This window comes from Haemorhous mexicanus, chromosome 7, assembly GCF_027477595.1.
Source record: "Haemorhous mexicanus isolate bHaeMex1 chromosome 7, bHaeMex1.pri, whole genome shotgun sequence".
NCBI classification, from domain to species: domain Eukaryota; kingdom Metazoa; phylum Chordata; class Aves; order Passeriformes; family Fringillidae; genus Haemorhous; species Haemorhous mexicanus.
The window spans coordinates 29,638,908-30,053,678 of record NC_082347.1 but is presented as its reverse complement, the minus strand read 5'-3'; the positions used below and the strand labels follow the sequence as shown (position 1 = coordinate 30,053,678).

Below are 414,771 nucleotides of genomic sequence, written 5' to 3'. Positions count from 1 at the left end.
GATCATCCACTGGGCTATGGGACTCTCAAAGCGGGGGCTTTACTCCAGGACCTGGGCTCCTTTCTCCCCCAAACTAGGCTGCAGCACACTCAAGCTGCTCTCCTTTGGGGTTGGAGAGGCCACATGGTGGACCCAAGATAGCATCATGAAACTCTGCCTGGCCATGAAGATAAACAGCACCCATGGGTGTAGGAAGGGTCTCCCAGTGTTATCCTCCCAGGCCCCAGAAGAGGATGTCTGTCACTGTGAGCACAGCACAATCACCTTTGTCTCTTGCCATGGGATTTTACAGCCCCAAGAACCTCTTGGGGAAGGCTGCCATTGAATGCCCAAGGGTTTCAGAGCTCATGCCATGCCTTACACTCTTCCTTTTCCTGGCCCCTTTGCTCACCCTCACCCTGATGCTTGGTCAGTCACAAAGCCCACACTTTTCCCTTCCAAGGCAAGCATGAGACACACATACCAGCCCAGCTCAGAGAACCAGAAACAGAGATCAGCCAGAAGCACAACTCACAGCTGGTTTTTAAAAATCACATTTATTTTTCAACCTTCCTCTGCTGTTTGCAGTGCAGCAGCACTGAGTGAATTCAGAGCCTGAGTGAATGCCTTGACAGCTCTGTGAGAAGAAAGAGAGAAGCTACTGTAGAGTGTTCAGTGGAGGGCCACAAAGATGATGAGGGATTTGGACCATCTCTTATGAGGAGAGAAGAGGTCTGTTCAGTCTGGAAAAAAAGACTGAGAGGGATCTCATCTGTGCATATAAATATCTCAAAGGCAGGTGTCAAGGGCATGGTGCCAGGCTCTTTTCAGTGGTGCCCAGCAACAGGACAAGGAACAATGGCCATAAACTAAACCACAAGAAGTTCCACCTCAACATGAGGAAGAAATTCTTTACAGTGAGGATAGCAAAGCACTGGAACAGGCTGCCCAGGCAGGTTGTGGAGTGTCCCTCTCTGGAAATACTCAAAACTCACCAGGATACATTCCTGTGTGACCAGCTCTAGTGACCCCGCCTCAGCAGGGGAGCTGGAATAGATGACCTCCAGAGGTCCTTCCAACCCTAACAATTCCATCATTTCCGTGTCTTCTTCCCCATGTCAAAGGGGCACAGTGACAATTGTTCCCTAAAGCTGCAGTTTCATGGTTTCACTGTGGGGACCAGAGATGTAGGACAAGGGTGACAGTGCTCAGAGGAATGAAAAAAATTAGAGCTACAAAAAATTAGCTATTCCTTTCATGGCTTGTGGCAAACACAGAGTGAATAGAACCTGAGAGCAAGGAATGCATAGTCCAAGCATTGGTCTCTGGACTTTGGGATGGTCACTCTCATGGTGCAGAGAGAACAGGTCCCTTCACACCTGCCAAGGCATGATCCATCTCTTGGGAAGAGGCTACTGTGGTAGTTTAAGGCAGGAATGTGGTTTGGTTGCTGGTACAATGGCAGGATATCTGCTTTTAGAGGTAGAACTGTGCTCTGAGCCAAGGGAGAGAGCCTCATGCCTCATGGGGCCAAACCCACTGAGGCCCAGACAGGCTGGGCCAAAGGAAGGCACAGGAAGTGCAGGCATCCCTCAGGGCAAGAGGGACATGGGAAGGCTGAGACATCATGGACCCATGTCCATGCCATGCAGCAGATGGGCATGGGTCAGGACAAGCTGGACACAGTCAGATCCTGATTCTACAGTGGAAGAAGGCTGCATAGAAGGTGCCGGGTGGGGGCGCAGATCTGGGCTGGACTGTGCCTCTGACCCTGCTCAGGGGATGTGGAAATGGTGGTGGCAGGAGGCCAGAGGGGTGTGATGGCTCCTGAGGTAGTCTCCATTCACAGTCCTTTGTTAAAATAGACGTATGGCACTTTGTCCCCGTGCCTGGCCATGATACTGTCACGCAGCTCCACCTCAAGGTCAGCCAGTGCAAGGGAGCTGTGGAGAGGGAGATACACACTGAGAGCCACGATCCTCCTCCCCAACCACCAGTCAAACCACCCTCCCTTCCCATTGCCATTTAAGGCCTCTGCAGTCCCTGGGATCTTGCAGGCTCATAGCAAGACCCACCACCCCTCCCTCGCAGTGCTGGAAGGCAGAGAGCTGCCCGTTAAGCTGGGTGTCCTGTTGCTCCCAGCACAGAGCTCACAGAGCAGGGGAGGTATGTGCTCTCCTGCTGCCCTAGGCACCAGTGTGTGCAGGCAGGTACTGCCTTGAGTTGAAGGGTGGATGCCCATCCTGCTTCTCCTGGCATGGGCAGAGAGGAACTAGGGAAGGAGGAAGGCTCCCAAGAACCTATGCAGGAGGGGGGAAGCAGTGGAAGAAGTACCATCGCTGGGGGAAGAGGGCACAGGCTGCTGGCACCATGAACAGGAGGCTGTGGGACAGAGGAGAGCAGAGCATTAGTCTTGGGGATCCCAGCCTGTTTGCCCTCCAGCCATAGGGATTTCAACCCAAGAAGTGCTGCTTACACCCCTTGACTCCCAATAACTGGGGAAAGTCCAAGCTGAAAGGTAAGTAGCTTTGCAATTTCTTCTGGGAAAGAAGTATTTTTTTAAGCATCTCTTTGGAGCCATACTCAAAGGTGATTGAGCAGTGAGATACTTACAAGCCCCCGCAGAGCAGCACCTGCAGAGGCGCATGGAGAACCCGGATCCGCTGCAAGAGAAGAGCCAGGACTGAGTCCCTGGCCTCACCACAAGACCCACTCACAGGGTGGGCAGACTTCTCCCCTCAGTAGGACTGAGTGCCCAACACCTCTGATGTGCACCAAACCCTGCCACCCTCCCACAGCCTCCCCATGTCACTTGAGAGGCCATTGGTGTATCAATGACTGAAGTAGGGAGCAAAGCAAGCCAGGCTCTGCAAATCCCCATTTGATCCCCAGCATATCAGCAGCAGATATGGGCTGGAGCACCACAGAACCCTGGCAGGAGAAACATGCACTCACCTGCATGAAGGTGAATTTCTCCAGTCGCTCCATGATGACAGGCAAAATAACTAGGCACAGAGAGCAAAGGTCAGCCCAGATGCCAGACCAGCTATCCTGCTAGCCAGCCTGCAGGACTGTCCCAGCAGGACCATCCACCTGGAGGCCATGGAAGCAGCTAGTTATGCTGAGGGCTACTGGGTGTTTGCTCACAACAAGGACCTGACGCGAGACCCCCACACACCCATCACTCGGGCAGCATGGTCTGTGCTCCTCATGCTCCTGTCCCTCCTTCTGGGCTTGCAGAATGTCAAGGGTCTCAGGAGCAGAGGGGGTGCCAGGCTGCAGGGTGAGGGGCTAGGATCAGAGAGCATGAGAGTATCCTTATGGGGCCAAAATGCCCCCTGTCATCCAGGCTGCGGTTTGGCATGGAGGGGGCTGGGGAAATGGCTGGATGAGGAGAGCAAATGCCATCTGGGATGCAGGGCCACCCTCCCTCTTTTTCATGAGGGAAACTGAAGCAGGGGAGGGCACGGTGGTGGGTCCTGGAAAGTCCTCAGTTCAGCTGCACACCCCCGTGCCCCGCACTCACTCATGCCCGGTGCTGCCATGGTGATCCTGGAGAGCACAACCTGTGCGATGCCCTTCACTGCTGCCCTCTGCAAGCAGAACCAGCAGGTGAGCGCCGGCAGCGCCGTGCCCCAACCCGCATCCCCATCCCCAGACTCACCCTGGAGCGGCCGAGCTCGTTGTTGTTCTCATCTGTCACTGTGATCCCGTTGATGATCTCCCTGAAGGGGACAGGCAGTCGTGAGTGGAGGATGGGATGGCCGGGAAAGCATAAGGACACAGCAACGGGGTGAGGGGGTGCCAGGGGAGTCCTCTATACACAGCAGCCCCAGATGCCCCCAGTGCACGGGGCTCCAGCACCCCGGGGCACCACGGTCCCCAGCCCAGCCGATACTGCCATCTTCAGGGCATAGCTGCGAGCAGGACCTGGCCGTGCTAGGGACAGACACTGCCTGGATACACAGCTGAGCCGGGGCACAGTCCCTCTCATAGTACCCGAGCTCCTTGTGCTGTGACTTGTGGGGAACCCTGAGCAGCAGGGTGACACAGGCCACCACAAGGACCCCAACTGGGGTGTCTCAGCATCAGGATAATCATGGACTAGGGTTCTCCCATAGCCATGCAGGAGATCTTTGGGTTTGAGAGATGTTCCAGCACAGATTCCAGAGCAGCTATCCTCAGCCAAAAATCCCCCTCCTGCTCTAGGTGGAGGCTGAGCCATCCCACCCAGCACCCTCCACCACAGACACAGCACTGCTAATGCACAGACTCCAGTTCACCTCTCTCCAGCTCCCAGGAGGGGAACCCAAGGCAGGGAGGCCAGGCAGCCCAGGAGCCTGGCTGCCACCAGCTTGCCTTTGGAGGGAGCTGGGTCCCTCAAGCGCCCCAGCCACATGTGACACTTACTGTTGCCGCATCATGGGGATATTGACACAGTTGGCAGCGGCCACAGCTGCAAAGGGGACCCAGCGGGCCAGCAAAGGGGGGGCTCGCTGTGAGAAACAGGTTGGCATCAGCATGGGAGAACAGGATGTGCCCAGCTGCCCCACCTGGCCCTAGCCTGGCATACCTTGGTGTAGAGGTTGAGTCCCACTGCGGTGGCCAGGGCTGCACTGGTGGCCGTGACGTAAGCCACCCCGATTTGCCTGGACAGCAATTTCAAAGAAGGGAGACAACAGAATCACCAACTCTGACTCAGCCCTGTTCCTTTGTGCCCAAGACATGGCATAGAGGGTCTTTACAGGGCATCCAGGGATGCATCAAATGGGCACACTCCATCCTGTGGGGCCTGCTCACCTCAGAGAGATGGGGGAGGCAGCATTGCGGTTGGTGTAGTTGACAAAGGCATTGAAGGACTGGTTCACCCACTGCCAGAAAACCACTGCAGGCACTGTCCTGTGGAGGGAAGGGATGGGAGAGCACCCAAGGGCTGTCAGGGACACCTGGCCTGTGCCTGTGGCCAGGCTTGGCAGGGAGACAGCCAAGATGCCTGCAATCCGCTCATCATGGTGTCTCCAAAGGGAAACTGAGGAACTGTGGCAAAGTGACAAGCCAGTGGCAGAGCTGGGAAATGATCCCAGGAGTTCTGGTTGCCCTGGGGAGCATAGGAAGGGAGGGCCCAGTCCTGCAAGGCACTCGGGCAGGGGTGGGAGACACAGCTCTCAGCAGGGTGGCAGTCATCCTCTGCTGGGCTGAGATAAGCCTTTGTCAAAGCAAGCAGCAAGGAGGGGACACATGGGGACAGAAGTGGCTCTGGGGAATGAGGGTGCCTGGGTTTCTACTGGTGTCTCAGGGACACTGATGTGGGGCAGGAAGGGACACAGGGAGCATGCTTTGGAATGCAGGGGGGTGGAGAAGGGAAATGCAGGGAGCTATCAGCAGGGGCTGGGGATGCTGAAGCAGCCTGGCCTAGGGGCACATATGGTACTCGGTTCCAAAGACTGCTATGAGCTACAGACCAAGAGCAGCAGCCAAGCAGGATGTGGTTGCATTAATCTTTACAGGGGCTATGGGAAGAGTTCAGCTGAGCTCACGGTGAGCTGAGACCATTCTCAGCCATGCCACGGGGATCTGTGATGCTTCTACCAGGTTGGGTGCTGGGGACAGAGCCCAGAGACATTAGGCTTGATCACAGGACACAGGCAAGCACAGCAGCCAAGGGCATGCCCCGGGCAGCACCCAGCCCCAGAGAAGGCAGGCTGGCCATGCTCTGGCCTTCAGGGACCTCGAGAGGGGCTGGGGGCTGTCAGGGCTGTGTCCCCAACCTGGTGTACCAGGAGCTCACCGATAGAACTGGAGCATGCAGCCAGTGATGGCCATGCCCCCCGGCACCTGGAAGGACATCCTGCCAATGAAGTTCATCTTCTCACCGCTGTCAGGGTGGAAGGCTGAGTCGTATAGCTTCTTGGCATAGAGCAGCTGCTCCTGGCTGCTTCCTGGCGGCACCAGCCCGGCCCTGCAAACCCAAAGCCCATCAGGGGAAGCTGCACAGACCCGCCAGCATCCAGCACTGCCGAGGCACAGAGCTCCGGGCACCACATGAAAGGCAGAGGAAACATCTCCTGAGAAGGATGCATGTCACAGCTTGAGGCTCCTGGGAGAAGCCTGGGAAACCCCCTCAAAACTACCTCCTACAGATGTTACATCACAGCATACCTGCTTGAAAATGACTGCCTCCATCCCCTTCAACACTGCACAGTGGTTGGGATGGCCATGAACACAGGGACAGCACCTGTCCTATTCATACCCGTGCCCCTCACCTGCAGCTCTCCACCAGGGCCTTGGCCTGGTCCAGCTCCTCCTCAGGCACCAGCACTGTCCGAGGGTCGGTGATGTTGAGGAAGTGCTTCAGACGCCCCACAAAGGTGCTCTGGTCCCAGCGTGGGGAGTCGATGTTGAAGCTAAGGGAAACTGTGGCCATCTTGGCGTAGGTCTGGTCAGGGGAAAAGGCCACTCAGTAGGATCCTGCCTTGCTTGCTCATTGAGTGCACGCCTGCCACAGCCACAGGAGCAGTCAGCTGGGTGAGAGCCATGGCAGGTTTATATTTAACAGGACAATTGGACTTTCAGCAGCCCTGAGCCCAGGAGGCCCCTGCACTCCTGCTGTCAGCAGAACACTGCAGTCAGGCCACTCCTTCACACGTCACCCTGCTTGCCTGGGGTCGCCCCACTTGTGCTGCACCCCACACCCCCTGCTCAGAGTGGCATGGTGCTGCACAGCACTGTAGGGCCCAGCTCAACCCTCCACAAGGCTGCCCTGCAGGCGCTCCTACAGGGGCACTACTCTGCAGCCCCCGAGTGTGCAGAGCACAGCACCGCCACACTGTGCTGTGCCCCCCATGGCACCATCCTGCACAGACCTCTAATTCTGCTCTGCACTGCCATGGCATGGCCCTGCATGCTCTCTGGGGTGTTGCACCACATACTCACGGTTCACAGCAGAGAATCACAGAATGAATTATGCAGGAAAAATACTTCTGAGATCAACCTATGACCAAACACCACCACTCAAATACAGCATGGCTAACCTAGTGCCTAACCCTAGCCAAGTGCCATGTTCAGTCTTTCCTTAAACACCTGCGACGGACTGTGACTCCACCATGTCCCTCGGCAGTCCTTTCCCGTATCTAACCACCCTTCTGTAAAGAAACACTTACTAATGTCCAACCTGAACCTCCCCTGGCACAGCTTCGACTATATCCTCTCGTCCTGTTACTGACCGCCTGGGAGAAGGAACCCACTCCCACCTAGCTACAACCTCATTTCAAAGGTAGTTGTAGACAGCGATAAGGCTCTCCCTGAGCCTTTTCTCCAGGTTAATCGCTCCCAGCTCCCTCAGCCACTCCTCATAAGACTTGAGCTCCAGTTTCCTTGCCCTTCTCTGTATGGCACGGCACAGCACAGCACAGCACAGCACAGCTCGGCACACCCCAGACTCGGCCCGGCATGGCACAGCCCCGGCACACCTCCAGCGCTGCTCGGTCATGGCTTATGTCGGCTCGGCACGGCTCGGCGCAGCCCGGCACGCCCCAGCCCCAGCCCCAGCCCCAGCCCCGTCGCGTCCCCACGTGTCCCCACCTGCGCTCCCGGGCCCCGCTCCCGCCCACGAGTCGCTCACCCGCCCCCGCGCTCCGACGCGTGGCCGTCTACAGCCAATCACAGAGCTCCGAGCGGCCGCGCCCACCTCCCCCGGCAGGGCCGCCCTACTACGCATGCGCCATTCGTGGGCGGGCCCATCGCTGGCCCCTCCCCCGGCGCGGGCACGTCGGCGCGCGGGGTGGGTGTGACGCAGTTGCCCATGGTAACCCCGGGCCGCGCCGAGGATGGTGAGCGGGGCGGGGGGAGCGGGGCCGGGGCCGGGGCCGGCGGGGCGGGCTGGGCTGGGCTGAGGGACGGGGCCAGCGCGGCCGGGGGCGCCTGAGGCCGCCGATGATTCACCCCGCGGAGCTTGGGGTGATGGGGGCCGGAGGGTCTGTCGGGCCCGGCCGGGTTCGTGGCAGGCACGGGCAGGCCTTGGGCCATGAGAAGGGGTGCCAAGGCAATGGAACCAGGGGGACCGAGCCAGTCTCTGCTTGGTGCTCTCGGGCAGTAGGATAAAAGGCAACGGGCAGAAACTGATGTACAGGAAATTTCACCTGAATACGAGAAAGAACTTTGCCGTGCGGGTGACCACACACTGGAACAGACTGCTCAGAGAGTTTGTGGAGTCTCCCTCAGTGGAGATATTCCAGAACCATCTGGACACGATCCTGTGCCATGTGCTCAAGGATGACCCTGCCTGGGCTGGATGTTGGAGCAGATGACCGACTGTGGTCCCTTGCAGCCTGACCCATCCTGTGACTGTGTGACACCCACCCAGGGAGTCTGGCTGGCCTGGGGTCTAAGTGCCCACGGGGAGTGTCCAGTCAGGCATGGGGGCCTGGGGCTGGGCAGGTTCAGGCACCCATACAAAGGAATGAGAACACAGATGTTATGGGGGACACAAAAAATGCGGCTGAGTCCTAAAAAAGGCAACAGAACTGGTGAAGGGCCTGGCGCACAAGTGCTGTGAGGAATGCCTGAAGGAGCTGGGATTGCATAGTCTGAAGAGGAGGAAACTCAGGGGTGACCTTATCACTCTCTAGCTACCTGAAAGGAGGTTGTAGACAGGTGAGGATCAGCCTCTTCTCCTTGCTAGAAGTGACCCAAGTGACAGGACAGGAGGCAATAGCCTCGAGCTGTGCTAGGGGAGGCTCAGACTGGACATTAGGAAGAATTTCTTCACATAAAGAGTGATTGGACATTGCAAAGGACTGGCCAGGGAGTTGGTGTAGTCACCATCCCTGGAGGTGTTTAGGGAAAGATTGGAGAGATTGTACATGGCACTTGGTGCCACGCTCTAGTTGACACGTAAGTGTTCGGTCATAGGTTGGACTTGGTGATCTCAGAGGTCTTTTCCAATCTAATTGATTTTGTGATTCTGTGAATCAGGTCTAGACAGGGGCTGGGAGGCTCAAGGATGCTATGGGGGGGGTCTTTGTTGGGATGGAATCAGCATGCCTGGAGTTGATTCAGTCAAGGTGTGAAAGGTGTGATGGAGGGGTGGGTGCTTGGGAGGGCTGGGGACCAGGATGGCAGTGGCCTGAGGAGGGAAGGAGCAATGGAAGAGCCGGGCAAGGAAGGCAGTGCTCAAAGATTGCCTGTGAAGACTCTGGGAGCAGCTGTGACTCTAAAAGTGCACTGGACAACCCAGCCAAGGTCGGAAGAGGCCACCCTGGGACTTGGATCCTGTCTATAGAAATTGAGAGAGCTAGAAGAGAACTTGCTGAGGTGGAAGGGCTAATTTTTGATACACAGCCTGAGAAGGGGCTGTGTACCAATCATGGCAGAGAGAGACTAGATGAAGGGGTTAGGTGTCCAGAGATGTCCAGGACAGAGTGCTCAGGGGCTGAAAGAAAACTGCGAGTTGGGTGGGATGAACAGTCTGGTGAGTCAGTGGGAAAACCCAGTCAGTGTTTGGCTGGCAAGAACAGTTTGCTGGGATGTTGTGTGTTCTGGGGTTTTCTGCCATGGGCTGGCAAGATGAGGGACAGTCTGGGTTCAGAAGAAGAAATAACTGTGGGAAAGACTGGAAGTGGAATTTTGATGTTGATGAGAGAAAGAAAGATCCCAGGGAGAAAAGAAGTGTTGGAAGAGAGAAGTAAATTGTTTGAGAGGTAGTAGCAGGGATTGAAAGGAAAAACTGGATGTTTTGGGTGGAGGGCAATGCTGGGAGACTGGTGAGATGGTGAGGGTGTAGTGCAGTCTAAATTGAGGTTGGAGGAAGGTTGGATGATGAACCAGGGTCATCCAGGTGTTGAAAACAATTTGGGTTTAGATGCCAAAGTAGTTGGGGTGGGACAAGTGGGATGCTGGCAAAGTGCAGTGAGGACCAGAAGGAGGGGTTGGAACTATGGGTGAGGGGTGGTGACAGAGAGCTGCCATGGATGTAGAACCACTCATGAGGATACTGCATGCAGAGAGAGCACAAGCAGAAGGCAATAGCAATGGGGAAGGAGCTTTCCCAAGGGAAAAGCCTTATTTTGTCCAGGAGCCCTCTGGACATAAGTTGGATTCATGCAAGTAGAGGGATTCATGCATGGGAGGAGGTGTAAGCAAGAGCACCAAAGGCAGCTTCTCATCTTCACTGGGTTAATTCTGGCTGCAGCCCTACCTGCTGGGTCACAGAGAAGAAGACTGAGATAAAGCCTGTGGGATCTGCTCTATTTCAGATGAGTTGGTGATGGGGAATGTCACACCAGGCACCAAAGCCATCACAGGATGGACATCTGCTGTAAAGATGAGGGCAGCTGCCTCCCGCAGTGCAGTGCTTTGTGGGACACATTTGGCTTGCAGCTGCCAGATCTGCTCTTCTGCCTTATGATGTCCTGATAAGCTGGTGTAGTCTGGGATCTGGCTGTTCTAATCCAGGCGCTTTGTGTGCAGAGAGGGTGACTGGGTGTTCGCCAGTGTTCATGTTATTTGATACAACGTTTTACTGCCTCTTTGTCTATTTTCCACTTCTTGGAGTTGTTAGTTTTTGAATTATAGCCTCTCAGGCAGGGTGGGTGGCACTTTGGGGTGCCTGATGGGCTGGGTAGACTGGACAGAGGACTGGAGAGCAATGCACTATCTCTCTAGATTCTCAACTTTCATTAAAACAGAATAATCATTTGTGGTAGAAACTCTGAAACAGCAGCAAATACATCCAAAGCAGCTATGGCAGCCTGGGGGTATGGGTCAGCAGTCAGAAATCATCCAGACAGCTTGATGTAACAATTTACTGCTTGTCATCTAAGCCATGGTAGCTGCCTGTGAGCATGTTTCTGCCATGCCCTAATGACACTGGGATGTGCTAAAACTCCCCTCAACAACTGCTTGCTCCAACTCCAGTGATAAGAGGGTTAATGCTGAGTTTTAAATTATTTCAGTGTTCATCCAAGTGAATAAGTACAGAGGGGCAGTGTCTTCTTCTGCAGAGCATACTAGGATTTCTCACAGCTGTGGGGCAGGGGTGATGGAAGGTCATAGTTGGAGCACAGAGGGAAGGATGAGCCATAAAACTGCAAAGCATGAGAGATGTGTAGAGCTGAAAGTCTTTTGCACCGTTAAGCAGCATCTGCAGTGGGCACATGGCAAGGGCGAAGGGAAGCTGCTACATGAAAGGATATGCTGCTTTCCAAAGTTTGGGAAATGCTGTGTAAAGCAGAGCTTGTGGCTTCCTCGTCACAGTAATGCTTCCTATTGTCACTGTAATAACAATCTTTACCAAGAGATGTGGTATGTTATTGATAGATGCTGGGGCCAGAGGATGGCCAGTGTTTTTCTAAAACCATTGATTGAAGATGACATCATTGTGTCAAAACCAGATTTGTCACAGTGTGGTCCTGTTTTATAGCTGTGGAAACTGAGTCACAGAGTGCATAGCTGACATAAGGCACATCTGGTGAAGAGGATAAAATAACAGCATAGCTAAATGCATAGTCAGGCATCTTTCTCCTGATCTTGAGCTCATGTTTCTTGGAAAACCAGCATCTATGTCTTGCCTGGTCTAGGTGTACTTCATACTTAGAAATTCTTTATTTTGTCTTTTGTTCCTCGGCAGTAAGGCTCTCTTTAAAATGGCCCTAGTGAAAATGCTTTCAAGTATTATAAGTGTCTCACTACTTTAGTTTTCAGTACAGTTCAATGTCATGTTTTTTGGTTTATTTTACTGATTGCTTAGAGGCTGATATGAGAAATCACCTGCAGATAGGAGAGTATACCAGTCCCTGGCCAAGACTTTGAAGTTCTGAAACCAGACGGAGACTGCTGACATTGTCCAGTGCTGGGCATTGGCTCTTCTCTGGCTCTTCTCTTCTCTTTTCTTTCAAACCTGCTGAAACCAGAGGAGTTTGATTTTAATTATGAAAAGAGGATTCATGCTGGTATTGGTTTATGTATTAAACTGGAAAGTGCTGTGTGACCTCTCTGACAGAAAACTACATTAGTAGGTTTGAGCTGGAAAAACTCTGTAGGTGACTTGACTCCATTAAATTTTGGATTTCAATGCAGGAAAGAAAGTCTGCATTGAATGACACCATATGGTGGAGACATGCAGTAAGCAAATGATTTTTTGGGAGTTTTGCCAGAGTAAGAAGTATTGAATAAACTGTGCTCAATAGATTAATTTACTTCGGTTGTATTTTGAAAAAGACTGGATGATTTTATGACCATTAGTGACATTTGCAGTTCTGCAGCCGAAGATAAAGGTAATCAGACGTCATTCTTCAGGGCACCAGCTAATCAGTGCAGTTGTCAGGAAGGACTCCCCTCCTCCAGCTCTGTGTGCAGGATTGCACCCTGGATGACAAATGTAGCCTCATATATCCACTGTGCAAGGCAAGATATTTGGCTCTGCTAAGCCCCTCGTCCTTCCCTGTGTCAGCTTCTCCTGTGTGACTTTCTGAAATCATCACGTGTACCCTCTGTCTTTAACTTACACTTTAAAAATGGTGAACTGCTACCATATTGCTTAATAGAAAGTAAATAAATAAACTGGTGCCCAAAGCTGTGCTAGGTGCAGTGCTGGCAGAGCACCAAGGTGCTCCCATGCCATGGAAATACAGTCTGTCTGGGGTGAGAGATAACCAACTGGTACAAATAAGTAGAATCCAAGACAGGTTTAAACTTGACATATTTGCTGCCTAAGCCTCATCAAGGATTGTAGGTGTGGCAGAGAAGGAATTAGCAGAAGAATCATGGGCTGGTTTTATGGATATTTCGTGAAGTTTCTCCCACGGTTGTAGGAAAATCACAGAAGTTTGAGAATAGACCTCAGTGGTGCTGGGGAGCTGTGGGGAGTCAGGAGTTGTCTTCTTGATGGCAAATGTGCTTGGCTGAGATGAGTCTTGAGGATAAAGTGACTTGTGGTTGCAGTAGTGGGGAAGAGGGCATCTCTGCAGGGGTGTAGAGATGGGGAAGATGTGGTCATAATGGCAGGCTGACCTGCTGAGCTTTGTGGCTCTATTGCATCTTGGTGAAGTGAATTGATTCTACCTAAATGTCCACCTCTAGTGGATAAGCAATTGGTGGTGACTGAGGGTGGCTTTATTTTAAATTCATTATCTGAGCCTTGTGGCTAATAAAGTTAAACAGAATACATTTACTTCTCTTTCCTAATGAGAATCAACTGTGCTTTGCAGCAGCTTGTGGGCCACACTTTTTATCCATGCCCCGTGTATCCAGCCCTCAGTACAAGGGAGAAGTGTTCTTTCCATTATGGCTTTTTATTGCCAATCTGATACAATATTTAAACAGATTATCTCAATGCTCTGTTTGTCCCAAACCAATTTTTGCTTTGGCCTGTAAAGTGAATCTTCTTTTCAGTGGCTTCTGTGGTACAGGATGTAGTTACATGCATCAACTAGTTCAAGAGACCCATATACAGCATGAATAAACCCACAAAACCCTTAGCTAGGACTATAAATGTCACTGTATTTTTATATATGTAGGATTTTTTTTTGAGAGAGAGAATAGGATTACTGCATGCAGCTATAATTGAAAGTCCTTTGATAATTTGGTGAGTATTTTAAACCTAGCAATGATATACTTTCATAAAACCACACATCCCTGTTTTCTGAAGGATGTTAATAAGATGGTTAGCTTTGCTTTCATGCTCAATGTGTTTATGAGTGCTCTTACCCATTTAGTTGCATCTTCGAATTTAATGCCCCACTCTGATTTCATAGCAATTGTCAGGAGTCTCTTTTTCTTTATTGTATGTCCCCGCTCACTGTCTGGAAAATACAGTCTCCTCATTGCTGACCCCATCAGTCTGTCTCCTCACGGTGCTTGTAAAGAAAACCCTCTCCACCAAGGACAAAGATGTTTTTAAACAAGCCAATCTGATATCAGACATAGTTTGCTTAACCCAGAGGTGACCAAGAAGCAGATGCTGGCTGGCTGTGCCCAGCCTTGAGTTGCTCTGTCTGGCTGCCCTTCTCCAAAGGCTGCACACGCTGCCATGCTGTGCTGTTCATTATCTGAGCAGCATCTGCAGTTCCCTTCTCTGTTACAGATGCCGCAGTCTGCTTAGTTTTGTGCAGCTGACACGCTGCCCTTACACTCCTGTGAGGCCTCTCTATGGCTCCTCAGCCATCTCACATCTACCCTGGCCTGCTCAAGACTTGTCCTGCTTCTCACCCTGGACACTCCAGTGAGCAAGTGCCACTGGCCTGGCTGCTATGCAGGGATCCTGGGAATCTTCCCTTCTCACTACTGGCTAAGTCCCAGCATGAGACATTTCTTACCTGCCCTGCTTCAAAAATCTGCTCCTCCTCTGTTGTTTCTGTGCATCTTCTTTGCACCAGATCTTTCCATTTCATGGCTTTCTACCTCACAGCTGCCATCAATAACAAGGCATTGCTTTCTGACTCTCCTCAGCCCATTAGTTTCAGCATTGTGTTTGCCAGCAGAGGAGTGCTTGTCCAGCAGTGTGTGTGCAACAGGGGCTGCTTGTCCCACATCGTGGTGGCATGCAACAGGGTACTCTGCTGAGTTATTTTTTCCAGTCTACTAAGCTGTCAGGAAATGCCTTCTGTCTTTCTAGCCAGTGTGCTCACAAGATCAATTAAAGAAAATTAAAAAGAAAAAAAGAGAAATGCATCTGGACATGACTTCTTTCTTTAGTTTTAAATCTTTGCTAACTACAGGGAGAACGCTGGATTTGCATTTTAAATACTATTTACAAAACAGTAACAGTCACGGGAACCAATACTATTATTTGGCTCTTGATTTAAGTTGTATATACAGACCATGCTGGCAGCTACTGAAATAAAGTCCACTTCTCTATGTTGGCTTGCTTGTCTTCCAGCCTTTTAAATCAGCTTACTTTATACCTTGGAGAATACTTTTATTTCTATATATATCTTCTCTTCTATTGGCTCCCCCTGATAATCCTGTGATCAGCCATGCAGCAGTGTCACTTGAGTAGAATATGGAACGATGCTGATCGTTTTCTCATAGGCTGTCATACTAGCCCAGAAATAGCATCCATCTACAATGGGAGAAGCTCTATTAACATTTACAACTGTTCCTCTTCCCGACCCTTGAGAATTGCTCTGTGGTAGATAAGCAATACTTTGTAATACATTTCCTTGCGCTCAGTATTTTGGAGTTGAATTCTGAAATATAAAGGCACCTAATCCTGATCTGCTCTGGGATACACTGCTCTGCTCTTAGCAAGTGGAGCTGTGAATAGGATTAGCATTTCAACAGCTTCTTTTTTTAACTGTGAGCAATAAACTAAAATAATAGGGCCTGATTCAGAGCTCTCCAAAGTCAGCAGTAGTGCTTTGGCTGATGTACATTGGCTTTGGGTCAGGCCCATAAGAATGGGAAATTCAGTGTTTCCCTAGTAAGGAAGGAGAATGTGTGAATTTTAGTGTTCCTGCTGTGGAGTCTGTCCACACTGAGCTGAAATCCACAGATTTACAAGCCAACAAACACAACTGTAAATTTGACGGCAGGTGAAAAGAAAATGTGTTGCTAGTCATGCAGTTAAAACTTGTGCTTTTTAATGATGTCAAGGGCACTTAGGACATGCATATAAACAAGTTACCACTAGAGGTATTTTTGCTGCTGTTCCTTTTCTCTTTCCTCAGACGTGTGGAAGTGCAGGCATCATCAGGGCAGAACATGGGTTGGGCACTGTGGCCAGGGAGATGAGCTGTTGGGCTGGCAGGGCTTGCAGTGAGTGGCTGCACTGAACACAGCCCTTCAAATTCATTAGCCATGGGCTTGTGGGTGAGAGCCAGCTGTGAGCATCTGGCCCTCAGGGCCCTGCACGTGGTGTTACAGGCCTGTACACTTCAACTACAAGCTGTTTTGGGGATTTACTGTGCCTGTGCCGGTGCCTGTACTGAGCAGGCATAGCACTCTCTACCAAGCAGAGCCCATTTCTAATTCTCAGCTCTTGAGCAAGGCCTGGATTCCCAGTTTTTTACCTGCCTATCACCTACAAAATAGGTGATACCTTGAGCCTGCTTATTGGGCAGTAAGATTGCAGTTTTGGTATTGCTTGCACAAGCTCTGAATTTCTGAACCTCAGCTTTCCAGAGTGCTTTTTAAAAGCGCAGCAACAGTGGCAATCCTGCAGCTTTCTACACATACCTTTCAAACCCAGTTTTACCAAGTTCCTTCTCTCCTCCCTTAGAGATGTGTTTCTTACACATCACACACGTTTTTTGAGCTGTAGCTGGTAATTTAACAGAAACCCATTAAATTACTCTGAAATAGAAAATGCTTGCAGGGGTGGATCAGATGTCACATGCATTTGAATCTCTGAGCGTTACTAAAAGCTTTAGCATCACGACCTGTAGTGCCAAGTCCTTCCCAAAGCACTCCCACCTGGGAGCAGGGAGGTGAGCAGTCAGAAGCAGCATTTGCAGAATGGCTGAGGTTGGGAGTGGGCAGAAGGACACTGCTGGAGACAGGGGATGCGTTGCAGTGGTGACAGTTGTACTGCGATGTGCAGCTCTTTATCCCGAGGACAAGTTTCTGATTGCCACAGTCTGGAGGGGATCGGGAGCAACCTTCAAGGCTCAAATAGTCCTTGGCTCTCAGCAGGAATATTTAGAGGGTTTCGTTCCTCATAGCAACAAAGCACTTCAAGACATTTAACTGATTACACCCTTGCAGTTCAACAAGAAGCATTATCTCCACTTTGCTATTGGGAGAACAAAAAGGCCTGAGATGTGGGCCCCATGGGCTCAGGTTTCTGCTGATATTTGAACTTTCTTCCTGGCTCTTGGTTTTAGTGGGCTTTAACAAGGGAATTGTCTGGGAGAGATGAAATAGGAATGCTGAGGGCTTCAGAAGGGGCTGTAGGTGTTGCCTGGATTTTCTCAGGCAAATTAGTAGCAAGAGCACCTGTGTCCACAGGCAGGGTCTCACTGTGGTGTGTGCTTCTTGGGCTCTGAGGAGGAGTCCCTGACATGCAGGGGCTGCAGGGTGGCGTGGCAGCGTGCCAAAGACACCGCGGCATTCCTGGTGTTACAGCCTGCTCCTGTGCCCTTAGCTGCAACTGTCCCCTTGCTGTGGGGTGGGCTGGGCAGTGAGAGGCAGGTGGAAGTGGGGTGATTTGCATCTCTTGGTTACATGCCAGGATCCAGAATATTTTTCCAGCCATTTTAGAGAGGTGCTGGTCTCTGACTGGTGGCACTGACAAAAGCTTGGGTGTGCTGCTATAAAGGTGCATGTTTGTAAATGAGCTGACCCGCATATTCTGTTTCCTAATCCTGAGTGATACTGTCAGCTCAGAGAGCTGAGCCTGGGTAATGACTGGAATCCACTGTGCTTTTCTTAGTGAGGATGTGTGGTAATCTGAAGTAGTTGTTAAGTGCTACATCCTGAGAATCAGAACTGCACATGCCCCATGGGTTCAGCATGTTTTAGACAGATAAACAGGGTTTGAGATGACCAGGTTAGTTCCTATAAGAACCAATGTCAGGTACATTGTAACCTGCAGTTACCTAGGAGGCAGATGAAATTAATAGGGTTTTCCCTCTGATAAAGGTAATGAAGAGCTTTCAAGGACATGGTCTGCAATCTTCTGCACAGGGTATGCATTGGCACTGTCTCCCTGGCACAGGGAATGCCAAACAACTGTGTGACAAGAGCAGTGCAGCCAGCAGGGCACCCTACTGCATGACATTTGTGCTGAGACCTTGTTGGTACTCTGAGATGGAAGAAAATAGGGGCAAAGGGAGGAGTAGGAAATGAAATGGGAATAGGAAGTGCAGAAGGGTATTCAGGGTGTCTTGGGACCCACCACCAGACAGAATCTATTTCAAGGGAGGACGGTATAATATTGTGGGGGACGAGAGCTGGGGTGGGGAAATAACAGCTATGGTCTCTCTTGTGCATTTAGGGTTTACTGTCAATCTTGCGCAAACTAAAAAGCACCCCAGACCAGGAGGTGAGAATCCTCCTCTTGGGACTGGATAATGCAGGCAAGACCACACTCCTGAAACAGCTGGCATCAGAGGACATCAGCCACATCACCCCAACACAGGTGAGGAAGGCCTTTCCGTCTTGAGGGAGTTACTGTGGTTCCACCTGCCACATTATACAAAGTGCTCATGATTCTGAAAGGGGGAGCAACTGGAGCCTGGTGCACCGTTAAGTTTGTGTCTTTTCTGCATAAGAGGAGGCTTCCTGAAGGAGCCAGAGAGCTTCAGGCCACATTGGTCAGGTAGTGCAAAAGTGGATGAGTGCTGTGGAGTTCTGCAAAAGGCTTTTGAGTCATGCTACGATTGCATGGATGAGACTTTGTTCCTGTTGTCCTTGCCAACAGGAGACATGTAGAGTGGATGCTGCAGCACTGGAAGAACCCTTGTCTGTTTACATCTCTCACCCAACTAGCTCCAAGGGTTCTGCATATACCAGTGCTCCTCTCTAATGTCTCTTATGCCCTTTTGTTGAGCTTTGGGGTTGGAGGAGAGGGATGGTTCCCATCAGAAGCAGTGCAGCATTGCTCCAGAGGAGGTTGCTAGAGAGCTATGGGAGATGCTTCCCCCCATCCTGTAGCTGCCTCCCAAAGCTCCCAGCCCTGGCACCCTAATTCCAAGCCTTGGTCCCCTGGGTGGTGTGGCAGCGCGTTGCCAGCCCACACCACATCCTGTTTTTCTACTTGAATGCACTTTCAGTTGGTGCTCTAATTGATGAAATGGACCCTTCAGACGTGCAGCTGTTGCTCTTTTAAGCCCAGCATTAGCTGTGTCGTGTCGAATTGAGCTGAGACCTCTGGCTTCATATTAGTTGTGACTGTCTACTCAGCTTTCACAAGCTCAATCTTGCTTCTCACAGTGCCCTTGTTTTCTCCTTATCTGCAGCTCTCCCACCTCTTCCTGCACCCACCCTGCTGAGCTCTCTCAGGGCACTAACTGCATCATATGTCTCCATAGGCATGGCAGCATCAACCCTTGACCCAAGAACACTGACAAACTGATGGTTTAGCGGCTGCTTTTGCTGGTGCCTGTCCCACAGCTGATCCATCTTTGTGGCTGCCCAGCCCATCTCAATGCACATTGCAGGCATGGGATATATAAGGTGTTAATATCTGACTACGAATATGCTCCAGCCATTCAGGTTTATGCTCTATGTGGCTTTGTTTCTGCTCTTTCCAGGGCTTCAACATCAAAAGTGTACAGTCACAAGGCTTCAAACTGAACGTATGGGACATAGGCGGACAGAGGAAGATCAGACCATACTGGAGGAACTATTTTGAAAACACTGATATCCTTGTGAGTATTGGCTGCAGCTGAATGCTGTGTTCATGCAATGGCTTTCCAAGGACTCAGCCAGAAATTCAGAAACAAGTAATGTAATGTCCCAGCCCTCAGCAACACCATTGCCATTGTAACAGGAGTTATTCTGAGCTAAATGGCAAGATTGGTTGAGTGCAGTAAGAAAAATACAGTTATGTTTGTAGAAATCATTCAGTTGCATGTTTTTACTTTCACAGGATGGTGCTGTTTATAGCCAGTTCCTTTCCTCTCATCTCAGCCTCTTTCAAATGAAAGAACATTAATAACGTGTACTTTGCCCATCTATAGCTCCTTTCACTGGAGACTCTGAAGGCCTGTCATGGGCATTAGTGACCTAGGCATCATGTGTAGAGGTTGGTCGGTATGGTGCCCTTGTTTTATAGGTGGGGAAACTGATGCCTAAGAATTAAATGCTCTGTCTGGCATCAGATAGGAGAGCTTCTGAGTGAGGGACACAGAGAGACCCCTTGTCTTTTCTTTTCTCCTTTAATCGTAAGACTGTCTTTTAATGGTTTCAACAACTTAGCTGTAATTACCTTACAATTAGCTACAGATGACCACAATTACATTTACAGTGCAGGACCTTTGTTTTTCCATGCCAGAGCACATTGCCCTGGGACTCTCCAGGTGCTGTCTTGGCTAGTTTCAAAGATCACCTCTAGCATGCAGCCACATATGCCAGGATGAAGGCAGACTGGGGGCTGCAGGCCTCTCTCTGCCCCAAGCACTATTGCCTGTGGGAACAGAGAAAAACCGAGGTCTGTGGGCTCCCATGGGAAAGTAGGAAGTGCTCTCAGAAAGACACCATTCCTCCCTCCTGTCACACACATACTTAGTAATGTGTCAGGAGTTCAGTGCACTTGCAAGGAAGGATCAGTGCAACTAGGAATAGGACTCTGTTCACCAAGGCTTGTGTCCAGTTGCTGAAAGGTCTGGCTGTGCCTGCAGGCTTAGAAAACATTGTGTAAATGAAGCTGTTATTTAAATGTGACTAATAAACCCTTGATACTCTCTTTTGCCAATCTTCGTTTTTGAGCCTTAATTTGGAATCTAAAGTTCAAGGACAGCCACCACTGCATAAACCCAGTTGATTGCTTTTGCAAAGAGGAACTGTGGGATTTTTCATGGGGTATGATCTGGGTTTGAGAAATGAGCAGGACACACACTGTGCTCCTCTGTGGCTGTTGACAAAGATGGTGTGGCTGTGAGGTGACTGTGCCCACTGAGCCCAGGCTCTAACACTGTGGGTGGTGGGGAGGCAGTAAGTGTGCAGATCAAGGTCAGCCCTGCAAAGCAGCAGCGTTGGGATCTCTGCCTGCTGTGGCAGGTGCTCAGAATGCAGAGGCTGTGCAACCACAAAACAATATCTGGAAGACTACTGGCAAAGACAATAAACTACACTGGCCTGTGGGCTTCCACCCTTCCTAGCGTGTGCTGCATGGGAGGTGCAGAAATAAAGGTGAATTTGCAGACTGAAGGAGGTGAAAGCAGTTGTTTTCCCTGCCCCTCTCTCAGCCCAGTTAAAGGAATGTACAGAAAAAAAAACCCTTCTTTTCATATGACTAACAAAATGGGTGGATAGAAGCAGAATCAGTCTGGGGGAAGCAGCAGTGTGAATTCAGAGAAATAGCTGATGCACCAATGGACTTCAGTTCCCCTAGCTGCACTTCATGCTGACACCCAGTCCCAAACTGGGAGATGTTGGCATGTTGGGGCAGTGCTTTGCTATTTCCATACACACCAAAACTGGGATCACGTGTATGCTGATGGCTCGCTCTGTCTTCTGCCAGTCCTTACCCCTGTTTTAGCCAGTATTTTTACCCTCTGACAAACCTGGTGCAGATTGTGCATTTATAAATTGAGCCAATTTATCCCTCATGCTATTTCTTCATCTAGTCCCACCACTTGCAATTTCTGCCCAACCCATTTATTCCAGGTTGTGTTTTGGCTTGTTTCTCAAAGGAGGTACCCAGCTTTACAGGAATTTCTTTCTCAAATCTCCATTCTCCAACATGGTGTTCCAATTGGTAAACTATGTTACCAAGCGCCACAGGCAAAAACAGGCTCTTGTGTGGCCTTGGCCATAAAAAGAGGTTGGACATGAGATACACTACAGTTCCCAGGACCCCCTGCTTCTCTCTTCCCCTAAACTATATTGCATAAAACAGAAAAGACCCTCTAAAGAGTATTAAAAAGCAGGAAGTAATTACAAATTCAAATCCATGCAGGTGCCTTTGAATGAGAGCTTGGTCTTGCATCACACACCTGTGATATTTGGAAGCTTAACGCAGGCAAATAAGGTGTGGATATCTGGCTGATTGCATATTCAGACAGGCACCTGCAGCTATTTGGCACAGTGCTTGCTGGTTTGGAAGTAGGCACTCGGCACATACTTTGCTTTCTCTGTGCTGTGCTTTTGTGGCTTTTGCCCCAAGCACTGTTGTATCTAGTTCTCATCTTGCAAAACAGCTCCCTAGTGAGGAATGAGCGGTGCCAGAGAAAGCCTGGCTGGATGGGACCCAGAGCCATTTCTTCCCAGTTAGAGAAGCGCCGTAATATGGAAGGTGCCGCCTTTCAGTTCACAAGCAGCACTCGACCACTGCATTCATGTGTTGTGGACTTCCCCAGAGATGTCCCGAGGGAGGACAGATGACAGTCCAGTCTCACCCCAGAACACAACTGCCAGCCCTGCAGCTTCTTCCTTTCTTTTGCTCTGTGTTTCCTACCCTAAATGAGATGCACAGGGGTGGATGCTTGGTAGGGGCGGGGAGGATGTGTGTAGCTGATCCAGTATTGGTGCACGTGCTTGGGATCACATTGCAGGGAGAGGCCCGTGTGTCATGCCCACGGGCTGGTCCCCATCACGTGGCAGGGGGTGCGTGCTCTGCTGACGCATCCCCACTCAGCTGCGTCCAGCCCTGCCGCGTGTCCCCCAGCCTCTGTCAGTGCACATCAGCCCCCAAGTGATCTGCAGAGCGGCTGGGAGGTTGCTGGGTTACCTCCTCAAGCCTCGCATACAGATTTTCCTGCTGCGTGTTTGGTCCCATTTCAAACAACTCAAATGCTGCTCATTAAGAGAGTGCCTAAGTTTAATAGATATTGCTGCTAGAGATCTTCCCTCCTCCTACTATTTGATCGAAATTATCCTAGAAGCATGGAGTCTTATGCTGAGACTGCCTGCAAGGATGCCATTTATCTTGATGGCAGGGTGCTGTGCTCATCTATTCCCTGAAAACCAGGCTGACACTTGCTCCCTGTAAGCCACCAAAGAGCATGCAGATGACATGCTAGCAGCTTCAATCACTACTGATGGGGAATGGCAGCAACTGGAAGCAAAATGTTCAGTGTTTGTCACCAGTCCCATCCCTGTCTGCTATCCCAGCACCCTTCTTCAAAAACCTTCACATATCAAGCAATGAAAAATGGATACCAGTCTATTCTTGCCTGCATGTTGTACTGAGGTTCCCCACTTTTTTAGATGGGAACTGAAGATGGAGTCTTGCAGGCTGAATCCAGCCCTCATACCCAACCACCCTTTCCAAGAGGCTACAGTAGGATTGCCTGACAGAGACAAACTCAATGTCCCCAGCACATTCATGTGTCCCCAGAGTGCCATTGTGTGCCTTGGTGGCTTATTGAGGAGGTGATGCTAGAGAGCAGCACGGCACAGTCACACCAGGCCAGCGTTTGTACACTTTGCTGGGGTTAAAGGCCATGTCTGTCTCCCCAGGTTTTGCCCTCCTATGCTCAGCTTCAGCTTGTAACAATAAGTTTGAAACAATGCCAGCAGTCTCCTGATCTCTTCAGGTAATATATGCTATGGTGATGATGACAGAATTGCCAGTATTGCTGCCAGCTCCTTTCTGATTCTACCCACATGGTTGTCCACTCCCCCGGCATTAAAAGAGGTTCCGTTCCTCTCCTTTCAGAACATCATGAAGTTTTGTCAACATTTGCTGCAAATAATAGCAAGGATCTTTGTGCCCAAAAGTGTAATTAGTAGGTTCTGCTCACTTAAGCACGTGCTACTGTGGAAGAGTGTCTTCTGGGAAGAGTAACTTTTCCTCTCATTTCTTTTTACAGATCTATGTCATTGACAGTGCAGATAGGAAGAGGTTTGAAGAAACAGGTCAGGTAAGTTGCTTAAGCCCAGCTTCCTTTGAAGTAACTCAGTGCTTCTGAGTGCCCCTTGCTCACAAAAGTTAGGAAGAAGATTTTGTTGTTTATGAAGGAAATTTGCATTTCAAGAGACTTGCCTTTCAACATCAATACAGATTATTTTGGTAGATGTGAAACAAGGAAAATAGGTAGCCTAATTCTGTTTAAATAGAACAGTATTCATTAAAGTTATACAATGATAGCAAATGGAGCCTAATACTGAAAGCACAAACTTCTCTAAGTCCTTTAAACCTTGCCAAACCAAGACCCTGAGGAATCCTATTTTCTTTACGAAGCCGAAATGGAAATCATATTGACTTGATTGTCTTTTGGATGTAATTGTAAAAAAGCTAAGAACTATCTAACTAATACTGGCCAGAAAATAAGATTTCCATTTTACAAAGTTCTGATGTTTTGTAACATTTTTTATTTTAGGTTGGAACAAACATAGGACTTTTAAACTTCATTGTGTAAAATTCTGAAAGTGACAGTGTCCCAAAATAGCTAGCAATCTCCCCCACAGAAATGGGAGATGTAGATTAAAGCCTTCTGTTCTGTCTGATTTGAAGGAGATACTTGATTTTTTGCCTCTCAAGTCTCATGGGCACACCCCAACAGCAGAACTGTTGGTTGTTCTAGGGGTGGGGGAATCTTTCCCCTGCTGGAGCTATTTCATTTTATATCAGTAATTAAATATTCATTGGGCAAAAGAGATGGAAAGGAAGCAGCAGCTTAGATTGCTTGCCTGAGTCAGGCGGAGCCAACCTAAACCCCTCCTCATATTTCCGCAAACACTTTTGGTTTCAATAAATCAGCCGTGTCAGATGAAAGACCTAAATTGTTGAAAATTTCCCAGCCAGTTCTGTTTATAACTCCATCCTCTCATCCTGGCTTCCAAACCAAACATTGCTCTTGGGGGGGGAATGGAGCTGTATTTCCACTGCAGTTTACAGCATCTCCTCGACTGCACTTGTTTAATCCAGAAATTTCTATTCAGTGGATAAAAGATGTTAGAATGTTATCTGAGAGCATGAGACCTTTCCAGCTAAATAAAGAGGCCACAAAAATCTCCTATACTCATCTGTCTGCAGTGCCAGCAGTCCCTACAGGTTCATGTTCTGCTGAGTTTGTCATATGTTCCCATAGGGAAGTGACTTGAGACTGAGTGCCGGTTTCACATGAGACCATTGCACAACCTAGACATGAAGTATTTCTGCCACCATTGATCCACTGCAGATTCAGATTTGAGCTATTAAAAAGATATTTTTGAGTCAACCAGTTTTGAATGAACAAACCCTTTTTTTCAGGTGCCGTCCAATGTGTGCTGTACATATGGAGCCAAAATTCAGCTATTAAGGCTCATCTAGCTAACCAATGCCTTCAAAAGTATCAGCACTTTCCTGTGGGAGGCAGATTTCCATTTGTGGGGGGGGGGTAGTGATGGGGAAGTCCTCTCCTATTTAAATTGCAGTGATTAAGACTTCCAACAACCCCTTGAAACTCATGATTAGCAAAGATATGAGGGCCAGTGTCAATGGTTGCTCAGGTACAAATCAGGTCAGTCAGGCAATAACTTAGGACAGATTCCTCATACTGCCAATTTACATGTTGTTTTTTGCTGTTTCATCAGTTTTGGTCTCCTGGGATCAGAGACTGGTAAAACACAGAGTTGTAGCCTTTAAGGCAACTGCTAATTTCAGACCAAAATTAAGATTTTTCTAACCTGTAATTGGAAAAAATAGCTTTTGAACCTTGGGCAGAGATGATTGCATACATTTTTGCTCTCTTATAATAAGATCTAGGTTTCACTGGAACGCACTCTTCTAGCATTTGCCCTAAATATATTTCTAATTAGAGGCAAGCTTTGGTGGTTGAAGGTTTTCTTCCCTTCCCTCTCACCATCTTTCCCCCACCCCACTCCCTTGTAAATGATACAGGAGCTGGCTGAGCTTTTGGATGAAGAAAAGCTTAGCGGAGTCCCCGTGCTCATATTCGCTAACAAGCAGGATTTGCTGACGGCTGCCCCTGCTTCGGAGATTGCCGAGGGACTGAACCTGCACACAATCCGGGACAGAGTCTGGCAGATCCAGTCTTGTTCAGCTCTTTCGGGAGAGGGAGTACAGGTGAGGCTCTGCAGAAGGCTTGCTGTGCCAGCAGGCCATCTGCAAGAGATTGTTGATCTGCAGGGTGGGGCTGGACCAGCCTCACCGATGAAGGTCAGCACAGCCAAAGCCTTGCAGTGCAGAATGCGGGGAACGCGTGTCTTGGGTCCTGTGCAAAGGGAAGGGAGAGCTGGGGGCCCTTGGGCTCTCTTCATCCCTGGTAAAGGGGAGAGCAGTTGCCTCCCCACCCAGGAGCCCTTAGCTGGCCCAGATGAAGACATTGATTTCTTTTAAAGAGACTGCTGTCAGGTTAATCATTCTCACAAAACAAATTGTCTTTTACTATTAACCCTTTGACTGGTACGAGTGTGCACTCCAGAAATCTGATTTACCTTTGCTACTGATGTCATTTGACATTTTACTAAACCCAGGCACCAGGGAGAAAAACTGATCAATTTTTCTGATCCAGAGAAATGCAAGAGTTGCACATGGAGCAGCAACCACTTCTAATGTCAGCATGTGGGCAGCAGAAACACACCCAGGGGCCTGCACTGTGTCCTTGTGCTGAACTGTAATAGTTGTGTCTTGGGCTCCTGTGCTGTAGTCAGTTCCTGCAGTATAGTAGCTCTTTGTAATGTAAATGGGACCTAGGTTTGTTTATTTCACTCTTAGGTTTTCCTGAATTAATGAGGTATTTGCAGAGCTTGAAATCTGAGTACTCCCTTCACTGATATTTAAAGAAACAAAATGGTGAAGACATTTATCTTCACTGCAGCTTCAGTAAAACCTTATTTGCAGATGCTACAGAGCAGTCCAGGATAGTCAAATCTCAAGCTGAGTATGAAGAGACACAGAAGCAGCTCTCCATGCTGAGTGGGCAGTAAAATGGCAGATGAAATTCAGTGTTGACAAGTGCAAAATAATGGACATGAGACACAACAATCCCAATTATATGACGATGGACTCAAAATTAGCTGCCATTACTCAGAAGCAGATCCTTGGGAACAGAGCTCATCAAAGGCCAGAGAGGAAAATCCAAACACTGGACAATTACAAGAAAGCAAAGAAGAAACATCTTTTCTAGCAGGTTAAAGTCATTGTGAGCCCATACCCTGAACATGACCTCAATTTCTGTCTCTGCCACATTTAAAAATATTTTAGTAGTAATACTAGAATCGTAAAGTCCAACAAAAAATTAGGTAGAAGGGTCTTCAGAAGATCTTCAGACCAACTTCATGTTTAAAGCAGGGATAGCTGTGACTTTAGAGGAGGTTGCTGAGAGTCTTGTCCAGTCAAGTTAGAAGTATCTCTAAGCATATAAATTCCATATCCTCTCTAGGTAACCTCTTCTAGGCTCTTAACTGGCCTAATCAGAAAAAAATACAGTCCACATATCTGCTTAGAATTAGGAGAGAATTGAGGATCCTGTCCGAAATGATAAGCAGCACAAAGTAGCATCTGTATACAGGGATAATAAATAAATTAGGACTAGCAGTTTGTAAGAGAGAGGACAGAGAGTGGGAACATCTTCAGGATTTATAAAATAAGGTATAAAAATGTCAGACTGTATGCTATTTTTACATTGCTAGAGGAAGAGCGTTCCTAATGAAATAATCAGAAAATGGTTTAAAAGAAATGAAAATAAGTGCTTCTTTGCAAGTGGCATAATTAAATTCTAGATCTCATTGGCACAGGATGTTGGGGAGACCAAAGGTATCAGAAAAATACTTAAATGAATTTCTGAAGAAGGGATGTGCAGGCAATCACTGACCAGTAAGATCTGGAGGCAGCTTTTGACTGAGGAACAGCTTGGGCCATGAAGTGGGAGCGAAGAACAGAGTAAGGCAGATCCTGTTCCTACATGGTCTTTCCCCTGGCATCCAGAAAGAGGATGCTGGCCTGGAGGAACCATTGTTCTGACCCAGTACAGCAGTTCTGATTTTAAATTCTTAACCTGATTTTTAGACCTGAGTGTAGTGGATGGTGTTCTCTACAGGGCCTGTAGTTAGCTAAGCTACAAATTCAGCTATGTTGTAGCCAGTGTTGTAAAGGGCTTCGACTCTAATCTCTGCTCTGCTATTTCCAGTCCAAAGAAATCTGACCAGGAAAACAAGGCTGCAGTTGACAGGGTTTCAGGCAAACATAGGTCACCTTCCTGCCCCCTTCAGGCCCTTCTCTAGGTTATAGAAGTCCAAGGGAGCTCTCCAGCTGCAAAGGGGCAGTAAAGAGACTGATGAAATTCAGAGATGTGTGTTGGATGTGGAAGAAGCAAATGATACAAAGTGTCACTTTCTGTTCTTGAGCTTTGAAATGTGCTTCCTTCTCAGGCAGATTTGTGGGCTCTCTGGAGTGGGCTGCACTCTTCTCCACTGACAGCACCTTCTTACTGTGCCTCCTCCCTGAAGCACAGCACCTCCCTAATCATCCAGTAGGGCAAAATACTCAACCCAATAACCTCTGCCAGGGAAATGAAATCTGCTTCTGCATTCACTTCCAGAAAATAGAAGACCAGAACTAAATTAAAGTATTTGCAGGCCTATGTATTTTGTTCATCGTGCTTATCTAGACAAATTAGTTTAGATGCAGGCGAGATAACATCCCACTTTGTTGTAATCAGTTTCATTGCCCTAAATACTGCAACTTATTCCATAAATGATTATTGTAGAAAAGTCAGGAAAGTCGCAAACTCTCTATAGCTTATAGAAGAAGAGCCCCTACATTTCTCTTCAGCCATAACTTCAGCTCTGTCAAATCAGACAGCAGGAATGTCAAGCACTCCTTTTCCTTGCAAATGGAACAAAATGTTTGGGGAGATGGCTTTTAAACTAAACCCAGATCAGCCTAGGAAAAAATGGTGTCTTCAGTCTTGGGATGTTAAGGAGAGGTCAGACTTTAGGAGAATCAAAGAACTTGTTTAAAGAGTGAGATTAGAAGAGATGTTTTTGAGGACTGTGGTACACCAGGGCCACAGGTACCAGGGATCAGAACAGGAGCTCTCCATGTATGGTTAAATCTCAGGTCATCACTTTAAGGACTTCGTTGAGAAATGACAATGAGTGGCAGCAAAATAAATGGAGTTGGGGAAGCATCAGGTGTTCAGAATGAAAGCCAAGGAACGAGCACACCAACCATTGCAGGTGATGGAATGGATTAGCTGGAGTAGAATTGGAGACATTACTGACAGATCTTGCAAGGAAGAGTGGTGGCATATCTTTATGCTGAGCACATGCAGGAACAGAGTTCATATGGGAAGATGTTTGTGATAGCTTGAAAGAAGAGCAATGGGCAAAGATAAAGAATGCTGCTACATGAAGGAGAAGTAGTTTGAAGGTCATTTAATTAGTTTAGCAGCTAGCACCATCGTGTATAGAACTGGGTAGTTAAGACTGGGGATTTCAAGGTTAATGAGATTAGATTATGGTTAATAGAATGATATAAATTTAGAGATTTTAACTATTATTTGAAATGGGGTATTTAATAAAACTGTTAATTAAGGGGGGAATCCATATAGTCATCTTCTCTTTTAAAATTAACCATTAGGGACTCTGGAAAAGGGGCCTAGCAGTGTCCTGAGAAGGCTCAGAAGAGAGGTGACTGGGTTAACTGGAAACTGTAGTGTCTCTGGATGCCAGCTGGCAGCCCCTGTTATGCCAGCTGAAGACTTCATTACCTCCCGACTGTAACTGTGGGCAGCACTTGTCTTGTTAATCAGACTTCATGGTGCCATCGAGGCTTTTTCAAGCAAAATGTCTGCTTGGGTCTGATCTTATCCTCAGCCCCAGTTAAAAAGCAGGAAAGCCTTTTCTCCTTGCCACAGCCATCTGGGCTCTGCTTCTGGAACAGGGTACTGACCCGCCTACATTGAGACCTCAGCAAGTGAGGGAGGTGATTACTGATGACAGCAGAGGAACATAAGGGAACTGTTGCCTTACAGTGACTCTCTGGTGCCATGTAGGCTCTCTTGGGGTGTTTGTGACCAGATCTCAAATTGTAGCCCTTGGTGTGCAAAAGCTGTGTACATTCCACCCTGGCCAGCCAGGGTTGGTGTGAAAGCAAACAGGTCCCCTCTGTTTTGCTGCCTCCTCTCTTGCTGAGGTGTTATTTAGGGGCCAGAGTGTGATATTAAATATGACTCAAGGCTTGGGACCGATGTGTGCTCTGCAGCTTGTTTCTTGTCTGAAGCAAGATTCTCCAATCAAGGCAGCAGGAGTTCAGCCTGCCCCGAGGAACTGTCCTCCAGAATGATGATGCAGCATATTGTGTCCAGAGTCTCCCAAACATAATGACCCTCTGGAGACCATTAAAGGCCAGTGAAACTGAGAGTAGCCACTAAACTTTTCCAATTTATGCCAGAGTCCATCTGGCCCAAAGGATTGTGGGAAAGGCTGAGCCTCTGTCTCTTCCCTGGCTGTTTCAACCTAGTTGAGAATGAAGCCCAAGACCTAAGTTATGTCTGTGCTGCAATTCAACACTTTCATAAGAGCAAGATTCAGAGCAGGACCATCCCTGGTGGATACCACATACCAGTGTGGTATCTGCAGAGCTTAGGTTTAGTCTTAGCCAGGAAAGGCTGGATGGGGATCTCCCACATCTTAACAAGGTTCTGGAGCTATTTGTAAATATGATTCAAAACCAGTCTTGATGACTGCAGCTCTCTTGGGGCAGACAGAGCCTGTGCATGTTGACGAAAAGCAGCCATGTTTTCAGATTACAGGGCAGTGTCTTCTGATTTTTAAGTAGGGTAAGGAGGGAGTCTACAGGGATACAAGGTCTCAGAGGACAAGAAAATAGGCTTTCACCCAGGCAAAACCCAATGGATAATGTACTGGCAGGAGCCTGTAAGAGCCAGCCTGTATGATCACTAGAGGTGCAAGGAAATGACAGATAATGAAGGCACAGTCCTGGCTGTGCAGAGGGAAAAGAAAGTGGCAGTTAAAATAACGCATACCAAAAATGCTAGAGATTGAGAATTTTGCACTTGCCTGACCCAATTTGTTATGGCAGACAGAGGATTACATGAAAGGATTAAGCTTTTCTGTCCTTAAGGTCACATTAGGGGTCACAAGTTTGTGGCCTTGCCTGATCCCGGGCTTGCAGGGGAGCAGAAATCGCGAGGCTTTTTATGGGGTGGAAAGGACTCGTTCGCTGTGTTTGAAGTCAGATTACTTCACTCCCATAGCCGCAAAGCTGATAATGCAGAGAATAAGCAAGCAGTGGGCTAATCTTAAGCAGGACTTTTTATTTCTCCCAGGAAAGGCTCTACCAGTACTTTCCCAAAGGGCATTGGAGTACAACTCCCTTGGCACAATAGCAGATGGGACTGCAGCAAGGCGGGGTTGTGTGAGCAGCATTTCTCTGCAAGAAGCGTTATCCTCTTCCCTGGGGTTCTCTCTCTTTGCTTTGGTAAAGTTTACTAGCTGCTTGTTAAAGAGCTAAGAGAGGCAAAGCTGAAAGATCTGAAATCATTCCCTGACTAAGTTTTCCCAGGGTTGACTTGAGGCTGGAATACTAATATTGTATCCGCCTCAGTCCTCAGAGTACCTGCCAATGTTTCTGTGTCTCAACAAAGGAGCACAAGGACATCTACGAAGATCTAAATGTTACTGTAGGGATTATGCTTTCTTCACAGAACCATCTTTTAAACATGCAGATATAGGGACAGAATATGCAAAAGATGACAACAGTTGACTCCTTGAGGACTTGACTCTTTCAAGCACTGTTTCCTCCTTCCCATGTGCCTTTCCCGTAGCAGCTCTTTGTGTTTGTAGCAGCTTCCCTGGATTTCTTTATCTCACCAATGCTCTGTCCTGCTTCACACCATAGGTAGAAAAACTGCAAATGTACCTTTTAGGTTTTTTTGCTTTCCATTGCATTTGGTATTCTCCAAAGCATCTGGGGACACTGCAGAACAACAACCCCCCTCAAAAAAAAAGTTGCACCAGAAGCTGCAGATGTAGCTGAGGAAGGCATCTCACATTCACCTTTCTGATACAGCTGAACATGTTAATTTTCCCTTTATCACTGTCAGGCAGGGGGATATTTACAATTAAATGTGATTTTTTTCCTGTCAATTAACTCATGCCAGAAGAGAGTCTTTAAAATCTATTCCTGCTTTAAAAGTTTGGTGACCTACTTACGTATTTCGAATGTGTTTGGAGTTCACCTTTCCTCTTGCATTTTGCTATGTCATTCTCTTGCCCTCGTTAAATGCTTCATGCAGCCAGGCTCCCAGCCATGGTAAATCCCATCATAAACTCTGCTTTATGACCCTCGCTGCGCTGGTGCTGCAATGGTCTGCCTTTCTCCTTGCCCAGCTCCCCAATGGCAGCAGGCAGTGTTTTAATCACTGTGAATTCAGGTTGTGGTCAGATTAGGTAGAAGATAGGATGTGTGTTTGTTGTTTTGCAGTGATGTATTGTTTCTGGGATTACCGTGCTGAATAGCAGAGGGTGTCAGCTGATATTTATTACCTTAAGCTGTCTCAGCTGTTCTGGTTCAGCAAATAAACCTACATTCAAAATGAATGAGGAGCTCTGCTTGCCTTGTATGCCATGATGTGTGCAAATGTGATTATTGCTTCCAAGGCAGGGGAAGCTGAAATCATTGTGGGAGCATTTTTAGTTATTTATTTATTTTTAGTCTTTACAGGCAATCATGCAGATTTCTAAAGCACACAATAAAGTCAAAGGCTTGACACCTCTCCTTCCAGCCCCATTGTTAAGCCCTGGCATTCCTCATGCTGGGAATCACTCGCTCCCTCTCTCTCTAAAGTGATAAGCTTTAAACCATGCTATTGATTGCTTAAGGCATTACATGTTTTACACCTAGGTTATCAGTGTTATTGAAAGGGGAAGACACAAAGCTACCGGGCCTTAAAATGAATCTACCTCTCATCTTTTCCCATTTGCTCAGAGGATTTCAGACAATTTGTTTTACACTGATCTCTGCTGGGGAGATAAATAAATGAAACTGGAGACACCAACCCTCCCCAAGGTTAGAGTTAGAAGTGTTATTAGTGTAGGGCTTCATGTGCACCCCAGCACAAACTGGGCTCACTTATTCTTTATTTAACACAGCAACAAGGGCTGATTTCAAAAGTTGCTGCTCCCCTTCAGATAAGAAGTGTCACATAGCGCAGTTATCAAGGTGAATTGGTATTTTCAAGTGAGAACCTCTCTGCTTCTGATTAAGCCCTGAGGACTCCCTCTCTTCTCTCTTAACTCTTTAGCTCCCCTCTGACATGGCCACCACCTTTGTGGCTGAGGAACAACATAAAGGCACAGCAGTGAGTGTCAGCTCACCTGAAGGGCCTGCTCTACTCTGCCTTCAGCTACCTGTTCTTGGAGAAGCTGAGGTCCTTGGCAGCCTTTTGGCAGTCTGGGAACAAGGGAATAGGAAATCAGCAACACTGCTACCGTGGGGCTACCAGTGACGTTTGCCAAAAAGCTCTGACCTTTCTTAGGGTCTAACTAAGGTTGTTATGGTAATGATACAAAAATGACCACTGAACATTATACAGTGAAATCCCTCCACTCTGAAATCTGAGATTATATTTGCCTGACTTCCAAACACAGAGATGTGCTGCTCCTCTCTCATCCCCAAAACCCTGTCTTTTGCCTTCAACTTCCCTATCCACAGAGATACCTCGTAGACAGGACAGAGGTAAGGGTTTTGATGGGACACAAATATGAGGAGACTGTGCATCTTGCAATCCATTGTGCACGTCTCCTAATGGATAAGTGACAGGAGCAGATGAAGCTTTGGCTTTCAATAGCATATCCCATTCTGGGATCTCAGCAATAAGCTCACAAATCGGGTATTCACAGCACAAGTGTTGCCATCCTGCTTGCACTGGCCAGAGAGGTCACCCACACATTTTTACAGGGATACTTTAAGGAGTATATCAGCCTCCTAAAACATGACCACATAGCTTCTCACTGAACCCCTGTGGGATCCCTGAGGGCCCATTTTCTGTGGGGGCCCTGAGGAACAGGGAACAGGGTCCAGGTCTCGTTATTGCAGTGACTTTCATGGATCTGGATTTCCAGGCTTGCAGATGAACAGAGAATTAGACCTGTTTTCTTAACAGGGGGGTGACTGTATAACAAACAGTATCCTAAAATCCAGTCTCAAAGATGAGATGACTTGCCCAAGATTACACAAATCATCTGTAGCCGAACCTGGAACTGGGCTGTCATCTGCCACTGGCATACCTTGACTGCAAAGTGATCCTTCCTCATAGGACCTACACATAGTGATGTGATGAGATGATTCTACTTTTTTATGGTCAGATGAAAGATTTAATAACCTCTGTGTGACAACATCTACCAAGTAAGGAAGCACTTATTTTTTTAACCCACAGTGGTTTTGGGGACAGAAGGGCAGGCAGGGGATCAATGAGGAGGCAGAACATGATGCTTGCAGAATGGTGGTGGGGTGGGCTTGGGGGATTCCTCCTCCTGTCGCTTGACTAACGTTACCTTTCTCTGTCTCAAGGACGGCATGAACTGGGTGTGCAAAAATGTCTGTACTAAGAAGAAGTAAAGCATTCTGAGCTGCATGGAAATGGAGGAGCGGTGGGAGCAGAATTCTAGCCTGAAAACACTAATTTGCTGCTTTCTGACCAAATGTTTTTCCATCTGTGCACAGCTACAGCTGTTAAAAGAAAAAAAAAAAAGAGAGAAAAAAGGGAGCAACATTGGTTTAAACCTACTGCTGGATTTGGAACTTGACCTGCTCTTTAGTATAATTTTTTTTATCCCAATAAAGGAATTACATATTTCCTCCCTATGCATAAGTAGTATTAAATGTCTGATTAGCAAGCAAGTTTGTAAGCAGAAGCAAGACTGATTCAGTGTGGAGCAGAGGGAGTGGTGAGTTACTGTAGTGGCTTCGATGCATAGGAGCTGCCCTAATAGGCGCGGTTGCTGAGGACACGCTTGGGCATCAGTCACAGCTTCCCCTCAGTGACAGATAAAATGCAGTTGTGTTACCAATTGTGGGTAGTTTCTTAAAATAAAGCTGCTAAGGAGTCATTTGTGTAACAAGGGTAGAAGACTTCCACATATTCCTAGAGCCATAAAAGAGGAGTTTGATGATAACGAGGCACTGTTGCATTGCGACACCGCTGTAGAAGGGAGAGAAGGGTTATATGTGTATAATTGAAGCTCTTTACAGTTGGAATAATGCAGGATGAGCGTGCCTAGGGCTTTTCTCACAGCTGAAGGAGAATTTAGCCCAGCATTTCACCTTGAGCCAGCAAAAATGTTGTTCCTCCGTTCAATAAGTTCCATATGTGAGATTAGTCTTGATGTTGAACAATCCCTGTTGATTTTCCCTTGATGTTAAGGCAACTCTGCAGGAAAATGCAATTAAGTCCATGATTACTTTCTAGAATGAGATATCAGGTCCCAGGTTTCCTTCTTTGAAATGTGCAAAATGTATTCTCCTACCTCACCACATCAGCATGCCTTGCCTGGCTCTTCCAGAGACTTGGGGGACTGCCCCACAGCAGGCTGGCTGTCCAGTGCCTGAGGTCCCCCCGCCTGGTGCTGGCTGTGATTGCCCGGGTGGAGGGTGAGGATCCTGGTGAACAGCAGATGGGAAGTGCTCTGTAAAATGAGCATTCATTCTTCCCTGGGCCAGCTTCCCTTTAAAAGGACACAGTTGCTGAAATAGGAAAGAGAATGTGATTTCCACCTCCTCCTCCCCAATTCAAATCTAGCCCCAGACTGACAAGGGAGCGGGAGCAATTAGCACGCCAAAGTAGCCATGTCCTGCATGAAGTGAGCTTGGTGACTCCTGGGCCAGTTTTTAATGCACAGATGGTAAAATAATCCCACTGCCCTGCTTGCCAGCTTTGTTTGCTGCATGCCTTAGAAAGGCCAGAGAATGACTGGGGACTGCATTACCCCTTCCACCTCCTGGAGACGGACGGTGGTGCAGGATGGGAAAGCTGCATGTACTAAAGCATGTGGCTTTACCACGCGTCAGCGAGTTGACTCATGGACCCAGGCAGGCGGCTGACACCCCTGGAGCTCCCAGCTCTTTTTTCCTCCCTTCCCCTGGACATCTCCAGCTCACGGCACAAACATCTGCACTGTACGTGAAGCAGCCCCTGGCTGTCTGTGTGTTACAGCTTGGCATAATGAAATCATCTGGGGCTCATTCCAGGTCCCCCCATACATCAGGATGTACAGTAGCAGTTCAGGGATGATCTGTGTGTAGTTCAGCTGTCTTTGCTGTGGCTGGGGGCACAGGGACAGCTGGGAGAGCAACTGCTTTAGCAATCCAACTTTAATCTGCCTGTGTCCGTGAGTCAGCACCGTCCTAGTGCATCTGTCTCCAGCAGGGAGGCAGGACACGCATGCCGGAGTAGCAGAGCCTTGCTTTAAAAACCAGACGACTGGGGAGCGGGGTGGGGGGGAAGAGCGGGCTCAAGTGAGCTGTTAAGCAATCGCTAATGACAAAGTGACACAGCTCCGGCTTTGCATGGATTGAGTAAGGAGTCATAAGATGAGATGTTCATTTAAATGCAGCTTGCTCGGTAACTCCCCAGCTGCGCAGGCTTATCAGGAACGCTGCAGATTTGAGTATGGCCTGTTCCTGGGTCAGTCCAAGGAGGAGAAATTCATCCCAGCATCACCTTTTCCTTGCAAATAATGTATTTGCCTGATGCAAGCAATGTAAAGAATTACAGCCCTTTCCTGTGGGCAGGCTTGTGCTGGCTGAGTGGCAGAGCTTTGTGAGATAGTCCCCAAGCTTTGGATTTGCCCATGTTCCTTACCAGATGCAGAGAGAAATGCTCAGGTATCGCTCCTCTGGTCCAGGCAGGGCAGGGCAGGGCAGAGCACCCTTTGGAGCTCAGGCATTGATCTTTCACACTTGCAGGGGACTTGAGTTGGTGCTTTCCTGCTCCCTACTCTTTTAGCAGTGGCAGACTTAGTCTGTGACACCCCACCAGTGCCACAGTCGGCTTCCTGGGGCTGAAAAGAATCCAGGAGGGTAATGTGGTTTTTTAAAGTCTCATGTTGGTTAAACTTGGAAATGTGTGTAAAATAAATATGTAGTAATTTTCCTATCACTTTAGTTGGGAAGGAAAAATTGCCTTATTGAACTCAGGATCCACAAAAATTTGCTGGCTCATTCATTATGTTTACTCGTAGCCACACGTATTGGTTGCTTGCATCTGTACCTGCCAGAGTGTCCCCTGTAACCCAGTAGTTAATTTGGTTTTCCCATGCCAGGTGGTAAGAGAGGAAGACTCTGATAGAGTGAGCTGTGCTGGGGGGATGGAGGTGGGGGGTTAAAATGACCATGTCTTAAATATATCATCCTACATGATTGATGGCTGTAAATGTTCATTGTATTGTAAACGTTTTTCTGTGCAACCTGGTGAAAATGTATAAGAATTTGAGGTTCTGTTCACTTGTTACTCCTTATCTGAATGTATTTACATCTGCTATGGCCTCTGCAGGGCTCTCTGCCCTGGGCAGCACCTGGCTGAAAACCACCTGGACAACTGTCCGGTGCCAGCCAGAAACGCCTGCCCCCGACCAGTGCAGCCGCTGCCCCTCTGCCAGCCCTTCAGCCCCTCCCTGGTTTATGGCACACGCAGGGCTCCGTCCTTCCAGCGCGGTCAGCTTCGCCCTCCTTTAAAGTGAGGCTGGGGGAACCAAGAGGCTCATTGGTATGGGTGGAGCTCTGCCACACGTCGCATCAATTCCTGGATTTTTTAGCCAGGAGGGACCGTTGTGTTCCTGTTTCCTGACCTCCCGCGTTACACAGCCCGTTAAACCCCACCCGCCGCGGTGACTCACGGCTGAGCCAGAGCCCCTGTGGAAGGAAGAAGCCCAGCCGTGATTTAAAGGCTCCGAGTGACAGGCAGACCTCGGGATGTTTGTCACAGGGGTTAATTCCTTTCCCGTGCTTCACTTTCACATCATTAAATCTGGTTCTACCTTTGCGATAGATGAAAGAAGCCTCTCCTGCTCCTGCCCCATTCGTTCTCTGGAGGGGAGAGGTGCGGGAGAAGTGAAATTCTCCAAGGCCATGTCAGAAAACCTGAGTCCAAGCCCCTGCTCTGACCGTGAGTGAGGTGTGGGGACTCATGTCCTCCCCCAGCTGTGGCCGTGTCCTCCACTGCAGCTTTGCTGGAGAATGTCTCTCCTGCCCTTGGAGAATGCTTGCCAAAGCCTCTTGCAACCTTCTCCCATTTTCCCACTACCTATGATGTTTCTTGCACATTAATGACTTCTCTCTCTGTCAAAACTATAACTGGTCATCAGACTCTTTTTATGAAGTGTACTGGATGAGACCAGCCCACTCCAACATGCTCACTCTTCTCCAAAAGCAAAAGATGGCGGCTGTTGCATTCCCTGGGCCAGCCAGGTCCACGCAAGCTCTTTCTTTTATGTTCCCTTTTTGTATTTCACCAGAAAGGGATATTTGCAATATCTGGTCATGTTGTTACTCAGTGTATAATTTAGATGTCTTTGTCAAAAAAAAAAAAAAAAAAGGAAATAAATTAAAATTTAGTAGAAAGACAACTGGTGTTTGGGGGTGATCCTTTTTTCTTCAGCAGGTTCGTCTTCTGCCAGGATTGTCTCTTCCTAAGGAGCTTCCAGTCAGGTCGCAAGGCTGCTCTTCCATTGCTCCTGTCACCCCACCAGAAATGGTTGCTGGTACTAGAAGTGATCAAAACTGTTGAAGAAGCCTTTTTACTTTGGATTTTCAGTATTCCAAAACTATCAGAGAAGTCAGCCAGAGAGAAAGGGAAACTCTGGGAGGATCTTCTTAGTTCAAAAATCATGTTGTAGGTTAAAAAAAACATTTCATGAAACACGTTCTCTACTGACCTGGCAGGAAAAAGGGAAGGGGAAAAAGAAAAGCAGCAAACTATTTAGGTTTGGTTCAGTGAAATGAGGTTGGAAATGGGTTAGGAGGGAGGGAAGCAAATCTGTTGCTTTCCCGCTAATCTGACTCATTACTGTTCCTGCAACACCCAGATGGGCCAAAAAGCAAGAAACTGTTAGAACTCTTTAAAGTATCAGGTCCCTCCCTGCACAGTCACAGTCAGGATGCCTGGAAGGCTGTCAGAGCCACTGGAAAAAAACCATTATAGATGGTCACACTTAACTTCTTTTCTCTTTTTTTTAAGGCACGCTTTATACTCAGTCCTGTTATTTTTTCAGCGAAGTAGGAAATACTTTTTCATCTTGTTTGCCTAATGGATTGGATGTGAAAAATATTTCTCTGGCAAGTGAACACCCTGAGAGTTGTTTGACTTGTCACAATGTTATGTATCGGCCCCTGCGGCCCCCGGCCCCCGAATGGGCTGCGCTTCCCCTCTCCTGCTGCTGTTTACGGTGGGATGTGGTAATTTATGGGGAGGCTGCGTGTGACCTTGCGTGCGTCTGCTGGAGCGAGCCGCGGGTCCCTTCCCCGCACAAGTCCCGCTTTACATCCACATGATGAATTTAGTGCTCCCGAAAGGACAAGGAACCGAGCGGATTGGGTGTGGGGAGGAGAAAAAAAAGAAAATAATAATCTGCAGCCTGCAGGAGAAAAAAACACAGAGATTTTTGTTCCTCTTTGGCCAGTATTTCCCTGTTTATGGCCTCGCACCCCCAGACGCCTGCCTTTATCGGAGCAGAGAAGTGGTCTGTGGCCGCAGAGCCGGATATTTCAGCCTCCGTGTTCTCGCCGTGTTGGCATTCCCCAGCCCGGCCGTGCTCTGCTGGGACACATTGGAGCAGGGCAGCTGGACTGATGGCCACGGCCATGCTCCAGCCCACCCACCTGGGCACCCACCCAGGCGCTGGCTGAAGCTTTTTTCATTTTATTTTGTTTTGTTTAAGTGGAAACAAGCTCTCACCGCAGCCTCGTGATTGGCTTCTGCCGAAATGGCAGCTTCGGGCTCAGTTGGCTGAATTTGGGCTTGTTGGATTTTTTATTGCAATCTGTTCACTTATTTCCCTTCCCAGCACTGATTGGAAGCAAAACTTCTAAAGCTGTGATCAGGCTGTGCCCGTGCTGGGGGATGCTGTCAAAGGCTTGCTAGAAACAGCACGGGGTGGGGGGTGCCTCCTCTGTGTTTCCTATGTAGCTGTCTGAGCAAGATGAGTATCTGTATCATTTTTAATGGGAAAAGGAAAAAAAAATCACATTCAGAAGAGGAAGGGTTGAAAGGATCCTCTCTGCTTGCAACGTTCCATGACCTCCTGTCTCTGAGCTGCAGCCCTCCGGGCGGCACAGTCAGCCAGCCAAACGCAGCCCCAAGTAAATAACCCCCCGAGGCAGGGGAACTGGCAGGTGGGTTAGGCCCCTAGTCTGAGCTGCATTAGGAGCTGGCAGGAATGCCCTGCAAGTAAATCACCTGGATGAGAGGTATTTTTAAATAGAATTTGTCCTTGCTTCTTGTCTTTGCTACATTTGTGCTACCAATGGGAGCCACAGCCTGCATGCTTTAATGCTTCTCTGTCTGGCAGGAGCTTGGGGTGCCAAGGGGGACACTGTTGGGGACAGCGGGTCCCCCCTGCCGAGAGCATCATTGTGGGCTGGGACACTGCACTGTCCCCAGCCTGAGACAGCTGGGTCCCAACTGACAAAGACAAAGCCCAGCGTCTTGGGGTGGCTGAGCCAGCTGTCCTGCCCTGGCTCCATCACCCTCCCTGATGTCAGACAGGAGGATTTATATGTATTTTGGGTTCATTTTTATAGATGGCACCTGTGAGGCCAAAGCCAGGAAGGGATAAGCGAAGAGGCCTTACTGTGAGGGGCTGTGGTGGTGGCAGGGGCGTGGAGAGCTGCTCTGGGGTATGGGGAGATGGGTGTGGCAGCCTCTCTGCACCTGGGGACAGCGCTTGGGTCTGGGACTGGGCCGAGAGCTGGGCCTGGCTGGCGGCTGCTTTTGGAGCTGGGGCAGGAGCTGCAGCTCTCACAGCCCGGGGGGGTTGGGAGGGGCCCTGAATTGGGTGCATTCAGCATGGCACAGCTGGTGTGGGCTCCGGGGCGGGGGGGCTGCAGTTGCTCCTGACACTTTTGCCTCTGAATGTGATGATAAACTCCCTTTCCTGATTAGCGCTGATCCCTCTGCCTCCAAAACAGTTGGCCCTAATGAACATACGGCCCAACAGCTGTAAGCGGTTATACATATGCATGGATATATATATTTATCCCCCCCCAGCCCATCCATATATACTGGAGATCACAGCTGTTGCTATTCTTCCTTGCAATGCAGATCAGACGCTCTCTCTCTTTGGAGTCTTACTTGACCTATTTTGCAGGCGCAAGATTTTTTGTGATGATGATTTCCCCAGTTGGTGCTTTTGATTCTGCCTGAAACATCTTGATTGAAGGCAAACAATGGCAGCTCCGGCAGCCGGCAGTGCCCCGCACCCACGCGCCGCCCCGGCCCCGCCAGCCGCCACGCGCCGGGGGGGCCCAGCACGGCCTCGGCCCGCAGCGCCTGCTGGCTGGTCCATCCCGATCCTGCTCCTCTGATGCCACATCCCTGTGCCCACAGGACATGGCTCTGCCACCTGGCCCACCATCTAGGCCATGCAACCTCGACCTTGAGGCTTGTGCTGGTGTCCCCATCCTTTGCCCAGCTGTCCCCTTCTCAGCCCTGAGCCTCTTCCTGCCAGCTGGAAACTTCTCCACCACCCCAAAATCTTGCAAATCACGGTGGTGATGCCCCTTGGGGTCCCAGGAGTGTCTTAGCTGTAAGACCAGAAGAGGAGATGTTGCCAGAGCTGGCAGGAATGTCAAAACCCCAGTGACTGCAGTGCAGCATCCCATGGGTGACGGGCATTTTTGAAATGCAGTCTCCAGTGACCCCCAGCCTCTGCTCACTGCTTAACACAAACTTTCGGGGCTGCGAGGGAGCCTCCCGTGTCCCTACAGCTCTCCCTGTCCACACAGGGTGCCCCAAAGAAGGGCCTCAAAGCCACAACATCCTGGCAAGGAAAAGCGGCCATCCGGGCGCACACAAAGCCATTTCTTGTTTGGCATTTTTGTTTGAAGTGTGTCCTTCATCTGGGTTTCTACAGCAACTGGGAAGTTCCTATCTTGGCCCAGCTGGAGGGAGTGAAGCAGCCAGGGGAACAGAGCAGGAGGGCAGGAGGCAAGGATTGAGGGCAAAAAGGGAAGAAGCAAAAAATCAAGCTTTTGAGAAGTGGGGCTGTTTTTCCACCTCCACCTTGAGCCCAGGGCTGCTGCAGCTGGGACAGGATTCCAACTCTATCCCTGTCCCTTTGTCTCCAGAGGCAGTGCAGCCAGCTGGGGCCAAATCAGGGGGTGTAAAACAAACAGCTTTTAGGACCCCTTCAGGTAAGAAGTAGTCTGCTGTGTCCCACCTTGGCTGGCCCTGGCATGGCTGCATCCTCTGAGCCCCTGTGCTAGCCTGGGTTAAAATGAAACACACTTTTCTTAGAAGAAAACAACAAAATCCAATGAAACACCAGTGGTTCATGTTAGGCAGTGAGTGTCTTCATTTATTCATTATGAGATAATACCCAAATCTGGCTAATTAATATTCCTGCATATTTTCCAAGGGGTGATGAGGTATCCTAAACATCTCGTGGAGATGGGCTTTCATATTTATAAAGTTGATGTGCAAACTTAAATTGACACTGTCTGAATATACCCTCATGTTTAAGCATGGGGCTTTCTCTCCCAAGGCAGCAAGGGCTTTCCTGGGGTGCACACCGTGGTTGGAAGTGGGACCTGGGGCCCAGTGGGTGGGAGAGTTGCCCAAAAAGGCTCCTGCGAGGCAGGGTGTGATGTTGTGTGGTCCATCTTTCCACAAAGATGTGGGATTTCTGTTTGCTTTGGTAACAGGAACAGCACAACAGGCACTGACCCAGTGGTGGTCGTGGGGTCAGCAGTGCTTTGGGGTGGAGGATCAGTGCGAGCACCCACACAGCCGGACGTGCTGACGGCTACCAGGGCAGGGCCTGCAGCTTCCTGCTGAAACCCTTCTCCAAGGTTAAAAATAGGACTGGGTTGAAAACTGAAAGCCTGGTTTGCATTCACCCTCATTATGTTGATTGCTTATTTACATGTATGCAAATGAAGGAAGAGGCAGTGGCTCCTCCACCTGGGGACCCCTTGGCACAGGAGAGCCTAAACCCCACTGGGTAAATCCCTGCTGAGGGCTAGGCCACGGGGCTGTGGCCCCTTCCCAGGATCACCCTGAACGTGAAGCATCAGCCCCTCTTGCCGTGCCGATCCAAGGGCTGAGCCGCAGCCTCGTGCCCTGAGTGCAGTGGCCGGTGGCACCAGCCATTGCCTCTCCCTCCACCCTGCTCCACCAGATGTGCGTGTCCAGCTCCAGCTGTTCCCCATCAGCCTCCCCCGTGCAGCACCGCCGGCTCCGGGATCCTTTTTCCACCAGGCCCCATGTCCTTCATCAGACACCAATTTGGTCTCGCCCAGCTGCTCATTTTTCTTTCCGCCGTGTGACATGTTTTCACCTGGCTCCTAATCCGTCTCTTTCCATTCACAACTCGAGCTGTTTATGGATGTGCCTCTGCTCCCCCTGCTCTCCCCACCCCCTGGACAGAGCCATCCATCAACAAAACCCCGCTGTGCCCCCGAGCCTCAGTGCTTCCCCTCCCAGGCCACCAATATCCCAACAGCCACGGGCACACATTCCTCCTCCTGCTCCATGGGGTGATCCCACAAGGCCACTGCTTTCCTCCTTGCCACCAGCAGCACATGGGGCTTGACGGCACTGATGGTCCTGGAAGCTGAGGCACCCAGGACACCAGGGGACTTTTCCTGGGTGGGGAAGAAATAGAGGGGCTGTGGCCCCTCTGCTCTGCATGGGCATCCACTCTTTTGGGGCTGATCCCTCCAGTGAAGGTGTGGGATGAGAGTGGCCCATGGTGGGGAGAGTCCTAACCTTTGGGGGTTACCCTGCAGGGTGGGGGCTGTGCCTGTGTCCCCCCATTAGTAGGTGACAGGTGCTTTAATGCCTGGGCTGGCAGCTGCTGCTGCTATCACAGGAGGAGGCAGCTGTGCCAAGGAGGAAGAGGATGATGATAAGGAGGACAGCTGGGCAGTCAAACCTAGAGGCACCAAGCATAGGGGCCATGGCTGGGGAGTACCCCTGGGGTGGGGGGTGGCCCTGGCTGTGCATCGGGGACCCTCCTCCACAGGGAGGGACATCACTCATCTCACTTGTATCCTCATCACCCCGGGGTCCTTCTTTACGCCCCAGCAGCCGGCCCTGTGAATATGAAGGGGAGACATCATGGGATCCCTGTGAAAGTTGAGAGCATCCTGCTCCCTCCTGCCATGCTGCAGTACTTTGCTTTTGACTGAGAAGCAAACCCCCAAATATCCCAATGGACTGGGGGTTTTCTGAAGAGCCTGAGCAGGGCAGGGTTGAGAAGAACCCAGCAGGACAGCAGGGCTGAGCTACCAGGCTCTGCAGCCTGTGTGTACAAGAACACACAGGGGCAGGAGGTACCCCAACCCAACACTGCCTGGGAACTTCTCCAGGGCTGTGCTGCTACCTCTGTTGGAATAGAATGGGAGGAGTTAGACAGAGGGTCCCCCTCCCTCGAACCCACTGTTCCCCTGTTTCAGCTCACTGAGACTTTCTCCCCTTCCCAGTTCCCACTAAAGTAGCACAAGGGGAATTCAAACTGGAACTAAACCGGGGGTGTTTTGCAACCAAGGAAAAAATAAAGCAAGCTGAACCTCAAGAGAGCAGTGGAAAACCCCTCCTACCTCTAGGACACTGCTCAGTTTTATGAAGTCAGCCTCATTTTCTCCAGATGAAGATCACCCCTGCACAGCCCCAGCCAGGCCAGCCCAGGGCCCCACTGCACGTCCTGGACAAAGGTTCCTCCTTGCCCTTCCCAGCCTTGGCTGAGCACAGAGGGTCCCCAAACCAGCCCGGGGTGCTTCCAGCACCCACAAAGCCCCAGGGGGCAGTGGGGCTTTAGGTGGGGATGAAGGCTTAAGGGCTGGGTGCCAGGGCAGCAGCATGGCTGGAATGGTGGATGCTGGCAGAGTCAGGAAAGCTGCTGTCCCCAGCCCGGTCCCCATCCCACAATGGGGATTGTTCTGGAGCCCATGGGCAGGATGCGGCCTGGCCGGCTCCGTGCCTGACTCACATCCTCGCTGCCTGGGAGGGAGCTGGTGGAGAGCCACATCTCCAGCACACCTTCCCACGGGGCTGGGACAGGACCCGGGCACTGGAGGGGACCCTGTCTGCATCTGGGACCCACTGCTGCCCCATGGCCGAGCTGCTCCCTCCCGAACAGCCCCTCTGGAAAACCCCTGCTATCGTCGGGACTGGGCAGCGTTTCCTGCCCAAAGCAGGTTGGAGCCTCCCGCCAGAGCTGGCGTTCCCGGGGGAAGAGCTGCAGCAGAGCGAGGCATTTGCACTAAGTGATCACATTTATTTGAATATTTTGCGTGTGTGTGTGTGTGTGTGTGTGTGTGTGTGTGTCTCTAAAATTGGTTACAGAATAAATACCTGTGCCTTATAGCAGGAAGTCCACTTTTTTTTATACAAAGTGCTTGTTACAGGAAGTTGCATCAGCGATATGCAGGAGGGGAGTGCGTTTTGGTCACGCTTCCCCTCCTGAAAACTAGAACAGATTTTTTTTTTATTTATTTATTTGTGGTTTTTTGTAAAGTTTCTTTTCCCTTTTTTTTTGTGCATTAAATTTCCTGCCATTGTGTATTTACAAATCTCTGAAAGAAGGAAAAAAATGCCAATATGCATGAGAAGTGGCCTTGTAACACAAAAAAAAAAAAATCAGCCTTTAAAAAAAAAAGTAACAAACCCAAAATCTACAAGTATCATTTCATACTGAATCAATGATAGATTTTTTCTTTTTTTTTTTCTTTTTAAAAAGGGAAAGAAAGGGGTGGGGAAAGGGGAAAAACTGAACCAAACCAGAAAAAATTAACTCGGAGAAATAGAAAGAGAGAAGGTGCCATTGTCCCTTCTGAAGTTTTCAAAGGCAGAGAGGAGTGAGGAAGAGCACAACGCACAGACCCAGATGTCCGACTGAAATCCCCATCAATTTCTTCTCGGTAATTTCTCCCTTGTGTTTACCCAGTGAGGGGCAGGAAGGACCTCCAAAATTAAATTAAAAAAAGGCATTAAAATGAAAAAAATTATTTCATTTTTAAAGGATTAAAAAAAAAAAAAAGGAGATATGATAGAACAACCCTCCCCAAAATCCTGGAGGGGTGTGAGGCAGGGAAAAAATCGGGTTTGATTTAAAAGGGGGGGGGGAGGGGAAAAGAAAAGCCAAACCAAACCAGACTTTTCTCTCTGAACACGTCATCGAGCGGGACTCTCCGGAGAGTGTGACGGTTAACTGGTGACGTAGTGTTTGGCCGATGGCTGGCCATAGACCCTATAGAAATCCTGCCGCCCATGCTGCTGGGATGCGTCAATCCATTCCCTCACGGCAAGTCCCGGGAGCGACTGGGGCACGGTGGGGGCAGGCGGCAGCGGGTGGGAGTACTCCTGCGACGAGACTGTCCAGGGGAAGTGCCCCGAGCGCGGGTAGGGCTGGTGCCCACTGTGGTTGGACACCGAGGAACAGTAACAGTTATCCACGGAGCAGACGAGGATTTTGCGCCCGCCGTACTGGGAGAGCACGGACTGCTGAGATGACGTGGTGTTGGGGTAGTGAGATGGGTTGAAGACGGAGCCCGAGTGCACCGGCTGCGGGCCGCTAGGAAGTCCAACTATGTGCTGCGTGGAGCTACAAGGCACCATGGCTTGTGCGGACTGCCCCTCGCCAGCCGAAGCGCCCTGGCTCATGTACTGGCTCGCCACAGTCCCGGACGATGGCTCGAGGAAGCTGCCCTCGGGAAAGGCGGTGGAGTGCTTGCGCTTCTCCGCGCCGGAGTTGCTGACGGTGCAGGGGTACATGGGGATGCTCTGCAGGAAGGGGACGGGGGTGCTCAGAGGACCTGCGGAAGGGAACGGGAGAGGGGGATTGTATTAAGCACAGCGTGGCACAGCTCCAGGGTGCTACAGCCCCAAGACCCACATTCCAGCCCCACGTGTGCAGAGGGTCCCCCAGCCTGCCCCACCAGTGGCGAACCATGCACACAGCCCTGTGAAGGTGGACTTGCAGATTCAGTTCTGGGCCCTTGGCAGCAGGCTCGGAGCAGCCCCAGGCACTGCTCTGCAAACAGCTCATGAACACAGTCCCTAACAGGAGCAGAGTGGGACAGCCTGGGGGATAAACACCAATCCCCCAAGGAGAGGACTGGGAAGCCTCCACAGGATGTGGTTTGCTTGCAGGCATTGGCTGGGGGCTGTGGGACCATGCCAGCCTCTGGCTATCCCTGCCCACATGCTAACCCCCATCTTTCCACTGACTTTTCCTGGCGATGGCCAAACCCCCAAAAGCTCTGTATTTCAGGGTTTTGTGTAACCCCAGAACACAGCCATTTCACAAGACAAGGAAAATGCCCTGGGGAGAGTCAGGAATTGGCTCTGTGACTCTCCCTGCTGACTGCAGAGGGGCTCCAAGGGGTCCCTGCCCCAAAGAGCTCTCCCCACCTTTTTGTACTGGGATCTGCAGGGCAGCCAGCTCTGGATACAGGAGGTAGTGAGGTCCCATGCCCCTGCACCCCTCAGGTTTCACCCACCTTCCAGCAACTTCCTCAGCTGCTTCTCCTTCTTGGCGATCTCGTTCAGAAAGAGCTTGGAGTTGAGGTGGCCGATTTTGGGTGGGGGCAGGCTGCCACCTGTACAGTTCTGAGTCCTGTTGGGGGTGGCAGGCAGAGAGGTGTGAGTTACAAGGTAGACTCAGGAGAAGGACAGCTCCTCCCCCCACGCCCTCCTGGAGCCAAACCCCCTCCCCTAGGGTAGAGGACAGAAGTGAGCTGGCTGTCTCTGGCAGGCAGGACCTTCCCTGTCCAGTTTTGCTTGAATGTCCCCTGCCAGGGCACACCTCCTGCAGTCCACGTCCCCACTGCATGGCCATCCCAGCTCATCTCTGCTCTGCTAGTGCTGCCTTTAACTCCCTGCCCTGCCTCTGCCCAGTGGAGCTGGATGGAGCCCTGCACCCCAACCCGACTGGTCCCATCCTCTGCTCTTCCACAAGCACAACACTGAGATTCCCCTACTCCACGGGGAGGACCTGATTCAATGGGTGCATATCCTCCCAGAGAGAGAGGGAAGCTGAGCATGGCACATGCCTCTCCCAAACCCTGTAGCATCCCAGGCCCTGGTCTTCTTCTGGATATTGTGCTGCTGCCACCCCTGTGGACATGAACACACCCTTTTCCCCAAACACGTCTGTCCCGCTGCGCTTACCTGTCCATTAAGATTTTCACAGACTTGGTGTTCTAGAAGTGGAAGGAGAAGCTCTGGTCAGTAAGGCCAATCCCTGCCATGGTGGCCATGCCCCCTTTCAGTGTCAGCTTCCATGGCCCCCCCAGGAGGGGACAGTCTGAACATGGGCACTGAGCCCCCTTTCCCCTGCATGGGCTGCTCCAGCCCCATCTCCAGCTGTGGTACCTCCTCTTTTGAGGCCAGCACTGAGCCTGCCTCACTTCTCCTTGACTTTTTCCACTGCTGAGCACTCTGGAGACATCAGCTAATGTCCCCATCCTGCTCCCCACCACACCCCACACATACCCAATTCTTCCCACACAACCAAGCCTCTCCACAGTCCCCATCCCACCCTGGCATGGGCAGCTTGTCTTACCTTCATGAAGTTGATGTCCTCAGTTTTGTCAAACATGACCTGGACAGAGCTGAGGAGCTTCTTGGCCTCCTGCATGCGCTCATTGAGGTGCAGAACCTGGGCTGCGTTCTCGTTACAGAACTTGGCCTGGGCTTTGTCCAGGATCTCCATGGTCTTCCGCAAGTCCTCATCCAAGATCTGGTGCATCTTCTCGTACTGCAGGCGCACCTCATCCTTCAGCTGGTTCACCTTCTCCTGGGGAGAGGAGCAGGGTCAGGCCCTCTGTGCCCTTTGACCTCTTCCTGGTTGTCCCAGGACACCTGGGTCCTTTCTCAGCAATGGAGAATGCAGCCTGAAAGCTGCAACCCAGCTTTGCTCTCCTGTAACACTCAGACAGCTCAAACCCTGCTGTCAGCTCCCACATGGGAAGACTTCTATGTGCCAGAGACCCAACAGAGACACTCTGAAGGTTTGACTAGTTCAGCAGATTCCTGTACTTCCTGGGGTCTGTGTGGGGATCAGCTCAAGAGACTCAATGCCAAGGAACAACACCACCAATGGAAGTGTGCTCCCCTGAAAAATCCCACCCATCCCTATCTGCATACCATTTCCCATCTTCATCCTCATCCTCAGCCCCACCCCAGGCTGGAGACTTCCAGAGCCTTTCCCTTCATGCTCTGGGAGGCTGAGGGGCTTTAAGGACCACAGGCATTCCCATTCCCTTCCTGAGAAAGGCTGTGCTGAGCTGAGGACAGGATGTGCCATCTGATATTTAAGGACAACCTTGTTCCTCACCTCCCAACTCAACCCAGGGCCCAAGAGGCTGCAGAGCAGCTCCAAACACTTTTTTTATTCTCCCAAAATGATGACTGATGACACTGAAATGGGGGCTGGAAGTCTGTCCAGCTACTCCTCCCCTGCATGCCTGCCTTCCTCCCTGCCCACCTAGCCCCTGTGTCCCATGAGCTTGTCCCCATTGTGCCACAGGGTGACAGTCCCTGGGACTGGCCATGGCAGGGTGAGGCACTGTTTACCTCGACCAGCCGCTTGTCTGATTCCAGCTTGTAGAGCTGCTCCTCGATGTCCTGCTCCCGCTCCTCCAGGCGGTCCTGCTGCTTCATCAGCATCTTCTGCACAGATGAGAGAAAGCAGCATCGTCAGAGCCCAGCGGCTGCATGTGCCAGTGAACATCAGTGAACATCAGTGCTGTCCACACTGGCTCTGCCCACATGGAGGGACGGTGCTTTTTCCCAGCAGGATGCCACTGCCAGGCTGAAAGCCCCCGTGTAGCTTGTGGAGCTGGAAACTTGGTTATTTCAATGGCAGAAGTGGCAGAGTGGTTGTGTGTGCCAGGCTGTGTTATCGGCTGGGCTGGGTCCCCTGGATGGGGGCAGCACCTCAGGTAACTTTCTGCAGCCCAGTCAGTGGGGGTGGGTCAGGGCCAAGCCCTGGGGACTGTGGGGGGGACCCAGAGAGGCTCATTCCCCACTAAGGCCATTTTGAGGCCCATCACCCATCGCCAGCAGGCTCCTGTGAGACATCACCACCTCCCTCGCGCTCCCGTACGCCACGCCAAATCCTTTCTCCCTTCCCCGCCTCCTTGACAAGCCCCAGAGCCAGCATCAGCATAATCTGGAGGGACAGAGTGAGGAGGAACAGAGCCTCTCCCTGCCACACTGCCAGCCCCCAGCCCCACTCCTTGGGGCTGGGCCTGGGCCATCCGCCGAATAACTGGGACAAAACCTTATCCCCAGTTATCAGCATGAGTGCCTCGCTCCTGCATGCTTCCCAGCCTGGAGAAACCCACTGCCCATGAGAGAAGGGCTCCATCCCTGTGAGCAGGAGCAGGGCTTCCCAAAACACCCCTCAAAATCCACTCCAAATATTTGCCCTTCAAGTTTACTGGGTGGAAAAGCCACAACACCAGCGGGGTGAGGAGACGGGCTTCAGCCGGCATGGAGATGTGGTGTTCGAGACTCAACGACGGGGGCGAGATGGAAAGAAACCAGCAGCAAGAATGAATTTCGAGGGGATTATTGCTATTATAAACCGCCACTCGGGAATTTATAATCAAGTAATTAATTCCTGGACGAGGCGGGAGGGGGAGGGTGGCAGAGGCACTGCCGGGATTAATTGCATTGCAGGGAAAGGCTGTCACCTCCGACTCAATTCAGGAGCAGGAATGCAAAGCCTCCTCCCTCCTGTTGTTTTTCTTAAGGTCTCAGGCACCTCCAGCCTTACTGTCACTGGGCTCTTATCACTAATAATAACAAGGAGCTAAAAAAACCCAGCTTCCCACTCACAGCACACTCCACATGCATGCCCAGGATGCATGCGTGTGCACCCACCCAGGCCCAGGCAGACAGACACACAGACAGCACATCCACCGAAACAGGGCTGAGGAGCAGTCACAGCAACGCAGACCCCCAGCCCACGGGGGGACATTTGCTGCGCATGCATACAGAAACACAGGGGCCTGCAGCATCCACACTGAGAAAGATTTGAGGTATATATTCAAAATCTCATTTTTTCATTGTAAAATGATTGTTTTTTGTGCTGCTGCAGCAGCAGGAGGCTGCAGTCCACTCCCAGTTTTAACACGGTGGGAACTGAGCTCTGGAGAGTGAGTGCAACACCACTTGCATGAACCCTGGAGAACCAAGGGTGCAGACAGGAACTGCGTCCTAGGTCCTGTGCCAGCAGCCAGGCCTGAGTGTGGAGCTGCTGGGGGTTTCTCTAGGGGCTCAGACAGGGTTTTGGGTCAAGCACCAAGCAGAACTGTGGAGCAGGTGGACAACTGCTGTATTGCACTAAACAGACAACAGCCCCATGTAGGCAGATCGAGAAGTGGCAGGCAACAAGCCTGCTCCTGGGCTCCAAGGAAAGAGATTCCTTCCAACATCCCTGTTTGCAGGAGGCCAGCTGAATGTGGGAGTTGGGCAGGTCGTGCAGCTCAGGCTGAGCTGCTCACGCCCCATGCTGGGCAGCCAAAGGACACAGCGAGCTTTGCACCGAGCCCTTCCCTACACCTCCCTCCCTGCCGCAGACTCGCCATCTCCACCACAGACAGCCAGACCCATACCACACCAGCCCACCAGGAGGATAGCCAAGTCTAGCCAGGCCCCCAGGAGCAGCCCCATCCTCAGCCTGACTTCCCTGTCTGCCAGCTGGGATGGGAGTGGGTAAAAAACATAGGACAGGATCCCTTGCTGGGCACAGAGGCCAAATCCCCATCCCACTCTGTCATACCCATAAGGATCTGACATATCCAAGGCAGCCACTACCCTTCCCCCTGATGCTGCCGGGATGCTCTAGCAGGGGAAAGTAGGGTTCCCTATCACTGGCAGATGCCAGGCAGGCAGAGGCCACCCTGCCAGCCCCAGTGGTCTGAGGGACCCCCGAGAGAGGCACCGAACAGCCCGGACATGCACGTACCATCGCCCTGCAGCTGCCGTGGCAGAGCTGCCAACCTTTGTGTTTTGTAACAAACCTCACACTGCCCCACTCCAGGAATCATGCAATTATGTGAAATCACAAATATACATATAAACATATGTAAAAAAACCTTTTTATATATGTAAGTTAATTTAATATCACCTCACAGCTGGAAAAAGTGACCAGAATCCAACCTAAACCCATAGAAATCAGACAGAATAAAGGACATGCAGTGTTTTCTTTAAACCTCATATTTGAGCCACTCTTTTTTTAGGGTGACTTAAAAACTGTACATGCCTGGGATTGCAGTGGAATGGGAGGGCTTTTCACCCACAGCAACAAAACCTTAACAAGACACAAGGGTATGAACTACCCCTTCTGGCACCAAGGGGCAAAATCTCATTGTCTATGCAGCACAGGCTGAATTCCTTAGGTATTTTGAAAAGGAAAATATATCCCTTCCCCTTCCATCCCCTCCCAAATCTGGCATTTCTGAAGTCATGAACTCCTCCTCCTCCAGGATCAGAATTTCTCGGGGTAATTTCTCATATTTCATGCATGACCTTGATGCTGGGAGAAGCGAGGCTCCCTCCGTCCAGGCACTCTTCCCAGGCTGTGCACAACTCTGATCCCAGTTTGTCTTTTCCGAGACACGTCGCCAGTTTGCGAAACGCATACTAAAAATGCTTTTTATTCCAACACCAGCTGAGAGTGAATTCATCTCTTTAATTAATTAATTAATTAATAGGTGGCTGGGGTAAGTGGCTGGTCCACCATGACCTGGTAGGCCCCAGTGAGACTGGACTAGTTCATGGACACCAGCTTATTCTGCAGGAGATGAACATAATCTCCCTCCTCCTGATGAAGAAAAATGAAGTGTGGGTACAAAAGGGCTGAGCCCATACAGGGAGCTTGCGAACACACCGTGGGCATCAACTCTGCAAGGGAGCTGGACCACCAAAGGTGGAAGGACAAAGGAGGGGACACTATCATTCACTTCCCTTCAGGAGTGAGGGTGCACTCCTTCTGTGCAGGCAGAGGAGAGTGATTCCTGAGCAGCAGTTGTGGCAAGTCAGATGGGTTTGGGGTACCCAGGTCATGCACCGGAATTGAAACACTGTTTGGAGGGACATCTCTGCAGGAAGCAAAGCAAGCACTGCAAGGTCTCATTGCAGGGAGGATGCACACAGCTGGTACCCATAGGGGAGGGGGAAGGTTTGCTGACCATCGCTATCCACGGCACTTGCTGGGAGGAAACCACCACCAGGGAAACCACACCCTACCTGCCTCGCCTTGCCTGCACCTTACAGCACCCCCTGGTCAGAGGGAGTGCAATAAGATGCAGACTACGCACTGACCCCAGCTCCCAGTGGCCGCCCCAGCATGGGACACATCCACCCTGCCAGGCAGGGCATAGGGATATGTCTGCTGGGGGACAGGGCAGTCCCAACAAAGAACTTCTGCAACATTAAATGCCTGCAACCACAAGACAGGAAGACAGTAATAAAGAGTTTAACAGCTCTGATGATATAGGGCACCTATGCTTCTCATCTGAGACCCACTGCATGGCTGCAGCACCACAAGCCTCAGATATGTTATACACATGGGTCCAGCTCAACCAGCTGGGAAAACCTCCACTATAAATGGGAGCACTGGGGTGTAGGAAGGCGCTCACACCCACCCAAGACCTCCCAGGCAGGGAGCAATCTGTGGGCATGGTATTTCCCCTGACTTGTCTTAGGCTGGTCTCAACACTGTCTTCTCCCAAAGGGCAGAACTAAGCCTGTGGTCACTGCTGAGCCTACGCTAACAGTGGATTATGGCCCTGCCCTGCCTGAGGCTCAGCACTCCCCTCATCCCCTCTTTGCAGCCCCCAGAAGCCCATTGCCCTGGGGCCAGCAGCAGGGCAGCAAAATCCCACAACATGCCCCAAGGTTTTGTGTTCTCTGAGGCTGGTCAGGGCCCTTGTGTGCCTCTCAGGGAGAGCTGGCAGGGGAGAGCCTCTGGCACCCCTTCCCTGGTGACTAGAGTGCTCACCAGCCCCTGCCCAATTCCCAGCAGGATCAGGAAGGAGCCTGGCAGCTTCACCAGAGGCAGAGCGGTGCCCCATGACCTGCTGAGCTGCTGTGGTTTCAAACAAGAGCTGGAGCAGTGAAAAGCCTTACTGTGTTCACAGGGCAAATGGAGCCCATGCAGCTTCTCTTGATGTCTAATAGGCACTGGGCATCCTTCAGGGCCATTCACCTTGCAAGAGCAACCGAGCGCCCACACCCTGACCTGTGGGATGTTTGCAGGATGCCAATTCCTGATAAACTCTGCTGAAACTGTCTGTGGGTTTGGAGGGTACTACAGCAGGGCAGGTGGACAAACCACAGGAGTGCACAGCCCTCATTCCAGTAGGAAACTGGGGGAGCAGAGAACCAGCCGGCCCCACAGAGCACCTTTAACCACAGCTGGAGAGCTGGCCCAGGACAGGCACACTCACTTCTCTGCCTCTCTCCTTCCTCCTCCTCTGCGCCCAGGCCTTCCCCTCGCCGCCAAATCCCAGCCACTGAGTGAATAAGGACATTGTTTGCAGTCACCGGAAAGCAAGAACGGAGGGAGCAGCTTGGAGCATGAGGGGCAGGAAGGGTGAGGAGGAGGAGGAGGAAGGTGGAACCGGAGCGAGGAAGCTGCAAAGGGCAGATGCCTGCAGCGGGAATGGCTCCAGACACCTGCAGCTCAGCCCAGGGACCGGGATCAAGAGCCTCTATTGAGACACATGTCCCAGCACGTTGCTGGAGACGGGCCTGAAGTCACAGTGACTGAATTTTAATGCACCAAAAGCCCTGGGCCAAGGAGGCGAGCGCAACCTTTCGCCTCCCCAGGCCTCCCACACACAGGCTTCCCTCTCGCCAGCCCCACTCCACTGTCAGCTGGACCATTTTCTGAGAAAAACCCACGTGATGAACTATTTTCATCCCTCCTGAAAGTGTCACCCCACCTGCTAACACATCAGAACCCTGACACTGTGCACATCTGGGGCACAGCACCCCACTGCCCCCAAAAACAGGATCTCAAATCATGAGATAATGCACCACGCACTGCCACAGCCCAAACCCCTGGAGCATTCCTCCCACCCTGCTGGTGGTCTCCTGCTGACCAGATCTAGGCAAAACCAGCTCTTTCAAACTCCTCACAGCCCTCACAACGCTCACAGGAGGCTGATCCACTTAAAGAGGCAGGAAGGAAATGCTTTCTGGTTGGGGTTTCATCTTGCACACATTTACAGTAAGCATCAGGCAGAAGGGAAGGTCTCCAGCCGGAGCACAAGGTCTTGCCTTCCCTGGCCAGCCCGGAGCACACACAGTGCTCCAGGCTTTGGCTTTTCTCACAGTGCTCCCTGTGCAGAGATCAGGCTGGTTTATCCTCAACAGGGGAAGGAAGAGGGGAGGGGAACAGTTTGAGATATTAATAGCTGCCCTTGCTAGGAAGGGATGGAAGTAGCAGCCTTGCAGTGAAGAGGTACCAAAGAGACCCCCTTTCCAGCACTGAGGGACACCTGAGCACCAGGAGAAGAGCTGAAGGCCAAATAATCAGCTCCAGCTTGGGGTAAGAGGATGTGCAGGTGCCTCTTGCAACAGCAGCTCTCTACCCTGTTCTCATGCTGGAGTGGACGAGGATGTCTCCTGCTTGTCCACATCACCCTGTGAGATGCTGCCTGGCCTCTGAGCCTTCCCTGGAGAAGAAACCATCAGGTTTAGACCCATGTCAATCTCCACTGGCTACCCCACAGGCACAGCCCCATGCCCACTTCCTGTGCCCACCCCAGCACAGGGCATCCCTGCAGCACAACTGGCACACAGCAGCTGGATGCTCTCATGGAGCCGTGACTCATGACTGCTTAGGAGAACCAGGTCAGGCCTGGCTCCTGGAGCATCCCAGGACAGTGGGTATGGCAAACCATATTTCTCTGCATGTCCCTGTACCAGAGCAGATCCTGAGCCACCAAAGGACTGTGCCAGTGCCTGCAGCTTGGGACAGCTCTTTCCCTTGTTTACACCTAGCAGAGAGGAAGAACTTGTTAATAAGGAGAAAATACAAGGCATTGTGTTGTGTGGGGCCAGCAGCAGGATTTCTGGAGGTCAGGAAATGGGAACCTATTGTCTGTCAGAAAGCGACCTTCAGGAGGATCTTGAGAATGCTATTCACCTTCCTGGGCCTTTGTGCATCCCCCTGCTCACTGCAGCCATGGGAGTTACTTCATGCTGTGCCTCTCACACAAATGGGGGAACGAGGCTGGGGCTCTACCTGTGGTGTTTGGACCCCAGCTTCAAGCCATGGCCCAGCTGCCACTGCTGTCAGTGTCCCTGGAGTAAGGATGAAGATTTGCTTCGAGAGGAAAAGAAGGATAAGGCAGATTAAGGAGCAGAGAGATGAGGCCAGTGGCTGGAGACACATCACATCTCTACCAGCAGCCCTGCCAGTCCTGGAGGAAGGAGCTTTCCTCATACTGGTATGAGGTGATTCCAGAATGGGTGTTTTACCCTTCAAAACAGAGGCTCCCTCCATGCAAAACACAACTAGAGGCAGTGAAAGCAGGGCAAACTGCCTATGCCAGATCTGGGGCTCAAGATTCACTAATAACGTGCAGAAGAGGAAAAAAGGGACTGGAAATGCACCAGGAAGACAAATACCAGGACAAGAAGCCATTTTGCATGTTGAGCATGCAGCCAGGCGAGTCATGACTGATGCTGCTGGCTCCACAGGACAAAGATGAGCCTTGGTGATAGAATCATAAAATCATTAAGATTGGAAAACACCTCCAAGATCTTTGAGATCAACCTTTGACTGAGCACCACCTTGTCAACTAAACTATTAGCACTAATGGCCAGGTCCAGTCATTTCTTGAACACTTCCAGGGATGGTGACTCTACAACCTCCCTGGGCAGCCCATTCTAATGCTTAACCTCCCTTTCAGTGAAGAAATTCTTCCTGATGCCCAACATAAACCCTCCCTAGCATGGCTTGAGGCTCGTCCTCGTCCTGTCACTTGTTGTCTGGGAGAAGAGGCCCACCCCTACCTCGCTACACCCTCCTTTCAGGCAGTTGTAGAGAGTGATAAGGTCTCCCCTGAGCCTCCTTTTCTCCAGGCTAAACACCCCCAGCTCCCTCAGCCACTCCTCACAGCACTTGTGCTCCAGACCCTCCACCATCTCTGTTGCCCTCCTCTGGACTCGCTCCAGCACCTCAATATTTTTCTTGTAGTAAGGGGTCCAAAATTGACCATGAAATTTGAGGTACTGTGCTGAGTACAGGGGAGTGATCACAGTCCTGGTCCTGCTGGCCACAGTACTGCTACACAAGCCAGGATGCCTTCTTGGCCAGCTGGGCAACTGCTGGCTCATGATCCCCAGGTCTATTTCTGCTGGGCAGCTTTCCAGCCACTCTGCCTCCCAGCCTGTAGCACTGCGTGGGGTTGTTATGATCCAAGTGCAGGATCCAGCACTTCACTTTGTTGAACCTCATACAACTGGCCTTGGCCCATCGATTCAGCCTGTCCAGATCTCTCTCTAGAGCCTTCCTAGTACTAAACAAGACTGGTCTCAAAACTGAGCCTTGGGGAGCCTCACTAGTGACCTGGCCAGCAGAGCCACTCCCTGCCCCGCACCTGCCAGGAGAGACAGCATCTCATCAGGGAAAATGCTCCCACACTGTGTCCCAATGCCACAGGGACAGCAGATGCATTTGGGTGGTGCAGGAGCAAGATGGAAAGGCCACCTCTGATGGCTGGGGCTGGTGCTGCAGGCACAACCAGGCCCTCAGGGCAGTGAGGAACTCAAGAAATTTCTTTTCTGTCTGCTGGGCAGGGAGGGAGAAGAGATTCCCACCCAGGCCTGGGAGTGAACCCAGCCCACCCCAGCCAGCTTTTGGTGGGAGGACAGCACAGACCACCTTCACCGGCGAGTGAGGGGAGCCAGGGAGAGTCACAGGGCTCAGCTCTGTGTTTATGAAGGACTGGGTTTGCACCTTCTTTGCCACCAGGGATGCAGGGGAGGAGCTCTTTTCCCCACCTCTTTCAGTTTTAGGGGGGAAATGTACATGTTTAGGGCTGCTTATAAATGAGTGCCAAAATTCACCCTGCTGCTGAGTCATCTCCAGCACAGGACTCTGGCTGCAGGCCCTGGCACAAACCTGCCCAGCCCAGCACCAAATGCCCTTTGAGTAACCAACTCAGGAGCACCAGCACTGGAGACTGCAGGGAAAGTGCAGGATTTGTGACTTCCAGAAAGTTTCAGATACCCAAACCCAAGTGCCCTGAGCAACTGTTTTCAGCCACTTGGGAGCTCAGACTGACACCAACACCTGGAGCACAACTGCTCCCCATGACCAGCGTTGCTTTGTGCTTCATCCCCACCATGCCAGAAAATAAAATCTGGGGCCTGTAACTGTATTGACTGGGATTCACCAGATTTCACAGTTTTTTCAGAGCCTGAAAGATCATGTAATAAGTCCTGCCCTTTCTGCCTTCAGCACACTCCGTGCTTGTGGTTTCTCAAATGCTTCAATCAATTTATACGGACATTAGGGGGGCCCTACAATCCTTTTCTCCCTCATGCCTGTTTTCATACATCTGCCACTTCCCAACTACAGATACAGATAAAAAAATTCATCCAGGAAAAAAAAGAGCAGTCTGTCTTTGGTGGGATCATCTCCCCCAGCTGGCTCTCAGAAGTGCTCTGCCAGCTCCAGTGGTGGCAGTCTGGGCAGCAAAGGGAGATTACTCAGTGCTGAAACTCAGCTGAATCACAAAGTCCTCACACCAATCCTATTGCTCTGACATATAATTTCTCAGTTGCTCCTCCCATAACCCCCATAAAAAATTCAACAGGCTTTGGCAGCACCCCCAATCCTGCCTCGATCTGCTGCTGTCCCAGTCTTGTCTAGCGCTGTTGAATTCCAAGATCTTCCCAACATGACAAAAACTCAGCCAGTTGTCCCCAAACTGTGGCTGGGGAAATGGTTTGCCTTACAAAGGAGCCATCCTGCAAAGACCCATCCTATTGCTTGGCAGCAAACCTACCCCCATCTGCAAGCCCTGCAAAATTGAGAAACCCTCACTCCCCTTTCCAAATAAACATCTTGGATTCAAGATCCAGCTGGCCTGTGTGATCTCAGAGCCTTCTCCCTGCAGGGGTGAAACACAGCCAGCCTCTTCCACCCTTGCTCCCACTGCAGGCTGAGCAGCCTTTCCCCTGCCCAAAGACCTCCACTCTGCACCCACCAGGCTGAGTCCTGCCATGGGAAGCCCTGAGCTCTGAACAACAGCCTCTTTAGCTTCCCACCCCCCCTGATTTCTAGTTTCTGCTCTGGAGGGAGCCTGGCATGAGGATCTGGAAGCATAAACAGGTTTTATGGGGAGCTCAGATACCTCTGAGGGGCAGAGCAGCAGCCACGTGTACCCACGTCCTGGCCATGAGACCACTGGCAATGACCTGCAGCCACGTGCCCCATCAGAGTCTCGTTTGGTGAGCCAAAGACAAGGGGTGAGCTGCACAAGGCACCTCTCCAGACTCAGGCAGCACTAGAAAGAAAACCCTCCTTTGATTTAAAGGCCATGATTTTATTTTTTTTCCTCCCAACTGATCTAGTTAAACTTCCAACCGCTCAAGGCTATTTTAATTTGTACTGGTAAGTTAAATCAACACAAACAAGGACAGAACAGGTTTATATGCACGTCTATTACTGGCCTGCACCAACTAAAGTGCAGCTCCATTTCTCCAGGCAGCTTTTTTTTTTTCTCTAATAAAGATAAGGGGGACATTTTTGTGCACCTCCAACTGACAAATGGAGCCTGAAAGTGAATTGGGAGTCAAAGCCTTGAGGAAAGTCAAGGTGACTTATGCACCAATAGGCTGGATTCAAAGAGCTTTGCAAAAATGCAGATCAACTAACAAGATTTATAAAACTCGTTAGGGGCTTAGAGGTCGCTTAATTCTCAAAGGTGCCAAGGAAAGTGCCTGACTTGCAGAAGGATGGATGGGGCTTACAGAGGTGGCTATCTCAACCTTTCAGTTGCTTCAAGAAAAGCGGGCTCAATTTCTCTTGGAAATGAGGTTTTGACATGCCAAAATGTTTACTGTGAGCCTTGGCTCCTCCATCATTTACTTTAAAGAAAAAGAAACCAAGTCCTGTTGCTGCAGACAACTGTTAGAAACATCTACAGAAAGCCACAGCAGAATCTGCTGCTTCAGCTCACCAGCGCCAGACACCACCCAGAGGAGTATGAGACCAGATTCAGCACACAAGCTGGAAAAAACAGAAGCGGGGAAAAGACTTTGCTCTTCTACAGCTCCCCAGTGCCTGGCATTTTGCAGGCTGGAAGCAGCCTGTCAGCACCTGTGGGCAGCCAAGGAAAGGTACAGCGAGTCCATCCACCCCAGTGACCACGACCACAGTCTGCTGAGCACCAAGGACCCTCCATTGCCTCCCTGCTGGATTTTTTGTCTTACCAATTTTTTTTTTTTTTTTGGTGAGGTGGTTGTTGAGAATCTGAAAGCCCGGATTATAATCTTTATGAATCCCATAGTTAGATCGCGCTGAACAGCAGCCCAGCAATACCAGATGTTCAAACAAAGCTGCCAACCGACAGCTGTCTGCAGCTTGCAGCGTGTTTTTACTTTAAAATGCAAAATGATACCAATCTATATTAAAAGAGAGACGTTCAGAGCCTTGCGATAGCAGCTGAAGCCGCGGATATTGCTCTTTCACGCAGGGTGTGGCAGCAGAAGGAAATATCTCAAAAACTACTGCTTAAGCCACCCTCCCAGCCCCCCCAAATCCTGGCCCCTTTCCTAATGGGAAAGAGACTCACGTTACTGCCTGAGTGCCGTGAATGTACCAGTGCGTGTCCAAACAAGCCAGCAAAAAGAAAAATGCAGCATGAACAAACAGTGTCTAATGAAGGATGCCAGAACGAATCTGGGTGCTGCCCACACCTGGCTCTCAGCGGCATGGGGAGGACAAAGTGACACATGGGGGGATGGAGGGAACCAGTCATGGGGTGGAGGGTGCAGTGCAGCCCATCCTGCACCAGTGACCAAAGTGGGACAGGAAATGTTCCTTCTGGCAGCACAGCATTGCCAGTGGAAAGGTGGGATGGAGGGGCATCTTCCACTGCCCCGGCCCTGTCTGCTGAGTTTCTCACCTCAGGTTGTCCCACATCCCTCTAAAACACACAGGGATGCTCTGGTCCCACTGGAGAAACTCTGCCTGAGTCTCCTTGATGTGAAGCAGGTTTTCAACTTGCACTGCTTTGTACCTTTATTTTTTAGGCTGGCTAGGACCAGCACAAAGCCCTACACCCTGCAACCTTTTCTGCACACCAGCAGCTGGAGAAGGCAAGAACTGGAGCTCAGCCTTGCTCTTCATTATTTCTCCCTCTGGAAATGCAAGCCACCCAAAATCACCACATTTTGGGGATGGCAAGTCCCGAATACAGTAGGCATGGCACAGTACTCCTGGCTTGCAGGAATTGTGCAAAAAGTGCTCTGACTTACTCGAACGTGACGTCCCAAATTCCCCACCAGCCGCGATCACAGGAAATCTTTGGGACCTGTCCCAGGGCTGCCTCATTGTGCTCCGAGCAGCAACAGCATGAATGAATCATGCTCCACAACGTGACACCCAGCTCCCAGCAACGTATTCGGGACCAAAATATTTACGTTGCAAATGAGTAAGAATAGGACCAGATCCCCTCCCCAGCCTGGTGATATAAAAAGGCTAACCTGGTCTTGCATTGAGTAAGTGGGTGGCAGAAGGATAGGAAAACAGGAGGCAGAGATCAGTCCCATGTCTTACAGCCTGGATGTGCCCAGCAATGCTGAATCAGAGCTCTTCCCAGTTACAGCAAAACTCCAAAGTGGCAAACACTGAGACCACAAACCCTGTAGTACCACGCTCCCTCCGGGTGACAAGTCAAGTAGCATGCTGGGACCTGTAGTTTCCAGCCAGCCAGCCAGCAGCAAAATGCCATCCCCCAGTAAACACATCTCAAAGTGATGCAAGGTCTCCAAACTCCTGGCAAGGTGCCAGCAGTGGCTTCCTGTTGGCAGGCACTTGGCCAATTCCCATGTGTTGCACTAGCCCCCTTTCAAGGAGAAGCCAAGAACCCACACCCTACAAATCCCCTCGCCGCTGACCTGCAACCTGCCCTTTCTGAAGCGACGTGTCTGCATGGACTGCAGGATGCTCCCAGAGCTCTGGTGCAGCCCTGGCCCGCAGGAGACGTCAGTCCTGCTCCTGCCTGGCTGTTGAGCCCCTCCACATTTGCTCGATGGCACTGCAATGCCAACCCCAGAGCAGGACCCTGCATCCAGTGCTGGTCACACTTCAGCTACATAAAGCCCAACAATGCATCCCTCGAGGGGTCCCATAAAGATGCCACTGAAGCAATCAGAGTCTTAGGCAGCAAAAAGCAACTCACTGGTGTGGTGTTTTCAGTTAGAACAGCACAAGCAGGCAAAGCTCCCCCAAATCATCATACTAGGGTGGCAGCCACCTTCCCACAGGATCCCAGATGGGCACACAGCCACCCCGGGAGTGCTGTCACCCTGTGCTCCAGCAAGAGCAGACCATACATCACATCCTGGGGAACGTGGCACCCCTCTCCTTGCCCGCTCACCCTCCCTGCTGCGGAGGAAATTGTGCGCCCGGCTGATGTCAGGAGGCATCACTTCACACAAAGGCCAGGCTTCCTGGCGGGGAAGGGGTGGGGGAGTGGGGAGGAAGGGGAAGAGGAGCCTGGGGCAAAGGCAAACAGCATCTACAGCTCCTTGTGTGTGCAAAAGGGGCAGCAGCAGGGGACAACATGGCCCCTTCTACTTCAATTGCCCTTGCACCCGGGAAAGAGAGGCAACATCGTATTTCCTAGTGCCCTTCACAGGAGCCACAGCACTGCCCTGCCCTGCACCCTGCGCAGTCCTTTAAGAATGCACTGAAAAGAAGGGACTCAAGTTTATTTTAATTTGCTTTTGCAAATAAATCGCTTCCATTTTCTACATGCTAGGCTGTGGCTGTTGCCAACCAAGGGACACAGCTCCCTGCTTAGCACCCAACCAGGAGAAAAACAGTTCTATGACAAGATCTAACATCAGCACCCTCAAAATCGGCACAAGCATGCACCCCACCTATGTCCTGCTTACGGGTGGCTAAATACTCATGGTACCCATTAACTGATAAATACAGATAAAAATAACATATTAAGGACCAAAGGCAAGAGTAATCAGCAGCCCTCATTTCCCAAACTCCTCTCCCCATTACGCTCCCCAAAGCTGAGCATCTTTCAAAACATGGCCTATCACGGTACCCACAGCATCAATATGACCTCCTGCTTCAGCATCTCCTCTCCTCCTCTACCTCCTGCAGTCTCAGCTCACCCCCAGGCACTGAAAGAGACTGGTGGCCAGCACCAGACTACAATGCTTTTGTCTCCAACTCAGCCACTCTCTCAAGGACAGGAGCACTCTGGATCAGCTGCACAGGGACCAGTGAAGAGGGCCCAGCCGTAGGGGACCTGCAGGATGTGGTCGATGTTGATTGAAAAGGGAAATCACTGATATTGCAGAGGGCAGCCAGGGAAGGTGGACTTTGGATGTAGGCACCGCCAGGGAATAACTGTAAAGAAGCAAACCCTGCTGCTCTCCTTCAACGTGCTGACTTGTGCTCCTAGGAGAAGGCCTGTCATTGGTTTTTAATCTCACCCGATTACGGACCAGGCTTTGACATTATTGATCTCAGGCCCCTGAAGTATAATTTATCTTCTGGGTTTGACTCGGCCATCAGAGCTCGACAGCTCAGACCCCAGTCAGCTCCATCCTCCCAGGGAGCCAGGACAACTGCTCTGCACAACTCCAGTCCTGCTGATTCACATGAGCCATATTTGATGCGCAGTTTCCGTTCTCAGGTAAGGTGTCCTTCACTCTCTGCCTACCTGGCATTTCATTTTCTGACTCAAAAATCCAGTTCCTCAGGTCTCTGGCAGACCAGTACTGCTTCCTCAAGCCTGGCAGTCCAAGGTGCCTCTAGTGTGCCCTGCTTCCCCCTTTCAGTTTCATTATCCTCTTTCAAAGAGGATGCGGCGGAGACACAAATCTTATGGGATGTACTGAGAACTGCACAGGGACTGGGGGAGCAGTGCCAGCAGTCAGTGTACAACCAGAGAAGCCATTTCTAGCTGTGACCCACTGCCATTTTCTAGAGCAGAAAGGACCAACAACGGCAAGCTCCTCATTCCCTGGTGAGACTGTACCCACAGAAAAACCAGGTAGCTATTGTGGCTTTGTGGCGGCTTCCTCTTACCTGCCAGCCAGCACAGCTGCCACAGGGCCAGCTCGTGACTTTTGCTTGACCTTCAAAACGTCAATGCCTGCTCCCTCCACCAGACCCAGAAGAAATGGGCTGACGGGCTCCCTTTCCCCTGGATACCTCCATCCCCCACCAAACTGACAGACGCTCCCAGCCTCCACTGTTTGGGAAGCACAAGGTTTTCCTCAAATGCCTTTGTCAACAGTTACTGGATGCAGCGCGTACATGAAGGCTGTCTTTTCAGATGCCTCCCGTCTCTCTCTCCTGCAAAGGCAGGCCTTGTGTTTTGGAAAGGAGGAATATTTCCTGAGGAAGGCTCCAGTGGGCAGTTTTAATGCAGAGAGAGAGGAAGGTGTAGTTTTTGTTCTTCACCTTGTTATCATTTATCATATTGCTGAAAAGCACTTTGGTAAATGGAGATTAATACCATGTGCATTCATAGATTGTAGCAGGAACCAGCCATGGGGAGGACCAGGGGAGGAAATGCCAGGATGGGGGCAGCTAGCAGGGTCCATATCCTGCAAGGTACCACCATTGGCAAAGAAAGCTCCAGTCTCCAGGATTGCTTCCCCACACTGCCAGGGACTTCCTGACTCCTAGCAGGTCTCCCCACCTCTGCTTACCTCTAAATTAGGGTAATACCCTGACTTCCCCATCCAGACTTTAGATTGTTGCAGAGATTAAAGTGATGTTTATCTCCCCTGTTCTAAGTAGAAACCTATAAATTCCTTAGCTGGAGGACAGGCCTTGATTTTACCTCCTGGGCTTACATGCTCAGGAATTGCATTTGGAAAGGGGTGGTCTTCATACCAGGCACTATTTCCAGTTCCCTGCCCAGATGCCCTGTTGTGCAGGATGCCAGCAGGCAGAGGCAGGAAAATAGCCCCCAGATGTGCTCTCATTCCCTTGATGGGGCATGCTCCATCTCCACCCCCTACAATCAAACAACCTCTGACCAAAACAGAGCTCATAGGCCTCAGCCACCCAGTCACAACAGTGCAGCTGTGGCAGGAGAGCTGCAGTAATTCCCTCCTGGATCTGGCCACCCCCATCACTAAGGGCTAGCACAATACCAGAGGGAAGGGGGAGCGCAGCACCCGCCCCCGCACTGTCCCCAAAGGGTCTGTGAGGGGGACAGAGACCTCGCAGCACATTTATTCCGCTCCATCCATTTGAGAGGCACGCTTCAAGGGGCTTTTTGCCGTCAGAGGCGGGTGCACCAGGACAGGAAAAGAACAAAGGGAGGCACCGGCACCCCCAGCCCTTTGTCTGAGCGCAGAGGAGTTCACCTGCAGGGAAAACCTGCTCCCACTGCAGAGGCAGCAGCTCCACATGGATTCAGAGGGGGAGTGGGATGCGGCCCCCCCTTGCAGCAAGAGGATAATGAGCAGAAGGACGCAATCACATTACCCTCTCTCTCCCCTTGCCACACGCACAAGCCCATTACAGCGCACGCCACCCCCCCGAGTTACCAACAACCCAACAAACGCAACCAGCAATAAAAACCATTGCCACAGAAATATCAACCCACCCCCCTGTGTGATCGATCTGTGTCTGCGTGTGGCCCAGCACCAAACCCTGCAGCTTGGCTCCACCGACCAGGATTGACTGGGAGGGAAGGGGGTGGGAGACTAGTGTCCAGGGGATGGGGTTTTAAAGCCACACAATAACTGGCTCAAATGAGGGTTTGGATTAAGCTGTCGTACGGCAAAGGAAAACACTGCCTCCATTAGGACATGCAGGATTTTCCTTCCCTTTCTCCAAAGCTACAGCTCCAGGATGAAGCTTCCAGGTCACCCAGGCAGGGAGAGGAGAACTGGGTGATGCCGAGCAAATGGGGGATCCTGAACAGGGAGAGATGGGTAGAGGGAAGAAAAGGCAGATCAGCCCTCCCGAAGCCCCAGATCATACAGTCGGCTGCTCTGACAATGTTTACTCATATTTCAGAGAGACACAGCCATCCGGAACATCACTCCCTGCCAACTGCCTCATCTGGAGCCATCCACAGCTCGGCTCTTCTCAGCCCGCTCCAGAGACAGCCCCCCCATCAAAGCATCCACACAGCAAGAAACTGAAAAAGGAAAGGTAGGGGGAAGAGAAGAAACAGAGAAATTAAATTAACTCATGTTTTGGGTTTTTTTTAACAGTTCTGGTACATCATCTCAGCAAACAGATGACTTGGAGTGTGCTTGGAGTGCAACAGCACCGCTGCAGAGTGCAGGGCACTGCGCTGAGCTGGGAACTTCTGCTCATGTTACCATCACAAGAGAATCACAAGACAGAAGAGGGACAACCATGATGCCCTGGTGAGAACAGGCTGAAGCTGTCCTTATCAGAAAGGATCCCGGACTGAGAACCTCTTCCCTGAGTTCATCTGGGGGACATATGTAAAAACTTTTGCGTGCATCCAGAGTCTCATGCCTGTGAATAACCACCCCTCCCTCCATATTAGGGACCAGACATCTCCTCCCGTTCCCAAGCTGGATGTAGCTCTCCCAGGAAAAGGAGGGGTAGCTGCCTCTGTCCTTCCATGGAGGAAAGGGAAGGGCAGGACATCCCTGGTCCTGCAAATTTTACATCTCCCACCAGTCCCTCAGCATCTTCCTTATCCTCTCTTCCAGCAAACAGAGGTTCATTGCAGAAAATTGGCTATCACTGCAAGCACACTCAACAGCACTGAGTCCTCTGTGCCATCCCCCTTACTTCAACCCAACCAGCATCTCCTCAGCCTACAGGCTGCTGATAAATGCAAGAAGTTGACAAAGTCACCAGAACCTAGCCCAGATCCATAGCATTTTTTTTTTTTTTTAGCAAAAAAGCCAGGCCAGACCAGATTCTGCCCTAAAGCCTTTGTGGCAAAGCAAAATCCTGCTCCAAGTGTTTATTTATAAATCTGTACATACATGTACATTTGAATTCTGACAGAATTAATTCTGGCATCCAGCTAATTCAAAGCATTCCTCCCCCATCACACTACTGTTGCAGGCCAGCCCTGCACAGAAGCTGATTATAAAATGCTGCACTAGCCAGGCATTTCTGCAAAGGCTTGTGCTATTGAGCATTCAGTCTTTCCTTGCTTGGCTATTTCATTGTTTCGGTGTCGATCCCTCCTCTCTTGCCCTGTGTTTCCTGGTTACTTTTGTCCCTGCTCTGGAAGCACTGCTGCTCTCAGCCCCATTTCAGCGTCAGATTGAAAAAAAACCCAAAACAATTACATGAAATTAAAGAGAAGAAAAGAAGAAATTATCATCATGTACCAAGATTTCCAGTAAACAGATAGGTAACGAGCAAAAAATAGGCCAATATGCTGCAAGGCAAGCTGCAGACAGATCTGGGGACAGAAAACCCGCTGCCCACCTCCCAAGCACAGCTAAGAAATCCCTGTGTGGTCACACGCTGTCCTCTGGAGCAGAGAGGAGAGAGGTCAGGGCAGCCAGCACTGTAAGAGCCTCTTTATTCTTGGGCAGTTGCACGAATCTGATCACTTGTGCCCTTTGTGAGACATGGAAATCTGCCTTCTCCTCCCACCCCCTTCGCCAGCCCCTCTTCTGCTCCTCCTGCTCAGATGGGGACAGAGACAACTCCTTGGCTCCAGAGGCAAAGACCAAAGCAGCAGAGAGGCTGTGGATGCCCCTCTGGCAGGACCAGGCCCAGACAAGCACACGGGAGACCTTGAGAATAGCGCTTTGTTGGAGCAAGGGCAGGGGAGAAGAAGGGAAGGACAGTCCTGGGGCTTGCACATTCCTTGAAGGGCTCACCCAGACTCCCTCGTGTGAGGCACGAGGCTGAGGGGTGGAGACAAGTCCAGGGTGTCCCACTGCAGTTCATGCCTCTCCTACTTCTCCCTCTCCATCATGCTCATGGGCTTCAGGAGAATGGCACGCTGATCACCTCCGTGCCAGCAGACACATGATGCTCACATAAGTATCACATGATACATTTAGATTAAACAAGGGTCTGCTCTAAGTTCATTATACCCTCATCACCACACAAAGCTGGGCTTAGACCTCCTAGTTCAGAGACCAGACCACGACACCTCTATCTCAGGGGCTCATTCAAAGTCACTGCTTAGGGAGGGCTTCAGGGTGGAAAGCTCTAGGTAGGCCAGGGAGGTCTGGTGAGCAGGGCTGTAAGCCTGGGCTACATGTTGTTGCTATTCCTTGCAAAGCAGCTCAAGCAGCTCAGGAACCTCAAGGAACCTTTTCTCATCTCTCCTCTTTCCACCTCACTCAGACAGCTCCCATCCACACTGCATTGTCCCCTATGGGAAGAGAGCATTCTCCACAGCAGCCCCTGTCCTACTCCTTTACCAAGGCTGTCCCCTCCACACAAGTCTCCTCCCTCTCACCCAAGCCACCAGGCTGCCTCCCAGCATTCTCCATCTCTGCTGTCACTTCTCGGATTGACTCTACACAAAAGACTTGCAGCTGCAGGTCTGGAGCAACCAGCCCCTGGCAACCTGACAGGTTAAGGGCACAGAAAATGTTCAAGCTTAGCAGGAAAGCAGCGGGGAAAAGCCCTTAATCCAAACCCTGTGGAGGCAGGAGACTGCTCCAGTTCAGCCAAAGATCTGGGACTGCCAGGATACCCATTGCTGCTTGGCCAGCAAACCCAGAGGGGTTTGCAGCAGAGTGGCTCAGCCCCCCAGACCTCTCTAGGGCAGCTCAGGCTGCTACGGCTTGAACTGAAATCTGCTGCCCCTGACAACACTGAGCAGCAAAGCCTGACAGATCCATGTGGTGAGTGGCACGGAGCTCGAAACCAGGCTAGGTGGGTGCTGGGATTTCTGCCACTGCCCAAGGCCCAAGAAGTCAGTGCTCATCATGGCAGCATGACCAACTGACAGCATCCCAGGGCACAATGATCAGCCACATTTAGGAGCACAGTACCATGTGCCTGGGCAGGAATTAGGGCATAAGCAAAGCCAGGGAAGGAAAGACCTGGGTTAGGCTGACCTAACCCTTGGGCTAGGCCGGCAGTTCAGCTCTGGGGTGCTGGTGGAAGTTCAGATCGCAGGCACAGGCAGAAGCTGCACAACTCCTGCTTTGTAAGGCCTGCTCCAAAAGTTGTCTGGGGACTGGATATGCTCAAAGAGTGCCACAGCAAACGCCTGCCAGGCACCAGCCACACCACCTCCAGCCACGAGAGCTAAATTAGCACTCAAGCACCCGGGCACTTGTACTCACAATGCCTGCAGTGAGCTGCGTGCCGTGCTCCTCATAAACAAGTCATCTGGAAAATAAGTAAGCCTGTAAAAATCCAGTCCATCACAAGTTACCAAACCTGTTTCAGAGTAAAACAACCTAGAGCAGCTCATGCCAGAAGCCTGGCAGTGAAGCTGATACCAAGCTTCCCCACCAGTGGGACTCCCTTGGTCCCAGCAAAACATCCCTGGCACTGGTGGCAGCATGGGGATGCCATGTGGGACTTCATGGTGGCCAAAGCTGGCAAAGTATCAGAGTTTCTTGTACAGACTTGAGATCCATCTCTTCTTGTGCTCCCACCAAGCACTCACCTTTTCTCGTTCTCATAATTTAGAAAGCACATGAGCTGGCCTTATGTGAGGTGCTGCCAAAGAAGAAAGCCCAAACCCACTGAACTGCACATGGAGCCAGCAACCCCGGTCCCTGTTCCCCTGGATTTGCTGAACATGCACTGCTCCATGGACAGTGCTGGATGCTGTTCCTACACACCTCCAGGAAGATTCCCAATGTTTTCCTCCAGGTCTCAGCACCACAATGCATTTTCTCCCACTGTATGTTCAAAGCCACCAGAGATCTTCAGAATGCGAAGAGATTTCTAGGAAGCTTGGACAGGGAGAAATCGATCTCCTTCTCCCAAAACAAAACAGAAGCAGAGCCTCCCTACCCAAGACCTTTTCCACTGGTGGCACCTCTAGCTGAGGACCGGCAGCTGGGAAACCTCTGAGCAAGCTCAGATGTACCTGGCCTCAATCAACCATGTCCCACACAAAGACAGGGCAGCCATGGTAATACTCCACAAGTGAGTCTCTTTCTCTGACTGCCGACTTCTAACCCATACTCGAATCCCAGCAATGTATTTTTCCCCTTTTTGGACGGAGAAAAAATAAAAAGCAACACATCAACCTCGCACTGGAGCAACTTGCTTTTTCAGCCTTAGAAGGAGGTTCCCCCATGCAGGCAGGAGGCACGTGGCTAGGGCAGCAAAGATGGAAGAAAAACAGTTTCATTTTGAGACCTTGAAACAAACAAAACAAGAAGAAACAAAAAAAAAGAAAAAAAGAAAATAAAAAGAAAAAAAAAGAAAAGAGGGTGCCTCGTTGGCTTTTCTTTCCCCCCCTTTCAAGCACTACAAAAACAGGAAACAAAGGAGAAAACATCTCACGGGGGGAAGGGGAGGTAAGCGCTTTATACGCCCACGAAAGAAAGATTAACCACATATTTTATTTACTGTTTGTATTACAGTTGCACCATGGAGTTCAACTAATTCCGAGCCAGGGCTCTGCGGGTTTGTGCAGCACCTAACGCTGAGCAGGGTCCTTCCCCCAAACCCACCAGGCACATGTTCCACTTCAGGCAAACCCTGCACTGACACCCCCTTTCTTCTGGCAGACACCCACCTCCAGCCTCCTTCACCCAGCCAGAGCACTCCTGCCCCACCTTCCAGCTCAGCTGACAAAGTGCTGGTGCTGTCCCCAAGGAGTTTTGAGTCCCTTTTCCCCTTCAAATTGGTCTGTAACCAGGGGTAAGGTGCCCTTTGAGGAAGGTTGGCAACACAGCCAGAGGAATAAATGCTAAAAAAGCAGAGTGTATGGGGAGCATGTTTGCAGGCTCCAGTCCCTCCTCCGGACGATGGGTCCCCTCCACAGCAAGTTGATGTTGCAACCCTCACACTTGCAAGTCCCCTGCACCAAGGTCAGGGCTCCGATCCTCCCAACTTTGACTCATTTCTCAATTAACGGCTTTCTGCACACAAGCCACACATGGAACAAACCTCTCACAATGGAGCCTCCCCCGGACCTCCCAAGCCCAGTGTTACTCATCTGCCCCCCTAGTCCCAGTCCATCTTTTCTTGGGATGCTCCAAGTGCGGCTCACCGCCGCTGCAGGGTGAGCAAGCAGCCAGGAATCCCGGGCCCGGCTCCCGCAGGCAGGAAGCCGTCACCAGCTGAGCTCATGCACCCTAATTCAGGAGCCGACGAGGCGAGGCCACCTTCCTTGCTGGCTGGCAACCGGCAGCTTTCAGCTGGAGACCTAGCCATGGCCATGGAGCAAGGGCTGGAAACCTGCTGGGTGCTTTTCCCAGGGGCTCATCCCTGCTCCAGCCACTTTGTGGAAGAACTGATTCAACTATAGGGAGGATACTTTGGGCTCACCGTCCCCCAGCTTGGTGCTGTCCTTCACTGACCCAGACTCCGTGCACCCAACTGAGCCACGCGCCCAGCGGGAAGAGACAAGCTTATCATCACAGAGAAAGGAAATTAAGATAACGTGGCGATGGAGGTACCGAGGGATTTGGCCAAGGTCACAAAATAATTCCATGGCTCTACGCTACAACCGTCTAACACTTTTGGTGTCTGGCCACATATCCTAAAATTTCAAGCCAGGGCCAAAATCCAGCCTAGGCAGTGGCAGATTTCTGCCAGGTCATTAGCAGTGTGCATCCGCAAGAAGCGGCAAACATCCAGCCATAACAACGGCAGCAACAACAAAAAAAACATGCAGCAAGAGCGGGAATAAATGAGATCAAAGTGTCCTGGAAAAGGACCTGGAAAAATAGTTTTGGTCCCTGGCTAAGGCTCCTGGGAGATGCACATGAGAACCCCATTCCAGCCCTGCACAGCCCTCCGGAGGTGGCTCCCCACCCTGGCAGAGGGAAACCAAAATGACTCCCTATAAATAGAAGCAGAAAAGCGCTTCTCCAAAAGACTGACTGGGTCTTTCCCCTTCCAGCGTGTGTGGCGGAGCTGCTGGCACCTCCGCGGAGGTCCCTGGTTTTCCCCCAGAAAACCTGGAGGGGAAAATAACCTTCCTGTGAGCTCAGGCTGGCTCCTCTCTACACAGAGCTGCAACCCCCACCCCACTCCCAGGCCTGGCCATCCAATTGGAAAGTAATTATACTGCAATTTTTATTTATGACTTCTTCGGTTTTTTTTATTGCTAAATGGTGACTCATTTTGGCAACATTAAAATACACAGGAAATCATCCCCATTTTACAGTAATCACCATTCAATTCATTGTTAAATATTTATTCGGCAGACAAACTCTGAGCCTCTTTCGAAGGGTCGGAGGGGAAGTGGAGGGGCAACTCTGAAAAGGGGGAAGGTGGTAGAAGGGTCATGGCAGGGCTGGCCGCAGGGCTGGTAAATGCCTGCCAGAACTGGAGGGTGGGGAGCCAGGGGTGAAAGCTCCTGCCAGATGGCCTGGCCAAGAGCAAAATACAGACCCACTTTCCCTCGAATCCAGCACAACAGCCCAAGCTGCTCTAGGGAGAGAGGCAGCCCTGTGCCCCCTAATAAAAAATCACATTATTTGGCCAAACCCCAAGACTGAATCCCCACCAGTGAGACGTCATGGGTCTCTGACACGTCATGGGTCTCTGACACGAAGCTCTTCCATTGCCGGGGGGAAGAGGATGGCGGCCACCGGCCCCAGTGGGAGGCAGTGGGAAGAGCAGGCAGTTTGACATTCATGGGCCTTACAATGGACAGGGTCTGCTCCTGCAGCTGCTTTGTCCTCCCAGGAAGCCCAATTTTGGGGTGACTCGACCTCAGCTGCAGGCAGCTCTTCTGCCTTCCCCCAAACAGCTGCATAGCCCAGCACAAACCTGGCAGACGGCCCCTCCAAATGCCCCTGGCCCAAGACTGCAAACCTTCCCTGCAGAGTGCACACCCAAGGGGCTGTAGGTCCCACAGCTCAACAGCTACAAAGGCCCCCCAGCACAGACACCTTCCCTGGGGAGCCCCCATGGCACCCACGGGCTCTGTCCCCGTTTGGCTAGGAGGCCACCCAGCATGTCTGCCACAGGGGGACCCCGGGCGGAAGGAGGAGCAGTGCCAGGATGGATTTTGTGTAGGTCCTACACAAACACAGGGGAACAGACATGGCAGGGAAAAAGGTGGCTGGGTGGTCCCCAGGCTGGGCAAACCCAAGCGTTGGTTGGACTCACCCGGATCTCATTGCGGCGGATCTCCACGTCGCAGACCGAGTGTCCCTGGTGGGCCCCGCTGTAGTAGCAGCAAAACTGGCACACGGCCACCTGCTCGGCCTCGCAGTGGTACAGGCGGTAGGCGTTGTGCTGGGGGCAGCTCCAGGCCCGCACGTCCTCTGCCTCCACCAGGAGATGCCCCCGGGCCGTGGAGGGCTGCTGCAGGTGGGTCTGGACGTGGGACTGGCAGCACGGAGCTTCGCACCTCAAACAGATCTTCTGGGCCGGCAGCGGCGGGCCGCGGCGGCAGAAGACGCAGTGCAGGACTGAGGGGGGCTTCTCCAGGTTGAGGGAGTTGAACTTCTCCACGATGTTGGTGAGCTTCAGGTTCTTCTCCAGGTTGGGCTTCTGGTTGTAGGCCTGGTTGCACTCCGGGCACCGCACCAAGCCCGACTCCTTGGCCCACGCCTCCCCGATGCAGCCCCGGCAGAAGTTGTGCTTGCAGGGCAGCTGGACCGGCTCCACAAAGACATGCAGGCAAATGGGGCAGATGAGCTCCTCTTCGAAGCAGTTCTTCCAATTCTCGGCCATCTCTGCCGGCAGCTCTGTCAACGCTTCCCCCCAGCCGCTTCAGTCGCTCAGTGCGGTCTAGGGGCGGACGCCGGGGTCTGTCCTCCCTGAAAGGGGAAGGCTGAGGGTGAACGGACAGGCTCCCCCCTCCCCGCAGCACACGCCATAAATAATAAACCGCAGCAGATTTTAAAATCGGGGATAAAATAAGCCACAGAGCAGCACTCTAGGAATATCCGGCAAGAAAACGCAACGTTCCCATCGCTTCGTTAAAAAACAACACAAATGGTCAAAAAAACCCCCAACATGATCCCGTTGGACTTACAGCCCAAAGTCCTAACCACCCCTAAAACCATTTGCCCCTTTTTACCCCAGAAGGTGAACTGAAACTTACCAAAGGTTGAAAAAAATCCATACAAAATCCAGCAGCAGAGTCCAAGTTCCATATAAAGCTCCTAAATTTAGCGCTCCGGATCAGATTTTTCTTTTCTTAGGTTTGCAACTGACATTCAATATTTTAAAGGGACTTTTGTCCCCCACCAAACCTGGCCAACAGCTGAGGGCAGCGACTCGCTCGGGCTTTTTTTTTTTTCCCTTCCCTGTATTTCTCCTCCCTCTCCCCCTGATGGGAGTTGGGAATCAGAGTCTTTTAAAGGAAACAGATCAAAGGGTTAAGATCCAAAACGGGAAAAGGAGGAAGATTAAAAAAATAATAATAATAGCGACGATGACGATGGCGGAAAAACGAATTCTCTCTGCGGCCCCCGAGATTTGCTTCTAAATCGGAGGAGCAGCAGGGAAAAAAAGGAAGAGAGGGGGAAAAAAGACAAGACAGGAAAAAAAAAAAAAAAAAAGAAGAAGAAAAAAAAGCTCTCTCGCCTGCTTCGAGATTGCGAGGTCTTGAATGGGAGAGCTCGGTCATTCAGAGCAAACGCCAGCCCAGCACAGCCCGCCCAGCTCCTCCAACGCTCCCGGAGAGGGATGGGAGAGGGGACGGGCTTTGCCACGGGGGGTTCTGAGCCCCGCGGACCCCAAATCAACCTGCTCTCACTTCCCACCAGGGCTGGGGGAAAAAAGGCGCCCGGAGGGTCCGTCCTAGCCCGCTCTCATGGCCGGCCCGGGGGTCGCAAGCTCCCGATGGTAACAATGCTTCGGGGCGCACGGACGGCGCCCGAGCCGGCGGCGGAGCGCTGCCTTCCCCGGCGCGGCCCCGCCGGGAAGGGGCGAGGCGGCGGCGGGCAGCCGGGAGGAGCCGGCCGGAGCGAGCGGTTCCGGGAGAGCCGAGTCAGCTCTCAGCCATCTTGAGCTGCCCGGCTGAGAACGGAGACCGGGAGCGCGTTAAAAATAAAATTAAAATATAAATAAATATAAAAAAAAGAAAAGAGAAGAAAAAAGGGTATTTAAAAAAAGAAATTATAAATAAAGTCACCAGAACAACCCCGCTCCCGGGAGCCACCTCCTTCGCCTGCCCAGCGAGGCTCTGCGGAGGGGCTGCGGGGCCAGGCGAGCCCGAGCCGAGCCGCCCCGTCCCGGCGGGGCCGCTCAGCACAGCCCCCCGCGCCCGCCCCCGCCGCCTCCTCCAGCCATCTTGGGGTCGCCCTGGGCGCCGGAGCCCCACGCCCCGGCTTCCTCCCGCCGCCCCCGGGGAGGCGGCCGCGGCCGGGGGAGGGGGGGGAAACGCGGAGCGAGGCGGGTGGGGGCGCGGAGCCCCGCAGCGGGAAGGGGAAGGGGGGGGCGGCGCCTCGAGCTCAGCCCCGGCGCGGGGGGCCGGGGCGGCGGCGGGGGGCGGGCGGGGCGGCCATGGGGGCGGCGGCTGCGGGGATCGATCAGCCGGGGAAAGGGGTGCGGACGGGCGCGCCCCGCCCCGCTCGGGAGCCGGCCGGGGTGGGGGGGGGGCGGAGCGGAGGCGCCGGTGCCGCTGGGTCTCGCCGGGCGCTGCCGCCGCCGCCGCCTCCGAGCTGCCGCTGTGCTGCGGCGGGAGCGGCCCCGCCCCGCCCACGGGACCGCCCCGCGCGTCACCGGGCACCGCCCCCGCACCGCCCCGCGGCCCCGCCGCCGTAAAGGGGACGCGGCACCGCGGTGGGGCCCGGTGCCGACCGCTGCCGATCTCCGCCGCTGGCCTCGAGGAGGCCGGCCTTGGGAAGTCCCGTCTGGCCACTGCATCGGCCGTAGGGCCACCCTGCCCGGCCGCCAACATCCCTACGGGGCCCGCGCTGCTCAGGGTGCCAGTCCATAAAAAGGCTGATTGCCCTGGAACCAGTGCACATCTGGGTCACAGCTGGTGCTGGGCACCGTCCTCATCGCTGTATCCAACTTCCTCGCGGGCGGAACAGGAGGGTTCCCCCCACACTGAACTCTTCTCTCTGGCAGCTAGGGACGGGACCCGAAGAAATTGCCTGAAGATGTGTCAGGCGAAGTTGAGGTTGGACATTAGAAAAAGGTTCTGGTTAGGCACTGGAACAGGCTCCCTAAAGAAGTGGTCATACCACCAAGCCTGCCTGAGTTCAAGAAGCATTTGGAAAACACACTCAGGCACACTGAGGATGTTTAATTCTTGAAGATGATCCTTGTGGGTCCCTTACAACTCAGAATATTCTGGTATAAGTGCCCTCAAGAGCCTCCTGTCCCCTATTGGCTGGCTTCTAGATGTGTGTTACTTTGCACAGGACTGTTTAGGTGCATTTCCTCCCTGTGCAGAGTCACAGCCGTTTGTCCCCTGGGGTCTTTCCCAAACCAGAAGCCCCAGCACCTTCTGCCAGAGCTCGAGGCACAGAAGTGTCTCTGTTAACAGCTCTCCGACCAAATGTTTCCGCAGCTGTTTTGCGGGACACTGTATATCTAACCCCTGCTATATGTGCCAAGCTGCTGGGAATAAAGCACGTTTCTGGTGGAAATCCTTTTTGCACTGGCAAGAGTGTCAATGGCTCAAAACAAAAGTATTTACATCAAAAAATGCTCAGGGTCCACAGTCAGGTTTGTGGTGGAGTGACAAGAGGGCAAAGGCTCAGTCAGCAGTTTTGGGATCTGGCCCAAAGCTGACCCTTGGGTGACGCTCTCTGATGGCAATTTGCCTCTGGGAGGGATTTAGCAGGAATTCCCCATCTGCGGCCTGAAATGTCTGAAGACACCACTCAGTAGTATCTACTATAGCACCCGATATCCCAGTGCCTTGGACCACCCAGTGCAGCGTGCTGGAGGAATGAGCATTCCACACCACTCCCAGTATGGGGATTATCCAGGTCTTTCCACACTGTGTTTTACAGGAACCCCCTGTGCATGGGCATGGGCAGGCCCTGCCTAGAGACACTCTGATAAGGAGGCAGTGATGGCTTCTGCTGCACGACTGGGGCTCACCCTGTGTCACCCCTCGGCTGCCCCCCTCCATTCCTGCCCTCCTGGGGCTCAAGCGCCGATTCCTGAAAAGGGAGCAGTTTGCCATGTAATTCCTGTGCCAGGCCTTGGAACCCATGGGCTGTACCTCTCCTCCAGAGTTTTACAAGCCAGCCGGCAGCCAGGGCTGGTGGGAGCTGGGCAGGGCAGCATGAGATGTGTCAGAACCGCAGTCGACTGGCGGAGGCCGTGTGGAGGCAAACCTCTCCTCGAAAAGTCAGCGCAAAACTATTCATGACTCTCACTTCTCTATAAACACACACAGTACCAGACAGCCTCCGGTGACAGCCACTGTACCCACCCCAGACAGCACAGGGCTCTTCTGCAGGGGCTTCTCAGGCCCCCTGTACTCCCACCGTGGCTGCGCTGGGGAAGCTGGTTGGTATTTACCAGTACTTAAAAGAGGAAGGTGGATGGGGTGGGCCTTAGCCAAGCAGAAAGATGCACCCTACTCCTGACTGGGAATGCCTCTGTCCTGGGACTGGCACTCTGTCATCATACCCACATCTGGATGATGCCATCTCCCTGCCCATGCCAGAGAAACTCCCTTGGCAAGGGAAGCCCCAAAGCCAGGCTGGGCATTGCAGCCCTTCCACAACTAGCCGGAGCTGCCTGGAGGAGCTGGCTGTAGACAGGGCCCCCTCTGCCTACACAGCTCCCAAACCCCTTCCTGACAGTGTTGGGTGGCTGATGAAAACCAGCAGGAGCAAGCTGCAGAATGCCTGCCCATGCTTCACTCTCCCCTCCACCAGGACCTTGGTATGGGTCTCAGACCACGCCAAGGGGCCACAGAGGTGGTTTGAAGCTGAGTCCTGGTGTTCATCCCTCAACCTCCCCCAAGCCTCAGTTTTCCCAGCCACTGCCAGGCCATCATTCCCCTTTGCCAGAGGTCTCCCTTCAGCAGCCCTTAGTCCCGCTCTGGAATGACCACTTCCTGCCCCCTGTCTCCCCAGTAAAGTATCAGCATCTCTGCTGAGCCCTCAGTGAGCACTAGCTGGACTGCATGTACCCCCTGCAGAGCCTCGATGCTCAGGCACTTGTCACCGGTGTCTGGCATTGAGGTGGCATTGCCTGGTATAGATGATGTCCCTGGGAGCAGGGATGAGCTTGGCTGCTCCACAGAGCCGAGGTACCAAACTCATTTTGGTGTTTAGGGCTTGGGACCCTGCTGAGCTGATGGTAGAGGGGGGATGTTTGCAGAGATTTACAGAACAGTTGGCTCTTAATGTGACACCATCCCTGTCTGCCATGACCCTCCCTTGGGAACAATCCTGAAGGCACTGGCACCCAGCCCTGCACCTTCCCCAGAAGCCTTGAGCCCTCTGGAAGTGATACAAAGTGCTGTGTTTCTTGGGTCATTTATAACTCAATTAACCCATCAGAGAAAAAACATCACTCCCCTTCTGTCCCCTTCCATGTCAGGCTGGTGAGGTGTGATGGAGAAAGCTCCCTCCATCCTCTTCCATGTGATTAACACGCTGAAGGTTTTCACTGATGATTAAGTTTTAAGCTGGGTTTAAGGATGAGGGAACTTGCAGGGTGGCAACAGTCTGGTTTCCAACACTAAATCTGTCTGCTTATGGCCATCCCCTGTTCCTCTTTGGGATGGAGGAGGAGCAAAACAGCCCTGTGGACGAGGCACAATGCACAGGTCCGCATGGTCCCCTGCTGACCCAGCCCAGGACAGAACACCACCATGCACCACTTGTGCCCAGCCATCCCATGGAGTCACACCTGTCCCTCACACACTGTCACCTGCCTGCTGTGGCATCCACCCAGCCCGAAACCTTTTGGGAGAAGATGCATGTGTGTATGCAGTGTGTCTGCAGGAGAAACCTCCTGTTTCTGACATTAATAAAAAGGGACCAGAAGCAGGGTGTGCAGCCTGGTCCCCACAGCACAGAAAGCAGGTTCCCAGCCCCCCAGGCACTGGGATCCAGCAACACCCACATGTGACACTGGAAGCTGGGAGCAGGTCTGGAATGGTGTGCTGGGTGCAGAGATGGTAAGGCCCCGTGGGAGAGCCTTACCCTTGTGCAATGGGTGTGCAACTGAGGCTCCTCTTGGGGCAAAAATGCTGGGCTTTCTCCTTTCCTCCCTGAGCCTAAAGCATGGGCCAGAGTGGGTATAGAGGGCTGGCCAAGGGGGACTGCATGTCAGGGTGTTGGAGGGGAGCTCTGCTTTGGTTCGAGCAAATCTGGAGTGTAACAGCCCAATCTGAGGCTGACTGGCCAAATCCAGGGGTGCACAGCCAGCCAGCTGTGGAGCAGGGATGATGCTCCAGGGCTCACCACCTTGGCTGAATTCGGGGTGCTGGTGGGTGCTGGTGAGCACGGCAGCAGGTCCGGCAGCTGCGGGGCTGGAGCAGGGGGAGCCCGGACGAGGGCCGATGTAGTTCCCTGCTTGGTGGGGTTTCTTTCTATGCAAATGCCTGGGAGCAGCTGCCCTGCCGGCGTGACTCATTTCCTGCTCTTGTGTCACATTCTGGTCAGGCCAGTTTGGCAAAGGCTTTCTTCTCTCCCTCCCTGGCTTCTCCTCCTTCTCTCCCCAACGCCGAGGGCTGGGATGTGCATTTGCTCAGTCCCTGGCAGGATGAGGCAGGATTTTCAGGAAACTGCGTCAAAGCCACAAAACCTCCATATATATTAAAAAAACCCCCAAAACAACCAAACAAAAAAAACCCAGCACAATTTTCTCTCATTCTTTTTTTCTGAGCACGATGGAGACTGGCGGCCAGACAGGCTCCTCTGCTCTTCCCCCTCCTGGGGAGGCTCCTTCCCCTGAGACCCAGGGGACAGGACCTGGCAGAAAAGCTGTAATAGTTTGCTGGGTGGACAAGGAGAAAAAATGCAGCTTGGTCTCATTTTACCTTCTGCTGCCAGTTGCAGAAGTGCTGCCAGAGCCGGGCTGCCAGTGGACAGCCTTTAACAGGGCACAGCTGGCTAGAGCATCCAGGGCAGCCGCCATCCCTGGAATTTGCCCGGCATTTCTTTTTCCTAAGCAGAACTCTGGGGCAGTCTCACCACTGCACTCTGAAAAATGTACTGGATGGGGTCAAAAGTAACTCATACATCTTAAAAGGCGTCTGGAAAGGATGGTAGCAATCGATAACAGACCCCAGTGTGGTGAGTCTCCCACCACAGGTTGGGAAAAGGGAAGGCAATTTTGGCGGTGAATCCCTCTGGCTGTTCCCACAGTCTGTCCAGGCTGGCACTCCCCAAAGCCCAGGCTGTGCCACAGGTAGGAAAGTTATTTTTTGAGGCATTTCCCACCTGATCTGTGTTTTAGTGGTGAGGTCAGGATTTACAGCCTCCCAAGTGGCCATGTAAACCCTCCTGCCCCGGGGCTCTTGCTTTGCTGTGTCACCATCCCCCGGATGCAGGGACACACACAGCCCCTCACTGCCCCCAAGGCTGGGGCAGAAAGCAGCAGCCCTTTGCCTTGAGCCCATGGCTACCAGTGGCCTGGTCCTCCCTCTGCACCAGCTCCTTCCCTGGTGCATGCTTCTCTGGCACAGCATCCCACACCGTAGTGAGGCATTTCCCTGAGGGAAAGATGGAGCTCCTCAGTGCTGCCAGCCCAGCAACAAGCTTGGGACATGAAGATGCCAGCCCCAAATATGATCATGGGAGACAGGATGGGAGCAGGATCCAGTGTCACCACCTCTATTCCCATCTGCAGTTCCATTCAGCCACTCTCCCACCAGAAGGCCCGTGTGGTCCCTGCCCAGAACAAGGTGTAATCTTTGCAATCTTCACATCAGTTTCTCAGCCTTCCTGTTCATTTTCTGCATGTTCCCTGCAATTCAAGTCAGCTCCAGCCAAAGGACCCAGTACCACACACCTGCTAAAAACCTGCCAGGGAGCTCTTGGGCTTTCCCGTGAAAGGCAGAGCATCCAAGGCTGCCATGCCCTGTGCTACCCCAAACCTAAAGCCCCAAAGCTGAGTGGTGCCACAGGGCTTCAGTTTGATGCAGCTGGGGGAAACTGAGGCAGGTGAGGACATAGGACTGCTCCAGAGCTGTGGCCCATGCCCTCACTGCTCCTGGGGTTTAAACTTCCTCTCAGAAAGCCTAAAAGTCTGTTTGCTCACAGTGAAGAGAAAAGCAGGAGAGCACTGGTATAAATTAGGTCAGGAAGCATGGCTAATAAACTGTCACTCCTGGTTGTGTAATGGGAGCAATTATTGGTTTAGGTTTTGTTAAGACACCAGGAAGGAAAACACGACCTGTCTGGGGGTAGGAGTGTGATGGCAAACAAAAAAGGAGGGTCCTGTTGACAGAAGGATGAAACTGCTTTTGTGTTGGAGGCATTTCTGTCTCATCCTGGTGTGTTGGCAGCCTGGGGCTTGAACAGACTCCTGCATGGGGAATGTAGGGAGGGGGTTCCCAGCTCTCTCTGTGCTCTCTCCTTCCCCTGGGCACCCCAGGGCTCCAGAGTCTCTAGGCAGGTGGTTTTAACCCCTCTGAAATCTCCCTGTCCACGATCCACTCTGCTCAGCTCAGCGCTTGGTGCTCGCTGTCCCCCCCACAGATCCTCCTTTGGGGCCCAGTGGGGACCTGTGGGCAGCAGGGCCCATGATGGGCTCTGCAGGAAAGCCTGGGAGAAGTGCCTGAGCTCTTCCTGCATCTGATGGCCCTCCTCTCCCTGTAGAGCTGCCAGGCTCCCCTTGCTGCCCCCTGCACTGCTGGCAGCAAACACCTCTCTCTCTATCCCTCCCTGCTGCGAGTCTCTGAGGGGAGAGACTGCTGGTGGGGGTCACCCAGAGCCTGGCCAGAACAAACTGAGAACCCTCCACAAACAAAACCCCAGGGCCCTGACAAACCTGTGGTGGGGACACCCACATCTCCTCCACGGGTGTCAGGAGAGTGGGAGGTTCCTGGAGTGAATCCAGCTAATGCACACCACTAAGGAGGGGCTGTGGCACCTGGCAGCCAGGGTTAGCCTTTAACCACCCAAAACATGTCAGAAAGGGAGAGGGAATTCTTGAGGCATCTATTAACATAAAAGGAGTCATACTTTACGTTCAGTCCCACTTATGGCTTATAAATGATTACTGCACCTTTTAATAAATGGTTAATCAAGTGTTAGAGTCCAAACAAGTTGATGGGTTGCTTATTACCACAGTTTATAACCTTTTATGAATGCCTTCTGTCGATGTGCTTATAAACATCCATACCAAGTACTTCTCATGTCTTGACACGTTGGTCACATCTGTTTGAAGTTTATTAACCCTTGAGCTGCTCGCTAAGGGCAGGCTGGGGGTATCCTGCAGTTGTTCTGTATCAATCTGTGCAGCTCGGAGGGCACCCCTGCACCAGCTGAAGGACGGTCTGGGGGGTCATCCCCCTTCATCCAAAAGAGGCTCCAGGCAAGCAGGATGCAGCTGCATCAGAAATAAGTTGGCAGTGGGGTGTTGCTGTCAGGGGTGCATTTTTTTTTTGCCACCAGGACAAACAGCCAAGGGAAGTCAGTGGGAGATTCTTCCTCTCTTGAAGTCACCGAGCCGAGACAGGACGTCGTCCTGGGCCGCCCGCTTGAATCAAAACCACAAGTTATTGGGCTCAGTGCAAGGGGAATTGGGGGAAATTCTCTGGTCTGCAAACACAGGAGGTAAGACACGATGATTTAATGGGCTTTTTTGGACTAGAAACTCACGGAAACATCCTTGGCCATCGCTGTTCCTGTGCAGCCAAAGCCCCCCTCCCACCATGTTGCAAATAATGAAATGAAACTTTCAACAAGCTGAATAATCAGAAAACAATTTTCCAATAAAATCATTCCCTGAAATCTCCTTTTAAGGCAAGGACTGGGATTCCCACTGCCGAGCGTGTTCCCAACGCCTCGCAGCATTGTTCAGCTGGCTGTGCTGGGGCTGGGCAGGCTGCCACACCGCCCTGTACCCCCAGGGATGCTCCCTGTCACACGGCCCAGCCGCCCCTCCACTCCTGAGCCCCTTTGCCTTTATGTTCCCCTTTTGCTGCAAGCTTCTGATAATATTCCTGTTCAAAAAGCAAGAGGGACATACAAGGTGCCATGGCCCCACGCTTGCTTCAGCATTTTCAACAGCCAGAGAAGGGATTTGTGCATTAAGCAGACAGGGATGATCCCAGCCTGGGCAGCAAGCTGGGTCTCCCAGGTCATCTTGGCCTAGGACACTCTTGGAGATTTTTTAATATCTAACCATGCTTTCTCCTTTGTTCCCTGCTGTCCAACCCTTCCAAAGAGGGTACCCCATCTCCTGCAGCAGGAGCATCTCCAGCACAGGACAGCCCTGCTCGCTGCCCTCCAGCAGGTTATGATTTGTGGCCAGAGTATAGAAAGTCTGAGGAAATGAGAATGCTGGGAAAGGGCATTAAAAATACTCCTCCCCTAGGATAAACAAAACCAAAACCTGAGGTACGCTTTCTTGGAAAGCCACTGTGGCAATGACTGCTGCCTGAAATGAAGCTGCAGGCAGTGCTTCCCTGTGGCAGGTGAGCAGTGGGGCATGGAGGGGACAGAGGGGACAAAGCCTGCACTGAGGCCACTGTGGCTGAGCTGCTATGGCCTGTCCAAACACTGCTTCAGTTCTTGTGAGCGATGAGGTGACAGGGCAAGGTGGTGTCATTTTTTTTCCCCAGTGCAAACCCTGCCTGACAGCAGAAACAGTTGCTCTGAAAGCTGTTTGGAGAAGCTGGGCTTTTAGGCAGGCCGTGGGTGCCCAGACAGGGAGCTGGGGCATGCAGGGGGTGTCCCTACAGTCTCCCCCCACTCCTGCCAGGTCCTGGTTTCCTACGCCAGACCTGGGGCTATGACAAGCAACAAGGATGCCTGCTGGCTCGCTGGTGTCCCCAAAGCTCGGCTGTGGGGCTGGGGGTGCTTGTCCTGTGCCAGAGGGAGGCAGCAGGATCTGGTCAAGCCTGGCTGCTCTGGGACCCTCTGCAGCCATGGCTTGGCCATCGGGCCTCCAGGAATACGGGGTGTTAACATGTTGGGTCCTATGCACTGGGTCGTGTTGGGAGCTTTTCCTCTGCACTGAGGTGCTGCTGTAGCCAGCTGTGCCACAAACATCAGCTGGGAGAGACAGAAAGCAGGAGAGAAATGAGGGAAAAAGAGGGGAAAAAGAAAAACCCAAAGGGACATGGTGTGCTGATCTGCTGTGAGCCCACATTTCTGGATGTTGTATGACACATCCTTGTGGAGCAGGGGGCTGAAGCATGCAGAACACTTCCTTGCCATGTCTGCACCATCCTGCCATGGATTAGGGGACGTGCCATGGGATAGGGATGTGCCATGGGAAGGGACATGCTATGGGGGTGATGCTTTGCAAGGGGGATGGGGGTCAGAACTGTTCCTGGGTGCCCAAGTCCAGTCATGTTGGCTCTGTCCTTGGTGGGCAGGGAGCACCACAGGAGTAGGAGCCCCTTGCTGTGGGGGATGCTGCCTTGTTCCCATAAGGACCCATAAGGGCCCATCTCCCACCCCACTCCATCTCCCTCTTCAGCTTCACAGGTGCACCCTCTTACCCACTGAGGTTCCCAGGCACTGCCATTCACTTCTCAGATGGGAAATGAGCCCCAGCCCTCTCTCTACACTCCAGAAAAAAAACACACCAAGAGAGGAGCGAAATAAACAAACAAATCCTTCCCTCTCCTGGCTTGGCATCTGCTCACAGCCCTTCCATTATTAATTAGAGAAGCTGCCGGCATTATTAGCAACAAACCGCTCCTAATGAAGTTCAGAGCCGCAGATCCAGGAGGGGCTCCCAGACACTGCTTTTCAGAAACCTTAATTAAATTCACTGCCCGAAGGTGCTTTTGGCTGGGGTGCAGGCAGAGCAGTGAGGCTGCCTGGGCTGGGCACAGCCGTGCATGGTGGTGGGCCTTGGGGGAAGGGTGCCAGCAGGAGAGGGGCACCCCACTGTGCCACAGCTCCACGGTCCCCTCTGGATTTGGGGGCAAATAGAGGAATCAGCTGGGACGCAGCGCTGCAAAGGGGGTACTGCCTGGCCACCACAGGAAAGGAACAAGTGGATAGTTAAATTCATTAATTAAATTTACTAAGTGGCTGACGGTGAGGGTTCCCAGCACTACGTGGGGTCCCTTGCTAGTCTGGCTCTGCCGTCCTTGCTGGGATGTCCTAGAGGGGCAGCCCTGTGCTGGTATATGCTTCAAAAACTAGGACGGCAAGAGGCGTGAGGGGTTCTTGGGCCATAGAACCAGTTGTGGGTGGCCTCTCCCCCCAAGCCCATCTGGGTAAATAACCTCACTGGGGAACCCCACTGACCATCAAGTGAGATGGTGAAACCTTACCAAGCTGAGGTGATGTTCTCTTTGTCACATCCAGCAGGGGCTGTTCTGCGCTGGCAGAGCTTGGAGATCTCACTGCTTTGCACTGCGGCTGGGACAATTTGTGTCTGGATGCAGCTGTGGGAGAGGTCTCAGGAAAAGGATGGCTTTCACTCCAAACTTCAAAGGAAAAGAAATCCTTGCAGAAACCCTTTCTGCTGATTGCTCCCCTTTTGATGCAGGGTGGGCTGAGATAACACCTGCAAAGAGCAAGTGCAAAACCTGCCTAAAGCTGGATTTTGGCTCTCCATGCATCCTTTCCTTTCCCTGTCATCCTTCCTCTGAGCACTGCAATCTCCCTTCCCCCCCGCCCAGATATTCCACCCTTTCTCTTTGGCCTTAAAGGCATTTATTACTGAGGAGTGTAAAAAGATTACTGCAAAATCGTTCTGTGTTACTGGGAAATCGTTGCAACATTAGCTCAGTAATATTTTTTCATAAGTGTTTGCTGTGTCTCTTCTCCAGCATATTCAGTCTCTACACACACATCCACACCCCCACAAATCCCACTGAAGCCAGGAGGCACTTGGCAGAGGACAGGAACACGGACCTGACCTGACACTCACCCCAGCTCCCTCCTTCCTGTGCTGGTGGACGAGGTTGCCATGTCTCAGCCAACTGGCTGCATCCTTGGACCCACGTGCAAGCACTCCCTATTCCAGCCTGTCCAAAGAGCACGGAAAACCCTGGCTGTCAGGGCACTCAGGCTGCCTTGACTCAAGGGGTTTTGCCAGCAGATGCTCATGAAAGATGCTGAATCTGGCAGGTCCTGGGACCAGTCATTTTGCTGGGTTTTAGGGGAAGAAAAGATCCCTTTCCCTCCCACACTTGTAGTCCAGAGGTCTGGGCAAGAGACCCCGCTTCCCTGGGAGCAGGGAAGAAGGTGTCAAGGAGGAGAAAGAGCTGCCAAAGGAGTCACAGATCTGAGCAGGAGACAGTCGGTTCCACCATGTTGCCCGCAGAGAAGGACACTGACAATTCTGCAAATACCTTTAATGCACTTAGAATACACGGGAGGAAAAAAAATGTTTAGTGATTCACAAAAATATTACAAAAAGTCACGTGCAGGCGAAACACACCCAGCACTGCAATAACAATGTAAGAATTTACATTAGAAACTAATATAAAATATTTAAAAACCTCTGCTAGTTTAGCTTTCTGTTTGTTTTTTGTCTTTTATAAAAAAAAAGGAGGAGGGGAGAGGGAAGAAAGGCCATCTACAAGGTACTGGTACACCGGCCACAGAAACACAGGCTCCTTCCAGCCCCGCTGGGAGTGTCCTGGGGCTTCTCCATCCACACGACCCCTGCGTCTGCAGACCACACACACACCCACACACACCCCCAAACACACACACATGTACATGGCTGAAGGACAGAAAAGCTCACCCCAGGGCTGCAAGGGCAACCCCAGGGGTCAGGGTTTGCTGTGGTCCCAGTCACCCATGTGTCCCCTGCCCTGGGAACCTTGCCTTTGCTCCCATTCAGCACATAGAACAAGTAGTGTCCCCAGCGAGAGGCAAAACCTCCATCCCTTTAAAAAAAGGGAAAAGTTAGTGTGTCCAGCCTGGGCTGGACAAGAGAAGGGTTTTGAAAGAGTAAACTTGGGTTTGGAGCATGACTGTGGCCAAACTCACAGTACCAGGACTACAGGGCTGGATGGGTGCAAGGAGCATCCCAGTGCAGGAGCCAGGGCACCACTACAAGCCCCTAGCAGGATGCTGCCTGCTTCCATGGCACTGCAGATTCCCACTTTGGGGAAAGCCAAAAAACGCCCAGAGCTCCCCAGCCTGTGATCAGTCCTACCAGGACAACATGGCCACTCACACCCACCTCCCATTCCTCAGCCCCTGTGTGTTTTGCAACCTGCTTGCTTCTGTAGAGAGACCGGCCCAGGAGCCTCGTCACCAGCACCAGGGAGCCCCATCCTGCTCGGGGCATTGTCATCAAGCTGTGCTCACGGAGGACCTACCGCACACAGTGACAGCTCGGGCCCTCCCACCCTGGCTCTCGTGCACAGGAGAGTTTCTGGAGCCACGCTTTCACTGCAGTTGGGCCCCAGGGAAAGGAACAAAGGAGCCATTTTCATCTCCAGCCTCGTCAGGAGTGGAGGGAGAGGGCAAGAGAAAGGAACAGTGTTTGCAAAACACGACAATGGGCAGGAAATTTTCTTCTGGCTTTTCGAGGTTCGGTTTTTTTCTCTCTCTCTTCCTCTTTTTAAAGAGGGCAGACACAGCATCAGGACAGTTTAAAAACAACCAGGCCCTGGCCAGCCACCTCTGCCATGGGCAGCCCTTCCTGGGCTGATGATCCTCTCCTGCTATCGGGGCTCCACAAGCAGGTGAATGATGCTGTGGTCTTCCAGCAAGGGAAAGGGACAGGGCAGCCCCTTCACAGCAGACTAGAAATGATGTTTGTGAACTGATGTGCCACTTATGATGATTTTATGGTCTGTCAGCAACTTTAGGGGAAACAGAATCATGGTAGAAATGAAGAGGTGGTGAAGCACGATACACGACAGGTTCACTGCCTGAGAGACAAGTCGATACGAGACCACATTTAAAACACATTTAAGCAACCTCAGGCCTATTCTCCATTTGAAAATTTGGACTCATGTCAAACACAAGGGTTGGGTTTTTTTGAAAGAAGAGAGAACAAGCAGACACTGCACAACAGAAAAAAAAGTGTTATAAAAATAGTGGGTTGAAATAGAGCTTGTAAGGTGGAGAGACTTAAACCAGCTTTAAAATCTTAAGAGATGAACCCCATAGGTAAATGTGGATTTTGAGATTGCTTTGGATACAGTCTGGCTGCTGTGCAGGCTGGCATTTATTAACAGGGACAGATGCACTGAAAGGAATTCTTGGTTGCTCGACAATTCATCTGCCCTTGCAGCTTCACTCACAGGAAAAATTAAGGCACAATGGGTTCTCTCACAGGAGGGCAGTCACCCAGTCCCTGGGAGGTGGAAGGGCTCTCCTGGTGCTGGAATCCTTCCTCACCTGGTCCAGATAGAGTAGGGCCTGAAGCCCAAGACTTGATACCGTGGAGCAAGAAGGCACGAGGCCATGCTCTGGGCTAGGGGAAAACTGGACACACTTCCTCTGGCCAGTTTTTCTCCCCACCTGATGTGATGCTGCCCTGCACTGGCCAGGTACAAGCTGGCAAAGCAGGACATGGACTCTGGATACAAACCTAGGAGGAGGGAAGAGCCAAGCATTGCTTTCAAGTGTTTTGGGTTTTTTTAAAAAAATATTTCTACTGGTCCCAGATGAAAAACAACACAACCCTCACTTCTCCCAAGACCATTTGATGACCTGATGGTGTCATTTCAAAAGCCATCCAAGAGCAACTGAATATTTAAAGTGAAGAGCTTGAGAATATAATTTCAAATCACTGTTGGCAATTCCATGTAGAGTAAAACCAATATACACCATCCTCAAAGAATTAGACACAGCAGGCACCATCTATCTAAGCCACTGAAAATATGGTTACAGCAGCTACAAGACTGACTGCTCTGCTCAGATCACACCCTACATACTTTAATACTGAAATTATACATTCCTTGTCCTGTTCTTAATCAGAAATTGAGAGAGAGAGAGTAGCCCTGGCTTTTAAGACTTCTCCTGTTTCAGAATTGCTGTCACATGCTGGATTTTCAAGGCTCTTCATCTTTCCAAATATCTGAATTGACCTGCATTGCCAGATTTCTTCAAGAGAGAGAAATCCTGTACTCACTGCTTCTAAACTGCTTTCATTTCCATCCAGGTCACTGCCTTTAGCCAACACCAGCCCCACAGGTTTTGGTTCTGTACAAACCTGCTTCAGGCCTTCTACACAATCCAGAAAAAATCAGCACCAGTGGTCCTACCATCTCATCAGGTTTGGGCTAGAAAAAGACCGTGGCATTTATTAGCACTGATGACTTCCCTCTTTCAAACTACTTGCTCACTAAAATACAAAGGTTTCTTTTCCATTTCACTCACACACAGACATGTCCTCTTGCCCCAAGATGAAAATATCCAAACTTCATATCTCATTTACTTGCCAGTAAGTAAGCCTTTGGCACGGCTGCAAACTTGATGTGAATGGTGAGGGGATGTCCTGTGGCTGCACAACTCTTCAAGATACTGAGTAACTGCAATTTTCTTACTCTTAGATAAGTTGCTGAGAGGCAGCGACAGGACCAGGAAGCTTAAGGGCTGACTTTCACCAGGTTCTCAGAGCTGCTCTAACAATAAGACACAGAATTCTATTTTAGCAATTACTTGTCTAATATTTCCCCCCTTACCTAAATAGGAAGATTTCACTTCCTTCCCTCCAAGCCTTCCCCCCCTCAATTGTTATCTGGCTACCAGCAAAGATCTGTGAGAAAGTGTCTCAGAAATAGAGATTTCTGGCATGCCACCTGTTCATAACTCAAATACACGGAACTATATATAAATACATGACATGGAACAAAAATACACACACACACACAAGGATACTGGCTGGATTATCACATGCATTCAGCGTGCTCCCTCTGAAGTCAATGGAAACCTGGCCCAGAGCATCTGCTGAGAGTAAATACAGTGAGGAAAACACTTGCATGAGAAAGGCAGAACTGGAGCACAAGCCAGCTTGGAGGAGGTGCTTTCCCTGCATACAGCACCAGATCCCTGCCGTGAAGGCTCAAGGAGTTCATAGGGCAGGAGGTCCCAAGCATTCCAGATGTGTGTCAGAGCCCAGAGAGGGTCTGATGGACTTCTCTCTGGCCCGTGCTGATCTCTGCAGGAATAGCAACAATTGACCTTCCAAATGTCCCTTCTCCACCAAGATGTGGATTTTAAGCTCCTTTTAATGAGAGCTAGCATCTGGAAACAAGGAAGAGCAGCCAGCATCGTGGCAACAGGCCAGCTCTGCTGCGGCACCCCCAGCAAGCTCGTACAAGAGCATCCACGGGCTACTGTTGGATGGCTTTGGGACAAAACTGTAGTTGCTGCCCTTGCCTTTTTCCCACTGCCACAATTATCTGTTTGCCCATTATCTTGTGGTGGGACTCTTAGGCATGTTGTTTTTGAAGCTGGACTGGTAGGTTTTCATGGCACTTTCTCACCCACTGTCCCTTGCACACACATCTACAGTGCAGAAGGGATGCTTAGTGCTAACCAGGACAATGAAAACTGGCCAAGAGATCCCATGGATGAATGCAGCCTGCCTCAGCACAGAAATCACTCTGGCTGGCACATGCAGATATCTGAAAGTTTGTTCTTTCACAGCAGGATTTTAAGATGATCCTCTGAGTTCAGACAAAATGACAAACTCATTTACATGTAAATTGCTTTCATAGCTTTGCAGAAAGGAAGGTTCTGCAGAGCAGTGTTGGACCCTGCATTTGGCCTGCCTTAAATTATAATATAAAAACAATTATAATAATACAAATACTACTTTGTACACAAAGCACGCCCTCCCCTGCAAACCCTGGCATGCTTCGGTAGGTCCTACAGCCCTCTAGTCAATAGTCACCCTCTCTGCACAGAGAGACATTGAGTGACTTGCCTGAGGCCACAGAGGAATTCTGTAGCAAGTCCAAGGAAGGCTTTGTGGCTCCTAGCTCTGCTTCTTGACCAACATTAACCAGCCTCAAATATATGCAGAAAACATCAAAGCTGACTGTGCTGGGAAGAAATTAAATCAGAAAACAAACAGAAAACCAACCCCAGGGTACTGTGAGGCCTCCTGGACTTTGCTGTTTGATCAGGGGAGTTAAGTGTTAAAAGCTTTTGTTACACTTGTATTAGGATCACACAGCAAGTGCGCATAAACCACCGGTTATCTTGCAGGCAGAAAGGGGTGGAAGGAAAGCTGCACCTCCCCTGACAAGGAGTGAAGAGTTGTCACCAAAAGACAATGGGCAGAGGAAGGCTGGGGAATATGCATCAGAAACACCCTGCAGCAGCAGCAGCAGGGGGTAAAGCCGTTGGTGGTTTGCTGCAGGCATCCACAGGGCCAGCAGCTGATGCAGAGACACAACCTGGCACTGCAGAGACCAGCTCCTCTGCACACTCCTTTTGCTCCAAGGAGGAAGCCACAGGGATCTAGAGAGTGTCTTTTCAAACTGGTTTTGATGCTTTACAGTTCAAACCCATCAGAAAGGAGGAAGGTCAGCAACAAGAGCCACCACAGTGAGGCTAGAGGGGAAAATGGAGCTGCACTAGGGCACAACCCTGCTGGAACAGGGAGAATAGTTGGCTTCATTGAGGCTGAGACTCCTTTCTGCTGTGCCAGGGCAGCAGAGATCTCCACTTCATATGCTTTCAAGCAGCCCCCTGATCCTGCAGAGCTGCTGAAGTTGTCCCTGTGAACAAATGATCCTTTCTAGCTTCTCAAATTCTGTACAATAGCAAGGAAAAAATACTTGACAGTATCTCTTTAAAGATAAACACACTGTAAACAGGAGATCTCCCCCGCCCCGGTAGCTTTCTTCCTCCTGCTTGTGCAAAACCAGAGGTTGCGACCTTCCCTGGGGTTCAGGCACAAGGACAGGATGCACGAGAATAAAGTTGCCTCTGTTTGCAGTGATACCACAGCTAATAGCACCAAGACCAACACTTAAAATACGCCTAATTTGAGGGCAGGGAGGATCTGGATTTGTTTTTCTTGACTGAACTAGAAAGTTCATCTTTAAATCTGTTCAGCTTCAAGCATGTGAGCTTTTGGCCTCCTTTAAACAGGGGAAATACCATTCAGTTTCTAAAAAGAAAAAAAAAATAGCACATGGAAGAACAGTTCTGCAGTCAGTAAAAGTTTGGCTAACAAAAGGACTCCAGAGTCACGTAAAGAACATTTAATCCATGGATTATAGGCTCGCACCTGGCAGAAATGTATGTGTAAATACAGGCGTGCAGAGCGTCTACACCCTGGGCTAAGGCAGAGGGGAGTTCTGCAGCTAGGAGAGAGAAAGGATTCTTACTATTAATTTTCATAGTTAAATATTTCTCACTCGCACTCACACATATGCAGGCTGCTCCCAGAGAGTTCAGCCTTGGGAAGGATAAAGGAAAGGGCTCAGTTCGGTCTGGGCTGGTGCTGAGTAGCTCCTCTTCTGTTTGCAGTGGTTGTGCAGCAAACTCTTTTTATTTGCAGGCAGAGTTTTTACTGCATTAATTATCCTGTGAGTCACTGGGTAATGGACAGTAACTTGGCTCTCCCAGTTGTTAGAATAGTGTAATTCAGCTCTAATGCAGTGGGTTGTCGAACACGGCATCTGGCAAGATGGAAACTTTCAGTTTCTTTTCGGGCCAGCTGTACTCCTTTGGAAGTTTAAACTGTAAGACAGTAAAGAGAACCAGTTAATGCATATCACTACAATCTGCACAGAAAAAACAAAATTGTTGCAAAGGCAGGCAGCCCCATGTTATTATTATTTTTTAAAACAAGAGGCCACTAAGAAAACATTTCCCCATCAGTATGTTTTGGACAGCAGTGGACATTAGATAATGTGGCCTGTCTCAGCTGCCAAAGTAAAGTTCTGAGCTTTCAGCCCAAGCACTGTTTATTTCGTCAGATAAATTTTGGAGGGTTTCTGCCCCCATCACTATTTCCCCTTCCCAACCTCTCAGAAGATTTTCAGCAGAAGTGTCTTCCCTCCTATCTATTCCGTCCTATCTAACCACGTCTCTTTTCTTTCACCCAGCCCAGCCCCCAGAGCCCACATTTGCCTTAAAGGGAGTCTGAGGGCAGCTTTCAAACCCCTGCTGTTCAGAGTGGAATGCAGGTGAGCCATCAGAGCTCTCTGGTGACAGGCAAACTGTGCTGCCCTGGCTGGGGAGAGCCAATGTGCCTGCACAGCATTCCTGCTGCAGTTCTTCCCACCTCTGGCACAAAGGCCTCACAGAGCCCTACAATGCCTTGTGCTCACACAGGCACTCAGCTGCTCAGGCTGTTTTGCAAACACTGGCTGAAGCACACAGAAGGGAGATTTTTTGCCCCAGTCTGGTTTACACAGCACTGTCTGTGGCCAATGTTTCCCAAACAAGGCAAGTCCACTGGTCCCAGTCTGATGTCCCAGCTTGGGCTAGGAAGTCACCCCAACAATCAACCCAAACAAAACCAATTCAGGAACAGAGTTGCAAGGAGCCTTACCACCAAACCTTCTCACAACCACATGACCAGTGCCCAAGCATTCACACAGGTCTCTCAAACACAGCTGTGGGGTGGGGGTGAAGGTGTGGGATGGAATCTCTTAGGCCACAAATCTGCCCCATCCACAGCTGAATGGCAACCAGTTCTACATAGGCATTTTATGCAATCCCAGGGGCCCGCCTGAGGACCCAAAACACATGGGGGGGATAGCACTAGAAGCCTGTCTGCAGGCTCATTTTGCTTTCAAAACTGTACTGCACCCAGTGTTGCACTGCCTTGCCCTGTGATACTCCCTGACACCCTGATGGGACTCCCAGGGAGGAATCTTGAGGGGACCCAACACTGCCAGTGACAATCTGCCCTGGAGGTGGCTAATTCAGAATGGTTATGGATACAGTGGTCCTTTCCTAGGAGAGTCCTCAGCTCCAGACCAGCAGCACCATAGGCTTCCCAGGGCTGTTTGAATAAGAGAGCTGGTACAAGGGGACAGCGCTGGAAATCATCAGTCTTTATCCAATTACTTGTCTTTCTTCCTGTAAGCACCCTGTTTCTGATGGACACCAACACAGGCTCAGTGCAAGGTTCCTGCTAAAGGAGATCCCCTCCAGCTGCCTGCTCCACAGCAAGGATGTCTCCAACATGAATTTGCTCCTGACCTTGCTCCATTTGCAGCTGCCCATGAGGGTAACCTGCAGTTAGTATCCATTGACCTTAATATGCTGATGGTTCGTGGTCTGATCCATGATCTGGGGGCACAGCAGGAGGATTCTTCAGGATAGAGGCTACCACAAACTCCTGTTTTCTTATCCTCTAGGAAACAAACAGCTCAAGTCCTATTTAAGTTTTTTTATAAACTCAAGCCCTGTCTGTAGCTTGCACCATGTAATCTACTGGCCCTGCAGAGCTCAGGGAGTTCTGAGTTGCTGTCTAGGACATGTGAAAATCATGTTAAGATACTCAGACAGATTATTTCACTTAATTTCACTTAACACAGGTGGTTCTTTATGTGGCAAAGGAAAGACTCCTCACAGTGCTTCATTCTACCACATGAACATCATCAGCAACAGTCAGGCCTGCTGAGGAATGCTTTCAGTTGGCCCGACCCGGATCCTGCAAGTTACAAATCCTTGGAGGAATCTGGATGCTGAAAGATCACATTTCATCTCAAGTATTTTCCTTTTTATAAACAGCAGTGTTTCCAAAGCAATCCTCTTGGAGAAGTCATCCTTTGCATTTGTTTGTTTTTCACTTTTTAATTCAGCAGTCACAGCGAGTGGGAACCAAACACCCTGTCGCTGTGCCAGGAGCTGCCATGCTCTTTGCCTCAATGGACAGTGAAGGAACATGAGCCATCCAAAGCCTTCACTAAAGAGCCTTCAAACCAAAGTGCTCCTGGGCTTCCATGTCACTAGCAAAAATGAGCTTTGGATTAGGTTTAACTGGATAAAAGCTGGCCTGAAAGTCACTGCACAGCCAGCAGCATGCTCCCCTCACTCACACAGTGAGGAACACCCTGGCATTAAGTCAACTCTGGATTAAACAATTAGAGCCCTGAGATTTTCCTGGGGGGAAGGGAGCAGAGCAAGGGATGGGAGGGCTGTTCTACAAGCCAAGGAAAGTTTCTTTAGAGTCTGCAGGGAGCTGTAAAAAATGGGATTAAAAATATTACATGTCATTTCTGCCACTGATCTTTGAAGTCAAGCAGAATATTTATATGGCATGCATGGGAGACGGGGTGTTAAATGTTCCCCAGGAAGAGATCACATGGCAGTGGGAAGTTTAGTACCAGCTTTATAAAGCCCCCCTGGCTGTTGCTGTAATGCTTCCAGACTGGTGATGGTCCTTCATACACTGTGCAGGGCCAGCAGGTGAAGGCCAAGCAGCAGATGTGAAACAGCCCTGCCTGCTTACCAAACACACTAAAGGAGGCCCATACAACAGATTGTTCAAAAGTATATGTGCTACCACCACTTTCAGCCTTTCTGAAAGCAGGGAAGGTGATGTGCTGGGAGCTGCTGGTGAGGACAATATCTATGCACGGCATGGAGGAAATCCTGCCATGGCCCAGCTGCACTGCTGTCATTTGGGGTGCTCAGATACTATGCTGGAAAAAATGCTGATGGAAATCAAAACACAGAGTGTCCCTTGATATCCCTGTCTTGTATTTCTTGCAATCCCTTCTCTCAGTGCCTCAGTAGTTCACAGCAGATGTGAAGGCTTAGCATGGCCTCAAGTCTGTGGATGGGGCAGGGCTGCAGCCTGCAGGCTGAGGGGAGGATCAAAGACAAGCTGCAGGATGGGCTGAGCTCTCTGGGACAGTACATGGAAGATACAGGAATGATGCAGCCTTACTTCCTCTGGAGAATTCAGATCTTCTAAATCTTCCAGCATTCTCTCTACGAACTCTTCGGTCAACAGGATCTGCAAAGGAAATACAGTATTTTATGCTTTACACTCTTAGTTTTAGCTAATTGCAAGGGACAGCATGACTTCTGCACGGAGCAGACTGTACCAACTCACTCCTTCCCCTATGTCCTTCTTTACCGCAATACAAAGGTTTGAGGGCAAGGAGCTCCTAACTTTGTCTTCCACCCCAACCACTGAAAAAAATGTTGAAATTACACAGCAATCTTTTTTGACCCTCAATTATCTCCCTCAGTCTGAAATTAGAGGCTCAGCTTTAGACAGAAAGAGTGGGGAAGGAGGAAAAAGGGTCAAGATAACAACTGTTGGAGAGACAGTGGGAGACAGCCACTTTCATCTGATCCATTGAAGTCAAGCTCACAGTTTAATCAGGAAACAGCAGCATAGGAAGAGACAGAGCTGGTGCCCTGGGCATGGGGAAGGGCCTGACCCCAGTACAGCACATTGTTCACATGAACCAGATGCTGGGTATGGGAAGTGCTCCCAGAGGTGCCCAAGGCACCCCCATATTGTGCTGCCACATGCCCATCCTGCGTCTTTGCTGGGAAAGCTTTTGGCTCATCTCAGAGCCAGGTTGGCAAGCATGAAGCAGTCCAAGAAAACAGCTGCTGTCAAGTCAAAAGTCCTGGATGAGGACCACAACCCCAGCTCCATCGAGTTCCCCAAGTCACAGAAACCAGAGACATCATGGGGGAAATCAGCCCTGGGAATTCAAGCAGAGGAACTCCCACCCTCTTTAAAAAAATATGTGATTGGCAAAAGCAAACACATCCTGCCCTCTTCACAAGAGCCGCAGAGGCCAGAGCTCCAGGCAGGACAGCTGGTTTGGCACAGGAGCAGAGACGGCTGTGCAGGACCAGGCAAACATCCCCACACAGTGAGGGGGCCTTGGAGCAGCATTCCTGGGAGTTAGGTTGCAGCAGCATCCAGTGGATTATTATTTCCATTTTAGCCTACAGGATTGTTTCTTTCTCTCTGCTCCTCCTTTCCTTCCTCTGGCCCACCCTTTCCTCCTCTCTGGCATTATTTTCTATCCAGAAGAGCCCACCATTCCCATGCTCCCTTTCTCACCCTTCCTCTCCATGTTCTTCGCAGCCATGAGCCCTGTGCTCCAGAGAAGGGACTGTTCTAGCACCAAACAGTGGTGGAGCTAAGTAGCCAGTTGCACTGTTCTCCACCTCTCCTATGGAAGAGGAGCAGCCAGGCTGTCCCACTGCCCTGCAGGAAGCCCACCTCCTGTGCCCACTGACTGTTAAGGGCCAGTAACACCAGTGGAGAGCGAGTGACTGCCAGCATGCCATGGGCAAGTGGAAGCCTCTGGGCTCCATTTTGGCAACACATAAGCAGGACTATTGGACATAAAGAGATATGGTCTGGTCTCTCTTTCTTCTTTTGTAGGGCAAGACAAGAGATCCAAAAACCACTAAATCCAAATCCAAGGTGTCTGCAGTCCTCTCCCCTCAACATTGCCACACTGCTGCCACTACACAAAGATTTCCTGGGGATGATGGAACCATAAACTCCCCTCTCCACTACATTCCCCTCCTCACTTAGCTTCAACCTGCAGCAGGATCCAGGCCAGGGTTTATGACCAAGCAGCTCAGCATGAATGCAGGTACCTTTACCAGGCCTTTCTGATCAGACCTTGAGCCTGAAAAGCTCTGCTTCAGCTTTGAGCCAGCAGCTTGCTGCTTTGGACAGGACTCTGCAACCTGGCACCAATCTGCAGACTGGCAAGCTGAGGAACATCGCACTGAAACACGCAGTGCCACCGCAAACTGCTGCAGTCTCCTTGCAGGGGCCTGCAACTCTTCTGCCTCTTGAACTGGAGACGCTCATTTGCTCACTGTTTGCAGGAGGAGGAGGGAGAAGTCTGTCCCTGTTGGACACAGGAGGGCAACCTGATCACTCAGCTCAGGAGGAAGGGCTGGGTGGGGAGCTGGGGCTCTGCACCGAGAGGATCGCTTTCTGCGGAGGTGCAGTCTGCAGTGGGGTGAGGGAATGAAAACAATTTGGCAGACATCAAAATCTACAGAACAGCCGGAAAAAGGAGGAGGAATTGGTATTCACAGCAATCAGGCCAGGAAGAAATGAATATTCAGCCATCCACGGATGAGCAAAAATGCCAGAGGTTAGGATGGGTGAGAGAGCAGGAATGAGGAACTGCAGCTTTGGCAGGGAGACTAGATGTCAAGCACAGCAGGAAGACCCCTGGGCACTCCCAAGGTGCCACAGGCAAGAGAAAAATGGGAACCACGTGTGCAAGGCAGCCAGCTGCTCTGAGGCTGTAGGAAGACAAGACAGGGTATGCAGGGGTAAACAGCAAAGGGTGGAGAGAATGGAGGAGGGGACAGGTCAGGTCTTGGCTAGGGACAAACCTACATGGAGCACTGTGCCTAGCACCGAAACTGGGGTATGATGCCTTAAGATGGCTGAGCCTGTCTACAGCTCACTGCCCTCTCTCATGAATTTTGGTAATCCAGCTGAAATAGAAGCACAAATTCCACTGAGGCACTGAGCTGAACTGGCTCCCTGAAAGGTCTGACAAGTGGAGCGAGACAGGAGACCACAGCTCAGCTCAGCTGCATTTGGGGGCTCAAAGCAATGGCAGCCTGCTCTGTGCAGCACGTGAAGAAAGATTGCAGCGCCTTCTGCAAGCCCTGCAGGGACAGTTAACTTTGGTGGTCAGCAGGTGTCACAGGTTGCAGTGACATTCACACACACAGTGTGAGTCTCAGAGCCTGTCCTTAACAGTCCCAGTCAGAAAAAATCCACCCCAAACGCTACTACCCCACACTGCTGGGGAGACCTGCCTTCCATCCAGGAGAAGAAGGGAGACTCCAAAGTGCAGGTGTAACCAAATGTACAAGGAGCCACGTCCCACAACACAGGAAACTGGCACTCTTGAGGTTCTCCTGAGCATGTAGGGGGAAGGCATGTGCCAGCAGGACACCAACTGCTTAAGAGGGCTTGGAAGCAAGAAGTATTGTCATCCCAGATTCACGTCTAGACAAGATTTCTCCTGTTAGAAGTAGCCCAATCAAAACGGCCCAAGAGCACTAATGCCTGTGCTCATATATAGATCAGGCTGCCATCCCCACCTGCAATTAGCTAAACCACCTTTGTGCTGGTGAGTGAGTCTTATGGACAAGGCTGAAAATAAACCCAATCCTATCTCAGCGCCCCTCACTCACAATATTTCACATTTCCAGTTCTTATAGCATGCCTGCTCCTGCACAGTATGATACCCCATTACATTAACACACACACACACACACACACACACACACACACACACACACACACACACACACACGTTGTATGTGCATGATATTAAAGGTGACATTCCCAGCAAATAAACATGACAGACTGCCATTGCTCTAGGCACCTAATTTAATTTCCTCTGGGATTTAAACCTTAGAAGCTCAAATTAAACAAATAGGCCTCACTCACTTTATACTTCAGAACTGAATCTGAGTTTTCCTCTGATGCTGTTGACTGATCTTATCAACAGGACACTACACAGAGATCACAATGATGAAGCAGTTATTCCCTTCCCAAAGGAAAACAGAGCCCCACTGTTGTGCTGCAGCCATGGGAAAAGCCGACACAATCTGGAGGGCAAACGAAGCCATCCCATGTGCCCTGAACAAGCCTCTTCTCCCATGAAATCTCTCAGCTGGTGCTGAGGAAGCAAAGGAGCAGTCCTGAGCAGGTGTCCTGGGTGTTGCAGCAGCCCAGTCTCACAGCACTGTTTTCAGAGCCCTGTGCAAACACCCAGCCTGCCAAAGCTGGTCACAGGGTGCAGCTCAGCCTGTGCAATGGCTGTTTGCAGTATGAACACTGAATGGCCCTGCCAGCCAGCTGTGGGTACCTGAAACAACTCCTTGGGTGCTGCACAGTCCTGCTCGCACCAGGATCTCCTGGACCTGACCTAGAGAGGCCTGGACATGTGCTAAACCATTGCCAGCAGATCTGGATTCCATTTGCTCTGTGTTTTGTGGCACTGAGTCATGCTACAGATGCTCGGAAGATGACAACAGCCAGAAGATAAGTCCCTGTTTTCTATCACAGGTACCTACCACACAACTGAAGTACAAAGTTTGGGTTCTCACCACTTCACTAACAGCTGCAAGTGTCCAGACATGTTCAGAACACCAGGCTAGGCTGTCTCATCCAGGTGGATGTGCTCAGGGAACACATGCTGTCTCCCTCTCGTGGCAAGTCTCACCTGAGCTTGCTGAAATCTACTTCTTATTCACAGGGCTCACCTACGGGTCACCTGAAGGAGTTTGTGTTGAAGCTTTCTGTGCTGAAGCTTTCATACTCACATCTGGCTGAGAAATCTGTATCATGACTTGTTACAGGTACTCAGCTGCAGGCATATGAAAATTGATGAAATCTAAAAGTGTCCACAAGATCATGGGGCTCCAGATGAGGTTTGGCTGACTTTGAAAGCACCTGGTGCTTAGTAAAACATTAAAGATTTTATAGTCAGCTTACAGGTACCACCCCACAGTTAACACCCCAGCTCTCACTACAGGGTTCAACACTGCCATGAGGGATTGACATTCTCAGCTCAGGAAAGGCTCTTGGGGACAGAGGTCACAACAATGCTGAATGCCTGGCACAGCTGGCAAGACTTTGATCAAGGAAGACTCTCAAAAGCTGGGCTAGGAATCAAGCTGCACCTCTGCCCAACTTAAGGAAAAATACTTTGCCCAGGGCAAGACACAAGCAAATAAATGGTCCAGCTACACTGAAGCAGAGGCTTTCACTGATAATACTCAATTTTCTTGCCTACCTAGGAAAAAACCAAACAATCACACACTTTGCCCTAGTGCTTTGTTTGCATTAAACACTCCAAGTTGCCTTTCTAGCAGGTTTGTCAAAGAAAGGAAACCAAGTTTTATTAGTTCTGGACTTAGTACAGAGCAGGCCTGTATGTCCAGCCAGAGAAGGTGAGGACACATTGCAATAAACCCCTTTGTAAACCACACCAACCCTTGTAAGAAACTGTTCATCCATTGGGTACTATGCCTGGAACAGGTGGAACAGTTGTATCCTAAGCCAAATAATCTGTTACATCTGCAAATATCCAGTGACTTTTATGTGTCCTTTGCCCTGAAAATGTTTCAGCTTAATTCTTGCTGTCAGCATAGCAAAAAGTTAAGTTAAACTGTGTCAGCCTTTCCCAGCAAAATTTCCACCAATAAAATCCCCTGATTGGGGGATTGTGTTGTACCACAGGTACCCCCAGCCCACCTCTCTGCTCTCTCCTTGACCTGGCTTCTTTGCACTGCTTTGCTCATGCTGCAAGTGGTTCAGGGCAGAGGTCTTGTCACCTTGTTCCATGTCAGGCCAGCCCTGACACTGTCTGAAAAGGCCACCTTGCTGCCTGAATCCATCCCAGCTCTCACTACAGCTTCGAAGGTACCAGTATTGCAACAAACACCTCTGATGGGAAATTCCACTGCTGCTCTTGCAGGAGATTCACAACTCCCCTTGTAAAAGAGAAACATCCACTCACAGATGCCTCAGGGACCCTGTTGCTTCACATCATGATGTTACAATCCCAGAAGAGGAAATATAGGATGACACTGAAAGATTTTGACCTTGTGGGATCTTTTCATGACATTCTCGGTCACAAGGTTGATCCCGAGGACCTGAGCTCCGTAGAGCCCAGACTGATGAGATCTATCATGCAGACAAGGCTTCTTTGATTCAATACATAAAATTTGGCTCAGCTGGGGAAAGGGCTGGCAAGGAAGCCAAGACAACAGGCAAATCCAATTCTTTCAGATCCTTTCAGAGAGAAAAAGCAAAGGAAGAACAGATATTTCAAGGAATGCACTACGTGGGTGGAAGACAACCTACACAAAGTAGCCAAAATCAAAGTCTCCTTTGAATGGCAAGGGAGGGGTATTAGGTGGCAGGATAGACAGTCAGTCAGATTAAGAAGGATGAAAGAACCTGACTCATCCAAAACTAGCCTGGACAAAGTACTAGAGAACGTGCTGCAGGAGAGTTGACATTGGGAGGATCATCATGTTCTAACGGTACATTTCTACTCTAGATGAAATGCCTTATTCAGCTGTGAGGGAGAAGAACAAAAAGGGATAATGCAGTAAGATTTTGGGGAGTGTTTAGAGCACACGATAAACTTACTGGAAAACTGCTAGCTTAGATTTCTAAAACCTGCTCAAGAATTTGGGGGAAGCCACTCAAAACATTCTGAAAAATAATTTCATGAGTAGACACATAAAACTGCTTTGGAGAAGAGCAGGCTGTAGCTGTACACAACTCAAACCAGTTTGTGGGTGTTCCTAAACTCACCACACTAGGAATAACACATCTATTCAAGTGTGAGGAGACCTAAAATCAAGCCTATGTCTTCAAGAGAGACATGACCCATAGCTACTACTTACAAGTGAGCATCTTCAGCATCAGAGTAGCTCTTTCAAATGTTGCTTTGAACCTCTGTTGCTGCCATTATGCCAATGTGCATAAATGATTTAACATGTGGTTGAGCAGAGAGAAGAACCAGATGTGCTCATTTCCAGGGGAATGTCCTGACTCTACCGGAACAAAGTCATTCTCTTGTGCACTCTGTCTCTGTGACTAATTCAGTGTTTTATATGAGGTGGAACAACTCCAATTGGAAGAGCTGAGGAAGAACCAAAATACCCTATAGCTGTGGTGCCCATAAAGCAAAGAAGTAGAAATAGGGGTTCAAATTAAATAAAAGAAATAAAGTATGAGTTTCTCATATCCTATGCAAGCATTATATCCCTTAAATATTGATTAGAGAAGGCAAACTTCTAACACCTCCAGCCCTATTCTGCAAAACCAGATTTTTTTCCTGTTTTTATTGAAGAAAACTTTCTTATTTCTTATTTCTGGTTTCATTCAACATAAAAGGATTTTATTTCAGCTTTTGGTCTCTTTAAGGCTTTTGTTTCAGCAAGAAAAACTGAAAATATTTAAAGATTGGGCTCAGTCTGATCTTCTTTCCCAGATTTTTCACTTAGGTTGCCAAACCAAAAGAATGGATTGTCCCCCATGACCCTGCTCACAGTAATCCCCTCTCTGCTGTGACTGCCAGCATAGATAGCACATGTTGATAGCTCCTGCATGCTGGATGCTTCCCACGGCTTCCATGTACCTATCCTGCCTACAGGCACATTTAACATTTTCTATGAAAGGTTTGACCTTGCTGTCCTAAGCCTAAACTTATTTTTCCATGCTGGATGCCTTGTTTTTGATTTTTTTTTTAAAGGTTTTTAGGGAAAAAGGAATCCAGAGAGGTATTTTGGGAAAAGTGTATTTTGACAGTACTAGCAAATTCATATGATAATTTTGTTGGCATGAGAACCACCCCTTTTGAAGAGGGTGATGAAGATTAGCAAATGAGTGCTCTGGAGGACAAGGGAAAGCCTTTCTCCTGATCATGAAAATGCTTTGCTAAGTCAGAAGTCTCTGAAAGTACTGTTTGCCCATAGCCTTTATGAGAAAGGAAGAGTCCTCCTTCATTGAGCACATCCCAGCCCAAGGCAGCTCCGGCCCAAAATAGGGCAGAGGTAGCTAAGGAGTGCTTTCTCCTCTAATCATTCCTCTGAGAAGTGAGGGATTGCTATGTCACCAGGCACATTAGGACTAACGGCAGGGAAACTCTCCAGCACTCTCAGTGTTTCTGCTGGAAATCAGACCATGTGGAGGAGGAGGAGAAGGAATTTTCCATCTTGAATGAAGGGGAGGAGAGGAAAGTAGAGACGGGCCAGGATGAGGGGAAGATGGAGACAGAGAAAAATAGGATGAAGGGCAGATCAGATGCCAAAGCTGGGGACAACAAAGGGCAAGGAGTCTGGAGAACCCCATTTCCACAGCCTTAACATGAACATGCTGTCAGATGGACACTGGGAACCTACTGTCATAGGAGGCGAGCAAAGAGGGCCCCCCAGCAGTGCCTGGTGCCAGAGGATAACACCCCACCACTGCTGTGAGCTCTTCAGCTCACACAGAGCTCACACTCACATTGTGCTGAGAATCAGGGGGTGCCAAGTGCCAATGATCCATAGCCTCCACCTGCCTGACAGGATTAGTCCCAAACCCAAGAAAATTACCTGGAAAAAATACCCTCTGCGCTCAGAGATGAGTGACATTGGGCATACAAAACTTTGGAAATTGCTGCACAGAAATGATGCCATGCTAATTTGGCACCAGCACATTTCTGCCTCATGAAACAAATCTGTAATCACAGTATCACCTGCAGTTTTTCTCCAGCAAGACCTCTGCCCTGCTCAGTCCTCAGGATGGTTCTGCTCACTGAATGCAGCATTAGTCATCATTTCTTTTCATTATCATTCAACTTGCTTCCCCATTCTCTCCTACTCTCTTCTCCTTTATTTAGTATGCTCCATCCAGCTACTGCCAGCATGGATAACACTGGAAGTACCCAATCTTACTGTCCACCACACTCAGCCTCTGACGTGCTTGGCCTCACATTTCTGCAAGGCAGGGAAGTGCTCCCTTCAATACAGCAGATGAGGGATGGAGGCTCAAGGAAGTAGAGACTTAAAAGTCACAGAGAAAGCCTGCAAGAGCAGGAAGCTGAACATGGGTCTTTGACCACAGCTCCCAGGATGAATTCCTGCCCCAAAGAAATCCTTTCTCTCTCCTGACCTGCAAGAATAAATTTTAATCTCTTCCTGAAATTGTTTCTGCCGTTCGTCTGTGGAGGATTCCAAACAAGCACTGAATTCATTGCATTCTTCACAGGATGACTGGAAGAATGTTCTTCTGAACAGACATAGGAAAATGAGTGAAGAAAAGGTTGAAACCGAATGTCTACTTCTTGTGAGTGCCCATCTCAAGACTTGCAGATCTCTGTTTTCCAGTCCACTTAGTCCTGTGTAACACAGAGGTATGCACAAGGGAATTCCTCCTGACCTCCTCTCATTGCTGGGAACACAGATCAGACTTCAGGCTTGAGCTGGGCATCCAGAAAATGAGGAACACAAAGTCACTTGCCAGGTGATAATATTTTAGCTTAAGACTCTGGAATAAGAGTAGTAGAGGCAGGAACGGGACCCAGTTCTCCAGGGCGACACTTAACAGGCCTCACTATAAGATTACTGTGATTTTTTGCAATTACCTGCCTCATTCATTACACTTACTTTCCAATTTTATTTTCCAATTACAATTGGAATTACTTTTCAATTTTAACAAATAAAGTGGAAATCCTATAGGAAAGAGTCTACTTTACTCCACGCTCCTGATTCATCCCCCAAACATACTGCATCTCTGCAGTGAATGAGGCAAGCACACTCTGTTAAAAATATGTATGATTCTTCAATTAGATATTGCATTGAAATGCACATGTGTAACAGGGGCAAGGCTAAAGTGCAGAGATATTTCTTACATTCTGTGTGCTAGGTTTTACAGTTAACGAGGACTCTTTAACTATAGGTTTGTTTTTACTGCACTGTGTTGGCTTGTATGTCAGAGTCTGCAGTAGTATCTGATGCGTAACATGCACGTTGCACATGATCAAAGGCTTGAATGTCATCTTCTTGCCTAGAACAATGACTGCCTAAAGCAGCAGGAGCAGAAATTATCTAAAGGTAGAGTTAAACAAACCTCCTTCTCCCCTCTGGGGAGAGTAAGCAGTCCAGGTGAGCAAGGCAGGAGGGGAGAACAGCCTGCTTTGTGCTAGACGGGCAAAGAGCTCCACATAAAAGCAGAGGAGCTTTGCAGAAGCATGTCCTGACTCCCATCACTGGAGACTTAATGATGGTAATTCCCAAAGGATGATGCATGCTGACAGGCTTTGACACAAACTACCCCAGGATAATATTAATATGTATTAAAGGCTCAGGCAACTTTATTGGGATGGGCTTGATCAGTAACACATTTCAACAGAGCGTCTCTATCATCTGTCGGAACAAAAGTAAGGGAGGGAGAGAGAACACACGCACAACCTCACCTTGCTTTGGGAATGTTTTAGAGACAAACAAGGTCAATCTGTGATGAATTGCACACTTGGCACAGCTCAGATGTTGGACCAAGGACGCTCCACCACAAATACGAATGTCACTGTGGGGCAGTTTATGTTGGAATCTGTCTGCATGATTAGCATCCTTAACCCTCCAGCATGGGCCAGACACCTCCTGCACAGCCTTTCCCTGTGCATCTGGAACATCTACCCCTTGGAAAGCAGAGGAGAGGTGCTTAGGAGGCAATGTGGGGGCTCTGCAGTCACAGCACTGGAGGAAGGGGGAGTGGAAGAAAGAACCGAGGAAGCCTTTGATCATGTGTAATGTTAATTCAAGTGTTACACATCAGAGACTTTGCCACAGTAACTAGCATATAAACAGGAGTCTAGTGTTAACAAGGAGGACTTCTTGAAAATGTTTGTACATTTCTGAGTTAAAGCAATTTCCCTATTCAACAATACATGACATAGTGGAAGGAGTTCAGAAATAAACCAGCCTAACATGCTTAGACCTTTAATAGAATTTAGCTTCTTAGAACTAATTAAATGTTACTTAAATGAAAAAAAAAATTCCAAGTACTTGGGAAAGGTGCCAATTTGACAGCTCTGGAGAATGAAATAATCTAATCATCCCCAGAGCATGGGCAGCAGCAGGACAGGCTTCCCCTACTAACATGCCTCAAACGTGACCTGGAAAGACTGTTGATAGAAATGGGGCGTACAATCTCTCTGGTCTAATGACTCCTTACTTTTTCTGCTGAGACTGCTAAAATGGTTCCCGCTGAGTACCAGCTGTGGTGGTGATATGGACACCTGTCTGGTTGGAATGGTGCTGGGACCTGCCAAACTCCTGTCATCTGCTAACCCTCCACCAGAGCCCAGTGACTCTCAGCTCATTGCTCAGCACGGGCAGCGGGGGCTGATAGACAGCAGCTCTCCGGCCTGTCCCTCCTTGGACATGCTCCACTCCAGCCCACAAGATGTAAACAGGAGGTACTGTGTTTAGTCTGCAGGTTTGGGCTCTCACTGCACCAAAGCTTAGACTCAAGAGAAGTCAGTCTCTGGCTGCTGCAGAGTTGAGGCCGGGATTTTTAAGGCTCTTATTTCTACCCTAAGATAGAGAAAAAGTCCACAGGAGGAAAAGTTTGCCATGTCTCCTCTTCTCCACAGTTCTTCCATTTACTTGTCATTGCAACATGCCCCTGCATTGCAGAAATGTGCTTTCAGACACCAATTCTCCTTGGAACTCCTTGCTGTGCCTGGAGTCCCAAGCAAGGGAGGAGGAAAATCCTCTCTGGGCCTTGCTGTGAAAGCTTAGCAGGGCTTGCCAGCTCAGCCAGCCCAGGCTGCAATGGACTAAACCAAACACAGCTCGCCTCTTTGGAAATTTTATGCACCACAACTTCTTTTACTTCTGAAGCAAAGCCACATAAACCTCCCCCTCCCCCGTTCCCAACACCACAAGGAACAGCTGAGCACGGATCAAGTCTTCCCTTGCATACTAAGCCAAGAGTCTCAGACACTCCCACATCTCAGAACCGGGTGCTACTCCTCTTGTCCCAGGCTGCTTTTAGCCTCCCTTCCTCCCCCCTTCAGCCTGTCCTCCCTTGTACTCAACACAGGACAGGGCAGGGGCCAGCAGCAGAGCTGGTTATGTCAGACAAGAAGATCCAATACATTGGCCTTGTGTAGGAGACAAGTGAGGGAACTTGCTTCTCCTCTCTACCATCTGAGCCAGCAATTCTTCACCTTTCCATCCCACCTACTCCAAAAATCTTACATGTTTTTCAGCACCAAAATAAGAGGCATGAAAAGAGCCAGGTTCATAAGGGTTAACATGTCTGTATGGTGACATAATTATTGCCATTCTTCACTGTTTAGAGGTTACCTGACTACTCTACATATCAATATATTTCGAGATGTGATGCAAATGCAAACAAACACTCATGTTTGGAGTCAACACAGTCACAAGATCCTGTGTATCATGTGCTGGCAAGCACAGGAACCAACAGCAAATGACCCACCCTTAAACCTGACTCTTTGCTGTTAATCATTATAGAAGCATTGCACTTTCCATTCAGAACAATCAAAGCAGGCTCTTTGAAAATCCCTACACGAGATGGGTCTGGCGGAGATCAGCTCCTTTACAATCATACAGATTCCAAGGTACGATGTCCTCCAGACATATGAATGCAGACTGCAGAATGCCTTGAAAACAAGTCATTGGAAGGCTAACTGCAACACTGCAATGCTGAAACAATCCTCTGTCTTCAAAACAGAAGGGGAGGCAGAAATGCCACAGTTATAGTGGCAGAGACGTACTGCACACATAGTCCCTCAGAAATGGGCTTTTCTGCATTAACACATCCCCTCAAGATTTTTTTTTCCACAATATGCTTATAACCATAAAGAAATTTAAGGGTAGAACAGAACTATACTGTCAGATCATTAGTGCATCACTGCTCTAGGGCTGACCCTCAACTTCAAGCAGACAGGGATTTTCCAGGGAAAATCTGTGACACCAAGAACATGTGGGTGCAAAAATGTGTGGGTGCTTCAAGCAACCACAAGCTTTTATCAAAGAATCAATAGAAAAGAGCTCAAACTGAAAGACATTGCTCTCTGTGCTACTCTCCTGTTAGGGATGATCAAACTGAGACCTTGGCTCTGCAGGATCACAGTCCCACAGCTTTCTAGCTCTTCTGCCCTGGCTCCATTCTTGTTTAGGTCATTCCACTCTGCCTCCCCAAATCCCTTTCTGGAAAAAATCAAGAATAAATACAGGCTGCAAAGTGTTCACCGACTTCAGGAAATGGATACTACTGTATTCACAGATGATGTCTGAATTTTCCAGTCAATTATCTTTTTGAGTTCCACTAATATAAATAGCAGCACTTTACCATTTTTTTTTGAGGCCATAATTACTGAAAATATTGTGCAAGAGCTATGAGAGATGTTGCAGCAGAAAATACAGGTTTGTTACACTTTTAAAGAACATAAGCCCTTAGCAAGATAATTTTTAAGTCACAGTAAAGGAGGAAAGGAGAAAATCAGGAGACAGGTTTTCTCACTTGTAACCAAGGTCCGTGGGCTGCATAGGGGTGCTCCTCTGTAGCAAAGGCTCCTTCTACTCCCGTTGATACAAATGTGATTGCTGTATCTCCTGTAATACTTTTATATGTAAAGTGCCGTCCATGTAAGAGCCTTCCCCTGGGGAATTAAACACATGTACGTGAATTGAGAGGGTGTGCACAACGTTCAACACAACAATGGAGATACATCACTATTGTTTCTGCCATCAGCATGGGAAACTATTTTGAAGGCAGCAAATATATATTTTTCAGGAATATAAGAATGATTTACTCCAAAAAGCAGGTGATGAGCCTCCTTCTGAGGCAGGGAGCTACCCCTCATCTTCCCCTTTAATCTCAGGACCTTGTTACAGAGCTAGAATACATCTAAATCCACTTCATGCCTATCCCCATGATGAGGTGCTGATGTATGTGAAGGCAGGGGACTGACAGTTTTCCAGCAAAATGGAAACTACAGAAGAGAATCCAGACTCCACATTGTGTGGGAATGTGAAGACGCATTTCTAAGAAGGCTCATTTCCGTGACAATACCTAGCAATCAATTGTCCTGATGTTTGACAAATGTCACCTGTATTACTTAAGCAAATGCCTAGAAAACACACATACAGTGTTTTGACCATCTACATGACCATCTACAGTATTACTTCCCTTTTTTCATTCAATGCAAGGGAAAATCCCGCTCTGTATTTCGGCTCAGAGCATCTGTGACACCCATGCATGGCTTCTAACATGCAAGAGGGAAAGCTTCAGGTAATATATTTAGTGCCTACCAGAGTCACAACTGTTTGGTGAGTTACTGCTGGTCAGATGAGCTAACTGATCAGGACAGACTGTTCACACATTTGTGATGTAAAATAAAATATGTTTGCATTAACTTTCCCATTGGTTTCTCAACAGGCCCAGGCAAGTGTGCACCTGCTGCTGATAACTCTGATACTACCATCATGTAACTCATTAAGCTAAAGTAACTCAATCACCTACAATCATTTGTCTTGACACGACAGTTCATTTTTATCTTAAGATACTAGAACATTTACACAGGGATTTTTAAAAATAATGCTGGCTGAAATTATGGAAAACGAGAAGCCAGTGATATGCACAGACTGAACCTTCAAAAGAAAATGTGTAGAGTATGCACACAATGTGTTGCTCCTTCAGTCATGTGACATAATTTGTCTAAAATCCACACTTGTATGCATAAACTGATTGCAAACAGGTTTTGCACAACCACTTATCTGAGTCCATAAGTCAGAATGAATAACTTAAGGGATTTCTTTGACAGAGTACGTTAAGACATCCCTTCTTTATCACAGGGTTGCTAGCATTAGACTAATAAAAAAGCCCCTATACTAACCCTGTCCTGCTTCAACACTCAAAAGACACTGGAGGATGTAAAAAGAATGAGAAACAATCTTAACACGATGAGCGCAGAATCATGCAAAGAATCATCTGTTTTTAATGTGTTTTGGCAAAATATCTAAGCTCTGGCCTTTACAGACCCATTGCATGCATGTCTGTATGGTGAAACAATGCCACAAGGCAAAAGCAGCATGCTAGCACAGGCTGTGGAGGAGAATGGCTTCGCTCACCTTAGGCAGAGGGGGATGAGCGCTCCGGACTCCTGGTTGAATTTCAGGTGCACGCTCTCCAGCTGTCTCGTGCGGATCAGCTCGTGAGGAATGATGGCTGCTGAGCTCTCGCTTTCCAAACTGTCCTTACGGCTTCTGAGAGAACAGACAAAATGCACATATTCAGGATTCCAGTACTCTGTGCTATTTTGATTGTAAACATGGAAGGATTCAGGAAAAAAAGGTCATGAAGACAAAGCCACATCTGAGTTTTCACCCCTCCTGCAGAGACACAGCCTCACTCAGACTACCAGTCCCAGCATGCAGCTCTTCACCTTGATTTGACAACCTAGGATATGAATTGATGTACATACATGGTGCATCCCTTCCCAGTATAAAAAAAAAAAAATTAATTTTCTGAAAAGAACTGCAGCAAAACTAAAGTCTCCAAAACTCCAAACACTATGGTTTGGAAGAAATACCAGGTGTGTCCTTCCTCCTGCTTTTGCTTTATCTTCAGGATTTTTCAGGCAGTGGCCTGCAGGAAAGACTAGTCCAGTCCTTTGTGCCTTTTTTTGTACAGTTCAACCAAAAGGCTTTGAGAATCTCCTGGTTCCACCAGCATCAAGTGCAACAGCCAAAAGACTGGTTTCCATGAGACAAGATGTGACAAGTAGGAGATTCACAGATTCTTCTCCCTTGTAAGCTGGGCTGCTTTAGGACAATGATAACTTTGCTTTCTTATTCCTCCATTTCTGCAAGACCAGCATATTCTGAAGCTACAACACAGTTATATTGTTACATGATTAGGAACTTTGCCAGACCAAATCCTCTAGATAATAAAACGTTCTATCTCAAAATATTTGACCATAAACACTTTATATGTTCAAAGAGCACCAGAATGATCCCTTACTTGACAGTCTGGAACAAAGAATAAAGGACAGGATGGGTTACGACTTTAATGGATGACATGGACTGATGAGAAGTGTCTGATAAGTGATTTATATTCTTGTCACCTGGTATTCCACAAGAATTTAATAGAGGTAAGAGTTTGTTAAGATAGTTTCTACAGTACAGAATCGCCAGAGGAGAGAGACGGGGAAAGCAGGAGGACACTGTGATTCCACACTGCAATGTACCTCCATTGTGCCACAAGGACCAAAAGCCAAACAAGGCTATCAAGCTGTGGCTCCATTTGAGAACACTGTTAAAACAAGCCTGGATCTTTCCTCCATCCAAGCTGAACTGTCTTTAGTGTACATCTGGAAATGATTGTAAAGAATCAGCTTCACCCTCATGAGCTGACCTAGATGACACCTTTACTTGATTTTACCTTTGAGAGCTGTCCCAAAATTACTCCCAGCAGCCACACACATAGCAGCACAGTTCAGTGTGAATTCCAGTGCAGATCAGCCTGTTGCTTCTGCTGGGTCACCCAGTCCCACGTGAACCCTTCACCCACGCTGCTGAGCTGCCCACTCTGAAACAGCTAAACTCTGATATCTCATGGTCCAACCTGTAAATACACTGCATGGCCAGGTCAGAGACATGCAGAAAAAAGATACCAGAGCAGCTCAGCTCTCTGCAGGATAAAAATTGGAAAACATGCCCTATTTTCTTCTTTAGCAACACACAAAAGCAGTAATGTAGCCAGCAGGGACATGGTACATCAGGATACGGCTTATGCACAGGGTGGGCTGATGGACTGACAATCAGCAGAGTGTCAGTTTAGTGGGTTAACCCTGAAGCAAAGACACAACATGCTTTGTAGTCTATGTGTGGCACTTAAAGCTGTGTTTAATCTACTTCAGCAAACATTTTATAGCTCTTTCTAGGTGGGGTCTTCAAAGAGTGGAGCAGGCCAGCATTTTTCAGGCTGATTACCTGAGAAGTGCAGTTACAGTTGATTAATGATCAGTTGACCTTAAGCTAAGCTTTGTCTCAACTTCCTTATCAGATCTTATATACACAGTGAGCTGTGGGAAAGTCAGCCTATGGTCTAGCTTCCAATCATTCATTTATCAGCCCCTACGAAAAGGGTCAGCCATTAGCAACGCATGATTTTCAGGCAAGCCATAAACTTGCACTCCTAAATGCAGTTCCAGAGTTCAGGCACTGTGGAGTGGATCAGGAGTTTTACAGAAATGTTACTGCTACAGACAAGAGACTGTGCCCTGCTCACCTGGCCTGCCTAAGTATGCCAGGCATGGGGACATCCCAGAACAGCCTCACAGGCAATCCATGGCGTGAGATTTGTGCTTCAGTAGGACAGAGAGCTGCAGGACAGTCCCCCACAACCCTGGGCTCCAAATCCCTCCGAGCTGAAGGTGGGATTTTAGGTTTCCACCATGCTAGCCAGTACAGCTGCAAGCACAATGGGGCTGCAGTCCGGAGGGGGAACAGCCTCCGGTTGTTAATGAAATAATAGGAATGACGACAATAATTATGGAGGCAAGGGGCAAAGCCTTCTGAGTCTTATTAAAACCAGCAAATGCTGTTTGTCATTACATGCTCAAGAGAAGATGTTGACTAATGTATAACTATCAAATGGAACTGTCATGACTTTACGGCTGTCAATAATTATGACTTCACATTAATAAGTAACCAGCCCTTTTGTCAAAAAGGTGAAGCAAAATGGTAGTTAATTCTGTGAATGACATGAAAGGATTCATCCTTTCCAAAATGCTCATACTCTGTGTCTCTTGTTTGCATTCAGAGGAGCTCACACAATTTCAGGTATTTAAAATTACGGGTGAAACTCCAATAACAGAAACCAAATAACCTTCTGTCTAAGGCAGACCTTTCTAAACAAGAATTGTATATAGTGGAATGCACATAACACATCAGGAGGTCACAGTGCCACCATTTTCAGATTCAGAAAAATGTCGCATGACACAGGGACCAAGAAAGACCCGTTAAAATTCTCTCTTTGGGACTGGAAATCCTTCTGCTGGCCCTTCCAAAGGGTGATCACCCAGATGAAGGGTCAGCAGGACCTCTAGGTTGTTATTAATAAAAAGCTCATATCCTAACACACATTGACATCCACAGCTTGAAGTTTTCAGACTCAGAAAAAAAAATGTAGAAAAAGTTTGCTCTCTAACACTAACATCCCCAGTTTTACGACTGTCAGTTACCCGTAAGTCTTTGCTTCCTCCACCCCATCACCAAATAAATCAGCAGCAAGAGTCAGTGGAGTTTTACTTGTTATGACTAAGATCTAGCTGACTATCACAAAAAATGTTGCAAACTTTGTCTATGCCAGATTTAATACTTTGTCCAACCCCCACAAAAAAATTCATGTTTCTCAGTGTCCAGAAAAAACAACTCTGCAAAAGCCAGGGCTGCTGCATTAGGAAAGGCAGCAGATTTAAATGGAAGCAGCATGCCGGAAATGCCCCAGTTTAAAGACTGCACATCTAGTGTTTTGTGAAACTGGAGGGGAGTTGGAGGAGATTAAAGCGCATTTCCCTCTGATTGGGAGCTTGTGGGAGGTGTAAACGTGGGCAGTTGTCAGATTAATTCTTTAGATGATTACATTCTTTTTGTTTCTTTAAAGCTGTTTGTAGTTGGGTTTGATGTCTCCTGTTCTGGGCAAGTGTATTGCTGCAGTTACCAAGGTGACTTTAGCTGACTTTCAACTATTTTTTCCAGCTTCAGTTTCTACCAGTAGTCGGCTTCTGGGTGGAGGAAAGAGGGAGGAAATTATGTTTGTTGTTTTTTTGTTAAGTCTCATGAATGCTGATTAACATGAACTTAACCAAAGCCATACTTGATTTTTTTTCTCTTTAAGAAAGAGAGTGTGATCAAGACATTGTAAAGGTGTCCAGTGTGGCCTGCAGCTTCCCCAGATCTGTCAACAAGGGCAAAGGGCCTGAGGAGACTCGATGTCCCAGTGTGCTGTGCTCCTTCTTGATGTGAGAAGGCCACACGCTGGAACCTGTAGCCTCCCGGGGGCCCTCTCTTTGTATTAAAGAGTGAGGGTGGCTGCAACCTGCTTAATTTGATGCCAATTAGCAGCAGCCCCTGGGGATCTTGGAAAATCGCCAATGCAATCACTAGGTTGCTCAAAGTTTTGATGTCCCCTCCTTATAAGTCATGTTTATAGCAACTCTTCAAGCAACCACTGGCAGTTATTTTATGGGATTCAAGAATAACCAGGTTGATTGGATTAAGAAAGGTTTATTTATTCTTGCATTTGCGCTTTGCTTTATGATCAGAGCGCTTGATCTCATGGATCTGTCAAGGAAGGAAGTCTCAGTTCCCCTCCAAGCTCTGTTGCTGATATGGAGCATAATTTTGCTGCATTTCCAAGCTACCTTGCCAGGTATCGAAACCACAAAGGACATGCTGTTGGAAGCTGGCCATGGCAAGGGCTCTTTCCAGGAGTGGGTGCCCACTGCCTCACTGAAGTTAGTTTCTTTCATTGCTCCTTGCTCCCTCCATATAAAATTCAGTACTGTGAGTTAGCAAATGCAAACCATCAGTGCAGGCTTGCACAGCTGAGAGAGAAAGGTCGGGCCACTTTTCCTTTCTTCCCCTCCCGCCCCCTCCTTCCACTCCCCCTTCTTCCCTTCCCAACTGTGGCTGTTTCAAACCTCCTCACTCCCTCATGAAGATATGGTCAAAGATCACTCAAGTGCCAACAATCTTTCAGTCTCTTTCCCACAGTTTCCCCTGAAGGGCAAACCAGCAGCTGTGGGAAAGAGCCCTAAGCACCTTGGCACACAGAATTACAGCACCCATCAGGCACGCACAGAGGCAAGTGCAGAACTGGGGAGGACATGGTTACACAGCTCCTGCTGTGGTCACACTGAAACAAGCCTACTCCAAGTGCTCAGACTTGGGTGCTCCTCAGCCTGGTTAAACAGGATGGTGACGATGTTCTGTGTGCATTTCCTGGCAGGGAAGGGCTGCTAGGACAATGCCAGTAGCAACAATCTTCTTGCCACTCACATATCCCTTTGGAAAGCTGCATAATAACCACTGTCAGAGCTTGCAGGGGCCCGACTGTTCCAAGACCTGCAGCTGAAGTGGAATTGAGAGATTTAGGCTGTGCCACTGGCACCCTGCAGACTCATGAGAGAAGTCAAACAACTCTTTTATGCTTCAGGTTCCCTGCCTGTAAAACCGAGACATTTTTCCACATAGGGACGTTGCAAGGATTAAGTCAATGTTTGCAAAGCACTTTTGGATTCTTAGATGGGGAAAAACTATGCAGGAGTGCAAATTATTAACATGGTGACTACTTTGCACTTCAACTGACACTGGTTTTCCAGACATTTACTTTTCTAGTTTGCAATCTTGTCACCCAGCACTCAGCCTCATGCTGAGAGACACTCCCTAAAGTATATTGCCTCCCTCCATTCAGCATTCCTGGCTCAACCAGGACACCACTGAATGGCGACTCGATGAGAGAGCATGCCTAAATAAGCAGGACTGGATTGGAAACTTACTGCTTAGTGGTTGCAGAATCAGAAAGCCTAGCCAGAACCAGACAGCTTCAGAGAATGCTGAAATGCTCCTCTTTATGTAAAGTTTGCCTCCAAGAACTGAAGACAGGAAACCAGCTACAAAGACAACAGCTTCCCTCTGCCCAAGTAAAGCAGAATGAAAACCCAGTGCAACTGGGAGAAGCAAAGTGCAGGTTTGCCTCCAAGCAAATCCTGCATTTTGGTATTACCGTCAAAGCTTCCTCAGAAACACTGCTCAGATGGAGCTTGTTAATGTGCATTAACCCAGTGCTGCTCCATCCATGTGCTCTGTTTACCAAGAACTCCAGAAGCAGTGGACTCCAGCCCTGGACGCAGTGCCACTATTACTCATGTGCTCCAAACCAGGTACACCATGTGATAGTCTGGGGTTATCCCAGGGGGAATTCTAGTGACACAACTCCTCCCCCTTCCACGAAGGGAGGGCAACCACCTGAGATGCTAAGAGTGCAGAGCTCCAGCAGGTCACTGCCAGGACAGTCCTGCCAGCCCCACCTGCCGGAGGGTTGTTCCCCACTCTGCCAGGAACCTGCCTTCATTTCCCTGCACAGCTGGAAACTGTTCAGGGCTGGATGGAATTAGCACATGGCTACAGGGCTACCATATGTTCAGGTTTCCCTAGACTCAAACTGTCTTTCTGCCTAGAAATTGAACGCAGATGGGACTTGAGGTCTCTGTGGGTCCCTGGACAAATGGGACAGCATATGTAAGGGACCAGCACAATTACCGGGGAAATCCCAGACAGAAATATGAGAGTCAGGTATGTGAACCACACCACTTGATCTTTCTTGAGAAGGGGGAGAATTATAAACAGCAGAGACATGATGGAAAAGCCTTATCAAAGTAATACAGACTTTGGAGACCCTGTTCTATCACTCAAACCTAATGTTCAGACACTGGGATGTGCGTGGGCACACCTGAATTCTGGCACAATGAAATGCAACAACCACAGATAATTTTAGCTTCAACACAGGCAGTAATGCAGTGTGCTAGCACAAGGTTTCCACTCCATGCCTGAACTCACAGTAGAACAGTCTGAGTCAGCCAACAGGCAGAAAAACATCAATTTCAGCAATGCTGCATGATCAAGGGGGCCCTCGAGGGGTGGAAAAGGTCAAGAATTCCCCTATCCCAATGCTGGCTCTCACTGCAACTGTGGCAAATTAACTCTGCTGTCCTAATCTGTAACATGGAGATACTACTCACCTACTGCACAGGAGAGCACAGAGCTAATTACCAGGGACAACCAAAGACTCGGCCCCAGAAATTACTGCATCAAGAAATTAAATAGTGATCGAAGCAAGACTCCACAAGTGTCACTGAACTTTGACATCTGGAGCTTCCAGCCCACTGAGGGCTTGACAGCAGCAGTGTTCAGCCTGACATTTAAACATCCCCTACGGGCAAGAGTTCTCTGTATCCAACAAGAGTCAATCTGCACGATTCAGAAACTGGGAGCCTTGCCTTTCTGTGTGTCTCAGCAGCACCTACTAAGCTGATGGGTCCTAAGAAACAAGTAATGCACCACTGAAACACACATTCATGCACGTCTTATTTCTCCAAGTGGTAATTGAGAGTATTCAGTTACCTGTGTTCAAAATGATTAGTCATGTTTCCAAAGATTAATTCACATGTTTCTTTGTTAATACGTACAAACTGATTTAATGGCTGCTTATGAACTGAGCCAAGAATTTTGAGAAACAGATGTCCAATGCAGTTTTAAGCTTTAAGTGTGCTTTTATTCATATCCTTAGGAGAAAAAGGGCTACACAGTCTACAGTAATAACACTAATGAATCAAAGTACTACAGCTGCCCAGCAGGGTTTTGACAGAAACCAGCTTTTTCTCAAAGGAACTTTGTTTTAGGACTCTGGGACAGTGAACAACTGGTAATATGCATGTTTAACATGTCACTATATGCTTTGCCGGAGCCAAAACACTGAATCAAGCCCAATCTCCAACCAAATAATATGAGGTTTTTGCATTAGCACTGAAAACTGTAACTATACAAAGACTGGGAAATCTACACGGAATCTGGATCTTTTACATTTTATACAAATAAATATTCAAAAGCTTGAGTGTTTCTGATTCTATTTGTGATGCTGAATGCAGAACAGGTTGTCTGCTTTAAACCTTGATAGATTATTGTGTGTGGGTGGTAGGGTTAGGATAAAAGAAAGGGAAGAAAGCTACTAGGAAAGCAGTTGGTGGTTGCAAATCCATGATAAATAAACAGCACATTCCTCTTCTACACAAAGCCCTTAGAGTCTGTGTCAGACTTTAACATCCTACTGTCAGTTGGGTGCAAATTCGACAGCCTATGGTTCTGCAGCGCTCCTTACGAAAAGCAGATTTGAAACAATTTGCCAGGCCCCAAGAGAGTGTTTCTGTCAAGTTCCTAAAGAACTTCTAATGCACTAGTTATTCACAGGACCCTTGCATAGAACCACAGGTTTGATTTTTTTATGATTTGGTGTGTACAGTGCAGGATATGATTACACACAAGCCTGCTTCCCATCAGCCAGCACCTCATAATCATGAACATATTTATCCTTGTGGTGCCTCAAGAAGATGACATTGTTATTAGTCCCATTTTATTGATTCAGAACTGAAGCTCAATAGCTAAACTACTTGCCTTTGATTACACAAGATTTACAGCGAAGGACAGACCTGAGTCCCAGCCCTACCAGGTCCAAGCAATGCAAGGAAGGATTGCATCAGAAGGACTAGAACTATGTACAGAAATGTCCACCATCTCAGGTGCTCAGAAGTCCTATCAAAGAGTTAAGTTATATCTGCACTGAGTTTGTGCCTTTACCCCTGCAGGTGCCTGGAGGGAACATGGATATATATACATTATTGCAAGCAAAAGCTGAGCTCCTAAGTTACATTCCTGTGCAGCAGCTGGAGATGAGAGTCTCCACAACACACTCTTGTACTTACTGCACATTGAGCAATTTTGCTCAAATGCATGAGACATGCTGAGACAGTGTGTTAAGGAAGGCGGAGACAAAACAAGCTCTTCCTCTTCTGCTTCATCTATACCACACTGTTCTGACTGGTCAGTTTTAGCCACAGTAAAAGTAATCATCAGGTCTGATTTAAGTACTAGTTAGTTAGAGGTTGTAAGTAAACACTGCTTTCCAGCACAAACCACCACTTTTGGTATGGTCAATGCATTGAACAAGTCCCATTGTATCTGCTACATGGAGAGGAGAAACAACTGCACAAGAAGACGACCTTTCCCAAACTCCTCTCAAAGCAGCTAGTAAGATGGAGGAAGAAAGTAGTAGGACACACAGCTGTTTTAAGCTGAGATTTCCCCTATGCCTCCAACAGTATCACCACAGTAACACAGCTGATAGCTGTCCTTCCTTAACTGAAGTGCTTATGGAGAAACAGGCGACCTATCAGTTTCCTCAGCGGTAACCATAGACCTCAGAGAAATGTACTGACCTCCTAGGAGGCAAACATTGGGAACCAGCCTTTCCTACCACTCAGGCTTCAGGCAGGGTGAGTGTGCAGCTGCTGCAGGTAAGAGAGATTTGCAACAAAGAGCACTGTTACATATGTGAGGCTCTGAATTTGACCTGCCTTCTCTGTCTCAGAACAGTTAAAAACCCAGGTAAATATTTGTGTGCTTCATCTTAGACCTCTGCTAACCTTTTACCACTCTGTCTCAAATGTATCTCTGTTTATCTCACCCTGAATAACGTAAAGCTCTCTTATCTAAGCAACAACTGCCTCCCAGCATCAAGGCTTACCCATCAGCTGCCTCCTTAACATGATGTGCACCCAAAATGTTTGTGGTCACCCTCAACCACTGAGGACTCAGCTTACACTGGGCAAGCAGCTGCATGCAGGAGCCCAGCATCTGTGAGAAATCCTGCCCAGTACTTTTGAGCTCTCTAAGGCTGGGTGTGATTTGTGCAAATCAAATGGTATAATTTTATATTTTCTTCAGTGGGGCCAGTGGGACCAACCAATGGTCCAACGTAACCAACCTGCAGGCAGAGAAATACTACTCAAAACTTGAGTCAGATCAGAATTTGACTCCATATAATTACTATATGGCAAAAGTAAGATTATTCCTAAAGCAATAATAAAGTCACTTGAGATTTTTTTAATATAAGTATCTATATCTCATATTACATATTAGCAAAAAGAATCAGCACTTGACACATAATACTTCCCCCAAAGGATTAGGCAACTCATAAACATTCATTTTTTCGGCAAATCGGAAGTCACCCACAAAATGGAGCAAGAAAGGACAACAACAAGAAATATTTTTCTCATGAAATGTTTGAATCAAGAATGAAACAGGAATTGAAACAGACCAGGGTGCTGTCCCTGCCTGGCACTAGAGGGAAGTTCTGATTTCATGCTGATCTTTACTCTTGAAAGCAGAAGGCAGAGATGTTCATCAGAGACTAAGAAACCAAAGGAAATACCAAGAAGAAAGAGTGCAGCAAAGATGTGTGTCTTTCTGTATAATTTAGATGAAAACATTAAAATTGATGGGAAGGCACTGAACTAGCACCTGAAATCTAAGAGGGGAAGGGAAGAAGCCTGGAAAGACAGAAGTGCAAATAAGAGATTCACTTAAGTCAGAAGTTACAAGAGAGATCTATGGGCCACCCTAGTCCCACTTAAATCATCTGTTAGACTACTGCTATTAGAGACCCAGGTGTTATTGGCATGTAATTACTGACAGAACCCACCTGGGGTGGGCAAGATCAAAGTCACTTAAAAAGAAAAAAAAAATCAACATTTTAACTGAAAGGTTTGTAACTATGAGCTTGAAAACAAAATACTCAGGAAAAAATATCAGCAGTCACCTGTGCCACCCATCTCTACTGATATCATAGCACTTTTCAGCAGAGTACTTTTTATAAGGATCACTCCAGTCTGAATTCAAACACTGAAGACCATGAACAGCAGGTTCTACAGAACAGTCAGAGCCACTCTGCATTAGCACGGTTTGTCCAAAACCCCTCTAAAAAGCTGCCCTCCTGAGTACTAGCCCACTTATCCAACCTGAATAACTCTTCTCCACCCATCTTTGCACTTCGCAAGTGTTCACTGCCAGCTTTCCTCTCCCCTTGCCAAGTCTTTTCCCACCCAACCTTAACTTTGTTTTCCATGCTGAGCTCTTTAGCCTCCCTCTGCCACCATGTGAATGTGCAGGGTGAAACTCACGGTGCTCGGTCGAGGTTCAACCCATTCTGTCTTTGTGCATTGATTGGAGGTAGGACAGGTTTGCTGTTAATCTCAAGCCCTCTCCGTAAAGTCTCCCTGATTTGCTCTGTATCTGCAAAGAGAATTTTTTAAACATGATTTAGAATCCCCAGAAACAACACAGACACAAGAAGATATCAGGTGTGTTTCATCTAAACTCTTCCCCTTCAGAAAGAAGTGTAGAAATGTTATGGGGTAACACTTCCTTGAGAGTTATTTCACTTTATAATGTCAGCTTGAATTCCCTTGTTTGGGCTTCATTGTTGTGTCAGGCAAGTAGAGCTGGAATCTTTGGTACTGAGTCCTCCTGATGAAGAAATTCTGAGTAGTTTTGTAAATTTTCATAAATGAGGTGTTTGTTGGTTCTCTAACTCTCATAGAACCTCCTGACGCTTCCAAACCTTTGTACTGGAAATCATTTTTCCTATTAGGCATAACAGGAACTTGTTCCTTTCCCAAATCAATGTATGAAGGTTTCCAAGTTTTTTGCAATTGGCTTTGGAAATCTGTTGATTAATTTACAACAAGATTCACAAAGGGAGGGATTTTTATGCAGGGCAACCTTTAGCCTCAAGCTCATATCTGAAAATAAGCTGCAAATTATGCAGTTCAGATGCAGTCTTTTTACTTCTGCCTTTTCCTGAAATGTCTACTGGCCTAATACTTTCAACAGGAAGGTTTCCTACCTTTCTTAGAAGTTTTCTCATCTATTTTTGAGAAATGTGAGAATTAGGTAGAGAAAAAAAACCCCAAATTATTTAAAAATCTTTTGAAGAATATACAAATTTCATCATGTATACCTCTCTTGGGCTTTTCATTTCAAGGCTGAGGCAAAACAGCCTTTTTAGATCCAGTGCAGTTCAAAATATTTGCACAGAAGCCAGAAGACAGGCTGTATGCATTTAACTAATTTTTACCATGGATTTAAGAACAGATGCCATTCCTGTGGAAACCATTGTTAATTCCAGGAAATCTCTCTCTTTATGTTGCTTCACCCATTTGAAAAGTAATATGCATAATTTCAAGCCTGTGTAATGGCTTTGACATCGCTACCCTGAGAAGGCATCTCACTGCAAAGGGAAACTCCACAGTTTTTTAATTCTTCTTTTTTGATTTCTGTATTTGCACGAATTCCTTGAGTTCAGCTGCAGCAATGTGCAGTGTCAGTCCAACTTGCTTCCCAAGAAGGGATAATGTTAATAAGGAAACATAGCCTGGGAAAATGAAATTGCTTCACCTTGCAGGTGTTTAGAGTCCTGGTTTCAGCAGGCGCTTAGTTTAACTTTACAGATTCAGATTACAATTTACCTAAAAACTGAAAGAAATGTTTAGACAAAATATTGCCAAGAACTCTTTTCCTCTCTCCTGCCTTCTTCAAAGATGCCAAAATCCATTTTGCTGCCCTGAGACACACCAAGCCTCCCCATGGCTGTGGAGTTTGCTATGAACTTGAGGATGCAGCATGGCTCAGTGCACTGCCCAGACCCAGCAGAACAGAAGCTGAAATGCTGTGACAGTGACCTGGCCCAGGACCTCTTACCTTTCCCAGAGAGCCGCCGAGGCTGGGTCCCAATGCAAATGCTCCTGCTGTCTTCATCATCCTCTGGTGGCCGGCTCAGGTCATCCCAGGCACATTTGGCACTCACTCCACTCAGGTTTGAGCCATCTGTCTCAATCCCTTTGTCGACTCTCTCCTGCTTGAAAAGATTCAAAACACCAAGACTTTTTTTGAGCGTGGCTTGAGCCTGAGTTGGAGCCCACCATGGTGCAGCCCAACCTTCACCAGCTCCTGCAGATCCCCTTTTGTGGGCAATTTCCTCTCTCTGGACCCTGGCTTTGCTGTGTCAGCAAACAACAACTGCACATTGAGCCAAATCAGGAAGCCACTCTCAATTAAACAAACCTTTTCCATAGCAAGTTGGTCTGAAATCCCACCCTGTCCCCACTGCTTCACTACGTGCCCCTGACAGGCACAAAGCAGGGAGAGAGAAAGGTGGAAACCAATGGCCTGGGGTGTGCAGGATTGCTTCTTTCACTGGTAGCACTGACTTACACTAACTTGAAATATTTAAGATGTGAAGCATAGCTTGGCAGTTGATCTCTTATATGTCAATGATAACAAACCCCTGAATAACTAAAGCTCTCTTTCCAACCTTACCAAAGTGTGCCACAATGAAAGCAGCTCATGGAGAGACTCATCATTCACATGGGTTCTTAATTTGCAAACTGCCCAGAGAATCCCTGCTTTCCAATGTGCTGGGGTGTCCCCAAAAAGGACAAACATGCAAATTTGGACGTGCAAGGAGACAAGGTCTGTTCCCAATGTCAAAGCTTTTGCATAGCTTTCTCTATTGGCAAATAAACAAAGTCCCTCCCTTGCAAGCTGGACTTTCCAAGCACGTAAGCAGTGTTTGGTCTCAGAAGGTGTCACATACCAGTCATAAGCAGCTGGATGCTCTCAGGCACCAGGCATTTTCTCAAGGACATGTGCATCTGTTGCCAGCAAGACTCCCCTAAGCTACAGCCAAAACTTCTACAGGAAGTTCCACCTTCTTGGACATGGGCATCAATCTGAATTTCCACCTGTGACCCACAAGGGGGTAATGTTGAGCCGAACAAACTCGGGGCCGTGCTACACCGAGGAAGGGCTGGCACCTCTTCCCTGGCACCAAAGCAGCCAGGCTTGCTTCCCCCTTTTCTGAAGGGGTGTTGCCTCTGGTACTGCTCAGTGGCACCAGCATGATCTGCATCTGCATACATCTGTGTCACCTCGAAACACAGGTAGTCCCAAGAAACTTCAAAGATTTGAGGAGAGAGCAGAGTGGTGTCATACACAGTGGGAGAGGATCTCTCCATCCATGTAAGTACCCTCTGGTCTGGCATGGCCACTGAAGATGAGAGATTGTGCAAACATTTTGCTCTTTGCAAAATCTGTCCCCAGGAAACAGTTTCCAGACTAAACCCATATACATCCCTCCCCTTGCCCAGCTGTGCATGCTGCACCCCGGGAAGAGCATTGCCTGTTCTTGTGACCATTCAAGAGAGGATTTGAGCAGCTCAAAGATAAACACAAGCATTCAGGGTGTGGTTGCACAGCGGTTTAAGTTGATGTAATTTGCAATGACTGCAGTCCCACCCTCCTCCATGTGCTCCTATCCCTTCCCTTGAGCCAACTCTTTTTTTTTTTTCATCTGGATCACCTCCCAAAACCCGCTCTTTGGCCCAAAATTGAGGTAGGAGCCTGTGGCTGACTGCAGGACCAGAGCAGTCTTGACTTAGACTTAAGCATTCAAGAGACTGCCTTTCTTCTGTTTTTCTCCCCTTGTTAGGATCTTCCTCCAGCATCAGGGGAAACTGGCTTCTTGAAAACGTAATAGGAAAATCTGAGAAATAATAAATCTGCTGTGATTTTCTTTTGTTTTATCCTAAACATAAAATTAGTTGTGTCACCCAGAAATAGAAGTTGTGGGGAAAGAAATAAAAATACATCCGTTCCTACATATGCAGACAATGCTCTAAGTGAGATTTAGCACGTGGCTCCTTTGGGAACCCTCCATGGTGCTCTGTGAGGACCCAAATGAGCTGGCATGGGGAGGTGTAACTTGTCAGCGAAGTTATTTTTTATCCCAGTCATTGGGGAAGCATGGGAGAGCCACCAAACCCGCTCTTGAGCAGGGAGAAGAAGAGGCCAGAGGGCTGTGAGGCTCTGGTGGGATCTGCTCCCCCATCCCTGCAGCCAGGGCCCCACTCCCAGCCAGACCCTGCGGACACAGTGCAGAGCCTCGAGGAGGGGGAAGGACTCTCATCTGCAGCTCAGCTGGCTTGCAGAGCACTTCCTCAGGGGAAGAAGTGCTGCTCTGTTGGCATCCCTTGGAGATCAAGGGGAGCTGATGGAAACGAGCTGGCTTAAGGCAGCCTAATTTGCATGCCTGTTTCATAATGTTTGCAAGTATTGATGTTAAAAGGGGAAAAGTCCAAAAAAACCCTGATCAATGTAGAGTCATAGCTCTGGCAATGCACAGTTCTACCCCACCTTTAGCCAGCAAAGATTTGCCTGGACTGAGGAGCTGTTCTTCCTTCCTTGAAAGGGCAGCATGAACAGGAGGCTGGAGGAGCCCAGGGCAAAGGAGGTTCAGCTCTTTTCCTTCCTCAAAGAAAGGATATTTCTGTCCCATTTTCCTCTCAGCATGTGGGAGGGATGCTCTGAGGCTCTAAGTCATTGATCCCTTTTTAAACGAGCCAGAGCACTGCAGTGTGACCTGCAGAGCAGCAACCGCAACTCAGGAAATTCAAATCAGCTTTATTCTCTTCTGAGATATCTGCTAAACAGAAGCAAAGCACTGAGAATCAGCACAGAGCTGGGGACCGACAGGAATTGTTTGACAGTGCTGCCAGAGAAATCTGAATGGCCTACAGGGAAGCCTGGCTGCACAGAAAACAGCCAGCGTTGCCACAGTGTTAATTGCCGACATCCTGGGATGACATCTTAGTTGGGATCCATTCTCAGCAACTCCGAACAGAAAGTACAGCTGCTGCTGCCAGGGCTGAGTTTAGGCCTCAACCAATTCCCACAAGACACAATGCAGCCTCCAAACAAGCTCTGCCTGCTTCCCAGGCAGACAACATGCTTGCTGGCTCCTAAGAAAGTTGTCCAGTTTCTCTGCCTGCTCCCTCCCTCCCCTCCACTTCTCTTCCACTGCTGCCTCTCTGGTCTCACACACCCTCTACCAACACCAAGAAAATGACACTTTATCCTTTCCCCACTAATGACAGGGCTGAAGGCAGCCTGCCACAGCCTTACTCCCTGCACTCAGCAGAGGCTCTTTGTGGAACTCAGGGGTGGATTTTGCTCTATGAATCCCTAGGGGCTGCAGCAGCAGAGCAGGAGGGAGGTGTGCACACACAAACCTGCCCATCTGCATTTCTGCAGGGGCAAGAGAGAAGAGAAACAGGAATGTGCTCCATGTGAGGAAGTCCGGAAGGACCACAGACATAGCAGCTTTCAGCAGCAGGACACACTGGTGAGGCAGAGGTACTCTTTTATTTGCCTTAACTTGCCTTGGCTGACTCAGATTCCAGTAAGCTGAGCTATTTTTCATTTACAGTAAATTGAAGAAAACCTTGTTATCATTAGGAATCACCAGTGTGCAGACGACAGAAACACCTCCAGGAGGGAAGAGGGCAAGTTTCTGGAAAGTCTAAAATCTTTATGGGACTTTCAGTTGTATTAGATCCCACATTGTGGAACATTTGTGGAACATTTTTTTGTGTTTCTCAGACTGGGGTTATTCTAGATGAACAAATCCTTAAAACCAGTAAAAGTTGAAAGCTTAAGAACAAAACCAAATTCTAAGTAAAAGATGCTGTGATGCAACTGAGAATAATCAGATACAGACATGCAGACCATAAGCAAATGCTTGTACAAAACATGCACATTTGCACGTGCCCTATCAAGCTGAGCCATAAGTTCTCTGTTAAAGGCAAATACTCAGTGATTCACTGAAACATGGCCAACACCACACTGGATTTGCTGGGGACACATGTACTCCAGGTACCATGTACTCCAGCTCTGCTGAAGGGACTGCAGAACTGTCTCCCAAATTCATGGCTCAGGGGAAGTCCCTAGTACAGTAACCTCTCCATAGAGGTCCCATTCTCATCTTTACATTTCAGAAATTATATTGAACTTTGAAGAAGAAGGTTTAATATCTCTTCCTGCATGGATTATTAATAACTGCATGTGGTGCTTTTGGGTTCCCATAATTTCTCAGTCCACACTAACTACTTGGCCTCAAGTGATATCCTACAGAAATGAGCCACACTATCACATTTGCTGTGAAAAAACAGTAGGTTTTGAGATTTCTACTTGTTATATCTCCTTACACTTGCACATAAAAGGAAGAAGGAATTTCCTGGTGTACCATTCCTAAATCTTGTCTTATTCTGTCTTTCATCTTCTTTCTTCACCCTTTCTAAAATATCCAGTCCAAATTTTACCAATTTGTTCATATAGGAGATTCCATTTTCGTGATCTCCCTTCTCTATCTTTCTTCCTAGAGCTGCCATTCACGTGGGTCTGGACATGGCCCTCCTGAACCACCTCTAAGAGGGCAAAGAGTTTCTAAGACTTTTCCAGGATTATTACAAACATTGAGAAGATCCAAGCACCTTTACAGAAAATATTAGAACTGTTGTATAACAGTTGGCTCCTGCAAGAGATGTGACATTTTATAAACTAAAGACATACTTGCAGATGTGGGTCAATCTCAAATATGGTCTCTCCTCTTCGCATGTCTGTTATCAGCCAGGGGCCTCCAGCTCTACAAAGAAAGACAGGTAATGAACCAAACAAGCCCTTTAATTAGAACTTTCCAGCAGGGTCCTCAGAGTGGACTTGCACTGCAAGCACAAGGTAAGGGTTTAAAATAAGCCTAGAAACCTCTCTATGTGGTGTATACATTCCACAGCATGCATTTGCCCTTTACATTTTCCAAATAAATAAGTAAGAAAGGCCCTCCATGACCTAGCAGTTAATCTGCTCAGTGTCTGGCACCACCCAGACGTGCACAGCAGTCAGGACTGACACAGGCTGTTATCCCCTGTGCAGGCCCCCTTGCTCACACAAGACTGAGAGGGGTTTTAATCTTACAGGAAACAAACTGGGACTGAGAAGTCCAGTGTAGCCTGAGTCAAAGAAAGATGGGCAAGGCATGGAGTCAAGATTTATTCCTCTATTACATATCTAAGAATAGAGCAGGGCCCCAGTGGGACTGCACTTTTTGCCAAGATTGGCAGTCACGTTCAGTACCACAAAGAGCTTATTGCTCTGATAAATACTATCACAACAGACATTTTGCTCAGTTGGTACTTCATGGCCAAGTACTCAGATGGTTCAGGGAAATCTTTGTTATCATTAGCAATAAAAGTTGGAAGGCTCAAGGTGTTTCCTAACAAAGGTGATAGAAAACAGATTACTGTGAAGATGAAATACTCAGGGACTTCCCTTTGGGTCATAGTGCAGCCAGACTGCAGAAGTCAGCCTTAGATAGTGCTTTTCATTTGAAGTAAAAACTGAAGTCTTTTGGAACTGCCACAAAAAAAAAATCATTTTTTCAATGAGATACTTTGTTATTACAGTCAAAAGCCCCCTCCTCTGGCCTAGTTTGTGTTAGTCTCCTAAAACACTTAGGAGTGGGAGCAAAAAGTTAATATTTTACAGGTTTTCAGATTCATGGACAGCCACTCGTTTTTTCACATCACTTTGGAAGTTGTGAATTATTAACTGCAGGGGTGTGACCTGCCACAGTTCCTCAATGGGGTGCAAGAGACTTTTACCCCAGTTCCACATCAATGGCTTAGTAGCTTGCAGCTTTGTCTTCAAATCATGCACATTTGGGTCTCATCTTTTTCCTTGGGAAGGTGCTTATACCACAGCACAAAAGCCAAAAACCAACATGAGAACAGACTGAGGAGAGAGGTGCTGTATCTGTATTGACTTAGAGGAGCTAAGGGAGTGCAGGCAGTGTTTATTGTCTCAGGACCCAGAAACAAAGCTTGCAGCTGGAGAAATTCACTCTACTCTAGGACGTTTGCATGAATTATCTGCACTTGTGCCTAAAAGGGAAAAGTTCAAGTAAAAAAAGTCCAGCTCTTCCAAATAATCAATTGATTCAAGGCTATTGTGACACTAGAGAGTGTACTATTGTGCCCAGAAACAAAAATTCAGAACTATTTTGCTTTAAAAAAGTAAGTCTTTTTGAGTTACAATCACATGGCAATAAATTCCACAGAATTTAAAAATGTTTAAGCAAAATACCTGCAAGCCAAAAAGATTTAGCTGCACCCTGGCAGCAAACAGAGCATCAACATATCATTTACCATTTAAAACCCATCTCTTCCTCAACCCAACATAATTTTTGTTATTTCTCCCATGGCAAAACAATGAACTTCACTTTCATGAATGCTCCTCCTGCTGCAAACTGGCCCACCAAGAGTGGGCCACATTTGAGAGTGACTTTCTCACTTTTAGACAATACTTCCAGACAGTTTTGTAAGCCAGACCTTCTCCTTCCTTTCTTTGAACTAAACAGCAAGGTCACCAGTAACAGTTATCCCGGGAAGAACCAATGAGAAAACCCTGCAGGCATAAGAGGAAGGAAATTAAGCTTTCAAGACCTCATTCTCTTTCACCCTGAACATGTGGACTTCACATGCATTAATTTGCCATCTAAGTGTCTCTGCGTGAGAACAGATTTGCAATGAATTCCCATCTCTTGCTACAGCACAGATTAAATAAGTTCCATCAGCAAGTTAAAGATTGTGAATAAAAATAAACAACTGAATTGTTCTCTATAGAAATGTTTCCCTGTATGGGTTATGTGACCACTTACACTGGGACAGTCCGAAGCAGTTCCAGAATCCCTTGACCATTCCACTGCTGAGCTGCATGCAGTTCCTCAGTGCAAACGCCAACAATCTGTAATAAATAACAACAGACATACTAAACTGGGTGGGAACCATGAAAGAACTGTGGAGAAAATGTGCCAGTGGTACTGGATCAAACAGTGCATGTACACAGAAGCACCATTTCTTTAATCTAACCAGATATGCCAGGACAAATGGAGCCTGAGAGAACAGTGGGATCCCACAAGACCTTGTTCTCTCTCTCTACACTTACCATGGGAAGCACCCTGGTCATGTAACATTTAATCTTGTAAAGTGTTTGTGAATTTAACAATGAAGAGGATCTGGTGACAAATCAGGGTTTTTTGCTTGACTTTTCAATCAAGTCCACACAGACAGGACAGAGCAAGACAGGTTAGGGTCTGAGCACATACAAACACTGCTCTGTCAACAGATTGCTAGGGGCAAATGCAATACTGCACAAGCAATCTCAACCAGGCAAGAGACTTGCTGCCACAAGGGATTGCTTTGGTGCTCATAAAATCCTTGACCAACTCAGTTTGCTGACTGGTAACATCTTACCCAGCACCATAAAGTAAAGCTGCTTACACACCACATAATCCACTTGTCACTGCAGGCAACTGCAGACTTCTGTGTCCCTGTATAATGCAGGATGTGTTTGCTTTTCAGGATAGGAGCTGCCACACTGAGCAATACCAGATGTCTCTCTAACAGCAGTTGAGATCAGCTGCTTCAAATGAAGGGGTGAAACACCCTTCAGCTGATAGCAGAAGGCAGTTTCTTCCTGCTGTATTAACCACTGGTTTGTGCCTTTGAGCACAATGATTCACCCTGAGATGAAAAATATTTTTTTGCCATGGCCTTCTATTTTCTTCCTCAATACTCTGAAGTCTTTTCCAACAACACTGAATTTTTTGTCAAAATCTGTTCAATTGATGTTTTATCAGAAAAGAGGAAAACTGGAAACTAAGCTCTGAAGAGCAGCAAGCAGAAGTGAAGGATGTGCCTTCTGCTGTAGGCACATAACTGCACTGATAGAGATCTGTGTGGAAAACTCTCACGTCAGCACGCACCCAGCTCTGCACACCCTACCTCTCCTGCCCCTTGCAGAGCTCACTTTGTCAGGACCCAGCCCTTGGAGGTTCACTTCATCCCCACCCATCTTCCAGGCTTCCTCCACCAACAGCCTGAATCACCCCTGCCTCAGGACACCCCTCCCTGCGCCTTCACTCACTAATTACATACAAACAGCAAGACTCTAAACAGGAAATTATTTTGTGTTCATTCTTTGCTTTTTGTAATCATTTATCCTCATGGGTCAAAATAAATTCATAACAACAAGCATCAAACAAAGGGGAAAACCAAGTCAACTGTATGTGTTGTGGAAGATTAGAGGCCAAGGGCCTCAGGATGCAGCAAGCTGACTATTCTTTGATTCAAGACAGCTGGGCACTAAAGAAGAGATGAGGACTAACACACTACTAGCTCGAGAGTCAGCCAGGGATTATCCTGCTTAGCTTGGCTCTCTGCCTCTCCTTCCAGGTCCCACAACTCACCTTGCACTAATTAATCTCTCACCCACCTTGTTTTTGTTGATAAAACACAGACATTTGGGCACCTCAGAAAAGCCTTGCAGAGCAGTTGTCTTGTGCAGGTTTGTGGTAACAGAACTTCCTTTTACATGTTGCAACTACAGCCAAAGACAAATCGGAGCAACTAGAAGCTTAAATTGTAAAATACAGACACTTGCATTTTCCCACAGGATGGAAGCTTTTCCACGGAGCATGAAGAAACCAGCAGCTGGCATAAACTATGCCACTCTTCCACTAAGGCTATTAACCCAATATGCAATTTAAAAATATCCAAAGCAGCCCCTATCTAAGAAGCATCGCTGAGAAGGACTTTGGGAAAGCAAGCAAACCTGTTTGGCCACAGAAGCTCCCCATGCTGAACAGTAGAGTTAAATTACATGGGATTTTTTTAGTGTTTCTTTTGCAAAGCAAACCCGACCCTTTCTTAAACAGTAGATCAATACAGGAAAACTCAGCCTCTAAAGAATCTTTGTGTCAGTACTGCAAGCTACATTTCTGCCATTAAGTACTGCTAAAACAGCTCCAAGTCCTGCTCCAAACTTTTCTCTTCCTGGCATTCAAACCAGTGGATCGCTTATCGATATTACCACGGAATTAATTTTCATTTATCTTTACATTAGCTTTTAAAACTGTTTCTCTCAGCACTTTTTTTTCAATGTTCATGTTTGAAACTGAAGGCAGGATAATAAATATCTGAGTAACACAGCTCAAAGCAATGTTAGCTGCACTCCACGCCCAGGAGGTGGCAGTGGGAGCCACCGTGCCTGGGCCATACCTGCAGGAAAGTGACAACCCCAAAAGGAGTCTGCACCGGCTGCATCTGGGGGTCTTCTGTCAGCAACATGTGCTGGATTCGAGACTCACTGTTGTCCAAAGGGCTGTGCCACGACACGTGGTCACCGCTGCAAAAGGTGTTTTCTGCAAGGACAGGAAACAAGAACTATTTAGTCTGTGAAGTCTGCTAGAACATTCCTTCTGTTGGCAGCTGCTCCTGACTGCTGCCAGGCAGGGACCTCCGGCCTGGGCTGGGACAGTCACTGGTGACTGTTCACAGTGACTGCCCCTGGCCAGCTCTGCTGAGCCTCTGAACCACCTGAAACAGGAATGGAGTCTCATTGAGTCATCTGAGTTCAACACTGATTTCAAAATTGCCCACTCTTGAGTCCTGTGGCAAAAAAACACTGTCCTACTTTGATATTAAGACCAACAGGAAATACTAGCAAATAAAATTAGCCTGTCTCTCATTTACTATTAGTCTCCTTTTTTGAGAAGGTACAGAAAGTCAGCAGGCCATAGTGGATGCCCAATGCCACAGCAATTCACACTCTTAATCTGCCACAGAGAAAATATTCTCAAATTTGAATTAAACACGAATACTACCCTGCTATATTTAATAAAATAATTTATATTTAATAAAAATTATGCTGCCCAACTTGTGATAGTTTAAGTCAAAGTCACTCTCTCTCCCAGTTGTCTGGGCGGCTCTGGTGCAGAATTAGAATTAATATGTTTCTTCTTTCCCAAACAATGAGAAAACCAATAGGCTATAAATTTCATTCTATGTCAGAACAGACTGCATCAAAACAAGGCAGGCATTCCTTTCTTTTCCTCCCCTCCTACTTAGAAAGACAAAACCTCAGATAATCCCATGTTCCACAGCTAGTGCATGCCAGAAGGCACACCAGAACCCATCTGTCTGATGCAGCCCCATCACAGGAAAGGCTAATGCTTGCTTTCTGAGCAAACTAGAAGTAAAACAACCAGCCATGACCACATTCACAGCAATTAAAGCACACTTCATTTGCATGCAGTTCCTGAGCATGTGTGGCAATGCTGCCTAGCTGAGTGCTTTTATCTTGGGTCTTGTGCTTGTCCAAGCAGAGCTTTATTGTACATACAAATAAACAACCTGGAATCCACATTCTGCCCTCTGAGATGAAGTGCTGTAATAGAGATGTCGTGATGCAGAGATGTAGTGCTCCAGGGATGAAGTGAGTACTGCCTGCCTGCTTCCAAAGTCAGTGGCAGGCCCAGTGCCCCTCTCCTTGACCAAGCTCATCCATGAAGGTAGTCTGGGCTGCTGTCCTTGCTGTGGTCTCTCCCAAGGCCACACTTAGAACTCAGCTGGAAAGGAGGCCTTGCCCACTGGAAGAGGACTAGAAATTCCAGTGCAGATCGGATCCAGTGCAGCAGTTATTTGGGTTGCTGTCTGTCAAGACTGGAGCATCTCCCATGCTACAGGAGCAGGATCCAATTCAGAGAGGTGCCCTCCCCATGGTCCTGGATCTTTACCTAACCTTCCCACATCACCTTCCAAACACATCACAACAGGACACCCCTTAAATATCTACAGGACTAATAGACGAACATGGCAGTGTCTGCAACAGCAAGAGAAAAGCTTGCCAGGAATTGCAACTCATTCCATGTCACATTAAATAGCACCACCAAGGAACTGGGTGCTTGCACACCCCATTGCAATAATTGTGCATCAGGATCAAATTTATTATTAATAATTCCTTTCATGACAATTTTCAGTTAAAAAACCCTTTCAGATTTTTTTTTTTCCTCCAATAGACATTTCTCATTGCCACGATGACAAGCACGGACTCGTGCAAGGGGAGCAAAGGAAGGATGCTTCAAGAGAGCCCTCAGCAGCAGGCAGGTAAACTCCTGAGAGCTCCCTCAGAACTGCAGTGGTTAAAAATATTTGCAGTCCTCTCCCTGATGAGGAGCTGCTGGCTTGCTCCTGGCTGTAATGTTGGGCAACTCAGTGTGTCTCCACTGGGTGTCCCCATTGGTGTGAGTTAGAACATTTGTTATATGTTTTTTCAGATGAATTTCCTGGACAGCTCATTTGATTAAGATTTAAAATAAACTCTAACTACCATAAGGAACTTAGCCTGAAAAATGAGGCATGTAACAGAAGTGCTGTGATAAGTAAGGGAATGTTTTCCTTAGTTAAAATTAGGAAAGAAAGAAAACATAGTGAATGCAAGCTGCTTCAAAGGGTTTATCGTTATGTACACTAAATTACACGCTTCCAGCTCTGCGACTGAAAGGACTGGTTCAAATATTACTTTACGTTTAAGGTTGAGGAAATATAAGCAGACAAAGGAAAATTATATTTTTTTCTTAGTATCAAAATCTGATTAAAGAAACAGCACTTAGAATGTTGTAAGGGATATCTTGTGATATTTTCCAAGTTAGACAAAATGGGGCTGATTAATTTTTTTTAAAATGATAAAAGCCTCTCAGTCACAGTTTTTAGGAATGAAACAAAGCCACAAAGAGCTTATTCTTGGGCCCTGTCTTTATACCACAACATTTTGCCCATCAAATGCTCACACAATTCTATGCTGATCGATCGCTGTGTTTCACTGTTGGTGCTGCTTCTCCTGGGAAAGCCCAGCCCGGTTAGAGCAGGTTTTCAAATGCAAATGTCTCTGCTGGAAACCCACCTGTTTATGTCCATGTGAACACTGAACACTTAGAAAATCTCCCTTTCCCTTGCATACACACGAACACCACAAAATTCACACTGACTACTCAATTAAATCACACCAAAAAAATTCTGCAAATAACATGAAGCCAAATTAAAACCTGTGGGAGTTCAAGAAATTTGGAATTACACCCAGAAACCCAGCTTTCCACTTGCTGCATTGTCACCCATGTGGGATGTAAGACCAGCTCTTGTAGAGACCATTGCAGCACTGAGAACAGCCTGAATTACATGACTTGTAGCCACAAAATCTAAGAAATTACAGAAACAAAGGGCTAGATAATAATTTCTATTGCCTCATGCTGGAAACTGGGATAGTATCTGATATCCTCCCTTCCTACCTTTCACACTCATGTTTTCAAAACAGGACAGGGATGAGAACACAACAACTGGATAAGCCCCCTCTCCTTAGGTGACCACAGCAAAATAAACAGTCATCAGAAAAAGTTCCAGGACATGACCAAGTAATTGTCAAATCCATATAACAGGTGGCGAAGCACAGAAATTATCTAGCCATCAACAGGAAAAATTAAAGGAAAGGAACTAAAAGAAAATATGTTAAAAAGTTAAATCCAAATTATTTTAGCCTATGGATAAATCAGCAAATCCTCAGGAGTAAACTAAGTCTCTGATTTACTGCACAAGCTGACTGCTGCTGAATACTTCTGCCTCATGGTAAACCTGAGGTGGCTTCACATTCCCTCCATGACAGGATGAGCTAAGGTACCCAAACTGCCCCAGGATAAATTCATATCCTTCAGCAGTTACCATGGGAGCAGGGGATGTGTTGTAAATACACAGGCTTGCTCATGGAACCCTCTGGGACTCTTGCACCCCTCCTGCTTGGAAGGGGCACTAACTAACAAGCCTTAAACCTAGCACAGCAAGGTGACTCATCCTCACAATATTGAAACTGGTTCCTTTCCTGCAAGTTTATGTTTTAACAAAAAACACTGACTTTTCTTTCTTTCTGGTGAGGATTGCTGATTCCATGAAATCCAACTGCTTCATAGGGAGGTATTGATTTCATAAGAACTCAACAAGGAAATTATTAAAACATGTCAATTGAAACTTACTATTTTAGTTCATAATTTATAATAGCAAATCTGAAGCCTCTCTCTAGTTCTACAAAAATGAAAAGTCTCTAAATCTGCCATAGACCAGCTCTTGTAGTATTCCGTTATGCAAAAGCAGCAGTTATACCAGACCACTCTGTTAAGCCACCCATATTTTGAAGTCTTTAAAATGTCATTATCAATTTTCTTTTACAGCTCACATAAAGCAGGTGAGGTTCCTTCATGCAGCAACAGTCATAATTCAGCAGCACAATTTTCCTAACTTTACTATCCAACTGCTCTGTAATGAGAACTGGGGAGATAACTCAGAGGGAACCATTCCACTGTAGACTAGTAAATATTATTTGTCTAACTTTGCTCATGTATTTTCTTGGAGTGAATTCCTCCTCCCTTCTTCAATTTGACTAAATATAGCTCATGCCTAAAGAAATAAAACCAAGTCATATTCTTGATCTCGGGATGTTTCATAAACATTATCATGCATGCAATCTATGCTCAAGTGGTGCTACCTAGCTCTAGAGAGAATTACAGATTACTTCCCACTGTATTTTCAATTCCTTTTCTAAACCTGTCAGCTTTCCATATATGGGATCCTGCTACAAGTCCTTACTCCCTTAATTTTCACAGGGAGTAAATTGAAAAGGACAGCAAACTTAGAGAAGTACCAGGAGCTGAGAGAACTCCATCCTAAAGGCAGCATCCTAAAGGCTGAAAGTAAGTCAGGGAACATCTCCAGTGAACTGGCTACCCTGCACCCAGAGCAGATGGCAAACAGTCTTTGGGCATCTGGGAGTCCAGTATCTTCTCTTTCATGTGCATTGGCAACTTAAGGAGGAAAACAAAGAGCTGAAGCTGTTCCACCAGTAAGAATACAGCAAGGCAACTTAAAGCCTTTCTCCAATCCATGCAGACTCCTGTCCCCAGTCTGTCTGGCTCCAAGGCAGTTCAAATTGCACCACCCTGGTTAATCCAGAAGCCAGAAACTTATCCCTTCTGACATGGTCCCGCCACATAATTTTTGAGATAAATTTTAAAATTAGAAGAACAGATTTGCAGCCTGATCATTCCTTTGTATCTCTTCTAAGACTCCTCCTTCTTCCAAATGCCAGCTAAAATCAGCAACAGAGGGGGCTGAGTAAGTAGCCAGATAAATCCACCTGGACAGTGTGTTACAGGTTGGAAGCTGATACAGCACAGAGTGGGAGAAGCCCTAAGTAACACTAACTACATTTGCCTGGTGTTGGCAAAACAACCACTCATATCCTTCAAGAGCATGTTTCTGTTCCTTCTGTTTCTGGGGAAAGCCAGGCCATCATTATATGCTCAGTTTATTTGGGGACATGTGCAAGATGATGCTGAAAGAAACAGTCCTGCTTGTCCCCTGCAAAAGCAGGGCTACCTGAATCATGCCCTTGGAGCAGTGAGGTTGCTTAACTATGCTCGTACAGTGCTTGGCAATTCTCTGCTACCTTGGTCTAAAAAGAAAAGAAAAATCCAACAAAAAAACCACCCCAGTAAATTTGCATCAGTGTGTGGCACAGGGGATGTTGGCACACAAACAGAATGACCACATCCCTCACAGAGCCAGACCTACATTATCCACAGTGCTCAACAGTGTGAAAACTGGCTGCTCTAAGGGTTACAAACCTGACTCAGAGATCTCAGCTAAACTGCAGGCAGCGAGTCACAGATGTCAGCCTGCATAACTCAGAGAAATTGTGTATTTGAGGGCAAAGAAGGATTTTAACTCCATGACTTATGGGTGCAGGAATGTTAAAAAGGCCCCCAGTGAGTTCCTGACCAGCATGACAGTGATGCAGCCAGACATTTAAATTGAATGCAGCTTATCCAATACTTACAGAAACAACGTAATTTATTGCATTGCCATTACCCCATGTATGGTCTGTATAATTTATTACATAAATGCATTTTCTCCAACACATTTTTAATATTCAGTCTGGCTTTGTTAAAAAAAAAAGTAATCTGGCAATCTGTCATAAGTAAGATTTGATGCTGTTTTTCAGTACCATTTTGCAGACCAAACAGCTAGAATTAATTGAGAGAAACTAAGGGCAAACACAGATCCAATGCTGAAATGTAATAGCTATATTTTTCACTAGACCAACTTAATCTATTTCTAACTAGCTCAATAATAAATATAAACATGCATGCAAAGATGTTAGCTATAATAAATTAATAAAAAAGCTAAAGATGAAATTTATGCCTAAGTATCTCAAAGTAATACTGTTGTTGCAATTCATTATACGGATGAAAATTTTTTAAGAACAGAGTATAAAGAAAAAGTTTTTATTTAGACTTATTTGCCAGCCACATTAAACTAGGATAGTTAATGCTAAATTCAGTCTCAAGCTTAGTTTCCTAAGCTACAAAGAACTGCACACATGGATTGGTAAAGGGAAAAAACAATTGGGATATAATCTGTGGGGCCCACAGCCAGTTAGTTTATAATTTTGTTTTCAAGTCAAGATGAACATGTTTTAAGAATATACAAGGAATTAGCAGAATCCAAGACGTGACATATTTGTACTATATTTAAAAAATGCTTTTTCTCCCTGTTTTAATTTTTCAGTTCAATTTTGCTGCCCCTTATCTCTTGCCTTGGGAACAGGAGCTGCCCCAGCCCTGGCACTCCAAAGAGGTGCAAATTCACACAGTGCTGCTGCCTCCTGCAGACATGCAGCATAGAGAAGATCCCTTAGGAAGAATTAAATCCCAGGAATACAATTAAACAATAGCTCCACTGCAGGGATTCAAATTGGGCTTTTAGAAACAAGGGGCCTAGATAAAAGGTTCTTAAAAAAAAAAAAAAGCAGGGAAAAAAACCAGATTACCAGTACTGTAAGGACTGCTTGACCTCTGATGTTTGAAGACAGTTTCAGAAAGCAAAGAAGCATGATGCAGTTTATTTTTTTAAAATTGCTCTGCAGGTTGAAAATACAAAAATGATTACTGCACAGCTCCAGGGTGTTAAATCTGGAAAATTAACAACCCTCACAAAAGAGCCCAATCAATTTATGCAAACACATACAAACTTGATCATTTAAGTCTTTGAACTGAAAGCCCAATGAAGAGTCTCCCACACCTTCCCAGGGTACATCACCAGCAGGGCAAGGTGATTCCTCACTTATCTGTGCTGTGCTTAGAGGCATCACTATTATTGGCAGTGGGATGATGGAAAATGTGTCTCATTGTACTACAGCTTACACTGATGGAGTTGTAATTACTGCTTTTCTTATCACAAAGTAGATCCCAGGCACCCAGATGCCTTCTGCCACACTGCAGAGTGCAGCATCATAGAAAAAAAAATTAAATGCTATTGTACAGTAACCAGCTTGGTTCTGAGCCTCTTCTGTTTTTCCAAGACATTTCTTTCCATCCCTTACAGATCTGCATATCTGGCTTGTTCCTTTTTCCTGCCCCATGCTACGTGTGTACACGATTTCCATGACTGCAGACTCTGGGAATTTCTCAGCAGGCTCCCAGCAAGTGACTCCAGTGCCCAGGGCACACTCCCACCCTCTGCAAGTGGTGGGCCCCCGTCCTCTCCCTGACTCTGCACAGCCTGCTCCACCAGCCACCTCCTCCCACACTTTCTCTCCTCCCAAAACTTCATTCAGCTCCTCCACTCTGTTCCCCTCAGGCTTCTGCAGCTCTTGCAAACAGCAAGAGCTGGCACATTCATCGTGTTTGGTGTCCCCTTTGTATAAGCACTGTCCAGGGCAGGGTGCATCTCTCACCTTGCTTTTGCAACAACACAGTTCTCACCCATCTGCAGATTTATCTACATGGCTCCCTCCTTCAGAGAGGGGAAGCTGGAAGAAGGCATGGCAGCATGAAAGGACTTAGCTGGCATTGTTGAGTATGGCAGAAAAAGAAAATGAACACAGATGTGAGTTGCTCTTTCTGAGTCCCACAGAAGCTGGCTCCTCCAAGCTCTTGTTCCTCTACACCCCATCACTCAGACTCATTGCCCTTGGGTATTGCAGGGCTGGGATGTTTTCACCTCCCCCAGTCTTCCTTTTACTTTTCTCCATCTTCCTGTTCCAGAAACCATAAGGGAGCAGGAGTGATGTGCTTGCTCCAGGTCAGGCAAGAGACCCTTCCACCCCTGCCCAGTCGCACTGCTACCAGTTTTCTGCATCCTTCACCTGAAGGAGATGCATTTTGCAGCACCCTTTTAAAGGATGGTAGTTACATCTTCAACAGTTTCAAAAAGTGAATAGCCTCAGGATGGGGTGGAGCCCCAGGAGCCAGAAAGGATGTTATACAGCAGGATCTCCTGTCAGGTAAGGACTCAGCTCAAAATGGGTATTTAATGACAGTTTATTTACACATCATATGGCCCCACATGACCAATCTGAAGAGATACTTACCCATCATTTAAAAACTTTATCCTGTGTGCTGGCAGAGGAAAGCCAGAATGTTTTACAGTTACCTGAATGTTTCCCAGCCAGGTGCAACTAGAACAAAGACTGGTGCCCACAGCATTTAGCAACCTTTAAATGTCCTCAGTGAGGGAACTGCAGCAGGTGAGAAAAACTTTTTTCCTTGTTGGACCTCCTACATACTTGCACATGTGCAGCCACTGAGAAGGGAGCATACTTAGATGGACCCATGAGCACCATAAGCTTGTACAGTCACTTGTAATCCTCCCCTAGCTATGCATCTATAAGACATTTCTGTTGAAGAGCTTTCAAGGAACTTGAAGGAGGAGCAAAGGCAGGATCTGCCTCTAAACAACCCAAAGAACATACAAGCAGCTTCTTTGAATAGCCTTCACAGCAGACATCTGACAGACAGACTCTTAGATACCTGCACCAGGGTATCTGTTTTAGCAGAATTAATTAAGAAATTGCAAGAAAGGGGAGATGGTCTGTGAGAAAACATCCACAAAGTTATGACATTATAACCCTTTCAGAAAAAGGTTCTAATTGCTCAGGCATTAGTTCTGGGACTTGTAATGGACAAGAGGGCAGAGGTCTTCAAGAGAACACTGTGTCATTTTTCTCAGTGGTTGATTATTTTTCCTTAAATTTTCAGGAATTTAAAGCTTGCACAGGCTAAACTTTTGTTTTACTTTGGCAAAGCAGGAGGCCAAAGGGCAGGAAACAGAAAAACTCTACATTCACACATGCTTGCATAAAATAGTTACCATTGATCTCTACCAACCCATTACAGCACTGCAAGAAAAACACACTTATTCCATTCCAAGAGTTGTATTTATGGTTCAAATGCAAAATGGACAGCCTGTTTATGGAGCATCATTTGAAACACCATCCCAAGTGTTCTGAGAAGACTCCTTTAAGCCCCTAATTTTAAATCAAAAAAGCACAAGAGTCCACTTCCCTCAGGTTCTGCGCTGCCCACAACCTCTGAATATACTCTCCCAGTTTCTCTTTCCCACCAAGAACAAAACACTTCCCCTGCTGTGCCCATTTGCTGCCTCCTGGCTGAGCGGGCTGCTGCAAAGGATCTTTGGCTCTGAGGCTGTCAGAAGACGGTCTGTAATGAGCTCTGCACACTGCCACTCTCACAGGCAGAGTGGGTTAGTCAGAAAGCACAGTTTGAGCACCACTTGCTGCACAGATCTTCAATAGAATGTGTAAGAAGGTGGATATGTAACAGTGAACCCAACTTCCAGCTCTGCAGTTCATCTGCAGTTACTCTACTCTGCAGTTTCATCTAACACGGGCTTGGCAGCTGTCAAGGGAAAACACAGTCCTTTTCAGAATGCTACTCAGTACGTGTAACCTTCAAACTCTCCTCTGTGCATCCCAAACAATTGCACACAGGCAGTGAGAGAGGATGCTCTTGCAACTGCAGAACAATCCCTCTGTGTTGTTGCTTTCAGCTCCTCCATAGGAGGAGGCAATACTGTTCTCTGCAGAAGCTTTTAACTGCTAAAGCACTTGCTTCCGTTTCCCAGGAAAGGCCGGGTGGGACAAAGACCTTATATATGAGAGGCCAAAGGACCTCACACCAGCAGGAGGGGGAGTTTTCTGCCTTCCCTGTGCTGTTTCCTTTGTCCAGCATTCCTCCTTCAGTACAGGGGACAGAGCTTTTATCCAAGGCAGGGCTCACCATGTGCAGCTTCTTCCCTGCTTCCTTTATTCCAGCGCTAAGAGAAATTCTTCCTCACAGAGCTTGCTGGTCTCTAACATGCAGGCTCCTCCTCACTCTCCTACAGTGGGGAGGCTCTGGGTAGGATGGAAGAAAAGGCTTCCTGCAGAGAGCTTGGCTCCCCCCCACTTTGGGCAGAAAACAGCCAGATCAGTCCTGATCTTGAACTGCAGCCACTGTGGATAAACACCTGCTCGGGGCCAGCATCCAGGCGTCCCTGGGCGTGGGGCCTGCTGGCTGTCCCTCTGCCACTTGGGCTGCTGCAGCAGCCCTGCACAGAGATGCGTCACTCAGCTTCCTCCAGGTCTCTGTGCCAGCTTCTTCCCTCCCTCTCTGTCCCAATAGCAGCCCACCTGCAATATGAAGGCTAAAATAACTTGCACATTTCTAAGTATAACCATGTATCAAAGTTACAAGCCTTGGTGCTCTGTCCATCCCTGACCCTTTGGGAGCAGCATCAGGGCACATGGACTGATGTAAAACACAGAGAGAAGACAAATTTCCACACCCTTTCTTTTTCTTTTTTCTTTTTTTTTAAATAAACCAACTGAATGAACTGTACTGAACAGCTGAAAAACAACAAGCCAAGTTCAGTTCCCAGGCAGGAAGGACAGGACATGAGTTGACAGAATTAAAAGGGACAGCATCAGTTGAAATCTCGCCAACTCAAACTGGGCCTAAACCTACTTTATCTAAATTGCAGTAGCAGCTACAAACAAGCCTTCTCTTTCAGGCAGCACTGAGATACCTCACTACTGCCTGGAAATACTATGTAATCAGTAAAGCAGTCTAGGGGAAGACAGCTTTCCTTCTATTTCAACAAAGTCTTTTATAAGCAACAAAGGCTTTCTGTGCCTTTGCTCCTGGCAAAGTCTCTCCGTGCCTTCGTGTGAACCTATCCTTTGGGGCTGAAGAAGGTCAAAGACCTGTTCCCAGCCAAGAACTAAAAGTTGGAAAGACAACAGTGGCTTCCACAGCAAGACACAGGAAATAACCATGAATCCAGACAAACTGAAGGAGAAGAAAAAGCCCAAACTGTGGGGGATTAGAGAGGTAGAGAGGAAAATACTTTAATTTATATTATATAACTAGCTTAATGACAACATAAGACATAGACTTCTCATCCTCCAAGTAAAATGAGAGTGCAGGTGTCCCCGAAAACTCCTGGGGTTCCAGTCATGCTTTCCTGCTCCTGCACTTCTGACTGGGAGGAGCCTCATGCCCAGCCCTGCTTCAGAGCACCCGTGCTAATGAAGCAAAAGGCAATGTCACTCAGCAGTGGTGCTGGTCCCTTCCTCTCATGTTCCTGGGAAACCATCCTGCACTTCTCAAACCTGGCCAAAGGGCTGAAGGGGCTTTTCTATACTGCAGCTGAATTAAATATATGGAAAAGAGATTCTCTAGTGTTGCCTAAGGTCCTAGCAAGTCACAAACAAAGGCCAGAAAGATGCTACTCACTAAAACCATAACAAATAAGCAAAAATAATGGCCAGCTTATCCCATCAGGGGCTGATGAAGTGACAGTGCTCTAAGGCAAAGGGCAGGGCTGAGTCTGGCACTTGGGTGCCTCCAGCATTGTAAAGGGGCAATACCCTTCCTGCTGGAAACAGGAAGAGAAGCAAAGTAATGTAATCCCACAAAATCTAAGGCCGTGCAACTCCATTTGTGCTGCCAGGAAGAACAGGCACACCACACACGTGGTGGCATTCGCAGCTGTGTCCCTGCTCTATGCCCTCTCCTAGTTTACCACCCACACCTGACACCACTCTGATGAAGAGAGGAAGGACAGGCCACCAGCTGCATGCTAGTTCACAGCCAGGGAAACCTCAGCCACAGCCAAGGCCACTGCAAAGCTGCTTTCCAAGGACTGGCAAGCTTGTGCCTCTGCAACCACCCACAAAACAGAGCTGGGTCTATCCCTGCCTCAGAAGTGAGGAGAAATGCATCAGGGTCTGGAGGTCCCAAAAATTACAGTCATACAAACTGACTTAATATTAAGCTTTGCAAGCCTGCAGAGGGGACCTACATGAATTTAACTAAGGGAACCCAGATCTACAAGGGGGAGTAAAAAGGGCCAGGTCTGTCTGCAGCCAGCACTTTGCTGCAACGCCTTTCACGACAATTTACAAGAGTTACATCTGCCAATGCTGTTGCCAACAACATCAGCAATGCCATCCAGCTCCAGAGGAAGCCAGCTACAGGTTAGGGACCAAAGCACGAGCTTGACAGCTGCCTGTCGTGCCCAGCTCATCAGCCAACCACTCTGCATGCCAGCAACCGGTTTGTTTTGTCAGCCAGCACATCATTTGGTACCACTCACAGCACGTACATCCCAGCTGGAAGCTAGGGGATGTGACAAGGCTGGCTTAGGAGATGGGGGAGGGATGGGAAGTACTGGGGAGGTGAGCTCAAAGGCAGCAGTTTGGGGAGAAGGGGATTTATTGCAGCAGTGCAGGACACTGCACAAAAATGCAAAGGCCCAGGCTCGATCTGAGCTGCTGCTCACAGAACGGCTTGTTTTATGGGAAACATCTAAGAGGAATTAGGCTAAAACCCAACCAATTTCTCATGGACCGCTGAATAACTATCAGATGATGAGAGCTTTTGGCCATGACAAACTTGGGTTAAATTGGAACCAGTGACTTAATGTTTCCATACCCCTTTGCAGAATAAAGGCACGCAGCCCCTGCACACTTGGTTGAGTGTCCTGTTCACCTACAGCAATTTACTGTGCTACAATTTCAGCATTCACACAGCACAGTTCACTGCATAACAGGTTCTGTTGAATTGAAATTGATGTTGATTTATACTTCTTTGTAGAGCTAAAAAACATAGTTAATCTCCATACAATTTTAATCTAAAATCCTGGAATACTAGAGAGGAGACAGGCCAGCTCTACACTGGAAACGGGTCAATATTATAAACAGATGATAGAAAAAAAATATATATTTTCCAGAGCCATAGCAACCAGAAGAGAATAATAAATCGGCCTGGGGTTGGGAAGAAAAAGATAAGGGTACAGTCAGGGAAAAATGTGTATGAATTACTGGCACATTTTATTTGGCTTTAGTCATCCTCCTGGGAAGAAATAAACAGCTTTACAAACAAGCCAGAGAAGCTTCATTTGTATTCAAGGAAGCAAGGAGTTTGTTTTAGTTTTAGAGTTTGGTGGCTTGTTTGGTTTTTTCCTTTTTACACACAGAAACTGGCCTGTGTCAAGAATGTTTGAAAACATGTTGGCAAGCAAAGAGTCACTGAGGCTACTACTCTAAAGCTTTCTGGACCACAGGAGATGTGAAGCTGAGGCCTGGTGGTTATGGCAGGACAGCAGGTGCCAAGGTACCAGCTGGCTAGTGGCTGCAGGTCTGTGACCCCCATCAGATCCCCTAATCTCACTGAGCCCCACTTTCAGTCTAAGAGTTACAGTGCCTGTCAAACACAAAGAATCTCCATGACTCAGACTAAATTAACTTGATTCACGTGAAAACTGCTGAAGAAGAAGAGTGCATCTACACCTGCAGCCTTTGCAACTTCCATAATCAAGCCCTTGTTTAACCAAAGGTGAAACTGCAGCGTAGCGAGATGGCATTATGGCCCCAAACTGATGGACTGGGACATCATGCATGTGGCAGGAACTGTGTGTGTGTCCTTCTTTAAACTAGAGACAAGCTGTCATAAAATAATTTCTACCTGATGAAAGACATGTCAGAAATTACTAAGGAAGGCCACATGTACCTCATTTTGGGCATGCTCTTCAGCCTGGCTGCCAAAGGCTTGTGCAGCTGTGCTGCCTTGGGCACTTCCATGTAGCAGACCCATCCTCCTTTCCAGGGCAGACTTTGGGAAATTTGCCCATGGACTTGAATCATGACTTAGTATCTGTGAGCTTCAGAGGACACAAGCTCACAGATACTAAGTTCTTCCAGGTTTCACAGAAATAACAAATATATTTACTATCTCTTTCCTGAAAAGGGGATCCTTCACCATGACAGTGCAGAGGTGTTTGTGGGGAAAAATCCCCTCAAACCAAACCAGCTATAGTTAGTTTGGCTGCTGTTTTGACATGTTGTTACCAACATGTATAACTTTTCATGTACCTACTGGAATTGGTTCTATATATTCCACCTTTCAGAAGTAGTAAGTTTTCTAAGGAATAACTCATATAAGTTGCTTCTGAAGTACTCAGCTGAAATTTACATTAAACTGCCACTGAAGAATTGCACCTTGCATCCTTACCTTCTTTGCCTGCACATTTTGTTATTAATATTTTGCAGTACCCAGGATGCAAAGAGCTTCCTAATACTGGCTAGTCAAAAGTCAAATATTAAAATTCAACTTTTCAATTAGTTGAGACATCAAACTCACATTTAAGTATCTTTCTGTGCACTAGTCATCAGGAGACTATGAGAAAAGATAAATTATGTATTTATGGAAGAAAAAAAAATTACATTTAGAAGACCTGAAAAGAATACTTAGTCATTCAATACATATTTATAATAATAAATGAGACTAAGAAGGCTCCTCCTCTGCCCTTGCCTAAAGGAAGAATAAACTCTGCCTGACAAATATTCATGAAGAACAGTTTGACTTGTTCTCAAAGACATGCAGCAATACGGAATCTGCTACTATCTGAATGTATCACTGCACTTGCCATTTGGAAGTTCTCCTAATGACAAACCCTAAGCCTATTTTACAGAAATTTTAGTAGTTAAATTACAGAATTTTTAGTCTTTCCTATCCCCAGCGGGCACATAAAAAATGTGTTTATTACTTTATTCCTTACAGCAACCTTTTGCATACTTGAAGACTATTCTCACATCTTCCATTTTCTCCTCCCTAGCCTAAACAAATGTAACTTTTGATCATTCCTTCACAGGCCATATTTTCTGGACCCCTGGAACATTCTTACTGCTCTCCTCCAGTCTCTCTCCAACTGGGACGCATCTGACTTGAAGCTTTTTGCCCAAAATGAAATTCAATGTTTTCCCTCTCCTTTGCAGTGTAGGGCCCAATCATATGCAATATACAGAACACTTCTATTTATACATCAGAACAATTTCACTTCTCTCAGCATGAAGTCTGTTGGTTTAGGTATAGCCCATTGGTAATAGTAACTCCAAATTGTTTTCTTCTCCTTTCAGAACTGCTGCTTTCCCCCAACTGATTGCACTGGATTATTCCTCTGTCAGGACAAGACCTTGCACCTGCTGTTCCTCCCTGCCCTTACTGCACACCAGTACTTCCCAGCTCTATCCATCTTTTGTGGTTGATGACTACACATGGACAATTACTCAGTCTCTAAATATCCAAAAAGTATTGCAGCCCTCTTCTTTAACTTTTACCGAAATCTCATTTCCTCAACTCATTCACACACTTGTTGGGACAATGTAAAAATCTCAGTAGCATCAAGGTAACCAACATTCACTGTTTCCTATGATACCTGTAAACTTACTTTCTTCTGATTTATTGTTGATAAAGCCATGCTGGAACATCCATTATTCTGTGGATGCCTTCTGGATGGTTTGTTTCTCTTAGCAGTTTCTTAAGACCTGAAATCTGATTGACCAATTAGAAACTTTTTTGGTGGGTTTTTTTTTTTTTTGTTGTTTTTATTTGTTTGTGTTTTTGTTTTGGGGGGTTTTGTTAGTTTTGTTTCTTTTTTTCCCCCCGAATTTGTTTTTGTTTTGATTTGGGTTTTTTATGGGATGTGAAGAACAGCATTTACCCATTTTCCAATCTCCTGTGGTGCTACCTGTCTCCCCTGAACCAGGAGGGGCTCAGCCTGCTCATGCTGATATGTTCTGGGGTAAATGTCATCAAGCTCAGCCAACCTGCAAGCTTCTAATTCATGGACCTGCTCTTCATACTTTGGGCTCATTCCCTGCTACAGCTTGTGCATTGTGGAGAATATAGCCATGACATATGTCACATCATTATCTTCAGGCTCTATGCATGATGAGTTTTCATGACAATTTCTCCAAACCTGTATCTGCCCGCTGCAGCTGTTTCCTTTCAAGCTAAAAACATGGAAGCAGCAAGAGCTCAATACACACATGTACTTGTTCCCATGCTACAACATCAATATATTGCCTTCATCACACATATCAGACAGATTCTTGAAAACAACATAAATTTATCCTAGAGAGAAAAGAAAATCCAGACTTTAATTTCAGGAAAACACAAACCACAGTCCCGCTGTAGTGATTAAGGGTCTCAATACTGTAGTACATAAAGAGTTAACAATTGTAGTAAGCTCTGGATAAGCTTTCTGTAGGAAGAGCATTTCTTTCTTTTCATTTGAATTGAAGTATAAATTTGTTCTACCATGAGATATTTGCAGTACACCCATGAACCATGACAAGCTAAGGTCACGGAATTGTGCAAAGTTTCATTTTCAAGGTTTGAAGGTTTGGGGATTTTTTAAAACTAGCAGAGTTGGAATTTGTGGTCATGGTCAAACAGTGATAAAATTAAGAACAGATAAAGCCACAAATAAAACTTTTTGAGACTTGAAAGCTTGATGTTGTTGAAGGAGGGTAAGTACTGCCCTTTAATCAAAATCACCAAGCGCTTGCTACAGTGAACAGAGAAGCCAAGGCTGAAAGAGGTCTGAAATTCAATGCAGAAGATTGCTTTTCTAAAGCACTGCCACAGTGCAGGAGAGAGAGAAACAAAGGAATGCGACATTCATTTGCCTAGAAGCGTTTGTTAGAAAAATACATCACTTGCAATGAGCCATGCTTTGCAATTGCAATACACAGGAATAATATTTAGGACAGCAGTAGCTGCTAGGTGAATATTCAACTCAGACGTCACCACCTGAAAATGCTCAGGCTCAGCAGGAGTATGACTGCACCTTACTCTCCCCCAGCTTCAGCTGGACTCAGCAGCACACCTCTATGATAACTAAAATGTTGGCTTTTATCAAGAGATAAGAATTTAGCTCTTAGGACAGCTTTCAGAGTAAACAATTTTCTGACATGCGAAAGTGCTTGGAGCCTATCCAAAAAGTTTCTGCCGATTTTATTCTTTTTCTTGCTTCTTGTTCAGAGCGGATTCATAAGTTTTACTTCAGTTGTTTCGGTTCATCAAATGTTTTTAAGGCAGAGTATTAAAGAGACACCATAGTTTTTTTTTTTTTTTTTTTTTAAACAACTGAAGAGGACAACATTAAAGTACATACACCAGAGTTAAACAACGCTTACCAGAGTTTCATTTGACAAATGCTCTAAGCACTACAGTCAGAAAGAACTTGAGCAAAAAGAAACCTTTCATCATGTAAAACAATGCTGTCATGCCACAGCCTGCTGCATGCCCAATGGGCTTCAGAAGAACCAACCCTTCAAATACTTCACAGTTTTAAAGTTTCAACATCTGAATAAAGAAGTCCTGTAAAAAAAACAAGAAAAAACAATGGCAGAAGCTCACTTGGCTCTGCAGAGTGAGAATGTCAAACTGGGGGAAACTCTACCAGGCAGAAAAGAAAGTAACACTGCTGAGACTGGGTGCTTGATTACCCAGGAGTGACATAAGGGAGAACTGCTCTGTACACTGCCATTCTGAGACAAAACAGCTCAAGGGAGTACAACAAAATAAAGGAGGACATGTCAGATGTAGCAGAAGTACTGGAAACTCTGCAGAACAATGGAGTGAGAGATCTTTGACTAAATTAGAAAATTACTGCATCTAGCTGTGGTCAACTGGCGTTGCCCTGAAAGATCAAGAAGAAACATTATAAAATAGGCCCCATTACAGGTCTTACTTTTAAATGCATCATCTTGTCAGGATTAATGTGATGTCTATTATTAACCAGACAATTTTAGCCTAAGAAAATTCTATTCTAAAAGAGACATGTGATGATCAAATTTCTACTAAAATAAAACTAGAGCTTTTTCACTTGTTGCAATAGCATACAGATTTGTTTTATACAAGGCAAGGAATGGTTGATAACAGTCAGTGACAACACACAGCTGCTTGCTGAAGAGCATAAAGCAGCATGGAAAAAAACATCCAAAATCCAACACTTCTGTAATATTTTAAGGGGCTTTGCAGATTTCTTGTCCAGCCTTCCTATTTGAAGTGGAGCCATCCCCAATGCTAGATCAGGACCAACTTAGCTTTGTTGAGCTAAGTCCTGAACCTTTCCAGGACTGGAGTTCCAGCACCTCTCTTATAAACCATTCCCTGTCCTTTGCCACTCTCCTTGTGAGCAAGTTTTCCTTGAAGCTCTTCCAGGGCCTCCCATACAGCAATTCAGAGCTGTAGCCCTTTGATGTACTATCAAGGGCTTGACCCCACAATCTTGCAACTACCCTCCCTACAGCTGTAGGCTCAAATTAGATCACCCTGCACATTCTCTTCCCAGGCTAAACTGGCCCGGCTCCCTCCAGCTCTCCTCATGGCTCACATGCCCTAGAACCCTGACCACCTTGAAGACTCTCCAGTTTTTCAGTATCTCTTAAAGGCCAAAACCAGGACACAATATTTTAAGCAAACCCTTCCCAGTGCCACGCCAAAGAAGTAATAACTTCCTTCTATCTGCTGCTCATGCTTTTCCTAAGGTAACTCAGCGTGTGGTTTACCCATTGTATGATAAGCATGGTATTGGCTCATATCCAATTACACCGTCAAAGAAAGAAGCCAATGTATGATTCATACACTGTTGTTTTTCATAAGGCAAATTGAAAATTAAACACCCAGAGGCTAGAATCCATCAGCATGGATGAGTTTCAGTGTGCCTTTAAAGAGTCATGGTGGATATAAAGTAAAAAGCAGCATGGATAAGCAGAAGATAACACTGGAGGGTGGTTCATGCCAGATTGATAAGCATGGGCATAACCACCCTTTTCATTCTAAGAACAGTTCTTTGGCTGTGAGGTGAAAAAGATGGGACTGCATTTTTGCAGGAACCAAACAAGGGAAGTCTCTGCCCTGACTGCCAACTTAGTCACCAAGAAGTCTGCCCTTAAGTACCCTTCCAAACCCCATTTCACTCCACAGACCTCCTCTCACCCATGAAAAGGCAGTGACCAACAAGCAACTGCTTCGAGAACTGGCCTGGACTAGAAAATTTAAATGTTTCAAGTGGGATGTAGGATATTTAGTATAAGTTCACACATAACACATACATTACTTTGTATCTAAGAGGGAGACTTTAGATTTAGATGTTTTCTTCAGATCCTACAATCATTGCATAGAAAATGAGAGTATGAATTCATCACTGCATGGTCAGTACCAAAAAGCTGCTGTGCAACACAATTTAGGCAGGATGGGAATCTCAAACAATGTAAAACATAATGACAGTCTCAGATTTAGATGCTTAACAGTTGTAAAAATCAAGACAGAAAAGTGAGACAAATTTTGGATGGTAACTGGGGAAGACAGCTACACAGCAAAGGGTACAAAAAGACAAGCAATAATCTGGTCTGGCACTGAACTATGCCCACCAATATTTAGAAAAATACCCAAAAGATTGGCACTTCCTCAGATTTGTTATAGAGGTTAGCAGAACAATCCTGTTCTTACCCAGACCTTTTCCGTTTGAGAGTCAGCCAGCTGACTGAAAACCATGAGCAGAATCAGAAGTTACTGAGCAATTTATGAACTAGTTCAGCAAGTACCAAATGCTACAAATTCAATAATCATCGATTTAGAAGGTATTTTACCTGTAAAGGACCTCAAATTAGGTTCAAAAATGTTCTTTAAATATTTTCATTCAGATCTTGTGATGCTGGAAAGTGCCTATCAAGTACATTAGCCATTCCACAGGTTTTCATGTGCTGGCACTAAAAGTAACATTAAATCTACTGATGTAAATGAAACTATGAAAGAACATTGCAAGAGGATGGTTTGTAGGTACCTTGGTTCCCAGTTTTCTGGCAATTCTCCACCAGCAGTAATGATTCACTACTGTGAATTCCTTGGCCCTCCCAGCCTTAGTATTCCTTACAACTTTTACATTTTCATATGTAAAACAATACCATGTCCATATGCATTGCTACTGCTTGGCTGCAGGACCACTGGAAGGGATCTGCCTGTGATGGAGCTCCAATGTTTTTGTAAGTTCTGCTGAAAAGTGAGACCTTATCAGATGGCTGTTCCTCAGCCATTCAGGATAAGCAAATGTGTTTTTCTTGCTTAGAGAAGATACTGGACATAGCACTCAGTGCCATGGGTTAGTTAATGAGGAGGTGTTAGGCCATAGGTTGGACTTGATCTCAAAGGTCTTTTCCAATCTAGTGTATTCTGTGATTCTGCGATTCTGTGAACCCAGCTATGCAGGAAAGAGTCACTGGACAGACTTCCTATAGTTACTGACTGTTGTGTAACTTGAGCTTTTCAATACTCAGGATTTGCAGTAACCTGAACAACAATTGGTTTTGTCCCCGCAGGACGGGCTGGAGGAAGGAACACACTCTTTTGGGTTCCCACACAAAGACAATTCCCAGGACCTGACTGGGTGCTGATGAGACATGTGTCACACCCTGTAACAGATGTGGCCTTTCAGAAGCAGAGCAGGAAAAAGCAAGGCCATGCATTGACCCTGTGGTACCTGACTGGAAGACGTATCTGGCCAAGCCTTGCATCAGCTCTGCTGGCCAGGTGGGTGGTGCCGACTCCCCCGTCTCTCTCTTCAGCCGGAATGTCAGCTCAAACCCGAAACCACTCGGTCCATCTGTTCCTGTAAACCTGGAGGGAGTTAAAAATAAAAAGTCATTACACACTTCTTGTAACCAGAGCAGGATTTAAGATTAGGACCATGGAAAAAGGAGGAGTGTTCTCCTCACAGAACCAGCCATCCAGGAAGTGGAATCTGGATGTGCAGTGGATCCTGTGTTTTGTAACCACACGTGCAGATCTATCTAACTGACTGATACAGGACAGTGGCAGCCTCACAAATGCAAAGTTGTATCTTGGACAAACAGCTTCCCTATAGTGTTTTATTAGTTTCATTAATCAGTTAGTTTTTATTTCTCTTGAAGGGAGAAATAAAAATGCTTCAAAGTGGATAATTTTCAAGAACTGATTCCAGGAAAAAGCATAAACCAGAAACAAACACATTATGAATGGGTCAGTTTTAAGAAAGATCAAAGTTAACAAAAAGCCTTCAAGCCGATGTTTCACAGCTAAATTTTTTTGGAAAGTAAGATGGCTCCCTATTGAATTTCCTCCTTTCAAGGCATGTTCTGAAACAACATAGCTTAACTTCTAATATGAAATGAGCTAGAGTTCAGTGGGCTATTTTTTTAACCTCTTGGATCTCTGCTTCCCAAAAATAACTGTTTAAAGAAGACCACACATGCTTTACATTGATCCATACAAAAATTACTGAATAACAGAAGTGTTTAGGTGAGTATCCATCAAATCTAAAGCAACACTTGTATTTAGGAGAACATTGCTGGTCACAACACACCAGTAGTCACAAAGCAGTAAAGCTGACAGGCAACATTACTTAAATGGATTTGTTCATATGGTAGTGTGACTCTTAAACAGAGAATTACTTAAAAAAAAAAAAAAAAGGTAAGGAAACAAGCACTAAGCTACTTCCATTATAAGATTTTTTAAAAATCCCCAAAGATTCAAGATATTTCTTCCAAAGAACACAGAAAATGCAGCAGCATGCAAAGCTTATAGTCTCAAATTAACAGTTAAATCTTAGAAGAATTTTATTTGCATCTAAGAGATTTGCATTTAAAGATTAGATTAAAGATTAAAATATTTTTGCATAGTTAATGGTCACAAGTTGGTGAAAATACAGGGAAAATTTAAAAACATGTAATTGACCTGCACTGTGCAGCTGTTCTGAGGTAACAGTCAATAAAGTGAAAGTCTTTGATCTGTTTAATTTTAGCTTGGTAATCTGGTTTTGAGGAAATTGTGACATATGTGGGTTTGAATATTCCTGATTACTTTGGAAATACTTTATGCTTAATTTAGACAGGTCTTTCATAGAAAGAAATATTAATATTCAGAATGTAATTAGCATCGTAATTTTATTAGTATTTTTGCCAAAGGTTTTGCTTTTATTATCCAATAGCCAAACTATGCAGCTTGGCTTCTTTTACAGATATCCTTTTTACTACAAGTGCTCACAGTGGCCCCAGCTTCAAAATTTGTGATAAGGATGCATCAGTCTGCTAGTGGAAAGGCAAATAGCATGGGAAATGATTTTTTCCAGTTAGAAACCCAAGATCTCCAGATACATGTGCCAATGGAAGGAAGAACAAATGGCTTATCTCTCACAAGGACAGAGATGCTTCTCATGTGGGAACACTTGGTCCCCATGGCAGCCTCCTTTTTTTAGAGTAGGTCTCAACTGCTTAAGCACTATCTTAGGAGGATGACAAGAAGCTGGACAAAATACCCACCACATCTTGCAGGCTTGCAGGTTTTCAAACTTGTGCTTCCTCCTGTAAGTTCCAAATTTCCCCCAAACTTCAGAAAATTTCTAGAAAATCAATCACTGTCATCCAGCCACAGCCAACGAACAAGCTAAAAACCCTAGGAATATTTCCAGAACAGAAAGACCAGACAAGCCTCATTTCCCCAAAAAAATCTGGGTGGAAGGCTAACAATACACAGATGGAAGAAATCTTGCTAAAGCACATGGAAGCCATGAACTCTTCCATGGACCTCCCCACATTCTCTGCTACCTGTACCTGCACTAACCGTCTCCCTTTCCAGTGGAAAGCATTCCCAGCAGGTCAGCCTGACACAATTCCTGTGCCAGCTGCAGAGGCAACACACTTTGACTACAGCCTTTGATCTACAGAAACTAGATTCTGGCACTATTTGGGGCTGGTTTCTCTGAGAGCTAGGGAAGTGAGGAATGAGATTATAGGTTTGGTGTAGGTTTTTCTGGTCATGGTTAGGTTGGTAGGGTGTTTTTGCTGTTTTGTTTTTTTTCTCTTCGGGTTTGTTTGGTTTTGGGTTGTAGTGTTTTGTTTTTGTTTTTGTTTTTTTGTGGGGAGAAGGGTGGTAGTGGCTTAAATCTGAAGGCAACCAATTCAAACTACAGCCAATTTAGAACAAGGTTTTTGGAGCTTAGTTCAGCACCTCAGCACTGAGGTGCTTTACAGGTCATTTCTTCAGTCAAATTCTTGCAGCACAGCAGTCCAAAAGCACCTCAGCTTTACAGTAAGATGATGATCTGAGATGGACTGTGTGCAGGGAGAAAGCCTCAGAATTAGTATTTTGTATCCCTGCATGGCCCCGGCTACACAAACTGAAAGCTGCAGTACAGCATTAAATTTCTGTACTAACAGATCTGAATATTTCACATAGTTTGTTTTATGCCTTGGTTCTGGTGAACCCTGGAGTTTTGAGTGAAAGTTTCTTCTAAACACTTCTAAAACACAAGGGTGGGGGGAGGGGGGAACCCCTATTTTGCCCCAAAACTAAAGATGCTAAGTAAAAAGAGTCTGCATGGACTATATTGTGCTTACCATCGGCTTGCTCCCTCCAACACCAGGGCATATCACCTTTTTAGCCAACCCAACTGCAAAGCAACTGGGTAAGTTTTCAGAAAAATAAACACTGATGGAAAAATTCTTGGCTTGCTGCATGTTCACTGGCACACATCAGATAGTTTTATATTATGACTACAGCAGTAATAGAGGCTCTGGTATCTGCCAAGTCAAATCCAACCCCACATTTAATATTAAAACCTTATTTTGTCCAAAGAACAAAAATAAACCTTTCAAATGCCAAGGTCATACATTACATGTCATTCTTAGGTTAAAACTCCCATTATCTGTTCAGCAAATCAGCTCAGAATAAACCACACTGCAGCACTGAGCATATGCTGGAGGAGCCTGCCTTGTTCCTTTAATGAGGTAAGAGTTTCACTGATCACGATATTTAGTTCCAGCAGAAGAATCCAAAGAAATAGAGGCCCCTTTATTTACAGAGCTGTGCAACCAGGCCCCCCTGAGCCCCCCACCACCCCACACTCTGCCAGGCCCTCTTCTGAAGCCACACACAGAGAACTGAAAAGCTGCTCCCCTCTGCAGCAGAGTACCCAGGACGTTTTTCACATCAAATAACCCAGCTTAAGAGGATCAAAAGGCAAAGTAGCCCTTTGCTTAAAAAGCAGCTCTGAAAACCAGAGGCTTTTCAGTTTAAATCAAAGCTATATGCCAAAGCATTTTCATTCTCACTTTTGCAAGGAAGAAGAGAAGGTTTGCTTCACTGCAGTGCAAATGGCAGTATTTCTGCAATTCTGCTTTTGAAAGCTACACAGCTCTGTACAAGGAGCAGAGTGTACTAGGTGTTTATTTTTTTGAGAGTTTAAGAGTATGTGCATATAAATATATTAGGTGAACCAATCCCTAGAAACGGGAGTTTACATAGGGAAATCACTATGATTATTTCAGCCTGAGAACAACAAGAAAGCCCTTTCAGGCTGTTTGGGGATAGTTAGGACTGCACTTCCAAAAGTCACAGCTGCATTCCCAACAGCTTCAGAGAGATAAACCGACTCTCTTCTGGGAAGCAAGGTCACAGCACTCTGGAATGACTAGTCTCAGACTCAGTTTTCAGCTGCTTCAACACTACTTTTGTGAAACCACTTAAGATGTCTTTTACTTAAACTTCTTAATTGCATCTTTCCACATCTTCTACAAAGACAGTTACCTGTTCTGCTGCTGGTGAGCTACTCTGATACTATTTTGAAGGCTGCAGAAATACAGTATCACTACAATTCTAAACCTGACATCAGAAAGAGCTGCCGTTATTTGTATCAGTACCAATTTTAATTGTACCCACAATTCCCATCACAAAAAATCCTCAACAGAATAATTGCCAATCCATAGCTTTCAGTACTCCAGATCAGCATCTCAGGATCTTTCCAAAGTCTGAGGAGATGGTCAAACCAAGGTGACAGGCAAGATCCACCACTCTGCCTGATGAGAACAAAGCACTTGGGAGTCCCGACCCTCAACAGTGTTTTAAGGCTGCAGAGCTAATACCTGTCCCAGAAGAGTTTTCTATTACATAGCAAAGAGCCTACTATTAGCAACACAGAGGACTGGTGTCACAAAAAGCACCAAGGTACCCAGTGACTCACTTCACAGGTCCTCCCTGAGAATTACTTGAATCACCTGAGACGTGAATCACTTCCTTTTTACTGCCCACTAAAAAGCAACACAAAGGGTGGTCTCCTGTCCAAAACCAAAGGAGAAGACTTCAGCAGCCACTGAGCTAAACACTTCAGTGTCTCTGTCTCCTGGGACGGGCATCAGGCAAGAGCTGATTGCGTTAAACAAGATTATGCACAGTCAGTCTTCTGAATTCAAGCTCCAGGTGCATTGTGCAATTTCTACCCCCCACAAGCAAATGACCCTCAGATTTCAGAGCTTAAGGGGAAAAGAAAAAAAAAAAAAGAAAGAAAGAAAAAAAAACCACCCTACCTAGTGCTTCCAGTATCTTGCCTAACAGGAAGCAGTTGTTTTTAGTGCAGCTGTCAAACAGTATAAAACTCTCATCTGAGAACCCTGACAGCATGCTGGGAGATTCCTGTGAATCAATTCCATAAGAAAATAGGCACAGCAGCCCCTTTACATAAAAGGCTTAAAAAGTACCCAGAAGAGTAATTTCAGCCAAGACCTACCTGCTTACTCACATATTCTCGTGGATTGTCTCCTGACATTTAAAAAATATTCATTCACATACAAACATTTGAGAGAAGCAAGGGGTGGTTATCTGGATGTCAGATGGTTATCTCTTCAGAGTGCTCAGCAGGAAATTCCATGAGCTCCTGCTACCCCAAACTTGCACACACAATCTTACTGGACTCCTTTGTAGCTTGCTTTAAGAAAAAACTACATGCAAAAGCAGGGCAAATATAAACATAAAACAAACACTCATAAACATAAAACAAATGCTCAAAGATTTCTGTTCATGTAAAATCGGTTGGAAAGTGAGTGACACAGTGTTCAGAGATATCAGTCTGTGGCAGCTGCTGCTTAGAGCTTGCTCTTGCAGTACATCATATCAAATGTGTAAGCCATCAACCAAATGGAAAACTCTTCTAGAAAGTTCAATTGTTTTTAGAGATTTATTCCAACATCTAAATCCAAACAGATGCAGAGCATTCACTCTGCAGTTATTTGGAGGAGTTTCTCAGCTTTCTGAAATACTCATGTAGGATCCACTTAGAAAGCTAACACTGAGATATAGCTGAGTAAAAACTTGTGAATTGATTTGTGCTGGCCAGTATGAAAACCAATTTGTGTTTCACTGAGCTACCATTCAATGAGGGAAGAGCTGTTACAGGGCAGAGGGGGAAGAAGAGACAAGGTACAGTTTCACTCACACATACACAATACTGATTTCACAGATTTTACTATTCAGCTTCTTTAAAATTCAGCCAGTTACAATCTTGTCCCTGAAACCTGGAGACTCACAGTTTAGATTTCGTTTTCACAAAATAGTCTCTGTAAATAACAAATGTTGATACAACAGATAAATTGTTTTTCCCTCTAAACCTACAGAGTCAAGTCAACCTTATTTGTAATTCTGCAGGCACAACTGTTTTATAGAGTGTCACTAGATAGTGATCAAACACTGGAATTGGATCTAAGGATGTGATCCAGGGAACTCAGCCATATGAGAAAGCATCAACTGGAAACTTTGGCGGTCACTTCCAACCCAAGTGATCCTACAAATCATCACGGCCAAGAACACAGGTACGAACTTCTGCTACTGGTACTCGGTACCCAGAACTGCACTTGCAGGACCCATAGCTGATAATTCACAAACACTTAAGTTAAACTCATTTTGACAGAAGTGGTTCCTATATTCGTCTCCTGCCCAACCACCTAGGAAACACCTCCTGAACTGTGCTATCTCCAGCCTAGTATGCTAAAACAAACCACCATCAGTTTTCTGGTCACCTAAATGTGCTGAGCTGCAAGTTAAGGCAATCTAGGAGTTGTTTCTTTGAGGCTCTGCTGCCCATGCCATGAAAGCAGTAACATCTAGAAGGAGGATGGGATCATGCTTAGCTGCTGGAGGTTAATCCCTCTGAGCTCTAGAGGCTTGGAAGCATTATTGTCTTGTTCTGGAGAGCGCCAACATACAGTCACACCTGTAGGGATAGTGCTTGCAGATTAAGGGCAAAAGGCTGCAAAGGCCCTATTGGTGTCAAAGGGATTGATCTGCCTCATTATTAACAGGAAACTTCAGAATACTCTGAAAGTGCTCAAACAGCACCCAGGTAACTTACGTTTGAACCTCCTGTCGGCTACAAACTTCTCATCCTCCTCAACAAGTTACTTAGGGATTTGATTCTCAGATGTAAATAATGATATTTCCCTGCTTCAAAGAGTAATGTGACACACTCATCATATAGGAAATGCTTATATGCTCCATCTATCAAGGTCACAAAAGCTGGGAAATTAACTCCACATTCTGCACAGCATGGACAAATGCAGAACACGGGAAATGACTACAACAACCAAATACGAAACAGGAGGTTGCATGGGATATGCACTCCTTACTCCAGCAAAAGATGTTCATATGAGGGCAGTTTACATTTTATTTTCTCTATTTTATAGCGCCTGGGTGTAGCTATACCTGTAGGTGATGGTTTACTCTCACATTACAGTTATAACTAAACTGACATGACCAAACCAGTTCCTCTTTATGATTTCCAAAGCAACTTATTAAAAATAGATACATTTTTGTGTAATCAAGTAACTAGACTACTGAATGTGTTTCAACTCAAGGGCTCACACATTTCTCCACAGAGCCACACTGGCTTTTTACTTCATGGCCAGGAGAATCAGTCCCAGCCCAGGTGGGATGTTGAGAGCAGGTTCTGAACTACCACAACCAGCACCACAAGTGAGGTTGTGCTTCTTGACAAAGAAAGTGCAAACAGTTTCACTGCAAAAGCCTGGGAAGTTGCAGCAGACTTGCATCATCTTAATGCCCACTGAAAGGATCTGGAAAGAAAAGCTAGGAGTACAATAAGGATTTGCTATTGCATTCACAGAACAAGAGTGAAGGCACTAATGAAAAAGAAAACTTATCAAGATCTGTAACATTTACTGAAGCTGCCTATTTATGCTGCACTACAGAACTACTCATCCTTCATTTCTACAAGGCCCAGAAGAACAGTGCTCTCATTTGGCCTGAGCTGGAGGTGATTCTGCCAACAAAGCACACAGTCACTGCACAACACAGTGCATTAGAGAAGACAAACTTCCATCTGCACATGGATCCCATTTCTATCGGATCTGAATCCTTAGCTCTGATAGACAGAGAATGGTAATACCTCTCCACAACTTCACCTAAAGGCTCAGCTGCAACCTCACCAGGCAAGAGAACATTAGCAAAAGGCTAGTTTGAGCCAGCATGCCTGGGAAGGGCAGTACTGTTGAGTTTGGTGAGCAGCTGGGAAAAGGGCACCAGCTTTCCTTGCAGTGTCTGCTGGCTCCTTCCTAGCTCCTACTGTGGAAAGTTCTGCAGCTGCCGGGAGGAACCTATTCGCATAACAAAAGTGCCTTTCAAAAGCAGTACGGGAGGGTGGAAAGCATATGAAAAAAACCTCAAAGCCACTGACAGCTACAGTTAGTATTTTTCAGCATTGCCTAAAGGTCTCAGGCAAGGATCAGGACTCCAATACCTTATGTAGAATATAAACACCGGTGTCTCCCATTACTTTCCCGCTGGCTAAAGAACATACCTTAAGAAAAATCACACAAGAAGCAACTTTAGCATATCCTTGAGCACTCTTTTAGGACTCTCATACAATTAAGTTCTCAGCTGTGCAATAAATTAACTCGGGGCATAAAAGGTATCCAGGAGCTTTTAGGAGCCTGAACTCCAAAAGCCTGCAAACAGGCTGTAGGCACCCACGCACCGCACCACTGGTTGGCAAAATGCTCAGTGGGAACCAGCAAGGTGTGCCTGCAGCCCAGGAAGTCAACTGTATCCTGGGCTGCAACCCCAGAGGTGTGGCCAGCAGGCTGAGGGAAGTGGTTCTGCTCTTCTACTCTGCTCTTGTGAGTTCCCACCTGGACGGCTGCATCCAGCTCTGGGACTCCCATCCTAAAAATAACATGGATCTGTTGCAGCAAGTCCTGAGGATGGCCATGAAGATGCTCAGAGGACTAGGGACAGGCTGAGAGAGTTGGGCCTGTTCAGCCTGGAAAAGACAAGGCTCTAGGAAGACCTTAGAGCAATTTCCAGTACCCTAAGGGCCAGAGAGCTAGAGAAAGACTTTTGATCATGGCACAAAGTGACAGGACAAGGGGGAATGCCTTTAAACTGACAGAAAGTAGGTTTAGATTAGATATTTGGAAGAAATTCTTTACTGTGAGGGTGATGAGGCACTGGCACAGGGTTGTCCAGCAGAGCTGTAGATGCCTCATTCTGGGAAGTGTTCCAGGCCAGGCTGGATGGGGCTTTGAGGAAGCTGGTCTAGTGGGGACTGGAGCTAGAAGACCTTTACGGTCCTTTCCAACCTAAACCCACCTATGTCTCTCTGATCTTGATGGATCTCAAATTCAATCCCTGATCTTTCACTTCATCAGCTATAGAAACCCAGACAATTCTGCCTTCCCTGGTGAGCTGTTACATAGTCTCATTTCATTGCAAAGGGTGCACTTAAAAATATACTGATGAGCACCATGAGAGATCTTAATCAATTAAGCAGGCAGCAAAAGGTCCTTGGAGCCTGAGCCATAATTCCAGGGAAAAGAAAGCACTGGACTGCTGGTGAAAAACTCCCAAAAGGGAAACATGAGACATCTGTAATGAAAAGTCTACTAGAGATATTTTTTAAATCTGCCTTTAAGTGATTAGCTTCTCCTGCAAGACTATCTTTCCTTTGAAGCACTTGAAACTTCTAGGGCTTGTGAATGTTACATGAACTCCATTTGTTGTAAGACAACGACCAACAGGACAAAATAAATCTTTGCCTCTTAAAAATCAAACAAAGGAGGAAAGAAAGTGTCATTCCCTCACCATCCTTTCAGTGGCTCCTGGCTTATTCCTAAAAATTTTAATAGTGGCAAAATAGTTTTGCTTCTCAGTCAAACCACTTCAGTTATGGGTGGCTGCAAAATGGCTCAGCTTGTCTTTCAAACAGGAGCAAAGGAGAGAGATATGACTTTACAGCATATTTCAGTACTGCTTACATTTGAGTGCAGCAAGCAGGAACACTCTCCTTGTGTTCCTGACCACTTTTGGAGGAATAACCTGCCCAGTAAAAAACACAGAGGTCAGCATACAGCTCATCACAACCATTCTGTTAGAGAAAATCCTCCACCTATCTCTGAACACGAAATACTTTGCTTTTCTGCTTAATGTTTCTCTTCTGGGTAAAAAAGGAATTCAAGGCCCAGAGACATATTATTTTTGCGTAATAAGGTTATACATATGGATTCAACTTAGCTAGGAAATGTCAACTTAAGGCTTGTCTTCATGAGGAAATTTACTGTAACTAGTCTACCAGTATAATTATATTGCTGTAGTTCCACTGGTAAAATTCCCCTGTTGAGCCTTATTCATAGCAACAGCTGCCTTTATGGTTTATTTTTGTCGACTATGCCAAAGAAGGCCCCTGCTCCAGAAAGGCCACAACAATTTACAGGGGAGGAGGGGAAGGAACGGTGCCAGTGTAACTGGAGCAGTAGAAAGAATAATAGTATAGAAATGGCAGTATTTCTTTATACTAATGAATTATTTGATACAAAAAAAAGAATGAAATACTGTAAGAAAACTATACTGTACATCAGACCTCATTGCAGGTAAGGTATGTGCCAGTTTCATGCTATGTTTCATAGCTTTGATAAAGGCCCCCAAGCCAGACACTGGTCTGCATCAGCCCCTCCATGTGCATCCTGATTTGTTCTTGCCTCCTCCCCAAATGCTGCAGTGCATTTTTCCCAGGAATATTCTTTCCCCCCCCATTCCTTTATAGAAGCAATGCCTTGCCACCCAGCAACTGCCCAGGGCCCCTTGGACTGACTCTCCAAAACAAATGGGCATTTAAGACCAGTCCCTCTGGTTTACAGTTTGCATCTCGGGGACCAGGGATAGCTGGAAAGCAAAGAGCACTTTTTGCAAAAAGGATTTTAAAACAATTGTCCTTCACTTCGGCAGTACAAGAATGCTGAGCTAGACAAAACAATGAGCCATCTGTGCACTCTTCCTCCTTCCCTTGTCTATATCCTCTGAGCTTAAATCAGAGCTCCCCAAGAATGGCCGAGTCCCCCTTCACCTCCGCCCACCCTGTTTACATCCTGAAAAAAACAGTTTTCTGGCCTATTTTTTTTTTCTTTTTGTTCTCAAGAGCCCTTGCAAAATCTTTCTTTAAACCTCAGCCCTTTGTCAGGTGGTATCCCATCTACCCAGCTTTGTCAAGTGATGAAAAAATGCCTCCCACCAGTGATCCGTTCCTTGTTTACCATCCCCAGAGGCAGAGTGGCACTCAGGAGCCCTACTCACCCCTTTGTCCAAGGAAGGCAATACCATCTGAATGGGAGACCACCAAGATTTGCAGCACTCTTTTGTTAGCCTGGTGTCACTGCCTATTGGGCCTTGATTCAAAATTGAGAAGACAGTAGAGAGGCAGCTGAGTTAGGTCATCACCACGGAGCATAGAAGAGAGAAACACCAATAGCTCAAATTTCACATAAAACTGGTAACTCTATTATCAGTGGTAATTTGTTGTTACCAATTGTAGCCAAGTACTCATCAAGAAATATGCACTATTCTAGTACTAGTCAAGAAGGCATGTTCCCAACACTAAAAACACTGAGGAAAAAACAAGGGGGATTAGGTATGAATAAGAGCATTTGGATCTATTTCTTCAAACCTTTATTTTGTTAGTTTCTCTATTCCAGGCAGCAAATGGATTAAAAAATGTCAATGATCTCACAGCTGGAATGGCTGCATTGCTCAAAAATACTTTTACCTTCATGTCTCACTGAAAAAAAAGATTTTTTTTTTTAATTCTTGATTTTGAAACATCATAAACAGATCTTTATCACATAAAGCAATCTTTCACTAGAAGACCCAGTTTTGATTCCCAGTCACTTCTCTTCCTGCCGGCTGAACTCACTGGGAGAACAGAGCCTGAAAACTCTCCCACATCATTCACCCCTAACCCAACTTGGAGATCAGAGTAAGGAAGCCATGTCTCAGATCAACTCTCCTCCAATGTGCCAAGATCATAAATGTGGAAGTTCTGTTGGCAAAAAAAACCCCCATAAAATCATCCAGTTTGAGCACTATGCCCCTTCCCTGCAAGGCAGCATAAGGCTTATCCTAACAGGATGCAGCACTGGAGAGCAGACCCACAACCAAACAGGAAGTGGTGTTTGCCTTCAATGCTCAGCCCTAAACCTTCCTCCAACCTTTTTCCCTTTTTTTTTTTTTTTTATTGAAAACAGTCCTTCTTGTAAATTCAACTACTGTGCTGTAAATGTTAAATGAATTTCCTTCAATGCTTCAAAAAACCGTTCCAAATGTAGCACAGTTCAAGAGTGGTCTCGTCCCACAGCCCCTGCATGTAAACACAGATAGACCGCAGCACAAAACAGGCTGCTCTCTGTAGGTGGCCCACATCTTCCATTTCATTAAGGGCACTAACTACCTCCAGCAAGTGACATTTGGAAGCCAAGTGCACTCTGCCTAGGAGGAGGGAAAACCAGATTTCCCTGCGGTGACCATAGCTTCAGGGGAGGTCTGCCTCCAGCAGTGAAACACAAGCCTTAGAGGGTTCTGGTGCATGGCAGTCACTGGAGGGACACCCTCAGTGGAACACATAAATAGGCATGATGGTTTAAGTGGGTTTTTTTTGATTTCTGGTTTTTTTTTTTTTTTTTGTCTGGGAAATAGAGAATTGAACCCGACATGATCACACTTGTGCATATGCTTCTTTAAAATGTCTGAACTCATTGGTCAAAATTAATCCAGTCCTTCAGAGCAAAAGTTGTCCCAAAAATGTCACATTTTTGCAAAGTATGCAAAAACAAATAGCCAGACAGAAGAGAAGGATCTACAGGTGCTCCCAGTAAGCAAGTTTCAGTAGAAGCACACCTGTATTTGCACAGAATCCACACAGGTGAGAGTTGTTAAAAGTACCTTAATTTTAAGAAAAGCTCATTCTAACTCATATCTTTATAGGTATGGAAAAAATCTAATCACAAACAAAATCCATTAAAAGACAGATTTTATTGTGCTGTGCAGCTAAACTGCTATTTCTTACTCTGACAGATTCTCAAATAAACTATCACTGAAAGAAAACACTTTTTTTTTTGCTACAGAAGTCCCTAATTCTATGGCCTCTCCCTTTGCACTCTGCCATGAATCTTCCTCTCTCCCCTCTGCCTCAGACTGAAGACAAAATGAAAAAAATAAGCATTATATTTGGGGTCAGTCTTTGATAGGCAAACAAGACCTGAGAAGAAAAAGGAAGTCCAGAGCATAGTGCTCACCTTGAACCCTCTCTCCTCCAAATCCTACCTCTTGTACTGCTTTCCTAAACTGATGCTCACTGATACCCTCTTCCATGTAATTCCCTATAGCTGGGGCAGATGCTCCACCTCCAGCAATCTCTCAAGGTAAACATGCTGAACTTTACAAATCTTTTCTGAAATATGGATCTACCACCTCTCTCTCTGTCTTCCAAAAGGCCCTCTGTTTTATCACAAAAACAAAAAGGGGCAGAGTCACTCTCCACCATTTTAAAAGCATTCAGTTACCTTGGAGTTTGGTATAATATTTCAGCAGTGCTTTAGGCATGTGGTTTATAAAGCACTTAGGGACCCATTAAATAGCAAAATTTAAGGCTAAAGGCTGGCAAGCTGAGGGCAGTGAGCTTTTAAATTTATGAAAGGCTACAGAACTAAGAGGCCACTAAAGTGATAGCTGTCAGCACCACTCCATCCTACATTCATGCAGGTTCAAAGGAGAAGCCAGCATGCACTCAAAAGAAAGAGAGCACTTGTTCCAACTTCCAGGCTATTTTCTAAATACTCTTTTCAAACTCCTTTTATACTCAGAAAAAGCCTTCCAGAAAACATCCACCCCTCTGCAAGCCTTGTATTGGTTACCTGATCCACTTTTGCGCTCCTTTTTCTTCCTCCCAACTCTAACAAGCATCCTTGCCCTTTTACAAGTTAAGGTCATTCAGAGGATCTATACAAGCAAGCAGAACACAGGCTGGACTGAAGATCTTGAAAGGCTCATGCTTACCCTCACCTTTAATAGGGAGGCACCACCCACAGAGACAACACGTTATCCCGGCATGCACCGCTCCCTCCTGATCCAAATGGAAAGCAGCACAAATCAAAAGGACCACAGCAAGTTGGAACCTGTTGTCTCAGCGGGTGGTACCCTGCATCTGTAATAGAGATGAAGGCAGCTATAATCTCTCCGGTTTTATGCAAATGGATGCTGCACTTCGGCTCCTGGCTAGCGGCCAGGGAAAAAAACAAAACCAAGAAACCCCAAACCCCACCACCCTTGTCAGTATGAAACTGATGTAGTAAACATCAAAACACAGTCGGCATGTCACTTTGTGGGATGTGGGAAGACCACAAATAAAAATCTTATCTCAATCTATCCATAATTTAATCCTTACTTTCTATTTCAGCTCTGAATTACAACCCTGCAATTTTAATACAAATAAGACTATTCAAGGTGTTCAGGAGTTCTATTGCATCATGGTTTTCACTTTCCATCCACTTTTTTAAAGTGTTAAGAAAAAGAATGAGCACTCAAACTACAGAACAGTTAAGTGGAGATTCAAACCTTGGCCTTAGAGCAAACTGAAGTCAGAAGCCAGTCTGGGAAAAACACATTTTCCTTCTTAGTCCCTGGACAGCCCTGCAAACCTGTGCCCGCACAATCTGGGGTTGGCAAACACTGTGGCACCACTGTCATCTGGTCCAACCTCCTTACTCATGCAAGGTAATCCCAGAGCACACAGCACAGGATTGTGTCCAGACAGTTCTTTAGTATCTCCACAGCCTCTCTGGACAATTTGTTCCAGTGCATGGTCACCCACACAATAATTAGGTTCTTCCTCATCTGCAGGTGGAACTTCCTATGCATCAGGTTCTGCCCATTGCCTCCTGGGTCAGAGACTCCTGAGGGAGTCAGCTGAAGCTGGCATTGCACACTGATGCAATGTCCGAGTCCAGCTACACCTACCTGATGCTGCCTTCCTCATGCACCTGTTCTCCCCCAAGGAAGAAGTCACCATAACATTTGTAAACCGCAGGAATGATCTGTCCCTTGATCTCACTGATGGCCTGGCATCAGAGCACGAACCTGCAAATGCCAGCTGAGGCACTGGCTTTGTGCAGACACACAGGGACATGTTCCGTGCTGCTGGCATTGCTGTGGGCAGCTGCTGCCAGCAAGGGGTGCAGAAGAGTGCAGGACTCAGCATCTCCTCTCCCACAACTGCACTGGCCACATGCTTTCTGCCAGCAGGCTGCACACACTCACCACTGCAGCGCAGAATCTCCTCAGAATGCAAGAACAGTCTGAAAAAAAAGGCCCTACTTTAACCCTGCTGAATAGATTCAAGAAGTAACACATTTGTTTTGATTAGAAAGAAGATAGGAAAAGCTAAAAATGGAGTATAACTTGCAAAAACATACTGGAAGGATTTCTGCTGCCACTCAAGTTGTGCAACATGCTCAACTGGAGAGACTTATTTCCATGCAAGCAGCTTGGCATGAAATCCCACTGAAAGGCCTGTGGTTCCCTAATGCTGTCATGACATCATGATTTAGGATTTTTAGAGCTATCAGCATAGCACAGCTGGTGTCATGGTTGCCATTATACCATGAAACACTGAGGGGTTTTAAACAAAAAAGGTTTCCTTGTTTGAAATTCTTAGATTTCTTCCATCTTATTCTACAGATTCTTAAAAACCAGACTGGGTTCTGTAAGCAGAGTATAGCTGATACGTAAGCAGAGCAGGAAACAGTGCTGCTTTAACTGAAAATAAATCTGTCAACAAGGAGGCACCGGGAGAGCTCTACTTCAGACTTTTCAGGTTCTTATTAAAAATATAAATTAAAGTCAACATTTTCACATTATTTGCCACATCTGTTTGCTATTCCATTATAAATAAAAATACGGGGCCTCCAATTCAGTGTTAGTTCACTCAAAAAAATCAAAAAGTCCTTTTCATTTAATACTGCATTATAACTGTTCTAGACTGTACTGCATTACCATGAGAGGTCCACAAGAAGTAAGCTACACGTTACCCAAACTGGGCAATTAACAAGACCTTTGGCAGTGTTCTGTCTTTTCCTTTCTAAAGTATGAAGGACAGCAAGGCTATGGAAGCACATCCCTGTTGTAGGAACCTTGCTGATTGTCACAAGCAGACCCAGCTCTGCACTCTTTGTAGACAGCTGGGGAAAAAAAAAAAAAAAAACAAAAAACCAAGCACAAAAAAAAATCAACCAACCAAACAAAAAAAATTATGCAAACTCTTTCCTGTCTCTGGAGGCCAGGGCAATTGAACAGAGCATCACATTGGTTTTAAAGGAAATATACCAAAGATTTAAACAACTGCCCTGCAACCCTATGCTCCTGCCACCCATTCTACAGCACACTTTACCTAGGACAGCAGAATCCCAAAGCCCTTCAAGCAAAAAAGAGACATTTTCTTAAACAAAGCTTTATAAAATTCCCTGTCAGAGAACAGGAACCTCCTGAGTGCATACAAAAATCCACCACATACCTACAGTGTGCACCCAGGGCTGGGCTGGTGATGTGCAAATCCCACAGCCATCAAATTTCCAGAGCAGTTTTAGCAAACAGCAATTGCTCTTGGGAGTGAGAACTGCTGGTGAGTGCTCAGCTCCTTTGAAAATCTTCTCTCAGCCAGTCTACAGTGCTCACATACCAGCTGGTAACTTCAGGTTCAGTGTTTAGGAGATGTCTAGGTCTTGACAGCTCTACCACATGCATAATTATATATTAAGGCTTTTGGACACAAGGTAGAACCAACCTACTCAAGAGGACAAATACTATTAAGCTTTGTAGCTCCAAGAACGAGGCCAATTTAAAGGTGACAGACTGCAGACAGCTGAACATCTCAGGGCAAGTGACACAAGGACAGTGCTATGGATCTGGGGACGTTGTTCTAGTCAGAAGGAAACACATACCTGATCTATGAACAAAAGCACCGTGTAAATACCTACATGTTCACACTAAGATCTCTTGGGAGGGAAGGAAGCCTTAAACTTACTTTCTTTCACTTGACTTAGTTTTCCTCTGTCCCTGCAACTATCTATTGGGGTTTGTTGTAATGGTTGCTTAAATGTCCCAAGCAGATCTCTGTGACATTAGGGTCCTGTATAAACTCCAAACTTGTTTTCTGAAAAACAGTTCTGTAATCACAAACACAAGGAGAAAAAAAACAGGAGAAACTGCCTTGAGGAATGGGTAAATTTAAAGAAACTGCCCAACTGCTGCTGTTGCAAGAGAAGCACTTTGATGGAAAAAAAACTGGTGGCTGAATCTTAACCAAGACAAACAAAAGGAGGAAAGCTTGTGTGAACAAACTGGAGCCTTTGCTGCACCATTCATCAAGGACATTTATCCTGCAACTATAACACAGCGCAAAGATAGTTTCAGTAAATGGGGACAGCAGAAACATCGTGCCATTTCTGGCTGGTGAAAAGACCATGTTCACAGCGCCAAAATCATGATGTTCACAGCCCCAGAATCATGATGGCCTGGCTACTACTACTCACTTTAACTGGAGTTAAGGAGTAAAGTAAGCTAATGAAAGAATAGGGTTAGCTCATGCTGCCTGCTTGGTCGAATCCAAAGTTCCTCCTAGAAACCAATCATACCAACAACCTAAGATAATAATTTAATTACTGGAGAAAAGAGAGTCAAACAATTAGAGTTTTAGGCTTCTGTTACACAAATTGGCACTTTATACAGCAGACACCGGCGTGGCAGTCTGCTGACAGTAACACTGCTGTGCCAGCAACAGCAAAAATGCCCTTACAGCAGTTTTCCAGAGGAAGGCATTTAACATGCAGAGGGAGAGGTCAGGATTTAAGTGTATGACCATAACAGATTACAGAGTGTGAAAAACACAAGACAGACAGTTAAAAGAAAATTTCCCAACAAGTTAAAACAGATTTAAACAAAAACCCACTCAACATTGCATTCAAAGCCTGCAGAGGCAAACACAGAATGTCTTCTACATACAAGAACAGGCATATGTCATCTTTTTTGAGACCAGGGCTAGGGTGTTCTCAACAGAAAACCAGCTGGTCAAATAATAGGAGCAGCAGGTCAGGGTTTTACCTACACACCCCCAAAATGCAACTCAAAACTCAACACACAGCTACAGAACCTAAATGACACTTACTCATGTACTCTGTTGTCTCCATACAAGTCACTTAACCCAAAGCTGACGTAGTGCCAGTGCTCAGGAACATTCAGTGCTGGGTTTCCCAGGTTTCTGTACATGCTAACATAGTCCAGAGGGTCAGGTCCTCCCAACCTGCATGAAAAACAGAAACATTCTTATGTAAGTTAGTTCACTCAAGGCAAAGGGTAAGTCTCCCCAGGTGCTAGAAGAGGTTGTACAAAGATCTGGTTTAAAACAAATTAGAACATTCAAATTACCTCTTAAAAAAAAAAAAAAAAATTGAGGAGAAAGGTTAGGTTAAGTCCAGAAAGCTCTGAGCACAGGAAGACAAAGTACACATGTGCAACATGCTAAAAATGTTTTTAATGTTAAAGCATAAAAGCCTCTGGAAAATCATATTAAAGCTTCCACAAAACACAAAGAAAATTGAAAAACTGTACCAGTAAAAGAGCAATGGCTGTATCTGCATTGCAAACTCTTAATTCAGTCCAGAGGCACATACCTCAAAAAAAGTGATGCTATTCCAAGCAGATTTTGAAATTACTAAGTTTTGAGGAGAGTAATCCATACTTCTGAACACAGACAAAATAGTTCAAACAGTGGAGGAGAAAAACATTGATTCAGTAAAACTAGCAGCAAAACTTTTAAAAATACACCATTCACATTAACCAAGAATGAGTAAAAAGCACCACTGTACCCTCTGCACCAGCATTAGAATGGCTTCCTTAAAAGAACATAACTCAAAAGTTAACGCAGCACAGGCAGATTATGCTACACAGCAACCACCAAAGCCTGCAGCCACCCTCCCTGCTATAAGGCACAGGGAATTGAGGCTGTGTGCCAGCAGAGAGCAGAGCACATCCTCCTGCCACTCGCGTCACCTCTGTCTGAGCAAAGAGAGGACAACTCCCTGCTGAAGGAAGGAACATGCTGGACTGTTTTGCTGTTTGCCCTGCCAATCACAAAACACCTACCACAAGCAGTTCTGGCACAGCTGAGCAGCTGTTTAACCATTTTGTGCCTACAACACACTGTGTCTTCAAGTAAAACTCTCAGCTGCTCCAAACAAGAAAATCCAAAATCACACGATCCCATTCACTGGAACAAATTATTCTACACATCAATTCCTCTCATGTCTATTGTCTGTTTAGACCCTGACACAATCATCTGCAGGTTGCAGGGCATGGCTGCACTTCCTTCACTTGTCCTGAAGGTTTGTGTATCATGATACACAGTCTCCGTGGCTGGACAGATGGATCCAGCCCTAGTGACAGTGAAACACTGCTTTATATTCTCTGCCCTCCTCCTGTTGCCCAGCCTTATCAAGTCTTTACAAAACAGCTTATCAGCTTGGTGTACTAAAAGGCCTCTCCACAGGTGTGCTGTGCTTCCTTGCTCCTACTGCAGCTGGCAAAAAACCAGAGCAGTTGTCTAACATGACTGACTTTACGTAGGACAGCTTTCCTCTCCTAAGTCATATAAGGCCATCGTAGTGACTGAGACCAGTTGCAGCTTCTCCAGCAGGTCACTCAAGGATGCAGCCCATGATACTGGGGCAGGACAGAGGGCATGAGCAGCTCACCCCCAGTAGTGGCACAGGTCTCCATTGTCAAAGGCTACATCAGAACAATGCAGCCTCCTCATACGACAAGTGGCATCTTCATGGCATAAAAGGCAAAGTGGTGAGCAAACACAGGGAGAGTGTATCAGACCCCAGGATGAAGCTGTGTCTGATCTTCAGCAGACATCTGAAAAAACCTGTTTTCAAAGTCTAGCGATAGTCTGAAACACTCAGGAAAAAACAAGTCCCCTCTGACACCCTTTTCTCACCTGTTCCCTTTCACTGGCATCACGTCACACTGGAGGCTGAGGTCTCTACCAAAAACACTCATCCAGGTGGCTCTGTTGAGAGCACAGCACCTATGTCCTGGCCAGTGCTCAGCCCTCTAGGGATCCATGATGGAAGCAGTCAGATGGAAGCAATTCCAGCCAGGATGGTCACTTACCCTTGAGGAGTGGCAGTGACCAGCAGCAGCCACACACAGTTATTACTGGACTGGGAGGATCTGGAGTGAGGGAGGTTCATGCACTGACCAGTCTGAGAGGTTAGTCAGTGGTCAGAGCATTTGTGTGGGCTTTGCAATGATGGGAACACTGCTAAGCAACCAGCATCTCCTACATAAAGAAAACCTGCTTCCAAACTGGGTTTAATAACACTTTAGAAGTCAAATAATTAATGCTAGAACACTGCTGACACAGGCACTCTGACACTGACAACACACAAGAGAAACCTCTATACTGCCCTTTTCAGGACAGGGACTATTCCATGAGCACATGCTTTTCCCTAGGGCTACTCAAACATAATTCTCAGGTCTGATGCAGATGGCAAGTCCTGCCTAGGACAGTCTCAGGGAAGCCAGACACCTCTCCCTCACTTCTGCCAGCAATCCTGTGTTTGTCTCCAAAGGCCAAACTTTTCTGGAGACCTGCAGCACCAGACCACTGAGAGGCGGCCACAGCAATGTGGCACCAGGTGGCCTGGAGGAGCTGAGCTCAGTCCTGCCCAGATTTCACTACCAACTGGTTCACATGTTGCTCAATGATCCAGTCACACCATCTTTACTCGCTGAGAAAGGTAGTAGGCTTGGAAGAGATGTAGACCAAAAGCCTGCAGCGGTGACTAATTAAATTTAGAAAAACACATATCCAAGACATACACCTATCCCAAAATCACTGCAACTGCACAAGCATCCAGCACGAGCTTTAGGCCAGCTACCTGCAGCACACAGTAACACAGGCATGGTAATAACGCTCACCAAAGGTTAGTCAGCACAGATATTTATCCAGTTTCGGTGGCAGGTTTCACTGCTCTCTGTCGGCACTGCTGTGGTACATCCTCCTCCCGCCCACGGCCGCCGCGGCAGGGTTCGACCTTGTATCACAATCTACATATCAGTACATGCACTCACACAAAGAGCTGGAAGCGTTGGAGGATTTTATTAGGAAGAGCCCAACTTCAAAGCCAGAGGTACAGTACAAATTTGTTACATTCTCTATTCATGGAGCTCATTCAGGAGCAGGAAGGGCCGCCTCAGGGGAAACCCTGTATTTGCATCTGCACCAGAGTCTTCTTTTGACTGATGTTAAGAGCGCTCTGAAGTTTGTGTGGAAGGAGAAACGCCAAAGAAAAGAGACCCACAATGGAAAGACATTGGAAAACTCCTAATTCATTCACCCTGAAAAGTCCTTAGTGTATTGTTTGTAGTCATAGTCACTTCCCAGCAGCTGACAATAGGATTGCTTTTCACAGCTACCTTCTGACAACCCTCTAGAAGAACCCTGTGATTCCCAACAGGCCGCAGACCACAGCTCACTGCACAGGTTTTTGAGAGCATGGCCCAAATTTAAGACAGGTGATAAAAACCCAGTAGTTGAGCCCAAATTACGCTTATTTCAAAACCTATCACAAAAAAAGAACAAATTTGATTTTTTCACCAGCAACTCCATGCAACAAGATATTTCAATTTGAGATACTCTACCATATTTTATAATAAAAGCGAATACTGGATATCAACAGGCAAACTCCATCTTGGTGTATGGCCTTCACAAAGACAGAAACTCTTCCAAGAAGTTCTGACTGGATCCCAAGCTATGCAAATAGCATTTTAAAAGACTAGTTTCACTGAATAATTCACATGGCTAAATCCCTTTATGCAAGAGGCATGGAGTTCTGCAGATTCTCCAACGTTACACAGTTAGGATCTGCTCTGATCTGCAAGCCAAAGACTACAACTTCAGCTCCCTGAACAAAAAAAAACAAATTGCTGTTAACCATAGAGAAACTGATACATATAATTAAAAGCTGATTAGTGTTACAATATTTCTCCTAAGGCAGAGAATTTCATTCAACCATTTCCTCTTCTAATCTAAACCAGCTAATAGCTGGCAGCCCAGGCAGAGTAGAACAGACTAGCAGAGAGTGCTGTGGCAGGAGTCGTTCTACCAGACTTAACAAAACCAAGCTCCAAGTTTCACCCAACAACAGGAGAAAAAACTTGTGGCATCCATGGAGGCTTTACCTCACACAAGCATTTCCTGCACAGGACAGCAGTAGGAAGCTCACCCCTTCGACAGAAGCTCTCAGCTCTCACTGCTGGCTGAGCTAGCAGCTGAAGGAACCACTAAGTGGAAAATGCCAGGATAAACAGGCCTTCACATTACTTCTTACTTGCAACCTGCCATCACTGCCAGCAGTACCCATTTTAGTGTTTGAGGTCCAACAAACCCTAATCAAGCAAAACCCTAATCAATCCCCTAAACAACAAGGTTTCTTCCCAAACAAGGGTCTTTGCCATTCTTCACTACAGACCTACATTTCCCTCAACCTCCACAAATCCTACAAAAATATAGGCAGTATGCTTTAAGCTGTTGATAGAAAAGAATGTGACTGGAAACGCTAATGTGCTAATGTGACTGGAAACGCTTCATGAGTATCTAAGATTAGACCTAGGTGTAAAAACAGACTGATCAGACCACCACCAAAGTACTGATGTGCACAGATGACTAAGAAATTATTTATATTTTGAGGTCTCAGATTTGCAAAATCTTATCTCAGCCCACTGTGTCATTTTAATACAATACCTCCCCTAGACAATAAAGGCTAACACACAAACTTCTTGCTAGAATCATTAAAAAAACTACACTTCTGTGGACAACAACAGCAATAGCTTTGTCTGTCAGAACACCACACAGTGAGGATGTTACTCTGCTGTTGCTCAGGACTCTAATTAGATAAAGACATAGAGGTTGAAATGAGCTGTAAATAAAGAAGATGAGCATTTATTATTTTTTTTTCAGGTGCTGGGGTAGGGACTGGCCAATGTCATGCAAAGCAAACTTTCAGGGGTGACTTGAGCATGTTCCTTAGCCCCAGAAGAGGGGGCTGAGCAGCCAGGCATTAGTAAAAAGCAAAAGGAACTCCTCTTCACACGGGATTAGACGCTAGACACTTATCTTGATAGCTAAACATCCAAGAACTTCCTTCATGCCACTCTCCCACATAAACAACTGCTGTTCCTGGTGTCAGACACTGTGTCAGCAGAGACACTGAACAGCAGATCCACAGTCTGTGATAACACATGGCTACGTAAGGCCAAGAGAAGCTGGCACTGCCCCGTGGGCTTTATGGGTACACACGGCATGTGTTCGGCCTGCAGGCTGCAACAGCGGCTTCACTCCGGTCAGTGCCACCACACTCGACCCCCAGACTCCTGGCCAGGAGACAGAGCTCATGCCTCCTGTCCAGGGGGAAACTCCAGACCCTCACTCTCAGTGGGAACACCTCCAATGAGTAACACGCACTCCCTCCTCCTAAGATCTGCCTCAGCTGTGGCCTTCACCAGCAACCCCTCACTCAGGGACCCTCCAAATCACCCCAGAAACCCCAATACACTCACCTCTCTTCAGCGCACACCTCTCTAGTCCCTTTTCCTACTGCCAGCACATTCTCCCCAGGAGCCCCCTCTAAACACACGCCCTAGGCAATCAACTGCACTCCCAATCCCTCCATCCCCCGACCTGCTGCATGTCCCCAAAACTCTTGCATCTCACCCCTAACAGAGGACGCAACCCCCAGACCCTCTCCCCTTGCTGCAACCCTCCCCAGCCCCTCCAGCTTACCCGTGCAAGGTCCCCAGCCCCATTACTTCTCCCAAACCTCTCCCACTCCCACCATTCCTCCCAAAACCCTCTCCTATCCCACACAAGGCGCCGGCCTCACGGCTCCCCCCAGCTCCACGCAAGACCCCGGCCCCATCCAGGCCGCCTCACCAGTACTTGAGGATGGCGGTGACCTGGAGCGGGTTGGGCTGGTCGGGATAGAGGCGGCGGCACTCGCCGTAGATACCGTGCAGCCCCGGCGGGAACAGCGACGGGAAGGACCCAGACCCGGACCCCGAGCCGGACCCCGGCCCGCCCGCGGGGGGCCCCCCGCCCGGCCGCACGCCCTCCATGTCCCGGAGGCGGCTGGTCCCGGCCCGTCCCAGTAGGTGCCGAACCCTCTCCGCTCCCGCCAGGCGCTCCCGGCCCGGCCCGGCCCGGCCCAAGCGGCTGCGTGGGGCCGCGGAGGGAGGGGCGGGGCCTACTGCCGGCCGTGTGAGTGACAGACAAGTTCCGCCAATGGCGACGCTGCGCGGGGCTCCGCGCGGAGGGGGTGGGGCCCCGCTGCAAGGGCGGCGTGAGTGACAGGACAGCCTGACCAATGGAAGCTGGCGGCCCGGAGGGCGGCCGCGCCTCTGCCCCCGCCCCTCGTACATTGCGGGGCGCCCCCTCGCGGCGGCGCGGGGCCCCGCGATGGGCGGGGCGATGTCCGCGCGACGCCGTGGCGGGAACGCGGAGCGGGTCCCGGGGGGAGCGGGAGCTCCTGCAGCCGGGCCGGGCTGGGGAGGCAGCGGGGTTGTTACTGCTGCCTTTGCACCTCCTCCAATGCTCACCGCACCTCTACTCTCCCCGCGCGATCTCTGTGTCTGTAGAGCCCTTGCAGGCAGCTGGAAGCTGCCAATGGGTGAAGTTTGGGGGCTCTCTGATCGCGGGTTGTGACTTGTGCACGAAGCACAAGTCTGACTGACGATCTGGCTCATTCCTGAGCCGCAAATACAACTGCGGCCATGGAAATCCAGGTAGGTACATGTGGATGATGTGTGCACGATAGTCCTACGCACCTTTGCTAGAGCAGGGTCCTGCTTGTTAATCAGCAAATAGAAAAATATCAGCTATAGAGTGCTCCGCGGAGTGGGTGGGCGCTCATGCTCGCATTTCTCATTTAAATAGGTGAGAGTTTATTCTAAAAACATTCAATACACCATTTCGGAGAACACACCTGGTCAAGAAGCTGACAAGCTGACACCAAGGGACAATCCCCTGGCAAAGGAGGTGAGCAGTTGGTGTCCTTACTTCCCACAGTGAAAAATATTTCACTCGTCCTGTTACTGTGATACTACTTTTTGTGACATCTGCCCGAGTAGTCAGCTACAGTGAGCTGAGAAGGTGAATGTTACAGAGTATGTATGAAAGGCTGTGTTGGCTCCAAACACCCAGAATGAGTATCTCCTGGCATTCCCTGAAGTGATACAACACTGGCCTTAATTTAAGCCCCTCAATCCTGTTGTACAAAAACTCCCTCTTGTAGACTAGGTGAATGGGGAAGGTTGCTAAAGGTAAACATCTGGGATGAAACTTATCTACTGGGGCTAAAGGCAGGAACTACAGGAGAAAAGCCATGTCTGCAGGAGAAATGTGGGACAATACAGGTGAATCAAGCCTTCAGGTGTGCTCACTGGCATGGAAGTCCATTTTAATTAATTTCACGACCCAGAGATTCAGACATCGATTATTCCAAGTGCTTTTAAAATAGTCAATGGAAAATGACAATGTGTTCATTGTTCACTACTGAAATGTTCATGATGTGCATTCTTTATACTGACACCTCTTGTGTGGCTCTCATGCCTCAAAAATTGAGAGAAACTGGTATTTCGTGGAGGGAACAGATGTGTAATGACCAGTAGTTCGTAAAGATGATCACATGCAATTATGGGACAATAAAACGCTTTCCTTAGTCATAGATCCCTGCTACAGAAATTTATGGGATCACTTTTTTCTCCTTTCCTATTAGAAAAAATTAGGCGGGGGGAAGTCTATTAAGCATAAGCCAGCCAGTTGCGATGCAGCGTTTTTGGTGGAAGCACCCAGCTATCTTCTGCACCGCAACATCCACCGGGGTCTCGGCCGTGGATGTGTCCGCAGGATTCCCCTTTTTCCGCACTCCGCCTCCCAGCACGCCCCGCTCCTACGCCGGCCTACAGTTCCCAGCATGGCTCACTCCCGGCGCCGGCCTACAGCTCCCGGCATGCCCAGCTCCCGTCGTACCTCCCCGCTTGACTCTGCGCAGCATCGGACTATAGCTCCCGGCAGGCGTCGCGGCAGCAGGAATACATCACCCAGCCGGCGCCGCGACGCCGCTCCGCGCATGCGCCGCCGAGGGCTGGGCTGTTGCTCCCTCACGGGCGGCTGCGGCGGGTCCTCGCCATGGAGTCCTACGATGTGATAGCGAACCAGCCCGTCGTGATTGACAACGTGAGTGCAGGCGGCCGCGCGTGCCGGGAGCGGGGAGGGCCCGCAATCCCTTTGTCATCGGGGCGGCCGCGCCCCGCCCGCCGCCGCCCCCCCACCTCGGCCGGCTCGGCCGCCGCCTCCGGTCCTCTCACGGCGCCATACGGCGTCCTCGGGGGGCGGGGCCGCTTCGCGTCGGCGAGTCGCGATTGGCTGGGGCGACTGGCAGTCACCCGCAGCGGGGCCGCTGCCCCGCGCTGGGGGGCGCAGCCCTCGCCGCCGCCGTGCTGCCTCTGGTTGGGAGGGGCGGCGCGCCCCCATTGGATGAGACAGCTGTCAGTCAGCGGGACAGCCCTCTGCTACCTGCCGGAGCAGGGCGGGACTGTCGCCAGAGCACCTGCGCTCATTGGCAGCTGGCGCTGTCAGTCAGGCGGGCCTTCCCCGGTCCCGCCCCACCCCTCTTTGTGCCGGGGGGACAATGGGGGTGCTGGGCCAGGACATGGCCACACTCCCAGCATGCTGTGAGGCAGGCCTTGGCCAGGGTTCCAGTGTGCTCCTGGCAGGCCGTGGATGCACCCCCGGCAAGCTCTGGGGGTGCTGGCGCTTCCCTGGGCCCATGCAGGACATGGAGCTCTCCAGCCAGGCACCCTTCACAGGCTCAGGGAGAGAGAAGTAGCCTTGACCTCTTGTACTGCCCCTCCTCCAGTGCATCCAGCACAGTGGTCACAATAAGCCAGTGCTGTTCCCAATGCATAGGTTCCCATGCCTTGGAATGCCACTGCTGACGGATCTGTGCACAGGGTTGCATCAGCTTAGTGTGGTGTTGCAGATGGCTGCTCCAATATGCTGATGCTGCTCATTAGCACAAAGAAGACCTTCAGTCTGTGTGTGTAATAGCACTGTGGGAGAGGAATGACAGTGATTCCGTGCCTCTTTGAGGTACTTCTGGGTCCAGTTCTGATTTGCCCCATCCATGCTGCCCTCCCAGGAGGAAGGACCATCCAGGAAGGAATGGGAGGGCATGTCTTGCACTCTTGGACGGTGCCTCTTTCAGTGTACTGAATCACAAACCCATGCTCCTCCCTTCTGACCTCTATCGCCAGTGATTGAGATTCTGTTGTTTTGAAGGGTCAGTTCTGTGCTCCATTCTTCTTCCACACGCTTAATTTCTCCTGAATTTTTTTGTCATATGAATTGGGTTTCCTGGCCTGGCACTTCTCAGCCTATTGCTTTAACTCTCCATAAGGTGAATAATTGTAGGTCTTCTCAGATAAAGGTGGTTATTCTTCTGACTTTTTCTTTATTATGGATACGAAATTCCTCTCTACAGCTTGAGCTCTCTGATACAGTTTTGGCTTTGTTTATTTCCCTGGAATCTTACAGCAGAGGGATTTGGGTTAGACATTGAAGGAAAGCATCTAATGAGAGTAAGCAGTAAAATCGACTATGTTGAGTAAAACATGTATCTTCTTTATTGAAGATGTAAAAAAATGCATTAGGTTGATTGTTTTTAAGAATGCCTGTATCAGCGCTGATCCTGCTGCATTGTTGAGTGATTAGCTAAACATTAAAGTTACCTCTAGGTGTTCTGGCACTGTGTGGGTCACTTTGTTCGGCTATTAATGTAGTAGCAGCCTATATTTAATTTCAGCATGTCCTTTTGTTATTTAGTGCAATGATTGCTTCCTCTGCCTCAGACCTGAAGAAGGGCTTGTGTGCCATCAGCTGATTCTGTGTCTTTTTTCATTTTATGAGCTGGTCTTATAAAAGCTAACTCTTCTTCTTGCCTCTCTGATAAACGAGCTTCCCCCCTTCCCCTCCCTGTAGAAGTAGAATGGAGCAGTTGTTGTAGCATCTGCCTGGAACACTGGCAGGCTGTGGGCCAAGGAGACTCGTGGTGACACTGCATTTTTGCTGCTCTTTGGAGTTCAGGCAGGATGGGAAGTGGAACTGCACAGAGCAGGTACCACTCTTCCACTGCTGTTCCATTACTGCTTTTCTGCAGAGAACTGCAGGCACCTTCTGAAGGCTGAATGTTATCCTGTCTCACATGCCTGTGTGTGGGAAGGGGGAAGTGAGATACTGAGCTGGTGAGAGCCAGACCCCTCCAGTCCCAGCCCTGCTCTAGAATCTCAGTGTGTTCCAAAAGGACAAGAAGTTCTGTAGCTAAAAAATTAACAGGGAGAGTTTTTTTCTCTTACAGCACATTGCTCTTAGCTGTATATTTTAAGCAGGGAGAGCTTTGTAATGTACAGTAGGAGGTTGGAGCTGTACCTCAGCAAAACTTTATACTCTCCCTTGTCTAATTTTTAAGAGTTGTATTCCAATCTGCAGTCCAACAAGCTCTCTCTGAACAGTCTGGGAGCCCTTCTGAATGTAATGCACGTGTCAGTAGACCCCCTGTGGCCTAAGTCAGTACAAATTTCTTGACCTCCATGGAACATGGAATTATCTCTTGTTTGCCTTGTAGTCTAAGTGGTGGCATTTTAAGCAGCTGAGCTGTCAGCAAGGGCTGTTGTGTCTTTGGTTTGTTCTTGATCTTGTACATTCTGTATCAAATAAAACAGTTTTACAACAATATGAAATGTGCACTCTCCATAGAAAGTGCTACGTGGAAGATTGATTGGTGATTTCCATTTAAATTTGAGTCCTAAATGCATCAGGATGAATGAATCCATAACCAACTGGCTACAGAGCTAGTAGATGAGGTATGTTCAGGGATGAGGTATGTTCAGTTCCTTCAAGACACTCACAGGAATTTTTAATGAATTTATCTTCCTTGACCTTTACATTTTACATGTAGTTTTTCTTCTTTTATTCTTTTGCTCTGATTAAAATTCAAAAAAATAACAAACCAAAACTGCTGCCAGATAAAATGAAATGAAAACCCAGCCAGGATAGTCACTGGTGGAAGTATATAAATTTTTAAATGTTTTTAAAGTTTTAATAAATCAGAGTTTGTAACAGAAGAGAAGATGCATGTGTTTTTGCTTATTTGAAACAAAGATGAAAAAACAGGTCTTTAAACCTTCTGAATCAGAGTTATTTCAAAATGTAAACATTTTCCTCTCATTGCATAGGAATCTCAAACTAATCCTATTATAGATTCTCATAGGAATCTATAGTAAACAGATTTACTCAGTGTGCACATATCTTCAAAGAAGTAAAATGTTTTCAAGAAAAATTGAATAGGTCAGAAAGTGCAGTCAGGTCTTTGTAGTGCGGAGCTATCAAACAGCTGTTCTTGGTTTATTCCCAGGCACTTGGAAGCACAATTGTGTTGAAGCCCCATCCCACCAGCATATTCAAAGCAGTCATTTGTCTTTGACTCCAAGCTGGAGTTCTGAACTCCCAACACATTTGGTTAACTTTGAACTTCAGTATGTAAATCTTAAAATACATAACTTGCTGGGAATCTCACCAGGACACACTGGGCAATTTTTGGCCTGACATAAGGAAGTTTTAATCTCTAAGTTAAATTAGGAGCATCATTGTTCTCCTGAAACCAGTTCCCTGCAGCAGAATGTGCTAGCAACAAGTTCACTCATAATCCTGAACGAAATATTCACTAAGTGCAATATTCTAATGTGGTTTCATTATGTTACTGCATTTCATTCAATTATTTTTCTGCAAGACTTGCCACAGGATGGTATTCTTTCCAAGGTAGAGAGTTGTTTAGAAGCTGTGATAAGAAAAATCAAAATAGTGGTTTTGGTTTGTTCCTTATTTCATTTTGAAAGGAATAAACAGAAGAGAGTCTGTCTCAAGGGAAGTCTTTTTAACACTTCACCCGCCACTTTGTCACACTGACATCAGTTAGTGCAGACCTTGGGATGCAACTGGAGCTGAGTCCCTCGTGTGGAAAGGAAGTAGTTAGTCCTGCCCAGTTGGCAGCTTGAGTGTGCTCCTGGAGCCAGTCTGGCTGCAGGTGTTTATCAGGAGACAAGGATTCAAGCAATCTGCCTTTCATATGCTTTATAAATAGCTGTGTCTGGTTTGCAGAGTATTCCTGACACTCTTCTCCTACACATGTGTCCTGGCAAATCTGACTCTGGTGGTTTAGAGGCAGGAGTATCCTAGCTCTGGTGGCAGAGTGCACACACACTGTGCAGAGGCTGACATCCCTGCTGAAGCTGCTGACGGAAGTAGCTTGGCAGTAACGTGCTGGACTGTGAACGGGAGAGGCTGGGGCCACCCCACATTCCTTTCTGCTGAGCCTGCTCTGGCTGGTAACCTCTGGCACTGGGAAGGCAGCATCAGAAACCACTGCAGCCAGGGCTTGCTTGTCAGAGCCCTGAGCAACTCATCTGGTCCCAGCCTCCAAGCAAAAGTGGTGATGCTGACCCATGCAGAGGTGGTGAGAACTGGAAAGATATGAGGAGCTGTGTTGCTACTCATTTTAAAATGCAGTAGGGTAGCCAAAAGATCTTTTTGGCCTCCAAACCAGAGCATTCCTGCTGCAGAGCCCTTGAGTGTGAACAGGCACTTCACAGGTCACAGCTTTCAGTGCAAGCTCACACACACTTTGCTCCCACCATGGGGCTAAGCAGAGCTACTCCTCTTTCTGCAGAAGAGCTTGCGCCCATGGTAGGCTGGGATTACCTGTGAAACGTCTTATCTGAGGAGATCCTATGAAAATCCGCTTCTTAGCAAAACTTGGGTGTTCCTGCAAGCTGCTCATTGTTTCAAGATGTCATTCCCTTGTGCAGGGAGAGGAAGTGGAGGAGGGGAAGGAGTCAGCACCGATCCAAGTTGATGATGGCGTTCCCAGGACGCTTCCAGACAGGGAATGAGAGCCGTGGGGCCAGATGCCTGGCAGTGACTCCCTGCCAGGGCCTTGCTGTGGCTGGTTTTACCCACCCTGTGTTTGCTGCTTTGAATGCTGCAGAAGGCTCTTGGATGTGCCTTCCTGACTGCCATCTCTCATCTCTTTGACTCTTCTGAACAAGCTCTATCCCGTCAGCTGTTCTTCTTGCCCCCAGCCTTTCCCCTTGCAGTGTAACCGGCATCTTTGTCCTTTCCCAACCACAGGCTAGGTTGATTTCCAGTGTCTTTTCAGACCACACTACTGCCTCCTTAGCGTTAGCTAGTTCATCCACCATCTGATTATCTTTTCCCTATTTCTTCAGTCTGTTTCTCACAATTCTTTGCTACTTCCTTCTCTGACTTTATCTGGCCTCCCTCCATCTTTTCCAAATCTCCTTCTGAGAGGCCTGTAGCCTTCATTCTTCCAGGGCCTCCTGGAACTGACAGAGTTCAGTTGTTCTTGCTGGGCTTTCTGGAGTGTTCTCCTCCCCCCAAAGGTTATCTAATATCAATAGACACCTGTGGAGTGTGGATTTAGCTTCCTGCACCCCTCATGGAACCCTGGCTAGAAAAATACTCATCTATACAGAGTGTTTGGGTGTGTGCAGAGCAGTACCAGGGTGCATGGGATGGTTGTGCCCTGTGAGATGTGTCACTGCCAGAGAGGGTGCCAGTTACTCCCTCCAACAGCCGAGCTGGCACTTCCCATCCTCAAGCAGCCTGGAGAGTCAGTCCCTTGGTGCTTTATTCTTAGTAGAAAGGAGAGGATCTGGCAGTCCTAATGTCCTTTGCTACTCCTCTAAAACTTGTGAAGATGATGGAATGAGTGATAAGCTCACTTTTTTTTTTCTGTTGCTTCCACAGGGCTCGGGTGTGATTAAAGCAGGTTTTGCGGGCGATCAAATACCAAAATACTGCTTTCCTAACTAGTAAGTATTCTGCTGGTCTTGGTAAATTCTTAGTACTGTGTACCAATTCTTTGATATATAGAGGGGAAGAATTGCCCAGTTTTGTGAATGGAAAAACGAGTTATTCTTTTCTGCCTGCTGCAAAGAAGCATCAGGGAGATGAGAGCTCTGCTGTTAAATATTTTGAGGTTTTTGGGGACACACACACATCATAAAAGATGACATCACTTTGTCAGGCTCAACACACAACCAAAGCTGTAGGATCCTTTTATCTGCACACATGAGGAAAAGGACCTGGAAAAAGTAAAATTTGGCATAAGAAGTGTGAAGACCTCTGTATTTTTTCTGTGTGTGGTATGATGTCTTGATTCCTGCCAGACTTTTTTGTAAGTTTTCTAAGAGTTTTGCCAGTATGAAGACTGCTGGAGCAGGAACTCTGAATACTCACTGGCTTTTATGTTCACTGTGGTAGGTTTTTAGTGAGTAGTTTTGTGTTCTGAGCAGTATGTTCTTATGGGCTGGTGGGGTGTAGGACACAAATGCCTAATCTGAGAAGTCTGCCTGAGGTTAGGCAGCACACATGGATCCAACACTTCAGACAATTGCTTAGTCTAGTCTTGTTCATCCCAGACACTGTTGAAACAGGTGAGTCCTGAATAATCATTGAAAATATGGCCAGGCTCAGCTGGTTTAATTCCAGCCAGTTCAGAACTGTCTACAATCTGTCCCCTTTACCTCTGATTTCTGAGACTAGCTCAGAGCAAACCTGGGTCTGTCTTCACCTGGTAGCACCCCCAGACTCACCCACTGAGAAAGTTCTGGTTAGGACAGAGAGAAACACAAAGTATGTAATTCTTGGGTTCATCTGAGCTCTTTGTAGAAGCATTTACTCTCTCGTCTCTGTTCTAGTGTGGGCAGACCAAAGCACGTTCGTGTTATGGCTGGTGCTTTAGAAGGGGACATTTTCATTGGTCCAAAGGCAGAGGTAAGAACACCTGTACACTGCACTTGTCCATATACCTCAGTGTGCTGCTGTAAGGGAGGGATGTGGCAGCTGGGCTGTGGTTCTCTGGTATTGTGTAGGTCCGAAGAGTAGAACAGATTGTCATTTGCATGTGTGTCCAAGGTGGAATGTGAAGCTTAATGAAATTCTTGTGCCAATCTGCTGACACAGACTTAGCTCCAAGATCTTCGATATCTCTCTTTTCTTTTTTGGCTACTTGTAGCTCCTTATGGCTACATACTTTTGACTGGGAACTTTAGAAATGGACCCTACTCAATTGCTGTATATCTCCCTGCTGTGGGCAGGAAGCTTCTCTCCACAGTCCTGCTTCTGTCAGCAGGTAGTCAGTTGTGTGGTCACATTTCTTGTGAGCCCTTCAAACTGCATTCCCCAGTAACATCCTATTATGTTTTATATCATGGCTGATCTGGTAGTACAGAGATACCATATGATAGGTGTCTGTTTGTTGACTTTAGAAGTGTTATGATGGAATATGCTCTGCAAATATCAGATGTAGACATTCCTACTTGGTATGAAAAGGCCTTGTCTAGTCTTGGCTTCTCTGGGAGAGATGCTTATGATGAATGTTCAGATTTTGCCCTGTATGCTATAGATAAGTTATCTTTTAGTGGAATCAAAACTGTAGGTGAGTGTGACAGTAAGTCACAGTCACAGTGCTCAGAAGTGTGATTGTTGGAAGCTCTGATGCTCTCTTGTTCTTCCTGTTTGCTCAGGAGCACAGAGGTCTTCTTGCGATCCGATACCCGATGGAGCATGGCATAGTGAAGGACTGGAATGACATGGAGCGCATCTGGCAGTACGTGTATTCTAAAGACCAGCTCCAGACTTTCTCAGAAGAGGTGAGAGACCATGTTATGTAAAGGCACAGGCGTCATCAAGTGCATGTGTAACACCAGGAGCATTGGAACTTGGAAAGATTTGGAACTTTTCCTTTGGCCTTCTTTCTGAATGTGTGTCTGTTGCTAAATTAGGTTCTTTCACCTCTCAAGAGATACTACACAAGAAGTGTCCAAGCAGAATTCTTCTCCAGATCTGATGGTCTGGCCTAACCGAAAATCTGCCTTTCACTCACACTCTCTCAAATGATTCTCCTCTAGGCCAAGTGTTTCTGACTTTTCCTGTTCTGCCTGCACATCAGGCATATCCACTCAGCAGTGACATGAGTTGAAGTGAGGAAGGAGAAAACCACAGTCCTGTGGTCTGGAAGGATCAGACCAAAAAATTATTAAATGTCTGAGACCAGTCTAAGTTGTGGAGTAGAAATATTTCTGTCTGCCTGTGCTAAAAGACCATATGCCTTCACCCTTTCTTAGGGTGTGTATTTTGGCTAATCTGGCTGATTTTTTCTTACTGAGAGTCACCCTACTTGTCCTTCATGGGTCAGAGTTACTCAGAGTACATTTCCTAACACTTCTTCATAACTAGACCAGAACCCTGCTGGTCTTCCAATCTAATAGAGATTATTCAATCTAATACATCTCAGCTAAAATTACTCCTTTGTACCTGCCCTCTTGCACCAGTGGTTCCTAAAATGAATAAATAAGCCGAAACATTTAGGAACGCACCCCTACTGCTTCCTGGTTACTGCAGCACAGCTCCTTCTTCTCTTTCCCAGCATCCTGTACTGCTGACAGAAGCACCCCTAAACCCGCGCAAGAACAGAGAGCGTGCTGCTGAGGTGTTTTTTGAGACCTTCAATGTGCCAGCACTATTCATCTCCATGCAAGCTGTGCTTAGCCTGTAAGTGTCTTTCGTCTTTGGTTTGTGTTTGTGGAATGTTGCCACGAAATCCATTCTACAGAAAAATTGTGGAGGACCTCACTGATGTCTCTGTCAACTGAAACTCAATTTGATGTCAACTGAAACTCAATTTGTGTAATAAAGAGTTTACAGGAAATTTGCTGAACTGCCAACAGAACTTGCATTCTGAGGGTTTTTTAGGCCCTGTTTTAGGTGAAATCTTTGCTTCCTGAGTTGAGTGTGGATGTGCTGCTTGCCTGAGCTCGCTTTGATTTGCTTGTTCTGACTTGAGCCTTTGTCCCTTTGGTAGCTACGCGACCGGCAGGACCACGGGAGTGGTGCTGGACTCTGGGGATGGTGTCACCCACGCGGTTCCCATCTATGAAGGCTTTGCCATGCCTCACTCCATCATGCGGATTGACATTGCTGGCCGGGATGTCTCCCGCTTCCTGCGTCTCTATCTCCGGAAGGAAGGCTATGACTTCCACACAACCTCTGAGTTTGAGATTGTCAAGACCATCAAGGAGGTGATGCCCTGCCTTGTTTCTGTGTTTGTCCAAGAGGGGATTTCTTCTCAAAGGAAGCTGTGGCTTGTGAAATCTGGTGGGAAGCTCCAGCCTACTTAGCTCTGCACCTAAATCCATTATCTACGTGAAGGAGTCCAGGGCCACTAAAGGACTCTTATATGTGGAAAGGCAGGGAGAGCTTGAACTGTTGAGCCACAAGAAATGTTTGGGGAGAGTCTCGTTGATATATATAAATGTCTGAAGGGAGGGTGCAGAGAAAACAGAGCCAGACTCATTTCAGTGACGTCCAGTGACAGGACAAGATGCACAACTGAAGCACAGGAGGTTCTGCCTGACCATAAACTTTCTTTAGCGTGAGGGTGACCAAGTGTTGGCACAGTTTGTCTAGAGGGTTGTGGAGTCTCTATCCTTGGTAATATCACCTGGACATGATCCTGGACAGCCTGCTTTAGGGGACCCTGCATGGACAAGATCATTTGCAACCTCAGCTGTCCCATATTCTGAGAGAATTATTGTCAAAATCACATTAATCCCTGTTGAGAGGCTGTTAACATGGAGGTGAAGATGGGCTGGTGGTTCAAAATCAGTTTTGCACTTACCTGTGCTGCAGTTTTTCAGGGTCTGATGATAGTTTTCAGTAGTGTTTGTTTCCCTTCATGGAGTAAAATCCAGGGCAGCTAGGGATCACAAGTGGGATATTGCAAGGTAGTTTACCTGCTGTGAGCCATAAAGGTCTTTTCTCCAGCACATAATACTGTTGAAATCAGCCTCCCCAAAAGGGGTACATGGATTTTAATTATTAGTGGGAAGAACATTTTATCAGAGGCATTTGGATTTACCCATCTCATTTCCCTCTCTTTGACTCTGTTTCCTCTCCAGCGTGCCTGCTACCTGTCAATAAACCCACAGAAGGATGAGACTCTGGAGACTGAGAAGGCTCAGTACTACCTGCCAGATGGAAGCACTATTGAGGTTTGTAAGAGCCACTCTTAGAGAATTCCTCATGTGAGACACAGGGTTTCCAGAAAAGCTCCCCAGTGATGGGAAATTTCATGCGGTGTTAGGTGGGAGGGGATAATTTTAAAAGACCATAATTCATCCTAGGCTGTTGACTGGGCACTAGAATTTTTAAGGAAAGAAAAACTCTACTAGAGACCTCACAACTTGTGCCAGAAGTTCTGGCTAAGGATGCAGTATAACAATGGGGACTCTGAGCTGTTTGAGAGCAGGCTCTGATCTAACAAACTTTATGCAGATGAGGTATGGAGTGTGAGTAGGTGTCATCTCACTAAATCCATCAGTGGTTTTATATACAGTGCCTTTTGTCCTGCCTAGAATTGTCTCCTGTGCATTAACAGTTGACTTGAAGAGTTAGGAATACTCTTTAGAAGACTGAGCCCACTATAGAATGATCGGAAGAGGGGAAATACTGGTTTCACCTCCAGTACCAGGGCTTGATCTGCTCCCTTTATGCCAGACCTGCCATATGGGGCTGAGCAAGTTTCTTCATCTCTTTCATCTGCAAATTGGAAATGGGGCCCTTTGTAGGAGTTGTAGTCCAGACTGGCATTCACTTGGGATCTAGTGATGCAGCATGAATGTTCAGGAAGTTTCATTACTCTGAAGCTTCACCTTATGTCATGGTTTGACCACAGCATCCCAAAAAGCTCACTTCCTCTCAAACCACAACACCTAAGAAAGGCAGGCCCATCTGTAAGTAGTGAAGAAAGCCACACTGTTCTCTTCCCTGTGTCCTAATTTCTGCTCTTGCAGATTGGCCCTGCCCGTTTCCGAGCCCCAGAGCTCCTGTTCCGGCCGGACCTGATAGGGGAGGAATGTGAAGGACTTCATGAAGTGCTCGTTTTTGCCATTCAAAAATCAGACATGGATCTGAGGCGAACACTGTTCTCCAACATTGTGCTCTCTGGAGGCTCCACGCTTTTCAAAGGTTCCTGCCTCTCCTCTTTCAGTGTGCTGTGACATACCTGATCTCTTGCTTCTTTCTCATGTGAAACTGGGAAGATAACCCAGATCACCCAGTTTGTCCTCTGGGGTGAGGGCTGTGTAAATTCTGCTCTATCAGGACATTTACTTCCTAATTTTCTGAGTCCTAGTCATATCCTGCTGGGTATGCAGGACACCTGCCCTTGTACATCACTTTCTGGGCTTGGAGGGCTTTTACTATTCTCCTCCAGTCAATGCCTGTGGAAGATCTGAATTGCTGTATTTAGTCCTGCTGCTGTAGCTCACGATATCTCAGACTAGATACCAAAAAGGACTTTTCCATCTTCTAAGGTTTCTTTAGGTCTCTGATATGTGAGAGTTCAATGGTTCTAGTCCTGCATGAGTGTCAGCTATGTGTGTGCAGAAAGGTTTCAACCCGTCCCCTCGGGGCTCAGTTGGTACTGGCTGACCTAAAGATAGCCTCTGCCAGTACCCATCAGTCTATTATCCACTCATGGACATCTCCAAATAGATCCAGTCTTCCCATTCAACCCCCTGTAAATGGGCTGGACACAGGAGGAATGCCTAGGGAAGGAGGAGGTCCTAGCTAAAAACCTTGTTTGCTGACTCAGGTTGCTGCTGAGGAATAGAGCCCATTGTGAGGAATAGAGCCAGTGTTTGAGCTCTCAGTGCGACAAAGTCCTGTTATGTCATTGTCTGTGTTCTGTGCCTCCCCAGATTGGACTCTGTGTAAGATGTGGAATGGGGTATTTGAATAGGGCTGCACAGGCCATGTTCACATTGTTAGTAGATGGAACTTGGGATTTTGCTGAGGTGCTCACACTACACATTTTCTGTCTTGTGTAGGCTTTGGTGACAGGCTGTTGAGCGAAGTGAAGAAACTAGCTCCGAAGGACGTCAAAATAAGGGTAAGAGCCATCTTTTTGTGTTTGTCACTTATCAAGTGTGTTGGTCTGTTACTTTGAAAGAACCTCGCTCAGACTGCAGCTGCCATTTACTTCAAATCAGAAATGCCTTTCCTGAGACACTCACATGCCCAACAACATTTGCTGTTGTGATGAAAATCACTTTGGTTTCACCACTGAGAAGGTGGCTCCTCTGACATGACCCCTGTCCTGGATTCTGGACCAGAGCGGCTGTTTTGGGGGGATTGCCAGGTGTCTTTTTGTTGGGAGAGATCACATCTGTGTCAGATGCTAGCTGGAGTGAAGTGTGGGCAGTGTGCTAGGAGAAGCAGACTGGAGCTTGGGAAGGTACAGACTGACTCTCTCTTTCTTCCAGATATCAGCTCCTCAGGAGAGATTGTATTCCACGTGGATTGGGTATGTATATGCTGCACAGCAACACATTTTGCTGTGGGATTGGGGTGGGGAGGCACAGCCCAGTACCTCTCATGTTGTTATCCCAGCTGGTGCTGTGTGTCAGGGGGGTTGTGTTGCTCAGCTGGGCAATGCTTGGTGTGTTCTTGAAGCAGCAGTCATCAGGTCATGTGGGAGGGGGCAGGTGGTGCCAGGCTCTGTAGCACTGGCACATTTGAGGATAGTGGGATAGTGGGAGAGGGAGTGACTGTCCAGAGAATGTGTCTGTCATGTGTAACGGAGCCTAGGCGCCTTACTGTCATGGGGAAGTGTCACAATAGAAACAGCCCATCTCTGCAGAGATACTATGAGAGTGCCCCCGGCATTTTCCTTTAACCTGTAACATGCCTGTCTCTCTGTAGTGGCTCTATCCTGGCCTCTCTGGACACCTTTAAGAAAATGTGGGTTTCGAAAAAGGAATATGAAGAAGATGGAGCTCGTGCCATCCACCGAAAAACCTTCTAGCCCTGGGACCTGTCCTCAGTCTCCTCCGAAGACTCACTTAAACTCGCTTTTCTGAGTCCGAGTGTCTGAGAGCTGCCTGTGTGTGTGTGTGTGCGCCAGCATGCCCCGATGTCACTGAGCAAAGATGACAGCAGCAGGAGGGTTGTATTAGTACTACTAACTTCTTTTTTGTTTTGTTTTGGTTTTTTTAATGGAAAGGAGAAAATACCAATCTTCATTTCTCCAGAATGGCCCATTCCTTTTTCATTTCAGTCCCTTATTTTCTGTATCACAGTCACATCTGTCATTGTAAAACAAATAAGCAAAAACAAAGGGAACAGTTATAGAAACTGCCTGGCAAGCCAGAAGGGAGCCAACCACTGCAGACTGCTCGTGCAGGCTTTAGTCAGCCTGACTGCAATGCCTGGATTGTCTGGAAACACATGGCTGAGACCCCATAGCTACTTCCTTCTTCAGCAGTGTCTTCACCATCAGTAAGTTTTTGAAGTTGTTTTTAATATATTTTTTATTAAGAGAAAGCACATTCTCCACAGTCAAGTCCATTTGCCCCCACTGTTTTGGTGTGTGAGTGTGTGTATGAGTGTGTAACTTCTTAGCCTGATGTGGGGTCTGCATCACAGCTGGAGAAGTTGGCGATAGGACTTAGTTTGTATTGCATGGAGTAGAACAGAGCAAATCTAATCAGCTATCATTGTACTAGACGGTTATTCTCTCGTACCTTGTTTTAAATACCTTTTCTCCTCTGGAAGCAAGTACCCCAGAATGGGCGTGAAGGCACTTGTGTGTTCCCCCTCAACCTGCCAAGATTTACAGTGCTGACTTCTCGTGTTCTTTGTAAGAGTCGAGGCTGTTTCCCTCCTTCCTGCCATGTCAGGGCAAAGGGAGCATGTATTCACAGCCAGGCATAACTCTTGTGTACTTATCCATTCTGGGGCAAAATAATAATTGGGAAGGTGCATTGTAATGTAAGAATTGTTTTATTTATTGAAATGTCTGAGGATCTCTCAAATACTGACCACAGCACCTGGGAATTATGCTTTGGGTCTTCTTTGAACACCTGTTGCCCAGCTGCCCGCTGCTCGATGTTCGCACTGCGCACAGCACCCACGCTTAGTGGAAAGGCCAGCCCTGCACCACCCCCCGTCCCTGCTCCACGGGGACTCCCTGGTTGCTGGGAATGCACTAGGGGAGAGGACAACAAAGTGCTGGGAGGCCGGTGTGAGTGGCACGTGTGTGAGCAGGACGTTGTCCTGCTGGCTGTGTTCCGCTGCACTGCAGTGCCTTTCTGCTCACCTGGTGGCTGCTTTGCTTGTACTGCTCTAACAGCCCTGGGCAGCCTGCAGACCTGCTTGTGTTGGGGCATGCCACTGTTCTGGTTTTACTTGTGCATTATTCAGTCCTCTCTTTTTTTCCCATTAGTTTTCTGCAGAACATGGCAGTAGCAATGGAGCTGGACTTGGTGGCAGTTCCTCCCTGTTTCTCTCTTTTCTGTTCTTTGCCACACATCACCTTTGGGTCACTCTCAGGTGCAGAGATGGGGTAAGAGCTGGAGGATTGCCGCAGAGGTGAGGGAAAGGCCAGTGCACTGCCCCAGCTGAGACAAATGTAAGCAGCAGCCAGTTGCCACTGCAGGAACCACGTTCTTGGGGCTCACTCCTGGGTTTGGAGAGGCTATAGGCAGGTGGGTGGGGTGGTCTCTCCCAGCTGAGGCTAGGCTGCTTATTCCCCTCACCCATCGGAGCAGACTGTTTTTTAAGCAAGAACCTGTCAGAAAAGAGCCTTCTGCTAGGAAAGTGGTTGTGTTCTTGCTGGTTTGATGCAGCACACAGAGGGGAATTCCAGCAAATTCCTCTCTGTTCCATTACTGTGTGCCCCAGGCAGTGCTCTCCATCCCCCCAGCCCCTCCGCTGGCCTTGCAGCAGCAGTGCTCCATTTTGTAACCTGCAGTGACTGGGCAGGATGGTGCTGTCTCCAATCTAGCGTTTGTTTGGTCTGCCTGACTGTTCCCTCGCACACTGTCCAAACCATGTTGCCTGGTGGTGCCCAGCATACTTAAATAAAGTCATTCATATACAACACTCAAGCCTCCTGGCCTCCTCTGCCCACATTTGCAATTTTAAGGAGGTAACTTGTGTTCTCTTGCCTGTGTGGAATTGTTACTGGCCAGACTACAAGGAGACATCATCCTTGGTCCAGGATTGCATTCCTGGTCTGGCTTTTGTGGGAGGAGATTCCTGGGCCGCAGCCATGATGTCCACATCTACTCTCCTTTACATGTGTTATCCCTGAATCTTCTGTCACTGCAGACAGGTGAAAGGCTGGAAAAGGGCGGCCTGGGCTGAGAAAGGGTGATGGCACTGCTGTTGTGAGAAGAGCTGGTGCCAGCCCAGGTGTTCGCAGAGAGAGAGCAGTGAGTAGAGTTGTTCTCACAGGGAAGGTGACACAGTGCCCAGTGCTATGACTGTCCCATTTTGTCCCCAGTACCCACTGGTGTAGGAACAGGAGAGACCTAACTCTGGGCCCTTCCAAAGCAGCAGGGGTAAGTGATGACTCGCTTCAACGGCAGGTGATCACCTCTGCCCCCTGCAGAAACAGCCAAGCCTCAGGGCAGTTTTGTGGAGGAGTTGTCCCCTTGTCTCCACCCAGCCACAGCTGTGTCCCCACAGCACCACATCCACCCAGCCAGGCTAGACCCACTGGCTAGAAGAAAATCATCAAGCAATTCAGAAAAAGATCATCTTTAATTTATGAAATGGAGAATCAGTCTCAAACTTGGTTAGAAGTTGCACAAATAACTTATGATTGAACCAGTAAGAACTACAGCAGCCTCATGGCAGGAATGTCTTGGTCCAAGACAGAAGGCAGCCATGTCCTGAGGCAAGCTGGCAGGCTGAGACCCCAGAGGGAACCTGGGACTAACCTAACAACATCCCTCAACGTGCAACAGCTTCAAACACTGCCTGCCAAGCCCCCACCTCCTGCAGCAGGCAGGCACAGGCTTTGGCACATCCCTTCTGCCTGCTACCAAACACATCACAGGGATTGAGGAGTCACTCCCTTGCCTCAGAGACCCCTTTGGTGATTACCTGTCCATCCGCTCTCAGCCAAAACCAAGGAGACGAAAGCACCTGCTCTCCTTGGGTCCCTGGCTCAGCAGCTCTCTGACCTGCTCTCAGCAGGTGAGATGATCTAACTCTGTCTAGCACAGAGGAGCTGAGGTGTCTGCCCCTCCCCACAGGGGTAAAATCCCAACCCTGTGACTGCCCAGTACTGTGTCAGACAGGCTCCAACGAGGAATCGAAGGCACAAAAGCAAGACCTGGTATCTCCTTCAGGCTGTGCTCTCCTGCAAGAGCGGAGGGCACCAGGCTGCCTCACCGGGTCACCTGGGATTGCCCTGGGCAGGGAGGCACTTCCAGCGGCTGGGTTAGAGGTTGGTTCCCTGACGTTGCCCAGAATGGGAGGGGGCTCACAGTACAGCTGTGTGACAGCACTGAGTAGTAGGGGCTGTGGAGGGGAAATGAGGGATAAACACATGCAATGGGATGCCCAGTGAAATGATACAGCTCAAGGCTCTGAGCTCAGTTCAAGCCCAGCACCTTTTCCAGGCCAGCAACAACTTCCTCTACAAGGCCAGAGAAGGGAACCTCAGCATAAAACAGCACACCCAGCAGATCCTGGCTGTGCAGCATATTGTCCTGTGAACAAATGCTTAAGAGTGGATTTGGTCCAAGAACCACAGCACTGCAAGTGGGAGGGTTCTACCAGTTACTGGGAAAGGCCTTCAAGGTCTTGTCATCCTTGCTCCTGTTTGATAATCATTCCTTTGGTCACTTGGTCCCTCAGGAGCCCCCCATTCCACAAGAGTGAAAGGCTCTAGTGAAGAAGGACTCCCTGTGCAGACTCCTCCTGCTCAGCTGCAGAGGCTGTGGCTCCCAAGAGCCATGTCTAGCACAGAGAAGTGCATTGGGGATGTGTCTGTTTCTAGCACTTGCAACCCAGCACCTCTTTGCTGGAATGAGCAGCTCTCTCTGCTCCCTGGGACAGGCTGGGATAAAATATTCTTGCTCCTGAGATCAAGCGATCTATCTCAGGCCCCTCACATGCTGAACCTCTCTGCCTTCCCCAGTAATGACCACCTGGAATGAACAAACATTGGCATCACAGCATTTCACAGCTGAACCATGAACATCAGGCTCTCTCAGCCCACCATCCCTGCCCTTCACCTGCCCTCCAGCACCAGCCTGGAACCAGCAGCATCCTGAGGGCTCAGGCACCCTTAGACTGTTTTGATCTCTGGTGCTTGGCCTTGTGTCAGGCTCTGCCGCTGAGCCTTCACTGCCTGCAGCCGCTTCCCATGCAGGCTGAACTGTGACCAGCTGAGGAGCTGCAGCAGGGCGCACGCGATGGGCACAAAGACGAGGAGGTAAAAGCAGCCCTGGCGAAGAGTTGGCTCCAAGGCCGCAGCAGACTCCAGCTTTGGCTGGGCACTCACCACGTTGTTCAGGGGGTTGCGCTGGAAGATGTCGTAGCCTGGTGTCAGAGAAGAGTTTGTGAGAATGGGGCTGTGGGGATGGATCTTTGTCCATTCTCTTTGAGTGACCAGCCATGGAGATGCAGAGACCAGGCACAGGTTAGCAACTGAAGAGCCCTCTGCACCCACCCAGAGCACAGCACAAGGTGCCACACACTGAACTCTGCCCTGTTCTACTCCACTACTTTCCCCAGGAGCATCCTTACCTGTGTATGCACAGAGCAGCCAGGTGCCAATCAGAGGGGCGAAGGTCTGGCCCGGTTTGGTGACCAGAGCCACCATCCCAAAGAGCAGGGCTGAAGCTGCCTGCTTCCTACGGTTCAGGACTAGATCCTCATCCACCAAATCAGTGACCACCAGGTTGAGTAACTTACAGGTCCCTTCTGTGAACACACGGTTGCTGCAGAACAACAGGCAAAGCACTGAATAGGGCTATCAAATGACAGGGAAAATGTGACAGACAGAAAAAATGGCAATGGTGGAAAAGGTTTCCCCACACTTGAAATAAGAATTTCAGGCGCCCTAGTTACAGAAGAGGAACACCACTATCACTAAGACTTTGTACCCCGCACCTCAGATCAGTCTTGACCTGCCACACAGACAGGCCTGGGGACAGGACACACTGGGCCTGTGGCTCACAGGCAGCTGCGGAAGAGAGAAGCTCTCAGCATTTGGCAAATGCAGGTGCAAGCTGCCACTAGTCCTGCTGGTCTGTGACCTCCTGAACATCACTGCCTCCCTCACTCTGCAGCAGGGCAGCCTGTGGATTCCGCAGTGACCTGTCCCATGTGTTGTCAGAACTGGAAACCACATGGCTTATGTATGATCCTTCCCCCTCTTCCCTGTCTTCCACTCCTCTTCTTAAAACAGAGACAACGCATTTGGCTTCACAGGAAGCAGAGGGCAGGGGAAGTGCTTGCCTACCTGGCAATGAAGATGCAGAGCAGATACACCTGATCAGGTCCTGCCAGGAACATGACAACACTCAGAGCCAGCTTCAGGAAGAAGAGTCCTCGCACCACAGCGTAAACCCCACAGCGGCGGCAGAGCGACAGGAAGTAGAGGTTGTTGAGATGGGGGGCAATGTAGGAAACACCTGAGCAGAGACAGATGCAGAAACAGCTCGATGGAGTTTCACTTTCCACCATGCCCCCAGACACAATACCAATAGAGACAGCAAGGTTGCCTATTGCCAGTTGGACAATACAGAGCAGCTCCTCCACATTTACAGAAGGCTGTAGCAGATTTATTCCATGGCTTTGTGGCACAGCACACACTTTCCTACAGAGGGAGACCTTCTTCCATCAACCTCATGGACAGAAAGGAAGAAAAGACTTGCCCAGTGTCATGCAGAGGCCGCAACTCAGCCCTGGAGCAGAAATGAGAGAGACAGGACTGCCTGACCAGACCTGGCTTGCACAGAACCCTCCCAGAGTAACTCTAGTACCAATGCCCGCATATCTGTGGCTGCTTGGAAATGGTCTGTATGCTGCAGAAGGAAACGGATAAAATTTAGCGCTGTGTTCTCTGCTGTATCCTGGGAACACTGCATTCTGCAGCCCCTAGTGCTCAGAGCAATACCTCTCTGGAGTCTGGTATCCAGCACATCAGGCTTGTCCTTAATAGAAAAGGCTCCAAGTTACTTCTGTGCCCAGAAAGGACAATTCAAAGGTCCCAGGAAACATGTGGGGTGCGTGCATGTGTGAATCTTACAGCCCAGAGTCCTGTATGTGAACACACCTCTCCCCAGATGGAGTGTGGGAAGGGCAAACCCACACTCGGGCCAGGTCCTGTGTAACTCAGCTGCTCCCTCCAGTCCCACCTGAAACTCACCAAGCAGGAAGGATCCAGTAGAGACAGAGATCTGGTCTGACAGCAGGTGTTCCAGGAACAGAGGGAAGAAGTTGCTATTAAAATGGCAGTGAAAAACCTGTGAAGGCAGCATGCAGACGAGCTGGTCAGCAGGAACAGCAGTGAGAAAGAACAGAAAAAGCTAACAGCCCTCTGGGCTCTGTTGTCCTAGGAGCCCCATGCCAAAGGATCATGCAGGATAGGCCTGGAGTACTTCAGCAGAGCAAGACCTTGGCTGTGACATTTCTGACACTGCTGGCTGAGATTGCAGAGCTGCAATGCCATCAGCTATGCCCACTTTGTGCCCAAAGTCAGCCCCACTCCCAGCTGTACAGCACAGTGCTGCTAGGGCAGACAGGGCCAGCAGGTGACAGCAGTGACCATGAGGCTGGGGGAGACAGTGGCATGGCAGGAGGGAGGAGGCAGCTGGCAGGAGGACATTGGTAAGGCAGTGAGCCTTGAACACAAAGATGCAGACCAGCAGCTGCCTGAGGGAAACTGAGAGATCCTCAGGGAGCCATGACTGCAGCACACAAAGCTGGGCAGGCTGCCGGCATTTGGTAGTCATCACTGAAGAGGATGAAGAACAGAAATGGTAAAAGCCAGCTGGGAGATGGATCCAGCTGGACAGCGAGAACAGTGGTGGGAGCCTCAGGAAAATGGAAAGGGAAAGGAGACTATGCTGACAGCCACACAGCAAACAGCACTCCTAAACTCATCCTCTCTCTAAAGCCAGACCCTGTGCTTCTGCACCCCATATGGGCCGCACAGAGCTCAGTCAGCCCCTATAATCCAGCCTATGCTGCAGAGAGAGGAAGGGGCACCCCACAGCTTGCTCAGGAAGTATCCTCCTCACAAGCAGGGAGAGTGGCTACCAGCTGCTGAATCAGCCAGCATGTGCAGGAGGCTCCAAGAGCAAGTGGGTGCTGGGAACATCTCTGCACTTCCTCAGGAACTTACACACTGCTGAATCATCCATCTCAAAGAGCCAGAGCCAGCACTCATCCTGTGAATCGCAGCGTGTCACTTCTGTGCCTACCTGGATGAGATTCATGCAGACAAACCAGAGGAAGTTGCGATGCCGGGAGAGCTGCTGGAGATACTCTGCCAGGGTGATCCTCTTCTCCTGGGGGACGGAGAGTTTCTCAATGTACAGCCTAAAGGAAAAGGAGGGATAAAAAGTAACCATAAATCCCTCACACCAAGACAGAGTCCCCAGCTCTCCCCCTGCAGATGCAGAGCTCTCTCTTCTCAGCTCCCATCCTGACCTTTCATATTCCTGGACCAATCAAAACAGTGGAGTCTATAGCAATGATTGCTTATTGCTAGTAAGAAGCACAGGTAACAGGTCTCCCAAAGAACATCTGTCATCTTAATAAAAAAAATTGACCTTTCTGTCCAGAAATGCATTCTCCTCTTATCAGCCATTCCACTATACATCCATTCCTCTTCCAGGTCCCTGCAGTTAGCTCACCTGGCAGATCTCATCAGGATCTGCTGCCTCTACAGCATAATGCTGGCAGCTCATAACAAGAGATGACAAGTGAGGCAACCTGAGGAAGGAGCTGAACAGGGAAAATCAGCTTGGTCTGGCCTACCAATAGCCCAGATACTATCAGGCAGCTGAAGTGAGTGACAGGGAGTGACATTCACTTGTCCAGTTCCGTAGGACATGGGCAGCAATGTGATCTCATGCTCAAGCATGAGTGCTATCATAAGCTCCTTCTTTTACCATTTTACCACTTACAGGCCTCACTGGGTGCTCTAGACATGAACTCATTTCGTGTTCTAAACACTGGATGGACATATAGCAGGTTAGGCCTCTGCCTCCAGTTTGGACGAGGGCTGACACAAGACAGTTTTGCTCTATTTTCAGAGGTGTGTGACAAGTGCGACAGCTGATCCTGAAAACTGTATCAATAGACAAGAACGAGAGATAATTACAAATTTTGCCTCATTCTGGATCTTCTCACATATTTATTTGCTGCAGATCTATGTCAGGCCTTTGTCCCTGCTGAGAATTCATGACTCTTACTCTTTCAGGGTTGATTTCTGGTCCCATTTCGCTTTCCCATCAGCCTGAAACCGCTGGCGGAGCAGCTGTGTGGACAGGGTGAAACCAACAATGGAGCAGAGGGCCAGCAGGACGCAAAATATGCGAAAGGAAAAGAAGTCCTCCTTGTTCCACACTGCATAGGACATGAAGACAGACAGGGAGCCTATGGCACTGAAGAAGGAGCAGTAGAAGTTGAGGCTTGTCCTGTCTTTTGCTGAAACAGCCAGGTCTGCAAGCAAGGCGTTGTGATGGAGGTCAACCATGGTGAGAAAGCTGTCGTACATGCAAAGGCAAAGGAGGAACTGCAAACCAGGATGAGCCCAGGAAACCCAGAAAGCCAGGAAAGAAATGGCAAAGAGGGGGCCATTGTGGCTTAGTGCTCTGAGCCTCTTCAGAACTACTTCAGGGGACGAAATCTCTGCTCCTGCCCTGCAACAGAAGAAAAAAAAATATTTTACGTACCTGGACAAAACCCTGCATGATCACATATTCTTCCTCTCCAAGGAAGTAATCTAAGTGGCACAGACACAAATACAGCTTTTCTTCAAGTAACAACCACCCACATCGGATATCTTCTCAGCTAATAGTGAATACACTGAAAATATAAGTTTAGGAAGGCCAAAAAGGGATTTTTTTTTCTCTAGAGCATTTCTCTCCCTGACAGTGCTGTACTGTCTGCACTTTGTGCAATGTAAATGATTTTCATGAGTTTTTACTAATTGCAGGAAGCCACACCACTACTTTCCTTAAAATGTTGACATAAATACATGAGAAATGCTAATGGCCAACAATACAGAGCTATCTTGCCTTCCATCCTATAGAGTTTGGGAACAACTGGTCTGAGGCATTCCATGTGGAAATAACTGTATTTTTCCCCCTTGTGCCTCCCAAACCATGTACAAACACACTCTAACACCCCATTAACAGGCTTGCTCATATAGCAGGGGCTTGAGATTTTATATGCCCATATTTTAGGTTCTGCACCACTCATGACTGTTAAAAATTAGGGCCACATCCACCCAATAAGTGTGTGTGACTTTCTCTAAAAAGACAAGTACTGGAACAACATTTATGAGCACCAAACTTCAAAGATGTCACAAAAAGGAGGTATTTAAGAGTTCCATGCCCAGTAAGCCATTCCCACACCATCATTTTAAAGCTGCCAATTCGACATCATCTTCTCCAGAGTCTAAACAACTTCCCAGACTCTTCTGAACTTCACTTACTGCTGTGTGCTAAGGAATACTCGGTCACTCAGCCAGCCAAACAGAGGGTCATTGAGGCTGTTCCAGATCAGAAACACTGTCTAAGAAAGAAAACAGAACAGGGAAACAATTCACAGGACAGCTCCTTTCTGTCACCAAAGCAAGCTCTGCTGAGCTGGCATGGTGAGCCATTAGCAGGAACAGTCCCAGCACACCTTCCCTGCCCCATCACCACTGTACGATGCTCCTGTCTGGGGCAACTGGCAGTAAGGGCAGTGGTTTTCACTGCTTGTGAAACACCCCAACATCCCCAGAGGAAAGGCATTTTCTGTCCCAGCTTGTTCTATTTTTACATAAGTGGGAAAAACTGAAAAGCTTAAGTTAGCACTTGGAAGGCTCCCTTGCTCCATCTCCAAAAGGGAACACTGCTGTTATAACTAACAGTTTTCACATTTCTAGCAAGGAGCAGTCTTGGTTTCAGAGTTTCCTACTTAAAGAGCACAGAAACTGATGGAAAAAAACTAACCTCTCCTATCCAAAAGGACAGTTTATCAATCTTGTAAACAGAGACGAAGGTGTCCACATAATACAGGAGGAACACGTTGTGCAAAATGGAAACAAAGAGTGACAGAGACCCGTAGATCACTGCAGTGGGCAAATGGAAAAGACAAGCCAGCAGTCGCAGTCCCATGTTGGTGCAGTCAGTGTTCAGCTCCTTCGATCACCTCCATTTCAGGTGAGATGTCTTCTCCCAACACCTACGACATTGTTGTTGTGGCCAATCCATTGTTGCTCCTGCAGGAGAGAAAAGAAATAAATAACATAAAATGAAAACAGATTCATTTTTTTAAATAAAGTAAAAGGTGAATCCAGTTAATTGGTAAATCTTTGTATGCAGCAATCAGAATTTGTATTGTTTAGAGGAGCTGCTACAAAATGGATTGGAGGGAATTTAAGAGACTAGAAGCTGTCTGCTGCACTAAAGCTGTTTCATTAAGCTGAAGCCAGGCTGTTGGGCTCCTGGGGGTGTGGCTGCCTCCTCCTGAGCAGCCTGCCCTGTCCTTTACCCTGTAATGTTCTTTGTTATCCAGCAAGCAGACAATTAATCCAGCTCTTTAAAGGCAAGGTCAGAGGAAGAATCAAGCTAGATAGCTGCAAACAACAAAGCAGCCTTCAGAAAACACACCTAGTCACTGGTATTTTTAGGTACTCACGTAAATTTTCATCCAAATAAAAATGACAAGAGCTGTGATGTAACCTCACATGTGCACAATGCTTTCCCCAGGCAGTCACAGCTTACTGCACCTGGGCTGGCCCAGACAGGAGTTATTTATGGTGAGCAGTGCTGCTGCTTTGTGGCATGAAGAGACATGACCAAAACACAACTGCAGCAGGCATGCTGCCATCAAGCAATAAAAGTAACCAGAAGTGCCTTAGCAGTCGTTCAGCTTGTCTTGGAGTGGCCTAAGTCTTAGGATCATAGTCTGAAATAAAGATGCTTTGGCTGGATGGCAATATATACAGAAATAAAACACGTGGACACAGCAGCCTTAGACAAGAACAAGTCACTGCATGTTCACAAGGGGCTGAGTGTGAGAGGAGGACTCCTCACACCTGCACTGACTAGAGCTTGTGAGCAGGAGCTGGGGCCAGAAATGTTCTCTTGTGCTTATCAGGCTGAGCTCTCTCTCACACACCAGTTGCTACAGACCCAAGGCAAAACACAAAGCACTTATGTGAGACATAAGGGTTTCTTAAATCAGTACAAGTCAGCTTCTCCAGCCCATGCCATCATGCCCTGTTCACAGCACTCACATGAAGGGTGACAAAAAGGTTGTTATCTTGGCACTGTCAAAAGCAAGATAAAGGGCTGTGTGCCACTCCTGTTTCAGCCCTCCAGGGTCTGCATTCACCCAACTCAGATACATCATGGGGGCTTTGCAATGTGGGATAAGACTGAACACATAAGAAATAGGAACATACGCACCACACCATCCTCTTGGGCTTGCAACACCAGCTGCAGCAAGTCCAAGCAGGAAATCAAGCAGAAGAATAAACGTCTGGGTATGAAACCTGATGAAAGGACAGTCCCATTAAGCATTTCCCTGAAGCCATGAGTCTGACCACTTCTAGGCAAGATCAGAAAAGCAAAAATAACCATCTGCTCTGCCTAGGCCAAGGAATTCCTCATAACTAGTTCAGAAGGAGCAGGAACAGCATTTGTTCCAATCAATTACATCACTAGATTGAAACTGCACCTCGGTTCTACTCCCAGCCAAAGCACTAGACCTCAACTGGATCCAACTGCAGAGCCCTTGTGGAGCTCAGACACCATTCTGCATCCCTGCCAGGCCAAAATCCATGGCCAGAAAAAAGGAAGACACCGCTTGGAAGAGAATTGAGCCAGACAATGAACCTTTACAGACGTAATTAAAGACAGACAAGACTCAAGGGGAAATTTCATTTTGTATGGTCAAGAATTGGAAAGGAGTCACAATGCATAAAGACAAAGGTTAAGAAGAAGGGAGAGTTAAGGCACGAGGCAAGTCCCCTGCCCCAGAGGTAAGTCCTCTGTCTCTCACCAAAAGTCTTCTGTGGAAGACTGACAGCAGAGCAGATGAAGACATCAGTGTGGTGAGCCCCTTCATGGAATTGTCAGGACACAAGAACTGGGAACACTCACTGTAACTAGCAGGAAGTCAGCTTAAAGCACACAAAAATATTTCTTTACCTGGCAGGTAGTAAACACCTGACATTCCCTAACAAAGGACATTAGAGAGCTGGGCAGCAGCTTCAAAGGATTAGACAAATTCACAGAAAACAGCCGTACACAAACAGCTATTAAAGGGAACAAGGCAGGGAAATTGCCTCTAACTGCCCCAAGCCAGCTGTGCAGGCTGGGGGTGGACAAGTGGAAAGGCCATAAATGGTGCCCAGACTCCTGAGCTCTCCCCCTAAACAGCACCTCCTGCTGCCACCGCGGGGCAGGATATGAGGAGAGACAGACTAACAGTGTGATCTACTAGAGTGATTCTTATCCTGGGCTTGCCTTTGCTATCCAAAATCTGTGTGAAAGCAGAGCCTGCTCAAGACTTGGTCTCAGTGCTGTAATTCATGCTGTCCCCATCCAAAAAGTGCTTCACTGAGCACATGTTGCACAAACCACAGCTGTTGAAATTTCCAGACACACCTCATTTTGTCATATAAATGCTACAGCACTGTTCAAAGAGGGTGAAGTTCCACTTCTTTTCTTTCTGCTCCCTCATCACTCCTTCACAGATGTGCAACCTCTCCAGCCAGCTGATATTTGCAAGTGATGTCACTTTTGCTAGGATAGTCATTAGGTCATTTGATAGATATTTTTTCCCTTCTCATCTGCAAATGTGCAGTTAAAAAGAAACAAATCACAGTTGACTTTAAAAAGCAGATTTCACTTCTACACCCAAAGGACTGTGTTACTGCCACACTGGTATTTTCATAACCTTTTCCTTGGGATGGAGAATTATTCATGGAGTATGTCAGAACTTTTCAACATGAGGCTGTAAGAAGGAATAGGAAAAGGAATTGCAGGAGGGAATAGCCATCATTCATTCACACTGAACCTCTAACACAGTCATAAAGCAACAAGCTCATAAATTAAAAAGCAATGAGTCTTTATTTGAGAAACTTCCTCCTCCGCATTTGACATCTGGCTCCTGCCAGTGACGTCCACAGATCTTATCTTCCTGAGGAGGATGTTGGAATACTGGCTACCAGGAAAGCACTGCTTTTGTTTGAGAGTGCTGGCATACAGCTGTGTCTGGAACACACCACAGCTTGGGGCTCACACATGTGCTCAAAGTTCCTAGCCAGCTCACAGCTGGATGCACGAGTCCTCGGGTCCCGTGGTGATTCGGCAATGCTTTGGCCTTACAACAAGGCTGAGCTCCAGCCTTCCACAGCTGAAGCCACTTGTACTGAGCCAGCAGCAGAGCCATACATGTGAATCTTGGCTCAAGAAAGCCTTTTAAGCAGGGCCAGATGATTTTTATGAGCTGAAGTTGCCACTCAGCAACCTGAAACAGCCATCTGCAGACCTGACTGCAGTATCAGGATGGCTCTCATGTTCATTCTCCCCTGTGTGGGTAATGCAGGCTGGAATCCCAAATAATACTTCAGGATATGTCTCTGCTTGCTAGAGCTGCCACTACACTGCCTCTGCTGCATATTCTGGGTTTTGAGGGGCTTACTAAGCCAGCTCTGTACGTCTGCAACTGCCACAATAAATCCACCCAGCAGCTGGAAAAACCACCTGAGAGAAAACCCTATTTATAGACATTTGTCACAGCCAGACAGGACCTGGCTGCTGGGGGTCTGGCCCCACTCACAGGGAAGCTGGGCTGGAGCTGCACCTGTGGAAGAGCGGATGTCCTGTGACCTATCCCAGCAAAACACCTGGTGCTGGGCACATCAACTTCTCCCAGAGCCTGCAAGTGACAGTCATGGATGTCTCTGTCTGGTCAGGGTTATCTGTCAGTAACGAGCCCATTTTGGGAGCACAGACCAGGTTCTGCACACTCCTTCCCTCCCACACATGGTACCCCAGGACACCTCCACAATACAAGACATCTCAGAGGGTCCTCACTCCATGAAGCTACCTGGATTCTGGCAGAACTCTGTCAGTAAAACAAGAAATCCCACCACACAGCTATGTGAATGAATGAAAGAAAAAGCCTCCACTTAAACAAAAAAATACCTCTCAAAATCCTATTTCTGTCCCAGGAAAGTGCCTTCCTGGATACACTTCACAAAATTTAGGCTCCTCTGACAAAACTTTGATACTGTGCACCCTTTTGATGCGCCCTTAGAGATGAATATAACTCCAAGGCTCTCAGTTTCTCCACTCCATACTTCTCCTGAAACCCTCCTAACACCCTCAGATAATCCCTTACTAACAAGGACTCCTGAGGGAACATTAAACACAATCCTGTGTGAAACGTGAACAAACATCCCAAAGCAGGCTCCCAGCAGCTTTGTATCTGATGTGTGAAGAAATGAAAACTTTGAAACCACCTGGATCAGGCATGGAAACATGACTGAAAGAGGTTATGAGGGTGTTTCCCAGTACTGTTTACCAATTCAACAATCATCGATGACTGTGCATCATGAGGTTAAGTAATACCCTTCTTATTACAAGCAATCATGTGCTTCCATCACCCCTGCTGAGTTCATACATGCAAACACAAATGCCACACAGACAATTAATACCTTGAACCAGCTGGTAGCTTCCATGGAGCTGTGCTCCAGCTGAGTAATCTTGTTCAATCAGATCTCATTCCCTAATAAGAGCACAAGGTTTGTCAATATAGAGATAACAGGGCAAATCTCATAGCCTTGGAACTTGGCAAGGCTTTTACCCTCACAGCACGCAACATCCCCTGTCTAAAGAACTCATTGTTTTACAGTGTAAAGGAAGTGTGTTAGATGTATTAAAAAACTTGTTCCTGATCATTTGCTGCCAATATAAGCTCTAATCCTGTAATGGACCTCACAGCACAAGGATGGGAACCAAAGCCAGGTAACTCTGGCCTCAAATTACAAAACTAGAAGTAAATTTGAAATCATCAATGAAAACAAACCCCAAGATTTGCTTCAAAGGAGCTATAAGAGGGGATTACTGCATATATTTTGCCTGTTCTTTGTTAAGACTTGACAGGAAACTCCAAGTGAGAAGCAACTTTCACCACTCTGCCAGGTGCAGCCACCAGGAGTTTCTGCTACACAGCTTCCCGGGAACAGGTATTCTCTTCACCTGCGCAACCTCCAAGGCCACCGTCCCTCCGCAGGGTCCCAGCTGCAGCCACAAGGCCACATGAAACTGACTGGGTCACCAACTGCAGCCGCTGGCCTCCTGTGCGGGACAGGAGCGCGGGGAACCAGGCGATGCCTGCCGAGTCAGGCTGGACACGGGGACACTGTGACTTGGGCAGCGCAGCCAAAGCAGCGCCGCCATCCCCGTGCCTCATCCGCAGGGGCTCTCCACGCTGAGGGGAGACCTGGCAACCCTGGTAGAGGAAGGGGTGGCCAGGCAGAGGCGCTGCCATCCTTCCCTGGTGGGCTCTCCCGCAGGCTCCATAGCAGTGGGCTGAAGCCTGCCAGGTAAAGGGAAGGCGTAACAGGGACACCAGAGACCCGCGGCACGCTCCGGGAGAGGAGGGCAATGCCAGAGTCCCCTCTCCTTGCCGGGAGGCAGACCCCACCGCCTCCAGCACTAAGCCCCAGGTGCGATGGCACCCCCCAGCCCAAAGTGGGATCATCCGCGATAACAGAGGTAAGTATCCACCAGGGCTCTACCACTGCAGGGAAGGGGGGGGTCCCCCCTACTCTACAGAGGCGCCCCCCCGAGGGGTAGTGTCTCTCCCACCCTACCCGTAGCACCTTACTGAGCGGACGAGGGATCTGCCACCCTACCACACTACAGGTAGAGAGACAGACCGGGGCCAGCGATGAGGCGAGAGAGACGCCCGCCCGCCGCCTCGGCGCCTCCTACCTGCGTCCGGTACCGGCGCTCCCCCGCCGCTCCTCCATCGCACGGCGCAGCCGCGCATGTGCATCCTCAGCCCCGCCCCGCGGCCATTTTGCGTCCTGGCAAGTGAAGCCGCCAGCATCTCCCGGCAGCCATCGCGTGTGAGGGCACGCTGCTCCCTTATTTGCATATCCCCGCCCCCAGCCGCACGAGCCTCTCTGGTGTGGCGCCACCTCTATGGTCAGTCCGCCTGTCGCCATGGAAACGCGGCCTGGCCAGGACGCCAGCGATTGGAGACAGGGAATCGTAGAATCATCGTAGAATCATCAATATTGTATGAGATCTTCAAGTTTAACCAGTCCAACCGCCAGCCCATCGCCACCACTGTTACCTGTGAGCCACTACACCATATCACCCAGTGCCATTTCCAGACTTGAAAACCTCCAGGTATGGCAACTCCACCACCTGTGCAACCAATTCCAATACCTGATCACTCAAACAAAAAAAATCTAGTATTGAATCTGAATCTCCACTGTCCCAGCTTGAGGTCATTTCCTCCGTCCCTCTCACTATAGGCATGGTAGAAGAGACCAGCCTCCCCCTCATCACAACCTCCTGTCAGGGTTTGTAAAGAGCAGTGAGGTCCCCCCTGAGCCTCCTCTTCTCCAAAGAGCATGTGCCAAGCTGCAGAATAATTTAGTGGGAACAAAAATATATACATGGCTGCTTGGGAAGGTGGGGCAGTAATCCAGCAAATATCCTGTCTGTGGTCTTAGGCATTGGCAAATTATATTTCTCTCCCACAATTAATTTCCATTCATCCTGTGTATTTCAGAAAATAGGGACTAATATCGTCCATTATCATTTAAGATCACTCTGTGGCCCTTTCTCTCAAAGAAGCAATTCTTAAGTTCAGCATATGCATCATCTTTGGTCTCTCACTGCAACAGTTGCTTCCATTAAGCTGCTCTCAAATTTCACCAGGGGAAATTTCACCACAAAAAATTGAGGCGAAAGCCAATTGCTGTGCACAGGAAGGTATTATTGCGCCCTATTACTTACCAATGGTTTTGCACATTAGACTTACTAGTAGCTTCTTAAGAAGGTAATTTTTATAAATTCCTAGAAGTCAGACAACTAATTGTAATCAACATAGTTTGTAATTAAAGAGTGATTTGTAGGTATTTAGCTTCAGCTACTGAGATCACCTGCAGCAGAGCAAGGTATAAGGCACTAATCAAAGAATCATTTAGTTTGGAAAAGACCTCTAAGATCACGGAATCAGTAAGCATCCCAAAGGAGCTGCACTACTGCTGCTGTTATGCTGGGTGATGATGAGCTGACCTTGCAGGAGTCACCCATTTAAAACTCCTGTGGAGATTTCTATCTGTAAAGGTCCACCACGGTGCAGGTGATTACAATAAGGTAGTGCTGATGGGAGCCACTGATATGGCTTCTTACTTAATTACGATCTGGATGAGCTGTGAGTACAAATACCTGCTTAGCTGTGGCTGTGTGTGAGTAAAAAGCTTGGGGGGGACGAACACTAAGAGAACAGTGGAGGGTTTAGTTTTTTTTTTTTTGTTTTGTTTGTTTGTTTTGTTTTGTGGTTTTTTTTTTTTTTTTTTTTTTTTGTAGTGTTTAATGGTGGGGGGGGGGGCGTTTTCTTCACTGTGTTAGTTAGTCTGTTGCTTTAAAGGTTACAGTTCTTTAAGTTTTGCTGACTTGAGAAAGAACCTGAAGTTTTGGTGAGTGCTTTTTCAGGTTTTTCCATGCTGGTTTTATGTGCTGATTTTAGCTGCTGCTTTGCCTGTGTCCTGTATCCTTGTTCCATGTCTGAGCACGAAATGTAATTGCTGAAGGAATGAGCCTCCTGTTGCCATCTTAAGGTATAAGGGCATGTTCAGGCAAGTTTGGCTGCCTTGGTTACCACAGGAGAAACTTCCATTAGATCTAATGCAGTATCTTAGGGCATCTCCTCCCTCCCTGTGTGTCCCTAAGATACTTCAATGAAAAAGAGCCTGTGGAAAGTAACCTGCTTTCTTAGGATCAGGTTGTGTGTCCTACTGTTCCTTGGTTAAGTGAACACATTCTCCTGGTTGTCTTTTCTCCACATGTGAGTACACATATGCCAAGCAAATCTCCCTCTGTGTTCTGCACTTATAGACTAGGCTGTTTTGCTATGTTTCTGCAGTTGTATGCTACCTTTAATGTTTGCAGTAGCAGAGCTGTGTATGACTGAGATATTCTGTATTTTGCCTGGCTTCTTAAAAACACAAACCCCTTTGCAGGTGGTGCCATTTTCACATCTGCTGTTTGATCGGTGCTAGTCCATGTGCAGTATCATAACTTGGCTGTAGTGTTGACTCCTGCCAGTGCTCTACTCTGTAATATTCTTAGCACCACCTGCTTGTGAACGATACTAACGTAAATCATTATTGTTGTGTGATGAGAGGCTTTAAACACGTTAATTTGGAAAAAAATGAACTAGAAAAGTCTTTGAGTTGATTGTATTCCTGGAAACACGAGATTTTCTTTTGATTCCTATTTTAAAAAATCAACAATGTTATTTGTGACCTATGTTCTGTATTCTCTAAAGACCATAACAGAAGGTAGTTGGTTGGTTTTTTTAAAGTTGTAACAAAGTTGTAGATCAGCAGATACTGCAGCTGTCTGCCTTGGGGATGCAATAAGAGCAGTATTCCCATGGGTAGTTCTAGCTCAGATGTTTGAACTTACACTAGAAATGCAGTGTGTGCTGCTGTTGTAACAGAAACCCCCCCTTATATGCCAGAGGGGTATGTTGTATGTAATACAACCCCAAAGAGTGGATAATCTTTCCTGCCCTGTCCTACTGTTTAGGGTGTTGACACTCTGGGAAGATGCAAATGCATAAGACTATGCCTTCTGTACTTCTGCATATCCATCCTCAGTGCAGGATAAGTGGGAACAGGATCTATTTAAAGAAGAAAGAGTTAAAATGAAAATAGTGTTCTGTGACACTGATGTTTATTAACAGAGGAAATCCACTGTGGGCACAACCTCCCTCTGGAGAACCAGGCTGTGTCGTCCATTAACTCCTTTGCAGGATATCAGGAGACTCTCCCAAGAGCACTTTAAGGACAAAGACTAGTAATCAAGCAGCTGTGAGAGTAGGATGCTGTAGAAGTACAAAACTTGTTGCTCTGTTATGCAAACTGTCTTTGTGTAAGATAAGAAAGTGCTGGTAGGTAACTGGAGCTGGGCGTGGGAATTAAGGCTGGAATGGAATGATTTGTCTTGGAGTGTGTAAAGTAAACAATATATAACCAGGAGGAACCAAATAATTATGGACTGTCTGAAGCAGCTCTTGCAGAGTAAAACTTTTCAAGGCCACCTGCACCACATTAGTAATACCATATAAGGCTGAGATTACCAAGGTGACGATATCAGAATTGTCAGGCTTAATTATGGATGTGGCAAAACTGAGGAAGAAATAATCTGGGTGGATTGGCTGTTTGGGAGGAGACTGAGGTAAAGGAAGCATGAATGTGGCAGAAAAAGTGGATCCTGAAATTAGAGAATAATGTATAAAATGAGACAAAGGTGAGATCAGCTGACTGAAGGATTGCAGGTGTCCAGATGATTGTGAAGCCTAAGGACCCAAGCTCACAGGACTGCTGAAGTGATGCTCTTTGAACAACCTGCTGGACTCTACATCAAGTCAATGCTGGAAAGAATTGTTGTGGGAGGGCAGAGCAAAGTGGGGTAGATGTGCATCCTAGTGCTAAGTGGTGTGGGAGGGAAGGGTGACTCAACAGCATCATGTGTGGTTTGTAAGACTTGATTAGTAGCTTCATAGCGGTGTGCAAAGTGATATAAATAGCCATGAGAAGCTACTGGCATATTAATGAAGTTATTGGCTGTTTAGTTGACTTATTGGTGTGCTTGATATAATTAGTGCCCTGAGTCTGTTCCCTCAACACTGTAATATGAAGGGGAATAGCTGTGCAGAAGTCACAGCTGGGGGCTCAACCAGGACCTCCTAATTTGGAAGCTTGAGCTAACTGGTAGTGAGATCTTTGAAGATGATGTGTGGATGGGGATGATGGGTGTCAGATGAACTCTTGAGTGAGAGGAGCAGCAGGTGTGTGCAGGCTGTGTTTTAACATGGAGGTGATCCTTAGAACTGAATGCTGCTATGAAATACACATTAAAATATGCTCAACTAAAGAAAAAGACTAGTGTCTACATACACAGCTGCATCTGGGAAAGGGTTTAAATGAGAAATAACATGATGGCTGGGGTACTGAGACATGGGACACAGATTTGAATCTCAGGTGAGGAAAACATCTGATGTAAAGGGTGCCTGCAGTAGTTACTGGGAAGATGAGAATGGTGGTGGTAGAAGCTTTAATAGCACAGAAGTTAGGCTAAGCTGAAAGGAGAATGGGTCAGAAAAAGAGAAACTGTGGAGTATATCCAAAATGTATACTATGGTGCAGCAGATGCATGCCCAGGGAGAGGCTGAATAGGCAACAGTGTCAGGATCACCTGGCAGCAGGCAGGGATGTTTTCTATAGCCTTGTCTGCTGATGCAGTCACCCTATGGTAACACTCATCACATTTTATTCTTGGTGGCACAGCTGTTCCAGAGCTGCTGTGTTACTCAGCAGCTGCAGTCTGAGTAGGAATGGCTGCTCCAAACCTCTCTGTCACCAGCGAGTTGCATTTGACTGCTATTTGAGCAGAGTTATGCAGGGAGGTGGTTTTTGGATAACGGCTGTCAAGTAAAGACTTGCTCTGCAATGACTTGGCTTTTTCCTGGTGTTTTGATTTCATATAGAGTCTGGGCTTTGCACAGACCTCAGAAACAAATGCCAGACCCACACTAGACTTCAGTGCTTTCTGGGAATGTTGCTTTGAATAGCTGAAATGGATCTATTCCCTCTTCAAAGGGCCTCTATAAGGGGTGACTGACTGTAAAACGCATTAGCTGCTATTTCCAGAGTTACCAATGCCAGCTGGAGCTCTTTTCTTCATGGTGCACTAGTAACAGCAGGGTGAGACTGGTGTCTTCTGGCTTCAGAAGTTAAATTCTCCCCCTTGGCTGAGCTGAAGGGATTGTTCATGGCGCTCTTATATCAGCTGTGCTTGTGATGTTCTTCCAGTTGGCTTGGACAGTGAAGTAATTCCTGATAGAAAGAGGGGTGAGGGGAAACAGGGTCAGAACCTCAGCACTCCTGGGGGAGTTCCTCAGACTGGGTTAGTGATGTGTGGAGGCTTGTTCTCTACAGCATTGATTTGTATTGCTGTTAATCACTGCTGTCTGCTGGTATCTTGAACTGGGTGTGATGCAGTAACCCCTTGTGTGAGTATTTAACACTTGGAGTATTTTGCTGGAGCAGTGTGGGTTGATTTTTCTCTTAGGGAGTGTAGCAAAATGTGGTGCTATTTTATGTTGAGGAGGTGAGTGGGTTTGTGTTCAAAATGCAAGTTATTCCATTATTTAGCAGTGCTACTATGGGAATCTGGTCCTCTAGATGAAAATGAAGGCCTGAAAAGGCCTAGCTTTTAATGAGCTATTGCATTTTCCTTGAATTCCTGTGTTGCTGCCAGGCATGTCTAGCTAAGAGAAAGCATCCCGTTTAGGAAGGCAGCCAAGTGCCTCTGTCCTGAGGATCAGTACTGGTGGTGGAGGATGAAAGTTATTGTGTTGTGTGGCTTTTTGTACTGCTTTCCCACCTCCCCAAGAAGTACTTGGGAATCTTCTCCTGGATGAGTTTTACTGAAAAGACTTCAAACCAAGCATGACTTTAAGTTGGCAATAAAGAGATAGAAGTGACAAGGAAAAATATGAAACTGCTTTGTCATGATATTCTCCCATGCACTATCTCCAGCTACTGGAATGCTGGATGTGTGTGGGACTGACATCAGAGAGTGATGGAAGACAAACCTTGGCTGCATAAAAACATTCAATTTTAACATCTTACTTTAAGCAGTCCTTGAAGTTTGGGGCTTTTTTTTTAAAAAAAGTCTTTACCAAAGCTTTGTAAGGTGGCAACAATTTTGCAGACTCTGCTTAAAATGGGGAAACTAACTGGAAATAAATAATTTCTTTTTCATCCTCTTGGCTGGGGGAAATTGGTGCTTTTGCAGTATTCATCCCTGTACCCTTGGGAGTTATTACAGAGCAATGGTGGGAGATCTGTGGGTTTTTTGTGGGATGGGGAGAGGAGGAGGAGGTCAGGAAAAAAGCTAGAAAAAATAGTCTGAAAGCTTGAGTGCTGGAACAGAGGAAAGGGTAACTTAATGGTATCTTTGTTTGTGAGCTGATCACAGGGCTATGGAATGAGGTGAAAATAGTCTGGGTAGAGAGTTCCAGTAAATTAGATGGTAATGTCCTCTCCCATGGGCCCAGTGTCTCTACAGTTGTGTTGGCTTGCAGCATATTCCCTGAGGCAGTATCTAAACCCATCCAAACTGCTAGCCTGACCTGGGAACCCTTGTCTGCTGGACAGAGGACTTGGTGAAACCAGTCTTTCCAGACACGTGAGATACTTGTATGAATTTCACATGTTGGGTATTGTGGCACACCTGTGTGTTGGTACTGCCCATGATACAGTCAAGCTCACTTCAGTCTCTCTCCTACAGAATGTGAAGTCTAGCATGGAATTTAAAATTTTCTTTCCTCTGTTTTCTGTAGCTCACAGTGGTCTCTTGTGTTCCACAAATACCTAAAAAGAAAGCTCACCAAATTCAAAGCTAGCCTAGGTGATAGTAAAGCTCTACTTCCCTGAGACATTCAGAAGAACCATGATCTTCCGTATTTTTAGTAGATAATTTCTGCTGCTTTAGATACTAGGAAAGCCCTACCAGACCTGGGCATTTCTGTTTTAACTAGTGGTGGTTTCATCACCTGCAGTAACTGAGAGGGCTGAAAAAAAAAGCTTCTCTTATCAAATGTCCTCTCTAGTTTTGTATTGCAAACATTGCTTGGTTGCTCCATAGCAACTCTATGTGGGGCAGCTGGTGTGAAGCATGCTTTGCTTGGCAGGCCTTTTTTTGGGAGCTGTGGTGTCGGTCCACTTGACCTCCACCAAGATGCTTGAGGAGGGAAAGGCCCTGCCAGATGACTGGGGCAGTGGGTAAGGGAATTGTTGGAGTCAGCTCTGGCAAGTCTGGGAATAGTCTGCAGTATCATGTTCTCACCAAGAAGAGATGGCAATCTTATGTTAGTTTTCTGTGATCACCTTTGGAGTTTTCTCTCCTTTTTATTGTGCCTGGTGTCTCATTCAGCACCAGCCAAGTGGGATCTGAACCCTTTTCCAGCAAGGTCAAAACTGCTGGAAGGGGTTAAAAGGAGAGGCTGCCTTGTCTCTTGCTGTGGCCTTTCTTGCTGTGTTGGCCCCTTGTTGTTCCCTGCTGCCAACCACTGCTCTAGGTGCTCTGGAGTGGGGAGGTTTGGCTCCGAGGCACAGCCTGCTGTCTGCCCATCCAGACTTTCCATCTATGCCACCAATACCTGGCATGTATTGATGGATGTCAGTGGCTCTCAGGAGCAGGCAAGCATTTAGCAGAGCTCAGCTCAAGCTTTAAGGTCTGCTTTGCCTGTTCCTGCTCAGAACATTCAAGTGCTGGGCAACAGATGTGGTGATTTTTAATTTTTTTTTTCTCAAGGGGTAACAGAGCTTGAAAGTGGAGCAAAGGAGGATGGTAGTCTGAAGAGACAGATCAGCTAGGATCCCCTCTCCTTTTCTGGTCCCATAGTTGGTCCTGAAGAGTTGGAGGCTGTCAAGTATTTACTTGCAAGACCAGGCCAGCCTCTGGCTGCTGGTACTGGAGAAACAAGAGAAGAGCAGGTGGAACATAGTATGGTTTGAGTTGGAAAGGACTTAAAGATCATTCAGTTCTAATTTCTCTGTCATGGGCAGGGGTACCTTCTACTAGACTAGAGCTCTCAGTGCCCTATCAAGTCTCACATGGAATGCTTCCAGGGATGGGGCATCTACAGCTTCTCTGGGCACCCTACTCTGGTGCCTCACCACTCTCACAGTAAAGAATTTTAATTTCTAATATTCAATTTTAATTCATTCTCCATCAGTTTAAAACTATTCTTCCTTGTCCTATCACTGCTTGCCCTTGTGAAAATTCCCTTGCCAGCCTTCTTGGAGACTCCGTTTAGGTACTGGAAGGTGCTATAAGGTCTCCTTGAGAAGCGGAAGGGGAGAAGAAACTTGGGATTGGACTCCTTCCTCATGTGGTACCACTTGGTGTTGGTGTTTGGAGTTGGTTTTCTTAAGCATCTGGCTTTTGATGCCTTCCAGCCATCAGATGGCCTGACAAATGATTGCCTTCTGGGCAAACTCTGTTTTGCCTGGAGCAGTGTCTGCTTTTACTTCCTGGTAAGTGAGGGATGGGGTCTGGCAAGCTGTTACTGGTGCTCTCAAAGCCCTTTTCTCCTGTACACATGGATTTGTCATGCCGTAGCCTGAAGGTCGGTATGAACAACAGGAAATTGTGTAATGGTGGGGTAAACTGATTGTCAGCCCCTGGGAGCACCAGGGTGCTGCTCCGCAGGGCAGGAGTGCCTCCTGCATACCAAAACCTTGTTGCAACACACCCGAGTGTTCAGGGCAGTGCTGGGCCCTGCAAGCCAGGAGCTGGGGCTCGGTGCCTCTGCAGGTAAGGCTGTGGCTGGGCAGTCTGAGAGCTCTGTGCTTGGGAGCAGGCAGGGACAGGGCAGCAGCAGGCAGCTGTGCAGGGGGGCCTGGCAGAGGCCACCCAGTCAAGGCTTGCCCTGACAGGTTTGCAAACTTCCTCCGGGGCTGTGAAGTCTTGTGTAGGCTGTCAGCACACTCCCCCTGGGTGATCTACTTCCAGGGAAATGTATTTGCTTCTGTGGTAGGGCATGTGATAATGCTGCCCTGAAGCGCTTTAGCCCTGCTTAATCCTCATGTTGTTCCCCCCTTCTTATCTGTTCAGTTTGCTTCCTCTTGTAGGTCATCCTGCCTGGCTAAGACTCCAGCTTGTTCCCCTTATCTTTCTTCAGTGTAAAATCAAAGCAATTAGTAGCTGTGCTCAGGCTGCCCTTGTGATAAACCCCCAGTGATTTAGATGGCCTGTCAGTCCTTCTTGCAGCTGCCAGGAAGACCTGGGAGCAATGATGCTGACAGCCAAAATTCAGGGTGCTACAGAAGCTTTTGAGCAAGAGCTGGTCATCAGCTAGATGTGAACAGGTTCTCCAGGATTGTCCTTAAGTGGCTTGGAACAGCACACTGACCCAGCAGAAGGGGTATGAGCTCGGCTTGCTTTGTTTCATATGATGGATGCAATAACTGCATGCTCTCTGTGCAGACCACTTGCTCTGAAATACAAGCACTTTACAGAAGTGTGGATCTCAATAGGAATGCATGGATGAGCTATTTAAAGAGGTGCTGAGAGTGGTTTTCAAGATGAGACCATTTATTCCACGTGCCTGCTTTATGCTGTTGTTGACATACAACATCTCTTTGGATTTTTGTGATCATTCTGAGCAAGTTAGGCAAGTAGGTTGTGAACTTTGTTTCATTTCCTCCTGTCTGAGGGGGTGATGGTTATGGGTGATGGCTTTGTCTCCAAGGCTGCAAGTCTTGTTTAAGAGTGCTGCCTGGTCTTAACTGATACTCCAGTGCTGTTCTGCTGTTCCATTGGTGGAGTGTAGGTGTCTAGCCCTGAACCCATGACAAAAAAAAGACTTGAGCTAGTTAATGTACATTGTGAACCTCTAGGAAAAGGAAGAACTTGTGCTAGCTAAAAAGAAAAAAAACTCCATTTTGCAGTACTCAGCATTGCTTGTGTCAGGCAACTCTTAGGGGACAGCTGAACTTTCATCTCTTTATTGGTTAACACCTGTGGGAGAGGCAACTCTAGTTAAGGCAAGAATAGCCCACAGGATCTGAACTTCATGGAGGAAAAAAAAATCCAGTTTGCTGCCTATAGTCCTATGCGTGATCTTTTCCTGTCTCTGATAGCAAATTCTTTAAAAATAAAACAACCCTATGCTATATACAGCTTCCTTTCTGGCCCTAGGGGAGAGGATAATGAGTCATGGGAGGACATTGCTTCATGCCCTGGAGGGTGCTTGGATATCTGGCAAGGGCAGGCTAGGAGCAAATTCAGCTGTAGGTCAGAGTTGTTCAAGGTAAATGTACACTTAAATGTGAATGGTAATTAGTGAGACCAGAAAGAAAACCTGTACATGAGAACTTGTCAGAGGAAGTGTAGATGTGCCTGGATTTTGCTCTAGAAATAAACAAAAGGTACAGCTCTTGTTTGCTTATCAGAGTAAAAGCAGGGCTTTGGGAGGATGGGGAGAGAGTCAAGGGCAGCTGAAGATCTTTTCATTTGTTTAAGATTTCCTTGTCTGGGCAGGATGGCAGTTGTCATAACTGCAGCAGGGTTGGGCTGTGTTGCCTCTTTCCTTTCTTTTGCCTGCTTGCTTTGTTTCTTTCCCTTGTGCCTGCCTTTCCCACTTTTATGCCTGCTCAACGGCCTTCAGCTCCTCGCAGTATCTTGCTGCCTCCCAGCACTGCAAACACAAGTCATGAGGATATGAGGGTGACTCTTCTGCCCTCACTGGTCTTTATATCAGCTTGTTCTCATCTTTGCAACTCAGATGTGTGGGTTAAATGATGTCTTGCAGTGGAGCTAACAAGCAGTCACTGGCAATGTGGCTCACTTGTTCTTGGTAGGTTACTGCTCCTGCAAGCTGTGGGGAGCTCCTTGTATTAATTATTAATTAGTTGGTATGCTTACAGTGCATCTCCTTATTCACCCCAAAATGTGTATAACCAATATAAATTGATTGTCTTCCCTTTCTGTCCTCACAGCTTTTGAGACTTAGCAACTTCTCAAAAGAAGTGCCCCCTGTGTAAAACCCCAGGCTCCTGTACAATGTACCAGTCCAGCTTTGTGCCACGGGAATATTACCCAGCCATGATCCCACCTTCTGCTTATACCTACCCACCACTGCGGCCTGGGAGAGCAGAAGACATGTCCAGATCTGTGATGTTCCCTCCCATTCACATGCACAACTTCTACAGTCGACCTATCACCTTTGTGGTGGACAGGAACAGCTACCCTGACTATGCAGGAGGTCAGGTGGAGTATCATCATCTGTATAGTGCCTCCAATCCCTATATCCATCCATACCACACCTGGCACTTCCCTCCCATGGTCCCTATCCCTCTCTACAGCCCCTATGCAAACTACCATCCCTATGCTGCCTGCCAGAGGTCAGATCAGTATCGAGATACGTGGCCAGAAGGCTTCACAATGAGAGGGGAGCTTCAATGGGGGAAGCTTGGAAAAGTGTTTGGGCCAAGGAAAGACCTCCCAGAATTTGTGAAGGATGATCTCCGGAGGGTTTATGGCACCTACCCCCGGACCAATGTTTCCATATCCTATCGGAAAGGAGAGTTCTTGGTCAAGGGAGAGCCCAAGATAGAAGACCAGGAATACGCAGTGGAGAAAAAGGTCATCCAGCAGGCTGTGACACCCAGTGCCAGTGAGGCAGATGACAGCAGCGAGGACCGGAACCGTAAGAAGAAAAAGAAACTGAGACATTGAGGGAGTCAGATACCCAATGGACTGATGCTCCAGTACCCTCATTGGGAGCCAGTTGGCAACTGGTTTTTGGTGTGGTTGGCAAGTAACACAAACAATGGATGCCACTATTGTTGATTTAATTGCCCCCCATCCGCCACAATCTTATGGCAGATTTACCCTTATTGACGCACAATGCCCATCCTGTGAAGAAGCCACATGACACTTGACTGTTGGGTCAGCTTGCTGGTCCTGGTTTTGAAATGAGTATTTGATTTCCACTGGTTTGGTTGACTGGTCACAGCCTGGTGGGGGATCTCCAAACTACAGCTCTTGATCAGAGAAGATGGGCCTCTTCTTACCTTGTCCAGGGGAAAAGCCTGTAAGCTGGTTCTCTTCCTGGAGAGATAAAAGCTGAATTTCCTTCAGGCTGAGGGCAGTGCAGGTCCCAGAGGACACAGGGTTTTTTGAACACTCTGAAGAACAATTGTCTGCATGTCTTGTCACTGCTGTTTATGACCATATCATTGTGCTTTATCACCACATGAGGCCTGTGCAGCACTTCCCTACACTCTGGTGTCCCCATCCTCTTACTCTTGATAGTGTGGTGTCCAGTACTCCTGGCCACATGTCCTTATTGAAACTGCTGTTGAGGCCCTGCTCTGGGTCACACTTGGCTCTGATTGGAGGTGCTGGCTCTCCCATGAGGTTACTGGAGTTGTGTGAATCACAGCACTTCCATAGCTTGGTGGTTGTGCTGGAAGACGTGAGGGCTGTGAGGGCCTGGGTCTGACTTACTTGCAAACTTCTAAAAACTTCTACCTTTTAAATGACTATAAACAATAAAAAAACCCAAATGCAAATGCTTATATTTCTGATTCTTAAATACATAACATCGGTCTCTTTTGTGAGCAACTTACTATCAGATCTGGCACTTTTTTGTGAAGTTAGGGATGGCTTCTGCTGTGGTTCATGCCCAGCCATGGTGCCTTGTCCCACTTGGCAGTACCCTGCCTTGCCCTAGCTTATTTTCTGCCAGTTTCTGTAGGGACCAGCAGGAATTTTATAAGCATATGGGACCTTCTCTGTCTCCCTGTAATCTCCTAGTCTCCCTCTGACCTCACACATGGAGGGGAATGGGATGTTATCCATCTGCATAGCAAAGGAGAGACTGTGAGGGTGAACTTGGAGACTCTTGGTTGCTCTGAATTGCTATAAAGTGAAAGTAAGTAGACTTTCTTTAATTTTTTTTTTCTTAGTTAGTGCAACAGGTTTTGTTTAACCAATTGCCAAAGTGTCTCCACAACTGTCTGCATTTCCCCTTCCCCATTTAGCTTCTTGGAAATGTGTTAACTCTGCTGTCAGACAAAGCTGCAAGAGGGCTGAACCAGAAAAAATGCTGTAGAAACCTTGGACCAAACTGGTGCTCTTTGGCTGTGCTGCAGACAGTGGCAGTGGGACTTGCTGAATGGGCTAGGAAAGGCCTCCATTAATGACAGCTGGCTAATCAGTTATGCTTTTGGTTACCTAGTATAGGAAAAAGGCAGCAGTTCCTGCTGGGTTGGTTGGTTGTTGAGGTTTTTTTTTATCTCTTCCTTGGCTGAGCAGGCTGTCCTGCCTAGTTAGGGACATGCACTTAAATGCCTGCCTTGGTAGTGCACTCCCTGTCCTTCCAGTAGCAGCAACTCCTTTGGGCAGTGAACCCAAAGTTCATGCACTGGATCCTTGCACAGTGGTTCAGCATCTCAGTGGGGTGTGGGAAGGAGCTTTTTCCCCATCCTCTGCAGCTGCTGTGGGACACAGCTGAGCTGTCAGTACTGGATGCTGCCTGCCATGGGTAGGGGCTGCTTTAGGTGAGATCCTGGAAGAGGTGCAAACTAGCTCTTCTAGGCAAGGTGAGAAAGAGCATGGGGTTTGCCATACAGTGATTTTGAAATGCTACATAAATTACAAGGACTTGCACAATAGCTTATCCTAAATGCTATTCCTCCAGCTGTTAGGTTCCTGGTGGCAGCATGACACCATATTAAAGTGGAAATGCCCCCAAAACACAAGGGGCACAGCCAGGGTCTCCCAGAGGTATGTGATGGATGGGTGAAAACAGAGAGCCTGTTGCCTATACAAATACCTTCTCTAAATATGTGTTGCTGCAGGGGTCATCTCCAAGGCCCATAGGGAGACAGAGGGCATAACCCTTAACTTTACTCATCCTGTCCTGTTTATCTTCTCCAAAGTTTTGTTTGGTTTTGCTGCCTGGACTCTGAACAGGAGATTGCTGGGCACACCCAGGCTGTTGTTCTGACAATGTGTATTTTTAGAAGAGGCTCACAATTGCTTGCAGTACATCAGGAGGTAGTAATGTATTTATTTTCTAAAATGCCATTTCACTTCCAGAAGGAAGAAAACATTCTATAGTTGTGTGGTTTTTTTCCCTTGGGGGAAGATGTGCCACAAACCTCTAGTAGCTCTTTGATAGCAGATATTTCTGTGATGGCCATAACTCCCCTCCACCCCTAATCTGGTCTCTGTGCAGGAGCAAAGATTTACATATTCCTTGTAGGAAGAGCTCACAGTTGCCTTTTCTTCCTGAAGGTTTGAGGCTCAGTTGCTGCCCAGCTGCAGAACTGAATCCATAGGGCATTTTGGAGGCTTTAACGCCTATGGAATTCAGTTCTCAGAGCCAAGCAGCCAGTGCGAGTCAGCTTCCCCAGCTCCAGCCAGCTGTGTCTCCATCTGCAAGGGGGAAAAAATAGCAAAGAGCTCATCATATCTTTGACACAGGGCAGGCACTGAGCTGACACAGATTTTTGCAACTGGGAGCTGCCACAAGGAGAAGACTCTGGCACCTCTCACCCCAGAAGTGGCACAGACAGACACAGCTTTCTTTGGAAACTTTGCTTAAGTTGGCTGGGTCTTTTTTTTTTTTTTTTCCACTGCTTCAACATATGCTGTTTGGAGTCATTGCAAAGTTTCAGGTCAGCCCTGAGCTCTGCAAACCTGCTAGAGCTGTAAGAGAAACACCATTTCTGCCACCTAGGACTGGTATTGGTGGGTGTGTTGAGAACCCCCTATGTATTTGCTCTGTGTGCAGGTGTCACACATCCCTTGGTCTAAACTGCTCTTCCTAAATGTTCTTTCCTCGGTGTGTGTGTCTGAAAAGGGGCAAGCTGTGCCAGGGGGATACTTAGTCCTATAGGAGCAGCCCAGCACTTCCAGGCACTGACCCTCTGCTCCATTCATACTGAAACCAGTGCCCACAGAAAACTCTTGAACTGGGAGGTGCCAGCTGAGGGCAATGGTTTGTGCAGCAGGTGCTACCATGGGTGGACCATGAGATGGAGGGGCTTTCTGCCCATTTGGAAGTGGGAAGGGACACAGGGTAATTCTGTGTAGAGTGAAAGGCCTTTTCCAGATAGCTCAGAGTGGATTCAGGGAGGGACTGGTCTCCATCTGAGTTATCCTGGGACTTGCTGGTGCATCCCACAACTACATACAAGCCCTTTGCTGCCCACTGCCCCCACCCTCTGGTTTGGGCTGCAAAGCTCACATGCAGGGAGGGGGAGACTTGAGGGACACACGGGGATCCCCCGAACACCCACAGAGCTGCTGATGCTGCTGGCAGCTTTGGGCAGCTTCACCCCTCAGTAAATGTTCACTTTCAAACCTGGGGACTGAGCTAATATTTGGCACAGTTGTGATGACAGTGGCTCAGGCAGGAGTAAGCACCAGAAGAGGATTCCAGCTCTTTGCCTGTATGTCAGCAGAAGAGACGGGAAATGACACACACCACTTTGGAGCACGGGCAAAGATTTCAATGGGGGAAGCACTGAGCGACTGTTGCACGAGCAGTGAACTCCATGATTGCTCAACTGCTGGCCCAGGGCTCTATTTTAATCCCTCCTCTGGGAAATACAGTTCAGTTGGGGCAGCATGAACTCACCATCCTGCTGCACGTAACAAGGCAGCCAAACCCTGTTGCAAAAGCTGAGGAATTCCAGGCTGAAAGTGCCAGCTCTGGTATATTCCAGGGACCATGTGCAGCAGTATCAAGGGGTTGCCTGGAGGGGCAGCAGTGGAGGGAGATGGGGTAAAGCAGAGCTTACACCAGGGTCCCCACCCTGCAGCAGGTGGTCAAGGTTAGAGAGTTTTCAATAGCTCTGAGCTCCTCAAACTCTGATCTCCCTTCTCCTCCTCCTCCCCTTGTTCTGCAGGCAGCCACCTGTGCAATCTAGTGGGCAGGAAGGCAGCCTGGCAGAGACATTGCAGCCATGTGGAAGCACCTGCCAGCCCAAAATGGTTGGTAGGGTTTGGATGCTTTGGGGCTGCTTGTTGTCCATCTCATGCCCATGGGGATGCTACCCTGCAGTCCATGGCTATTTGAGTGCATGGAAAACCTTTGTATTTCATTTTTTAAGATGTAAAACTCTCCTCTGAGGCATTTACTTCACATTATTGATGGATGTCTGCTGTTCAAAGTGCCATCCATCTGCCTTCATCCCTCTGCTGCTCTTAGCAAACATTACTTTCAGAAACTGAAAGGTGCAGGCCAAGGAAAAGCCTTCCTCCTCATCTTCCTCTGTGGACTGATTTGCAAAGAAAGAGGAAGGGTTTCAAGCAGACAGGCAGGTGAGCAGGATGGGGGTCAACACCAATAAGCCTTCCCTGTTAGTCCGACTTCCCTTGCGTCATGGCCCAGGGATGTGGGTGCTGGGGCTGAGTTGGACAGCCCAGCAGCCATCTGGCATGAATTCCCCCATGTCTCATCCTCCCCATTGTGGGGCAGGGACAGCTCCAGCACGATACTTTTGGCATCCTACCTGGGGCTGCTGGGACTGGGGCACCCCATTGCCAAAATGCACCAGAAACAATTTGATCCAAGTGCAATGGAAAGCTCATGGGGGATGAGCTGGGAAAGAAATGATTCAAATGCAAACTCAGACAAGCTCCAATTCTGATTTCATTCCTGGCTGCTCCTGTAAGCAACGTGCCCATGGCATGGCATCCACAAAACATCACATGCTCTGCTTTTGCTCCTTGGTTTTCCGGACCCAGCTTTGTCCTGTATTCATTCACCCAGGCAGGGCCAGGGCTGGATTTGGCCCTGTGTATTTGGGATTATCCCAAGAGCTAGGGGGTCTGCACTGAAGTGGGGTGCCAGGTAATACCTGGAAGAGCAGGGATGAATGGAGATGTGGGAGCCACCTCAGTGATGGGTATTTTGCTGGTGTGAAGGTGCCCTGCCCTGACCTGATCCTGTGTTTTCTGGAGGCTGTGTCAGGGTCAGGCTGCAGCACGGCACTGTGGGATGACCATTGCCCCAGCTCAACCCCGGGGGAATTGCATCAGGCCAGCTGCCACCTTTGCAGGTGGGGGTTTCATAGCTCCACTGCAACCTGCCTCCCTTGACCTTGGAGCTGGAGCCCTTGGCCAAACGTTGAGAGCTCCTCAAGGCTCCTGACCTCAGCCCAAAATGATGGTGAGTCAAGAGACACTGTGACAATCAGGTGCCCAGGAGGATACTGCTGCTGTGGGGCTTTCTCTGTGGAGCACAGCAGAAACGGCCACATAAGCAGATTTCCCCATGGCAAGCCCCGCTGGAGGCGATGGGAGGACAGAGAAGCAGAAGCTCACTCTCAGCTGGAGAGCTGCACCGCAGCAGTTCAGCCCTGAGCTGCAGAGGCACTGCGCTCTTTCTGCCTTTCGCTCTCCGCTTCCTCCCCCCTGTGGGTCCATGGGACAGGCTGGAGCGCTGCCTTCTCCCTCGCTCCTGGGGGAGACAAAACACAGGCCACTGTTCCAGAGCGGACGTGACTCCCAGGCAGCTCCAGCGCTCAGAGGTTAATGATTTATTGCTATATGGCTTAAAAAAAAAAAAAAGAAAAAGCAGAAGCGCCCTCCTTTTGGCATTTCCAGCTAATTATCCCGGGAGTTACTGATTAACTAAGACGTGTCTAGGCCCAAGCACCGGAGTCCTCTGGGTGCTGCACAGCCACCGGCACGGCGCTGACATGATGGCTGCAGCATTATTCCAGGTAGTTTCACTTTGTCTTCCCGGGAACATGCCCCCCGCCGTTTAAAGTATGAGACGCATGAGTCCGGTTTTGCAGGTTACCAAAAAAGCCGTGGATAGAAGTGAAGATGCTCATGCACACACACGGTGTCCGACACCTCCTGTCCCGCTTCCCGCAGCCGCGGGCGGGTGCGCTGCCATCAACCGAGAGACGTCACCACGTCCCCGCTGCTCGGCACGGGCAGAGCCGCCCTCTGCAGCGCCCGGGCTGCGGCTCCTTGGGGAGAGCAGCAGCCAAGAAATCCCCTCATTCTAGCCACAGCGGTCCCCCCGCTCCGGCACAGACCCTCCCTTGACCCCGGCACTCACCCGACAGCTTCGGCTCCCGTCGAGGCGGGTCTGCGGGCGGCGGGGCCGGAGGCACTGTTAAATATTGCAGCCGACTTACTCACTCACTTCTCTTCCTGGACGGCAGCGCAAGTTTCCACCCACTTCTTTCACCTTTGGTTTCCAGGCTTTCTGAGAAAAGGGGAAGCCGTGGGAGGGAGCAACCGGCATCCCCGTGCCAGGGCCACGGCCCCCAGCAGCCTCTCCTTCCCGGGAAGGGGCGGATGCCAGAGGGGGCCGCTTTCCCGGGAAATTGCAGCGTGGCTGGGAGTGCCTTGTACCCGTGGCCCAGCACTCAACGACCCTCTTGGGTTAGGCAGATTTTTCTCCCCAGCCAAGTGGAGGGGGCACCTGAGTGCTGCCTCCCTGGCACAAGCTCAAGGGTGGCTGCCTGACCAGCTCAGCCTCCTCCTTTGGGAGTGAAAATCCCCCCGGGACTCAGACATACCTTGGCCTCACCCCACCAAAGCCCATTCAGTTCCTCCTTTAATGCAGTGCCTCTGCAAGTGGGGACAGTGCCAAAGTTGGGGTCACATACACATCGCTGACCCTGTGATGAGCTGTGTCCGTCCCCAGCCCACAGAGCCCTGCCAGCAGCAGGTGCTGCCAAGGGCCTGGGAACATGCCAGCCAGCATTCTATTCTGCAGTCAGTGTTTCATCCAGTAGCATGCCCATTGGCATGGGGAAGCATGCCCACGTGGAGCTGGCTGTCCTCTCTGGGGACATAGATGATGTTCCCTGGGACATAAAGCCTCCACTGGCTACTGCCAGCTCTGGTGGGTTAGCACACGTATCTGGTGAGATTCCTTTTTCTTAAGGTCCCATTCTCCACCATTCTGTCAGTGCCATCAAATGCACAACTATTGTTTTTGCTCAGAAGTGACCTCAGGTCCCCTGGGGTTTCCCTCTGCCAGTAGTCTGGAAATGAAAATCTGGGGCCCCAGCACTGGCTGTGGCACTGAGCTGATGGTGGGGTGAGCACCACTGCTCCTTCTGTGCCACGGTGAACAAACCTGGAAATAAACTGGCAAATCGATGGGGGATGGCGAGATGCCTTACGTGCCTGGCTGCCTGCACCGCACTGCCCTGCCCAGGCTTGACAGCTGCCCCACAGGTTCAGATAAAATTTACAGGGTGTTTTTGCCTTTTGGAAGCTGCCATGGTGTTTCTGGAGTGGGAAGCACCTGGAAGGCTCTGTCGTGGAGGTGACCAAGCTGGAGCCACAGTTTTGTCAATTCAAGCCCCCAAAACAGGCAACATCAGCAATTCAGGAGCTCACAGTGTATTTTCAGGTGGTCAGGTGTGATTTGGCTGCACACCACAACTTTGCATGACTACCACTCTCTGCCCCTTAGCTCCATCAAGGGGCTGGACAGGAACTCTGGCATGTGGGTCTGTGACCTGAAGTATCTCTGATTTCTCAAGGCGGGGCTGCCCTTCTGCTCACCTGCTGCAGTCCCACCCAAACATGACACAGCTTACAGCACCCAGCACTCCCTCCCCACAGCTATCATTTTTAGCAGCTCTAAGTGCCACACTGGAGGTCTGGAGATCTCCCTGCTCCTTCCTTGCTGCCTGCTCAGTTCTTCCAAGGCAGCAGTGCAGCATCATGGCTGTGACACTGATGTCCCCACTGGGGATGAGGCCTGGCCAAATCCCTCTTTAGTGCGGGCTGCATTGCTTGTCCTTGCTGAGGTCAGACTTTGGACATCCCTCTGGCCACTGCTCCTGATACCTTCTTGCAGGACAAATCCTGCCCCCAGAAGGATTATCCTCCTCCTCAGTACCATGGCTGGCTTGGCCACTTCTTTGCACCCTTCTCCTTGGCACATGGATCCCCCACATGCTCCGTATGTGTCTGCCTGCTGGGAAGGGTCTGGTGAGCTCCTGAGTTGGAAAACCACTGGGGAACAAGGGAAGAAGCAAAGAAGCAGGCAAGAGAGAGACACAAGTAGAGCAAACAGGGAAGTCACTGCAGGCCTGGTGCCAAGGGGATGGGCATCAAGGCAGCTCAGACCCTGCACGGGTGGGAGGAAGGGAGTGCACAGCTTTGCTAGTGAACAACTTTGCCAGCTCCCATGATGCAGGCTGTGGAAGGTAGAGGAGGAAGAGTGTGCTTGGAGTTGGAGTGACAGTCTGAATCACAGTTTTGGTAGGTCTGGTTGGCAGAGGTGAGCGAGCAGAAGCAGTCTCTTGGGTCACACTGCAGCATGCGGGACCCATCCTTTCCCCACGACATTGGCACAGCTGAGACCCGGTGCTGTTCCTAGTCCCCATTTCTCCAGATTCCCCCAGTCTCCTTCAGCCAAAGGCAGCAGGTGTGAGTGAGGAGCAGCCTGACCCAGCCCCCTGTGGAAGGACAATGGCTTGGCATTTACTGGGGGGAAGTGGGAGCTTCCTGCAGCTCACAGTGCTGGGAGCATGGCTAGACACAAGGGGTTTGCCCTTGTTGGGGGGCTCCTGTGGGAGAGGAGGCTGGGGAACTGCCCCTGCAAGGCTGGGACTTCACCCTGGGGGGAGAAAATCCACCTTCAGCCTCTGGGGAAGTGGCAAAGGAAGAGAGCAGCTGGCCTTTCTTACCCATCCAGAGAAATTAGGTTGAAATTCTCCACCTTTGATCTTCTGTGACTGCAGAGAAAGCCATGCAGCAGGACCAGGGTGTGGTTTAGGGCTCAGAAATAAGCCAGCAATTAGAACATCTCAGTATTACTGCTGAAAGCAGAAAGTAGCCCTAGGGAAGGGCTGATGTGTGCTTTCTGAGTGCCTGAGCCCCACAGCCCTGTGGGGTTTAGGATGAAAGCTGATGCATCTGCTCCTTGCCCTGGGGCAGGACACCGGAAAGAGGATCAGTGAAATGTCTGCGGCCTCCAGGAGTGTCCCAGTGGCAGCCACTGCCTCTGGGGCTGGAGTGGAACAAGGGCTTTCATGGCTATCTGAGGTGGTCTCCTCCTGGGAGATTCAGTCTCCTGCCAGGAGGCTGCTCTAGCCTGCAGCCCCAGGCTGTGCACAGCAAGAGAGCTGTGGCTGGAGGTGCTGGAGGCAACAGCCGCTGTTTGGCCCTTTAGTAGAGAAGCCCACAGTAGTGCCAAGATCCAGGGTCATGCCCAGCCAGCACCTGCTGCCCCTCCCCAGGCAGTTTCTCTCAGGTATAGACTCACAGATGTCTAACACAGAGCTAATTCCACACTTCAGCCTTACAGTCCATCTCCAGACTTACAAACATCAGGCTTTGTGAGGTTTAGTGACCGTTGTATATGTCTCCTTTTCCTTCTCCCCTAAGCCAGCAAACTGCCTGCAAGCCCCTGTTCCTCCTCTGAGAAACGTCCTGCATGAGAGAAACTGCATCTTTCAGCCTTGGGAAGAAGGATGTGGTGTTAAGGGACAGCTTGGGCTCAGCAGGTGCTTTTTCTCCTGACAGCGTGAAGACAGAGATGCCCTTGCTGAAAGAGCTGAGCAGCCATGGTTTGTCCACACAGCCTGATCCTCAAAACCAGGTTTGAGAGGCCATACCAGTGGCCTCAGAGCTGGGGTGGCAGGACAGGCAGCTTGGCTGGTGCTCAACCCGTTCTCAGCCCCTTTGTTTGTGTTGCCAGCCCTGACTGCACACAGAGAGCCTGGAGGGGCCTAAAGGTTCCTCCATCACACCAAGTGTCCTGTGGGAAGGGGCTGCTCCTACAGCGCTTGCAGATGCACTCAGACCTCACAGCCTTGGGGATGCTGGTGTGGACTCCTGCCCTCCAGGCCCTGCACTGAGCATTTGCATGACTGCAGAGGAGCTCAGGCATGGTTATCATCAATGATGGCCAGCATCAAACCTCCCCCTGCAAAGGCCTGGCCAGCAGTGGGTATTTTCCTGCCAAGAGGACTTGCTCTGCCTCTCTCTCCAGCAGAGCTTTTTGTATGCAGCCAGGGTTCTGCTCATGCTGTGTGGCTCTGAGCTTGGGCTCCCCCTCCACCTGCCTGTCTGTTTTTAGCCTATGCCATATTTTTGCATCCTTTGAGACCTCCTGCTGTCTGGCCACCTGGATAGAAATCTGGTGAGATTTCATGAATGGGAAATGCACAGAAGTTCAGATGGTGTGACCACCAGAGATGGCATTTAGCTCTCTGGAGCAACTCCTTCTTCCTCCAAAAAGATGCTGAAAGCAGCACATACCCCATGCAGCTCCCTACAAAGTGTGATCTGCCAGCATAAAACAGTCCCCTCAGTGCTGGCAGACCCAGCAGAAGCATGGTCAGGGGGAAAGGAGTTTCTTGGGATGTTTTTCCCTCAAGGTTCCTGTTTACCCTCCAACCCTCATCCACGGATGCTGGCAGCCTTCCCCATTTCCATGTAGCTTTGCAGAGGGAGCAAAACAAGCAGCTGTGGCTGAAGAAGTCTGGGAGATGGAGGAAGGCTGAGGAGAGGAGGGTATGGGGAGGCAGAGGTGCCCCCTTGGCCCATTGCTGGCACAGCAGCCTTGCCTTCCAGCAGCCCTGAAGCAATGTGGAAACCAAATCTGCCGGCAAGGAAGGGAGGAAAACCACAGGGCTGAGTCACTCCTTGGAAAGCATTTGCATCTGGACAAATTCCAGCCAAACCCCCTTCCCACTACCTTTGCGTGGGGTGTCAGGGGTGGCTTACAGGAATGGCCACATCCTTTTCCCCAGGACAGAGCCTCCCTGGCCAGTCACACTCTGCCAAAGCTGGGCAGCATCCACTGCCAACTTTGGCAGGTTTCCATCAGGAGAAAGGAAGGCTTTCCCAGGGGGGAAAGCTCTGCTGGTGAGCAGAAGCAAGAGTGAAGGCAAGTGAGGCTGCAAGGAAGCTGAGCCTCTTCCCAGAAATGGCAAAGTGGGGTGTTGCCTTTCAGCATCTCCTGAAAGAGTCAGACTGGGGCTGGTCCCCCATCCAAGCTTTCCATTAGCAAATGGGCAGGATTTGGGATAAGAGTCTGCTCCAGGGGTTTAGACAAGGAGAGGAGCAGCATGCAAGAAGGATGGAGGATTGGGAGCATCCCAAAGGCTGACCCAGCACCTGCAGAAGCTCAAGTTTTTGGCAGGGGTGAAACAGGGGCTGGGAGAAAGGTTGCATGGCTGGAGTTACCTACTGGTGGTGGGAACTGGCAGGGGCAGAGGATTCACCCAGAAGGTCAAAGGCTGGAAAAAGCTTCTCTGGGAATGAAAGTGCCACGATCAGTGTCTAAGAACTTGGTGTTGATATTTGCTCATGTTTTAAATTTCCCTGATGTGCAAAGTCATGTTCCTGCTTGGAAAGACCTTTGCCAGAGTCAGGTGCTGTGTGTGACTAGAGCAGGATGGGTCCTGGGATGGGTTCCAGCTCAGGGAGGTACCTCAGGATGAGATCTCAGTGTCTGTGTCCGGATCTGAGATGCATTGCACAGTGCTGGAGCTCTGTGCACCATCTCGGTGATGTCCAGCCTCCCTTTCCTCCCTCTAGTGGTTAAAATCCCGGCATTTCCCGGGGCTCCCAGAGCCCCCGGCAGCACCCGGCGCTGGGGCACAGGGAGTAAGGGCACTGCCCCTGTGCTGGGACAATGCGTAGGTGGCCCTAGCCCCTACAGCCCTCCTGACAGGAATGCTCCTGCCTGCCCCCGGTCTCATCTGAGAGGAGATGGAGTTTTGCAGGGTTTTTTTTTTGGATTAGGGACGGCGTTACACGTAAAGGGAAGCTTTCAAGCATCATGCTGATTCCGACACTGCTCCATGCCCACAAATGCGCGATGGGGAATACCAAGGGAAATGTCGGCTCTTCCCTAAGTAATTTCTTTCAGCTAGCCTTGCAATTAGTCCTTTGGAAAAAAAAAAAGAAAGAAAGATTTTGAGCTTTGCCAGCACTTCTCTTTGCAAACGCTGGTCTCGCCCTGTAAGTAGGGCACAGTGGGAGGCGAGAGCAGTTCACTCTTGGCATCGAGCTTTCCTCAGCCAGCCCCAGGCGGCTGAGATGAGAGTGCCCGGGGGGCTGCGCTCCTGCTCGGGGAGGGGGGAAAGGAGCCTGCAGAGGCGAGGGGTGCCCGGCAGCGAGGGGTGCCCAGTGCCTGGCAGCTCGCCTGCAGCCCGTGACCCGGCTCAGGGCCCACTTTCCCCTTCTGCCCCCACGCTCCATAAGCGTTTTGCAGGTGTGCGTGAACCACAGGTTTGCTCCTGCACTTGTGGACAGAGAGGATGTGGAGAAGGAGATGCGGAGCTGCTGCTCCCTGAGCCCGGAATCGGTGCTGAGCTACTCCCGGAAATCCAGCCGGGATCCACCCACTGTTTACAGAGAAGAGTGCCGTGAATCATCTGTTCGGGGAAGGAAAACACAACAAACTTGGGCCTTTTGAAGCTTTCCCGGCAAGTGGGAGCTGCTGGGAGAGCACCTGACTGGGAGCACACTGGGTGTCCTGGGAGTAGCAGCTAGGGCTGGCTCTGGAGGGATCCATATCCTGGGACAGGCACCTGTTTCTCGCCCAGCCCATTAAATACGGGTGGCTGAACCCATCACAGCTGGCAGCAGCTGTGCTCTGCTCCCCGCAGGCCAGCCCAAGGGGGCTCCAGAGTGAATTTTCCAGGGAGATTTCCTGGCTGATGGGGAAAAGGTGGCCCTTGACAACAAATGCTTTTCTCTAGATGTGAAAGCAGGAAGGCATTGATCTGGAAATGGGTTTGCTATAGAAGACTACTACATCTGCCTGAGCTAAGGGACCAGAGCCCTTGGAGATGGCCTGGGGTGCTCCCCCTGGCTTGCAGAAGGACACAGGCCTGCTGGGGTCTTCTGTCAGCCCTCTGGGCTGTCTCAGGTGTCCTCTGCCGCTGGGCAGATGCTCAGGTAGCTAAACCAAGCCCTCAGCATCACACACACAAAAATGTTACTTCTATGTGAAATCCATGAGGTAAAGAAAGGTCTTTGTGTTTGCCAAGAGCTGTGTTACCTTCCAGCTGTGGCAGCCAGAGCAACCACTGTCCCAGATGTGGCCTTTAAGCCAAGCTGCCCAGGGCTGTGGCCTCAGGTCTGCAGCAGAAAGGGAAGGTGGATTCAATTAGCACCTGGAGAACGTTTGGGATGGGGTCTTGGCATCATTAGGACCCAGCACTGGGAGGTGGTAAGAGCAGACTGAGGGGAGCTGCCAGCAAATAAAGGTCAAGGAAGGCAAACCTGGCAGCTTGGTGTGATTCTGGGGAATAGCTGGGTGTCTCCCAGAGGTGCGCTCTGGGATCTTCAGACAGTTGCCAGGCACAGAAGGTAGAGGTAAGTAGGGATACAAGGGGAGAAGACCCCTAAAAGCCAGCAGGGACCCTAAGGAGAGGTGGAGATAGCTGCTGTGTGGGTGGAGAAGGGCTGGCCTGGCACAAGGGCTGCAGCCCTGATGCCACCTTGGCTGCCATCCCAGCTTTGGGCCCCTCTGGGTGAGGGAGGAGCCAGTGCCAGAGGGGACAGGGCAGCTGGGTCGTGTGCAAGGGGTTCAAGTGCAGTAGCTGTGACACTGTAGCAGACCCCAAGGAAGTGTGGGTTTGCATCCCAAGTCAGAGCTGGTGCCCCAGTCCAAGGGAAAATGTTCTGCACTCATGGCTAAATGAGGGGGATCAGAAAAAAATGTGGCCTGTGGGAATGTTATCCTTCAGTAGAAATGCAGATGTGCCAGCCCTGCATGCTGAGGGAAGGATTGTGGCTGGAAGGAGCTGGAACAGCAGAAGGTACAGGAGAAGAGAGCTTCTGGGCTGACCCCGTACTTGAAGGCAGCTGAAAGCTAAAATGTTGGGATTTTTTATTTTTCTTTTAATGTGCCCTGTGTCTCAGGGTGTAAATCCTGTGACCTGCTGCCTGTCAGGAGCAGATGCAGGAGTGAGAGGTCCTCACGGCAGAGGTGGAGAACTGTGCAGCTCTGCAGGAACACGGCCACTGTGGCAGTACCGTGGCTGGCAGTGGGCACTAGAGGGCTGCACACTCCCGTCCTTGCTGCCGGAGGTGTCTCTCTCTCACACTGCACAGCCTGGTCTGGAAATGCTGATTAACTTCTGACAGACTCAGTGACCCGGGAGAGATGAAAATAACTTTGAAGAATGGCAGTTTGCCACTACATGGCCAAGGCAGTGATTTTTCTTCATTTTAGTTGTGCTTTCCCCGAGCTCTGCTTGCAAGGTGAAAAGAAGTAAGTAGTGCATGGGCTTGATGCTGGGGGTGTGTGATGAGCTTGTCCAGTTTCCTTAGCCCCTGAAAGTTTCCCCAGCACAGCCCTTATTCCCAGGAAAGCTGTGTCCTTTGCAGAAGCAGTTGGGTCCTTGGGTTGTTTAGTGTAGGTAAGGAGTGGCCGGGGATGGTGCAGGTATGGCTGATCCCGCCTCAGATCTGGGTGATGTGCTGGGTTCCCTCCTAACATGGATTTCTAGGGAACCTGGCAGCACTGCAAAGGTGTAAAATGAAGGTACTCTTACTCTGAGTCATCTAAAGTAATTTTGGGGCAGGGATTTTGTGACCACTTATGTCCACTGCTTTATTTTTCTTACCTGTTTCTGGCTGTTTTGTTGGCCTGCAGGAAATCCCTGCGGCTTTGGGGCCAGCAGTGGCCCCCTCCACCCCTCATGGTGGTAGACAGAGATGGTTACCATGCTTCTCCCTGGGGGGAAGGTTTGGCCACGTATCCACAGGTGTACCAGATACCAAACTCCAGAGTTATCAGGAGCGTCAGCGTCAGCCTGGAAAAGAGAGAGGAAGTGATGGCAAGAGGCTCTTGCCTCTGGGGGCCATGGTGCTCATTCCTTCACTGCCTGTGCCACCTGCCCTGTGTGACACCACTGACCTCCCACTGGAGGACACACTGGTGGTAAGCGTGGTGGATAAAAATCCATCATGTCCTTGTTGTGGGAACCAGACAGGATGGATCCTGCGACTGACTGAACATCTCAAGAGTTAGCATGGGAAGAGAAAGTTTGTGTTTGTGTGCCAAATGTGGAAAGATAAAGGTGAAACATTGACAGTGTTGCCTGACATGTCCCATGGCACAAAGGGATTCAGAAAGGATTCCTGCTGAGGGATGGATTTGTGAGGGGTGCAGAAAAGGATTCAAAATTCAAATCAGCCTGGAACAACACAAAAAGCTGGCCCACCCATTGTCAGGAATATTGAGCAGATCACTGCCTCCCACCCCAAATAAAGATCTGCACAAAGGGCGTGTTGGCAATACTGGACCAAGGAGGAAAATTTGGATGAGCAGTATGAGGGGAGAAAAAACTTAAGTTGACTGGGGAGTATATTCCATCAAAAAACGTGAAACAGATAAGTGGCAAAAAAAGGTATTATATAGGAGCCCAGTGAAAAAGAAGAGGAGGGACCTGGAATGGGAAATGTTGCTGCCATTGAATTGCATGCAGAAGGGGAATTGAAATCCCACTGTGGAAGTGAATGGGAGAGTTGTTGCAGACTGGTTACCCCCTGTAAAGCTGCCTGTGCCTCACAGGACCTTTGAGAGAGTGAGCACATGCAGCTCCTACCAAGTTGCATAGCACTGTAACATCTCACTTCAATTTAATATTTTTATTGTAACACCTTATACTTACAACTTGAAATATATTATCAGTCGTGGGTTAGCTGGATATGTCCTGCCCACTGTTGTGTTAAATATCCCAGGTACATTGGCCATCACAAGCCAGTTTCCATTAGGGGCTGGTGGTGTGTAGGGATGCTAAGGGGCTCTTAAGCATGGCGTGACACCTGTAATGTGAATTTGAGGCATAAACCACTGGTTTTGACTATAGTGAACGGGCCATCTATACTTAATCTGGAACAGAAATATGTATAATTTATGTGTTTTGTAAATAGCACGAGGATAAATAGTCAGGCCCCTCATGAGAGGCAGGGGCTATCCTGAAATATACAGCAGGGCAGCATGAACTGATGCACTCTGTACACTGACAGAGGTGGATAAAGTAAAACCCCTGTCCTCAAAGGTGAAAATTGTGTGGAAGGAAGGCATTTGTCAGAGATGGTCTCCATATGAGCTCATCAGGCTGAGTCCTGCCTCATCCTACCTTGTAATAACCACCAAGGTTGGAGGGAAAGGAAAATATGACTGGTTTTGTCCTCAGAAGTCTCATATAAATGGAGTGTGAAGAAAGAACTGCAGGAACATGTGGGGATGAGGGAATGTCTGCAGGCATTGCTCAGGGCACTGATAACGTGTAAAGATAAGGAAGGAAAAAGCCAGCACTTGCTTGGGACATGAGGTAAAAATCAACCTGCTCCAGTTGCTCCTGCTGGGAGAGTCGAGAGAGAATGTAGCAGGGTCAGGTGGGAGATATTTAAGACTGGTATTTTTTTACTGCTTGGTAGATGAATTGTGATGTGGCTTTATAGAAGTATTTGACCTGTGTTTTCCTGTGACATGGTGACCATACTTATTTAGTAGTACTGGTGTTGGTGGGCAGGAGGTGAGCAGAGATTCTGCTAACACAAACCCCTTCCCAATGGCGAGCTTTCTGAGAGATGGGCTAGCAGATATGAAGGTAATGGGAGTGATATGAGACACAATTGTCCTTTAGTACAGAAAGCATCTGATTTCTCTAGGTAAAAACTCAGATTTGTTGCCTAAATTTGTATGCAATAATTGAAGTGGATGGAGTTCTAACAATTTTTGTGATGAGAGTATTTTGCTAAGACATCTTGAAAAATACTGTGATCCCAAAGAGACTGATAACAGTCAAGTGTAATGGAACCTTAACCAGAGCTGGAAAGATTGCTATGGGGGGCTGTAGAGGAATGTGGATGTTAGGCACACTGGGATTCAGAAAACAAAACATGGGTTTGTCACCAGGTTGTTTAGACCTTTCCCAAGTTGCCTGTGTGTGCTGTGCTACCTGTTGGTTACCTTGTCCCAGGAGCTGAGTGATCAGAGAAGAGCTGGAGGGGTGTGGGAGTTACTAGTCAGGATTTGCTTTGTAAGAGCACCTCGCTGATTCTAGTGGGAAACAAGAGGCATAGACTATTTTTCTGTTGCATGAAACATTCTTAGTGTGGTGATCTAAGTGGGGCCCCAAAAAGTGACAGGTGCTTGTGGGTTCCTTGTCTAATCTGACTGTCAAAGTACAGAAGAAACTGCACAAAACTTGTATTGTCCTAAAAGGGATAATGGGATAGTAAAGAGAGATAATGTGTGTAGGACACCCAGGATCTGTTTTGTCTAAGACACTTGCTTGAGTGGAGCAGAAGGGAAAAGGACCTGAATTTGTCTCATGCCCTGGAATGAGAAAACCAGAAGGGCTGGGAATTGCATGTGGCATGAGCTGGCATATGGCTCTGAACCTGCAGCAGTGTGGGTGCAGTGGTCAGCAGGGAGCTCCCATGTGGGACCAAACACCAGCTGCTTGCAGGAGCCCTGCGGGTGCAGGACCTGTGTGCTGCGGATGCAAAAGAAATCCTTTATTTCCTGTTCTGGAGTTCAGCTCTGCAGAACAGGCAGAGACCATTAGACCCCATTGAGTGACCTCCCATCTTTCACAGGCCTTGCAATTTCTTCCTGTTTCTCTTGACATCAGCCACTGATTTATGCTGAACTAAAGTACATATTTTTTCCAAAAAAGACAGATCTGAAGACATTGGGAAATGAGAAAACCAACATTTCCCCTGATAATTTGTTCTACTTGTTAACCACTGCCACTCTTTTCCTGTTTCTTATTTTTCATTTCAGTCTGTCTGGTTTCTGATGCTAAACATTAGTTTGTGTTATAGATATCAGGAATAAATCAAAATGCCCTCTAGAACAGTACCTGCTTTCTTTTTGGAATGGGGGATATGGTAATTAAATCTCTTCAATTTGTCTTGGCTTTGCAGAAGGCTGGGGTTTAGTGCTATTGCTGCTGGGGAAGAAGCAAATCCCATCCTTCTCTCTTAGCTGGCTTGTGCCTTCCGCCTCACACCCTGTAATGCAGCAGGGCAGGGAACTGGTTCTGTTGAAATATATAAACTTTTTGATGCCTTGGGGTTATTTGGAGTTTTCAGTCTCTCACCACGGGGCTATAAAGATGTCTGTGTGGTGCTAAGCCCAGCATGTTGAAGAGGCTGGAAGAGTTCCAGGTAGGATGCTTTTGCAGCAGAGCCCACTTTCAGGGACCAAACTGCCACCAAAGACTTTTGTTTAGGGATGCTTTTCCAGTCCCCAAGGTAAAAGCAAAAGGCCCCTGTGTCTGACCAGTGCCAAGCACAGCCAGCCTTGTGTGCAGGGCTGCTTAAGAAGCAAAACCAGAACAGTTACAGATGATAATGAAGCAATCCAGCTTTTTTGAGTGTATGAAAGTGAAAAATGCTTTCCTTGCTTCCTTCCCTTTGAAAACCCACAGCTGCTTACTCTGAGGGCAGAAATATAGGCAGAGCAAGCATGTACTGCAAATGTACACCCTGATCCTCTTGGAGGGTTTGGCTGACAGGGAGAGGGAACATGGACAGACCATTAGAGATTTATAAATGTTTCTTGCAGGATCAACCCAGCTAAGGCAAAGGTGAATTAACTTACAGAAACTCAGTTAATTGAAAGCCCATATGAGCTGGAGCTTTTGGTAGGAAAACGCAGGAAGATTTTGTTTCTACACACACATGCTCCTTTCAGTCAAAACAATCTGGATTAGCAAAAGGATCTATTGAATAAACCAGGAAAAATGACTTTGATGGGAACAGGGAAGGTGTGCTTACAGTACCAGGAAGGAGAGCTGAGGAAGTGGCAACCTTTAGCAGAGGCAGGGAGCAATGAGCTGTCTTGCTGTGACTGATAAGGAACATGGATGAAACTAATTGATTGGATTAATTATATTCTTCTTGTTAAAAGTTAAATTCTTCCCTAAGAAGGAATGAAAGGAAATCCCTTTGGCACAGTTGAGGGAAGTGTAGCGATACCTGCCAAGTTATAACCTTTACATTTTTGTGGCCCATTTAATGAAGCTGTAAGTGATTCCTGCTTTGTGTGACTCAACTCTACCATCTCAAAGTTTTAACAGAAGAAATGCTTTCTAAGTGAGTTTATGCTGCACCATGTCTTGTGTATTTTAAAAAAGCCTCAATTTCCTCTAGGCTATTACAAGAAAACAGATTTTAAAGAGTTTTGGGTTTTTTCTAATAAACAAGATAAATAAATGTTAATAATTACAAGTAAATTATAAACTGTGGCTGTTGCACAATATAAAATTAAAGGCATAGCTGAGCTCCAAACCATTTCTTTATCAGAGATTATATTCAGATAATCAGACTCAGCTAACCTTGTACCTACAAATGAAGTTTCTAAGGATTAAAGTGCCAATGCATGTTTTGGAAGGTCACTCATATTTCCCAACGCTTATTTTAAAACTGTGCTAGTTTGTCTTAGCTCAGGGTTTGACCTCTGGATCATCACAGGGTGTTTATGTAGATGCCAGAGTCAACAGTTCATCATTAAGTGAAAAGGATGACTGATAAAAAGGCCTAAGGGTGTCCCAGGGTTGTTCTGCAGTGTCATTCTGGAATGTTTGGTTGGAAGCAGGAAGCTGTAGTGTAGAGAGCCTGTTTTAGCAATGCTCAGAATGATGAAAACATGAAGTAGAGCATGGGGCAAACCATCTCTCCTTTTTAGCCAAGCTGCAGCTACTGAATGTATGTACATCTAGTGATAATATTCAACAGTGGGAGAATAACTGGCATAAAGAGTGTTGCCTCAATTTTCTCTCTGACAGGTGTCACTTGAGATTTAAGTGTGCTCATGTTCTTCTACTATTTAATTTACCAATTTAACTTAGTTGTCACTATGCCCTGCTAATCCAGCATTTGCAAAAAGCAGGTTTATTTCTTCAAATGCTGTCCTTCATTTTGCTGCCTGATTACTCTGGGACTTGGTCACTACAGTGTATTTACACATAATCACTATGAAGTGCAACTCCAACTGACATAAGTACACCTGAAACCACTTCGAAGCTACAAGCTCAGAATTCCCTAACAGTGTGGTCCTTTGGAGCAGAATTTGGCAAGGTATATTTGTCTATTTGTGCATGTGGCATGTACATTTAGGTGCCTGTCTGTCTTGACTTGTAGCCTGCAAAATTGACATGAGAGTCTTTTGCACCAGTTTGTGCACCTCAATTTCACCAGTTCTTGGCCATCTCTGCCTCCCCTGTGCTCACTCCTGCTTAAGGTGAGTTACTGAGGGCATGTTGCCAGAAGAGCAGGATTTATTGCCTAATTTTTTCCAGGAGCCTGTCCAGTGTTCAAGGGCATTCATATGTTTCATCCAGAGTCCACACAGTGGCCTGAAACTATGTGGAGTATGTTTGTTAAACTGTTGTGAATTTGAGAGGGATGGTGAGCCCTGGAAAACAGTCAGGGTTAAAAGTTATCTTGAGGAATGGTCTCAGGAATGCATTGGTGAATTCACAAAGAATTGCAGTGAGTTAACACAATGCACTGCGAGACTGTCAGATGGAGAGTGACTGTTCAGCAACAGCTCTGCCAGAAATGATCTGCAGGTCACATCAAATCTGTGATCAGAACTGTATGTGAGGGGGATCCCCTTATTCCTCCTGCGTGAACTGAAGTTTGTCCTGTGGGTGTGGGGACAGATATTTCTGCTATAGTGGGGCTCCTGTGGTGAAAGGGTTTGCACTTTGTTCTTCGAGAAAACTGTGAATTTCTCGAGGGAATTCAGAGGAGAGCAATTAGTGGTTTGCTGCAGCAATACTTGATCTTTTTTTAAGTGGAAATGGTTCTGGCCAGCATCCTATGCTGTCCAGTTTTGTGCATTTCTAGTAGTGATTTGGCTTGAGACATCCAAGGAAGAGGCTAGTACTCATCCCTGCCATCTGATATGGGCCAGGATGGGGGAGCTGGCTGGAGTGCTAGACTGGGAGAGTCTTCTGAAGCATACAGGGCTCTGGGAAGATGAGATGTGTGCTACACTTGCAGGCCTATGCCTGTAAAAAATTAATGTAACAAGATTCAGTGTGTTTCTTAAGGAAAAGGGAAGTTTAGTTTAAAGAGAACTTAATTTCCTCACTCACTCTCATATGTTTAACTCACATTTTCACACCCTCATGCTTGTGGATTTCAATACGTGTGTCAAAACCCATGAGGATTGCTTGCATAACACTAAGGACGTGTTGCTGGCTTTCAAATCCTTGTTCCATATTTTGGGTTCCTCTTGATGATGCTAGATCTAGTTTATGAGCTGGTTTGAACCAATTTTTAGCATGTAATTTACTTTAGAAGTCCAAGTTATTGCAGTGAATTCATCTCCCTAAGAATCTTGCTTCTTCCTCCATAGGTCTTAGACAAGGTGGCAACAACTTTTCCTGTTTACATCTAACTCTCTTCTCCTTTTACAAAGCCTGTTCCCCTCTCACCAAGCTGTGATGATGCCTTTTCCTCACTGAAGTAACGGCTGAGTGTCTCCCTGGCTTCTAGGTGAATTGGCTGGTCCTGCAGACTTATCTGGTTACTAAATAAAAAGCCCTTTAAAGAAGATTTGCTAGTGCGTGCCACTTTTGATATATAGCCTTCCATTTGTTCATTCACAGACATGGAACTTAGATTAAAAGTCAGTGTGAGGGGGTTTACTGAGTGATTGCATGTCTAGCTTTTGAAATATAACAGTGTTTCCTCATTTTGGCTAGACGTCACATGTCCTGTCTGCTTACCTCTGATGGAGGCTGTGACTCTTATTCCCCTGTCCCAGCAGGCATTTCCCTGTTAATTATTCTGAAAGCTGAGCAGTCCCTAGCTTCATCAGAACTCTGATTGTGAAAGAATTGTAATATTTAAGGCTGATTCAGGAATTCCCTCAATCTTTGCAAAAGTAATATCTTTGAAAGAGCTTGGTCACAGCATAACCTGTAAGTGAAAGAAGATAAGAGAGGTCTGGCAACTTAGTTAGCTAACTGAACCTACCAACTAAAATTTTTGTTGCTTGTTAAGCAGAGAGCAACATGTTCATATTGTGGAGGAAAGGCCAGAGAAACAGTTATAAGCTGCTGAAGGAAAGCCCTTTTCATTGCCTGCTAGCAATGGATTGTCCCTCATCTTTTCTTTTTGTGTTTGACCTTTGTGTCAAGAACGATTAATCTTTACAGAAACAATCAGCAATTAACAGAAGTTTACCCAGAGACAGCCTCCATTGAAAGGGAGCATCAAGGACAGGAATTAGCTTTGGTGAATGTTAACATCATGGATGTCTGCTGAAGAAGCCACAGGTGAAGGCTATTTCCATTTTTAATTTGCTTAAGCTATAAAACAGACTTTTCCTTGTAGTCATGACAAAGGAATTTTGTGTGTGTGGTTACATGGCTATTGCCAATGAAACTTTAAGTATTGAGAGACCTGGAACTCACAACTTTGAAATACTTGAATAAATAAAAGGTTGGGAGTAGAATAAATGGAATTTAACTGACCAAGACTGATTTGAAAATGGTTGTGGGAATAGGTATATGTGTCAGGAGAACCATTACTGTTATTTAAAGTGAGCAAACTATGTACTGATTAGTAAATGTATATTAATGTAGTAGAATTATTATGTACAGACAGGTATTTTCTACACGCTGTGTCCTCTTGACGTATCAGTGCAGTGCTGCCAGCTTTTTGTCCTGTCAAAAAAGGGAACTGGTGTGCTAGTTGAGTTCCACATTACAATTCCCTTGGTGAAGTAGGCTCTGAAAAACACATATACTTCACAACCTTGAGATACAAACCCTCTCCACTGATTAAACTGTTACTGCAATTGAAAGTGGTACCATAAATATTCTCTCCAGATGTTTACCTCAAGCCAAGTTTAGTCTTCTGCTCCATGAGCTGCATGTCAAGGTATCAGTGTCTGCTTGGTAAAGGAGGTGTAAATTGGTTCCTGCAATGCACAGCAGGGAGTATCTGATCGGATAACGTCTGGGAATTAGTGAGAAAGGGAGTATTTTCTCCAAAAAGATGGAAGGAAAGGAAACCAGGAATGCCAAGAAATAAATGTCTGTATCTGAACTCTGCTGTAATTTGTGGCTGTGCCGAAACCACACAGCAAATTGGTGATGAAGGGAACAAAGAGCAGCTGAGGCAACCCCAGGCAGGAAGCTGAGTGTGGAAGTGCCTGGAAGAGTACATCACCATGATGAGTTTACACAGGCTTGGCTCAGACATGTTCATGGGAGGTGCTGCCATGCTCCTGGCTTTGTGCTCAGGTGTATGATTCAGTCAGAGGAAACCAGCCTAAGTCTAAAGCAAACATTATTATTCTGGTTTCAAAATAAGTGTTTTTCTACTTGAAAACCCCCAGCCTGCATAGTGCTCAGCAGTCCCCTCTACATGTGCAGCACAAAGAATAATGGCTGCCTATATCAGAGCACTTCCACATGACACTGGGCTTTATCCCTTCCATCAGTTCCACAACTTTTTTCAGTATCTGTGTTCTCCCAGGAAAAACAATGAAAATCTTTAAACATTTTCTTTCTGAGCATTGACCCTGAAGCCAGTGGCACATCAGTGTGTATCTGAGAAAACCACTGTGATCAGCTTTTCGTTCCCTACTGGGTAACTATGAGTGATGGCATGTGTGTGACTCCTGAGAGAATAACTGAATTTACTGTCTGGATAATGATCTGCTATTAATAAGTAGACTACAACAATTTAATAAAAGGTATGCTAATAAATATTGGTTGATCTATTTCCACACAGACTGGGTCCTGTATGGGGAAAAAGCAATTTAAACCACTTAGTCTCGAGGGGGTGTTATAAATGAGAAGCTTGACTAGGCCAATATTCAAGCAGCAATCAATTTATTAATTAATATGGTAAAGTATGAGCAATACAGCGCTGGGTAGAGTGGGGGAAGTTTTCCCTCCAACTGCACACCGATAGTTGAGGCTTACAGGTATTTATAGGGGTACTCATAAGCTTTCTCAGCAGTTTCTATTCTCAATTTTTACTCATCAGCAGTTTCTATTCCCAATTTTTATATCACAATTCTATACACTATTGTGATTTAGTTTTTCTCAGGATGTATCCCAGAAAAGGAGTATCCCCAGATGGTGCAGGTCCAGCTTCTGAAAGAAGTAAGAAGTCTCCCATCTGGTGAGGTCCAGATTCCAGATGTGGGTTCACCTTTTAATTGCAAGGACTATTAATCTCATAACAGTGATGTCCAGCTTCCCTTGGTCAAAACTATTAATCATTGTGTTGATGTTCATCTTCCTTTCTCAAGCTGCTTTTCACTGTTATGCTAAGGCCTGAGATATGCGTATTTCCTTTTTATATATTCTAAAGCTATAGTTTCAAAGATCCTTACTACAAGCAATATTCTGAAATTATACTTCAAACGGTTATTATTGCAAAACTCTTTAAGGCTTGGCTACAAGCAGAAAGTTCCTGTCAAAAAGCAAAATCCTTAAAGCTTTAATTCAAATGCTCCTAAATCAACTTAAGACTTATAAAGGTTAATTGCAAACAAAGGATATGTTCAAAGGCCTTCTTCCATGCTTTACTTTCCTCAGTTTTTATTAGGATTCATCTTTATAACTGTCCCATGGTCTGTTTCCACACATACTACAATCACAAATACACACGTTGCCTGTATGTACCTGACACAAAACAGAGCTTTGTGTTTCACAGGGGTAACTTATGACAATACCAGTCTTTGCTCTTACCTGCCACTCCCTGTGCTTCCTTAGCAAAGTCTTCCTTTGCAGCCACACTGCTTGTGTTTGCTTTTATTCTAGGTTATAGGAGAGTTTCACAGTCCTCTGCCACTTCAGAAAGGCATCCATACTTCCCACGACAAACAGCTTCACCTTGCCATCACCAGCGCTGGAATTGGATGTTCTGTCAAAGCTGCTCTGTATCCAGCTCCTTGGTTGTCTTTAGAAACTCTTTAAGGTGACTTAACTGTAGGAATGCCTCTATGTCTATTGCCATTTTCCATGGTTAAAGTATTAAACTTGAATAACAAAGCAATGTTTATAGGACTTCAATTTCATCTGCTCTTTCAATGTGTTAAAATATTTCTGGAATTCCTGGATAACACTGGGCATGAAACTTTAACACTTTATTAATGGTATTTCATATATACACTACAGTCTTTTCAAACAAATCTATATGACAGCAAGTCAAGCTCTTCTTCATTTGTTGCTCAAGGAAGTTACATGCAGCATAGACATGGATTTATTGTAGTGTTGTGCATAGTGGGTCTAGAAGCGTGCTGTCAAACAGTGGGATCCACTCCAGAAAACATCATAGTCACAGGTGGTCCCTGGGCAGAGAGCTTGCAACTGAGGGCAGGGGTTGCAAGGAGGGGCTCAAGCAAGGAAGAAGCAAGGTGCATGTTGTGATGGCAGCCGGTGTTTTATGCTTTTGAGGCTGAGTTTAAGAGATCAGAAATTACATGGCTCAAAGCTTTTGAAAAACAGAGACTGAGGGATGGGCATGATGAAAGGTGGTGGGGTACATAGCACAGGGTGGACTCAGCTATTGAGGTGTTCAAAAAACATTTTCTGATTTAGTCCTGTACTTCCCTTTCTGTGTTACTGTTACTTCTGTTTTGCAGCCTTTCCCTAGGCCAGCCTAAGGTAGTGTGTGAGAAGAGACCTGGGGGGGGGCTCACTCCTTTTCATTTGAGTCAGCTGTCTCCTGGTGAGCTGTCTCCTGGTGTTTCTGAATCCAAGAAAAACACCAAGAAAACATTGGCTTTGGTCATCTCCACTCTTAGGCAAAGTGCTAAACAAAACCTCCAAAAAAACCCCAAAAAACCAACAATACATATGTATAATGAATATTTCTTATCTGTGAAGTGACTGCTTTGAACTGCTAAATCAACTTTTTGATACTGCTAGTTTTTACAGACGAAATATGTGAATTTACACAGAATATTACAGATAGCATTCATAGTACTGGCATTCTTTAAGCTGGCAGGTCTGCTTCTTCAGTTGCCTAGTCCAAGATTTTGTCCAAAATGTTTGCCAGGTGGTGGTGCAGAACACGGGATTCCATTCTGGATGCCTTTTCTGGGCGAAGTCCAGGCACAGAGGGAATCTTGCATAGCAGCCTGAGGACGGGCAGGCACAGGGTTTAGTGGTGATTTTGAAAAAGTTGCTCCCATTCCAACTTTTTAGCCTTCCCACCTTGTCTCGCAGCCTGGATCTCCTTCCAGACGCAGCGCAAGCCGCACGGCCTGCAGCTCGGTGGTGGTCCGTGGCGCTTTCCTCGCAAGACGCTTCTGCTCATGGCCGAAACCCGCGAAGTATCCCCGCCCGGGAGACCGGGAGAGAACCGGGAGGACACCGGGAGACAACCGGGAGCGGCGGGGGCGGGGCCTCGCGCGGGGCCGGGGCCCGCCCCGAGCGCACCAATCAGAGAACGGCAGCGCGGGCGGGGGACCGGCACGAGACCAAGGCGCCAAACAACCCTTCCTCCTTCGGAGCCGGAACGGCGCTCCCGCCCTGCGCTCCCCAGCAGCCAATCACAGCCAGGATCCGGCTGCCCGTCCCGCCCCCGGTGGAAAGAAACCAATGGGAGACGCAGCTGCTGCAGCCGCTCAGCCAATCAGCGTCTGAGCCTATTAAAAAAAAAAGAAAAAAAAAAAAAAAAAAAAAAAAAAAAAAAAAGAAAAAGGAAGAGCGGAGCCCGTTACGTCCCGCCCGTGACCTGCGGCCGCGCTGGGCGTTCCGGCCGTGTGGGGCGTTCGAGGCGCGCTCTTGGCGATGCTGCCGGCGGCGGCCGCTCCCCTCCTCCGCTCGGGCCCCGCCGTGCCGCCCGTGCCATGACCCGACAGCTCGGCGAGGGGCTGCCGTCTCCGGGCCCTCCCTTAGCCATGTCCCGCCGCCATGTTACGCCGGCGGCCGCGGGCAGAGAGGCGGCCCAGGACTGCAGGTACGGGCGGGGCACGGGAGGGGAGCGGTCGCTGTCGTCGCCGGGCACCGAGCCCGCCTAGCGGGGCGCCCCGGCTGCCGGCTTGCGCCGCGCTGCGCAGGGCGGGTGGCGGGGGTCGGCTCGGCGGGGGTTACCGGGGCCTCCCCGGGAGCATCACCGGGAGCCTGCCCCGGTGTTCCCGCCGCCGAGGAGCCCGGCCGGGGCCTCCTCATGGGAACCGGCTCGTGGTGCCACTGTTCGTTGGCCAGGGCGTCTGGCAGCTTCCAGGAGTCTGAAAGGAGTGTCCGGCTAAGTTCAGGCTGGCATTTCCAGCACATCCTTCAGGATGCCGGGTCCGTCCCCCGTGTGCCCTCCCAGCCCTGCCCTGGCGTTACCCAGCCCACCTGCGGGGCTGGGCGGCGTCAGCGGTTCGGTCTAACCGAGAACTTGTGGTGTCGGTTCAGCTCCCGAACCTGCTCCGGCCGGGACCTGCGCCTAACGGTGCTGGGGGACAGTGCCCAGGGAAAACGCGGGCTGCCAGTGACAGTGTTTATAGACTTGACAAACTTGTCTGCTAACTAGAAACTCAAATTCTGTCAGAGATTTGAGGATTTTCAGAGGCTGCTGTGTTGTTTCTTGCAGAATGAGACAAGTCATAATTTTCTTATGCTGTTAGTAGCACCTTACTTTGTTCAGATCCTCTGTTTTGATGGGACTGTCATTTAAAAGAAGGGGACAGGGTAAAAGTTCACTTTTTCAATCTTACTTTTTGCCCAAGAAAATGAATCGAAACTGCAATTTCGGTTTTGTTGCAGTTGTCTAAAAGACTGAGTTTTTCTATGTAAGTTTCTGTTTTGGCTGGTTTTGTTGTGTTTTTTTCTTTGTTTTTGTTTGTTTGGCTTTTTGTTCTTTTTACGCAGCTTTTCAAGATGCTCTGTGTTATCAATGATGTAGTAGCTTTTTGTAATTTAGTCCTATGTTATGAGAATATGCTATCTTGGAGGTATTGCTAGTGTTTCCAATACAGCTTTTTAAAAGGATAGTTTTTATCCAGCCAGAGATATACACGAATGTTACTGTAAACAGCAACAGCTTTTACGAAATGCTTAGGGGCTTGTTTTTAAAGTGAAAGTATTTCCTCCTTCCCTCTTCCATGCAGGCTGTGTCCTTAGTTTTGAAAGGCCTGGAAGGTCTGTTAGGTTCATCTCCTGGTTGTGCAGCTTTTTTCTGTTGATGGGTCAAATAATGTATATATGGGTTTTGAATTTTCTTTTGGATTTTTAGTGGTCTCCTTGGTGTCTCAGTCGAGCTGAGATTTCACAAAATATGGTGTGATAATTTTTTTTTGGGATAAAAGGTCTTGCTGAATTTATATATGTTGCTGACAAGTGTTAACCAGAGCTGTATAGTGGTTCAGACAGATACATTAAACGACTGTGATTTTCCTGTTAGCAAAAGAGCTAAATACAATAACCTTCTACTAAAGGGTGGAGATTCTCCTGTGAATGGTTTGTGAGCTGTTATGGCCCCATTCACATAGAAAATCACATTTCTCTCTGTACTTTCACATGTATGTGAAAGGCAAGTTGCACGGCCCAGTTCTTTTTCACGTTCTTCCTTGTACTGTGTTGAATTCTTTATTTTTTTATTTTCCCCACCCTTTGCTTTTGTCTGAAGTTTCTAGTACACTTCCTTGTTTAAGACACAATACAGAACCTGGCTGGACAGTTCCTTGCACTCCAAAAGGCAGAGTTACAAACGCAAAGGAGAAAATATTGGTGGATAAGCACTTCCAAACAAGCTACCTAAGACAAATAACTTGCTATATCTTCATTCAGATTAAATTTGAGGGAGAAGGGAAGTGCCTTAGTTCCCTGTTGTTTTGTATAATTATGGAATAAACAGAAACTCTGTTACAAAGCTCTTGGATTTATAATAAACAACAGCAAAAAGAACAATATGGGAAGGACATAAGCAGTCATTTGGAATCAGTGGCTGTGGAAACAAGGACAGGGATGGCAGAAGGCCTTGGTTTTTGGTTTTGGTTTTGTTACAAGCTGCCCCGTAGGCCAGAGTAACTGAGGTTCTTGTTAATCGGTCCCTTGGGGCAGATTAGAGAGAAAGAGCACTGAATACCTGGTGTTTATAAATATGCACACATAGGGTTTATTTTAGGATGATTTGGTTGCAATGGAAATGAGGTATGTAGCCCTTTTGGTTATTATCTCTAGTAATAGGACAATATAAAAACATAAAGATACCACTTAAGGAAATAAATAAGGAAAAGAAAGAAAAAGCAAGGATAGGAGTAGATTGCAGAGATATCACCTCCATGGATCCAGTGATGAGATTTGATTGTTGCAATTCCGATGTCTGCTGGTCAAAGTGGTACTTGCAGTCTTGATCAGTCAGGGATGTGGGAAGGCCCCAAAACGTAGAGCTCAGTGGGTTAATGGATGTTCAGGTGGGATTGCCCAGGTACCTCCTTTGGAGAGGGTGAATTTAACACTGTCTGTTACAAGGCTCCAGAAATGAGTCTGGGGGCACTTTGGGGGTCTTTGATGGTTTATGACCCCGTCTTAGACTGGTGTTTCTCGCATCATGTTTTCTCACATTATGCTTTATCAGAAGGGATAAACACCTTCAGCCTAAGTGTGAATATGCCAATACCTCTCCCTGGGTGGGGGGTGCTGGTTTACAACGGAGCCAGTTGGGTAAGGGAGGACATTGGTGTGATAAAAAGATTTTCCCACCTCTGCAGTGTCTTTGCCTTATCATCCTTGTCCCTTGTCTGGCTCAAGCCCTAGCCTGTTTTGTCGTGGTCATGCTCTGGATGTGGCGGTACACCCTCTCCCGTCTTAGGCACATCAGAGGTTTCAACTCCACACAGAAAAACCCTCTCCTCTCCCCTTCCATTGGGGGCTGCAAACCTGGGCCTCAGCAGTATTGCTTGTTTGAGTCAATGACCTTTAACATTTCTGTCCTTCACAGTTTGTCTTCAAGGTTTAGGAGCAGAGAGGAATCTGGGTGGTAACTGAAGATGAGATGTGGTCTGCCAGCAGTGCTTCATGTGCAGCTGGGGCTTTAATGGGGAAGAAAGAAGTACAGTCGCTCAGTTAGGGAAAGAGGAAGGGTTTGGAAGGATAGGCAGTGTGGAAAGCTCTGGGCACCGGATGATTTCGCAGCTTTAGAGCAGCCCAAGCAAGCAGCGGGTGTGTCCTGAGGAATGCAAGGTGGAGAGGGCTTTGCTGTGAGCAGGTGAGGCCAGTGAGGAGTGCAAGGAGGTCTAGGGCAGAAAAACAAATTGGTCAGCAGCAAGAACAGTAAATAAACCTGCATTTAAGTCATTGGTTCTTCTGCTGAACTGAAATACGGGGATCCTGTGTGCTGCAATTTTTCTCTTATTTTAAAGTAGCTGAGTGATAGAAGTAGCAAGAGTTGTTAGGCCGCAAGCTAACAACTTTACTTGAGCTACAAGGCTCTGCTTTGTAATCCAAGATGGATTATAGTAAAACCTGGGGCTAACAACCTGAACAATAACAGTTGTTAGACTAGACAATGTTAATGGTTTAAATATTACTTTAAAATTAATAGCCGGAGTGGACAGCCCATAAATAGTGGTACATGAACAGTAACAACCATATTTACAACACAGAACACAGAACCAACTGAAACTCCCCCTGAAACTAAGAGGGTGTGAATATGACTACAGAGCATGACTGGGTAGCAAAACAGGGAACCAGTGAAGACTGACAAGACCCCAGACCCTAAAATCACTATTGGTCTGGACTGGTGGGTAGTTTAGATTGCCCAGGGATTTCTGTTTGTGGTCCCTTTTTTGAGGCACCAGCTTAAGCTACCACCAGGCAGCTGATTTGTGTCAGTAAACCTGTCTAATGGAGCTGAGAGCCTGGTGTCCAAAATTTAACAGTGTTGCTGTAGCGTGTGGGAAGAACACACATATTTTGTCCTATGTCAAACTGAGCTGGAACAAGCTGGAGGCAGCCAGTCTTTGACAAGTAGTTTCTCTGCTTTCTTTGGTAAGCCAAACTCAGTTTTGTGCACCCACAGATTCTGATTACGGGTTACTTCTCACTGAGTTACAGTATCTTCAACTATCAGTGCTTGCCAGTTTCGTGATTTAAGAATTATCAGTGCTTTATAAACAGCTTTTTGTATTTCTGTAGGTGCTACCAATGCAAAAGCTGTATCAGAAAATGCAAAAGTGATGATTACAAGCTTAAAGAAAGATTCAAAATTAGATCCAAATTAATTTCTTTTTTTGAAGTTTATCACCTTCATATTCTGCGCACAGTCCTGATAAAAATAACCAGTGGGTTCTTCTGCGCTAAGCTTCGAATATGGTTACTGAATCTTTGGGGACACAGTCATGTGTGGATACTTGTATATGTTAGCTTAGTTTCTGGAGTAAGTAGATTTTGCCTTTATCACTGTTACTCAGGCAATAACAATGTAAATTTGCCTTGGAAGGTACAGAAAGACAACAAAACTTGGAACCAACCTCTGCCGTTCTTGCAACAACGTGAACAATTGTGCTCACATCGATGTTTTGTTCAAACTTTGAGACACTTCCAAAGCAGGCACTCAATATAGCCTTAAAGTCATTAGCAAGCTGTGGAGGAAGATGAAGATACCACGTTCACAGATTCTGATGTGTTTTGTTGTTCAGCCAATCTGCTCATTTTTAGAAGCAGTATTCTTTGGTGGAGAACGCCCTGGTGTTCTCATGTCCCACTTGCTCTTGCCAGAGATAAAACCTCCGATTTAAAGCTAGTAATTACCTTGTAGGTGGCTGTAGGCTGCTCTCTGTTGGAAGCTGGGTGAGATAGATGCTGACTTGGGTTAGCAGCTCAGAGTGATGGTGGACATGGGGAGGTTGTTAAATGACATAATGTCATCACATAATGTGCTGGTGAGGTCTCACCTAGGATCCTGGGAGCAGGTGAGGTCAGTCCCATTCAGGACAGTTTAGTTTAAGGTGGAAGGGTGGTTAAGATTTACCAGGATTATAAAGAAAACACTGAGTGAGGAAACTGATAGGTTTAACTTCATTACCCAAGAAGAGTGAAGTCTAGAAGGTAAAGACAATGATGATGCCTTTTCTGATTTATCAGAAATAAGAGCTGCTGGCATTAAAGAAAATCTGTAGAGGTAATTTACAGTTTGTTTTTTTTTTAATTATGCAACATTGACTGAATGGGCATTTATTTATTCTTTTATAAAGATAAAATTATGTTTTCTCTTCAGAAACCAGTTGATTACAGAGTTCTTCAAGCCAGTTTTAAGTCCAGGTAAATATGTTTTTTTCTAAGTGGAAGATATTTATATGAATTTTAATTATGGAAGCATGCAGAATGATAATCCAATCTCATTCTGTAGTGGAGCAGCAACGTAATGAGTATAGCTTACCAAATATGTCAAAATGAGCACATTTGAATTTTTTCTAATAATGCAACTGAAAATATTATTTTCCTGTTTAAATTAATTTCTTTAAATAGTGATGTAATTATTATTTCAAGTTCTGTCTCATGCTTAAGCCTGATTGTTTATAACAACTGTAGCTGCATCATAGGTCATGTGCTTCTTTGCATGGCAGTAGCAAAACTAGATGATTAAGTTAATTAATTTTGGACTACATGAGAGAGAGAGAAAAAATATCTGTGAGAGAGAAGTAATACACTATAATAAGGTTTGTTGTTTTGTAGTTGGGATTTTTTTTTCCCAATATAGTTTTTGTGAATAATTGGTCTTTTTTCTCCTACACCATGTCCATAAAGACAGAACTGTGCTGTCCTCACCAGACAAAGGAAATGTAAAAGATGAAGGAATGGGACTGTCAGTCTTATGCACTGAAGGTTTTGATAGGAATTCATCTTCTCCAAAGAAGGTCAGAAGAAAAAGATGCCAGACCAAACTCCAAATGAGTCCTGTGGTAGGTGTCTTTTGGAAAAGAATTGAGGAAAAGGACAGTGCAAACATGTCAGAGAATGGTAGAGTGTGCAGAGCCCTGGGTTTGTTGTAGCCAAAAGTTGTGATTCAGAAACTCCTCATTACTGTGTGGTCTCAGGTGTATTCCTTGACCAAAAAGGTGAAGACTGCCTAGCCAGAACAGGGAAGAAATGAGAAGTGTCTGGGTATAAGGAGAGCACCATTGTCTTATGGAAATAGTTGGGCAAAGAAGAATGACTGTATGGATCTCACAGAGTCCAGCTCAGACTCTGACAAATGGGTTTCACCTGCAGAAGCTGATATTTGAAAAGCCTGGGCTGGAAAAATGGCACTGTGAGCATTACATCTCTGTGCTCAAGCCAGATTTCCCCACTGCCCTGCTCTCCTGCCAATCCTGCATTTGGGTTGTCATTGGAAGCTCCCTGCAGAGAAAGGGAATGGGAGAAGCAGAAATTGAACCAATCTAAGCCATATCCTGTAAAACCATTCTAAGGAACAAATGTTTTGTATCAGGAGTTTTTAAAGGAGTTATTAAAGGTGGAAATCACTGACCCATTGTGCATATGAATTTTTAAATTTTTAGATTTTTAAAATTTTACAGATCAAGATAAGATTCTTGGTGCTGCCTTTTTCAAATGTAACACAAATTTATGGTTTTTTGCTATTCCTTTGTAAGTTTTAGGTCATGCTTGGGTAAACTGGTTCTTAATCATTTTACAATCAGTGAAAAATCCTGTTTTAAAAGCAGGGGAGATATTCTGGGCTAGATGCAAGCATGGAAATGTAATAGAAATTGTAACTGGAAATTGTATTTTGTAGAAAAAAGATGCCTTTATCTTAAATGCCTTATCTTGTGTTTTCTTGCAATGTAGCTTACGGAGCAGACTGGCAAATTTCTGCTATTTAGAAGTTGCAGTTAACAGCAGTTCAGATTTATGCATTTAAGCCACAGTATTTAGATAGAGGTGGGAGTGGTCCTATTACAAATTTAGTATTTAATTACAGGTCACTTTTAATCTGAAGGAAAAAATATATAATTTGGGTCCTGGAGAGATCTTGCAGCTGTATTTAAAATTTGTCTTAAAATTAGGTCCATTGACATATTTCTGGGGGTGTGTGGAACCATGTCTGTGCTAGGTTCAACACTGGTTTTTAAAAGTATACAATTAACTTTTTTTTTTTTTTCTCCCTCTGTCTTCATTTTTAGGGAAATGGATGTCCTGTAAGAAAAATAATGTCTTTTAGTTCAAGGGAGATTGCCTCTGGTATGAGCATTGCTATTAATATAGAATTAATTAATTGAATTCATCACTTCATGTCTATTTTTAATGGCTTTTTTCCCTTGAAATTATGATTTCTATTTGCTTCTACTAAAACAATAATTGCTACTGATTAGTCAGTATTATTTCTAATATATGGCAAGTTTGAAGAGTTTTGAAAGTAATTTAGGATTTTAGTGTAAAACATATTGATTGTAACTTAATTAGAATTTGTGATATCTCATTGTCTTAAAACCTTGATCCCAGATTTTTTAATGGTTTCTCTTGTGTTTTGGATAATCCACATTTTCTTTGGTGGTTAATAAATGGTGCCTTTTAGCTTAATCTAGAAAAAATATTCTTGTTGAACCAACCACTCAAGTTGAGCTGGGTTTTTTTTTTTTTCTTTTTGACCTTTTTAACCACATAATTTTGTTCTATGGGTGGTAGAATGGAATCTAAAAAGCTTGAGGTATGTTAGTAGGAAGATAAACTTTAAAAAGATAACAAAAGGGGGGTGGAAACTCTTTAGACTCTTTGTTGCTCTAGTCCTAGTTAACTTAAAACTAGAAGTTAATTTTTAAAATGGAAAGCTGTTACATGTTTGTTTTTTAAGACAATTATTGTTACTATTTTGATTTTTTTTAAACATGATAATGATGTTTCATCTTTTTCTCCAACACTTCATAGATGACCCATCTCAACCAAGGATAACACAGGTTTTAGAACATGAGGCATCTTCTCCACATGCATTTAGAACATCATCTGAGATGGCCTCTGGTGCACCAAAGAGCCCAGCTGTTCCTTCACACTTCTTTAAGGTGTCCTTTGGGCTATCCAAACCAAGAGACTCTCCTGGGAAAAGAAAACACACTGCCATGAGTGTGGATGTAGATGCTTCAGATCAATCTGAAGTGAATGACTCTGCTTTTAGTAGATCACCAAAATGCAAAAATTGGAGGCGTGGTTTTGTAAAAAATATCTTTTTAAAGTCTCCTCATGATGATGTTCTGCAACTCAAGGAGCCTTCTGCCCTCTCTGGACATGATTTGACTCTTTCAGAGGAATTCCTCAACTCGAGCAATGAAAAGGACAAAAATAATTACTCCACTGTAGGTTTGTCATCTTCATATTCTGCACACAGTCCTGCTAAAAATAACCACATTTCTGTTGTGGATACCAAAGAGAATCAATTGCAGTTGGCTAACTCATGCTTTTTCTTGGAAAAGTCACTTCCCTTTTCTCAGGAAAAAAGTACTGTGTTGCCTTCTCCCCACCACTTAACACAAACAAAAGGCATGAAATCCCCTCTCCAGGTTGCTGGCTTATCTCAGGTATTGGATGTTAGGAAAGAGCAAGATAAAAGACCAGAAAGACATGAATGGAATAAAGGATACAGTATTCAACCCAGCAACTGTTTTTCAAATACAGTCCCTGAGATTTCTGAAAATACTCCTGATTCCTGTAGCATGGAAATCTCTGGGGAACTTGGACTGTCCCCAGAGACTGGCAAAAGTGTTCCCCCTTCATTGCCTTTGGAAGAGTCTTTTGTGGACAGCAGCCATGAGTCTTCACAACCCTCAGGAGAACTGGAAGTTAAAAGGAACTTTACACACAAGTCCAAGCTGAGCAGAAAATGGCAAAGCAGCTCTGAGAGTGAAGATGATGTTTTGGAATCCATTCTAGTTGATGATGATGATGATGAAGAAGAAGAAGCATTAATGCCACTGCAAAAAATGCTCAGTTCAGATCTCCAACCACAGGCAAAAAGAACCCTGGAAGACTCCTTTGACAGTGTTTCTCAGGACACTGTAACTCCATTGCTGAAGTTTCATGTAAGTTGGCTAAAAACCAGAAAAACACATTATTTCAAGTATTCTTTTACAGATGTTATTTACAAGAAAAATAATATCGATTTTAGCACAGTGCAGGGCCCAGTGGGTGCCAAGTTATTACCCCATATTTCAAATTTTAGAATGAAATTTTATATAGTAGGTATACACCACCAAAACACAGATAGAGGCCCAGGTGAATGGAGACATCTCATACCCAAAAATAAAATTGGCTCCGACCTCACCTGTTCCATCTGGCACATACAGACAGCAGCTTGTTCAGGTGTGCCACAGAACTAATTTCTGCTATTTAGCTCAGTTTTATAAACAAATGACAAGCTGCTTGAACAGCTAAGATGTCCAGTAGTCTCCTAGTACCTATTCAGTCAGGATGTGTGTGACTGCTTGGTAATGGTTACTTTACATTAATTTTAGTCAAAAATGTACCAACACTCAGCCACCTCTTGCTGATTCTCATTATGCCAGTTAAAGCTATAGCAGAGTATAATGAGATAGCAGGTAATCAGCTTTATGTTGTGTTTTTATATGATTTTCTCCCTTATTCATAATGCATGATAATTCAGAATTATTTGCCTGCAAAGCTGCTTACTTGGCTTAAGGGTCCTGTGCTGCTGTGCAGCTACAGGGTAGTTGGAGCAGGGACATGCTTGTTACTGTGCTTGTCCTGGGAATGGCTGAAAGATGGTTTGTGCAGCCAGACTGATTTAGCTCTATCCCTTCTGGTTGTTTTTAGGAGTTGTGTTTTTGCTATTTACCCCCCAAAGTTAGGAGGCTATGTTTAGAAAATGTGTGCAGTCTAATGTTTTTGTTTTCCTGGTCAGGTAAGATTTTGATGATCTGAAGTTAACTGGAGGAAATTGATGCAGACATTTAGAGATGTGTGTGCTAGACTACAGTCATATATCCTTGCCATAGTCTGTGATTGTCAGAGATCTGAGAGTGTGAGTAAGTGTGGTGTTTTCTTTGAGGTTGTATTTCATGGAAATTGGAAGTATTTTAGGATTTCAAAAAGCTGAATGAATTCTCATCACAAGGGATAGATGACATCTTTGAATCCCTGTGTACAGGATACTATGGTGGTGGATTGGTTTTTTTAAAATTAGCTCATTTGTTCAATAAGAGCTTGTTGAACAGGTAGTGATTTTGAAGTTTTATTGTAAAATGATGTTTTATTAAGGAAGGTTCTGCAGTGGGTCTTAATGTGGCATTCCTGACAGTTGGTACAGGTTGGGAATGGCTGTATTTAAACAAAGAGATTTTGTACTGAGCCTAGCTGGGTTGGAATTAATGTTCTTTATAACAGCTGTGTGGTGCTGTGTGTTTCAGACAAAACTAGTGTTGATAATAGACCAATCTTCTACCTATTGTGGAGCACTACTTGCACAGCATCAATGCTTTGTCTTCTTCCCATGCTGCTCCCATAGAGCAGATAAAAAGCTGGGAGGGAACAGAGCCTGGAAAACAGACCCTGGATGACCGAAGGGATATATTCCATGCCACATAATGTCATGCTCAGCAATCAAAAAACCAAGTGAGGGAATCTGGTCTGGCATGTAGCCACTGCTCAGAGTGTAGCTGGGCATCCTTCTGCTTGTCAGAGGTGCTGAGTGACTGCTTGTATAGCTTTTTCTTTTCTTGCTTATGCCTTTTCTCTTAGTAAACTGTTGTTATCTTAACCCATGAGTTCTCTTGTCTTTGCTTTTCTTGCTTTTCTTTTCACTGCCCTGCACCACTGGCTGGGGAAATGGCCAAGCTGTGTGGTGCTTAGCTGCTGGCTGGGGTCAGCCCATCACTAGTTTCTAGAGTGGAAAACCAGCAGCAGAATGCCTGTATAAATTCTCTCTTCTGCCTTCCCCTCTCCTCATGCCTTTCAATCTCTGATAGCGTTTATTTGTTGACTGAGTTACTGTCTCCATGGGCAGATGTTGAGCAGCCGTAATTATTTAATCTGTTCTTATGATTCTGCAATCAAGAGTGTTATAGATCAGACTTGTGTGGTTTCATATGTATTTCACAATCTCAGCCAACATGACTACCTGAGTAATGGTTAAGCCTGATAAACACATGCAGCAAATGCTTGTGGGACAAGTGTGTGACCACAACATTTGGCTGGCCTGTTCCTGGTATAATTCATGGCCAAGTAAGACAAAATAGTTAAGAACAGTCCCAACATTTCCATGATTTTTGCATATATCCTCATTCTTCTCTTGTAAGAAAGGATGTATGTGTACATTGGAATAAAGTTTTGATTCCCTGTTTGTTCAACAGTTACTTGGTAGATATTGACCAAATAGAAAATAAGCTAAGAAGTCTTGCAGATTTCCTACACAAAGACATGCTGCTTGTTATATTTAGGAGATGACTGAACACCAGGGTGGTGTCAAAAGAGCTGTGTTTGTCCAAAGACTGGAATCATGGCTATAAAAGTTTTCAAATTTGTTGTCTGCTGCAAGCTGAATAAAAGACTGGCTACTGAAAAACAAGCCACTAGAAAAATTTGTTAAAACTTTTAGTGTGTTTTTCTGTTTATTAGTGCCTTATTTTGGTTTTATATTGGGGGTTTGATTGGAAGTTTTGTTTTGTTTGATTTATCTAGAGGTCATTTAGCAAACACTGGAATTTTGCCCTCTAGGGACTCTGAAAGTAAAAGTACTGAGTAATTTTTGGAGGTTCTTGTCTCATGCACAAGAATGGGGATTCCCAGGGTCTCAGTGGATGATAACAGTGGTAGAGTTGTGAGGTAAAAGGCTTCTGATGGTAATGCTCTTTGTGATTGCTAGCTGAAGGTCAGCCCCAGACATGCAGAGACTTGCTTCACTGTTCAGATCCACTGTGAAGCAGTTGTTTCTAAATTAGTCATTGAGAGAGATATGACCATTATGTAAACTTGTCAAGGGACTGAGAAACCTAAACTGATAATCATCCTGGTTTGCAGGGTCTCCTTTAGGTTTATATCTGCATGTAAAATATCATTAAAATTGGAAGAGGTTTCTATTTTGATTATTGTTTAATAATGAGTTCATGGCTTATAGCATTTTTAAATGTCTTGCTATTTCATTTACAGCTTTCTAAGACTCCTATTATAAGCAAGGTGTCCTATGTGAACAGCTTAGATCATCTCTTGAAGGAGAAAGAAGAATCTAGAAGGTTTGTTTCTTAAAGCTAGTTTGAAAAATGTGGGATGGTGTTGTAGAAGCTTGGATTTGCCTTGTCTCCCCAGAACTGATGGAGTTTGATTAGCAGCAAGCCAAGCTTTGCCTGCTGATGCCACCAACATACAACTGAACTGACAGGACCTACAAGTGTTGCTTAAATGGTGAAAGCTGAATGACAGGCTCCTTCCAAGCAACAAGGAATGATTTGTGATACATCTGTTTACCCCTGAAGAGCCAGGCTAAATTTACTGATGCCTTGGTTTTAGGTCACTGAGCCAGCTAGCAGCTGCTGGTCAGGCATGAAATAGAAATATTTATGTAGACTGACTGCACTAGTTTTTTCAAAGGCGTTTGCAGCTCAGTATTGGTTGCCAAATTTTGCAGGCTATGGGTGTCTGAGTAGTTACACAGGTCAGTGAACAGAGCTAATGAGTATTCTTACAAGAGATCTTTTGGGTAGGAAGTGAAATGTGGTTTATGTGTTAATGACAAGTGGTGGTGATGAGTATATGTGTTTAACTGCTTATGTGATTAACTGTATGATTAAAGAATTTGACCCTGGTAACTATGGGCTGACTGCCCATGGAGTAGCAGATACTCCTGTAACTAATAGTGTTTAACAAATAAAATACTTGTTTGGTGCTTAGAAAAAAGTAAACACTCAGCCACAAGATCAGAAGTTTTGCGTAATTACAAAAACTTTATCAGAGGCTGGTTGAGCATTTGTGTCTGACAAGCCAGTGATTGATTGTGCTGTTGGAAATTCATTAGGTTTTGGGAAAAAGTACTTTGTGTCTTGGAATAGCAAGATGCTGGGGTTTTACAGATGCAATGTCTCACATGGTTTTGCTGTGTGTAAATGGCTCCTGACTCTGGGGTTCACATTCAGAGCCTGGGTTTTGTTGATTGTGTTGTAAATATTAAATGGTGATGATATGCTCTGCTGCTGCTGTTATTTCAGGTTAGAGGAAATAGTGAAACAGTTACAGGAAGACATAGAAAGAGAAGACAAGGCTTCAGATGGAGAAAAAGAGGACAATGCCAGTGGAGATGATCTCTTGGAAGAACACAGGTCTTTGCAACTCCAAAACCAATGAAATCTTGATCTCTGCTTTTCTAGCCTTTTTGTCCCCTAACCTCTCTCTGTTTCCAACAATTGTTACTATGTTTAATGAGAACCATATTAAAATCTTTTGGGGTTGGGTGAATTTCCTTGGGTGCAACTGTATTCTAACAATTCAGCTTTCACATAAGACTGATGCATTCATGACCTGCAAATGACTTTCTCAAGCAGCAAATAGCTTCTCAGTGTTTGAATTGATAAAAGCAATTCTGAATTTTACAGGGCGTTTATAAAGAGATTTTCGGTAGCAAATTATGTCATACCTGACAAACACCCTGGAGAAGATTTATTTGATTTATCAGCTGCTGGGAAAATCTTCACTCAACATAACCTTGACTTGAGGAATTTTCAGTTTGTCCCTCAAAATCGTATAGAATATCTGCTTCTGAAGTAAGAATATGCTCTTCACTTTGCTGTGTTTACTCGTACAATTTTGTTGTTATTTTTAGCAGTTTTAAGGTACTGTTTAATCTTTGCATGCAAATGTGCTCTGTCTTACTAAATAGGCAAGACTGGTTCCCTTTCCTTGGAATTTTCCTTTCTGGGTTAGCTTTACAGAACAGTAAATTGTAATTTAAAGCTTCCTTCTTTCCTCCTCTGGAATTCTTAAAAAACCTCTTAAATGAGAAATGAGGAAAAACAGCTGTTCTGGCCTCTTCCATATTTCTACCACACACTGGGCTATCATTGATAATCTTAGCAGTTTGTGGGAGACAAAAGCAGAAGTGAAATGTTATAATGAACACAAGCTTAACCATGTGCAGACTGAAAGACCTTGGTGGTTACCTATTTGTGACCTTCTAGTGTTACATTATGTCTGCGGAAAGACTTTTGGTGCTTCCATCCTGGATGGGCCTGGCACTTGGGGCTCCATCTGATGAGGATTGCAGAGGGTCAGGATCTCTGACATCTGTTAGATTCAGTCACTGAGCCACCGGTGTTTCTGTGTGTACATAAACAACTGCTCTGTAACCCACAGGCATTTCTACTCTATATTTATGGGGCTGCCACATTACAAATACTTGCCTAATGCCACAAGTGTAAATCCTGAAAATTACTGGTTATTTTGTTTGGTATTTTATTCCAAACATGCTTGCATTGGAGGAGCTGAGAGAGTTCAGTTATTCTTAAAGGATTTTTTGTACGTGTGTACGTGTGGTTGTGGGTGTGAAGAGGTGGAGAGTGATTTCTCATCTCTTGAGGAAGTGCTGTTTGTGATACACTCCTTTGGCTTCAGGCCTTTCTATTAATGTTTTGAAGATCACAAGGCTATGAGCTTCAAAAGCATCTTGTAAATCAGTGACTAGAGGAATGAGGATTAAACTGATCATCCCTTGCAGAAGGCAATTATGATTTAATTGCTTATGCATTCAGCCCAGTTGGCACAGCTGGCATGGACTGGCTGCCCAGCTGGCACATGGAGGTCTTACCAGTCAGGCAGGGAGAGGGTATATGTAGGAGTTAGGACACAGATCTCTTGACAGAGTTACTTGATTTAGTATACAGAGAGAAGAGAGGAGACTAAAGAAGGGTGTGGGGGAAACTGGATATTTTTAATTCAGCTGCTTTTGACATCTCTAATTTCTAGAGAAGAATAATAGAATATTCTGAGTTGGAAGGGACCCACAAGGAGTGGTCCATATGGGATTTGAACCCATGAAGTTGGTGTTACCAGCAGCTGCTCTGACCAACTGAACTCTGTGACTAAAGCACCAATAATTCAGTAATAGCAATGGCACACTTTCTGTTATCCCAACAGCTACTGTTTGCAGTCCACAAACTTGCACAGTGAGATTAAGCTGTGGGATTTTAATTGCATTAGTTTGCCCTCCAGACCCTTTATTTAAAAGGGAATTTTAAAAATTTTGAGAACAATATTTTTTCTCTCTTGTTCTGAAATTGTTGGTAAAGGTCAATATTTGTGTAAATATTTAGTGTAAATCAATATTTGTTTGAAACTATTATTCCCTAATAATGCAGATTTTTCTGTATAGTATGGCTTTATAGAGAGAAAGATAGATAGTTGTTCTAAAGGACATTTGTAAAGTTGATGGCTATTAAAAATCAAGGCTTGATTACTATGACATTTTATACAAGTAATAACATAAGAATAACATCTGTTTTGCTTATTGAGATCTTTCTTTCCTGTTGATGATGATCTGAGGGGTGAGAAAGTTCTTATGTTTTTGTGAAAGTGATGATGCAACCACTAATCAATTTTTATCCTCTTTCCTTGCCCCCATTTTTCTCTTACAGTTCTAGTATAACACAGCAGCTTTTTTTAGTTGTTAATGGCATTCTAAGTTCTGCTTACCATGACACATCTTGTCCCATACCAATTCTGAAGTGGCTGTTCCAGGTGAGTCTGTGCTATTCATGCAGTTATCATAACTCTGTGCATGTGTAATATTTTTCCTGGAAGCCAGATGAAGAAGCTTGTGAATATGTTCCATTAACACCTTTAAAATCAGATATTATTTTTTATCACGGGTTCTGATTTGTTCTCCCATCTGAAATACTTTGATTGTCACTTGGGGTAAAACAATTGAGAGCCTTTTCTCCACACTCTGAGTGAATGCAAAGCTGCATGTCCATGTTCATCCATGCTACTGCATTGAAAAAGGACACAGTGAGTGAGGAGAGGAGAGAGCTGTGGGCCAAATCATGAACAAATGCTAATCTTATTTCCTGTCACTCTTAGAAAAACAATAAATATTGCAATATGTAAAAGTGCAAAAGTACCATTTTCTACATATATAATCTTCTAAATCATCAGTGATACCAGCATTATCAGATAATTTTCATTTGGAAAAGGTACCTTACGGCTCAGGAAGAAGCCTGGAGTCATTCTCAAAGGAAGTGTGGTGACTCTCCTTTCAAGATATCTGTGTCAGTCTCTGAATCATCAGGAATTTACACAGTGTTGTTACTCAAAAAAATGCCTCCCTCCAGTCTCCATTCTGTTATTAATTGCCACATTCTAACTGCACCTGAAACAAAAAAGAAATCTGACCACCTGGGAAATTGCAGCTTCAGTCTGTTGACTGGCTTTCTACATTTGCCAAAAGCAAAACATTTTGCTCTTCCATGTCCTTCCCTTCAGCCAGTTAAAAAATCGCTTTCCTCCTTTCTGTGAGCTCTGGTGTTCCACTAATAAGGAAGAAGTGTGAGCCAATTGAGGTCGCTTACAGAGCAGGAAACTGTCTAGCACCTGGGGGAGAAAAAGAAATTTTTGTTGGGCCAGTGAAGTGCTCCAGGAAATCCGAACTGTACTACATAGTCATGTTTTTGTAGTTAAGAGTTATGTGAAAAACTAAGAATTCATTGTTTGGGTTTAGTACTGCATATGTCCAACTTGTCTGTGGGTGCAAAAGAGTGTAGTTAACTCTGTTGCCTTCACTCCTGCTCAGGGAGCTCAATTTGATCACAGATACAAATGGGCTCCAAAGGGGTGTGTGATGCTTTCTATTCTCTTAACCCTCAGGACTTGTTTATAAACAAACGTGGGGTTACAGCATTCTGATACTGTAAATAATTAATTTTACAGTATTCATATCATCTTTGCACTGCTTGAAGTAATCAATGTTCACAGTATTCTGTTCTCATTGGTGTATCTTGCTTTAGAGGCTTTGGGGTCAAGTTTTTTGTTCGTTTGTTTTTTAATCTGTTACTCATTTTTCTCTGCTGGGAAGTTTGGTGTTGTTGTTCTGGTTTGATGTGGGTTTTTTTTCTAATTAAAAGAAAACTGATGCCATCATGCAGCTTGGTTTTTGATGCATAGCTTCTTCTCTGTTCACAGATGATGTCTGTTCATCCTGACCGCTGTGTTTCCACCAAGATCTTAGACAGATTGATGGAGTTATCACTAAAAAACTGTAAGCATTTGAAGGATGGAAAACTGACCACCTGAGTGAAAGCACTTCTCTCTTCAGCTTAGAAAAGTGTTAGTGAGGAAGTAAAAGGCACTAGTTCTGCTGGATGATTTTGGCTTGAATTTAGGCTCTATTTTTACTAATGTAACGCAGAAATGCTGGGGGCTGACCTTCACTGAGTGTGTGCAACCTGTATCACAGTATATGGTCCTGGCACATACCTCCAAAATAATGCATCCAGTACAGAGCCTTTTAAATTCACTCCTGGTATTTCACAAATAGAATTGACCTGAAGAGAAGCTCAGTCTCCTCAAAAGTTTGCCCTCCTTTCCATCTTTTACTTTGGATGATGTGGACATTTGTAGCTTAAGGATTACAAGATGTTTTTCACATTGTCATTCCCAGTATATAGCACTTCATGATTTATTTTCCAGATAAGTGACAAAAATGAAGTGAATCATACACCTGCACAGAAACACTGAAGGATCTGCTTCAGCCCACAGTGCTTCTAATGTCTTCTGTGTTTTGTCTTCTTCCTTTGTCTGTACTCAAATATTTCTCCACTACAAGTTCCTTTGTATGTTCCTCCTGTCTTCATTCAGATCCATCAAAAATGCCATTCATTTAAGACTACCAGTTAACATTGTTAAAGTAATGTGGTTCTCTTGAAGTATTTGCTCAGGACTGTCCAAATTGTATCCTATATTTTAATTCTTGTTTGAAATCGGAGCTGATATCAGAGGGAATGTAGCCTCTTTTATTTTATGCCTTGCTGGCATTAGGCTTGGTTCTGAATGAACGTTCAAGATAATAAATGAGCATTCAAGCAATTATTGCTGGGAGTTCCTTGTTTACCACTTCTGTTCTAGAAACCTTGCTTGTTTTCAAATCTTACTTAGCTTCTCTTCTAGTCCCACTGTGATAACACCCTCTTACCTTTGCCTACATAGGCAGTAATTTATGTGTTCTCTTAGTCAAAAATATTGTCTTGTTGCTTGTTCTGCTGTTTGTGATGAGAGAGAACTATGACAGAAAATGGGTGGAACTTGAAAGTAATTGACCTGTTATGTAGGCAAGATGTAAAATACTGTATTAGACTTTTTTTCTCCCTCCTTGCTCTGAAAATAAGCTTACTGTTTAATGTACTGATTCCTCTGAGATGAGAGCTGGTAGAATTGATGCAAACTGCTAAGCTTATTTGTTTACCTTAAAAGGAACTAAATTTCAACTAATCCATTCCATGTTTTTATTTGTAGCTTCCATCAGTGATGAGCAGCTTAAACCATGGATTCCTTCAATAGCTGATATATCAACTGTTTTTGTCAATATGGGTGTTGGGTTCAGATCTCTCTTTCCATTGCAACATCTTCAACCCCCCTTCAATGAGCATGATATTTTGTAAGTGCTTTCCTTTGATTTTTTTTTTCCCTAGATCCTGTGAAAGCAAATTTTTTGCTTGGAATGTAGAATCAGAAGTTTCTTCTTTATTTCCTTTCCCATACTCTGTAAGTTTTTGGCTCAGGTCTCAGTAAGAATAAATAACCCTGGAATTCAAACAATGCCTTCTAGGTAAGGATTCAGTAAACCAGAGCTTTGTCCTTTGTCCTGCATCTTCCTAATGAAGGTTTGCAGGAATACTGGCTAAATAGCTGGGCAAAGTAATTGGCTACAAGTTGAGTTAGATGTGTGTGTCAGATGCTCTGGAACTGAGGATTATTTTGATTTGAAGGCATTTTGATACATGCAGGATTTTTTTTCCCTTCAGTTTGATGTCAGTAAGCCTTTGGGGCTTTTGAATTGTTCATTTTTTGCTCAGATTGTGTTTCTTCTATTAGAAATCAGGTGCAAGAATCAGTGAGTCAACAACGAACAAGAGGAGATGTAGCTACTGCCAGTCCAGTGTTCCACAGTCTACTTGAAAACAATTTAATTAATGTGATTAAGGTGAGAAAACTCCAAGGTTTTTGTGGATTGGGTTTCTTTTTTTTGTCTGTGTTTCTTTTGGGAGGGAGGATAGGGTTTGCAATCTAGTCCTGAGCATGTGTTTGAGTAGATGCTGTCCTGAGACTTCAGCTTCATATTCAGCAGAGTTTATTGCAGGCATTTTGGAAACTTCAGTTTCTTGTCTTCCATTGGCTTCATTCACAGCTGCAGAGTTCTTCTGTCTCCCTTTCACAGCTGTGGCACTTTATAGAATATCTTGGCTCCCTCACATAGAGGAAACTCTCCACTAATTTCAGTTTTCTTGTTACTGGAGTATTTAGAAAATCTTTTGGCCTTTCCTTCAATTAAAGGAGGATTATTCTATGTAGTAAAGAAAGATCTTTCCTGCTCAAAAAAATGAGTCTCCAGCAGGTATTAAAATAAAAGGGTGGTGTTACTGGGAGATGGGGACATGTTGATAGACAAGTGTTGCCAAAACAGTACATCATTTGAGGTACATTTTACTGTGAGTGTGGAAAACTTAAGTTCTCATCATGCTTCAAAAAAAGCTGAAATAATTCCATGTTTTAACGCTTTGTATTTCTTTTAAAGTTTCTAGTTTTCTGTACATCAGTAATTCACGATGGATATACTGACCAAGAAATATGGCTGCTGCTTATATTGCTATTTAAAATAAGCTTGGAGAAACAGTTAAAACCTTTTCTGATAGATTTTCAGTGCCTTTTTTTCAAGCTTCTGGTGAATATAAAAGACTGGGATACAAAGGTAATTTCTTACATTTATTGTACTAGATTTGTGGATTTGTGAAACTGCAACTTCTGTTTAGAAGTTTTCTTTATTTTTTCTTTTTTGACATATCAGAAAAGTACTGGCTGAAAATGTAACGCAGAATTTTCAATAGTAGTACATATAACAATATGAAAAATTCAAAGCTTTGTGTTTGTGTGAGATTTAGGAAGTGGGTGGGTATGCTGAGAGGGTTTTGGTTGCATGACATTGAGTTGCCTGTCCTCTTCTACCAGTTTGTTTATCTTAAGATTATGTGTGCTAAAATAGCTGTATGTTTAAAATGGCAGTCTTAAAGAAGGAAGAAATTATTGCACTATGCTGGTAAGCTGTCATTAAAAATATTCTGATCTCAGCTACCCTGCTTTAAATTGTATTTAGCAGACTCACCTCCTGGTGCAGCACAGACATTTTTTATGTACGTCATCTCTTGTTAGATCAGTTCCTTTTATCAATTACGCTGCCTGTGTTTCTAGGGAGTAGGTGTGTGCTCCTTTGCAAATAAAGCAAACAGCCCTTCTTCAGTTTCAGGATGTTTTGTTGTTCTTTTGAAGATGCCTGAGCTGTGCCTGTCAGTGAGTGAGCTCTCCAGCAATCCCCACAACCTCCTGTGGCTGGTTCAGCTGGTGCCCAGCTACATCGCGCGCGGACGGTAATGATGCTGTCGTGTCAGAAAGACACAGATCATTCACGGCTGCTTCGTTTGTGCAAGCTCAAAGCCTGCAAAATGACGCTTAAAAAAAAAAAAGGGATTTGTTTTCTCATATGTTATGGATGTATGTGCAACTCTTGGTGTGCATGTATAGCTTCCTGATCATCCCTGCCGTGAAAAAGGGATGTTAAATCTTTTATGTAGTTTCTGGGCTGTGAGTTCTTGGTACACTGTAGCAAAGGAAGGCTTAGCTCCAGGTTCTGACATCCATCACTCTAATTCTTGTCTGAGTTACCAAAATTTAAATTTTCTTTGGGTGATTCATGTCTGCTTCTAAGCATTATTCTGAGTTCTGTATCTTTGAAATTAGTAAACTGTAATATAACTGAGTGAGCAGAGCTATTTAGGTCATTACCTTCAGGCTTGGAGACAAGTATCTAGCACTGTTTACTTGTGCAGAAGCTGAACTGCAATGAGATTGAGGCTACTTCTGTTTTACTAGCTTACTTGCTGGTTTATATAGCACTTATTTCAGAAAATCCAGTTTAATAGTTGCAAGCAAGTTTATGTCTAAGGAAGACATGCATAGCCTCACATACTTTGTAGAAACTGTGGGTTTAAAAAATTCTAAGGGAAATAATTTTTTAATTGTTTTTCAGGGAAGTAAAAAGGCGCCTTAGCCTAGTGATAATTGCAAAATTCCTTCATAAGAAGCATGTAGAAATACCTGATGACAGTGATAAGCAGGTACTGCTTTACATGTATTGTCTTTGTAGAATTTGAAAGTTCAGAAACCATTAATATTGTATGCTTGTGTTTTATGTTTTAATATTGTAAGCCTGTTTTCAAGAATGTTACCAAATGACCAATTAATAATGTTTTGTTCAGATTAGTGTTAAAAGTGTATTTGCACATGTGTGTAATCTGCATGTTCTGCAGCTTGTGCTTGTTTATATACCTAAACATTAGTTTTAGACATTGGAAAGAGGTCTACATTTCTTTGAGTCTTCCTTTTGAAATCATGTGGAGAGACGCTGTTTTCATAGGTTTGATCTCTTATTGAGAAAGTGTACAAACACTGAAGTCTGTGAATAGTCAAAAATTACTCAAAGCATGAAAACTTCCTTTTTAATGAAAAGCCCCTTTTCTGTTCTTGTTTCAGTGAAAAAGTAATATGTAGGGGCACTCAGTTTCCAATTTTCTGTTGTTAGTAAATCAGTCCAATTTGTTAATGCTTGTATCTGTAGATGTTTCTTCTGCATCAGTTTCTGGTGTGTATGAAACCTTCTTATCTACTGAAGAAGAGGAGGGAGATGAGACAAGGGCAGAAGGAGCATAAAGATGATGAAGTTCATGCAGAACTAGAACATGAGGTATATAGCCAAGTGCTTTTTTGCTTTTACTTTTTATGCATCTCTTTTATATTTTTTATGTAATATTATATGTTGCGATACAATTTGAGGAATGTTTCTTTTACTTTTTAACAGTTCTGTATATGGAACTGGAAATACGCTGTTTTGTTACTGTTCATCTTTAAAATATTACTAATTTTGGTTATAGTCGTGGGGGAAGGAAAGGAGTATGTGGTGGAGGAACCTGTATTGGGTTGTTTTACAAACAGGGAAATGGTCAGATTTTCTGAAGTCACAGGGAAGTCTTGAGTCTCTACTTCTGTAATCAGAGGACAATCTTCCCTCCCTTCTGATGTAATCAGTGAAAACTGTTCAGTGCTGAGCCAAAACTTTACCTTCAGGTTTCAGAAAAAGATTTGTGAATCTTTTATTAATATCTTCTCTCAAAAAAATGTTAAAAAGATTTAGTATTTGCATCCATCCAAAAATTGATTGTTGGTTTGGTTATTTAAGTGGTTATCATGGAATCTCTCAGCAAGTGTTTTGATCTGGGGGTAGATGAAGAGAAAATAAAGCCAACTGCTGAATTTAATTTTCAGTTGGTAAAAGCACATTTTTTTGGATTACTTAGGTTATTTAAACGAGTATAATACTGGTTTAAATAACCTAAGTATAATAAGGTTTCTAATATGTGAATATACTGTTTCAAATTAGTTATTTAGGCAGATATGTTGATATACTTGTCCATTGGCCTGGCTGTTGGAGGATTCGCTCCAGAAAGCAGAGATGGTTCCATGTCTAGATGTGAAGAGTTAAAATAATGGTGCTTTCACTGCTAAAGCTCTTTTGATTTCTCTCCAGGTATACTACCTAATCTATGTCCTCCTTCATCTAGTCAGTGAAGCCAGTTTCCTTGATGTTGTAAATTCTAGTCAAAGGGTAAGTAACTTTAGTGGCTAGACCTTTAGATTTTAAAATGTTGTTTATCATGCACATTTAGTCTGTTTTGGTAAGAGCTATCATGTGATGGAAGATCACCAGTGCTTAAGAGCACTGGAGGAAGCGTTTGTTCTGGGCAAGGTAAATGCAAGAACTTCTGTGTGTTTACTGCAGAGAAAACTCTCTTCTGTGTTTCTGTGAATGGAGCTACCTCCAGACATAAGGCTGTGAAAGAGCAGGCATTTGTTGTGTTAATCTTTCTCAGAAAATATCTGGATATAAACTTAACACAGAATTTCTAAGTCAAATGATTCTATCAATTTTGGAAGTCGGTTTGAAATTTTTCAGTCTAGGAGAAAACCACTTCAAAAATATCCAGTAAAACATTTGCAAGCATGTTTGTTTCCTGTGCTGGAGTGCAGCAAGTGAAAGTAGGACTGTAGCTCTTCTCTGTAGTGGTAGTTCCTTTTTGCCATGTGATGTGAACATCTAAGTAATTCTGTCTGCTTAGCCTTTCAGTATTTCTGTTCAGGTTTCTGTGATCATATGCTGAGAGTTGCTTGCTGCAAGGTGTCTGTGTAAACCTTCTGCCCTGTAGAATCACTCTTGGCTTTTAAGAAATCTGTCTCATGAACTGTTTGAGACACATAAGCCACTAATGTTTGGCTACATTTGGATGCTTAGGTGTCTCAGTATATTAGGTTTGTGGAGAACTTGATATTTTCAATTGTTTTTTAATGTCTCAATTTCTTAAGGAAGAAAGACTTTATTATCCACTGACCTGTTAGCCATCAAGTGGCAAGACAGGTATGGCTGAATATTATGCAGGCTAGACTTGTGCAAAATCAATCTCAACTATTTCATTTCTGCCCCTCTTCCAGTTAAAGGGGATAAATTGTGGTGGCCTTGAGACACCAGCAAATGTTTATAAATAGAATTTCAGCATGTCTCACCTGTTCTGCAGAGTGGAGCCTCTTGGCAGCTGTTCAGTGAGAGACTGAAAACAGGAATTTTATGAAGAAATTGACAGAATGTGAAAGACCTTGGGAGTCATTATCAGGAGATCCTGAAGTGCAAAACTGCTTTATTAAAGTAATCAGAAATCTAGAAAAAAGAAAAGATCAGCGCATAAAACCTTGGATATATTTTACCTGCTCAGCCAATTCCTACAAAAGAAATTACCTGAGTCATCATTACTGAAAAGGTTATTTCCAGCTATTGTAACTTCAGAATTTTTTTGCTGATAAAAGGTGTGAATGGCACTGCACTCTGTTTGCTATCTTGGGGGCAGAAAGGATTTGCAAAATTAGTTAGTTGGAACTTTAGAATTTGTGTTGTATAGCTCTGCTATACTTTGAAGCTGCTTTTAAAAACTCTTAGACCTGCTTTACCAGGAGCATGCCAGCAACAGATAGAGGATCTTGCAATGTGATCTTGTTTTCTTTCTTTTCCCTTTCTTAACTGTGTATTTCTGAGAAAAATTCAAACTGAAGCATGTAATTTTAAAATTGATATAATATTTGAATAGAGCCTGTGGTTTTGACATGGAGGATTTAATAGCTATACACTTTTGTCTTTGTTTAGCAACACTTACTGAAGCTTTGTCGTGCCTTAGATAAGCACGTGAAAGGTGATATTAGGGAAGATGCAAGAATGTTTTATCGGTCTAAGGTAAGATGCAGAACTTGATTTTCTGTTTTGTTTTGGTTTGGGGGTGGTTTTTAGTGTTTGTGATACATGTTGTTCCCTCATCTCAGCCCTGGATATTCTAGGAGTTCCTCATGGGCTTGGGTATTTTTTCCTGTTTTTTCTATCTGCATCATGTCTTTGCATGGGAATAAATACATGCCCATTTTAATTCACTGAAAATACTCCTAATGCTAACAATGGGACTCTTAGCAGCTCTGAAATGGGACTGATCATCCCTTTAGCCAGGCATCTCCACTTTTGGGCCCACAGAGTTGCTCTGTTTCTCTTTGTGGCAGTCACTGGTAGCTGACTCCAGTTGTAAGAGCAGAGCCTACCTGCAGGGCAGGGTACAGAGGATTGAGAAAGCTGCCTGTCTTGCACAAGTCTCCATTTCATTTTTCAAATGAATGAATTGATTAAAAATGCTTTTAAGCCAACTGTATGTGATGTCAAGCTTGGACAGCTGCCTTTTGTTTGCTTTGTCTGTGAGCCTTACATCTGGTAGTCCTAATTTTGTGACCTTCATGCTTTGCAAGCTACAGACCAAGTCAGCTCAGTGAAAAAGTCACCAGCCCCAGCTTTGAAAAGCCTTGGCTTCTTCACCTTTAAATCAGACATTTGCAGTTGTGTGCTTCCTTACCTCTCAAAACCATTCTTCTTTTCTTACTCAGACTAGTGGAGCATGGATCCTTTTAACAAGTTAATTACTCTTGCCTTAGAGTGTTGTATCTCTGCTTGCTTTCACTTCTGTTTCTGTTTGTCTTTGCACTGAGGGGAAAATCTTACTCTGGTTTTCTCCATTGCTTCATTTGTGTAATACTGCAGTAACTTCTAGAGGATGCCATTGTGCTGGGTTTTAACACAGCAGATGAACCAAATCTCAGTGTGAATGGCTTGGATTAAACACCTGTCATGACTGGTGATGAAAAAGCACAGTTTTATGTACAAGGAATTTGTTTCAGAAGCAGCCAGTGCTGCATTATTGGCTTTTGTGGCTGCAGTTGTACCTGTTCTAGGTACAATCAGACTTGTGACAAACCTCATTTCCCAGGCATGAGGTGGTGTTTGGAGGGCAGAGGTTTGCATGATGATTCCAAACATTCAACCTGAGGAGTCATGTGCCTCTAATGTTTGTGGAGTGGATGACTTTCAGTTCAGAGTCATGAGTTACAGGGATCTGAAGTTGAGGTGATGATACTTCCTGACAATAAAATTGTTCTTTTCCAGTAAACCTTGTATGTTGGGTTATCTGTTTATTTTTGAGTTTGAAGCTGTGAGGGGGAACACAGGGTATGATTTTGTCTTTTTTTAACAGAAATGGCTAAATTAATCAGTGTGAATTTGCAGGTAAAAGGCTTGGCTGCTAGGATATATGGGAAATGGCAGGATGTGATACAAACCACTCGGCTTACTCAGGTACTGTAACTAATCTCTTCCCTCATTGCAGGGTGTATTTAACTCAGTTTTTAGCACTTGAAAATGGCAAATCTTTTCAAGAGATTTTCTTTTTCTTTATAAATGGCATGGCAATGGAATACACTTAGATGTATTAGAATGGATTTTAATTAAAATTCTTACTTTGCTGACTTCAATAAAAGCAGGATCTCCTCTCCATTGTTAAAAGCTCTATTTTTGTAAAGGTGTGTGTAATACACTGAAATCCCAGTCCTGATTGGAGTCACAGTGCCTGTCTCCGATTACAGCTATTAGCAGATGCTTCCAAAAGGAAATTGGGGCAGGAATGCAGTGATGCACATCCTGCTGTGGTCTGGCACTGTGTGGCTTTGAGACTTCTTGAGTCCAAGGCTTTATTCACATATGTTTAAGGGCTCTCAACAACTCCTCCCCCTTTGAATGTGTCAAATTTCATGCCACGATTAGGCAAAGCCTCTCCTGTTTGTAAAAGTATGCAGCAGTAAATAATGCCATGATAAGTCTCAGAAATATTTACCTTTGTGACACATAGCTGGCCTTGGTAGAATAGGTGGATAATTTCTGCTGCTACACAAAGCTCAGAGCTCTTTCTTCCAGCCTTGGCTTGTAAGGTTTCTGCTGTAATGTGATCACACCACCTGTGTGAGTCCTGTCTTGGAACATAAAGCTATCTCTCTTGGAAAAGCTTAGCTTTCCAGTAATGCAGAGTATCCTTTACATAAAATTTAAATGATACATTATACCTAGTATTGATTCCAGTTAAAAACTGTGTAATTAACCATTCGTAAAGACTATTAATTCCTCCCAACAATGTGCAAAAAAAAAATTGTGTTTAGTGTGTGATATTTCATGTTCTAGAGCAAGGAGTGACACACGTAACACATGGCTACAGAATCAGCTTAGCAATTAAAGTTGGTAACGAGGTGGCTCTTTCAGTATTGTTTTTTTTGGAGGTGTTTGGGGTTGATTCACATATGGGAAACTGGCAAGTGTTTCAGAATAAAATTCCAGGGACTTTTTCAGCACATTGTGGTGCTCCCAAGCTAAGCACTTGCCTACTCTACTAATTTCTTCTGACACTGGATTTCTGACTTGTATACTAATTTGTTTTTACTCTTTAGGGAAAACTGCATGACTTCTGGGAGCCAGATTCATGAAATCTCTCCTAGGTAAGGGAAAATAGCGGAAACTGAAATCAAGGAGGATGTAGAATGAATGGAGCTTCACCTTATTTGGAACAGAAGAAATCAGTCACCTGAGTTAGAACTTGAGCTTGATTCAGACAAGCTCTAGACACATGAGAATCTGATTTGACTAACACTGTTTTTTACTACAAATACTCTACTCCTGAAAAATTGAAGTGGATCAACTGAAAAAAACCCAGCTGTTCCTATAGCCCTATCAGAACTGGCAAGAAATATTTTACTGTATTGAAAGCTGAGAGAAGTTTTCTTGTTTCCCTTGTTAATTACAAGACCTATTTGATAACAGTAAGTATTTATTTTCTTGCCAGCACATACCTACAAGCATTGTTTTAGGTTGGCTGGGAAAGAGCTGCCCTGTGACATGAAATGTGAGATCAGGAGGAGTGTTAGACCTGTTGTGAGCAGGTGAGGAAGTGGTTCATATGTGGGCTGAGTCATGGTAATCTGCCAAGCAGAATTGGTATGAACATCCAGTGTCTTTTAAAAATACAAAATACAGCAGTTGCACCTTCTTTCAATGGAGAATAAAATATCATCTCAGTGGAGATTAGAGAACAGCATTTGGCTTACCTTTGTAAAGACTGTGAAAGCCATATGATGACTGAATTCCTTGGTGTGAAGTCCTGCTGCACAGACAATATGTGCTCAAAGCTTCAGGAGCTGTTTATGAAATAATCAGAGGAAGGTATGATCTCCTTTTGTGTTCTCTGTACAAAAGCTATCACTTAAATCTTACGGTGTGGTTTGTCTGTAGAATGGATGTAATAGGATGAAAAAGTTCAGTTATTGGGTAGAAACACCAATGGGGATTCCCATAATAAGAGATTTTTAATAACATCAACATGTGTATTTTATAATACTGTTTTGTTTTAATTCCTGTAGATTACCCTGTCTTGTATGGAATTCTCTATGATAAGAATGTAAAATAAAGCTTAAAAAACCTGCCAACTACAAAACCTTCAAATTTAATGATGTGTATTACACATAAAAGAACAGCTATAGAATGGACACATCTTAGAGGAAATCTATTAGATTTGCAAATTCATACTAAATGGTATTTTTTTCAAGTGTTACACTGTTACATCAATGACATCTTTTGCTCTTTGATAGCTCGTCTGCCTCCCCTCTCGTAACAGTTGCTTACTCTGATGAATATATTGTATGTAATTTTATTAATGTTTTTAATTTTTTTTCACTAATATTGTATAAAGGTAAAAAAAATGTGGAATGTTTACTGTATTTAATGTGTATATATTTTCTTACTGTGTAAAGTTGACATTGCTGGCCTGTATATTTTGAAGAAGAAAAGGGGAGGAGCTTAGATGAACTGCTTTTGTACTGCAGTTCAAAGCATGTTGAAACTGCTGAGGGTTTTTCCACACAAAATAGCCACTTTGATATTTACTTTCATTTAACAGAACAATGAAAAAATAAAACCAGACACTCATTTCTAGTTAAATGTCCCCAGAGAAAATGGGCTCTATTTCACAAAAAACAAATGGCCACAGGTCCTGTTTTATTCTTATGGCAGATGCTACAATTCTTGGTTTCACAGCTGATTAGCTCACTATAGATGGAGACAGTTTTGAAATCATTCTCAGCTCAGCCAGTCCTGTGTTTTCATGCTTAATGCCTGTTCCAGCACTATCACTCTTCCCCCACTCCTGCTTGGTCTGGACTTCTCTTCCATCTGTTCTGTAGCTGAGGAGTAATTCCTCAAGAGCTAGGTGTGGGTTAAATTGGTGCTCATCAGAATCCTTACAGAGATGATTCCCAAGCATCACTGCAGGGTCTTTACAAGAGGGTCCAGGCAATGAAATAGCAAACCTGCTGCCCTTGTGTTCTGCCAACTCATTTCTGTCCCTCAGCCAGGATTTACATGCACTGGAAAAGGCTGTTTCCTTGTCCTGCAAAAGGTTGTTGCACACGAAAGGTCTTAACTGCTTTGGATGTCTTCAGAGAAGCATTTTGCACTTGAGGTCTATCTTTTGATACTGTGTTGGCTATATTGAGAGCCCTATTATCACATTTCATGTGGAAGTAGGTGCACTTTATTGCAGCAATAACAGAAAAAATTAAAGTCTGGTTGTAAAATATATGTTTGTAGCTCCTTGCCTTTTTTTTTTTTTTTTTTTTTAATTTTCTGACAAGCCTCTCTATGGCTTAAAATAACCCAAACACTTCTGGTTTTAAAGATGAAGAAACCTGGCAGTGAAAGTATTTGTGCATCTCATATTCTCACTGTTCCTGTTATGGAACTTGGTAATGGATGGGGATTTCAGAAGTGATTAATGATGTGCAGGTAGGTCTGGCTGAAGGTCAGTAGGACATTTTATTGATGTAGCAGCTACGGGAACTCTCTGAAGTCCCCAAGATCATGATTTAGTTGAGAATGTCTTTGGGAAAAGGAGATGACTGGAATATCTGAAGTGTGTTGTTGTTGTTGGTGGAGGATCTGGTTAGATTGCTGCAAAGGCATTTTAGAGGTAGGATTTCAGTGTGGAAAAAGGCTTAATACTGAGAGTTGATTCACATATGGGAAACTGGCAAGTGTTTCAGAATGAAATTGCTGTGCTGATTTTCTGTGCACAGAAAACCAGGTCTGTCTCCATGAGAGGTGTCTGCTCAGCACTGTCCAGCTCCAGTCCTGGGGGCCAACATTTGGGCACAGGGGCTGCAAGAGACTGTGCTGCTGTGGAGATTCAGGCAAGTACTTCCAGGTAGCTGGGTTCCTCTGCTCATCCCATCGCTAGCAGGAATACTGGAGCTCCAGTACTAATGCTGGTCTTCTGTTTTCTTTCCCAGGAGAACTGTATGTATAGCACAGTATCCCTGGCTTGGGGTTTCTCTTTTGGTGTTTTGTTGGTTTGTTTTCCACTGTTTTGCGGTGGTTGTGACTTTTTGTTTTACTGAGAAGGGCAAATCAGAAAGGTTTCTGCTGGAGATGACCCTCCTAATTTTTCTGGGGTCTTATTCCTTGGGTTTATGAGCTTTTGGAAAACTGCTTCTTGCCTAAAGATCCCCAGTGGGAAACACAACCCCCTGCCCGTGGGGCAGCTGTTTCCACTGGCATATTAGTGCTTCTTTTTGCATCCAGAAAGAGAGAAAAGGCCCTTGGGACCAGCTGACTTTGGGCAGGGAAGGGGTTTGGTGAGCTTGTAGGAGCCTAAGCAGCTGCTGAGGAGCTCCAAAGGAGCTGCCCAGAGAGGTCAGACAATCATTAGTGGATTTAGCTTATTCCTTGTGGTTTAACTTATCAGAATTCCTTTAATCGCCCTTTTCCCCATATTCCCCCTAGGCTGTGAAATACCTTCATGTTTTGCCTTGTGGATATTTTGCCAGCTTTACTGGCAGGGCCCCTTCTTATCACGTGTTGAAAAGGGCTTTCAGTGCTGGGGAATGGCGTGGGCTGCTGGTGGGAAGGATCTAGGAAAAGTGAATTCCTTGAAGGGCTTCTCTTTGCAGGGAGGCTTTTAGTTTTGCCTGGCTGATGCTTTTTTCAGCCAGCGCTTCCTCGCCTTTGCAGTCAGGAATTTGAAAGGGAGTTTTTTATCTGGTAGCAAGAGCAAGGATGAGTGGTGAGCGAAGAAAAACATTTGCATCTTCCATCTTGATATTTTGATCTGTTTGGAGAAAGTCAGTCCTATGCTTTAAGGCTGCTTTTAAGTGGTGTTTGGATATGTTGTACTTTTTTGAATGCCTCCCTTGTTTCTGCGTGGTGAGATGCTGCTGATGTTTCACCTCCTTCAGCTTCCCTGCCACCTCCCAGTTCCCTGTTGGGAGGTCACAGGGGAGGGGATGGAAACTCCACTGGAATTGTTCCCTTCATTGTCATCAAAGCGCCTTTGCCATCAGCCTGGGGGCAAACCTAAAGCTTTTCAAGGCAGGTTTGGCCCGCATGGTGTGTAGGGGTGGATAAAGGGGCCATTTTCACACACCCTTGTCCCAGTGCTTCCCTTTGGGTTTGCATTTGCGGCTTAGGCTGCCTGAAGCCGGGAGAGCGATGCTCCTTCTCTCTCGCAGAGAGGAGCAGAAAGGGTAAATGGATTTGTGCTGCTTTTGTGCTGCGGAGAGTCCTTCACCCGAGCAGTGAGCGCTCTGAGCTGGGGCTGGGCACGCAGGCTCCGGGGCTTTGCCTCTGGGTTTCAGACTCTCTTCTCCCGAGGCTTGGTGAAACTCCTGGCTCTCGGAGCAGATGCAGGAGCAGAGGGTCCCCTTCCTCTCCGGACTGAGCGCCGGGCTGCAGCTGAAATAAAAACAATAGCTTCAAGCTGCCAGGGGCAGTGGTGGGGAGAGGGGGGCAAGGCATCCAGTTTCATGCTTTATTCACACTGCAGGCTCTTATAAAGGCAGTGTAAATCATGCAGAGCAGCCGTGGGCTCTGCAGACAGCATCGCTCAGGCTCTCAGACACAGTGATCTGCATGCTGCAAACTGAGCGTGTCCCCTTTGCCCTAACCAGGCTGCGGGGAGAGGCCTGCCAGGTGAGGATGCTGAGCTGCTGCACTGCATATCAGCTCTCCTTCACCTTTGTGAAGCGCTGCCTGCCTCCCCTGTGTACTAACCCATTTTTTCCCCCCAGTATTTTGTTCTCCTGCATTGTTATGGTAAGGTTTGCACAATGAAACGTGTTTTTCTCTCCAGTTGATTTTCTCTGATTAGCCCATTTTTCCTCTTGCCCTCATTCTGTTTTTCCCGCAGTATGCGAACGCCGTTTGCTGAGAAACTGTGTCAGCCTTCCTCTAATTAAGAGTCTGGCAGGAGGCAGCGCAACAGTAATTTTGGAGATGACGCTTCCAGTTTGGAGCTGACAGGGAGCTGAGGTGCTGCGGCAGGGGCTCGTGCTGGGGATGCGGGAATGTTCTCCGGCTGAGCAGGACAGGGGGACCCACAAGGAGCCTGGTGCAGGAGCAGTGAGTACCCCGGGTGCTTGGGTGTTTAAATTGTCCTCTTGAAAAGCAGCTGCAGGAATGGTTAAATTGGTGGTTATGTCACAGGTTTAGCCCTTTGTGACGGTGTCTCTGTGTGTGTGCGTGTAAAGGACAGGAATAAATTGTAGTGGCCCTAAGTCGGCTGCATCTCTCTGAAATAGTAGTAATGTTGGAAAGTAAGATGGAGAGCTCAACAATCAAATGGCCCGAAAAAGGGCAAATAAGGAGAAGCCATTCAATGGCGCTCTGTCATACGGCTTCAGACTCCATAGTTCTTTTATTAGCAGAAAAGCTCAAAGCAAACAAAAGGAGACAGGAGCTGGGGATCTGCTTGCCTCAGGATGTTGTGGATGCTAAAAGCTTAGAGGTTCAAAGAGCATTTTGTGGCAGAAAAATGCAGCAGGGGTCTGTGAAATGAAAGCCGTTCTCCCTGGCTGAGAAAGCTTCAGGCTGCTGATCCCTGGAGGGTGGAGCATGTGCTGGGGAAGATATCCCAGATGTCTGTCCCATTCCTTCACCCCCTGCAAGGTGCTAGGATTTGGTCCAGTGTTGTGTTAATGCCTGTATGCTTTATGTGAACAGCTGAGGGATTTCATGTCATCTCTCTAACTTTCCAAATAGTCCATCGTGTCCACCATTCTGTCTCTTCATCCACTCCTGAGACAGAAGTTGCTGTTGAAGGTGGTGCCAGACCTTGCTCTGAAGGAGCCTAGTGAGGTGTATGGGGTCAAATGTTTCATTTGGCTGAAGAAAACTCAGTGACATTTTTTGATCTTTCTAATGACCCTGTGAGTGAGACTAGGAAAACAAGTTGTGTGGTTCAGGAGCTCCAGCAGAACACAGCCAGCCACATGCCAGAGCTGACCTCCTTTCTCTCCCCTCCCACCCCGTCCACAGATGTTTGCAGCTAGGAAGAAGTACAAATAAGAGCAGATGAGGAAATTTTTTTTTTTTAAATCCTTCCTATGTGGTACCTCTAGAGCACAATTCAGCATTTTCCCTCTCTTCTTGCTGTGTCAGATTTGCCTCTTGGGGGCAACCTCACCCCACTCCGGCAGAGACCAAAAGGAGTTCAAGTGCTTGGGGGCGATGACTCACTGCGCATCTCTCTCTGCCTTTGCGTTATCTGATCATTTTTAGTAATCGAGGTCATAATTTGCTGAAAGGATTTTAGGATTTAAGCCGTCGAGGCTGATTGTTGGTGGCTTTTCAGAAACAATGTGATTGGCTCTTGAAGGTCTCTTTCCAGGCTTGGAGTCCTTCAAAGTTTTTTCCTGCCTTGGTGTCCTTCAGAGAGAGGAGGGTAGTATGGAAGGACATGTGTTTTGTGGTTCTGGTTTAATGGGTAGCACATAAATCTCTGCGAGGAAGATTTACAGTGTTCTCCTGGCTCTTTTGCCTGTGTTGGCTTGGACTGTCACTAAGCCTATCAGATAGTGCTGAGGACACTCTGACTTCTCTGGGGGAGAGCAAAATTACTGCTCCAGCTCCATTTCAGCCCTGAGTCCCCGAGCAGGCGTCTCGTACAAACCTCGTCCACAAAAAACCATTTGCATTTATTTAAAGGGCGTTGAGGTATATGATGGAATAAAGGAAGTATTATTCATGCTTCGTGCTGTGGTTCCTAATGGTACTTTACATGCTGATATGACCTACAAAGCTTGTTGTTTTGTGCCTGCAGTGCTCTGATGTTCTTCCTACCCTGAGGGTCAGAAATGACAAGAATAAATGATTGTGACGAGCGTCTTGCAAGTCCCTGCTCCCTCTCCTTGGAAGTGTCCTTGCCAGGGCACAGCTCAGTGGCCTTGCTAGCACAGGCAGCAGAGGGGCAGCATCCTTGTCTGGCCTGTGGGACTGAACAGAGTGATCTTCCAGTGAGATGTGAGGGCAAATCCATTTATCCATAGTCGTGTTTCACCTTCTCCCCAAAGCACAGGGATGCTGCTTGGGCTGGGCATGGGGCTTGGCCCAAGCTGAACACATGCAGGGCCCCTCCTCTGGAAAATACCAGGGAGGAGGCTGGAGCAAGTGAGGTTAACCATGGACCCCAAAGCATAGGGACTACTCCAAAGGGGAGTGCAGGGGCCTGCAGCCTGTGTCTGCCCAGTGAGGGACTGAGTCAGCCTTGCTGGGACAGCAGCTCCTGGCTCCAGCCAGCCTGGGCACTTGGACAGCAGCAACCACGCAGCTCATTAACCCAGCCCTCCGGCACTTGCTCTGCTGGCCTTGACACTGTCCTTCTTAATAGCTCCTCTTCTTTCCTTTCCTTTTTTTTTTTTTTTTTTTTTCCTTTTAATAAAGGTAAATTAGCTATATGGATATGCAGGGACATGAATCAAAGGAATTCAGCTGACTCTCGAACGAACCATTCGTACAGAGAAGTGCTAAAGCACCAGGACGTGATGGATGCAGCCCGCTCAGAAAACACCTAAGGACAAAAACTGCTTGTAAGGCATCTCGCTGCAGCCTCCAAAAATCTGATTATGTAGGGGGAGGAAAAAAAAATCAGGTTTTGGAATACATTAACTCAGTTGAACAGCACAGAGAGAAGGTACCAGCAAGAAGCAAATCAATTCCTGAAGGCTGCTGGGAAATTTCACTGAATTGAAGCTTCAGTGTAAGGCTGGCTGCACTTAGAAGAGTTATGTTTCACCTGAAATATTTAACACTGGGCATTTGAAGTGCTCTGTGTGTCCAAAGAGCCCACCAAAAATATGCTTACGAGGAGATTTTAGAGGAACCCTGGGCTCATGCCATGCTGTTGATGGGTGAACCCAGATATTCACATTTGGTTTTTTTGGTGGGTTTTTTTTTTTTTTTTTTTTTTTTTTTTTAAGAAAAGCATGGGAAGGGTAAGTCACTCTCCTCCATCACAGGGAAGCAAAAATTACCATGTAATGAATGCTGGTCTGCTTTTGGGACATGTGCTGACAGATCTGTTGTTAGGAGGGAGATGTTTCCATAGCAAAACCATCATCATAAATGGCACTGTAATGCAGCAGAGATGCTGTGGTGGCCCTGGGAACCATCTTCCCGGACCATTCTGAGCATCCTTCCAGGGAATATGGGAGAGTGATGGCAGGGGGGATCAGAGCAGCTCATGGTGATGCTCCCTACAGCACTGCCATAGCACCAGGGCTCTGCTGGCAAGGCTGTCAGCTCAGCGTTTTTCAGTCCTTTCCCACTTCAACAGAAAACTACAGCAAAAGGCAAGCTTGAAATAGCTCATTTTATCTCTGCAGACAAACAACTTGCTTTGAGCATCATTGTCACTCAGCCTAAATTACTTTTAGATGTTTTTAATGACTGGGTAACGTTTTTCAGCTGTTCATTCTGCAGCACCCTGCTGAGGGACAGTCCATCTGTAAAGACCAAGGACTCCAATATTGTGGTTGCTCTTCCTGACATTCATTTGGCTTTATTATTTGATATGTGATTCCTGTGGCAGAGATGTTTTCAGCTAAATTTACAGCTACAAGCTCTTTTCTTTGCATAAAGGGGGATCTGTCTCCAAAAGGGCTGGAAGGGTGGCTATGCATGTACCAGTGGAAGGTCAGGGATGTAGAGGAGAAACTCTGGGAGATTGAAGGTGACAGTCCAAATCCTGTCTGCACTGAGGGTGACATTACCCTTTGGGCTGGAGGGATTATAGCCCATCATTTGTTACTTCCACCTTGCACTTTACTTGTAATGCACAGCACAGGGAGCTGTGACTTGCAAAATGATCCCACCGGGGCCATGGTTTGTGACATCAGCCATGCAGGTCTCTTGAGTCCCTCTTTCCAAGGCAGGCACAGCTTTTGCATTCATTTCTAAAGGCAGCTTCTAAGCCACTCGCCCTCACCATCTCTGGCTTTTGCAGTGCTTCTAGGAGACTGTATTTTTAAATCCTAGCTCATAAATTTTGGAAGCTACTTTCCTTCCCCACCCCCTCGCCCCTATCAAAGTGTCAGAGCTGAAGAAAAACTGCAAGAGTGATGGATGTGCCCAGCTCTGCTTGCCAGGGCTCTGCTGTGTGGGGGGGTTATTTACTGCACTGCTGGGGTTGTTTCTTCTTTGGTGGCAGAGACAGCAGTGTAGGGGTTCGGTGCCTGGGAAGGAGGGGTAGGATGCCCACAGGTTATCCAAGCATTTGGCTGGAGAAGGCAGGGCTGGGAGAGAGGTTGCTTGGGCACAGTGACACAGAGAGGAAAAAGGTGAAGCCATGGGGACATAGATCCTGTCTAGTGGCTTGGCCCAAAGTGTGGATGCTGGGGGCCATAACACCTTCCTGTCTTCAGCTCTGGGGGGTGCAGGTCGGCTCACCCAAAAGGGCAGCTTTTAATAGCCACCAGTCTTATCCCCCCCCTCATGCAACCCCAGATATTTGTGTTACTGCTCCAGGCAGTGTGTGGCAGGGACCTGACCTGCCATGCAGGGGAAACATAGGGTCTGTGCCTCACTGCAGAAAGAGACACCCCTGTGCTCCCTGGCCAGGTTGGAGCCTGCCTGTTCCTACTGGGGCAGAGGGGTTGTCCAGCCCAGCAAATCAATTCTCTTGGAGCTATGCCTCTGTCTCTTCCCTGTCTGCAGCCACCTTTGTCCTGCTCCTGCCCCAGAGATGGGACAAAACCCCACAATGAGCTTCAAAACTCCGTTTTCTAAGGGAACTCCCAGCGCCTGCTGGCGTTTCCCCCCATGCTGCAGGAGCATCCCAAAGCAGTTCTGCCTGGTTGAAAGGCAGGTCAGGACCCTGCCCTCCCGCAGTCTCACCAGCCCTTCCCCGAGGGCACGCTGCCGACAGATCCGGAGCCAGGGATCCGCTGCCTTAGAGAGGTTTGCAGACAAGCAAACCAAACCAAACCTGCCAGCTCGCTGTGCGAGCGCCTGTCCTCCGTGAACTCCCGTGCGTCTCTTGCAGCCGGGCTTGTGGGAACGGATCGGAGGCTGCTGTGACTCAGCTGCTTCTCTCTTGAGAAAATCTGCCCTGGCACGGTGCTTGGCTCTGCGGCTGGGGCTGCTGGCACCTGGCAGCCTTCATCAACAAATGGCCTCGGGCAGAACATCCCAATTTCCACTGCCAAGCATTTATGGGAGGAGAAATGCAGCATGTGATCTTGCAGGAAGTGGAGGCAGCAATTCTGTGCTCTACTGAGCTGGGGGGAAAGTCCCATCCCTCCCTGAAGCTGAGCCTTGGGCTGGAGGGGCTGCAGCACAGGCTGGCTCTTCTGGTCTGCCCCTGCCTTTTTCCATGTCCTTATAACTTTCTCAGACAAATTCTTCTGCAATTGTAATTTTCCCTGCTGGCTCTCAGCCTGAAGAAACAGTGGTTTGGAAAGTTTGCTCAATGACTTGAAGGGAAGAGGCTCTGTGCGCACTGGGATATTTTTTTTCCCGGGGCTAATCTGTGGAGCATCTCACTTGGCTTTATGAGTCCGTGATGCTCTCAAGAAACAAAGCCAAGCCTGGTGAGTGTGTACTCAGCTGCTGGGAAGCCCCAGGTGCTGCTGTCTGAGTCCAGGCAACACCATGTGGTCTTTTCTGTTCCTGTGCTCCACACAGATGTGCCAGCCTGGAATCTGCGCGGGCTGCTCCTGTGGGGGGAAAAGGAGACTGATGAGGTGGTGGGTGCTGGAGCAGAAGACTCCCTGTGGTGTGGGGCTGGTGTGCTCCCCATGGGGCTTTTTTTTCCATGGAGCCAGGTAAAGCAGCAGTCCAGGTCTGACAGGGTAGCTGAAGGATGGAGGGGCCTGGAGAAAGGCTGTTTTGCTTGTTGCTTGCTCATGTCAGAAGGGGAAAGTACCCGTTTTTCCGCTGGTGGTTTTGCCTTTATAACAAGCCTCTCGCTGCGGTGTGGGCTGGCATGGCCTTAGCCTGAGTTTCACAACTCCTTTGTGGGTTTCATAAAGCCCCAGTGGCTGGAGCACCGTGATTTTGTAACTCCCAGCTGGCCTTTAAACCAGTCTGGAGAGGAGCTTGAAATGGTTGGATGCCTGCTGCCTCTCGGACTACAGAGGCTGGCAAACCAAATCCCAGATCTGAAGTTTTATCTCAGTTTTCTTACCTCGGGCAAGGGAAAGACAGGCTGCAGGTACTGCTGAGCAGAAGCCAGGCCTGCCTTAGGAAGCAGTTTCCTACCAAAGGCTGGAGATCCTGGTCAACCCCATGGGTTTGATACGTACCAATGCCCTGCTAGTGCTGCAATCCCAAAACAGAACCCTTTGTGACTTGCTGCTCCCATAGTGTGCACCCTGCCAGTGTATTTCTAATTTAATCCTGGCTGCTATTTGATCCTGCTAAGTTGTTTGTCTTTACACCTCTCTGATCCATAATGAAATCCTCTGTCTGACTAAACCTGGTTTCCAGTAGTGGGAGAGGGGACATAGAGCAGTGGGGAGTGTGGGGGTCTTCTGACAGTCACCCTGGACACCCCTGTGCGTGGGACATCCACTAAGGCTTTGGTTGTGCCGGATCAGCCTGAGAGGGGGCAAGAGGGCTGGGGGCTGGCACCTTTTGGGACTGCAGGCAAGGTGAGGGTCCCTTGGGGCTCAGGGTGACTGTTGGTGCCGAGCTACAACCAAGCCAGACAAAGGTTCATCCCCAGCAGACCCTGAGGCACTTGAGGCAGAGCAGTGTCATGCATTAAGCACCCTGAATCATGTTGTTGTGGGCTCTGAGGGGTCTGCACGTCCCTCCAGGAAGGCTGAAGGCCGGTGGTGGCTGGGGAAGTGCCTCTGGCAGGGAGCAGCTGCTGCCCCGGGCGCTGAGCTGCAACCTGAGTGCGGGCAGGTCGCCGTCTCCCAGCTCGGGGCGAGCGCAGCAGGCGTGCTGGGAGAGCTGATCCGCGCTAATCCCATCAATATTTCACGGTGTCGTGGCCCTGTTATAATTCCTCGCATCATTTGGGATGCCGGCTGGGATGGGGGTGTGGTGCCAAGTGAAACATGAGAGCTGCCATGGCTTTGCCTTGCCTCCCTGGGCATCAGGGGGGAGAAAGGGGCTGTCTGTGAGCTTTTCTACTGGCTGCCACAGGTAGAGTTGTGTGGCAGAAACAGGTGAACTCAAAAATTCTGGCTCTTGGCATCTGCCTGGTTTTGCCATGTGCCGGAGTGGTGGGGCTGGGCTGTGCTGGGTGGCTGGCCTATGCACGGGTGGGGCTGTGACATGGCAGAGCCTGCTCTACTGACAACAAGAGGAAATTAAACAGTAACCAGTCTCTGGGCTGGTGATGAGGGCACGAAAACATTTCCTTTTCCTAAAGGCTGTTTGGAGTAACAGGGAGAGAGCACTACAGACAAAATCAGGCATGGTTTTGTGGAGGGGGGTTTCCCAAGGCACCATGTCGTGACTCAAAGGGTCCCCCTACTTTGGGCTGGCCCTTGGGCTGGGATAGGAGTTGTAGGGCTGTAAATCCTATGAGGAGCAGATGATGGAGCTGGGGTTGTCTAACCTGGAGAAAAGGATGTTCTGGAGAGACCGTGTCACTCTCTACAATTGCCTGAAAGGTGGTTGTAGCAAGGTGAGGGTCAGCATTTTCTTCCAAGTAACAAGTGATAGGACAAGAGGAAATGGCCTCAAGCTGCACCAGTGGAGGTTCAAGTTGGACATCACGAAGAATTTATTCTCTGTAAGTGTTGTTAAGTATTGGAATGGGCTGCACAGGGTTGGGGTCACTATCCCTGAAGATGTTCAAGAATCGACTGGACATGGCACTGAGTGCTGTGGTTTTGTTGACCAGGTTTTTTTTGGTCAAAGGCTAGACTCAATGATCTTGGAGATCACTTCCAACCTTAATGATTCTATGGTTCTAGAGCTGCTCCAATAGGAAATTCCCCTTCCAGCACCTTCCTGGCTCTGGACTAGGGTTGAAGCAGGAGCCAGACCTCCCTGCTTGGCAGAACCAATCCATGGATATGAGAAATTCATGTACAGGAGAGGGTTGGGTCTGTTTGGGCTCCTGCTGCCTGGAAAAGTGCCTCTCTGACTCTTGGGAAAGCCATGCAAAGAAGAGGAAGGTCCTGGCCTTCAACCTCTTGGAGCCCTAAATTCCTTCAGTTAATCTCATGGGGGCAGCAGAGCAGGCAAAGCTCTGAAAATAGATCTGTTTCCAGCTGCCAATGACTCGTGTTAATTAATTAAAGCCTCGCAAGCTCAGGCCTGTAAAAGCCCAGTGCTGGTCGCGCCAGGCTCGGCTTGCTCTGCACTCACGCACTAATTATCCTACTGCAAGGCCAGCAGCTAACGAAGCTCCAATTTGTGCTGGGTTCGGCTTCCAGCCACGTGGGAGGCAGGGAGTGCTGTTGCAGGATGGGATGGGCACAGTGCCCTGGGTAAGGGGGAGCTTCGGGCAGCGCTGTCCCAGCCCTGGCACCCCCTTCCCCAGCACTCATGGACCAGGTCTCCCCATAAGTGGCCCCACAGACTCCAGCTGTGCCTCTGCTAAGGTAGGGAATGGGGTTTGGAGAGGATGTGGAGGACCAGCTGCCACCTGAATACCCCAAACCTAGGTAAGACAGGCTGGCCAAGAACATCCCTGCCTGGCTCCTGGTGCATGGGCCTCCCACTTCCACAGGGTGGGCAGAGGGGTGAGGCAAGGTGAGGCGTGGAGGAGACGCTGGGGTTTTGCCCAAGGACAGGAGGAAATGGTAATTAGCCTCTGGAGCACAGAGGAGGCAAGGGCGGGAAGGCAGGGAGTGCTCCAGCAGGTGGGTAGCGTCTGCTCTGAGAGTGGGGACAAGGAATGGGCCTTGGGAAGTGTGTGCAAGGGTGACAGAACCACCTGCCATCAAGAGCACTAGGATGAGTCCCTTCTCAGCTGAGACCCATTGGTGGGTGAGGGCTGGGGGGATTCAAACCTCTGTTACCCTCCCTCCCACCTACAGTGTTTGTAGGAGGTAGGATCCTGGCAGTCAGAGGCCCTGAGAATGGCGTGTTAGTGAGGCTCCCCTCAGGAACACCCTGGCCCTGCCATCTTTACTGATCCTTAAGGTCCAGAAGGTGGTGGAATCTCAGCTAGGGCTGACCCTCATTCCCAAACAATGCTCAGCAACTGTAGCACAACCTGCTCAGCCCTATGCCTTGCTATGGGTCTGGCTCCAGGTCTGCAGGGTGTGAGGTTGGGGTGGTCTTTGTCCCCTTCCTGGCGACCTCACCCCTGGGGTGGGCTGGTGTGGAGGGGATGAACGGGCATCCAGAGGTGATGGTGCTGGAGCTGGGCACCACACGACTTTGTAGCCACAGGCTGGCATCACCCGGCCACCCTGCCAGCTCCAGGAGAGCTGTAATTCAGCATACACAGGTACAGCATTTCCCCACCTCCTGCTCCAGCTGATTTCCAACTGCCCTAGATCCAACCTGCTGATTACACACAATGTTGGCTCAGAGTTTGGTTTTGGGAGGCCTGCTGCTGCTGTGAGGGTTGAGGAGGGAGGGTTGGCCAGGTGCTGGAAGCTTACGAAAGAAAAGCAAACACAGGCCTGGACCTGGCAGCTCCTCCACATGGGGAGGAGCTGCAGAAGCCACCCAGGATAAAAAGGCTCCACACAGGGCCTCAGAGAAACCATTACCTGCCTGTGTTTCCAAACAACCTTCCACCATGCATGAATGGCGAGACGTGCTGAGAGCAGGGAGAAGATGGGGCACGGCGCCTGACTCAGGCATGCAGTGCAGGATGCTGGGCTGACTTTGAGGAGCAAGACACCTTAGTGGGCACCATGGCACTGGCGAGGGGCTGTGCTGTGCTGACACTGGTGCCTCTGCCTGGGGGCGTTGGTGTGATGGTAAAGGTAGCGTGTGCTTGCTGTGCTGGCAGAGTAGAATGGCACTTATCCGTGTTCAGTCATGCTTTTTCATAGCACTATATCCACAATATCAGCCCTTTGCCTCTCTGACTTTGCAAAGGGAATTCACACGGGCTTTTGGGCCCTGCATCACCCAAACCACCTGTGCTGAGCGAGCCCCCGGCCCACTCAACATGTAGGGGGCCGACCTGGGCCTGCACGGTAGCATCCCGTCCCTGCCTGCCGCGACTCTGCCGAGGGACATGCTGCCACCTGCTTCCACGCAACGCAGGCAGGGGCGGCCCTGCTCCGCTCCCCTCCTCCTCCTCCTCCTCCTCCTCCTCCAGGCGGCCCCACGCTGCGGGCCGGGCTGGCGGCCCCGCGCTCGGCGCTGCCGGCAGGGGGCGGTGCGGGGCCCGGCGCGGCTCGGTCCGCACGGCGGGGCCGCGCACAGCCGGGCTGCGCTGCGAGCCGAGCCGAGCCGAGCCGAGCCCAGCCGAGCCGAACCCTGCCCTTGCCTGCCGTGCCGCCCGCACCTGCTACGCCACCGCACCAGGCAAGTACCGAGGGGACACGAGCAGCCCGGCCGGGGCGGGCGCGGGTCCGCAGGCCAGGGGGTGCTGGGTTTGGGCGCCGCGTCCGCGGGCAGGATCCGGGAAGCTGGGTCGTGCGCTGGGTGCGGGTACTGCGTGCACACGGCTGGGGCCGGGTGATCAGCCCACGGGCAGGATCTGGAGTGCTGGCTGCGGGCGTTGAATCGCTTGGTGGGTCCTGGGGTGCTGGCTCAGGGTCGGGTCTAGGTCTGCAGGTAGGGTTTGGGGCGCTGGATCCCAGCTGCTGAGTCCGCAGGCAGGATTAGGGGTGTTGAGTCTGGCTGCTGTATCCACAGGCAGGGTTGGTTGTTGGAGTGCCGGGTCTAGGCTGGGGTCCACAAGCGGGGTTTGGAATGCTGGTTCTGTCTGCTCGGGTGCTGGATGAGTCCAGAGGCAGGTTCTGGGGTGCTGGGTGTGCGTGCTGCTCACAGGAAGGGTCCAGAGAAAGAGGAGCTGGGCTCTGACCTGCTGTGGTTGAAATCCAGCGAATAACGCATTTGGGGAAACGAGGGCAGAACCTCGGAAGCGACAGGGAAAGAGATTCAGGGAGGTCTGATGCAGGTGAGGATTTGGGGGTGATAAGCAGGAGGGGAGGTGGGATATGCTGGATGTAGTGGCAGTGCAGGAGCTTTCTTTGGGGTGTGAAGCGAGGTGGGTCTGGGTGACCTGGGTAGGAGTGATGGGGGAACATGCTGGGGGTGTGGGGGAACACGATGCTAGGAGTTGCAGACAGACAGGGCACCGGCTCTGGGCAGGGAGGGCTGGATACTGCCCTTTCCTTCCCCACAGGCTGGGGGAATCAGGGGTCTGTAGGGATGAGAACTGCTGGGGGTGTTTGGGAAGGCTGAGCATTACCTGGGGTCAGCTGGTGTTTCAGATGGCTGGAATGAGGTACTAAACCTCCTGCAGGTGGTGCAGTGCAATCCCTGCCCCCTCTCCTTTCCTTTGGAAATCAGGGGGTGGTCATGGAATGTGGCTTGTCTGAGCCTTGACTCGTCGAGATTCATCTCCTTGGGATACATTGCTGTGGGGGCTGCAGATAGCCCCAGGCAAAGCAGACCAGCCAGTGCTGGGGACTTCTCTGCATCTTTGTGCCAATCTAAAGGTAGAAAGTACCTGCAGCACTGGAATTTGGGGCTCTCTTTGCTCTCTCCATCAGTGCCCAGGTGGGCCAGTGACTTGTGCCTGGCCTTTAAACCAAGAGTGTGAAGTGGGAGGGGGAACCATGAAAAGGTTCTTAGAGTGCCAAAAAGCCCAGTCTCCTCAGATAAAGAGGCTTCCCAAAATGGATGAGGAGTGCAGTTCTGCTTAGATGCAGGGAAATTATTAATAACAACAGCGGCATTTTTGGTGCTAGCTGGGCTGCCACTGCGGGCTCTGGCTGCTTTGCTTCCCTCTGTGGCAGGTGCTGGTTGGGGCCCCCCCACCTGAACCCCAAACCTGGGCAGGGTGACCCTGGCAGCCGCAGATGCTGCGTGTGTGCCCTGCAGGACAGGTCTGTGCTTCATCTTGGTTTGGCCAGGCTTGCTCTGCCCAGAGGGATGAGGGGCAGGGAGCTGCCCCCCAGCAGGAGAGATCCGTATCAGGACTTTGTTTTTGTGTTGCAACCTGAGGGGGAAAAAAACCAACCCAACAAATCCAAACCACCCTTTCAGCTCCTGCAGATGAGGCTTTGTTCTCCCCCCCTGCCTTTTCCAGCATCTATTTGAACATTTCACCACTTTACCCACCAGGAATGCAGCGGGTTTGCTGGAGCTGGGAGGTTTATTCAGCAAATCTGGCAGGTCATGTGCCGGGATAAAGCATGCAGGTGTGCTTAGCAAGGCTGGCGAGGGGGCCTCTGCCGGCCCCGTGCAGGAGGGCAGCAGTGGGTGCAGGGAGACACGGTGCCAGCCTCGCCTGGCCGCGTGGGGGGAATTTCCTTGCACTTGCCCGCCGGCTCTGCTTGGCATCTTGATGAGACTTGTTGGGAAGCACCTCATGTGATGGGTGGTTTTGTGAGAGGGGCCCATCCTGGGAACCTGCTGTCTCTCAGAGGGGAGAGGTGATGCCCCCAGACTTTTTTATGTACCCCGCCCCCCCAGCCATTCCTGGCTGGCTGTGCCACCAGCTCCTCATGATTTACAAGCATGAGGGCTCTGCCACAGCAAGGTCATCACCAAACCCACCCCCTCCTTCCTTCTGGGGCCTGAGCTCTGCTGTTCAGAGACCAAGGGGGCCCAGGGTTTCAGGCACCAGGTAACCTGTGTGGGGGCCGGGATGCAGCTCTGTGATTCAGGGTGTGCCCTGGGTTCTGCTTTTCTTGTTGCTTAAAGATCCCTCTAGGTACAATCCCACCTCCGTTACCTGACAGAGGGCGACTGTTTGCCTGTTGCAAAGCCCAGCCCATGTAAATAATGTGGGGATCTGATTTTGGGGCAGCAAAGCTGGCGGTATGCAAACAACTGTGGGAAAGGCCAGATGTTACTGCTTTGTGCTGTGCAGTTTTGAATGCAAAGTGGAATATCAAAATTGGGTTTGACCCCGAATTGAAGCTTTGTTGGAGGGAAAGCAAAGGAAACAAGAAGATGCTGTTGAAACTGGAAGCCCTAAAACTGCTCCCATCATCTGGTTTTGCTGGACTTTGGAAAAGAAAACAGTTTATCTTTGGAATAAATAAAAGGGAGAGGAGCAGGCTTGCAGCAGAAAGCCCCATGTTCACTGCAGACAAGCTGGGTTGTGCTCCACCTCTTGCCCCCGCTTCCAAGGGGACCCCAGGTTGTGTGGGATTTCTGAGCCTCTGTTTCCCCTTGGGAAAACCCTGCACCGTCCCGACGGTGGGAACCCCAGGCATTGCCAAAAAACATCTTTGAAACTCAAACCTGGCTTTGGAAAATAACTGGAAGACAAACCGGCTCTAAACAAACACCCAAGTTAATTCCGTGTCTTGCATTGTATGAGCCCAGTGAAATGAAACACAGTGCAGCCACAGGGATGGGCAAATGGATTCAGATGTTTTAAAAAGCCCTGAAATCTGCTGGCTTTGAGATGTCCTTTTACATTTAGCGTTGGGATTTTTTTCTTGTTTTCTTTCTAATTGTTCCTGGGAATTTAATTCTACAATTATTTTGCTGCTTCTGCTGAGGAGACAATGTGCTTCAGCCACAAAGCCTTTGAAGGCTGAATTGCAGATCACATCCAGTGCTGAGCCACTTGGATGCAGACGCCCCCTTGCTGGGAGAATTTGCTGTGATGTGGAGGGCTGTCTGTCTGTTTGTTTGTCCAGGCTGCCGAGGGGCTGCCGGCCGGCGGTGAAGCTTGTCATGCTGCAAATGAAAAAAGGATGGAGCATGTTGGGGTTTGGAGGTGATGTTGCTAGCACCAAGCTTGCCTAATGACGGAGGAGGTGGGAGCCCCAGGGATCAGCATCCCGTATCTCAGGGCTCAATGGCTGCACTCTGCCTCCCCCGTGTCCTGGATTGGAGCGTGAGAGTGAAGTCAGAGAGAGGCCACAAAGTCTCGGCACCATCCGGTTTCACTTCCCGGTTGTTGCCCGACTCCCTGCTGTTCTCTCAGGTGCTCCCAGGCTGTGGGGTCAACCCAGGGCTGCTGCTGTGGTGTTTCGAGCACAAAGCGGAGAGATGTGCTGTGTGAAAGGGAAAAGCCAGAGAGACTGTGTCCTCACGGCTGTCCTGCAAGAGCTAATGGTCTCCAGCATGTGAGGAATTGTTCCTGTGAGGGGAGTTTTGCTGCTCTGTCCAGGGGTTCTGTCTCTGGGCTGGCTGTGGCATCCCTTGGTGCTCTTGGTCCAGCCACTGAGCTGCAAGGGTTTGCCCTTCAGCCTCCTCTCCTTGCACCCTTCCAGACCATCTCCTGCCAAGGCCTCTGGATCCAGGCAAGGAACTGTTTCAGCCAACAGACTGTGTTGGTGGGTTTTCCATTTGGGTGGGCAGTGGTAGAGTGATCTGTTCTGCTGTCCTGGGCACTGTGCTCTTGCTGTCTGCTTGTGTCGTGTCATGAGCAGCTGGAGCAGAGCTGTCCCTGTGCCTGGCAGCCATGGCACGGGGGCAAGAGAAGCTTCCCTTATTTTCTCAGTTGGACTTTTTTGGGTGGGTTTGGATGGGAATGGCTGGAGAGCTCTCATGGGGACTTGGCACTGAGCTCTGTTGCTGCCTGGCAGCCCCTTTGAATCTCCTGCTTCACATCAGACCCGACCTGATGGAGGAGAGGAACAAGTTCTTGTGAGATTAGTGAAAACAGGGAGCTTGGGAGAAGCTAACACACCCTGATCCCTGCAGCCCTGCAGGGAGGACACCATGTATCCCTGCCCCTTGTGGGGTGGGCAACATTCCCCACAGGAATGCAACAGGGGGATGGTAATAAAGGCATGGTGCTGGGGGGGTGGGGGGGCAAATCTGTCGGAAACTGGGCTGTTGTTAGTTTTATTGCTGACTGCTCAGCTTGTCTTTCCAGGGATGTTTGGCTCCTTCCAGCACTGGGGCCCCTTAAACTGTCCAACATCCCCGACTGTCCCTACTCTCTCTCCCATCCATCACTTTGCTACTTCACATGTCTCCTCCCTGCCGTGACATTTCTGGGATCAGAGCTGGGTGCTCTCCTCTGCTGGTGTCTGGTGGGGACTGCTGTGGGAATTTGGAGCCTGTTCCCATGGCCTGCAGGAGCCTCCCACCCACCTCCCTGGCTCCATGATGGCTGTGCTCTGCGTGGGGGCTTTGTGTCGGGAGCAGGGCAGGATACTCTGTGAGAGGAGCTGATGTTGCAGCTCTTCCTCCCCTTCTCTGTGCCCAAATCCCAAATTTGGGTAAAGGAGAAGTACATCTGCTTCCTGAATGGCGGAAGCTCTGGTGTGTGTCTGCTGAAGCACCTCAGGGTCACGCATGGTTTTGTTTAAAGAAAGCAAAAATAAACCCAGGGAGGGGCTCCCAGGAGGTCACTGTGCTCCTTCTCTCCCTGACCCAGCACGGGTCCCCTCTTCCTGGAGGGCATTTGGCAAGTTTGCATTTTTTTCTTGTGTTGTTGACAAAAATCCTGTCTGGTTGAGAAATATCTGTGCAGCAGCTCCAGCTCAGTCCCACGGGTCAAATCCTGCCCCTGCAAATCTGTGCCGGGAACAGTGGCTTGTTTTGGGCTGGCCTTTGGGGGTGCTGCCACGGGGAACCCATGTCCTTGCAGGGCAATCTGGGCTTGAGGCCAGGAGCAAACTCCTTGAACAAATGGATGGACACTCTGGGCTTGGGGTGGATCTGATGTTTTATTATTTGCTGGTTGGGCTCTGCAGCAGAAGCAAAGTGCTGGAAGTTCGTCAAGGGCTGAATTAAAGTTGCCTGGCAACCTCCATCCCGGCTCCTCTTCCCACATCTCGCAGGATTTCCCACCCAAGGTCTGCCGCCTCCAGGGAAGGGGGGCCCAAAATGCACTGCGCTCACATCCAGGCTGGGGCCAGGCTTGTCTCCCTTCCCATAACTTACTGGCTGTTCCCACGCCTGGCAGCCCGGAGCTCTCCCCACCTCATCATCCCCTGGGGCAGGTGCCTTTCCCTCAGCCCGTGCCAGGAACGGGTCGGGCTGTTTCAGCTGAACCCCTTGAGCGGGTCTCCTGGAGGGTGGAACAGTTCAGTGACAGTGGGAATGCGGCAGTGGGCTGCAGGGGGATGTGCCAGGCTTGGCCCCTGTGAGTAGAGTGGAATCGGCTGCATGGGGTTTGGAGTGCCTAGGCTGGGCTGCCATAAAAAAGCAAAGTGCAGTTGGTGTCTTCTGGTGCAGTGCCTGATGGGGATTTTGTTAAGGCTGTTTTGCAGCTCCATAACCCAGAGAAGACCCACTGGAAATCCCTGTCTCCCACTGGGAAACCAACAGTGCTTGCTTGTAGTAGTCTGTGATGCCAAGGAGAACAGCCCATGAGAGAGGAGGAATGTCCAGCAGCCACTCTGGGAGCCTGCTTGGGCTTTACTAGATCTTGGTGGAACAACCACAAGCTGTCTAAGGAGGGGTGGGATGGAGAAATGTCTTATTCTACTCCGCAAATCTGTCCTGCCATCCAGAATGGATGCTGAGGGTAAGCTGGAGAAGTGCTGCTCCCATGCACCACTTTCATTCTTTCTCCTGAGTTCCTTTGAAATTAAAAAGCTGGCATCATTTTTATCTGTGTTGATGAGGAAACATCTATGGGGGTCCTCTAAGACCCTGTCTGTGGTCCCTTCATGTTTGGCAGCCCCACAGACACCACAGCTTCCCTGCAGTGCAGCTTGCAAACACCTTGTGCTCCCAAGTTTTGCTGCCTTGTGACTTTGAGGACCATGGGGCAGTGGGAAGGGGCTCTGTGCCCACAGAATGACCTGCTACAGTGGCTGTTGAGGTGTGTGGCAGTTTTGGCTTGTTTCTTTGGCCAGATCCAAGTTGGTGAGAGTGTGAAATTCACTCATCAAAAGCTTTTTGCTCCTCCAGAGACGCTGATCATGGGGATTTTAAGGAGGTGCCGACTGGGCCAGCCCGTTTGGGTGTGCTGTGCTGCCTGGCTGCCAGTGGGAGGCTGAGGCCAGCACAGTCATGCTCACACAGCTTCCGTGGTGACCCAGTAAACCCAGTCAGACCTGACCGGGGCTCGCTCGCTCCCCTGAGCGCTCACCCACGCCTGCACGCCTCTGCCACCCCACGGCTTCCCTGCATTCCCCAGGGACCAGCAAACACATCCCACTGGTGAGAGACGGTACCTGGCTCCGGCTCCATGCTGCGAGCTGTGGCTGAAGCCCATAGGAGCACTGACAGCCAGTGGTAGGAGGGTGGGCTTTTGCCTCTGTGGATGTTGCATGTTGTGAGTAGAGCGTCTGGTTCCTGGCTTCTCCCCTCTCGGGGTGTCCGTCAGTCCTGTGCCTGGGCCCTGCATCCACCGTCCTGCTTCTTCAGTGTCGCCAGCCAGCGACGGAGCCTCAGTGGGAGCTGAGGCTGGACCATCAGGTCCTATGTGGGCCCCCCTGTGCTGGGAAGTAGGTGAGGTGCCAAGGGACTTGGGAGCTCATTACTGGGGAATTGGGTGGACTTTTCTGGGCAGTTTTTCTCTAAAACTCCTAGCTTTTCTGGAGCTGCTGTTGCTTTTTAGCCTCTACATCTCCCCTTTTTGTTTCCCTTCCCCAGAGAAAACTGTGGTGTTTCCATTCCCAGCTTTTTTCTATTTCTCGTTGAAGTGCTGGACTTGTGTAATCCATCTGCCCCCAGCCCTGGTGGTGAGTCCCACATATTAAGACCTCCTCTACTTCCTGCCTGAGCCCTCGGGTTCACCCTGAGCTTAGAACTTGCACCCTGACAAGGGGGAAGTGATGGGTTTGGGGGTGTTTGTTGTGGCTGCAGACCAGGGTATTGACCTGAGGGGAGCCAAGGATTGTTTCAGTTCCTTCTTGCTTTTTCTCCCCCACCCTAGATATGAAAAATAAGAACTATAAAATAAAAAAAAAAAATAGGAATCTTGGAACAGCCCTTCTCTTTGAGTAAAATATTAACTGGCTCTTACAACGTAACTGATTAAATGTTCTTAAGGACAAAGTTACATCTGATCTCGGTCAAAGGAGCCTTTGGAAGTGGGTGTAGCTGCTTCACTGGAAAAAGCAGAAGAGCCCAGCCCTGACAGCATGGGAGGCTGCTCCCCCCTGCCCAGCCAGGAACCCTGCACAACCTCCCAGTTTAATATATTTTTGTTTTCCCCCTTTGCTGGCTCGCTGTGTATGATGGTTAACGTTAGCTGGGGCTGGCTCGCAGCACCACTCCGGCCCTGTGATAAACACCATCCCTGCCACCCTGGCCAGGCACACTCCCGGCTCCGCTCCCTGGCACGTCAGGAGCCAAGCAGCAGGCAAAGTTCAGGGCTTGTTTGTGCAGGGGAGATAAGGTGAGGACGCCCAGCAGCATGCAGTGCTGTTACTCATTTATGAGAGATCATTGTTTGCCTTGTCGTAAGGAGTTTTCTCCTCCACTCTGCTTTCCCATCCCAGGTGCAGCAGCTCTTGTGGCTTGTGCATGATTCCAGACTTGTGTCCCCATGTGGATGCTTGGGGAAGGGTCCCTGTAACTTCCAGAGTGGCCCCGCTCCCACTGGTGCGATGGAGATCTGTCAGCGTGGGGCTGGCCGTGGTGCTTTGGTGCTCCAGGTGTGACCCCACCACTGGCTTTGCCCAAGGCTTGGTGGGTTTGGCTCGTGCTAGACATGGTGCCACCAAAGCAAATTGTTTCTTCTTGATGTCCATCTGCACTCACCTGCCTTGCATTGCTGTGCTGTCATTCACGGGCAGGCCCTCTGTCTGTACAGGGCTTGTCCTGGAAACAAGAGTAACCTGGAGTGAGCCTGCTCTGGGATCTGCTCCCCAAGGAGCTCAGCCTTGCATGCAGCACCCTGCCTAAACCAAGGGTTGGATTCTTTTGAGTGCTCTGTGCTGGCCAGGGGGAAAAGTGGAGCAGCAGGGAGAAATATTTCCCATCTGCCTCATTCCCAGAATGCTCTGGAGCAGCCGCCAGTGCAGGTGTGAGGTTTGTGTCTGAAACCCCTTGAAGGAACCAGCACTTTGATGCAAGCCCCAGAACTATGGCTGAATCCACATCCAGACCCTCACGTCTCCTTTTCAGCCCCAAAGCCCTCTTCACCTTGGTTTTACCTCCCTTCTTCTTGGGACTCAGCAAAGTATTTGCTTCAGGGAAATTGTTTGCAGTGAGCGTGTATAGACAGCTTCTCTACAGGGTCAGGTATTTGGTTTTTTTATTTTGATATATATATATATATATATATGTGTGTGTGTGTGTGTGTATATATATATATAAACCTCTAAGCAAATACTTAGGCTTAGGTTCTGGTTGCTTGCTGGTAGCTTTCCAGCTCAGAGATACCCAGTCATCTTTTTACTTTTTAATGCCTGCAAGATGAGCTAGTGGCTTTGCTCAGTGCAGCTGAGAGAGGTGGGGGTTATTTGTGAGGGATTGAATGCATGAAAGTGAGAGCTGAAGTAGATGTGGAGCTTCAAGGCAGCTTGGGATGAAAGAGAACCTGAAAAACAGGGGGGGAAAATTGTTTCCGTTTGAAAAGATTTGCCGAAGAATCCATAGTTCCTCTATGGATTTTCCTTCACCTTACATCCCTGCATGCCTGAAGCATCCTTTCCAATGCCTCAGTCCTCTGGAGTCTCATCACTTCGGGGGGGGGGGGGGGGGGGGGCAGAACTGGGGCCAAGGACCATGTCCTTGCATAGCAGGGCTTGGGCTCCCCAGGACCCTCACTGTTGCCATTCCTGCTGCAGCCACTCTGGGGGTGCAGTGGGTCTTGGAGTACCCCATTGTGCCAAGAGACGCACAGAGGGGCTTGGTCCGGAGCCCCTTTCTCTGCTTTTGAGGGAGAAATGTTTTTGCTTTTTGGGTGTGATATGCAATGGGGGATCAGCTGCCTCTGCTGAAACATATCCTTCAGTCCAGGGGATCTGCAGGAGCAAAAGGCTGGGGATGAATGAGGGATGAACCCAGAGAAGACTTGGGGGAAAATGTACCTCCAGGCAGCTGACCCAAGTGCTCAGCAAGCAGCTCCCTGCTGTGGCAGAATGGTTGCTGACCCAGGGAGATGCTGCAGAAGGTCACTGTGCTCAAACTCCCCTCCATGCTCCGTGATGGCTGCAGGCTCCGTGCCTTGTGCTATGCCTTGGTTTCCCTTTGAGCAAATGAGGGTTTGTTTTTCCCTGAAGCCATCCCTGGTCTGAGGCCATGCTGGGTCAAGCATCCATGCATGTATGCAGCTGGCTGCTTCCCAAGCCTGCTTGCTTGTGAGGTGCTGGGACAGCAGGAGTGTCTGAGCCAGCGCTCTGTGTTTCAGGAGGGTTTGGTGGCCAGCCCTGTCCCAGAGAGCTGGAGAGCCCGTGCTGAGGAGTGGCAGTGCCGGCCCGGCGGCTGAGGCGGCTGCCCTTGCCCAGAGAGCGGGAAGATGAGCGCAGGGCCGGCACATCTCCTGACAACTCTCTTCATGGCAGCGGCAGCCTTGGGCTACCCATCACGGCGCTCTGCCACCGACCTGGATGCCACCCCCAGGACAACAGTCACCTTTGATGGTAAGGGGGTGTGGGTCCTGTGGTGGCAGTGAGGTTTGGGATTTTGCTGGCATGGCCATAGTGCATTGTGACTGCATCTAGTCTTTGCCACCCACCTGGAGCAGGGGGCTCAGCATTGGAGGGTGGCTACATGGAGGCCTCTGATCCCCTGAGCTCCATAAATCAGAGCCCACATGGCTGTTTGGTACTATGTGCCCCAAAGAAATGAGCATGGCAAAATCATCTCCCCAAAAGCCAGAGGGGGATGAGGATGTACAGGGAGCCAGCCCTGACCAACCCCTGGCCCTGCCCAGCAGCCCTTGAAGGGTGTCCTGAGCTGGCCATCACACCTGGGCTGGGATCTCATGGCCCAAATAGTCAGCAGGAAACTTTCTTCTGTGATTTTCTCTAATTGCCACTGAACTCTTGACTTCCAGCCTCTGTGGTGTCAGTGAGCCCAGCAGTGTCATGTCCCTTGGGGATCCACATGGCATCATTGACCTCATTAGTGAGGCTCAACTCAGCAATCGATGGTGGGAGAGTTTCATTAGTATCTGGGGTGCCCTTTTCTCTCCAGGCAATTCATCTTTTCTGGGAAAGATGGGGAATTATTCCTTTTACAGCTGCCTATAGGGTCCCAAGCCTCAGAATTTTCACTTCCTGCTGGTCCCTCTGGCCAGGGCTGAGTCCTACGTCACACTTCTCAGTGCCTCAAATTGGATGGTTTCATTGGCTTGGTGGGCAGGAGCTCTCAACCTCACAGCAGAATCCCTCCCCTTGTATGACAATTTTGGTTCAGGTTTTTTTATCCTTCCCTGGGCTGGCTGGGCTCAGTTCAGAGCCAGAGTCACTGCCAGCATGTTTCTGCTTTCTTCAGCAGTTTCCCAAACAACATGGCAGGTTTGTGCCCAGCACAGATATTGCAGCTCCCACCCCTGAGCTGTGCTTTAATTAGCAGAGAGAAATTTCCTCTGTGAACCTGAGCCCAATTAGTGCCTTTTGCCTTTTAACAAACCTTCTCCCTTCCTTTCCTCCTGCTGTAACTGCTGTCACCCAGCACTGCCTGCCTGATAACCCCAGTAAGTGCCATCCCACCCACTTCCAGCTCCATTCTCTTGTCTTTTCCCAGTGGCTCGCGCAGTGCCTGCCCCGGGGTCCCCCTCAGCCCCCTGTTCCCTTTGCAGAGCTGTCGGGAGTCCGGCGCTTCACCGCACACACCCTCAACTACAGCACCCTGCTGCTGGAGGACGAGCGGGGCATCCTCTACGTGGGCGCCAGGGGAGCCATCTTCGCCCTCAACTCCAGCGACGTGGCCGACGGCTCCCACCACACGGTGAGCCCGGCCTCTGCCACGCTGCCCAATCCCCATCCACATCGTGGCCTCTCTGTCCCTGCTCAACCTCCCCCTCACCATCTCAGGTCCTGCCTGGAGGTGATGTCTCCAAGTCTGTCCCCAGGTCCCCTGTGGACACCTGGTCCTTCTCCCCAGCCAGGCAGCATGGGGACAGTGGTGGGAGACATCCCCAAGCCCAGAGCTGCCTGTTTCAGGGACACCCCAGCAGAATGAAGGGCAGGGAGGGAATCGCACTCTTTTGCTCCCCCAGGGAAGGATATCCCAAAATCCTCCAGGTTCCTGCAGTGCTCTGGGATGTCTGCCCACTAACTGGGGTGTGGGACCACCCTTGCCCCAGGCTGGTGGGATGTGTGCAGGGTGCTATCTTTTGCTCTGAGCAATCATCTCTCCCTAAACAAATAAATAAGGATTTTATAATCTCTGATGGCTCTGATGAAAGCTGGAAGTTGCAGCGACAGGGCGACCATGCAGTGATGGGGGTCATGCAGTAGCAGTCTCTCTTCCCCTTGCAGATCCACTGGGAAGCCTCCCCAGAGAAGCGGATGGACTGCTTGCAGAAGGGCAAAAACAACAAGGTAGAGCTGCTCGGTGGGTACCGGGGAGGCGCTGCCCCTGCTTTTCCTGGCTTGTAACGCCTGCTCTCCCCCTCTGCAGACCGAGTGCTTCAACCACGTGCGGTTCCTGCAGCGGCTGAACAGCACCCACCTCTATGCCTGTGGGACCTACGCCTTCCACCCGCTCTGCGCCGCTATCGTGAGTACGGCTCACCCACAGCTGCCACCTGCCACTATTTCACCCTGGAGGGGTGCAGCCCCTGTCCTCTCCCACCATCTCAACCCACAGCCCCACTCCCTTTCTACCCCTGTCCCTGCCCCTGCCTGGCTCACGCCGGGGGTCAGTAACTCCCAGGCTGGGGTGAGTAGGTTTGAAGATGTGGCCACCGTGATGCAGATGCCATAAGTCCCCACCCTGGCACTGGGGTTGGACTCTGACCGCAAGCGAGAGGGCTGGGGATGGATCAGTGCTGTGGGTGACGCATGTGAGCTCAGCAGGATGGGATGCACCAGCCCTGGACCTGGTCTCCACTGCCTGCTGTTGCAGAATGCTCTCCCAGAGGAGGGGCTGCAGAGTGGCTGATGGCAGGTGGAATGCATGCCCAGGAAAAGGTGGCAGGGGCAGGACTGACTCAGCAGCCCCTCCCCAGGGATTTCCTGTGCTAGTTTGAGAGTCCCCACATGGCTGTGACTCATGGCAGTGTCCAAGAGCAGCCTTGTTTTATTGGCAGTGGGACTTTGACCCCCTTTCAGTAGCTCCTTGAGTCAATGGAGTTGCCATTTGCCCACCTCCCTTCCTGAGCTGGGGGGCAAACGGGCCCCGTGACCATGTCTGCAGTTTGGCCAGGGAGCTCTGGAGAGGCTGTGCCTGTTCCCTTGGCTGCGCTGCTGGTCTGGTTTGGCCCTCGCACACACTGGAAATTGGGTGGAGGAGCTGCCAAGCTGGAAGGGCCCCGTCATTATTTAACATGCTTTGAACTGCAAACCCAAAGAAAGTAACTCCTGCTATGACATGGACAGCACCTGGGGGGACTCCAGGCTGGCTGAGCAACATCTGCCAACCAGGCACTGTCTGGGAATATTGGTTGCAACCAGCCAACCAGGCACTGTCTGGGAATATTGGTTGCACTGGCTGACTGTACCCATGCAAAGCCCATCTGGGGCTCGTCTTCCTCCCAGAGCCCTCTCCCCACTCTTGGCTGGGGGCTGTGGCTGGCTGTGTGGTTTCTAACCAGCTGCAGGGTAGCCAGCGGGGTTTGTCTTACTTGGACATGGGCATGGCTGCGGGCATCACTTTGTACCTGCTAGCAGCCTCTGCAGAGAGCCTGAGGCTGGCAGGTGAGGTGGGTCTGTCCCCTCCTGTCTAACCTGATTCCCTGTCCCCCTCAAGGATGCCAACAGGTTCATGTTGCCGTCTCACTTTGAAGAAGGCAAGGAGAAGTGTCCATATGACCCTGCCCGTGGCTACACTGGCCTCATTGTGGGTAAGCAGCACCTTTCCGGGGCTGGTGGGGACATGCAGGATGCCACTGACCATGGCCCCATCCCCAACACTTCTCCAGAGGGTGCCAGTGGTCCTCCCCGCACTTATCTGCCTAGGGTGTGGGGATGCTGGTGGCCTGTGGGGCTGTCCTCAGGCTGCAGGGCCATGCTGATGGGCACCTGCCCTGCACAGATGGAGGCTTGTACACAGCAACACGCTACGAGTTTCGGAGCCTCCCTGACATTCGGAGGAACCTGCACCAGCGGCCACTGAAAACAGAGGAGTCCCCACTGCACTGGCTGAATGGTGAGATGTCCCCATCCCCCCCATCTCGTGGGCTGTGGGACACTGTGCATTGCCCTGGAGAGTGTGGAGCAGTTGTGGGGGATGGGTCTGGAGTTCTGTGTGGTTTGCTATGAGAAGGAAATGAGGCAGGGAGGGATTCCCCATTCTGTGTTGGTCTCCAATCACCACCTCTTGCTCTGTGTCCCCAGATGCTGAGTTTGTGACCTCTGTGCTAGTCCGGGAGAGCAGGGACAGCCCTGTGGGTGATGATGACAAAATCTACTACTTCTTTATGGAGCGGGCAGGAGAGGAGACCACATCCTTCTTTGACAAGAGTCAGGTGGCCCGAGTGGCCCGGGTGGCCCGTGTCTGCAAGGTAGGCATGGTCCCAGCCACAGGGAACCAAGCACTGCTCCTGTTGGTGCAGGGGCAGCATGCCTCCTCCGCCTGTGGGAAGACTGAGGCACAGGCAGAGGGGAATGAACAACTGTCCAGCCTGTGCAGAAATGCTCTCTGCACCCTCCCAGAGCGATGTGGGGGGGAAGAAGATTCTGCAGCGCAAGTGGACGTCCTTCATGAAGGCACGCCTGGTCTGCTACATCCCCTACTACGAGGTGCTGCGCAGTGTCTGCAGCCTGGATGGGGGTGGCTGGGCCAGCACTGTCTTCTATGCCGCCTTCACACTCTCAGCACAGTGGTGAGTGAGGCAGTGGCCAAAATGATTTGGGCTAAAATTCTGCAGCACCTGGGGAGCCAGAGATGTGTGAGGGGATGTGCAGGCAGGTGCTGAGCACCTGGAGGTGCATTGGTTGGGAGCACCCACGTATCTGCCCAGGCTTAGGTGAGGTTCTGCTCCTCAGGAGGACCATGGAGGCCTCGGCTGTGTGCCGCTACAACATCTCGGCGGTGCAGCGTGCCTTCGAGGGCCCCTACATGGAGTACCAGGACTGGGCTCGCAAATGGTCTCGCTACGATGGTGCAGTGCCCGAGCCCCGGCCCGGCTCCGTGAGTGCCTAGGAGTGCAGAGCAGGGGGGGCATGGGGCAGTTGCCTTTCTCTCTGACCCCTGTTTCCCCTGGGCAGTGCATCACGGACCACTCCCGCAGGAAGGGATACAACTCCTCACAGGACCTGCCCAACAGTGTCTTGGACTTTGTGAAGCTGCACCCACTCATGTTTGAGGAAGTGAAGCCAGCTGGCGGGGAGCCGCTCCTGGTGAAGAAGAACGTGGTGTACAGCCAGCTGGCTGTAGACAGGGTGCAGGCCCTGGATGGCCGCTCCTACGATGTGCTCTTCATGGGGACAGGTGAGTGTGAGATGAGTTTGATGGGCCTCTACTGGGCAAAGGGCACACCTCACATTCCCTCCTGAATCCCTTATTCTGTTCTCCAGGGGATGGCTGGATCCACAAGGCTGTGGTGGTGAACTCTGGCATCCACATTGTGGAGGAGGTGCAGGTGTTCAGGGACCTGCAGCCTGTGGAGAGCCTGGTGATCTCCCACATTCAGGTGAGGGGTGGAAAAAGGAAGGGGAAACCACACATGGGGCATGCTTGTGCTGTGAAGCTGCCATTGCAGTTTGGGGCACCAGGGGGACATGACTCCTGGGTCACCCCAGCTCGGGATATATGCTGGAGCCTAGGAGGGTAGCTTGGGGAAATGAACCAGCCTGGCTAAAAGCACTGACTGGGAGCTGGGGGCCCTTCTCATGTACACCCATGAAGGGAGAGCTGTGCTGTGGGGCTGGGTGGGATCTCTGGGCACCATAGGGCACTCCAAAGCCCAGCAGCACCATGCCAGATCCATACTGAGCCAGCCCTTTCCCCCTCAGAGGAGCCTGTATGTGGGGGCAGCCAGTGGGATCGTGCAGGTGCCCCTGGCCTCATGCGCCAAGTACACCTCCTGCTACGACTGCATCCTTGCCCGGGACCCCTACTGTGCCTGGGATGGCAGGGCGTGCCGCACCATCACCACCACAGACAGGTAGGGATGGGCTGCCCATCCTCAGATGGGTCCCCATGAACCTTCCACTTGCTCCATCCCGTGCTGTTTCACGTCAACCCAGAGCCAACCCCAAAGGTTTGGCATCTGACAGTGGGTCCCCTGGTGGCCGTGACTCCTGTAAGGGTGGGCTCACCTGAGGCTGTGTGGCTGAGCCCCCCATGCCTTGCAGCACAGGGCTGGTGCAGGACATTCAAAGTGGCAACAAGGGATGCCGGAGCAGCTCTGGACGGGGTGAGTCTCTCCTGCCCTTTGGGACCGCGGGGATGCTGGTGTCCAGCATCCCTTAGAATAGCTGGGAGAGGTGCAAGGCAGTGCGTGTCCCCACAGGTTCCCTGCTGTGGAAGAACCGGACGGTGCTCCAGGGGGACGATGTGCTGCTGCCCTGTGACCAGCGCTCCAACCTGGCCCGAGCCGTGTGGCTGCTGAACGGCAGCGAAGTGCTGGGCACGGGACAGGACCGGCTGCGTGTGGGGGTGGATGGGCTGCTAGTGACGGACACGCTGCCCCAGCACAGCGGCGAGTACCGCTGCTACGGCGAGGAGCAGGGTCTCCGGACACTGTTGGCTGCCTACAGCCTCTCTGTGCTGCCCGAGCTGCCCCGCAGCCCTACAGCTGCCCCATCACCCCATGCTGCCAGCCAGGCGACCAACGACATGAAGGTGGCTTACATTTCCGCCATCGTCACCTTGGTGGTGCTCTGTACCGTGCTCAGCATCATCCTCCTGTACATGTCCTGCCTGGAGAAGCGCAAGGGCAAGTATGTGCTAGGGGAGCCGCGGCCAGCCAGCGTGGAGCTGCAGACCGTCTCGGCTAATTGCCTGCGCAAGGGCCACCGGGAGGAGGAGGAGGAAGAGCTCACCTACCCCGATGGCTGCCTGCGGATCATCCCCGGCGAGGCGCCCACAGCTGCCACCTCCCCAGTCAAGGAGCTGCCAGCTGCTGTGCCCCCACTGCCACCCCCGCTACCAGCCGAGCTCACCAACGGTGTGGGGGCTCTGCCCAATGTCCTGCGCAAGATGAATGGCAACAGCTACATGTTGCTGCAGCAGCAGGAGGAGCCACTGGCCTCCCCACTCTACAGCGCGTCCTTCACCGAGGAGCTCAGCAAAATTCTGGAGAAGCGAAAACACACGCAACTGGTGGAAAAGCTGGATGAGAGCTCCGTGTAGGGGCTGGGGAGGGGGGTCCTGCCAGTGGGGCCCTCCTCCCCTCCAGCCCCTTCTCCCACCCTTTGCCAGCAGTGTTACAAGACTCAGGCAAAACTACCTCCTTGATGGCAGAGCTGGGCCGGGCCCGGACTCGGCCATTCCTTTGGCTTTTCACTCACTTTTAAGACCTGCTGTACAGAAAAAAAAGGAAAAAGTATCTATTTAAATTTGGAGCTCTATTTATGTATAAAAACTCACTGACGGTGGCCACGAGCTGGAGACAGGAGCTGGCACCTGGCTGAAGGCGGACACCATGGGAGGGAGAGTTTTTGTCTGTTCACCCAGGCGTGAGAGAGACGCTGTTGTGGATGTGTGGACTTGGCCAGTCCTGCTGGGTGTCCCTTGGCTCACAGGAGCTGGATAGCTGCTGAGAGGTGGGTGAAGAGCACAGAGGGGGGCTGAGGGCTGACATACTGTGCCTGTGCCTCTCACAGGGGACAGGATCCCTTGCCGATGTAGGGCTGGCAGGTTTTCCCCTGCTGCCAGCTCTCAGGCAGGAGAGGGGCCCTGGACACATCTCACATTGTGAGGGGTGGTCTCAGTGGCTTCCAGCTCCTACCCACCGTTCTGCATCTGCCCCTTCAGGGTTTCCTCTCTGGGAGAGGATGGTTTGGCAAGGCACAAGAGATAGGGCGAGAAGCTGATGTCCTGAATACCCTGGAGCAGCTGGTGAAGAGGCATGTGCCCACTGCGAAGAAGCCAGAAGAGGCCACAGGTGAAATATGGAGCTGGGTGCACTGGGGAGGTGGCACCCCCAGGGCCTCCAACCCTGACAGGGCTCTGCTCCCTTTCCCCAGGGCACTGGATGAAGCAGCAGGCAGCAGGATGCACTAGCAGCAGGACTGGCAGTCACCACCATGCTCTACAGCATGACAAGGGACCAGCACATCATCGACATGCCCCTGATGTCTGCAGTGCCCCTGTGGCTCCAAGCACAACGTGTTTCTGCCCTCCTGTGCAGTGCCGTTGGTGAACTGGAGTTCAGGCACAGCTCTGCCACCCATGGGAAAATGCGTGGGCAGGGAAATGTCCTCACACAGTGAGGAAGAAGAATCTTGGACAAGGGCTTGCCTCCCTCTGGAGCCTTCTCTTCATGGCACTTTCCAGGAGCAGCCTAAATCCTCCCAACTGTTTCTGCAACTGCCACCTCCTGGGGACTGAGAGATGGGGGTGACAAAAGCATCTCACGCTCTAGGGACAGTGTGGTGGCACCGGAGAAGCTCAGGAGGGACACACCTGTGGAGGTCCATGTCCTCCCCCATGTTCCTTGCTCGCACCTCCATGATCAGGACATTGCCAAGGGCACAGCCCTGAAAGGAAAACAGGGGACAGGTGACAACCCCCAGGGTCTCTCACAAGCTGCAGCTCAGGCCTCCTATTCCAGGAGAGAGAGGCTTAGCAGGAAAAGGCAAGAGTTGCACACTCTGCCACCCTGCCCCAGCCCTTGTTTTTGCTGCAAGAAGGGGGCGTGAGCGACCCCCAAGGACTACCCCAAGGACCACCCCCAACTTCCCAAGGAGGGGCATCACTCTGTGTCTGGCACTCCTCACGCACAGCTCCACATTCCCCCCAGCAATAAAAATGGCTCTGTCTGGATGTGGTGTAGCAGTGTCCCTCTAAAGGCAGGAGAAATGGATGCAGAGACATCTGGGGGATGGAGGAGGCTTTATTGGGGCTGCAGTCGTGGGCCCTGGATGGTGAGGATGGAGGGTTTGTTGGTGAGGGGGTGCCACTGGCCCTGGATGCTGGGGTTGTCAGTGTGGAAGGGCTTGCGGATGCGGATGACGTCCAGGCCGGACTGGTTGGCCAGCTTCGTGGCCAGCTGCACGATCTCCTCACTTGTCTTGCTGGCAATGAGCTCGTCCCGCACGGTCCCGTTCACTGCAGCAAAGAGAGGGGGTTAGGCCGCGATCCCCCCCACTCCACAGCCTCCTGGGGGCAGCTGCTGCTCCCCCATCCCACAGCACCTGCCCCGGCACCATCTGCGCCGGGCAGAGTTGGTACGGAGCCGGGGCAGGGCAGGGAGACCCCCGTCCCGCTCCCCTCCCCAAACCCGCCAGCACTCACAGTACTCGGCCCGCAGCACCGGGGCCGGGCCCGGGCCCGAGCGGGGGCTCACGTAGATGACGACATCGGGGTGCTGCCGGGCGAAGTCCTGTGCCGCCTCCTCCACGAACTGCCTGGGGGCCAGAGGGGACCCTCAGCCCCAGCCGGGCCAGAGAAGGGACGAATCGCCATAGCCGCCAGACATGGGTCACTGTCCGCCCGGGGTGATGCCCCCGGTGACGCCTTCCAGCTCCTGCCCTGTCTCACAGGAGGTTGGGGGTCCCACCCCGCCGCTGCCGTGTGATCAGCGGCAGCAGCACTGTCCCTTCCCCACGCTGACAGGCCCAGGGGAAGACCCGTCCTGCCACTTAAGGGGTCACCAGGCTCCCCCCGCCCCATCCCCGGCAGTCGGGTGGTGCCTCCGGCGTTACCTGGCGCCACGGGCGTCGGCCGCGGTGGCGCTGAAGAGGAGCTGCAGGCGCTGGAGCTGCCGCACGTACCGGCCCACGCCGTTGTGCAGCACGGCGGTCAGGAACCGGCTGGGCGACCCGCGGCCCGTCATGGCTCCGCGCTCACCCGGAGCCGGAACCGGCGGGAGGGGCGGAACGGGGCACCCCCGACCCCGCCGGGAAGTGACGCGCCGGGAGCGGGAGCGGCAATGGCGGTGTCCGTGCGGACCCACGTGGGGGCTGCGGCCTGAGCGGCTCTGCGGGGCCGGGGGCCGCGGGGCAGCCGCCCATGCGGAGCGGCGGCGGCGGCGCGGGCGGGTGCCGGGGAGGTCAGGATGGCGCTGGTGCCCCTGCGGCCCGGAAGAGCCGCCAGCCGCCTCCTGCTGCTGCTGTGCGGGGGGGCCAGGAGCAAGGGAGCCTCGCTGAGCCCCGGGGCGCCGGGCCGCCTCGGCCAGCGGCGCTACAAGAAGGGCGTGCTGCCTTCCCCCGACGGGCCCGCGCCCTCCGTCTCCATCACCGAGATCCGCCAGTACCTGCGGGCGCAGGACATCCCCTTCCACGATGGGTACAGCTGCCTGCACACCCCCAGCCTCTTCACCGGCGACCGCGGGGACCAGCCGCTGTCCGCCAATGCCCCGTTCACGCTTTTCATTGACAAGACCACGGGCAGCTTCCTGTGCACAGCTACCCTGGCCGAGGGCACCTGGCAGGACTTCCAGGCTAACGTGGAAATGCGGCACCATGGCGTTACCCCCATTCCCCCTGCCAGCTCGGAGGAGACGGAGGAGGAAATGAGACAGGCTCGCGAGGATGCTCGCTGCATCTGGGAACGGGCTCTGCCGCTCTGGGAGCTGCTGGATGAGAAGGAGACCAAGGAGACCAAGGCTTTGTTTGGTATCTCCCAGGTGACAGATGCCACCTTGAAACGCTTCGGAGTGCGTTATCTGAGGACTGCCAGGTCTCTCGTCTTCCCCTGGTTCAGTCCTCAAGATGCGACCCTGAAGGGCCTGAAGCTCCTGAGGGTGGAGAAGAAGGGGGGCACAAAAACTTACGTGGAAGAGACTTTACCCCGCTTCGATTCCTATCGCAATCTTTTTGGGCTGCCCCTGATTGGCCGCCGAGACACAGAGCTAGTCTTAACTGGCTGGGAGCTGGATGCCCTGGCCCTGCACCAAGCTGCAGGAGTGGCCAGCCTGGCCCTGCCACGGGGGGCCAGCTCCCTGCCTCCCACCCTTCTTCCCTACCTGGAGCAGTTCAAGCGCATCACACTGTGGCTCGGCGAGGACTTGCGCTCCTGGGAAGCTGCCAAGCTCTTTGCTCGCAAGCTGAGTCTCAAGCGCTGCTCTCTGGTGCGCCCTGGCAACCTGCAGCCCCGGCCCTTGGAGGCTCTGAACCAGGGCCTGAACGTCACCAAAATCCTGCGTTCTGCCCTTCTTGCTAGCCACAAATCCATCATCTCCTTCCGGCAGCTGCGTGAGGAGGTGTTCGGGGAGCTGGTGAACACCGAGCAGGTGTCTGGTGTTAAGTGGGCACGTTTCCCCGAGCTCAACAAGCTCCTCAAAGGGCACCGCAGAGGGGAGCTCACCATCTTTACAGGTAATGGGCACAACGACTGGTGGACAGGGCAAGCAAAGGGGTATTTGCTGGCTTCACCCTCCTGGGGGTGGTGCTTTACGAGTCTTCCAGGTCTCTTTCTGCTCAAGGCTTTTGCTGAGCCTGTCTTGTGGGTGTGTGAGAGGCTGGGGTGCATTCCTCAGTTCGGTGGGACCTTGCATGCCAATGTGGTGAAGGGCTCCCTGCCTGGGCCAGTGTAGGAAGTCCTGGGCTCTCCCACACCCCTTCTCCCAGCTGCCACCCTGAGCCCTCCTGGTGCTCACCCCACTGGCTGCCCAGCCTTTCACACAAACCTGTGGGGACCCATAAGCTGTGGGAGGCCATGCCCAAGCACCCAGGTGTGTAGTGTGGCATGAGAAGTTTCTTTATGGTCTGAGTGCTGCAGATGGGCTTCTCTTACCCCGGTCCCTGGTGCTTCCACCTCTAAAGAACCCCCCAGCACGGTCAGGATGGGTCAGATCATCTCCCCCAGCTAATTCTCCTGCTCTTGTCCTTGTACCAGGCCCAACGGGCAGTGGGAAGACCACGTTTATCAGCGAGTATGCACTGGACCTGTGCATGCAGGGTGTGTGCACGCTGTGGGGCAGCTTTGAGATCAACAACGTCCGTCTGGCCAAAATCATGCTGACGCAGTTTGCTGGCCGGCGCCTGGAGGACCAGCTAGAACTGTATGATGAGTGGGCTGATCGCTTCGAGGAGCTCCCGCTCTACTTCATGACCTTCCATGGCCAGCAGAACATCAAGTATGGTCCTGCACCTCCATTCCCAGTGGCATTTACCCCTCACGGCATGTGCTGCAGGGCCTTGGGGAGCTGGGGCTCTTCCCCCGCAGTGAGTCACAGATTTGGGGCTGGCAGGTGTCACATTGGGACTGTTCAAGTCCCAGGGTTGGTGTGTGGGGACTGTATGGCCAACTACCTGTGTTCCTTCTGTCACGGGGACTCTCATAGACTGTCTCTGGGGTGGGGGTGAAGGAGGGGACTTGACCCTGTGCTGCTCTGAAGCCAGCCTGTGCCCATGGCAGGGCATGTTCCCTCACAAGCTGCTTACCTGAAGTGCTGTTGTTTGCTGAAGAGGGAGGACAGGCATCTCTAACCCCTTTTATTCATCAGGCACTGTGCACCTGCGTGCATCCCTATGTGCCCTGAGGATCCCTGTGAGCTGGGGGCATTGCAGGGCAGTAGGCAGGGACTGTGTGGCCAGTGCTGGGTCCTTCTGATCCCAACTATCTTTTCCTGGGGGATGGGGCTGCACCTGCTATACAGTGGAGGAGGTGCAGAGGTGGGATGTGCCCAGGTCCCATCAGGACCCAGCCTGGTACCTCCCAGCGCTTTCTCTGCATCCCTTTGCCTGGCTCAGCATTGCCATCCCTACCTCCACTAATCCCTGGGGCTGATCCTGATCTCCCCTGCTCAGGACAGTGATTGACACCATGCAGCACGCAGTCTACATGTACGACATCACCCACGTGGTTGTTGACAATCTCCAGTTCATGATGGGACACGAGCACCTCTCTGTGGACAGGTAGTCCTTCTTCAGTTGGACCCTTCCTTCCTCTGCCACCCTCACTGCTGGAGCTGTCCCTGTCAGGTGTCACGCCAGGGCCTGGGGTTCTGCACAGGTTGTCACCTTTACTCCTCTCTGGCCACCTTGTTTCATTAAAGGACAACCAGTGCCCTAGGGAGGAAGAGGTGGGAAGGGGTGAACAGGTCACCAGCCATCCCTGCCATACCACATCCCTCTTCCTGCATGGGCTTGTTTGCCTCATGTTCCCGGGTGGTTTCTGCTGTGGGGATCAGCATCTCGCTGCCTCCTGCCACTGAGCAGTGGCAGCCTCTGACCCTATTCTTGCTGCTGTGGCAGGCTCGCTGCCCAGGACTTCATCGTTGGTGCCTTCCGCAAGTTTGCCACGGACAACACGTGCCACATCACCCTGATCATCCATCCTCGCAAGGAGGATGATGAGAAGGAGCTGCAGACAGCCTCCATCTTTGGCTCTGCCAAGGTGAGCTGGGCCAGGGTGGCCCTTCCTGTCCCTTGGGCGCAGTGTATTCCCAGGAAGGGGCTAGGATATGTTGGGCAGTTGTCCTCAGCTGCCATCAGTGCCCTGGATCATCACTGGGGACTTGAAAGGTGTGGGATGTCTCCCAGAGTCCTGATGCAGGCAGAGAACAAACCCATTGTCAGCTAAAGCTCTGTTGGGGCTTTAGGTGCAGTTAATTAATACTGACTGTGGGTGGAATGTAGTAGGAGATAATTAAAGAGGGAGGCAGGGAGGGTGTGGGGACGGGCTCTGAGTATTTCAGTCTCTTCCGTGATGCTGACCAGCCTTGCAGTAGTGGGCAGGAGGTGCTCTCTGTGCACACCCCTCCAGTGATCCCATTTCCCCAGGGTGGGCTGTGGCACAGGGTGTGCTTGCTGGGTCACTGGACGTTCCCGGGGAACACAAGGGGTTGGTGTTGGGAAAATGCTGGAGTTGCTATGGCATGGGGTGCCCTGTAAAAGGGTTTAAAGGAGCTGGGCAAGCGTTCGTGAGCATCTCTGAGGCCTGTCACTCTGGCAGCATTCCTTGCACCCTCCTGGAGATGTTTTCCTCTCCCCAGGCCAGCCAGGAGGCCGACAACGTCCTCATCCTGCAAGACCGTAAGCTGGTGACAGGGCCAGGGAAGCGCTACCTGCAGGTGTCCAAGAATCGCTTCGACGGGGACGTGGGGATCTTCCCACTGGAGTTCAGCAAGGCCTCACTCTCCTTCTCATCTTCCAAAAGCAAGGTCAGGTTGAAGAAGATGAAGGAGGAGAAGGAGATTTTAGCCAACAAAATCGTGGAGGGAGGCTCAGGAGCCTCCAAGAAGCCATGAGGCCAGCAGGTCTCTTCCTCAGTTCATCTGGAGGAACAGATCCTAGTTCTGGCAGCCCAAGGCTGGAATATGCCAGCTTCTCTTCCCTGGGAGCCTCTGCCATGGGGCTCTGTGGCCCTTTCTCCTGCATGAACAAACCTCTTGGCCACCAGCGCAGTGTCTCTGAGATGGGGGAACACCATGACAGGAGGAGTAGTCCCATCCTAGCAAAGAGTGGATGGGGAAGGTGCTTTGACAAAGCTTGGCTGCTCTACATTGGTGCTGAGTGCTGGGAGCATGGTAGGAGTGGAGGCAGAGTAAGCTGGATGATGGTGGGGATGATCTGCAGGTCTGGGACTTGGGTATCTCTGGACCTGGGGCAGGTCGTTAAATTGTGTCTAAAGTGGAGCTGAAATCCTGAGCTGTCACTAAAGTGGGAGGGATTGTGGGGGGCAACTATGCAGAGGGACACGTAGTAGAAATCTCCCTGTCGCAAATGGGGTCTGTGGGCTCCATCCTGCATGGGATGGAGCCAGCAAAGGAAAGATGGTGAAGGAAAGTGTGGGAGATTGTGGGTGGCTCATGCTCCGGGGTGGGAGCAGGTGTTACATGGAACTTGCTGTTTCTACCTGCTGGGCTGCTGCCTGACCTGGCCCCCTTTGCTCAGGGTCTCCCAAGCCCCTTTCTCTGGGGGGACATCACCAGCAATAAAACCATGTGGGGAACAGTCCTGCCTTGCTCTGCTGGGTTTTGGGGGGCTGCCATCCCCCCTGTCCTCACGGCTGCAGGCAGCAAATACTGTGACCTGACTAGTCCTTGCCATGGTAGGGGAGTGTCCATGGCTGGATCTTGGTCTAATCCCTTTGATTTTTTTCCTCTTTCTAGTTTTATTAAAGCATAAATGTGAGTGTCTTTTTGTCTCTGTGACTGGAGTACGCTTGGTCTGGGGAGGGTACCCTGGCCAGGGAGGAGGTGCCCTCCGATGATGTCCCTGTGCTGAGCATCCTGCCCCAGTCCTGGCACATGGGATCATTACCAACCTCCATGCTGGGAATAGTTTTAACCTGAGCCATAATGAGGGCCCAGAGCAGGCGGGTGGTACACACCCAGCCCTGGGTTTCCGGGGTGCACCAGCTCGCCTGGAGAGCACCCTTGGGTGCTGTCAGTGCAGGTGTGAGCACCCACAGGCAGGACAGTGTGGTAGCAGAGGAAGGTCCTGGGGAAGCAGAGGTAAGGCAGGGGGGAGTGGAGCTGGGTCAGGGTTCACATGGTGGTGTGGGTGGGGGCTGTGGGTTTCCCCTCTCAGCCCAAGGGTTCCCTCCATCTCGCTGGCTTCCGTTTGACTCAGTCTAGTTCAGGTGAGGTGCTGTCATGGGGGACTAGAGTGGAAGTAAGGCAGTGGGATAGCCCAGGGCCCCATCTCCTACCTATCCCTCCATGGCCCCTAGAGGGGGTGAAGAAGCTGAGCCTATGGGGGGATGCTGGCTGATCCCAGACCCTGGGGGGCAGGTGGTTTCTTGAGGGTTTATTTTATTCTCCTTTTGCCCCCAGTTTGGGTCTCCAGGAAAGGCTAGAGGGTGGCAATAGCTGTAACAACTCATGGGGAGGCACAGTGTGATGTCAAGCGGGGCAAAGGCCCTCAGGCCCCTTAGCGGAGTGCTGGGCTCACCAAATAATTGCGGAGGGAGCACAATTTAGAGAGGGGGCATAATCAGCCCAGAGACCCGGGGATATTTTGGGAGTGCAGAACCCTGAGACGGGGAACTCGGCTCGGGGAGAGAAGGGGATGAGCGCCGGGAATACCCCGGAACGGACGTGACTGGGAATGTCCCGGGCGGGGGTGCCCGCGCACCCCCCGGTGCCCCCGTGCCCCGGCCCCTGCTCGGGGGCGTGGCCTCGTGCGGGGCGGAGCTGTGGGGGCGTGGTCGAGGGGCGTGGCCTGCTCGGGGCGGGGCCGGGGCGCGGCGCGGAGCGGGAGGCGGCGGCGGGGCCGCGGTGAGTGCGGGGGCCGGGCCGGGGGCGCCCGGGGGTCCCGTCGGGCCGGCGGGGCGCGGGGGCGTTCCGGGGAGTTGGCTGGCGGGGTGCTTCGGGAGGTGCTGCCGGCCCTTGGGGTGTTGTGGGGCCGGGCCCCCCGGGGCCGATTTGGGGGGATCCGGGGGCTGGGGGGGAAGCGGCGGCCCTGGAGCTCCGTGCGGTGCTTTGGGGATGTTTCGGGGCACTTCGGGACGGTCCTGCGAATGCAGAGGCCCAGGGGCTCGGTGGGGTAGTTGAGGGGGTCGCGGGGCACTTTTGGGGTGCTTCAGGGGCGAGCTATTGGGCAGTGCAGGCCTAGGCGCGCCGTGGGGCACTTTGGGGGTGTTTTGGAGCACTTTGGGGGTGGTTTAGGAGCACTTTAGGAGCTGTGTGGAGCAGCAGAGGCCCAGGAGCGCCGTGAAGCATTTTAGGGGTGTCATGGGGAACTTTGGGGATGGTTTAGGGCAGTGTGGGGGAGCTGTAATGCAGTGGGGCCCACGGGCACCATGGGGCATTTCAGGGTGCTGTGGGATTGGGATGGGTGGAAGCACCGCGGGTCAGGCTCGGTGCTCTGGGGCTCAATGGGGCAGCGGAAGGTGGGTGGGAGGGCGGGGGGGGTGTTGGGCGGGCAAGGGGGGCAGCATCATTGAAGGAACCTCAGGATGCCGGGGGTCTGGAGAGGGGCACAGCCGGGCATGGATGGTGTCCGTCCCACATGTGCTGGCTATGTCGGGGGGGACGGGGTCTGACCCTCATTCCCCCTGCTCGGGGGTGGCCCTGAGATACCGTCGAGGCACGAGGGTCCCCGCGGGCCCGGAATCCCCACAGCAGGTCAGCGTGGGGGTCTGGCAGAGAGGGGACCGACTGTTCCCTTGCCGTTTAGGGGTCGGAACGGTGGGATCCGGTAGCGCTGTGGTCCGGCCGGAGTGGCTGGAGGTGACGCCACCCCAGTTGCTGACTGGTTTTACTGGATGGCTGGAGGCCGGGCTGGGCACTCCCTCCCTCCGCGAGCGGCGGTGGGACCCTCTCGGCAGGCTGGAGGGCTGGGGGGAGGGAGACGGTAAAGTCTGTTCCCACCGCCTGCTTGGCGGGGCCCCAGAAGTGACCGTGTCCCCTTCAGGCTGTGCAGGGACTCACTGTCCTGTCCCCAGGGCTGTCCGTCCCCTTGACCTGCACATCCTGGGAGAGTTTCGCTGGGGTGGGGTACTGTGCCTTGGCTGGCTGGGCTGTGGGGCCATTAGATCTGCCTTTGGTGTTCCTGGTCCCTGATTCTTGTTCCTCTGGCGGTAGCAGGTCCCCAGTGGTGGGCTCTTGTCCTCACCACGCTTCCCGGGTTGACCGCAGCCCACCCTGGGTGCCAGGAGCAGCGCACCCGCCGCCGGGCTCCCGTGCCACCCTCAGTGCCACGCTGGCACCACCTGCCTTGGCCCTGCTGGCCGGGGCTTTTGGGGGGGAGGGGGCAGCGGGGAGCACGAAGGACCCTGCTGCCGTACAGCTCTCTGACCCCCTTCTCTTCCTCCTCCCCACTTCAGGGGCCGGCGGAGCCGTGTTCACGGTGCAGGGGCCCGGGAGGACCGGACGGATGGGCAGCGGCTGGCGAGGTGAGCAGAGCTGTTGAGGGGGGGTCACCCACCTACCCACCCAAGGGGATCACGAGCACCGTGTTGAGGTCACGGTGCGTGGGAATGGCACGTGCCGGTGGGGGTGACGGTGGCGGGGGGGTTGGCTCGCTGGCATCTCTGCCCTGCTCGCCCCTCCCTGGGCGCTGGCAGGCGGATTGATTTCAGGTGACAGCTCGGCGGGCGAGACCGTGCGGGCAGCGCCCCCCCCACCCCCGCCCGCGCCCTGTGCCAGCCGCAGCCATGTGCGAGATGCGATGAGGCAGCAGGGGATGGATCCGGCCCGTCGGCCGGCTCCTGTCACGCGGGCGTATGGCATGGGTTGGGGCAGGGGGAGTCACAGCAGAGACCGGCAGAGTCTCCCCAGCTGGAGGGGTGGGAACAAGCCTCCGTGTGTTGGGGCTGGGAAATAGCCTGGTGCCCACCTGGCAGCTTCCCCCTTGGTGGCCCTCTCCAGGGAACCTTGTGCCCCACTGTGGATGGTTGGAGGCTCTGTGGGGTCACTGATGAGAGGTGGGGGCTTTGGGGCAGAGAAAGTGGATGACCCTGGTGTGTGGGGCTGTCCCCTGCCCTCCGTGATGCCCATGGGGCAGACAGGCAGGCAGGCTGCCTGTGAGCCAGCTCTCTGCAGGCCTTATGGGATTCGCCTCCAATCCTGGCACACTTCCCGTGGCAGGGTCACGCCAGGGCACGGCACGAGGCAGGACTGCATTGCCACTGCCCTACTGTGCCACCAGCACCCCAGAGCCCCTGGCAGCCCCAGGCTGCTCCACTGGGGTGCTGAGGCCGACTTGGGGGTTCCTAGTACCACTCCCCCCTGCTAATCCTGGTTTTGTTCTGATTCATTTGGCATCTCCTGCCCTTGGGCCAACCTTCACTTATAAGATTGGGGATGGTGACTGGGGACCTGGGGATGCCCCCATGCCCACCTGGGTGGGTGGTGGGGCACTGTTGTCAGTTCCCATGGCTCTGATGCTCTGTCTCCCTTGCCTGCAGGCTGCCCACGTGCCCCTGCCCGCCGGGGGCCCCCCTGCCATGGCCATCGTGCAGACGCTGCCAGTGCCCCTTGAGGCCGTGTCTGAGGGGGCCACACAGCTCCGCGCCACCGCCCGCTCACCCCCTGCTGCCATGGGCAGCGTGGGCAGCCTCCTGCCTGTCCGGCCTCGCCACGACTGTGCAAGTGATGGGGACCCCTCCACCACCTCCTTCTGCAAGCAGGAGGGGCTACTCCGAGCCACTCCTGAGGAGCCCCGTGTGTCTGTGCCCGGTATCACCCACTCCTACGCCAATGGGGGCTTCTGTGGTGACTGGCTTGATGCCTCCTCTCCTGCCAGCCCCTGTAGCGACTCAGATGATCTCCATGATGACCAAGCACCAAGTGATCACCTTCAGGGGCCGCCCCCCAAGCTTGTACCTGTCTCTGGCAAGCTGGAAGAGGTGGGGGGGGCAGCAGCAGGGTGGGTGGGTGTGTGCTGCAGTCTTGACTTTCCACCCTGTGCCACACTGGGACTGTTGGCTCAGATGTGTGAAATGGGGTCATATGGCCACACGTCTGGTGTCCCTGAGAAAGTGGCAATCCCTATGCTCTTAATGTCCCCTCCATCATCCAAGGGTCTCTGGGGAGCTCACCTGGACACCCATGGAAAGGCGATGAAGTGGGTGGTGACTGGCCTCTGTATCCTTTGGAGTGTGAAGGCATCAGGGCTGGGGGCACCCACTGTAATATTCCTAGGCAGCCCTTTTTGGGGCTAATGGGTCCTCCCCATCCCCTCACTCTTCCCTCTTTTCCCAGCAGAATGTGGAGAAGACCCTAATCCGCCCCATGGCCTTCAAGCCAGTGGTATCCAAGCTTCGGAATGCCCAGCCAGGCACACGCCTAGGGCTCTCAGAGAGCCAGGTGAGCCTCACCCACTTGCTGGGTGCTGAGAAGCCTGGCTCTCTGAGCTGCCGTGCCAGCACCCTCTCAGACTCGGGGCGCAACTCCCTCTCCAGCCTGCCCACTTACAGCACGGGCTGCAGCCAGCACCCAGAGGTGGGTGCCCTGCCGACCACCCCCCATGGCCCACTTGACCCTCTGGGGGGCTGTCGCCCCTCCAACTCGGACAGCGGGCGCTCATCCTCCAGCAAGAGCACAGGCTCGCTGAGCGGCCGGGGCCGGCCCTCCTCAGAGAGCGGCTCCTGCGGGCGCTCTCCACTGCCTGGCGAGGAGGCCATGCTGGTGCGGGAGCTGGAGGACAAGCTGCGGGAGAGGGAGGCTGAGCTGCGGCTCCTGCGGGACAGCCTGGATGAGAACGAGGTGGCCATCTGCCAGGTATGTCCCTGGTGTCCTCATATCCTGTTCCTGTACCCTTCCCTGGAGACAGGTGTCGACATAACCCCTGATTGGGTGTAGGGACCCACTTTGAGGACCAGTTGCAGACCCCTGCAGAGGGATACATTTTCCTGTGGGTTTGGGTATGTGGGTTTTTCCCACCAGTTGGGTGGTCCTATGTAGTCCATGGGGAAGCCTTGTATGGCCCATGGGACCAGTTGTACAGACTGGGGTGCCTTATCTTGGGGTGCCCTTTTTTTAATGAACCTGGGACTTGTGACTTCTACCTGCTTGTGATGGAGCTGGAGGAGCCCTATAGGCTCTGGGGGTGCTAACATGGGGGGCCTATGCAGAAGGATAGGAGAGCACAAGTACTGCCACATTGCACTCTTCCTCCAACCTTCCTCCATTTGGGGAAGATGTGCTGCCCCCTCCCCGTGATGCCAATCTTGGAGATGGCAGGTGAAGTGGGAGGGTGCCGTGCTGCCCTCCCAGCACCTGTGCATCCCCTGGCCCAGGTGTTTGAGGAGAAGCAGCGTCGGTGTGAGCAGGAGCTGGAGGGGCTGCGGCAGCGCTGTGCGGCCCAGGCGCGGCAGGCGGCCCACGCAGCACATCGTGGGCAGCAGGTCCTGCAGCTCCAGGTGCTGCAGTTGCAGCAGGAGAAGAAGCAGCTGCAGGAGGACTTGACCCAGCTGCTACAGGAGCATGAACTGCTGGAGCGTCGCTGTGCCTCTTTCCAGCGGGAGCGCACTGAGCTGGCACCCCGTCTGGAGGAGACCAAGTGGGAGGTAAGTCATCCAGCAGCACCAGGCATGTCAGGGGGTGCAGGCTGTGGCTGGGCGGTCCTGGCCGGCACCTGAACCCTATCATCCCCACAGGTGTGCCAGAAGTCTGGGGAGATCTCTCTGCTGAAGCAGCAGCTGAAAGAAGCACAGGCGGAGCTGGCGCAGCGGGGTGCCGAGCTGCTGGGGCTGCGGGCTCAGCTGCGGGAGGCACGGGTGCAGCTGCAGGCGGGCGAGCGGCGGGCGCAGGGGCTGCAGGAGGCTGCCCGCCTCAAGGCGCTGGAGCTGGAGGTCTGTGCCAATGAACTGCAGCGCCGCAAGAGCGAGGCCGACCTCTTCCGCGCCAAAGCCAGCCGGCTCGAGCAGGAGGTGGTGGGGCTGCGGGAAGCTGCCCGCGGGCGATGCCCACCAGGCACTGGTGAAGGGTGCCCCCCGCCTGGGGAAGGATGCCCCCCAGCCAGCGAGGAGCCCCGGGGCAATGTGGGGCTGCGGCGGCAGCTGGAGCGGCTGCGGGCAGAGGTGGCCCTGGAGCGGCGGCGTGGGCAGGAGCAGCGGGATGCCTTCGAGCAGGAACGCAGCACGTGGCAGGGCGAGAAGGAGCGGGTCATCCGCTACCAGAAGCAGCTGCAATACAGCTACATCCAGATGTACCGGCGCAACCGGCGGCTCGAGCAGCGGCTCCAGCATCTCCGGCTTCAGGGCGAGGACCCCCTGCCCGAGCCCTGTGACCCACCCGACCCACCCTTTGAGGAGATAACAGCCACCGAGATCTGAGATGCTGCCTGCCCTTGCCCCATGCATGGAGGGCTGAAGGGGCCTCTAGCCCCTGTGATTTTGGGAGCTGTGGGGGGCCCCTGCTCTCCCTCAGCTCTGCAAACTGCAGCCACTGTGAAGGGGCAGGGGAGACCACAGGCGCTGCCCCTCCCCAGCATTGAGGTCTTGGGGTGAGGATGTATCAGTGCCCACAGAGAGGGCTGCCGTGAGATGTGGGGTCAGGTGGGTGCTGAGTCCTGGCCTTGGGGCCGCCCGGAACTGGTTTCTGCTGATCCTCTTAGCTCCTGGGGATTAGCAGCACTGGCTTCAGCCAGGGTCACCTTGGGCAGAGGGAGGGCTGACTTGTCCCCTCCCTCTCTTCCCTGCTGGCACTGTCACCCAGTCACTTGGCGTGTGCCCTGTCTCTGCCCATGCGAGCCTCCCTTATGCCCCTTTGTGTGTTTGTCAGGGAATTTGTTTCTGTGCCATTTTAAATAACTCTATTTTTATAGGACCTACCAAAACATATCACCCTCTTCCAGCTCACACTTCACCAGTCTGTGCCCCCTCACCCCTGCCACAGGGCAGCTTGCCCTCAGTGCCTTTCCCATGCTCTTGCCCCCCAGCATCCCTGTCTTTCCCCCCCAGAAAAAGCCCATGCCTCTGTGATGCCCAGTCTGCCAGGGGAGAGGGGCATGGTTCTCCATGTGCCAGCTGGGGACACCCTAGGGACACCCCCAGGGATGGGCAGAGGTGAGGGGCCCCACTGGACACCCATGGGGGGTTTGTCAAACCAAAGGAAAAGTCTGGATGTGCCCAGCTGTGGCTTGGTCACCCCTGGCTCCAGGGGGGGATTTTTGTACTTTATTTCAGTCATGTCTCATTCCCAGAGCCTGGCTCATCAGTGTACCACTCAGAAACAGCAATTAAAAACAAGCCCCTGGCTGTGTTTTTTTCAGGACTCTGCCTGCATGTCCAGAGCAGGGTCAGGGACTACCTGTCCTTCCCCTGTGTTGCCAGTGCTGCCCTCCCTTGGGTCCTGCAGTGGGCAGCTGCTCCATGCCCTTGGGGCAGGTCTGGCTCTCACCCTCTGGCTGCACTGAGGCCAGCCACAGCTCAGTGCAGGAATGAGCCATCTGTCTCCTCTGGAACACAGCATGGCTCCTGGAATAGAGGCTGCAGCATCACTCTGGCGGCGGTCCAGGCACCCGCACCACCAGCTCCATGGGCTCCTTGGCTTTGTTGCGGTAGGCCTGGCGGATGATGTCCACAGCCCTCTGGTGCGTGACATTCTGCAGGCTCTCCCCGTCCACCGACACCAGCTCCTGCCCGGCCTAGGTCCCAGAAGGGAAGGCCACAGGGTGAAGTGCAGCTACTTTTGGACTGCCAGAGGACTGCCAGCAAGCTAGTGGGCACCAGGGGATGGGAGTGTCTGGCTATCTGCCCACCCCCTGGCATGTGCTTGGACCCCCATACCTTGAGGATGCCACTGAGGAAAGCAGCTCCACCAGGGAAGATCTTCTCAATCTTCACCACTGGCTGTGCCCTTGACTCAATACCACCAGAGATGCTGATCCCTGCAAGGGAACCATGAGACCCTCACACCTGGGTAGGCTGGGACCCCCACCCACTCCCAAGCATGGCACCACATTACCCTGGCGAGCTGCACCTCTGTCTTGGCCTATTTTGGTAGGTGCTACAGAGATGAGAGACTGGGGCAGGGATAGTTCTTCCCTCCCGTTCTCATTTTGGAGGAATGCTCTGGGGTTTGCCCCTTGCCAAGGGGGTGCCTCCCATCCCACTGATGCTGGTGCCAGAAGGGTCCTCACCCTACCCATGTGCCACCCACCCAGCGAGTGCTTCAGCTTGGAGAGGGTGACGGTGAGCAGATGATACGCTTCCTCCTCCTCTTCCTCCCTGCCAGCATCTTCAGGGCCATTGGCTGCCCCAGCCCTTGCCTCACCCCTTGGCCCCCCAAAGAGAGGGGCAAGAGGAGGCCGTGCCCGCTGGAGCTTCCCCAGCACTTCAGCTTCTCTGCTGGGCGCTGTCCTGGGGGGTTCCTTGCGCCAGGTGGCCCGGGGACTGCGAGAGTGCCCATGGCCCTTGCCAGGGGAGGGCTCAGCCAGCAGCCAGTTTGGGGGCTGAGGGCCAAGGGTGGGCAGGGGCCGGCTGGTGGAGGCATAGGCATCCACTGGCACGTCAGGGAGTGGGGTGTAGGTGCGGGGGTGAGGCCGGCGAGGGCTGGGGGAGGGTCTTGGACGGGCTGGGCTCGCCTGCTGCTCCCCCGCTTCCTCCGGCTCTGGGGTCCCTGCTGGCTTCAGGAGGAATCCGCCCCGATAGTCTGCAATGAGAGGGGCTCAGGGATCTCCCCAGGGACCCACAGCCCTGCTCCCTGAGACTCCTGCCACGCTGGCCTCCCGTGAGTACCCCAAAGCCCTGGGTCCTTTGCCACCTAGGGCCCGCCTCATCTAGAGACCCCTAGACACCCCAGTTGTCTGCAAGCACTTCATGTCCCCCTCCCCAAGAACCCCAGCACTCAAGATCCACAGATTGTGCTGCTCCCAGTCTTCCCAACACCCACGGATGCCAGATGCCTTCTTCCCTGGGACCCCCTGCACTCAGGTATCCCAGCCCCCTTTCTCCTCCCCCAAACTCTCTTCACCCTGTCCCCACTGTGCAGCCTGGTGTCCAGGCAGACCCTACAGGTGGCACTTACCAGGCACTGGTGTGATGAGGTGTCTCTTGGGGGGGGCGTCATGGTGGGCCGGGCGGAGGGCAGGTGAGCGCACTGCAGTCAGGGAGAACCCCCAGTCACCTTCTGAGCTGCACCCACCCTTGACCACTACCTGCCCCCAGTCAAGGTCCCTGGGGAGCTGGGATCTACCTGAGCGGCTCTTTAGGGCATCAAAAGCTTCCAGCTCCAGCGGCATCACCATGCTATCAAACCTGCCCAGGTCTGTGGGGGCCACCACACTCCTGCCAAGGCAAAAAGGTGGGGACAGATTGTAGCAGCATCTGGGATGGAGTGTGATCAGGGCTGAGGAGCATGTGTGAGGCTCCACTTCAATCACAGCAGGATGGGTAATTCTGGGGTTCCCAGATATTTCCTAACAGCACTCGCCTCACGTCCCGTAGCAGCAGGACTTTCTCGGGCCGGTCTAGGATGGCCAGCAGTGGCCGCACCAAATCCTCCACGCTGCCCTCGTGCAGGTACTGCGGGCACAGGAGGGGGATCAGTGGATGCCCTCTCACCTGTTCCTTGGTTTACCTCCCAGAGTTAAGCATGCCCCCAGGATGCAGGAGCTTTCCAGGGACGAGCCCAGGGCAGCAGCGCTGCCCTGCCTGTGCCCTGCCTGCACCCTGCCTTCTGTACGTACCCGGGAGCAGTGGCGGAGCACGGCCGTCACCTCATCGGGGCTGAGGAGACGTGCAGCAGTGTCTTGGATGTGCGGGAGCCGGGCCTCAGGGTCGCTGCCATTGGGCTGCAGGGTGGCGATGCCCATGGGGCCCAGGATGCTGGCACGCCGGCTTTTCTCTGGGGAGGCACAACAAGGAGGGGTGGCCAGCGGGGCAAAGATTGCCCCAGCCAGCCCACAGAGTTCCCCATCTCCCCTACCCCAGCAGCTCACTCCACACCAGAGCGGGACAGACACAAGCAGTGCAGGGCCAGGCGCATGCAGAGCCTGCCCACACCCCCCCCCAGGCACACGGGCACCCCCGTTACCCCGCCTCAGGCTCCGGATGACAAACTTCTGCACAGCGCCTACTGCAAGGGAGATGGAGAGCGGTGAGTGCCCAGGGCAGACAGCAGCATCACTGCCCATTGTCAAAACTGTGTGCTTGGGGAACCCCTCCCTATGCTCCCTTCATGCCAGGGATGCCACAACAGGCCCACAGAAGGGGGAACAATCCCAGGCTGAGTCCCTCTCTGCCCTGTCACCCAGGCTGATACCTCTGTCCCCGTCAGAGCGCCCTGGGGACTTGGAGCGTGCCCGGCGATCAGAGCCAGGGGCCTCCTGGCTGGGGGGGGCCCAGCTCTGGCTGGTGGCACGGCCCCCCTTGAAAAAGAGGTTGACAAGGGTCTTGGAGCGGTGCAATCCTGGGGTAGCCCCCCGTGCCCCTTGTCCCTCTGGCTTCTCCTTCTTCCGCTTCTCCTCTGTGGACAGAGAGAAGGGGCTGTTGGAGTGGAGAGGTGAGGGGGTGCCACCTCAAAACTTGTCTGGAAGAGTCCTTCTGTGGGGTGCAGTGGATCACCATGGGCCATGGGGCTGGGCTTTGGGGTGCCTGGGAAAGCCCAGGGACAGAGTTCGGGCTATGTGGGGTTATAGGATACTCAGGACTGGTGGCCAGTGGGCCATATGGGCTGTAGGGTGCCTGGGCAGGGACCTAGATGTTTGCTATAGGAAGCCCAGGAGTGGGGGGCAGGTATTTATGGCTGTCAGGGACTATAGGATGCTTGAGTGGGAGACAGGCTCTCCACATGGGGCAGGGCCTGAGCTGTGGGACTCCCAGGGCTGGGTGTGCAGGGTTGGAAGGGGATCTCAGCCAGGGTTCAGTCCCACGTGTGGGGCTGTGCCCCAGTGCGTACCAGCGACAGTGAGGTCACTCTGGGAGCGTGTAATGGGCTGCCGTGGCCGGCTCAGCGCCAGCAGGAGTGCCGTCTTGGGTGAGTGGGTGAAGGTGCGGCGTGGGTGGGTGCCGGGGGTCTCGCGGGTGCCCTGGCCGCGGATGGCCGTGTCCCGCAGCAGCTCGGGGGGCCGCACTGTGCGCCGTGTCTCTGGCAGCCCCTCAGTGGCTGGCTCGGTCTGCATGGCCCGCTCAGCACGTTCCCGCACCCAGCCCCGCCGTGGCCCGTCCTCTGTGGAGATGGCCACATCCACGGTGCGGGCTGGGGGCACTGGGGCAGCTGCCCCCAGCCCATTCACCGCCCCTGGTGCTGGTCCTGAGGAGTAGGAGGAGATGGAGGAGCTGGTTTCCGAGGTCTGAGCCAGCTGTTGCAGCTGCCCGTTGGTCACTGCAAAGGCACAGCAGGGACACACTGTGACATACTGTGGGCCACCTAGAGCTCCATGTCCCTCCCAAAGATAGCAGACATGTGGGGAACCCACAGGACCATGGGGACCTGTGGACTACTGGCCATTACATAGGGATCATCATGTCCCTATGCAATGGCCAGGGAGAAAGTGGTCATGTAGGATGCTGTGGGATTACAGGGACCCCAAGGCTGCTGGCCACGGCAGGGGGCTCTTCATGCCACCTCCAAGGACAGGGGACAGCTATGACCTTGCAAGTCCATCAGGCCTGTGGGTAAGCTAACAGTGGCAGAGGGAGCTCCCTGCTCCCTCCAAGGCCTTGGGACCCCACTGCATGCCGACCTTCTCCCTCCCTACAGTGGTCAGACATCACACGCATGGGAGTCCCAGCCCCACCATGCCCCAGCCCACTGCCCCTGCCAGTACCCACACGGCACCGCCCTTACAGCGACTGAGCCAGCAGTACTCGGCCACCAACTCCTTGTAGGCAGGGAACCGGCCTGTCTCCTAGGCACAGGGGGGAGAGGACAAGGGGGTCAGTGAGTGCTGGCTGCCCCGGCGAACTCGATCTGGTGCCAGCCATGAATAATGCATCCCCCCCTCCCACCTGCCTGAAACCCAACCAGCCAGCAGCTGCACCAGCCCCCGGCACTGGGCTGAGCAGGGGCAGTGCCAGTGAAGGGACACGCCAACCCCTGCCTCACCCGAGGGTCTATGGGGCAGGGCGTGGGTACCTTGATCGTGAGCATGATGTGGGTCTGCCCCTTGAGCACCTCCACTGCCTTGCTATGGCTTATGTCTTCAAACTTGACTCCATTGGCTGCAAGGACTTGGTCTCCCACCCGAATGCCATTTTGCTCTGCCAGCCCTCCGGGGTCCACCCTAGGGAAGCAGGGGGGCAGGATGGGGCCAAGCCCTTGCTGGAGTCCTGCTCCTGCCCCGCGCATTCACTTGGGTGGCCCCGTGGCTCAGCACCCACGGTGGTAATGCCCACAGTGTTCTGACAGTGCGGGGGCTCAGCCAGAGAGGAGGGGCTGAGCCACAGCATGGACACAGCAGAAATTGGGGCGTCACAACCCCTTCACACCCCAGGGAAGCCGTACTTGGAGACGTAGATGCCGAGGCCGAACTCTCTGCCACCGCGGATGTTGAAGCCCAGGCAGTAGTCATCAGAGGTGGTGTAGAGATGGACGATGCGCCGCAGACCGTCCTCAGAGCCACTCTCCGATGGTGTCGAGCCGCTCTTCTCTACTACCAGGCGCCTGTTCACCACATCCACCCTGGAGCATGGGTACAGTGTAGGTAGTCTCAGGGATTTGGCTCTTGTCCTCCAGCAGGGTAAGACCGTTGGTGGCACCCAACAGAGGAGAGTGATGGGGATGGGGAATGTTTAGGATGGGGCTTGCACCCACCCTACCTGCTCCAGACCTTCCTATCCCACTCTGGTCTGTCCCCATCTTTGCCAGAGATTTCTGATGCCACTCTACCCTGGGGGTCCCCCAGGGATCCTCCCTGTTGCCCAGAATCCCTCACCAACCTCCCCCAGCATGCCCTTCATGGGGTTGGGTTTTGGGGTGCTGGCATGGGAGATGCCCTACTCACCATGCCGTCTTCTCCTTGGAGAACTTGATTCCTGGCACACGGCCCATCCGCCGGACCACCATGCGGAGGCGGTTGTTGCCGGTGAGGACCTTGACAGCACTGCTCATCGTGATGTTCTCCAGACTCACACTGTTCACCTCTGTGATCTTGTCGCCAACACACAGCCCGGCCTGCTCTACAGGAGACACATGGCTCATCTGGGCACCTGACCTGGTACTGATGCCCTTGTTTGACATCCCCTCCCTCAATGTCTCCTCAACCTGCTCTGAACCCCTTGGGAACAGAGGCAGGGGTGCCTGACAACTGCACTGAGTGGCTTGTCACCTTGCTGTGGCTTGGGGATGGAGCTCAGAATCATTGGCACAGGGCTGTCTACTCCTATGTCCTGCCCTTCACTTTGGGCAGCCTGCAAACCTCATGGCCAAAGGCAGCAGGGAGCAAATGGTGGCTTTCCACCATGAAGGGCGGCATTGTTGCTGTGATCCCATGTCACTGGGAGCTCCTTGAGAGGGTCTTGCTGGCATGTGCCTGGTGTCCCTCACCCTGACCCTCTTACCAGCAGTGCTCCCCTCCTCCACTTTGCTGACAAAGATGCCCAACCCATGCTCAGAGCCGCCACGGACGCTGAAGCCCAGTTTGCCGTCCACGCTCTTCTCCACTGTGATGGCATTGATGACATCACTCTCATTGCTGCTGGCTGTGGGGACAGGGGAGCAGATGAGTCACACATGCTGTGTGTGCAATGGCAAGGGGTGTCTCTCTCTCTGGAAACATCCCCAGGCCCAGGACAGCCCTCCCTGCCCCTAGACCCAGGGAATTCAGCCACTGGGGCCCTCCTGGCCATGAGGGTGGGCAGGGGGCTGGGACACCCCACACACCTTCGATGGGGGCATTGATGAGGATGACACGGCCCATGGGGGAGGCGGCACGGCTGCTCCGGGTGGTCCCATTGAGCAGGCGGCTCTGCTTGCTGAGGAGGTAGCCGGGGGCCAGGCTGGCTTCGCTGCTGGAGCTCCGCGAGTGGCTGCCTGTCGTCATCCCTGACAGCACCACGTCCCAGTCCTGGGCCATGGTGGCACTGGGCACACCGGCGTCCTGGCGTCTGGCTCAGGGCTGGCTGCGTCCTCACAGGGCCAGGGCTGCCCGTCAGCCAGCGGGGGACATGGCATAGTCCAGAAGCACATGCCCGGGCTTGGGCACCGCTCTTTTTTAGCAGTGCAATGCTGGGGGCAGCTGGCCTGGGCACTCGCCGCTGGCAAGACAGGTCCCAGGCGCTGCAGCACAGCCTGGAGGGACAAGGAGCTTTGTGAACCCCTCTCCAGCCTGATCCCTTCCCGTCCTATGCTGTCCCAAGGATCAAACTGTCACATAGCTCCTGGGTACTACCATGGGGATGTGGGCACAGGCTGCCCTGCCCTGGGGTAAGGATGCTGGGGTGAAAGGGAGCTCTCCCTCGCAGCGTAAATCTGGAACAGGGGATGCAAAGGGGCTTTACTTGACAGCACAAATCCGGAAAGGCTCCAGAGAGGGGAGACGGGGACATCACCTTTATGCTACAGAGCACGACCTGATCTCTCTGGCCATTTCCCATCCTCCCTGGAGGCACTCGGAATTCCCAACACCATGCGGCTGGAGACGGGTGCACCAGTGCCCAAGGCAATTCCCGCGGGGATTTTCCAGGCGTGGGTGAAACGCCACCACGGTGCCCCCCCCACTTCATTTCCCGTTCGCCCCAGCCTGACCTCAATAAATAAGTGATGGTCCCGGCCGCGGGGACACGCCGGTATCCCCGCCGCTGCCAGCCCCCCACAGCGCCCACCCATTACCCCCCGCCAGCATCAGACGCGAGTGCCCCCTCCCAGAAGGGGCGCAGGGGACCCCCTACCGCAGTCCCTCCCCCCCCCCGCCCCGTGCCCTCCTCACCTGTCCCCATGGTGCCACCTGCGAAAGAGACACCTGGCAGCAGCGCGGGGGGGAAGGCGAGGCCGGGGGGCAGCGCCGCCTCCTGCCCCCCCGGCCGCGGGGATTGGCTTTTCCTGTGGGACCGGAGAGGCCATCGGGCGCGGGAGCTGTCAATCGAGAGCGGCCGGGGCTGGCCTTGCAGCTGGCGGGGGGGGGCAGTCTCGTGGGTGTCCCCCGCGCGGGGGTCCGGGGGCGCGACCCCCGGCGAGGCTGCGTGTGGCAAGGGATATGGCGTCCCCCCTGACCTCCGCCCTTAGCGCAGAGCATCCCGGGGGCACACAGGGGAAACTGAGGCACGGTCAGGGGAGGAGGGGTGTCGCGTCCCTCCGCTTCGCTCACTCCGGTGATGCGAGCCGGTATCCCCCCGTGTCCCCCTTCCCGGGGGGCATCGCCTCCAGTCCGGGCCGGCCGTGACCCCCCGGCGGGGCCCGGCGCCGCCAGCGCGAACCCGACACCGCGGCGGTTTCAGGTGATGCGCGGCGGCCGCGGGGACTGCGGGGGGGCTGCGGGCGGGCGGCGGGGGCGGGGGCCGGCGCGGGGGGGCCGCCCCGACAACGCCGGGGTGAGGGGCTGGGGGGGCACGGCCGGCGTGGGAACACGCACCCACATGCACACACACCCCATGCACCCGCACGTCCACGGCATGCGTGTCCGTGCCCTTGCGCGCACTCACAGACACCCGCGGAGCGCCGCACACGCGTGGACGTGGCCCCGCTCACACGCGCGTGTTCCGGCACGCACCGCCCCACGCACGAGCCGGCGCCCACTCCCGCGGAGGCGCGATCCCCGTGCGCTCCGGCGCAACAACCGCGACACGCGTGGCCGCCAACGCGGCGCGTGCGAGCGCGTCGCTACGGACACGCGCGGCGCAACGGACACGCGGGCATCGAGACCCCGGGGACACGCGCGCGGCTGACACGGGGACGCGCGGAAACGCGCACGTGAACACCCACGTGCAAACACGCGCGCACGAGCAATCGAGCGAGCGAAGCCGAGCCGACGTGCGAGCACACGCGCGCGGTCACGGGCAGGCGCGTGCACGCCCACGGGCACGCCCACACAAGCGCGGGAGGGCCGCGGGCACCGCGTGTGGCTCGGCACGTACCGCTCCCCCCGCCGCCGGCCCCGGTCACGCGTGGTCCCCGCCGCCCCCCGCGCGCCGCCCTCCCCGTCCCGCCCCGCCCGCCCGGCGCGGGGCCGCCCACCCGTGACGAGGCCGCACGTCAGCGCGCGCAGGGGCGGGAGTGGGGCGGTGGCTGCGGTGACGGCGGCGCGGACACGGCGGGCGCTGTCGCGGGAGCCGTGAGTGTGGAGGGTGCCCCGGGTCCCTGTGCAGGGGGGGTTACGCGTGGCGGGAGGGATGCTCGGCGGCGCGAGAAGGAAGGAAGGAGAGCCCTGCTTCCCTCGGGGCAGGGCGGGTGTGGAAATAGAGCCGCATCGGGTGTGTCGGTGCCTTGCTGGGAGGGACATTCCTCCTTCCAGTGCCCTTCCTCACTCTGCTCTCCCGGTGCTGGCAGCAGCTGTGGCCCCTAAGTGGTGGGTCCCGCTCCCCTCCTCTGTGGCCGCGGTGCTCTGCTGGGGTGGGGGTCCCTGATTACTGGTGGCTGGTGTGGGCAAGGTCGGGGATTTCTCTTCGGTGCATTGCAAGGTGCAGTCCCATTACAGGTCGCACCACCCACAAACTGCTTCATGTGCTGGGAGGGCTCAGGAGTCGCTGCTGAGCTCCTTTACAAAGGGGCTTCCTGTTCACCCCTTGTCACCGCAGACTGGGGGAACACAGAGCTTCTGCAGCAGGGATGTGGGGGGGACACAGAGGCACCACATTCCATATAACCCTTTCATCCCCTGCCCTGCCAGAAGATGCCACCATCCTTGCCTGCCACCATCAACATCCGGGAGCCCCGTTGGGACCAGAGCACCTTTCAGGGCCGGGCCAAGCACTTCTTCATGGTGACCGACCCCCGAAACCTGCTGCTCTCAGGGGCTACACTGGAGGAAGCCCGACGGGTGGTGGAGGACTACAGGTACCCACTGGGAAGGTGGATGTACCCTCAGCACTGCTCCCAAGCAGGAGCCATTCCCAGGAATGGGAATAGAAGTGATGCTGGCCCCCCTGGCCAAAGCCCCCAAAACTGCCTGGCTGGTCCCTAAGGCATCTCCCAGCTGCCCCAAACGGTGTGGGGGAGCAGTTTGGCCATGTGTGCTGGCAGATGGTCTTTCAACAGGTGTTACCCTTACCTGGCAGGGCAGGCACCATACACCCTGGGCTGACAGAGGACCAGCTTTGGCGGGCGAAGTACATCTATGACTCGGCTTTCCACCCTGACACGGGCGAGAAGATGATCCTTGTGGGACGCATGTCCGCTCAGGTCCCCATGAACATGACCATCACTGGTTGCATGTTGACCTTCTACAGGTACCTGTCCACTCCTCACCTCAGGACCAAGAGGATGCCTAGAGGATCCTCCTGGCTCTGGGGTGAGGAGGGGACGCATGTCCCGTACCCCACTCGTACTTGTGCTGTAGGAGCACGGGTAACATCCCCCAGTGTCTCCAGCACCCTCCTCTCTCTGGCAGGACCACACCAGCTGTGCTGTTCTGGCAATGGGTTAACCAGTCCTTCAATGCCATTGTCAACTACACCAACCGCAGCGGAGATGCACCCATCACCCCCAGGTGAGCATCTCTCTGACCAGGTCCTCGAGGCACCCCAAAACACCAGGGTGTGCCTTGCATAGCAAGGTACTGTGAGATGGGACAATGGAGACCTGGTGAAGGCAGAGATGGATGCCATTGGGGCTGTCAGGGTTAGTGGTAGAGCTGAGAGAGGAACCCAGACGTCCTGATGCTCTTGAAGGGCATGCTATTCCTTCCTTTGGAGGGGCAACTGGGATGGGAAGAACCTGGATTACTGGTGTCACTTCCTGCTCTTTCAGCCAGCTGGGGACAGCCTATGTGAGTGCAACCACGGGGGCAGTTGTCACAGCACTGGGACTCAAATCCCTCACCAAGGTAAGCTGATCCTTGGCCATCACAACTGGGGAATGTAGACCCTCCCCATGGGATCTCCCTGAGCTCTGAGCTGAGCAGGGGATTCACCTGGAGTGGGGGAGAAAATGAAGAAAAGGGATTTGCTGAGGTTGCCCGCATAAGGCAACTGCTCTCCCCAGTGATGGCTGTGGAGATGGCCTGTCCCTCCAGCCTTGCTCTGGATGTATTTCCAGGCTTCTTTCACCCCTCAGCCTCTGTCCAGGCCTGGCAGGGGACCTGGGTCCCCTCATACCCTTTGATCTGTGCAGCTGAGACTTGTAGGGGAGGAGGGAACACTTCTCCCCCAGTGGGGCTGGGATACCCCAAGGTCTTGCAGGAAGACGGAGGCAGACCCAGGGACAGCCAGCTCTGCCCCCAGACCCTCTATGTGACGTTCTCCTGCTTTTCCCCCCAGCACTTGCCAGCCATCATCGGCCGGTACGTGCCTTTTGCGGCCGTGGCAGCTGCCAACTGCATCAACATCCCACTGATGAGGCAGAGGTGAGCCACCTGAGGTGGGACAGGCTTGCCTCAGGGTTCGTAGGCGCTGGTGGGGAATGCAGGGACTTCCTTGCTGATCCTTAGCCTGGGGGGTTGGCTTGAGGGTACAAGCACTTGGTTGCAACCCAGGGGGTTATTGGTCCCTGTACAGCCCTGTTGAGGACTGCTGCCAAATGTGAATGTGGCTCCAGCTGAGACCCCTCTGATTTATTGTGAGCCAGTGGATGGGGTACAGGAGGATGCCAGCCTCCCTTGGAGACATGTCCCTGTCCTGTGTCCTGATCCCCTCACCATTATGCCCTGTGACCCCCTGACCCTCTGTGTCCCTGCAGAGAGCTCAAGCTGGGAATCCCTGTCACTGATGAGAATGGGAACCGCCTGGGTGAATCCACAGCAGCAGCACAGAAGGCCATTTTCCAGGTGGTGGTGTCCCGTATTGGCATGGCAGCGCCAGCCATGGGTGAGTGTTTCTTCCTCCACCTGTGTTGGAAGATTGCAGCTGATCCCTGGCAGCATGGGATGGGGTCCCACTGCTGGCAGGGAACTGTGAACTCTGGGAGCTCATCTCCTTCCTCCCTGCCTCAGCCATTCCGCCGGTGATCATGAACATGCTGGAGAAGAGAGCTTTCCTGAAGGTACCAGTGAACCTGGGATGGGCAGGTGGGCGTAGGGACACCCACCAAGCTTGGCACATTGTTGGCACCCCTCAGGGCTGGCACCCTATTGGGGAATAGTCACCTTCCTGCCCTGACCACCACACTGACACACATCCTCTCCCTGTCTCTGGCAGCGGTACCCCTACCTGAATGCTCCCCTGCAGGTCAGCCTGGTGGGACTCTGGTAAGTCCTCCTCCACCGATGGGCATCGCTGCTCTGGGCAGATACTGAGCCCAGATGTATGGTACAGTGCTGCTGGGAACCCTGCTTGGCAGTGGGGGGAGAGAGCTGCCCTGAAGTTTCCTGGGGGGTGCCAGAGCTTGGTCAGGCTAGTTGCACCCCAGGCAGATGGGATGGGATATGAGGTTCTGGCACCAGGAGTTGTCTTGCTTCATCTTGGTGTCTCTCAAGCCTGCCATGGGCTCCTACTCAGCACTGCTGTTCCCCCACATCATTGGGGGACAGACTTTGCCCCTCCTCAGAGACAAATGCAGAGTCTGGAGCTTGGAGAGGGCATCTCTGTAGCCCTTTCCTGGCTGAACACCCGGCACAGCTCTGGCCTGCCTCATTGCTGCTCTGGGATCAGGCCATGGGTGGGTTTGGGTGATTTATGCAGCCCAGCTTCACCTTTCCATGTCTTTCCTTTGCAGTTTGGTGTTTGCCACCCCGTTGTGCTGTGCACTCTTCCCACAGAAAAGGTACAGACGGGCACTTTGCCTGCACGTGTGGCTCCTGTGTGGGATGGGGGTGCTCTCTGTCTCCGAAAAGATTCTCTTGCTTTTTGAGCAGTCAGGGGCTTAAACCAGTACACACACATCTCTGTGCACAGGCAGCAGTGCAGACCCAAGGGTCTGCGCTGGGCCATGGGGATAGCCTCCCCATGGGGTGCAGCAGGTAGTTTCCAGCCTGAGGCCACTGGTGGCTATACCCCTCCATCCTCTGTATCCATGTTTCCTCTACAGCTCAATGCCGGTGAGCAGCCTGGAGCCTGAAGTCCAAGATCAGATCCGGAAGAAAGATCCATGGCTGGAGACTGTTTACTTCAACAAAGGGCTCTGAGCAGGTCCTGGGGTGGCCAAGATGTGCCCCATGGAGCTGCCAGGCCAGCGCATTGCTGAGCTTTGCCCTTTGGATCTCCTTGGGGCTGCTGCCGCTTTCCCTTGGCCGTTGTGTGTCCATAGGTCCCAGGTGCTCAGCCCTGCTTCCCGGGGTGCCTGCAGGCATGCAGCACCACACCAAACCCTGTCCCCGTGCCCGGCTCAGCCCTGCTCTGGGGACCTCCTGGCTGGCACCCTGGTGCACTCCTTCTCTCTGCGTGTGCCTGTGGCTCTGTGCAGTGCACAGGGAAGTGCAGGCAGCAACACCAAGGACCTTGTGAGCTGTGGTGGAAGGAAAAACAAAAGTGAGATGAGGAAGAAAATGGTGCTCCCCAGCTTTAGGAGGCAGCAGAGAATCAGCAACTGAAGGTAGAGTACCTCTGCAGGCACCCTACAGTGCCCAGCGGTTCAGCAGCTGGTGCCTGGGGATGGCAGAGCAACTTTGGAGAGGAAAACTCCCCATACCCAAAATAGCTGGGGATGAGTGATCGATTGCACGTAGTGGCTGGAACTCAGAGTGGGGGGCTCTCCCAGCCCAGGCATGTGCTCCCAGCTCACCTTCTGCTCTCCTCCAGGCTGCTCTGGGGATTTAATCTGGCTTTCTGCTGCTTCCGTCCCCAGAGCAAATGGCACATTTTAATCCCAGTAGAGTCTTGGTTTTTATTCTCATTTTCATGCCATCTGTGTTCAGGGCTGGGTTTCCCCTGAGGGGTTACTCTACCCCCTCCTGGAGTGCTTGCTTTCAGGTGGACCTTCTCAAATAGCTCTAAATGCACTGTGGTTTCCTCTAGATATTTTTGATATACATATAATGTACCTATATACACCAAACAATAAAGGCAGATTGTTTATACAAAACCAACAGCAAAGAGAAGTGTGCTGCTCCCTAATTTGTATATGGTGGAAAGCGTCTGCTATTGGGGTGAGGATGGGAGCAGGAGAGAGGGGCAGGCTTCCTTTTGGGGTGCCTCTGCACCCCCAGGGGCTGGGTTCTGCTTTCCAGCCCACTGCCTTTGCAGCAGCTCTGGCTGGCCTGGCATGTGTTTAAGCTTATCCAGCTGTCAGGAGGGTTTTTTTTAGTACAGTCGGCTTTGGACCTCGCTGGGCGCAGAGAGCTTTGCTAAGCTGCTGCCCTGGATGCTGCTGGTTTGGAGAGGCCAGAGCGTCACCCTGGCTCTGCCCACACTCACACCCCCTCTTGCAGCCCGCTCACAGGACAACTCTGGCCCTGCTCCTGTGCCTTCCCTGCAGGACTATTTTTACCCCACTTTCTATGAACAGCTATCAGAGAGCACATTGCAGAGCACATTACTGCTGTTGCAGGACCCTGGCAAGCCTGCGGGCAGCAGCTGCCTCCCCCTCAGCTTTCTGTCTGACAGGCAATCAGAAAGAGCAATGGATGTCCAGCCAGGGAGAGGAGGGATGGAGGCAATCGTGCTCTGCAGTGCCCCATGCTGAAGGAGGGAGTGAGGCTACTGCAAAGGCCAGGATGGGCAGATAACAGCAGTGACGAGACAAGAGCCAGGCAGCCCAAAGCCACCCTGTGCCACAGCTTCCACAGCTGGCAGGGGCTGGCAGAGGCCAGGCTTCAACTGCTCCCCTCAAGGGGCACCCAGGAGAACACCTGCACCCAGCACCTGCCCAGGGTGGGGAAGTGAGTGGATTGGGACAGGCACATCAGGGATCTGTCTCCCTCCTTCTCCCGGCCCCAGAATATTGCAAAGATCTCCCCTGAGCCAGCCATTGGCAGCTTATAAATAATGCAGCCCCTTGCCTTGCAATAAGGGCTTGTCAGTAGCTATTCTGCTCTCATAAATTAAAGATGAAAAGGTACAAGGCTCTTGCCAGAAAAATGAAGACAAATTTTTAATAGCTTGCCAAGGCACAGGGAGCTGGAGCTCTCAGGAAAAATGAATTACGTTTTTATTATGTGTTTTATTGTGGTATAATTGAACGGGATTATCTGAGAATACAATATATTTCCAGAGCAGTGTAAAGAAAACAAAAATAATGATGACACCTGCCTCCTCCCACACACACCTCCCGGCTTTGCAGGGACACCCTCCTTGTGTGTGCCGGCCCTGAGCTGCTGGTGTCCACTCCACAGGAGGCAGAGATGGAAACGGGAGGGCCATGGGACCAGAGACACAGATGCTCGGGGTGGCTGGGTCTGGCCTGGCTGAGTCTGGGCTAACCCCAAGAGACTTCCAAGATCCATGAGCCTGGGATACAGGGCAGTGTGGGGTGGCACACAGAGCCACTGAGTGTCTTTCATCTGTCACCTGCTTTCATTCCATCCCTGAGATCGTCTTTGGTCTGCCCCACATCTGCACAAGCTGGCACCACTAGGCAGAGACATGAAAAACTCAGTACTGGAACGTTGCAGGTGTGGGCTGCTCAGCCACGGTGCTCTCTCCTGGAGCCAGCAGCGGTGCAGATTCAGCCACTTCACTGCACTAGGGGGAACTGGGGATTCCCCTAAGTGGGAAAGAGAAATCTTACTTGGCCAGTGAGTTCTGGGGTGTTGACACGCCCAAAAGGGAAACTGCTGCCTCTGCAGGGGAGCCCAGGATGTAGTAGTGGAGGCAGGGGAGCAAGGATGCTCAGTCCCTTCCGGAGCTGGCTCATCACAAAGGTCAAGGGCCAGTCCCAGAAAGAGAGCAGCTGGATGTCCCCAGGGGTGCTGGGGGTGCTGGGCGGCACTAGGCTGGGGACATCGATTGGTCCCTGGCATTTTTAATGAGCTGCCCGACCACATGCTTTAACCTTGCCCATAATGAGGGCGAGCAGCAGCAATTCCTACCGCCTCAGCCGGCTCCCCCAGCCTTAATGAGCTAATCAATACTTGTTCTCAGCTTAATTTCCAGCTAATTGCTCTTTAATGACGCCTGGAAATGGGCAGCCTCTTGCAGGGGGGAGCGGGCAGGCTCCCCCTCCCCAGTGGCCGTCCCCAGTGGCAGCGGGTGCCCGGGTGCTGGCAGCGGGTCACCTTCCCTGGCTGCGTCCCAGCCCTGCTGGCGCTTCTGGAGGCTGGGGAAAGGGAGGGTGGCAAAGGCGGCAGCGGGCGCAGTGCTACTGAGCTGGCAGCACCCTCTGGAGCACCCACCCCGTCTGGGGGGGCCATGCAGCCCTGAGCACCAGGGCAGGCTGAGCAGAGGATCCCACTGTCACAGGAGGATGTGCCCAAGCCCCTCAGGACATTACATCGCGGTGAGGGCTCCCAGGCTCGGCTGATGGTGGGGCTTTTAGTGCGCAGGAAGATAAGGGTGGTGGGGCTGAGGTGTGCATGCATTACTGCGAGTTCTGCAGCCCCCAGGTTCGGAGTCAGTGTCACCGCAAGGGGCCGAGGACGAGGCCAGCAGTGCCCTGGAGGTGGCAGCAGAGACCCCGCAGCCGCCTGCCCGCACCGCCACCCGCAGCCGGGCCGGGGCAGCCCTGCGGGCCGGGCGGGACACGCAGGGCCCCGTTTGCCGCGGGCTGTGGGAGGAGCCGGGCGGGTCACGGGGCCGTGGAACCCGTTCTCACCCGGCACCGCAGTGTCAAAGTTGGCACGGTCGTGCCAGTCCGGGGACATTCCGGGAATGCAGCCCCCGCCGCCTTTTCGGTTCCTGCCCCTGGGTTATTAGACTTGCGCTTGGATGGGGCTGGTGGAAAAACCTCAGGATTCCTGCCGGGATGGAGCTGAGCCGCGGCTCTTGCCGGGGACCCCGGGGCGTCCCTTACCATTCGGCCGTCGTGCCTCGGGGCCGGGTGACCCTGCACACAGCTGCAACCGCTTCCCCAAGAATTTGCTGACGGGTTGGTTCTTCAGACGAATTTGGTCTGGAAAAGCCTGGAGAAACCTGAGCCTGGCTGCTTCCTAGAGCAGGTCCGGCCTGGCACGCAGGCGGGGTGACCTGCCTGCTGCCCGTGCCTTGTCCCCACAGTGGAACCCTGGAATGTGGCTGGGGCCCCTCGAGAACCACTCAGCCTTGGGCTGGCCAGAGCTGATTCAGGCTGTCAGACAGCAGGCAGCAGAAAGTGTATTTGATGTGAAATGAGAGAGATTTGGTTTATTACCAGAAGGAAACCCCTATGGCCCAGGCAGTGTGCCGGCAGCATTCTGTCCCAGGATCTCTGGTGACATGTGCTTCTGCTGTGACATAACCCACATTCTCAACCCTGCCAGCCCAGCTGCTGACATGATGTTCGTTGAGTCACTTGGCCTAGGACTTTTTTTTTCCAGAGTGGATTTTTCCCTTGGCTTTGTCTGCCATAAACCCCAGATTGCTATGGGGCATCTGGGGGATCAGCCCAAAGCCACGGGGGGGTCAGTGCGGCCAGGGCCAGTGTGGTACCCCTGACTGGATGTGATGTGTTTCATTCTGATGGCAGAGCTCTGGAGGGATGCCAAGGATGTGGGCCTGCCAGGAACACCCATGGACCCCTGGCTTCTATGGGACCATCACAATTTGAGAAAACAGTGATGGGGAGCAACCCACCAGGAAGGGAGGAGGAGACTTCTGTGCTTTAGGCTCAGCCTTCAAAGCCCAGCTCCAGGAGCTTCACTGGGCTCACGAAAAGTGAGGAAAGAGAGATAACTAGCCAGCACTGGTAGGGAGCCAGGAATGCAGTTTACCCAAGTGCCAGGCCATGCAGGGCTGTGATCATCTTTTCCCCACAAAGCTGTCAAACAACCTAAGCCACAAACCCCATTTGAGCCACGGCTGTGTTGATTGACTTCAGGTGTGATTGAGCAGAACTTGTTAAGCACAGGTTAGCTCTTCCACCTCTCATTCATTGCTGCTACTGTCTATTAACACATTCAATAGTCTCATTAAGCAGGAGGTTTAATTAACTGCCACGTTTGAGCTCCATCTTGTTGAGCTGACCTAAGCTGCCCTTGGCTTTCTGAGGCTGGGTTGTATTCCTCCACAAGTGGACCTGCTTGTGCTCAGACCTGTGTTTGGATTTCATCTTCGGCCAGGGGTTCTCCTCAGTTAGTGGCTGATGCTGCCATGACGCTCTGGTGAATTCAGCCACCCAGAGGCCATGACAACCCCATGAAGATAAGACACACCAAGTGTTTGGGCCATGGCGCATGGGAGGAGGAACCATGTGTAAGAAAGGACAGCAGCAACGGGGCCTGTTCCCCCTTGCCGAGGGCAAGAGACACAAATAACCCAAAACACTGAAGGTCTATTCTCAGCAGTGCCTGAGATTTAAGTGCGGGCTCTGTTTCTGTGCTGGCCAGGAGCTTTGTGAGCAGGAGGTGGCATACAGGGCCAGGCTTGCTTCACTGCTTTGCCCCACTGTGTGGAGCAGGGGCAAGTGAGGGTGTGCAGGAATGCCTGAACATGCAAGTCCTTCATCCCAAAGTGGGAAGTGTGGTATGGCAGGGATAGCCCAGGAGGCTCAGCACTCCTGTCTGAGGCTCAGCACTACAGTCTGTCTCCTCTATGCTGAGGCTCTGTCCCAGCATGCAGGAAAACCTCAGCTCTTCCCGAGTTTTTCCCTGCTCCCAAAACAGCTGCAGCCCCAGCTGCTCAGCAACTCGTGGATGCTGGACCTGAAAACTTGTGGCATGTGGGGACTGAACTCAATAGGTTGGACAAGGGGAGCCAGGGCGGGAGGCAGCCCTGCGCCAAGGGGCTGGGGGCCACAGAGGGGGAGTGGGACTTGAGGCTAAAGGCAGAGCTGGCAGGAAACCCCCCTCTGCAGCAGGGGGCTGGGGAGGGGAGCTTGGCCGGCAGAGGCAGATTTAAGGGGGCTGAAGCCTGCTGCATTTTCCGTTCGTTAGACATGGCTGGACTCACAATGTGACCGAGTAAAAGCCCGGAAACCCAGAACAAATTTGCAGGAGGGTGTTGGAAAGCAAAATCAGATTTTTGCAGCATGGTGAAGGAAACCAGATCCTTAGAGGGGTCCTGCTTTGCTTGAGCTTCATGGGAGAACTAAATCCCACAAATTCCTTGCCTGGAGAGGAGCAGGCTGTGTGATCCCCCCCGGCATGGCATCTGGAGCAAGATGCAAAGGCACGGTGTGTGTTTGTGCTGCAAAGGCAGGCTGGCTCTCCCAGTCCTCAGTGCCAATTCCAGAGAGAGAGAAACTGAGGCAGGGAGCAGCGAGGCAGCTTGCTGGGAAGGTGTGGAGCCCCAGCCCTGCACATAGGTTTTGCACTGCTGTGGCAGGGAGCAGCCCCACCACTGCCATTTCTCCCAATAGCTCCACTCCAGCAGAGGCAGCGCCGTGGTTTACACCCCAATACCCCCTTCACACGTGGCTCCCGGTGTGAGGCGAGTGCAGACATTCCCAGGAGCTATCCCCCCATTTATTTGCTGCAGCTGCTCAACTTTTCAGTCTATGTTTCCCAGCCAAATTACAGCCTGAGAGACGCTTTTGACCACTTCTTTAGCCATGCCCTCCTCTGCCATCCACTTGTCCCCAGGGACTGCTGCCAACTTGGACTGCAAAGGAGGGGACCCCAGCCCCTTCCTGCCCCATGGATGGGGCGGAGCATCAGCCCAGGTGCCGCACACGACTGGGGGTGATTCCAGCGGGGAGGTGCCGGTGCCAGGGAGCCGGAGCGGCAGAGCCCCGGGGCCAGGCTGCGGTGCGTGGCGGGACCCCGGCAGGGAAGGGGTGCCAGCCAGCCCGTGTCCCGGTCCAGGGACGGGCCGCGGGCCCGGAGAGGGGCGGGGGGATTCACGTTTCGCTGACATCACGGCGGTGCTGGAGCGGCCGGGGGCCAGCAGCCCTGGGGGCCAGCAGCCCCGCCGCCACGGTCACCGCGCACCCGCGGCCTCCGGCACCGGCGCCTCCGGTAAGTGGCGGCTTATGGCGGGGTGGCTCCTGGGGACCCCCAAGGGACGTCGTGCCCCTTCCCAGCGCTCTTCCAGCACCCCCAGCGCCTGCACTCCAGACATGCGGAGCCAGAGACCAACTTTGCAATTCCCCCGTACCCTTTCACCGGCCCCCCACATCCATCGGGGGATGAAGCCTTACTCCGTACAGACCGGTAGGGTGGGCTGCGGGAGGGCTCCGGCACTGGGACCCTCTGCCTCTTTCCACCCCTGGGGCGTCTGGTGGTGTCTGGTAAAGCGGTCAAATCATCACGGTTTTTTATCCGGGGGATGCATATGTGTAACCCAGTATCCGGGCCATCCCCACCCCAGTTCTGGGCTGTGTTAGCCCCGAGAGGGGGGTTGTAGCTGCCGCTTGCTCTTCCGTGCTGTTCCCAGCGGGAGGGGAGGGGACTGCCTGTCTAAATAGGTCCCCTCCCCGGCCCCGCTCGCTTATGCTGAGTCGCCCCGGGGCGGAGGACCACAATTTCACCCATCTCAGGGAAGGCAGACAGGGTATAACAGGGGGCAGGGAGGGGTGTTCGCAAAGGGATTTGGTTCATTATCACCCTCTCTGGGGACAAGCTCTGAGATGCCACGTTCCCCCCCCCCTCCCCCCTCCAGGGAGAGATGGGAAGCCCGGAGTAGAGCAGCTTCTTCCTTGCCTGAATAGGTAGTTCAGGCTTGGAGTTTGCGGGCAGGGTCCCTGCTGTGCTGGTACACATTGATCACACTGGGTCTGCTGTCAGTCCAGTGATTGCTCACCTGTGCACTGGGCTCCTCCATGCTCACCTTCAGTTGCCTGTGTGATGACTGAGGGGGTCACAAAACCTTCTGGGGAGTGGACATTTGTTCCCCTGTTCAAGTAGGTGGTGCCTAAAAATAGGGGTTACGGCACAGGGAGGGAAGGAGAACAAAAGCCAGGCCTGAGTGGGAACATCGTCCTGACTTGGCTGCCTCCAGCACAGAAAGAGCACCTTGTCTGCAGGATCAGCCACTCCATTGTGCTTGTACACTGGTGAGGGAGGAAAAAAGGGTTTGCAACTCCTGCAAAGCAGTGGGGAAAGGAAAGGGGCTTGAGAGCAACTTTTTGACAGGAGACCAGGAGCAGGGTATGAACGAGCTGAACCATAATGTAGAACAGCCTGTCCAGTGCCCTGCCAGCCCTGTGGCTTCCCAGGCTATGTTGGGGTCAGAGGAGGCTGGACTTTGCATGCTGGGCTGCCAAGGGAACAAGGATTAAACCTTATGGCTAGGGTCATCAGCACTGTCTCTCCAGAAGATGCTCAGTGTCTCAGGGCAGGAGCTGGCAGGGGAGCTCTAGGGTGCAAAGGCCATGACTGCAGGGCTGGGGGTGAGAGGGGCTGCGACCAACCCTCCCCTGCACATCGTGCAGCGTTGCTGCTCAGAGCAAGCCAGCCAGGAGACAAAGGAGTGGGAGATACTTCCTGCACCAGTAACACACTTTCTCCCTCCTCACAGGCCAGGATGGCTCCTCAGATCTAGACAGGGAGACCAGAGCAGTGCCAGAAATCCCCATCCAAGTGACAGTGGGACTGGGATAGAGGAGCTGCCGTGAGGATGTCCGAAGCCAAGCCCTTCAGCATCTCTTGCCTCGTGCTTTCCTTGCTCTCCTTGCACTGGGCTTTGCTCCAGCTGGGCCAGGCTTTTCCCAGCACCTCTGACTACCTCCAGCGGGGCTGGCAGCGGCTGCTGGAGGAAGGGGAGGGCTGCACTGAGTGCCAGCCAGAGGAGTGCCCGACGCCACGCGGGTGCCTGGCAGGCACGGTGCGGGATGCCTGCGGCTGTTGCTGGGAATGTGCCAACCTGGAGGGACAGATCTGTGACCTGGACAACACCAACCACTTCTACGGCAAGTGTGGAGAGCACCTGGAATGCCGTCTGGATGCTGGGGACCTGCGTCACGGAGAGGTGCCTGAGCCCCAGTGTGCCTGCCTCTCCCACCTGGCCCTCTGCGGCTCTGATGGCAAAACCTACGCCCAGATCTGCAAGTTCCTGGAGGCAGCCCATGCTCACCCCGATGCCAACCTCACTGTAGCCCATGAAGGTCCCTGTGAGTCAGGTAGTGGCCCTGGAGCTATGGGAAGAGCCAAGCAAGGGGGTCTGGCTTAACTGTTCCACCTGGCAGCAAAGCCAGGGACAGGACTGCGCTGGGGGCTGCTCCCTGCAGTGCCAGGTTCCCACTAGTGCCCCCACTGTGCTGCGCTGGGGGAGCCCCTTGCAGATCCAGTGCTTGGAGAAATATGGGAGCAGCTTTGCCAAGAGGGAGTGGATTTTATGGAAGCAACAAATCCTGCTGGAGCAGATGGGGAAGTTCCAGGGAATTGTTAGCGAATTCTTGGCGTCAGGGCTGGGTTCATACTGGCCTGTTGCTCCTGAGAAATGTGCCTGCCTCCTGCAAATAGAAACCAGGGTTGGTTTGGCTTGGCTGTGTGATTTCCATCTCCCATTTAAAACTCGGGTGGGGGTTGAGAGGGGACAGTCTAGCAGGAAGGCCTTGCCCCATCCTGCCCAGCACAGGTCACCCAGGGATGTCACTGCAGCCTAAGGAGTGTCAAGGTTGACCTTATTTTCTGTAGATCATCATCTGTTTTCCCATGTATATTTGGAGGTGGAAACCTTCCCTTGAACTCTGGCTCATGCTATAGGCCAGATCATGGAGCAGGTGTGTGTGAGGACAGTCCTCCCTCTGTCCCTCAGGGAAGGGATGTGGAACCTGGAGCTGTTGGCTCCATCCAGGACATGGGGACCTGCTGACTCCCTTCATTGCTGGCACGAGCCCTGTGTCAGAGCAGAGGCCTCACTTGGCTGGAAGCTCAACTACCTCATCCATCCTCACCTGGATGAGTGCCCCTTGGCCTTTCTCCCACAGGAGGAGCGTGCTCCAATGGCTCAGGAGAGCTTTGTTTTGTAACATTGCTGTCATTGCACTCTTCCTGCTGCGTGTGTCTCTTGAGCATCACTGTACGGGCAGGGAAACAGAGGCCAGCAGGGATGGCAACCCTCCATGGACTGTGGGGGGTAGGGGAGGGAGCTCCCAGTCCCAGCTGTGAGGAGGGACCATGTCCTTGGGAAAGGTGGGGATCTGCCATGGGAGGGAGAGGAGACAGACATGGGAAGGGTCCCAGCATCTCTATGTGAACCAAATGCTGCTGCTCCAGAGACCAGCCCAAGAGAGTCTGTGGGACCTGCCAAGGGTGGGACCTCTTCTGAGCCCACCCTGCTCTCCTCTCCCCCCCTCCCAGAGCCTCAGATCACCTCTCCTCCCTATGACACATGGAACATTACTGGGCAGGATGTCATCTTCGGCTGCGAGGTCTTCGCCTACCCCATGGCATCCATTGAGTGGAGGAAAGATGGCACAGAGATGCTGCTGCCAGGAGATGACCCCCACATCTCTGTCCAGGTGAGCCGTGTGCCCAGGGCATTGAAGACAACCCCAGAGTGACCCAGTGCTTCCCAGGGCTCATGGACAGCGAGACCTGAGAGTGGTCATACTCTGGGAATGGCTAAGCCTGGCTGCCTGGGGATAAGAAGGGGTGACTGGAGGCTCTATAACATGAGAACTAACTGAGCTAGGGCTGGTGTCTCAGTGGTAGGAGCCATCAGCATATCTCTCTTCTGTGATTTCCTCTAGTAATTTTTGAACTTATTCATAGAGTCCTGAAGCAGGGAGTTTCCCACTTGCCTGCCTTTAGTTTGCTGTGTGTGCTGGCTTCACTTGCAGTCTTGATGGCAGGGCTGGAAAGAGAGAAGGAAAGAGGACTTCCCTAGTGCCTTACAGCCTGGCTTGTCCTCTGGTCCTACCAGCACGCTCGGGCAGTTCCTGCCCTTTTTTCCCATCAGAAGGGCTTCTCTCCCTGAGCTGGCAGGCCCAGGGGTCAGCATCCTGCCAGCCCCAAATATAGCACCCAGCTGGGTGTACCTAGCTATTAGAGGGTGTGGGCAGAGGCGAAGGGGCCATGCACCTCAGCCGAGCACAAACGAGGAAGAAACTGTGGTAGGATGGACAGAGGGAGCCAGAGGAGCAGGTGGAACCTGCACCATGGTCCCCTTCCATCTTTCTGTCCTTCAGGCCTCCCCACAGCTTGTCGCAGGGTCTGACTGAGGATCTTCACCCCAAGCAGGACTACCCTGCCTAACTGGAGGAAACTCTACTGTCCTCCACCCCTGGCCACCACACCATAATAGCAGCCTGCAAACACAGCTGCAGCCCAGCTGGGTCGGGAAAAGCTTATTTATTCTGGGGGATAAACAGAAAATAGCATGGTTGCTGCCAGAGCAATCCTGGGACCTCAGTGCCTGCTGAAAGGGGACCCGGGGCTCTGTGGCACAGACTCCCTCTTGCTTCTGCCACAAGTGCTGATAGAAATCCTCCCTTCTTGCAGTTCAGAGGTGGCCCCCAGAAATACGAGGTGACAGGCTGGCTCCAGATCCAGGGCGTGCGGGTGACGGACGAGGGCACGTACCGCTGCTTCGCCAGGAACAGGCTCGGGGAGGTGGTGGCACTGGCCAGCCTGACCGTCTTCACACCGGGTGAGCACCGCCTCTTTATCCCCCTGCTCTCATGGGGACGTGGGAAGAGATGTTTGGGCACAGCACACCAGTATGGCAGGAGCTGCTGGAGCATGGGGCTGTGCTGGGGATGCCCCTGAAAGCTGCTGTGCATGGTTTGGCTTTGGTCCTGGTGGGGAAGGAGACAGGCAAAGCAGGGTGGCATTGTCACATTGTCCTCATGCTGCCATTTCAGACCAACTCAACCTGACAGACTTCTCCCTGCTGAAGCCCCGCACGACACCTGAGGACTACAGGGACAGTGAGGAGGACTACTACTAGCCCAGAGATGGCATGTTCAGCTGCAGAGATCACCTTGCCCACAGCGACCCTTCCCTGGGGCTTGGGGACATCTCTGGACAAGCATCCTCTGGCCCAAAACTCCTTTTCTGAACAGTCCTGCTACAACAGCCTGTTGTTTGGGGTGGGGGACAGGGTGACACAACCTTTTGAGGTGCTAGGGGATGGGATACTGGCTGGTTGGCTAGGACTGGGACCAGGGACAGCTCTGCCTGGAGCGGGGTGGATCTGTCCTCTGGCACTGAGTGGAGACACGATGGCAGGTAGGACACGGTGGGGACAGCTGTGCTGTGTGTGATGAGGACTTGGTGCTGGGGATGGAGACAGCCTCCTTTAGGGGAGTGAGGCCAGGGCAGGGGCATTATGTCCTGTATGAATAATTTCTGGGGAAGCTGAGCAGAGAGCTGGGACCTGACTGTGATAACCAGCGTGTCACACCCCCCTGGCCCCCTCCATCTGCTCTGTATCCCCCAAGCACAGAGACATCCCAGCTTCTCCCCAGAACCCGAGGAACCTGCTGCCAAAACACCCTTCTCTTCTGTTTTGTTTTTAACCAGAAAAGTAGTGATTTGAGGAAACCAGGCACTTTTGGCTTTCAGGGCTGTCTTTTCTCCAGCTGAACCACCCTTGTGGTCAGAAACACTTTGGCCTTTTTTTGACTGACTGAATTTTTCCCTTCCATGCCTTTGACTGACTTCATGCTTTCCTTTGTCATTTCAGTTGATGTTATTTAAAATATACATGTAGGTCAAAGCCAAGGCTGGCTGACTGTCCTGCATCCACAAGGATGATTATGGGTGTGAGGAAGGGTGCAAACACTGTGGATGCTTCCTTGTCCATTGTGGGGTGCTTGTGTTGAGGAGCCCTCCTGCACATCCCAGTGCTCACAGCTGGTCATGGTGCGGGTCCTGCCCTTCCCACCCCACCTGGGGATGGGGGTGCCCAGCAGACAATCTCCTGTGCAGTGGTGATGCATCAGCTCCAATCACTGTACTCCCATGTTTTTGGATCCCATCCCACTGCTGCCCATTTTCATTTTGGGGTCCCAAGTTCTGTGACACTGGGGTCTCCACCCAGGTGACCACAGCTCTGTCAGGTTGAAGCAGCTCTGTGACTAGCTGGTGAAGTAAAGGGGTGCTCCAGTTTCCACTGGAAATATTATATTAAAAAAAAAAAAAAAAATCCCACCTACCTCCCAGAGCTGGTGATTTAGAGCAAAATTTCATTTGGGGGAGCACAGGAAGGAAGCTCAGAACTGCACTGTGCTGCTCACTGCCCAGAGAGGGCTGTCAGGACCCTTCCTCTGGGCATTCTGGGGCTGAGCTCACATTCAAGGGGTGCTTTATCCCCCAAAGCAGCAGCATTTACTGGACTTCTGGTGCTCAAAAGCTCCATTTGGACCAAACCCCTCCCAGTTACTCAGTCCCAGCTCTGGGGAGGTCCAGAGCTGCGGCAGAGAGCCAGACCCTGTGAGAGAGGAGCTGGCCAGACCCCAGGCAGGAGCAGGCAGGATGCAATAAGGCCGGCGGCTCGGGTCCCGTGCTACTCTCCTTCACATGTCTTTTCTTTTCTCTTTTCTTTTCTTTTCTTTTCTTTTCTTTTCTTTTCTTTTCTTTTCTTTTCTTTTCTTTTCTTTTCTTTTCTTTTCTTTTCTTTTCTTTTCTTTTCTTTTCTTTTCTTTTCTTTTCTTTTCTTTTCTTTTCTTTTCTTTTCTTTTCTTTTCTTTTCTTCTTCTTTTTTCTTCCTTTTTCTCCTGAGAGCTGGCTCAGATGACAATTATGGCACTGAAACCTGAACAAGCAAATAAAAGGGATTTGTCTGGAACTGGCAGCAGAGTAAAATTCCTGCAGACGGTGAGGCTGGGCCAGTTCTGGGTCCCTGTACCACAGCTTGATGGGGCACTGCTGCCCTGCCTGCTGGGGTGCCTACCCTTTCTGGCAGAAAACCCCTTCTCAGCCAGAGAAATGCAAAAGCCATTGATGCCTCAGCTTCTCCTTCCATCTAACAGCATAACAGAATCCTCCTGGGCTGCTCCATCAGAGTCAGAGGGTGTTCAGGAGGGACCAGGGACAGAAGTGTGCCATTGGCTTTTATTTTGCTTTTTTTTGGGTGTAAAACATTCTTTCAGAGAAGCTGGGCCTTTTTTATCCATCCTGATCCCCTTCCTGTTTTGCACACAAATGAGCTGGTGGAACTGGGCCACACTCAGGCTGAGGCTGCCACGGGGAAATCCGAGAGCCTCCTGGAGCTTCAGCAGTCAAGAGCTGCTTGCTGGGCTCCCTGCCGCTGCCCGGGGCTGGCCCCCAGCCAGGGCTGCCATGCCAACCCTCCTCAGGGCCAGGCGTGCCCTGCCTGTGTTGGCACAAACCCAGGTCGTGCCGGTGTGGGTGCAGCTTTGGTCTGGCTGGAGAGTGTCAGATGGAGAGCGTCCCACGCTCCATCCCTGGCTCTCCATGTGCTCTGCAGGACAATGCCCTGCCTGGGCACCTGCATTTGGGTCTCAGCCCTTGCCCCCCTCTGCTTCACACCCAGTGCCTTCATACCCTGTAGGCAGCTGGCAGGGGATGCTGGTGGCAGGAAGAGCAGTGGCGATGTGGTGACCAAGAGAGGGGGGAATTTGATCAAAAGCTCTTGGCCAAAATTAACCAAACCAAGGGCTGTGTGTCCCAGACTCCTCAGATCCCACTGTCTGACTGGCAGGATGGAGCTCAGCCAGTAGTTGGGCTCCACTCCCCCCAAGGTGAAGGGCAGCAGAGTGGCTCCAGGGGCACAGAGAGTGCTGGTGTCTCCTCATCCCAGCTCCCAGTCTTGCCATTTCCAGTCACTTAAAAATTAAAGAAGCCAATATTGCTGCACGGCTGGAATCGGTCACTGCTACAGAGCTTAATTGAGGTTATTTGTTGGCTCTCAAAACATTTGGTCACCTCTGCTGCTAGCTGCTCAGATGTTTCCTGCAGCCCCTGCCCCAAGGAGGGGGCACTCCAGGCTCTGCAGTTCCTGTTCTCAGCTTCAGGCACCTGACCAAACCTGGTGTCCCTGTGGGTTCAGAGGGCATGCAATGCATGCAGCACTAAATTCCTTTGCTGGCTCAAATTTGGCACAAAGGTTGCTTTCTGGTGAGAGAGGGAGCTGAACAGCTCCTGCCAGCCCAGCTGACTGCACACAGAGCACCTGATCAGGTGAGCCCAGAGGTCAGGCTGATGTCAGGGACTAGGAGAGCTGGACTGGGAAGTGTTGACATGGCCACTGGCCCAGGCACAGCACCCACACCTCCTGGCCACCTGGGAGGAGCAGGGTGCCGGTACTTCCCGGGGCACCAGAGGTCACTGTGAGCCTGGGTACAAAGAAGAGGTGGCTTGTCCTGCCAGGACCTAAAAGATCCTGGAGATGCACCCTCTGAGCAGCTGCCAGCTACAGGGTTTTGAAGTCTGCAGGGAAAACCCACCAACTCTGGCAAGTAAATACACTCCTGTAACACAGACATGCTGCTCCTGTCCTTCCCTGCCCTTGGGGGTGCTGGGACCTGACCCTGTCTGGGCCTGGGCAGGAGGCACATGGAATCATAGAGTAGTTTCAATTGGAAGGGACCTCAGAGGTCATTTAGTTTCAACGCCCCTGCCATGGGTAGGGACACCTTCCACTAGGCCAGGTTGCTCAGGGCCCCACCCAGCCTGGTCTTGAACACTTCCGGGGCTGGGGAGTCCACAACTTCTCTGGGCAACCTATGCTGGTTCCTCACCACCCTCCCAAAAAAAGAATTTCTTTCTAATATCTGACCTAAACTTACTCTCTTTCAGTTTAAAGCCATTCACCCTTTTTCCATCACTACAGGCCCTTGTCAAAAGTCCTTCTCCAGCTCTCTTATAGACCCTTTAGGTTCTGGAATGTGCTTTAAGGTGTTCCTGGAGCCTTCTCTTCTTCAGCCTGCTCTTCCTCAGACTCAACTCTCTCAGCCTGTCTCCAGCCCTCTGAGCATCTTCACGGCCCTCCTAAGGACTAGCTCCAACAGGTCCGCATCTTTCTAATGCTGGGAGCCCCAGAGCTGGACACGGCACTCAGGTAGGGTCCCACAGAAGCAGAGTAGAGGGACAGAATCACCTCCCACAAACTGCTGGCCGCGCTTCTTGTGGCGCACCCGCGCCTCCCCCCGGTGCGGGCCGGCCAGCGCGGCGATCAGCCGCTGCACAGTGCCACCTCCCGGCACTGCCACCCGGCCCGGCCCGGCCACCGCGCTGCCAGCCTGCGCCGGGCCCTGCGCACCCTGGAGCGCCCCGACCCTCTGATCCATCCATGCCTGCCCCTGGCAGAACCTCTGCCTTGCTGGGAGGGGTGATAGAAGGGACATGAGTATGAACTGTCCCTCGGGATGGTCCCGGAGCCAGAGCATCCTCTTGTCACTTGGATGGCTGCCGCAGGCAGAGCTGGGATAAAGCAGAGCCTGGAGATGTTCAGCTGCAATCCTTGGGTGTCTGAGCTGAGCAAAAGGATGAACACCCCTCATGGCCACCCTGACAATCCCGCCACGCCGTGGGCACCTCCCATGGGAGATCAGTGGCTTTGGCAGAGGCTCATTGAGCCTGAGCTGATCACTGGTCATGCCTGGATGGAAGCAGCACTGTAACCTCGCTCGGCAAACAGGTAAACTGAGGCACAAAGCAGCTGTGGATGGGGAACTCAACCAGAGCCAGAGAGGCCTTCACGGCAGAGTGACCAGCTACCCCCAGGGCTTCTATCCCCAGCCTGTCCCCACCCCTGTTGGGAGTGGCATTATTCCCCCTGTCTTCTGCACGGCACCTCTTCCCCCTGCTGTAGTGGCTCAGAGAGAAAATAAAATAGCAAGATGGCTTCCCTGCCTCCACCCAGCACTTATACTGCCCGATAAACAAAATGGAAATAAATCCTCCTGCGTTTGCAGCAAATAGGTCTCCATGGGGGGTTGCTTTCAATAATTCAAATGCTGTTGCAGAGCAGAGCCCACGCCAATGGGTTTTAATAAACACAGCCGTAATGTGACATGCAATTTATTATTAAGCTTAAAACAGGAAGCAAAGAGTTTAATAAAAGCACCATGTTCCCTGTATCAGTCACAGCAAGTGGCGGGGTGCTGGCTGTGGGGGGAGGCTGGGCGAGCTGGCTGCAGGGACACGCTGAGCTGGGTTTACTTTGCTGTGTGCCCCCCAATCTGGCACTGCAGGAATCCTGGGCAGTGCATGGAGATGTGAGCCAGACTGGGGGAATGGGGATTATTGCAAGGACAGGGGTAAGGTGTGAAAGGCTGCACCCTGTATGGCTGCCCAGCCATCCAGGGAAGAGCTCTGCCCCACAGCTTGCTTGCAAGATCAGACTAAAGCCTTGGGTTCAATCCCTCTCTGCAAAACTTTCTCACCCACATCCCTTCCTACGTCAGCTCCACCTGGGCAGCCCTTTTTTGCTCCACCCTTACCACCCCTGGGCTGACTTCAAGAGGAGGCAGAGGGGAAAGCCGAGCCTCCTGGAGGCAGAGGGGCTGTGCAAGGTGAGATGATGTGAGGCACGAGGAACAGCTGGTGCCTGGTGCTGCAGCAAGTATGTGTGCTGTCCACTGGGCTGCATGGGTGACCCCTCCAGACATGGATTTGTTTAAGGGCTGGTGAAAAGTAAGAGCTTGTCAGGGAGGTGGCTCAGCTGAGGTGGCTCGACAGGTCCAGCTGTCTGGAGGCACCTCTGTGCACAGGTGAGGGCTGAAGGATGTTGCACCGTCCCATATTCATCACTTAGCAGGATTCAGATGCTGCTTTCTCCCTGTTCTTGCTGTAGGCCTACCTGGACACTTGAATGCTGGCACTTCTCCCCTGTGGCTTTTTTGCCTCCTCTCCTTGGTCTTGCATCCTAGCTGTGCCCTTTCTGTTTGGGAATAATCCTGCCAACCCCAGTACCCACTCCTGCAGAGAACAGCACAGCAGGTGGAAGAGATGTGAGATACTGTTTCCCCATGAAAATGGGGTTTGTATGACTGCCCTGTGTCTGTTTTGAGGAGTGGTCTCAAGGAGAAGCAGTTCCCCTGACCCAAGCTTAGCTTGTGTTATATTAGACAAGAGAGAATCCCTTCTCTACCAGGGCTGTGGGAGATGGGGAAGTTTGTCCCAGTCCAGCCAAATGACAGTCTGAGGCTGAACCAGCTCCAAGCACCTGCAGCTCCTTCCAGCAGAGCAAGCAGCCTCCTATCTTAAGGAGGGCTTTCCAGCCAGATAAAGCCATGGAAGCAGCCTCTGTCCTCCTGCCTGGCTGAAGTGCTGGCACGGCTGTGCATGGGGCAGCTTTTGGGGACTCTTTAGCTGGTGTTGACAGCAGAGGTTTTATGCTGGGATTGATGCAGGGTAACACCCTCTGCTTCTGCCAGCACCGGTGCCTGCTGGAGCCTGTAAAAGGTTTTAACTTGAGACTGCTCTTTTTTTCTCAGCCGTGTCTGTTGAAAGCTCCACTTCCTCTGGCTTGAAAAGCCCAAGAGCTGCTGATGTGGCTTTATCCACGACCATTACTGAGGCTGTGAGTGGGATGTTGAATCTGGATCCAGTGAAGGGACGGGGTATCTTGCCTGTCCTTTTGAGGTGATGATCCCTGTGCAGATTCAACAGGAGCAGCACCAGCCCGGGGGGGCTGGAGGGTCCCCACATTCTCCTCGCATCACAGGGGACTTTCTGACCTTCATCTGTGATCAGGTGAGGGAAAGACCTATCCTTAGTAGTGTGTGGGGATGGTCTTGTTTGTATCTCCTCTTGTGTGCTCATCTGATATCCTGGGTTTGCTCCCTGTGCTCTGGGCTTTCCCCTCTTCATGGGCATGGAATCAGGGACTGGGATCTGACTCCACGGAGAGAGGGGGATGAGCTGGAGCAGGCAATAATCCATGTGAGGGCACAACCTGCAGGGAGCACAGGTATCCTTCAGGGAGTGCCTGGGGTGCGTTATCTCAAAGGCGAGGCGGTGCTCAGCAGGGAGGTGTCTTATCGCAGCGCTGGTTGCTGTCTCTCCTCGCAGCCCTTTCTGCCCCGGGGCTGCTCTCTGTCACTTCTCTGCTCCGTAACAGCTGGAGGCAGGCGGAAATGGGAGCCCCTGTGCCTGGTCCCTGCCAGAGCACACTGCTTCGGAAGTGGGGGGGTATCTGCCGTGCAATTACTGTGCCTTTGGCTTGGCAGGCCTGAAAGTGTGAGTGATGGGGTCTCTGCAGAGCAGCCCCTGAGCCCTGGCGGCTTGGGAAGGGCTCATACCCATCAGCAGCTCTCCCCAGCTGCTCTGCCGGTTTGAGAATGTGGGAGGGGAAAAGGGGACAGCAACTTTGGGCTGCTTGTAAAAACCCCAAATATTCACCTGGCTGGATGTCCATATTGAAAGCACAGCCTGAGCCCTCACCTTTAGTAACCTCCCTCTCCCAGCTACGGCTGTGAGGAGAGGCAGAAGCTGCAACTTGAATATCCCATTACCCCCACCCACCTTTCCCACTTTGCAGCCACATGTGGATGAAGGGCTGGGGTGGCTGTTCAGTGTTTCTCCAGGACACCTGCTGGAGCCAGTCCTTCCCTCACAGAAGAGTTCAGATGGGAAGAATCTTAGCTGGTGTCAGGGGAACCAAGAATGTCCAGGGAAGCCTAGTCTGGCATGTCCTGCAAGTACAGCTGCAGACAGTGGATTGAAGGCCTCCATGCCAGGAGATAACAAACCACCAGCCACCAGGCTGCTGTGTTGCAGGATGAGAGTGGCAGTTCCCTTGCAAGCATTTTGGGAGGGAGGATGCTGCCTTCCCTGCCCAGGGATGGAGGAGCCAGAAATGAGTGATGCCAGCTCAACAGGGAGCTTTAAACATGGAGAAGATCCAACAGCACTGAGCCCATGAGGATGGTATTATCAGGAGTTGACCAAAGCTCCAGGTCTCTCCCACTGCCAGCTTGCCCTGGCTTTGGGGAAGGAAGGGTTAAGCCACAGGGCTCAGCAAAACAAATGCTCTCTGAAAAGTCAGCCAAGTTACCCAAATGCTGGCCTCCCCTCTGCCCCCACCCTTATCCATCTCTCTTATCTGCCCTGGGCAAGAGCAGGGCATTTCCCCTGCTCGGCTGATGAGGAGCAGAGCTGGCGACAGGCGGAAGCTGGCTGAGAGCACAGGGCTCAGGGGAGGCCATGGCCGTGGTGTCACAGCTGTGGGGTGGCCTGTGTGGCTGCAGGGCAGAGATGTGCAGGGGTGCTATGGTCCACCGTGGGGCTGGATCCACTGGCAGATTCCCTGTCCCTGGCTGTCTCACACCCTGGGTACTGCAGCAGCACCTCATTTCTGCAGCACGCACTCAGTGAGCTGCTGGGTCTCAGCCCGCCCAGAGAGCCTGGCTCGCATCAAGGGGGTGGTCAGCTCTGCAAGGGTTAAATACCGTCTGGGCACTGCTGTCTGGGGGCACAGCAGTTTGGTGTGGCTCAGGCAGTCCAGGCAAGCTGGGACACCACTCTGTCCGTGCTGGGGGTGAAGATGGAAGGAGGCAGGGGTGTTTCACCCAGTGGGAGCAAGGTGCCAGGGCATCTCTGGCGGCGTATGAGCTCTGCCGACACGAGGCAGGCTTGGACGGGCTGTTTAATTAAATGTGAAGAGCTCTCACACTTCACAAGCTGCAGCCCTCACTGCAGCCTGAGCGATTCTGGGGAAGAGCCCTTTTATTAAAAGAGAGAGAGGCTGTGGCTCTGCCAGGCAGCCATCAAACAGCACATTTAATTGTCTCGGCTCGTTTAGCTGTCGCACGGGGAGGGATGTGCTCTGAGCCCTTCAGCCTTCACTGTACAACCTCCCCGGCAGGCACACGTGCTGCCTGCATCCTGGCTGCTCCTGCTGCCCTCCAGGAGGGCTGGTGAGGAGTACACGGGAGATGAGCCTTCATCCAAGGTCAGCACTGGGGGCTTGCTTGGTGCTCTGACAGCCCAGCCCACTCAAGGCTGAGCAGTGGGGTTCAAAAGGGCTCGAGAAAGCGCCGGGAGAGATGGGAGCCTCCTGGGGCCCTGGGAGCTGCCTGGAAGACACAGGGTAATTAAATGACAGCCTAAAATTATCTTCTTGTTTATTCCCACGGCAAAACACTTGTGACCCTGGAGAGGGCATCCTACTGACAACCTCAGGGTATAAGTCATGGGACAGGCTGGCAATGGGTTAGGATAGCTGTGCTGCACCTTTCCTCTAGGAACCGAAATCCTTGGAAATATCTTCTGGGCTCTGCACCATCCCAGCATCAGGGAACTGGCCTGTTCAGGGTGCACATGGAGGGAGGACAGAGCAGCCAGGTTTTGCTTTAAATCTGCTGGGTGATGTGGAGAGGCTGAACTTGCGTTCAGCTGCTGGTACTGAGTCCATCATCTTGGAGGAGAGGCTGTTTGGCTGAGTGATGGAAGATGCCCCTGGAGGGGGAGTCACAGCCTTTCCTGTGGCTGTGCAGGAGCAGCCATGCCAAAACTCACCATTTGGAGAGGAGAGGGGGAAGAAAGAAAGATCAAGAGGGGGAGGAAATACATTCTTTTATCAAAGCCTCCTACTTCAAAGCTGTCCAGCCGAAGTGCTCCCCTTTGGTTTAATTTGAAGTGATGTTTCCTTCAGCATCTGCAGCTAAATGGTATCAAGCCAGGCTGAAATGGCTGGAAAGCCTGGAAAGGGAAGGCACTGTTTGGGAATGGCTCGAGGCAGACCTTCCCATCAGGGTCAGCCTTGAAGGCCTTCCCATAGGGATAAAAACTGCCAATGCTGGCAGTTCTCATACCTCAGCTCCTAGCATGGGATAAAATCCAAACCCTTTTGTGAACAGGAAAGTTTCTCATCGTGGGTGCCTGGTGTGGCTCCATCCTCCTCAAGTGGCTGAAGTGTCTGTGCCCTTGAGCAAGGGGAAGGCAGAAGATGGAGATGTGGGTGCTGCTCTGCCCTGAGGAGCCAGTGCATCTCCCAGGCTTGTTGTTTCCAGCCTGCAGATTCCCTGAAGATGCTTTGGCAGCCCCTGAACACAGGTGAGAACTAAACCAGATTGCTGGGAATAGCAGGGGAAGGGGCACGAATCCAACCTTCTGATGATTACCTTCAAACCCTCTTGGAGTGGAAGAGGAAGGCAACTGCTCCCAGTGCCTGGGGAATTTCTTTGTGGGGGCAGAACAGCAACAGTGGGGCACGTGCTACACTGTCACAGCATCCCTTAACTACAAAAAACAAGAAACAAAAAACAAACAAACAAAAAATACCCCAAACTGACTGGGAGGCAAAGCAGCTGGCTTTTCCTGGGAAAGACCAAAGTTCTGTCTACTGCATAGGAACTGATTTTCCCCAGCTGGCTGGAAAGAAGCTACTTTGAAAGCAGCTGTGCCCTGTCCCTGCTGGGGGCAGCAGGGCTGGCTACCCCCTGGGCAGAATGTCTGGTCACTGGGAGGACAGAGGTGATCAGAACAGGCCAGCTGCTTTGTAGAGAGGAAGAGGGACATGTCCTGGGAAACAGAAAGGTCATGGTCATCTCTTTAACCTCCAGAGGCCAAAACAAGGTTTTAATGGCAATGACTGTGCTAGCACTACAGCCACTGACCAGGAAGGACGAGTCACTTCTTGTTGCACATGGAGAAGGGATGCTCAGAGATATCTGTCTGCTGAGGACTGCTTGTAACAGCATCTGCAATGCTTCTTCCACCCAAAAGACTTAAGTGTTGTTCCAGCAAGAGGCTGCTTTAGGGAACAGGACTTCAGAGACTCATGATTGTGGCAGAGCTAGGACCCTGATCCCAGATTTTCTTAAATTAACTCTCAAAGGGGAAATACATATTTGTGTTTGCAGTGATGGGAGCTCTGTGGAGCAGAAGGCAGCTGACCATGTGCTCTTTCTCATGCTTTCCATGATATTTGGGAAAAGGTCTCTGCCAAACTGGAATGAAGTTTTGAAGCTGTATGAAGCGGAGAGGAGGAAAATAAATTCTTTCCACAAGACTGGGGTAGAAGGAGCTGTAATTTCCCTTCTCCCAGTTCAGCAATCCCACGTCCCTCACTGCAAATCCATTCCAGCACTGGTATGGCTGCTGCTTGCTCGACTCTCCCTCCTCCTCTCCCCCTCCTCTCCCTCCCCGCGGCTCCACCCCAGGTGCTCCTGGCTGCTCTAGGAGGATACAGGCAGGCGCAGAGTTCACGGGAGCCGTACCTGTGCTTTGTCTTCATCTGTCACCCCTCCTGACAGTCAGATCCATCTTAAACTGGGAGCGAGAGGGGAAGAGAGGGAAGCAATAATTAACCTCTGTGCAGGCCGTTCCCAAAATGCTGCAGTCTGGTGATGCACGAGGAGACATCCCTGACACTTTTATTGCTACTCCAGTGCCGTTCTGCGTCTGTAGGAGGTGATTTGGCCGGGCTGGGATACCTGAGACTTTCATTATGGTTGAAGAGCTGCTGGCACCTGCAGCCTTTCTTTATGGGTGCATTAGTGAGGGCTCCCCATGACCCTTGCTGGCAAAGCTGGAGGGCAAAACTCATTTGAGGGGTTTGCAGGCTGAGCAGAGGTTTTCACGGCTCAGTCCTTGGGGTGGGCACAAGGCGTGTGTTGGATTTGGAAGTTGAAGCTGTTTCTCATGTGGGTGCAATACATGTGTGCAGAAGCAGAGCTGGTGTATCATTCCAGCCCCAGGGTGAGCTCCAGGAGGTGCCAGACATCTAGGGCAGGACCCCAGGCGTTATGGAGACTGTGAGAGATCACTGGTGTCAACCTTGTCCCACACCTGAAAGTTTCCTTGATGAGGGCATGAAGTGGGGAGAGGGGCTGGGGGTTTTTGGACCCCATTGTGGTGCTGTGCTAGACCATAATGCCGTCTTGATGCTGAACATCCCCCTGGTCCCTGCAGCCTCCTGCCTTGGGTGCTTGCACCTCTCCTGGCACTCTTGGGGTCAAGTGGCCTCACAGCCATCTCCCAGCAATGCTGGGACAGCAGTGACACTGCACGGCTGAATAAGGCCTGGTAGCAAAGGAACCCTGCAATTAAAGCAGCATCAGTGCCCAAGCTCCATGAAATTCAAAGACAACAGTTGTTCTTGTAAACCCAATGGAGTCCATGGACAAAAAAAGCCTAACCCTTCATGGAAATCAGGAAAAGCCATCCAAGGGTTGGTGTCTGGCTTGGTTCTTCTGCAGGATTGCTGTGCTGTCAGTTGGAGCAGTGACTGTTTCATAACGTCCTGATACTTGTTCAGCAGATGTTGCATCCTCACCTTATAGGAGAGCGAGGAAAAAATTAATGCCAAAAGCACTTGGCAGTCAGACCTCAACTTGTGTTGATCAAAGGTGGCTCATGGTCAGGCTGGTGGTGTATTAAACTCCTGGTCCTTCATGTGGATGTGCAGAGGCTGGGAAAGGATGGGACAGCACTGAGCAGAGCTGGGAGCTGGGTATAGGTCCAGATCCTGGTGTGGGAAGTGCTGTTGTACAGTGTTCTGCCATGTCCTGGACATGGAAGGTCCTGTGTGTGGCGAGGAGACTTGAAAGGACTCCTTGGGATGTGTCTTTGGGATAGCACTGGCATGTCCTATTTGCCCATGAGATGGGTTGTAACTGCTGTTTCTCCCCAGAAACACTCCCAAGCTGTCCCAGGACTGGGAGCAGTGGGAACCTGGTATCAGGTCCCACTACTGCTCCCAGGGTCTGCAGAAAGGTGCAGCCATCCAAGGGCTTGAGCCTGCTGTGTTGGGGGCTCAATGGGACACAAATGAAGAGAAAACCACTTAAAAATAAGATCCATTTTGTTCTTATTTGTTTTAGCAGTGAAAGGGGATGAAATAAACCTTTCCACTAAGGTTAGAGGTGGCTTAGCCAGTTCTTGGGATCTGCAGAGCAAACTGGGATCCTTTGCCATGTGTTTTTGTCACAGGGATTATTTATGCAAACCCAAGTTAAGCTGTCAGTGTTTGTAGACAGGTTGATATGGTCCGTCCTGAGTATTCCTGAGACAGAGGATCCTGACATCTCTTCCTTGAATTTTCTAGTTGCAGCCTTGGTCCTGGCAGATTGCCTACTCTGAGTCCTTGCACCTACGTCTTAGAAACTGTCAGCCCCATCAGTGTCCCCAGACTGTTTCTAAGGGGTCTATGTAAAGCCATCAAGAAAGACAGATGTGGCTTCTGCCATTTGGGCCAAATTCCTAGTGGAAGAAACTCTACTGTAAAGAAAGCATAGCATTTGCATGTAGGAAGGTGTTGTTTGTATCAGTTAGAAATGAGGAAACTGAGGCAAGGAGGATGAGTCTGACTTTCCCAACTGAGGGAAGGACCCGGTAACAAGCCAGAGAGACAACTCAGAAGTCTTGTAAGTCTTTCCTCTTCCAGCTGCAAAAGCATCCATTGGGAGCAGGTCAGCACAGTGAAGAAAACCAGTCCCAAAATTTCCAGCTCAGCCTTCAGGGCCTAGTTTGCCAGTGTTGGAGGGGAAAATGCTTCTGAGCCCCTGAAATGTCCCAACAGGCTGCAGATGAGACTGTGCCCAAGTGCTGCCAGCTCCCTGGCTTTTGAGAAGCGGGAAGCCTCGGCCTTTCCCTGCACAGATGGGGGTTTAATCAGGCTCAGTTCAAGCACATGGGTGTTCAGCACTAATCCAATTTCCCTCCATTCATTAGGGTGGTTATTCATCACTCGGGAATCATACAAGGCTGCGAGTCCATGTGGATGCTGAGAGGGGCAGCGCTGCTCGATGCGGGTGTGTGACCATGAGCTCCTTCCTTGCTGCTGAGCCTGACTGTGCCTGGGGATGGCAAGGGAGCTGCTGGAGGGTCTCAATCCCTTCACAGCAAATGGCAAGACAGGCTTGCTACACCAGGCTCTGGGGATCAAATCATCTCAGGCTTGTCCAGCAGTCATATGGGAAACTGGCTCGAGCACAGGTTGTTGCATGCAGACAAGGAGCTGCTGAGCTGGGAGAGGATCTGAACTGATGGAAACTTGTGGCCCTGCTGTGCTCCACCAGACCCATCTCCCAGTGCTCTGGGATCCCACAAAACAGAAGGTTTAACAGGATGGTCCCAACCCAAGCTGGAGAAAGGCCATGGTGTGTGAGAGCAGAGCTGTGGGAGGTGTGAAGGAATGGCCATCCCTCCAGGGTGGTCGCAGCTCAGGTACAGCACCACCTGGAAACCACTGGTGAGGCTGCACAGGAAAGGCGTCTGCTTTGGGTGCACGTTTGCTTCTTCCAAGGGTCTGGCAGGTGCACTTCCACCTCTGCTGGTGGTGCCTGGGAAGACAGGGCAGGAGGCTACCAGAGCCTGTCATGGCTGTGCTCTGGGACCCTGGCATACAAGAAGAAGATAAGACATGTATTTCCCTCTGTTTCTCCCCCCGTCTGTGAAGATCAATACCTTTGCTTTCCAGACAAACAGCAAAGTTTGCACAAATATTAAAGATCTTCCCTTTCAATTCCCAACTTCTGTTATCAGTGTGAATATTCTGGCCATTAAAGGCAAAAAAAGCCAGTTATCTTCCATAGCTGGTGTAAAGTTTGGTGTGGTGTGAATGAACGGGGCTGAAAATATGGAGTCCAAGGCTGTTGAATGAATGCAAGTGTGAGTGTTTTCCTGGAGCCTTTAATCCCCAGTGAGAGTAGATGGTCCTTGAACCATGGCTCACAGGAATGAGTGTTACTGCCCTGCCCCAGGGAACTAAAGAGTAACTACCAATTAGTGGCTGGAGAGATATTTGGTAATTCTGATTGTCATGAGGTATCTGGGGACATCTGGGTCATTGCCATGGGGCACCTGGGCTGTGAGCAGGTATTTAACCACGTTCTGGGTGAACCAAACTGGCCCTCACACCCTGGTCCTGCAGACACACTTGAGGGTCTCAGTGCAGACTGCTGGAGGGGCAAGGGGCAAAAGCTGTTTATCATCCATGGAGCTGACCTCCCATGCCTCTGGCCAGTCTGTCTGTCCATCCTGTGCCCTCTTTGGCTGGGAGCTGGGTATTAATGCATCTGAGATGCTGTGCTCTTCTCAGCCTAGAAGGTGAACCAAGCTTTGGGGACCTGAAATCACCCCCAGTCTGCTCATTGGCAAGGGGGCTCCTTAGCCTCTTCACTTGGCCCTTTCCTTTCTTCTGCAGGGTTTCTCCTCCAAAGCACTGACCCCTCAGTCCCATCACCTGAACCCCTCATTCATTCATTCAGTCTCCAGCTCACTCATGGCATCTTCCCAAACCTCCCTGGCATCTCTGCAGTGCCCTGCCCTCCCTGAGCCCATCTCCCTTCCCTGTGCAGCACCCCACCTGGCAAACCCTGGCTGAGCAGCAAGGCACTCTCACCAGCACCCTTCTCCCTTCCGAAAGGGGCTGCTGGTGGTTTGACGGGAGTAATCCATCTCCATCATTGTAATGACCGTTCCCATTAATCGGCCATAAACTAATAAAGTAAGCACTTTCCCCTCCACACCCCCCCCAACTTCATTAAGTCTTTAGTACATTAATATGTCTTACTTAGTGTCTGCTTTGGCCTCTGGTTTTGTGGTTTCTTTTGGGGTTTTTTAGTTTGTTTTGGGGTGTGGGGTTTTTATTTCGTTTTGTCAGGGTTTTTTTTGTTTTTTGCCTTTTTTGATTGTTTGTTTTTCTTTTTTTTTAAGGATTTTTTTTCCTGTGGTTAGCATGGGTTTACTTGCTGATGTTATTCCCTGCAGCCCTGAGGAAGCTTTGACAGCCTAGGTCATCCTTACATCAGCAGGAACATCATGTGTGCTGATGAGCTGAGAAGAAAGGGACATGGACAGGGATTGGGGCGGGGGAAGGAGGGAGGGAGGGAGGGAGGAATAAAAGATCCCGTACACCTCCAAATTAAATTTGTGATGCCTGGCATCAGATGGGCCCGCAGCCAGAGATTAATTCGACTGATCAAGTTATAAAGAGCGCTGAGGCAGGTAATCAATCTTGGAGCTGTCAGGCGAATAGGCAGCAGTATTAACCTGGCAGGACTCGCACACACGCACACACGCTGAAGCCTTTTTAATTCCTTTCACATTGACTATTATTTCCCAGACCTGTTTATTTGGAAGGGCTGGGGGGTGGGGGTAGTGGTGCTTTGCTCTCTCCTCCTCCCTCCCTGGCAGAAATAGCCCCATTCAAGCAGAGCATCGCTCTCTGCCTAATGCACCCAGCACCTACCTCTACGTGCAAAGGGGAAGTCCTTGGATGTGAACTTACAAGGCTTTAGCAGCAGTTTTGCAATTGCATTTTCTGCTGGATACTGAGAAGACTCAGGCTAGGTTTCCTTCTCTTTCCAGACTGTGGTGGTGGTGTTACTCTTCCCCACCAGCCCTCTGGCTGTGACTGATCCCAGGCATGTGATGTTCTGCCCAGGATACCCCCCAGTCATTCAGAGTCCCCATGAGTCTCTGGAGGTTCACAGAACCACTGTTCCACTCTGGGCCAGCTGCAAACTGGAGCTCTTTGGGGCTGAGTCAGCAGAGCCCATAGTGGATGAAGGCCAGGAGCTCTCTTTGAAGGCCTTCCTTAGGAATGGGGTGTAAGCAGATTAGCTGTGGTGGGAGCTGAGCTGCTCCCTGCTTGGTCTGAGGCTTGGGAGTAACAACCCTGCTGTCAGAGAGGAGTTCTATCCTTATGGGCTGGAGACCCCTGTGCTGGCCAGGTGCTGGGCAGAGACCTTATCTGGTCCAGCTTCAGGGGTGGATGGGGTAGCTCAGCATTGGGAGTCTAAAGAGCCTTGGATCAGCTCCATGGAAGGGAGACTTGCAGGCAAGAGCAGGGACAAGGCCAGCCAGGGACAAAGGAATGGGTTGTTTCAGAAGAGAACTAAACTTGTGGCTATTGGAAAGATGACAGAAGAGAGTTTGGGGTGCTAAGCCAGCAGAGAGCACTGTGATGTGTCTGTGAAACCACCTGTGCCCCCATGGGGATTGTTGGCCATAAACTTGGGCCCGGCTGATGGCTGCTCATAGCAAAGCACCCATGGCATCAGGAGGCAGTGGGACCTCCTTCCATGAGGAGAGCAGGATGCAATCCCCTGCTAACTCCTCTCTGGCTGGGGACATCTTCTTAGGTGATGCAGTCAAGCAGCAATGCCTCTATGCAGAAGTCAACTGCTGACAGCCACCAAAAGCTGTTGGTGGGTATTTTTCATCTGGTCAAACACACAGTGTCCCATCTGGCATCCTCCAGGTTCTGGGAGGGGACCTGGGCAGGTGAACAAGTTTGTATTGATGCTGAATGCTGAGCATGGCTCAAATGGATGGAATTGGGAGCTGGCTCTGCAGGGACCTACACCTGGTGGCTGGTGGCCCTGTAGACCCTGTATGAGTGCTTGTTTACTGAAAAGACTCAGGTACAGGTTGTCCCCATGCTGCAGCTCTGCTGGTTAACCCAGCTGGCAAAGGGACCAGAGGCCTCATGGGCCCCTGGGCTGGCAGTCCTTTGGCCCAGAGCCGTGCTGTCCCATGTCCAGGAAGGCTGGAATTTTGCAGTGGTCCTGCAGTACTTTCTAAGTGCCAAAGCTGCAAGCTGTCAGCATGACACAAGCAGGACACGTGACTCGGGGTGCTGGGAATGCTGTGTCCTTTCTGGGATGTTCAAGTGGGTCCTTTCAGGCTGGAACAAACTGCGTGGGCAGCTGAGGGATATGAGAAATGCTCTGTGGTGGGAGCTGGTGTCTTTGCAAGAGGAGTTTCTTTCCATGCAAGGTGCCCCGGTTAAATATTTCAAAATCCTTTTTCTCCCACAGTTTTCCTGTGCATTCCCTTCAGGGCCTGTCAGTCAGGCTGCAGTGGCCCTGCTGAGAGCCAGGGCACCCAGCACGGCTGCAGTTTGCAGCAGCTCTCTGCATCCAGCACTCATGTTTGTGCAAGGGCTGTGCCAAGGGCTGAGGGGGGGCACTCGCCGTGGGGTGCTTGGAGGAGGTCCCCAAAAGGGACAGAGTTTGGGGAAGGATTGCTGGATGATGTGCTCAGCACCCTTCCTCTGTGCCCCTCCCTCCCTAAAGGGGATATGGATGCTGTGTGTCCCAGGAGTGTCCCCATCCTCCCTCATGTCCCCTGTAAAGCAGAGCAGGGCTGCTGGTGCTGCTCCTCCCTCTGTGCTGGAAAGGTGTCCTCTTCCCTCTAGTCAGGGAAAGTAGTTGCAGCCATTCCCCCATCTCCTGTCCCAGTGGCCCCATTCCTGCCGTGCTGTGGTGCTCTGATTGATGCCATGGCTCCTTCCACCAGATCCACCAACAAACACCTGTATCCTCTGCTGCCTGTGCCAGCCCCACCAGCTCACAGGGCTGCAGGCAAGAGGGCTTCCTTCTGATGCCAAACCTCTCCTGCTCAGCTCATGCCAGCAGATTTTGGAGCTGCTTGGTGCCAATGTCTTCTCCAATTAATCTTCCTCCTCCCTAGCTCCCCTCCTCACTGGACCACATCTTGGGGAGGATCCATCAATCTTGGAAGTGCCCAAGAAAGCATCTGGAGCTCAGACCAGACTCTGTTCCCCAGCACCTTCCCCAGGTTGCTGGGTAGCAGTGCGGATGTTGTCTTCATATTTGATGGTATTATTAACACGAGGGGGGAGAGGGGGAAGTAAGCACTAATTGATCTGGTAATAAAGTTAATAGAAGCTCTTATGAGCTTGCCCATTAAGAATAATTATGGAAGGGTGAGTGAGGGGAGGAGGCTGAAGAGAAATCCACCAAGGCTGGGATGGGCATGCTTGGTGAGGATTTCCAGCTCTTCCACCTCACATCCTCTGCCCTTGGCCTCCACCCCTAAACTGTCTTCTACTCCTGCTCCCAAGGTCTCAGGCAGGTCTAAGTTCTCCTTCTCCTGGGGCAGCTGAAAGCACAAATCACACAAGCCTTGGGAGGTGTGAGGGTGAGACCTGCCCTACCCAGATAAGACAGGGGTCCCATGGAAATTTAGCAGGGACCACTGGAGAGAGTGGTGGACTTCTTCCGAAGATCTCCCAGCAGAAGGTGAGCATCACTTCTTACCAGGCTTTTCAGGGAGGCTGGGACTGCACTGGATCAGAGGCTGGCTTGGCAGGAGCAGTATTGCTGTGCCAAGCTGCAGACACTGCAGAGTCTCAATGTCGGGAAGGACCATGGGGCATCCTGGGCTGAAGACAGGATAGCTGAGCTCTGGCACGGAGAAAAACCTCCAGCTCCAAGCCCCTGGTGAATGCAATTGCCAAAAGAATCTCAGTGGGGTTGGAGGTTAACATGGACAGGGCTGCTCCTACAAATGGCAGGGAGAACGAGTGGGATTTCAGTGGCTGATAACAGGAGGAAGCAGGGACAAATTGGGCTGTGAGTTGGCAGAGGCAGGATCAGGCTGGCTGTGGGACAAGGGGCTGCAAGGTACCTGGGGGCAATGGAGAGTAAGTCCCCTGCACCTTCCCTACTTGTGGGAATGCAGGCAATGTGGCACAGTTCCTGAATTCTTGGAGACACTGTTCCCTCTTTTCCCCACCTTGTGGAGCTCCTTGTGTCCTTGGCTTGATGCTGCCAGCTACCAGTACTGAGCAGGATTCCAGGGAGCTGGGCAGCATATGCCAAATAAACAAGGAATTCAGAGGATGAGTGTGATGCTGCAGCTCAGTCTACAGCAGACAACCAATTATCCCAGGTTTGCTTTGCCTGTGAGCTGCCCCAAAATGGGACAAAGTATCCCTGGCTCCCAGCAACGCAGTTTATTCCTGGCCTGATCCCAGCCTATCCATCTGCAACCAGCTGGGACATGCAAGCCGAGCAGGGCTGCGGGGCAGGCGGATGTGGGCTGCTTTGAGTGGCAGGTGGATTTTGCTGCAGGCACTGAAAAGCAGACACCAGGCAGTGGGGCTGGACTGGCTCCCCCCCACTGCTGCACTCCAGCCCTCCCCAGCACTCTCCCCCAGCCCAGACTCTCACACACCCCCTGACCCTGGCTTTGCAGCTTGGCTCTGTCCCTCTCTGCCCATCCCTTGAGCACTGTGTGAGTGCAGAGCCGTGCCCATGGGTCTCTGGGCAGCCAAACCCACACATGGCATTTATTTCTGTCCTGCCTGTATCACATGAAGGGTGGCTTCACCCTCATATGGGCAATGTGGAAGCCCTGAGACCCCTTTCCACAAGGGTAGATGGGCTGGCTTCTCCCACCACTGGGATGCAAGATGGAGCTGGTGCCCAGCTGAGTATGGGGGACATGGCAGGACCAGCATGGAGCACCCAAGCCAGCTCAGGGCTGGCTGCATGCCGTGTCCAGGGGAGGATGATGCCTGCCCACCCTGGTGCCCCCCAGGCCGACACAGCAGGCGACACTCTCTATGTTTGTTTGCTCTGAGAAAAGGAGTGAAACCAGACCCAGATGTGCTGCTGTTTGTGGCAGGGCCCTGATGCAGACACAGGACATGGTAAAGAGAGGCAGGATGCCAGTGCTCACGGGAGAGCCATGCCCCTCCTGTGAGTGCCACAGGGAAGCCTCTCCACACCACTTCTCAGGGCATCCATCTCTGTCCATCCTACCCCCATCTGCAGCACTTCAATGTCCTGGCTAGAGAAGAAAATACCTTTTTTTTGGTGGTTTTGTAGCATTGCCATGTGATGTGTTGGGTACCAACATGGGAATGGGGACCAGGCTGGCCATGTGACCCTGCAGAGTTCCTTGGACTCCCCTGCCACTTCAGCCTCTGTGACTGGCAGACAGTCCCTGGGAGGAGATCATTGACATCTTAAAAGCTGCTGCAACACTAGCCGGGTGGAAACACCCATATGCTCTGCCAAGCCCTGGGGAGGGCAGCCAGGGCCAGCAGGCCCCAAATATTGATCATGGCTAGCATGTTCATAGAACATCTTTCAAGCCCTGCCATCATGGAGAGCCATGCCAGATGTCCCTGGTTTAAATATCCAGTGGGAAGAAGGAAGTGGTACCTGTTCCTTGGAGCCCAAATAATTTGAAGCCCCTCTCTGTGTCACCCATGGGTGACAGAGCCACTCACACAGCAGGCCCAGCATGTCCCTTGTGACCATGAATCCCCTCTGCACAGGGGTGACACCCTTTCTCCCTGTGAATACAGCCTGACTAATGGGGCTTGGGACCCTTAGTGGTAATCAGTAATCACCCTTAGAGCAGTGATTTACTTTTAATTAGCCAAATTAATATGAAAATAGACTCTGCCCCAAAGCCTGCAAATAACTTTCTGTGTTCGTGGCTTGGGCTAATATAAGACCTCCCTGGAAGATCACTGGGCTGTGAAATAAGGGCCCAGCCAGGCTGGAGGGGGAAGTGTGGCTGGCCATACCAGAGGGCAGGGAAAAGCTTTTCCTGCTAGGCAGTCTGTGACCAGGGACTCTCCCCTTCTTTTCAATGGGTGCCACAGGCCTATCAAGGCTCTAAAACACACTTAAAGCCTCACCACATGGATACAACTCAGTGGTGGCCTTCCTGAATTTTGTGTTTTGTTGTTCATTAAACCTAGATCTGAATAAAGAGGCATTTTGTTTTTGAAGCCCGTGATACAAGAGGAAGGAATCTGGCATATCAATAGCAGAGAGATCAAACACCAGAAAAGAGTCAGTGTGCAGAGCCAGCTCAGGACTTGGATTCAAACCCCATCATATTGGACACCTGTGATCTTGGCTACAAACCCCCAGAGCTCTCCCTCTTTGCACCCTGCAGCAGATGCAGAAGCATCTCTGTCAGGCTGCTGTTGTGGGAAATAAATCAGGTGATGTTCATGGGGCACAGGGGGAGCTCACCTAGAAAAAAGTGCAGCCCTGGACAGGGTGAAAAAGAGCATTTGGAGTCAGCAGTTATCAAAGAAGTAAAATAACATTCAGCTTGTAATTAATTAATGTTAATGAATTGTTAGTTAATTGTTAATTAAGTCAGATGTTGAACTTTTAAAAAATTTATTTCTAAATTAACTTCTGCCACTAAGCTAGTCCACTCCCATGGCCTCAGAGGGCTGCTCTGTCAAACCTGCAGACTTGTGTGTTGGATGTGACCTAAGAACCAGCTTTGATGGCTTTGCAGTAAATCACAAACACACTGGGATGTCAGAGTGTGCCTGATCTGTGTGTTTGGTTTCTTAACCTGTCTGAATCCCATTAAACCTGACTAAGGCTAATATGAGGTAGGTCCACTCAAAATGTCTTGCAGTGGCTTGGGATTTCTATTCAGTCTTGTCTCTGATTTCTTGCTGTCCAGGAGCCCTCCAGCATCTGTAATTGAATGTGAGGGCTTCTGTCCAAGGCTGCAGGCTGCATTAATCACCTCAACCTAATAGAGCCAGGCCAATAGATCTTCCCAGCATGTGAAATAACTCATGTTAATTGTTGCTTGTGATTTATCCTTTTCCCTGTCTTGTACATGAATTATTGAGGATGATGCTATGGGAAACTGAGGCAAGGAAAGCCATGAGAGTCCCGTAGCTGGTGTAGGTGGTCTCAGTCCCCCAGCTGGGAAGGCAGGGTGGGATGCAGTGGGGTTCTCCTCTGGCCCTGGGCACATCCAGCCTGCAGGAGATGCTTGGCTGGGGTCTTCACTCCCACGGGGGCTGCTGGAAATTAATTGAACAGTTGACAGCCATGTGTTGAACTCTCTGGACATCTCCACCTGGGCTTCTCAGGACAGGCTCTGTCCTCCCATCTGTCTTTGTGCTGGCTGCAGGGCTGTGTCCATCATTGGCGCCGCGTTTGTTTTGCTGTGGGTATTTTTCTTTAGCCCAAATTACACTCAGGCTTACACCAAAACAAACAAGCCCTGAGATGTGGAGGTACCTGGCTGGCTCAGACAGGCTGGTGCCACGGCTGGCCCCGGGGCTGATAAAGGACCTGTGGTGTCGCTGTGCTGGAGTCTGGGCTTGCAAAATGTGACATGGTTTTTCTTGTCAATTAATCACTGGGGAGCAAGCAGCATCAATTAATGGGTAATTGGCCTGATTTTGGGTCAGGGCTTCCAGGCTGGACTCCTTTTGGCCCTCTCTCCACTAAAACAATCAGCATCTGCATCATGGCACCTGAATGCAAAGCCCTGAGGGACAAAGTGAGTGGAGGTGAGGGTTGATCCCCCCGTGGTGGCAGCCAAGGGGGTTTCCTTGGGCAGGTGGGAATATTAACAACAAACCCCAAGACAGGGAAAATGAACACAGCTGGGATGAGGACATGACTGGCCTTGCACTCACCACTGCTCTCTGTGCCCTAGCCCAGCTGGCAGCTCTTGTCCAGTCTGAGCCATGGGTTGTTTCTGGACCTGGATGCTTTGAGGCGCTCAGTTCCCTGTTTGGCCCTGTGTGAGGTCAGAAGCAAAGGCTGCTGACTTTGTATTTCGGGGTGAATTGAGATGCCTCTAATGCCAGGAAATGCAAATGTTTCTGGTTCACACTTGCTTTAGGAAGGACTGCAGTGAGGTGTCTGCTTGAAACACTTAGTGAGGAAACTGAGGCATCTAAGCAGCTTTCATAAGACTGAAAACTCCTGATAAAACAGAAAGCTTGTAGCCACCTGGGTGGCACTGGGGGCAACTCCTGGGACATCTCCAGCCCTCTCCAGCAAAGCAGTCACTTTGGAGAATGGAGTCTGCCAGTGGCGAGAGCCCCTCCCTTCAGCCAGGGAGCACATCCCGCTGCAGCGCGGAGTCTGCGGGGATCAGCGCGGGAGCTCGGAAACAGCTCAGTGGAGGAGTAGGGATGGGGAGTAATTTGATGCTCTGAGTGTCCAGGAGAGATCCTGCTAGAAATACCCATCTGACACCGCTTGAGATAAAGCAGGGGAGGTGGGTTCACTTTAGCTTATCGGACACATTTCCTCTAGAGAGATCTCCATCAGCTTAGGGAGGAAACTACTGAATTTTTGTCTTTTGGTGACTTTTTTCCTCCTGACATTTTTCAAGGGGAGCAAAGATGGTCAGGAAAAAAATGTTTCACTTGGTCCTACTTTGATGGTGAAAAAGTTTTGGTTTGGAAAGTTTCTGTCTCTATTTTGTTTTATTACCAGGAAATCAAAATTTTTTTCCCACAATTAAGATGAACTAGAAAATACTGCCTGGAGAACGAGGTGGAAAAGAAATTTTTAAGCTGAAGAAGAGCAAGAGACACATTTGGAAAGCTGTATTTTTCATAATTATCCAATGGAGACAAAGTGAAGCACAAACACAACATGGGAATTTCACATGCTACTTCAGAGCTAATTTAATGGAATATAATTTTTCAGGGACAGAAGCAGCTCAGAAAGCATTTGCAGACACTCCCATCCTTAGGACCTGATCTTCTGCCTCCTGCTGTGACTCTGCACATGCTGGGGTGGTACAAAAGGACATTTGGACACCCTCATCCTGTGAAGACCCATAGAGTCTTTGTTGGCCTCACCTGCTGTGCAAACTGCTTCATTCCTTGCATCTCTTGGGCAGGTTTTGGGCTCTCAGAGCTGCCCTGCACCCTCAGTCTGCAGGATAGAAGTGGGTCCCAGCCTGATCCTCTTCCCCAGGACCATCCCCAGGCACTGGGGCTCCTCAGCAGGGACCTCTTCCCCCAGGCCATCTTCTCTGGGGACCCGGACACCCTGATCTCCCCCAGTTCCAGCAGCAGCTGTGCAGGAGCAGGGCACGTGAGCAGGATGCTGCGGTGCCAGGCAGGATTCCTGCTCACCTGGCACAAGCCCAGGGAGCTGTCGTCTCACCACTGCCATGCTGCTAAGCACCAGGCATCCAGAACCACTGCCCCAAAACCCAGCAGTAGCTCCAGAGGATCCACCTGGCAAGCTGCAAGTGTGAGCAAATGCATCGTGGTGCACCAGAGCCTCACAAAAACTCCTGCAAGGCTTTGAGCATGTTAAATACCAGTTTTGGTAGAGTACTGTGCAGGGACCAGACCCTGGGGAACACAGCCTCCAGGAGCTGGAAATGCCTTCATCCATTTGACTTTCCAGCTCCTTTTATCATGGATTTTGAAAACATGCCACTTGCTAGTGTTCTGCAAGTGCCCTTTTGCGCCTTTTCTCTGCAAAATGAAGTCCTGGGACAATGCTCTCCCCACTGTTATATGATAAACCACTTCCATTCATTTTCCTTTGAATTTTTCACCAATTTGCTGATCTGATTCAGTGTAGAGACACTTCTCCAGCCCATCAAGTTTTCTGTTCTTATTTTCAGCTCGGTGTTAACCTGCCCCAGTCATTGCTAAATATGAGCTTTGTGTTTGCTGGTATAGTCAGGGCATTTCCCCATGGCCTTGGTACTGAGGCCCACGGTGGCCTATGGGCAATGGGCAGGGAAAACAGGCATTGGTCAGACAGAACAGCCTGGAGGGAGGTGTCAGCACCACAGCCATTGGTGGGACGTGAGAAGAGCTGGGATGTGCTGGACTGATGGTGGTCTTGGCCCTTTGCCAGCCTGGCAGCAACCTTAGGTCCTTGGGAAGTGACGTTTCCAGGGTCTCAGTGACCAGCAGTGCTGGCTGTGTGGCCGGGGTGGGCAGTGTGTTAAGTAGCTGATTGGGGTGGTGATGGATGAGCAAGGTGTTTGGGGCTCATTAATTTCCTGGCAGGGATCAGCTCGTCACGTCCTGTAATGCAATCAAAGTGGAAACACGTCTCACTCAGGGAGCACCAGGAGCACTCAGTCCAGAGGCAGATCACTGCCTTGCAGCCTCCTCCAGCTGATAAAAAATGCTGGGAGAGTTTAGCCCTGCTAAATGCTGGGCATGGCTCAGCCTTGGCTAGGTAACCCTCAGCAGGGGCACTGCTCCCATCTGGCTGATTTCTCCTGGCTGCCCAGCAAAGGTGGCTGTGTAGGGGATGTTAGAACTTAGCTTAGTGCTGCCTTAAGACCCCACCATCCCTGGGTTGCAGGTGTCCTAGGAAGCCTCTGCCCTCTGGAAGTCTGGATTGGCTGAGGCACAGACCACAGCACTGGCTGTGGTCACTCTTCCTTCCCCTCCTGTCACCACATCCAGCTTTGAGGCTTGCTGGGATCCCAGGAGCAGGGTCTCAGTTGTTGGACAGGGGCAATTTCCCTGCTCCAGGGGTACTCTGGTGCAGCCTGTGACAAGTTGTAGCCAGCACTCCTGCAGCCAGAGGATGCTGTGGCACAGGGCTGTAGTGGGAGGTCAGGACAGATGAGCTTGTGTTCCCTCCCAGCCTGAAACTCCCCAAATCCCCAACCTGCTCTCCAAGAAGCTCTACTTCCTGTCATCCAAAGCACAGGGAGAGCACGGAAACCCAAAGATTTAAAAAAAGAAAAAGGCCCCTGTGGTGACAAACATGATCAGCATGGCTGTGAGCCAGGGCACTGCTCTCCCACCCAGGGGACAAGCTCGGGGGGACACACACAGCCCCTCCAGCCGGGCCTAGGGCAGGGGGGAGGTTGTTTTTCCGGCTGCAGCATTGTTCTGCAGGACCTGAATAAACACCCAGCCTGCTGCACCCAGGCAAAGGGCACACTTCCCTCCCAGTGTCTGGAGTCCTCAAGGAAACCCCTTTTGTCTCTGCTTTTGGCTGAACCTTGGAAAACACCTCCACCCCTTGCCAGCCGCAGTGCCTGCACCAGCACCATGGGTCCCTTGCTGCTGGAGAGGATGGGAGCCAAGGCTGTATTCCAGCTCCTGTGCAGACATCTGGTCTCCTCTGAGAGAGTCAAGTTCTCTCATTTGCTTCCTCAGAGCCTAAACCCAGCACAAGTGTGGGTGGGCTTTAGAAATACTTTGATTTACCCTTTTAATATGACTGATATTCAGTAGTAATGATTTGATAACCATTTAGATATTCATACAGCTTGTTTGCTACTATTGATTACTTTGGTTTGATGTTACATTCACACAGCGGGGAGCTGAGGTCAGGCTCAGCTGCACCACAGTGAGCTGCAGCATCCCAAACAAGGGGAGAGATGCTCAGTGGTGGCTGTCCCCAGGGAGGACAGGACTGGGAAAATGCCACTCTCTGGGCTCATGCTGGCAGAGAAGGTGTGAAAACTACTGGGTTTGTGGCCAGCTGCAGCTGGGGCTGGCCTACTGATCTGTACCTCTCTGCTTCTGAGGAATTTTCTGTCTCTGAGTCTACCCATTGGCCATCCTGGGGGGTCCAGGACATGGCTGGGATCCACCAGACTCTCTTGTTCTGGGCATGCTCTAACAGCAGAGAGGGTGCTGGCAGCAGGGAGCTGGCTGCTTCTGCTGGGCTTGGAGCTTGGAGTTGGCACATTCCCCAGCTCAGCACAGGACCCTGGCTTTGCCTGATGAAACTCTCACAGATGCAGCAGCATCTGGTGGGCTCAGGACGGGACCTGAGTCACCCCAAGAGGGCAATGGCACCAGGATACTGCAGTGCCCAGGGACAATGCTGTTCTACAAAGACCTGCTCTAGAGACACCAGCATACAGGAACTGCCAGGACAGGTGTGATGTCAGGGATATAATTTTCCTGTGCCATTCATGACTTTTAGCCTAGGCATGTCAGAGCTTGGAAGCATATGTGCCCCTCATTTCATCCTGTGCTGAATCAGATCTCACCCCTGGGTAGAAAAGAGCTGCTGACGGCACAGCCTGCTTTGCTGTGTGGCACTGGTATCACCCAGAGAAGGCAACACACTTCTCCTGGGCACAGGATTTGAGGAGTGCAGCCTCATGGCCAGAGAGCAGCTTAGCAGCCCATTTTGTGCCTATTATCCAAGGCACTGAGAGGGCTGCAGATGAACTAAGTCAGGGACTAAGTAAATAAAGGATTGACCTTCCACCCCAGGGGCCAGAGGGCAGCTGCAAACTAGTGCTAATGTGAAATAGAGAGCCAAAACTTTTCAGACTCTGGAGGAATTTACCCTGGAAGCATCAAAGAAGGCAAAGGATTCATGTGTCACCCTGTCTGCATCAACATGGGGATGATGTCCCTGCCACCCAGAGGACCAAGCTCTGGCCAGCAACTCTGGGGGGAACTCTGTTTCAGTTCAAGGCCTGAAGCAGGAAAGGTCTGCAGGGAAATCCCTGAGTTGGATGCCTGGGGCTGCCCACAGTTCCAGCGTGGTGCCCCGTGGGCACTCAGCACAGGCAATGCGCTGTGCACCCCCAATGTCCTGCAAAGGCACCCTGGGGCTGCTGGGCGCTGTGCAGCTGGATGGACCTGGCAGCTGGTGGTTTTATGTTAACCTGTGGGTGCTGGGAACAGGGACCACTGAGAGAGCTTGGGCTTTGCAGTACAGAGTTTTCAAAGGACTTCCTAAGTAGGGCTCCCATCTCAGTGTCTCAGGGTGGGCAGCCAGCATCCCCAGTTACTTTTAACCATATGCAAAGGGACACCCAGAGAGTCATATGAGAGAGGCAGAAGACCACAAGGGATGGATGGGTCAATAGGAGCTGGCAGATGGACATGGCCACTGAAGAAAAGGAAAAACAAGCAGATAAAGGTGAGATCTGGAGAGATTCCCACCAGAGGAGAGTTTTGATTGGGATATTTTGACTGAGTTATTCCAGCTGAGGGAAGCTGAACCAAGAGGTGGATTTGTTATTGCTTTTCTTGCTCTTGTCTCAGGGAGAGGTGAGGCCTGTTATTAATAGTTTGATATGCATGGGCTGGTACGGAGCACTTCTGATAAACCTACAGGGTCCACAAATACTCCTAGGCATTCACTAATTGATTCACAGGACTGTGGCAATGTGTGCAATCTCTAGGCCTGTTGCATTATGAAAGTCTGTGAGAGACTTATACCCTGTTAGCAGGACCCCTAACCAGTCCATGTGTTATTTACAGAACAGTTGGGCTGCTTTCAGCTCCACTTGCTATTTTAATTGGTGCCCGAAATTGCTCTTCCTCCCACACAACGATGCTATAGTACTGTGCTTGACTTTCCCATGGTGAAAAAAAAAAAAAAAAAATCAAAACCCAAAATCCCCCAAAGCACGCCATTAAGAACTTCCACATCTCATTGAGCTGTTATTAATAGGGGGATTGTCTGGTGTCACAGCACAGGCATAAAATACATTATCACATAATCTTATTTAGCAAACACTTGTGTTGCTTCGCCCTTGGTAATTGCATTTGGGACATGCAATATTTATGAAAGGGGAGAAGGAAATGTCTTGACTCATCTCCTATGAGCAGTAAAAATCCTGGGAAAAAGGGGAAAAGATCTGCTGAGAGGATGAAGGGGATGTCAAAGCTGCCGTTTCCTTTGCAGCAGGTTCAGTGCCCTGTCAAAACTTCAACTTTGCCGCTGAGCTGCTCCTGGAACTGAGAGAGGCTGGGGAATGTATGAGGGTTTTGCACCAGGCTGTGTCAGACCCCAGAGCTCCGCCAGCATCTCTCTGCAAACCCTTCTGCAAGCTCACTCGCTGCCTTGCCTTAGCTCTTATTTCTGTTTGGACCTGTGAGACTTTTCAGTGAGACTGCACTCAAGGCTCGGCTCTGAGAATGATGCCCTCTGAACGGGAAGATGGATCAGGATTTCCCCTAGGACAGAAATCCCCACAACCAGCCCCGCATCTCTGTGTCAGACCTCACAGTCCAAGAGCAGGAGCTGAGGAGAGGAGCTTTGCCCGGGGTACAGCATCTCGACTCTGGGAGCTCAGATCTGTGTGGACACCTTTCCCGTCCATCTCTGAAGCCTCAGTTCCGGCCACTTGCAGATTTGAGGAGAATTTACAGCAGGGGATGAACTGCTGGAAGTTGTCCCTGTTTCACAGGGCATGCTTTAGGGAAAGGAGAAAGCTGTCTTGGAAGATTATAGAATGCCTCGGATAGCTCCATTCCATGGAAGCGCTGAAGTATTTGTCCCCAGAAATCACAGCTCATTTCCCCACCGACAAAAAACCACGTCCCTTCGTACCCCCGGTATCCGTGGGTGACCTTGACCGGCCAGCTAAGCACGGTGGCCTCTTCTGGGGTCCCGGGAGCTCCCGCTCCGGTAAGTCGTGGAGGGAGCAATAACACAGAACAGCGAGCTTTTGCAAGCCCCGATCCTGTCGGCACTGGCAATGCTAAGCTGTTGGTGGTGTGGACGGAACTGGTAAACTGGTGTCACCGACTCTACTTCCTGATTTATGTTTACACATCGTGTTTAATATTTGTTTTCTGTCGTGCTCTCTCTAAGCTGATTTTCGACGTTCCGCTTGGGCAGTCAGAAACATCCGCAAAACCTTCGGGGCGGAGTCGCCTCTGACTTCTCTCCGTGGTCACCTGGTGAATCGAGAGGCTGTAGCACTGGCTATCACAACGAATTACAGGTGGAAAATACACTTAATACGAAAGTGAAAACTGGAAATAATTGATTAAATTCACAAGTGTGCAGATGACTCTGTGTCAGTGGCCAATCGTGTTTAAACACAGATAATCCTCGGCTCTCCTCATCCCCGGGCATCGGTCTCGGGGCGGAACCCGCTCAGCGTCTTACCCGCGGGGAGCAGGTGGTGCCACGAGGGGAGATTTAGGGTTTGGAAACCCCCATGATTTCTTATTTCTAGATCACTTCCCCGATTTTATGCCACGGCTAATACCTGTGCTGCAAATGACAAGCGCTGCGGCAAGTTTTTTAGTGCCCTGACAGAATTTGAATGTGTTCTTAAACTTCAGAAATGAGTACAGATGCAAAAATTAGTTAAATGGTGAGCAGGGTAGTCCTTTGCTAGGAGACTTTCCTCTGCCAACTGTTAATTTCAAAAATCGAGTTTCAAAATGTCATAAAATAAAAGGTATAAAAACTTCACAAATGTTAACTGCGATTACGCACAGTATGTACATGTCAAGAAAAAATCCTCAGGTCAAAAATTACTATAAGTCATAATCGGTGGTTTTGAAGTTTATTGGTGCTTTCCTTGGGTACAAAAATATTTTCTGTTTATTTATAGACCAGATATTTCAGCCCATATACGAATCACATGTAAAAAGACAAGTGTAAATAAGGAAAAGCAGCCGAACCCATCGGAGTCTCTTGACTTCGGGGACAGAAGGGACTCGCGGGCAGGGCAAGGACTCGTCCCCGCAGCCACCCACCTGTACGGCAGCTGCCTGGGGGGAACGGGGCAGCCCCCCTGCCCCGCCCTCCTCTCCAAAGGCTAATGCAAACAGCAGCAAATTAGATTTAAGTTTACCCATTGGTTCTATCATAATTTGTATTTGCTTTTTGCGTACTAATTGACCTCGGGGAGGGGAAAAGAGGGAGGAAATAAACAAACAAACGCGAGGATTTACCGAGGAAGGTTTTGAGGTTTTTAGAGCTAAGCCCGTAACAATGTTTGCAACAATTAAGACCATTATTATCGGATCTTCTCATTCATTAGTGAAAGCTACTCTGTTAGCGGAGCCGGCAGGGCGGGCCGCTTCCCGCCTGCCCGGCGTTGGGAGCTGCCTGCGCCCCTGCCCCCGAGGGCGGCTTTTAAGATGGGGGGGGGGGGCCCAGGAGGGGAGAGACACAAATCTGTTGGCAAAACAGGACTTTGTCTGATGGGGAAAAGGCCTAAGGCTCGGGGCGCGGGGGAGACAAAGAGGCCGCCGCTTCCCCGGCGGGCGAGCAAACAGGGCAGCTGCCGGCAGCCGGGGCCGGCGGCGGTGAGCGGCCCCCGTGGGTGAGGGGCACTCGCAGGATCGGGCCATATCCCCATTGCCATCCTCTATGTCGCGAAGGGCCTGGCTGTCACCGGGGTCAGAGTTTCTCGGTGTGGGGGAGACCCAGGGGGAGACGGCGAAGGGACGCGGGTGACCAGCCCATATCTGCTCCCTTGCTGCCACGGAGAGTGTAATTAAACTGTGAGTTAATAACGGGGCAGAGCCCCCGGTGTCCCCCACTGCCGTCGATGCCCTCGGGGGTGGCGGCCAGACGCCGTTCATTACAGAGGGGCTGGTGCGGGGCGGGTGGCCAAGGGGACGGGGCTAATGGGATTACACGCATTTCTGCACGGTGGAGAGAGGGGCTGGTGCCGCAGGACCAATAATTTATTGGCAGATGCTCCTCCGGCAACCGGCGACACTGAATATTCATGGGGCGCCGCCGGGCACCGCGGGTCCCATCGGCGACCACCCCATTTCCTCCCCTCCTCGGGTACTCCCGTCTGGGGAGGATCCGCAAGGACGAGAGACCCCCGGCCTGTTGCATGGAGCTGTGGTCAGTCCCAAGGCAGCGAGAGGCGGGAGGCAGCGAGAGGGAAGGTACGGGTCCCTTCTGCTTGCGCCCACAGGTGCGATGAGTCGTGACCCTGCACATCCCCATGCTGAATTCGTTTTCTCCAAGAAGCCAGGGGCTACAGAAGGGCGAAGGAACAGTTTGAGGACTGCTCTGAATACTTATTTTTGGTAGATAACTACTGCCTCGGGAGATGTCGTTGACAGAGCGGGGAGCCGGCCCCGCCGCTCCTTCCCCGCCGTATTAACTCGTAGCCCCTCGGTCGTTTGTAACCATAAAGGGGAGAAATATCGTTGCGGGCGAAGTTCGTGCGATGCTGCGGCTCCCGCTGCGCCGGGCACTTTATACTCATTAAGTGCAGCGGCGCTAAGTCATTACTGTAATAAGGAGTTATGCTGAATGCACGGGACCACGTTTCCAAAGCCATAAATTACAACTGTCAGTGCGTATTCGGGGGATCAACAGAGCTGGGAGTAATTATTTACAGCGTGCTTTATAGAGCAATTAAAGATTCCCCAAATGGTGTTAATTGCTTTTAACGTTCAGGAAGCGCAGGCCGCCCTTCCCGCGGAGCGTGAGCCCGAGAAAAGGCGCCGCCGTCCGTGCGGGCTCGGGCTCGGTGGGAGATGCTGAAAACGAGATTTCCCGTTGTGAAGCCCGCGGCCTCGCGGGATCCCGGCCTGTTGGTGCGGGGGCCGTCCTGCTTCGCTGTCGGCGTCTGTGGCGACACTTGCGGTGTAAATTAGAGCTGGGGCAGTGATGAGGGATAGAGCCCCGACGGCAGTGGAGACCGCGCCTTCCGCTCCAGGGCGAGGCGAGGGAGGCCCGACGGGGCCGTCTTAGCCCCGGAGCTCTCCCGCCAGCCCCCGTGCGCAGCCCGAGCCAGCACCGGCGCCTTTGCCATAATGGATTTCACGGGGGCCGCGGCGGGAGAGAAAGGGCTGCGGGAGGCGATGGACGCGCAGAAAGCTGGATAATACCCGAGCTGGAGAGCCACAGCGCAAGGAAGTGAGGCAGGGATGGAGTCGGGGTGCACCCTTCTGCGAGGGGTGTTTGCGCCGTGCACCTGCCCGCGGCAGAGCCGCTCACTCTCCTTTCAGCAATATAGAGGATTGATTTTACAGGTTCTGGAAAGCAGTGCTCGAAATGCAGTTTTCGGACCGAGCCCAATGGGCTTTGCTGAGATCTTGCCAAGGTCCCAGACACTCCACTTTTGTCCCCGGTCCCCTCAGGAGGGCTTGTATTTCGCAGCGGTGTCCCGGCCAGCAGCTGCGAGGCAGAGAGGCAGCTTGCGATGCCAAACTCCCGGGAGCCCCGAGCTCCAAAGGAGCTCAGGGGCCAAGAGGAGCCCTGGCAAGCCAGCAAAGCCGAAGAAAAGGGGAGTGGAGGGTGGAGGTCAGGCCCTGGCTGGGCTGCTCCTCTCTGCTAGCAGGAGGCAGATGCACACGATCAATGAGAGAAGCTGAGAAAGGATCCCTGGGCACTTCGTGGGGATGGAGAGCCTTATGCATCAGGAAGAACCCTCATCTTAATTGTTATTTCCTAGCATGCATAAACTGGGCCCTCAGCCCTCATCTGGGGCAGGATTAAAACACCATTGTAGAAATGAAATTGTCCCAGCAGCTGTTTGGGGTAGGTGAAGGGGGACAAAAATTTCAAGGCTTGCAGGAAGATATATAGTGGCTGTGGATACCTGAAGGAGGTGAGATGCTCTGGAGAAGTGGAGACCAAGGACACTGGGCTTCCTTAATATATGAATTTTGCAACAACTCAGCACACATGTCAGCTCCTGCATTTGGAGGCTTTCGTCTGCCTCCAAGGAGGTCTGACACACTTTATTGGTGTTTCCCACAAAACAGGATTTCTCTGTACAGAATAACTAAGAACTAAAGCAGCAGTTTGGGGAATCATCTGGGAATGTCTGTCTCCCTGGGCTCTGCCTAGAGTGTGATATCTGAATCATTTTTTGCAGGACCTGGCATTTAGAGTCCTAGCAAAGAGTGACAAATCCAGCCCTCAGCAAATACATACTGACTGCAGATCTAAACAGAGGTGACTGGGCTGGGGTGATTCTGGCCCCCACCCCAGGGATCCATTTGTAGGCTCATTGGATGCATCTCCAAGTGAGTGCTGGTCCTTGTAGACTCTCCCGCTGGGATGTGAACCTGAAAGCACCAAGACTGACCCTGATGTATCTTAGTGTGTGAGCTTGCAGCACAGCCTCTTTAGCCTCAGAATTAGGGAGGCAAAACCCATATATTAATTGACAGGACATTTCCAGAGCCTTGTGCTCTACAGTACTGCTCAAGCCACAGCCCTGGAGAGCCTGAGGGGAATCTGAGGCCAGGAACAATTTGAACTGGAACATCTCAACTGGGTGCTGTCCTGGAGCTTTGATGTGCAGTGCCTAAACTTCCAGTGCCAGAAGCTGTGTGGCTTTCTCAAGGATGCAAGTGAAGTCTGGCTTGTGCAGAGAATAAATCCGAGGGCTCTGCATCATCCCCAAACTCATCAGTAATTCCCATTGATTTCCAGAAATTTTGAATCCCCCTCAGGACCTAGCCCTGCCTGCTCTTCTCCTTTGTCCTCACTGGATGCTGGACAGAAGGAATTCTGACTTACCTGTTATCTGTCTCCTGACAAGTTTTATTGCCCCATAGCCTCTACCTTGGGCTCAGCAGCTGGGGGCTGTGACCCTCACTAACCAGACTGAATCACTGGAGGTGACCTTTTGATTTCTTGAGGCCAGTCCCTCTGGGGCCTTCAGCATCTGCTCAGCCTAGGGGATCCCTGGCACAGGGGAGGCCAAGGCTTTTCCTGGCAGCAGCTGGGGCCTTTGGGATGAGCAAGTGGCATCAGGCAGCTGTGTTATTTACTAGAGGGGGGCATCTCCTGGGTCTCAGGACTTGGTAGCAGATCTGCATCCCTCTGGGTGTCAGAGCTCACTGGCAGGGGACTTTGTGGCACTCTGCAGGACTGGCATGACATGTTTTATTGCTTCCCTGTGGAGACAACCTGACATGCTCAGGGCAGGGGAGCAGACTCTGCCCTACATCTCCTGTGCGACAAGGGGCAGGAGAAGAAGCTCAGGCATCTCCTGAGGAAGGGGAAAGGCAGCTGCAGTCCTGTGGGACAAGAAGGCCCCCTGCCCGAGGGCAGCCTCCCGGCCTCGGCTGGCCCCAGCCCTCACTCCCTCCCTCCTCTCCCAGCTCCTTCCTAACCACAAGGACTTTGGTTGATGGAGCTGGCGCCAGCGAGTTCCCTGAAGAGTTCAGAAGTCAAGAACTGAGGCAGGTACTGGGAGGGGGGGAAATCTGACCCCAGCGGGCAGGCAGGGCTGCGTGGTGTTGGGGGCAGGCTGGCTGGGCACTGGCTGGGCACGGGGCCGAGGGAAGGCTGTGGGTTGCTGCTGCTGCCCACTGTCTCCACAGCCTTCCCGTGTGGGGCTGTGGTGGTGGCTGTCGTGAGAGTGACGGGTCTCGGGGTGTCACAGCAAGGCTGTGGCTTGGGTGAGGGAAGCAGGAACCCACAAGCACTGGTGTGTCAGTGTGTGAGAGTCTGAGGGTGTCTGAATGCACGGGAACGGGTGTGTTACTGCCTTCTGTGGGAATGATTGTGGGTGTGGATACATTCAGTTGTGAAGGTGTGAATGAGAGCGTGTGTCAGAACTTGGGTGTGCAGGGGGTTGTAACTGTCTGTGAGTGTGTGGGGCATTTGAATAACTGCACAAACGTAGGTGTGTGTGCAAGGGAATGTGTGGGACTGTGAGCATAGGTGCCTGTGAACTCATGAGGGTGTTTGTGAGCTTATGTGCAACACTGGGAGTATGAGGATGAGGATGGGATGATATAGCTGGTGATGAGTGAGGAGTTGTACCTGAGTGCACAGACACGACTTTCCATCCCAGCGCCGTTTTTGTGTGGGGGATACCTCAGAGCAGGCTGTCCTGTGGGGTCTCCACAGTCCCTTGTGGGCAATGAACCACGGGCACGCTGAAGACGTGAAGGGCAGCCTTGCCCCAGCCAGGGAGGAGGGAGCCTGGAGGGCCGGTCCCGGTAGCGGGAAGGATGAGGCGGGCAGAGCACAGACTAGCGAGCAAAACCCCTGACGCCGCGGCCGGCAGCGCTGGGCCGCGCTGGGCAGAGCCGGTCGGCAGCAGTGGGAGGCCGGTTGCAAGGAGACTGCGGTGCCCTGTCCCATCGGCGGCTCTGGCCCCGGCCCGCTCTGCAGAGCAGGCATGGACGGGCCAGGGCCACAGCAAGTTTTACAGAAAGTGCAATAGCGGGTTTCATTTCCATGGTGTTTTAAACTTCAGAAATAATTTTTGTCTGGTTTTTGTTTGTTTTTTTTTAACGGAAACACTCATCTCTCCGCGGGCAGGAGCGGGAGGGGGCGGTGGCAGCAGGCGGTGGGGCCAGCAGTGGCGGGTGCCCCGTCAGCGGCGTCCGCTGCCCCGTGGGGCGCAGCTGGGGCCTGCCATCGTCCCGGGGAAATGAGCCCCGCCCCGGTTCTTCGGGTGAAAGTGTGCTTCAGGAGCCCCTTGTCTCCTCCCTTCCCAACCCTTCCACGGGTCCGGGCGCTTGTGGGGTGCCCTTCTCAACGTCCCGGTGTCCCTGCTCTGGGATCTGGAGGTGGGAGAGCCGCCTACTCCGCGGCTTTTTAGAAGGCCCTGACTTGTGAAATTGAGAACACCCTTCCCGAACAAAGGGGCATGGCGGGTCTGGGACCCCACCGAAGGGGGATCCTCCGGCTTCAGCCCTCGCTCGGGATCAGTGGCAGCCCTTGGGGATCGCAGCCTAGGCTTGGTTCTCCTGCGGGGCCTGGCAGCCAAGATCCCCCTTCCCAGCAGTCCGCGGCCACAAACTCCGGGACCAAACGACGCCGCTCTGCCGCCCGGCATCAGCCGCTGTTTTACCCCGGCAGTGCCCTGCGCTCACCCAGCGCTCACTTTATAAGGCCGAGAAGGGCGGTGATTTTTTTTTCTTTTTATTTTTCTTTTTTTTTTTGTGGGGTGGGGGTGCGAGAGGGGGTTGGGGAAGAAGAAACTCCTCTTGTGTGCTCTTCTCTGCTGTCATTCACTGGGCTGCTCTCAGCATCCAACCAATGGAGAGTGAGGGCCTGCAGCAGTAGGCCCTGGGTAGGGTGATTGATGGGCAAGCGGGGCGGCGGGCGATCGCGCTCACAATCCACCGCGCTCCGCTCCGCGGGGCTCCCGGCTCCCCACCGCCCGCCGCGGCGAGGGGTCCCCGGGGCACCCTTGTGTGTGTGTGAGTGTCTGTGCGTGCGTCTGTGTGTCCTGAGTGAGAGGCTCCTGACGTGTCTTGGTACCTGGGGGTGCTGGGTCTCGTCGGAGCGGGACCAGTGTGCGCGGCCGGGGTGTCGCGTCTCCGCTCCTGTCGGGTGTGCTTGGCGCGGTTGTGTCTCCAGTGTCTATGTCCTGTGCCGCTCTGGGCACGTCTGTCGCGTCCCGGGCTGCGGGGGTGTTTCACTCTTGTACCTGGGCTGCGCATGGCTGTGCTGTTGTGTCTTCGTGCTGAGCGTGTGGCCGCCGTGTCCCGGCCTTGCGTGGCTCTGCTGGCGTTTCTTGGGGTGCTCTGCCATCGTGCTATGGGACTGAGCGCGTAGCCGGCGTTCCCTGGCTCTGTGCGGCCCCGTTGCCGGTTTCGGGGCGGTGCGGGGCTGTGCTGCCCTGCCCGGGGCGGAGGTCCGGCCCCGGTGCCCGAGCTGCGGCATGGAGCACCTCGGGGCTCACCACCTGCACCAAGGGCAAGCCGAGCCCATCAGCTTCGGCATCGACCAGATACTCAACACGTCGGAGCCGGGCAGCTGCATGGTGTCGCACCCGCGGCTGCAGGACTCGGCGGACTACGGGCTGGGCTGCATCGTGGGCAGCGCCTATAACACCGTCACGGGTGGCTACGGGGCGAGCGGCGGCGCGGCCAGCGCCTACACCGGCACCTCCTGCAGCATGGGCGGCCTGCCCAGCTCCTACAACGTGAACATGGCGGTGAGCATGAACGGCAATACCTTGAGCTCGGCCGGCGGCGTGATCCGCGTCCCGGCCCATCGCCCCGTGGCCGGCGGCGTCCACCAGCCCCTCTCCGCCGCCGTGCCGGCGGTGAACAGCATGAACAGCCTCACGGGGCTCACCTTCCCCTGGATGGAGAGCAACAGGCGGTACACAAAAGACAGGTTCACAGGTGAGTTGCGCCACCGGGACCCCCTTTCTGTCTCTGCTCCCGCCGCCCCGCTTTCTTCCCCACCGCCCGGCCTCGGCGCGACAGCCGGTGCCCAGAGGGACACGCAGGATCCAGCCGGAGATCTCTCCGGCCGGGTGGAGAAAGCAGCCGGGATGGTCCTGGGAAGCTGGTCCCGGAGGAGGCCAAAAGCAAGACGGGGTGGGAAATGAGGCGTATCCAGTCCCCCCTAAATGAGTTGTGTTTCCTTTTGTTTGTTTGTTTTGATCTTTGGGTTGGTTTGATTGTTTGTATATGTGGGGTTTTATGTTGTTGTTTTCGTTTCTTATTTATTTATTTATTAGTTTCGTGTAGGTTTTTTACATTTTTTTTCCCCGCGATACGGGTCGGCAAAGGCGGGCAAGGAAGAAAAGGGATGGTAAACTCCATACACGACCTCCCGCGAGCCCCGGGCACGGCTGCCCAATCCCTGCCGCCCGAGCCAGCACCCGGGGAAACTTTCCTTCAAAACGGAGAGTTGTTTAGGAAGCACGGCCCGGCCGGCGGGAAGGCAGACAGGCGGCCCTGGCCCTGGCCTGCCCGGGAAGGCCGTCTCGTTGCCTTTCTTCACCGGTCTGGCTTTCCCCTGTTGCGGGTTTCGGCTCAGCCTTTTTCCCCAACAAAAGGGACCTTTGGCAGCCCAGTCCCAGCAGAGTGGGACTCGGGCTAGAGCCGCTTCCCGGCCTCGCCACTGTTTCCAGGTGTAGCTGGGTTCGTCTTTCGGCACTAACCAGGCAAAAGCTCGAACAACGAAAAGAAATAAATAAAAAAGACGCAAACAAACGAACAAAAGGAACGAAATTACAATGGGAAAAAATCAGCGCCGTTTCCCGAGGGTGGAAACCGAGGCCCGATTTTTGAAAGTTCCCGTTTAATTTCGACCCGATGGCGCTGGGTTCAGGCACGGCCGCGGGTGGACGAACGCGCTGTTCCCCTGGCAATCACCTGACTGAATTTCACTCAATTTGTTCCTGGCTTAGACACAATGTGACTTTTCACTTTTTTTTTTCTTTTTTTTTTTTTTTTTTTTGGTGGGGTTGAAAAAAAAAAAAACAAAACCAACAAACCCAAACAAAACCAAACATATTTAAAAACAAAACCAACAAACAAACAAAAAAAGAAACAAACAAACAGAACAAAAAATTTCAACTCCAGTTTCCAGTCCGGGACTGTACTTCCCTGTACGAGGCACTGGGGCCGGGGACGATGGGGTTACCGCCGCGCCTAAACGAAATTATCCCGAACCCGCTTGGCACAGGGCGCGGAGCCCCGGCCCGGCGCCAGGGCCAGCTGCCGCTGCTGAGCCCCCGTTCCCCGGCGGGCACTTGGCCCGGCAAGAGTCCACCTACCCCTGCGCCGGAGCCCAGCGGTGCCCGGGGGGTGCCCGCAGCACCCAGGAAAGGCCGCCGGGCCTTCCCCGTCCTCGGGGCCGCCGCAGCCGAGTTTTTGCAGCTCATGCGTGGGTGTCGGCGGGGAAGCCGCGGCTTCGGAGCGGTGGGGGGTGGTCCCCAGCCCAGCGGCCGGGAACCGGAGCCCCTCTGCTGATGTCTCGCTGCTTGCTTCTTTGCCTCTCATCCCCCCTCCTTCCGTGTCCCCCCCAGTGGCCCTCTCACCCTTCACTGTAACACGCCGTATAGGTCACCCCTACCAGAACCGCACGCCCCCCAAGAAGAAGAAGCCGCGCACCTCCTTCACCCGGCTGCAGATTTGCGAGCTGGAGAAGCGCTTCCACCGGCAGAAATACCTGGCCTCGGCCGAGCGCGCTGCCCTGGCCAAGGCCCTCAAGATGACGGATGCCCAGGTGAAGACCTGGTTCCAGAACCGGCGCACCAAGTGGAGGTGAGGGACCGGGGGTCTCGGTGGACCGGGGCGAGGCAGTCCGGGGGGAATAGACCTTGCTACCAGCAGCTCTACCAGGAGCCCCGAGCGCAGAGGCGTGCAAGCCCCGTGTGTGTGTGAATGTGACTGTGTGTGTACACGTGCGTGTGCATGCACAGCGGTGTACATGTGGTGCGTGCACACCTGCGGGCGTTTGTGCACGCAGGACAGGCGAGTGTAACTGCACGGTCAGTGCGAAGGCCACGCGTGCCCGTGTGTGCCCGCACACAGCGTGCGTGTGTGTGTGTGTGTGTGTGTGTGTGTGTGAGCGTGCACGGGGGTGTGAGTGCAAAGCACAGCCCCGCGAGTGTGGGGTGGCGCGGGCCGTGTGAGCCCACAGGACCTGCGTGCAAAACCGCGTGCGGGTATGCCACGGGGATGAACGTGTGTGAGCACACACATGAGCAGTGGGTGCAGTCAGTGTCACCAGAGGGTGCCCAGGCTCCCCCGCCTCTGTCCGCGGCAGAGGCAAGCGGGAGCTCCCGGCTCGGGGCTCTTGGTGTACCCGGCTTTGCACAGCGCGGAGATTTTCGTCCCCGCGGGGCTCGCGGCGCCTCCTTGCCCAAACGCTTTCTTTTTGTTCTGCTGCCGGGCGTGCCGGTAAAGCCGGAGAGGAAGAGAAGGCTGGGCTCACACGGAGCCTCCAGGGCTCCGTCGCAGTGACCCTGCCCCACCCAAGCTGCACGTTCCCGGGATGTTCCTGAGGGAAACACTCCGGCCCTGAGAACATCTCCTGCACTGGGCTGAGTGCTGAGCTGCTGGTGCTGTGCACTGGGTGCTGCAGGACAGGCAGGCAGGCAGCTTCTTCAAAATGGGGGGAAAGGACTTCCCCAGAGTCTTCCCAAGGGTTAACAGGACAATGATTGCCTGAGTATGCTGGGGTTGTGTAAGAAATGGGGGTCAAGGAACTTGAAACAAAGAGAGGGTGTAAATCCTCAACCCCAGTGAGTTCTTCCCTAGAGAAACCGTGGTAGTGCAATTCCCCAACTGTTAGGAAGTCTCTAGCTGGAGTGATCTCTGTTGGCCAGAAAAAGAATCCTGGAGGAGGAGCAGTCCTGCTGTGGCCTGCAAAATGGGGTCAGCTGTGTCTTCTAACCAGGTTTCCTAAGGAAGTGAGGCAAATCCATCTGTCAATACTCTTTGCGTCTGCTGGCTAAATTCAGCCTCTTTTGGCAGAGAAGCAGAGGATACAAACCTATTCATGTGTTTTACAAAAAATAGCTGGGTAAAGAGAAACAAAATCCTGCTTCTGCCTAAGGGAGAGGCTGCAGCCAGATCTCAGCTGTAATATTAGACATGGGAGAATCTTTGGCCTGAGCCAGAGGGACACAGGCATGTAAGTTCTGCTTGTATGCATCTGTGCCTGCCGGGTGTTGCAATGGAGACGTGGGTGCCCCTGGCTGATAGCATACCCAGCTTCCTGCCTCAGGGCCCTGCACTGGGCAGTGGGCTCTGAGTGGTTCCTGAGGCATTGGGAGCTGAAAGGAGCTGCTGTAGGCTCAGCCTGAATGAGGCTGTGGGAAGTATTTGAGAAAATAGCGTTGCTATAAGCTCTCTGAGCAGTTTAGCTGCTTGAATGCAGGTTGGGGCGGGGGAGAATCTTGCCCCTGCCCCTTGCCTGGTTGTCTCCACTGCAGGAGGTGGTTGTGGGATCCCCTCCTCAGATTTGGGCTCTTGCTTTAGACACAGCTCTTTCCAGGCAGGTATGAACCTGGAAATCCCATTCTGATGCAAATCCATGACTAGACCAGCTGCTTGCAGCAGGGAGATACTTGGGAGCAAAGTGCTCACAGCCATGGTACTCCTGATCACCCTGGACTAGGGGCTCCCTCTCTTGTCCTGGAGCATCTCCTTGTTTTGCAGGGAGTCATTAAATATTCATTGAGGCAGAGACTGAGCTGCTCCCCAGGCAGGTGCAGCTCTGAGACCGCTCTTCCCAGGATGTCTGATGTGAGATGTTGACACAGTGATTAGAACAGGGACTGAGCCCTGAACTACCTGCTCCCAGGAGGGAACACTGGCCACATGTCTGGAGGCTTGGGTGCCCAGAGGCCCATTGCTGGCATCCAAGTGCCAGCCTTCTTCCCCACTGGGAGCCAGGGACCCCTGCCCTGTGCTCTGAGATGCCACTGTGGAGATCAGAATTGGCACTTCCAATTCCCATGGCCAATGGGGATGAGACATCTCACATCCCCCTGAGCTGCTAAATTAAAAAGCTGCCATTTCCTGTGTCACCGGTCCACTGAAGCTGCTGAGAGGATGTCAGCTGAGCCTGGGGGTGGGAGGGAGGAAGAGGATGCTTTGGAAATCATCCTGGGACCAGCACTGTAAGTTGCTCCCAGGTTTTTTCAGCAACATCAATAGAGGTGCCAGGTGAAGTAGAGATGAGTGCAAGCTGCAGACTTTAGACTGACCTGCCATCCAAGCAAGCAGGAGTGGGGGTTCCATTGTGGATATAAGAGGATTCAGGCCATTTCTACCTATCCCATTCTCTGCTCCTAGGCAGCCCAGAGCCAGGGCCCAACCAACACTGGAAAGAGCCCCTTCTGACCCCCTAACACCCTCTCCTTGGGGATCACCTCTGCTGGTGTTATACCAGGCAGACACATATCTAAACTGTTCTGAAAAACATTGTCATTCACCCTTTCCAGATAGTATATTCTGTGCTTTGGTTTTTGTTATTGCTAAAAAAATGTGTTTCTAATGTTAGGCTGAAATTTTGCTGCCTGCTAAGGGAATGTTTTTGCCTTCATCCAAGCTCTCAACCCCTGGTCACCGCAGCATGGCAGACAAGGTGGCAAACCTGGATGCTGGAAGGGGACGTCCAGGGTGACACTGCCCATCTCCCAGCTGTATGGCACTGCCAGTCACTGTCTCACCCCACCCTGTTCCATGCTTCTTCCTGGGGCTTTGCATACTTGGCTCTTGCTGTGAGACCAGAGCATGTTTTCAGGGGATTGCAACTTTTGCAATGTTGTTCTGCGACACTTCAGGTGTTTTGTCCCCACTTGGTTTTTTTCCTGTGGGCAGAGAGTAATCCAGAGCTGTGGGCTGCTCCCAACTCTCTTTGATCAGAGCAGTGTTTTTGCCGAGGCCAGTAAGACAGACAGACCCAGTCTGTGGGATTTACTGGGATTTAAATCCCAGTTTATGGGATTTACTGGCCATTCGTGTAGGGGATGTGGGACCATGCCATGGCAAGGCACCCTGTTTTCCTACCCCTGCCCTCCTACATCATGAGCACCCAACACAACTTAATCTCTCTGGAGACACCCTTCCCTTGCCCCCCCAGGCCCCCCTAATGGCTCCCTCTCTCCTAGGAGGCAGACAGCGGAGGAGCGGGAGGCTGAGCGGCAGCAAGCAAACCGCATCCTCATGCAGTTGCAGCAGGAAGCCTTCCAAAAAACCATCAACCAGCCCATCCAAGCCGACCCCATCTGTGTCCACAACTCCTCTCTCTTCGCCCTTCAGAATCTCCAGCCTTGGTCTGATGACTCCACCAAGATCACCAGTGTCACCACTGTCGCCTCTGCTTGTGAATAAGTCTGGCACCCACTGGTGGCACCTACACCTTCTACTGGCGGGGCTGCCCCAGGGGGACATGAGGCATCCTTGGTGGGACATGTAGCAACTCTGTTTCTCCCTGAGAAGCACTGGAACCCCCTGATCCTCTGGCCACATGCATCCTATGTATCCAGCTGGGGAAGCCCTCCACAAGGAACAAAAAGAAGGAAAGTCACCCCAAAAACTCTCCCTAGCCATGGAGTTGCTGGAGCAGCAATGTTGTCTCACCTCCCCCCAATCCTTTTGTTCTCCTGAAAGTCTCCAGTGTCGACCCAGAACTTGCTGACGTGCTGCCAGACAAAAGCCCAGCCCTGACAGACACAGCCGCAGGTGATCATCCAGCTGGGGGAGAGGAAAACTTCCTTAGGATTCTACTGGCGGCAGTACAAAGTCTATGTACGCCCATATATATATATGTATATCTATATCTATATATATATATATATATATAAATATATAGATATATGTTTTGAACTGTTGGCTTGAAAGAAAAGGAGAAGGCTCCCTGGGAAGCATGTCTCTGCTGTGAGCCTTCTTGGGTTGTCCGCACCAGAGACGTTCGGGGATGCAACAAACGGAGGAAACAGCAGCAATTTCTGCTTGTGCCAGATGGGAACCCTTCAGATCTCACCTCGCTGTCTCTCCTCCCCTTTTTCATTAATTTTTTCTTGTGAGGGGGGAACAAGAGAAGGATCTGACAGACTCCTGAGGACGGTAAATATGATATCTCAATTGTATGAAGAGCCCAAACAGTCCCTGGCTGCCACGGACTCTGTGCCCATCAGCGAGTATTTTAATAACGAGAAGACCTGGGTGGCAGTTTGTGGGGGTAATGCAGTTTCTTTCCATGGAATATTTCCATATAATTTGCAAAATGTTGTCCAATGTTTTATTTTATCAGTTTCCAGTTAGAAGGCAATTCCTGACAACAAAAAATTTATTTCACTCTCAGCTGTTCAACTTAGTTGTTCTTTTAATTGTACCAAGAGAATGAGACAAAATTAAACAAAGCACTTCTAGCAAATGCCAGGAATATATAGCTATATATATATAAAAACAATATATATTTTTCAGTTACTTATAATCTAAAACAGCACTGCCAATTTAAGCAGTTAGTACAAACAAGTAACCAGAAAACCTATTTTCAGTGAGATTTTTAAAGGCATTCGTTTGTTTGCTTTTTTTTTTGTGGTTTTGGTTTTTTTAAGTTATGCACTTACAAGGTGTTTTATGTGTATTCATTTTATAAAGTGCTCGTGTAATTTATGTGGAAATGAAAAAGAAAATAAAAATCTCCAGGGTACTGAATAAATCATTTAAAGCCTTGCTGTTCCCTGTCTATTAGTTCCCCAAGAGGAGACAGCATATCACAACTACTGCTGAAGCCTGTGCAATTTTTTTTTTTTCTTAAATAAAAATAGAGTTAGCATTTCCATTTGACTTTGCTCAGGTCCACTTGGCTTTAGAAGCTCCAGATGTAATATGCTGTGTTTTAATCCCTGGTCCTATAAACATTTTCAGGCTTCAACCCAGCAGTGCATTTAGCACTTGCTTTAATCGAAGCCTTTCTGGGGGGCTTGCTGGGGGTGGCAGGGACTGTGCAGGGGCTTAGCCTTAAACTCATGTAGAATAATTTATTGAATAAGACCTTGGAATGAAGTCCCACCTGGGCTGAGGCAGATCTACAGATATTTGTGTCTGAAACTGAATCAGAAAGGGGAATTTGAATATAAATAAACGTGCAAGAGTACATTTTAGAGACAATCTTGCAGGGGATTAATCTGGGGACACTGTTTTCCATTTGTACTCGGCCTTACTGTAGGACATTGTCCCCAACTTGGCACACCCTTCTCAGAGGAAAATCAAACGGGTGGGAAAACTCTCATCAGCTTCCTTGGGGGAGACTCCCAGCCCCGTGGCTGGCTTCAGCCTGCTGCTTCCTTCCAGCACTGGGAGTTACTGAGTAAAGGATGTTGGAGGATACGGCTGAAAAGGGCAGGCAGCCGCAAGCAGTGGCAGGCACCCCCTGACGTGGCCCTGGGGTCCAGGCTGTCTGTGGGACATCTGCAACAAAATACCCCAAGCCTCTGATAGCTGGTGGGGGACAGTGCTCCTCGAGGCTGGGTCCTCTGGGTGCAGTGTTGCTCTGGAGTTTGTTAAGTGAGAATATGAATAGCCTGCTTCATCCAAAATCTGCTATTGTAGGGCTGAGAATTTATGGTGCTGCAGGATTTTCTTGTTCTGCAGTCCAATGCGTATAAAAACACAGAAAAACATCTGCAGCAATGGAGAGAAAAGAAGCCAGAAAAAGGAAAAAAAAGGATAAAAAATGGGAAAATATGAAACTTGGAGAACATGCATTTTTGGAAATATCTTTAAAAGATTTTGATTACTGCCTGAAGAATGCTAAAATAAAATAATACGTATTTTTTCCAATGTAAATTTCAGGGAAGTCTTTTGTTTGAATTCTGTTTCACACTACAGTCAGATTTTTTTATTCTGAATGAGCTTACTATTTAACATTTTTTAACATTATTTAACATTATTTAACATTAACTCAACTTTGTCTACAAAGGTAAACTCCTTCAGGAGGCATTGCTGTGTACAAAGCTTTAATGGTTCACAGTTTGTTGCAGTGTGTATTTTTGTTTTCAGGGTTTCTGCATAGGAAAAACATCAATCACAAAATAATAACAACAACAATAATAATAATAATAATCATCATCATGATCATCATCATCACTGTTGATATTAAAACTGTTTTCTGTTTTATTATTATGACACATCAATATTATAACATTTAATTCTAAGACAACCATTTTATAATATCCACTTTATTCAGTTCATAATCCAAAATGTTCCCCAATGAAGTGGAAGAGATGTTAAAGCACATTTGAGGGAATATGTTTAGATAGAACATTTAGCTGTACCTTGTTTTCAAAACTGGCAACTTCCCCTTTTCTGAACAATCTTTCCTGTAAATAAAAAAAAAACAAAAAAACCCCCACAAACCCAAACCAAACCAAAAGTAAAAAAGGAATCTTAATATGAAATGAGAATATATGTTACATTGGAACAAGAAAAACAGTTGCCTGGCCTTTCTTGTCCCTGGAAAATTGATTCTGGAGGAGTTTTATCTTAAAATATTTCTCTTGCATTCATTTTAAAAATTGGTTGAGTGGCAGAAGGTGTTTTTGATATCTGCATATGTGCTTCCAGTTATTAATATGATGATTTGTACCTAGACAATAGAAGTTGTCTGAAATATGATGGAATTAAATCAATAAGCAATGACATGAAATAATGACACATAATGTTATGTTTTGTAGACTGACATCACCTCAGCTGTATCCTGGGGCCATCCATATCACATTGAAGGCTGATTTAATTTTTTGTATTATACTTATTTGGGAGCAGGAATAAAATTGCATTAAGATGCCTTGAAAGTCATTTCCCCCTTTGTCGCTCTCAAAATAAAGCAAGTCCCAAACATGAAATGGGAGTCAGGGAGAAATGTTTTTCTATGTTTGCCTGTATCTAGGAAATGCAGACAGAGGCAGAGTGACTTTGGTCTGTGTCCTGCCTGGAGCTGAAGGCACAGGGTGTCACAGGGGACCGCGCTGTGGTTGTGCTCATCTCTCTCACCCACAACGCTGCCAGAGATCCAGAGCTATCATTCATTTGGGTTGGATGTGCTGAGCTTTTGAAGGTGAAATCTGGAGGGGGGAGAAACACCGTCTTTGCATGAGCAACTGGAGTATTAAACATCTGTGTGGAGCTGGAGGAGACGAAGCCCTGTGGGATGGGCTGTGGTTGTCTGGGTTTGGTCCCAGCTCAGCAAACTATGAGGGCAGGAGGGAACCAGAGGTCTGGCCCCCATTTAGCCAATTAGTTGAGCGCATGAGTCATCCAAACAAGGATCAGTTGGTTTATCTCTGCTGAGGGATGGCCCAGGAAAAGGCTGAAGGGTCTTTGCTGGAGCCTTCCACTCTGAGCAGAGCCTACAGTTGTGCTTGGCACAGGCCAGACAATTTAATCCCTGCAGTACATGCACACCCCAGTTCCTACCTGAGTACCACATGCAGGTTTTCTTGGGCTGCATTACCCCATCTACGGGGCTTTTGTTATATCTTTTAAGTTATTTCTGCTGCAGCAGCATCAGTGAGAGCCATGTGTATTTGCTGGAAAAAGACTGAGGTGAGCGTACGTGTCCTCTAATGTGGTTTGTATAATTGATAATGAAAGGAGGCACTGACCCCACAAACACCCATATGCAGGATCATTTTCATTATCTCACTGAGACTGTTGATTAGTGGTTTTGAATGTGCTCCTGATTAACCAACACACTAAAAAAAAGCTTAAACCCAGGGCTGCTGCCTCAGCACGGCGGCAGCAGGAGCCCATCCCCGCGAAGGCAGCCCCTCCTCGCCGCCAAGGCCAGCTCACAGGCACTCGGGGCTACATGGTATAAAAAACCCCAACCAATTTACTGACAGAACTCAAAATGGCTTTGCTGGAAACTGTTTGGGTTACAGTAAAAAGCCATTCCTCTCTGGGGTTCTGGGACAGCTGGAACTTTTTGAATTAACCTTTTTTTTCCCTTGTGAGAAGCAGACTGGCTGAGAGACACTGATTTCTTTGTGCAGCGGTCAGCTTTGATGGCCACTTGTTTAAAAACTGTTTGTGAAATAACATTTGGAGTTATCAACTTCTCCTGGTTGAAAATTTTCTAAATTAGAGGATCTAAAATTTGGGGGGGAAAGGCTGTTATTTTAAAACAAATATTAAGGGAAGAAAAAACCACACAAAGCTATAGATTATCAGAAGAAACTTTTGTTGAAGTCACACCAGATTGGTTTTTTTCAGATCTTTTCTTTGAGCAGCTAACTGTGATTTTGATATTCCTTAAATTAATGTTATTCTCTGTTACTGTAGGAAATTTGTTTGATGGGTCAGCGCTTATCCAAGATTAGGACAGAGATCTTTCCCCCTATTCCTTTCCATTAAGCAGAAACTCATTGTTACTGGTAGTTTTAAGTTAATTTTATACATTTAATCAAGTCACACATAAAACTGTATTCAAAGAATTATGTTAGGGTTTTTTTCTGACAGCACCAGAATAATCTTGATTTTCCAAGAGTAGAAAATAGAAAATAATTTTTGCCTTCCTTCTGTTTTTGTTTGCGTTTGCTTTTTTTTTTTTTAAATTTTAAAAAATTTTTTTGGTTGCAGCTAGCTGTGGTAAGCACAGGGCTGGCCTCAGCAGCTTTCGGCTCTGACAGTCCGGGTAACACACCAAACTTCTGTGTGCTGAAGCTGTGCAATCCCCTGTTGCAGGGACCTGGAATCCCCTGCCCTCGGCTTCCCTGGGGCTGGAAGTTCAGTACTTACCCTCAGCTCAGCTGTTCTTTGCCTTTCTGCTTTCGAGACAAAAATAAAAGGAGCAAGAATGAGGAGCCCATGTTCTGGTTTTCAAGCAGGAGGGAGGAAAGCTTGAGAAAACTCGTTCTCTCTCTGCCTGTAAAGAATGTGAACCCGCTGGTCTGACGCTGCGGTTAACTGTCTGTCTTTCCTAGACTGCAACTGTCTCAAAATAACAAAGCAGTGATTAAAAAGTATCAATCAATATATACTTTTTAAAACTACAGTTAGGAAGTGGTACTAAGACAGGGATAGATGCAAACATAGAGAAAATCTTTGTTTCCCAGGGTCTTTCCTGTCTCAGCCAGAGGAAATTTTTGGAAAGTTATTATGTTTAGCAATTTTAACCTGCTGTTGTGAGGTTTTAGGCATATGTCAGGGCTCACCAGACTTTTCCTCTCTAGGCATCCATCTAGAATGTGTCTAGTTTGTGATGCCAGTGCTCAGTGGGGGTTAGACTGAGCCTGGGCTATCAGGTATGTTGGGCATAGAACTGCTGATAGGCAGGGCTTGACCCCGGATCTCCCCATAGAAGGTGACAAAGGGGAAGGAAGAAGGTACAGGTGGGCATGGGGCTTGCTCAGGCTCATGGTGGGGAAGTGATCATGAGTGCACTGAGCTGTGGCCAGGCCTCTGTGCACTCTCCCTCTCCCAGCTGATCTGGCTGTTTTCACAGGAGAGCCTGGGGAAGAGGTGGGAGTGTCCTCTGAGGTCAGGCTGGGGGAAGAGAGAGTAATGGCCAGCAGGTCCTGGGGAGCCACGATGTATCACAAGGGTGCTCTTTTGAGAACTGCAGAGAAAAGGCACCAAGTCTGCAGGGCAGTGGGGTTTGAGAGTGAGCACTGAGGGGCACCTTGGGGTCCTGGTCCAGTGGAAGCCTGGCTTGGGCAAAGGAGAGCTGTTCTCCCATAGTGGCTATACCCAACTTGTCTGGCTCTGCACCAGTGGCATGCACTGGAGGGCCTTGCAGGGCCTGGAGATGTCACAGCATGGGGCTTCTGCTGAAATGGCAGTTCTCTGGCATCCCATGGTGAGACAGTTGTGGAGCATGGTGGTAACTGCTAGGCTGTATCCAGAGCACTTCCTTCCAGGATTAGGCTCCAGGAAGTTTTATATGCATTTACAGCACTGTTGGGCTGTGCTCCACTGCCTTTGGAGGGACACCTGCAACGACAGAGGGATGTGTCCCAGGCTCCCTGTCCCCTGACTTAGCCACTCGCAGGGGCAAGTGAGGGAGCTGTGGCTGGGGCATTTCCCAGTCACCCCCACTCACACAGAAATACTTGAAAAGGTCTGGCTTTCACTTTGGGATGGAGTGAAAACAAATGTTGTAACCTTATCAGTTATGACAGGTCTGAAACCTGCCTTTGCTGTGGTTCATACCACCACATCCAGCGGCAGGACGTGGGATGTAGGGCAGAGTGTGCTCTCTGTGGAGCAAGGCACCAGACATCTCTTCGTGGTGTACCCACCACAATTCACTCTCCCTCCAGACTTGGTCCTTTGAAGATCTGAGGATCTGAGCAGAGCCATTTCACACAACACAGGCAGAAGCCAGACCTGTAGCAGGCAGGAGAGGGAATGCAGATCACCTGCTGGGACCCCAGGGTGCACATGTGTGTGCCAGTCCCCTGGGAAACACACCACAGCCCTGGCAGGGAAAGCACCGAGACAGGCAGAGACACACCTGTAATGTCATCCAGAGGAAAGGATTTCCTAAGGGACCTTGTGGCCACCGACACTGCCTAAAGAGGTGAGGAGTGAGGAACTGTGTCCTCTTGCTGAACATCTGTGTCTCAGGAGCTGGTTTCTCTCCCTTCCCTGCTGACAAGTGGGATTGCAGGAGGTTACTCCAGCCTCACTCCCCTTCTGGGATGAAACCCTGACTGTTGCTGATGGCTTGGTCCAAACTGACTCTGGTGGGATAAGAGGAATGGAGATCCCCTCACACAGGAGATGTGAGAGGTGGGGGGGATGAGGTATTGCTTGGCACTTCTAGAGATGCTGCCTTGCATGGAACTCACCCCACAGCCCTTTTTTACTTCCTTGTGTCCTGTCCCTCCGTTGAGTCTCAGGAACCTCCCTTAATTTGCCATTATTTTAAAGCCCTATCGGTGTTTCCTGGATGGGAGACAGAGAACCTCAAACCTCCCTGCAGCAGCCGGAGAGGCATGCTTGGCTGTTTTCCCCCATAGTATGGGGTCTAGGGTAAGATAACCCTTATCACAACTGCTCTGATGCACATAGGGGTCAAAGCTATGGGTGTTTCTCCCAAAATGCATGGCTCTGCTCCTTCACGGGTGGCCCTGGTGGACGGCAACCCACAGAAGGGGCCAGAACAGCACGACGTTAAACACTCTCCTGGTGACAACCTCTCAGGCCAGCGGTCATCACCCATGGGGAGTTAGATAAGCAGGACTGAGTTGCACACCCTGTCCCTCTCCTCGGCCCTGTGCCGTGCGGGGGGAAGCTGCTGGGGTCGTCCCTGCCCGCCCCGGGGCGGCCCGGGAGCGATCGGCGGGCACCGAGCTCCATCTAGGGGTCAGGGAGCGCCTGGCGAGCGCTCGGCTCGTCCCCGCCGGCACCGTGCCCCCGCCCAAGGCACAGGGTGGGGGTGACCATGGGCAGCCGAGACCCAGGCGCACCAGAGAATGGGTCAGACTGGGAGGACTGGGTGCTCAGGATGAAGGGTAGTCAGGCCCAGGCCCGAGTCCCTGCCCCTGAAGAGGACATAGAGTCAGAAATATTTAGGTAGGAAAAGACCTCACAGATCATGGAGTCCAACCTTAACCTAACAGTGCTAGGTCCATCCCTAAACTATGTCCCTCAGCACCACAGCTGCATACTTTTTTCTTGAAAAAAGCTAGCCCTGAGAAATTCAAGCGATGGACTCCCCTCTATTTAGTATTCCCCACTGGGATTAGGAAGCGAGACTTTCCATAGGATATCCCATGTGCTGATGTTTCATGTGCTGGGTAAATTGCAGGATGTTTGAGTGCACTGGGCAGTGCCAGGATGGGGAGTGTGGGGTGGGCAGGGCCACTAAGGGGGGTTGCAGCCACAATGAGAGACCCTGGACTCTCTGAGCTCCAGCAAGGCATGCTGGAGGGGGGTCTGGCTCCATCCCTCTCCTGGCTACACACCCCTACATCTTGGCTCATGGAGTTCAGTAAATACTGAGGACAAGCAGCTGGGGTTTTTAAGCAGAGGAATGAGCTTTGATCAAAACAGGTGGCTGCAACAGCTCTCTAGGACAGCCAAGAGGCTGCTTGCATTTATCAAAAGAAAATATAAAAAACCTTTTAATCACTCAAGCACATAAATAATGAAGCAATGATTTTTGTCTTTGTGACAAACAAAGTCAATAAAGCTCAAGGAAACCACCTGTATTTTATTATCACATATTCATATGTTTAATGCTATTAAAACAAGAGTCTGGGGTGAGCTGCAGGAACTCAAAGCACTTAATGGTGCAGACACAAACCTTCTCTCCTCCCTCCCCAAAGGTGATTTGAACCAGTTTGAGCAAATGTCTTTGTCTCTTAAAATAATTATGTGATTTAGAGGCCCTTTTTCCTGGCTTGCATCAAATGACTTTAATGGGGTCTGCTTGTGTGTGTCTGTGTGTGTCAGTTTAACAAGTTATTGCTTTTTAAAGCTGCATATATAGCCCAGCATTCACCAGAAAAGTAATTCTTTATGAGAAGGGATTATTTGTGTTTCACCATCACTTGGCATTTATTCCACAGAACATTTACTAGTGAAATTGTGCCCAGAGGGCAGAGGCCAAAATAATCTAAAAAGATATGTTGAAATTTGGGATAAACATTCTCTGGACGGTCTACCAACTGTGAACTTTCTCTTCTTTGCCTAATAGGTTTTGTCCTCTTTGTTCCAGTCTTGGCCACTCTCTTGGCCTTCCTCAAGGTCAGGCTGACCTCTGTCCTCTCTGCCTGTGTTCTCCTCATGGCCTCAAATGGGATTTCCCTGGGGCAGAGGAGAGCTGACAGCAGCCCAGCCAGACTGGGGTGGGGATCTGAAGGTGGGTTTCACACTGGCCAACACTTGAGTGATGAATGTCCTGGATGAGTCCTCACAGGTGACCCTTCTCTCTTTGTCCAACTGAGACCTACCAGCGCTAGGGAGAAAAGCTGTTTTGGGGGCTGGGTGAGCATGCAGGGAGCAAGCCTCCATTTCCACCCCCTACCCCAGCCATGGCTGGGCCAGACATTTGGGGTCATGCTGAGACTGCTCGCTGATGTACAAAATAGAAAAGCTGTGAAGAGTCAGAAGGAGCTTGAATTTGGTGGGAAAGAGGGAAGGTGGATGCAAGCCAACCTGCTGTGGTGCCTTGTTTCCTGCAATGAGGAGAAAGCATCAACACTGTGGGACAAAGCCCTGATGAATCCTGCTTGGCACAGTCGTCAGTTCTGGTGGAGTTGCATGGGAGGAGAGCACTGAGCCGTGCTCCTTGGGGAAGACACTTGCTGGGTGAGCTGCCTCATTTAGTTCTTGTCCTGGAGGCACTGGGAATCTCCTAAGCAACTGAGCTGTGCCACTGAAGCAGCTAATTTCTCCTCATAGGTGTATTTGGCTGCTTCAGGTAAAGGTAAAATGTAGTCTCACATGAATTATCAGTGCAGTTGGAGGACAGTGGCAGCTCAGCAGCCAGCTGAGCTGGCTGGAGAAAAATACCATCAGTACAGACAACAAAAGGCGCAAGAGAGAGGGCTCAGCAGTTAAAGAATTAGGCTGTTCATGGCAAAAAATGGGCTAAAGATGGTCTTTATCAGGGGAGATCAGCCACTCTGGCTGGTACAAGGGAAGAGATGGGCACTACCAAACGGGGAGCCGGAGGATGGCTGAGATGGTGCTGCCTGCAGGGTGCCTTTGTCTAACTACATCCTGTACCAGGCCATGGGATCATGGAGCTGAGCTGGCTCCCTCAGCAGCAGCAGGACAACCTCCTCCACAGGATACTGGTGCAAAGGCCAGTGGCTCTCTAGTGCTCTGCTGGCTGCTGCAGCTCATGGGAGACCCCTCATGTGCCTGCAAAAGAAGCCCAGGGAACATTACCCCTGCAGTAGGATCGAGTCACTCCACCAAAGCAGGCAGCAACATTGCAAGGAATTGTTCAGGGCTACAATCAAGAAAGTCTGGGTTTGTCACTGACATGTTCCATGAAAAATCTTTTCTTTAAGATTTTTCCCTCTTGAGAAGCTGAGAGGCCTCAAGAACAAAATGCAAACAATTCTTATCTGCTGCTGTAGAATGCAACAGGTGGATCTGTGATTGGTCTCATCTGGTTGTTTCTAATTAATAGCCAATCACAGTCTACGTGTCCAGACTGTCTCAGTCAGAGACAAGCCTTTGTTATTCATTCTTTTTCTATTCTTAGCTAAGCCTTCTGATCAAATCCTTTCTTCTATCACTTTAGTACAGTTTTAATATATTATATATCATAAAATAATAAACCAAGCCTTCTGAACATGGAGTCAACTTTCTCATCTCTTCCCTCATCCTAAGACCCCTGTGAACAACGCATCATGGGTTCTTTATCTATGCAAAGACACTGACTGTGGTATGCAGGTCTCATCTTCTGGAACCATATAGCTTGGAGCCAGGCTTTGCTAGGTCTGCCCAGGTGGGGAAGTCATCCAGAAAGGGAGGAAGGAATATGAAATGTTCCAGTGACTCATGTGGGTGAGAGATTAATTTGTGGCCACAGCAGATCATTCTAACTATTCATCTGACCTATTTGATCTCCCAGGCACAACATATTTGACCCTGATTTTGTTTTTCAGACTCCTCCTTCTTGACTCATTGCAAATTTCCTACAGGGATATCAATATTTGGCTAAAGGGGCCATTTGATGGACAACCTACCCATAAAGGCCCTACAAGGCTTCTAGCATGTTAGAAGTCGCAACTTTAACCCCAAATTGGTTTGTGTCAAATTCTGAACGCATTGAACCTTTTGTGTCTTTTCAAGGTTAAAGCAACAGTTTTGAGTGAAAGTAGGTTTTCTTACCATGTGTCTTAAATCTTTTCTGGATGAAGAAATCAGATCAATTCTCACATCCTTTCTGTGTCTGCAATAGCTGTGATTGCAAACATTTGCAATATGTCCTGATATAAAGCCACCAAGAAGGGTTATTGCCTTCTGTTGACTTTTCATCTCCTTACAAAATCAGAGGAAACCCCTCCAGCTCCTTGTAAATGCTCATCCAATGCTCTGACAGGACCGTGTCTTTGCCCTTAGGGTGGTTATGAGGGAGTTGAACATGTGGGTTTCCCAGGGGAGGACAAGACTCAGCTCCTTTGCATTAATCTATTGCTGGGGTTATTAATTGATACTGGACTAGCAAACTGAATTTTTAGGAACCATGGGTAGTCCAGGTCTGCAACAGTACAGGGATGGAAATGTAAGTATAATGGTCCCATTAAGGCATTTGTACTGCAATGAGCACCCCAAGACACATCACTGCAGACTGGCTGCTGTAGGAAAGTGTGTTAGCAGTCTGGGTCCATTCCATCCCATCTCCCGTTAAGGAGTTTGTTCTGAGGCCCTGATGGTATCTGCCTGAAAGGGATAAGTGGCTGCACAGATCTCAGACCGCTTTGTCCATCTCTTGCCAGAGGGAGGGAATGCTGTGGGATACACAGGTGGGGAAGCAACACTTGGACCGCAGCAATCCCAAATCAATTGAGCAATACCCAAATTTACAGTAGAAAAAAGCCTCTGTCCCCACATGGAGGGCCTGCAAACTGCTTGTCATGAGGATTTCCCAGGACAGTTCTGCTGCAGCTTTCCAGGAAATTGAGTGATGAGAGTCTGGTGGTAACAGCCAAGGTTCTCCCCATGCTCCAACCTGAGGAGTGCCTCAGCAGCGAGGGTCTGACCCTGTCCTTGGAGTGCTAGCCTTGTCCCCTGCTCCTTCTTTGCCCTCTTATAACACATCCTTTCAGCAAAGCGGTGAGTTATCTTAATTCTGCAGACAGCAGCACTCAGGGATAAGGTAACTAATTTGGGAAATTATCCTGGCTGTCAATTCACTGAGTGATTGGTGGGAGAGGCTTTGAAGCCTCACGCATGCTCCCTGCCATTCACTTGGACTCGAATTACCCTTTTATTTTACTTCCTCCTTGTTCTCATTGCCACACCACTCAAACTAAAATTATTCGCCTACAACCACAAACGCAGGGATATATCACTGGGAGTGCTGTAGGGCTGTCGCCATATATAATTCTCTGAGCTCAATATTTATAGAGCTACACACGGCACAAATCATACCCAGAAAGCCCATCGAGCTGGAGAGCTAGGTATAAACTCCAGAAATATCACAAGCCATCGCTCACAGGAGACTGCCCGGCAGACCCGCAGGCTGTACATCAAGCTGTAATGCCATCTGAGTCCGCGCTTGGTGCTGGAGTGGATCAGAGGTCACTTCCAAGCTTTTCTTCCATAAATCCTGGGTGCTGGCTCTCAGCAAGGTTAGGTGCTGGGAGAATCCTGCTGAGTGCTCCCTCCTTCTGCTTGCTGCTGCTGACACTGAGCTGTCCCAGCACTCTGTGTGGGTTTTTATCTTTGGGGTCTTGCCCTCCCTTATGCTCCTCTGCTATAGAAACCAGAGATCAGAGGGAGGAGGGGCGTGCTGGATCATACAGCTCCACCGTATAAGCTACAGGAGCTGACAGCTCCTCTGAAATGACCTTTTGCTGGGCTTTGGGGGAGTCTGAGGCCCTCTTCTTCTCACACCTCAGGGTCACGTTCTCCCTCATGGCCTAGTCCTGTGCAGGGCTGTGAATTTTCTCTAAATGCTCAGGTGGCTACAGGCACGCAGCAGCCTGCCCATCTACATAGCCAAGCCATGGTCATCAGTCCTAAGATAGTTCAGGTCCCTCTGCTACTGCCTTCCCTCCTCTTTTCTGCCTTTTCAAAGCTTCTCCCTGTCTTGGGTGGAGCTGGGCATCCCTCACTGGGGATGAGAGAGTGGTTCCTGACTAGGGCAGGCCCCAGTGCAGCTCGGGGCTTCTGCATTGCATTTGAAGCCAATCCAAAGAGCGAAGAACAGGTGAAACTAGTGCTCTGCAGATGCAGACTAATCCTTCCCCAGCTCTTCCCACCTTGGCAGCTTCCACTCTCATGTGCTGGTGATCCAAAGGGTACTGCAACAGGTGGAGAAGATCCAGATGAGACCCGATGCAATGAGCAGGTGAAGCCTCTCTGAAGCAGGGCAGCAGTGACATGGTTCTTTCTGAGCAAAGAAGTGCTGGGGTTTTGTCTGAGAAATCAGCCAGACAATTAATTTTATTTCTAAGCTGCATATGATGGACTTGAGCTAATGAGGCTCTGGTTCTTCCTTCTCCCCCAGCAGCACTGCAGACAGACTCTGACATTTAAGCAAAATAAAATCCAACCCTAAGCATTAAGTAAAACTCCCAGTGTGATGGGTTCGTGGCTTGCAGCAACATCTCAGCAGGGGCGTGTTAAAGCTGGTCTTCAGCAAGAGGAAGAATGAAGCTTTGCAAAACCCTGACGAGGCAAAGCTCCTAAAATAACAATTGAATTAAACTTAATTCATTTTCACTTAATATCCTTATAGTGCCTTTAGCAAATGAGGCTGTTATTATTTTGAGGAGGGAAATGGGGAGGTGCAGTCTGGATGGAACTCACATCTCCTTACTGAAAGGAAGAAAACTTTGGTGGAAATAAAAAAAGCCACGGGAAGAAATGCAGCCAGTTCAAATTCTCCATTTTGGATGAAACACCCCCAAACCCATCCAGTCTCATGTTCTTCAAGATATGCCCCACACTCAAGAGTGTGCAAACCCACTATTTTTTTTTTCTGCCAGATGCTGGCTGTTTGCTGGCTTTGCCAGGGTTACATACTCGGTCACATGCAGCATCTGTGAGTGGTTGGCCAGGTCCGTCCTTCCCTCTTCTTCTTCTCTTGCAGTTTTTGAGCTTTTCTGCAACATTTGAACCCCAAATGGCCCCTGCTTGCCCTGCCCCTCACTAGCCTAATCTGCAGTGTTTAAAGCACTGTTCTCACTTTTGTTTCTATGATGTGTCAATGCAAGCCTTTCCCTGGTTAAGGGTTAGCTAACCTCATGGCTCTGTGGGGTGGGCAAGCACAAGCTCAGGGTAGCAGCCCTAGACACTCCCTATTCAGGACAGCCTTTGTCCACATGCCTTATTTCTAGCCATGTCTCCTATTTACTTGTCCCCACCCTTATTTCTACTGTTGGCAGGATTTGGCAAGCCCCTCACCACCAAGATTGTCTTTCTTTGTTGGAGCTTCAGAACAGCATCCTAGAAAGGACATCCTGCAGCTCTTTCCCTCAGACATCCTAGCAAAGAGGGAATATCTTATGATCCCATACTCCAGAGAGGGATGGTCAACTGAATCAAGGAGCAAATGAACCCAAGGAGCCATCCCAACCTTGCCCCACAGAATTTCTTGCTCTCAAACTTCAGGCTCTGCTCACCAGAGGGAGCAAAGGCTGCTCTGAAATGGCCATGCAGGAACTGAACTACACTTCCCAATAGGCCACAGAGCAAGGGCCCTCCTGGTATGAAAAAGCCTCCATTTGACTTGCTCATGCTCCCTAGGGCTGGGGACAGCTGGAGGATTTTAGGATTTCAAGGCTAGACAGCCGTTGTTCATTGCTGTGTAAGCAGCAGCAACAGCAGGCATTACAGCAAAATTATTTTCCATTCTGAATGAAGCTCTCCTGTGTCACTACTGCCTTTACAGTCTTCTTCCCAGAGCTCAAGAAAATGGCCCAGACAGGCTTTGCAAGGTCGCCTCGCCCTCTGTCTTGCTCACAGGCAGGCTCTGCTCTAACTAATCCTCTTCTGACACACCTTTTTGTCTCTCTTACTCACAGAAACCTTTCTCCATCTGCCTTGGTTAGGGCAGCAGCTAATTAACTCTAAGAAAAAAGGAGAATAAACTTTCTTAATAAGACACAACTTTTCTAACTCTCTGTTCTTCCCATCAATTAGAACTGGATAATTTTAGGCTTATGTGAAGAAAACGGAATGAGAAGGCCCTGGGACAGTGAGCAGCCATCCCTTATGTTTGCATCCTCTCTGCTGCCAACAGATGCTGCTGCTGCTCTCTCTTGTTGCCAGGCAAAGACAAGCAATATTCAGAGCCTGTGTCTGCAGCAACTTCACTGGGATATTTTCTGATAATCTAGAAAGTTAGCACATACCCATCATCTATTTCTCTGCACATTCTTGCTGCTAGCAAGCCACACCTCTTTACTCTGATAGATTTTCAGAGCTATTCCAACAAAATCCAGCTTTACTTTCTAAAGCAAGGACTAATGGGAAAACAATTAGCACTCATGGTGGAGTACTTCATCGAAATCAGATCATCAGGGTTTTGTGGTTTTTGAGCATTGCAGATGAAGAAGAATATGAGATGAACTCCACCATCTCTGGGGCTGGTATGAGCTACTTGCCCTCTGTATCACTGGCTAAGAAATGGATTTTTTTTTTTTCAGCACTGTTCCTTTGAAGAGAGATTCCTGCCTTGGTTGAGAGCCAAAGCCTGGAAAAAATTAAGATCTAGGTAGGCATCTGCCAGAGCTTGTGAATGGACTCCTGTGCCCAGCATATGCCAGACCCACACCCATCAGTAAACTTCGTAGAAAGACCCAGGTCCTGTCCTGGCAGGGGGAGCACCCGAGGGCTGCTCAGGCACAGAGCTCACAGTGCATGCTGTGCCTGAGTAGGGCGCCTTCTGCCCAAGTCCTGGGGGAGAGCCAAAGACACCGAGAGGGCCTCACAAGTAGCCTCTGCCAGGACACTGAGCACCATTCAGGAAGTATTGTTGAGCTCTTGTGCCTTGCTTTGGGGGCACCAGCTAAGAGAGGAGCAAGGCTCAGTCTGTGCTGTGCACGCAGGCTCCAGCAATGCTTGCAGGTAGTGGAATGCCTGCCCTGTTTCCCCCCTCAAAACTCTCCTGTCCGAACCCTTTCTTTCTAGCCATGTCTCTGGAACATTAATCTCATCCTCCCTACTGTAAAGGGGGGCCTAGAGAAGGCACCAAAATCAAGGCTCCAGCACAGTAGAAAGAGGGTAGAAAGGCTGGGAAGTTTCCCCTGGAGACCTTACCACTCCTTCAAATTTCTTACCGCCAAACCCATTGCAAGAGAATTTTGAGGGGGAGACTTGTCACCACTCCAAAGTGAGGTGTCTCAGAGGCCAGCCCTAAATATCTCACTCAGGCATCAGTTAAATGAAACAGGAGGTCCTGGTGGCAGAACCAAGATATCAGCTGATTATTATTTCTTCTCACTTTGGGGTGATCTTGTCTGTGTCTTTATATCTTGCAGTCCTAATTATTCTTTTGCTTTCCCTGGGAGTGTTCATGGATCAGATAGGGCAGATTGCCTCTCCTCTTGGCCATGGTTTCTGCACCCTGGGCTGGACAGGGCACAAAGAATGAGGGCAGAAGTTGTTTTGCAATCTTGTTCATGGGTATTGTGGCTGATTCCTCCTACAGGGCAAAAAAAATAGACACAAGGAAGATAAAGTAAAGTTATTAGTATCAAACAGTTAAGGGTTGTGGTTGAATTAGGTGAAAAGTAAATGGGACTAATTGGGAAAAACGTTAGAAAATCATAAAATAATAGCTTTTTAAGAAATGAGAAATAGAAGATAATTACAAGCTGTGTGACATTGGCTTTATGTTGGTACTTGTGCTGATGGACTTGAAAGTTGCTTGACTACTCCAGTTCATTTTGGTGTGCAGGAAAGCACTGATGGATGAGGGGGATGCAGGAGTAGCAGTCAGGGATTTTTTTTGCTTCATCATTGAATAATGATATAATTCACATTGGAAGTGACCTCAGGAAGTCTCTGATTGAGCCCTCTCTCTTAGGAGCAGGGCTCACTGCTACTGGGGCAGGTTTCTCAGTTCAGTAAACCTTTGAACATTGACATGGTTAGTGACTTCAAAGTTGGATCTCTGGTCCAGTATCATGGGATCCTTCATGTGGAAAGTTTCTTTCTCTTATTAATAATCACAGTTTTCTTTGATACAACATGTCTGTCATTCTTTGTGTCTATTGGCCTTTTGTCTTTCCCAATACCCCAAAAAGAATCTGACTCCATCTTCTCTAACACTCCACCAAGCATCCCTGATGTGGATAAGGGTGTCTGTGCAAAAGATGTGCAAGCACAGGACACCGGGGGGAGCTGTCAGCATGAGCGTAAAGGAACGTGACTTGCGATACTCCCTACTCTCCAGGAATAAACAAACAAACAACAACAAAAACAAACAAACAACCTGCTGTGAAGGTATTTTCCTTCAAATTATCATTAGTTTTCTGAAAATACTCATGGGAAGTAAAAGGGTTGTAATACTCATTTGTGTGCTCTACAGGCAGGGTTAATACCTGGAGAATGGTTGCTGCCCATGAAAGTGAGAGCAGAAAATAACCTGGGGAGTGTCCACCAGTACATATATACTACTTCATGCTGCCAGCTCTGCCAGCCTCAGAGCTGGGCACAGAACATCCCGTGAGCAGTGAAGGGGGGACACTGTCTCAAGCAGCTGGCAGGTTGGGACAGGACACATTCACACTTCATTCTTCACACTTCATTCTAGGTGTGAAGTCCTGTCAGTTGACAGGCAGTGACCTAGGGACTCTGCAACCCTCTCGGTTCTGGGGGTGAGGCCGGAGACAGGAGAATTTCTGCCAGAGGTGACCCTGGCTATAAGGGAGCTGTATGCACACAGCAGGGAGTGCTCTAAAGATCAGTTCCCGATGGCAGCAGGATTTTAAATACCCAAGGACTGAATTTACTAGTCATTTCCCTAGTCCCATTTTGGCTGAAATTCAATGAGACATTTAAAATTTGGGAGGACAGAGACTCATGGGCATTCACTGGATCGACTAGGAAGACCTGCTTGCTTTTGTGTCACCCCACTGTTTCTGAGATGTATCAGATCACATCTAACCCTGTGCCTGGTTTTCACCTTCCGTCCTCTCCCCGATATCTGTGTCACTGGTGTCACTTTGTTTTAAGTGCCAATCCGCTCCAAAATGACTGTGAACCAGGGAATGGGTTTCGCCCTTCAGACTGCATTACTGTGGCAGCAGCCTGTTTCCTCAGGTCCTGGTACGGGGGGACTATATGCTTCTTCACACGGTGACGCTGGTAATGTCACAAGCCCTGGAAAGTATGACTTGATTTCTCTGCGAGATGTGAAATGACTGCTCATCTCTCAGAAAAAGGAATGCCACGGGGAGTTTTGCTCACGAAACCCTTCCTCTTTTCACCTTTCAACTTTTAGAAGGACTTTTCCCCTTATTAAAACCGCTTGGCAGGAGGCAGCACGCCCTGCTCAGTCCCACACGGGGGGTGCCGGCCGTGTCTCGGGGGCCGGGTGGCGGTGCCGCCTGCAGAGGTCCCCCTCGCCTAAGCTTTGAGCGCCGGGCGGGAAGGCGGCTCCGGCGGTTCCGGCGGGAAACGGCTCCCGCTCACGTCCTTCACAGCCCTCATCCCCCTCACATCCCTGACAGCTCTCATAGCCCTCACACTCCTCACACCCCTCACACCCCTCACATCCCTCACAGCCCTCACACCCTTCACAGCCCTCACATCCCTCACACCCCTCACAGCCCTCACAGCCCGTCACAGCCCTCACAGCCCCTCACACCCCTCACAGCCCTCACACCCCTCACATTCCTCACACCCCTCACATTCCTCACAGCCCTCACACACCTCACACTCCTCAAACTCCTCACATCCCCCACAGCCCTCACACCCTTCACAGCCCTCACAGCCCTCACATCCCTCACAGCCCTTACAGCCCTCACAGCCCTCACATCCCTCACAGCCCTCACAGCCCTTACAGCCCTCACAGCCCCTCACATCCCTCACATGCCTCACACTCCTCACACCCCTCACACCCCTCACAGCCCTCACAGCCCTCACAACCCTCACACGCCTCACACTCCTCGCAGCCCTTGTCCTGGTTCCCTCCTCTGCCGTCCCAGGCAAAGCGGCATTGGGATGCCCTCAGATGTGTCATAAGGATGTGGTGAGGTGAGCTTGGAGAAGCCATGGCCTCGAAGTGGGACCCCAGTAAGGCAGGACAATTAACAGCCCGGGCTAACACACTGTAATTGTGGGCAGCCGGAACTGGGGGTCCTTTGACTCTCCCTGCCCTGCCAAGGAGGCACCTAGTGCAGGACAGAGACACTTTGAGCCTTGCCCACAGCAGAGGCCTACAGGCTTGACATCACTGAGGGGAGAGGCAACGGGACAGGCAGCTCATCCATCCCTCCTCTCCAACTGCTACTGGATCCAGTTTTTGCTCCAGTATCTGTGATGGACTTGGAACTCTCGAGTTTGTCCCCATGTCAATACTGTGACAGCTCCATCTTTGGCAGTGCGTGGGATTTTGGGAAGCAATGAGTGACCCCAGCTGCACGAAAAGGTAACAATTACTGCAGACATGCCAGAGGAAACAAAAGAATGGTGTTCCTTCCTGTGCGCAGTGGCAACTACAAGCAGGGGTACTGTACCCAGCTGGAAGGGACTGCACACCTGGCCAAGGGTACATGTTGCATCCCCTGGCTTTGCTGCAAATGCTGCAAAGCCAGACCAGGCAAGGCAGGGGTGTGCAGGGTGCCCTGGGTCCCTAACACAGCTTTTCTGGTTGTGGTCACAGGCCTTCCCTCACCATCAGTGCATGGGCCATGGTTAACCCTGCCCTGACCAGGTGCTGGAGCACTTGGGTTTGGTGTTGAGGTTTGGGAATGGGGACAGTGTTGCTCATTCACTAATCCACTGCTTTAAAATAATAATAGTAATAGTAGTAGTAGTGATGATGATGATGATGATGATGATGATAATAATAATAATAATAATAATAATAATAATAAATAGTCATAGTAGTAGTAGGGGATGAGACTATCCATTCACGTGGCAGTACCTGAAATTTTTGCTGTGGGAGCTAGGACATGAGCTGCCAATGCACATAAACTCCTGTGTGTGGGCCAGCATTTACAGATAACTGGCTTCTCCACAGCCAGCAAGACTTGAACTCACAGTCACATCACTTTTACACCAAATGCCATGTTCCTCTTCCCAAATAATGGAACTTTTTTTTTTTTTTTTAAGCGAGTGGAGAATAGCAGCCAGCTACTAGTGTAAAGATCAGAAAACTGTGAAAGGATCCTCTGAGGGAGTTGGCACAGGCTCCAGATTTCTGTGGTGACATGTTCTGTGCTCTCCTGTTCCCATTGCTCTGATCTCTGAGCAAGGTGTGAGTCCATTCCAAGGGAAAGATTATCCTCATAATAAATGGATTGGGGGGAGGTGAGAGGAATATTGACTTTGTCAGGAAAGGACAGATCAGAAGTGATATATTGGAATAATTTCAGCATCCCGGAAACCTCCAGTTTGGCTATAATATTAATGTTTTTGAAGATAAGGAATATTTGTGCAATAAGCTTGTGATAGTTCAGTGTGGCCTTGGCATTGCTTTGGGCTGTGAAGCCATTATGGACCCTCTGCACTGGATACCCTGAACTCCCTGAATGTCCATGCTTGATTGAGCATTTTTCCAGCTTGTGTTAGTGGGTCTGCAAGGATAGAGAAGTGGGACTGGTGTTGGTGAGGCCGTGCCTGCTGGGGGTGGCATGGAGGGGGCAGCTGGCTCCTTGGCAGGGGATGTGTTTGCAGGTCGGGGCACCATTCAGAGCGCTTCTAATCCCGGGGGTTATGGCCCCGGTGAAGCGAGCCCTCCCCTTTGCCAAGGGCCGCTCTGTGTGCTCCCTTCCCAGGCCAGGCACCGGAGAGCACGTGGGGACTCCCTGGCAGCCAGGGCAAGTGGGAGCCCTGGGGGCACCGCGGGAGGGGGCAGCCGCCCTCTCTTGCGCCAGAGGAGGAGGGCACGGGGACCCCCCTGCTTTGCAGGCTGCTGTGACTGGCAGCACGCTCTCACCACGAGGCTTGCTCTGGATTCAGGGGAGGGGAAGGCGGGGTGCCGTGGAGCAGTAGCCAATCTCCCCAGCAGTCAGGACAACTCAGAGCATGGGGGGCTTTGCTGCGGCCTTGGAGGTAACTGCATCCCTCTGAGGGAGCCCCACCAATTCGGGGAAATTGCCCCCCACCATCCATGGGCCAGCTGAACCTGGGGAGGGCCTGGGCGGCTTCAGGGGCTTCCCCAGACACCTGAGTGCTCACGTGTGGAATCCCTGCTCCCTTCCTTGACGTGACCACTCGGTTGCCCCTGCCCCACTCGTGTTTCTGCCTGTGGAACCATCCCCGGGGGGAGAGGGAGGCAGTAGGGGAGCACTGTCTTGTTCGGGAAATGGGAGACAGGGGTTGGGAAGGAGGGAGAAAGGCTTTTGCCAGAGGAAATCGATATTCCGTGAAAAGTAATTATTGAAGCATAAATTTATCATAAGGGTGATCACCAATAAAACATCTCTTGGCGACGTTTTAATTTAAAATCAAATTCGAAAAGGCCCCCCTCCCCCTTCAAAAAAAAATCCTTAACAAGCAGAAAAATAACTGCAGCCCTTGGAACACTTCATTATACGTTCAAAGAGAGCTCCATCATCTTCGCACCGACGCCGGGCTCTGCTCTTCTGATGGATCCAATGCAGCTGATTTATGGAAATGACTTGCAAATCCATAAATGTAGTTTGCAGTGACAGCCGTGCATATCACTAGTAATTCCTTTAAACTATGCAAAGAAAAATGATTCATATCTGGTTGGACCCTGCCTTTTCCAAGGGTCGCCACTCCTGAGTCTTGATGTGTTTGTCTGTATTGGTTTCCCTCTCGATTTTTTTTTTTTAAACTCCATGATGGATGAGGCTGAGATCTTAACACTGAAACCCGGGACCCTGCGACGGCCAGCAAGGGAAGAGTTAAGCCTGTGGGAAGGTGGTTTTGCCCTCCTTCCCCCCGGACACGAGTGGGTCGGACGTGACACACATTGCCTCACTCGGTGTCGTGTCCCCACGGCTTTTCTCTGCACCCCCCGGGTTTCAGCCCCGGGTTCCGAAAGCTTAATTGTGTTAATTAATTAATCCTTCATGTGTGGTTGCTGGGTGACTCCGGGGCGGATGCAGAGGGATCGGAGAGGTGCAGCCCGGAGGGATGAGCTCTCATGCCTCAGTTTCCCCAGCTGCAAGAGGGGTGTGATGGGGGCAGGCGGCCCGGGCGATGCGGCTGCAGCCCCTCTCTGAGGACGCCCCCGAGGGCGAGTGCCCTCTCCCTGGGGCTCCCGGTTCTGTCCTCCTTGCGCCCCAGCACACAGGGCTGGGCCCGCACACGTCGGGCAAGGATGGAGCAAAATCAGTGGTTCTCAGAATTTCTTCATTGTTTTCCGCAGTTATCCCAGGAATCACCATACCTCCTTCCCCGTTTGTATCCCCAAAGATCATCCTCCAGCACTATCTCTGATAATGCATTTATTAGGCTTCATGATGCAATAACCACAAGCAGCCTGAAAATGTAGCATTTTTCCACATTATCATCCAATTTCCCTTCCCGGGTATTTAGTTCAACTCTTTAACACCAGCCACATAATTAGAATTTGGATTTCCATTAATTTTCCTTGAGCCTGCAACCATTTTAAGATCACAGTGGTAATTAACGTGATACATCACTAATTTCACCAAGCACAATCTAAGTAGGCGCTGCCCCTCCTTCTCGGGGGCAAGGCTGGGGGGGATGGTGAAGGGGACGTCGGGGGTCGGGGCGGCCCGGGGCGCCTGCCAGGTTGATTCTGTCCCCGCCCCGGCCCCGCCGAGGAGCGCAGCGTGTCGTGTCGCAGCCCGGCCCCGCCGCAGCCTCCGCGTTCGCAACGGAAAAATACACTTTTCTTTCCAGTAAATTTAACAATTAAAAATATTTATCGGTAGCAGATTTACGTTGTTGTGTCTCCAGTCTTGGGGCATATTGGTAGACTATTAAGACTAATTAGCATCCTTTCCGCATGCAGATTTACTAAGCTGATTGCGGTATAACTCATCCCTAAAAGCCCCTATCCCTTCACATTTGCAGAATGTAGCTGAAGGCAAGGCCTTTTCGTCTCTCTCCGAGCTTGCAAGCAGCTCACGTTAGCCGGGCATTTTGCTAAGTAAACTTTAAAAATGTGAAGCAATAACAATTTGAGTTAGAATCTTGCAGAGTACTAAAATGGAAATATTACCTCGGGAGCTTCCACAGGAAGGATCTGGGAGGAAACAAGAAGCTTAAATGTATAGAAGCACGCAGCAGATACAGGCTGTATATTCTCAGCATTAAACCCAGGGCTGTTATTTTCTTAAATGTATTTGGAAATAAACAAAGGGATTTCGTACGTGCCTGGGTGGCTGTGTGTTCCCGAAGCCAAACAGCACCGAGGAGAGGAGAGGAGAGGAGAGGAGAGAGAGAGGGAGGGAAAGAGAGAGAAAACGAAGAGTTACAGAAAGTTTGCAAGATGCAGTTGCAGGGAGCAGTTGTTCGTTTTTTCATTCCTTCTCTACATTTTGGGTCTGTTTAAAAGGCGTGGAATCAGCAGAGTGCTTTGCTGCGCAGCCCCTCAAATGCAACGGGAGGGGAGATTCGTAGCATCCTTTGAACCTTACTTTGCATTTAAAATATTTAAAGCGTCCCAGAAGGCTCCGTGAGGCTCTTTCAAGGTGTGGAAAGCAACGGCTCTTATGTTTTTAAAAAGCATACACTGCTGGTTTATTATTAACACACTGGGAAGTACATAAGCCCCACAACTTTATTCTCTTTAATGAGCCTGGAAAAGCACGTTGGCCCTGAAGGGTTTTGTTCATTAAAGATGTAGGCTGTAGGAATATTGTCTCATTAATTATCTGGTTTTAATTACACTGTTACCCTTTGAATCCATATATTTGGGGGGGGGGGGGTGGGGTGGAAAAGTTGCTGTAACCAGACCCTCACAATCCGCAGCGAGGGCGTGTCGAGGTTGGAGGAAGAAGAGGCAGCAGACTCTGACAGGGAGTGCGGGAGTGGCAGGGATGCTCCTGCAGGAAGGATGGACGGATGGACGCAGGAGTGGGGAGGAAGCGGAGGTGGGAGGAAGAGGTGTCTCCGCCCGTGTAGAGCTGCGCGCACACCAGGAAATTTTTATTTCCCCGTGTCTCGGCTGCCGGCCGTCTTCCGAGCTGGGCCGGTACCGGGTGGGATGCGCCGTGGGGAAACTGGAGAGCTGGGTCGGGCAGGCTCAGGGCGCGTCCCCCTCCGTGAGATGAAACCCTCCGGACACCTCCCCAGTTCCCACATCATTATCTTTCCTCGGCGCATAGCGAGCCGGAGCCTCTCCAATTAATTTTATTTTCCTGTTAATTTGCTCGCCATTTAGAAAGAGCAGCTCTATGGCCCGCTCCCTTACACCGAGCAAGAAATACAGCATTTCTCAACCCGTCGAGGCTGGGCGACGGCAGCCGTGGATGCTCCTCCCGGACTGGGCATCACCCGGAGGGGCTGAGGGCGTCGATGCCATCGTAACTGTCGGGGAGCTTTGTCATTAATTACCCGGCGCTAAATTGTGCCGTTTTCCCTTTAAATCCCAGACATGTTGACAGGACACATTAAAGTGCAGCCTTCTCAGGCTGAGAACATCATAAAAACCGGACAGGCAATTTCTGTTTTCACCAAATAGCCAGGGTAGCGCGTTCTGCATCTTTGATTTTAATGCACTAACTGGCAGCTAAGCAGTGAGGGGAGCACAGAGGTGGGGAGAGAGGGGACTCGAGATGGAAAACCTGGGGAGGAAGCAGAGGTTAGAGATATATTTTTTTTTCTCCTCTTTCCTGCAAGCCCTGCCCTGGCTCGGCCCCCTCCCATCTCCAAATCCATCGCACCAAC

At 49.7% G+C, this 414,771-nt stretch overlaps 16 protein-coding genes and 2 long non-coding RNA genes across 39 annotated transcripts; 10 read left to right on the top strand and 8 right to left on the bottom strand.

The window, feature by feature from the left end:
- Positions 1 to 1,657: 1,657 nt before the first annotated feature.
- SFXN2 (sideroflexin 2) lies at positions 1,658 to 7,625 on the bottom strand. 10 transcript variants are annotated; one of them, XM_059851878.1, is made up of 12 exons: positions 7,601 to 7,625; positions 6,243 to 6,415; positions 5,768 to 5,938; positions 4,780 to 4,878; positions 4,553 to 4,628; positions 4,390 to 4,475; positions 3,644 to 3,704; positions 3,506 to 3,572; positions 2,935 to 2,984; positions 2,593 to 2,642; positions 2,314 to 2,361; positions 1,658 to 1,922 (listed from the first exon to the last, which is right to left on the bottom strand). In XM_059851878.1, exons 2-12 carry the CDS (start codon positions 6,401 to 6,403, stop codon positions 1,823 to 1,825), a joined length of 969 nt encoding a protein of 322 aa, XP_059707861.1. In that variant the 5' UTR covers positions 6,404 to 6,415; positions 7,601 to 7,625; the 3' UTR covers positions 1,658 to 1,822. The 10 variants fall into 10 exon arrangements, with proteins under 10 accessions (XP_059707861.1, XP_059707856.1, XP_059707855.1 ...); XM_059851873.1 differs by having other exon boundaries at positions 7,561 to 7,605; XM_059851872.1 differs by lacking the exon at positions 7,601 to 7,625 and adding an exon at positions 7,561 to 7,595 and having other exon boundaries at positions 6,243 to 6,475.
- A 69-nt stretch (positions 7,626 to 7,694) lies between these two features.
- On the top strand, positions 7,695 to 34,360 carry ARL3 (ADP ribosylation factor like GTPase 3). Its single transcript, XM_059851882.1, has 6 exons — positions 7,695 to 7,808; positions 17,912 to 18,055; positions 19,170 to 19,286; positions 23,394 to 23,444; positions 25,406 to 25,591; positions 34,067 to 34,360. Exons 1-6 carry the CDS (start codon positions 7,806 to 7,808, stop codon positions 34,112 to 34,114), a joined length of 549 nt encoding a protein of 182 aa, XP_059707865.1. The 5' UTR covers positions 7,695 to 7,805; the 3' UTR covers positions 34,115 to 34,360.
- Positions 34,361 to 44,967: 10,607 nt separating this feature from the next.
- On the bottom strand, positions 44,968 to 75,400 carry TRIM8 (tripartite motif containing 8). The gene is made up of 7 exons (XM_059851870.1): positions 74,129 to 75,400; positions 73,186 to 73,841; positions 49,290 to 49,385; positions 48,277 to 48,510; positions 47,883 to 47,914; positions 47,213 to 47,328; positions 44,968 to 46,525 (listed from the first exon to the last, which is right to left on the bottom strand). Exons 2-7 carry the CDS (start codon positions 73,753 to 73,755, stop codon positions 45,918 to 45,920), a joined length of 1,656 nt encoding a protein of 551 aa, XP_059707853.1. The 5' UTR covers positions 73,756 to 73,841; positions 74,129 to 75,400; the 3' UTR covers positions 44,968 to 45,917.
- Positions 75,401 to 86,431: 11,031 nt separating this feature from the next.
- SUFU (SUFU negative regulator of hedgehog signaling) lies at positions 86,432 to 176,627 on the bottom strand. 2 transcript variants are annotated; one of them, XM_059851868.1, is made up of 12 exons: positions 176,324 to 176,627; positions 170,492 to 170,626; positions 152,669 to 152,805; positions 132,176 to 132,318; positions 129,775 to 129,860; positions 127,632 to 127,704; positions 122,925 to 123,081; positions 121,346 to 121,457; positions 110,676 to 110,810; positions 109,066 to 109,204; positions 95,929 to 95,997; positions 86,432 to 92,759 (listed from the first exon to the last, which is right to left on the bottom strand). In XM_059851868.1, the coding sequence occupies exons 1-12, from the start codon at positions 176,503 to 176,505 to the stop codon at positions 92,670 to 92,672; spliced, it is 1,458 nt and encodes a 485-aa protein (XP_059707851.1). In that variant the 5' UTR covers positions 176,506 to 176,627; the 3' UTR covers positions 86,432 to 92,669. The 2 variants fall into 2 exon arrangements, with proteins under 2 accessions (XP_059707851.1, XP_059707852.1); XM_059851869.1 differs by having other exon boundaries at positions 122,925 to 123,078; positions 176,324 to 176,626.
- A 1,836-nt stretch (positions 176,628 to 178,463) lies between these two features.
- ACTR1A (actin related protein 1A) lies at positions 178,464 to 193,471 on the top strand. The gene is made up of 11 exons (XM_059851865.1): positions 178,464 to 178,624; positions 184,271 to 184,335; positions 185,224 to 185,299; positions 186,052 to 186,177; positions 186,954 to 187,078; positions 187,389 to 187,605; positions 188,485 to 188,577; positions 189,379 to 189,553; positions 190,417 to 190,478; positions 190,852 to 190,892; positions 191,291 to 193,471. The coding sequence occupies exons 1-11, from the start codon at positions 178,577 to 178,579 to the stop codon at positions 191,391 to 191,393; spliced, it is 1,131 nt and encodes a 376-aa protein (XP_059707848.1). The 5' UTR covers positions 178,464 to 178,576; the 3' UTR covers positions 191,394 to 193,471.
- Positions 193,472 to 194,115: 644 nt separating this feature from the next.
- MFSD13A (major facilitator superfamily domain containing 13A) lies at positions 194,116 to 207,706 on the bottom strand. 4 transcript variants are annotated; one of them, XM_059851861.1, is made up of 10 exons: positions 207,568 to 207,586; positions 206,286 to 206,356; positions 201,565 to 201,833; positions 201,060 to 201,139; positions 199,813 to 200,262; positions 198,817 to 198,934; positions 197,760 to 197,856; positions 196,851 to 197,022; positions 196,133 to 196,326; positions 194,116 to 195,925 (listed from the first exon to the last, which is right to left on the bottom strand). In XM_059851861.1, the coding sequence occupies exons 3-10, from the start codon at positions 201,727 to 201,729 to the stop codon at positions 195,672 to 195,674; spliced, it is 1,530 nt and encodes a 509-aa protein (XP_059707844.1). In that variant the 5' UTR covers positions 201,730 to 201,833; positions 206,286 to 206,356; positions 207,568 to 207,586; the 3' UTR covers positions 194,116 to 195,671. The 4 variants fall into 4 exon arrangements, with proteins under 4 accessions (XP_059707844.1, XP_059707845.1, XP_059707847.1 ...); XM_059851862.1 differs by lacking the exon at positions 206,286 to 206,356 and having other exon boundaries at positions 207,568 to 207,706; XM_059851864.1 differs by lacking the exons at positions 206,286 to 206,356; positions 207,568 to 207,586 and adding an exon at positions 207,456 to 207,478.
- Positions 206,527 to 219,971, top strand: C7H10orf95 (chromosome 7 C10orf95 homolog). The gene is made up of 2 exons (XM_059851867.1): positions 206,527 to 207,348; positions 218,394 to 219,971. The coding sequence occupies exon 2, from the start codon at positions 218,458 to 218,460 to the stop codon at positions 219,130 to 219,132; it is 675 nt and encodes a 224-aa protein (XP_059707850.1). The 5' UTR covers positions 206,527 to 207,348; positions 218,394 to 218,457; the 3' UTR covers positions 219,133 to 219,971.
- A 1,482-nt stretch (positions 219,972 to 221,453) lies between these two features.
- On the bottom strand, positions 221,454 to 225,624 carry LOC132330035 (uncharacterized). Its single transcript, XR_009487215.1, has 2 exons — positions 225,488 to 225,624; positions 221,454 to 221,841 (listed from the first exon to the last, which is right to left on the bottom strand). It is a non-coding gene; the product is annotated as an uncharacterized LOC132330035 (long non-coding RNA).
- Positions 225,625 to 243,228: 17,604 nt separating this feature from the next.
- LOC132330030 (uncharacterized) lies at positions 243,229 to 246,024 on the bottom strand. Its single transcript, XR_009487214.1, has 2 exons — positions 245,583 to 246,024; positions 243,229 to 245,506 (listed from the first exon to the last, which is right to left on the bottom strand). It is a non-coding gene; the product is annotated as an uncharacterized LOC132330030 (long non-coding RNA).
- A 46-nt stretch (positions 246,025 to 246,070) lies between these two features.
- SLF2 (SMC5-SMC6 complex localization factor 2) lies at positions 246,071 to 275,638 on the top strand (the record flags this gene model as incomplete). The annotated part of the gene is made up of 20 exons (XM_059851860.1): positions 246,071 to 246,330; positions 251,578 to 251,621; positions 252,108 to 252,262; positions 253,487 to 253,544; positions 254,229 to 255,373; positions 258,456 to 258,538; positions 259,508 to 259,618; positions 259,892 to 260,059; positions 261,926 to 262,028; positions 263,469 to 263,544; positions 264,798 to 264,939; positions 265,377 to 265,485; positions 266,077 to 266,250; positions 266,826 to 266,923; positions 267,583 to 267,670; positions 268,171 to 268,296; positions 269,137 to 269,214; positions 270,799 to 270,885; positions 272,251 to 272,319; positions 273,459 to 275,638. Coding segments are annotated over 20 exons (3,210 nt in total), but the record flags the coding sequence as incomplete, so codon positions are not given.
- A 2,709-nt stretch (positions 275,639 to 278,347) lies between these two features.
- On the top strand, positions 278,348 to 307,353 carry SEMA4G (semaphorin 4G). Of its 5 annotated transcripts, XM_059851848.1 has the most exons (18): positions 295,247 to 295,809; positions 295,954 to 296,042; positions 298,661 to 298,892; positions 300,056 to 300,204; positions 300,738 to 300,800; positions 300,880 to 300,978; positions 302,170 to 302,263; positions 302,455 to 302,568; positions 302,757 to 302,923; positions 303,075 to 303,244; positions 303,408 to 303,552; positions 303,630 to 303,852; positions 303,939 to 304,054; positions 304,377 to 304,528; positions 304,719 to 304,780; positions 304,862 to 306,131; positions 306,343 to 306,472; positions 306,555 to 307,353. In XM_059851848.1, exons 3-16 carry the CDS (start codon positions 298,769 to 298,771, stop codon positions 305,716 to 305,718), a joined length of 2,535 nt encoding a protein of 844 aa, XP_059707831.1. In that variant the 5' UTR covers positions 295,247 to 295,809; positions 295,954 to 296,042; positions 298,661 to 298,768; the 3' UTR covers positions 305,719 to 306,131; positions 306,343 to 306,472; positions 306,555 to 307,353. The 5 variants fall into 5 exon arrangements, with proteins under 5 accessions (XP_059707833.1, XP_059707832.1, XP_059707830.1 ...); XM_059851850.1 differs by lacking the exons at positions 295,247 to 295,809; positions 295,954 to 296,042 and adding an exon at positions 278,348 to 278,454; XM_059851849.1 differs by lacking the exons at positions 295,247 to 295,809; positions 295,954 to 296,042 and adding an exon at positions 283,665 to 283,919.
- Positions 307,354 to 307,405: 52 nt separating this feature from the next.
- MRPL43 (mitochondrial ribosomal protein L43) lies at positions 307,406 to 308,401 on the bottom strand. The gene is made up of 3 exons (XM_059851856.1): positions 308,235 to 308,401; positions 307,825 to 307,937; positions 307,406 to 307,638 (listed from the first exon to the last, which is right to left on the bottom strand). Exons 1-3 carry the CDS (start codon positions 308,363 to 308,365, stop codon positions 307,424 to 307,426), a joined length of 459 nt encoding a protein of 152 aa, XP_059707839.1. The 5' UTR covers positions 308,366 to 308,401; the 3' UTR covers positions 307,406 to 307,423.
- Positions 308,402 to 308,463: 62 nt separating this feature from the next.
- TWNK (twinkle mtDNA helicase) lies at positions 308,464 to 313,615 on the top strand. Its single transcript, XM_059851855.1, has 5 exons — positions 308,464 to 309,848; positions 310,369 to 310,609; positions 311,283 to 311,390; positions 311,730 to 311,871; positions 312,470 to 313,615. The coding sequence occupies exons 1-5, from the start codon at positions 308,588 to 308,590 to the stop codon at positions 312,722 to 312,724; spliced, it is 2,007 nt and encodes a 668-aa protein (XP_059707838.1). The 5' UTR covers positions 308,464 to 308,587; the 3' UTR covers positions 312,725 to 313,615.
- Positions 313,616 to 313,762: 147 nt separating this feature from the next.
- LZTS2 (leucine zipper tumor suppressor 2) lies at positions 313,763 to 321,142 on the top strand. 2 transcript variants are annotated; one of them, XM_059851853.1, is made up of 6 exons: positions 313,763 to 313,933; positions 316,249 to 316,317; positions 317,332 to 317,772; positions 318,131 to 318,646; positions 319,165 to 319,434; positions 319,525 to 321,142. In XM_059851853.1, exons 1-6 carry the CDS (start codon positions 313,778 to 313,780, stop codon positions 320,200 to 320,202), a joined length of 2,130 nt encoding a protein of 709 aa, XP_059707836.1. In that variant the 5' UTR covers positions 313,763 to 313,777; the 3' UTR covers positions 320,203 to 321,142. The 2 variants fall into 2 exon arrangements, with proteins under 2 accessions (XP_059707836.1, XP_059707835.1); XM_059851852.1 differs by having other exon boundaries at positions 318,128 to 318,646.
- On the bottom strand, positions 321,003 to 329,037 carry PDZD7 (PDZ domain containing 7). Its single transcript, XM_059851846.1, has 17 exons — positions 328,740 to 329,037; positions 327,695 to 328,102; positions 327,373 to 327,513; positions 326,817 to 326,991; positions 326,318 to 326,494; positions 325,949 to 326,096; positions 325,661 to 325,721; positions 324,770 to 325,195; positions 324,134 to 324,337; positions 323,906 to 323,947; positions 323,559 to 323,716; positions 323,303 to 323,394; positions 323,066 to 323,157; positions 322,898 to 322,969; positions 322,031 to 322,522; positions 321,658 to 321,758; positions 321,003 to 321,515 (listed from the first exon to the last, which is right to left on the bottom strand). Exons 2-17 carry the CDS (start codon positions 327,885 to 327,887, stop codon positions 321,366 to 321,368), a joined length of 2,724 nt encoding a protein of 907 aa, XP_059707829.1. The 5' UTR covers positions 327,888 to 328,102; positions 328,740 to 329,037; the 3' UTR covers positions 321,003 to 321,365.
- Positions 329,038 to 329,109: 72 nt separating this feature from the next.
- SFXN3 (sideroflexin 3) lies at positions 329,110 to 334,937 on the top strand. 3 transcript variants are annotated; one of them, XM_059851859.1, is made up of 11 exons: positions 329,110 to 329,247; positions 330,636 to 330,802; positions 331,024 to 331,194; positions 331,356 to 331,454; positions 331,715 to 331,790; positions 332,224 to 332,309; positions 332,642 to 332,769; positions 332,895 to 332,944; positions 333,100 to 333,149; positions 333,617 to 333,664; positions 333,929 to 334,937. In XM_059851859.1, exons 1-11 carry the CDS (start codon positions 329,125 to 329,127, stop codon positions 334,023 to 334,025), a joined length of 1,095 nt encoding a protein of 364 aa, XP_059707842.1. In that variant the 5' UTR covers positions 329,110 to 329,124; the 3' UTR covers positions 334,026 to 334,937. The 3 variants fall into 3 exon arrangements, with proteins under 3 accessions (XP_059707842.1, XP_059707840.1, XP_059707841.1); XM_059851857.1 differs by lacking the exon at positions 329,110 to 329,247 and adding an exon at positions 329,984 to 330,080; XM_059851858.1 differs by lacking the exon at positions 329,110 to 329,247 and adding an exon at positions 330,004 to 330,080 and having other exon boundaries at positions 330,639 to 330,802.
- Positions 334,938 to 340,791: 5,854 nt separating this feature from the next.
- Positions 340,792 to 346,512, top strand: KAZALD1 (Kazal type serine peptidase inhibitor domain 1). The gene is made up of 5 exons (XM_059851845.1): positions 340,792 to 340,865; positions 342,367 to 342,967; positions 344,151 to 344,311; positions 345,294 to 345,441; positions 345,656 to 346,512. The coding sequence occupies exons 2-5, from the start codon at positions 342,466 to 342,468 to the stop codon at positions 345,739 to 345,741; spliced, it is 897 nt and encodes a 298-aa protein (XP_059707828.1). The 5' UTR covers positions 340,792 to 340,865; positions 342,367 to 342,465; the 3' UTR covers positions 345,742 to 346,512.
- Positions 346,513 to 382,840: 36,328 nt separating this feature from the next.
- On the top strand, positions 382,841 to 389,889 carry TLX1 (T cell leukemia homeobox 1). 2 transcript variants are annotated; one of them, XM_059851843.1, is made up of 3 exons: positions 382,841 to 384,000; positions 385,638 to 385,875; positions 389,235 to 389,889. In XM_059851843.1, exons 1-3 carry the CDS (start codon positions 383,532 to 383,534, stop codon positions 389,455 to 389,457), a joined length of 930 nt encoding a protein of 309 aa, XP_059707826.1. In that variant the 5' UTR covers positions 382,841 to 383,531; the 3' UTR covers positions 389,458 to 389,889. The 2 variants fall into 2 exon arrangements, with proteins under 2 accessions (XP_059707826.1, XP_059707827.1); XM_059851844.1 differs by having other exon boundaries at positions 382,843 to 384,000; positions 385,674 to 385,875.
- The last annotated feature ends 24,882 nt before the right edge of the window (positions 389,890 to 414,771 follow it).

What these genes read in the sequence shown, in the direction of transcription:
- MFSD13A (XM_059851862.1), bottom strand. Translation starts at nt 201,729, where the DNA reads ATGGGACTGCGACTGCTGGCTTGTCTTTTCCATTTGCCCACTGCAGTG. An exon ending in TCTGCATGAATCTCATCCAG is followed by an intron (nt 197,857 to 198,816) that starts GTAGGCACAGAA and finishes CTGCCTTCACAG; the next exon opens with GTTTTTCACTGCCATTTTAA. An exon ending in GCTGCTCTGTGCATACACAG is followed by an intron (nt 195,926 to 196,132) that starts GTAAGGATGCTC and finishes CTCTGACACCAG; the next exon opens with GCTACGACATCTTCCAGCGC.
- SUFU (XM_059851868.1), bottom strand. Translation starts at nt 176,505, where the DNA reads ATGGAGGGCGTGCGGCCGGGCGGGGGGCCCCCCGCGGGCGGGCCGGGG. An exon ending in ACCGCCATCCTCAAGTACTG is followed by an intron (nt 170,627 to 176,323) that starts GTGAGGCGGCCT and finishes TTTTTCATGCAG; the next exon opens with GTTGGGAGGACCTGACCCTC. An exon ending in CAGATACGTCTTCCAGTCAG is followed by an intron (nt 132,319 to 152,668) that starts GTACCACAGGGT and finishes CTGTCCTTGCAG; the next exon opens with AAAACACCTTTTGCAGCGGT.
- ARL3 (XM_059851882.1), top strand. An exon ending in GGTTTGAAGAAACAGGTCAG is followed by an intron (nt 23,445 to 25,405) that starts GTAAGTTGCTTA and finishes TAAATGATACAG; the next exon opens with GAGCTGGCTGAGCTTTTGGA. An exon ending in TTTCGGGAGAGGGAGTACAG is followed by an intron (nt 25,592 to 34,066) that starts GTGAGGCTCTGC and finishes CTCTGTCTCAAG; the next exon opens with GACGGCATGAACTGGGTGTG.
- KAZALD1 (XM_059851845.1), top strand. Translation starts at nt 342,466, where the DNA reads ATGTCCGAAGCCAAGCCCTTCAGCATCTCTTGCCTCGTGCTTTCCTTG. An exon ending in ACCCCCACATCTCTGTCCAG is followed by an intron (nt 344,312 to 345,293) that starts GTGAGCCGTGTG and finishes CCCTTCTTGCAG; the next exon opens with TTCAGAGGTGGCCCCCAGAA. An exon ending in CCTGACCGTCTTCACACCGG is followed by an intron (nt 345,442 to 345,655) that starts GTGAGCACCGCC and finishes CTGCCATTTCAG; the next exon opens with ACCAACTCAACCTGACAGAC.
- TWNK (XM_059851855.1), top strand. Translation starts at nt 308,588, where the DNA reads ATGGCGCTGGTGCCCCTGCGGCCCGGAAGAGCCGCCAGCCGCCTCCTG. An exon ending in CATGGCCAGCAGAACATCAA is followed by an intron (nt 310,610 to 311,282) that starts GTATGGTCCTGC and finishes TCCCCTGCTCAG; the next exon opens with GACAGTGATTGACACCATGC. An exon ending in CCATCTTTGGCTCTGCCAAG is followed by an intron (nt 311,872 to 312,469) that starts GTGAGCTGGGCC and finishes TCCTCTCCCCAG; the next exon opens with GCCAGCCAGGAGGCCGACAA.
- TLX1 (XM_059851843.1), top strand. Translation starts at nt 383,532, where the DNA reads ATGGAGCACCTCGGGGCTCACCACCTGCACCAAGGGCAAGCCGAGCCC. An exon ending in CACAAAAGACAGGTTCACAG is followed by an intron (nt 384,001 to 385,637) that starts GTGAGTTGCGCC and finishes TGTCCCCCCCAG; the next exon opens with TGGCCCTCTCACCCTTCACT. An exon ending in AACCGGCGCACCAAGTGGAG is followed by an intron (nt 385,876 to 389,234) that starts GTGAGGGACCGG and finishes CCTCTCTCCTAG; the next exon opens with GAGGCAGACAGCGGAGGAGC.
- C7H10orf95 (XM_059851867.1), top strand. Translation starts at nt 218,458, where the DNA reads ATGTACCAGTCCAGCTTTGTGCCACGGGAATATTACCCAGCCATGATC.
- TRIM8 (XM_059851870.1), bottom strand. Translation starts at nt 73,755, where the DNA reads ATGGCCGAGAATTGGAAGAACTGCTTCGAAGAGGAGCTCATCTGCCCC. An exon ending in TCCGCCGCAATGAGATCCGG is followed by an intron (nt 49,386 to 73,185) that starts GTGAGTCCAACC and finishes TCATCTGTGCAG; the next exon opens with AAGATGCTGATGAAGCAGCA. An exon ending in GTGAAAATCTTAATGGACAG is followed by an intron (nt 47,329 to 47,882) that starts GTAAGCGCAGCG and finishes CACCCCCAACAG; the next exon opens with GACTCAGAACTGTACAGGTG.
- MRPL43 (XM_059851856.1), bottom strand. Translation starts at nt 308,365, where the DNA reads ATGACGGGCCGCGGGTCGCCCAGCCGGTTCCTGACCGCCGTGCTGCAC. An exon ending in GCCGACGCCCGTGGCGCCAG is followed by an intron (nt 307,938 to 308,234) that starts GTAACGCCGGAG and finishes TCTGGCCCCCAG; the next exon opens with GCAGTTCGTGGAGGAGGCGG. An exon ending in GGTGCTGCGGGCCGAGTACT is followed by an intron (nt 307,639 to 307,824) that starts GTGAGTGCTGGC and finishes TCTTTGCTGCAG; the next exon opens with TGAACGGGACCGTGCGGGAC.
- SFXN2 (XM_059851878.1), bottom strand. Translation starts at nt 6,403, where the DNA reads ATGGCCACAGTTTCCCTTAGCTTCAACATCGACTCCCCACGCTGGGAC. An exon ending in GCCCTGGTGGAGAGCTGCAG is followed by an intron (nt 5,939 to 6,242) that starts GTGAGGGGCACG and finishes TTGGGTTTGCAG; the next exon opens with GGCCGGGCTGGTGCCGCCAG. An exon ending in GCCTCCCCCATCTCTCTGAG is followed by an intron (nt 4,629 to 4,779) that starts GTGAGCAGGCCC and finishes ATTGCTGTCCAG; the next exon opens with GCAAATCGGGGTGGCTTACG.
- SEMA4G (XM_059851850.1), top strand. Translation starts at nt 298,769, where the DNA reads ATGAGCGCAGGGCCGGCACATCTCCTGACAACTCTCTTCATGGCAGCG. An exon ending in GGGTGGCCCGTGTCTGCAAG is followed by an intron (nt 302,924 to 303,074) that starts GTAGGCATGGTC and finishes GCACCCTCCCAG; the next exon opens with AGCGATGTGGGGGGGAAGAA. An exon ending in CCGAGCCCCGGCCCGGCTCC is followed by an intron (nt 303,553 to 303,629) that starts GTGAGTGCCTAG and finishes TCCCCTGGGCAG; the next exon opens with TGCATCACGGACCACTCCCG.
- SFXN3 (XM_059851859.1), top strand. Translation starts at nt 329,125, where the DNA reads ATGCGAGCCGGTATCCCCCCGTGTCCCCCTTCCCGGGGGGCATCGCCT. An exon ending in CGGGTGGTGGAGGACTACAG is followed by an intron (nt 330,803 to 331,023) that starts GTACCCACTGGG and finishes CTTACCTGGCAG; the next exon opens with GGCAGGCACCATACACCCTG. An exon ending in GATGCACCCATCACCCCCAG is followed by an intron (nt 331,455 to 331,714) that starts GTGAGCATCTCT and finishes CTGCTCTTTCAG; the next exon opens with CCAGCTGGGGACAGCCTATG.
- LZTS2 (XM_059851852.1), top strand. Translation starts at nt 313,778, where the DNA reads ATGAGGGCCCAGAGCAGGCGGGTGGTACACACCCAGCCCTGGGTTTCC. An exon ending in GATGGGCAGCGGCTGGCGAG is followed by an intron (nt 316,318 to 317,331) that starts GTGAGCAGAGCT and finishes CCTTGCCTGCAG; the next exon opens with GCTGCCCACGTGCCCCTGCC. An exon ending in TGGAGGAGACCAAGTGGGAG is followed by an intron (nt 319,435 to 319,524) that starts GTAAGTCATCCA and finishes TCATCCCCACAG; the next exon opens with GTGTGCCAGAAGTCTGGGGA.
- PDZD7 (XM_059851846.1), bottom strand. Translation starts at nt 327,887, where the DNA reads ATGGCCCAGGACTGGGACGTGGTGCTGTCAGGGATGACGACAGGCAGC. An exon ending in ACATCATGCTCACGATCAAG is followed by an intron (nt 325,722 to 325,948) that starts GTACCCACGCCC and finishes CCCTGTGCCTAG; the next exon opens with GAGACAGGCCGGTTCCCTGC. An exon ending in GTACTGCTGGCTCAGTCGCT is followed by an intron (nt 325,196 to 325,660) that starts GTAAGGGCGGTG and finishes GTGCCTTTGCAG; the next exon opens with TGACCAACGGGCAGCTGCAA.
- ACTR1A (XM_059851865.1), top strand. Translation starts at nt 178,577, where the DNA reads ATGGAGTCCTACGATGTGATAGCGAACCAGCCCGTCGTGATTGACAAC. An exon ending in TCCAGACTTTCTCAGAAGAG is followed by an intron (nt 186,178 to 186,953) that starts GTGAGAGACCAT and finishes TCTCTTTCCCAG; the next exon opens with CATCCTGTACTGCTGACAGA. An exon ending in ATGCAAGCTGTGCTTAGCCT is followed by an intron (nt 187,079 to 187,388) that starts GTAAGTGTCTTT and finishes TCCCTTTGGTAG; the next exon opens with CTACGCGACCGGCAGGACCA.